Source organism: Chiloscyllium plagiosum, unplaced genomic scaffold (genome assembly GCF_037043375.1).
Source record: "Chiloscyllium plagiosum isolate Xiang-an unplaced genomic scaffold, Cpla_swu_hap1 HiC_scaffold_1, whole genome shotgun sequence".
Classification (NCBI taxonomy): Eukaryota; Metazoa; Chordata; class Chondrichthyes; order Orectolobiformes; family Hemiscylliidae; genus Chiloscyllium; species Chiloscyllium plagiosum.
Window position 1 is genome coordinate 96,653,420 of NW_028270139.1, and position 503,264 is coordinate 97,156,683.

At 40.6% G+C, this 503,264-nt stretch overlaps 5 protein-coding genes and 1 long non-coding RNA gene across 15 annotated transcripts; 2 read left to right on the forward strand and 4 right to left on the reverse strand.

Annotated features, from left to right (window-relative positions):
* Positions 1 to 2,507: 2,507 nt before the first annotated feature.
* Positions 2,508 to 8,843, reverse strand: LOC122549115 (follistatin-A). Of its 2 annotated transcripts, none has more exons than XM_043688421.2 (6): positions 8,584 to 8,835; positions 7,130 to 7,321; positions 6,499 to 6,717; positions 5,853 to 6,080; positions 4,578 to 4,805; positions 2,508 to 3,341 (listed from the first exon to the last, which is right to left on the reverse strand). In XM_043688421.2, exons 1-6 carry the CDS (start codon positions 8,666 to 8,668, stop codon positions 3,262 to 3,264), a joined length of 1,032 nt encoding a protein of 343 aa, XP_043544356.2. In that variant the 5' UTR covers positions 8,669 to 8,835; the 3' UTR covers positions 2,508 to 3,261. The 2 variants fall into 2 exon arrangements, with proteins under 2 accessions (XP_043544356.2, XP_043544367.2); XM_043688432.2 differs by having other exon boundaries at positions 3,261 to 3,555; positions 8,584 to 8,843.
* Positions 8,844 to 14,580: 5,737 nt separating this feature from the next.
* Positions 14,581 to 173,779, reverse strand: LOC122554926 (sodium channel protein 1 brain-like). Of its 6 annotated transcripts, XM_087989215.1 has the most exons (23): positions 172,481 to 173,779; positions 170,193 to 170,321; positions 163,932 to 164,017; positions 162,347 to 162,550; positions 157,223 to 157,283; positions 152,324 to 152,468; positions 150,990 to 151,178; positions 146,319 to 146,436; positions 143,999 to 144,246; positions 139,780 to 139,965; positions 130,557 to 130,724; positions 126,518 to 126,700; positions 121,083 to 121,338; positions 117,752 to 117,924; positions 112,020 to 112,397; positions 101,691 to 101,864; positions 97,066 to 97,182; positions 60,639 to 60,911; positions 55,625 to 55,678; positions 50,820 to 50,957; positions 45,529 to 45,642; positions 25,917 to 26,187; positions 14,583 to 17,468 (listed from the first exon to the last, which is right to left on the reverse strand). In XM_087989215.1, the coding sequence occupies exons 1-23, from the start codon at positions 172,519 to 172,521 to the stop codon at positions 16,462 to 16,464; spliced, it is 4,713 nt and encodes a 1,570-aa protein (XP_087845341.1). In that variant the 5' UTR covers positions 172,522 to 173,779; the 3' UTR covers positions 14,583 to 16,461. The 6 variants fall into 6 exon arrangements, with proteins under 6 accessions (XP_087845347.1, XP_087845341.1, XP_087845351.1 ...); XM_087989221.1 differs by lacking the exon at positions 97,066 to 97,182 and having other exon boundaries at positions 14,581 to 17,468; XM_087989225.1 differs by lacking the exon at positions 112,020 to 112,397 and having other exon boundaries at positions 14,585 to 17,468.
* A 28,528-nt stretch (positions 173,780 to 202,307) lies between these two features.
* LOC122549100 (molybdopterin synthase sulfur carrier subunit) lies at positions 202,308 to 214,882 on the forward strand. Of its 3 annotated transcripts, none has more exons than XM_087989275.1 (4): positions 202,421 to 202,447; positions 207,316 to 207,366; positions 209,256 to 209,377; positions 214,745 to 214,882. In XM_087989275.1, the coding sequence occupies exons 1-4, from the start codon at positions 202,436 to 202,438 to the stop codon at positions 214,869 to 214,871; spliced, it is 312 nt and encodes a 103-aa protein (XP_087845401.1). In that variant the 5' UTR covers positions 202,421 to 202,435; the 3' UTR covers positions 214,872 to 214,882. The 3 variants fall into 3 exon arrangements, with proteins under 3 accessions (XP_087845412.1, XP_087845401.1, XP_087845391.1); XM_087989265.1 differs by lacking the exon at positions 202,421 to 202,447 and adding an exon at positions 202,692 to 202,894 and having other exon boundaries at positions 207,314 to 207,366; XM_087989286.1 differs by lacking the exon at positions 207,316 to 207,366 and having other exon boundaries at positions 202,308 to 202,447.
* A 15-nt stretch (positions 214,883 to 214,897) lies between these two features.
* On the reverse strand, positions 214,898 to 264,373 carry LOC148152171 (uncharacterized). The gene is made up of 3 exons (XR_015757724.1): positions 264,265 to 264,373; positions 255,342 to 255,485; positions 214,898 to 215,083 (listed from the first exon to the last, which is right to left on the reverse strand). It is a non-coding gene; the product is annotated as an uncharacterized LOC148152171 (long non-coding RNA).
* On the forward strand, positions 221,019 to 282,317 carry mocs2 (molybdenum cofactor synthesis 2). Of its 2 annotated transcripts, none has more exons than XM_043688366.2 (4): positions 221,019 to 221,139; positions 268,165 to 268,318; positions 280,119 to 280,242; positions 281,616 to 282,317. In XM_043688366.2, exons 1-4 carry the CDS (start codon positions 221,019 to 221,021, stop codon positions 281,688 to 281,690), a joined length of 474 nt encoding a protein of 157 aa, XP_043544301.2. In that variant the 3' UTR covers positions 281,691 to 282,317. The 2 variants fall into 2 exon arrangements, with proteins under 2 accessions (XP_043544301.2, XP_043544292.1); XM_043688357.2 differs by lacking the exon at positions 281,616 to 282,317 and adding an exon at positions 281,171 to 281,609.
* Positions 282,318 to 288,820: 6,503 nt separating this feature from the next.
* LOC122549086 (integrin alpha-2-like) lies at positions 288,821 to 477,779 on the reverse strand. The gene is made up of 30 exons (XM_087989312.1): positions 477,534 to 477,779; positions 441,533 to 441,659; positions 406,975 to 407,084; positions 403,791 to 403,882; positions 401,440 to 401,554; positions 395,618 to 395,745; positions 394,833 to 394,981; positions 392,406 to 392,556; positions 384,648 to 384,813; positions 380,692 to 380,771; positions 374,624 to 374,762; positions 368,809 to 368,954; positions 365,096 to 365,239; positions 363,961 to 364,167; positions 360,940 to 361,070; positions 353,380 to 353,543; positions 344,570 to 344,721; positions 343,796 to 343,906; positions 343,623 to 343,708; positions 334,225 to 334,348; positions 332,731 to 332,814; positions 331,225 to 331,301; positions 331,051 to 331,140; positions 323,222 to 323,324; positions 322,874 to 322,978; positions 321,783 to 321,884; positions 316,915 to 317,028; positions 312,961 to 313,047; positions 294,191 to 294,304; positions 288,821 to 290,602 (listed from the first exon to the last, which is right to left on the reverse strand). Exons 1-30 carry the CDS (start codon positions 477,580 to 477,582, stop codon positions 290,513 to 290,515), a joined length of 3,537 nt encoding a protein of 1,178 aa, XP_087845438.1. The 5' UTR covers positions 477,583 to 477,779; the 3' UTR covers positions 288,821 to 290,512.
* Positions 477,780 to 503,264: the final 25,485 nt, after the last annotated feature.

Below are 503,264 nucleotides of genomic sequence, written 5' to 3' on the forward strand. Positions count from 1 at the left end.
AATTTGAGGAGCGAATGGGTGGCTTAGAGCATTATGGAGCTGGAAGAGTTTGTGGAGGTAAGAAAAAGGGTACAAGGGCATGGAAAAGAAATGAAATAAGGATGAGAGTTATAAAATTAAAGCATTGCTTTTGCAAGAGCCAGTGTGAGCACAATGCGAGCGTGAATGGAACTTGGTGCAAGTTAACATTAGGCCACAGAGTTTTGGGCTTGCTCAAGTTACGGAGGATACAACAGAGAGGCTGACCAAGACTGTATTGGGATAATTAAAATACGAAGTAATAAAGGAATAGATGAGATTTCAGCAGCAGATGAACTGAAGCAGAATGTACAAAGAAAAAAGAACAAAGAAAACTTACAGCCCAGGAACAGGCCCTTTGGCCCTTCAAGCCTGAGCCGATCCAAATGTACTGTCTAAACCTGTCGGTCAATTCCTAAGGATTTGTATCCCTCTGCTCCCCACCTACTCATGCATCTGTCCAGACGCATCATAACTGAATCTACCGTGCCTGTCTCTACCACCTCTGCTGGCAATGCGTTCCAAATGCCTACCACCCTCTATGTGGAGTACTTGCCCTTAAACCTTCCACCTCTCACCTTGAAAGCATGACCTCTGGTTATTGAATCCTTCACCCTGGGAAAAAGCTTGTCTCTATCCACCCTGTCTATACCTTTCATGATTTTGTAAATCTCAATCAGGTCTCCCCTCAATCTCGTTTTCTCTAGTGAAAGTAAATCTAACCTACTCAATCTCTCTTCATAGCTAGCACCTTCCATACCAGGCAACATCCTCATAAACCTTCTCTGCACCCTCTCCAAAGCATCCACATCTTTTGGTAATGTGACGACCAGAACTGTACACCATATTGTAAATGCAGCCGAACCAATGTCTTGTACAATTTTAACACGACTTGCCAGCTCTTATACTCAATACCCCGTCCAATGAAGGCAAGCATACTATATGCCTTCTTGACCACTCTATCCACCTGTGCAGCAACCTTCAGAGTATAGTGGACCTGCACTCCCAGATCTCTCTGCCCATTAACTTTTCCCAAGGCTCTTCCATTCATTGTATAATTCGCTCTAGAATTGGCCAATGTTACATCAATGAAAATAGGCAATATTGGTGATGGAGCAACAAGTGGTCTGAATTTCATTTGTGGTCAAAGATGACAAGGTTGCAAACTGATTCAGCCTTAGGCAGTTGCTAGAGTGGATAGAGTTAGTAGCTATAACATGCAGTTTGTAGCAGAGATTTTAGGTAAAGATTCTGTTCCACCTAATGCTTAAATGGAGGAAATTTGGGCTCCTTCAGTGCTAGATGTCAGGCAGTGGTCTGAGAACCTAGAGACATTGATGAAAAGATAATGGTACGGTAAAGCTGGGTTTCTTTGGTGCAAGCATGGAAATTGACATTGTTTGTTCTTTATCTTTAAAAAGCTTCTTAAAACCTACCACTTCAGCCAAACATTTGATCACCTGCCCAAATGTTGCCTTACGTGGCTTTGTGTCAAATTGTAGAGTACCTAGGGATGTTTTACTATGTTAAGTCTGCTTTTAAATAAATCAGCGAAAATAGTCCAATGTTGACTCAATGTAGATGATAATATTTTGTCACACACACAGTTTAAGGACACATTGAGTTTTAAAGTCTCTTGATAAAAGATAAATATTTTGAAAAATGTTCACATGTTAGCACTGTGTCTATAGTAAAATAAAAGTTTATTTTCTTTTTTTTATGATTATCTATTTTGATATTAGCTATCACACTCTACTATTTCTTTCTAATAGTAAGGCTATTCCATCTTATAAAAATGGCAGCCGTATCACTTTGAATTTAGCAAGCACAATCAAGTCATTGATCAAATTTTAAATATGACAAATATTGTAAGTATGCATTTGCAAGGAAGGTAAATACTTGGAATGGCAAGTTAAATGAAGGAAGGCAGAAGGAAACTAGTTTGAATCATAAAAGAAATGCCAATTCCTTTGTTGCACTTCTTGTGTAAATCCATGTAGACTGTCAAAAGTGAAGGAAGATATTAAGATTGTCAGATTATTTACTGTCTTTTTTCCAATCCTATTTGCACTTTCTGCAATGTTAATAATTTATTCTTAATACCATAGAACTAAAGTTATATATGTATTGGAGATGTGAATGTAAATTGTAAGAGATCTGTATCCACCAACTGCAAAGATTATTCTAATCATAACCATGTAACTTAGTTATGCTTATGATGAAAAATGTACATTGACTGGGCACATATTCTGGGAAGTATGGTTCTGAAATGAGGAGAACAGAAATGGTGCAAGATTTTGAAGTGTAACAACTAGCTCCAAATTTTAGAGAATAGCATGAACACCCATATGTTTTCTTCTGTGGATTCAATATTATATGTGTATGGAATGTAAAATAAGCATTCTTATTATTGTAGAAATTAGTATGTTGTTTCATTTCATGTGAAGACTTTATTTCTTTAAATTGAGTAGTACAAACAAAGAAACAGCTTAAAATGAAAATTCTTGTGTTTTTATTGTTTATTCATTATGTATTTACAAATCCATGTTATTACTTTTTATATACAATGCACATTTACATAATAGAAAAAGTACAAAACTATATATTTAGATGAATTTAAATCTGTCATGTTCGAAAATATAAAATTGTATCTGCAACATAATATTTTAAGCAAAATGAAAACCCTGAAATATTTGCATTATGTTAAAACATTTCGAGAAACAAACCACTAAAGTCAATCAGATTACATGCGGCCAGAAAGTGATCTGACAGCCACACAGCTGCAGAGCATTTCAAGTTGACAAGTTCCAAATGCAGCACATTTGGTCAGTTATATGGCACGCGGTAAAAAGTATAGGGAGTTTTATTTACAGTAATGTGTAACATATTCCAATAAATAAATAAACCAGGTAAAACATGCAAATAACATAACTAAAAATTTGTAGTACAAAAAGAAAATGACCAGCCACATTTACAGCTACCATAATGCAATTTACAGGTTGCGTGAAAGAGTGTACTTTACAAGCATCATACGTCACAATAAATTAATGATAACACTGCTCTCTTGATGAATATATTTCCAAAACAGGTATAGTTAACCGATTTTATGCATAAATTATAAAACATGACAGTATAAATAAAAATCTACTAAACTTAACTATGTATACTTCTTCAAAATAAATAAGCGTACACTTATTTACATATAAGTACAGCGACTCCTTCCTCTTCCAAAGGTGAAGGAAATTACCAAATCGGAAATGGAGATTTAGGAAAGGTGTTATTTTCTTGCTCATCTTCTTCATCTTCATCTTCTTCATTTATGGCTATGGGGGAATATATGGTAGCTGTTGTATAAATAAGGATCACAACAGCGCAGAACCTCAGTGCATGTTTTCAAATCTCTCTGGATAGCCACAATAGTCTCTTATATGGCACAAGAATGGAATTTGCACCATTTGTTATTATGAAGTAATTTTACATAATAGCAACATTGCAGTGTGTTCTGAAGAATCAATGATCAGGCTTTATGGCAGTTTCCTGGAATTACATAAAAGTGTTCTTGTGTTCTAAATTTACATTGTATTCATCCATTGCATTCCTCAGTGCTACTGATTTAAACCTATCAACTATTTTAATAGCTTTAAAATCCAAAACAACTGTGGTGAAGCCTTTGGAAGATTACTATTGATAAGGAAGCATCAGCTTCAAAAATAATAGTTGTTCCAATCTATCACTATCATGGCATTTTAATCCCTCATGATATCTTCTTCCTCTCAATGTGGACAGCAATCTCTTCTGGACCCAAAACTTTCACCATTTATTAGCTATAACATTTATTTGGAATTTAATCTAATACAATTATAACTCATTGCAGTTTCAAAAATCAACTAATTTTAACTGCAGTGACAGCAAGATACTCTGATGCCTAGTTATGTTTTTGAAATATTATGTAATTTACTTTCACACCATGATCACTAGATCCTTAATTAGACATTCTGCCTCAGGAAAGAAAAGAGCATATGCCATTTCCAAATGAAAAATGTACAATACTTAAAGCGTATGTGTATAAGATTGTTGTGTTAGACCAACATTGGCAGCATTTAATAACTGATATCAGAGATGGAAGGAATGGATAATGGTGGGCAATAATCCTAATGAAATGTAGTGATTGAACATAGATGAATGGACACGATATGCTTTCTCTGTATCAATGATGAAAGTACCTGTACGACTGCTATCATACATTGCTCAAATCCTTGTGTCAAATTTCCTAACTGCTCAGTAAAAACAGTGATTCTTCATTGAGACTGTTGATGGTGGGGAGGGGGAGGAGATAGGTACATCCTGTTATCAACATGTGACAAAATCTTAAAGCACGATTATCATTAACAAATGTCTTGTCTGGCACTGCCCCTATAGCAGCATGAAAGGCATGCATATTTTTATGTTGATAGGTACAAATGGCAAGATTATATTTGGTACAGCAAAATATTTGTAAAGCTGATAACATAAAATCTGGCATACACAGTGAATCTTATTGTGGAATAGAAGTTACTTACAATTGCACGATCCTGTATGTTTGATCTCCAGGAGGGTGCCAGAGGAACAGGCTGAACTTTTCATTGCACACTCATTCGGGTAGGTGGTGTTATCAGTGGCACAGACTGGCTCATCTGAGCGTCCACCCTGACACATATTACAAACAGCACACCGGCCCCTGCCAAGTCGGCTATCCCAGAGACACTTTTTTCCAGGGCTACACTGTATGTCATCACAGGACTTGGCTTCTGAAAAAGAGGAAACCAAATTCATATTTATGAATAGAATGATTCATTCAATCTTTAACAATACAGTCAAATATTTGGACCAGAAAGTAAATTTAAACTCTTCAATTACAATGATTTATATGACAGAATTCAGAATGAAAACCATATTAACCTACAACCCTCACTGTGTTCATTGTTCAAATTTTAATATGGATCTTGATAAATACAATATGTTTAATAGATTTGTCATTTTTTTTCTATTAAGAGCAGACAACACATCTAAAGAGGTCCACCATTGATGCTAGCATCCAGCATTATCTGTAATTAAAGACCTTATTTTGTACATATGACTTTAAGTCAATAGTTTAAAAACACTCAGAAATATGTTTTCCAAAGTAAACATGAATGAGTTGAATATTTAAACCAATTAGCAGAGCTGTACATTTACTTCTAACATTGAAAGGTCATAGTCCACATGAGCAAACATGCACTCCACCCACACACACTGAGGCTGCCTTTCTAATCTGGTTGTTGAAGAATTTGGAAAACGTTGAAGCTATTATGCATATGCCCAGCAACAAACACTTCAGCGTTAAAAACCGCAATCCGAAAGATTCAATTCTGAATCTTTTTTCTGTAATGCATTAACTCAGGATATTGTCCTAAAGTATTTTTAAATACCATAGCTCCAGTTGAAAAATTATAAGTAAAAAGTCATTCAGCCTTCAACAATTGCAATTATAAATGTAAATTTATAAAATTAACATAATGTCGGAAATTAAAAAAAAGATTGACAATTTCATTTCTCAGATTTAAGAATGAGTTTAAAAGAAACGATAACAAATTAAGTTAATTAGTACAGATGATCTTTTCTCCGCGATATCAATGTACTTTTTAGAGCTCAAAATCGAATATCCAAATGGGATTTGTTCGGTTTAGTTTGACATTTATCCATTGTACCCTAATTATACAGACAAAAAGAAAACTCCTCCCACATTGTATTAGTACTCGTTTCGTAACTGCGTAATGGTTTGCAGTTTCCACTTTGTGAGGTCTCGTGGTACGTACTTATACATTTCCCTTCGTACGCCACTCCAATGGATCTGCCCATCAAGCAGGTGGCGCGTCTGATATGGCAGGCGCTGGCGTACGTGATCCCATCATTGCCGCACAGATACTGCTCGGGGCTCGAAGGTTCAGGGCAAATTCTCGGGTTACACATCACACAGTAGGCGCTATTTGTCTGATCTACCACACACACAGAGCTGCCGGGACACAAGACATCTCTGCACGATTCTGTAAGACAGCAATTAAAAACAAAAGCGAGGTGAGCACCACTGAAAGTAATCTTCCGCAATACAATCGTCTGATTTTATGAAGTTAAAGTTTAGTGTTCATAGTAAACACAGATTGTTTTTAAATTTGCAACATTTATTTAATAGGCAATAACTTGGAACAATAGGGGTGAAATAATTCACTTTCTATACTTCCCCAATTACAGACATATACTGAACACAATTTAATTTAAGAACAAAATGTGATGGAAAATTATTCTGGGGGCTGTGTGGGGAATCACTCAACAATAGACACTGCAAGTGAGCTGAACAATCTGTTATTTCGCACTGTGGGATAATGAAATGTAAGCATTCTTTAAGCGAGTGGCTCATTCCCTTGCAGAATCTTGCTATTGAGCATGTACTTGTTGCACACATACTTTTACATTTGCCTTGGTATTGGACCTCCAGTTCAGGTTGCCCTTTGCACCTCGCCTTCAGCAGGACACATTCATCTTTGTATGTTTTCCCGTCAGTCCCACAAACGGAGCCCTTCCAAGTGACGTTCGAGCAGTCGGGTGCACAGACACATCGAGGTTTGTTCTTTTTGTTCATTTTGCACTTTTTACCTGGACCACAATCGACGTTATCACAGGTTTCTATTACAGGGGAAGAAATACACAGTTTTCTGCAAATTACTTCCATGCATCAAAGTAATGTTCGAAATGTAAGGATAAAAGCTCATTCGTATTAACTAAACTGAATACGTATTCATTTTATGACAGACGTTTTGCATTTTTATGAGCTTTCTGTTTCCAGATGTTTAATGAAAGGTTTAGTAAAACAGCGCAGACTCAGTCGCCATCTTAATAACCCGCACCGAAAGCCATGGCAATCAAGAGATTCTCTCTTAAGCAATTTATTCCAATGAGTCGAGACTGAGAGAGTGGTTAGCAAAGGGCGCATTAGAATGATTTCGCGAGCGATCTGTAAACTTTAATACACCTTGCAGGATCCAATGAAGACGAATACAAACAGTTTCGATTCACATAGACCGAGTGAAATCTGTACCTTTACAAGGAGTGCAACCCGGGGCTCCACCGTTAAAGATAATCCATCGGAAAAGGGTACTGGATGGCACATCATCTTCGGTCCACGCTGTGCCCAACCTCCCACTTTTGCAGCACTCTTCGCGGCTGACCCCGGTCATGTAAAGAACCTGGCATTTGCCGTTCTTGGCTTGCTGGAGCCAGCAGTTCCCAGCTGCAACACACAGTCAGAGCAGTGTCAGTTTCACGGTTTCAGACACAACACGTGCACTTTGTATTGACGGTACCCGAGTGTTTACTTTTGAGTTTTTTTCTGTCTCAGTCTGGGTGAACTGAGGAGCCTGAAACCGCCGACATTTCCCGACAGCAACCAGGTTGCCACCGAAATGAACATCTCTATGCCACCACCTCCTTCTCACTTTGAATGGTGATTTGTTCCACTTGGAAAGTGACTTGGCGCTGCCCCAAAACAGCACAAGCTGAAGTACTGTAGACACGCGTGCAGTGGGACAGAAAAAAGCCTGCCAGAACTCATCCTTACAACGAAAAACAGAGCGCAAAATCCGAAATAAATAAATGGTTAGCGGTCTACTTATCTCAGACTCATGCGAAAACGAACTATGGTTGACAGTTTGACAAGCGTCTGGATTTAATCAGTATTTAACTTCAGCGTCGGCTGTGTATAAAGCGTTGGCGTTGATTTTTCTATCTATTCATACAGTCACTCCGGAATAGAAACATAATCTATTTTCTGTGGTATTAACTCGTTCCAAAAATGCCTGAACTCTGCTGCCTCTTCTGGATAGTCTAGACTTCTTGTTGATACCGCCTGATATCAATCTAAATATATACTGTATATCGAGTTTTCAGTTTCATGGAAGAGACGTTATTGAGGTAGCAAGATAGAATAGGCAAATTTGACAACACACAAGTCAATTATTTCCATTGGACCCAGTAATCACACCCGCTTCCTAATCTCGCTTCAGTCGCGTGGTATTACCGATGTGAGCAACATTTAACAGCTCGATCGGACGTTTACACGTCGATTCATCTGCAACATCAATGAGACGTTTTCTCTCTCTCTGCAATTCCCCTTTGCTTCTCACTATACAGAAACTGAATAGAATAAACTTTGACTCTCGGAATCCCATCGCATCTTATTTATTTTCTAAATAGCTCAAGTATTTGCTAACAGACAATGCTAAATTACACCCTGCTTTAATTCTGTACGACGACATTCTGGTAACTGTGAATAAAGTGCAGAAACACGTGTGCGCCTCGTAACTTGCTACATCGCATTTTGACCTGAAAACTTTGGAATAAAAGGAAACAATAAACCGAATCAGCGTTGGGCTTTTTTTAGTATTTTCACCCGAGAAAATAACGCACAAGGTACATGACCGGACAAAACATGAAACTCCGAGCCATGTTCACAAATGTGCTCAGATAAGAGGTCTCCAAACTGCTTTAACTTACCCTGCACTCGCTGGTCTCCAATGGTGAGGAAGATGAAAAGTGAAACGGTGAGAGACGCAGTTCTGCTGTTTAGCATCCTTAGCATTGTGGCACGCAGTTTCACCGCAGCTAAGTACTGATCTGAGAGCACCAGTCAAGTCCGATCGCTGTGTTGAATGAACGTCAATCTGTGAATGCAGTCACTCTTAAATATTTTGGCTGAAAGGGGTCTTGGCTGGTCTATTTGGTGGGCGGTCTTCTGATGGCATGGTGATGTGTTTGGCAGGATGGGGGAGGAGGAAGTGATAAAAAAAAGTTAAGGTGGACGGAAACTTAATCAGGTGACATTTCACCGCCTCCTCTAAACTTTTCAGCTTGAAATCTCAGTCAATTTCACAAACGCATTTCTATAACATCCGAGTCTGGTTACAGGTCGTAGTGTCAATTTCTCTGTCATTGACAAGATTGTACCAGCTCATACAGAAACAATGCGGGGGAGGGAAGGGGGTGAAGGAAGATGTACTGTTCCTAAGTGTATTAAGACTTTTGCTTTCTTTTATTTTCCTATTGGGTCATCTTTACATCTACAGTACATTAAATATTCTAACCTGCTGAGTTTTTAACCAAGCGATATCCCGAAAATAGAAGCGTCTGTGGGTGAAAGCACCCGGTCCAATCTATCCATCAGAAAATACAAAAGCATGGCAAAGTAAATGGAGCCTAGCTTTTCTAATCCGATTTCTCTGGTAAAGCGACAACTCCACCCCCAGTTCGCCCATAACCTGTGTACGTAATGTCGATATTTCGTCTCATGTCTATGTCTCGGAGGGTTGATTACACTGAAAAGAGTTTATTGTTAGAACTAACCTCCACTACCTCAGCATCAAAAAGCACATGGGGTGGTTTTTCCATTGCAGTATTTTCTTGCTGACGCCTACAGTTTACATTATTACTAATTTTTTGGTTTTATTATTTAAATTACTAATTTATTGCCATCTGACTATTTCTGGAAATACATCATTGTAATAAATAACTATAGTGGGAACCAAGGACACTGACACCGTGGGTGTGTTCAGCCAGTAGGTATTGGAAAAGCAGTTAGATTTAATACCCAGATTTGGCAAAGTTACGCGCCTCTGTAACTGGAGCAGACTTCGCATGTCCATGAAATGCCGTAGGCGGTCTCGTATTCTCCATTTAAGAGATTGTGACATCGAATGTTAGTGTTGCTCAATGAGCTTGCTTTTGGCAGGGAGAAAAATGTACGTAGGCGATCTGTCGCCGCCTATCTCAGGGATTACGCTTCCCTGTTTCATTACCGTTTTGGCGCTATTACGTGCTGTCCGAAACCTTACCCCAAGAAAAAGATGAAACTCACGATCCGACTCAGCCTAATAACTACAAAGAATCAGACAACTTTTATTAGTGTTGATAGGTGCATTGATCTGACTAGAAATAACTCCGCGATAACAGACATTTTCCACCAGCTGCGGCTTAGAGTGGTAATCCTTTAATAAAGACTTATTACAATAGACTCTTAAAGTCTCTTTATAATAATCGTCAGAAATGCAATCGTTCTAATATTAGAAGAGACAGTTGTTTGGGTGCCTCAGTCTGCTGATAGTATTTACAATATTTAGCGTTCAAAATAGACTTGGCAATGCCATGCCAGCAGACAGTAGGAAAACTTCTTCCACAAGGCAATTCCACGCAGATTATTTCCGTTTTTAATGCTGAGAAACGTATTTTCTGTCCCAGATCATCCTGGGTTCTTATTCCATAACATCGGAATTGTGGTTTGATGCGATCAAAAAAACACTAATGCAGCCCCCTAACGATAAAAACAGGGCAACTGCAGCTAAATTGTGCACCATTCGTGATTTCCAGTTTATCTCAGCAAAACGACTAAAGATTTCCCTTATTGCCAAATCAAGATTGCGTGTTTTGTTGGTAGAGTTGAAATATGGATGTAACTTTCAATTAGTGAAGAAAGTCTGGGTTTGAGAAGATACTGGTAAACAACTAAGATAAACCTAAAGCATACCTATATACACCTACCATTCCAAATCAAACTGCGCAGCAATAGACAACACTAGGTAGACATGGGACATCACATTACGTTATATTTAGCTCTTAAATACATTCGTGGAAATTACCAATGTGAAGTTATTTGTACGACTATTGTGTCCTGTGTTTCTTGCCAATATTGTTCATATGCCTATGTAAGTATTTGTTTCTGAAATCCTCTTCCAGCAGAAACAGCACACATATTCTCGCGTTTTTCTTTGTTTTATGTGCGTGTCACTATGGCGAAAGGCTGCTCAACGTTTATAATCTAACAACAAATATTTATTCCAGATTGAAGACGAAGACTGACGAACTGGACAATTTCACACTGTCCTGATACATCTGGCGAATAATACCGACTGTTGAGCAATTTGCATCCTCAAAAACAATGAAAGGAAAAGCAAGAGTTTTCAAAAAAAGAGTTGACATGGAATTGGAGAGGTGAATATTGGAGGCAAATAGAAGAGTGTGAGAGATAATGGAAAATGAATATTGCACAATGTAAATCATTATTCATAAATGTTAAAGACGATTAAGTCCTGTAATGAAAATCAAGGACAAATGCCACAACGAAGAAAAATAGAAAATAGAGAAGTGAGATAGTGATGAGGGGACTGATATTGAGGACGGGAAACAGATATGGCGAGGTTAGAAACTTATGAGAATAAAAAAGTAGGGCACTGAAATGCAATCTCTGCACGTCTAAAAGGAAACTAAAGTGAGACCTCTGCAGGACGAAAGTTGTATGCGCTCGTGCACATTTTTGACCCAGTTTCCAGAATCCGACAGGTGCTTGTTGGAAGTTCCACGGATGTTAATGTGTTTCATAGTAAACTTAAGGAATTACGAATCTGAGTCAACGTGGGCAGTTATGATGACTAGCAACATTTTAGTTTGACAACCAAAAGCTTTAAGATAATCCATTGCTTCAACTTTAAAAAAACAAAATCGTTTTTAATTTCAGTACGTTCGAAATAATCAATCTGCAGTTCCTAGGTAATTACAATATTTGGTGTTTTTCACAAAACTGCTTCATTATTAATTAATCATTCACCAATCCGAATGTGGAACGGAATTTGCGTTCTTCAGCAATCAGAATTGTTTCAATACAAGTCCGATAATATTTATCAATACATTTGTATTTCTAAGCTGATTATGAATATGGATACTTCCTTAGACACTACAACACGTCATGCAGCATAGGCCAAGTTAATGCTTATAACATATACAACGCGGTTTAGTTCATTCTAAGATCTGAACACAATCTACATCAAATATTATTTTGCAAAATTAAATGAAGCAAATTAGCTTTATTCTCTTTCTATGCCTATTGACTGCATGGAAGTAAATATTTTACTAACAGTAAGGGGTTTTGGCCTTTAATTGCTAGGTAGCATTTAATGTAGAATTGAAATCAGCGGTTTAGGTCGTCTGCCTCTAACAAATAAATGCAAACATGTGTCAGCTTTTATTCGAAAAAGCTTTTGTACCTCCACCCCCCCCCCCCCCCCCCACCCAGCCATTTTTCAATAACTTGCTATAAGTGCTACGAGAAATTAAAACGTCTTCATAGCTGCACGAGGATCAGGCGAGTCTTTACTAATTTACATCCATAAGGAGACATTTGTTATTAAATAATCCATAAACATAAGAAAACTAAAAAATATCAAGCAGTTAATAACTGCAGGAAATAACGGGAAAACATAGCAGGTCTATCAGCATCTGTAGAGAGTGTTCTGATTGTGTGTGTGTTTTCACTTAACAGATTCTGACCTAGTCAATTGCTTTTCACAGATATTGACTGACATGAAATGACTAATAGTCTTCAATATCTGAAATCGTTCAGCGATAAAACAAAACAAATGAACATTTGTTCAGGAGGTGGCGCAGACCACCAAACAATTGTTTTTGACTAATTTGAGGAGCCGTTAACATGTCTACAAGTGACGCACTTGCCCGAAAGAGGTTGTCACCAGTCAAAACAAAATGTGGCGTTTGGATAGCGCCCCACCATGAGCATGTATTTCAAATGAATCAACAGGAAGGTTTGGATTGTTCTGTTCGATGTTGTCAGGCAAATTCTCACATAGATCTCGATTTATACAAAACTGACGGGAAACTAGATTCTTTGATGTAATATCCAACTTCGCTGAATGTGTTACCTTCGGGACCACGAAGGATCCCAAGTATGTGTCGACATAAATAAAATGTCATATTTTTGAATGTCAATAAATTCTATAAAAGTCTTGCTGTTTAGTGCGTGTCAAGACAACTCCTTTACATTTAATCTGATATACGTTCAAAATCTCTTATTGCAGATTGTTTTAAAGGTCAAAATCAAAGAAACGTGATGCATGACTGGCAGCTTAAGGTTCAGTATTTTAAAAAAATCAGATTCAAGTTGGAATTTATTACATCAAATTCATTATATAATACAAACATGCGTTAAAAGGGAAAGGTAAATGTACAGTTTCATCAGTGGATTTTCCTGACCGTTTGACATATTCGCTGTTAATAAATAAGGTTGAAGGATGACCAGAAACCCAATAAAGATGAGATCCTGCTACTGAATGTAAACAAGTTCATATTTATGATATATTAATCCCTGTCTTGTTCTATTGATTACACCGACTTTTTAACAATTTGCCTATAATATTTTGATGAATGTAATCACTAAATCTACTTCTGGGACATTCATTAATTTTAACGCCGCAGGTTGAGCTGACAGTTGAGGCATGCTGTCATCAAGAGCGCAAACCCGACTTGTACAACGTGCCGAAGAACGTCATGTGAAAGAATCGGATTGACTGATTTCTAGCCATGAACAAACTCCTGGATATAGCTGTCAGACAGCTTTCATGTTTTTGCAATTAAGGTGCTGGACAATAAAGATGACGTGTTTTTATTGTAATCCTGTGGATGTGACGAAAACTAATCACGCCAAATCTTGTTTGATAATGCTCTTTATACATTTCCCTGCCTTTAACAGCCAAATAAAGGAAAGCTGCTGTTTCTATTTATCCTTGATGTCTTACTTGGCTTCTGTTTTCAAAATCTTCCCTCTTAACGAAAGGTTTATTTTAAACAACAATTATTAGTTTAGTGAAGAAACTAGCGAATGGCCCAATTAGATCACGGAATGAGGACTGTATCCCGGGCTTCAGCAAATAGACCAATAAGATCAAAACGTGACAAACCAAGTATTCCAAAGTCCGATCAGATTGAAGAGAGACACCTTCCAGAAGCTACATTCAAGACAAGAACCTCCAATTTCAACACAAGTGATTGTCTTGGGTGTTTTGATAGACATTCGTATAATGACACATCCAAGGCCACCCGCTAGATAGGCATGCATTGGCAATCGGTTGAATGGACTGAAACCACTGGAAGAACTGAGGAGGCTTGCATAATGCTGATATAATGCAATAATGATCCATTTCTGTACAGCACGCAAAGATACTGTTTTCCCCTATTGTTGAGAAATAAGCAAAATATTGGAACATAATTTATAACTTTCAAGTGACCAAAGAACAACATAGCCAAAGAAAAGTTACGGCATAGAAGGAGATAATTCGGCTCATCGCGTCTGCTTCAACGGAATAAGCTATCTGCCCATTCTATTCCCGCTTTTCAGAACTTGCTTATAGGTTTTCTCTTCAATCAACACATTGGGCAGTAAATATTAGATACCCATCACGCTTTGGATAAAAAAAGATTTTCTTCTATCTCACTAATCTTCCGACCAACCACCTTAAAGTTGTACCCATCGGTAAATGACGTCTCTTCTCTATCCAAACCCTCGTTATTTTACACGATCGTATTATAAAACAATGTTTACCATTTTCAATGTCTGTATTCGTTCATTAAATTGTTATCGTTAAAAAGTTGGCTTTGTAGCAATTCTTTGTAAAAACACAACTTAGTGCTTTGCCTTGTTTTATTTAAATAAATAAAAGGGTTGATATACACAAGATTACAGATACAGACCCTACTTATTCGTCACTCAGGTACCCATTCTATATCACTCTTGCACTGACTTGGTGGTACAAAATTTGAAATTTGCTCAAATGAAAGATATACGTTGCTTAATTTTTTTCATTTTGCTCTCATCAGGTCAAATACAAGAATGTCGCATTTTTAATGATCACAGCAATTTTATACAACATCGGAAAAAGATACTGAGCGGTTGGCAAGGGGACTCTGATTGGCTGAGGCATTGCTAAGGAGAAAACTACTGGGAATTACAGGCATCCACCTTCCAGGTCGTTCACAAAAGATGCAAAGCTTGAACGTATTCCTTTTCTTTATATAAAATGGGTCCGATTTGTTGCAAGCATAAAAGTCACTTTATGAACTTGGATAAATATTGTAAATTGGCTGTTAGTGTAGCTATTAGCACACTCAAATTTGTTTAAAAAGTGCAATCTAATCGCAAAATCATGCAGTTAAGCAATGCTGCATTTGAACTTGAGTGCCAGTGGGATTTCAGAAGTGAAAGTTGTGTATCCCGGCTTTTGCCTGGTTGAATCAACCAACATACTTCTTCTGTTGTTCAGAGAAGGCAGAGGACAGACCGTACTTGATCAGTTCTACTTGCAAAACCCCAAACCAAAATATTTACTCTTAGATATGATTCTGCAAATGAACTTCATTGCCCACCAATCCTGAAGTCACGGATAGCTCCACTGACAATGATCAGTTCAGATCATAACGTGGTGTATTTCTATTTGCGAGATGGAACATTAATGCGGAATCAATTCTCTGGAAACAAAAGCAGTATGTTCAAGCAGGGTGCGTTGTCTTTGATTTGGCTGGGAACGGACAGAAAGGTTCCCATTTGTTTTGCCCTTGGTAATGCTTTGGCCAATCAGAGTTGTCTTGCCAACCAATCAGCACCCATCTCTCCTGTAGTTTAATTCGTTATGACTCAGTGAAGTTTGGAAACCTTACATTTGTTGTCAGGAGTGCAAAATGAAAGGTTTAAACAACATGTCTTCGACAATGTTATACTTAATTTCAAAATAAATTCCTATAGGAAATCACCCCATCCTTACAAAAATACTAGTATGTCACAAATCTGGTGCAAACTAAAATTTTCCAAAATTCGGACTTTGGGTTCAAGTTGGAATCCTCGGTGAACTGCCAGGTAGAGAAATCAAAAGAAGTGAACTAACGGTGCAAGCGTTACTCGAAAAGGCACTTGAACTATGATAAGTTATTTGCCATTCAAGATCACTGACAAAGGTCAAGTATTCTCGCTACTTGAAAGATATGTGACGTTGCTGCGAGGCTTTAAAGGGGCTCCGAAGAAAGGTCTTACTGACATATGGAACTATCACGCCTTTCATGTACAAATTACAGGACTAACTTTTTGCGCTGCCTGTTGTGCACTGTGTTACTTTCGTGTTTTATGGGCCGCAAACACATACTTTGGTTATGGCTCCAACATTCATTTCGACTTTTTATTGATGAGATATTACTATTTACATTCATTTAACCTTTTTAAAATTAATGATATATTCATATTTATTGACCATGACCTATTGTCCTCTCCCCGAAGACACTTCTGTCCATGTAACTGCAATTAGATGATTGATACTTCATTTAGTTGATATGCCAACGCCTTCGATAATCCATTGTCATTGATGAACTTTCCCAAATAAACGGTATATTTAGGTTATAAAGTCAAATTCGTGCATAACAATGACACAAGAGGATTAAGAAACGTAACGGTGATTAACATATTGCTTTAAAATCACCAAAAGACACCCATTAAAAGTGAAGGGTTCCGCTTTCGCACTGTCTACGCTTCTACTAATAACCAGGTGAAAATCATGTTAAAGGAGAGGTCGGCCTGCTGGAACGGAGACTTCGGAGCGATTTTCTCAAGGAGCTGAAAGATCTTTCAAGTTTCTTTTTGGCTGTTGTATGGTTTTGACGTAATTTCCACTTTCGAAACGCTTTCTGAATGGTTAACGCAGCCTTGAATTCCTTTCGTAACATGAATGTGGTAGTGATCGTTTCCAAGGTGTTCCGAATGGGGAATACTTTCACTGACATTTTATAAACTTCTCCACTGAGCTTCTTGAGGGGCTCTGACTCCGTGACTTTGCCAACGATAACAGCACTGAGAGCTTCCAGTACATCCAGACAGTGCAGCTTGTCACCATTAGTTAATGGTAGGTTGAGAGCCGCAACTTTCACTGCGTTAGGTTTTGGTATTCGTAAAGGAGATTTGAGTTCATTTAGGAAGTCAGATAATTGGTCGTATGTGATGAATTGTGTCGCCTTCACATCATAATTACTCCAGACCTCGTAAAACATGTCCACGTCTTCATCTGTCACTCCAGCGAGTTCTTGCTCTTGGGCTTCGTGGAAGTTTTCTAAAATGACAGCGACATACATGTTGATAATCACGATATACGCGACCACTATGTACGATGTCATGTAGGTGAACGATACAAACTGCCTCTGGACGGGGGAGTTAATCATCACGTGGAGAATCTCATTCCAAGCGGCGGCTGTTGTCAATCTAAACAGAAGCATCATACTATTGCCGAAAGTTTCGAAATTGACCATGTCGTTTATTGGCGATTCTCTCGGAAGGTCTCGAAACAAACTCATCCCCAATATTGAATAAATGAACATGACCAGGCCGAGGAGCAGGCCGATATTGAAAAGGGCCGGGATTGATATCACCAACGTAAACAGCAACTTCCGAATCCCCTTCAAGGATCTCACCAACCTCAACAACCGCGCCAGCCTGACAATTCGGAACACTCGTAAAATAGTCGGAGAAACCCCTTGCTTTTTGGATGCGGATGAATCCAACAAGATTCCTGAAGGAATAAAACAGTAAAATGATCAGTACAAAAGGGGGAGTAGTTAAATTCCAAATGATCACGCACTTTAATTTTAAACGCATATTTAAGCTATGACTCCATTTAATGGTGTTAACACCATTAAAGCAAACCAATCCAAATAATATGATTAAGATTTTCACTCCGGAATGACAAATGCATTAATACAGATATGATTTGTTTTGTCTGATCCTGGGACCGTTAACTAGAGTATAATGGATGCACATGCTGTAATTGCATGTAGAATAATACTTCAACGTCAGGCGAAGATTTTCAGTTATGGGATGTATTCCTGCTCTCTCAGATAATCATTCGCATCTAACTTGGTTTAAGCTCAGCGGACTCTGCCTGGTAGGGGGGTGGGTAATCGTTTTCGACATTTGAAGCATTGATCATTGATAAGTAGAAGAAACACGAAAAAAGCATGTATACAGGCTCCAGATGCGAAGTGCCATTGATTTTGTTTTTAAAAGACTAAATTGAAACACTGGCAACATTGAAAGTTTGCAATAAAGACTGAAAATAATTACAATCACAATGATCAGATAGGAGCATAAGGGATACGTTGAGTTATAAAAAGTCCGGATTCTGGAAATCAAACACCGTATCAGAAATTGCTGGAAAAAAACTCAGCAGGTCTGGCAGCATTTGTGGAGAGAAAGCAGGGTTAAAGTTTCGGGTCCAGCCACTCTTCTGCACAACGCGGTGTTTTTCCAGCAATTTCTGATTCGATTGTTGACATTGAGTTACACATTGTTCAGCATTTGTATTTGTTTGTATTCGGTACAATTCATAATCACACGACCTGAAATAACGCTTTTTTTTGGCACTTTTAGGGCTGAGTAATATCAGAGCTGCGCTGCCTGCATTCCGTGAACGAAGGGGGGAAAAACCCATTACGCACACGGTAGTAAACTCCAAACAAGATTAATTACTTTGCTCACGGAAATGGTTTCCTTTCGAGATATATATCAGGGTCAGCCTGGAATATTGTGTAAAACATGTTAACTATTTAAAAATGCGGTCTTTAACATTATATATGAACACTAAACACTCGCCAATGTAATAAAAATAAAACCTATTTATAGCTTATTTAATTACATATATAGCCAGTTCTGTTATCAAATTTTCAATCTTATCTGTATTAAAATGTCAGTGCAAACTTTGTTCATCCGTTAGAAGGATTGATAGATATATTATAGCTTAGAATGTGTGTTTTTAGGATTTGGGATTTTTGAAATGGGTAAAATGACAATAAAACTTCTACAAGTTAGTGATAATTTGAATAGAATGATAATTCTATTTGAGAGTTTTCTTTAGAGAAATTTCCCTATTTCTTTAATTCAGAACACTGCAATTTTGGGAGTCAATGCTCCTTTACTGCAGTCTCAGACAATTTTTAAAAATGCTATAGAGATATCTCTGTGCGTTTAATAGAAGAACAAACTAAAATGGAAATAAATTATTGCCAATTGATCAGGAGTATTTGAAAGTTGATCCACCAAAAATGCATATGAAGAACTGGAATGTGAAAAGATTACCAAGTCATAATATAAGACAGTGATATCAATAAAAGTGATATATGTGCCAAAGGGACTGAAAACAAATACATTGTGAGGATAATGAGATATTCATTCATTGTTGAAAGCAACTGTTAAGGAGATTTGTTGAGACACTAGCAATCATTATAATGGAGCAGAGAAGTCAAAGGAAACTTAAATAGGTTAATATAGTGCCCATTTCTAAAATAGTGAAAAATTAGACACAGGCAGCTACAGATCCATAAGTCTTAGTTCATATCTGTGGTATATAATGGACTTGATTTTCAGGAGGCAACGTAAGGATTTTCCAGCCCACAATAATTCAACAAACATCAGACAGCATGGCTTCAGGTGAGAAAAAAATTTCTATCTGACAAAATCCCCTGATTCCTTTGTAAAGTGACAATCTAAACTGAAAATGGTAAATTTAGAGCATACTTAGACATTCTAAATGTATTTATTAAGATTGTATAGGCAAGGTGACCGACTATAACAATGTTATACAATAAAATACAATATTCTTAGAATTTTAAAAATGCATTAATGTAGCCTTAATGTATTTTTTCTTTCAGGATGTTACAATGTATTTTAAGTCAATTAAATAGTTTAGACGTGTAGCTACTTGTGTACTAAAGAAAGTATTTTAGTCAATTTTGTTCAGCAAGGGCCCACAAAAATAAGGAGGTAATGATTAGGGTATCTGTTTTTTGCGATGATGCTAACTGAAGCAGAAATATTGGCCTGGGAACCTTGCTGTTCTTTGAAAGGTAGGGCAGAAATCAATTGTTACTGGTTACAAGGCTCACACTTGGCTGAAGAAATAAACTAAGGTATGGCAGAGGTCAATAGTAGTGGGAACACTACTATTTTCATTTACTATGACTTGGAGTTGCCAGTGTTGGACTGGGGTGGACAAAGTTAAAAATCACATAACACCAGATTATAGTCCAACACATTTATTTGGAAGCTCGAGGTGGTTGTACCTGATGAAGGAGCGACACTCCGAAAGCTAGTGCTTCCAAATAAACGTGTTGGACTATAGCTTGGTGTTGTGTGATTTTTAATTTCATTTACTGTCAATGACTTGAGTTTCTAAACTTAATATGAATTTGTTAAACTTGCAGGTGATTTCAAACATAAGAGGTAGTGACATTAAAATGATTATTTCTGAGTTTTAAAGTAGTTAGCAAGAGCCACTTGACTCTTAGGTCAATTCCCATTCTTGCATCTTTCTCTTCCTGTTTGGAATTATTCCTTCATTTGCACTTTGAGCTAATATGTTACGTAATTAGCACTGCTGTATCATCTTATTAGATACTCAATGTCTATTACCATCCACTATACTACAGCACGAACTCCATCATGTAAGAGTAAGTGTACAAGTATATGTGATATGTGTTAGGTTTGAGACTCCTTGGATAGGCACAATTTCACTTGACTATTACAGACATGACACTTTCCCCAATTTCCCAAAGGTAAGGGGAATTCCCAGAGAAATGCTCACTTTTTGCATCAAACTCAGAATATGGAGTATTTGGAACAATAGTGGAGCAAAATGCAATTCAAAATCATGTAATGAATTAAAATAGAGTCCAAACAAACCATGAAAAAATGTACATCGAGAATACGCAAAGAAAAACAGATATAGCCCTGCAGAAAGTCTCCTAAGAGAGTGAAAAAAAATTAGGCAGTTGGGCATCTGACAAAGTCTGCTGCATTTCAGATTGTATAGTTATACAGCAAGGATTTTATGGCAATGATGTGATACTTCAGAGTATTTGGTTAGTAAACACAGCACTCCCCCCAGAATGAATAAAATCTGTCTTTAGAATGAGGCTGGTATCAAAAAGTAGCATGAACATTCTCAATCCTCATCGTACATCTACAGCATAATTTAGGCAAGTAAAAATTGGGTGAAGGTTGTTCGGTCTAAACTTTATCATCCTTAACTTGGATTGATTTATTAAAATTCTACTTGTCTCTGTTGATTATGATGACTGAAGAGATCATATTCATCTTAAACTGTTGAATTTCATTTATTAAACAAAATTTTTTGTTATTATCTAAGTGTTGTTTGTGAATGCGATTATAGTAACAGTTTGACCAATGGCATAAGCTTGAGGCATGTGCTCAATATGGCCTGATTTTGGAATTTTTAAAAATCTGATCTACAATTTATTATTATTATTTTGTGGTTTTACTAAGTATTTTAGTGGATGAAACGTTGGTAGATGAGAATCAGATATGACTGAGATATGGCTTACCACTGATTATAATATAATTAGATAGTTTGAATTGAATGATACAGAAAATGTTCAGTGGTTATAAGTCACAACATTAGCTGCATTTAGGGAAAGGCCATTTTCCAATAACATTCTAGAGGCATGATTTGGAGACGCCGGTGTTGGACTGGGGTGGACAAAGTTAATAATCACACAACACCAGGTTATAGTCCAACAGTTTTATTTGGAAGCACTACTTTCAGAGCACTGTTCCTTCATCAGGTGATTGTGGAGAATAAGATTGTAAGGCACAAAATTTAGAGCAAAGGTTTCCAGCGTGATGTAACTGAAATTATATATTGAAAAAAGACCTGAATTGTTTGTTCAATCACTCATCTTTTAGAATGACCATGTTGGTATCAATTCTTTCATATGTAAACCACAAAACCTTTTAAAAAGTTATGTAACTTTTAAAAAGTTACTTTTGTAACTTGTAATGTAACTTGGGAGACTTAAACAATTCAGATCTTTTTCAATATATAATTTCAGTTACATCACACTGGAAACTTTTGCTATAAATTCTGTGTCTTATAATCTTATTCTCCACAATCACATTTTGAAGGAGCAGCCCTCCGAAAGCTAGTGCTTCCAAATAAACCTGTTGGACTATAACCTGGTGTTGTGTGATTCTTTACATTCTAGAGGCATAAGCCATCAAAAGGTATTAAAATGAAATTTAGGCAGAGTTACATATGAATTTTTAAAAGTCTTTCATGGCATATGGATGTTGCTGGCTAAGCCTTCATTTATTGTCCATCACTTGTTGATCTGAAGAAGATGGTGGTGAGCTGCCTTCTTGAACATTTGCAATCCTTTGTCTCTTTTGTTTTTAGGAAGGATTTGATCCAGGATTTTGACTCGTGACAGTCAAGAAATTATGATGTCATTCCAAATCAGGAGAGTATGTTGCCTTAGAGGTGAACTTGCAAGTGGTATTGTTCCCATGCATCCAATGCCCTTGTTCTTCCAGGTGCTAGAGGGTGCAGGTTTGGAAGGTTGTGTCAGACAAGTCTTGATAAGTTACTGCAGAGCATCTTGTCGATGGAACGTACTGCTGCCACCGACACATAAGTGGTGAAGGAAAGAAATTTTCAGGTTGGCAAATTGGTTACCAATCAAACTGACTACTTTGTCCCGGTTGGCATCGAGGATTTTGTGTATGACTGGAGTTGCACTCATTCAGGCCATTCTTGACACTCTTGACTTCTACCTCCTGGATGTGGACAGGCTTTTGGCAGTCAAGCAAATAAAATTTCATCCTGAAAAGTGTGAGGTGTTGCATTTTAAGAGAAATACCAAGGCAATGGTGTGCACACTTTAAGTATCAGGGGTCAGAAAGTACTTGGTGAGCAAATGTGTAGATCTGAAACTCAATGCCTGAAAAGGTATTAGAGGGAGCCATCACTGTATTTTAAGAAGTATTTTGACAAGATGAGTGCTTGAAACAACATAGCATGTAAAACTTTGTGTCAAGTGCTATAAAAGTAGATAGATTCTTGATGACAGGTGTGGACACAGTGGGCTGAAGGGTTACTTTTAATGCTGATAAACTATGACACCATGTTTTCTGACCTTATGGTGGAGGGAAAGCCATTGATGGCGCAGGTGAAGATGGTTGAGGTTGGGACATTATCCTGAGGAACTCCTGCGGAGATGTTCTGGAGCTGAGATGACTGACCTCCAAAAACTGCAATCATCTTCCTTTGTGCTCGATATGACTCCAACCAGTACAGAGTTTCCCTCTGATTCCCATTGATCCAGTTTTGCCGGGTTACTAGATGCCATACTCACTGAAATTCTGCTTTGTTAGTAAGGACGAGCACTCTTATCTCCCTTCTGGAGTGCAGCACTTTTGTCCATGTTTCAAGCAGGGCTCGAATGAAGTCAGGAGCTGATGGTCCAGCATGAGCATCAATGAGCAGATAATTCCTTTCTAAGTGCTGTCTCATAGCATTGTCAATTACCCCATCCATCACTTTGCTGATGATGGAGAGTAGGTGGATCGGGACGAAATTGGCTGGAGTAGATTTGTCCTACGTTTTGCACTGGTCATATCTGACCAATTTTCAACATTGTTTGGGAAATGCAGATGTTGTAACTGTGATGGAACACTTCGCCAGGGGCTTGGCTAATTCTAAAGCACAAGCCTTCAGTATTATTGCTTGACTGTTGTGAAGTCATATTTAAGTTTTTGCCGGCCTTCAGCCTTTTCTTAATATCACATGAAGTGAATCCAATTGTTTGAAGAGTGGAATCGGTGATCCTGAAGACCTTCGGATGAATCATCCAGTCAGCATTGCTGGCTGACGATGTACGCAAATATTTCAGTCTAGGCTTTTACACTGATGCTCTGCACCCCACCCTGCTCCACGCCCCACACACACACACACACACACACCCCTATCATTGAGGATGGGGTTATTTGTGAAGCCTTCACTTCCTGATAACAGTTACATTGCTCACTACCTTGCACAACTAGATGTGGCAGGACATCAGAGCTTACATCTAATCTGTTGTTTGTCGGGTCACTTAGTCCGGTCTATTACATGCTGTTTTCACTTTTTGACATGTAAGTAGTCCTGAGTTGTAGCTTCAACAGGTTGACACCATGTTTTTAGGTGTACCTGCTGCTGCTGCTGCAAAGCTATCAGGCACTCTGCATTGAAAAAAGATTGATTTTCTAGCTGATCATAGTGATAGCATGGCAGATATGAAGGCCATGAATTTGCAGATTATACAATTTTGATGCAGCCCACAGCACTTTATCCAGGTACTGAGTTGCTAGATCTATTTGAACTGTTTGAAGTAGATAATTCCCCCTTGCTGGATCCCTTACTACTTGCCACAGACCCTGTCTAGCTGCTAAGATGTTCAGTCCCACTGAGCCACATTCAGTGATGGAATTTTAAATCCTGCATGCAGAGTACATTCTGAGACATACCCTCCCAGTGCTTCTTCCATGTGATGGAGCACTGTTTTGTCATCTCAGGAAGTGGGTGGAGATAGGTTGTAATCAGCAGGGGGTTTCCTTGTGCATGTTTGACCTGGTGCCACAAGATTTTGTGGGATCTTAGTCATTGTTGAGACCTCTGTGACAACTTTCTCCATTGTGTTGCAACCTCTGAGAGGGCAGAACAGTGTTGGCAGTGTCTGAGGTATGACTCTGAGTATGTTTTTACTCGGCAGTTGCTTGATTTGTCTTTGGAATGGTTCTCTCAATTTTGGCATGAGCCTCCAACATGTTGACAAGAAGAACCTTGCAGAATTATCAGGAATGGTTTCCCAATGTCATTTCCAGCAACTAGGTTGATGCCAGGTAGTCCCTCCAGTGTCACTCCTTTCTGTTTTTAGCAGTCTAGTGCAACTCAGTGACTTGCTAGGCCATTTCATGCAACAGCTAAGAGCCAATCACACTGCTGTAGGTCTGGAGTCATATGTAACCCAAGCCAAGTAAGGACAGCAGATTTTCTTGCCCAAACAGACTTTAATGAACCATCTAGATTCTTACAACAATTGACAGTGGTTACATGTTCACAATTAGGTCAGCTTTTAATTCCAGATATTATTGAATTCAAATTTCATCGTCTGCCATAGCAGAATTCAAGTGATAACTGCAAATCATTAGATGGGGTTCTTTATTATGACACCAGTGACATCACTGCTATGCCACTGCCCAACCATTTTAACCAATGGGCAGGAAATCAGACTGGTGTTACAATCTATTTTGAATCTATGCTCCCAATGAGCTAGACCCCTAGTGAGAGGAAAATATAAATATGACCTTTGTAGGGTTGCATATTTATGTTTTAGAAATGAACATAAGTTCTTTCCTGAGTAAAATTTCCTTTGATATAGAAACATCCATTATTCTTCATGTAAAACAAAGATAACAATTTTCAAAGAAACAACCATGGTTCATTACTTGTGCATTTTTGGAATATAGGCTGAACAAAGACCACAAGGCAAAAAACCCAAAAGATATTGTGTACAGACAGCTCATCCCAAGAATAAATAATACCAGTCACTGAAATATTGAAAACATCACTTTACACATTGCAAAATGTGCAATGCATGTTATGGGGATACTCAATGCAAGATTTCAAAACATACTTTTTTCAGTATTGTAAGGAAAGAACGTTTTACATAAGAAATTAGCAAATACCTGATAGAATTGTATAAAAACAGAAAATGCTTTTCTGAAGCATCATACTGGAATTGAAAAATTGTCTCTGATTTTCACTCTCCAAAAATGTTGTTAGACCTGTTGAGTTTTCCCAGTACTTTCGGTTTTTATTTTAGATCTCAACCATCCACTTTTATAACAAAGATTGAATGGTCTTCTTTACCCCACCATCATAAGGAAAATGAAAGTTTTAACCATTTTAAAAGTTATGAAAAAAATCTTAAAATGTATCTTAGTGTATTTAATATCAATGAGAAGGATCTCCATGAATTTAATTTAATTTGTTTCTTGGATGATTGACTTGGTGTTGTACCTGAGCATTTCTCCACAAAGTTATTTTTACTTCCCTCTGTTGAACAACATCTCCCTAAAAAAGTGATTTTTATTAAATCAGAAAGAACAGAAGTAAAATGCGACTTACCTACAAGGGAAAGAACGACGACTAGAAAATCAAAGATATTCCAAGCTTGAGTGAAATAGTATTGGCGTTGGCCTAACAGTTTTAAAATTGCTTCAACTGTAAATAGAGCTGCAAATATTACATTGAACCAATTTAAAACTAAGGCAAATCTTTTTGTCTGTCCATAATGATCACATGCCATCACCAGCACATTCAATGTTATTAAGAAAATGGTGAATGGTTCAAACCATCTATGGCTCACTAACTTGTAGAACTTGTAAAGAATCACATTCTAGGGAAGAGAAATGAAGAATTAGGAAAATAAATCATAGGAATCTCAGTCACATATTTAGAAGAATCTTTGGCTCTAATAATTGCAATTTAATTAAGATTTACAAATACAAGAACAAGAACTTAGAAAGACAACCAAAATGAAACAATGCAGGTTAAATTCCATATTTGTTTCTGCTTTCTTTTGTTTGATATTGTGTAGATAAATATAACTATTCATACATTCATGTACGCAATGGTCAAAAGCAAGTTCCTAGCTCATTGACTGCTGATAGTTCACTTTGAGCAATTTTCTTGTCATTTTTTGTCAGTAGTAGTTTGCCATTGCCTTCCACTCCCAAGGGAATGGTGATGCGGCAGGTCACCAAGTTTAACTTATCCAGAACAGGAGACAGATGTTACATAGTATTCACGTCAGCTAATATTAAGGTACGGTGCAGCCACTGTACTGTGGTAACATCCATTCTTCTTTATTCACTTGTGCTGAGGAAGTGAGCAATCTGAATATTGTAACATGCAATGAAAAGTGTTCCATTGATGGTTGCTGCATTCATAGATTCATAGAATCATATAGTACAGAAGAGGCCCTTTGGCCCATATATGCTTACACCTGCATTAGTTCCACTTTCACACATTAGGCCTATACCCCTGAATGTTATGTCACTTCAAGTGCTCATCCAAATACTTTTTAAAGGTTGTGAGGTTTACTGCCTCATCTACCATCCCAGGTAGTGCAGTTCCAGGCTCCCCTACACTCTGGGTGAAAATAGTTTTCCTCAAATCCCTCTCAACCTTCAGTCTTTTACTTTTCACCCTTGTTATTGACCCTTCCTAAATTCCCTGTCCATACCTCTCAATTGAGTCATAGAGTCAGATATACAGCACGGAAACAGAACCTTTGATCAGAACAACAGAACCAACTCACCCATGCTCCCCAGATATCCCAACCTAATCTAGTCCCATTTGCCAGCACGTGGCCCATATCCCTCTAAACCCTTCCTATTCATTTCCCATCCAGATGCCTTTTAAATGTTGCAATTGTACCAGTCTCTACCACGTGCTCTGGCAGCTCATTCCATGTACACACCAAATTCTGCTTGAAAAGGTTGCCCCTTTTAAAAGGTCCCTTTTAAATCTCTCCTCTCACCCTAAACTCCCCCACCGCAGGGAAAAGACCTTGTTTATTTATCCTATCCTTGCCCCTCATGATTTTTTAAACCTCTGTAAGGTCTGGTGGAGACTAGTACAATTGCAACATTTAAAAAGCATCTGGATGGGTATATGAATAGGAAGGGTTTGGAGGGGTATGGGCCAGGTGATGGCAGGAGGGACTAGTTTAGGTTGGGATATCTGGTTGGCATGGAAGAGTTGGATGGAAGGGTCTGTTTCCATGCTGTACATCTCTATGACTCTATGACTCTAAGACTCTAAGGTCACTCCTCTGCGTCCGACGCTCCAGGGAAAACAGCCCCAGCCTATTCAGTCTTTCCCTATAAGCTCAAGCCCTCCAATTCTGGCAATCATATCCAATCTTATATACCTTAATCAGGTTCTCCCCCCACCAACCTTCTCTACACAAAAGAAAACAACCTGAGCTCATCCAGCCTCTCTTCTTAGATAAAATTTTCCAAGCCAGGCAACATGCTGGTGAATTTCCTCTGAAATCTGTCCAGTGCAATCACATCCTTCCTGTCGTGTGGTGGCTAGAAATACACACTGTACACCAGCTGTGATCTCACCAAAGTTCTGTAGTTTAGAGGGTTTGTTGCCAGAAGATTGAGCAAGTTTCTTGCTGTATTTACCAAACTCACCTGATTAAATTACTTACCACACCCCTGTGGCAACTCTCACGTGATTTCTATTCTAGCTTATGCATCATTCCCATACACCAATCACTAGATATCTGCTGAAAGACCATACCCTTCTCATTTGGACCATGTTCAAAAGGCCATTGTGCACCTGGGTGAACACTAGCATTGCACAGCTGTATTGTTCACAACAGGCAGAGTCAGGCATGATGGTGAAAGGGAAGATGGCATCACATTTCTTTGACAGAAACTTAGAGGTCTTGGTAGACAGGGTGGCACAGTTGAGAGTTATCCTCTTTCCAGAGGACTAGCAGAGGAGGCCACACCACCAGACTCTCCCAGCTTGATTCAATATTGTTATCCAGAACGGTGCCATCTCCATGATGCAGAGAAACAGCTGGCTCTGTAGAAAGAAGGCTAATGACTTTGAGCCTTCCCTGACAAAGGACTTATGCCTGAAATGTCAATTCTCCTGCTCCTCGGATGCTGCCTGACCTGATGTGCTTTTCCAGCACCGCACTCAACACTGATCTCCAGCATCTGCAGTCCTCACTTTGTCCCAATGACCCTGAAGTGTTTATTTCCATGCTGTATGACTCAATGGCTCAATGACTCTCTGGTGTCCTCTGCTGTGCCAGGGTAAGCACCACAATTCCCTTTGCCATTTCACACTCACTCTACCTTTGTTATTGCACCCATCTCCCACCAAGGCTCATTCTCTGCCATCAAACCATCACTTGTACCAACTTTCCTCACTTATTCTTGTTGCCTCCCAACCTTCACACCACTAATGTTGTATGGCCTTTGTGTCAGGTCTTCAGAACACATAACCAACTTTTCCCAAATACTCCAACACAAACAATTTTGCCAATCACTATTATCCCTCTCATTCCCTTACTTTCTGTCATTAAAGGTGAAGACAACAAGGACAAGGTAAAGTGGGTATGGATTGAGCTGCTGCCCGACATCTGGCTTCTTAATTCCTATAAGGAGGGAGTCCTTGCTCTCACAGGAGAATGCTGGGACCATTTCTGTGGGGATGCCAACACATCCACATCCCTCCAAACCTTTTTATCTCATTGCCACTCTCCTGTTAACCACACTCTCATTCTCAAACATTACGCATCATCATAAACTACTGGCCATGAAGCCTTCCCTCACTTGTATCTTTTAGCTTTCTCCAGCCTCCTACTCATTACTTTTTGTGGAGAAACAGTTGATTCCCCCAGAAGTGGCCATCTTGACCTCTGAGGACAAGAGTACTGAAGCCTCAGAGCAAACATCATCTAAGCTACCTCCTGCCACTCCAACAACCCAGATAATTTGAGAATTGTGGACAGAGAGCGCGTTCATACATAATCTGGCCATGGAAAAATTTGCCCCAGGCTACTATCATTCAGAGGTCTGCTGGAAACCAGACACTGGCTCAATCCCCATCAGAAAAGGGCCCTGTGGTTTTGGCAATCAATGACTTCATCCAAATCCACAAGGAGGAGCAGCAGTGGCAAAAAGACATCCGAGATGTAATGACCCTCATTGCCCTGAAGCTGTAGCAGTGCAGTGACAGTACAATTGACTGACTGGTGGCTGCCCTGGAGAACTAGGACTCGTTCCTCAGGGACTGCTGGAGATGTACACAAACATTCACTCCATTGCCCCAGCCTTCAGGCTTGCAACGTGGCAGGGGATTGTGATGGTTGTCATGCTGCTGCTGCAGGTGGTCGACAGGCACCTTTTCTCTAATTTTCTTACTGGCTACGTGGGCCTCCAAGGTCTGTACATTGCAGTAACTTCCAGAACCAGACATCAATGCTGCAATCCATGAAAACTTCCAAAGAGAGACCCATTTACTTTGTTCTGACTGTTAATTGGTCAACACTGACCACTAACTGGATCAGCCTAATCACCAACATAGGCTGTAAGACTCAGGCTGAGGGGATTGGTTAGCTGAGTAGGCTGGACAGCTGGTTTGTATTGTTAATTGATGCCAACAGCATGAGTTTTATTCCCACACTGACAGAGATTACCATGAAGGAATCTCTCTTGCCCGATGACCCCAGGTTAAACCATCAATAATTGTCTCTCTCCTGAGAGAACAGCCTTACGTCTACTAAGGCTATGGTGGCTATAGCTTTACCTTGTTGAAGTAAGTTGAGTCTGTTTACTTTGTGACTAGCATCTTACAAGTACCCCTATATTATCCACCAAAGTCAATCTGCCATTAAATAATTCAACATGAATATGATGAATTAGTACGGCTTTGATAATGCTCATGAAAATTTCCAGTGAGGTCAAGAGATGAAGATTTGGGATCACCAGCTCACTCTTTGCTGAGTCAGCAACAATTGCTGAGGAGGCAGAAGTGGACCTTACAGAATACAAAGCTATTATTCTCCATCCTGTGACCTGTACTACCAAGAAACAAAAGAGTAGCGAGGATTGTTGGAACAACATTCCTTCTGAAAGCCTTGTCAAAATGATTGGTTTTAAGAAGAGTCTTAAATGGGTAAAGGGAGGTTGAGAGGTTGGGTGGTTTGGGGAGGGAATCACACATCTTGGTCAACTTAAAAAAAAAGTTAATTCAACTGTAATTAACTGTAAAGATACACTGGCATATGTTGTCTTGTTTTTGCTGAAAAGGGCCATTTTCCTGCGGGAAATATCCTAAGGGGAAGATAAGGCAATTGTGGCTGATGAGGGAAGTCAAGGACATCATCAAAGCAAAGGGAAAAATATACAATTGGGTGAAGGTTAGTGGGAAGCCAGAGGATTGGGAAGCCATGATAAAAAACAGTAAAGGAAAACACAAAAAGCAACAAAGGGGGAGAAGTTGAAATATGAGGGTAAGCTCACACATATATAAAAGAAAATTGCAAGATATTTAAAAAGTAAGAGAGAGGCATTGCGCCACTGGAAGATGAAACTGAAGAAGTAGTAATGTGGAACAAATAAAAGTCTGAGCAATTGAATAGGTACTTTTATCAGTTTTTACTGTGGAAGACACCAGCAGCGTTTGAGAACTTCAAGAGAGTTAGTAGGCAGAGGTGAGTGGCCATCGCTAAGGAGAAGGTGATGGTTAAGCTGAAAAGTCTGAAGGTGGATAAATCACATGGATTGGATGGACTACACCCCAGAATTCTAGAGAAGATTGCTGAGGAGAGTGTAAAGGCTTTGGTGGTGATCTTTCAGGAATCACTGGAGTCAGGAAAGGTCCTGGGGATTGGAACGACTAATGTAAAATCCCTGTTTAAGAAGGGAGGGAAGCAGAAGACAGGAAGCTATAGGCCAGTCAGTCTGACCTTAGTTGTTGGTACAGTTTTAGAGTCCATTAATAAGGATGAGATTGCAAAGTACTTGGATGTGCAAAATAACATAGGGCTGAGTCAACAAAACTTTGTCAAGAGGAGGTCATAGAATCATAAGATGCCTGACAGTTCTGTTAGAATTCTTTGAGGAGATAACAAGTTGGACAACTTGTTCAGTGGATTTCATTGTCACAGAGTCACAGTCATAGAGATGTACAGCATGGAAACAGACTCTTCGGTCCAACCCGTCCATGCCAGCCAGATATCCCAACCCAATCTAGTCCTACCTGCCTGCATCTGGCCAATATCACTCCAAACCCTACCTATTCATATACCCTGAACTGTTTGGATATCCAGAAGGTATTTGACAAGATGCTGTACATTTGGCAGCTGAACAAGGTAAGAGCATATGGCATTAGGGGCAAGGTACTGCATACAATAAAGAATTGGCTGACTGGCAGAATACAAAGAGTTGGGATAAAGGAGACTTCAGGTTGGTAGTTGGTGACTAATGTAGTTCTGCAGACAGTAGTATTGGGACCACAACTATTCACGTTAGACATTAACAATCTGGACAAAGGAACTGAGGGCATTGTTGCTAAGTCTGCAGATGACACACAAATAGGTGATGAGCTAGGTAGTGTTGAGTCTGTGGAAAAGCTGCAGAAGGACTTCGACAGGTGAGGACAGTGTGCAAAGAATTGGCAGCTGGAATACAATGTGGCAAAGTGTGAAGTTATGCACTTTGGTAAGAAGTATAGAGGGGTTGACTATTTTTGAAATGGGGAAAGGCTTCAGAAATCTGAAGCACAAAAGGTCTTAGGAGATCTCGTTCAGGATTCTCTTAAGGTTAACCTGCAGATTGAATTGGCGGTTAGAAATGCACATGAGGCGTCAGCATTCATTTCAAGAGGACTAGAATACAAGAACAGAGATGTACTGCTGAGGCTGTATAAGGCTCTGGTCAGACCGCATTTGGAATATTGTGAGCAATTTTGGGCCTTGTATCTAAGGAACGATATGTTGATATTGGAGGGAGTCCAGAGGAGATTTAGAAGAATGATCCTGGGGATGAAGAGCTTGTCATATGATGAGCAGTTGAGGACTCTGGGGCTATAGTCAATGTTTTGAAGGATAACTGGGGGATCTCAAAGAAACTTACCAGATATTGAGAGGCCTGAATAGAGTGGATGTGGAGAAGATGTTTCCACTCATAGGAGAAACTAGGATCTGAGGGCCCAGCCTCTGAGTAAAGGGACAACCTTTTTGAACTGAGATGAGGATGACTTTCTTCAGCCAGAGGATGGTGAATCTGTGGAACTCATTGCTGCAGAGGGCTGTGGTTACAAAGTCATTCAGTGTATTTAAGACAGAGATACATAGGTTGTTGATTAGTAAGGAGATCAGGAGCTACAGGGAGATGGTGGGAGAACGAGGTTGAGAAACATATCAGCCATGACCGAGTGGCGGAGCAGACTCATTGAATTGAATGGCCTAGTTCTGTTCCTATACCTTATGGCCTTATGGAATCCTCACACATGATGACAATTGAATTTATCAATTTTTGATGATAATTGTTGTCCTATTTAGCGCAATTTCAAAGGCACAGGACCAGACAAAACTGGAGGGGTGTCACAAATGTTTGAAGGTGTTAGGGTAAGTTGAGAAGGTTGTTAAAATGATATGCAAAGTGTAGGAGCCTTGGCGTTTTTAAGTGAGCAAAGAGTACAAAAGTAAGGAGCTTGCTAAATCTTTATAAAGCATTGTTTTGTACTCTTAAAGGTAGAATTGTGCAGCTGAATTAGGATTAACTTTTGTCACAGATAGAATCAAGATAATTTTTAAATCCGAAATCTTTCTCCTGGGGAAGTTGCTTAAAGTTAAGATTTTTCATGTGGGTGAATCATAATTGGCATGTAAAGAGGTTACCTGTCCAGTTAAGGGTGATGGTCAGGTTCTCAATGTTGGAGAGTCAATTAGAGACTCCCTAGCCTCAGAGAGCCACCTTTATTGCTTCAGCCTATTGTTCTTGAACTACTGATTTCCTTGGGATGTAGTGATACCCACAGAGCCATCAGGGAGGCCGTTCCAAGATTTTTACCCAGCACCATGAACAAACAGCAATATTTTTCTCAGTATGGATGATGACGGGAACTTGCTGGTGATGCTGTTCCCAAGTGTTTGCTGTCAATGTTCTTCTGAATGTTTGTGGCCATGGTTTGGAAGAAGTTGTGTTGGAAGCCTTAGTGAATTTTATGTCTTGTAGATGCTGCACTCTGCTGCCACTGTGCGTCAGTGGTAGAGGGAAATAATATTAATAGATGTGATGTTAATCAAGTGGGCTGCTGTGTCCTGGGTGGTGAGTATTGTTGGTGCTGCACCCATCCAGGAAAGCGGAAAGTATGTCTTTATTTTAATTATTCATGGAATGAGGGCCTTACTGCTTAGGGCAGTATTTATTGCCCATCCCTAATTGCACAGAGGGCAATTAAGAGTTAATCACATTGTTGTGGGGCTGGAGTCACATGTTGGCCAGGTAAGGATGTTAGTTTTCTTCCCTAAATGGATCAGATGGGTTTTCCCATAATGATCAGTAATGGATTCATTAGATGTTTCATTCCAGATTTTTATTGAATTCAATTCTACCATCTATTATAGCGGATTTGAACCCAGGTCTCCAGAAAAACTTTATCTGGGTCTCTGGATTAATAGTCTAGCATTAACATCACTGGGCAATCACTCCCCCACCCCACCCCTATTATATTGATTTTTATATTGTGGATGGGGGATAATGTTTGGGAGTCAGGCAGTGAGTTTGTCACTGCAGGATTCCTAGCTTCTGACTTGCCCTTGGGGCTACAATATCTATATGGTTATACCAGTTCAATTTCTGATCAATGCTAACCCCTAGGATATTGATCGTGGGGGATTTAACGATGGTGAAGCTATCGAATGTGTAGGGGTTTGCAGATGGGATGTATGAGTTGCAGAAAGTTTGGTTGTTTGGGGTTATGAAGAGCAATCGGGTGATATGGTAGATTCGACTCTTGCATAGCAGGGAAAGACATTGAGAAAGTCTTTTAAGGTCCTTTGGCCACAGATCCATTGGAGCTTAGATCAATTTGGATGATTTTGTTTTTCTGTTATATAGTTTTATGTTGATATCAAGCTACGATTGATTTAAATTGAAGTAAATCATGCTGTATCACTGATGTACAAATGGAAAAGTTAAGGTTTTTTGGACCTCTCACCAAGATCTAGTCAAGCCTTACAATGGCTGCTAATGCCAGATAAATAATAATCATTCACAATATATTCACGCATGGTACAAAGCACAATCTTAGGCTTCTTCAGAAGAGGTCACTTACAGACAAATTGAGAGTAATTTAAGCTGAAAACATCTAAGCATTTGATTATTACCAGACGCTAAGGATAGAACACTGAAAAACCTTGATGTATAGTCAAATGTGCTCAAGTTGAGTTAAAACCGAGCCAATAATTTGGTTAGGTTAACCTTCTCTGACTTCAAGTAATGTCATTCAGAAATGGAAAATCTGAAATAATACTAGAAACTGTGAGAAATATTTTACGTTTTCTGATTTATTTCAGATTTTCACCATCTGTCATATGTAGCTTGTCCATCTAATAGACAATCTTATTTTACACCCTGCCACTTTTTCATGCAATGAATGTGAGCAACTGGTATAGCAATTCAGACTTTAAGAAATAATTTTGTATTCAAAGCTGTATAAATTGTTTAAAATAGTGTCAAAACTCTTCACTGTAGTATCAATGTGAACATAATTTCCATAGTCAGTTATGAGTAAAATGCTTTTCTGCATGATGTTCATAATAATGGCCTGGAATTCCAAACAAAACTCCATTAAGCCTCAAAGCTTGTGGAGTCACATTAATATGTGAGAACGTTTTGCTTAATAATGAGCAATGGACACAGGATTTGCTGGAAGCAGGGTGGAGGAATAATACAGTTGTAGAGATTTTTTCAAAGGATCTCATTTAATTTTCTATATTGCGGACTCAAGCAATCAAATGTGTGTGTTGTTGACATGTGCCAAAATGTTCTGATTGTACATTTTGCCCTTTCAGCAATGGAAACTGGTATTGATAAATCAGAAAACCTGTCTTGCTCACACACATTTGCTTAATTACTCTTTCACTCCTTCTTCATTTCTCTTTCTTCATTTACTGAGTGTTGACTAGTTAATCAATTATTGCAGCACTGCTGTAAAATAAAGAAAATACTCTGATTTTAATACAACCATGGGTCTTGGAAACCAATTAGAACACTTTATTGCTATTTACTGGATAAACGAGGCAAGGAGTGGAGCTGAGTGAGAGCAGAACTGGAATCTGGAACTACTAATGGACATAGCAGAGAAGGCTATATGTTCACTACAAGATTTTAATCTCAAACAGGAAGAACTAGCTAATATGCATTAGATTTGCTGCCAAGCCATGTGGATACAGATCATTGTGGAAAACATAATTAGAGAGAGAATATTAGTTGAAATATGAGTTGAATGTGTCACAGCATGTTACTAAAGAAAAACAAATCTGGATCTGCAGGGAGAATATATGTGCAGATCAGTAGAAGTCAATAAAAGACAGCCAGAAGATTTATACAATACCAGCAGTCTTTAAAGGAATACGAGTGGAAGTTTGAATGATCAGTGGAAGTATCACTGCAACAAAAGCAGAAAGTGCTGGAGTAGCACTGGTTCACTCCTCCTTCACTTCCAACACCTCTTCACACATCCCTTCCCATGCAATTGCAGGAGGTACAATATTTGCCCAATTACCTCCTCTGTCCTGACTATTCAAGGCACCAGACACTCTTTCCAGGTGAAGCAACAATTTACCTGCACCTTATTCAATCTAGTCCACTGTCTTTGCTGCTCACAATGTAGTTTCCTGTACGTTGGGGAATTGAAACTTAGACTGGTTGACCGCTTTGCTAAATACCTACTGTTAAATGATCCCTAGCTTCCAGTTGCCTGCCACTTCAACACAGCACTGTGTTCCTATCGCAACATTTCTGTCCCAGGTCCTGCTGCAGTTTTACAGTGAGGCTCTACGTAAGCTGGAAGAACAACATCTTTTCCTGCCTGAGGACCTTACAGCTTTCAGGGCTCAACATGAGTTTAACAATTTCAGAATGTGAACACTCTCCTCTGTGTCCACTACCATTCCCCACATACCCAAGTCCTGATTTGTAGGTTGCTCCACTCCGGTGAAACTGAGGACTGCCAATGCTGGAGATTAGAGTCAAGGGTGTGGTGCTGGAAAAGCAAGGATGCTGCCTGACCTGCTGCGCTTTTCCAAGACCACACTCTTGACTCTTGCTCCAGTACAGCCAACCCATTTTCAATCATTTACCCTTTCTGTTAGCACCTCCCTAGCATTTATCTCTTTTGGCTTATCATCAGGTATCTCTTTTTTATGCCTATCCATTTTTTCTCTCTCTCTGGATCCTGAATCCATGTATTCGCTTCCCCAATCTTGCCATCAACATAAAGGCCACCCTTTCCCAGTTATTTTCAGTTCCGATAAACAATCATTGGGGTCAAACATTAAATCTGTTTTTCTTCCGCAGATACTTCAGACTTGCTGAGCTTCTCCAGCACTTACTGGTTTTCTTTCAGATATCCAGCAACTGCAGTTCTTTGCTTTCATTGAAGTATCTTTGCAAGTTCAGTTAAATTTCATGAAATGGACAATGCCCACCCTAATGCCAAATGTGAGGTGATAAGATAAAACCATTTTGCTAAATTGTGATAAGGAAAAGAAAATTATCCTTGTGAGCCAAACAAGAACCAAAACTGCATTCATTCTGTGGAATGACAGTCTCAGAGTGAAAATGAAACAGGTAAGGATGGCAGACAGGTCATTCTGTCAATCAAATAGGACGTTAGTCAGCTAATAACTTTAGAAGGATTAGATGTCAGTAATGCAAGGATAGGGGATTGTAGAGATATCAGATGGGCAAGATGTTGGACACATGATGATTTTAAGTATACAGCAATAGCGTTGTTGTTTATTTCAAATTAATCCAATTAATGTTGTGCTGTCTTTTGGTAGGTTATAAGAAGCCAAGTACAATATTATGCAAATCTAATACAAAGTCAGTAATTACAACATCAAGCAATAGGAAAATGCCCACGAAATGTTGTGCACGAAAGATAAAGAAAAGCACCAAAATCTAGAATTCCAATTATGGAACTGTGAGAACAGCCAGTCCTTGCACATTACACATGCCAACAGTAGAGCAGATCAAAGAAATATTGTAGTCAATAAGAGCATAAAAGTGACAGAAAGGTATGTTGATACAATTAAAAACTTACAATGTGTGGCAGGAAAGCAGAGTGTGCAACTAATTCAACCAAAAGTTGTTTGAATCACAGCCAGATAATTCAGGAGAAAAGAGTTTAGATCTGCAGGAAGCAGATATTTGCAGTGCATCACAGGATAACTGAACATTTATTAAATGCTTGCACCTTTATAAATGACTGGAATAGAGCTTTCTTTTCAAGCAGTAAAGCTAATCAGAATTAGTTAATCAAAAAATATTTTGAAGTTGAAGTTGAGGTTAATTGTGTCAAGTGAACAAAGTCTAACCTATAGCTAAACATATGTATGTTGTGGTAATTAATAAAATTGTTTTAATTTTATGATAAGTAAAATAAAATATCCTTATGAATCAAAGAACCTAAAGCAAATCGTAGCCGTCTGAGGATAAGAATGAGACAATTACTTATGTCAAATAGATGATGATCTGAGACAAATAAGATATTGGTTACAATTGATTACAGATACATACGCTCAACAAAAAGAATGTTATTTGCACTTTGTGCTAAAGTTCATTACATTCCAGCTAGAATGAAGAAAATTAGGTAATAAAGAAGGTGAAAGATCCAAGTCATTGGGTTAAAATTATAATAACAGTGGTTATGTTACATAATGGATGAGTGGAAAATAATGTAAAAGTTACATATTAAATATTAAACATTAAAGAAAAGCTATAGAGAAGAATATTGTCCAACATAAAGCACTGAGGACATAGCATCAAAGTTAACAATGATAACATCTCTTTGCTTGCTTGTTATAAATTCTGACCATGGAAAAGAACAACTATACTTATCAAAGTTTAACTTTTTAATCCTTTTGGCAGATATGCCCTTTGGGGCCATTTCAACTGTGGAAATTATTGAATACATCATGACACAGGTGTAGCATGACAGCAAAGGAATAAATATTGTTACAGATAATATCCTGATTTTAGGAAACAATGAAACAAATATGACCTATGATAGAAAAGGTCCTTATGCTAAACAAGAACAAGTGCTTTCCTACACTAATGTAACCCAGACACATTGAACACATACAAAAGGAATTTAAAAAAGTGAAACAATCAAATACACGGGAAAACCAAAGACCCATTTCTCTGCTGGTCTGAGTTACAGAGTGAAATAGTTGGGTAAATTTCTGCCTAACTTGTTGAATGTTGCAAAACTGTAAATAAATCTTTATGGAAAAGGCATGTCAGTACTTTTGAGGTGAAGAATATGATAGGAACTTCCATCAGTTGTACTGCTTGTGAAGGGAAATTAGCCATGAAGTATGGAATTATGATCTAATCAATGAAGTTTATTATATATGCTTTCAGTTCAAAAGAGCCAACTAATTGTTATGCTTCTTGAGTATTTATACTAAAGCAACGCAGGAATAGTTAAATTAGGAAAAGAGTCCACAGTTTTCATGAATGGATGCAAATGGATTCTATTATGCACAATTTTTGCGGGAGAATGGCCTTAAATTTCTGAAGACAATCATGAAGAAGCCAGTTCATTAAATTTTACAGGGTATATATATTGCGGAGAGAAAGTGGTCATTGCGTACTGCGATGAAAAATAGAAGTTGGGAAGCAATTTTTGAACATTTTTTTCCTGCAACTAGGTTCTCAAACCTGGATAAAGTTAAAAATCACACAACACCAGGTTATAGTCCAACAGGTTGAATTGGAAGCATTAGCTTTCGGAGCACCGCTCCTTCATCAGGTGGTTGTGGAGGAGAAAGTGAGGTCTGCAGATGCTGGAGATCAGAGCTGAAAATGTGTTGCTGGAAAAGCACAGCAGGTCAGGCAGCATCCAGGGAACAGGAGAATCGACGTTTCGGGCATAAGCCCTTCTTCAGGAATGAGGAAAGTTTGTCCAGCAGGCTAAGATAAAAGGTAGGGAGGAGGGACTTGGGGGAGGGGCGTCGGAAATGCGATAGGTGGAAAGAGGTCAAGGTGAGGGTGATAGGTCAGACTGGGGTGGGGGCGGAGAGGTCAGGAAGAAGATTGCAGGTTAGGAAGGCAGTGCTGGGTTTGATGGATTTGACTGGGTGGAGGGGAAATGAGGAAACTGGTGAAATCTGAGTTCATCCCTTGTGGTTGGAGGGTTCCTAGGCGGAAGATGAGGTGCTCTTCCTCCAACCGTTGTGTTGTCGTGGTCTGGCGATGGAGGAGTCCAAAGACCTGTATATCCTTGGTGGAGTGGGAGGGGGAGTTGAAGTGTTGAGCCACAGGGTGGTTGGGTTGGTTGGTCCGGGTGTCCCAGAGGTGTTCTCTGAAACGCTCCGCAAGTAGGTGGCCTGTCTTCCCAATATAGAGGAGGCCACATCGGGTGCAGAGGATGCAATAGATGAGCCGTGTGGAGGTGCAGGTGAATCTGTGGCGGATATGGAGGTTTCCTTTGGGGCCTTGGAGGGAGGTGAGGGGGGAGGTGTGGGCGCAAGTCTTGCACCTCCTGCGGTTGCAGGGGAAGATGCCGGGAGTGGAGGTTGGGTTGGTGGGGGGTGCGGATCTGACGAGGGAGTCACGGAGGGAGTGGTCTTTACGGAATGCTGATAGGGGAGGGGAGGGAAATATATCCTTGGTGGTGGGGTCAGTTTGGAGGTGGCGGAAATGATGGCGGATGTTGCGCTGTACATGGAGATTGGTGGGGTGGTAGGTGAGGACCAGTGGGATTCTGTCCTGGTGGCAGTTGGAGGGGCGGGACTCAAGGGCGGAGGAGCGGGAAGTGGAAGAGATGCGGTGGAGGGCATCGTCGACCACGTCGGGGGGGAAATTGTGGTCCTTGAAGAAGGAGGCCATCTGGGTTGTACGTTTTTGGAACTGGTCCTCCTGGGAGCAGATGCGGCAGAGATGAAGGAATTGGGAGAATGGGATGGCGTTTTTACAGGGGGCAGGGTGGGAGGAGGTGCAATCCAGGTAACTGTGGGAGTCGGTCGGTTTGTAATAGATGTCCGTGTTGATTCGGTCGCCTGAGATAGAAATAGAAAGGTCGAGGAAGAGGAGAGAGGAATCTGAGACTGTCCAGGTGAATTTGAGGTCGGGGTGGAAGGTGTTGGTGAAGTTGGTTGTGGAGGACACAATTGTAAGGCACAGAATTTATAGCAAAAGTTTACAGTGTGATGTAACTGAAATTATACATTGAATAATACCTTGATTATTTATTGAGTCTTTCGTCTGTTTGAATACAATGATAGTTTCACTTCTTTCATGTTTCATACCTTCAACATATTGTCTAGCTAACACCAATTGTTACAGTTAACCTGAGAATGCAACTTTTAAAAAAAAGTTCTGTGATTTACACATGAAAGAAGTGAAACTATCATTGTATTCAAACAGACGAAAGACTCAATAAATAATCAAGGTATTATTCAATGTATAATTTCAGTTACATCTCACTGTAAACTTTTGCTATAAATTCTGTGCCTTACAATTGTGTCCTCCACAACCACCTGATGAAGGAGCGGTGCTCTGAAAGCTAGTGCTTCCAATTCAACCTGTTGGACTATAACCTGGTGTTGCGTGATTTTGTTCAACACCGGTATCTCCAAATCTCAAACCTGGAAGTATGTTGGGTGCCGGTAATGGTGTGAAAATACTCTAGGAGCCAACATACAACAACCCTGAGGTCCGAAAATATTCTAATCAGGGAAAGTGGTTACAAGGGTACAGGAGTCCTTCGCTTTCGAAGTAAAGGCACATAGTAAGATAAAAGAAAGTTATGATGAATTTATACAAAGCATGAGGTTAGTCTTAGCAAGGACTATTATGCCTAATTGTAATCATCACACTGTATCAAAAAAAGGGAAGGCTTTAAAAAGAATACAGACTGGAGTATTCAGAGTTTTTCCAGGAATGAGGAACATTAGTTAAATGGATGGCTGCATTTGTTGCCTCCAGCACCTGTGTGCTACATGCTAATTTAAATCGTGCGTGCACGTGCAAACAGTTTCTGTGGGAATGCGGTCCAGGAGAGGGAGAGATTGAAAGTAGAGTTCAGAGGATGATAGGTGAAGACATATTATATTTGGAATGTCGCACAGGCATGTTCCCGAATGAGCACGTGTCTTCAGTTGCAGGTATCAACAAACACTGCCTAAATGCCTTTGGAGAAGTTAAAGTTGTTTTTCTGAGAAAAGAGGAAGTTTGAGAATTGTTCAGAATCATGCAGGGTCTGCCATTAAGAAGATTTTAAGATGGCTGACAGAAGAGCAAATAATTTAACATTATTATATACAGTGAGTGTTTAAGACTTTGAAAGCTCTGCCTGAAAATGGAAGCAGTTTCAATGATGGTTTTCAAGAGGAAATTAGATAAGCACCTGAACAGAAAAAATATTCTAGGATTATTGGAAAACGGCTGGGGAGAGGGATTAACTAAATTGGACTTACAGTGAACCAGCTTGGGTCTGAATGTTCTCCCTCTGTGTTGTAACCATCCTATGGTCCTAGCATCTGCTTTAGCAATCTGTCTCTAAATTCAGCAGGCATGATCTCACTTAGAGTATCAATGCCCCACTTAATGTTTTCAGATCTATTCTTAAAGGGAGTACTGGAAGTGACATATCAAAGGTCACTTTGATATGTCACTTCCAGTTCTTAGTTCTTAGTTCACTCTTAGTTCACTCTTTCCCAATGTTTCTTAGTTCTTAGTTCACTCTTTCCCAATGCTTTCTCCTCCTAGTTCTTCAGACTACTGCCAATCCTACTTATGCCTGGTTTGCTTTGACAAAAAAACCCCACAGCCACGATTCTAGGATTGAATAGCTGGCTTATTGGGGTAGGCCCACTAGTATTATTGCGAGACTATTAATCCAGAGACCAGGTAATGTTCTGGGGGCCTGAGTTCGAATCCCACCATGGCAGATGCTGGAATTTGAATTCAGTAATAATCTGGAATGAAGAACCTAACAATGACCGTGAAACAAATTGTCATTGAAAAAAAACGATCTGGTTCATTAAAATCCTTCAGGGAAGGAAATATGCCATCCTTACCTGGCCTGGTGTATATATAACTCCAAACCCATGACAATGTGGTTCGGACCTTCAGCCTTCCTTCAGCTCTTAATATATGCATTGACCACTACTGCCTGTTTCCTGTCACTTGGCCTTTCCATATCCATATTGCTAATGTCTCTTATCCTATGATCTCTAACTTTGGTTACAGGTCTGTTGTGTGGCAAATCACTTCTGGAAGTCCACATGCACAACATCAGCTGCATCATCCCTCGCAACACTCTCTGCTACCACTTCACAAAACTCCAGCAAGATAGTTAATGCCATTTCCTTTGAATTAGCTCTCCTTAATTAAGCAGAAATTCTCCATGTGATCATCAATTTGTCCGATATATTGTTTCTAGACGTTTCTCATCCACTGAAGTGGAACTGACTTGTAGCTGTTGAACTCATCTTTACATTCTTTCTTGTTCAAGGGTGTAACATTTGCCAGTCTCCAGCGATGGGCAGTAAATGTTGGCCAGTCAGTGATACCCACATCCATGAATAAATAATTAAAAAAAGCAATTGAATGACTGACTTTGAAAATGCCCCATTTGGTGAACTGGCACCGAACTCATAAAAGGTCAATGATTTGATGCATAATTCTGTTTCTCTCTGTGTGACCTGATCCAATCTTCCAGCATTTTCTATTTTTATTTCAGATTTCCAGCGATTGTTATATTTTGCTTTTGTTGTTAGACATAGTTGTAAATACTTTAAATCTGACATCCCAGTTGATACTTTCCAGGCAGCTAATTTTGAAAAATGTGTTTGGAATGCCGTTCTGCAACACTCAAAGAAACATTCAGTTGTTAAGGAAGTGTAATTGGCTCATTCTGGTGGTGTCAGCCAGGGTAAATCCCCATGGAGTGCACTCCCTGCCTAATCTTGATATTAATATATTTCTCCTGTTCACACACTGGATAAGAGTCTTTTTTTTCAATTAAGTCTACTGAAAAAGTTGCCAGAGTCTGAGTATGAATAATAAGCCCCTAGTGTTACCAGGTATTGTTTAATTTCGAGCTGCATCATATTTAGTTTTCTGGTTTAAGTAACTGCCGCTGGGGAAAAGCAAAGCTCAATGTATTCCTCCTTGTGAACATGAGAAAAATGGTTGATCAACTGGGCACATACAGCTGAACTGGTTGTCATGAACAATAAGCGTACTTTCTCCTCAATTGTAGCAGGCCGAAACATAACAATAAGGAAAAGATATAAGAACACTAATCAATTTCTGTTGGAAAAAATGACCGTAGATGCTGGAATCTGTATTGAAAGCAAAAAGTGTTGGCGATCATAAGAGTCATCTAGCCTTGAAACATTAGCTTGCTCTCTCTCCATGGATGCTGCCTGACCCACTGTGATCTCCAGCAAATTTTGTTTTCACTAGTCACTTGCTGGTTGATTGAGACTTTGTGAATTGGAATGCCTGGTAAAAGTGATGGTGTTGGAAATATAGGGAGCTGGAGTTGTGTCCTAGACTTCTAAAGATCATTGAAAGTTGTACAAGATTTGCAGCCTATTATAAAGGGGGCTAATGGGCCAGTAAATTAATGGGTCTGGATTTGCTGGAGTTGAATATCTCTGTAGCGATTGGAATGAGGTCATCCAGGTCGATCTCATAGAATATGAGTTCTCTGGTTGGGGCTGTTAACCTGAACCATCAGGAAGTCCTGGCTGACAGATATAAACCAGAGTGTTGCGGCTCTGTTCATTCCAGGAGCTGGCTCTGTGCTAGCTGGGTCAGTGTCCTCCAATATGCTTGTATAAACAAGGGCAACCTGGTGACAGGATATCTGCCTTCATGGAGTTATTTCAATCTCATTTTGGGTTCTATTGGTTAGGTTTTCTACCTCATCCTTCAGTCTGCTGGAACTGAGAGAGCAAAGTGCGAATCAGGGACCTTGATGATTCATGGAATCAGTATTTTATTTCCTTAACAAATGTGATGTAAGGTTAGAAAATGAGGCAGTAAAATAGCAGTAAAGGAACAGGTTTGGATTATAATCTAATTAGATGCAGAGGGAAAATAAATAGAAGGAAATAAATAAAAATAAAAATAAAACTTTCTGTAAAATTTCAGCAATTTAGGCAGCGAGAAACAGCGTTAACATTTCAGGTGGATGAAGAAGTGCAACTCACTAGGTAAATGCCTGCTTTCTGCTGTCAGGTTTCTGAGCCATTCAGTTTATTGAAATTAATTCTTGTGAGTTGTAGCATTAGTGAAATGTCAATGCATGGGAATAGGCCTTTCGCCACCTACTGGTGACAAGACTTGATCCATCACTTGAAGAGGGAGACCTTAATCACTGAAGTTTATCTTAATGGCAAGACTCTGATTTTATTGCCTCTCACCTGACTAATTTTACCTGTTCACCATTTTTCTCGCCATGTTGGGGACTGCAAAATCCAAAAGTACGCACTACACAATATCAGCCTGCTCATGGTGTATAGAATAGTCACCAGGTAAGTTTGTGTCTATTTTTGTGGGACTGGGTGGAGCTGTAGCTTCTCCATTCAGTTCCTCCATAAAATCTACTTTGACCATTGCTACCCATAACTGCCTCAACTCTTCCTGAGGCTTGGTCCTTTCACTGTCTGGCACACAAGTTCACTCAGAGTCAAAACCTAACCCATAAACATGGATGAATTAATAAATAAATAAGGAACCAGACCAACTCTTGCAAGTGCCCAGGTCGAAGCATCTAACAGCATGATGAATATGGAAATCAAATGTACAAAACTGTTCAAATTAATTTTTTCAGTTTCAAAATTACAGCCTTTTATGGATGCTTTACAGCTGGATAGTAGCTATATTTTGTAAAATAAATGCATTTTATATGTATTTTTATGAAGCAACCTCTTTTTGTCAAAGCGTACCTTAGGAGTTGGAATTTTCTTAAATGGTTTAGTCTTAAACAGACGCTTAAGTGTGCCATAAAACCTTCTTTGATCTTCAGTTAGAACTGTGACTAAAGCTCCTTCTTTTCGTGACTGCAACAAAAGCAAAAGGAAATTCAGAAATGCATAAACTAAGACAAAATCTGTACTTATCGCATCATAGATTTCAGCTCTTATTACAGCATTTTAACAAAATATTGTCTGCCTTTTGTGATACGTGCAATTTCTGTTGTGTTTTCTTTCGTTTATCAGTATTCCCAATGATAATATCCTTGACAAAGAAATACAAGTCTGGTTTCAATTACTAAATCATACAGGATAATCCATCATTAAACTCAATTCCCAATGTCAACATAAATAAACAAGATTAAGCAATGCACATGAGGTGCTTCAACAAAATAAAACAAATTTTAATTGCTACAGTGAAGGTTCACATTTGGATTCAAACAAAGAAAGACAATAGAATTGACTGTAGAAGCTGATACTGGCAAGATTTATATCTACATTTCTTTGTTTTTTGGATCAGTGCATGCATAGATCAACTGGTAGAGGTCTTCTCTAACATCTTCAACTCTCCCTGAGGCAGGCCACTGTCCCTGGCTGTTTCAAGAGGGCCAACATCATCCCTGTGCCTAAGAAGGCTCATGCAGCATGTCTCAATGACTACTCCCCAGTGACCCTAACGTTGGTGGTCATGAAGTTCTTTGAAAGGTTGGTTATGGCATTAATCAACTCCAGCCTCCCCACTACCCTTAACCCACTCCAATTTGCCTATCGGACCAACAGGTCCATATCAGATGCCATATCACTTGCCCTTCACTCCTCCGTAGGACATCTTGACACCAAGAACAGCTACGTGAGAATCTTACTCATTGACTACAGTTCAACCTTCAACACTATTATCCCCTCGACATTGATTACTAAACTTAGTGATCTCGGACTAAGCCCCACTCTCTGCAACTGGATCCTCAGTTTCCTGACCCATGGGCCACAATCAGTGAAAATTAGGCACTATATGTCATCCTCACTAACACTCAACACTGGAGCCCCCCAGGAGTGCGTACTCAGCCCCCTACTGTACGCACTGTATACCCATGATTGCGTCGCCAAATACCAGACTAATGCCATTTACAAGTTCGCTGATGACACCACCATAGTCAGATGAATCTCAGATGGCAATGAAACAGACTACCAATGGGAGGTGGAAGACCTGGAAAAATGGTGCACTAAGAACAACCTAGCTTTCAATGCCAGCAAAACAAAGGAATTCATTATTGACATTTGGCGGGCTGTTAGATTAGATTACTGACAGTGTGGAAACAGGCCCTTCGGCCCAACAAGTCCACACCGACCAGCCGAAGCGCAACCCACCCAGACTCATTCCCCTACATCTACCCCTTCACCTAACACTACGGACAATTTAGCATGGCCAATTCACCTGACCTGCACATCTTTGGACCGTGGGAGGAAACTGGAGCACCCGGAGGAAACCCACGCAGACACGGGGAGAATGTGCAAACTCCACACAGTCAGTCACCTGAGGCGGGAACTGAACCCGGGTCTCTGGCACTGTCAGGCAGCAGTGCTAACCATTGTGCCACCGTGCCACCCATTAAAAATGACATGCCCCCTATACATTAACGGCACAGAGCTGGACCAAGTGTGTCAAGCTCCTGGGAGTGGTCATCAACAACAGGTTTTCTTGGCCTGTTCATATGGACGTGCTGGTTACAAAGGCCCAATAACATCTCTTCTTCCTCAGTCAGCTAAGAAAATTGGCATGACGGCCAAACTTTTATGGGTGCGCCATCGAGAGCATTCGGGCTGGATGTATCACTACCTGATACGGCAACTGTACCATTCAAGATCAGAAACGGTTACAGCGAGTGGTGAACTCAGCCCGGACAATCACCCATCCATTGAATCCATCTACCAGGCCCGCTGTCAAGGAAAGGCCGCCAGCATTCTCAAAGATCCATCCCACCCTGGCAATGCTTTTCTACAACCTCTACCATTGGGGAGAAGGTACAGAAATCTGAACATATGCAGCAGCCGGTTTTGAAACAGTTTCTACCCGACTTGTTGTTAGAATACTGAACGGACTTACAGACTCATAGCATTCGCCTGCACCTGTGTTTTGGTTTTTGCTGCTGTTTACCTATTATTTACTTATCTATGCTATTTTACTCTGTGATCTGCCTGTAATGCTCACAAGACAAAGCTTTTCACTGTGCCTCAGTACACGTGACAATAGCTTCAATTCAATTCAATTCAATTCAGTGCACTAACACACTGGAAATGGCATTTCTTAGAACAAGTCTTGGGAAAGAATCATATAGTCATCTTTCATCTGAATTTGAGAAGATAGTGATACAGTTAGCCATGCAGACATATGGTGGCATTCAATTCCTCAAAATGCTCACTGTGTAAGGCGTCCACTTGATTTTAGTTAATGTATCCCAGCCCTTTGCCTTTCTGTTCCTGAGGGATAGCAAACCTCAGTTTTGGAGACATTGGTATGGCTACTTTTTCAAACAATAGCAATACCAGTGGACCTCCCAATGGCAGCACTATGGCAGTGCCTATCAAATCCCTATGCTAGTAGGCCCTTTAGAAGTATCCTAATCACTGCATTTGAATTGCATGAAAAAAAAAACCTGTGAGAATGGTGAGAAACTGATATTACTGGTTTGATCAAAAGATGGTACTAACCATTTTTGCAAGGTCTGGTAAACCCCAGTTGGTTATGATTGCAGTATTCTTTCCTTTCAGAATCCTGATTGGCAGAAGGTCATTTTACAATGAGTCAAAGTTTCAAATCAGCTGTTTGGAGATTAGAGGCTATCTTCCAACATATATTCTCCAGTTCATTGACATGGACAAAATATATAACGTAGGCCAGCCTGCAGTGCCAAGTTTATCATTCAGTTATCAAAGTTAAAAGCCATCCCTAAGGGTTTTCAGTTTTGCTGCTCTAAATTCAAAGCATACCTAATTAATGTTTCCAAATCAAAAGATGCAGAAGTGATTATAAGCAACAAGAATTTGTTTTTAAGTATTGTTCCTTGGACCTGGATATTTACAGGAGGGTAAAGAAGGGGTTGGGTTAAGGTTTTTAATAGCTGGGATATCTGGAAATATGAGTAATTTTAAAACTGACGCTTCATTTCAATTTTTTTGTCTCTATTTCATAATTGACAGCCAGCCAAGTTGAAAGGGATGATCGGGGTAATTGCACGCCTACGGCATTTGGCGTAAACCATTGGTCACATTGTTCTTGATCCATTTAGACAGCTGAAACTTGGTAATGGTTATGGGAATGCTTCCACCTTAAATGTTTGCAATGATGTGTGCAAACTTAGGAAGTAAGAAATTGTTCATGTTTTAGTGTTTGATACAAGTTAATATGGAAAACAAACTTAAAAGCTACTAAAGATAACTACAATAACATAGAAATAAATAGTATAAATAGAAATTAAGAATAAATTATAACTTATTAAATTATTCATTTAACCTAATTGAATTAATTGATAAAAATAAGTTGATTAAATGATAAAATTAAATTGGATTGATTACATAAAATGCTAGTTAACTAAGTTAAAGGTGAAATGCCTCTTTTTATCCTTGACCAAGAATGCAGCTCCCTGTGGCCATTCGCCCAGTGTACACTAAAGGCAGTACCAGTGAAACATGCGGAACTGTTAAAAAAAAATTCAGAAATCTTCTTTGGAGAAGTAACCGCTGCCCCGAGAACCCTCTAAGATCTGTGATCCATGAGTCAAGGAAAAGCTGGCCTGGTTCCATTAAAAGTGAGATTTCGGAGATGTTTGCTCTAGCCATGGAGACATCAAATTGTGTGCAGTTTAGATTTCCACACCAGCAAAAGTTGGGATCCTGGGAATAAGTACAGCTGGAACTCTGGACTTTTCTGCAATACTTTCTTTGCCATTGCAGCTTGTTTCTCTACCTCTTTCTCCTCCTTTAAGATGTTTACTAAAACTATCTTGTCCTAGATTCTGTTCCTCAGCCCTAATGTTTCCTTACATTTTGTTTGTCTACCTCACCACTCAAATGTTTCAATTGATATGAAATTCCTGTTCTTGTCTGTTAAATATGGATAAATATAGATGAAGCTCAAAACAGAAAGATGGGAATTTACTATTTCAGTCTCTTTACATTTGTTAATGGCATGATAATTCTTAACTCAAACCAACCAACCTCACTGTCAATGGGAATTCACTGTTACAAGTCTGAACTGTTATCCCTTTAAAGCTTAATTGTTGTTGAAGTTTTTTTAGAAGCATTCTCTTTCTGTCTCTTAAACCAATCTTTCTTTTCCCTCTCTTGATCTGGCTTTCTGTAGTTTTGATGACATTGAATCTGATACACTAACGGACACTTCCTGGTTGCGATTTTGTGCTGCTCATTAACAATACTTCTGATTGGTTAAAGAAACTCTGATAACTCAGGATGCCTGAATGGAAAGGGACATTTTTTGTTGCTGAACACCATAATAGAGCCACTACTCCTGACATGTAAAGACTAGTCCCATCATGGGTTAGACAGTTCTGCAGACCTATCCCTAGCTCTGCTTTATAAAGAACTAACCCTCCATGCCCTTTGAGCTGCCTACTCACTTGTTTGGGACACTTCCAAATTATTGTATAAATTATAGAATTATCTGCTAACTATAAATTATGACCTAATGTTATTCAAATATAATAGTTTGAGCCTGCAAAACACATGCAATGAGATAAAGTGCTACTGCCCCATGTTACCCTTCAATCTGAGGGGGCACTTGTGTAAATAAAATATATTAAGCTAAAGTCCTTTGTTTATAAATGCAATTTAAATTTTAATGCTAGTGATGAACAGTTGCCCTTCTTTTTTACATTGGAAAATGTTGGATAATTCAAACTCATTGCAAATATTCTGCAGCTCTCATTTCAATTTTTCATCAAGACAGTCCAATGCTTAATTTATGGCACAAGAAGGTCAAGAATTATCATCAAATGGAACTTTCATTTGTTGACTTCAATCATTATCACCTAAATAAGCACAATGCCACAACAATATGATACAGTTGGAATCTTAAAATGAGTGGAGTCCCAAGCTTGACATATCTGTAATTGTGTGAATCCTCTGCACCTTAGAAATTTGACTAGAAACTAGTTTCTATTTGAATTATGCACGTTAAAGAGTGATTTTTAAAGTCATGTGTCATTTTTGAACTATTATCAAAATGCATGAGAGAGGAACACAATACTCACCCTTTTATGCATGGTGTTAAAGTTATCAATAATTATACCAATGAAAAGATTCAATGTGAAGAAAGTTCCAATTACAATAAAAGCTACAAAGTAGAAGAGGCTGTATGGATTTGCACCCATTTCAGGCTGTAGGTCAATCTGTAGAACACATTACAAATATTAATGTGAATGCACAGTAAAATTGTCAATACATTGCAAGATTTAAAAAAAAATCCAAATTGCCACTAACTTGGCAAACAATTGATATCCGTCTTTGATAATCTTGAGGCAGGAGAGACAACATTCCCACTGTTGATGGGACCTTCTAACATACAAGTTGCTGGTGCTATATTTAAGTCAAGATGCATACCACTTTAAAAGCTGAAAACCAGGAACTATCTCACCCATTGTCCTTTTAGGAAATCAAAATGCCTCAGATAGGGAATCTGACCCCCTATTTTCAGATGGTGACATGGAGGTTCTAATGGATGGGATGTTTGAGAGGAAGGCCACTGTCTACCCATTAGACCACCAGGAGGTCAGGGCACCAAACATAGCCAATGTAAACTGATAGCTGCCTGATCAGTGATGGCTCCAGAATGAGAAATTATGCACAGCAGTGCAGGAAAACATCAATGATCATTTGTGCTGTGCAAGGGTTAAGTAGCATCATCTTCTCTCAGCTACCTCTCACTCAAACTCTGCTACTGCACAACCGCCTCACTAAAGCTCATAGACTGCCAACCTCACTACTGCATGTAGCATCTCCACACAAAGGCTCTCATCCACCTCACTTTCCATGGCTACTAACCCATCTTGCCTTTTGGCTAAAATGTTACTCAACCTATAGATACTGGCAGCCTTTAATTAAGTGCAAACTGAGAGAGCTGTAAGAAATTAACTAAGTGCTATAATCCCATGTAGATGGGTGAAATGGTTATATGTGCCTGTGTATAAAGTAATCTGGCAGGACCAGGCAGATCAAAGGTGTTCATGAACTCCAAAATGAAGTCCTAAAGGGTTGTATTGGATGCTGAGTTGGTCCCAGATTATCCAAGATGGTTTATTGATGCTGACTTCTGTAGATAAGAGGGAGAAGAGAACATTGTCCATGGACTATTCAAGGACATGTTTGTGAAGAACGGTATCCACCAGGCAACCACTTTGACTTTCAAGTCAGGAAGTGTTACTGTCTAGTTTCTCAAGAGACTAGGGAAGAACTACACACTGCATAGAAATGAGGCAAGTTGGTGTGTTAATGAGATGCAAATACATATTTGCCACTTATCACCGAGGTTCTGATCTTGTCATTGAAACCTTAAGACAAAAATTGAAATCGGAAAAAAAATCTTGCATTGGGAATTAGATTATTCTAATCTTGCTGTATTTTCCCACATTTCTCACCATTGTCTACATTGCTCAAGGCATGGCAAAATTCCAGGTTTAATTGTTTCCTGCCTTGAGCCTAGCAGCTAGGCACCAGTAGGTAGCAGACATTGGCTTTATGGTTTGCCAATTGAAAATTGTCTTCTTGTCTTCCTCAACCTTCACCAAGCTCCTCTCGAACGTGAACAGCCCACTAATTGGAAGCAAGCAGGCTGATTCCCCTGACCCGGCCTTCACTTTAACAATTCCATCCAAAAGAGACTCTGACGCTCCAGGGAAAACATCCCCAGCCTGTTCAGCCTCTCCCTATAGCTCAAATCCTCCAACCCTAGCAACATCCTTGTAAATCTTTTCTGAACCCTTTCACGTTTCACAACATCTTTCCGATAGGACGGAGACCAGAATTGCATGCAATATTCCAACAATGGCCTAACCAATGTCCTGTACAGCCGCAACATGACCTCCCAACTCCTGTACTTAATACTCTGACCAATAAAAGAAAGCATACCAAACGCCTTCTTCTCTATCCTATCTACCTACAACCCCATTTTCAAGGAGCTATGAACCTGCACTCCAAGGTCTCTTTGTTCAGCAACACTCTCTAGGACCTGATCATTAAGTGTATAAGTCCTGCTAAGATTTGCATTCCCAAAATGCAGCACCTCACATTTATCTGAATTAAACTCCATCTGCCACTTCTCAGCCCATTGGCCCATCTGGTCCAGATCCTGTTGTAATCTGAGGTAACCCTCTTTGCTGTCCACTACACCTCCAATTTTAGTGTCATCTGCAAACTTACTAACTGTACCTCTTATATTTGCATCCAAATCATTTATGAAAATGACAAAAAGTAGAGGGCCCAGCACCGGTCCTTGTGGCACTCCACTGGTCACAGGCCTCCAGTCTGAAAAACAACCCTTCACCACCACCCTCTGTCTTCTACCTTTGAGCCAGTTCTGTATCCAAATGGCTAGTTCTCCCTGTATTCCGTGAGATCTAACTTTGCTAATCAGTCTCCCATGGGGAACCTTGTCAAACGCCTTACTAAAGTCCATATAGATCACACCTACCGTTCTGCCCTCATCAATCGTCTTTGTTACTTCTTCAAAAAACTCAATCAAATTTGTGAGACATGATTTCCCATTCGCAAAGCCATGTTGACTATCCCTAATCAGTCCTTGCCTTTCCAAATACATGATATCCTGTCCCTCAGGATTCCCTCCAACAACTTGCCCACCACCGATGTCGGGCTCACTGGTCTATAGTTCCCTGGCTTGTCCTTACTACCCTTCTTAAACAGTGGCACCACGTTAGCCAACCTCCAGTCTTCCGGCACCTCACCTGTGACTATTGATGATACAAATATCTCAGCAAGAGGCCCAGTAATCACTTCTCGAGCTTCCGACAGAGTTCTAGGATACACCTGATCAGGTCCTGGGGATTTATTCACCTTTATGCATTTCAAGACATCCAGCACTTCCTCCTCTGTAATTTGGACATTTTGCAAGGTGTCACTATCTATTTCACTACTTTCTAAATCTTCCATATCCTTTTTCACAGCAAATGCTAATGCAAAATATCCGTTTAGTATCTCCCCCTTTTTCTGCGGCTCCACGCAAAGGCTGCATTGCTGTTTTTGAGGGGTCCTATTCTCTCCCTAGTTATCCTTTTGTCCTTAATGTATTTGTAAACACCCTTTGGATTCTCCTTAACTCTATTTGCCAAAGCTATTTCATCCAGAAATACTATTTTCAAAGACCAGCAATTAAAAATCCCTGCCCAGGAGTCGGCTGTAAGGATACCGCTTATGTGAAGTAAATACTTTTAGCCCCAGTGTGATAAGTAACCAGTGTTGTGTACTGTACTGCTATGTATACATGCTATTCAGGAGATTTATTTTCAAAATTTAAAGCTTGTTGCTTGATCAGTCAACCTCTGCCAGAGGATACTTTTTAGATGCAGCTTCTGCCTTGATGTTATTGATATTTTTACACATTTGCAGAGAATTTAATGCCAGCTCATTAATTACTCCTGGTCCTGTTTGACATTTTGACATCTTGATACATTGTACTGGGAAGGAGTTCCCTGAAATGCTGTTTTTCAAAGGTACAACTTACTTTGCTCTAATGAAACGTGTTATTATTATTATAGATCACTATAATTGTTCTTCCCTTTCTTTCCTGAGACTATCAATTCCCTCTTTGCCTCAGTGAGCCTTGTTTCTATCAGCTACAGACAATCTATATCCATTGACCTGCTGAGAGTCTTCTGCCATACTGCTGATTGTGGCCAAGAGGACCCACATGATGGAAACATTCCCATGTTCTTCTTTTCAGATTATTTGATGTTTGAATGGCAGCTCAGCTTGTATTCCCCATTGCCCTGCTGCCCAATTATTTTCATTTCTCACCCACTTACACAGATTATTTTCACTCATAGTTTTTCTTGTAAACTTAACAAGGTCAAGTGCAGTGGCAAGATGTAATGTCATGCCAAAGGAATTTAAAGGACGCCTTTGAGAAAATTATTGCTTGTTGACAAAACAAAAGTTATAAGTATGGTGTTTTTAGCTTTCATCAAGGAGGAGTAGGCAGAGACACTTGACATACTGGAGCAGAGGCTGGAGAAGTCCATCACATCTGTACCATTCTGGCTCTGGCTTGTGTACATCTGCTGACTTCATAGACAGAATGGCATCTTCCATGGAAATCCAGGTCCAGTAAACTGAATGACTGCTGGATATGTGCACGGACCTGCATTACATTGCTGTAGCCATTGATGCTCAGCACCTGGATGATGAGGGAACTTGACTTCACAAGGAGACAGGGCAGTAACTAGGAGGTGCCAACCAGAGGAGGAACCAGAGTCAGGTCTTCTAGAACTCTCTTCTCAGGAGCCTCTAAAGCTGCTGACTCCAGAGCTGCCGACTCCCTCCACCTCCATACTTTAGAAATTCTCAACTCTGCGGGAGCTCAAACCAAGAAGGGTGAGCTTGCATCTGACCAAGACACTCTGAGCAAGTTTGGACCCTCAAGCCAGGAGTGCCTCCAGATTGTCCATCTAAATCTTCAGGGTCAACAGATTCCACTTTTGGCCAGACTCTCTCCAATTCAGCTGTGGACCCTGGTACTGCACCAAGATATGGTTGGGAGGAAACAGACAGCAAAACTTTCTGAGAGCACAAAGGTGGCACATGTGACAATTTATTCTAAGCAGAATATTGTATTTGTCAATATACATTCACTTTACATCACTAGCTGTGATCAACTGTTATTTCAGTTGCAGCTACAAGAATTAAGCTAGAGATGGTACCCATCTTAAGATTAAACATAAAGCTGGAAGACTTAACATCACCACACCCAACAGCATAATGTCAGCATAACTAGCAAAAATATAAAATATAAACTCAGTGCTTCAAAACACAAGATTCATAAACTTACCCCACGAGTATCAGCAGCATTTGCCATAATTTCTAGCCAACCTTCAAATGTTGCCTGTAAATATAAAAACAAATGCAAAATAATGTGATTACCATGAAATTTGTAAGCATTTTAATATTATACCTGAAACGAATTTTTCATGTAGAACTTTATTTTATTGCTGAAGCAATTTTTCTGAGGCAAGGTCATTTCCTATCTCTCCAAGTGTTACTGAGCCTATGGAGTATTTCTGTCACATTCTGTTGTAATTTCAGATTTCCAGCATCCACAATATTTTGCTTTTTGAATTCTCCTTGGCATCTAAATTCCAGTCTTTCTAAATTACTATGTCTTGTACTTCCATTACTTGTAAAATGCTCTGTCTTCCATGGACTGCAACATTCTGGTCTGTTTCCTATGCCACCTCGGTTAAGTTGGATATTATGTGTTATCCTACTGCAAGGTATGGATAACCAATGTAAACTGCCTTCACCTTGTGTGAATTATGCTTTAATAATGCCTGCTCAGTTAAAAGGCGTCAAGAAAAGGCAACATTCCAAACCCACGACTTTAAGGAATCAGGTAGTCAAACAATACTTTTATGTTCAGCACCTTGTTGTCTATTTTACAGCCAATTGCTTGTTTTCAGTCTGGGTTTTAGGACCTGTTACTGAGCGCAAAGATAGACTTTGTCAGAGTCCTTGGTTATAGACTCTTAATAACTTACTTCAAAGGGTCTTCAACTAGGCTTCAAAGAGTCTTCCCAGGATGATGTAAATGTGGCAAATTCCACAACTGTCAAGTATGCATCCAGCTTACATTTTGCAAATTTTCAGACAGGCCATTCATAGCCAAACTTATCCAGTTTAGAACTCTACTAAGCAGTGCTGATCTTGAAATAAAGATTTGAGATGAAACAACAGAGAAAGGAAACAATTCAATTTCCCAGCAGAGACATCCTCTTCAGATAAACAATATTGTGTCATTGGGATTTGATTTTTATTGCCCTACTGAAATGGAGAATGAAATACAACACCTGTGACCTAAGAAGAAACAGAGTACAGTGATAAAAGGAATAAATAGATCAGAATTCCTCCCAGCAATAAAAAGAGTATTGTGAATGATGTAATTAAAGCAATTTCAACAAGTCGACATTTAAAGGATCAATTAAGTTGTTGATTAATGAGAGATTGGGGTACAAAAGAATGAAATTTATTAGAAAAAAAGTCCTCATGACAAGTCCACTAATCCTAGAAGCAGATCCTAGGTGAAACTAAATGGACAGATAGCAGCCTTGTCTTCTAACCTCCACCAGACGGCCTGTCAAGTAAAGCAGTCCAGCAGCGATTTCTTGTTAAGCTCTCACTGCCAGCTTCAGTAGGTTTCCATGTTTAAAGAGTACAGGATTCAAAAAAGCTCAGATCATGTCACTTAAACGGACCTCAAATATTCTTTAAGGGAATTTATGTCTGCTACATAAATTTGTGACTCCCATACTGCAAGTTAAGGACCTGGAACCAGACAACGTGGAACCTGTCGAATTCAGTACTAAGTTCAAACAGCCTCAATAAACTACGGTTTCCTACACAGGTGAGTCACAGCAAGCCTTCTTCCTCAGATGGGAAGACTTAGATCATTCAGAAATAGGGGCAGGACTTCTGCCTGTCACTTATAAAGCTTTGTGAAGTCAACAAGATCTAGCAAAAGTCTGGCAATAGAAATGCCAACTTTCCAGGGTTACCTAGGAAACTACAACAATTAAAGACTAATCTCCTGGTCATTGCTCAAAGTTTTGCAATATTCTAGATTATTCTTAGCAATGAATACAGTTTTTAATTCATAATTCCTTTGAACAATTTTGCTCATTAATTTAAAAATATTGAATATGTCAAACAGAGACTGTTTAACTGATAGGGAGAAAGTGAGGACAGCAGGTACTGGAGATCAGAGTAGAAAAGTGTGGCGCTGGAAAAGCACAGTCGGTCAGGCAGCATCTGAGGAGCAGGAGAGTTGACGCTTTGAGCATAAGCTCTTCATCAGGAAGAGCTCAAGAATAATGAAGAGCTTCCTGATGAAGAGCGTATGCTCGAAATGTTGATGCTCCTGCTCCTCAGATGCTGCCGGACTGGCTGTGCTTTTCCAGCACCACATTTTTCGACTCTGTTTAAATGATAAGCAAAAATCATTTACTCAGGTAATGAAGGGATTATTTGCTTTCCAGTTGACTGGAGAAAGATGCTGAACTATGAAATGGAGAGTTGGATAATCAATGACAGGACTGGACGGGAAGTGTTGTTGGAGACAGAAGGTTTTGTGATGAACGCCTGCAGGATTATGTCAAATCAGATTTGGCAACTGTTGCTTAATTGAGGTTGATTTGGATCAGGTTGTAACAAATGTAAAGACTGCTACTCCATAATCAGAAAGTTACAGTTCAAAATTTGTTCCTGTCTTAACACACAATCTAAAATGACAAAATGTTGAGGGAGCGCACAATTGTCCATAGCATTGGGTCAAGTGTTCACTCCCAGTTTGGATGTGCAAAGATAGGAGAATTTTTGGCTCTGTGAGCCTGCCCTTTAAAAATGGCTGCCCAGAATTTTCAGACAGGATGGGTGCAGGCTGGGTTAGTAGGTGACCCTGGAAGAACAGAGAGGGCTTCTTACTTTTGAAGCCAGGCTGGACAGATGGCCTGTCATGAAGATCTACCGTTGTGGCAGCAATTTTAAAAATAAAGAATAAATATGAAATATCCTTCCAGCGCTATCTCCCACACAGTCAGGCATTTTCCACGCTAACCCATTCCTCTGCTTTCCTCCCATAGCCCATCATATCCTGATGCCAATGTATGCCCACTGACTAACCACTCTGGCCCCTCATTCCTTACATAATAATTCCTATAGACCCATGCCAAGATTTAGACAGATAGCTTCAAAGACAGTTTTGACAATTCATTCCTATAGATCTGTTGACAGATCCAATGATAGGGATGGGCTTATGCATGGCTTACAAACAATTATGTCAACTTTTACTAATTTCAAAGGACACCTTGCCTCCCCAAAGGGCACCTGATGTCTACCAAGAGTGCCTCAAGACCAGATTCAAAAGAGGATTTTACCAATCTAAAGAAATGCATCAACTTCACACCTAAGCTCTTAGCTTCAGATTCAGCTCTGACAGGTCTAACCTGCACACTTTGGGTTAAACATTCTAGGACGACCAACATGTCAATTTGATGAAGGCAGAGTTGAGAACTAGCTGTCTCCATGAAATTCACATATCATATTCCACCCCATTCCTGTCTGGTAAAAATGGGATGTTCGGGAAAGGGATTGCCGATTTCATGGCTGATCCATCATTTTTGCCATGATGGGGATGTTCTCATTCGCGGCAAAAAGTTGAGCCACTATCTCCCGTCCAAAGTCCTTTTCCCTGTTTAGATAGACGTACAAAATACCATGACATTTGTGTAAAAGGAGCAGGAAGTTCTCCTGGTTTCTTGGCAAACATTCAGTTCTCAACGTAGACCCGCAAATAAATTAACTGGTCATATGCTTCTGTGGGACATTGCTCTGCTCAGACTTGACTGCCAAAAACAACAGCAATTCATTGGCTGAGAAGTATTTTTGAGATAGCTTAAGCTCAGGAGAAAAAAAACTGTATGAATCAAGTTTTGGCTTTGGCAAATGGTGTGAGCACACCTTGAGGAAGAAATTATCACATCACTTGGGGTGACAGCAGCTGCAGTAAAGCCACACTTTTAATCAAGAACAAATTGCTTTGACAAAAAAGTTATTCAATGGCTGTGAAAAGCTTTGAATGTTTTGAAGCTGTGAAAGTTTCTTTATAAATCCATAACAGGAGAATTAGCTGTTTGCTAATTTTTTTTAAAAAAAGAGACAGGATTTGAGTAGACAACCATAAATTCTTAGTTTGCACAATGCTATTAGTAAAACTTGCTATTAATAGCTTAACAGTATCCTTGAACATGATATCTCCAATACAAAAAGGGCCACTGGTAATATTCACGACTGAAAAACACTAAATACAAGTCCTTTATGCTGTAAACTTACCAGACCATAGGATTGTTTTCACATCAGAGAGAGACAACTGGTGGTGGTTTAATCTGAGGGTCACCACACCTCAGCTGAGGGGAGAGGTTGAGAAGGAGAGTGCTTTGAGGGAACTTCAGCCAATGCAGGAATTGAACCCACACTGTTAGTATCACTCTGCATTGAGAGCCAGCTGTCCAGCCAACTGAGTTATTTCCTTTATGCATCTGCCACAAACATTGAACCATAAATGGTGCCAATGTTTGATTTGCTTTTCTACTCCGAGGATGCAGGCTGGTTGGCTCAATTGACTTGATGGCTAATGCATGGCTCAAAATAACATCAATGGCATGGATTCAATTGTCATTCCATTGAGATAGACTTGGATTTATCTCCTTGCCTTACTCTTGTGTGGAAGGCAATTGCAAAAGGAAACTGCCATGAAATCTAAATCAGGAGCAGGCAATTAACTGAAAGCTTGCCTTTTGGGCAGAGCAAAATGACCTAGAGAATATATAATGAATTGGCCGTGCTAAATTGCTCGTAGTGTTAGGTAAGGGGTAAAAGTAGGGGCATGGGTGGGTTGCGCTTCGGCGGGTCAGTGTGGACTTGTTGGGCCGAAGGGCCTGTTTCCACGCTGTAATGTAATCTGTAATCTGTAATCTGTAAATGATGTATAAAGATGTGCCTTTACACTACATTTAAAACAAAATTTAAAGTGAAATTCAATTTAATTAGCAATTTTAGCAACAACATGGAATAACATATAATTTCTTCTCAACTTTGCAATTTATTAATGCATGCTCCAAAGCCAGAAAGCAAAGAAAATTTGTGAATAGATTCCATAGCATCCCTTGGGTTGTCATAAGGTTATGAAATGTTATTCATTCACAGTTGATATAAATTCCTCTTGAAAAGCAGAATGCAGAATATCTTAAATCATAGATTAAAAATCCTCAGCAAATGTATCTTTGCTTACTTACCACCTGCAGGAGAGCCATGTAAGCAGCTAATACGTTATCAAAGTTAATCTTGGGGTTGACCCATTGGTATCCGAGATCTTGATATGCATTGCATTCAGATCGATTATTTACAATACTAATGGGAAGACGGTCATTATTTTGATCCACACATTGGAAGAAAGTTCCACCAAAGATCTGAACACCAACAATGCCAAATATCAGCCAGAATACAAGACATACGAACATGACATTCGAAATCGATGGTATTGAAGCAACCAAGGCGTTAACAACAAGCTGTAAGGCAAAAATAAACCCAGTGAATTGTATATCCTGCAAAATGAACAAAAATAAATTACTTTGACAACAAATCTTCAGTGCACAAAATTATCAAGAATTTTATTTAGTTTTAATTGGGATTGAGCATTGCAGGCTGGGCTAGCACTTTTTTGTTAATTTCTAAATTCCCTAACTAAGATCATATTAGCAATGTGATTTACCCAAAATTGTTACATGAGTATCATCATTGTCATTTAAATAAATGTCAAAGTATTAGTACTGTATATTTAAAAAACAACAATTTATATTTTGGTAATTTAATAATGTTTGCAAATACTTTGGGAAAATTTTAATATAAATAAATACAAGGCAGATGTTTACATCTGTCAAACTATCTTAAAGACGGGGAGTATTTAAACTAGCCCCTCCCACCGCCCAGCAGGATCAGGGCAGAACTGGAGATGTAACTTAAGGGGTAAGTGTACTGCTACACTACTCCCTCATGGACATTGTAACACAGATGTTTTCTTGGCTATGAGGCTGACTTACGCAAGAGCCAGAAGTCTACTGGGCAGAGGAGCAGCTGCAGATTGTCCTGCTCAACAATCTCAAGAAATCCACGCAGGGATAAATATTCTACATTCTCTTCACTGGGTGCAATACAACACAAGAATTTTCTAATGAAGACAGAGGTTAAAATAGGACCTGACAGTTAAGAATCAAAGCTTAGCCAAAAAAGAAATGAGCCAATTTCTGGTTCAAGAGTCTGTGGGCTTGACTCTTTAAAAAAACATGCTGGATGAGTCCCCTGCTGTGGAAGAAAGCTGAATGAGCATCATATTTATAATGATGTACTGAAAACCATCCTGAAGGAGCTGAGCAAGACTACGAATGTCACAGTAAAGTCCAATGCTCTGCACAACTCCAATATCTGAGATGATTCAACATACAGCAGTGCTACCAAGCTGATAAGTTACAGGTAACTTATGACTCTTTTATACGGACAGAAATCCAGTGGAATTTTTGTGTGAAAAGCATGATAACATAATATCTGGAAGAGCAGCTTTAGCTCTCTATCTCCTGTCATTTGTATACATGCATGCACCCAGGTGCACTGGAATTTAGCAGGTACTGTACTTCAGAATGGTGTAACTCAACGTCTGTCACAAATCCCTGCCACCCGCACCAAAACTATGTTGCATTTGCCCCAAACGAATTATGGATTTCAAGCCTGTAGTAACTGTCTAATATTCTGTTTTGTTTAAACATGAAAGCTATTTCCCACTCACTACAAATCACTTTGCATGATTTTTAAAAAATGTAATATGGTGTATACTTATTGCCTAATAGCCATTACCTTGTTGGGATGGTGACCTTGATATTTAACTCTCACAATAATGGTTGGAAAAGAGCTAGTATGTGTGTCTTATGTTGTGAAATGCAGAATCAGTGACTCCAACCTGTCGCACATGAATCTGTTAGCATTTGTGTGCTGGAGGATATTGGGAAAGCTAAGTATCACACCATTGAGAAACAAGCCTATCATTTACATATTTAAATAATTTGCCCACAGTACAATTAAGGGCCCAACATGAAATTCACTGCTACTGGACAAGTTTTCTGTGGATCAGTTTTGGTAATCTGATGATTGAGCAGATAGGGCAGCAGTATTTTGAGGTGATACAGACATGTTAATTTGATTTGGAGAGAGACAGCTATGAATAGGAACTTAGATTCCTCCCATGAAATCCAGGAAATCCAGGATACCCAGAATACTTTGCACTGAGGAATAATGTGGACTTTGCCAGACAAGATGTCATCAGAAGATATCACTGTTCTGTGCTGGTAAACAGTCCAGTCAGCAGATTAAGTTCCAGCAGTATCTCTACATATGGCTGTTTAAGTCTTCACAATTGTTAAGCTGTGCTTACAATTTTGAGCTTACATTATGTATCATGTGTTTCCACGGAAGCCCTCTGCATCTGATACCAGACAGGCACTTCGTAAACAACTCGACTTTTCCCTTGGTCATTTGTCTGGAAGACTTTTAAGTATGGTGATGGGTTTTCTGATGTCAGGTTGACCGAAAAAGATCCCTACTACTCAAAAGGAATAAAGCTCAAAGTGAATTAAAGTCAAAATTTTAATCAAATGATAGAATTTGGTTTTCCACTTTCTGACATGATGAGTGGAGAACTCAATCAGATAAAAGGCAAAAATTAAAATTTGCTTTCTCAGGTGATTGTGTGGTAGCGGTTAAGAGCTAATAATGAAAAAAAGAGGTCACAGTGATTTGGTGATGGGAAAAAAATGTTCCGTTGTATATAAAAGCACCTCTGGCTATAAAATGAAATTGTCTGTGCCAAGATAAATGTCAGTGATTAAGTTCTCCTTCTCCAGTTGGTGGGTCAGGTGTGTCACCATCAAGTTCAAGAGAGGCTTATCCACATGCATTGGTAGCTCATATGCCAAAAAGAATTGAAATGAACTTTTAAAAATGTTATGGGCATCGCTGGCTGGCCAGCATTTATTGCCCATTCCTAGTTCCCGTTGTGAAGGTGGTGGTGAGCTTCCTTCTCAAACTGCTGCAGTCCATGTGCTGCAGGTTGACTTACAATGCCCTTAGGGAGCAAATCCCAGGATTTTGATCCAGTGACAGTGAAGGAGCACCAATATATTTCCAAGTGGGGATATGTGCTGCTGAGATGTGAGGTTGTAGATGGTAGTGTTCCCATGTATTTGCTGCCCTTGTCCTTCTAGTTGGATGTGGTCTTCACCTTCCTAATTAACTCTGCAGGGATAGGGGGGCAGGTGGGAGAGTGGGATGGGGGTCTCCAGTTACCCATGGTAGTGAGTGGGGGAGGGAAGGGAATGGAAGGGGGGGTGTTGCTTATTCTGGTGAGTACTCTGGTTAGTCCCCTGAGAGTGTGACTGGTGAATGTATGACACTCAGTCTGGGCTGGGTGTTGTTCTCCAGTCACTCCCAGGATGGGGTTGGGTATGTGTGTTTCAGTCACTTTGCAGGGAGAGGGGAGTATGCTCCAGTCAGTCCAGGCGACAAGCGGTTCAATAAATTGAGGGGATGGCTTTGTGCTTTAGTCAGTGCAGTGTCTTGTGCTGTAGTCAGTCAATCCAGGGCCTGGGTGCTAGTGTGTCGGGGTGTTGGTTTGCAGTCAGTGTAGGGTGCCGAAGGATCTTTTCAGTGCATCAATCAGAGTGAGGCCAATTCTTGTCTAGGACTTGGCGTCGAGGAGGTTGGGAGCCGATGAAGTGGGGCAAATGGTCACAGAGATGAACAGAGGTTGCTTGTTGTAGTTGGAGATTTGGAAGGTCAGTGATGGAGAGCCTATGGTCGTATAAGGAGGTTAAAGAACAACAGGGTGCAATGGTTTTGGCCAAGGAGGAGTAACACTCAGCAGAGACAGTGGCATCCTGATGTCCAGGGGCTGGCTCCGGGCGAAAATTGAGGATCTCAATGTTTGCTGGTGTTAGGAAGGAGGCAGGACAAAGGGGCACAAGGGCAACAAGGATGACAAACCAGTGAGGATTCCACAGAATGGAGAGAGATGGCGAATCAGTGAAGATATCAGAATGGAGGGAAATAGTGAATCAGTGAGGATGTAACAGAATGAAGGGAGAGGGTGAATCAGTGAAGATATCAGAATGAAGGGAAAGGGTGAATCAGTGAAGATATCAGAATGGAGGGAGAGGGTGATTCAGTGAAGATATCAGAATGGAGGGAGAGGGTGATTCAGTGAAGATATCAGAATGGAGGGAGAGGGTGATTCAGTCAAGATATCAGAATGGAGGGAGAGGGTGAATCAGTGAAGATATCAGAATGGAGGGAGAGGGTGATTCAGTGAAGATATCAGAATGGAGGGAGAGGGTGATTCAGTGAAGATATCAGAATGGAGGGAGAGGGTGATTCAGTCAAGATATCAGAATGGAGGGAGAGGGTGAATCAGTGAAGATATCAGAATGGAGGGAAATAGTGAATCAGTGAGGATGTAACAGATTTGAGAAAAGTAGTGGGCCACATGGGGCTTGGTACTTGAAAGGGCCAATAAATAGCTGAATCTCACCATTCTGAAAGAGAATCAACCTTACTGTTCAACACTCAAAATGGCAACAGCAGCAACAAAAGGGACAGGAATTTCATATGGGACAAGTAACAGAATATGCCTGTTATGATGTCCCTATTAACCAGGAGTCCTGTGAGTGGATGATCCAGAATGTTTGCCTCTGTAATTACTTCTTAAAGTGCTTGAGTAATCATATTCAAATGAGATCTTTTGAATGCCACGAGCCAAAGTACATTTTCACCTGATGGTCACTCCATTCCTCTGAAGTCTGCTGTGAGCAATGTAACAAAGGAGGCAAATGCAATCTGTAAGCTGCTGTGTTGGTGTAGGCTGCAAGTTCTGGCATTCTGGCTGGGTACCATCTCACACAAGGGGAGAGTGGCAGGAACTAGGCAGTAAGGGGAAAGGTGGACATGTTTACTTGCAATGTAACCGTTTTGAGACCACTTCACAAGGGGTTCTGCTTGAGCCTCCCTCAATGCCAGCTAACTAATGCCTATGGAGATATGCGCTGGCATGCTTCCAATACCCCAGACAATGCACACTGCCACTGAGCACACATTATCCTTCCCCATGTAATTATCAGATCATCCTTATCAGTGACCAGATCTGTTCATGAACAGCCAAAATTTCTGCAGTATAAATGAATAGATCTTCGGCAAGTACACCAGGGGGTATGTGCATGTTTTCCAGGCAGCTGTCACTATGACTACATTTTGGAACACTCACTGAGGTCCACATCTTTCAGGCCCACTCGGGGTTGGTTGGTGACAAGGGAGACCTCCTTAAAACCCTGGCTCATGGCATGTGTCAGTAATCTACAGTAATCTGGCACTGAGGAGAAGCCATAATGTTGATCAAGCTTCCACAAGGCCCATTGGAACATAGACCACTAAGCTCCTGAAGATAAGGTTCGGATGGTTCGGCTAGTCAGGTGGTGAAATGCAGTGCATCCAGTGTGTCCTACATTATAGTTGCCTACTGTATCCAACTCAACCTGATGTGACAAAGTGGGGTTTTATTGGGAGAGGACAAGATGGAGGAGTGTGAGGTCTCCTCTGGGGTAGTCAAGGAGGATCTTCACATATATTCTTTGTAATGGGGGAGGCTACTGCATAGGAGCCAAAGGGTTAGAGTGAGAGGAGAAAGATTTAAAAGAGACCTAAGTGGCAACTTTTTCATACTGAGGTGTGTATGGAATGAGCTGCCAGAGGAAGTGGTAGAGGTTGGTACAATTACAACATTTAAAAGGCTTCTGGATGGTACATGAATAGGAAGGGTTTATAGGGATATGGGCCAAGTGTTGGCAAATGGGACTTGATTAATTTAGGATATCTGGTCAGCATGGACAAGATGGACCGAAGAGTCTATTTCCGTGCTGTACATCTCTATGACTGTATGACAGGGCAGGAGGCATGTGAAAACCTCATAGCCACCCACTTCTGGGGGAACTGGGTGAGAGTGACGTGTTGCATTTTGATTTGTTATGGACAGGCTGGCTGTGGAGGCATTGTGTTCTCTACACAAAGTGGACTGAGAAGGGTTTCATTTTCTGTCATATTTGCTATAAAAACAGAACTCATTTCATCCCTGGATGTGACGTGATAATTCCGAGGCAAGAAATCCCCTCCCTAATGGCATTGTGAGGCAACCCACAGCAGGTGGACTGCAGTGGTTCAAGAAGGCAGCTCACCATCCCCTTCTCAAGGGCAACTAGGGATAGACAATAAATGCTGGCCCAGCCAGTGATGCCCATATCCCACAAAGGAAAACTAAAAAAATGATGGCAAGCTGAAAGAGCCTAAGCTCTGATGGACCTGCAGCTGCTACAAAGTGTAACAGATTTGAGAGAAGTAGTGGGCCACATGGGGCTTGGTACTTGAAAGGGCCAATAAATAGCTGAATCTCACCATTCTGAAAGAGAATCAACCTTACTGTTCAACACTCAAAATGGCAACAGCAGCAACAAAAGGGACAGGAATTTCATATGGGACAAGTAACAGAAGGAGAAAGTGAGGACTGCAGATGATGGAAATCAGAGTCGAGAGTGTAGTGCTGGAAAAGCACAGCAGGTTGGGCAGCATCTCAGGAGCAGGTGGATCAGCCTTTTGGGCATAAGCCCTTCATTAGGAAGCCTTCCTGATGAAGGGCTTATGCCCGAAACGTCGCTTCTCGTACTCCTCGGATGTTGCCTGACTTGCTGTGCTTTTCCAGCGCCACATTCTGGACTCTCACACACACGCAGAACTGCATTATTCCAGTCCATCCCTCAATGAAAGAGAAGATCAGGGAGCACTCAGATTTCTCACGAGTCTTACCTCCAACTTGATGTTATTAGTCCCACTCTGCCCTCTCCTCCCCTCTCTCCCCTTACAGTCCTGTACAATGTTAGGATCCAACTCTGTACTGGAGTCATGGCACACGTTCTCAGTGAGTGAGTTTTCTGTATATGAGGTGCGCAAACATGAATACTTCACACTATCCACCACTAAGTAATGGTGAGAGACACCTTTCAGTTGTGCATTGCCTACTCACTATTGAGAATGAAAAGTTTCATGGGAGGCCATGAGAACTCTAGCCATAGAAAAGACCTTTGGTTTCTACACCCTGTGGATGACAGTCACCTCTCTGCAGGATTTGCACAAACTACCTTGTGAGGAACCAACCCAGGGCAATATCCCCTGATGTGCAATGTGTGCATCACCTCTGCATCTTTGACTGGATTGCCCAAAGCCAGCTCCATAGTTCATTGGGTTATGAGATAGAGTACAGGAACACTCACTGCTTTCCCAAGGGAAAGGCCATATCTCAGGAGGCTGCTGCACAGGAGTCAGTTCAAGTGAGACCAAAGCAAATGTTACTGAAAAATAAAAGAGAATACACATTTACATGCCAATGAGGTGTCTGCAAAAGGATTCCTTCTTTCTTTGCAGATTAGTTAATCTAGGCATGGGCCTGACATCCACAGTTGTTGTGGAGTCACTCAGTGACTGTGAAAACTGTCAGATCATCCAAGTGCTCAGGGCTGAGAAAAACCTCTGGCTGCTGAGTGTCTCTTGTAAAGATGGCTCAGCCTGACCTGCTGCAGGTAGTGTGGCCACTTACAGTGGGACGATGGAATGACCAAACATTTTGGAGTGTCCTAAGATGAAGCTGTCAGGATTCACTGTGGGCACCACCCTGACTCCTTGAGCAGAAAGAGCACCTGGAGGAAGATTGAGCTGCCTCCTTTCTCCCTTTTATCCTTGCTATTGATACACAACGTTCATGCCAAGGGTGATGGAGGGCAGCTCCTTACACCTATCTGAAATCCACTGAGCTTAGTGAGGTCTGAAACTCCAAGGCCATTGTCACCCTTTCCATGAAGGCAGCCAGGCATTTGTCAGAGCCACAGCAGGACACAGAGGATGGATGAACTCCCCCAGTCTTGTGAGAACCTCCAGAGTCCCAGTCTGATGCTTCCCTCCCTGCCTCTGCAGTTTGACCTTGTCACTTATGATCAAATGCAAGAGCACAACTTCTGCCTTGAGCTGTGTGCAGATGCTTGATCTTTTCTGTCACCTGAGCCTCAGAGACCCAGGTCATTTGTTCCTCTGTTGGCTGTGGACAAATGGTAGGGATATGTTCACCAGGCTGTGTTCATGCATCTAAACTAGTAACAGCACTAACTGAAATGATGGGCTCTATGCTGGTGGAAGCTGTGGGTGAACAGATTGCTGGGGCAGCCCTTGTGTCTCCTGGCATTTAGCTGTCTGTTCACTGCTTGTACCTGTGGGAGTGAAGTGAATTTGTTTGTGAGGAAGCCCAGCCCTTAGGTACAGCAATGTGAGAGGCTGACTGAACATCTCAGAGGAGTAGATAGCCACGTTCCTCACTGGCATTTCCTGCCAGGCCGATCACTGTCAGGGAAGCAGGGCTACTCTTGGTCCTCACTCATCAGCTCGACTGTGCCTTGTTCAAAACAGGTGAGGAGGCAGAGTTCAGAACCGTTCTGCCAGGTTTTTTTTTACTGTCTGTAGTGAGAGAAAGGGAAGGGTATGTGATGTGAATGTGTGCAGGAACACTTGATGAGCATGCATAGAATTGCCTGGTAGTGAGTAGGAAGTGGAGTGTCCCGGAGGCTTTACTTGCTAATGAGCAGCATAGGTTGGGTATAAGCCCTTTAATGCACATTGTGCATGTGATGCTGGGCTTGGTAATCTTTCTGATTTCACTGTATAGTGGCACAGTCTAATGACTGATTGTCCTCTGAGTGCATGTTTGTATTAAGAAGACAGTGGCACTTATCCTTGTGGGGAGCAGGAAATATTCCTCCTCTTCCCGTATTGGGTCCTATTTCTTGTATATCTGCCTGAGATACTAGTCCCCTGTGCAACCTAAACCCAGACATTCTGGAACTTTTAGGAAAGCTTCTTTAGCCCATCAGCAGGGAAGAGGACATCCTGGCAACTTGCAGCCATCTCCAGTGGGAGAAGGGTAGTGGATAGACCAATGACTGCAGGTTGCTATAGCGCTCTCAGCACAGATCAAGTGAAGGGGCGCAGGGGAAAGATGGAACTTCCTACCCCAGGAGGTGTCAATGGGAAGAGAATCTCTGCCTGTAGGTCACTTGTGATTTGATAAGAAGTCTCCATAAAACCTACTTACGTATGGAATTGGATAAAACGTAATTGATTGCTCCAGAAGACTCACTGCAGAGTATGGCAGAAATGACACTATCTAAGGGGCGGCACGGTGGCACAGTGGTTAGCACTGCTGCCTCACAGCGTCAGAGACCCGGGTTCAATTCCCGACTCAGGCGACTGACTGTGTGGAGTTTGCACATTCTCCCCGTGTCTGCGTGGGTTTCCTCCGGGTGCTCCGGTTTCCTCCCACAGTCCAAAGATGTGCAGGTCAGGTGGATTGGCCATGCTAGATTGCCCGTAGTGTTACGTTAAAAGGGGTAAATGTAGGGGTATGGGTGGGTTGCGCTTCGGCGGGTCGGTGTGGACTTGTTGGGCCGAAGGGCCTGTTTCCACACTGTAAGTAATCTAATCTAATCTAAGATTTTAAATTGAAAATGGAAATTCTTATCCATAATTCAGAATTCTCTTTGTCATGAATTTGGGCTTGTGTAAAATAATCATCTTAATCTACTGGCTGGAAACATGAAATTGAACTTTTGAAAAACAGACTCTTTAAAAACACATACTAAATGTAATTTGAGTTTATAATTCGATTGGCCACCTAATTTGCATTAGCACACACTCCACCCCCATTGGAGCAATGACAGCAACTCTGTCAACCCTCCAAAAACAATGCAATAGGGCAATAGTGGGGCATTTCAACTTTCCCAATGTTAACTGGGATAGTCATAGTGTAAAAGATTTAGAGGGAGCAAAATTCTTAAAACATATCCAGGACAACTTTATAAACCAGTATGTAGAAAGCCCTGCAAGAGAGGGGGCAATCCTAGAATTAATTGCCGAAAATGAAGCTGGGCAAGTGGGGGAGCATTTTGCAGTCAGCGATCATAACTTCAAATGAATCATGAATATTCTGGAAAAGGACAAGGATGGGCCTGAAATCAAAGTTCTAAAGGAGAGGGTTGATTTTAATAAGATCAGGTATGATTGGGCCAGACTGGACTGGGACCTCTCTTCGTAAAGAAGGAAATAAGAGGTGTACCCGGCCAACATATTCCTACAAAGATAAAGGTTGGGACCAACAAATCCATGTTTCCTGGATATGAAGAGATACACAGAATTGGATAAAGAGAAAAAGAGAGGCTTATAGCAGATAGTGTGCTCAAAACCAAAGAGTACAGAACGTGCAAGAGGACACTTAGAAAGGAAATTGAGATAGCAAAAATGGGGCATGAAGAGTAATGGCAGGTAAAATAATGGAAAATCACAAGTGATTTTACAAGTACATTGAGGGTAGAAGGCTAACTCGGGAAAGGGAAGGGCCTATTAATGGCAATGTGTGCATGGAGCCAGAGGATATAGGTAGGGTCCTAAATAAATACTTTGAGTTGTATTCATCAATGAGAGGGACAGTGTGGGTATAGAAATCCCAGAGAAGGACTGTGATATACATCAAGAAATTAGTGTAGGCAGGAATTTCTGAGTGATCAGGCAGGTTTACACATAGAATAATCTCCAGAACTGGGTAAAATGTATCCAGGTTGTTGAGTGAGGCAAGGGAGGAAATAGCAGGGGCACTGTCAATTCCTCTCGAGCCACAGGAGAGGTGTCAGAGAATTGGAGGACAGCTAATGTGGTACTGTTATTCAAGAAGGGAGGAAGAGGTAAACCAAGATATTGGAGGCCAGTCAGTTGAACCTCAATGGTGGGGAAACTATTGGAAACAATTCTGAGGGACAAATTAATCTGCATTTGCAGAGGCAGGGATTAATTAAGAACAGTCAGCATGGTTTCTTAAAAGGAGGTCATGTCTGACCAACTTAATTGAATTTTTTGGAGGGAAATGTATTTGATGTAGTCTACGTAGAACATAGAACATAAAGCATTACAGAGCAGTACAGGCCCTTCGGCCCTCGATGTTGCGCCGACCTGTGAAATTAATCTGATGCCCATCTACCCACACTGTTCCATTATTATCCATGTGTATGTTCAATGCCCATTTAAATATCTTTAACATCGGCGAGTCTACTACGGTTGCAAGCAGGCTATTTCACGCCCCTACTACTCTCAGAGTGAAGAAACTACCCCGATATCTGTCCCAAATCCAGCACCCCTCAATTTTTTAAAACGATGTCCCCTCGTGTTTAGCTTTTACCATCCGAGGATAAAGGCTCTCACTGTCCACCCAATCTAATCCTTTGATTATGTTAAATGTCTCAATTAAGTCACCTGTCAACGTTCTTCTCTCCAATGAAAACAGCTTCAGTTCCCTCAGCCTTTTCTCGTAAGACCTTCCCTCCATACCAGGCAACATTCTAGTAAACCTCCTCTGAACCCTTTCCAAAGCTTCCACATCCTTCCTGTAATGCAGTGATCAGAACTGCACACAATACTCCAGGTGCGGCCTTACCAGTATCTTGGACAGCTGAAGAATGACCTTGTGGCTGCGAAATTCAATCCTCCTCCCAATAAATGCCAAGACACCATATGTCTTCTTTACAACCCTATCAACCTAGGTGGCAACTTTCAGGGATTTATGCACCTGGACACTGAGATCTCTCTGTTCATCTACATTGCCAAGAATTTTACCATTAGCCCAGTACTCTGCATTCCTGTTATTTCTTCCACAGTGAACTACCTCACACTTTTCCGTATTAAACACCATTTGCCACTTCTCAGCCCAGATCTGCATTTTATCTATGTCCCTCTGGAACCTGGATATGTTTTAAGAATTTTGCTCCCTCTAAATCTTTTACACTATGACTATTCAACTGACTGTCCTCTGGTGTCTTGGTTTACCTCTTCCTCCCTTCTTGAATAATAGTACCACATTAGCTGTCCTCCAATTCTCTGGCACCTCTCCTGTGGCTAGAGAGGAATTGACAGTGCCTCTGCTATATCCACAACTCTGCCTACCTTAGTGTCATCCGCAAATTTACTAACCCATCCTTCTACACTCACATCCAGATCATTTATAAAAAATGACAAACAGCAGTGGCCCCAAAACAGATCCTTATGGCACACCACTGATAACTGAAATCTAGGATGAACATTTCCCATCAACCATCACTCTCTGCCTTCTTTCACCAGCCAATTTCTGATCCAAATTGCTAATTCACCTTCAATCCCGAAACTCTGTATTTTGTGCAATAGCCTATAGTGTAGAACCTTATCAAACACCTTACTGAAATCCATATACACATCAACCACTTTACCTTCATCCACCTGTTTTGTCACCTTCTCAAAGAACTCAGTATGGATAGGTAGGCACGACCTACCCTTCACAAAACCATGTTGACTATCTAATCAAATTATTCCTTTCTAGATAATTATAAATCCTATCTTTTATAACCTTTTCCAACACTTTGCCCACAATCGAAGTAAGGCTCACTGGCCTATAATTACCAGGGCTGTCCCAACTCCCCTTCTTAAACAAAGGAACGACATTTGTTATCCTCTAGTCTTTTGCCACTACTCCTATTGACAATGATGACATAAAGATCAAAGCCAAAGGCTCTGCAATCTCCTCCCTGGCTTTTCAGAGAATCTGAGGATGAGTCCCATCTGGCCCAGTGGTCTTATCCATTTTCAGATCATCCAAAATTGCTAAAACCTCCTCGTTGTCAACTGCAATCCCATCTAATCTAGTAGCCTGTATCTCCATATTCTCATTTACATTGCCCTTTTCCAATATGAATATTGACAAAAAGAATTCATTAAGCACTTCCCTAATGTCCTCAGATTCCACACACTACTTTCCACTACTTTCTTTGATTGGGCCTAATCTTACTCGAGTTATTCTTTTATTCCTGATCTACCTATAGAAGGCCTTAGGGTTTTCCTTGATCCTATCCTTCAACAACTTCTCATGTCCCCTCTTGGCTCTTCTTGGCCCTCGCTTTAGATCTTTTCTGGCTAACTTATAACTCTCCAGCCCCCTAACTGAGCCTTCATGCCTCATCCTCACATAAGCCTTCTTCTTCCTCTTGTAAAGAGCTTCAACTTCTTTAGTAAACCATGGCTCCCTCTCTTGACAACTACCTCCCTGCCTGATAGGTACATACTTATCAAGGACCCGCAGTAGCTGTTCCTTGAATAAGCTACACATTTCAAATGTGTCCATCCCCTGCCGTTTCCTTCCTCATCCTATGCATCCTAAATCTTGCCTAATCGCATCATAATTGCCATTCTTCCAATTATACCTCTTTGCCTGCAGTATATACCTATCCCTGCCCATTGCTATGGTAAACATAATTGAATTGTGGTCACTATCACCAAGATGCGCACCTACCTCCAAATCTAACACCTAGCTGGGTTCATTCCCCAGTAACAAATCTAATGTGGCATCGCCCCTTGTTGGCCTGTCTATATAATGTTTCAGAAAACCCTCCTAAACACATTGAACAAAAACTGATCCATTATAAACTACTTGAACTATAGTATTTCCAGTCAATGTTGGGGAAGTTAAAGACCCCCTTAACAACTAGCATGTTACTCTTGCTCCGATTGAGAAGCATCTTTGCTATCCTTTGCTATCTTGAAGTCTACTTGGACTTCAGCAAGGTTTTTGATAAGTTTCCTAATGGGAGACTGAGAGTGAAATTAAGAGCCCATGGGATCCGAAGAAATTTGGCAAATTAGATCCAGAATTGAAAGGGAACAAAGGGCCTGGGATCATCTCCCAGACCATACACAACCTCATTTCCTCAGGAGATCTCCCACCCATTGCTTCCAACCTCATAGTCTGGGAAACCTGCATTGCCCGATTCTACCTCCTTCCCAAGATCCACAAGCCTAACTACCCCAGCCAACCCATCATCTCAGCCTGCTCCTGCCCCATCTCGACCTACCTCAATACTAATTATCTAATTGTCAGTACACAAACATGGCTGCAGGGTGACCAAGAATGGAAAGTGACTATCAAGGGGTACTTCAAATTTAGGAAGGAGAGGGAAAATAGAAAAGGAAGCAGTATTGTGCTGGTAACAAGTGATGAGATCAGGATTTGCCAGCCCACCGTGACTATCCTGACCAATGTTGTATGCACTAAATGTGTGCTCTGGAAGTGCTGAATTGAATTGCAGAATGCACCATCATGTGCAGCAAGCAGCAACCATGTCTACAGTCATAGGGGGAGTAGTCCTCATTGAAATGGTAGCATTTATCAGTCAAGGGGGTCTAGCACACCGAGTCAAAGGCAGCCTGGCATTTCAGTCCAGGGGATTAGACATCCTGTCAGGGATCTCCACCTACCTCTATACTGTCCTAGCCCTCCTAGTCCAGGAACTCTCCACATATATTTGGGACACCACCCACACCCTCCACCTCCTCCAAGACTTCTGGTTCCCTGGCCCCCAATGCCTCATCTTCACCATGGACATCCAGACCCTCTACACCAACATCTACCATGACCAGAGCCTCCAAGCCCTCCATTTCTTCCTCTCCCAATGTCTCCAACAGTACCCTTCCACTGACACTCTCATTCGTTTGGGTGAACTGGTCCTCCCCCTCAACAATTTCTCTTTCGAATCCTCCCACTTCCTCCAGATAAAAGGGGTAGACATGGGCACCCCCATTGGCCCCAGCTATGCCTGTCTCTTTGTCGGCTACATGAAACAGTCTATCTTCCGTAGTTACACCAGCACCACTCTCCACCTTTTCCTCTACTACATTGATGACTGCATCGGCACCACCTCATGCTCCCACAAGGAAGTTGAACAGTTCATCAACTTCACCGACACATTCCATCCTGACCTTAAATTCACATGGACCAGCTCTGACACCTCCCTCCCCTTCCTGGACCTCTCCATCTCCATTAATGATAACTGACTCAACATCGACATTTTTTACAAACCCACCGACTCCCACAGCTACCTGGATTACACCTACTCCCATCCTACCTCCTGCAAAACTGCTATCCCGTATTCTCAATGCCTCTGTCTCCACCATATCCGTTGACCAGTTTCACTACAGAACACACCAGATGGCCTCCTTCTTTAAAGACCATAATTTCCCCTCCCACATGGTTTAAGATGCCCTCCAATGCATTTCATCCACGTCCTGCACCTCCGCCCTCAAACTCCACCCCTCCATCCGCAACAAGGACAGAACCCCCCTAGTCCTCACCTTCCACCCCACCAACCTCCGCATCATTAGCTGTCATTTCCGCCACCTACAAACGGACCCCACTATCAGGGATATATTTCCCTCCCCACCTCTATCCGCTTTCCACAAAGACTGTTCCCTCCATGACTACCCGGTCAGGTCCATGCACTCCAACAACCCACCCTCCCCTCATGGTACCTTCCCCTGCCACTGCAGGAATTGCAAAACCTGCGCCCCCATCTCCCCCTTCACCTTGATCCAAGGCCCCAAAGGAGCATTCCACATCCATAAAAGTTTCACCTGCACTTCCACTTGGCATTAATTGTATCCCTTGATCCCGATGCAGTCTCCTTCACATTGGGGAAACTGGACACATTCTAGCAGAGTGCTTTAGGGAACATCTTTGGGACACCCACACTAATCAACCCCAACATGCCCATGCCTGAACATTTCAACTCCTCCTTCCACTCTGCCGAGGACATGCAGGTCCTGGGCCACCTCCGCTGTCACTCCCTCACCACCTGACGCGTGGAGGAAGAACACCTCATCTTCCGCCTTGGAACCCTTCAACCCCAGGGCATCAATGTGGACTTCACCAGTTTCCTCATTTCCCCTCCCCCCACCTTACACCAGTACCAAACTTCCAGCTCAGCACCATCCTCATGACCTGTCCCACCTGTCAATCTCTTTCCCACCGATCAGCTCCACCCTCCTCTCCGACCTACCACCTTTACCCCCACCTCCATCCACCTATTGCACTCTCAGCTACCTTTTCCCCAGCCCCACCCCCCTCCCATTTATCTCTCCACCCCCGAGGCTTCCAGCCTCATTCCTATTGAAGGACTCCTGCCCGAAACGTCAATTTTCCTGCTCCTAGGATCCTGCCTGACCTGCTGTGCTTTTCCAGCGCCACTCTAATCTCGACAGGAAACAAAGGGTGATGGTTGAGGGATGATTGTGTGACTGGGAAGCTTGTGTCCATTCAGGGTTCTGCAGGGATCAGTGTTGGACCCTTGCTGTTTGTGGTATATATGAATTGTTCAGACATGTGTCGAATGACCAGTAAGTTTGTAGCTGATATGAAAATTGGTGAGGTGGTAAATAGTAAGGAGGGTAGCCTTAGATTACAGGAGGATATAGAGGGCTGATCAGTGGACAATGGAATTCAGTTTGGATAAGTATGAGGTGATGCACTTGGGCAGGTAAAATAAGGCAAGGGAATAAATCATGAGTGGTACGATCCTGGGAACTACTGGGAACCTGGGAACTACCTTGATGTGCATGTCCACCACTTCCTTAAGGTAACAGAACAGGTAGATAAAATGGATAAGAAGGCACACGGGACACAACTTTATTAGCTGAGGCATAGAGTTTAAGAGCAGGAAGGTGATGCTGCTCTTTATAAAACATTGGTTATGCCATAGCTAGAATTTGTGTGTAGTTCTGGAATCGACATTACAGAAGGGATGTAGTTGCACTGGTGAGGGTGCAGAGGAGATTTACCACATTTTTGCTGCCTGGGTTGCAGCATTTTAGCTGTGAAGGGAGATTGGATAGACTGGGGTTGTATCACCTGGAGAAGAGGAGGCTGAGTTGGGTTAGAGGGAGACACGATTGAGATGTATAAAATTATGAGGGGCACAGATAAACAGATAAAACAAAAGCTTTCCCTTTGGCAGTGGGATCAATGGCCAGGGGCACAGATTCTAGGGAAGGTACAGGAGGTTTAGAGGAGATGTGAGGAAACATTCTTTCCCCCAGATGGTAATGGGAATCTGGAACTCACTGCCTGTGAGGGTAGCAGAGTCAGCATCTGTCCAGATATTTAAGAAGCACTTAGATATACTCTTGTGAGGTCAATGCATTAGAGGCTATGGGCCAACTGCTGGAAAACCGGATCAGAATAGTTAGGTGGTTGTGTTTCACCAGTGCAAACTTGATGTGTTAAAGGGTCTGTCTGTGTGCTGTAAATCCCTGTGACTCTAATGACCCCTGAAGCATGTGAAAGATCCCACAGTTCATCTTCTAGTTATTTTAAGAATGTCATTCAGACAAGTTGTGTCTCCCATGTCTGGCATAAAGTGGGATGTGAACCCAAGTTCTTTGGTCTGGGTGTAGGAAAACAACCCACTGTATCACAAGCATTGTTGGAGTTGGACCTTCAAAGGCTAATTGCTTGAACAATGTGACCTGGTTTAAGTTTGCTTTCCCTATGTGAGCTGATCAATGAGCTAATCAGGTTTCAATCGGAAAATATAATCACGTTTGAATTACTAGCAGCTGGAGAGAAAGTCACATGACAAGACACCACCTTGGTATATTTTAAACACATACTCACACTGCAGTGTGGAACATGTCGTTAGAAGTGAAGTGGGGTCTTTCCACTTCCGCTACTCTTTTCACCCTCCCCTACTCTCTCCACACAACTTGCAAGCTTTTGGGTTGTTCATAGTGCCCGTTGACTTTCTCTGCATGTGTAACAAAGATTTTAAAGAAAGTACTCAATTCCAAATTTGCATCTCTAGAGATATAGTCAACTCAGCTATCTCCATCTTGAAGTTGAAAGCATTAAGGCCATTGAATTCAACCTGAAGCCAGCAAGTCACCAAACCATGAACTGTTTACTGTTTCATGTGCTGCCACTACCAGAGTATCCTTCCCCACTGAATTTGTATGTGTGTAGATCTCGAGGGTCTGTGGGAACATCTGTGCATATTTTATTTCACAAGCTCATAAGACCACAAGGCGTAGCAGCAGAAGTAGGGCAATTGGCCCATTGAGTCTGCTCTGCCATTCAGTGAGATTGTGGCTGATCTGATAATCCTCAACATCACTTTCCTGTCTTATTCTCATAACTCCTGAGTTCCCTACTCTAAAAATCTATTTCTGTCTTATCAATATAGCCTTGACAGCCCACTGTGGTAAAGAATTTCACAGATAATATTCTAGGTGTGGTCTGACTAGTGCCTTGTGGGATTGTAGCAAGATTTTTATACTCATTCCCTTTGAATTCCATTTGCCTTCAGTAATGCCTTTTGAAATTCCAGGCTCGCTTTTTTGTGATTCATGCATGAGGTCCCCAAATCCCTCTGTGTTGTATCCTTCGGCAACGTATGTCCATTTAAATAATATTCAGCTCTTCTACTCCTTTTGCCAAAGTGTTCCTTCCAGTTCACACTTTCTCACATTATATTCCATCTGCCAAGTTTTTGCCCATTTGTTTAACCTATCTATCTCTTTGTGGACTCCTGTGTCATCTTCACTACTTGCCTTCCCACCTATTTTTGTGTCATCTGCCACACACACTTCCGTCATCCTGTTCAGTAATATATGTTATAAATAATTATGGCTTCAATACTGAACCTTGTACAAAAGGCCTGTTGTGGTCAAATAAGGACTGGGAATAAAGGGGAGCCATTTGACTTTTCCTCACCTGGCTACAACATATGTCAACACAGAAGAAATATTTCCTTTGCTTTTTGTATTGAATTTTAAAATATGTTCTGCTTTTACCACAGATGGCAAACAAAGCAAAATTTCTACTCTATTTTTTTCTCTTGTACTCCTTAAAGTTTCTGATTTATCCCATATTTTTGGGGTAGTGATGTCACTAATCCAATGTGATGAAACAAGTGTGGAAATAATTTAATTTCCATTCTTAAGGGCCCAAAGGAGTGTTATAAACTCTTGCCCATTTCCCCCAGAGCCAAGCAAGCACAAATCAATTGTCTAGTTTGGAACAGTTTTTGCACAGCCAACAAAGAGAAAATTACTTCATGTCCCTGAGCTGGATTTATTTTCCTGTAAATTAAATTTTAAAATTTGTTTTCTTCGGAATATACATGGCAGAACATCTGGTACAAAAACATCTGGATTTTGTATATTCTTTAACGCTTATTCCCAAGGCAGAGTTCAAATCTTGAACCTTGGAGATGATGAACATATTTTCATATCAACTTTTGTAACATCCTGTTCTTCTTTGATTAAACATTGTTGATTATATGCTGCAAGTTGCTTATCTTCAGCTCTAGTTTATCTTAGCGTTTTATGAGCATGCTGGATATTCAGGTGCAATTGAGGGCAGAGTGCACTCTTGACGGTCCTGTCTGTTGAGATTGTCATTCACATGGGTAAACGGACTGAATTTTCCTAGCTCCCTGGTACCTGGCTTTGGGGCAGTTGGTGTTTATGTGGGCAGAAAATAAGGATGTCAAGTCAAGGCTGGCTCCCTGATGAATTCCTACCAGTGGAATGTTTCCGGAATGACCTGAGAAGTAGACCAGCTGCCTGCTCCATTGTGGGCAGGTGGGAGGGAGTAGCAAATTTACATTAAGGAGCCATCAGTATTTTGTCAGTGCCAGGTCAGCATCCCCAGTTTGTGTGGAGGCTGCCAACACCATAGAGATGTTCCAAATGTCAAAGGTCAAGGGATTTTTGGAGCTAGAGACCCAAAGAGGAGGTCACAGTAGAGAAAGGCTGCATCTAAACCCCAAATGTAGTGAATCTGAGAGGGTGAGGATCTTCCCGCATCTCTGAGAGACACATGAGCTTGGCTCCTCTACAATCTTCATATCAATTATCTTATACTTCTGAGGGTGCCTTCATTTTGTGTTGGTCTCAGTCACACTCACCTTTCTTGTCAAGCTCGAGAACTGCCAGTCCTCTGACGGGACCTTCAGGGTTGAAAGCCCAGTCAGTCTCCTTGAATAGAATGATGAGCCTGGAGGCAATCTATGAACAGACTACCTCCAAGAATAGACTACTCCAGGAATAGCATTCAGTTCATCTTCCATCTGACAAATACAGACCCTCATTTGGTCATAAAAATCTTGGGATTCCAAAGTCTGTTGGAAACCCTTATTACATATTTTTATATGTGTTTTGATGTCTATTATGTGTCTCCCTTGGAGCCTATGACACCTCAAGAAATTATGCACATAAATCATATTTTTGCAACTTTTTAGACTTTTAATAACATAAAGTGGGAGCTGATAGCCTTGTAGTATTATCGATAGACTGTTAACTCAGCTTAATGTTCTGAAGATTCAGGTTTGAATCCTGCTATGGCAAATGGTGGAATTTGAATTCAATAAAATAAAAATCTGGAACTAAGAGTCTAATCATAACTATGAAGTCATTGTCAAGAAAAGCCCATCTCAGTCACTGATGCCTTTAAAGGAAGGTAACTGCCATCCTAGATGTGTCTCCAACTCACAGCAATGTGGTTGACTCCTAATTGCCCTCTTAGGATGGCTTAGCCAACATTGCCCACATCCCATGAATGAATTTTTAAAAAAATGCATGGCATGATGTTCGTAAGTGATAAATGTACAACATATGATTTCTTAAAAATTATTAAAAAGTAAAAGTAAAAACAACAGTTGTAATGATCTTCCCACACGTTTGAAGCTCCTGATTGACTACTTTATCTTTACTGATTGCAAGTAACTGAAATTCCATTCGACCTTCTGCACTCTCAAACTGAAAGCACAAGGTCATTTGTAATGTCAGGACATGCAAAAAACTGGCATTTATCCTAAGTGAAGTGCATATCACTGCAGCTGAGTGCTAGCTTAAGAACTGCCTCACAAGAATAAAGAGAAGCTCTCTATTTCTCCCAGAAGAGTTATTTTGAGCTGCTTTGCAAGGTAATGGAACCCTTCCCGTATTTTGGGGCATTCTATCAAACCTGACCTAGAAATCTTCTCAGCAAGTGAAGGCTGAGTTGGACCTGATAGAGATCGAACTCGACAAACTTTCCTGGGAGAGGCTGGCAACTCCTCTGAAAAAGTACCCTTGAAATGGATGGAGACAACTATTGATTCATTTGTAGGTCATTGGGTTTGAATTTTAGTGGAGCTGGTCTGGACTACATTTTATTCACTACCTTCCAGCAGCAAGGGCTCTAAGAATCTAGCAATAGGAAAACAACAGTACAGCAGTTCTCCATCACCTTTGACCAGTCATTTTCATGATGCAAGTTTTTTCAGTGCTACAGGACCAACAGAAAATGGTACTCAACATGGCAACATGTCACTGACAATATGAATGTAATCTTCATTTGGAACACTGACAAGATGTCTGGAAAAAATGTCCATGATTTAAAGAGAAGTACAAATGTAAGGCATAAATATTGTTGCAAAGTAGAGATATAGGACATATGCCCATGAGGGATAGCTGAAGTTGGAAAAATGCAAACAACGCTTACTGACACTGAAATGTTAACAACAATTTAGCAAGTAATGTTTTACAAGAGAAAATAGAATAAGTATGTAAATTGAATCCATATGTACCATGATGACAGATGAATGTACTACAGGAAGGGACATTCAAAGGTCGAAATATTGTGCCCAAACATCTTTCTTAAGCAAAGAAAAAGGTTGCATTTATAAAGCGTATTTCACAACTTTAGCGTGTACCCCAGTAAATGAGTAATTTCTGAAGTTATAGAGTCATAGAGTTATAGAGTTGCACAATACGGAAACAGATCCTTTGGTCCAACTCATCCAAGCCAACCAGATAATCTAAATTAACCTAGTCCCATTTCCCAGCATTTGGCCCCTATCCCTCTAAACCATTCTTATTCATATACCCATCCAGATGCCATTTAAATATTGTAATTGTACTAGCCTCCACCACTTCCACTGGCAGCTCATTCCATACACGCATTACCCTCTGTGTGAAAAAGTTGCTTCTTAGGTCCCTTTTAAATCTCTCCCCTCTCACCTTAAATCTATGCCCCTAGTTTTGCATTCCCCTACCAAGGGAAAACAAACTTGACTATTCACCCTATCCCTACCCCTCATGATTTTATTAACTTCTATAAGGTTACCCCTCAGCCTCGGACGCTCCAGGGAAAATAACCCCAGCCTATTCAGCCTCTTCTTTTAACTTGTAGCTACAATGCTAATATTGAGAACTGCAGCAGTGAATTTGCTCAAAGCAAGAACACAAAAACACCAGAGGAAAATGACCAAGTAACTTATATTTTAAATGCTGTTATCGATTCTCAAGTTGCATGATCCCTTCTGAAATCTGAGCTCTGACAGAGCACCAAGCACCCGGTAATGCACTGAGTCTCAAGATTGTGGATTGCAGCTTTGAGAGCAGATGTGAATCTGCCTATTCCAGGGATGATTGCTAGCACTGAACCAACCCTTATGTAATGGCAGAGTCAGTGTAGGAACCCAATGTACAGTCTGTATACCTGAAAATTTAAATGATGAAAAAGGTTTAACTTCTGATGGTGGGGAGAAGGGACTGTGGAGACTGGAATATTATATTAAAAAATGCTTCATTAAATGTTCTATAATTTGCATGTTCTATTCCAGAAACACATCCACGTACACTGAATTCCAAAGCTACACTGTAAAATGCATAATGCAGTACCCAAATACAGTGTTCTTTTAGCATTCTATCTTCTTTCTTCATATAAAACTGAATTCATAGAATCTTACAACACAGAAACAGACCCTTCAGTTCAACCAATCCATGCTGATTACAATCCCAAACTAAACTTTTCCCACCTGCCTGCACTTGCCCCATATCCCTCCAAACATTTCTTATTCATGTGTTTGACTTTAAAACAACATTTACCTGTTCTACAACATTGTAACTGTACTCGCATCCACCAATTCCTCTGGAAATTCATTCCACACATGAACCATTTTCTGTGCAAAAAAAATTGCCCCTCACGTCTTTTTCAAATCTTTCTGCTCCTACCTTAAAATTGTGCCCCTCATCTTCAAATCCCCCACTCGAGGACAAAGACACCAGCCATTCACCTTATCCGTAACCCTCATTATTCTATAAACGTCTATAAAGTCACCTCTCAACCTCCTGCATTCCAGTGGAAATGTCCTAGCCTATCGGCCTTTTCTTATAACCCTCCATTTCCGGCAAAATCCTGGTAAATCTCTTCTGAATCCTTTTCCTATACTAGGGTGACCAGAACTGAACACATTACTCTGCATAACATCCCATCTCAAAGGTCTGAGCAATGAAGTCAAGCAGGCTAAACACCTTCTTAACCATCCTATCTATATGTGATGCAAACTTCAAACAATCATGTACCTGGACCCCTAAGTGTCTCTGTTCTACAACACTGCCCAAGGCCCTACTTTTAATTGTGTAAGTCTTGTCTTTGTTTTACTAAATTAAACTTCATTTGCCACTCTTCAGTCCATTGACCAAATTGATCAAGATCTCTTTGCAATATTGCATTACCTTCTTCACTATCTTGTCATCTGCAAACTTTCTATCTTCTCATCTAAATTATTTATGTAAGTCACAAACAAAAGTGGACCCAGAACCATTCCTTGTGGAACACTGATGGTCATAGGCTTCCAGTCCGAAAAACAACTCTCTGCTATCACTCTCTGTTTCCTGGAGTTAAGCCAATTTTGTATCCAATTGGCAAGCTCAACTCGCATCCCACTGAAACACTGAGAATGGTAAAAGCACAGAATGTACTCTGGATGGGGACTTCAATGTCTATTACCAAGTGTGGCTTGCCAACACCACTACTGACAGAACTGGTCAAGTCCGAAATGATTTTGCTACTAGAGTGGGTCTGACAGGTTGTAAGGGAACCAACAACAGTGAAAAACAAATGACTTCATCCTCACCAAACTGCCTGCCACAGATGCACTTGTGTATGCCACTATCAAGAAGAGTGACCATCACATAGTCCTTGTGGGAATGAAGACTTGCCTTCATTTTGAGAATACCTTCCATCATATTGTGAACTACTAGCACTGCGCTAAATAGGACAGATTTTGAACAGGGTGAAAGTGAGTACTGCAGATGCTGGAGATGAGAGTTGAGAGTGTGGTGCTGGAAAAGCACAGGAGGTCAGGCAGCATCCGAGGAGCAGGAAAATCGATCCGAAACATCGATTCTCCTGCTCCTTGGATGCTGCCTGACCTGCTGTGCTTTTCCAGCACCACACTCAGATTTTGAACAGATCTAGCAGCTCAGTAATAGTCATCTATGAGTGCCATCAGTAGCAGTCAAACTGCACTTCCCGACAGTTTTTCCCTTATAGCCTGTCATATTCACCACTCTATCACAGCCATTAAGTCAAGGGACAAACTTTAGGTCAGTGAAAAATACAGGAGGGCATACCAGGAGCAGCACTAGACATAACTGAAAATTAAGCATGAATAATGTGAAGCTACAACACAGGACTACTTATGTGCCAAACAACATAAACAGCAAATGATAGACAGGACTAAGTGATTTGCAACTAAGGGATTACATACAAGTCTTGCATTCTTGTCACATCCAGCCATGGATGGTGGCAGGTTATTTAAAAGCTCCACAAATGTCGCTATCTTCAAAGACAGGGGATCTCAGTATATCGGAGCAAAAGATAAGGCTGTGCTTTTGTAATAATTTTCAGCCAGAAATGCTGAATTGATGATCTACTTTGATATCCTTGCGGGGTCCCAACATCACAGGTGCCAGTTATCAATCAATTTGGTTCACTCCACATGAAATCAAGAAACAGCTGGAGGCACTGGATACTCAAAAGGTTGTGGGCCCTGATAACATTCCATAAAATGTACTGAAGAGTTGTTCTCCAGAACCTAACCCCTCCTTAGCTAGCTCTTCAAGAGCAGTTACAACACTGGCATTTACCCAATAACATGGAAAATTGCCCAGGTATGTCCTGTACAAAAAGCATGACAAATCCAACCTGGTCAGTTACCACCCAATCAGTCTATTCTCATTCATCAGCAAAGTGGAAGGTGTAATCAATAGTGCTATCCAGCAGCACCTACTCAGCAATATCCCACTCAGTGATGACCAGTTTGGATTCTGTCAGGACCATTCAATCCTTGACCTCTTTACAACTTTATTCAAACATGGGCAATATTTCAGAGGGTATGAGAGTAATTGCCCTTGACATCAAGGCAACATTTGACCAAGTGTAACATCTAAGAGCTCTACCAAAACTGGAGTAAGAAAATCAGAGAGATAATTCTTGCTAGATGTAATCATATGTGGCACATAAAAAGATGGTTGTGGCTGTCAGATGTTAGTCATCTCAGCTCCAGGACATCTCTACAAGAATTTGTCTGGATTGTGTTCAAGGTCTAAATATCTTTAGCTGCTACATCATTGACTTTCTCTCCATCATAAGGTCAGAAATGGGGATGTTTGCTAATAATCAAACTTCTTGGATACTGAAATAGTTCATATCCAAATGCATCAAGACATGGACAATGTCCTGTCTAGTCTGGCAAGTGGTAACTAACATTTGTGGCATCACTAACAAGAAAGAATCTAACCATCTAACCTTGACATTCAATGGCAATATCATTACTGAATCCCAGCACTATCAACATCCTTACCAGAAAATGAATTGGATTAGCCACGCAAAAACAATGGATAAAAGAGCAGATCAAAGGCTACAAACACGTAGCAATTAACTCGCCTTCTGACTTTCCAAACCTGTCCAAGTTAAAACCACAAGTTAGTAGTGTAATGGAATAACCCCCACTTGCCTGGATGAATGCAGCTCCAACAATGCTCAAGAAGCTTGTCACCATTTGGAACAAAATAGCTCACTTGAATGGCACCATATCCACAAACTTTCATTTCTTACAACACCAATGCTAAGTAGCAGCAGTATCATCCAGAAGGTGTACTGCAGAAATTCACCAAGGCTCCTAAGAAAGCATCTTCCAAACCCTTGAATGTTGCCATTTAGAATGATAACAGCAGCAGATACATGGGAACACCACCACCTACAAATTCCACTCCAAGCCATACACTACACTGATTTGGAAATATAGTACTGATCCTTCAACGGCATTGGGCCAAAATCATGAAACTCCCTCCCTAATGGCATTGTGGGTCTACTTAACCTAAACCAATTTGTTTGTAGTGATTTAAGAAGGGCAACTCACCACTAGCTTCTCAATAGCCTAAAGTGCATATGCTATGAATGAATTTTTAAAAGTTACATTATTGCAAATCATTTACATATTCAATAGATATGACCTACATTATGATTATGATTATTAAAAGCACAATGGCTTTAGGTCTGTCCCTTATTAATGCATACTTTACTCTGCCCAAGCCTTTGTGCCCTAACACAGTGAGTGGTGATTGACACACTCACTCAATGTATTAATCCTTCCAGACCAATATGAGACATTGCCCCTCAAGGTTTTTTGCCTCAAACTATTATTGTTATACACTTGTTTATATGTTAGTATTTACCACTACTCTATTTCCCCTCCAATCTTTGACTTTATAAATCCAGATGATGTGGGTGCTTCTCTATATGCCCTGGAGTTTTCATTACAAGAAGGATAATTTGATTAGAAAAAGGTAGTTGACATGGACTGTCCTCTTATTAGTCTAAGGTCTATGTTCCCCCTTCAACTGAAGGATTGTTAACCTCTTGTATATAATTTGCAGAGGATTTTGTTTTTCCATTTCTATTACTTATAGTTGTCACAGTGGTCCCTGCTATATCAGGCTTTTGTTTGCAGTATTTTGGATTTTTGCTTTTTGTTTGACTCTTTGTGGTGACTTTTATGCAGTCATATACACAACATCTTCAATTTATGTCAGTGGAATTTGATTCTCATTCTACCTGTAGATCTGTGCTGAAGTAGATGGACATAGTTCTTCAAATTCTTGGATATTTTGGGCTATTTCCTTCCACCTCAATCTTCACTTCCTCAATTATGTTACCTGGTCATGTTGTTGTTGGGAATTATTCTTTTGAAGGTGAGGGGATCACACATTTCACTTGAACTTGCCTCTTCTTAATCACCTCAGCCCATAATGGCAGATCCGATTTAGATTAGATAGTTGTATACCATGTTCGTTTGCAATCTGACTCTGCATCTGACAGATACTTCCCCATCTAACCTCTGTAGACAATTAAATGCTGCCTGTTTGTTTGCACTTTTCAAACTTAGTTGCCACTTGAAATCTGAACTATCTTCAGTTTTGATAGCAGTAGAAAACATTTCAGTGAAACCACTATAGTCACAGTTTTCCATCTCATGTGTGGTATGAAATGAAATGCTTTATTTCAATATGATTAACATTGGGAGATTCAGCTTTTTGTCTGTGAGCTGGGTGCATATCCCTGATAAATGTTCTTGCTGCAGCATTACAATGATTGCTGCCAGTGCAATACAAGCAACAGCACTGAAGTTCGGACGCATCTTGTAAATGGACTGGAGATTTGCAATGAGGGTTCTCAGGGGCTGACACATGTTGGATGCCTGAAAAGCACAGCAGGTCAGGCAGCATCCAAGGAGCAGGAGAATCAACATTTCGGGTATAAGCTCTTCATCAGGAATGAAGGGCTTATGCCCAAAACGTTGATTCTCCTGCTCCTCGGATGCTGCCTGACCTGCTATGCTTTTCCAGCGCCACACTCTCGAGCTTGATCTCCAACATCTGCAGTCCTCACTTTCTACTACATTTTGGGCGCCAATGTCTGTGGATGTGGGATCGAATGGCCATTGCCCATGGAGCATGCCTGAGTTTTTGGTGCACTGTTTCTAATGTGGTCCAAGCGGTGAGCTAAATCCATGAAGTGATTTCTCTGGATGAGTTTGTTAGTCAGCAATGATTGGTTTTTCATTTTAATTGCTTGCAAAAACTGAAACTGAGAGAATGTGTGAATGGAACTTTCTGTATCTTTGCCACGTTCAGTCCAGGTTGCTTCCTTTCACATTTATTGCTTAAAGCAATTTCCTGAAAAATGGTTAATTTTTATATTTCAAATCTAACTCCACTGTCTTTTACAAACTGACATTGTACAGGTACATATCAAGGTTCCACTCAGTTTGCACAGCAGAAGATGGCATTAGAGGGAACATGGACATAGATGTAGTATACTTGGATTTCTATGAGATAATAATTCTGGTGCCAATCACGAGGGTTAATTCATGTGTAATGCATTAATGGATGGAAGACTGGTTTATGGACATCAAGCAGACAATCTATAATAATGACTCAGCTGAACAGATTCAATGTAATTTATCTAAGTTTACTGATCGTACAAAGTTATGTCAGAATGAAAGACATGCCACTTCAGGGCCATGCAATGACATCTCCAACAATTCAGAATCTAACAATTGCCCATTGATATTCAATGACATTGCAAACACTGGATGCCCCATTACCAACATCTTGGATTACCATGGGTTCAGAAACTAAATTGGACCTGCCCCATATATACTGCGGCTCACCGTCCACATTAAAAAAATACTGTGGCTATGAGAGCAGATCCAAGGCTAGGAAGTCTATCGCGAGTAATTCACCTTCAGTATTTCCAAAGTCTGTCAACTGTCAAAAAGGCATAAATTGGGTGTATAATGGAATGCTCTCCACTTTCCTGGATGAATGCAGCTCCAACAGCATGCAAAATGCTTGACATCATTCAGGACAAGGCAGCTCACATGACTGGCACAACAACCACCTCCTTAACATTTATTCCCTCCACAATGGATGCATAATGACAGCAGTTTGCAGAAATTCAGTCAGGCTTTTTCAACAGCACCTTCCAATCCACAAGCTCTAATACCTGTATGGACAAGGGCAGCAGATACATGGGAACAGCATCACCTACAAGCTTCACCCCATCCTGACTTGGAAGTATTTTGCTGTTCCTTCACTGTCCCTGTAGTAAAACCCTGGAACTCCCTTCCTAACAGCACTGTGACTGTCCCAATGTAGGACCATAAGACAATAAGATATAGGAGCAGAATTAGGCCTTTCAGTCCATCGAAACTGTCATTCATTCATAACTGATGTATTTCTCAAATCTATTTTCCTATCTTTTCCCCATAACTTTGGATCTCTTTACTAATCAAAAATCTATCTATCTCTGTCTAAAAGATACTGAATGACTTGGCTTCCACAGTTTTCTGCAGCAATAAGTTCCACAGATTAACTAACTTTTCTAATCAACCTTATCAGAGATGTTATTGTACACCTCTGCAGGAGGTGGGACTTGAACAGAGGTAGGGAAAATACTGCTGCACCACAAGATGGTCCCTTCCACAGATTAACCACCTTCAGGCCATAGAAACTCTTCTTCATCTCAGTTTGAAAGGGTCCTCTCTTCACGCTGAGGCTATGCCCTCAGGTCCTAGTCTCTCCTACTAGTGGAAACCTCTTCTCCACGCCCACTCTGTCCCAGTTTCTCAGTATTCTGTAAGTTTCAGTGAGATCTGCCTCACCTTTCTAAACTCCATTGAGTACAAACACAGACTCCTCAACCACTCCTCATATGATAAAGCCTTCATTCCCCAGATCATTCTTGCGAACGTCCACTGGAGCCCCTCCAGTGTCATTGCTTTACTCCTCATTTTTACTTCTCCAGCCTTCTTTTCCAGTGGTCAAATGTCCACTCTGGCCTCTCCCTTACCTTTTAAGTACCTAAAAATGAACTCTTGCAGTCTCCTTTGATATTACTAGCTACCTAACTCTCATATTTCATCTTCACGTTCCCCGTCCCCGCCACTGCTTGTTTAATTGTTGCAAGAAGTCAGCTCACCTCCATCTTGTCAAGGGCAAAAAAGTACTGGCCTGCCAGTGACACCCACATCCCACAAATGGTTAAAGAAAAAAATCCTTTAAGGAGTGCAGCAGTTTGTCTTGAAGGGAATTATGGTTGGACAATAAATGCCTCCTAGTAAGTGATGTCCACATCTTGTGAACAATTTAAAAAAAATGTGTGCAAAGTCTGCAAAAAGATATGGCCAGAATAGTTGAGTGCCCAGACGGAATGACTGTGAGGGAATGTGAAGTTGTGCACTTTGGTAGTAAGAATAGAATAAAAATAAAACTTTTTAACAGGTGTGAAGTTTCTAATTGTTACTGTTCATGGAGACTTGGGATGAGCTGCACCTGAACCATGCTGGGACCTGGGTCCAGGTGGATCGTATAACTAGATCTGTGGATAGGGCTTTACACTACATAACGGTGTGTGTGTGTGTGTGTGGCTGTGTGTATGTGTGTATGTGTGTGTGTGGCTGTCTGTGTGTGTGTGTTTGTTTGTGTGTGTATGGCTGTGTGTGTGTGTGTGTGTGTGTGGTTTCCAGAACAAGTTATGGGACAGTGAGAATGGAAAGGGTCAGGAAACTAAATTCAGGCATTGCAAATAAGGGGACAACAATAAGGAGGGATAATGCAGACTGAGGGTGGTATACTTATTTATTTATTTTTAATTTTTAGATTCCCTACAGTGTGGAAACAGGCCCTTCAGCCCAACAAGTCCACACCAACCTCCGAAGAGTAACCCGTCCAGACCCATTTCCCTCTGACTAATGCACCTAATACTAGGGGCAATTTAGCACGGCCAATTCACCTAGCCTGCACATCTTTGGACTGTGGGAGGAAACCGGAGCACCCAGAGGAAACCCACACAGACATGGGGAGAATGTACAAAAATACACACAATATACAGAGCAAGATAAATGAACTTGTAATGCAGACTGAAATTGGCAGGTATGATGCTGTGGGTCTCACAGAGGCTGGCTGCATGGGGTTCAGGGCTGGAAACTAACTATCCAAGGATACACATTCTATTGAAAGGGTAGACAATGGGGCTAGACTTGCCATTTTAGTAAGAAATTAAATTAAATCAATAGCAAGACTTAATATCGAGTCAGAAGGCATAGGATCAGTATGGAAAGAGTTGAGGAACAGCAAAGGAGAAAAGACGCTGATGGGAGTTGTGTCTAGGCCTTCTCGCTGTAGTCAGGAGGTGGGGATGAAAATAGTGGGGTTATGGGGACTTCAATATGCAGGTGTACTGGGAAAATCAGATTGGAAGTGGATGTCAAGAAAATGAATTAATGGAATGTCTATGAAATGCGTATTTTGGAGCAGCTTAAGGTAGGGCTCACTCGCAAACAGACAATTCTGGATTTGAGGCAACTTGAATCAGTGAAGGTGAAGGAACTCCTTGGGGGCAGTGACCATAATATAATAGAATTCGCCCTGTGGTTTGAGAAGGAGAAGCTGCAATCAAATGTCTTGGTATTATAATTGAGTAAAAGTAACTGCAAAGCTGTGAGGGAGGAGCTGGCCAGACTTGATTGTAAGGGAAGCCTATCAGGGAAGACAGTAGAGCAGCAATGGCAGGAGTTTCTGTGGGTAATTTGGGTGGCACAACTGAAATTCAACCCAAGGAAGAAGAAACAAATTAAAGGTGGGGGAGAAGCGGGAATGAAGCAACCATGACTGACAAGGGAAGTCAGGGACAGTAGAAAAGCAAAACATAAAGCATACAATGTGGTGAAGATTAGTGGGAACCAGAGGATTGAGAAGCCATTAAAAAACAGCACTGCTTAAAAAGCAAGAAGGGGGGTAGAGGCTGAAATATGAAAGTAAGCTAGCTAGTAATATCAAAGAAGATTACAATAGTTTCTCTTTTTAAATATTTAAAAGGTAAGTGAAAGGCAAGAATAGATATTGAACCACTGGAAATTGAGGCTGGAGAAGTAGTAATGGGAAACAAAGAAATGGTGGAGGAACTGAATAGGTATTTTTCATCTGTTTTCACAGAGTGACATCAGAACTTCAAGACGCTGACAGGCAGAATTAAGTGTTATGGCCATTACGAAAGAGAAAACGCTGGGGATGCTGAAAGGTCTGAAGGTGAATAAATCACATGGGCCCGATGGACTAGACTACAAAGTTCTGAAGAAGATAGCTGAGGAGATTGTAGAGGTTTTGGCAAGGAAGTGACAGCTGAAATATAATGTGGCAAAGTGTGAAGTTATACATTTTGGTAGGAAGAATTGAGATGTAGAATATTGTCTAAATAGGGAGTGACTTCTGAAATCTGAAGTACAAAGGGACTTGGGAGGCCTAATTCAGGTTAACAGGCAAGTTCATTTGATAAAATGAAGGCAAATGCAATGTTGGTATTCCTTTGAAGAGGGCTATAATACAAGAGCATGAATGTACTGCTGATGCCATATAAGGCTCTGGTCAGGCTGTATTTGGAATATTGTGAGCAATTTTGGGACCCGTATCTGAGAAGGGTGTGCTGTTTGGAAGGGTCCAGATGTTTACAAGCATGATCCCAGAGATGAAGGGTTTGTCATATGAGGAGCTGTTGAGGACTCTTGGCCTGTACTCGATGGAGATTAGACGTTTGAGGGAGAATCTGATTGAAACTTATAATATAATGAGAGCCCTAGAGAGAACGGATGTAGAGAAGATATCTCCACTAGTAGGAGAGACTAAGACCCATGGATATATCCTCAGAGTGAAGGGGCAATTCTTCAGAACTGAGAAGTGGAGGAAATTCTTCATCCAGAGGGTGGTGAATCCATGGAACATGTTGCCGCAGAGGTCAAGTCATTGAATGTATTTAAGACAGAGATAGATGGGTCTTGATTATTAAGGGGAACAAAGGTCACAAGATGAAAGCAGGAGAATGGGGTTGAGAAATATATCAACCATAGCAGATAGGGTAAAGGACAATACAAAGGGATTCTACACATGTATTAAGAAGAAAAGAGCGACTAGGGAGAGAATGGCACCTCTTTAAGATCAATAACTTTGTCTATGTGTAGAATCACAGGAGAAAGATGAGATACTAAATGAATATTTCACGTCAGTATTTACTCTGGAGAAAGACATGGAAGCTAGGGAACCCAAGGAAACAAACAGTCATGTCTTGAAAAGACTCCACATTACAGAAAAGGAGGTGCTGGAGGCCCTAAAGTGCATAAAGATAGATAACTCTGCAAGACCTGATCAAATGTATTCCAAGACATTGTGGGAACCTGGAGAAAGAATTGCAGGGTTCCTCTCATAGATATTTACATTGTCTGTAGCCATGGGTGAGGTGCCAGAAACTTCAGGGACTAATGTCATGCCATTATTTAAGAATTGCTGCGAGAGAGGGTCTGGAAACTACAGACTGGTGAGCCTAACGCCAGTGATTGGTAAGTTGTTGAAGGGGATTCTGAGAGACAGGATTTACATGCATTTGGAAAGATAAGGAATGATTAGGGATAGTCAGCATGACTTTGTGCATGGGAAACCATGTCTCACAAATTTAACTGAATTTTTGAAGAGGTCACCAAGACGATAGATGAAAGTGGAGTGGTAAAGGTTGTCTACATGGACTTTAACAGTGCCTTCCACAAAGGTCCGTACAGTAGATTGGTTAGTAAGGTTAGATCACATGAGATCCAGGGAAAGCTAGCCAATTGAATACAAGATTGGCTTGACGTTAGGAAACAGAGAATGGTGGTAGAGGGTTGATGTTCAGACTTGAGCCTTGTGATTAGTGGTCTGGCGCAAGGATTGATGCTGGGTTCACTGTTGTTTGTCACTAATATAAACAATATGGATAAAACTAAAGGAGGCATGGTTAGTAATTTTGTGAATGACACCAAAATTGGAGGTATAGTGGACAGTGAAGAAGGCTATCTAATGGTACAATGGATCTTGATTAACTAGTCCAGTGGGCCGAGGAATGACAGATGGAGTTTAATTCAGACAAATGCGAGGCGTTGCATTTTGTTAAGACAAACCAGGACAGGAATTAAACAGTTAATAGTAGAGCTTTGGGAGTGTTGTCGAACAGGGAGACTCAAGGGTGCAGGTTCATAGTTCCTTGAAAGTAATGTCATAAGTAGACACGGTAATGAAAAAGACATTTGACACACTTGCCTTCCTCGGCAGGAGCATTGAATACAGGGATTGGGACGTCATATTGCTGTAAAAGACATTGGTAGAGTCACATCTGGAGTACTGCATACTAATATTTACAAGGAGGTTACTGAGACTGAAGGATTTGAGTTATAAGGAGAGGCTGGATAGGCTGTGTATTTTTTCACTGAAGCGTAGGAGGCTGAGGGGTGACCTTATAGAGGTTTATAAAATCATGAGGGGCATGGATAGGGTTAATAACCAAGATCTTTTCTCCAGGGCAGAGGAGTCCAGAACTAGAGGGCATAGGTGAGAGGAGAAAGATTTAAAAAGGACCTGAGGGCCAACATTTTTATACAAAGGGTGTTTATATGGAACGAGCTGCCTGAGGACATGGTAGAGGCAAGTAAATTACAACATTTGAAAGACATTTGGGTAGGTACATGGATAGGGAGGATTTAGAAGGATATGGGCCAAACGCAGGCAAGTGTGACTTGTTCAGTTTAGCAAAACCTGATTGACATGGACTAGTTGGGCCGAAGGGCCTGTTTTTTCTGGGCTGTATGACTCCTTGACTCCATGAGTCTATGAAACATGATCAAATGATAGAGTAGATTCAATCGGCTGAATGACCTAATTTTGCTCCAATATTTTGTCTTATGGTCTTAAAGAAAAGTGAAATATTTGCATCTTTCATGACTGCAGGATGTACCAAAGTGTTTTACAGCCAAATTTACTCCTTTTGAAATGTTGTTTTTGATGTAATGTAGGATAAACATCAATCGATACAGCTTGAAAATATGATAGTGACCAGTTAATCTGTTTTAATTACATTGGTTGAGGTAGTGTCACCTGGGCAGACTTCCTTGCTTTTCTTTCAAATGGTGGCATGGAATCTTAAACATTCAGGGCAGATGGCACTTTGCTGTGACATCTCATTTTCACCTGTGTCAGTGCTTGCTCAGTTTTACACTGGTGTATCAGTCTAGATTTTCCATTTTAATGTTTGAAATAAGATGTGAACCTTAACCAACTCTCATGCAAGATTTACCATTAAACTAAGGCTGACACATATGCATTTCTCTTAATTTTTGATGAAATTCTCTCACGGATCTTTTACCATGCTAATATTCTGCATTATACTCACATTTAAGTACAAATGGCCCATTTCCTCTTCAATGATGATAACACTCAAATTAATATTTTCTTAATTTTATACATAAAAATCCTTCTGCACTCAGAAGTTGTTAACATTAATAGCATTTATTTCAGCACAGAAGATACTGTACTGTATGTACAGTACAGACACGTATGTCAAAAATGCTAATCTGTGGTATAATAATGAAAAAACATGTAAAATGGAGGGGTATTGAGGTGGTACAGTGAATTTCCACATCATTGCTCTGTGCTGTGGAATTCTAGTATGCTGATATATCATCACAATTCCACATATGGAATAAGGATTTCGCTGTTTGCTATTTGTGGTTCAAATTGTAAACACATGTGTAAAGAATGCATTTATGATTTTGCTATAAATAACAACAGGACAAAGTCTTCTCTTATTCTGAAGGATCAATTTCAGCCATTTCATTGTGAAAATGGTGCTCAGTTAATTAATCACAGGGAGGTGGGGGAAATCAGAAGTATACATCACCGTCTGCTAGTTCCTCTTCAAGTCACACATCATCCTGACTGGGAACTATATACCTATCTTTCATTCCTGTAACTCCGAAACATCACTGAGGGGGGGTCCTACAGCTGAAGGATGCAAAGTTTCAGGAAGGCAGCTCACTAGTATTTTGTCAAGGGCAACTAGGGATAAATGCTGGTCTAACCAGTGACTTCTATATCCCATGATGACATTTTTTTTAAAAAAACAACTCACTCTCATGACAATCACAGAACTGGGGAGAAAAGTGTTCAAATTACTGAGCAGCACTCTTGTAGAAAAGTCAGGTTATGAAAAGTCATTTTGAAGTAAATTAATCCATTAGGAAGTGCATAAGAAAGTTCACCAGTCCCTTCTAAAAATTAATTGAGGAAGAATAATTAGTTTGATTTACATCAGTGCAGGTTCTGGGATGGGATTTCATGGGAAAGCATGTAATTAGGAAGATGCCTTTGAAATTGCTCCTATTTGTGCATCATTGTATCAATTTCTAATTCCTAAGTTTCCCTGTCAGTTTTATTAACAGTTGACAGAATGCAAAAATGGCTGTAAATAAAATGAAATCTGGTTAACGCTTAAGGTCAGGGAAAACCTACTGAATTAACAGCATATGAAAATTATGACTCTTTTGATGTATGGAAATTTTGATTTCATGCCATCATTCCTGTATATTAAGTGCAGCAAGCTCAATGTGACCTATATTAATGTTATTGGAATGCACTAATTGAAGCTATAGGTGGCCCAATATGCTGAAAAGGATTACCAATCTGTGTAGATCAGTATGCTTGGATGAGAGACAGTGAGGTTTGCAGTGTGGAGCCTCATTCAGAGGCTGTCTCTGCTTCAGCAACCAGATCACCAGTTTTCATCCCATATCCTCTCTCAAAGAGTAAGAGGGACTCCCCCTATGGCAGGGTGATTTCGTGTCTCGGTATCACTGTGCCAACCAAAGTTTCATTATATGAATTATTAGATAAACTTGCTTCAAACTTTATAATATGCAAACTAAAATAAAAGTAGACACTACCAACCCTCATTCCTTCCCAACGAGAAATGGCTCGTAGAGGTCTCAAAGCACGCAGTGTTCTGAGAGATCGCAGTGATTTGAAGGCTTGAATGCTGTTGCCTAACATACTGAGCCAACCTATCTATAAGAAAAAAAGTCATTGTTGATATCTTGAATAAATTATTTTACATGATTATCTGAACACAGATAAATATATATAAACTATTATTTTTCAACCTGTTTTCACTTTTAAACTTCAGGAATTTCCATTTGGGAGTAATGTTTCTTAGAAATACTTAAATGGATGTAAGTACAGCTGAGCCATGTGGCTTAACACGTACAAAATACAAGTTAGATGCAGGAGTAGGTCATTTGGCTCCTCAAGATTACTCCTTCATCTAATAGCATCATGCTTGGTCTGATTTAACCTCTACTCCACATTATTATCCTAGTATGTTTCACCCGTTTCTTACCAAGAATCTGTCTATTTCTGCCTTAAAGATATTCATGATTTGGAGGCACTGGTGTTGGGCTGGGGTGGACAAAGTCAGAAGTCACATGACACCAGATTATAGTTCAACAGGTTTATTTAAAATCACCAGTTTTTGGAGTATTGCTCCTTCATCAGGTGAAGTGTACCTGATGAAGGGGTTACACTCCAAAAGCTTGTGATTTCAAATAAACCTGTTGCGCAATAGCCTGGTGTCATGTGTCTTCTGACTTAAAAATATTCAAAGTTTCTGCTTTCACTGCTTTTCAAACAAGAGTCCATAGACTCACATCTTTCTTACATAAGTTTTTTCCCCTTGTCTCTTTCTTAAATGGAGGTCTACTTATCTTGTAATAGTGACCCCACTTCTATATTTCTCTACAAGAAGAAACATTGTTTAACACACCCATCCTTTCAAATCCCTACAAGACCTTACATGAGTCAATAAAATCACCTTTTACTTTTCTAGACACCAGCAGAAACAAGACTAGCCTGTCCAACTATGTCATATAAAAAATCCTGCCCAATCCAGATATTAATCCATTAAATCCAATCTGAGCTTCTTCAAATGTATTTAAATCCTCAAAAAGGAGAATAAAACTGTACAAAATAACTCTGATATAGTCTCATCAGTGTCCTGCACAACTGAGGAATAACCTTACCTACAATTCCCCTTGCAATATTGGAAATATTCTATTAACTTTTCTAATTACTTGCTGTGCCTGCATTCTAACCTTTTCAGTTCATGCATTATGGCACCCAGATCCCTCTGCATCTCAGTGCTCTGCAATGTCTCATCATTTAGATAGTATGTTTCTTTTTTATTCTTCCTGCCAAAATGAACCGTTTTACATTTTCCCACATTATACTCCATTTTCCAAATCTTTGCCCATTCAATTAACTTATCAATATCGCTTTGTGGCCTCTTCATATCCTACTCAAAATTTACATTTTACCTGTGTTTGTGTCATCAGCTATCACACCATCATTCCCTTCATCCATGTCAATTATATATATTGTAAGAAGTTGAGGTTTCAACACTGACCCCTGCGGCACAGGACCTGTTACATTTTGCCAACTAGAAAAGCAACAATTTATGCCTACTGTCTACTTTCTGTTAGCCAGCCAATCTTCTATTCATGCCAATATAATATCCGTGCACCATGAGCTTTTATTTTGCACAATAATCTTTGATGTGGCACCTTACAAAATGCCAAAGTTCAGTGCCTCAAATAGTTCCAGTTTATGACAAATATTATCTGCATTATGGAGATCTGAGTAACTCCAACTCGGATTGCTATACAACAGCCTGAATTTTTGAATACCTCAAATTTCTGCTTTGTATAGCATTACTAGCTGTTTTAATAAAGTTATATGCTAGCAAATTGTCCTTTTCCATCTCCGCGTGTCAGTCCCCCAGGCTGCTTTGAATCTTGCCATGTTCATGTTTCTTGCCACTGCATCATTTCAACTGGTCTTGAGCTTTCCTCTTCTCCTTTAACCTGTTGTCCCAATTCCATCACTTGCCTCACTATATTTCCTCTCTCTCACACCAGATGACCATACCAGATGAACCACATGGAGATTTTATGAAGCAGAGCTAGATTTTAAGGAATGTTTTATATGAGGGAAAAAGTGCAGAGGTTTATGAAGACAATTCCAAAACTTACAGCCAAAGTAGTTGAAGGCACAACCACCAATTGTGGGGACAGAATTCATGGATTTGCAAGGAGCCAGAATTGGAGGAGTGCAGAGATCTTGAAGAGTTGGAGCAGTTTACAGAGATAGGGAAGAATGAAGCTGTGGAGGGATAAGAATAAAGAATGAGAAGCTTTCATTTGAGGGTATATCAGACCAGGAGTAAATGGTGAGCACAGGGAGACAAGTGAACAGGACATGGCATGATTTAGCATCACAGTGTAGGATGTACTGAAATTTATGAAGGGTGGTTGAGTATGTTGTCAGCTAAAGAGAGCTTTGAAACAGCTCTATTTAGAGTTAACAAACATAGGGTTGAGGAGTCATGACACTGCTGGATAAAAGTTACTGTTCTGCAGTCACTGTATACCTTCAATTTAATGGAGTATGTGTGCTGAAATAATTGATCCATGTTTGGATAGAAGTAAGCTATAATTCAATCCAAATCTCAGCTAGCATCCTTACTAAATGGTTTTTCACTGTTAGAAAATTTCATTTCACCAGTTTACATTATATCAATAAACCAGATATAACTCCAATAAAAAGAATTGCAAAAAAACTATAACAATTGACTACAACCTACTATTTTTGTTAAAGATCACTTTGGACAGCATTCTCTCTTGCTTTGATATAAGATGATGTGCCTAATGTTCAATAATTACATGAATGGGAGCATAGAGAATCATCGGTGCAGCCAGATTTGTCTGCCTGCATCTCTGTAATCATTGTAGCATATGGCAGTGTATAAACTGTTGTTGTGCTGAACGTTCCTGTTCTGCATGTTTTATTGGAGAGTGTGATAATGCTGGTAAATAACCTTATGCTAACTAGAATGCAAGGGGATGATTTTGAACATAAAAAGAGTGCAATTTATTCTAAAGTAACTAACTTTTTTTAATTCCTTTTGTAGGCTCAAGGGTAAGTGCCAGCATCGACTATAATTCTGAACTTTTCATTCCTTTATTTTTCTATTTTATTACTATGTTTTCATATCTTTCTGATTTATTCCTAAGAATCTGTAATTAAAGATCTGTTCATAGGTACCTTGTACCTAAGATGGTGTCGTAAATGGCAACTTGCATACATTTCATTGTACTCATGTGAGTACATTTATCATTAAAGCAATTCTAATTCATTCTTCGCTCAATGATCACCTAATTTCCAATCTGTCAGTAAGTGGGCAGAGTAAAGCTCCCAATGATTGGTAGGATGAGCAAAACTCTGGTGTTTCCACACCTGATCCAAAAAGCCACATGTACAATTTACTGGATGTCATTTTTGACATTCAAAATAAACTTTTAAAAATATCAGACTGGATCCATCATGGTGCAAGCATTATAAAGTGGTGATATGAGAGCCCAGATTGAGTCTGCCAATTGAATCTGATTCTGACCTCCCTTGACATACACACACACACATACACGCATACATACACACACATACATGCACACACACACACATACACGCATACATACACACACACACGCACACATACATACACACACACACATACATACACACACACATACATACACACACACACACATACATACACACACACACACTTGCTCAAGGTGAAATTGGATGGCAGTGAAGTGTAGGAACTCCAGCTCCTTCTGTTCCCCTCTTTTTAACATTGGAGTGTCCGTACCAATCTTACCCCTGCACACTATTATATGTTTTTTGTGCCACCTAATTATTAATTTTAATATATGAACTTCATGATATGTGAGATAGATTTTGCTAGCGATGTGCAACACAGTGACTGGTGCACATTAGTACTCTGTAAGAAGAGTATAATCTTCTAGATTACTTTTATGATTTCAATGTACCTGTAGTGAGTGTTTGATTTTTCCTTGTCCATTGGGGGCAGCACAAACAAAATCAAAGAGTTTCCTCTTCAGAGACAAAGAGACACTGTGGATAATTTACCTTATCAGTATCCCTCTGTACTCTAGATGGAAGAAGCCAGGAAATAATGCATGGCATTAGAGAATTTTGAGAAGTCAAAGAGATAGTTCTAATAAGAAGAGGATTAAAACTACATAAAGTGAAGGAAAACAAAATCTTCTGAAGGATGTTTCTAATCAAAATAATTTGTCTGGTCTTGACAGTTCTGTTTATTCTGTGTTAGGCATCTGGCTTCAATGTGACAATTTACTATTGCCACTAGACAGCCAATCCACAGATGTGAATCAGGTGTTTTGTGTGGAGCTGTTACTCCAGGCAATTCCCATCCAGCTTAAATTTGTTAAAGAAACACATTGTTCTTTGAACACTAATGTCTTCTGAATAAACAACCATGCTTCATGTTGTGAAATGATGTACAGATGCTATCTCATTATCGCAAGCCTGAGAACAAAATCAAATTGCATTCTTATGAACAACATGTAAAGCACTTGAAACAAGATTTTAAAATTATTTCTGCAAAGAACATACTGAATTAATAAACAAAAACTTACCACAACAAGAAAGAAATCCAGTAATGTCCAGACATTGGTAAAATAGTCTGTAAGACCAAGGCCTAGCACTTTAACAATCATTTCAAAATTGAAAAAGAAGGCATAAAAGTAATCCAGGTACCGCAGTGCCAGCTGGACTTTTGCATCTTTTTGTAAGTATTTATCATCTAAAGTCTATAAGGGAGAAAAGAAACATTCCAAAACATAAGGCAGCATTCAGCAATACAATTCTTTCAATCTAAAAGTAGTCAGGATCTTTGATTTTTTTCCTTTCATCAATTAGTACAGCATGAGTATAGCAATTAGAAGGATGTGTCCACAACTGAGGGTAAATGTTGCCCAGATATGTAACTTGCCAAAAAGCCCCCAAGGTGGCTAGGATATGGTTCTTCCCCCTCCCCCCCCAACCCCCTTCTCTAATCTCCACCCCAACCCCACTTAGCTTTTGATACTGTCTCACAGTTAAAAAAAGTCAAATGTGTGCCATGAAAAATGCTCTGGGAAGTAAGGCAATGATGGAGACTATTAAATGAATTGGAGGATGGCAAACGTAAGTCCACTGTATGAAAAAAAGAGGGAAGGCGAATTACAGATTGGTTAGCCTAACATCAGTAGTAGGGAACATGCTGGAGTCTTTTTGTGAAGGATACAATAATAGGCCACTTAGAAAGTACCAACAGCATTACAGAAAATCAATATGGATTTATTTATGAAAGGGAAATCATGTTTGACAAACCTACAGGGGTGTTTGACAACATTAATGAAGGGTGGTTGCCAGCTGAGGTGGTGGAAGTGAAGTCATTGGGGACATTTAAGCGACTGCTGGACATGCACATGGATAGCGGTGAGTTGAAGGGTGCGTAGGTTAAGTTATTATATTTTACATTAGGATTAAGTCTCGGCACAATATCGTGGGCCTAAAGGCTGTACTTTTCTATGTTCTATGAAAGGTTCAGCAGATGTATTCTCAGAATGGCGAGTTTGTTGGCTGATGTGACATTGGGTTGACTAGGCCTTTATTTACTGGATTTCAGAAAAATGACAGGGGACCTCAACGAAATGTATAGAATGACAGGGTGGACCTACTGGAAGCAGAGATGATGTTTCCCTTGAACTATGTAAGGAAAGTAGAAAAAAAAGGGCTTATGCCCGAAAAGTCGATTTTCTTGCTCTTCGGATGCTGCTTGACCTGTTGTGCCTTCCTAGCACCACACTCTTGACAGAAAAGATTTTACCAGGATGTTGCCTGATATGGGGGATTTTAGCTATGAAGAAAGTTTGGATAGGCTGGGTTTGTTTTCACTGGAAGGGACACCTAATAGAAGTTTATAAGATTGTGAATGGCATGGATAGGGTGGAAAGTGTGAGGCTTTTTCCCAGATTGGCGGAGTCAGTTACTAGGGGACACAGGCTCAAGATGTGAGGGGGAAAATTTAAAAGAGATATGTGAGACAAGTTTTTCACACAAAGGATGGTGTGTGCTTGAAACACATTGCCAGAGGAGGTGGTGGAAGCAAACCCAACAGCAGCATTCAAGAAGCACCTGGATGAATACATGAATAGGAAGGGAATAGAGGGATGCGGGTCCTGTAATTGAAAACAGTTTTAGCATGGAAGAGCAAAATGTGGTGGTGCAGGCTTGGATGGCCAAAGGGCAAGTTCCTGTGCTGTATTTAGATTAGATTATTTTCATTTAGATTAGATTAGATTACTTACAGTATGGAAACAGGCCCTTTGGCCCAACAAGTCCATACTGACCCGCCGAAGCGTAACCCACCCAGACCCATTCCCCTATATTTACCCCTTCATCTAACACTACGGGCAATTTAGCATGGCCAATTCACCTAACCTGCACATTTTTGGACTGTGGGAGGAAACCGGAGCACCCGGAGGAAACCCACGCATGGGGAGAATGTGTAAATTCCACACAGAGAGTCGCCTGAGGCGGGAATTGAACCCGGGTCTCTGGCACTGTGAGGCAGCAGTGCTAACCACTGTGCTACCGTGCCACCCACATTGTTCTTTGTTCTTTGTTTTAAGAGTCCATGGTCCTGGAATACAGTGTCAACCATTTAGAACTGAGGAAGAGAGGAACAGAAGCAAGCCTTCATTCCCTCGAGCTCATTCCACCATTCAACAGCTAATCTGTAGCCTAACTCCATTTACCTGCCTTTGGCCCATTTCCCTAACACATTTGCATTACAAAAAATTATCTATCTCAGACTTAAAATTAACAACTGATCCAGCATCCACTGTCATTTGTGGAAGAGTTCCAAACAGTAACCACCTTCTGTATGTAGAAGTGCTTCCTAACATCTCTCTGGAATGGTCTGGCCCTAATTCTCAGACTATACCCCTTAGTTATATAATCTCCCAAAAATGGAAATAGTTTATCTTTATCTGTCTGTCTTTTCAATAAGTTTCTTCACACAGGGGTTTGCGATCTTGTGGAATCCTGTACCATATAAGGTGATTGAGGTCAACTGACTGAATATTTAAGAACCAGGAAAGGTGTTATGGGATATGGGATGGGTGTGGGAGTATGGCATTGAGGTAGAGAATCAACCATGATCATATTGAATGATGGAGCAGGCTTGATGGGCTGAAATACCTCATCTTGTTTCTGTTTCCTATGCCACTACGAGATTCTCCAAGATCTGTGTCTTAACCTCATTTACTCTGCCTTAACTCTATATGAAAAATGATTGATTTCATTATTGAAAGCAGCAATTAGCGTTCACAACCTTCTGAGGGAAAAAAAATTACCAGATTTCTACCATCCTTCCATCAATAAGTATTTCTGGGTTCATTTTAAATTAATTCAGTTCCAATTTTAATATATATCCAATTATTCTTGATTACCCCCCCCCCCCCCCCACCCCCACCCCCGAGGTAATATTTTCTATCTACTCTTTGAAATCCTTTCACATTTTAATGGTTTAGAATTTCTGAGTTCTGATTAAAATAGTGACATAACATGCCGCATGTCCAAAGTAGTACCCAACAAAATTCTTCACAAGAAAGTGGTCACAAGGTAAGATGAGCAAATGTCTAAAATTGAAAAAAAGACAGACTTACATTTCACTTTAGTGCATTTTGTGACCTCAAGATACATCAAGTCACTTCACAGCCAATGAAGTCCTTATTGTAATGTAGGAAATGTGACATGCAATTTGTAGATAGCAAGGTTCCACAAACTATTCTGAAATAGTGTAACTGTTTGCATTCATCTCAGTGATGGTTAATGGGGCTTTGGTTTAAAGATTCATCTGATAAATGGAAACTCTGATAATGCAGTCTCCCAGTTCTCTTGTGTCAACTCAAGTGTCAACATATACCTTTAAGCTCAAATCTCTGCAATGGCTCATATACAGACAAGCTTCTGTCTCAAGGCAGCCATGCTAACAACTGATCAAAGCTGGCACTAAATAGTATTGTGAGCTCCTGGTCTAAACTGTGCTTTAGTGTAAAGGTTGGGTGATGGTCCAGTGGTATTTTACTAGATTATTCTAGAAACCTTGCTAATGTTCTGTAGCAGATGGTAGAACTTGCATTCAATAAATGTCTTGAATTAGAAGATGAATGATGGCCATGAAACCACTGTTAAATGTCGGAAAAACCCATCTGATTCACTAATATCTTTCAAGAAAGGAAACTACCACCCTTACCTGGTCTGGACGACATGTGATTCTAGATCTACAGCAATGAGGTTGACACTTAACTGTCCTCTAGGCAATTAATGATGGATAATGAATGCTGGCCTGGCCAGGGCACCCACATCTCATGAATGAATAATAAAAAGAGGAATATTTCAGCTCCTTTTGGCAAGTTACAGCAACATCATCACAAGGACAGGATGAAAAAGCTAATTAACTACTTTCTGTTGGAGCTCTGAAATGATGGTGACAAAGAAAGGTTAATTGCAAAACATATATTGTGGCAAAATGTCAGGTCAATGCAGAAATGTTGCTTCCCCTTGTGAGGGCATAACCTCAAGAGTAAGAGTCATCTCTCTAAGGCAGTGGTGAAGAGGAGTTTCTTTTCTAAGAGGATAGTGAATCTGTGGAGTTCCTTACCACACATAACTGTTGAGGCTGGGCCACTGAGTATATTGAAATTAGAGGTAGACAGGTTTTCAGTAAGGAAATCAAGGGTCAAGAGGAAAAGGTAGGAAAGTAGAGTCGAGGATGATCAGGTTGGCCATGACGCTATTGAATGACAGAGCAGACTGGAAGGCTATTCTTCTGGCTTACTTCTGTTTTTATGTTTTATGGTCTTGTGGTTACAGGCTTGAAACAGCAGAAGTATCTTTTGTAAGATAACAAACATATTTGTTCAGTCATGTGAAAAGTACTTGAAGAACCTCCCAGAGTATAACAATTGGAGACAAGGATTAGCAGGAATTGGGCAGGAGAATAAAAGCTGAATTGTTATTCAGGATTAAAGTAGTATTTAAAATGAAGAAAGAAATCAGACTTCTTGAAGAAGTTTGAGCAATTGAGCAATTGAGTTAGACTCAATCTGAGGCATTATGAATAAGGTCAAAATATTCATTGATGTAGAAACAATAAATATGGAATTATGTTACATATATTGAAGACACTCCTGATTAACCTGTTGCTTAATATTCCTTGTGGCTAAGGAATTGAAATTACTGTGTGCAATAAGTATTTCATAAATCCTTTAACAAATCTGTATGAAACTCCTGCTTTGATTATTTTAACAAATGCAATTTCTATTTGTCTTTAGTGAGATACAGAGCATAGAGTCACAGAGATATACAGCATAGAAACAGATCTTTCAGTCCAACCCGTTCATGCTGACCAGATATCCTCGATAAATCTAGTCCCATATGCCAGCACTTGGCCCATGTCCCTCTAAACCCTTCCTATTCATATACCCGTTCAGATGCCTTTTAAATGTGGTAATTGTACCAGCCTGCACCATTTCCCCTGGCGGCCCATTCCATACACGCACAACCCTCTGCATGAAAAAGTTGCTGCTTAGGTCTCTTTTAAATCTTTCCCCTCTCACCTTAAAGCTATGCCCACTAGTTTTGGACGCCCACCCTTGGGAAAAGACCTTATCTATTTACCATATCCATGCCCCTCATAATTGTATAAACTTCTATAAGGTCTCCTCTCAGCCTTTGACACTCCAGGGAAAAGAGCCCCAGCTATTCAGCCTCTTCCTATATCTCAAATTCTCCAACCCTGCCAACTTCCTTGCAAATCTTTTCTGAACCCTTTCAAGTTTCATAACATCCAACCTATAGCAGAGAGACCATAACTGCACACAGTATTCCAAATGTGGCCTAATCAATATCCTGTACAGCCGCAACATGACCTCCCAACTCCTATACTCAATGCACTGACCAATAAAGACAAGCATACCAAACGTCTTTTTCACTATCCTATCTAACTGCAACTCCACTTTCAAGGAACTATGAACCTGCACTCCAAGGTCTCTTTACTCAGCAATAGTCCACAGGACCTGACCATTAAGTGTATAAGTCCTGTCCTGAATTGTCTGCCTAAAATACAGCTCCTCACATTTATATAAACTCCATCTGCCACTCCTCGGTCCATTGGCTCATCTGATCAAGATCCTGTTGTACTCTGAGAAAACTTTCTTCATTGTCCACCTTCAATTTTTGTGTCATGTGCAAACTTACTTATTATACACAGTATTCCAAATGTAATTTGGTAAGAGTAATAAAAAGATGGGGTACTGGGCTAACGGTCGGATACTTGGTAGTGTGGATGAGCAGAGGGATCTTGGTGTCCATGTACACAAATCTTTGAAAGTTGCCACCCAGGTAAATAGTGCGGTGAAGAAGGCATACGGCGTATTGGCTTTTATTGGTAGAGGAATTGAGTTCCGGAGTACTGAGGTCATGTTGCAGTTGTATAAGACTCTGGTGCGGCCACATCTGGAGTATTGTGTGCAGTTTTGGTCGCCATACTATAGGAAGGATGTGGAGGCACTGGAACGGGTGCAGAGGAGGTTTACCAGGATGTTGCCTGGTATGGTAGAAAGATCGTATGAGGAAAGGCTGAGGCACTTGGGGTTGTTTTCATTGGAGAAAAGAAGGTTTAGGGGTGACTTGATAGAGGTGTATAAGATGATTAGGGGTTTAGATAGGGTCGACAGTGAGAATCTTTTTCCACGTATGGAGTCAGCTATTACAAGGGGGCATAGCTTTAAATTAAGGGGGGGTAGGTATAGGACAGATGTTAGGGGTAGGTTCTTTACTCAGCGAGTCGTGAGTTCATGGAATGCCCTGCCAGTAGCAGTGGTGGACTCTCCCTCATTATGGGCATTTAAGCGGGCATTGGATAGGCATATGGAGGATAGTGGGCTAGTGTAGGTTAGGTGGGCTTGGATCGGCGCAACATCGAGGGCCGAAGGGCCTGTACTGCGCTGTATTCTTCTATGTTCTCTATGTTCTATACCTCCTATATTCATATCCAAATCATTTATATAAACGACGAAAAGCAGTGGACCCAGCACTGATCCTTGCGCTACACCACTGGTGACAGGCCTCCAGTCTGAACGGCAACCCTCCACCACCACCCTCTGTCTTCTACCTTCAAACCAGTCTGTATCCACATGACTAGTTCTCCCTTTATTCCATGTGATCTAACCTTGCTAACCAGTCTGTCATGAGGAACTTTGTCGAATGGCTTACTGAAGTCCATATAAATCATGTCCACTGCTTTGCCCTCATCAAACATCTTGCTTACTTCTTCAAAGAATCAATCAAGTTAATGAGACATGATTTTCCATGCACAAAGCCGTGTTGACTATCCCTAATCAGTCCTTGCCACACTTTTCAACACTGATCTCTAGCATCTGCAGTCCTCACTTTTTCCAAACACATGTCCCTCAGGATCCCCTCCAACAACTTGCCAACCATCGATGTCAGGCCCAGCAGTCTATTGTTCCCTGGCTTTTCCTTACCACCCTTCTTAAACAGTGGCACCACGTTAGCTAACCTCCAGTCTTTTAGCACCTCACCTGTGGCTATCAATGATCCAAATATCTCAACAGCAGGCCCAGCAATCACTTCTCTAGCTTTCCACAGGTTTCTAGGGTACATCTGATCTGGTCCTGGGATTTATCCACTTCTTTGCATGTTAAAGCGTCCAACATCTCCTCCTCCATAATATGGACATTTTTCAAGATGTTGCTAATTATTTCCCCACGTTCAATATCTTCTATATCCTTCTCCACAGTAAACACGGATGCAAAATACTGGTTTAGTATCTCTCCCATCTCCTGTGGCTCCATATATAGGGGCCTTGCTGATCTTTAAGGGGCCCTATTCTCTCCCTAGTTATCCTTTTGACTTTAATGTATTTATATAATTCCTTTGGATTCTCCTTAACCCTATTTGTCAAAGCTATCTTATGTCCCATTTTTGTCCTCCTGATTTCCCTCTTTAGTAGACGCCTACTACCTAATCATGCCAGCTTGAATGATATTGAATTACATAGAATCTGAAACAAATAAGTATTCCCAACTGGTCAAGGCTAGTGATTACAGCAACTTATATACAGCATTGTTACAGTGGTAAAATGTCCCCGGGTGCTTTGCAGGAACCTTATTCAATTAAATTTGAACTAAGCCATGTAAGGGAATATTAAAGCAAACAAATAAAAGTTTGGAAAAGGTGTTAGGTTTTAAGGACTGTACTAAATGAGGAAAGAAAACTGTAGATGTCTAAAATTAGTGCTTTGACAGCTAAGGAAATGCCACCACTTGCTTATAGTCAAGGCTGTTCAAGCAGCCAGCACTGGAGCAATGCAGATAGCACAGAAGATTTTGTGTATCATGGAATTTACGGAGATGTGGCTGAGGGGGTAATGTCATGGAAGGATTATGAAACAGTATGAACATTTTAAATACAATAATTTTCTTAACTTGGAGCCAATGTATATCTATGTGCATTGGATGGGGAGAAGGATGAAAAGGATTGATGCAAGTTAGGACTTGTTGTTATAGAGGTGGAAATGAACAGCATTGGTGATGGTGCAGATTTGTGATTGAGAACTCATCTCAGGGTTGAATATGGCATCAAAGTTGCAAGCAATCTGGCTCAGCCTCAGACCATTTTCATGGAGCTGATAAAGTGGTGGCTAGGGAACAAAGTGTATGGAATTCCAAAAACAAATAGCAGCAGCTTTTAAAAAACTTTAGTTGGAAAAGCTGTGTGACAATTTAGAACCATTTAGGAATGAGAAAAATGGTGGTGAGGTAAACTTGGGTATCATATATGTGAAAACTAATGATGTCACTGAGGGGCAAATGAGTAAAAGGAGGAAGCAAAGGGTGTATCTTTGGGCCTCATAAGAGGTAATATACAGGTGTAAGAAGAGAAGACAATGCAACTAATAATTGAGTTATGATTAGATGAAAAAAGAATGGAGTTAGATAGATGCATTTGCCGAGCCGTATGACAATGGAAAGTTTCAAGAAGGTGGTGTGGTCAACCATGTTAAAGATTGAGAAGGACAAGGAAGGATAGTTTACTGTATTCACAGTCACATAGGAATTTGTCTGTGATTTGGTGAGAGCCATTTCAATACTGTGGCAGTGCTTCAGGCATGGAGTTCTGGGAATGACAGACACAGATTTGAGAGGAAACAGCATGTTCATGGACATTGGCGAGGGTGAGAGGATATCTTGCAAGAATTGAAAGGACCATAGGTTGACTTTATGAGGTGAAAATATGATGATTATACCACAGTGTCTTCCATCTAATCCTATCATCTCTTCCATTCTTCTCTCCATAATTGTTGTGATCACTGTCATCAATTTTTCCTTACAAAATCTTCATTGCCATATATATAATGATCTTTAATTTTTATACTTTCCTTTTTAGTTGATCCACACCTCTGCTTAAGACACAAGAATTGGATATGATTTAATGAACAAAGCTGCATTCTGGTACCTCATGAACTGGAAGGCATATTTTTAACGTGAGTGCAGAAAAATTTAAAAGGGACCTGAATGGCAAGTTTTTCACACAGAGGGTGGTTCACACATACGAATGGGATGGGTTTAGTTTTGGAAATGTGGTTGGTGTGGAGTTGGACCAAAGTTCAGTTTCTGTTCTGTAAGACTCTATGAATCTCTGATTCAAAGAACAATTATTTGTGTATACCTTTGGACAAGGAGCATGAATATGATATTTGGAATGGAACGGACTGTGTTGTTAAGTTACTAATGGGAACTAACCCATAGCCCATATACTTTAATTTTACATACCAATTTCTTATGTGGGACCTTATCAAAAACCTTCTAAAAGTCCAAGGAAACCATATCCATTGCTTCTCCCCAATCAACTCCACTAGTTATCATCCTCAAAAAATTCCAGGGGATTTGTCAACCATGATTTTCCTTTCGTAAACCAATGCTAACCTGTCCGATCCGGCATTGTTTTCCAAGTGCACTATGGTTAAAACTTTTAAAAGAAATAAACCATTATCCAACTGTCAATGTCAGGCTAACTGGTCAATAATCCTCTGTTTTCTCTCTACCTCCATTTTTAAGTAGTGAAGTTATATTAGGTATCCTCCAATCCATAGGCACCTTTCCAGCATCTAGAGAATCTTGAAGGTGACCATCAATTCATCCACTACCTCTAGGACCACTTCCTTAAGTAATCTGAGATGTAGATTATTGGGAAGTGGGGATTTGCCAGGTTTTATTCCCATCAATTTTCCCAACATCATTTCCCTACTAATACTGATTTCCTTCACTTCCTCCTTCTCAGTAGACCAGGCATCCCCCACAATTTTTGTGACCTTTTTTGTGTTCTCCTTTGTGAAGACAGAACAAAATATGTATTTAATTGGTCTGCCATCAATAGAACTTCGACTACACTGTAACCACTCTATGAATTGAGGAGAGCATTAAGTTCTCAACACATGTCAAGGAACAGTTTCTAAGTTACTAACCTGCCTTTGGCCTAGTGTTAGATTATTAATTCCAAAAAAAACTAAATTCTATGGAGGCCAAACATATGCAAAGTCAGTGGAATCATGCAAGAATATTAATTGTGACATGGGAGTTGAAGCTAAATTTGATGCCAAGAGCTCTGAGTTTATATATATAATATATATCTGAACAATCATATTTTTGAATATGCATTTGGTCTGGTGACAAAGAAAACAAAAAAAAGCCGTGGCTGCCAAAACATTCAATTTCAAAGTAGGACCAGATCGAAACCAGGGTTAACTCCAATGCTACTCTGGCTTGTGACCACTTGTCTATAAGTGTTGAGGCCAACAATAGATTTTCTTTCAATCTATTAGAACTTACCAGTGTCATTGTACTCAAAAGTATGACAAACAGTACACTGCCATCAAACACACGATTATTCACCACTTTGAACATCAGTGTCCTCAGTGAAAGGAAGAGCTTTCCCAAGAAGGTTGTTTTAAGTGCATTACAACAAATGCATTTTTCAGTGCACATGGCTGGCAAGCAGGGCTGCATTGTTTTGACTTCTGTTTTTTGTTCTTCATCCTCCATGCCTTCCTCTTCAACTGAGCACAGAGGTTTCTCACCATCGGTTTTATTATCTTCATTAACAGGTTTATCATTTGACTGCTCTGTTATTTCTGGGCAACCCGTGTCCCCAGATGGACGATAGAGTTCACGTTCTGCTTCCTGCTGCTCTTCCTCCACCGTCTCGAGCTAATGTAAGAAAAGAGTAATGGGTTGAACCACTTTGTCCAATGATGCAAAAATGATGATCATCACAAGTTAACTTTTCCAGTTATACATAGCTACATAATAGTATACAATAGGGTCTACAGCTTCAGAGTTTGGTGACAAACTTCTTACCGATGTGTAAACAGAAAATGTTGAGAACACTCGGCATTCCCATCAGTGGAGAGCAAAACAGAAGATCAGGAGAGCAGAAAGTGCAAGTCACATCTGCTCGCAATGATTAATTGAATATGAGTATTTGCCGGTCGCTCAAAAGCTACGGTGGAGGGGCAGTGGCCAGCCAATTTTGCAAAAAGAGACAGGCAGAAATTGTTGATTCCACTGTTAGTAGAATGGGCATCTCTTGAAGTAGCATCTGAACATGCATGCAATGATTACAAGCCAGCAGCTTCAACACTGTATAATCTGACAGGAATCCAATTTCTGCCCAAATCTCCAGGCTCAGCCTTCTTCTATTCTTCTGAACCCAAGATCATCAGTCAGATCTCTAGACTCTGTTTTGTATATCCTAATCTGTGCTTGGCCTTAAGGAGGGAATGTCCATCTGAAACTGGCTCATGACTGATAAAGGATCAGCTCATAATTCAGCAATCCTTCTATGTCGCTTCTCCTCCAGCTCTGCTAAGAGTGACAGGAGGCATTCTACTTCACCAACAGTATCAGAAGACCCTCCTGTCTGATTGAGGAATTCCGGATGAAGATTGTAGTGCAGTCCAGTAGCTGTGAGGTCCACCAGAGGCCAATGCAGGAAAAGAGTCTCCGGCCTCCTTTGCAGATAGAGTGAGTATTATGGAATAATTAAAACAATGTGGCTGCCATGACAGCAACAAGCAAAGTGACTCTCTGAGGGGAAGGAGTGAGCAGGAAAGTAAAAGACATGTAAGGTAGAGCAGCTGATGAGCCATGAAGCTTGGATGCACATTGGTGAAAGGTAGCAGCTCGTGCTTCCATTATTGGACAAGTGGCATGAAAGTTTGGGGTTTAGTTGTCCAAAGATCAAAGGATTATTCTTCTCTTCTGTTTGAAGGAGTAGTGCTCAGCATTAGAACACTCCCTGAGATAGCCTTAATCTTCCCAAGCAGATGCCTGTTTTATAACTGTACCAGAAAAGCTTGGCTAGGGCCACAGCTAGTTCTGGAGTATAAGTCATTAGTACTACTGCAGTCAGGAACCATAGTGTTTGAGCTATCCAGTGTATTCAGCTGCTTCAGGAGAAGGTTGAGTTGGTTGATCCACTTAACAACTAGACTTAAGATTGTTGCAAATGCTTTAGCCTTATCTTTTGCATTGATTTGCAGGGCTACCTCACAATGAGGATGAGGATATTTGTGGGCAGTTCTCATTTTAACTTTTGTGTAATTTTCAATTGTCCACCATCATTCACGACTGGATGTGGCAGGACTGTAAAATGTAGTGGTTGTGGGATCAGTTAGCCCCGTCTATCATTTGCTATTTCTCCTGCATGGCCTGCATTATTCCTGTGTTATATCTCCAGCAGATTGAAACTTCATTTTCACATGCACCAAGTGCCACTCCTGGCATGCCGTCTTGCACACTTCATTTAACCAGGGTCGATCTCCTGATTGGATGGTGATGGTCAAGTGGAGGATTTAGTGGGCCTGAGTTTACAGATTATTGAATACAGTGGTGCTGGTGCTGATGACCAATAGTGTCTTATAGATGTCAGGTTTTAAGTTGATGATCTTGTGCCTTGTAAGTGATGGACTGCAGTATTCCTGGCCCTGACCTTCTATTGTAGCCACTGGTAAGTCTTTGAGTTTCTGATTGATAAAAACACTCAGGATGTTGATAGGGGAGGATTCAGTGATGGTAACACCATTGAATGTCAAGGGGTGCTGGTTCTTATTGGAGATGGCCATTGCCTGGCATTTGTGTGGCATGAATGTTACTTGCCTGGGTATTGCCCAGGTCTTGTTGCATTTGAACGTGGACTATTTCAGTATCTGAGAAGTTGTGAATTGTGCTAAACATTGGTGAATATCCCCACTTCTGACTTTATGATGGAGGGAAGGTCACTGATGAAGCAGCTGAAGATGGTTGTACCTAGAACACTATCCTGAGGAACTTCTGCAGAGATGTCTTGGAGCTGAAATAACTGACCTCCAACAATTACAATAATCTTCCTATGTGCCAGGTATGACTTCAGCCAGCGGAAAGTTTGCCTTTAACACTTGGCCAGTTGCATTGCTACTGAGCCACACGTGGACACTGAAGTTTCCCACCCACAGTATATTCTATACTATCCACAGTACTTCCTCTAAATGGTGTTCGACATGGGGAAGGAACGATTCATTAGTTGAAGAGGAGGCGATAATTAGCAGGAGATTTCCTAGGTTATGTTGATTTGCTGCCATGAGACTTCTGGATTCAATATCTCAGGACAATCTCTGCTGTGTCTGTCCTGTTCATAGGGCAGGGCATATCCAGAAATTGTGCTGGTGGTGGCTGGCACATTATCTGTAAGCTTCCATGGGAATGACTATATTAGGGCCTGAGGCCTGCATATGTACGAGCCAAATAACATTAGAATTCATTGGTATTCGGTTGTTACTGAATCTTCACAAATAAAAAGACTTATTATCTCTTTATCATGAAGTAAATGCCACCTGAGTATTTAAAGATATTTTCAATTCTGATTAAGTTGTTGGACAGTATTGTGGGAGCGAGTGAGAGAGGCCAAATGGAGAAGGATAAATCCTAGATGTTTATCCTTAATAGGCATACTGATAAATACGGATAAAAACAATGACTGCAGATGCTGGAAACCACAGTCTAGATTAGAATGGTGCTGGAATAGCACAGCAGTTCAGGCAGCATCCGAGGAGCAGTAAAATCAACGTTTCGGGCAAAAGCCCTTCATCAGGAATACAGGCAGAGAGCCTGAAGGGTGGAGAGTTAAATGAGAGTAGGGTGGGGGTGGGGAGAAAGTAGCATAGAGTACAATAGGTGAGTGGGGGAGGGATGAAGGTGATAGGTCGGGGCGGGGGGGGGAGGGTGGAGTGGATAGGTGGAAAAGAAGATAGGCAGGTAGGACAGGTCATGGGGACAGTGCTGAACTGGAAGTTTGGAACTGGGGTGAGGTGGGGGAAGGGGAAATGAGGAAACTGTTGAAGTCCACATTGATGCCCTGGGCATCAACCCCAACCCCAGGGCATCAATGTGGACTTCAACAGTTTCCTCATTTCCCCTTCCCCCACCTCACCCCAGTTCCAAACTTCCAGCTCAGCACTGTCCCCATGACCTGTCCTACCTGCCTATCTTCTTTTCCACCTTTCCACTCCACCCCCCTCCCCCACTCACCTATTGTACTCTATGCTAATTTCTCCCCAATCCCACCCTACTCTCATTTATCTCTCCACCCTTCAGGCTCTCTGCCTGTATTCCTGATGAAGGGCTTTTGCCCGAAACGTTGATTTTACTGTTCCTCGGATGCTGCCAGAACTGCTGTGCTTTTCCAGCACCATTCTAATCTAGATACTGATAAATACTTCAGCTTTGTTATAAAATGTCAATGTCCTTGCTAACAAAGGCTCCACCATCCATGATCTCAGCTTCAAGGAATGTACAGCATCTTGGTTTGAACCAAAATCTGGTTCACAGCTGCTAACTCCTTCTCAGCAATGCTACCCTGCCTGGCTTCATATCCCCATTTGAACCTCTGCTGCAATCTCCAAATCCTATCTCAGTCTCGCTTATTACTTCTCTCATGCCCTTCTACATGTAAACAGCATTTCACACTACAGAAATTGGATGTATCATCTAGAAATTAATTCTTATGCATTCAGTGATCGCACCTTTGCCCATAATCTTTAAAACACCATTTCTGATAATTGTCCTTGTTTTGGAATGACGGGTATGCCCACATCCTAAATTACAAGTCTGTGTCCCATTGCACTTTCTATAAGACTCCTAGTTTCCTAAATGCTGAATTTGATTGGTAAAGATGCAACTGAGTAGAACATTGGCATTGTGCATCCTGTGTGCACTCATTGGATAAATTTATACAAGTTCCTAACTGTTTTAAAGTTCATGAACAAAACTTGTTCCTTGCCTGTATAAAACTTAGTAATACGTAGAAGATATTTGGTTGAGAAATGATTATATTAGTGAACTAAATAATCAGATTGGATTAGTATTCGAGAGAACATGGATAGAAATTCCACCGTGGCAATTTGAGAATTTGAATTCAATTTGAAGAAGTAAAGCTGCCATACTCAACCAACGTGGTCTATATGTAACTGCAGTTCATACAAATGTAGTTAACTGTTTACTGCACTGGGAGTTGATCCCGCAAGTAACCAAGCTGTATCAAACCATTACGAAGAGTTCCAGAAAAATATTCATGATCATTTTCACAGGACAACTATTGTGTGCTTTAGATAGCAGTAAGGTCTGCATCCCATAAATGAACAAAAGAATGAATTATTTTGTAAAATATCATTATTTATAGAAGGAAGTACAACAAGCATTCTTACGCTTTAGTTGCCCAGATTAATAGATGAATCTTAATAGCTCTTTAATTTTAAGTTCCTTATAAATATTTCTAGATGGCTATGTACCATTGCAATTGAAAGAGAAAATTTCAATTTGACAAATAAGCAGTTAAGACATTTCTCTCAATTTACATTCCTCAATATGTAAAATGTCTGCACAGTTGCTTGTATAAAAACTGCACTTCCATTTTAGAATACTTATCTGAAACACAGAAGGTATTGTCTACTTTATTTTAAAGGCTTTTTCCACAATGCTTAAATGAATTAAAATATTGTGACATTGAAATTTCAGCCATGATCGGAGATCGAGCGGCACTTGCAATGAAATCTGACTTTGTGATAATTCAGTTTTGTCATTCCAACAATTTTCTGATCAAGTGGTGTGGAATTTAGGAGGATCTTTCTTTTCCCCCAGAATGTTAGAGGTTTCTCTAGGACCACTATTGAATACCACTTACAGACATCAGAAAAACACAAGATATCTGGGTCACTTTAGGGATTTTAGAAAGGCTTTAAGTATTTTCAACACTAAGGTAATACATTACCTTCTGCCAGTTGGAAGCTGAACACGCCAAAGTTTATTTTTACCTTTGGTTCAAAAGAGCTTTACAAATATGAATTGGGGTGGAAAGTGGTGTAATCCCCTTTGACAATCTCACAATTGCAGATGTAGACTGTGACTTACTGCAAAAACAAATATAGGTTCTGTTCTGCCGTGTCTCCACTGCTGGAGCTGCCATCAAGTCATTTTGGCCTCAGTGACTATAAGACTAGATATTATATAGAATTACATTCATGTGTTACCATCAAGACTGCTGATCCATTTTCATACTTCCGTCCACCACTGGCTGGATCACACATAGCACTGATGGTAGGCACTTCATTTGTGCCCATTGAAGGGAGCTCAGCACTATTTGACAGTGTTGGCGAAGCTGTTGACTCAACAGTCCTTGACAAGTTAATTTCATTTTGCATACCTACAAGAAACAATAGTTAACTTCAAACAAAAAAGATGATTTAGAAAGTATCAGCAGATTTAAAATTGTACAACAGAATTCCATTTTTTAAAAAAATCATCTGTCTTCATAAATTCCAAAAACTAAATGCATTTTTGAAGTCTTTTAGCTGAAAATAATGTCACATTATTTTTTGTATAGTGCCGTTACTACCAGAAGTCATCCTACATTGTCCCCCAAATCACAAGAACCACCCAGTATAAAACTAGCAAATTTAAAGTTGGTCAGCAATTTCCAAACTTTATATTTAGATTTTTGATTGTACCAGCATCAGAACTGTGGGTACAAAAAATATTGACATAAAATGCATTACAGATTGAACACACTGTTCTTGGAAACACAGGTTATGGATTTGAATCAGTGATCCCACATGCTAATTCCTCAATGTTAGACATGAATCAGTGGAAGGCACAAAATGAAAACTCAGTTTGTCCCATTTAAAGGGAAGGAACATGTCAACAGAAAGCCAGGTGGCACTTCTTGTAGGTGTAATGAGGGTTATTACAGTAGGTGTAATGAGGGTTATTACAGTAGGTGAATTGAGGGTTATTATAGTAGGTGCAATGAGGGTCATTTTAGTAGGTATAATGAAGGTTATTTTAGTAGGTGTAATGAGGTTTATTACAGTAGGTGTAATGAGGGTTATTATAGTAGGTGCAATGAGGGTCATTTTAGTAGGTATAATGAAGGTTATTTTAGTAGATGTAATGAGGGTTATTACAGTAGGTGTAATGAGGGTTATTACAGTAGGTGTAATGAGGGTTATTATAGTAGGTGCAATGAGGGTCATTTTAGTAGGTATAATGAAGGTTATTTTAGTAGGTGTAATGAGGGTTATTACAGTAGGTGTAATGAGGGTTATTACAGTAGGTGTAATGATGGTCATTTTAGTAGATGTAATGAGGGTTATTTTAGTAGGTGCAATGAGGGTTATTACAGTAGGTGTAATGAGGGTTATTATAGTAGGTGTAATGAGGGTCATTTTAGTAGGTGTAATGAGGGTCATTTTAGTAGGTATAATGAAGGTTATTTTAGTAGATGTGATGAGGTTTATTGTAGTAGGTGCAATGAGGGTTATTATAGTAGGTATAATGAAGGTTATTTTAGTAGGTGTAATGAGGGTTATTTTAGTTGGTGTAATGAGGTTTATTGTAATAGGTGTAATGAGGGTTATTTTAGTAGGTGCAATGAGATTTATTGTAATAGGTGTAATGAGGGTTATTGTAGTAGGTGCAATGAGGGTTATTTTAGTTGGTGTAATGAGGTTTATTGTAATAGGTGGAATGAGGGTTATTTTAGTCAGCAAACCCAATGGATGTTTGGTGTGAAGCGCACAACTGCTGATTGCATACCTGTGTGAAGTCCAACATATTTTTAGGGATCAGTTTATTTTATATGCAGGCACAAACTGGATGTCAAGTGAATCTTTTTATTTCATCTTGCTAAAAATTCAATCAAATTTGCTGTGCTGTATGTTAACTTTAAGAGATGCATGATTATTCAAAGTAAATGGGGTTATAGTGTTTATATTAACATGGAACAAAGAACAGTACAGATCAGGAACAGGTCCTTTGGCTCTAAACTAAATCCTTTTGCCTCTACATGTGCATATCCTTCTATTCCCTGCCTACTTATGTCCTGTCAAGATGATTCTTAAATATTGCTGTTGTATCTGCTTTTACTAACTCCTTTAGAAGTGCATTTCAGCCATTTACCACCCTCTATGTAAAAAAATACTTTCTATCCCTTAGAAATTTTCCCTTTTACCTTAAACCTATGTTCTCTAGGAATAGATATTTTTATCCTGGCAAAAAGTCTCTGAAAATCCATTCTATCCATACTTATTATAATTTTGAAATCTTTGATCAGATTGCTCCTCAGTCTCTGAAATTCGAGAGAAAACAAACCTAGTTTGTTCAATCTTTCCTCATAGCTAATACCCTCCAAATAAACCAACATCCTGGCAAACATTTTCTGTACTCTCTCCAAAGCCTCCTCATCCTTCTGGTAGTGTGGCAAGCAGAACTGTACACAATATTGAAAATGTGGCCAAACTAAAGTTCTGTACAACTGCAACATGACTTGCCAATTTTTATACGCTATGTCCCAACCAAAGAAGGCAAGTATGCCATACATCTTCTCGACCATCTTATGCACTTGTGTTGCCACTTTCAGCCAACTGTGGACCTGTATGCCTAGATTCCTCTGCATGTTAATGCTGCTAAGAGTTCTGCTATTTGTTGTATACTTCTTTCCTGCATTAGACCTTCCAAAATGCATCACCTCATTTAGATTAAATTCCATCTGCCATTTCTCTACTGGTAACATTCATTTTAAAATTGATTTTATCTGTATCTTCAAATGGGAAGTTGCAGATGTTATTAATAATACATACAAGTTCAGACTCTTGGAGCTATGTTAATAACATGCAACAGCCAAATTGAGAATATAGGACAACGGGATAATGGAGAAAAGATCTACATTTTATGATCCAGATGGGATGAGGCAGAGAACATAGTGTGGGAACATTTTTTTTTCAAACAGTGAGTTGTTGTGATCTGGAATGTACTGAATGTGTGGTAAAAGCAGTAACCTTCAAGAGAGTATTGGATGAATGTTTGAAGGGGAAAGTTCAAAGCCAAGGGAGAAAACAAGGATTGGGATTATTTGGATAGCCCTATCAAAGAATCAGAACTGACATGATGGGGTTAATTGCCTCTTTCTGTGCTCTACTATTCTATATATCCACAAATTGCACATTTTGATTTTTGGTATTCATCATTCATATTCTTCAGTGCCAATCAGGAATACATGAAATATACTAAATGTGAACCTACTGGATAAAAACTTTAAATTAGGAATTATGTGTGATTTTGTTGGCTACATTTGTGAGGCATTCCTCTGCTACCTTAACTGAGGTATTGATAAATGTTTCTCTTGAATTGGTGAACATAGGAATACATATAAATTAATACTTTGCTCAGACCCAGACCATAGTAGGTTTTAACCAAATATATTTAAACATATTTGCAATACTTATTCTACAACAAAGGATTAATTAAAAGAGTACAATTTATTTTGTGCTTAAATGTGGACATATAAAGCTTTCTGATACTTACTCATCTGATGTTTCATATTGCAGTCTGATAAAGGGACATCATTAGAAAAGTGAGCATTGTCTGTCTCTGAAGTATCTGTTTGGTCATCTGGCTGTATTTTACCCAAAGATGATTTATTTCTTTTTCGGCAAGATAGCGTAAGCAGGAAGCTCTTAATATAATCTTTATATGGAGTTGTTTTTTCTTCCTTTTTATTTGCAGTTAGTGTATCCCCAGAAAAGAAGTTGAGAAGAAGAGCCAAGAACAAGTTTAACACCTGCAGAACAACATTGAGGAACGTAAAACCAGTTTGGTGTTCGTGATGACAAAAATATAAAATTTCACAAAATGCCTTACTAACAGTTCAGGCTATTTCAAAAGAACAACTGATGATATTAATTTAATCTAATCTTTCTTCTTCAGCTGTGGCCAATATATAAATAAATGACAATAATACTTAAATTTCTGTTCTTTGTCAATGGAATTGATGAATAATATGCAATGCTTTATTCTAAGTAACTCTTGTGCATCCACCATTCAGTTAAATGTTGCATGGCTGAGCTTTCATAAATGGAATAGATAAATCATATCACTAATACTTAATCATTTGCTTGGCTTTTTAGCAAATTAACTTCTTCGAAACAATGTTGAGGGCAGGGATTAAAATTGTTAACGTTAATTAAATCTCTTTCTGGAGATATAACCTCCATGTTTCAGTCATTAAATCATTGGCCAATAGTCCATCTTTATGGTGCACTGCCTTTCTAGCCAATTGGATGATGTTCATCAGCCAAACAGGTTTTTTTTGTCTAAGGGAGGAGGCTGTACTTTTGTGAGATGTGAAACCGTCCAAGTGGAATTGCATTAATCAGGAACTTACACAGTTCAGGTCAAAGACATTCATGATTGCAAAATACTGCATGTGTACCTTAGGCAGTGACCATCAATGTGAAATAGAAATCCTGGCCAGAAGTAATCTTGATCATGACATTGATCATTACAAACCATTCCAGTAATCTCTGTGAAACAGAAATATTTCAAGCAAGCTTTGAAGTTGCAAAGCCTTGATTCCACAATTCACAAACACATTCCAAGATCTCAGGCTGCATAAAGTACCAGAGATGCTTTCGTGACAATTGAACTGTCAGTATTTCACAATGTGCTCTTTGAGTGATGTGGGGGGATGTTATGAGAAGGTGTTGGTGGTCCTATATTACTCGCAATTTCCTGCTACGTATACATGATGTGGCTTATGCAGACTACATTTGAATGAGGTCTGTTATGTTGAAGATCCATGTAATTGCATCCTATTGTCCTTTTTGGCAGAGGCCTCCATGAACCACGGTAAACTGTCACTTGTATTTACTGCGACTACTGACTGATCAAATTGATAAGGAGTTGCTTTGTTTCCAATAATCTGCCACAGGCTGATTGAAGGTATCATCAATGAATCCAGGCACAGCAGCTATAATCATCTCTATGGCCTCAGCACGATGAACAGCACAGAAAGTGATGAGGAACACATGTGTCTGGGAGCCCAAGACCAGCAGCAGCCTCCACAAGTTATATGTAGAACAGTTATATGTAGAATATCCAGCCAAAGGTCCACTCACAATGTGGAAAAAATGCACAAAACCCACACCCTTTGGTCTTCTAGATGGAATGTCCTCTAAATAAGAGCAACACATGCCATGACCAAATTAGAATGATCCCAGAACACTGTCATTTGCTGTGAACTGTGACATCTGCTGAAGCATTCCAAGGACACTAAAGACTATATACAGTATTGGTGAGCACAACTGTCTTTGTTAATCATAAATACTTTCACTTGGCTGATGTTCAACTCATCTGATATTATGGTGACCATATTTTGAAAAGTTATAAAAAATATTGGCATTTTGGAAATCTGCTCCAGACATCCTGGATCATTCCATAATGCCAGTTTTTTTTGTATATAACTTGTAGGTTCTTCCTTCATTTGAAGGACCATATGCCTTCCAAAGATGGCTGGTGTGAGCCAAAGATCACCTTGTCCATCCATGGAATGACAACTCCTTTATGCAAGCCCCTGAATGCGATTGAGCATTTATACAATGCAATCCTTCCAGTTGCTGTTTCCTTAAGATAAAGTTCCCATGCATGGACAGGGCTGGGGACTTGTGCAACATGTTACTGAATGTGAATCACAGCCTTTGCAAGGCTGTGCTCTACACAACTGCAACAAGTGGTTTGGCTGAGATGAATGCGAGTGTAAAGGCAGAGTCAGTTGGGGTCAGTTAACTGAGTTGGCTACATAGCTGGTTTTCCATGCAGTATGATGCCAACAACATAAACTTAAATCTTGGACCAGCTGAGATCACCATAAGGACCCACCTGAGGCAAGGTGACTCTCAGTTTAAACCACCACTAGTTGTCTTTCTGTAATGAGGGAGCAGCCCTCAAGGAATAGCAATTGGGCTTCAGTTGTTCGCTATAAATATATGAATTTGATATGGGGACAAAATGTAATGTTTTCAAATTTGTGGGAAATACAATCAGAATGTTTTGTTGTGAGGAAGGTGTAAAGTGACTTCACAAGGGTTTGGACAAGCTTGATGAGTGGGCAACATAAAATACAAAATGTGTCACTATCCACTTTGGTAGAAGGAATAGATATGCATAGTATTTCTTAACTGGTAAGACATTGGAAAATTTGGATGTACAAAGGGAACTGGATGGTTTTTGTCAGTACATTACTGAAGGTTAGTAATGCAGATACAGCAAGCTATGAGAAAGTTAACAGAATGTTAGCCTTTATTGCAAGAAGTTTTGCACATAGGAGTGGTGAAGTCTTACTTCATTGTATAGGAGCTTAGTTAGATTGGAATACTATGTGCAGTTTTAGTCGCCTTTTCTCAGGAAGAATACTATTGCAAGAGAAGACTTTCAACAAAATTTCAACAGACTTGTTCCCAGATAGTGAGATTGTCCAATGAAGACAGATTGTGAAAACTGATGCTGTACTCTCTAGAATTTTGACAAATGTGAGACGTTATCGTTGAAAGATACAAATACTTAAAGAGATAGACAGAGTGGATGCAGATAAGTTTTTTTTTAATATTCACTTGTGGGAGATGGGTGTTGCTAATATTTATTGTTGTCCATGAGAAGGTGGTGGTGAGCTTCCTCCTTGAACTGCTGCAGTCCATGTTCTGAACGTAGACCCACAATACTCTTAAGGAGGGAATTAAGGATTTTGATGTAGTGACACTGAAGGAATGGCAATATATTTCCAAATCAGGAAGTTGAGAAGCTTGGAGGGGAACTTGTAAGTGGTGGTGTTCCCATGTATCTGCTGCCCTTGTCTTTCAAGATGGAAGCATTCATCGATAAGAAAGATGGTATCTAAGGAACCGTGGTGAATTTTTGCAGTGCACCTTGTTGGTGGTACACACTGCTGCTATTGCTACAATTACTCTAAGAGTCAGTTGCCTCTCACTGGAAGAAATTCAATACTGCTTTAAAAATCCTCCATTTTGTCACTAATTAAGAAGGACTTTCTACTTATGCGCATCAGTGGTGCAGAGAGTGGATGTGATGACAATGGGTTATTTTTGTCTTGGATGGTATCAACCCTTTTTTTTAGATTAGATTAGATTACTTACAGTGTGAGAACAGGCCCTTCGGCCCAACAAGTCCACACCGACCCTCCGAAGCACAACCCAGCCAGACCCATTCCCCTACATTTTACCCCTTCACCTAACACTACGGGCAATTTAGCATGGCCAATTCACCTAACCTGCACATTTTTGGATTGTGGGAGGAAACCGAAGCACCCGGAGGAAACCCATGCAGACGTAGGGAGAATGTGCAAACTCCACACAGACAGTTGCCCGAGGCTAGAATTGAACCTGGGAACCTGGTGCTGTGGGGCAGCTGTGCTAACCACTGAGCCACTGCACACATCTGGGCAAATGGAATGTATTCTATCACACTCTTGACTATGCCTTGACAGATGGTGGACAGTTTTGTAGAGTTAGGCTGGGAGTTACTCACTGTAGGATTCCTAGCCTGTGACCTGCTCATGTAGCCTTGTATTTATATGGCTATCCCTGTTCAGTTTCTAGTTTATGGTAATCCCAAGGATTTTGATAGTGGAGGCTTCAGTGATAGTAATGCCACAAAATGTCAAGGGACAATGGTTACATTCTTTGTTGTTGATGATGGTCATTGCCTGCCATTTGTATGGTACAAATTTTACTTGCCACTTGTTAGCACAAATATGGATAATGTTCAAGCATTGCTGCATTTGGATATGAACTACTTTTGTTTCTGAGGAGTCATGAATGATGCTAAACATTGTGGAATCATCAGCAAACCTCCCTACTTCTGACCTAATGATGAAGGGAGTGTTATTGAAGCAGGTGAAAATGGTTGTGCCAAGGATACTACACTGAGGAACTCCTGCAGAGATGTCATGGAGCTGAGATAACTGACCTCCGACAATTACAACCATCTTACTTATGGCAGCTATATCTCTAACTAGCGGAGAAGTCTCCTCCTGATTCCCATTGATTCATTTGGCTATTGCTCCTTGGTGACTCATTTGGTCAAGTTTTAAAGTTTTTGACCATCTGCCCCAAAATCTCTTTGATGTCAAATTTTAATCAGGCAGATACTTTTTACTTTTGTATACGCTGTAAAATACATTGTTATAGCTGTCTTAACAATCAAATTATTTTAAAGAAATGGTCATATACATAGGGGAACAAAAAGAAATCCACTAATACCTTAAACATTCATTGACCTGAGCTCAAACAGATGGACATTAAAAATTGAGTATTTTTAAAGCTTTTCCAATTATGTGTAATTTTCCCAATTATATTTTTGTAGCCCTTGTAAGGTTATGCTCTTGCCTATGTGGCCCACCATTGCAAAACAGTTGGGCACCACTGCTTTAAGATACTCATTCGTACTTATCTCTTCAGCTATGCTTTTGACCATCTGTCTGAAAACGTGTTTATGATCTCAAATTTTACTTCATAACAAAGCACCATTGAGCTTTCCTGTTACATTAAAGGGCACTAAATAAATAAAATTGTTGTATTAGAAAAGCTCCCTGCAGTTCTTTAGCCACAATGAAGTACAGTTGCTGTGTTGATTGCAACATTTTGCAAAAATATGCAAAACAATTATAAATTTTAAATGTGACTGTAGATTATATTAATGAATATAGAAGAATAAGATATGAATAGTATTCATGTTAAATCTTAAATTCTATACCTTTAATTAGAATTTAAAAATCAGATCTATAGTTAGTTGTAGCTTAACATACTGATATATTGTGTATATATAAAACATTGTATTCTGCGTTTTTGGCAAGCATTCCTTTTTTGTAAATACTAATGTCTTAAAAATATCATGGGAAAAGATAGCAGGTTTGATATAATCTGAATCGACACATTAAGTGTTCTTACCAGAAAGTTTCCAGCTATGTATGTAAGCAAGAACAGTGGTAGACAAAAGTACATCTTTGAGCAGCGCATACAATCATACAATGGTTCAATCCATTCTCCACATAAAATTCGAAAGACCATTATAAAGGAATTGTAAAAGCCTCTGAAGTTCCATCTTGGTATTTGATTGCCTTCAAATGCCTCCTATGAGGTAATATAATGTCATATGAAAAACAAAATAGATGAATATTGTAGAGTAGGTAATTATGTAATACTCATCTTATTCCATGTGTGAGAAAAGTTTACTTAATCTGGTTTGTTAAAGTCAAAATGAGTTATGAAATACTATACAACCTATAGAACCATGAAAAATCATTGTTTTCTATTCTGTGTTCTGTTAACAATTCTTATAAGCCTAAGAATATGGCTATTTTTAATACTAGTCAGTAAACATAAAACCTGGTTAAGTGACATTCCTTTAATTCTCTCGTGGAATTAAGTCTTGATGACAACATAGAAGCATTTTTAAAATTTGATCTACTAATATCACCAACAGTGACCTTGAGATGTTTATAAAGTAGAATTGATACAATTACTCTAAGATTCGGCTGCCTCTTACCAAAAGAAACTCAATACTGTTTTGAAAATCCTCCATTTTGCCACTAATTAGGAGCTCTTTCTACTTATGATATTGTTTCAAAAAAGTAATTGGGTTAGTATGAATGTTTGATGTTGTGATATGATTATTCTGCTTCATTAGGACATTTTCCAATTTAGGTCCCACCAGCCCCAGAAGACAGACCAATGGTCCACATACTCCAACCTACCCCCCCTACACCAGCTATTTAGCCATGTATTTAACTGTAATATGTTCTATTCCTAGCCTCACTGGCATGTGAAACACAAAGTAATCTTAAATTGATGATTTATTAGATTAGCCAGGATTTCAGTGAATGGCAGGGTGGACTCAATCAGCTGTGTTGAGAGTGTGGTGCTGGAAAAGCACAGCAGGTCAGGCAGCATCCGAGGAGCAGGAGACTCAATGTTTCGGGCAAATGCCCTTCACTCGGGGGTGGAGAGATAAATGGGAGGGGGGTGGGGCTGAGGTAAAGGTAGCTGAGAGTGCGATAAATGGATGGAGGTGGGGGTAAAGGTGACAGGTCAGAGGGGAGGATCGAGCGGATTGGTGAGAAGGAAGATGGACAGATAGGACAGGTCATGAGGGCGGTGCTGAGCTGAAAGGTTGGAACTGGGATAAGATGGGGGAACAGGAATTGAGGAAACTGGTGAAATCCGCATTGATTCCATGGAGTTGGAGGGTCCCGAGGCAGAAGATGAGGCATTCTTCCTCCGGGTGTCGGGTGGTCGGGTGTGTCAATGGAGGAGGCTCAGGAACTGTATATCCTTGGCAGAGTGGGAGGGGGAATTGAAGTGTTCGGCCACAGGGCAGTGGGTTTGGTTGATGCGGGTGTCCCGGAGTTGTTCTCAGAAGTGCTCTGTGAGTAGTCGTCCTGTCTCCCCAATGTAAAGGAGACGGCATCGGGATCAAGGGATACAGTTAATGCCATGTGGATGTGCAGGTGAAACTTTTATGGATGTGAAAGGCTCCTTTGGGGCCTTGGAATGAGGCGAGACGGGAGATGTGGATGCAGGTTTTGCAATTCCTGTAGTGGCAGGGGAAAATGCTGGGAAGGGAGGGTGGGTTGTTAGGGGGCATGGACCTGATGAGACAGTCCCGGAAGGAACAGTCTATATGGAAAGTGGATAGAGGTGGGGTCCATTTGTAGGTGGCAGAAATAGCGGAGGATGATGCGATGTATACGAAAGTTGGTGGTGTTGAAGGTGACGACTTGGGAGGTGGGGTGGGGGGGGCGGGCGTGGGTTCTGTCCTTGTTGCAGTTGGAGGGGTGGGATTCAAAGGTGGAGGTGTGGGAAATAGTTGAGATGTGCTGGAAGACATCATCAACTATGTGGGAGGGGAAATTGCGGTCTTTAAAGGAGGCCATCTGGTGCGTTCTGTGGTGGAACTGGTCCTCCTGGGAGCAGATGCAGCAGAGGCGGAGGAATTGGGAATAAAGGATAGCATCTTTGCAGGAGGTAGGGTTAGAGGCGGTGTAATCCAGATAGCTGTGGGTGTTGATAGGTTTGTAGAAGATATCAGTGTTGAGTCAGTTCCCGTTGATGGAAATGGAGAGGTCCAGGAAGGGGAGGGAGGTGTCTGAGATGGTCCAGGTGAATTTAAGATCAGGGTGGAATGTCTTGGTGAAGTCGATGAACTGTTCAACCGCCTCGTGGGAGCACGGGGTTGCACCGATGCAGTCATCAATGTAACGGAGTTAAAGGTGGGGAGTGGTGCTGGTAAAACTATGGAAGATGGACTGTTCCACGTAGCTGACAAAAAGACAGGCATAGCTGGGGCCCATGTGTGTGCCCATGACTACCCCTTTCGTCTGGAGGAAGTGGGATCATTTGTACTTGCTGAATTATATTGTACTTTGCTCAAAAACTGCATGAATTCATGTAAGACTCTGTTATCTCACTTTTTAGATTAGAATCAGTCTAAACATTATGGCACAGACAGGGAACACGGGGGGGCTAACACCTTCAATATATTATCTGGCTGACACCAATTGTTACAGTTAACCTGAAAATGCAACTTTTAAAAAAAAGGTTTTGTGATTTACCCATGAAAGAAGTGAAACTATCATGGTATTCGAACAGATGAAAGACTCAACAAACAATCAAGATATTTTTCAACGTATAATTTCAGTTACATCACACTGTAAACTTTTGCTATAAATTCTGTGTCTTACAATTGTGTCCTCCACAACCACCTGATGAAGGAGCGGCGCTCCGAAAGCTAGTGCTTCCAATTCAACCTGTTGGACTATAACCTGGTGTTGTGTGATTTTTAACTTTTTTTATTTCTTCATCACAACAAATCATTTCTGTTAGAAAGCTCTCAGTCTCCAGCTTTTATGCAGTCAAATATCTGTCGAAACTTAATGCAAAGAATGGCCATTGAGGTGAGGTGCTGAGGTTTGCTGACACATGCAGAACTTTAAACAGTGAAAGCCAAGTATTTGAAGACAGCAGGAAAGAAGACATGGAGTGAATATTAAATGAGGACCCCTGAATAGATGTAGCAAATTTGATACCCCCAGAGTGCAATTAAACCCTGCACATTGATTGTAATGTAGGTAGAATACCAACTTTATGCTGTCAGCTTATTTCAATGAATTCTCCATCAGTCAGAATTAATTACTGATGAAGGCCTGTATTATAATGGTTTTGTCACTTAAAACTAATCTGCACTGCTTAAAACTGGGCTTCACATAGCTTAAGGTAAAGGTGCATTGTGTCTGCAGCAGATGTGACAGTTGTACAGAAAGTGACTCTTGTCCTGGGAAATCTTGAAGAATGATACAACATAGACAGAGTAGCTTTCAATGGCCTTCTGATTTGACTGGTTGAGCCAAATTTCCTGTTTAGGAGAAAGTGAGGCCTGCAGATGCTGGACATTAGCGTTAAAGAGTGCGGTGCTGGAAAAGCAAAGCCAGTCAGGCAGCATCTGGCAAGCAGGAGAGTCGATGTTTTGAGCATAAACCCTTCATCAGGAATGATGAAGGGCTTATGCTTGATACGTTAATTCTAATGCTTCTCAGGTGCTGCCTGACCAGCCGTGCTTTTCCAGCACCACACTCTTCAAATTTCCTGTTTGTGTGCTTTATATTCTGTGTAGTCTGATGTAGTCATGTTCTTTTGCTTTGTGAAGTACTACCTCCTGCAACTCATCAACTAACCTTGATTGAATATATTTGCATAGGAATGTCATTGTGATGTTTTCATTTGAGGCTGCTTTATGAGACCAGCTCTCTGTACCATATGGAGTATCCCTGGAGCAGTATATATCAAAAAATTACTTTCCTGGAATCCATTTTTAATTAAAATTTGGGTAAATTTGTAGCATGCAATGAAATTTGTAGATTTATTATCAGAGTCAGAACGATTACCTCGTTTGACAGTGGAGCAAAATAACTCATTGTTTTAACATACTTACTTTATTTTCATAGTCATGTCCAACAAGCTGCATTCCTATTACAGTGAATATATAAATCACGATGATGACGATAAGTGTCAGATTTCCCATCTCTTTTAAAGATTTGAATATAATGTTGATCAATGTGTTCAGTGTTTTCCAGTTTTTTGCTAGTTTGAAGACTCTAAGCTGATATTAAAAGAAAATAGCAAAATTCAGAAGAGTTAGAATTTTGAGAGGTTTCACAATATATTATGAATAAAAACATATTAACATTATAATTTTGTTTTATTTCTGATTTGGCCAAATAAATACTTTGGGAATTTCATAGCTTTCAATGACTAACTAAGTGAACTGAAAACTTGCATAGAATATGCCATGCATGTCCATTTCATTATGAAGCTTTCAAAATGCAACACCAGTGATATCCCTGCCAGAAAATAATTATCTTGGTATTAGCATAAAGCAGTAAAGAACTGAAGGAGAACACACATGTGTGCATGTTTAATCCAGATGAGATAATTATTTAAATAGAAGCAATGTGAAATCCAACAGATGGGTTGGGAAACAAAGTTGGAATTCCATCACAGATTGGTTTGTCACTTTGCTGGCTGAATGGATTCTGTAAGCAACTAACTTTCTATGTGATCACCTCAGAGACTTAACTACAACTCTATGAGGTCTACAAGTCACAAATATTTTTGCTCATTTTGCTCCTCTAGAGAGTCCAAGATGAATGCCATCTTCTGTAAAGCATAATCCTCTATCTGGGTTTTTCCATTAAATTTACCACAAAAAAACAGGCCAATCCACCATTCTGGTATGCTGTTGTTTATTATTCTCAGCCTGCTTAGAGATGGAGGTGGAGCAGTTTTTTTTAGCCAGAACAATTGAACTATATATATATCATATGCAAAGTGATTCATACATGACTATCTAGAGTAAATGTTTTGACACTTGAAAATGACATGATCTGACATCACTGCTGGTGATGTCATCAACTGTCCTATTGACAGCTTCTTGCCCTTCAGCCCAGTTCTTTATTCTATCCCTAAAAATTTACATTTTTAAATTATGACATTGCCCGTTAGACCAATACTGTGTCCCAATTTGTTTACATTTCTATTCATTATATTAAACCTAAATTTGGAGTGGTGAAAAACTTCTGTCTTTTCACACTTGAAGTTGGTACAGCAGAGCTTTATAAAGAGAAGAGTAACGGGAACACCTTTTAGAATGGAGAAAAGGAGAAACTTCTTCAGCCAGAGAGTGTTGAATCTATGGAATTCATTGCCACAGAAGACTGTGGAGGCCAGATCATTGAGTATGTTTAAGACTGAGATAGATAGGTTCTTGAGTATCAACAGGGATCAAGGGTTACAGAGAGAAAGCGTAGAATGGGATTGAGAAACCTATCAGCCATGATTAAATGGTGGAGAAGGCTGGATGGCCTAATTTCTGCTCCTATGTCTTATTGTTTTGTTGTCTTTGATTTTTTTTTAACAGATGTGTTTTTTGAACATGTATTAAAATTCTGAAGGACCAGCCCGACAAAATTAAGAAGTCAGTTTATTGTAAAGTCACTTGGATACGGTATGAACCTTACTAAAAAGGTAAAACACATCCTGGATTCTGTGACCTGCAGCTACACCCACACATATGTACATGCTAGTGTGCAGACAAAAGAACAAGGTGTGCGGTGAGGTGAGGTGGAATTGAAAAGGAGTCACAATCCTCAGGTAGAGGAATTACATGCTTGACAATTGATCTTGACAATCTATTGGGATTGTGGCTGAGCAGTTGTCCTCTTGAACTCAGACAGCAATTATTCCACTTTCCAGAATGGTTGGTCTTGTGGCACTTAGTTTCATTTTAGTTTTATATTCTCTCCACGCCATAATTTCCAACTTATTATAGAGACAGTGTCTTCATTTGAAAAATTCCGGAGTGACAGAAAGGTGATCTTAATTCTATGAGGAGTCTTTATTTCCAATGTTATGGATATTACTGCTTTCTGTAACAAATTCAGAGCTTCCACAGGAGGGGTTTCTGTTTGTGGATACTGGCTATTGGCTCACAATATGGACCGTTTATTTTTGATGAAGTGTTTTGATGATCCATTGTCAGATATTCTCAGTTATCCTTTTATGGAGATAGGGGGTTTTAACTCCTCTGCACAGAATGAGTTTCACAAGATTTTTCTCATTCCAGCAATAGGTAGTAGGGAAGTCTCACCACCAGAGACACTTGAGAGCCTCAGTTTAAACTAGATATCCCAGAGATGAATTTTATTGTCATGGATATCCTTTATAGGGTGTGGTAGACAGTTAAAGCCACAACATTTGGACATTATTTCAGAAATTCCTGTGGCATTTGACTATTTTCAATTGAGTTGACTTTAGCAGCTAGTTTAAGGATTTTAACTACTGTTCCTGAGACCACAGTCCAATGATTAGGTAATGAGATTTTAAAGATTAATAGTTCATGCTTTATGTCAGCATGAGAATTAATCTATATTCTTATATTGTATCCCAATATTTGATTTGATTTGATTTATTATTGTCACGTGTACAGAGATAGAGTAAAAAGTATTGTTTTGTGGGATATCCAGGCAAATTAAAATCAGTACATCAGGGTAATAGAATACAATGCAGAATATAATGTTACAGCTACAGCGAACTTGAAGAGAAAGATCAATTTTAATACATGCGGGGTCTGTTCAAAAATCTGATAACAATGGGGGAGGAGCTGTCTTGATTCTTTGGTACATGTTTTCAATCTTTTGTATCTTCTGTCCAATGGATTTGGGTGGAAGGGCGTCTTTGATTATTTTGCCTGCTTTCCTGAGGCAGCAGGAAGCACAGATGGAGTCAACGGAAGGAAACCTGGTTTACGTGATAGGCAGGGCTGCATTCACAACTCTAATTTCTTGCAGTCATGCGCAGAGCAGCTGCCATACTAAGCTGTGATGCATCCTGATAGGATGCTTTCTGTGGTGCATCTATAAAAATTCGTAAGAGTCATTGCAGACATGCTGGATTTCCTTAGCCTTCTGAAAAAGTAGAGGCGTTGGGGTGCTTTCTTGACCATAGCATTGTCATGGGGGACCAAGATGTATTTTTGCTATTTCATTCATTAGTCTGTGTCCAAGTCCCCTCCCCACCAAGTCACATAGAGATGGTTCAATTGCTGATTGTGTTATCAACTCATCTGAAAGTTAGTCAGCTTGTGTCCTGCTTGTATGCTTTTTTTTTGTCCATTACTTTTTCTTTAGGGAAGAGCATTCCCATAATGGAATGCCATGCTGCTTATAGGATGAACTGTTTGTCATGATCCCTCAATTGTCATTTGGCTGAATCTGGCTAGCTATACTCCAGTCCAGTTTGTGCATGGATTGGCCATAGTATCAGTTGACTCGTGAAAGGATAGCTGAAAGCCATCTTCAATAGGCTCCTACTAATGCATCATGCACTAATTCTTTGGCAGAGTTGCTCTGTGGAGTGCTGCAAGATCCTCTAGTGTTGGTGAGTTGCTTCTGTCACATCCTCTGCTTTGATGATCTCCCCCTTCATGTCTTCTGGTGAACTGGTTAATTCTTCTGCTCTCTGTTACCAAGGTTGTGCCTTGACCTCCCCAGAAGATATGTCACCTGCACTTGTCAAAAACTTGGTCTTCTGGGTAGCCCTTTGATGTATTTCCCTGAAGTGGTTTGTATGGATCCTCTTCCTGTGCTTTCCTTTGCTGCAGGGTTCTGCAGAAATTCTTCCATCCCCTTTGTCAGCCTCTACTTTGAGACATCTGGATCATACTGGAGAAGTTTCTAGTTGTGTGATATTTTCAAGCTTTCTACTTTCACATATTGCTCTCAGCTGGATTTCGTGATTAACTGGTCTTCCAAGGATCAGTCATATTCATTGTATTGTCTGAAAGTGGTTTCTCCTGGATCACTACACTGGACACAACCACTGCCATTGTCTCCATATGTTTCTAGCTTCACATGGACTGGTATTCCAGAGACCTATGTCCTCAAGTCAAAATCTGGATTGGATTGGTACCTGCTTTTGTTGATTCCTCAGTAGTTGTGGCCTGCTCTGTTCTTCAGACCAGCTGGTTATGCAAGGGCCTATTCCTGGCCTTTCTGGAAAGGTGTGTTGTACTATTTCTGTGATGTCTTGGCAGCTCTCCCCATGCACTATCTTTTCAAAGAATAACATGATATTCAGAGTCTCCAGCTGTGGCTCATTATTATTATTAATAGTGATGCCGTGGTCTGTATGTTCATCTCTCAGTTCCCTGAACAGTAGTGTATCATTTGGAACATTTCACTGAGGCTGATGGTGCAGATATTGTCAATAGGGGCTCCACCCAGTTGGGCTTCTTATGCTCCTGTAAGTGACGAAACTGTAATGCCCAAAAGGCGTCTCTCCTCATCAAACAGTAATGTTGATTTTGAAGGACTGTGAAATTTCCTATCTCTTGTGCCAGAGTGTCACAGTCAATCAGCCTAAGATCTTCAATGAGATTCCCCTTTGAGCTGTGTAGGCATACTCCATTGCATTTGGGGAGGTTTGGTCTCAGTTAATGCAGTGCATCTGATAGATTTGAATCTGCTGCTCCCATATTAATTTCCAATTCTGCATTATGTCCATTGATAAAGAGCTCTGTGCTCTGTAAATCCTCTGTAATCTAAATTAACTCTGTTCAGAAAGCTGGGAGTTTTCTAATTATTTCATACTGGAAGATCTAGGAGTCCCTGCTGCAGACTTGTAGTTTGAAGGTGGAAGCATTTCATTGCAGTATAGCCCCTTCGCTTGCAGGCATGACCATTCGCATTGGTGGTAGCATATACTTTGCACCAATGTGTTCTGTTGTCACAAGAAATGAAACATGAGATACTTTGGCTGTGGTGCCCTGTCCTGTTGTACCTCTGTGTTACTGGACACCCGAGAAGTTGAGGAACTGTACAAACTCCGTGAACTGGTCATTTGAAGGATCTTGCTTCTTTCTACTTGAGTGCTTGTTCAGGTTTTACAGATCTCACTGCCAAGGCAACGGCACTGATTTCAATAAAGGTGAGATCCAATCTGGAATGCAGGACAACTGACAAGAAACCACCACAATGATTTGATCTCAGATGATTGATTCTCCCAAGCAGCCATAGTTGTAATTGTCTATGTGTTGTTACATGTATTTCACAAATAATAAATTCTGAACCAGTGCAGTCATGTCTGTCTGGTTTGTGTGAAAGGCCTGTAGTGTCTCTGAAGCATTCGAATCTTTGCAATCGATTGTGCCGTTGTATGGCCTAGACTGGGTCCTGCATGAGATGGAGCAGCTCAGGTAGTGCTCTTCTCTATCACAAGATTATTTTGCAGCAGATTGTGCTGATGTTTGCCATGTCACCTCACCCCTGGGTCCATCTGCTTTGAGTTTTTCTGATTTAGCTCAGTGCTGGAGTCTGCCTATTCTGAGGTGCACATACTGCTGGGGTCTGTCTGCCTTACATTTTGCCAGTTTTGCCTCTTGCTAGGGTCTGTCTGCTCTGCACCCTCCAAACTCGCTTACCATAGGAGAGTGGATGCCTTTTAGCTTTGCTTATTACTGGAGACCATTATCTCCATGTTTTCGGGTTTTCTCAATGTTTCAACGGTTTTAACCCGAGTTTGTCTGTACTGGCCTGTGCCAATTGGTCTTCCTGCTTTTCACGTGTCTATTGACTTGTTCTGTCAACTTGCTTTAGTCTGGGAACATAGCTGCCATTTCTGCTTAACTTTGTTTTAAATTTCAGTGATGTGGAGGTGCCGGTGTTGAATTGGGGTGGACAAAGTTAAAATCACACAACAATAGGTTATAGTCCAACAGGTTTATTTGGGAATACTAGCTTTCGGAGCGCTGCTCCTTCATCACATAGTAGTACAGCAGGATCATAAGACACAGAATTTATAGCAAAAGATTAGCATGTCATGCAACTGACATGATGTATTAAACAAACCTAGATTGCTGTTAAGACTTTCATATTTTAGAATGGGTTGTAGGTTTAAGTTCATTAATATGTAAATCTCAGAAATTCTTTCAAATCACATTCTCGAGATAACTTAAGGTTTTATTAAACACATCTATAAAAAGGTTTATAAAAAGGTGCAGAGTTGTGATTGTAGATACATTCTATTTTGTTCAAAAAGCACACAATCTGCAGGCAGTCAATCCATGTAACATATTATAAATTCCTACTTTGTAAATAGAACCAGTCTGACTCAAATTGGGATACAGACAGACTCTAACCACACACCTTTGGTGCATTATCTGCACTGACTTGTCACCTTTTTGATAAAACCTTAAGTTATCTTGAGAATATGATTTGAAGGAAATTCTGGGGTTTACATATTACTGAACCAAAACCTGTAACCAATTCTAAAAGATGAAAGACTTAACAGCAATCTAGGTTTGTTCAATATATCAGTTCAGTTGCATGCCACTGTGGTATTTTGCTGTAAATTCTGTGCCTTATAGTCCTGCTCCGCAGCTACCTGAAGAAGGAGCAGTGCTCCGGAAATTAGTACAAATAAACCTGTTGGACGAAAACCTGGAGTTGTGACATTTTTAACTTAAACTTCAGTGGCAGTGCTGGGTGCTGCTGGATGCTAATTCTGTTTCTTGGAGGGAAGGTTTATCAGTTTTACTGCTGTCAGCATGATGTGCATGTGTAAAGTGTTTTCCACGGCTCCATGCACCCTCCTTCCTTAATCACTAACTATATCACCTTCCATTCCTTTCTCCCTCCCTTATTTATCTATCTTCCTATTCAAGGCATCCAAACTCATCTTCTCAATTACTCCATGGGAAAACATATTCCAAATTCTAACCACTCTTTGTCTTGAAGTACTGTTTTAGTGACTATCTCATATTTATAGCTCTCACTTTGACATTCCCCTCCACCATAAGACAAAAATGTTTGCTTTATGCTAGCCTTTAAAAACTGGAAAAACCGTTATCTTCTCTTTTTATTTTCAGAAAAGCCCCCCAGTCATTCTTTCTTCCTGATAGTTCACAACCGTTACACTGTGACGTTATCTTAGTTATTCTTTCATCCTATTTCCTGATCTGGCTGCATAGAATAAAATAACATGGTCTGATTAATTTCTCCTTCCCAATTAATTCAGTAAATTGGTTGAAATTTATGACTGTGCTATTATAGAATTTATTCACCAAAACACAAGGGTGAAAATAAAAGATATATCAGAAATTATCACAGAAAGGCAAAAATGTATTTGTTATGCACAAATGTTATTAATATCATGGTTGTAATTTTACAGGTCTGGCAGTAATGCAAATTCAGCAATTGGAGAGGACCGATGTTTATGGAGATTTTCTAAGTAGAATCTAAATTTGACTGGCTTTCTTCTCTGCCAGTTACTTAGGTTTAGATGCCTTTCCTAAGTCATGTTTTCTGATTATTTATTGAAAATCAAGCTTATAAAGTTATTGATGGATTCTCTCATCACTTTGGCAAATACGTGTTCAGCAAAACAAAAAAGTAAAAGTCTGGTTTAGAGTCAAGTTTGATGTTGTCACATACGTGATTGTAGACCAAGTCTCGATTTGCATAATTAATTGTAAACACCACATGTGAAGTCAGTGTTGGCGGGATGGATGGAGACATTGTTTATTTGCTGCAATCACTTGTCCAAAAAGGCAGTTGATTCTGTTCTCCTCAAATGCTGAAATCGCTTGATGACAACGATCTCTCAGATTGGATCAGTCCAGTGTTGTTTCTTTCCACCTATTCAGATGCAGCTTGAAAGCGCTAAGATTGGCTTTCAGGTTTCTTTACTCTGAGTGTTGGGCATCCCTTGTTCCTGTGCTCAGCTGGCTACAAAGTACTGTCTTTGGGAGACAGAAATCCTTGTGACTGACCCAGTAAAACTGACCTCTAATCAGCATAGTCTCAAAGCCAACACTTTGATGCAGGTAGGTTGCTCTACTCTCGGAAACATATGGGAGTGATATGATATAAGAACCACTGCTTGGTAGACTCTGATCTTTATTTTGAGACAAACTCCATTCTTGTTCCAAAGTCTGCAAGTGATTGATTGCAGCATCCAGTATTGTGTTTTTTGAGATGATACTCCCAAGATTTCAAAACCTCTTTACTGAACAGAGGAGCATGAGGTTGATAGTAACTGTGGGATCTTTGAGTACATCCTCAGGGGAAGATTAAGACAAGATTGCTGTCTTCCTCAGACTTATTTTAAAGCAAAAGTATTCTGAGGCTTGGGCAAAGTGATCAACAAGAAATTGAATTTCCTCCAGAGTATGTGCTTTATAAGAGTGCTATCATGCATGAAAAAGGGTTCACTGGGGTAACCTTGCTGCAAGCCATGAGACTTTACAATTTGAAGAGGTTGCTGAACCTCTTGAAATGAATATGCACCTTTGTGTTTAAATCTTTGTCTGGCTGCCAGAGCTTGGCTGGAAGTGTATAATGGACAGAACCAGAGTCACACAGTTGCCAGGTTTACAGGGGCATTGGTCAGTTCAATGAACCACATATCAAGGACTTTATTTTATATACATTCTTTTAATGAATTTGATGTTCTGTGGAGATCATGTCTACTGTTCGCTGGCCTGCACGGAAGCCATTTTATGATTTGGATACATAGAGTCAATGAGGTGAGTGACAACCTGAATAATAATAATCCTTGTAAGAAGTATTCCTCATGTTGATGTTCCACAATGACTATCACAGATGCCCCTTTTCCATTTTTAGACCTTGGTTGTAGAGATCTCCTTGTAGCCATGCGGCACAAATTCAACAAAAGACACTGATGAGTTTCCTAACCACATTTGCCCTTGAGAAGGTGGCGGTGAGCTGTCTTCTTGAACTGCTGCTGTCCATTTGCTGTAGGTAGACACACAATACCATGGAGAGTTTTGCTGTTTACTTGAAATAATGGGCATCTGGGAAGGTTTGACAGTTTGGTTGCAACCAACATAGAAGAAAAAGGCATTAAGAGGTCAAGAAATTGCTTCTTACATGAGGTTTGTCAATGAGATCTGGGTTGCATATGCGATTAATGTAATTTTCATTCATGCATAGATATAGATACTCAAACACAAAAAAACGTATATTTTTAAAATGTACGCACAGATCAATATTATAACATTTTCAATACAGTCACATATGGACTGCAAATGTAGAAAAGCAAATGTGTGAACTTTTCATGGAGTCAAAAGTTGTACTTACCATTCTCAGTGATCGTATCATGGAAAGTTTAAGTGTTGGAATATTTACTGTGGAGAGTATCCATTCTAAACAAGTCAGCAGAACAATAATAAAATCAAATGCATTCCATCCATTTCTCACATAGGGCATGGGATTTAGTGCAGTCACCTTCAGAATAGCTTCTATTATAAAAATAATTGACAAAACCTGTATTAAACAAGAAACAGTTATGGAGAGTCAGCAACAAACATAAAACTAAGAAATGCAACAGAGGCTAAAGTGTTAAACATCCTTTAATAAAATGATAATCATAATGAATGATGTATGTTCATATGAAATTAATAATTTTGCTATTTTGGTGACTCTTTAAGAAATTGGGTACATTGCAGCTAATAGTTTTCAGCAATTCTTTTTGCACTACTAGCAAGAGTTTAACAGTGAAATAAATATGATATTAAATTATTCAATGATAATCTCTTACAATATGTCACAGAAAATCGATATGTGGCTACAAATATAGTAAGTTAATGAATCCATGCTGTATTTGGGGAGGTGTTTGCGATTCATGATCTTCCTGCACCAGTTACCTGCTACTTTTCCATTTAGTGAATTGTAGTGTTGGTCTGAGCATGGGGTCTACACTATTGGCTTCCTAAACACATGGCATGTTCTGATAGCTCTGGTGAAGCCATGTACAGCAGATGAGCTTTCACGAGGTTCAATCTCTGATATCTCTTACGTGTCCAGGAAGGATTAAAAATTTCTTGCAGAAATGATTATCCAGAACATGGGAAATGCCTTGATGTTCCAAATAGCAAAAGACATACATCCCTGGGCTGAAACAGCCCTTTATTTATTAGTCAACCTTGCTACTGATAAAAGAATCCTTGTCAATACTAATAAATCTTACAATTATTAAACTGAAAAATGTGAACAATACTTTACACATTTTACTTGTGACAATAAACAGGAATTAAAGCACTTCTTATCCTCTGGGCACGGAATTCCCACCTGAACTAAATTTGCTCCCACACTTGGTCTATGTCTGACTCAGGTATAGTCTTCCCCACATTAGTTATTTTTATCCAAAGACTGGAGTCAAGGACTTTGTAGCAGAACCATAATGAGTCTGAGGACCTCACCCAGATGCTGAAAGACAGTGGATGCATCTTCTTCTGACAGTTACTGCCCAGCACACTATAAAACTCACCATTGCTCATCCCCATCGCTCACCCAATAGGAGTTCCTTACACTGAAGAATCACACCTAAAATCCAGATATTTCACCTTAACTTCACAGTCATTCCTTGATACCAGCCTCATGCCTAGTGCCATTTACATCCAGCTAGTCAGCTGGGATAGGCACATCAAACAAACATAACTGATGTTCTTCCTTCTCTCTTTCAGAACATGGTGGCATTTACTAGAAAACTATCAAACATAGCAGGTAAAGGACAAGCCTGTCCATATCTCCTGAGCCCTGTTATCCACAGGTATCACTGAGAGGGGGTAACAGTACATTTTCAGCTTAACTTTCTTCCCAACTCCCAGCTCACTTTCATCAAGTCTGTCTGACATGGTATGCAAATGGTAGATGGTGTAATGATGGACATCTTTCTTGCTACCCCAGACTTATTTTCTCACAGTTTTGCAGTTGTGGTCAAACTGGGACCTTGCTTCAAGTTTGAAAATAAACCATCAAAGCATCACTGGGACCGAGTGATGTCATTACAGCACTAATTCAGAGGCTTCCTTCAATGGCTGAGCACCCTTCCCAGCATGCAGTACAGTACAAGGCAGACATGGCAGAAGCAAAAAGAGTCACAACTTCTCAATTCTGTGGCATTATCTGCAGTGGCAATACACATTCCAATTTTGAGCTCTGTGCTTTTAAAACCTTGAGTAATTCCAGTATAATTTCTGTTTGATGAAATACATTGACATGTTAGTACTTTCTTGTGCTTTTTGTTTTCTGCAGTGAAACTCCATCCCAAATCAATTGTCCACATCTTGATGTAGAAATAACAGTGATAAAAATGTTGTCATCAATGTACAAATCAGCCAGGAAGTTCAGGATATTAAGAAGTACACTTAGAGATGTAACTTGTGGATTAATTACAATGCTTCACACAAATGGCAACTCATCCTAAGGTTCCTCGTTACATTTAGCAACATGTTGATTTACCCATTAATGATTAAACCTGCTGATGAACATTAAATCTGGAATTAACAGTTAATACTTTTTTGAATAAAGTAATAGTTATTAATGCTGAACCAGTCAATTTCTGTTACAGAAATCAATCATAGTAAGTTGTGAATCCTCATTTCTTTAGGTGCAAAATTGTTCTTCAAGATTTTAATTATATTATTTTTAGATTATTTTCCTTACTTTTTCTTTCAATCTTTACATTTTTCCATAATCTAATATTTTGCCCTCTTATTGCTTCTCTAATTAACATTCTGTACCTCTGTTTTAAAAAAAAACTCCTTAATTCCTATTTATAACAGGCATAAAATATCAATCCCATGTTCATTAAGATCACAGATGCTCTCAGGCTCACCCTCACAGCACCACTTACAACTTACCAGTTCTAGTAGGTTATGAAAACAAGATTTTTGAACCAAAGATGCAGATAAATGTCTAGTGCAACACATAGTAAGGTGCCAGTTCCGTTCCCCTGGCCCTTAACACCTCATCTTCGCCATGGAAATCCAGACCCTATACATCTCCATCTGCCATGACCAGGGCGTCCAAGCCCTCCAATTTTTTCCTCTCCCAATGTCCACACCAGTAACCTTCCACTGACCTCTAATTTGTATGACTAAACTGGTCCTTTCCCTCAACAAATTCTCCTTTGAATCCTCCCACTTCCTCCAGACAAAAGGGGTAGCCACGGGCACCCACATGGGCCCCAGCTATACCTGTCACTTTGCGGCTACATGGAACAGTCTATCTTCCGCAGTTACACCGGCATCACTCCCCACCTTTTCCTTCACTACATTGATGACTACACCAGTGCCATCTCGTGCTCCCATGAGGAGGTTGAACAGTTCATCAACTTCGCTTTATACGTTGCTCCCGATGTCATCTCCTCTACATTGGGGAGACTGGACACCTACTTACAGAGCACCTGTACCAACCAACCCCACCGCCCTGTGGCCAAACACTTCAACCCCACCAAGGACACACAAGTCCTGGGCCTCCTCCATTTCCACTCCCTTATAACTCGATGCCTGGAGAAAGAACGCCTCATCTTCCGCCTCGGGACCGTCCAACCCCATGACATCAATGTCACTAGTTTCCTCATTTCCATTCTCCTCATCTTATCCCAGTTCCAACCTTCCAGCTCAGCACCGCCCTCATGACCTGTCCCACCTGTCCATCTTCCTTCCCACTTATCCACTCCACCCTCCCCTCTGACCTCTCACCTTTACCCCACCTCCATCCACCTATTGCACTCTCAGCTACCTTCTCCACCAGCCCCACCGCCCTCCCATTTATCTCTCTATCCCCGAGGCACCCAGCCTCATTCCTGATGAAGGGCTTTTGCCCAAAACTTCGATTTTTCTGCTCTTTGGATGCTGCCTGACCGGCTGTGCTTTTCCAGCACCACACTCTCGACTCAAATCTCTAGCATCCGCAGTCTTCACTTTTGCCTAATTTTTTTTCTCAGTCTATCAGAAGAAATATGACTCCACAGCAGCTTTAAAGTTAAAAGTCATCTTGATTTGATCATGAATTCTGAACTGAAAAATATTGGTTATTCAAATGTATGATGGGATCTACCTCAGTGTAGGTTCTGCATTAAAAAAAAAGGAGTTTCTGCCTTTCATTATTCACTCGGGTTTCAGGTCCTAATCTCAGCCCTGAGCCTGTATTGAGCCCCACATCAGCTCCTCAGACCAGCGGTATGATCAGTCTGACCATGTCGATCCCCACTGATCACATGCTGGACCTCACTGAGAGACTAGAAGGCAGAAGTGCCTGAAGGAGTAATATCCCCTCTCTTTTTGATTATGGCTATTGATGGGATGTGCAGCTGCTTTTTCTTCAATAGCTCATCAGGAATTCTATGTATCTGGGTCCTCATCTAATTTCTGACCGTTCCGATAGATTTAGCCAAAGCAGCCATAGAAATCTACAGGCATTCTGGTATGCTTCTTTCAAATTTTATTTCATTGAATATTATGGATAAGTTACATACCTTGCTTTTATTATGGGCTTATTGCACAATACTTACAGTGTTTCCACTTTCTAGGGCATGAGAATAAGGTGCTTGATGGTAGTCTATCGACAGCAAAAGAGTATTTATTAGGATGCAGATAGTAATCACCCCTTCAAAAAGTGGGTGTGAAACAAGGATCACTAAATATTCCTGCAGTGTTAAAAATGCTGGGCAACAGGTCCAAGAGCAAAACTTTCGCTTCAATCTTTTTTTGAAAGCATAACACCGTGAATTCTTTTGTTTATCATTTTCTTCTTCTTCATCTGCAGATAACATATAAAGTATTTGAAAATGAAATAAATAGCCCTGTCCTAGCACTCAGAGTCAATGTTTTTAATTAAATAAATGAAATATACAGTGAAATAAAATCAAGAAGTGCTGGATGTGTTCAATAGGTCTGGCAGCATTTGTATGGAGAAAAAGAAATAATTTTTCAAGTTGATCTCTTGTCAGCAGTTTTGTATTTGAGCAGCATTCATTTAAACTAAAGCTACAATATACATGACCAACAGTGAGCCAACTGATGTGTACTGACTTATTGGATTCAGAATGTTAATTTCATCGAAGTGAACTTACATTAATACTCTTTTCATAGTACAGAACTTGACTATTGCTGTAAAAGGACATATTTTGTAAAATCTTTTCATCTTGCATTCATCAGGACAATTTGCGAGAATGCCAATTAAATGGGAAAACCAACAGTTATACTGTAAAAAAGAAGAGTATGATTTTGTGCTGCAATCCATATGACCAGCACCTACAGTGCTGATGTGATGTCGAGGTGCTAGTGTTGGGCTGGCATGTTCAAAGTCAGAAGTCACACAACACCAGGTTATAGTCCAACAGGTTTATTTGAAATCACAAACTTTCAGAGCACTTCTCCTTTATCAGTGCTGATAGGAAGTGAGTTTTGATTCAGTAGCAATGCAATAATAGTGATATAGTTGTGGCTTGGGGTTTCTTTCCGGTCATTATGTCCTTATGCATTCTTTTTATTGACTTGTGATACATGGGAATCTCTGCTGGCCAGCATTTATTGCCTGTCCCTAGTTACCATTGATAAGAGTTGAGCTGTTTTCTTGAACCACTGTGGTCCATGTGCTATAGGTTGACTCACGATACCCCTGAGGAGGGTATTATGCATCTGCAATCCTTGTCCTTTTTGGTGGTTAGGGTCATGGGTTTCGAAGGCTCTGTTAAAGAGGTCTTGGTGGGTTACTGCTGTGTATCTTGTACATTAGACACACAGCTGTCAATGTGCATTCGTAATTAAGTCAATGGATGGGGTGCTAAACAAGCGGACTGCATTGTCCTGACAGATATTGAGATTCTAAAGGTTTGTTGGAGCTGCACTCACTGCTCAAAAACTAATTTGAGATTAGTGTTATCCATTTCCTGGTTGCCAGTTTATGAGAATTCTTTAAAAACCAAAAAAACTGCAGACGCTATAAATCAGATCTCACAACTGGGTAGGGGTCAACGGTTCTGAAACATTAATTCTGATTTCTCTTTGCAGGTGCTGCCAGATCTACTGAGCTTTTCCAGCAATTTCTGTCTTTGTTGTTGTTTGTGTATGAGAATTCTTTAATGTGACAGGTTGCTTGGACACCTTTAAGAGATGATACAATCCCATATTGTGAATTCTAGTGAAATTCATTAAAAACCATTGTTTTGGTGCTGACTGCAAATTCCAGGCTATTGAATTTAATTTCATAAGATGTCATGACATAATATTAGCTTGCAGTCCAATAACTTAGCTATTACCACCATTGATAACAGCAAGTCACCTCTGGAGACTGACTGTGTGGAGTTTGCACATTCTCCCCGTGTCTGCGTAGGTTTCCTCCGGGTGCCCCGGTTTCCTCCCACAGTCCAAAAATGTGCAGGTTAGGTGAATTGGCCATGCTAAATTGCCTGTAGTGTTAGGTGAAGGGATAAATGTAGGGGAATGGGTCTGGGTGGGTTGCGCTTCAGCGGGTCGGTCTGGACTTGTTGGGCCGAAGGGCGTGTTTCCACACTGTAAGTAATCTAATCTAAGTAATTATTGTCTTTGGGATTTCTGGAAATATTGAGCAACTTGCTGTCATTTTAAAATATGTTTCTGTATTCCAATTATTCCCAGAGTGAAATAGCTTTGCTAATTTTTGATCAGTAATAGAACCCTATTTAAAATTCAGAAACTTCCAATATTATTATGACCAAACTTAAGTATTTTCAATGTCAAGACAAAAGTGATTGAACCAATGTGTAAAGGGCTGAAAGTTATTATGAGTTTAGCAGTGCAAGTGGGACAAATACAAATAAAAATCAAGTCAATATTTGAATGTAAACTCACCGAGCTGGGAAATTTCTGTTGCCCAGGACATTACAGAATCCATAGAAAAACCCCGAGTTAGCTTTTTTCCACACTGACGAAACTTTTCCCTTGGACTAAGAGCACTTTCTTTTGCACGCTAGAAAATAATTCAGCAAACATAATTTATTTTTGAAAGACAGCGTTATACCTAACGTTAGTCAATGCAAGCAATAAAATGATGCAAAACCAGCATCAAACTATAGAAGTTATGGTTTATAGAAGTTTTGTTTTCAGTGCAGTTTTGGTTTTGGGGTGGTACAGGAGCTCAGTGGTTATCACTACTGCCTCACAGCGCCAGGAACCCAGGTTTCATTCCAGCCTTGGGTGACTGTCTGTTTGGAGTTTGCACATTCTACCCGTATCTGTGTGGGTTTCCTCTGGGTGCTCTGGTTTCCGCCCACTGTCCAAACATGTGCAGTTTTGGTGAATTGGCTATGCGAAATTGCCCAAAGTGTTCAGGGTTGCGTAGGTTAGGTACATTAGTCAAGGATAAATGTAGAGTAATAGGGGAATGGGTCTGATTGGTGACTCTTTGGATGGTGGATGTGGACCTGTTGAGCAGAAGGGCCTGTTGCCACACTGTAGGGATTCTATGATTCAATCAGCATTGCATTTTACAATCTAGGAGCAGATGCAGGCCCTCAGTGAGCACCAGAAAATCCAAAGTCTGGCTGCTGCAGTGGAAGCTGAGCAGAGGTTAAGAGATCCATGCTTGGTGTCTTGCAGGCTCAGACATGGTTGTGGATCTACATGCTCAAGGATGCATGCGTGCTGTCCAGCAAACTGTCATTCAAACGTTTACTGAGGCACTGCCTTTGCATATGGCAGTGCCTGCATCAAGCACAAGTCTAATGCCCTCACTTTACAGGACAGCATTGTTGAACTTACAGCTGCCACCATGACCAATTCCTTCCATCAGCCATTGAGGTAGATCTACGTAGGAGCATTTTGCCAGGCTTATTCAACCCCAAGCAGGCACCAATGGAATGCAGAATGGTAAACAGTTAAATTTTGTACTTATAATTACATCTGTTGTCAAAGAAAGATATTATGGAAATAATTCTTTTGGAGCTTTCATTGCATGGTTTTGGCCAAGAGTTTAGGATATCTGCAGACAAGTTGGACCGAAGGGTTAGTTTCTGTGCTGTATAACTCTCTGATTCTATGACCATCCATAATTTCAGGTGATAGCCCAGCAACTCTTCTAGAACCAGGGCCATAAACTCTGCAAACAGAAACATAGATGGCCAGGTGGCTAGTTAAAAAGCTGGCCCTCATGGCTTGGGGCTTTGCATTTTGGTTGAAACATGGACAAAAGAACTGAAATGCAGAGTTAGTGAGAGTCACTGCTCTTAACATCACACTTAACCAGATGTATTGTCAAAGACTCCTGCAAAACTGAAGTCAATGGAAATTGTGGGAAAAAAATCTCTGCTATCTGCAGTCATTTCAGGAAAAAAGGAAAATGGTTAAGATGGTTAGATATCGATAATGTCAGCTCCAGGGCATCTCTGCTGGAGTTCCTCAGAGTAGTGTCCTCGGCCCAACTACCTTCAGCTGCTTCATCAATGACTTTCCTTCCTTCATAAGTGGGGATATTTATCAATGACTGCACAATGTTCAGCGCCATTTGTGACTCCTCAGATACTGAAGCAGTCCATTTCCAAATGTTGCAAGAACTGGACAATATCCAATCTTGGGCGAACAAATGGCAAGTAACATTAGCGCCACACAAGTGTCAGGCAGTGACCATCTCCAACAATATAGAAGCTGACCATTTCCCCTTGATGTTCAATGCATACTATCACTGAAACCCTCTCTTATGTTACTTTAAAAAATAGAAGCTTTCCTTATAGCTGTTTTCCTTGGAGAAGGGAAGGTTGAGAGGAGCTTTGTTCTGATTTGTGATCACTGATGTTAAGTTTAGGCTCTTGACCTCATTATAGCCTTGATCCAAACTTTGATCATACAGCTGAATTTGTGAGGTAAGGTTAGAATAACTGCCTTAATATCAATGCAGAATTTGACTGAAATTTGCATCAAACAGCCCAAGCAAAACTGGTGTCAATGGGAAACAAATGGAAAATACTCTGCTGGATGGAGTCATCGCTGGCAAAAAGTAAGATCATTGTGGTTGCTGGAGTCAATCATCTTCATCCAAGGATATCACTGGAAGAGTTTATCAGAGCAATGTTTTAGGCCCAGCCTTCTTAAGCTGCTTCATCATGACCATCATAGGATTGGAATTGAGGATATCAAGAGTGTGTGCTGGAAAAGCACAGCAGGTCAGGCAGCATCCGAGAAGCAGGAAAATAGACATTTTGGGCCGAGCCCTTCATCAGGGGGTCTGGCCCGAAACATTGATTCTCCTGCTCCTCGGATGCTGCCTGACCTACTGTGCTTTTCCTGCAACATACTCTCGACTCTGATCTCCAGCATCTGAATACCTCACTGTATCCTCAGAATTGAGAATGTTCACTTATGATTTCAATATTTATTTCTACTCACAATGCCTCAGACACTGAATCTATGATTAAATACAGTGAGATCCAGAAAACATTGAGGCTTGGGTTGATAACATTTGTGTCACCCAAGTGCTAGGCAATGAAGATATTCAACAAGGAAGAATATAACTAATGGCATCATCATCCCTGAACATTTCACTATGAACATCTAAGGTTTACCATTGACCAGAACCCTGACTGAACCAGCAAATGTATCCTGTGGTTCAAGAGCAGGTCAGAGACTAGGAGTTTTGCAGCAGGTAACCCACTTCCTGTCTCCTCAATCTCAGTCTATCATCTACAAAATGCAAGTCAGGATATGATGGAATTGTCTGAATGAGTGCGGCTCCAAAAATACTCAAGAAGCTTGACACCATTCTGGACAAAGGAGCCCACTTAATGAGCACCTCTTATTCAATTACCATAATCATTCCCTCCACATTGAGGCAGTCACAACAATGTGTACCATCTACAAAATTTAATGCAGAAATCCACTAAAGCTCTTCCGACAGCACATGTATCCTACAACCTCCAAGGATAAGACAGCAGATACGTGGAAACACCACCACTTGCAAATTTGTCTTCAAGATACATCATCCTGCCTTGGAAGTACATCACCGATGCTGGGTTAAAGTTCTTCATTTCGCTTCTTAATAGCACTGTGAGTATTCTGACACCCTAATGACAGTAGAACTTTCAGAATGTAGCTCCGCACCAACTTCTTCAGGTTATTTTAGGATGGGCATTAAATGCCGATGATGCCCAAATCCCACAAATGAATAAAGCAACACGAAAGGATTAAGAACTAGAGGAAATAGATTGAAATAAATTGACAAAAGGAACAATTGATGAAATGAAAAGTTATTTTCATATAAAAAATAGTCAGAATTTGGAACACATTACTTGAGAATGTGTTAGAAGCAAGTCAATTGGAGCTTTCAAGAAAGGAACTGGAAAAGGAATTGAAAAGAGGAAAGTGCAGCATTATAGGGAAAAGATAGGAGAATGGGACTAAGTGAATCGCACCTTCAGAAGACCAGCTGAGACACAATGGGCTGAATTGCCTCTTTCTTTGCCGTAATCAAATTCTTTTGCAGCCTCTCCTCTCCCAGTCTCCACCTCTGTAAATTCTTCCAGGCGGAAGAGAAATCTCAGACCTCTGTCCTCCTCCAATGTTGGCCTTTTTCACCACCTCTGATCTTCATTCCACTACTGTCTTCCAGCTGCTAAGATCCTATCTCTGGAATTCTCTCATTTCTTGACCTGGCTTTCCTCCCCTCAGACACTCATTAAAACATGTCACACTAACCAAGTATTTTCTTCTAATGTAGTTTGATTCCAAAATTTTATTTGATAATGTTCCTGTGTAAAACCTTGTGATGTTTTACAATGCTAAAGATGCTTTGTCAATGCAAGTAATATCATTAAGTGAACAAAATGTAAAATTATTGCTCATCCACTGCCACCTTGTGGACACAATTTATAGTTGTTGAAAATACAAATCAAAATCCATGCAATGAATGCCTTTCATGGACACATCTATTTCTGTTCCTCCCTTTAAGCAGATAATATTTTAAGTTTATTGCATTCCTAAAATAATTAAATTGATATTCAACTTCCCAGTTACTAGCAGGGACACTGTACAATTTACTGCTGTACTGATAACATTGTGAGACGATGGACCAATCAGGTTTACTTTTGACATGCTTTTGAGCAGGCAACAGGAATACTGCTGACCACGGTTGTGGAAGGGGTTAAGTACATGTGTGTTATGAAGTTGAAGGTGTGTACTATACCTTCAAGAAAGTGTAAATGCAGGCACCCGTCATGTGACTGATGAGCGGTCTCAGAGTTTACTGGAAAATTGAAAATATGTAACCTTTGGCTGTGAAACAAATAACCTGACTTTGGTTGCTATATTTTCACAACAGTTCGAATTTAACCAATCTGTTTAAATTATGCCCCAAGATACTAAAACCAAATCGAATTTAATGTTTTGACAAGATTGAAACAATGGAAAGATCTGATGTTTGGGGTATAAAAGAAGCTGGCATTTTGGAGGGTTAGCCAGAGAGAGTGACCAACTGCCATCATCAGAGTATCTGATTGAGAGTTTCATTTAATTTTCATCTCTTATGAGACATACCAGCAGTGCTTTCTGTCGCCTTAACTCCAAAATCCGTTCCTCTTCTTCCTTTAGTTCTTGTTTTCTTTTGGCTTCCTTTTCATAGGAAGCTGCCACGACTGCTAGCACCAAATTTACGATGTAGTGAGCACCAAACATGACGACTACTATAAAGAAGATAATGTAAAAGGCTCCACTGGCACGTAGTACCTGAAATGAGTTGGAGGAAAGTGAATTCTTCAATGTCAACATAAATAATGGACAAAAAATAATTGGTACAAACTGGGGTTTTACCACAGATGATTGCACCATCACCCCTGCACAATTGTTCTTGGGGTTTCCCAACTGTTGTGTGATGGCTGCACATTGTTCTTTGAACAAAAAAACATTGCGAGTGGTTATATTTGTGCTACAGAGTGAATAATGTTATGCACATTATATTCATGGCACGTTGGTAAATAAACTTCCTTCTTTGGCTTGGCTTCTGGATGATCTTAGAGATTGATTACAGATTGGCAGCAGTATTATTATATATTTTTGTATATCAATTTCTGGCTGGATTTGAATCTGCCATCAGAGCTGTGATAGTAATCTTTTAGCAGGAACTGAGCATGTCCTGAATGCTGGGATGTACGGGTTATCTTTTTATTGACCGAACCAGCATTTGGTTTCACAGATTCTCCTGGTTCAATCTGAGACACAGTGTGATTCTAAATTTTGGTGGTTGATTGACAAAATGAGCTAGTCAGCTATCCAATAGTACGGATGTGTGGTCTAGTCAATATGAAAGGCTAAACAGCATTATCAAATCCCTGCAGGCTGTGTGTAGAAGAAGGTGTTCAGGTGGACGCAATGTTGAGAGGCCTGATGCTAGCTAGGATCTGATAAAGGCACTTTGGAGATTGGTGCAATGGGGGTTTAAAAGAAGGGAGAAGTCCAGACCAGTAAAGGCTCAGGTGATTGGTGAACAGCTCATAAGGTCCACCGAAGTAAATAAAAGCTTAACTTTAGGGTCCTCTTGGGCTAAAATGCCGAGTGCAAAAAGGCAAACTGTGCTTAGCACATACTCGACTCCTGTCTTGTAAAGAAATCTGTTTTGCATATTTAAACTTTCTTGAAGAGGAAACAATAAATCAAATTCAATTATTATTGAATTTAATTACTTATATTTTAGTTGCTTAAGTGATCTGCAATATTCAGAAATTGTGAAGCAAACAATAAGAGTACGGCAAGAGGTAACAGGAAAACATACATTGGGCTTATTGCACCAGGTTAAACACGATTGATATTATATATACATAGAACAAATATACTTTACAAATCAATTATAGTAGATTTCACATTCGAGTACATACCAAGTTATACGTGTTTTCCCAGTAGTCCAGTGTGATGAGTTGAAAAGCTGTGATTAATGCCCATCCAATATTGTCAAAATTTGTATATCCATTGTTTGGATTGAATCCTATGCCAGGGAGACATGTAAAGTTTGTGGGGCATCTCCTGTAAAGTGGTAATACATAGTTTTGCCTTGATGTCATGTTTTGCCCATTGATTTGAGAATTTGTAAAATAGGTGGCAACCATTGTGATATTTTTACTCCAGCTAGAAAACCACTGTAAGCCCTTTACTCAGCTGACAGGAATTTAAATTCATATCATTTATTTCTTATGTTGGTGCATCAATTCAACTTTTTTACAAACTAAAGAGTTCAATGTAGCTCTGTCAAATAGTTGGCATCTCCAGCAATAAATTGATTCCTCAGCATTGCACTACGTCTAGGTTATACACTCGTACAGAATAATAGAATTCAGAATGTGGCCTATCCAATTAGTCCATTACAGAGTTAGTTCCATTCATAATTTAGAACAAAGAATAATATAGCATAGGTACAGCCCCTTTCGCCCACCAAGTTTGCACTGACATATGACCCCATTCTAAACTAAAAACCTATCACCTCTAGATAGTCTGTATCTCTCCATTCCCTGTTTATTCATTTATCTGTCAAGGTGCCTCTCATACATTGGTATTGTATCTGCTTCTACCACCTTCTCTGGCTGTGCACTCCAGGCACTTATTACCATCTGTGTGAAAATTTGTCTTATACATCTTCTTCAAAATTACCTTCTTTTACCTTAAACTAATGTCCCCTAGTAATTAATATTGCTACCCTGGGAAAAAGACTCTCATTATCCATTCAATCCATGCCTTGTATAGTTTTGTAAACCTCTAATGGATTTCCCCTCAGCCTCTGACATTCAAGAGAAAATAAACCTAGTTTTTCCAATCTCTCCTCATATCTAATACCCTCCAAACCAGATAACATCCTGGTAAACTTTTTCTGTATCCTCTCCAAAGCCTCCACATATTTCTGTTAGTGTGGCAACCAGAATTGTGTGAATATTCCAAATGTGGCCTATCTAAAGTTCGACATGGGTGGAAAATGACTGGGAGGTTTTTATACTATATGTCCTCAGCAATGAAGGCTAGTATGCCATATGCCTTCTTGACCACCCTATTCACTTGCATTGACACTTTCAAGGAACTGTGGACCCATACACTAAATCCCTTTGAATGTTCATGTTTCTAAAAGTTCTGCCATTTAATGTATACATCTCTGTCCGTTTTCCTCTACATTTCTCAATCTCATAGCATTTATCCTACAGTCTCTTGCTCCGTTTGAATATCTCAAATATATAACCTCATTCTTCTCTACATTGAACTCCTTGAGCCAATTTTCTGCCCTTTTGACCAGCCCATTGATATCCTTCTGAAATCTACAGCTTTCTTCTTCAATATCTAGCACATAACCAAATTGTGCATCATCCACAAACTTCCTAACTACCTTATCATCGAAATATCACGAAAAACAACAAATTTTGCAAGATTGCATCCACATTTTATTCTTTCTTTCCTTATCAGTGTCTTGGTCTTCTGCTAAAAAAACTTCCCAAACCTCAGAAATATTACCATTTCTATTGACTTTATAAGCCTTTTCACTTAGCAGTGTACAATCCTTAACTTCCTTTCTCAACAACTGAGATTTTTGGAATTCTTGCACCTTGAAGGTTTCTTTTTTTTTCATTCATCGGATGGGGGCATCACTGGCTAGGCCAACATTTATTGTCCATCCATAGAAGTCACTTAAAATTCAGTCACATTGTTGTGGGTCTGGAGTCACGTGTAGGCCAAGCCAGGCCAGGTAAGGACGGCGGTATTCCTCTCTAAAGGACATTAACGAATCAGATGTATTTTTCCAACAACCAACAATGGATTCATGGTCATCATTAAAGTCTTAATTCCAGGTTGTTAAAAGATTTCATACTCCACAATCTGCTGTGATGGGCTTTGAACCTGGGTCCTAGAGCACTACACTAGGCTCTTAATCAACAGTTCAATAATAATACCACTAGACCATTCTCCCACTCCATGCTCTATGGTAGCCCCTAGAATATTGATAGTGGAGATTCAGTGACAATAACTACTAAATATAAAGGGATGATTGGTGGATTCAGTCTTGTTTGAGATGGTAATTGCCTGGCACTGGTGCAGCATGAATGCTTTTAACCATTCCTTAGCCTAACTATGCATGTTGTCTAGATCATGCTGCATTTGGACATTGGCTGTTTCAGTCTCTGAAAAGTTATGAATTGTACTGAACATTGTGCAATCATCATAGAACAACCATACTTCTGAATTATGATGGAGGGAGGGTTGTTGATGAAGCAACTGAAAACGGTTGGGATGAGGACACTATCCTGAGAAACTCCTGCAGTGATGTCCTACAACTGAGATGATTGACCTTCAACACCATAAGCATTTTCTCTTCTGTTAGCTATTATTGACTGGTTAGTTAGTGCTGGCATGGTGTCAAAGGCAGTCAATCTCACTTCCCCTCTAAATTCTTTTGTCCATATTTGGACCAAAGCTGAAACGAGGTCAGGAGCTGAATGGGCCTGGTGGGATTTAAACTGAGCATCAGTGAGAAGATCATTGTTGAGTAAATGCTACTTGAAAGCACTGCTGAAAACGTTGTTAATCACCGTGGTGGATTTCACCAGTTTCCTCATTTCCCCTCCCCCCATCTTATCCCAGTTCCAACCTTCCAGCTCAGCACCTCCCTCATGACCTGTCCCACCTTCCACCTATCCGCTCCACTCTTCCCTCCAACCTATCACCACCTCCATTCACCTATTGCACTCTCCACCCCTGAGGCTCCCCGCCTCATTCACGATGAAGAGCTTTTGCCCGAAACGTCAATTTTCCTGCTCCTCGGATGCTGCCTGACCTACTGTGCTTTTCCAGCACCACACTCTCGACTCTAATCTCCATCATCTGCAGTCCTCACTTTCGCAATGTTGTCAGTCACTTTACTAATGATTGAGAATAAACTGGTAATTGACAAGTTTGGATTTGTCCTGTTTTTTGTGACACGCCTGGGCATATATTGCTGGAGAAACTCAGCAGGTCTGGCAGCATCTATGGAGAGAAAGCAGAGTTAATGTTCCAACATAAGCAAATGATCGCTAACTTTCTGTTCCTTGCCATTTCAACACAATACCATGGGTCCCTGGCCAACATTTCTGTCTCGGGCCTGCTGCAGTACTCAAGCAAGGCTCATCTCAAGCTGAAAGAACAATATCTCATTTTCCACTTTCAGGACTCAATATTCAGTTCAATCATTTTAGAACTTGAACAACTGTTCAGTGTCCTTTACCCACCCAACAATTCAAGCCCTATCATGACTTCAGATACTTTCAGCACAGCCATACTTGGACCTAATTATGATCTGCATCATCACTTTGTTTCCTTAACTATAGTTCTCACTTTCTTGGCTGTAGTTTCGTCTACCCTCTCACTCCTTTAACCCTTCTCCCTTCCCTTCCCCCAGCGTCTGTCTTCAGCATATGTACCACCTTTTTCTTGCTACTAGCAGTTCTGAAGAAGGGTCACAAGAGTTGAAATGTCAACTCTGCTTTTTTGCCAGAGATGCTGCCAAACCTGTTGAGTTTCTCCAACATTTCCTGTTTTTACCGGACTGATTCCTTGGATGGAAGGACTGACACATCGGTTCGGACTATACTCACTGGAGTTTAGAAGAGTGAGAGAGGGATCTCATAGCAATCTTCAAAATTATAATAGGATTAGGAGAGTAAATGCAGGAAGTTCTCTATTCCAGAACCAAGGGTCACATTCTAAGGATATGAGCTAGGCTGATGAGGAGAATTTTTTTTACTCAGAATATGGTGAGCATGTAGAATTCTCTGTTACACAGGAAGTAATTGTGACCAAATTACTGAATGTTTTCAAGAAGGAGTTAGAGATAGTTCTTAGGGCTACATGAATCAAAGAGTCAAGGAACAGGCTACTTATTCGCAGAGCGCTTCAGAAAACATCTCCAGGACACCTGTACCAACTGATCCCACCGCCCATGGCCGAACTCTTCAACTCTCCCTCCCACTCTTCCAAGGACAAGCAGGTCCTGGGCCTCTTCCATCGACACTCCCAAACCACCCGACACCTGGAGAAAAAACGCCTCATCTTCCGCCTTGGGACCCTCCAACCACACGCATCAATGTGGATTTCGCCAGTTTCCTAATTTCCCGTCTCCCATTTTATCCCAAATCCAACCTTACAACACAGCCCTGCCCTCATGACCTGTCCTACCTGTCCATCATTCTTCCCACCTATCCGCTCCACCCTCCTCTCTAACCTGGCACCATTACCCCCCACCTCCATTTACAGATGCACTCTCAGCTACCTACCCCCACCACCCACCATTTATCTCACCACCCTCTAGGCTCCCAGCCTCATTCTTGATGAAGGGCTTTTGCCCAAAACGTCGATTCTCCTGCTCCGCGATGTTGCCTGCCCAGCCATAATTATGTTGAATGACAGAGTAGGATTGAAGGTCCAAATGGCCTACTCCTGCTCCTATTTTCTATGTTTCTATCCTGACCACGAGTGTATTGGAATAGTCAATTCCAGAGCTAACAAAGGCATGAATAAGAATTTCAGCAGCAGATGAGCTGAGGGAGGAGAATCATTTGGCAATGTTAGACAGCTGCAAGTAGGCAATGTTAATTAAAAATGGTTGGAAGGTTACCTCAGGAAAAATATATCACAAATATTATAAACACTTCAGTTCAGCCTCTTAGGACTGGCAGGGTAAGACGAAATTTGTTGTTTACTTAATAAAGAGCTTGCTTCATTGTTCAATATTAACAAGTTCAATGTAATAGTCAGAATGTGCTTACCCAGTACCTGTTCCATTTCCACAAACCATTGTATCAACGTCTTCAATAACAAGCCAGTTCGCTGTAAAAAAAGGATTTCATTTAAAAAGGGAACATGCAGTGAAATACATATGAAATCTGTTTAAGTATTGTTTTAAGTTTTGTTTAAGTATTGTTCTTCTCTTTTTCCTGGACTCAAATGGTTGTCATGTATATCAAAATTAGTATGTTGTTGAACCAAACAAATAAGAGAGATCCTTTTGCTAAGTTAGCTGACCTTGGCACTGGAGACCAATTGCAACTGGTTTCAATATCCCTGAGCTAGGAAATGGGACAATAACAATTAGCTTGAGTTCCTATTGTTAGGCTAGGTCAATGGCTTGTGTTTTTTACCCAATGAGTAACTCAACCACACAAATCAAGACATTTCCACTTTAATTTCTGAACTGGGGTTGCTAATCTCAAACAGATCAGTGATGGTTGGTCTCAGCAGTCAACATTAGAACTTTAGCAAGGATTACATTTATTCAATGTTACACAAAATTATCTCCATTGGAAATTATGCGTGGGTAAGAACGTAGGTATAGATAGGATTATGCTCAACTTTGCTCTGGTTCCATAATTTGTCAAAATCCACTGTCAAGAGGAAAATTGATATTTATATGAGACACTGAAGCATACAAATGCCAATATAACTTGGCCAAGTCTCAATGCCTTCAGGAATGAGGAGGATTGGATAGAATCCAACTGTGTTCCTGCTCAGAACAAGAATAATAACAACTTGTACAGAGAGAAAAACTTAAGGAAGTGGTTGGTAATGGAGAAATGAATAATTTTCTAACAATTACTGTGTATACTTACCAATTAAGGTAATAATCTCTAGTATTATAGCAGTTGGAGCTTAGACACTGGAAACTAAACAATTAATAACAAATCTTTTGCAATGGTCGGTCACTTAACAAATAAGAGGGGCAAATATTTGCTCTCTTATTCTTGTTATGTTTGTGTTGAAGCTGATGATAAGTTTGGTTTACACCCAATTCCACTCATACTAGTCAATTCCACTTCAAATCAGTCACTCACTGTATTTCCTGTTTTGGCGAAACCTCAGATGTGATGTCTTACAGGTGAATCCTACAGCAACATAAGGTCAAAAAAGTGCTGATCTGAAATGTGAACTCTATTTCTCACACACATATGTTACCTGACTTTGTGAGTTTCCAGCACTTTCCATTCTTATTGTCAATAATAAAGTTCTTTTTGTTTCGCAGTTTGGTTCGTCATTTTTGGACTAACATTAAGCCCTATGTAAATGCATTCAAGATAACTTTACAACTGATTAAGTGATGAAAAATACAAACGGGGTAAGTGAACTAATGTATTCAGGCAGTGTCCCCGCTGATTTTACCTGTGAGATGTGCACCCAACTCACAGACCGTGTTAGGGAGCTGGTTGAACTTTGGATCATTCGGGAGGCTGATCTCCATATCTGCAGATAATACAAAGCTGGGTGGGAGAGTGAGCTGAGAAGTGGATGCAGAGATGTTGCAGTGTGATTTGGACAGGCTGAGTAGACTCACAGAGTCCTACACCACGGAGACAGGCCCTTCAGCCCAGACTGCTCCATACCGATCAAAATGTCCATCCACACTAACCCCATTTCCCTGCACTTGGCCCACATCCTTTTAAAACTTTCCTATCCATTTATTTGTCCAAATACCTTTTAAATTTGTTAATGTACGCCTCAACGACTTCCGCTGGCAGCTCACTCCATATGCATATCACCCTCTGTGTAAAAAAAAGTTGGCCCTCAGGTTTCCTTTTAGTCTTTTCTTTCTAACCATAAACTGATGCTGTCTCGTCCTCAACACTGGGAAAAAAGACTGAGTGCATTCACCCTATCCATGCCTCTCATGATCTTATACACTCCTTATTGGGAGTTTTCTATATACCCTTGAATAGCACCAGAGACATGGCGGAGTAGATTGGGAGGCAGATTTTGAAAAGTTGGCTGTCTGGAAACAGAATTAGCTGGCCCATAGAAGACAGAGGGTGGTAATAGATGGAAAGTAACAGGGTTGTTGTCATGGTGACTTCATCTTCTCTAATATTGATTGGAACCTCCTCAGTGCAAATAGTTTGGATGGAGCAGATTTTGTCGGGTGTGTCAGGAAGGATTTCTGACTCAATATGTAGATAGGCTGACTAGTGGGGAGGCCATATTGGATTTGGTGCTTGGCAACGAACCAGGTCAGGTGGCAGATCTCGTAGTGGGAAAGCATTCGATGATAGCGATCACAACTCCCTGACCTTTACTATACTCATGGAGAGGGATAGGAGCAGACAGTATAAGAATATATTTAATTGGGTGAGGGGGAATTACAATGCTATTAGGCAGGAACTGTGGAGTATAAATTGGGAGCAGATAATCTCAGAGAAATGCATGACAGAAATGTAGAGGTTGATTAGGGAGCACTTGGTGCGAGTGCTCAATAGAGTCATAGAGTCATAGAGATGTACAGCACGGAAACAGACCGTTCGGTCCAACTCATCCATGCTGACCAGATATCCCATCCCAATCTAGTCCCACCTGCCCATATCCTTCCAAACTCTTCCTACTCATATACCCATCCAGATGCCTCTTTAATGTTGCAATTGTACCAGCCTCCACCACTTCCTCTGGCAGCTCATTCCATACATGTACCACCCCTTGTGTGAAAAAATTGCCCCTTAGGTCTCGTTTATATCTTTCCCCTCTCACCCTAAACCTATGCCCTCTAGTTCTGGACTCCCCCACCCAAGAGAAAATACCTTGTCTATTTACCCTATCCATGCCCCTCATGATTTTATAAACATCTATAAGGTTTATAGATGCTCCCGGAAAAACAGCTCTCGCTGATTCAACCTCTCCCTATAGCTCAAATCCTCTAACCCTGGCAACATTCTTGTAAATCTTTTCTGAACCATTTCAAGTTTCACAACATCCTTCCGTTAGGAAGTAAACCAGAATTCCAAAAGTGGTCTAACCAGATAAGTTTGTCCAACTGAGGCAAGGAACGGATGGTAAGGTGAAGGAACCTAGATGACAAGACATGTGGACCATCTAATCAAGAGGAAGAAGGAAGCCTACTTGAGGAAGGTTGAGGAAGCAAGGATCAGACAGGGCTCTAGAGGGTTACAAGGTAGCCAGGAAGGAACTGAAGAATGGACTTAGGAGGGCTGGAAGGGGGCGGGTAGGATTAAGGAAATTTTTAAGGCATTCTACACATATGAGGAACAAGAGGATGGCCAGAGAGAGGGTGGGGCCAATCAGGAATACTGAAGGGAACTTATGCCTGGAGTCAGAGGAGGTAAGAGAGGTCCTTAATGAATACTTTGCTTCAGTATTCACTAGTGAGAGGGACCTTGTCATTTGTGCTGACAGCATGAAACAAGCTGATGTGCTCGAACAGATTGATGTTAAGAAGGAGGTTGTACTGAAAAAGGTGAAAAACACGAGAATAGATAAGACCCTGGCCCAGGCGGGATATACCCAAGGTTACTCTGCGAAGTGAGGGAAGACATCGCTGCACACCTTTGGTGATGATCTTTGTCTCCTTACTGTCCATTGGAGTAGTACCAGATAATTGGAGGGTGGCAAGTGTTATTCACTTGTTCAAGAAAGGGAATAGATATAACCCAGAGAATTACAGACCCTTCAGTCTTATGTCAGTGGTGGGCAAATTATTGGAGAGGATTCTGAGAGACAGGATTTATGATTGTTTGGAAAAGCATAGTTTGATTAGAGATAGTGAGCATGGCTTTGTGAGGGGCAGGTCATGCCTCACAGGTCTTATTGAATTCTTTGAGGTTGTGACATAACACATTGATGAAGGTAAAGCAGTGGTTGTGGTGTATATGGATTTTAGCAAGGCATTCAAAAAGGTTCTTCATGGTATCTCATTTAGAAAGTAATGAGGAATGGGATAGAGGGAAATTTGGCTGGCTGGCCCATAGAAGTCAGAGGGTTGTAGTGGATGGAAAGTATTCAGCTTAGAGCTTGGTGCCGAGTGATGTTCTGCAGGGATCTGGTCTGGGACCTCTGCTGTTTGTGATTTTTATCAATGACTTGGATGAGGAAGTGGAAGGTTGGGTTAATAAGTTTGCCAATGACATGAAGATTGTTGGAGTTATGGGTAGTGTGGAGGGCTTTTGTAGGTTGCAACAGGACATTGACAGAATGCAGAGCTGGGCTGAGAAGTGGCAGATGGAGTTCAACCTGTAAGAAGTGTGAAGTGATGCATTTTGGAAGGTCAAATTTGAATGCAGATTATAGGGTTAAAGGGAGGATTTTTGGCAGTGTGGAGGAACAGGAGGATCTTGGGGTCAATGTCCATAGATTCCCCAAAGTTGCCACCCAAGTTGATGAGGTTGTTAAGAATGTGTATAGTGTGTTGGCTATCATTAGCAGGGGGATTGAGTTTAAGAGCCACGAGGTTATGCTACAGCTCTATAGAGCCCTGGTTAGACCACAGTTGGAATATTGTGTTCAGTACTGGTTGCCTCATGGTAGGAAGGATGTGGAAGCTTTAGAGAGGATGTAGAGGAGATTTACCAAGATGCTGCCTGAACTGGAGGGCATGTCTTATGAAGATAGATTGAGGGAGCTAGAGCTTTTCTTATTGGACTGAAGAAGGATGAGGTGATTTGATAGAGGTGTACAGGACGATGAAAGGCATAGAGAGTGTAGGTAGCCAAAGATTTTTTCCCAGGGCAGAAATGGCTGTCACTAGTGGGCATAATTTTAAGATGATTGGAAGATGGTTTAGGGAAGATGTCAGAGATTGGTTCTTTACACAGAGAGTGATGGGTGGGTGGGTGGAATGCACTGCCAGCAATGGTAGTAGAGTCAGAGATATTAGAGATATTTAAGCAACTCTTGGATAGGCACATGGATGATAGTAAAATGAAGAGTATGTAGTTTAGTTTGATCTTAGAGTAGGATAAAAGGTCGGCACAACAAAGAGGGCTGAAGGTCTTGTACTCTGTTGTACTGTTCTATATTCCATGTTGCATATTCAAGTTAAATGTTGTCACCAGACATTTACATTGCAGTAATCTTTCATAAACAATACAGCATTTATAAGTAAGTGCTCCAACACTTACATTTGTTTTGAATATAATTTTCCCATTCTGCATGAGTAATGTTAACCCTGGGTTCCATGTTTTTTATACACTTGTGTGTCAGAACGCCTTTGAAAATTTGAAGTCCAAACAATGCAATAATTAGGAGAACAAACATCATGAGAAGAAGGACTTCCATTAGCAGCCTCGCAGACTTGAATATAGCACCAATGATAGTCTTGAGCCCTGCAAAAATAGATAAATATTGCTTTGAATGAGACATTCAGGAAATTATATCACAGTTACTATAATGGTTGGAGACTTTATCAAATTTATAATTTGGTAGTTATTAGCTACCAATTATACTCCATTATCATTGTATTGCTCATATGCAGGATTAGATCATATTAGCTGCGCACAACTATTTGTATGAGACTAAGCTATCAGTGAAAAAATTATCTGTATTGATTAATTGAGAAACTGTGCTTCCAAATAATCCTAGTGTCATACTGCCATGGCAACCTTGGTGGCAGGATACCAAAATGGTTTGAACCTCAGCTGAGACTTCAAAGTCAGGGTCTTACTTGGTCTTGTAATGTGAGAAACCACTTCCCACACCTCACAAAGAGGTGGCCCAAAAAGGATGAGGCTAGGAGCAGACACCTCAAATGTTACAATTTCTACTTTTCAGGCTTCTGGCCCTGAAGAAATATGGCTATCATGAGTACACACTACCAGGCTACAGAATGGTGAACATAGAGCCCAGTTGTTGACTAAGTCTTGCACTCCCTGGCAGACAAGCATTCAGTGAAGCTTTCTGACTCACCAACCTGGCAGGAGGTTTCGATGCTTTTGCAGAGGTGCAGCTGCTGCCAATGTCTTGCAGGGACCTCTCACTGACATATCAAATGTGGAGGTTCCTGGCAGGCACACTGAGCATTTATAGCTTGAGCTGAATTTTCAAATGTTTCCTTTGCTTCATTGGACCCAGTGAACCTTGGAGAACTGTTCAGGATTAATCTATTGGGTCAGTTGAAGAATAGTTTGACCTAACCTGGCATAGCAAACTTTTAACAGTGACTTCCAACAACTGCTTAGTATTCGTGTTACATATAAAATGGCAGCATGATCACAATCATGAATTTAAAATTTATGTGAGTCAATATATACTTGTGAGACTTGACTAACACAAAGAATTGATCACCCTTAAAGCAATTGTGGAAAGTAGTACATGTGAGGGCATGATACCATAATGGCTTCAGCACTGAGCCTCAGATACAGGACATATGGAACCATGCCATATTACAAAGGGGGAATGAGAGGCACTTCTTAGGTGTACATGTATGTGCCAGCAGCTTACTCCAGCCATGGAAATGTTTCAAATATATAGGTTCAGGATGTGCCTCTGACCTAAGTGGGCAAAGATTTTACTTGTTGCATTCTTATTGGAAGAGTGGATCTCCAAGAAGTTTAGGAGTGAATTTTTACTCTTTATGATACCAGAATATTAAAGGTATAAATCCAGCAAAAACAGGCAGACACTTAAAAGTGTGCAATTAAATTTCTATTACCAGACATAAGTTTATTGTTGAACAAACATTCTGTAAAGTTGTTCAAATGGCCTCACCAGGTAAAATTGCAATCATCTTAAGAGCTCGGAAAGCCCTTAACGCTGATAGTCCAGGAATTGTTGGAAATGCCAGTGTCAAATAACTGAAAATGAAGAAAGAATGTCATAAACAACTCTCCAGTATTAGTGTGTATAACATTAATATTACAATATGTCTCGTTTCTGACTTCATATCACCACCAATGGAGTTTCACACACTGGTAGCACATTTGGGAAATTACAGACCAATGGCCTCTTGCAACTCCTTGTACTTCTGATAGTGATCTGAGGTTAGGATTAGTTTTGCCAGTAAAGGTAATGAAACTGTCCAAAAATCTTCTTTACTTTTCACCTGCTGTATCTTTCATATTAACTATTCAAGTATCTGACAAAATAAATTTCATTTGTCATACTGGCACTTTCCTTTTCAGAAGGAAAGGTTTCTAGGGAATGATATTTGGTGTCTCTGCATGTGTGACATTGTCATAAAGTCAACGAGTGGTGCAGTGAGTGTGCCATTTCCACATCCTATGAAATTGTAGATTCTGTATCACTTCATTTGAACTGAAACTAAATTGAGACCTTAATGGCTAGAAGTTTTGAAAAGCTGGAAGATAGTCTGGTATGATTGTAATTTACCGAGAATTCACATTATTTCAAATTATATTAAATTTATAACCTAACCTTTTACATTAACTATCCTGCACATAATGTAGGATTGTGCATGAGAAATACTAATTGAGGAAAGAGGGACCACTACACAAAAGGCTTGTCAAATTTCACAAAAAAACTTGCCAAAAATATTTTGATTTACCACTGTCAAATCTAGACAGTAGTGGTCAGTAAATGTATAGCAAATACTCCATGGCATTGAATTGCATTACCAAATTTTGAGAATAAATTGAGGAATATCCTTGAGAAATCCATGAAATGTTCCTTACTCTGCCTTTCAAGATTCTTCTTTGGAAAGATGGTAACAGATCTGAATAAACCTGGGGTTTTGTTTCTTTCTCATTTAATTATTTTCTACATGGGCATTGAATCACAAGAACTGAATGTTCGCTAGGACATTTGCAAATACTTTGTATATGAAATGATGGTGTAGTCAAATAAAAAAAAACAATGCTCCACTTCCATCTGTTGCAGCATTAGATCAAACAATAGGAATGATTCTTGGGCCAAATTCATTTGTAAAACTGAAAAAAACATTCCTGTCAGAATGTCAAATGTAAAGACTGATCAAAGCTTATGATTCATCAGTTCTGAGCCAAAGTGAAAGCTAATGATTCATTGTACAAAAAAATTTATAATCTTATAAACAAGCAAAAAGATTTACTACAACAGAAAAGGAGATTATTGGATCATTGTGTTCACAGCAGCAGGAAATGGCTATCCAGTCTAATCCCACCTTCTACCACTTGGTCTATAACTCTGGAGGTTACCTTGGTTTATCTCAAAGTAATTTTTTAAAATGTGATAAAGAAGAAAGTTAGGACTGCAGATGCTGGAGAGTCCACCTTATTAGGTGCTGAGGGACAAACCCTCTGCATAAAAACAATTTCTCCTGAACTCTCCTCAACGTCAGGCAGGCAGGTAAAGAATAATGCTTCACATTTCTGATTTTTGCTTTGAATGTCAAGGGGAGATGATTAGATTCTTGCTTGTTTGAGATAGCAGTCGCTTGGCTCTTGTGTGGATGCAAGCGCAACTTGCCCACTTATCAACCCAAACCTGGAGATGGGAATGATAGTGGGAAGGTAATACAGTGTGCTTATTAAATATGGTTGATAATATTAAATTGGAACAACTGAAATCCATCCAGACAAACAGTTCCTCTAAGCAGCGCAGATGCACAGATCAACAGCAATCAGGAATGTGTTGCATAAGGAACCAAATACCCACACACAGTCAACAGACTTTGTAAAGAAAAGTTTAGATCAGAGTGGTGCTAGAAAAGCACAGCAGGTTAGGCAGCATTCAAGGAGCAGGAAAATCAACGTTTCGAATAAAAGCCCTTCATCAGGAATCATTTCCCTTTCTAAAGAAAAGCACGGACAGAAAATCGGAATTGGATTTGGCAATTCAGCCTTTTGAACCTTCTCCACCATGCAATATATTCATGCTAATCATCCATTTCAGTAGTCTGTTCCTATTTTCACCCCATACCCTTTGATCCTTTAGGCTTGATAACTACATCTATCTCCTTCTTGAAACCATTATATGCTTTGGCCTCAAGCACTTTTTGTGGCAGAGAATTCTGCAGACTCACCACTTTCTGGGAGAAGACATTTCTCCTCATCTAAGTCCTGAATGGGCTATAACGTATCCTGAAACCTTTTGCTGGGCTCCCTGGTCATCAGGAACATTCTTCCTGCATTTACACTGTCCAGTCCTGTTAGAATTTGATTGGTTTCTATGAGATTCCTAACTTATTCTTCTAAATTCCAGTGAATATAGTACTAAACGATCCAATCTCTTTTCATACATCAATCCTGTCATCTTAAGAATTAATTTGGCATATTTTTGTTTATCTCCCTCCATAGCCAGAACATCTTTCCTTCTTATCCTTTCAGATAAGGAGACCAAAATAGCACTTTGTAGTCCAGATGTGATCTCACCAAGGCCCTGTACAATTGCAGCAAGACATCTCTGCTCCTGTATTCAAATTCTTTTTCACTTTAGAGGCCAACATAGCATTTGCCTTCTTCACTGCTTGCTGCACCTGCAACATTTATGTCCAGCGACTGGTGTACAAGGACAAGCATATCTCATTGTATCTCCCCTTTTTCTAACTTATAATCATTCGGATAATAATCCACCTTCCTGATTTGGCTCGCAGCCTGGATAACCTCATATTCATCCACATTATACTTCATCTGCAATACATTAGCTTCTACACTTGCATACATTTCCATACAATAAACTTAAAAGGACTTCTTGGTATTAAAAATGAGCTATGTGCAGTCAAGGAAAACTGAAGGAACACTGATCAGGACCCAGTCTCCAAATTATTGATGCTAAGTATATTGACACCAGGTAATCTATTGAACTAAAATGAGGAAATCACCAAAGATGAATTTGTTTATAACTGTATATTAGAACAGAAACAAATGGATTTGAACCAAGCTGGATTGAAACATTGATTGGTATAATCCAGATTTGAAGGGGCATCAAATTAAACAAGACTAACAAAGGGTGTTTACCTGAAATTGCACTCCATACATGCTTAAATGTTTTCCAATCATCTTTTGACTTTTCCAAACAAACGTAAACTCAGTTGTTCGCTTTGTTCACATTTTAAACCAAGCAGTTTGACTCTGATGGGTCAGACATTCCCTGAGAAATGAATCAATGAATGACTGCGACTTCCTTTATTGGGTTGGAACATTTGCAGTGCATGGGAATGTTCCTCTGTTTGCAAAACAAGAGCCTTGCCTATTAACATATGTCACTTCTAGTACACACAAGTGTGCCACACTGTGAACAATCCTAAATTAGTTGTCAGTGTAATTCTTTGCACACTCAGAATTGCCCAGCAAATGTTGACCAATTTCAGAATCACATTTTATATTCAATCCTATGTTGAAGTATTGCAAATGTGGTTAGGTACAGTTTGTTGTGAACAGCTAAGTTCTCTCTTAGTTGGTCACAAGCAAATTTTTATTTCTTTTTAACATATTGCTATTGCACTTCAGTCAAACTGAATGCATAATATAATAGATTAAAATAAAGGAGCCAAATTATAAGACTTTCTTCAATAAAATAAATAATTTTATTACCTGCTACCCAAAAGAGTAATGTAAATATGATATGAGACATTCACATAAACACAGGTAATAAATTTAAACAGAAGTGGGTGGAGGGAGTTACCTAGTATGGACAGAATGGTAAATGCAATTTGATTTTAATGTTCTGAGGGACCTTGAGTTGTGAGAACGACTTGATTGTTTAGCTGTTGTTTTGTAGAAACTTAGGAAGTACAAAGGTTGAAAGGAACTTTGGTGTGCATGTCCACAGCTCCTTAAAGGCAACCTTTATTCATTGAGGTGTTGTATACACCATAGACACGCAGGAGGCTCAAAGAACACAGCAAAACAGGCAGCGTTAGGAGATGGAGATGGAGGGGCAGAGTGGTGAGGTAGTGATAGGTGAAAACAGGTAAAGGGTACAATCTGGCTGGTTAATGGGAGGAATGAATCCATTTTATGCTGGAAGGAAGGGTCAGTAGTTGGAATGAAATGGAGGAGGTGGGGCTTGAAAGGGAGTTGGGGGATGGGTTGGAAAGGTTATTTGAAATTGGAGAACTCAATGTTGAGCCATCCAGGCTGTCAGCTGCCCTGTTGGAAGATAAGGTGTTGTTCCTCCAATTTGCGGTCTGATTCACTACAGCAATCGAGGAGGCTGAGGATGGACATGGTGGAGAGGAAGTGGGAAGGGAAGTTGAAATGGGTGGTGACTGGGAGGTTGGGCTAGCCCTTACAGGCCTGGCTGAGATACTCGGTGAAACGTTCCCTTGTTTATGTTTGGACTCACCAATGTAGAGAAGATCACATAGGGACCACTGGATACAGTACACTAGGTTGGAGGAGAGGTAGCTGAACCTCTGTTTCACAGGGAGGAACTGTTTGGGACACTGGATGCAGGTGAGGTGGGTGGTGTGCCAACAGGTTTTGCATCTTCTGATTGGAGAGTGTGGCGTGAACCAAGGAGTGGCGAAGGGCAGGGAGTTTATGCGGAAGTTGAATAAAATATTAGTTGGGCCATATCTGGGGTACTGCTTGCATTTCTGGTCATCACATGACTGGAAGGTTGTGATTGTATTGGAGAGGGTGCAGAGGTGATTCATCAGGATATTGCCGGCTGGAGTGTTTCAGCTATAAAGAGAGACTAGATTGGTTGTGGTTGTTTTCTGTAGAGCAGTGAAGGTTGAGGGGCAACCTGACTGAGGTTACAAAATTATGAGTGGCATAGACAGAAAGACACTTTCCCCTTTAGTAGAGGGATCAACAACCTGGGGATCACAGACATAAATTAAAGGACAGGAAGTTTAGGAAGAATATTTTCATGCAGAGACTGGTGAGAACCTGGAACTCACTCTCTGAAATTGTTCTAGAGGCAGGAACCGTCACAATATTTATGAGTATTTAGATGATCGCTTGAAATGCCATAGCATTCAAGGCTCTAGGACAGCGCTGGAAAATAGGACAAGAGTAGTATAGGTGCTTGTTGATCAGTGTGTACACAATGGGCCAAAGAGCCTCTTTCCTTGCTCTGAACCTTTAAGGCTCTATCCATTTCAATTAATTAGAATAGAAACCGGATTGTGTGTCATCTGGCATTGATCTTGCACATTGGCAGAGTTGTAGGAGCATTTAGTTCTTAAAAGATTTTGTTAGATACTGGTGCATTACATTGTTTAACTCATAGCTGTCCAGAAAGAAGTACCCTGGTATTTTCAATAGCAATGTTTGAAAATGTTATGCATCAGTCAAAACTTGAAGAGGAAATGTCATGCTAATGACTGCCCAACTATTAGCTGATGGCTAATAGATTATTTGTTTTCCTGAAAATATCATAGCAAAAAGGAGAGAAACTTTTGAGTTTTACCATTTTCTTTTTTAAATCATTTTATCCTTGCTAATTTCATTCTACTTTTTCAAATTATTCTGTCGTTAATGGTGTACAACCCTATTCATTGAAGCAAAAAGTCTGTGCTGAAAATGATTCCTCTGAAAATCAACCATGAATAATAAAAGGAGAAGGTGAGGACTGCAGATGCTGGAGTTACATTGGAGCTGAAAAATGTGTTGCTGGAAAAGCGCAGCAGGTCAGGCAGCATCTAAGGAGCAGGAGAATCGACCTTTCGGGCATAAGCCCTTCTTCCCTCAATCCTGAAGAAGGGGTCATGCCCGAAACATTGATTCTCCTGCTCCTTGGATGCTGCCTGACCTGCTGTGTTTTCTTCGAGGAGAAAGTGAGGTCTGCAGATGCTGGAGATCAAAGTTGAAACTTTATTGCTGGAACAGCACAGCAGGTCAGGCAGCATCCAGGGAACAGGAGATTCGACGTTTCGGGCACAGGCCCTTCTTCAGGAATGGGCCTGTGCCCGAAACGTCGAATCTCCTGTTCCCTGGATGCTGCCTGACCTGCTGTGCTGTTCCAGCAATAAAGTTTCAACTGCTGTGTTTTTCCAGCAACACATGAATAATTACAATGCAACTTTCAAATGGTCTTGAGAAAAGACCATTACTGTTAGAACAATGACAAACTTTAACTTACGCCAACAAAACTACTGTGAAGTCCAACCAGTTCCATGGGTTCCTGAGGTATGAAAACGTATGCAATACAAAGCCTCGGGACAGTACCTTAATAATTACTTCCAATGTATATATTCCTGTAAAGATGAGACTGAACAAACAAATAACATTAAGACAACATCAGAAAAGTAATTTCTCTCCACTATACTTTACTCATTTAAATTAATTGTTTTACATTTTTCTTAAAGGTCTGGCTGCAATTAATATCAGCTGTACATTACAAGAAAGGTTCAGCACTTAGTGATTGTTGAAAAGACCAACAGAAAAACAACTGGATGCAATATGGAGACTTTAGACACAATTAGTAGTTACTATCATAACACAAATGTAAAGGGAAAAATGTACTTTGGTGGATGGAAAGGTAATGTAAAATAAAGAGCAGAAATTGAACAAAGTTTGAATTAAATTACAAACTTTCTTATTTAGTAATTATGCAACTGTTTGCTTAAATAAATCTGAACTATAACTCAGCTCTTTATTTTGTTTTATCATGAAAACCGCCTTTGCCTATCCATGAATATCTGCTATTTTAAAAAAGCCTTCTTCCATATTAGTACCTTAAATGTTCATTATCAATCATATAGTTGGTTAGTGTATTCCCCGATGTTGAACACATCATTCAATTTAGAATGGCTTAGTTTTTATGCTTAGTCAGTTGTCTTAGTAAACTTGAAGTAGATGCAGGACTGGTGTCTATAAATTTCTGGTTATTCAATCAGTACAGAGCAGCTACATAGGCTGCTGTCCCACATTAGGATTTCAGTGTTTGAGTCAGTGGATCTACATAACACTGTAGATTTTTTGTGATTGTGCTTTTCTGATTTTCCAATGTGTCATATTGTCCCATCTCAATATCTGTCTTTGTGTTATTTCCCCTCCGAATAATTCTCTATCACCTTTTACTTTATCCCCTTCAGGTTCCACCTCTTCCCTTACTAAAGTATGAAAAGTTCATGGATCTTATACAACTAGTTGAGATCCATGTCAAGAAAGCACAAGTTGTTAACCAGTGCTCAGTACTACAGTGTTCTAGCCCTGTTTTTGGCCAAAAAGTGTACCCCCACTGGAACCAAGAACTAACTTTTCTTAGCTTGATTTGCTTTCCTACTTCACTCCATGAAAGAGAAAAATGTCCATAGAAACACTAAACATAAATGAACTGCTAGAGACAGAGAGAAAACAGCAAAATAAGTTACCCAAGCTAAATGAATCATTTGATACCATAAAACTGAAGTGACTTCTAATAATCATCTGAGTCTGGCACAATGAAAAACCTTTAAGTCATTCTTAGTTGCCTATTACTTGTTTCTTCCCTTTAAACAAGGCTGTAGAGACAGTAAATGGAATCCTATGCTAATTCTGTTTCTTGCCAGGGTCATTTCATACAAGAGCAGTCAGGTTGTCTCCGGCAGTTGATCCGTGATGATCACAATTAATTAAGGGAAAGTAACTATTTTTATGTGTACTTTCTGGAAATATACAGCAAAGCGCAGAATGGAGATATTACTTAACCTGGCATTGCAAAACACTTTGGGGAAATCTTTCATCTTCACCATTGGGCAATGGAATAATTTGCTCACATTATAAAATGCACCTGATTACCATTCTATTAGCTTCAAAAGATTATGGAGCATACAGAATTATACAGACCTATTCAGGGTAGGAATAGACCATTTAGTCCAACAGGCCCATACTGCTGTTGTGCTCCACAAGAGTCTCCTCTCAGCTTAATTCCTCCCTCCCTATCGATAAATCCCTTTGTCTCTTGCTCCTACATGTTCCTATCTACCTTCCTCTTAAATGCATCTGTGCCTCTGCCCCAACTATTCCCTGTGGTGGTAATTCCACATTCTCACAATTTTCTGTGTAAAGATTATATTGTGAAGAATAAAGGTTACCTCCATTTTTCTTAATATTTCCTCCAAGTTTCAGCATAAATACATTTAACAATTCAGTTCTTGGCTACTTACTGATGAGAAATCATCCCACTAAGTAAAAAAAAGTTATAAATGAATTCACTGCCAGACACTTATTATTCTTTGTAGAAAGGATTATTTTGTAGAATTATCCTGACTCTACAGTCTGCTTTTAGAGAAACACATATTAAAGAAAGGACTTTAATATCCTGTTGTCCTAACTAATGCAATATCACATCAAGACTAAATACTATAACTAAATTACCATTAAGAGACGTACAACTGAATCATACAGAGGTACATATGCTACATAATATATACTGCACATACTCACTCAATAATGGCAAAATTTTTATTCATTGCCAGCAATAACATATTCACAAAGATTGTTCCAATGATTACTAAATTAAAATATGTAATTTCATATTAAGGAAAAGTGATTAGAACGCATTCAAAAACATACACATTTTAAAAAATGTCTTGAAAATGATATTTGTGTTAAAAGACAATTAACCTATTTGCAACAACATTACTTAATTTTCAAGGACAAAGATTAAATCATCAGAGAAAGCAAATGATCCTGAATCTGCTTAGTTGTCTTATGATGACCAAACACTGGTGATATCTGATGTATATTATTATATTTTTATATGTATTATTGGCAGAAATATATGATTAGAACAGTATTTGTATGTTATAATTCTGTGCTCTTAAAGAAACAACAATAAATGCCAATACTTTACACTGTGATAAAGTAAGCAAAATAACATTTCTCTGTCCTAAGGATTTATTGCCATAGATGTCTTAAAGGTAATGCTGTTATAAATGGCAGCTTGAGCATAAACAAGATTATCTAGGATGGAGAATAGTGATATTTGAGATGGAGAATAATGATATTTTCAGGCTATTTGTGGAGACCAATCATCTGTACAATACAGGGAAATCATTCGAGTTTGCTTGTCATAGAGATGTACAGGAAACAGAACTTTCAGTCCAACTCGTCCATGCCGACCAGATATCCTAAATTAATCTAGTCCCATTTGCCAGCATTTGGTCCATATCCCTCTAAACCTTTCCTATTCATATACCCATCCAGATGCCTTTTCAATGTTGTAATTGTACCAGCCTCCACACTTTCTCTGGCAGCTCATTCCATACATGCACTACCCTCTGCATGAACAATTTGCCCCTTAGGTTCCTTTTAAATCTTTCAGCTCTCACTCTAAACCTATGCCTCTAGTTTTGAACTCCAGCACCCCAGGAAAAAAGCCTTGTCGATTTACCCTAACCATGCCCCTCATGATTTTATAAACCTCTAAAAGATCACCCCTCAACCTCCGCAATCCAGGGAAAACAGCCCCAGCTTATTCAACCTCTCCCTATAGCTCAAATCCTCCAGCCCTGGCGACATCCGTGTAAATCTTTTCGGAACTCTTTCAAGTTTCACAACATCCTTCCTGTAGGAGCGAGACCGGAATTGCACACAATATTCCAAAAGTGGACGAGCCAGTGCCCTGTACAGCCACAACTGCCTATAATATATTTTCTGGATATTTAAAAAATCCAGCAACGTGAAGGAAAGGCAAAAGTCATATTCTTAAAACTAGCTGTTTAGAAACATGAAGTAATTTTTCCTGCTTGCAAGAGAAAGAGGCTTTTCTGCAACAGAAGAGTCCTGAGGCACTCTTGAAGAGCCAGTTCTTGAACATATGTGTCTTATTAGGAGAGAAAGAACTAGAAATTGATTCATGCTGGAAGCATTATACAAACTATGCACTGTGATCATTTCAGAGTGGGAACATGTAAATATGTGGCACACCTGATACTGGGCCTTGGCTCTTGTTTATATGAAGTCAGTGGACTGTAAAAGTCCACTGGGCATCATATGGTAACTCACCCACAAAGATAATTTCTATCTCATATCGGGCCTGGTAGAAAATGTAGATGACGGTTGGGAATGAGGGGGGTCGATGATCAGAAAAGGGGAGAAATCACGGAGAGGGAAGAGAGCAAACACTGGTGAGAGTGAAAGATCCTGAGTGGGGGGGGTTGGTAACAGTTTAAGGCACTGCAGTGAAGCAAGAAGGAACACTCCTGTACCTCCACGCTCTACATTCAGGTATGTATATCTTCAAAAACTTTATTTGAACTCCAAATTCAGGCAATTGGATAACCCAGTTTTGCAAACAAAGTCTCAACATTGTATAGGGAAAGGGCCGAATGACTGCTCATATCCATTTCTTGCCTTTCCTCAATATGGTGTATTCTAGCACTGAGTACCTACTTCACTGGATACTCAGGCATTTATTTTGTGCTTGATAAGTATGACAAAGTTATTGAACATTTAGATCACTGCTTTATTATAATGAAGTTTTATTGTACAGAGGCAGAAATGGTGTGATTATTTTGAAATTACACAAGCATTGCAATACAGAATGCCAAATAATTTGAACAAACCACTCTAATGATAAAGGATATTCATGTGTCATAGCACGAAGTGCCACTTTTCTCACTGGATGATTATGTGCAAACAAAAAGAGAGACTTCTGGCAGCTGAAACGAAACAAGTACTGGGCGTTGAATCTTGTGGATAGTACACAGAACGTCTGAAAAGATAAGATAAAAATGTCAACAGCCATACAGCATTGGTCATAGATTGTTGGCACCTGATAAAAAGAATTAAGCAAATGTTTCCGATGTTATATTATAAGTTGTCAGGAGAACCTCCCATCACTGAATTTCTCCCTGAACACGTTTGTAAATCTTTACAATTTATAGTCCATGTACATAATTAAAGCTTCTAGATCCACTGTATGTTCATATTACACGAGAAAGCACATTTTAAAGGGTCATACATGTAACATGTAATTTAAGCTCCACTTAAGCTTCGCTGTTAGAATTCCTTGTACAGTGAGGGACAACCAAGTTACTCAATGTCAGTAAAAAAGTAAGTTATATGACTAAGGTTTATTCTTTAAAAGAACATTGTATTGTGTTTGTTGATTTGTTTTTACAACGGACAATATTATAGTGCAACAGTTACAATTCAAAACTTGTATGTACTTGGGTGAAAGGATTACAGATCAACATCCCTGGGTGTATGGTTTTCAGGGAGGATATAAAATAGGTTAAAATTGTGAGGGGTGAGTATAGCATGATTTGTTAAAAAATAACTATGAGGAGATATAATATATTAAATGAAGCATTAAAATAGGCCATATGGCTTGAGCTCAGAAATGAAAGGCAGCCACACTTCTATGAGTATACTATAGAACCACATAGTGCGGCAGAGTAAGAGAAGCAAATACGGAGGCAAATTTCTGAGCTCAAAACAATAGGATATTGTGGACAACTTCCCAAGTACCAAGGATATAAACATTATGAAAGACACAGCATACACAACATTCTTGAATTGCATTCAAGAAAAGCATTTCAGTCAACGTGTAACAAGCCAAATGAGAGAGGTCATATTTCTAAATTTATTAATTAAGAAATGACATTGGACAGGTGAATAAAGTGGCAGTGGTTGACCTTTTGGAGCTGGTGATCATAGTAAAGTAAGATTTCATGTTGTTATGTAAAGGGAAAGAGATAGAACACGAGCGAAAGTTCTAAATTGGGAAAAGGCAAGCTTTATAAAGCTGACAGATGATTTGGCAAAAATGGTCTGGTTGCAGCTGCATGAATAAAAGTCAGGGGCAAATCAGTGTGAGACATAGAAAAACCAGATTCTCTGGGCATAGTGTAGACATGGCCCCACAAGGGAAAAGGGTAGCATTGCTAAAGCTAGAGTCCATGGTTATCAAGGATCTTTATGACAATCTCAAAAAATAATACTTTTTGAAGCTTAGGGAAGTGAAATACAGGTATAAAGTGAAAAAGAAAATTATGAAAGTAAAAAGAAGATATGAAAAAAGTATTGACTGGTAAAACCAAAGAATATCCAAAAATGTTTTATTAGGACATTAACAACAAGAGAATGACTAAGGGAATTGTTGCACCTAACAGAGATGAACATTACAGCTTGTGCATGAATGTAGAAAATGTGGGCCAGGTTTTAAATGAATACTTTGTTCCAAAGGTGAAGGATGATGGAGGCATCTTAATTAAAGTGGACAAGTGTTAACTATTAGATAGAAAAATTATAAGAAGAGACCTTAATATTGTAGGATAACTGACCAGGGTGGGATGAATTGCATTGTAGTCTGTTCAAAGGAGGCCAGGGAAAATATCAGATGCTCTGAGGATCATTTCTCAATCCTCACTAGATATAGGTAAGTTGCCAAAGGATTGGAGTTCCATGAATATGTACTTTTATTCTAAATGGGTGCAGCCAAATAGTTACAGGCAAGTCCGTCTAACCTCAGTGGTAGGTAAATTACTGGAATCAAGTACTGAAAGAATGAATTAGTTCTTACATGGAGAGGCACCAATTAATAAAGAATAATTTGTAACGTATTATTAAGGTCATGTCTTATTCACTTCATTGAATTTTTTGAGGAAGTAACAGAAAGACTGATGAAAGTAGTGCACTGGATGTTGTCTACATGGATTTAGCAAGACATTTCTTCAGGTTGTACATGGCACACTGTTAAGGAGAAGTAAAACTCATGGGACATAGGGAGTGTGGTGAGCTGAATCCAGAATAGGTTGAATGACATGTAACAAAGTGATATGGTTGACAAACATATTGCAAATCAAAGTGGTTTCTACTGGTCCACAGGGTTCAGTTTTGAATCACTTGCTTTTGTGTTATAGATTATTATGTTTGACTTCAAAGTGAGAGGCATGATTGGGAAATTTATAGAAGACACAGACATTTATTGAGTAATTATTAGTGAAGGACGTAACTGAAGAAAGATAACAATGGTTTAGTTAGTGGGTTGAAAAGTGGCAAATGGAGTACAATCTGGAGAAGAGTGAATATTTACATCTGGAGACGGCAAACCAAGCTAATGAGAGGGGATTGAGACAGGTAGAGGAAAATCCTTGGCGATCATGTCTACAGGTCCCTGAAAGTGTCAGTACAGATAAATGAGGTGGTAAAAGTGGCACCTGGGATGTTTTCCTTCTTTGGACAAAGTATTGAATACAAGAACAGGGTTGTAAAGCTGGAAGTATATATGGCACTGGTAAGGAGACAGCTAGTGTTTCATTTAAGGTTCTGGTGACAACATTACAAGAATAACATAATTCCTCTAGAAAGAGTTCTAAGGAGAATGTTGCCAGTATAAGGAAAGTTGCAAGTATAAGGAAAAATTAGATTGGCTTAGATTGTATTCCTTGGAACACAGAAACTGATGGGTTGACCTAATGAAGGTGTACAAAATCGGGGGGAGCACAGTGTGGGGAAAGGGAGTTGGATAGCATGGTCTGGTCAGGGAAAATCTGTTTCTCCTAGCAGAAGGTCAGTTAATGAGGGGACACAGAATGAATACTTCACTCTCAGTTAATTTCTAAAGTTGTAGATAAATGACATAACAAAAAACATGGCCATGAACCCTGCATCATTCAGGATCAGTAGAACATACAATTTTAGTTTGTGTAACATTGAGGCAGGACTGCAGCAAACATCTGGAAGAGTGAGTGCATAATTCTTGAAGTTATTTCAGAAATAATTAGATGGCACAATGGGAAACTATAGAGTCTTTCTGCATAGATTATTCAAACAAATGATTATCATCTATAATTATCTGGTGATTAAATTATCACCAATCCATCAGGGAAGATTTATTAAGTCCAGTAAAAATCTCACAATGATGGTACAATAATATACAGCATGCATGACAGTCTTGGCATAATGACTGTAGATGAGAGGGTGACAATGTTTTTGGATTAATATTCAATTGAACATCAATAATAACTTCAATATAACATTATCAATAACATTAATAATGGAGCAGTGAGAAAAATACTTTAGTAATTCAATAGTATATAACAACTGCATTCAAATTACATTTTTCTAACAGGCTTTTTAAAAAAAATCATTTGTGGGCTATGGGCTTCCCTGGCTGGCCAGCATTTATTGCTCATCCCTACTTGCCCTTGAGAGGGTGGTGGTGAGCTGCCTTCTTGAATTGCAGCAGTCCACTTGCTGTGGGTTGATCAATAATGCCATTAGGGAGGGAATTCCAGGATTTTGACCCAGTGACAATGAAGGAACAGCAATATATTTTCAAATCAGGATGATGAGTGGTTTGGAGGGGAACTTGAAAGTGGTGGTGCATGTATCTGCTGCTCTTGTCCTTCCAAATGAAGTGGTCATGGGTTTGGAAGATGCTATCTGAGGACCTACAGTGAATTTCTGCAGTGCATCTGGAAAATAGTATGCACTGCTAATACTGAGCATTGGCGGTGGAAGGATTGGATGCTTGTGGATGTGGTGCACAAGCTTTGCCCTGGATAGTGTAAAGTTTGTTGAGTGTTGGAGCTGCACTCATCCAAGCAAGTGGGGAGTGTTCCATCACACTCCTGACTTGTGTGCCTTCTAGATGGTGAATAGGCTTTGGGACATCAGGAGGTGAGTTACTTGCTGCAGTATTCCTAGCCTCTGACCTGCTTTTATAGCCACTGTATTTATATGGCGAGTCCAGTTGAGTTTTGGTCAATTATAATCCCCCGGGAATAATGCTAATGGAGGATTCAGTGATGGTAACAACATCAAATGTCAAGACACATAAGATAGATGCTTATTGGTGATGGTCATAGTCTGACAAATGATATCACCGTTTTGTCAGCTCAAGTCTGGATATTGCCCAGATCTTGTTGCATTTGAACATGGACAGCTTCGGTATCTGAGGAGTTGCAAATGGTGCTGAACACTATGTAATCATTGGCGAATATCCTCACCTCTGACCTTATGATGGAGGGAAGGTCACTAATGAAGCAGCTGAAGATGGTTGGGGAACTCCTGCAGAGATGTCCTAGAGCTGAGATGACTGACCTCTAACAACCACAACCATCTTCTTATGCACTAGATATGATTCCAACCATTGGGGAGTTGCCCCCACAAATACCCATTGATTCCAGTTTTGCTAGGACCCCTTGAAGCCACACTCAATCAAATACAGCCTTGATGTTAAGGGCTGTAACTCTCACCTCACTCTGGAATTCAGCTCTTTTGTCCATGTTTGAACCAAGTCTGAAATGAGGTCAGGACCTGAGTGGCCCTCATGGAACACAGACTTGGTGTCATATTTTTGATCACAATTGGTTTTATAAAATCATCAGTCCTGAAATTCAGTCATACTTGTCAGCAGAGATGTACCAGATATAACAACGGTATCCAATTGTTTGAAATAATATCTCCATTCTACAATAGCTAAGCAAAGCCACACCTAAAGAGAATGGACATTGACTCATTAATCATGCATGAGAATAGTTGAGGAGTTGTTGGTGCAAAATGAAGCAGATGCTAGAAACCTGAAATAACAAATAGAAAATACCGAAAATATTCAGCAAGTCCAGCAGCATCTGTGAAAAGAAAGTCATGAATTAGTGATGAGAATTTACTATTGTCTCAGGAGATGGGCTGGGAGACAATGTGGGTCATAAAGTGGAGATGAAAATGTTGGGTGGAGATGGACTCCTTTGCCTTTCAGACTCACCAGTTAAATTAAGAGCAGGAAGATGGAGGGCGATCATCTCACCAGGAGACCAAAGTGCCCCTTAAGTAGCTACTTAAGGACTTGATCTTACCATTGGTGTTGTTCCACCAGTGGCGGGTGAGAACAATGCTATGTGGATGAGCTATGTGAATCATGGCAGGTATGCCTATGGCCTGTTGTGGGTGTCATTCATTCTTGGCCATTCTGAGCCTAACGAAGGATCCAACCAGAAATAACAGACAAATCCTTAGGAATCCACACCTCTGCTGTTGACACCAAACCTCCTCCATTCCCCTTTGCTGACTGGATCGGCTGACTGGCTGAAGATAAAGAATGGGGATAAAGGGGTGTTTTTTCAGGATAGCAGCTAATGACTAATGGGAGTCCATGGAGGTCAGTGTTGGGACCACAACGATTCATGCTAAACGTTAACGATCTGGACAAAGGAACTGAGGGCAATGTTGCCACTTTTCCAGATGGCACAAAGATAGCTCGAGGGACAGGTAGTGGTGAGGAAATGGGGAGGCTGCAGAAGGACTTGGATAGACTAGGACAGTGGGTAAAGAAGTGACAGATAGAATACAATGTGGGAAAATGTGAGGTTATCAACTTTGGTGGGAAGAATAGAGGCATAGAATATTTATTTAAATGGGGAAAGACTTCAGAAATCTAAGGTGCAAAGGCATTTGGGAGTCCTTTTCTCTTAAGGTTCAGTTAGCAGTTAGGAAGGCAAATGCAATGTTAGCATTAATTTCAACAGGGTAGAACACAGAAGAAGGAATGTACTGCTAAGGCTACATAAAGCTGTGGTCAGCTCCGAAGGAAGGACTTGCAGGCTTTGGCGGAGTTCCATAGGGGATTTACAAGAATGATCCCAAGGTTTAATGGCTTGTCATGTAAGGAGCGGTTGAGGACTCTGATCTACACTCGATGAGGTTTAGAAACTTCTCATTGAAACTTACGGAATACTGAGAGTCCTTGATAGATTGGACATGGAGAAGATGTTTCCATAGGAGGAGAGAATAGGGCCCAAGGGAACAGCCTCAGAGGGAAAAGACTACCCTTTAGAACTAAGATGATGAGGAATTTCTTTAGCCAGAGGATGGTGAATCTGTGGAACCCATTGCTGTGAAAGCCAGCTTATTGAATGTACTTAAGACAGAGATATATAGGTTCTTGATTAGTTAGGAAATCTAAGGTTATTGGGACAATGGGTTTAAGAAACATGTTAGCTATGATCGAATGGCAAAGCAGACTTGATGGGTGGAGTTACCTAATTCTGCTCCTATCATTTATGGTTTTATGAACAATGTTAGCAGATTATACCAACTTTGGGATTGGCAACCATTCTTATCCTCTTCCTGGCTAGGGAAGATACTTGGTTGTTAAAATTTTCAATGTGCTTGACCTTTGCTTCAGATCATTGAAACCTCATTAATGGAAGCTCCTATTTCCTAGTCATGTCCACTTTTTGCATTGTGCTATCCACTCAGTGCATCAAATCTGATCAACAACACTTGTAACTTCCTCACGCATTTAGCCACACTTGTGTTTTAAACATCCTTTCACAAAGAGACAAGTTTGCACAGATTCAGCTAGTCTGAAGCGACCAGTCCAGACTTTGCATAACCTCATGGCATCATTCTGTTGGATTTACTATTCTGATAGCACGAATGGCTGACAGCTTCAATACATTCCAATTTAGAGCTATTCACACTTTACTTATTACAATTTCTGTTTATCTCATCGCTGTTCTCATCATTCACTGGATACCTATCTATTCTATTTTGCTGCAAAATAGAAATAATGTAATAATTATTTAACACTTCTGTGTATTCCGATTATTACTTGGGATATTATCAATGGAGTCAAGATGGAAGAAATCAGCTCAGTGCATCAGGAGCAGGCTGAAATATTAGAGCTATCAGGACAGTCCTGAATTGAATCATGGGAAGGAGCTGGAAGGGGGTGAATTGGGATTGGGGGTTATGAAGTTGGAGGTGTGGAGCGAAAATCTCCTGAGATCAGTAACAATATTAGCAATATTGGGAATATTAGCTTGATTTTCAGTGATTGGACCACAGTCCGAGGGGAGGCCAGAGGAAGAGCCAGACAGTCAATATTGGACCTCCGTTAGGTTGACAAACTAACAACAACTCCACTCTTGTCAGCAGATTTGATAACAAAGTTAGTTTGACTATTAGAGAATAGAGTGCTACAATTTCAGAGGGAGATAGGTTAAAATGAGAGGGGGCGCAGGGAAATTGAGATGGCAAATGCCACAGTAGTGGTTTTCACTAAAGAAGGAAAGAGACTAGAAGAAAGGTTTAGCTGGAGGGAGAATTTTGAAAAGGGGTGATATGATTGACTAGGTGGGTGGGGGAAGCCCCTTATTAAATAAGTGGGCATGGTGGCTAAGGATGTGGAAAATATTTCAGCATCATGTCAAGCTCAAAATTCATTGATATTAACGAAGGTGAGGTTTATCATTCAGGATCAGTGAGGGGAAGGTCCAAGTCTATAATGAACATATGTCAAGGGTTAGATTGGAAAAAGAAATAGAGTCACAGGAAAGTGAAAGGGAAGAAGTACAATACAGAAAATAAATTCACTAATCAAAATAGGAATCTGCTACGCATAGAATTATGTTGTGAATATATTGGAAAGGGACATAGAAAGACGGTTTCTCATGAATGAATGGGCAGCTCTCTTCACACAATTTAGAAGAACATTAACCAGGCATGGTTAGAATGTGCTGACACAACTGTACCACATCAGGAGGTAATAATTAAATATATAGAAACATACAGACATTTGAGCTCCCTGAGGATTTCAAATTTAGTCTTGCTCTAATTAGTGCAAATAGTTAAAGATGAAATGCTTTTAATGTCCTGGGGCGAGTTCTAGGTTTGTAATGTATATTATTATAGTTGGCGCTTAAAGATCATTCACACTGCATTTAATTTTGTTTTTAATATCTCATTGACATGATTTAATAATAAGTATTAACCAGATGTTTCAAGAATGTTAACTGGTTCTCAAACATGTATTAGAGGGAAAAAATGTTTGGCAATACTCAATGAGATCTCCTCCTAAGGACAATAGAGATATATGATTTTATTTGACACAAACCTAACATCTAACCAGAATGAATTTATATTTGTAACATACTTTTTCATCATTGCCAATGCATTTAAATGCACTCAAGATCAGCAATTGTTTGCATTTATTAAACACTGTTTGGGAAAATACTTCAGGCTGCTTTACAGGAATGTTGTCAAACAAAATTCGATACTGAAGCAAATATAGAAAGATTTTATGATCACCTAACATTTCAAGTGTTTTAAAGCCAATTCAGTAAACTTAAAGTGTAGTAATTGTTGCAATATAGAAGAAATTAAAGTCAATTTGCACGCAGGAAATTCCCATAACAGCAATGTAATAATGATAAGATGATTTATTTTTAGTGATGGTGATTGAGGGACATATATATGCTAGGGCACTAGAGATCACTCCTGGCGCTTCTTCCTCTTAAAATCATGCACCTTAGTACTTAACATTTTAACTTTGGGAAAAAGACTCTAACTATCCACCATTTTCATGATTTTCATACCTTTATATATTTCTACCAGGATATTCCTCAGCCTCTGATGCTCTAGCGAAATCAATCCAAGTTTGGGAAACCTCTTCTTATGGCTAATATACTCCAATCAAGCCAAATTCCTGATAAACCTGTTGTTTACCCTCTCCAAAGCCTCCACATCCTTTCAGTAGTCTGGTAGCAAGAACTGCACAAAATAAACTAAATGTGGCCTAACTAAAGTTTAATACAGCTGCAACATGACTTGCCAACTTTTATATTCAATGCCCTGACCAATGAAGGCAAGCATGCCATATGCATCTTTCCCATCTTATTCGCTTATTTTACCACTTTCAGGGAACTATGATCACTCTCTATGTCATTGTACGTATGGTGCTGTATATATACACTGTGTACTTTCCTTTGGCATTGACCTTCCAAAATGCATAACCTCACACTTGTCTGGGTTAACCTCCATCTGCCATTTCATCACCCAATTTTCCAACCAATCTGTATCCTGCTGTATCTTTTCATAATCTTCTTCACTATCCACAATGCCTCCAATTTTCATTGTTACAAACTTACTAAAACAGGCCACTTACATTTAGATATTGCAAACAACAGAGGTCCCAACACTGATCCTTCCTGTCAGAAAAAACACCTCTCCACAACTACCTTCTGTCATCTATGGCCAAGCCAATTTTGACCACTTTAGCAACTTATTGTGGATCCCATCTGACTTAATCTTCTGGATGAGCCTATCAGCAAGGACCTTCTTAAATGCTCTAGTAAAGTCCATGTAGACAACTTTCGCAGCCCTATCCTCATCAATCATCTTCATCACTTCCTCAACAAAGATTGCAATCAAATTTGTGAGGCAACACCTTCTCCACACAAAGCTGTGCTGACTATCCCAAATAAGTCCACTCTTTTCCAAATGTGAGTAGATTTTGTATCTGAATCTTTTCCAATAATTTCCTACCACTGATGTAAGGCTCACCTGCCTGTAATTTCCTGGATTGTCCCTGTTGCCCTTCTTAATCAAAGGAATCTCCAGTTGTCTGGGACCTTGTCTGTAGTTAAAGAGGATACAAAGATCTTTGTCAAGGCCTCAGCCATCTCCTGCCTTGCCTTCCTCAGTATCTTGGGTAAGTCCCATCGGGCCCTGATTTGATTTAATTTGATTTTTTGTAGTCATATATCTAAATACAGTAAAAAGCTTTGTTTTGCAAGCAGTACTGGCAGATCATAGCAAACAAGGACGTAGAAATCAAAGCGTGCTTAGACAGAGTGAGGCATACAGGTTACACTGTGTAGGAGGTGCACAAAGCAAGATCAACACTAACAAGATCAGCATTATTTGAAGTTAGAGAGTTTATTCATCAGTCTAATAAGGGCAGGGAAGAAGCTGTTCTTGAATCAGTTGGTGAATGTGTTTAAGCTTCTGTATCTTCTGCCTGATGGAAGAGGTTGTAGGAGAGTATTACTGAAGTGGGAGGGGTCTTTGATGAAGTTGGCAACCTTTCCACGGCAACTGGAAGTATAAATTGAGTGCATGAATGGGATCTTCCATAGTTTCTCATGGTCCTGGGTAGAGCAGTTGCCATACCAGGCCATTATGCACTCGGACAGTGTGCTTTCTAGGTGCATCTGTAAAAGTTAGTGAGGGTCCTTACGGACATGCTAAATTTCCTAAGCCGCCTGAAGAAGAAGATGTGCAGTTGTATCTTCTTGACCATGGCATCTATGTGGGAAGTCCAGGACAGGTTGTCAGTTATCATCACTCCTGGGAATTTGACACTCTCAATCCTCTCAACCTCCGCTCCACTGATGTAGATAGGAGCGTACCCACCTCCTTTTTTCTTGAAGTCAACGATTAGTTCTTTTGTTTTGCCGACATTGAGAGAGAGGCTGTTATCAGTGCACTATGGCACCAAGTAATCTATCTCCTTCCTGTATCCTAATTCATCATTGTTTGATATCTGTCCTACCACAGTGGTGTCATCAGCGAACTTGTAGATGGCATTCATTTCGAATTTGGCTACACAGCCATGGGCGTACAGAGAGTACTGTAGGGGACTGAGAACACATCCTTGGGGGACTCCAATGTTGAGGATTATTATGCAGTTGTCTATCTTCACTGTTTGCGGTCTGTGGATCAGAAAGCTGAGGATCCAATTGCAGAGGGCGGAGGTGACACCAAGGTCTTGGAGTTTTGAGACTAATCTGGAGGGGATACTTGAAGATGAAGCTGTGGTTGATGAGTAAGAGTCTGACATAGGTGTCCTTGTTGTCCAGATGTCCCAGGAATGAGTGTAGGGCTTCTGCTATGGACCTGTTTGCCAGTAGGCAAATCGTAGGGGATCAAGGAAGACTGCGAGGCTCAAGTTGATGTGGGTCATGACGAGCCTCTTGATGCACTTCATGATTCTGGAGGTCAGAGCCACTGGGCGATAGTCACTAAGGCATGTTGCATTTTTTTCTTTGATAACGGATGATGGTCATCTTCTTGAAGCAGGTAGGGACTTCAGCTTGTGGGAGGGAGAGGTTGAACATGTTGGTGAATACTTCCGCCAGCTGGTCTGCACAGGATCTAAGTGCAAAACCAGGGTTCTAAGTCTGGGCCCATTGCTTTCCTTGGGTAGACTCCCATGATCTGATATCTGCAGCACTGACGGAGGGAACAGGCGCATCTGGAGCTGTCGGGGCAGTTGACACAGTACTGCTGGTGTTCTGCTTGAGCTGAGCATAGAAAGCATCGAGCGCATCAGGGAGGGCTGTGTTTTTGGAGAAAACCCTGGTGACTGATCTAAATGTTTTTCAAGATACCTGACAGTTTCTCAGTCTTGATATCAACATTCCCTAGAATATTAACATATCCCTCCCTAATCTTATTATCATCGATGTCCTTCTCCTTGATGAATGATGCAAAGTACTCATTAAAGAACTCACCCATTTCTTCTGGCTCCACACACATATTCACTCCTTTGTCCTTGAGTGGACATACCCTACTATACTTATAGTATTGCTCCTATTATACATATGAAATGATTTGGAATTTTCCTTAATCCTATTTGCCAAGAACATTTCATGGTCCCTTGTTTAAATTCTATTCTGCCTCCTTTATATTTCTCAAGCGTTTTGACTGATTATAGTTTCCTAAACCTTACATATGCTTCCTTTTCCTTTTTGACTAAACTTTCAATATCTCTTGTCATCCAGGGTTCCCAAATTTTACCATGCTTATCTTTTATCTTCACAGGACATACTGGTCCTGAACTCTGATAAGCTGGTCTTGAAAAGATTCTCACTTGTCAAGTGTGGATTAACCCTGAAACAACCACTCCAGTTTAATTTCTTAGGTTTTTGCCTAATGCTGTTGTATTAGCCTTCCTCCAATTTAACACTTTAACTTGGAGTGCCAGTCTTATCCTTATCCATGACTATTTTAAAACTTACAGAATTATAGTCACTATTCCCAAAATGCTCCCCCATTGAAATTTCGATCATCTGGTCAGGTTCATTCGCCAACCCCAGGTCCAGTACGGCCAATTCTCTCATTGGACATTCTACATATTGTTTCAAAAAACCCTCCTTGATGCAGCTAACAAATTCTGCCCCATGTAAGCCCCGGGAACTAAGGGAAGTTATAATTACCCGCTACAACAATTCTGTTATTTTTACATATTTTCATCGTCTGCCAACACATTCTGTTCTTCTATCTCCCGTTGGCTGTTTGGAGGCCTGTAGTGTATAATCTCATCATAATGATTGTACCTGCCATAAAGCTGGGTTGTACTGACCTCACTGGCTGAGCCCCCCAGGGTGGCCGAGGTGCAGTTGTGACATTCTCCTTAATCAGTAATGCAAGTCCTCCACCCATTTATATCCCTTTCTATCATGCCTGAAGCAATTAAACCCTGGAATATTGCACTGCCAGTCTTGCCCTTCTCTCAGCCAAGCTTCTGTAATGGCTACAATGGCAGTAAATTGCCAATCCAGGCTCTAAGCTCATCTGACTTACCTGTTTTACATTTTATATTAAAATAAATCATGTCAGACTGCCAGTCCTGCCGTGTTCATTAATCATGCCCTACCTGTTCTTCCCTTTAGATTTGCTTGATCAAACTCTGTGTTCTCCTCAATCACTTCACTATAAAACCTCTTGTAGAAGGAACAGCATGACCTTGGGAGTTGTGTAGTTCCAAGGGTGTTTCAATTGCTTTTGAAACAATGTCTGAATCAGTAATCTGTAGTCTGCTCTTAAAATGTAGCACTGGATGTCTGACATCACTAAAGTTTTGTGCAAAGTATAATGGTATGAATAATATCTTTATAGTTATCTTTAATGTAACCCTGAAGGAATAATTTACAACATATACCTTACAGATGTTTATCCAGTGCACTGAAATGTTAATAGATTTGGGAAAATAGTTGTATAAAGTAATGGTTCTGAAAGAGTTAATGTTGAAGTTGAATTAGCTCCACCCAATGGTGATGATGACATCCAGGCTTTAGGTGGAGACAGGGAGCTTTACACTTTGTAAGGAGCACATGTTTTCAGTACAGCTCCCACAAGTCCTTTGTAACTATGTCTGACTAGCAATGTAAACTATCCTTTTTTGCTTTCGTGCAATAAATAACAATAAACCACCTTGTTACTGAGACAAGTCCCTCTTGGACCATAAGATATAGGAGTAGAATTAGGCCATGCAGCCCATTAAGTCTGCTCCATGTTTTGCTCATGACTGATATGTTTCTCAACCCCGTTCTCCTGCTTTCTCCCAGTAACCTTTGATTACCTTACTATTTAAAAACCTATTCAGTTCTGTCTTAAATACGCTCAATGACTTGGCCTCCATGACCTTCTGTGGCAATGAGTTCCACAGGTTAACTACACTCTGGTGAAAGGATGTTCTGCTTATTTCAAGAAGGATGCTCCCTTCAATATGAGGGGCTGCCTCTTCAGACTCACCATGGATCTACCCTACTGCATTGATAATGAAGCAGGCCCTCCATACATCATAAACAAAGGAAGGTTTGTTGTCATGGATTACCTCAATCAACCTTCACTCTATGCCACATAACATCAGAGGGGTTAGCTACAACAAGGTTCCAGCAGTGGCAATCAGGACAATACAACAGCAGTGACCTTCGCACACATTGGAGACAAACTGAAATATTGCAAATTGGGCGTCTTGCATTTTTTAAACAATGAACAGCACCAAGCAGCCACTCAGCTTGACTGACCCATGCTAATGCTTATGCTGCACATGAGTATCCTGCCCCTTCTCTTCCTCTCTCATGATTATCTTGTTTTGCCTTCAATGTATCTATGCTTCATTATTTCATTACTCCTTGTGGTAGCAAGATCCAAATTCTAATCAATACTTTTCTATTATTTTTGTTCTTAATTGTGGTTTGAAGTTAATGCTGTCCTTAAAACCTATTATTTTTTGCTTCTCATATTTTATGGATCTATTGCATCACTTGCCTGCTTTTGTACTTGATGCTAATTTGGTCAAATGATTCATGTCACTCAGCATTGACTGCAGCCTACAAATTTCCCTTCATGACACTGACATCAGGAAGGGTTTGACACCAGAGCTTGAAATGGTCACATGAAATATCACAGAAGCCCATATAGTAATCTTCGCATTTTATTTGGCCCCTGTGGATGTCTGGAGCTGCTTCTGAGAAATAGATTCTTGATTACTAAAGTCTGCCAGACAATTTTTCTGGCAATCTTTCTGATCATAGAGAACCCTCATGGTTTCAAAACCAGAATTATAGCAAGAGACTGCTGAAACCTCAAGGCATTTTTGCATCATTGGAATGGAAATTGCAGTTTCAGCCTGCCGACGTAATTCCTGCTCTTGATTAGGTAGTTCTGATGTTCAACTGAAATTTGGCCAGGGGCCTCATTTAAATTGAACTCGAAAGCTGCAGACATGTGCTGGGCATTCTATTCCTTTAAAGATAAACGTTGATGCTTTGTTTCTGTTTTAAAAAAAGATTTGTTAACTGTGATGTGAAGGAGCCAATATTGGACTAGTGTGGACAAAGTTAAAAATCACACAACACCGGGTTATAGTCCAACAGGTTTATTTAGAAGTACTAGCTTTCAGAGTGTTGCTCCTCAATCAGATAGCTAGTGGAGCAGGACCATAAGACACAGAACTTATAGCAAAAGATTATAGTATCATGTAACTGAAATGATATATTAAACAATATACCAATATATCATTTCAGTTGCATGACAGTGTAATCTTTTGCTATAAATTCTATGTCTTATGGTCCTGCTCTACAGTTACCTGATGAAGAAACAGCGATCCAAAAGCTAGTGCTTCCAAATAAACCTCTTGGACTGTAACCCGGTGTTGTGTGATTTTTAACTTTGTCCACCCTAGTCCAACATAGCTTGATTTCTCAATAATCCCTCTACATTAGAACTCACTCTGACCTAGCTACCTTAGGCTCAATGTGAACTTGCACACTGAACTCTATTTGACCCATTTTTGCTTGCTCAGTTAATCTATCCATGCCCTTTTGAAGTTCACTGCTGCCATCTAAACCATTTACTCTACCATCTACCTTGATGCCACCAGCAAAAATAGACCTTAGGCTGAATCTTATGTAAAGTCGGCCAAGTTTCATGAGGGAGTTTTCTCCCTGCATGTTTTCTTTCAGTATTTTTCCAAACACACCTCATTACATGTGCACCACATCCCAATGGTGTCCTGCTCATTATAGTGTTCCACTCATCACAGATGGAAGTAGTAGCACTATCATTAAAGCCCTGGTTAGACGCTCATTTACTTTGATATTTGTTAAAAACACTGTGCTGCCTGGTATCACATTGCTCATGTTTGTTCAGAACAGCACATGTATTGCCTTCGACAGTCTATGTTGAATACCTTTATGGTTGATATGGATGTACTTCAGCATCTCCTTTCTGATCTCCTTGGGATAGTGATTCTAGTTCTGTTGTACAAGATGTCATTTGGGCTAGCACTTCATCTCTGTAATGCCCAAAGCTGTTGGAGAGTAACTGTCGAGTCCTTGATACTTTCAGGCCATCCTTTCATCACTACATCCAGCAGCACTAGGAAAATTGCATCTTGTTGGGCAGTTCACTTCATTTGAGCAAGATGTAATATCACTACTGGATTGATGACTTCTAGAGCACGTCAAGCTGTTGTTTCTTATAGAATCTGGAAGAATTCATACTCTCAACTTGCTTTTTGTTTCATCACCTTAGCAATGTCCATCTGTTTCCCTTGCTTAAATGCCACAGACAAAATTATATCTCTGCAAATGAAGTAACATTCTTTGCAGATTCTTTGCAGTAGAGAGAAGTGGATTCAGGAAGATGCCTTCAAGTTGGACTCCAATGTCACTTTGTTGTTCCCAAATAGTCATTGACTAAAATACTCACAAGTAAATGCAATAGCCATGCACTTTTCTTCAATCTCAGCACTGCATCATTCATTTTATGCAAGCACCCGGAATGCAAAAGTAATTGGTTTTTTGTTGCATAAGCGTTGCTCCAACCACTGCCTCACTGACATCAAACTGCAACATAAATTCATCATTGACATTGTCGTACCTCGGCATTGGTGTTATTGCCATGAGCTTGAATCTTGTCAAAGCTTTTTTGTGTTCTGTGTCCTTGCACAGATTACGAATACCTTAGTAAAGAGCTTGCATAGTGCTTCTGATGTGGGGGACAAATTAGGCAAGAACTTAGAAAGTAATTGCCTTTCTCAACGACAACTAGGGATGGACCATAAAAGTTGACCCAGCCAGTGACACCTACATCCCACAAATGAATACAACCATTTCACAAATCTAACAGATCATTGCACTGCTTCACATTTTTTGGTTGCTGCATCTCTGATGTAGTTCCCCCTTATTAGGATCTGAGCAAAGTCCGTTTGTTGTCAATCGTTGACCTAGGTTCTTGATTTCAGGCATCTTCAATTGTATTTTTTTCTCGTTCAGCTTCAGGGTCACCTGGTGTGCTCTCTCTAGCAGTCATGCTAGTTTCTGAACACGATCTGCAAAAGTTTCTTCAATATATGTCCACATCCATGGACCAGCAGAACATCCACAATAGCTCCACTCTGGGTAGATCACTGACTATCTCATACTGTCTGTGTTGATACATTATCAAAGAAATGGAAATACTATGTTTTTTTTCAAACATCTGTATCTCTTAATGAATGGCATCTAGAATGTAGTTAAAAAAACTTCTGCTTGCATCCAGATTCAAAAATCATCCTTTATATTCAGACAAGTGAAGATTGTTCTCTTGCAAGTACTGACAAAATATTAAATGGTTGGCAAGGGATAGTGAAATTCTTTCAAAGTTCAGTACATCTATCAAAGAACAAAGAACAAAGAACAGTAATGCTCCGGAACAGGTGTTCGACCCACCAAGCCTGTGCCAACACATTATGTTTTTTATATAAACTAAAATGCGTCTGCCTCCACGTGGACTGTATCCCTCTATTCCCCACCTGTTTTTATTCATTTGTGGGACGTGGATGTCGCTGACTGGCCAGCATTTATTGCTGTTCCTGGTTGCATTTGCAAAGGTGGTGGCAAGCTGCTTTATTGAACCATTGCATTCCATGTAGAGGGAATTTCAGGATTTTAACCCAGCAACAGTGAAAGAACAGCAATATATTTTCAGGATGGTGAGTGGCTTGCAAGGGAACTTGTAGGTTATGGTGTTCCCATGTATCTGCTGCCCTTGTCCTTCTAGATGGAAGTAGTGGTGGGTTTGAAAGAGACTGTCTGAGAACTTTTGGTGAATTTCTGCAGTGCATCTTCTAGATAGCACACCTTTCTGCTACTGAGCATTGATGGTGGAGGGAGTAGATATCTGTAGATGTGGTGCCAATCAAGCAGGCTGCTTTGTCCTAGATGGTGTCCAGCTTCATGAGTGTTTTAGAGCTTCACTCAACCAAGAAAGTGGGAAATATTCATTGCACTTTGGAAGATGGACAGCCTTTGGGAAATCAGGAGGTGAATTACTCCATGCAGTACTCAGAGCATCTGATCTGCTTTTGTAACCATTGCGTTTATGTGGCATGCCCAGTTGAATTTCTGGTCAATAGTAATGCCAAGGATATGATAGTGAGGGTTTCATTTATGTTGACTCAATTGAACATCAAGGGATAGTAGCTAGATTGTCTCTAATTGGAGATTGTCATTTCTTAGCACTTGGGTGGCATGAATGTTACATACCATTTGTCAGCCCAAGTCTGGATATTGCCCAGTTCTTGCTACAGTTGAACATGGACAGTACCTGAATGGTACTGACCATTGTGCAATCATCAGTGAACATCCCCATTTCTGACCTTATGATGGAGGGAAAGTCATGATGAAGCAGCTGAAGATGGTTACACACAGGACACTACCCTGAAGAAGTCCTGTAGAGATGTCCTGGAGCTGAGATGACTAACCTGCAACAGCCATGACCATCTTCCTGTCCGTCAGGTATGATTCTTAGCAGCTCAGAGTTTGACCCCTGATACCCATTGATTCCAATTTTGCTTTGGCTTCTTGATGCCACACCTCAGTTGAATGCGGCCTTGATGTCAAGGGCCATCACTCCCACCATGGCTCCTTTGTCCATGTTTGAACTAAGGCTGTAAGTTCAGGAGCTGAGTGCCCCTGGTAGAACCCAAATTGATGTCACTGAGCAGGTTATTGCTGAGTAGGTGCTGCTTGATAGCACTGATGATGACACCTTCCATCACTTTACTGATGATCAAGAGTAAACTGATGGGGCGGTAATTGGTTGGGTTAGATTTGTGTTGCCTTTTCTTGTGTACAGGACGTACCCGAGCAATTTTCCACATTGTCAGATAGATGACAGCATTGTAACTGTTCTGGAATAGCATGGGTAGGGGAGCAACAGATTCTGCAGCACAATTCTTCATCACTATTGCCGGAATGTTGTCACGTCCCATCTTTGCAGTATTCAGTGTCTCTAACCATTTCTTGAAACCACATGGAGTGAATTGAATTGGCTGAAGACTGACATCTGTGATGCTGGAGACCTCTGGGGGAGGCCAAGATGGATCATCCAGTGGGCACCTCAGGCTGAAGATTGCTGTAAATACTTCAGCCTTGTCTTTTGCACCGATGTGTTGAGCTCTTCCATCATTGAGGATGGGGATATTTGTGGACTCTCCTCCTCCACTGAGTCGTTTAATTGTGCAACATTATTCACTAGATGTGGCAGGACTGCAGAGCTTAGATATCATCTGTTGTTTGGAGGTTATCTATAGTCTGTCTATAACTTGCTGCTTAGCTGTCCAGTTTGGTAACTTCACGAGGTTAACTGTTCATTTTTGGGTATGCTTGGTGCTATTCCTGGCATGCTCTCTCCATTGAACCAGGGTTGATCCCCTGGCTTGATGGTAATGGCTGACTGAGGGATATGCTGTACCATGAGGTTACAGGTTGTGCTGGAGTACAATTTTGCTGCTGTTGATGGCCCACCGTGCCTTGTGGATGCCCAGTCGTGAGTTGCTAAATCTGTTCAAAATCTGTCCGATTTAGCACGATGATAGTCCCATACAACACAGGGCAGGTTATTTTCAATGCAAAGGCAGGACTTCTTCTCCACAAGGACTCATGGTGATCACTCTTACCGATACCATCATGGACAAATGTATCTGCAGCTAGCAGATTGGTAAGGATGAGGTCAAGTCTGTTTTTCCCTTTTGTTAGTTCCCTCACCACCCACTGCTTACCCTGTGTAGTAGTTATTTCCTTGAGGACCCGACCAGCTCGATCAGTGGTACTGCTGTCAAGCCACTCTTGATGGTGGACATTGAAATCCCCCATCTAGAATGCATTTGGACCCTTGCTACCCTCACTGCTTCCTCAAAGTGTTGTTAACATGGAGGAGTACTGATTTATCAGCCAAAGGAGAATGGTATGTTCTAATCAGTAGGAGGTTTCCTTGCCCATATTTAACCTGAAGCTATGAGACTCCACAGGGTCCAGAATTAATGTTGAGAACTCCCAGGCCAATTCCCTCCTGACTGTATACCGTTGTGCCATGCCACGTCCGCTGAGTTTATTTTGTTAGTGGGACAGGATATATCCAGGGATGGTAATAGTGTTTTATGGAACATTGTCTCACAGGTATTATTTTGTGAGTAGGACTATGTCAGGCTGCCGCTTGACCAGTCTGTGAGACAGCTCTCCCAATTGCGGCACTAACCCCCAGATGTTGGTAAGGAGGACTTTGCAGGATTGACAAGACTGCTTCTGTCATTGTCTTTTTCAGTCCCTAGATCTATTTAGTTTCATTTCTTTGATGAGTCTTTGCAGTGATGGAGGCCCATGTAAAAGTATCCCTGAAGGACATTAGTGAGCCAGATGTTTTTTTTTCTGACAATCACTATGGTTACGTGGTCATCAATAGATTTATCATTCTTGATATTCTTTATTGACTTCAAATTCCACCATCTGCCATGGTAGCATTTTAACTCGGATCTCATGAACATTGCTGAGTTCCTGGATTAGTAACCCAGCAATAAAACCACGAGGCTATTTCCTCCCTTACATTCACATACTCGTCTATGTGTCTCTTAAACATTACTATGTCTATACTTTTACCAGTTCCCCTTTATCCACAGCTTATGTTACCTCCTCAAAGAATCCCATTACATTGGCCAAATATAATTTCCATCTCTCACAATCATGCTGACTCTGTCTGATTACCTTGAACTAATTGAGTGTCCTCCTATAACTTCTTTAGTAATAGCTTCCACTATTTTCCCAAAGGCAGATGTTAAGCTAATTGACTTATGGTTTCCTGCTTTTTTTTCCACTTGTGACCAAAAGAATTACATCTGCTATCTGCCTTTTTAATGCGATCTTCTCTGAATTGATTGTGTTTTAGAATTGTAAAACAGATGCTTCAACTATCTCACTAGCCTGCACTTCTCTTGCAATTTTCCAGAGTTATTTGCTTCCTTCCATTTTCTGATTCTGGGATGTTACTTGTATTCTCTAGAGTGAAGACTGATGGGAAATATCTGCTCAATTCATCTGCCATCTCTTTAGTTTCTATGAATAATTTTCCAAACTTATTTTCTATGGGACCAATGCTCATTCTTGTTAAAACTTTCATTTTTAACATTTTTGAAACATTTTTAATATTTTAACTTTTACTATGTTTTTATATTTCTGCCCAACTTTTTCTCATACTCCAATCTTTCTCTTCTTATTAATATTTTTAATTGTTTATTGTTTTTTAAACATTTTTTGTCCAATCTTCTGTCCAATGTTATTTATCCTTGCACAATTATATGCTTTTACTTTCATTTTGACAATCTCTTTCTAATTAACAACATATGGTGGTTCCTAATCAGTGATAGCAGGGGTGCTGTTTTAGTTAATTCGGTAGCTATTTAAGAGTTTTGAGAGTCAAAGCAATTCCAATTCTGACTCATATTTCTATTCATTTCCAAGCAGTAGGAAGTAGAAAATGCACAGCTATTTTGACTCATCCAGTCATAGAGTTATAGAGATGTACAGCATGGAAACAGACCCTTCAGTCCAACCCTTCCATGCCGACCAGATATCCCAACTCAATCTAGTCCCACCTGCCAGCACCCGGCCCATATCCCTCCAAACCCTTCCTATTCATATACCCATCCAAATGCCTCTTAAATGTTGCAATAGTACTAACCTCCACCACTTCCTCTGGCAGCTCATTCCATACACGTACCACCCTCTGTGTGAAAAAGTCGTCCCTTAGGTTTTGTTTATATCTTTCCCTCTCACCCTACACCTATGGCCTCTAGTTCTGGATTCCCCAATCCCAGGGAAAAGACTTTGTCTATTTACCCTATTCATGCTCCTCTAATTTTGTAAACCTCTATAAGCTCATCCCTCAGCCTCCAACGCTCCTGCGAAAAACAGCCCTAGCCTGTTCAGCCTCTCCCTGTAGCTCAGATCCTCCAACCCTGGCAACATCCTTGTAAATCTTTTCTGAACCCTTTCAAGTTTCACAACATTTTTCTGATAGGAAGGAGACCAGAATTGCACGCAATATTCCAACAGTAGCCTAACCAATGCCCTGTACAGCCGCAACATGACCTCCCAACTCCTATACTCAATACTCTGACCAATAAACGAAAGCATACCAAACGCCTTCTTCACTATCCTACCTACCTGTGTCTCCACTTTCAAGGAGCTATGAACCTGCACTCCAAGGTCTTTTTGTTCAGCAACACTCCCTAGGACCCTACCATTTACTGTATAAGTCCTGCTACGATTTGCTTTCCCAAAATGTAATACTTCGCATTTATCTGACTTAAACTCCATCTGCCACTTCTCTGCCCATTGGCCCATCTGGTCAAGATCCTGTTGTAATCTGAAGTAACCCTCTTTGCTGTCTACTACACCTTCAATTTTGGTACTATCTGCAAATTTACTCACTGTAACTCTTATGCTCACATCCAAATCATTCATGAAAATGACAAAAAGTAGAGGACCCAGCACCGATCCTTGTGGTACTCCACTGGTCACAGGCCTCCAGTCTGAAAAACAACCCTCCACCACCACCCTCTGTCTTCTATCTTTGAGCCAGTTCTGTATCCAAATGGCCAGTTCTCCCTGTATTCTGTGAGATCATTTTGACAATCTCTTTCTAATTAACAACATATGGTGGTTCCTAATCAGTGATAGCAGGGGTGCTGTTTTAGTTAATTCGGTAGCTATTTAAGAGTTTTGAGAGTCAAAGCAATTCCAATTCTGACACATATTTCTATTCATTTCCAAGCAGTAGGAAGTAGAAAATGCACAGCTATTTTGACTCATCCAGTCATAGAGTTATAGAGATGTACAGCATGGAAACAGACCCTTCAGTCCAACCCTTCCATGCCGACCAGATATCCCAACTCAATCTAGTCCCACCTGCCAGCACCCGGCCCATATCCCTCCAAACCCTTCCTATTCATATACCCATCCAAATGCCTCTTAAATGTTGCAATAGTACCAGCCTCCACCACTTTCTCTGGCAGCTCATTCCATACATGTACCACCCTCTGTGTGAAAAAGTCATCCCTTAGGTTTTGTTTATATCTTTCCCCTCTCACCCTAAACCTATGGCCTCTAGTTCTGGACTCCCCAATCCCAGGGAAAAGACTTTGTCTATTTACCCTATTCATGCTCCTCTAATTTTGTAAACCTCTATAAGCTCATCCCTCAGCCTCCAACGCTCCTGCGAAAAACAGCCCTAGCCTGTTCAGCCTCTCCCTGTAGCTCAGATCCTCCAACCCTGGCAACATCCTTGTAAATCTTTTCTGAACCCTTTCAAGTTTCACAACATTTTTCTGATAGGAAGGAGACCAGAATTGCACGCAATATTCCAACAGTAGCCTAACCAATGCCCTGTACAGGCGCAACATGACCTCCCAACTCCTATATTCAATACTCTGACCAATAAACGAAAGCATACCAACTGCCTTCTTCACTATCCTACCTACCTGTGACTTCACTTTCAAGGAGCTATGAACCTGCACTCCAAGGTCTTTTTGTTCAGCAACACTCCCTAGGACCCTATCATTTACTGTATAAGTCCTGCTAAGATTTGCTTTCCCAAAATGTAATACCTCGCATTTATCTGACTTAAACTCCATCTGCCACTTCTCTGCCCATTGGCCCATTTGGTCAAGATCCTGTTGTAATCTGAGGTAACCCTCTTTGCTGTCTACTACACTTTCAATTTTGGTACTATCTGCAAATTTACTAACTGTACCTCTTATGCTCACATCCAAATCATTCATGAAAATGACAAAAAGTAGAGGACCCAGCACCGATCCTTGTAGCATTCCACTGGTCACAGGCCTCCAGTCTGAAAAACAACCCTCCACCACCACCCTCTGTCTTCTACCTTTAAGCCAGTTCTGTATCCAAATGGCCAGTTCTCCCTGTATTCTGTGAGATCTAACCTTGCTAATCAGTGTCTCATGGGGAACCTTGTCGAATGCCTTTCTGAAATCCATATAGATCATATCTACCACTCTGCCCTCATCAATCCTCTTTGTTACTTCCTCAAAAAACTCAATCAAGTTTGTGAGACATGATTTCCCACGCACAAAGCCATGTTGACAATCACTAATCAGTCTTTGTCTTTCCAAATACATGTACAACCTGTCCCTCAGGATTCCCTCCAACAACTTGCCCACCACCGACGTCAGGCTCACTGGTCTATAGTTCCCTGGCTTGTCCTTACCACCCTTCTTAAACAGTGGCACCACATTAGCCAATCTCCAGTCTTCGATGATACAAATATCTCAGCAGAAGGCCCAGCAATCACTTCTCTAGCTTCCCACAGAGTTCAGTCAAAGTTGTTGAGTAGTCAGCCCTCTTACAGCTCTGAAAATCCATATAATGTCAGCTGCACTATTCCTGACACTATATTTCAAGTAATATGTTTAATGGGTGCTACAAGCTGCTATATATACACATACAGCAGAGGCAGATGCCACATAATTATGACAAGCCATAATGTTATATACTGTCACATTTCTCCTATTATAGATAATGGTTTCTCCAGCACATGAACTGAGGGAGGCTTGGAAGACTTGTTAAGGAGAAATCAGATGACATTTGGGGTCAGAAGCTCAGCTCAGAGTCATAAATATTGCTTAGGAAACTACCACACAATTCAAACTTTGTAGTTTTATTTCTTTTATCAAATCTATTACTTTACATTTACTGGTGATGAAATTCATTTACTACACCTCTACACATTGACAAATCATGCTCAAATTACTTAGCACACAATGTATTATCCACACATAGACATATTCGGTTAAATAGGAGAAAGTGAGGACTGCAGATGCTGGAGAGTCAGAGTCGAAAAGTGTGGTGCTGGGAAAGTACAGCAGATCAGGCTGCATCTGAACTGTGGGAGAGTTGCCGTTTTGGGCATAAGCCCTTCATCAGGAATGTGGACTATATTGTATTTGAAGTCATTTATAAATAGCTGCAGCCCCGATGCTAGAATTCCACCAGTTTCCAGTTTGATCCTTTTCATGCACCATTCCAGCATAGTAAAACCTATTTTCTGACTGGCACATACATTATGGAGAGGTAAGATTATTGGATTCAGGAGCAGGAATAGATCCATTGGCCCTTTGAGCCTGCTCCATCATTCAGTCAGACTTTGGCTGATCTCTGATCTATGGTTTCAATTTAACCAGCCTGTCTACACAAGTCGAGAGTGTGGTGCTGGACAAGCACAGCCAGTCAGGCAGCATCCGAGCAGCAGGAGAATCAATGTTTCGAGCATGAAGAGCTTTTGCTTGAAACATCGATAATCCTGCTCCTCGGATGCCGCCTGACCTGCTATGCTTTTCCAGCAAAGTTGACAAGTTCACATTTTCCTGTATTACTTTCTCAGTGTGGAATTCTTGCAACTGAATTAACCTGTAGATAGTATTTTACAGACGCTTTATCTCATCTTGACAACTTACTTTCCTGTCCATCTTGGTATCATCGGCACTTTTAGTTACCATTCATTTGGTCCATTCACCCAAGTCATTGATACAGATTGTAAATGGATGAAATTCCTGAAATGGTTGCTTTGGCATTTGTTACAGCTTCCTAATCTGAAAAATTGATTGAATGATTTATTGACAAAAGGATTGATTTATTTCCACTCTCTGGTTCCTGTTCGCTTACCAATTGTTTATCAATGTTAACATGATACTTGTGTGTTCTTGTCTTGAAGCAAAGAACAAAAGTATTCAATTTGGGGAGAAGGCTGACCTTAATACAAGACAAGATCTGGTCAAAGTGAACTCCTAACCTTGATTCTATTGAAGTGAATATTGAAATTACATAACTAGAGTTAAAGGTAAAGTTAAGGATTATTGAGTTGTTTGTTCAAATGCCATTTATCCCAACGAAGTGAAAGGAAGTCAGAATGGTTTTATGATTAGATTAGATTACTTACAGTGTGGAAACAGGCCCTTCGGCCCAACAAGTCCACACCGACCCGCCGAAGCGCAACCCACCCATACCCCTACCTTTACCCCTTTAACCTATCACTACGGGCAATTTAGCATGGCCAATTCACCTGACCCGCACATCTTTGGACTGTGGGAGGAAACCGGAGCACCCGGAGGAAACCCACGCAGACACGGGGAGAATGTGCAAACTCCACACAGTCAGTCGCCTGAGTCGGGAATTGAACCCGGGTCTACAGGCGCTGTGAGGCAGCAGTGCTAACCACTGGGCCACCGTGCCGCCCAGTGGTTAGCACTGCTGCACAGTTAGCACAGTTTTATGGGAGCTATTGATTCATTTATAAACAGTTCTTGAAGAAAGAGACTATTTCAAAGGGACATGAGGGAAGGTCTCATGAGTCCAATATTTAAATGAACAAAAAAAAATCAAACCGCAAGAATAATAGAATATCAGTTTTATTTATTCATTCATGGAATGTGAGTATAATTGCCAATGTCAGCATTTATTACCCATCACTTAATTCCCTTAAGAAGGTGGTGGTAAGTTGCTTTCTAGACCTGCTACATCTGATGACAATACATCCATAATACTGTTAGGACTTCAGGTTTTTGAGGAGAAAGTGAGGTCTGCAGATGCTGGAGATCAGAGCTGAAAATGTGTTGCTGGAAAAGCGCAGCAGGTCAGGCAGCATCCAGGGAACAGGAGAATCGACGTTTTGGGCATAAGCCGAAGCCGATTCCAGAAGGTACAAACTGATGCTATTGTGTGCTTTTTGAGGGATTGTTAGGGAGGATGTGTGTACCTGTAATTGTTTAATAGGGCTTAATTAACAGAGTACATAATCTTCTTCACTTCCTTTTACTCTTTCTGACTTTTCCTACTTTCCACTTATTCTCTTTTTATTTTCTCCCCTACTTTGTTTTTCTGACTATTTATTCATCTTGGATACCTGTATTCCCCTTAATTCCTCCAGCCACACTTAACTGATGGGACAGATGACTCCATGTGAGAATATTCTTTCATTTGGCACTCTTAACCAAACAAAACCATTTTCAATAAAAATGGAAAGTGCTGGAAAAACTCAGCAGGTCTGTTAGCATCTGTGGAGAAAAGAATAGAGTTAAATGATTGAGCCCAATATGCTTCTTCAGAACTCCAAAAACGTTTGGAACAGAATGAGAGTCTTACTGGACTCAAAATGTAACTTGTGTTTTTCTCTCCACATGCTAGATCTGTTGAGTTTCTCTAGAAACTCTGGTTTTATTTCAAATTTCCAGCATTTTCAGTACTTTGTATTTATAAGAACACTCTACACATATGAGGAGGCTTTCAAGATATTCCTGTAGTCTCAGGTCCCAACCAATTTAAGTAGAGATTTTTACATCTACTTGATCAACCACATCTGGTTCAGGTGAGACTTGGATCCAAACTGGGCCATATGTTGGGACACTACCACTGCATCCCAGGTATCAAAGGAATAATGTTTTACTCACATTTTCCAACACCTTAGAGCTAACATGGTATTTGGTTTTTGTAATTTATGTACCTGCATGCTACCTTTTTTCTAAGAGCAAGGCAAATAGATGATGGAAATGAGGAATACAAACAGAAAAATGCTGGGAATACTCAGCAGACCCAGCAAAGGGAAACAAAGGTAAAAGTTTCAGGCAAAGACTTTTTCATGTTTTCATTTATGATTGTGTATTACTAATCTTTATGGCTCACCAAAGGAGGATGGTGTTGAACAGTGATTTTGTTTGTTTTGATGGACAAAAACAGAACTGGCAGAAGCTCAGCAGGTCTGGCAGCAGCTGTGGAGAGAAATCATAGTTAACATTGAGGAAGGGTCACTGGAGCAGGAATGTTGACTCTGATTCCTCTCCGCAGATGCTGCCAGACCTGCAGAGCTTTTCCAGCCGTTTCTGCTCTTATTGCCTCTGATTGATTGATCGATAGCAGCCGTAGTTCTTTGGGTTTTGGTTGGTGCAGCCAGAGTGCAGCTGAGGGACCTGAGCAAAGGGGGAGAGGCAGCCGCCCGGAGCCTTCAGCCCGCTACACCGGCCCGGCCCAGGACCAGGACCAGGACATGGTCACCCAGGTAACAGCGCGGGCGCGGGCGCGGGCACGGGCACGGGCACGGGCACGGGCACGGCCTCTCGCCACACGGGAGCACAGAGAGCAGCTGCGAGAACCGGACACCGACCCCCGGGGGCCTCAGGCCTTGGGGAGGGGGAGGCAGGAGTCCGTCTCCCTCTGGTCGGTAAAACCCGCAGCTGCGCGTTTCCGAGAAGGCGGCGGTTTCTGGGCCTCGGGGGGGAGGGGGATACTGCCAGTTGTCATGAAGAGATAGTTAGGTCTCAGATGTTGCGTTGTAATTCACCCGGAAGTGGGACACCTTTTGTTTTCTATTTTGTTAAAGTCTACAGTTACAACTTGTTCGGACTACATTACGATCGTTCAGTAATTTTTGTTCTCCCAGGCTGGGAAATCCCAACAGAGGGACTTCCAAAAAGTGTTCGATACAGTGTCACACGACGGATTTCTGAGGAAAGTATCGACTGAGGGGTAGGAATCGGAGAGCAATGGTTAATGAGTAATTTTTGAGGGAAGTTTCTAGTTTGCGGATTTGGGTGAATTGAGGACCGTGAGAACAGGATAATCTTTAGAGGGCCCTTGACAAAATTGGCTGGTTGAATAGAGTTGATGCCCGAAACGTCGATTCTCCTGCTCCTCGGATGCTGCCTGACCTGCTGTGCTTTTCCAGCACCACACTTTGACAGTTGTTAATACAATTATAAAAATACAGTATACACCACAGAAACAGACCCTTTTGGTTGAATTCATCCATGTAGACTAGAAATCCGAAATAAATCTAATCCCATTTGCCAGTAGTTGGCCCTATCCCTCTAAACCATTCCTGGTCATATGCCCATCCAGATGCCTTTTAAATGCTGTATAAAAACAGCCTCAACCATTTTCTGTGGCAGCTCATTCCATATACGCACTGCCCTCAGTGTGAAAAAGTTGTGCCTTAGGACCCTTTTAAATCTGTCTCCTCTCACCTTAAATTTATGCCCTCTAGTTCTGGACTCCCCCACCCTGGGGAGGAAAAGAAACCTTGTCTATTTACTGTATCCATGCCCCTTATAATTTTATAAATTTTTATAGGGTCACCCCTCAACCTTTGATGCTCCAGTGAAAATAGTCCCTCTCTATTCAGCCTCTCCTTATAACTCAAACCCTCCAACCCTGGCAACATCCTTGGAAATCGTTTTTAAACCCTTTCAAGTTTGACAACATCCTTCCAATAGCAGGGAAACCAGAATTGTACACAGTATTCCAATCGTGGTCGAACCAATGTCACAACATGTCTTCCCAACCCCCAAACTCAATGCCTGAACCAATAAAGGCAAGCATACCAAATGCCGCCTTTTCTATCCTATCTACCTATGACTCCACTTTCAAGAACTATGAACCTGGTCTCTTTGATCAGCAACTCTCCCCAGAACCTTGCCATTGAGTGTATAAGACCTGCCCTGATTTGCCTTTCCAAAATGCAGCACTCACATTTATCTAAATTAAACTCCGTTGTGATCCCATTGTACTCTGAGGTAACCTTCTTCGCTATCCACTACACTTTCAATTTTGGTGTCATCTCCAAGCTTACTAAGGATACCTCCTATGTTCATTTATATAAATGACGAAAAGCAGTGGACCCAGCACCAATCCTTGTGGTACACCACTGGTCACAGACCTCCAGTCTGAAACCAACCCTTCATCAGCACACTCTGTCTTCTACATTCTAGCCAGTTCTGTATCCAAATGGCTAGTTCTCCCTGTATTCCATGTGTTCTAACCTTGTTAGGCTGTCTACCATGAGGAATGTTGTTGAGTGCCTTACAGAAGACCATGTAGGTCATGTCCACATTCATCCCTCATCAATCCCCTTTGTTACTACTTCAAAAAGCTCAATCAAGTTCGTGAGGCACAGTTTCCTACATAAAGAGCTATGTTGACTATCCCAAACCAGTCCTTGCTTTCCAAATACATTTAAATCCTGTCACTCAGAGTTCCCTCCAACAACTTGCCTATCACTGATATCAGTTCACCAGTCTATAGTTCCATGGCTTTTCCTTACCATCTTTCTTAAACAGTGGCACCATGTTAGCCAACCTCCAGTCTTCCGGTACCTCATCTGTGGCTATCGATGATACAACTATCTCAGCAAGGGCTCCAGCAATCTCTTCCCTAGCACCCCCCAGAGTTTGAGGGAACACCTGATCATGTCCTGGGGATTTGTCCACTTTTATGCGTTTCAAGACATTCAACACTACCTTCTCTGTAAAATGGACATTTTTCAAGATGTCACTATTTATTTCCCTGCATTCTGTATCTTCCACGTCATTCGCCACAGAAAACACTGATGCAACCTACTTGTTTAGTATCTTCCCCATCTCCTGTGGCTTAATACATAGGCACCCTTGCCGATCTTTAAGGGGTCCCCTTCTAACCCTACTTACCCTTTTGTCCTTAAGGAGAATCCAAAGGGATTCTATGAATACAACTAATGCTATTTGCCAAAGCTGTCTCATGTCCCCTTTTTGCCCTCCTGATTTCCTATAAAGCATGCTGTTTCTAGACTTAATAAATAGAGGCATAGTTAGTCAGTAAAGGGTATTATTGATGGTCTTGAAAGTTTCCTCTAATTTGTTTCATTTAGTGATGACAAAGGTGTTATGAACGTAGCGGACCCAAAGTTTGGGTTGGATGGTTGGTAGAGCTGTTCAAGTCTCTGCATTTTGCTGCCTCTACTAAAAACCCTGATATTGGAGATCCGATGGATGTTCCGTTGGTTTGTCTGTAGGTTTTGTTGAACGTGAAGTGTGTGGTAAGGCATAGATCCACCAGCTTGACAATACTGGCATCACTAAATGAAATAAATGAGGGGAAACCTTCAAGACCATCAATAATATCCTTACTGGCATAACATTCACTAAAAAGGAGGAAAACAACAACAAAATGCCATTCTAGATGTCACAGCAGAGGGAACAGCCAGTGGGGAACTTCAAACCAGCATTTACTGGAAAACAACACATACGGACCAAATATTGAACTACAGAAGCAATCATCCCAACATCCACAAACGAAGCTCGTTAAAACATTATTTCAATGAGCCACCGCACACTGCAGCACAAATGAACTATGCAGAGCAGAGGAAAAATCACCCATACAGTGTATTCAAAAAGAATGTGTACCCAATGAACACAGTCCACCGATTTCTCAGAAAAAAACTCAAACAAGCAGACAAAACACATCCTGAAACCCTAGCCACTCTCCCCTACATTAAAGTCATCGTGGAAATGACTGCCAGACTTCTCAGACTCCTTGGCATTATGGTAGCCTACAAACCCACTAACACTAAAAAAGCAGCTCATGAACTTGAAAGACCCTATACAGACAACAAGCAAAACTAATGTCATTTACAAAATACCTTGCAAGAACTGTAACAAGCACTACATTGGACAAACAGGCAGAAAACTAGCCACCAGGATGAACACCAATTAGCCACAAAAAGACATGACCTACTCTCACTGGTATCGTTACATATGGATGAGGAAGGACACCACTTCGACAGGGACAACACATCCATCCTAGGACAAGCCAAACAGACACGCACGAGAATTCCTAAAAGCATAGCATTCCAACCGGAACTCTTATCAACAAACTCATTGACTTGAATCCCATTTACCACTCCGAGAAATATAACAGGAAATGACATCACCATAGTGAATGGCATCACCAACCCAAGGAAACCCAAACATATAAATAGAAAGCGGGCTACACCACCAGTGCTTCATCTGGAGGCTCACTGAAGATGTTACCTAGTATGGTGATGAAATGTCTGTAAACGAACCTTCCAGCTCAGCGAGCAAACCTATATTGTTCAACATAGTGTTCAACAGCAGGGATTTTACGATAAACATATAAAATATGAGTCAGACTGGAGGGCATAGTTTTGTGGTGAGAGGGGAAAGATTTAAACGGGATCTGAGGAGGTGGTACCTGCCAAAGGAGTTGGTGGTGGTAGGTATAATTGCAGCATTTAAAAGGCATCTGGATGGGTATGAGTAGGAAGGGCTTTGAGGGATACGGCCAAATGCTGGCAAATGGGTCTAGATCAGTTTATGATATCTAGTCAGCGCAGACAGGTTGGACTAAAAACTCTGTTTCCGTGCTGTATGACTATGACTGTTTAGCTGGTGTATTGTACGGTAAGGAGAAACTTTCTGTTTGTGAACAGATCAAGAACCAAAGGGTATATGGGGGATCCTCGATTATGTGAACCTGATGGGCGGGGCACTATTTCGTTCGGATAATCAATTATTCGGTTAATCGGTTAAATGCCTTTCCTCTGGAGCTTGGAGTTTTTAAAGTCTGCTCAGTGTTGAGACCCCGCCCCTACCTTTGTCTGACACTGCCCTGTCCCCAAACCCGTGCAACCCCGCCCCCACCCCATGCAATACCGCCCCCCCCCACCCCAACCCCATGCAACACTGCCCTCCACCCCCGCCCCCTCTCCGGGGCAGCTGAACTGGACACCAACCACAAGACTGCTTAAGTTGCCTTTGTGGGGTAAGTCTCCAAATAGCGTGCGCACGCACACACATGCAGCCACAGCCACACACACAACTTTTTGACAGGTTCCACCTTTGCCTATACAGTAGAGATTATCTGGGGAACGGGGAGGAGGGCTTTACGGTCATCTCTATGTAGAACTTCAGGGAAAGTGTGAGCAGAGAGGGGGAGGGCGGGAAGTCAGTCATTTGGAGACGGTGCCTGTTTAATCACCGTTGGAAACATGTCTTTGTACTGTTTCCATCGCGACCTCGAGATCTCCTTTGGATAATCTGATTTTCAGATAATTGATATTTGGATAATCTAGGTTCCTCTGTACTGTGGTTTTAGGAGTTTTGCAAAAGAAGCAAATGCGTGGTGAAGAAAACACTTTCTCTCACAGTAAGTAGTTACTGTATGCACAGCCTGGAATAATGGTGGAGGCAGGTTCAAATGAGGCATTGGAGAGGGCATTGGATAATTATATAAATGGAAGTGCGTGCAGGGTTAAGGTGCAGATCAAAATGGGTTGAATGACCTCTGTGTGCACCATAACAATGTGGGTTTTTTTTTTAATCTCTGGTTTAACTTGCTTCACTTGTGAACAAGTGTTAACAAATTGCATTTAACGCAGTAACAAAGATAGGGAGGTTATTTTAATTATTTAGGAACCACTTGAACTTTATTGTCGTGAGATCATCGCAATTGTTAGATGAAATTATTTCTTACTCCTTTACTTTTTTCATGTAACGCAAACTAATGTTTGGGTTATGAGCTGCTCATATCAGTCTTTCAAAATTTAATATTTAAGAACTGCTACAAAATAAACCTTTCAGATTGCCCAGTAGAAATCTCTTAATGTCATGGAAATGCCCACTTTTCCATTTGTTTTACCAAAGCTTGAACGCATTGCTGATTTCTGAGTGCACTTCTGCACATTTGATAACAAAGCATATGGAGAGCTTTCCTGGTTCAATAGAAAACCTACCGATATATAGCTTCAGTGTAATTTAGACTGTGGGATGTGTATCAATATAGCCACATGAATCAGGAGTAGCATTCAACCGCTTGAACCTGTTCTACCATTCACTAAGTTCATGGCTGACCTTATTCCCACCTACCCCTGATAGATTCTTGTTAAACACTGGGTTTAAAGGCTATCTATCCCTGCCTTAAAAATATTCAAGGACTCTGCTTCAACTATATTCTTGAATGAGAGTACCAAGGACTTATGATCTGCTCAGCAGAAAAAAAAAAGCCTAATCTCTCTCTTAAATGGGTGACTTCTGATTTGTCAGCAGTAATCCAGGTCTAGGATCCCCTATAGGATGAAACATCCTCTCTCCACATCCGCCTTCGTAAGACACCTCAGAATTTTATGTTGTAATCAAGTCATCTCTTGCTCTTCTAAATACCAGCTGGCACAAGTCTAGTGTGTCTAGTTTTTTTTCATAAATCACCTGGCTATTCCAGGTTATAGTCTAGTGAATCTTCTCTGAACAGCCTATTTGTGCTGTCAGTTCATTCAGATACTGATCCTCAAATTTATCTAATACACTCCCTTTGAAAATGCTAGTCTTGTCTGTTGGTTTACTCTTGGATATGTACTCTCTATCTCTTATCATAGTCTATTTGGCATTGTCCTGTATTAATACCTTTCTCTTTATCCTTGTCTCGATCTTTAGTTTGACTATAGATTTCCAAATTTGATCCCTTGCCTCCATTATTCAGTTTTAAAATCCTTTTTACTTCCGTATGTGGTTGGAAAGAATACTGGCCCGAGCAAGGTTCAGATAGAGACTTTGTCATTGATCCTGATCCCATTTTCCCCAGTGCTGGTGCCAGTGCTCCATGAACTGGAATGCCTTTCCACCACGACAGTCTTTGGTCCACACATGTATTTCTCTAATCTGATTGTCCCATATCATCAGTATATTTGTCATATTCTCTCCTCTTGAGTAGTGTCCTGTATCACCGTGCCATGGTCAGTAAATCGTTCCCCCCTGCAGCCCTCACTGTCATCCAGACAAAATTCGTAAACATTAATCCCAGGAGATTGAAAGAATTATAGATTGGCAGTATATTATGTAGGTATTCAATGGTGGAAGCCTCACTAAAATCTCCTGAACTGAAGGTTTGACAATATGAAGTATGGCTTGATGAGACCAGTTTATTTGGTAAATCTTGATTCTGATCTTCATAATTTTTTTCCTAGAAAATATGTGTTTCAGTGCTAGGTTATGAGCTAGTCACATTTTTCTCAAGATTTAATTTTTCTCTCTTTTGTATAGGTCTCTGTGCTGTATTTTGCCCGGAGTGCTGAATTGTCAGGGGTTCGTTCGGAGACGATTTCTGTACCACAGCAACTAACTTCATTGCAACTGTGGCAGGAAATTGTTAAGAGACATCCAAGGTACAGCTTATTAGAGAAATCCATTGTTGTTTCTTCTTAGCAATGTTGTTGATCTGATCTAGTGTTCTTTCCAGTGTGAAGTGCCTATGTGCTGCTTATGTGATGAAGATGGAGTAGCAATTAAGATTTATGTTTATTGTGTAGCGATGCCCTGCCAAATTCAACTAAAAATCTCAGTAGTTCTTGGATCTCTGATCTCCTTAAAACTATTTCATGAAGCTTACCAATCTCCTATTATCTCGTCCTTTGGCTTTATCTCAATTTTTAGGCTGGTCATGCTCCTGTGAACCACTTGGGGATGCTTTCCTGTGTCAAAGATACCATGTAATCAAGTTGTTGACCATGTACTGCAGGAACTTACTAACTGCAAGGAATTCATATGCTTCGGTGTTCAACATAGAGTCATAGAGATGTGCAGCATGGAGACAGACCCTTTGGTCCAACTTGTTCGTGCTGTACAGCCATCCCAATCTGATCGAGTCCCATTTGCCAGTTTTTAGCGCATATCCCTCTAAACCCTTCTTATTCTTATACCCATCCAGACGCATTTTGAATGTTGTAATTGTATCAGCGTCTACCACTATCTCATTCCATACATGCACCACCCTATGCATAAAAATGTTGCCCCTTGTGGGCCTGCTTAAATTTTTTCCCCTTTCTCCTTAAATGTAGGCTGTCTATTTTTGACTCCCCAACCCTGGAGAAAATACTTTGTCTAGTAATCCTATTCACACCACTCATGATTTTATAAACCTCTATAAGGCACCCTTCATCTTCCGACACTCCAGAGAAAATAGCACCAGTCTATTCAGCCGCTTCCTTTAGCTTAAACCCTCCAACCCTAGCAATCCTTGTAAATCTTTTCTGAACACTTTCAAGTTTCACAACATCCTTCCCATAGCAGGGAGAACAGAATTGATTGCAGTGTTCCAAATGTAGTCTAACGAATGTCCTGTACAGCTGCAACATGATTCCCCAACTCTTATACTCAATGTGGTGACCAATAAAGGCCTCCTTCACTAACTTGTCTACCTGCGATTTCACTTTGGAGAAACTATGAATCTGCATCCCACATTTCTTTGTTCAGCAACATTCCCCAGGGCCTAACCATTAAGTGTATAAGTCCTGCCTTGATTTGCCTTATCAAAGTGCAACACCTCACATTTATCTAAATTAAACTTGATTTGTTACTCCTTGGCTCCAGATCCCATTACACTCTGAGGTAACCTTTTTCGCTACCTGTTACACAACCAATTTTGGTGCGACCTGCAAACTTATTAACCACGCCTCCTATGTTCACATCCAAATCATTTATATAAATGACGAAAAGCAGTGGAGCCAGCACCGATTCTTGTGGCACTCTGCTAGTCACAGACCTCCAGCCCAAAAAGCAATCCTCCACCACCACCTTCTGTCTCCTACCTTCCAGCCAATTTTGGATCCAAAGGGCTAGCTTTTCCTGTCTTCCATGTGATATAACTTTGCTAACCAGTCTACCATGCAGAATCTTTTGGATGCCTTGCTAAAGTCCATATTTGACAACATCCACTCTGCTATAATCAGTCTTCTTTGTCACTTCTTCAAAGAACTCAATCAAGTTAATGAGACATGATTTCCCATGCACAAAGCCATCTTGACCATCCGTAATCAATCCTTGCCTTTCCAAATACATGTAAATTTTGTCCCTCAGATTCCCTTCCAACAACTTGCCCATACAATGCCAGAGAGTATTGATTACAGGAGATGGGAAGTCATGTTGCGGCTGTACAGGACATTGGTTAGGCCACTGTTGGAATATTGTGTGCAATTCTGGTCTCCTTCCTATCGGAAAGATATTGTGAAACTTGAAAGGGTTCAGAAAAGATTTACAAAGATGTTGCCAGGGTTGGAGGATTTGAGCTATAGGGAGAGGTTGAATGGGCGAGGCTGTTTTCCCTGGAGCGTCGGAGGTTGAGGGGTGACCTTATAGAGGTTTATAAAATCATGAGGGGCATGGATAGGATAAATAGACAAAGTCTTTTCCCTGGGGTTGGGGAGTCCTGAGCTAGAGGGCATGGGTTTAGGCTGAGAGGGGAAAGATATAAAAGAGATGTAAGGGGCAACTTTTTCCATGCAGAGGGTAGTACGTGTATGGAATGAGCTGCCAGAGGAAGTGGTGGAGACTAGTACAATTTCATCATTTAAGAGGCATCTGGATGGGTATATGAATAGGAAAGGTTTGGAGGGATATGGGCCAGGTGCTGGCAGGTGGGACTAGATTGAGTTGGGATATCTGGTCAGCATGGACGTGTTGGACTGAATGGTCTGTTTCCGTGCTGTACATCTCTCTGTCTCTATGACTCACAGATCTGTAGCTACCTGGCTTTTTCTTACCATCTTTATTAAATAATGGCACCACATTAGCCAAACTCCAATCTTCTGGCAACTCACCCGTGGCTATCAGTGCTACAAACATCTCAGGAAGGTGTTTGTTTGTGATATGAAAAGCTTTTAATATTTAGCAATTTGTTCTATAGTATAAGCTGATGGCGACACTTTACCTATACTTCTAAATTTTATTTTTAGTATCATTGATTACTCTCATTGTTGAATTCTTGTTGAATTCCTGTTGCTGGTCACCCTGCAGTTACATCTCCATAATCCCAATTACATCATACCCCTTTAAATCATTTAGCAGATCTGGTGCATGCACTTTATTGTGAATGCTCTACACATTAAGTTGCATGGTGTTAAGGCTTGTCATTTTGACACTCTTCATCCTTTTCGTTTTGTTTTACATCATGCCTCTGTTTGACCTTTGTCCCTGAATTGCCTATCATTAGTATTTCCCATTCTGTCTTTTCTTTTTGCCCTTTCTACCCTCTGTTCTGTCTCCCTGTATAGGTTTTCATTCTCCTCCATTTTAATTTAAACTCTCCCCAACACCACTAGCAAATACTCCCCTAGGACATCAGTTCCGATCCTGTCCTGTGCAATCTGGCCAGTTTATAGTTGTCCCACCTTTTCCAACTGGTCATTATGTCTCAGCAGTCTGAAACCTTCCCCATCACACCATCTTTTCAGCCATCTGTCCATCTGATATATCATGCTACTTCTACTCTGATTAGCACATGGCCCTGGTAGTGATTCTGAGATCACTACCTTTTGCAGTCCTACGTTTTAACTTTCTTCCTAATTCCCTTCAAAAAAAAAAGAGAAATGGGGAGAGGTTGCAGAAATATGGGGTGCAGAGGAACTGGGTGTCCTGTGCACAAATAGCTAAAAGCTATTCAAATATTATTATTTATCATGAGGGGAATTGAATGCAAAGCTAGAGAGATTATTCTTCAATGATATAGTGCACTGGTGAGATGGTATTTGGAGTACTGTGCAAGGTATTGGTCACTTTATTTAAGGAAGGATATAAATGAATTGGCTGTAGTTCAGATACCATTTTACTGTGACTAATACTTGTAATGGCCAGGTCGTCCTATGACGAAATGTTGGACAGACTAGGTCGGTATCACTTGGAATTCATAAGAGTAAGGGGCGATTAGACTGAAACATATGAGAGATTGTAGATGGGAGAATCAAAATTGGGGGTCACTGTTTAAAAACTAGGTATTTCCCATTTGACACTTTTATTTTCTTTTCTAGACTCATAACTGCCTGACAGAACTCTTCCTGAAAAGGTAGTGGAAGTAGGGTCTTGAATATTTTTAAGGCAAAGATGAATAGATTCTTGTTAAGCAACGGTCAAAGGTTATCAAAGATAAGCAGGAATATAAATTGAAGGTTGCAATTAGATCAATCATAATGTTGAATGAGGGGCTGATAGTCTATTCCCAAGTTGTATATTCATATGTTCTATTGTAAAAGCATTGTAGGTGGGGTGGGGGAGGGAAAGAGAGTACCTAGTAGGATGTACCTATACCAGATGGACTGCAGTGGTTCAAGCAAGTGGATCGCTGTCGTCTTTTCCAAGAGCAAGTAGAGATGGGCAACAAATGTTTTCATAGTTAGCAATGCTTGCATCCTGTTAGAAGATATAAAGAAACATTGTCCCCACCTAATCAAAGAACCAGGTTCCATAAATAGCAAAGGGAGAAGATATTGTTGATGGAGCCTTCACTGAGTAGAGAAATATAATTGGTTGGATTGGATTTGTACTGCCTTTGGTGGGCAGGAGATACTTGTGACCGTAGGACAGAGAGACTTGCCTTTACTCTGTCTTCCCACAGGACATGGAGAGAAAATCTGAGGGAAATTCAGCACAGCTCAGTTTTATATTATTCTGTCATCCAGTTTTGCATAAAATTTGAAGCTGCTTGGTTGCAGATAGGCCATATTTAGCTGACGATGGCGTGATACAGATAGATATAGGAATAGGGAAAAACAGAAACATGAGTTGAGTACAAAAGGTGGTGCATGTGCACTATTGAAGCTTTTCGGAACTAATGTTGAGATGAAGGCTGCGGTGTCGTAAACTGTGATATGTGTAACAGATGCACAGAATAGTTTAGCAAACCCTGTTCACTTTGGAGAAGCATCCGTAGGAGAACATAATTACCATTTGATGGATCGCTATAAACCGTGTTACTTTTCTAATTCATATAATTGTTGAAAATTCACCATCATGTTATTTTGCCAATAAATAAATAATTGAAATAAACGTAGTATGGCTCCATTATGTCAGGTTTGGAAGAATATTAGAGACCTTTTTTAAAATGTTGAGATATTGCTTGGTTTTTCTTCTTAGTTAACATATTCTTTTTCACAGAATGCTGTCAGTTGGGAAGTCAAATTTTGTTCTTTGCAACGGACTTCTTTACAGAAGTTGTTAATGCTGCAAAGTTCAGAATGTTCTATACATATTACCCACGTAGCTTACCCATTGTCACTCCAGTCGATGAAGTAGCTTGATTACATAAAACATTTCATTTAACTACCTTGGAGAAAGTGAGGACTGCAGATGCTGGAGATCAGAGCTTAAAAATGTGTTGCTGGAAAAGTGCAGCAGGTCAGGCAGTATCAAAGGAACAGGAGAATCGACATTTAGGGCAGAAGCCTGAAGAAGGGCTTATGCCCGAAACGTCGATTCTCCTGTTCCTTTGATGCTGCCTGACCTGCTGCGCTTTTCCAACAATACATTTTTAAGCATTTAACTATCTTGTCAAGAATTGGCTAACTGCCGAAGTGAAGCAGACAGGCTGTAGTGACTCTAAACTGTTTTAGTTGCAGGCCTGGAACCATATTTGGAGGGCATTATTGACCATTAATAGGCAGAGGAAGGGAAAATCCTATTAAACGCAGTGAAACATTTAGTGCTAAATGCTAAATATTATTGATATTTGGTATGTTTTTTTTCTTTTCTTACCGAATCCACAGGCTTGGTACCATAAGGGATCACATCATTCTTGCTGTTCGTCAGGAATACATCATCTTGGGAGATCAGCTTTTGTTCCTCCAGCCAGGCGACGAGATCGCAGTCATCCCCCCGATTAGTGGGGGCTAGCTCCTGGCATACATATGCAGGTATTTCTAATTTCTCCTCAAAAATGACTTCAGGTGCAGGAGGCCGCACATTAAAATTCCTGATGGAGTCTTTAATTTTAGCGAGGTCCATTGATTCCGTTGTTAGGTGCCTTTTGAATTTTCCCTTTCGTCTGTTCCCATTTGGCCTTGTATCTTTATTATATGGAGCCATGCTGCTTTTATGCAGTTTCACTGTAATAATATAAATACATTTTCATATTAATCAATTTTTTTTTAAAAGATACTGAATGCTAACAACTACAATAGGAGTTGGTCATTGGGAGAAGGGAATGGGCCTGATGGATGTCAATTCCGACATATGGAATGTATTGCATGGCTTGTCAGAATTAGTGCCAAGATGGATGCAGACTGAAGGCGTATCTGCAGCATTTCAATAATGCTGAATAAATTTACAAATTTAAGGTTATCACTGGCTAGGTGTGCTTCTTCAGTCATTGCTTTAATACTCTCATCTAGAGATCACTGCCTGTTATCACTGAACCACCATTATCTTTTCCAAAAGTAATTTCAATCTTAGAGCACTGATGATCAAATCTTGACCTTATTTATACTTAGTTTACTGATGTGGCATCCTCGAAATAGACTCCTCAATTTCTTCTGTGAAAGAAATGAAAATGGGATCCGGACTTGTAGTCCAGCAAGTAGGCTAGCTGTTTGTCAGGATGTCCAAATGTGAAGAAGGTAGCACTGACAGGGAATACTTGCGGACACAGAGATGGGTTCAAGTGCGTATACTTCAACGCAAGGAGTATCAGAAATAAGGTCGGTGAACTTAAGGCGTGGATAGGTACCTGGGACTACGATGTTGTGGCCATCACGGAAACGTGGATAGAAGAGGGACAGGAATGGTTGTTGGAGGTTTCTGGTTACAGATGTTTCGGTAAGATTAGGGAGGGTGGTAAAAAAGGAGGGGGGTGGCGTTGCTAATTAGAAATGGTATAACAGCTGCAGAAAGGCAGTTCGAGGGGGATCTGCCTTTAGAGGTAGTATGGGCTGAAGTCAGAAATAGGAAAGGTGCAGTCACCTTGTTGGGTGTTTACTATAGGCCCCCCAATAGCAGCAGAGATGTGGAGATGGGAAACAGATTTTGGAAAGGTGCAGAAGCCACAGGGTAGTAGTCATGGGCGATTTCAACTTCCCAAATATTGATTGGAAGCTCTTTAGATCAAGTAGATTGGATGGGGCGGTGTTTGTGCAGTGTGTCCAGGAAGCTTTTCTAACACAGTATGTAGATTGTCCGACCAGAGGGGAGGCCATATTGGATTTGGTACTCGGTAATGAACCGGGACAAGTGATGGCTTGTTAGTGGGTGAATATTTTGGTGATGGTGACCACAATTCTGTGACTTTCACCTTGGTTATGGAGAGAGATAGGTGCGTGCAACAGGGTAGGTTTCACAATTGGGGGAAGGGTAATTACGATGCTGTAAGACAGGATCTGAGGAGCATAAGTTGGGAGCATAGGCTGTCGGGGAAGGATTTCGTGGAAATGTGGAACTTTTTCAAGGAACAGCTACGACGTGTCCTTGATATGTATGTACCGGTCAGGCAGGAAAGAAATGGTCGTGTGAGGGAACCTTGGTTGACGAGGGAGGTTGAATGTCTTGTAAAGAGGAAGAAGGAGGCTTACATAAGGTTGAGGAAACAGGATTCAGACAGAGCAGTGGAGGGATACAGGATAGCCAGAAGGGACCTGAAGAAAGGGATTAGGAGAGCCAAGAGAGGGCATGAAAAATTTCTGGCGGATAGGATCAAGGATAACCCAAAGGCATTTTATGCGTATGTGAGAAACATGAGAATGACGAGAACGAGGGTAGGTCCAATCCAGGGCAGTAGTGGGAGACTGTGTATTGAGTCGGAAGAGATAGGAGAGGTCTTGAATGAGTACTTTTCTTCAGTATTTACGAATGAGAGGAACCGTATTGTTGAAGAGGAGAGTGTGAAATGGACTGGTAAGCTAGAGGAGATACTTGTTAGGAAGGAAGATGTGTTGGACATTTTGAAAAACTTGAGGATAGACAAGTCCCCCGGGCCTGATGGGATATATCCTAGGATTATGTGGGAAGCAAGAGAGGAAATTGCAGTACCGTTGGCAATGATCTTTTCATCTTCACTGTCAATGGGGGTGGTACCAGGGGACTGGAGAGTGGTGAATGTTGTGCCCCTGTTCAAAAAAGGGAATAGGGATAACCCCGGGAATTACAGGCCAGTTAGTCTTACTTCGGTGGTAGGTAAAGTAATGGAAAGGGTACTGAGGGATAGGATTTATGAGTATCTGGAAAGGCACTGCTTGATTAGGGACAGCCAGCACGGATTTGTGAAGGGTAGGTCTTGCCTTACAAGTCTGATTGAATTCTTTGAGGAGGTGACCAAGCATGTGGATGAGGGTAGAGCAGTGGATGTAGTATACATGGATTTTAGTAAGGCATTTGATAAGGTTCCCCATGGTAGGCTTATGCGGAAAGTCAGGAGACATGGGATAGAGGGAAATTTGGCCAATTGGATAGAAAACTGGCTAACCGGTCGAAGTCAGAGAGTGGTGGTAGATGGTAAATATTCAGCCTGGAGCCCAGTTACAAGTGGAGTTCCGCAGGGATCAGTTCTGGGTCCTCTGCTGTTCGTAATTTTTATTAATGACTTGGATGAGGGAGTCGAAGGGTGGGTCAGTAAATTTGCAGATGATACGAAGATTGGTGGAGTTGTGGATAGTGAGGAGGGCTCTTGTCGGCTGCAAAGGGACTTGGATATGATGCAGAGCTGGGCTGAGGAGTGGCAGATGGAGTTCAACCCTGCCAAGTGTGAGGTTGTCCATTTTGGAAAGACAAATAAGAATGCGGAATGCAGGGTTAACGGTAGGGTTCTTAGTGAGGTGGAGGAACAGAGGGATCTTGGGGTCTATGTTCATAGGTCTTTGAAAGTTGCCACTCAGGTGGATAGAGCTTGTAAGAAGGCCTATGGTGTATTAGCGTTCATTAGCAAAGGGATTGAATTCAAGAGTCGTGAAGTGATGTTGCAACTGTACAGGACTTTGGTTAGGCCACATTAGGAGTACTGTGTGCAGTTCTGGTCGCCTCACTTTAGGAAAGATGTGGAAGCTTTGGAGAGGGTGCAGAGAAGATTTACCAGGATGTTGCCTGGAATGGAGAATAGGTCGTACGAGGATAGGTTGAGAGTGCTAGGCCTTTTCTCGTTGGAACGGCGAAGGATGAGGGGTGACTTGATAGAGGTTTATAAGATGATCAGAGGAATAGATAGAGTAGACAGTCAGAAACTTTTTCCCCGGGTACAACAGAGTGTTACAAGGGGACATAAATTTAAGGTGAAGGGTGGAAGGTATAGGGGAGATGTCAGGGGTTGGTTCGTTACCCAGAGAGTGGTGGGGGCATGGAATGCGCTGCCTGTGGGAGTGGTGGAGTCAGAATCTTTGGTGATCTTTTAGCGGCAATTGGATAGGTACATGGATGGGTGCTTAAGCTAGGACAAATGTTCAGCACAACATCGTGGGCCGAAGGGCCTGTTCTGTGCTGTATTGTTCTATGTTCTATGTTCTACAGTATTACCTCCGTGTATCTTAAATAGTTGACTGCAATATTTCCTTTGAATTATGATCTTTCATTATTTTAACAGCATTTCATTCATGTTATAAACTTTAAACAGCTACCATGGATTCCATTTAAAAAGTAGAAAGAATAATGAATTTGGATTAATAAATGGCAGCATCCTATGTGCCGTTGTTATTTCTGAGACAGTCTCAACCCTGATCCATTAAACCTTGAGTGTTAATATGAGACATGTGAGCAAATATTGAAACTTGTAACTATTTTGACAATATTTAATTCTTTGTTTATGTGGATAGGTTTAGAATTTAAACTGATATCTGTTGAAGTCTTCTAAATGCTTTTAAAACCCTCATCCTCCACTGACTCCATATTACTTTTTTTGTTTCCAATAATGATCTTCATAGGAAATTTTGAGAAAATGATTAGGCCAACATATCCAGTGAGTATAATTTTGAATAAAAGTCTCCTGTACAAAGTATTATTGCACAGTAAATTTTGCCAAAAATTAATGGGAAAGAAGCAAAGCATTATCAAAATAGTTTTTTCTTGTGAGCAATAGTAGAAGAGATTGCCTACATGATATTCAGTAGCAACATGTATATTGCCATTTTAATAGTGTATATTCTCCAGTTCACTGAGAAATGTAAAGGCATGTCTGCTGAAAGTTGTATGATGATGAAGCAGAGCATACCTGCAACGTATGTTTGGAACTAGCCAAAAACATAGCAACGATAGTAATAGTAAATATTTACCGATTTTAACCTTGCACATTGAAAAGTTTTCTGCTTTAACTCAAGCATTTAGGTACCATTGTTGCTTAGTGAGCTTGTATGATTTTACTTTAAAGATAGTTTTAAATAGGTGTAGGGTGCCTGGTTCCTGTAGCATATTTTACATCTTCCATCACTATTATTACAAACATCCTCTTTTCTACAGCTGTTATTTTCTCCCTCAATCTTCCTTTCAGTAAACAATTCTGCTTTGAAGGATCTTGTATCAAGTTTCAAATACAATTTGAAAGGAACGCGAAAGTTGTACAACAGAACATTTTCTTATGTTTTAACCCAGTGTTCGTATTAAAAATCTTAAAATTACAGATGTTGTGTTAGTTTACAGAATAAAGGTCTCTTGATATTTTGGGAATAAAGGAGCAGACATCTCACTTTCCAAGACTGCATGATAGTTCTATTTAATATTCATGCATTCTTATCATTCCATTAAGTTATAAATAATATTAAATTTATCAAAATTACTTTTACATTTTATATGTAAGATAGTACCGGATCCAGCAGCAAAGGCATTTGAACCATTAATTTTGATCTTATTTAAGTCTTGGAGTTTTCTAGTCTATACAGGATTACGTTCAAGTCATTAATGTTATTGTCACTTCTAAGTAAATGTAGCAGTTTCCCCTCGAAAGAGAATTCAGAGATGATGATGAAGCAACTTTTGTTTCATTGCACTCAGAATTTTCTCATTATGCAATTAGCAAAATCCTGATGATATGATTATTTGATTCAATTTATTATTGTCACATTGTCAGATGAAACAGTGAAAATATTGTTTTGTGTGCTAGCCAGACAAATTATACCCAACGTAAGTACATCAGGAGAATTGAACTGAGTGCATAATATAGTGTTACGGCTACAGAGTTGCAGATCAAAGTGAAATCAGATAATCAATATTCAACTTTCATCATTTGACTTCAATACCAGGGACTTGGATAAACTAAAACCTTCTTTCTTTTGACCTAATATTGTTTCTGTGTGACAAACCCAGGTAACCCTGGCTGAAACAATTGGCTGAATCAAAACTACCATTTTAATCAAGAGGCACTGAAACTCTCTCTTTGCCCCTCCTTTGTTAATGTATTTTTTTCAAGTTGCTGTTACCTTCTCATCAGGACCTGGAGCTGAAAAGAATGTTGATTCTTCCAATGCTTTCTTCATGGGCCCACCATTTGGATCCTCTGTTAATTGTGAGCTCATCCAACCTATTGCTGTATCTATCCTTACTCTTACCAAGTCGCATTCACACATCTCGCCTATTCTCACGAACATGTCTTGGATCCCAGTCTGCAGCAACTCCATTGGAATTTTCTGAAATGATCCTCATGGGCCTTTGCCCCATACCTATCTCCGTAACTTCCTCAGTCCAACAGCCTACAAGATCTTTGCTACTCCAAATATGGCACCTTACATGTCCCTAACTATCATTACTCCACCATTGCTAGCTATGCCTTTAGCTACCTAGATTCCAGATGCTCCGTTTTTGAAAACGATGTAGAATATAATTTGCATTGGAAAGTATTTTCCATTATATTTAATACGTTTATTTACTTGTCAGGAGAGAAGAAGCGAAACAATGCACATTAAATATTTAAAGTGTTGAAGTAAACCAAAAAAGGGAATCTTTGGATTATTTTGATGTGCTAATGGACCCTGATACGGAAGACTCTTAAAGGATAACAATTGATCTGTAGAGACCACTCAGTCAGTCCTGTCACCAGCAAACGAACTTCGAACTTGTTTTCTTTTTCCAGTTACCATGAGTGATTTGGAAGATAAACCAAAGGATTTGATAAAAGTGACATATGAGAAACTTTCCACAGATGAAGTTGCAGAGACAGTCAAATCTCCATCTTGTGGGGCAGTATCTTTGTTTATTGGTAAGTTGTTAAATTGTCCAGCTGGAATTCAAGCACAGTAAAATCAATTACTCACTTCTTTTCCTAGTTATAGATTTTTACTGAATGGAACTGATGAACTCAAGACTCAAGTTTTAAGTATTTTAGTTGATAATGTGTGTGTCTTGTGATTATAATACTGGGTGAATAACCCAAAAGTGAGTTAAAATCCCATAATGCTGAGTTGCTAAATAGTGGAATGGAAAAGTAATCCTGAAAGCTTCTATGTTGTTGTAAAGTCAGAAAAATAACTAGATGGCTTGCTAGGATATTAAGAGTCACAAGCAAATAAGTTGTAAATAGTCACGCCAAAACTGATAACTAACTCAGCGTCAAAAGTATCTGATTGCAGTCTGTAGTCTCCTGGTCAGATATATCCCATATTCCTTTGATCACATCAAAAGAAAGGATCAACCTTATTTAATATATTCATAGAATGACACAGTACTTCAGGAGATCATTTGGCCAATTGTACCTCTGTCAGCAGCTTGAAAGAAAGATTCACTGTGTTCCGTTTGCTTTATCCTCCCCATAACCCTGCATTTTCCGATACACATTTTCCACATTCAAGTTGTTATGATCACGATGGGAAGAATGCATTATCTTTCCCTAGCCCCACAACATCATTGGCCTCAACATAAATTTAGTTATTTGATATGGTTTTTAATGTGGTTAATTGTATGTTTTTCGTATTAGCTGTAAGATTAAGATTCATCAATCAGATTCCAAATATCTGCCTGTGGTACCAATTTGTCCTGTAAAATGGACTTTATGTAGCCCTTGCTTAGTTCACTGTAAAGGAAAAATTCTTGGAACTTTTTTCTGGAACTGTTGTGTCTCCTTGATATCATTTGGCCTTTCTGTGACTACTGGAAATGGTACAATATTTACTTCTTGCAAATCATTCCTTGGAGTAAGCCAACTTTGTTTACAGGTGAACTACAGACAACTCCTATATGTACTGTTCCAGATGTTAGTTCACACTTGACGTGCTTGATACAAAGGGATGGCCATATACACCCAGCTAATATCATTCATTAAAAGGTAAAGGCTGTATACAGTCTTCAGGTGAAATGGTTCTCTAGGAAGATTTTAAAAGTTCATTCTGCCCATCCGCAAGAACTCAGAACCAGGAGATTGCAACTGTAAGACACACAGCTGAGAGAGATGACAATTAACAGATGGTCAACAAATCTAATCTCTTTTTCCATCATTCCCACAAACCCGAGAAGGACACAAGATGGGTGTGACTCTTGCCATTTGTAAGGCAGTCTGCTAGAAAAGACTTGCCTTTTCTCAGCAAAAGTTTGGGTGATTCCTGTATCCCTTAGTGTGGGCAGTATGAGAAATAACAAGTTACTTTATCTTTTAACAAGAATTCCCCTGAAACACTGTGATATCTGGTCTCCCTTGCCTGCACACTCAGCATTGTTTGTACTTGGCCTCACAGCTGCTGTTAGAGCTACAGTTTGATCTTTCGTATTTTGTTGTGGCTCCTTTCTTTGAATCACCCTGATTTATCCCAATAATAATGACAAATGACCTCCAGCAATCTATACAAAGGTAACATTTGGGACTTCAAATATCACTTCCACCATCTGTACACTTTTTTCTAAATGGAGCAGCAGACCTGGAGCTGACATTCCCAGCTGTCCCTTCCCTACCCATCTTGTGTCCTTTTTGAGTTTGTGGGAGTGATGGAAAAAGAGATTGAATTTGTTGACCATCTGTTAATTGTCATCTCTCTCAGCTGCCTGTCTTATAGTTGCAATCTTCTGGTTCTGAGTTCTTGCAGATGGGCAGAGTGAACTTATAAATTCTTCCAAGAGAAACATTTCCCCTGAGGATTACATACAGTCTTTACCTTTTAATGCCTGCATCAAACAGTCAAAATTATTTTCCTTTATGCTTTAAAATGGTTGATGGATTTGTCCTAAATTTCTATCTCTAAAGCTAAGAGACCAGTTCATACCACAAATAGTTTCTTTGGGCACTGTCCAGTTGTCTTTTGACCACTTCATCTGGTTGGCTCTCTTTTCAAAATAAATAAAAAAATGCTTCTATGTTCCTTTCATCAAATATTGGAAAGGCATACACAAGCTTAATTTGTTCCCCCAATTGGTCTTGGATTGACCGAGGGCATTTGTCATCAGTATGTTCTCAAGAATCAGATCCTTTTTTTTGGTGTTGCAACCCCCCAAGTCAGTATTCCCTCTATTATTTCTTTGCTTGTCTTTCTCTTTTCCTTTCCTAAAGGTAAAATGCTTTTTCCTTTTCCTTTTTTATCTCTTTGAATTTTTTTTTAAACTTCTTTGAAGTTAATTGTCTTTCTTGTTTAAGCTTCAGCATTTCACTTTTTTTATTCACTATGCTTCTTCTGCAACAAAATTCTTGTTAATTCAATTGAATCATCAACTGAATTATCTCATTTCTCTTTCAGTTTCAAATGCTGCACTATTTTCACTATTATATCTGCTATGTCAGTTCCTGCTTTTAATTCCAACTTTAATTTTCAGCCATTGCTAATATCCTGGTTTTGGTTTTGCAATCCACTCAGTATTAAAACTTCCAACTCCAGAAGTGTTTTAACAATTGTCAAAGCCATTTTGCTTTAATAATTCAAGAGAAACCTGTTACATTTACTTACCTAGTTGCAATTAAGCAACTTTCAAATAAATGTGGTCCTCATTAGAAATCATGCTAGAGGCTTCAGTTTTGTTATGACTGAGATGGGAAGAGTGCAGTGTTGTTCTCTAATCTCGCTAATCCACAGATCACAATATCTATTTAATATTTTGCCCAGTACTTGGTATGATCAATGGTATGCTTTTTTTTCTAAATTAGACTTAGAATAAAAAATTGATCAACCAAACTTCTTCAATATACATAGGTTTGGTTTCAAAAATCAAAGATTTTTTCATGAAAGTGTAAACTGTTTAATATAGTTTGAGGTATGAAAATAAAATTTTTACACTTCCAAATAATCCCAAACATGTGAACAAACAAACACGTTGTGTGAATCTATGTAAAAGGAAAAAACATGGATTTATTGGCAGAGATTTAAAAAAAACTTTGCCAATATCTCTGAATTCTTGAAGGCAAAAAGGATAAGATTTGATATGCTCAACTGACTGACAACCTGACATTCTGGTGCTAGAAGAGTGATGTCACTGAATGTATGCATTTGTCTTTGTGGACTTCTGTAGATCTTGTTGGAAATAGCAACAAATTCTTTCGGCTGCTTCTCATGTGAAAGCAGCTGGACTGGGATTTCAGATATCATAATGGACCCATGACAAGGGTCCTTTATCAGTAATAGGACTGAGCTGGAAACTTTTCACAAGATGTGTGTCCAAAAAGAAATGTCTTGATTTCACAAAATTTACCATGTTGTTTCATTCACCTCTTTGAAAGAAAACAATCCAGGTATCTACAATCTTCAAGTCCATGAAAATGTTTAAATATGAAGCTTTCATAACTCAAATGTTTATTCAGTCAGAGTCAGTTCGCTCAGTTGGCTGGATGTCCAGTTTGCGATGCAGAGTGATGCCAATTGCATGGGTTTAATTCCTGCAACAACTGAGGTTACAATGACAGATTCTCCTTCTCAATCTCTTCTCCTGCCTGACGCATTGTGACCCTCCAATCAAACCACCACCAGTTGTCTCTGTCCGCTAGGAGAACAGCCCTATGGTCTGTTAAGACTATGGCAACCTTATTTATTTTCCAATTGTCTTAAGTGCTTAAATCCCTCTTGGCTCCTCACTTCCCTCTCTGTTTGTAAGTTCTTCAGCTCTACAACCCCATGGAACCTCTGCATTTGTCAAATTTTGGCTCTTGCACATTCAAACTTTTATGCTCCATCATGGACCACTGTGGTTTCAGTCTTCTTTGTGCTAAACTCCGGAATTTCCTCCCTTTAAACTCACTACCTTTATATGTTTCTGATATTTCAAGCGACTGGGCATTTGATTATCTGGCTCTCAGCTACCTTCTCCCAGCCCCACCCCTCCACCCATTTATCTCTGCACCCCCAAGGCACCCAGTCTCATTCCTGATGATGGGCTCCGGCCCGAAATGTCGATTTTCCTGCTCCTGACCTGTTGTACTTTTTCAGCAACTCACTCTCAACTCTGATCTCCGCATCTGCAGATCTCACTGTCTCCATCTGACCTAATAGTTCACTATATATGATTCAGTGTTAGACTTTGACAAATTTTGACCATACCTTTCAGTCTGTTTTTACAACATTAAAGTATGCATTTAAGTACCTGTTTTGTTCCATGCTGAATAAAAGAAATCTGGTGAGAGATAAAGCAATTCTACAACCAATACATTAGGCTAATGTTTTCTAACACTACCATATTCAGGCAAGAATTGTGATGTAAAGCCACTCAAACCACAAAGAAAATTACAGCACAGGAAAGGGCCCCTTGGCCCTCCATTCCTGTAGCAATGCAAATCCTGTATCTAAACCTGTCACCTTTTTTCAAAGGGTCTGTATCCCCTTGCTCCCTTCCCATTCATGTATCTGTTCAGATATATTTTAAATGAGGCTATTGTGCCCTCCTGTATTACCTCCGCTGGCAGCACATTCCAGGCACCCACCACGCTGTGCCTAAAGAGCTCTCCACATGTACCTCCCCTAAACGTTTCCCCTCTCACTTTGAACTTGTTACCCCTAGTAATTGAGATACCCACTCTGGGAACGAGCTTCTTGCTATATCCGCCCTGTCGATACCTCTCATGATTTTGGAAACCACAATCAGGTCACCCCTCAACCTCCGTTTTTCTAGTCAAAATCCCAATTATTCTCTCTTTAGCGCCCTCTATACCAGGTAACATCTTAGTGAACCTTCTCTGCACCCTCTCCAAAGCGTCCATACCTTTTTGGTAATGTGGTGACCAGAACTGTACACAGTACTTCAAATGTGGCCAAACCAAAGTCTTATCCAACTGTAACATGACCTGCCAACTCTTGTACTCAATGCCCTGTCCAATGAAGGAAAGCATGCCGTATGCAGCCTTGACCACTCTATTGACTTGCGTTGCCACCTACAGGGAACAATGGACCTGAATACTCCAATCTCTCTGTACATCAATTTTCCCCAGAACTTTCCCATTTACTGTGTAGTTCGCTCTTGAATTGGATCTTCCAAAGTGCATTACCTTGCCTTTGCCCGAATTAAACTCCATCTGCCATTTCTTTGCCCAACTCTCCAATCTATCTATATTCTGCTGTACTCTCTGACAGTCCCCTTCATTTTCTGCTACTCCACCAATCTTAGTGTCATCTGCAAATTTGCTAATCAGATTACCTATACCTTTTTCCAGATCATTTATGTATATCACAAACAACAGTGGTGCCAGCATTGATCCCTGTGCAACACCACTGGTTACAGGTCTCCATTTTGAGAAACTCCCTTCCACGACCACAGTCTGTCTCCTGTTACCCAGCCAATTCTGTATCCATCTAGCTAGTACACTCTGGACTCCGTGTGACTTCACTTTCTCCATAGCCTACCATGGGGAATCTTATCAAATGCCTTACTGAAGCCCATGTACATGACATGTACAGCCCTTCCCTCATCAATCAACTTTGTCACTTCCTCAAAGAATTCTATTAAGTTGGCAAGGCATGACCTTCCCTGCACAAAACCATGTTGTCTATCTCTGATAATCCATTTTCTTCCAAGTGGGAATACATCCTATCCCTCAGTATCTTCTCCATCAGCTTCCCTAACACAGATGTCAGACTCACCCATTCGTAATTACCTGCTTAAACTATCCTCCTCAAACAAGGGGACAGCATTAGCAATTCTCCAGAACTCTGTGACCTCACTTGTGTTCCAGGATGCTGCAAAGATATCTGATAAGGCCCCAGCTATTTTCTCTCTCGCTTCCCTCAGTAACCTGGGGTAGATCCCATCCGGACCTGGGGACTTGTCTACCTTAATGCCTTCTAAAATACCCAACGCTTCCTCCCTCCTTATGCCGACTTGACCTAGAGTAATCAAACATCTATCCTAACTTCAACATCCATCATGTCCCTCTCCTCAGTGAATATCAATGCAAAGTACTCATTAAGAATCTCACCCATTTTCTCTGACTCCATGCATAACTTCTCTCCTTTGTCCTTGAATGGGCCAACCGTTTCTCTAGTTACTCTCTTGCTCCATATACAGAGGAATCTCGATTATCCGAATATTGGATTATTTGGCAAGATTGCAAGGTCCCGATGCTTAGCTAAGCAATGTTATCCGGCATTCGATTATCCGGAATTTGATTAACTCAACAAGATATTTCCCGCCAGTGTCATTTGGATAACTGAGGTTCCTATGTATGTGAATAAAAGGCTTTGGGATTTTCCTTAATCCTGTTTGCTCAAGACTTTCAGCCCTCTAAATTCCCTATTTGAGATAGTCTTCCAAAGCTTCGTCTGTCTTCAGTCGCCTAGACCTTATGTATGCTTCCTTTTTCCTCTTAGCTAGTCACTCGATTTCACCTGTCATCCATGGTTCCCTAATTTGCCATTTCTATCCCTCATTTTCACAGGAATATATCTCTCCTGTACTCTAATCAATCTCCATTTAAAAGCCTTCCACTTATCAAATGTGGATTTTCCTTCAAACAGCTGCTCCCAATTTACATTCCCCAGCTCCTGCCGAATATTGGTATAGTTTTGGCCTCCTCCAGTTTAGCATTCTTCCTTTAGGACCACTTCTGTTTTGTCCATGAGTATTCAAAAATTTACAGAATTGTAATCCCTATTCCCAAAGTAATCCCGTACTGAAACTTCAACCACCTGGCCAGGCTCATTCCCAAACACCATGTCAGGTATGGCCCCTTCCTGAGTTGGACTATTTACATACTGATCTAGAAAACCCGCCTGGATGCTCCTCACTGCTCGAGTCCTCCATAGTGCCCTCTAGCACAACTGTGGTATCCTCTTTGACCAGTAATGCAACTGCTCCATCCCTTTTACCTATCTATCCCACCTGAAGCATCTATACCCTGTGATATTTAGTTGCCAATCATGCCCTTCCCTCAACCAAGTCCCAGTAATAGCAATAACGTCATACCCCAGGTACTAATCCAAGCTTTAAGTTCATCTGCCTTACTTACTACACTTATTGCATTAAAACAAATGCACCTCAGACCACCAATGCCTTTGCTTTCATCATCTGCTCCCTGCCTACTGTTCCCCTTCGTCACGCTGACTTCATTATCTAGTCCTTTACAGGCTTTAGTTACTACCTCCTTCCTGTCCACCAACCTCTTCATTTGGTTCTCATCCCTCTGCCACATTAGTTTAAACCCTCTACAACATCGTTAGCAAAAGCACCTCCAAGGACATTGGGTTCCAGTCTGACCCAGGTGTAAACTGTCCAGTTTGTAATAGTTCCAACTCCCCAGAACCAGTCCCAATGTCCCAAATTTGTGAACCATTCTTCCTGCACTGTCTCTCAAGCCACACATTCATCCTGCCTATTCTTTAATTTCTAATCTGACTAGCACGTGGCACTTGTAGCGATCCTGAGATTACTACCTCTGAGGTTCTACTTTTTAACTTGGCTCCTAATTCCTAAATTCTGCTTGTAAGACCTCATCCTGTTTTTTAACCAATATCATTGGTGCCTATGTGCACCACGACAACTGCCTGTTCACCCTCCCTCTTCAGAATGTTCTGCAGCTAGGCTGAGACACCCCTGACCTGTGCATCTGGGAGGCCACATACCATTCGGGAGTCTGGTTTTTGACCACAGAACCGTCTATCTACTCCCATAACAATTGAATCTCCTATGACTGTAGCCCTTCTGCTGTTTTTCCCACCCTTCTGTAGAGCAGAGCCAGCCACGGTGCCATGAACATGGCTACTGCTGCCTTCCCCTACTGCTTCCTTCTACTCCAACAGTATCAAAAACAGTATACTGGTTTTGGAGGGTGATGACCGCAGGGGACACCTGCACTGCCTCCCCGCTCTTTCTCTGCCTTTTGGACTCCCATTCCCTTTCTCCCTCAGCAGTCCTAATCTACGGTGTGACCAATTTGCTAAATGTGCTATCCCCAAGACCCCCTTAGCATCGCATATGTTCCAAAGTGAGTCCATCTGCAGCTCCATTGCCATCATGCAATCTAATGAGAGCTGCAGCTGGGCACACTTCTTGCATGTGAAGGAGTCAGGGACATCCCTGAGCTTCCACATTGATCAAGAGTTACTGCTAACTCAACTAACTGCAGAAAGCAGCTTCATGAACATTCCTATTTTAGCCATCATGTAGGTCAGCATATGTTTACAAGAGACCAGGCTGAAACATTAGTAAGTGTCTTAAATGTTGAGTTGATAATAATCTCCACAATTTCCTTCAGAAGTCCCCATTATAGATCCCAGCATACAAAGAAAATTTATAGCCCAGGAACAGGCCCTTCGGCTCTCCAAGCCTGTGCCCATCCAAATCCACAGTCTAAACATATCGCCCAATTCCTAAAGATCTGTATCTCTCTGCTCCCCACCTACTCATGGATCTGTCCAGATGCATCTTAAATGAAGCTACCATGCCTGCCTCTGCTACCTCTGCTAGCAACTCGTTCCAAGCACCTACCACCCTTTGTGTAAAGTATTTTCCACATGTATCCCCCTTAAACTTTTCACCTCTCACTTTGAATGCGTAACCTCTCGTTATTGAATCCCTCACCCTGGGAAAAAGCTTATCTCTATCCACCCTGTCTATACCCTTCATGATTTTGTAAACCGCAATCAGGTCCCACTTCAATCTCCTTTTTTCTAGTGAAAATAATTCTAACCTACTCAACCTCTCTTCATAGCTAGCATCTTCCATAGCAGGCAACATTCTTGTAAACCTTCTCTGCACCCTCTCCAAAGCGTCCACATCCTTTTGGTAATGTGGCGATCAGAACTGTACACGGTATTCTAAATGCAGCCGAACCAATGTCTTGTACAATCTTAACATTACCTTCCAGCTCTTATACTCAGTACCCTATCCAATGAAGTCAAGCATACCATATGCTTTCTTGACCACTCTATCCACTTCTGCAGCCCCCTTCAGGGTACAATGGACTGAACTCCCAGATCTCTCTGCTCATTAACTTTTCCCTAGGCTCTTCTGTTTACAGTATAGTTCGCTTTAGAGCTAGACCTTCCAAAATGCATCACATCACATTTGCCTGGGTTGAACTCCATCTGATACTTCTCCCCCCAACTCTCCAGTCTATCTATGTCCTCCTGTATTCTTTGACAGTCCCCTATGCTTTCTGCTACTCCACCAATCTTTGTATCATCTGCAAACTTACTGATCAGACCAACAATGCCCACTTCCAGATCATTTTTTTTGTCACCTTTCTTCATTTCGAGAAGCTCCCTTCAACTACTGCTCTCTGTCTCCTGTTGCTCAACCAGTTCTTTATCCACCTAGCTAGAACACTCTGCACACCATGTGGCTTCATTTTCTCTATTAGTTTACAATGGGGAACCTTATCAAATGCCTTACTAAAGTACGTGTATATGACATCTACAAACTTTCCTTCATCTATCGGCTTGGTCACTTCCTCAAAGAACTCTATTAGGTTGGTAAGGCACGATCTCCCCGGCACAAAACCATGTTTCCTATCACTGATAGACCCGTTCTGTTCCAAATATAAGTAGATTTTATCTCAGTACCTTCTCCAGCAACTTTCCTGCCACTGACGTCAGGTCCAGTGGTCTGTAGTTACCTGGAATATCTCTACTACCCTTTTTGTACAGGGGACAACATTAGCAACCTTCCAGTCCTCCGGCACCTCACCTGTGTTTAAGGATGCTACAAAGATATCAGGACCCGAGCTATTTCCCCTCTCGTGTACCTCAGCAACCTGGGATAGATCCCATCTGGTTCTGTGGATTTGTCAACCGTAATATCCTTTAGGCTACCCAACGCATCTTCCCTCCTTATATCAATGTGATCCAGAGTAAACCAGCTTCTATCTCTAATCTCAACATTCATCATGTCCCTCCTCTCCATGAACACTGATGAAAGTAATCATTGAGAATCTCACCCATTTTCTCAGGTTCGACACAACCTTCCTTCCTTATCCTTTAATAGACCAACCCTTTCTCTTGTTACCCTCTTGCTTCTTGTATATGAATAAAAGGTCTTGGGATTATCCTTAATTCTGCTAACTAAAGTTATTTCATGACCCCTTTTAGCTTGCTTGATTCCTTGTTTAACATTGGTCCCACTCTCCTCATATTCCTCCAAGACCCATTCTGTTCTTCGCTGCCTGGGCCATATGAACGCTTCCCTTTTCCTCTTGGCTAGTTGAATGATTTCTCCTACCATCCATGCTTCACCAATCTTGCCTTTCCTATCTCTTGTTTTCAAAGGGACATGCCTATCCTACACTATCTTCAACCTCTCTTTGAAAGCCTCCCACATATCAAATGTGGACTTCCCTCCAATAGCTGCTCCCAGTCCACATTTCTCTCAGTACCTTCTCCAGCAACTTTCCCACCATTGACATCAGGCCCACTGGTCTGTAGTTACCTGGAATATCCCTACTACCCTTTTTGTACAGGGGCCAACATTAGCAACCTTCCAGTCCTCCGGCACCTCACTTGTGTTTAACGTTGCTACAAAGATATCAGGGCCCTAGCTATTTCCCCCCCCCCACCCCACCCCTCGCGTCCCTCAGCAATCTGGGATAGATCTCATCTGGTTCTGGGGATTTTAGCATAATTGGCCTTGGCCCAGTTTAGTACTCTTCCCTTAGGACCACTCTCATCTTTGTCTGAGAGTAATCTAAGACTTACAGAATTGTGGTCACTATTCCCAAAGAAATCCTCCACTGCAACTTATACCACCTGGCCTGGCTCATTCCCCAACACCAGGTCCAGTACGACCCCTTCCCTCGTTGGACTATTGACATACTGCTCTAGAAAACTTTCCTGGATGGTCCTTACAAATTCTGCGCTATCCAGACCTCTGACACAAAGTGTATCCCAGTCAATATTGGGAAAATGACAATCTCCCATCACCACCACCCTGTTGCCTCTACATCTTTCCATAATCTGTTTACCTATTTGGTGTTTTACCTCACGCTTGCTGTTGGGAGGCCTGTAACACAGCCCTAACAGTGTAACTGCACCCTTCTTATTTCTCAGCTGTGAGATAATGTGTCATTGCTCAAGCCCTCCATAATGTCCTCCTTTAGCACTGCAATGATATCATCCCTGACCAGCAATGTAACCCCCCCCCCCCACCCCTATTACTTCCCTTCCTCCCCTGTCTGAAGCATCTATATCCTGGAACATTTAGTTGCCAAAGATGCTCTTCCTTCAGCCAAGTCTCTGTGATTGCAATAACGTCATACAGGCACCAATCCAAACCCTAAGTTCATCTGCCTTACCCACTAATACTCCTTGCATTAAAGTATATGCACTTCAGGCCGCCAGTTCTTTTGTGTTCATCTACTCTCTGCCTACTCCTCCCCTTGGTAATGCTAACTTCATGATTCTTACAGGCTCTAGTTTCCCCCTCACTGTCTAGTAGTCTTCTCTTCTGGTTCCCAGTCCCCTGCCACATTAGTTTAAAACCTCCCCAACAGCATTAGCAAAAAATTCCCCTAATGACATTAGTTCCAGTCTGGTTCAGGTGTAGACTGTCCAATTTGTAATAGCCCCATTTTCCCCAGACCGGTCCCAATGTCCCACAAACCAGAACCCCTGTCTCCTACACCATCCCTCAAGCCACGTGTTCATCCTGCCTATTCTTTCATTTCTACCCTGGCTAGCACGTGGCACTGGTAGCAATCCTGAGATCACTATCTTTGAGGTCCTCCTCTTAACATGGCTCCTAACTTCCTAAATTCTGCTTGTAAGACCTCATCCCATTTTTTTTACCAATACAACTGGCTGTCACCCTTTCCTTTCAGAATGCTCTGCAGCCAATCGGTGACATCCCTGACCCGACAGACAAATAGATACAGACAAATTGATCCACTCCAAATAATATTAAGTAACTGCAGAGTGTGTGCTGTGCATGATCACAATCAACATCGGCAGCACGGTGGCTCAGTGCTTCCCACTGCTGCCTCACAGCGCCAGAGACCTGGGTTCGATTCCGGTCTCGGGTGACTGTCTATGTGGAGTTTGCACATTCTCCCTGTGTCTGCATTGGTTCCCTTTGGGTGCTCCGGTTTTCTTCCACAATCCAAAGATGTGCAGGTTAGGTGAATTGGCCATGCTAAATTGCACATCGTGCTCAGGGATGTGTAGGTTAAGTGCATTAGTCAGGGGTAAATGTATAGTAATATGGTAGGGGAAGGGGTCTGAATGGGTTACTTTTCAGACGGTCAATGTGGACTTGTAGGGCTGAAGGGCCAGTTTCCACGCTTTAGGGATTCTATGATTGTAATATTTTTGGATGTTGTGTTGAAGCCATAAAAAAAAGGAAGATAACCTAATCTTATTGGCCTGATCTAGAAAGTAATAACTATGTTAACATCTACATTATCAGTAATTTGTTTGAGAATGCACCAGATTGCACAGCTATTCAGAAGCTTATTTTTGTCCAAAAGCTCAGAATTGTATACGTAGCAATAAAAAAGGCCATGAATTAATTGTAGAAACAGTTCCAATAATTGGAATAACCGGTATAATTAATGCTTTCTAAACAACAGTTTTCTACTTGTACACTTTTGCATTTGCTTAATATTGTTGCTTCTGTGAATTGCTTTTATTTGAAAATAAATCCAGACAGTAATTAGAATTAACAAGATATCGTGGATATTAGGTTTTTGCATTCTTTGGTTCTTTTTCACTTAGAATGCTTTTGCTTTAAAGCCTGCTCTTGTAGGTCTGACATGTTAGCCGTACTTTCCAGTTATAGAAATGTTGCCCAGCATGCTGAGTGTTTCCAGCATTTTCCATTTTTTTTAGCAATTGGCAATCATCCTGTTGTTTGATCTCCTCTCCCTTCCGCTTGTTGATATTATGGGAAAGACTAGACCAAAGGGGCACAATTTAAAAAAATAATGAGTTCTGAAGAAGAGCCATTCTGGACAGAAAACTTTGGCTCTGTTTCTCTCTCCACAGATGCTGCCAGGCCTGTTGGGTTTCTCCAGTGATTTTGTTTAAAAATATAGATTCTCCTATATAAGGTGGAGCTGAGTACCATTTTTCTGAGTTGCAAGTCTGAAATTCCTCATCTAAAAAGCAGTGGAGGCAGAAACTGTGATACATCTTTAAGGCTGAGTTAGATTCTGAGTGACGGGAGTTGAAGGATATTGTGGGTCGGCAGGAAAGTGAACTTGAGGCCTTAATCAGATCCGCCATAACTTGTTAAATAAATAGTAGCCTGTGGTCCAGATTATGAATCATTTTTGAAATCAGAGATGTAATCACAAAGTCTTGCCATGGACATCTTAGCGAATTCCAGCAGTTCTTCGTGTAGATGGTGCATTCAGCTACTGACCTGGTAGTGAACAGAGTAATTGATTGCTTAAGGTGGAGGACTGCTATGTCTTGCATTGTGTTGAGTTCCTTGACTGCGCTTAGGTAAGTAAATGGATGCCTCGTAGATTGTGGACAGGTTTGGAGAGTCAAGAGGTGAGTCACTTACGATACAAAACAATATCTGCACTTGTAATAACAGTATTTATATTAGCTGGTCCTGATCGGTTTCTGATTAAAGGTGCGATTCACATTCATAGAGATCTATAGCACTGAAAAAGGCCCTTTAGCCCATCACGTCTACACTGGTCAAAACAACTACCTAATCCCATTTGGTTTTAGCATTTGGTTCGTAGCCTTGAAAGCCTCAGTGATATAATGCCGTTGAATGCCAAACTGACGCATTTCTGTAATTGGAGATGGCCATTGTTTGGCACTTGTGTGGAAAAAATATTAACTGCTACTAATCAGCCAAAACTTGAATGTTATCAAGGTAGTGCTGGATGTGTGTATGATTGTTCTGAAAAGTGGCAAGTGGAATTGAATACATTTGTTCTTCAAATATCACCACATCCTAGATGAGAGATGGTCATTGAAGGTGAAAATAGTTAGGCCCATGACACTACCTTAAGAAGTTTCCGGGCTGAGAGGATTTTTCTCACATCATTACCATTGTCCTTTGTACCAGGATTTTTCACAATTTGTTCACAGGATGTGGGCATTACTGGCTAGGCCAGCATTTATTGCCCATCTCTTGAGAAGTTCTTGGGAGTTAGATGATTGATCTCAAACAACTACAGCATCTTCCTTTGTGCTTAGTATGACTCCAACCAGTCGAGAATTTTGCTCTAGTTATCATTGACTCCAATTTTACTTGGACTTGTCACACCTGGCCACATGCTACTTTGATCTCATGTCTGTATTTCAGACCATTTTTCTAAGTTTGAACCAGAGCTTCAACATTTTTACTTTTCACTGAATGCACTGAATAAGTGTTTGGCCTAGTAGCAATGAAGGAACAGCTATATATTTTCAATCTCTATGACTCTATAAGTCAGTTGGATATGTGATTTGAGGGGGAATTTGACTGTCGTGATTGTCCCCATGCATCTGTCCTTCTCAGTGGTGGATGCTGTGGATTTGGAAAGTGCTGGAGAGGCTTGGCAAGTTGCTGTAGTGCGTTTTGTAGGTGGTGCACATTACCAATGTGCCCATCTTGTGGGCAGTGTATGTCGAAGATGGTAGATGGAGTGCCACTCAAATGGGGTTGTTTGTCATGTCATGGATAATGTCAAGATTCTTCAGTGTTGTTGGAAGTAAACTCACTTAGTCAAGTAGAGAATATTTCATCACATTAGTGACTAATACCTTTTAGACGTGGACAACCTTAGGAGTCAGTTGAGTTCTGCGCTGCAGAATTCCTGACCTTTGTAGCCACAGTATTTTATATGGCTTATCCATCAGTTTCTGGTGATTGATAACTATAAGACCATTAGACATAGGAACACAAATTAGGACATTCAACCCAGCGAGTCTGCACTGCCTTTCAGTTGTGGCTGATAAGTTTCTCAACCCCATTTTCCATCTTTCTCCCTGTAACCCTTAGTCCCCTTGACAATCAAGAACCTATCTGTCTCAGTCTTAAATATACTCAATGACCTGGCCTCCACAGTCCTCTATGGCAATGAATTCCACAGATCCACCACTGGCTGAAGAACACATCCAAGTTGATGTTATCTGGGTATTCCATGATGGCAATACCATTGAATGTCAAAAGCAGATTCTCTCTTTTTGAGAGGCTTGTTACCTGACACTTTGTGGCATGAATGCTATCTCATACTACTTTCACCCTGGCCTATATGATGTCCGGGTCTTGCTCCCTGTGAGCAATGGCTGACATCCTATGAACACATTCTCCTTCAGTATGTGAGGAGGCATAGGTGGTGCTGAATATTGTGCTGACATTGGTAAACATTTTCCACATTTGACTGTACAATGGAGGGAATGTCCTTTGAAGTAACTGAAGGTGGACCTTGGAAACTACCCTGAGGAGATCCAGCAGTAATGTCCTGATACTGAGATGATTGACCTCTAACAGTCACATTCTTTCTGCTTTGTGTTAGATATGATTCATACTAGTGGAGAGTTTGCGCTGATTCCTAATGATTCCGATTTTGCCAGAGCACCTTGACGCTACATTTGGTCAAATGTAGCCTTGATGTCAACTGCAGTCGTTTTCATCTCTTGTCTGGTGTTTAGCTGTTCCTTTCTTGATGGGGCCAAAGATGTAATGAAATCAGATGATTATTGATCCTGGTCTAAAATGTATGAACATGGTCTAGAATCAAGTGATGATTATTGCAGGACCCAAAAGAACTGAAACTGAAGATAGGTTATTGGTTAAAATTTCAACTTGATGCTTTTCATCATTTTACTGATGGTCAGGAGTACATTGATGCTATGGCAATCGGCTGCATTGGATTTGTCCCATTTCTTGCAGGTAATTGTGAGCAACTTTCCAAATTCTTGCCCAAGTGGCAGTGTTGTTGTAGTTAGTGCTATGGCTAGTTCTGGAGAATAGGCCTTCAGTGCTGTAACTGGTATGCTGTTGAACCCCATAGTCCTTAAATCAATCAATGCACTTGAATGTTTCTCTATCACATGGGGTAAAAGGAATTGGATAATCCTGACTTCTGTGCTGATGGGAACCCCAGAAGGTTACCAAGAACAGTTATTTGCTTGATAGTTCAGAAAGAAGATTACGACAAGTGTTTCAGTGTCTTTATTTGGAGCAGGAATAGAATATTCAGTTCTTTGACTCCACTCCACCATTCATTGATTATTTACCTCACACTGTTTTACTGCAGTGTCTTTTCCCCCTTGTTGTTTTTACTATGTTGAAGTCTATTGACCCTATTTAAACATATTCAAAGACTGAGTCCCCACAGCCCTCTAAGGAATAAAATCTCAATGATTCACCAGCCTGTATCTGAAGAAATTCCTCATGATCTCAGTTCTGAATAGTATATCTCTCACTTTGAGACCGTGTCCTCTAATTCTAGTACCCCAGCCAGGGGAACCACCCTTTTGCTTCCATCCTGTCAAGTTTTGTACACTTAATGAGGCCATCTACAATTGCATTAAGTCATACTCCTACATTCAATTCCTCTTGTTGTATAGGACAACACATCATTTAGCTGTGTCTGCATGTTAAGTGACTCATGAACAATGAAACCCAAGTCATTCTAAAGTTCCACACTTCCCCTCAGTACAAAGATGTACACCTTTTTTGTTTTCCTGAAAGTAGATTATTACTCATTTGTGTTCTACCTGTCAATTTTTTGACACCTCACTTAGCCTTTCCAAATCCCCTTCAAGTATCTTTATATGATCCTCACATCTCTCACTTCCACTTAGTTTTGTGTCATCTGCAAGCTTGGAAAATTTTAATTCCTACATGCAAAACATTGATGTAGATTGTGAATAGCCCAAATATCAATCCTTAAGATAGCCCACTAGTTCATTGGATTACAAAATGTGTTTGATTAAGATTGAAAATCTGTCAACAAGGAAATTAAGTGCTTTTGGGCTGAAGCAGAGAAGTTGAGTTGAAAATTATCTGATTAGCCATGATCTTATTGAATGGTGGGGCATTGACTGGCCTACTCCTGCTCTTATTGTCTGGCAGCCTTATATGTGAACTATGTATTCCTACTGTTTTCTATTCATTACTCAATTCTTAACCCTGTCAGTTTATTCCTCTTAATCTAATGTGCTCTAATTTTGTTTGCTAATGTCTCGTGTGGGACTCATCAAAGCTTTTTTGAAAATGTAAATATAGATGTTCTACAGGTTCTCCCTTATCTAGTCTGCTAATTACCTGTTCAAAAAATTACACGTGTTTCTTGTTCATAAATCCATGTTGACCCTGCTCAATCACACCACCATTTTTCAAGTGACATATTATTAAATTCTATTTTATAGATTCTAGCATTTTCCTTGCAACTCATATTTAGCTAATAGGGTCTGCAGTTCATTATTCTCTCTCTCACTATCCCTTTCTTAAATTGTGTGGTAAAATTTGAAGAGGAGAAAGTGAGGTCTGCAGATGCTGGAGATCAAAGTTGAAACTTTATTGCTGGAACAGCACAGCAGGTCAGGCAGCATCCAGGGAACAGGAGATTCGACGTTTCGGGCACAGGCCCAGGGCCTGTGCCCGAAACGTCGAATCTCCTGTTCCCTGGATGCTGCCTGACCTGCTGTGCTGTTCCAGCAATAAAGTTTCAACACTGGTAAAATTTGAAACCCTTCAATTTGCATGACTGTTCCAGGGTGTCTCAGAAGTTTGTAAGATGATTACCAATGGACCTACTATTCAGCAGCTACTTCTTTTACCACTCTTGTGGTAAATAATTAGATTCAGATTTTTACTTACTTTTAAGTCTTACCAATTTTTTAAATTTAATATTAACATTTGTTTAGTTGTATAGAAGCTGAGTTTGGCAGAAACGAAACACATTTTCTCAGAGCTTACTGTGTTTCACTCATCAGGACAATTTACAAGATTGCATAAAAATGCACTGCACCCTATTATTTCATAGATACATTGTGCCTGTACCAGCTCAATAAAATACGTGAGAGCCATTCCCTGACTTATTTCTTGGGATAGTGCCCTGACCAATCAGAGTCAACCTGCCAGGATTAAAATTTAAACAAAGCCTGACAGTTAACTGTCAGTCATCACTAATTGGTGAATAGGCTATGGCAACAACTTTAACAACCAGATAAAACTTATCAACCAATAAATACGCTCATCCCACACAGTTGATTTTGCTCTTAATTTGGTACATTTGTAAAAGCTAATCATCTAATGAGGGGACAGATGTTGGAATGTATGCTTTTTTGGAATAGAATGTTCAGGAATGAACTAGGAAATGAACTATTCAAGATCTAGGATTCTGCAATGGAAAAGCACTAACTAATGATCTAATTCTGAAGGAGCCTTTGGAAAGAGACGAGAGGCAATTTGATCAGGATGAATTCGGAAACTACATTAAATGACATGCCAGATAGGTAATGGTTTGCATGAGAAGAATTAATATATAGTTTACAACAATTCTTCCCTTTAATGTTCTGTGCAAATGAGGAAGTTCAAGATATTGATATTAATTATTCCTGAAACTGATTGGCATGGATAGGATAAATAGACAAAGTCTTTTCCCTCTGGTAGGGGAGTCTAGAACTAGAGGGCATAGGTTTAAGTTGAGAGTGGAAAGATATAAAAAAGACCTAAGGGGCAACTTTTTCACACAGAGAGTCGTGTGTATATGGAATGAGCTGCCAGGGGAAGTGGTGGAGGCTGGTACCATTACAACATTTAAGAGGCATCTGGATGAGTATATGAATAGGAAGGGTTTAGAGGAATATGGGCCAAGTGTTGCCAAATGAGACTAGATTAGGTTAGGATATCTGGTCGGCATAGACGAATTGGACTGAAGGGTCTGTTTCCGTGCTTTACATCTTTATGACTCTATGATTGGGGTTACCCTGTTTAGATGTAAATTGAAATCTCTCATAATTACTGAATTTCCCCCTAATTTCCTGATTCATATGCAACCACAACTCTCACCCCAGAGTTTTCTGACACTTGCTGTTTCTTAGTTCCATCCAAACTGACTCTGTCATGAGCTTCGGAACTAAGATCATTTCTCACTGTGGTACTAATGTCCTCTTTAATGAACAGACCCACTGCATTTTTCCAACTTCCTGTCTGTCCTAAATGTCACAGTCTTGGTTTCCTTAGCCACATCTCTATAATGGTTGTCAGTTGTCAAGTGACACATATAAACTTGTTTTTGAGCTGGAAATTCATGTTTTATTGACAAAGTTGTGGGCATTTCAGTACAGAGTCCTTCATTTAGTGTTGTTTTACACTTTTTGTAAATTCTTGGTTCTATCTGCTGGCACAACCATAACTTGGCAATCACTGTGTCTTCCTGCCCTATCGTCTGTTGTGCTTTTCCAGAAGTTTCTATTTTTGTCTCTGATTTATAACATCCATAGTTCTTTCAGTATTTTTTGATGTTTCATTAACATTCTTGATCTGTTGTTTTATTTCCTTCTAATTTATTTCACTCTTTGTGATTCCTTCCCTCTCATCCAGTTTAGTTTAAAACTCTCTCTACTCCCCTAGTCACGCTTCTTGCAAGAGCAACAGCTCCAAACCAAGATCAGGTGAAACCCTACCCAGCAGTATACCCCAGTACTGATGCCAGCGCTCTGTGAACTGGAATCCATTCCTACTGCATCGTTTACCTTTTAGATCTGACTTTCCCTATTCCAATTTGCATGAGAGCCAGGTAACAAACCAGAGATTATCACTTTTGAGAATTTACTTTTAAATTTATTGCATAGGCCGTTATACTGCTTGTGTAGAATCTCTGTACTGGTCACCTTTGTAGTGTTAGTTTTAAAATGGACTATGACAACTGGATCCTTCCTCTACCACTGCATGATTCTCTCGAGCTTGAACAGATACCCTGAACACTAGCATAGGCAGATAACACAGCTGCCTGGATTCTTATTGATGGCTGTAGAGAACAGTGTCAGACCCCCTTAACATACTGACACTTATTGCTACATTTCTTTTAACTGCCCTACATTCTTATTTTCTGGTGTCCTAGTCAGTCTGTTGATTCACACAATAGCCCTAACTCGTGAATTGCTTAGTTGCAATGATCGAGGCTCCTTCATTCTCATTCAGAGCCCCTTATATTTGTGACTTGTGATAGGTAGACAATATGTTGAAGGTGTTAGCTTCCAGGTGTTAGCTCCAGGGGGCTAACACCTTCCACATATTGTCTAGCTATCACCATTGTTAACAGCTAACCCAATAATGCAACTTTTTTAAAAAAGGTTTTGTGATTTGCACGTGAAAGAAGTGAAACTATTGTATTCTAACAGATGAAAGGCTTAACAGACAATCAATTTTTCAATGTATAATTTCAGTTACATCACACTGCAAATTTTTGCTATAAATTCTGTGTTACGATCGAGCCCTCCTCTTCACCTGATGAAGGAGCGTCGCTCCGAAAACTAGTGTGCTTCCAATTAAACCTGTTGGACTATAACCTGGTGTTGTGTGATTTTTAACTTTGCTTTAACCAGGCTTGCTTCCTTGGCTTGATAGTAATGGGACTGTGTGGGATGGGCAGTGAAGTTACAGATTGTGATGCAATACATCTCTTCTCTGCTAAAGCTCTTTGGTGCTTTGAGTTCTTGATCTGTTCTGAAATTAATAAATTTAACACAGTTGTAGTGACTGGAGAATGTCTTGTGTGAGGATGGGAAATTATCACCACAGGGAATGCATTGTTCACTTTTATTAATGTAATCATGGACAGATTTATTTGTGAAAAGAAATTAGGTGAGGATGGTATCATGTATGCTTTTATCCTCTCTTGTTTTCACTGCCTACTGTGGGCCCTTCCAGGCTCGACTTTTAAGGATGAAACAGTGAGTTAGACTGCAATCAACTTAAATAACTAGAACACATAAAACTAGGTCACTTTGTTATTTGTCTCAAACTTGGTGAATCCTATTAAATATAAATGAAGCTGGAAAAGCTTGCTGTAGAAATTGTCATCAAGATTTTTTTTTGTTGGGCTGGCTGTCATTCTAGATTGTTGATATAATTACCCTATCGTACATTTGAAGAGTTGGAATAACCAGTCTTCCTGAGAGACACTCTGACTGACAGCTGGCTTTGTGCACTTATTAGGTTTGTGAGCATTCTTCTGTGAGAAAATGAAAGTAACTTTTAAATCATGAACAGCAGTTAGGCAAAACCATTATTGTGAATTTTCAGGTGTCTGTGATATTTGTGACTTTAAAACAGTTGGGATGAATATATAAAATTTAGAACTTTTCTGTATTCATTTTTAATCAGTATGGAGTTTCTATAATAGAAATTTATTGTCTCTTGTATATTTACATGAAAAATGTGAAAATTCTATAATGAAATAGAAAATAAAAAGAATTACTACTTAGTAGGTGCGAAGTTTCTTTTGGTTTACAGTCTGAGTTGACCCAGATCGATAGTATAATTTTCAGAGTATAGTATGCTGGTAAGGAAGTAAGCTACCAACAGTGATTACAGTACTGATTGAAACCTTGTCTTTTAAACCTTACTATTTAATCACAGTTGTAAACAATTGGTTTTGGAATAATTGGCTCTCTTTTCAGAAAGTGTTAATGCAGTGCCCATTAATAATTTACATATTTCCATTGAATGCTTTCACAGATCATGTTACTGCTCTAAAATTTCATTCACATTTAGGACTGGGTTTGAATTATTCACAAGGTGACATGTGTAGTTAACTTTCGTCTGTGACACCAGGATACTAGCAGCATTTTCAACTATCAAACTGAGCCTTTAAGTCACAATTTTTTCCAGTTTTGGCACAATGAAGAATTCATGTGGTAATTTTAAATAAAGATCTATATATGATATGAGTTGTAGGATATTCCCAATTATCACAGTGGTATACTTTAAAAGTAGGGCGTTCTCGATGACATGTGATACATACTTTAAGAGAATGACCTCATCTTCTCTTCCTGTCATGTGATGCTGCCCTTAAAGAATTTATCAGATGGAAGCTTGAAGGGCCAAATTTGGCATCCATACCTTTGTAATATGATTCATTGCTATGTCATTTAAGTGACAACAAAAAAAACTGAGGCAAGTAGGCAAGTTAGAATTGATTAAAAATAAAACAGCTTTTTAAAAAGCTATTATTCATTCATGGAATGTAGGCATCACTGGCGAGACAAGCATTTATAGCACATCCCTAATAGTCCTTGAGAAGGTGGTGGCGAACCATAGCCTTGTTGCAGGTTGCCCTTGGAGATGTAGATATGTCCATAGTGCTGGTAGGAAGGGAGTTCTATGACTTTGACTATATGACAGTGAAGGAACAGTGATACATCCGAGTCAGGATGGTGTATGGCTTGGAAAGGAACTTGCAGTTGATGGTGTTCCTACTTAACTGCGAACCCTGTCTGACTAGGTGGAAGAGGTTAAGCATTTAAGAAGCCTTAGTGTCTTGTTGAAGTGCATCTTGTAGATGGTACGCACTGCCATTGTGTGTTGGTTGTGAAGAGAATGAAGCTGATGATGTCGTCCAACTTAAACAGGCTGCTTTGACCTGGATGGTGCCCAGTATCTTGAGTTTTGTTGGAGCTGCACCCAATAAGGCAAGTGGGGAGTATTGCATCACACTCCTCACTTGAGCCTTGTGAAAGGTGGATGTGGAAACCACTGTGTTACTTGCCTACATTATCTCACTTGTTTGAGATGGTCATTGCATGGTACTTGTCTGATATGAATGTAAAGTGCTACTTATCATCCCAAACTTCAAGTTTCTCTCCGTCCTGATGTATAGTGGCATAGGCTTCTTTAGTATCTTAGGAGTCATGAATAGTGTGTAATAATCAGTGAATAGCCCCACTTTTTCACACATTATGATCTCAGCCTTGAATATACTTGACAACATACAGACAAAGTTACCTGCTTGATTGGCGCTGCATTCACACTTAACCTTCACTCCTTTCACCATGAATGCTCAGGAGCAGTTGTGTACACCAACTACAAATTGCACTGCAGAAATTCATCAAGGCTTCTTTGACAGTATTCTCCTGACCCACAGACACTACTGTCTAGAGGGAGAAGGGTAGCAGATGGTGGAAATGTCACCACCTATAAATTCCCCACCAAGCTTCACCATCCTGACTTCGAAATATATTACCATTCCTTCTGTGTCACTGAATAAAAATTCCTCCCGAATGGCAGTGTGCAGCTACACAAAATGGATTGCAGCATAGAGTCATAGAAATGTACACCACAGAAACAGACCCTTCGGTTCAACTCGTCCATGCCGACCAGATATCCCAACCCAATCTAGTCCCACCTGCCAGCACTTGGACAATATTCCTATACACATCCAGATGCCTTTTAACTGTTGCAATTGTACCAGCCTCCTCCACTTCCTCTGGCAGCTCATTCCATACATGTACTACCCTCTGCGTGGAAAACGTTGCCCCCTTGGTCTCTTTTATATCTTTCCCCTCTCATCCTAAAATTATGCCCTCTAGTTCTGGACTCCCCCACCCCAGGGAAAAAACTTTGTCTATTTACCCTAACCATTCCCCTCATAATTTTATAAACCTCTATAAGGTCACCACTCAGCATCAGAAGTTCCAGGGAAAACATCCCTAGCCTATTCAACCTCTCCCTTTAGCTCAAATCCTCCAACCCTGGCAACATCCTTGTAAATCTTTTCTGAACTCTTTCAAGTCTCACAACATTCATAACACAGATAACTGTGATTCTGAACACTGGAAAGACTAAGTTTGTACTTTGTTACTAACAGAACAAACTCTAACTTTGAGAATGAAAAATGTCACTGCTGTTATCTTCGTTAAAGTGCTGTTTATGAACACGGCAGATTGCAATAATTACATGAACAAAAAAAACAAACACTTTAATTGAGAAACACATCTCCCCATGATTACAAAACCTCATTTCCTTTACTCAAAATAACAAGTACACCTACTCAAAAGAAGGTAATAATTTCACCAGAACTTGAAATTGAATACATTCTTTCGAGTAAGTTCTGGTCATAATGTCTTTTTAATATTATCAAGAAAGTGTGTTTGTTGCAGTCTAGTTTCAATGCAAGTACTAGATTATGCATATATATAAAATGTGATGGAAATAAAGATGATAATAATTACGCTGTAGACATTAAGTGTAGTAGAAGATGTTCAGCAGTTAGACTGTCTCCCAGTAACTCATATCAGGAATCTAATCAGCTCTGCCCTGACTGTTGACAAATCAGACATAATGTTTGTGATAGAATCTTTGCTTTCTTATTTCAAGAATACATCTCACCACTAACTTGTCAAACGCAACTAGGGATGGCCAGTAAGTGATGGCACAGCTAGCTGTGTCCACATCCCCTGAATGAACTTTTTAAAAAAAAAGTTATTGATAAAGTGACAGCAGATGATCAGGCCTAGAACACTGAGCTGAAGAATTTCTGCTGCGAAGTCCTGGGACTGAGATGATTGGTTTCCAATAACTATAACTACAACAATAAACATTGTAAACTGTCTTACAATGCTTCTCAGAATGGTATCAAATAACATTTGACACCAAGTTACTTGAGATATTAGAACAAGTAAACAAAGCTTGCTCAAAGAGGTAGGCTTCTTGGAGTGTCTGGAGAAGAAGATTAGAGAGGGACAGACAGTTGGGTAGAAGACTTCAAGTCTAGATAGTTGGAGGCATAGCCTGATGATTAACTGAAATTTATAGGATCTATGCTGAAAGGATCACTGGTTCTGATGAATTTATAAAATAAATTTATTTATTTAAATCTTTAATTTGATTAAGCTTTGCAACCTAGTCCAAAGGTGCTGCTGTCTCTTGTTAATGATGAACATTTCACATTAAATGAGTATAGATTGTTTGTTAAGTACACCCCTTTAACAACTTAGACTCTTGTATTACTTGAGAACAAAATAAAATTAATAGCTGGCATACACTCTGGATAAAGCAGCATCCTTGCAGAAACAGATATTAAGCTTTCAAGTCCTTTAATGACTGGAAGACATTACAAAGCAATAACATTTAAGGTTCAACAGAACAAGAGGGAAGTGGGAAACAGACATAGGAAAAGAAATGGAATGAGTGTGAAGTACACTACAGCATGTGATTCACCTTCCCATCTACAAAAAACAAATCAGTGTAATGAAATGTCCATCATTGTGAAGAGCAACACTAAATAACTATTAACCCTTGTCCTATCTCCTACCTAAAAATCAATAATTAGCATATTTAACAAGTTTGTCTCCAATTTTGTGTGCTAGCATGGAGGATAAATACAAATGTACACAAGTTGAGCTGTCTTTTTCTCTATTGTAACTTTTATATGTTTGAGTTGCTTGCCTACTGACCTCACAATCCTTCACAAACGCAATCAGTACTTTGTTGCAATAATTACTGTTTACCTGTACAACTGCAACAACATTGGATTAAACTTAACACCATTCAGACAGAGAGGTTGAGTTGATGTTAAAATCCGCTCTATCCACTAACTCACTTATCCATCATCATTACTGACATATCATTGCTTTGATGGTATGTACTACCTATCAGATGCACTGCAGTAACATACTTCATACCTACATTGCTTCTTGGCAATACTTCCAAATCTGAGACTTTTTCCTGGGGTAGAAATGGCTATCACGAGGGGACATAATTTTAAGGAGATTGAAGAAAAGTTTAGGGCAGATGTCAGAAGTAGGTTCTTTACACAATTGGCACAACATCAAGGGCCGAAGGACTTGTACTGTACTGTGCTGTACTGTTCTATGTTCTATGAGACCTCCACTGCCTAGAATAGAAAAGAGTAATGCTTGTGTAGGAACACCACTTCCAATTTCTCTACGGTCCTCACTTGACAATGTAGTTCCTTCCTTCATTATCATGAAGTCAGTATTTTGGAACTACATGTTTAAGAGTGTTTGGGAGCCTCGGACAACTCAGGAGAACTGATAAGTAGTAAGACTACTAAGGTAGAGTGCAGGAAGGTTCAGCCTACATCAGCAATTTAATGGGATTAGATGCAATGATTATAGAGTTCAGAGCAGAAAAAAATGCAATGATATTGATTACCCATTTTGAAATGAAGAAAGTAAAGCCTAATCCACTAACAACATTGGATGAGAGTAGTTTTGAGGTGGTGGTGAAGTGGCCCTGAGATTATCAATATAGCATGGAAACCTGTGCAATGAGTAATGTTATTGAATAGCAATATGTAAATAAGAATGGAAGATAACAATGGATGGAATCAAGGACACTCCATATAAGAAATAGGCAAGGCAGTCTCTCGGATTCACAAAGCAAACATAGCAACTGCATTGAATGTTGTGACAAAGTCAGTGTGTGATAGTGTGACATGAATTCATTCATAAAGAATGCCATTAATAACTTGATCCTGGAGATCTTGATGAAATTGGTCATATAGAAATTAGAATGAAGTTTTGAACAGAAAAGGCCACAAAAACAGCAAGGTTCTCGTGAAGGAAAGTAATTTAGCAATTGGATGATAGTTTGAAAGGATAAGTGGGTTATGAGTGAACCTTTTGCTGAATGAACTGATGGTACTTCAGCAGTTTGGAACATGCCTGAGCCAAATGTGTTGCTTGAATGTATTGTGTCAGGGGAGTAGATGTGGCGATCTGACTCATGAAGGAAACTAAATTAATAGGATGGTGATTAGCTAAATGGCTGAACTTGATAACTGCAAAACTAAACAATCATGGTCCAATTTGATATAGTCCCCTAAAATAATTCTTTTCTGCCTTATTTAGTATTCCTCAACCTCTCAATCATCTCTAACACTCATTCACCTTGTTTTCAAAAGTTAAAGTGCCCCAAACTAATTCAGTGTAATTGATTTACATTACTAGATGTGCAGTTATACAATAAGGGGTAGGCCATTTAGAACAGAGTTGAGGAGAGTGGTGGATATATGGAATGCTGTGCCCAGAAGGCAGTGAACGCCAAGTCTCTGTATACTTTCAAGAAAGAGATGTATAGAGCTCTTAAAGATAGTGGATTCAAGGGTTATGGGGATAAGGCAGTAACAGGATACTGATTGTGGATGATCAGCCATGATCATAATGAATGGTGGTGCTGGCTCGAAGGGTCGAATGGCCTACTCCTGCACCTATTGTCTATTGTCTATCTTTCACCTATTTATTTGGAATTTTAGTTTGCCGTAAATAGAGTCATAGAGCTGTACAGCATGGAAACAGACCTTCGGTCCAAATCATTCAAGCTGACCAGATATCCTAAATTAATCTAGTCCCATTTGCTACCATTTAACCCATATTCCTCTAAACCCATTCTATTCATATGCCCATCTAAATGTGTTTTAATTGTAGCAGCCTCCACCACTTTCTCTGGCAGCTCATTCCAGACACGTACCACCTTCTGCATGAAGAAGTTGCCCCTTATGTCATTTTTAAGTCTTTATCCTCTCACCTTAAATTTATGCTGTCTAGTTTTGTACTCCCCTACTCCCCTATTTTTGCCGCTCATAATTTTCAAAACCTTGATAAGGTCACCCCTCAGTCTGCAATGCTCCAGAGACAATAGCTCTAGCCTATTCAGTCTATCTCTATAGCTTAAAAATTCCAACCCTGGCAACATCTGTGTAAATCTTTTCTGAACCTTTTTCAAGTATGAAAACATGCTTCCTATAGCAGGGAGACTAGAATTGCACAGTCTTCAAAAAGTGGCCTCACCAACGTCCTCTGCAGCCACAACATGACCTGTCAACTCCTGTATTCAGTGTACTGACCAATAAAGGCTATGTACCAAACGCCACCTTCACTATCTTGTCTACCTGGGACTCCAAGGAACTTTCAAGAAGCTATGAACCTGCACTCCACGGTCTGTTTGTTCAGCAACACTCCCCGCCAACACTTTCCATTAAGTGAATAAGTCCTAGTTCACCTTTCCAAAATGCAGCACCTCATAACTATCAGCCCATTAACCTTCGCTGTCCTCTACACCTTTAATTTTGGTGTTATCTGCAAACATCCAAGTCATTTATATAAATGACAAAGCCAGTGGACCTAGCGCCAATCCTTGTGGCGTACCACTGGTCACAGGCCTCCATTCTGAAAAGCAACCCTCCCCATCACCTATCTTCGACCTTCGATAGGTTGTGTATCCGAATGGCTGGGTCTCATTGTATTCCATGTGATATAACCTTGCTAACCAGTCTACCACGAGGAACCTTGTTGAGCAGCTTACTAAAGTCCCTATAAATCATGTCCACTACTCAGCCCTCATCAATCTACTTTGTTACTTCTTCAAAAAATTCAATCACGTTTGTGAGACACGATTTTCCACATGCAAAGCCATGCTGACTATCCCTAATCAGTCCTTGCTTTTCCAAATACTCAGAAATCCTGAGCCTCAGGATCTTCTCCACCAATTTGTCCATCATTGATGTCCGACTCACTGGTCTGTAGTTTCCGGGCTTAATCTTATGACATTTCTTAAATAGTGGCAACCACGTTAGCCAACCTCCAGACATCTGGAACCTCACCTGTTGCTATCGGTGATCCGAATATCTCAGCAATACTTCCCTAGCTTCCCACAGAGTTTTAGGGTACACCTGATTAGATCTTGGGATTTATCCAACTTTGTGCATTTTAAATGTCCAGCACCACCATCTCTGTAACATAAACGTTTTTTTTAAGATGTCACTATTTATTTCCCCAAGTGCTCTATCTTTCCAAGGTAAAAACTGATGCAAAATACTCATTTAGTATCTCTCCTTCTCCAGCGGTTCTACACATGCATGATTTTTCTGATCTTTAAGGTGCCCGGTTCTCTCCATAGCTACTATTTTGTCCCTAATGTATTTGTAAAATACTTTTGGATTCTCCATAGCCCTATTTGCCAAATCTCCTGTCATCTTTTTGCCCTCCTGATTTCCTTTGTAAGTATGCTCCTATTGCCTTGATATTCTTCTGGGGATTCATTCAATCCCTGCTGTCTATACCTGACATATACTTTACTTCTTATTCTCGACCAAACCCTCAGTTTCTCAAGTTTTCCAGCATTCCTTGCACCTACCAACCTTACCCTTCACCCTAACAGGAACAAATGTCTCTGGACTCTCTAACTCATTTTTGAAGGCTTCCCATTTTCCAGTTGTCCCTTTACCTGTGAACATCCACTTCCAATCAACTTTTGAAAGTTTTTGCTTAATCCTGTCAAAATTGGCCTTCCTCCAATTTAGAAGTATAACTTTTAGATCTGGTCTATCCTTCTCCATCACTGTTTTAAAATCAATAGAATTATGGTCACTGGCCTGAAAGTGCTCTCCTGTTGACACGTCAGTGACTCGCCCTGCCTTATTTCCCAATTTTGCCCATAGTTTTGCAGATAGTTTTACACGTTCTATAGTTGGTACATCCACATATTATATCAAAAAGTTTTCTTGTACACTTAACAACTTCCTCTCCATACAAGCCCTTAACACTATGGCAGTCCCAATCTACATTTAGAAACATAAAATCCCAGACTATGACAATGCTATTATTCTTCCAGCTTATCTCCTTATGTATTTGCTCCTTAATTTCCTGCTGACTATTGGAGGGTTTGCAGTGCAGTTCTAGTAAGGTGATCATCTGGACTTTTATTTCTCAGTTCCACTCAAATAACTTCCCTGGACACATTCCTGGGAGTATCCTCCCTAAGTATAGCCGTAATGTTATCACTAATCAAAAATGCCTCTCCCTGTCCTCTCTTTCCCCCCTTTCTATCCTTCCTATAGCATCTATACCCTGGAAAGTTAAGCTCCCAGTCCTGCCCATCCTTGACCCATGTCTCTGTAATCACTATGGTATCTCTGTCCCATGCTATCATCCCCCGCGTGTAAATATCAGTTCCTTGGTTAATATGTAAGACATGACACACACCCATCTCCGTTTCCCCACTTTAGTATCAGGTATTAATTTTACAGAACTTCACACTGACCAGCCCAAAACTGATTACTGGAGTGTTCATTCAGTAGATCTGTCTCAGCTTACATTATTAGTCCCTGCTGCTTCTGTTTTTACCATGGAAATCCTTATTCCCTTCCAAAGTTTACCAAGGATTGCCTCACTATAATATCATATTGCTTTTGAGTAGGACTTTGTCAAATACTTTCTACATCATTGAATATTAGTATGACTGTCACTTCGTCTGAATTTATTTTTGTTATCAACATGGGTGTCATCTGGCTTAGTGCATCTGAGATTGTAGCTTTAAGTCTCAATTCACACATACAAGGACATAATCAAGGCTGATATTTAAATGCAATGCTCAGGAAGTGCTGCAGTGTTGGAGATGTTTTCTTTTGGTTGAGGCATTAAAGCGAGGCCCTATCTGTCCTTTCCAGTGGATGGAAAATCTCCCACTTTCCTGCTTGAAACATTGGAGAGGTCTTCTTCACATCCTATCCAATATTTATTCTTCAAGCATTATCAAGAAAAAGTAGATGATATAGCCATTGTCCCAATTTCTTTTTTGGAATCTTGTGCGAAATGATGGCTGCCTCATATAGCTCTTTGGAATGTCCTGAAGTTATGAACAGCATCTCTAAATACAAATTACCTTTTAAATTAGTTTTGTAGCTTGAATTTGTCTGTGATTTTCATGCAAGTGATGACGATGTTGCAGAACTTAGTAAAAAGGAGAGCATGATATGAACGTTTCCTTCCTGAAAATTTCAAGGAAGTATTGGTAGTCTATTTTACTTCATCCTGGATTTGCTTCTGTAACTGCTTAAAGCAAATTAGCTTAATTCTGCTGGAAAATTTAACATGTCTGAATCTTGTCAAATTGGAAATAAATGGTTCTACGCTGTATGTTTAAATACCTTTTAACTGAGGCCAATGCTGCACTAGCTTTGCAGTTTTGGTGGTAGTGTGGGAGCAACTGTGAGGAAATTTCTGTCAATAACACCATAATGAATAATATTTATGTTAACATGGTAGCTAGCACAGTTGGAATATAAACTAAAAACTGGTGACCTCCAAGGGTGTGCTTGGCCACTCTAATGCATGTGGCAGTTGAACTAATTATGCATGTGAGCAATGAGAAGTAGAGAAGGAATAGAAGAATATGCAATTGCTGGAAATATACTTGACTCGAGCAACATTTGTACACGTTTTTATGATTTCTGGATGTCCCAACTTTGCAACCAAAGATGTATTTTTATAATGTAGTCATTATTGTAGTGTAATGAAATTGAAAATCCCATATTTTAATGCAACAGTGGCTATATACCTGGTTTTATTTTTAATGTTGATTTAAGGAAAGATGTTGGCCTAGAGATAAGCCTTAGGTTTTTGGAAAATTGGGATTTGATTAGGAGTAGGCAGCATGGCTTTGTGAGTGGGAGATTATGCCTCACAAATTTGTTAGTTTCTTAGATAAAATGACCAGGAAGGTTAATGAGGGCAGGGGGTTAGCTGTAGTTTATAGGATTTCATTAAGGGCTTTGATAAGGTTCCACATGGTAGGCTGCTTTGGGAGGTTAGGTTGCATGGAATCCAGGGCGAGCTGGCAAATTGGATACAAAATTGGCATGATGGTAGGAAGCAGAGGGTATTAGTGGAAGGATGCTTGTTGGACTGGAGGCCTGTGACTGGTGGAGTACCTCAGGGGTCGATGTTCGACATGGACTAGTTTGGACCAAAGAGCCTGTCTCTGTGCTGTAGGACTCTGAGTCTAAGATTAACTCCTATCCACCTGAAAGGACAGACAGGTCTTTGGTATAATTTCCTATCTGTATGCAATTGTCTCCTGACATAGTACTCCTTCAGTATTGTACAAAAGTTTCAGCCTTGATTGTGTGCTCAAATCTTTTGATGAAAGGCTTGTTGTTGAGTTAACATTGACACCCGATAGCAATGGGTTAATAATATCAGCGAAATAGTGTTTTTTAGGAATTCAATGCAAATGTGAGAGACCAGTGAACTGAAAATAGAAAACAATAATTGTGAAACTTGAAAAATTATGCAACTTACTCAGTGTTAGCTGGATAGCTAAACTGGAGAGCAAGATAATTGGATTTGAGAACAAAACAGCTGCCAGTAAGCCAACATGTGAAAGAAAAACATATCAGTTGGATGGATTATGTGCGCTGGATGCATATTCCAGAAAATCCAGCTAAACATTAAAATCAGAACCTGATAGAGGTGGTGTTGACAGATCAACAAAAGTTTGGCAAAACATTAGAGAAGACAATCTCATAGGAACTGACATTGCTTGATTACTTGGAAAGAGGCATGAAACTATCCAAAGTCATTCTGTGTGCATGATGAACAGCAGGATTGGTACACATGGTCCTCTTTCTTGACACTTGATTTGATGCCTGTGGATCAGAGAGCAGGCTTAAGTCGAGTTCTCTTTTGTTTTACAATAACTTGTGTATGGCAAGCTTCCATACTTATCTGGACATATCTACCTTTTTTATTTCACTTGCCCCTTTCCCTGCTGCTGAGAGATGCTGCAGCTTTGTTTCAGCATTATGCTTCTCAGTACAGCTCAGTTGAACAAAATCACTCCTGGCTTGAATGTATTTCTTTTTGTACTCTTACTGTTACTGGACTAAACTATGTGACCATCCTTAACTTTCCTTTCAGAACGAATCAGTCGGGCCCACAAGCGTAAGATTGATGCAGGGGTGCGTAGCTTCCATTTAAAAAAAAACATATGTTTTGTATTTTCTCATAATATTCTGAAATGGCTTCCCTGTGCCTGGAATGGAAAATAATAATAATTTGGTGCCATCTGAGCTCTTGCCTCTAACATGCTTTACTCTTCCATAGTTTTTGAAGTATTTCTATAATGTCATTGCCCATCCAATGGGTGAAGTTACTGATATTGTTTTGTATTTACACTTTTTGGAGACTGGCAGCTCACTTAATGATGGAAAGCATCTAGATCACATTAATGCTTAAGCATAAGACTTGATCGTGGGTTCTTGAGGTGTGGTGGTAATGCTCATCGCTCTGACTTGGGAGGCCTGGTTCTAGACTCGCCTGTTCCAGAGGAGTGTAATAACCTCTCTGAACCAGTTCAACCAATTGATTACAAAAATGTATAGGTCTTAATCCTTGCTCCAGCTGATGTAGATTCTACATCACCTTTTTCAAAATAAATGGCATTTTGGTGATTATTCACCAAACTATGCCAAAGCCTACCTTGAGATAAAGAAGGAGAATTATGTTTTATAGGAAGTAACCATATGATATTCATTGTCGTAAATGCAGCTTCTTAGAATTCAGCTTAAATGTAGCATAAATTTTGATTTTAAACCCTTGGATGTTTGGACAGGAATTAGTTTGGTTTAACAGGACAAACGCTTTGTGAGTTTGAGTCTAATTCTAAAACTTAAAAACTAACAAAGCTTCTGTTTTAATGCAGCACTAAGGTGATGCCATATGACCAGAACATTGAATATTGAACTGAGCTGCATCAACCTATTCAGGTGGATGTAAATATTCCATATTTGAAGATTTCCTAGTCAATAGTCTTTCCTGAACCAGAGCTATCAAAAGTAAATTAACTGGTCATTGGTGATTTGATGTTTGTGTACCCAAATTGTGTGCAAATTGGTTTCAAGTATATCCACATTGACTCACTCCATATTTAACTTGTTTTAGTGAAGTGTTTGGGATGTGCCAGAACACGCAAAAACAGTTTTTTATATACACATTCATGTAAGCTCATAAGCTACTGTGATCACAGATTTTCAGACACCATAAAACTGGAAATATGCAGATTAATACAGTTTTTTTTAAAAAAAGCAGCTTACTTTGGCAACAGAAGAGTTATCGAAGAACACAAAGTAGTATTGTTTTGCAAACGGGCTTTGTGGAATGGATGTGTTCAACATTAATCTTTAGTTGGTTTATTGACTTTTTAAAGCATGTTTTGGTTTTTATAAATGAAAACATAAAGTGACTGAGATTTACATGTTTTTAGTGTGAAAACATTCTGCATTCCCTGCTCATCACTTTTACCATTAATCGCCATGTCACATCCTACACACAACTGTAGTTTAGATAAAAAAATGTCTTGAGCTTAACATACCAATTGATTGAAGTATAGACCATCCAAGATCCCATTGAAGAGCAACCTCTTAAAAAGTTCCATTTTCATTGGTTACGTCATTGAACTTATTTTTCAAGATCAGATGGGCTGGCAATTTTACTTCTGACCCAGTTGAATATATAGCTGTAAAAGAACCCATAACAAACCCTTAAATTATGTGTAGATTCACATCAAATTATGAAAGCTACTCATATCATTCATTCTGGCTGGCACGTTGTCTGATATTCTCAGTTTCTCTTTGTTTTAAAATTGATTTCCACACTGAACTTTATCCTAAGTTCCTTTGCCTTGAGTATTCCCTTTTTCTTCAACCTTTGCATAATAATATAGGTGAAGGATATGTATTCTCAAAAGTTATATCTACCAATCAATGAAGAAGGAATTTAACTTTGCAAGATGCATCTGAAATAATCAGATGTGGTACAATATAAGCATTAATTGGACTCAAATAAAAATGAACTTTCACCGATCTTCAAGTCAATGACAACATCTGTATTTGTTCCTCATCTGTAATATTCTTGTATGTATAAAATAATCACAGGCAAATGTTGTCCAAAATGGCCATTTTCCACATGGAACAATGGAAATCCTAAAATAAGAACAAACTTGTATTTATATTGCATTTTGCCATGACATCAAAGAACTCTCAAAGCACTTTGTAGAAAGTGAAGACTACAGATGCTGGAGAGTCAGAGTCGAAAAGCATGGTGCTGGTAAAAGCATAGCAGGTCAGGCAGCATCCAAGAAGCAGGAGAGTCAATGTTTCTGGCATTAGCCCTTCATTAGGAATGTGGAGGGGGAAGGGAGCTGAGAGATAAATAGCAGAGTGGGGGTGGGACTGGGGCTGGGGAAAAGGTAGGTGTTATCTCTCAGCAGCCTTCCCCCCCCTCCACATTCCTGATGGAGGGCTATTGCCCGAAGTGTTGTCTCTCCTCCTCAGATGCTGCCTGATCTGCTGTGTTTTTCCAGCGTCACACTATTTGACTCAAAGCACTTTGTAGCCAATTTCCTAACCTTGAACTATAGTTACTAATGTAACGTAGTAATAAATTTATACATACTAAGCTACACAACAAAAAATGATGTGGGATGGTGAGAAGAAGGTAGGGAAGGAGAATGCATTTGTGAGGAATTTGATCATGCTTCTGTCCTTTCACTCTATGACCCATGTTTAAGCCCAACCCTGGCTTATTTGGGAGATATTGACCTTTCCCTCCGATGGCTTGAGGAATACTGATGGTGCAATACTTGGAAGCCTTAAATCCAGTCTCATTGGACTTGAGGCCAGTCAGTCTAACAAATGAAACTTCAGTCTGCAACTACAATCTGATACGTCATGTGAGTTGCTACTATGCAAAATGGAAAGGTCACAGTAGATCATTATCTTGATTTAAGAAAAGCTGGATGAAGTTTAGCTGTTTACTTTGTACATCCAATCTTTGCCAGACTGAAGCGAGTAAACATTCCATTCCCTCAACCCTGATTGTTCGTTTAAGCTGAAAATGACCGAGAAACATTAGAAATTTTCTTTGGGAAATTTCTCTTCAACAAAAAGTTAGGAAGACACCTATAACCTTCAGAAGTTTTGTTTCTTAATGTAGATGGAAAGGTACAAGGAAGATTTTTTGAGGAGCTTTTGATCACTCACAATCCACCAACCCCAAAACGAAACTTGACCTACTATGTCCTCTGCATTTTATAATTAAGTTTCTGGCTGCTTCCTCCCTCCTTTCATTGTCCAACAGCTGCTCAAAGTGGTTGGAGCCGTCACTGCTGGAAGTCACCGACATGTGGCTTGATAGGCCAGTGTGACTGTTGACTTCCAGTCAGCTTCCTTGCCAGTCTTGCTGCTCTTCCAATCATAGATTTTGTCTCTGGCAAAGCAGCAAAAACAGCAGCAAAGAAAAAAGCCTGTCATTGGAGCAGTTGGTGCAGTAACATAAGAAAGACTGTTTGCAATTGAAAGAGGAGCTTTTGATTTCCCCAAATTTGCTACTTCAATCAAATACACAATGGTAACTATTCTTGCAACATTTTGAATTTTCCATCCCATCTTTCATTTCTTTGGTGCAGTTTTGTGAGAGTTCAAGGGTGAACTCATCTGCCATTAATGTGTATTTTGAACCCTTGATAAGGGGATGGTGATACAGTGAGTGGAATCATTTAAGATCCTTTTTGGGTTGGTGGAATCACAGTGCTGTTAGGAAATAAGTTCTACATTATCTATCCAGTCATGGTGAATGAGGAACAATAACTTTTCAGGTTAAGACTGCACGTGACTTGATGGGAACTTGCAGGTGGTGGTATTCCCATGTGTCTGCTGCCCTTGTGCATTTATATAGTGGAGTTTGAGAGTTTGGAAGATGCCATTGAAGCTTGGCGAGTTGCTACAATGCATCTTGCGGATGAGGTACATTGCTTCCTCTATTCTCTTCCCATTATGTAAATACATTTTTTGTTGGAACCAGTGCAATGTATGGTATCTGGAGAATTCGCTTCAGTTCTTGATTATATTTCAGCCAAATATTTGTTATTAAAAATTTTGAAAGCTGGCAAATCCTATTTAGTTCACGTGGGGTGAAGTTAGTGCTCATGCAGGTCAGAGGGCCTAGGGTTCCTATGGAAAGAAAGACTGATGTTTTCTTAGATTGGATACAGATTATGGTTATGAATACCATTATGCTCGTTTGCTTTTGCATATTTAAATATAATTTTATGTTTATCTTCACTATTCTGTTAAATGTACCTCTGAGATGTATTTTGAAACTGAAAATGGCTAGTTTATTGAATTATCCTCTGATTCCTCATATAAGCTTTATTCCTTCGCAATTATCATTGGGTTTGGATGATTGCCAAATGGGAAGAGGTGGAAGAAATATACACAGTGTTTCAGGTGGTGAGTTGACTAATATTGCTGCAATCTTTCAACCTGTCTTGGCAAGTTTTGTCTTGCTGATGGAGTGAAAATTTTATCCCATAATTATCTGTCCCTCGTAATTTTGCTTTGAATATTTAGTATCAGATGCTGCACATTTTTTTTAAAAGGATATGTTTTTCACTGGTAAGGACAAGGCTTAGTGATTACAAGTAATAGGAACAGGAATAGCTGAAGTGGTCTATTGCGCCTGCTCCATTATCTAAAATTCTAATGGATGACCATTCCTGTCCGCTTCACTTTGATTTACTGAGAGACCAAAAAATACCTCTTAGGCCAGCCTTAAATGTATTTGACAATGAAGACTTCATAACTTCTGCGGAAGAGAATTCTGGAGATTCACACCCCTTAGAAAAAAATTATTTTTAATTCACTCCTAAATGATTGGCTTATTATCCTGAGACACTGTGTTTTAGATTTTTCTGGCCATATCAACTCCGTAAAGCCCCTTCAGAATCTTGTATGTTGCATTGAGATCATTTAACATTCTTCAAAACTTAAGAGTACATGGACTTAATTTGCACAGGCTATCATCATAGAGCAACTAATCTCCTCACTAAAAGGCTAAATCAGTGAACTTTCATTGTAACTACCTCTGATGCAAGTATATTTCTTCAAAGTGGAGACCGAGATTGATGAGATGTGGTCTCACCAAAACCATACATACATTTAATAAGACCTCTTTATTCTTGTACTTCATTTACTGCCTTGTACTCCCTTAGGACCAATCTAACTTAAAATTTGCTTGTTGGTCTTGAGCCCGCATGCAAGCTCTGTTGGTGTATCTTTGCGAGATCTTTCTGCTAATTCAGAGTTCACAATGTCCAAAATTTACTGAAATATGTGAAGTAACTGTCTTGTAATGAAAGTCCAATTTTACGTCTTAACCAAGAACTAGAGAAGTTAATTGCACTGATCCATGGAGTACCCCAACAACAACCTCAATTTAACATTATAAAACTTCCCAGGCACTAAACAGTAGTATAATAAACCAGAGTTTGTCCCTGAGCCACAAAGTGATATTGAAGCAGATGGCCAAACATTGTTTTTCATCTTTCTTTGTTTGTGGGGTGTGGCCATTACTGGCCACGGTTACATTTTATGCCCATTCCTTGAGGGTTTTTTGAGTTCCACTCATTCAAGCAAGTAGAGAATATTCCATCGCATTACTGACTTGAGCCTTGAAGATGATGGACAGGCTTTGGGAAGGCAGGAGTTGAATTACCTGATGCCATCATACTAGCTTCTGACACTATGTAGTACAATATTTATATGACTTGATGATTCTGTTTCGGGTCACTAGTAATCCCCAAGATGCTGATAGTGGAAGATTAAGCAAAAATAATGGCATAAAATGTCATGGGGCAATCACTGAATTTTCACTAGTTGAAGATGGCTTTGCCTGGCACTTTGTGTGAAGCAAACGTTACTTGGCACTTATCAGCCCAAGTCTGACTATTGTCTAAGTCCCACTGCATTGTATACAAATTACCATAGCATCTGAGGAGTTGCAAATGATGTTAAACATTGTCTGATCATCATTGAGCATGCCCACTCCTGACCTTATGATGGAAGGAAGCAGGTGAAGATATTAAGCCTAGAATTCTACCCCGAGGAACCAATACAGTAATGTACTTGGACTGAGATGATTGACCTCCTTTGTGCTAGATATGACTCCAACCTCTAGAGACTTTTCTATCTGATTCCTATTCTCTCTAGTTTAGCTGAGGCTCCCTGACGCCACTTTTGGCTAAATGTTGCCTTAACCCCTCACTTATCCTCTTGAATTCATTTCTTTTGGTCAAAGAGTTATATTTGAAGGGTGCCATAAAGGAGGAAAGAGAAGTGGAGAAGTTTGGGGAGGGAATTCCTAAGCTTAGAATCTAGGTTGCTAAGGCATGGTGAGCAGTGCAGGAGCCAGAATTAGGCAAGTGCGTATCAAAACCAAAACATTTCTGAAGTGTGAGCTAGTAAGATTAGTGAGACCAGGCATGGTAATAGAATGGTATTTGGAGGGACTTAAGACAATTTAAAGAGGGTTAAATGTGGAGGCTTCGCAGGTATACTTTGGAATATAGTAAAGTCTGGATGTTATAGATGAAGATTCAACCATGGTTGAGCGGAAGCAGGAGTAGTGTTCCAGAGGTGGAAATTGTCAGGCTGTGTTTGCACAGATGTGCAGTCGGAAGCTCAAAGACAGAGATGTTGTGAGTGATTTTGTTACGCTGGATAATTGTGAGGAAGAGGCATGGAATTGGTTAGCTGGGAAAGAAACTACGAAACCTGTGTTTGTAGTGGCTTCTAAAGATTATGGTGTCGGTCTTCCCAGTAGGTAAATGCAGGAAATTTTTGCTGATCCAGTTTTTGGCGAAATTGAGAAAGTTGATGTTGAGGCAGCAATTGACTGAGTGCAGCATCAAGTACTCAAGATCAATATCTGTGGGAAACGGGAAAAAAACCTCATCATTTGGAGTCATACCTAGTAGAAAGCAAGATTGTTCTTATTCTTGGAGGTTAATCATCTCAGACTTGGTATTACTGCAAGAATTCCTCAGGGCCACGTCCCAAGCCAAAGCATTTTCAACTATCTCTTTTAAAGACCTTGCTTCCATCAAAAAGTCAAAGAGGGGATGCTTGCTGATCATCAGCACTATTCATAACTTTGCAGATACTGTGGCAGTCTGTTTCCATATGCAGTAAAATCGGGGCACTATTCAAGCTTTTACTCATAAGTGGCTAGAAACATTTGTATCACACAAATGCCAGACAATAACCATCTTGAACAGTAGAGAATCTAATTATTTCCTCTTGATATTTAATGGCATTATCATTATCATTTCCCCATTAACAATAACATTGGTTTACCATTGATCCAAAACTGAACTAGACCAACCATACAAATAATTTGGCCCCAAGAGCAGTTCCGAGGCTAGCAATTCTGTGGGGCGAAACTCTGTTCCTGAGTCCACAGTGCCTGTTCACCATCTACAAGACACAAGTTAGGAGTATGATAGAAGATTTTCCATCTGCTTGGATTAATGTGGCTTAAACAATTCAAGAGGCTCAACAATATTAAAGACAAAGTAGTTTGCATGATCGCCACACATCCACCGTGTCAAAATCACTTAATCCACCACCGTTGTGCATTATACCAACTCACCAAGTTGTAACAACTGCAACACCACCTTTCAACTATGACCTTACACCCAGAATGAGAAGTCCATCAGACACATGAGAACACTGCCGCTTTCAAGATCCTTTCTAAGCCTCACATTATCCTGACTTACGAACTACATTGCTATTCCTTGATTGTCACATAGGTCAAATTCATTGTAAAGGGAATTCCAGGCAATTGTGCACGTAATCAGACCAAAAGGATTGCAGTGATTGAAGGAAACAGCTTACTCTCACCTTCTTGAGTAACAAGAGATGGGCAAAAATGCTGGCTTTGTCATGATGCATAAACCCTTAAACAAATGTATACATAGGCATATCAGTGTATATGGGGATACTGATGCTGCATTTTTAAAAATAATGTTGCTAGGGAATAATATGAAGTTGAGAAATAACAGTGGTTCAAAGAGAGATCTTTGCTGGATGCCAGGCATTAAAGTGCATGAGTGAGACTAACAATTAAGTACCTAAGACTGGAACCAGCTGGGAGAAGTGCTACTTAACTGAACATTGGTTGAATGACATAGGAGGACGATAATGTGGTCATCTATACCAAAGGCTGCAGGCAGGTTGAGAAATTTGCAGAGGGATAGTTTATCACAGTCAACTAGGATGTAATTTGTGACTTGTTAAGAATCTTGTTTGGTACTGTGATGGCAGGGAAGTTTGATTAGAAGGATCTAAACATGGAGTTTGGAAAAGATTGGTGAGGATTTGTGGGTGGAAAGTGCCTCATGAACATTGGCAAGGAAAGGGAGATTGGAATTGGGGTGGCAGCTGATGAAGGCATTACGGTTAAGGAACTTGAATAATGGGGTGGTAGTGGTTTTGAAAGGAAGAGGAACCAGCAGTCTAATGAGAGTGAACGATTAACAGTGTTGGTATTTGGATTGGAGGAGATGGGGCAAGAAATGAGGCATTAGAGAAAAGAAGCCAGAGATTGTCTCCATTCAGAAACCGAGCTCTTCCAATATTTCACTTGCCCATAGTAACCTCGAGCACCCACTTAGCCAGTTGCAAATCCCATATAATGGTTTTATCTTTGAAGTTTGGTGACCTTAGTTTTTGGAAGTCTATCCATCCGATGACATATGGATTTCTTCCATCGTTAAAGCCAACTCAGTCAATTCCATGTGACATTAAAAAGTATCCAAATGCACTGAATAAAACAAAGGCAATCTGTCCAGACACCATTCCTGATCTAATATATAAGGCTTTGCACTAGGTCTAGCTTCTTTCCCTGAGCTGAGCTGTTTCAGCATTGTAATGACTTCACTTGAGTTTCGTTTATTTTTGCAATGCGTGGTTAGAGCTGGGCGGTGGAGTATATTCAATTATGGTTTTCAGAAAGCAATGAATTCTGAAGGGGAAAAATACAGGGTAAGTGCCAGGGAGTGTGACAAGCTAAATTTCTAGTGCCAGGTGGCCACTTTCTGCATTATACCCATTTTGATTGTTTTGATTTCATCAGTTAGATCACTGGTATCCATGCAGCAATATGGGAAATTGCCCAGCTATGTTATACCGACAAACAACAATTAATCAAGTACCGCCAATTTCAGATGTACTTGGATGGAATGAGTTATCAAGTATGTCCACAAGTTGCATCTATTTACAAATAACCTGCCCTCAGATATTCAGTTTGCATTCTGCCAGAACCAGTTAGCTACCAACATCTTTGCAGATATGGGTGTAAGGGCTAAAGTGATGAGAGTTGTCCATCTATACCAACTATAGCTTCAAGAACAAAGCAGGGGTTGTATTATTCTGCAGTCATGGTTAAGAGATTAAGAACAAAAGGCCATATGTCCAAATCTTAAATTAGAACAGAGTGTAGGAGAGAACTAGTTGTAGAGATATGTCGGACACTGCACTGCCGCTCAATAAGATCATGATGGCTCTGTATCTCAACTGAGATCACCTGTTTTTACTTCGTATTACTTCATGCTCTTACCTAATGTCTGCTGAACTGTTTCAAAAAATTAACTTGATTTTCCTCCCATGTAATGTTTATGAAATTCTTCAAATGATTCGCCTCCCAACTCTAAAGTTTCTTCACATTCAGTTTAAGACTCAATATAGGGGTGTGATGCAATATTGACTATGAAGCTAGATTGGTGAAACTGCAAAAAACATTCCAGAAATTTTGTACAACCCAAGACTGAACAGTTGTCTTGACGAGAGTCCTGTCACGAGATTCAATAACTACCTCTTCTGTTAGTAACATATTTAAAATAACTGTACATGCTATCTACATGATGTTGTTCCTTCACTGTCACTGGGTCAATGTCTTGAAATTGCCTACCAAATATTATCATGAGAAACCAACCCCTTAAGAACTACATTGGTATCATTGCCTGGGAAATAAATGCAGCCCTCCCAGAGTTTACGTAACATATGGACAAATAAAAGCATTTGTCTGTAATTTCGTCACAATAATTTTAAGATTATGCAAGATCCACTCCTCCAAAATTCAAGTTAGTTACTTACTAGACTATTTTTATTCAAGTTTTGTTATTTATACCAGCAGCAACTTGTATTATGTTTATGCATTGTAGAAGATGCCTAATTTTTCATGAGATTATACTTTGTTCTGAATATTATGAAATTAACATCTTTGGTTTAGTATTCCACTATGAATTAATGACCACAGGATATTAAGATTTATGTATAGTCAATATAACAAAGGTGACACATACTTTAGTTGTAATTGAGTAAAAATCTATCTTGTCACATAAATAATAACATACATAAATTGCTTTCTTTAAAAATGCACAGTATGATTGTTCTTACCTTAATTATTTTGCAATGTGAAAGTAATGTCCAATGTCTGAATCTAGTGGTATTCATTTAAAATCTTGTCACTGGAACACATTACAGAATAGTTTGTTGTACTACATTGCAAGCAGTTACTGTTTATGAATATTTTATAATGAATATTGGATAACGTGCTTGCAAATAGATTGAGTTTCTTCCCGAGAACCAATTAAATGTCACAATGTTGATCAGTAGACACCCTTCTCTTCCTCTATTTGTCGCATTTGGACTTTTACAATGGTCTACGCAGAAAATGCAAATTAATAATCACAGTCAACAATTTATTTGAACACTTGAAAATTTTGCATGTCAAAGTAGTTTTACATTTATTTTATGAAGAGCCTTTAGTTTATTAAGAGATTAAACCTTGACCCAAATTTCTGAATAGAACTTTAAACTAACATTACTGGTAAAAAGGGTCTAATTAGAATTATTTTGGTATTGCTTTCTGTAGAATTTGTCCTGATGACAGTAAACAGTTACCCCATCAAACCTTGTTTAATATTAATGACCAGTGATCTCTATAACTGACTGGACATAATCTGTGCAATAAGATGTATTTAATTTAATCCCCATATTTATCAGCTCACTTCAATGATATGTAACATTATCTTTAAATGATTATTCTGCTTCAAATATTTTAATTCAGGGAAAATACAGATGTTTTTATAGTTGTTATCTAGCCAATGTTTAATAAAAACGGTTTTGATAGCATAATATTCATCTAAATAGAGGGGCTGGATGACCAGTGAAACTTCTAAAAGAAAGGTAAAATATTGCAGATGTTAGAAACCTGAAATAAAAACTGAAGATATTGGAAATACTCAACAGGTCAGGCAGTAGTTGTGCAGAGAGAAGCTGACATAATGTTTCAAATTGACTATTTAAGTAGTTCCAGTTTTGTTTTTTGTTTTGTTTTTATTTAAGTTAAATTTATTGTTTCCTTTATCTCTCATACCTAATTGAATCAGGTTATCTTAACATGCCCAACAAATAGTTGTCAAGCAAATTTAATTAATGCTATTTTTAATTTCACATTTGTATATGATGAGAAGACTTGTGATATTTTAGATGGATTTTTTTATATCACAGAATAAGGTAAAATATGATCACTTGTATTGAAATTGATTTTTAAGGATAAAATAAAAATTTAAGTTCGCATTAATGTGATTTTTAATATTATTAACTTAAATTAAGTTTTGATATTTAACTGCATGCATTAGATCATTATTAAAGCTATAGTGTATACCCTTTGTAATTGTTTAAAATTACAATATATACGTGTTGCAAATAGAATTGATAAGCATATCATTTTAATCTGGTGTGTGCAAGCAATTTACAATGCACTGCTCTGAAAGTCAGAATGAGTACCCCATTTTGAGTTGTATGGAATCAAGTTCGCTGGGAAGGTTGTATTCTGGTGTTACAAAATTATTCACATGTAGGAACTGCTGCCATAAGCATAGTTAATAAAGCAAGGCATTTGAGTATTATGTAAATGAAAGCAGCAATTTGCAATCTTATTCTGTAGGAAATGGGGAAAACTTTTAAACCATGTTGGTGACAAGAATTTTGAGTTGTGATTGTTTTTAAATATACACCATAGCATCAATAATAGATGCTGTGAATATACAATCAAGATAATTGTCTTCCATGCCTTTGGACATAGGGAATGAAGATGAAATACAGTTTTACATTCTAGAAGAGCATGGGAGAAGGTAGGCAAGGCAGAAATAGTGAGGAGCAAAGAAAAGTGATCTGTCAGAGAAAGATAGTTTGGACTTGAATGGTGAAGGGTATAAAGAAAAACAAAGGTCACTAATTAGAAGCTAAAGAAAAGCAAACAATTGCAATGTACTTCAATCAAAGGGAAAGGAGATGGCCATTTTAAAATATGTGGACACTGCTTAAGGAAATGAACCAATTTTAAACAAAAACTAAAAGAACTGCAGATGCTGGAAATTAGAAACGAAATCATGAAATTGCTGGAAAAGCTCAGTAAGTCTGGCAGCATATGTGGACAAAGAGCAGAGTTAGTGTTTTGGGAGCAATTTCTGTTTTTTGAACAACTTTTAAATGTCAGCTTGCATGCACTGGGAAGGTAAGTGAGACGTTAGTTTTGGATCCCTTAATCTAAGGAATGATATTCTGGGAATGGAGACAGTCCAGGCAAGGTTCACTAGGCTGATACCAGGCATGAAGGGACTGTCTTTCATAGTTTCAGAGTAATAAAAGCAGGAGTAGGCCATTTAACCTGTTGAGCCTGCTCTGCCATTCATTAAGATCATGGCTGATCTATCCATCATCTGAGCTCCTCCTACCTGCATTGTTCTCATAACCCTTAATTCCCCTACCATGCAAAAACCCATCCAGCTGTGTCTTGAATATATTTAATGAAGCTGACTGTACTGCTTCCTTGGGTAGAGATTTCATAGATTCACTACTCTCTGGGAAAAGCAGTTCCTCCTCATCTGTGTCCTAAATCTACTCCCCGTAATGTTGAGGCCATATCCCCGAGTCCTAGTCTCACCCATCAGTGGAAACTGCCTGCTTCTATCCTATCTATGACTTTCATAATTTTATATGTTTCTATAAGGTCCCTCTCATTCTTCTAAATCCTAGTGAGAACAGTCCCAAGGGGCTCAACCTCCTTATAGGGCAACACTGTCATCTCTGGAATCAACCTGGCGAACCTCCTCTGCACCGCTTCCAAAGCCAGTATATCCTTCATCAAGAAAGGAGACCAGAACTGCACACAATACTCCAGATGCGGCCTCACTAATATCTTTTATAATTGTAGCAGAACCTCCCTGTTCTTAAATTCAATCCCTCTAGCAATGAAAGCCAACATTCCCTTTGCCTTCGTGATTACCTGCAAATTAACTTTTAGTGATTTATGTACGAACACTCCTAAGACCCCCTGAACAACCGCATGCTGGAATCTTTCACCATTTAAATAATGCTCTAATCTACCATTTTTACTTCGAAAGTGGATAACCTCACATTTTCCAACGTTGTACTCCATCTCCCAGACCCTTGCCCACTCACTTAATCTATCTAAATCTCTGTGCAAACCCTTCACATCCTCTGCACAGTTTGTCTTCCCACTCAATTTAGTGTCATCAGCAAACTTGGACACGTTACATTTGGTCTGCTCCTCCAAATCATTATATAAATCATGAACAGTTGCGGGCTCAACACTGACTCCCTGTGGCACCTTTACGAGGAGAGGTTGAGTAGATGTGACGTGTATTCATTGGAATATAAAAGAATGAGAGGCAAACTTAGTGAAACGTACAAGATTCTTAGAGGACTTGCTCGGGTAGATGCGCAAAGGTTGTTTCCCCTTCTGAGAATGTCCAGGATCAGAGAACATAATCCCAGATTATGGGGTATTGCACATTTAAGGCTGCAAGGAGGAGGAATGTCTTCTGAGGCTTGTGAATTTGTGGAATTGTTAACTACAGACAGCTGTTGAGGCTGGGGAATTAAGTTCTTTCAAGGCTGAGAAAGACAGCTTTTTAATCGTTAAGGGAATCAAGAGTTAGAGGAAAAGGCAGGAAAGCGGAGTTGAAGATTATCCGATTAGCCATGATCTCATCGAGTGGCAGAGCAAACTTGATGGGCTGAATAGTTATGTTCTTGTGTCCTTTTGGTAGCACTTTAGTGTGAATAGGGTTGAGGAAACTACAGGTATAAATCATGCATGTAATTAACTTTGAACAACATGGTAATGAAACTGAAAGCTAGCATATAAAAAGAAAGTCCAAGGCTAGAACTTAGAGATTTGTTGAAGATCCTTGATGCTCCAAGTTGTTCACGAAGTGATTTCTATGCTCCTTTAACAGATCTTGCATACATTCCCCATTTTTGTAGGTACAACCAGGAACAACTTTGAAGGAAAGAAAGTTGTTCGACTTGAATATGAAGCTTATATTTCAATGGCTGAAGTTGAAATAAAGAAGATTTGCAGAGATATAAGGCATAAATGGCCAATGATTCAGCACATCAGTATCTACCATAGACTTGGGTAAGTTATTAATATTTGAATATTTTGTGTTCAGGATCTCATATGGTATTGAGAGGGGGAGGAAGCAACAATAAAAGGAAAAAACATCACTGGTTAGAACAAATTTTAACTTGTGTTTTCCTGTGCTATACTGTATAAAGTACATAATACAGATATAGGAAAAAATTAATTTGCTTTTGCAATTAGCAAATTGTTAATGCTATTAATGTCAAGGGATAATGATCAAACCCTATCTTGTTGGAAATCATTATTGTGTGGCACTTATGGCATGTGTATTACTTGACACACAGAACATAGAACATTACAATGCAGTACGCGCCCTTTGGCCCTCAATGTTGCGCCGCCCTGTGAAACCATTCTGAAGCCTATCTAACCTACACTATTCCATTCTTGTTCATATGCCTATTCAAAATCCATTTAAATGCCCATAAAGTTGACAAGTCTACAACTGTTGCAACACTTGTCAGTCTAAATTTGACTTGATGATGGAGGGATGGTCATTGATGAATCAAATGAAAATGGTTGGACCTAAGACAGCAGTACATTAGAAACTCTGATAAAGATGCCTGGAACTGAGATGATTGACTTCCAACAATTGTAACTTCCTATGTGCCAGGTATGACTGCATCCAGCAGAGATTTTCGCCTTGATTCCCATTGACTTCAATTTTGTTAGGGCTTCCTGATGTCACATTCACTCAAATACAGCCTTGATGCTAAAGGCACTGTTATCTCGAGGATTCTGCGTAATCCAAGATGGAGGATGGGAAACATTTCTGGCTGTAACAGCTGCTCCTTTTTTGAGGTATTTTAGGTGCTGGAAGTGATTTCCTCGAATTCCAGGAGCAGCAATTACTGGTTTATGTGCTGTTGCATTGTTTTGGAACTTTGGAGAAAAAAATGTCAAAACCGCAGCACTTTTAAAAGGGAGAAGAACAGACAAAGGAAGCACATGGTGAGGTCAATGCAAGAGAGAGAGAGAGAGAGAAAGAAACTGACAGAGCAGAGAACCTACACAGTTACTGCCTTTGCTGTTTGAATTCATGTATCACTGGACATCGGAGTGCGTCTGGGAAAATTAAAAAACAGTGAAATTCACAACTAATCTTGGAGGAGCCTGTTTGGGAGAGGGCTCAGCACAGAAACAGATAAGTGGCTGTTTTAAGCATGGCTTTAAAATAAGTCTGCAGTAGTGAGTAGAGTGGGTTCTTTATTGATTATATGTTTTATTGGGCTATGTCTCTTGATTAAACCTAAAATATAAGCCATAAGTATTAATTTAACCTGGAGCAGTGTTTTGTCAAGGAATAAGACAGTGCTATTTTCTGGGTCCCTAGATTGAAAGAAGCAAAAATGGCCCTTAGTAGAGTGATATGCTCTTCTTGTCGGATGTGGGAATTTAGGGAGAGTTTACGGGTTACTGAGGCTCGTATCTACAATAAATGCCATTGGTTGTGAATCCTATCATATCGAATGGATCGGTTGGAGAGGCAGTTAGAGGCACTGAGGAATTTACAAAAGCAAGGGGAGTGATGGATGGCAGTTACAGGAAGGGGGAAACATCTCAGATACAGTCACATAGATGGGTTAACTCCAGGAAAGGTAAGAGAGGTAGGCAGGTAATGCAAAGTCTTCTGTGGCTATCCCCATTTCAAACAAGCATACCGTTTTGGAAAATATAGGGGGTGATGGACTCTCAGGAGAATGTAGCACAAACAGCCAAGTTGCTGGTATTGAGACTGGCTCTAATGCAATGAGAGATACGTCTGGTTCCAAGCGATCGATAGTCTTAGGGGACTCTCTAGTCTGAGGTACAGACAGACGTGGCCAGCAGCGAAAATCAGAATAGTGTGTTACTTCTCTGGTGCCCAAATCAAGGATGTCTCAGAGAGGGTGCAGAATGTTCTCAAGGGGGAGAGGGTCCAGCAGGAGGCCATTGTACATATTGGAACAAACGACATAGGAAGGAAAAAGGTTGAGATTCTGAAGGGAGATTGCAGAGATTTAGGCAGGAATTTAAAAAGGATGTCCTTGAGAGTAGTAATATCTACATTACTCCCGATGCTACAAGCTAGTGAGGGCAGGAATAGGAGGATAGAGCAGATGAATGCATGGCTGAGGAGCTGGTGTATGAGAGAAGGATTCACATTTTTGGATCATTGAAATCTCTTTTGGGGTAGAAATAACCTGTACAAGAAGGACGGATTGCACCTAAATTAGGAAGGGGACTAATATACTGGCAGGGAAATTTACTAGAACTGCTCGGGAGAATTTAAACTAGTAAGGTGGGGGGGAGGAGCCCAAGGAGATAGTGAAAAAAGAGGTCAATCTGAGACTGGTATAGGTGAGAACAAAGACAATTCAAACAGTCAGGGCAGGCAGGGACAAGTTAGGACTGATAAATTAAACTGCATTTATTTCAATGCAAGGGGCCTAACAGGGAAGGCGGATGAACTCGGGGCATGGTTAGGAACATGGGACTGGGATATCATAGCAATTACAGAAACATGGCTCAGAGATGGACAGGACTGGCAGTTTAATGTTCCAGGATACAAGTGCTACAGGAAGGAGAGAAAGGGAGGCAAGAGTGCAGGGGGAAGTGGCGGTTTTGATAAGGGATAGCATTACAGCTGTGCTGAAGGAGGATATTCCTGAAAATACACCCTGGGAAGTTATTTGGGTGGAACTGAGAAATAAGAAAGGGATGAACACCTTATTGGGATTGTGTTATTAACCCCCTAATAGTCAGAGGGAAATTGAAAAACAAACTTGAGGAGATCTCAGTTACCTGTAAGATTAATAGGGTGGTTATGGTACAGGATTTTAACTTTCCAAGCATACACTGGCATTGCCATAGTTTAGATGGAAAGGAATTTTTGAAGTGTGTACAAGAAAATTTTCTGATTCAGCATGTGGATGTACCTATTAGAGAAGGTGCAAAACTTTACCTACTCTTAGGAAAGAAGTCAGGACAGGTGACTGAGGTGTCAGTGGGGGAGCACTTTGAGGCCAGCAACCATGATTCTATTAGTTTTAAAATAGTGATGGAAAAGGATAGACCAGATCTAAAAGTTGAAGTTCTAAATTGGAGAAAGGCCAATTTTGATGGTATTAAGCAAGAACTTTGAAAGGGACGGCTGGAAAATGGGAAACTTTCAGAAATGAGATAACGAGAGTCCAGAAAAAGTATATTCCTGTTAGGGTGAAAGGAAAGGCTGGTAGGTATAGGGAATGCTGGATGACGAAAGAAATTGAGGGTTTCGTTAAGAAAAAGAAGGAAGCATAGAGTCATAGAGATGTACAGCATGGAAACAAACCCTTTGGTCCAACCCGTTCATGCCGCCCAGATATCCCAATCCAATCAAGTCTCACCTGCCAGCACCAGGCCCATATCCCTCCAAACCCTTCCCATTCATATACCCATCCAAATGCCTTTTAAATGTTGCAATTGTACCAGCCTCCACCACTTCCTCTGGCAGCTCATTCCATACACGTACTACCCTCTGTGTGAAAAAGTTGCCCCTTAGGTCTCTTTTATATCTTTCACCTCTCACCGTAAGCATCTGCCCTCTAGTTCTGGACTCCCCAACCCCAGGGAAAAGACTTTGTCTATTTATTCTATCCGTGCTCCTCATGATTTTGTAAACCTGTATAAGGTCACCCCTCAACCTCCGACGCTCCAGGGAAAAACAGCCCCAGCCTGTTCAACCTCTCCCTAGAGCTCAAATCCTCCAACCCTGGCAACATCCTTGTAAATCTTTTCTGAACCCTTTCAAGTTTCACAACATCTTTCCGATAGGAAGGAGACCAGAATTGCACACAATATTCCAACAGTGGCTTAACCAATGTCCTGTACAGCCGCAACATGACCTCCCAACTCCTGTACTCCATATTCTGACCAATAAAAGAAAGCATACCAAACGCCGCCTTCACTATCCTATCTACCTGCGACTCCACTTTCAAGGAGCTATGAACCTGCACTCCAAGGTCTCTTTGTTCAGCAATACTCCCTCGGACCTTACCATTAAGTGTATAAGTCCTGCTAAGCTTTGCTTTCCCAAAATGCAGCACTTCGCATTTATCTGAATTAAACTCCATCTGCCACTTCTCAGCCCATTGGCCCATCTGGTCAAGATCCTGCTGTAATCTGAGGTAACCCTCTTTTCTGTCCAGTACACCTCCAATTTTGGTGTCATCTGCAAACTTACTTACTGTACCTCTTTTGCTCGCATCCAAATCATTTATATAAATGACAATAGAGGACCCAGCACTGATCCTTGAGGCACTCCACTGGTCACAGGCCTCCAGTCTGAAAAACAATCCTCCACCATCACCCTCTGTCTTCTACCTTTAAGCTAGTTCTGTATCCAAATGGCTAGCTCTCCCTGTATTCTGAGAGGTCTAATCTTGCTCACCAGTCTCCCATGGAAAACCTTGTCGAACGCCTTACTGAAGTCCATGTAGATCACATCTACCGCTCTGCCCTCATCAATCCTCTTTGTTACTTCAAAAAACTCAATCAAGTTTGTGAGACATGATTTCCCACGTACAAAGCCATGTTGACTATCCCTAATCAGTCCTTGCCTTTCCAAATACATGTACATCCTGTCCCTCCAGATTCCCTCCAACAACTTGCCCACCACTGACATCAGGCTCACTGGTCTATAGTGCCGTGGCTTGTCCTTACCACTGTACTCAAACAGTGGCACCACATTAGCTGACCTCCAGTCTTCCAACACCTCACCTGTGACTATCGATGATACAAATCTATCAGCAAGAGGCCCAGCGATCACTTCTCTAGCTTCCCACAGAGTTCTGGAGTACACCTGATCAGGTCCTGGGGATGTATCCACCTTTTATGCATTTCAAGACATCCAGCACTTCCTCCTCTGCAATATGGACATTTTGCAAGGTGTCAATATCTGTGATAGCTCCTTGAAAATGGAGTCGCAGGTAGATAGGATAGTGAAGAAGGCATTTGATAGGCTTTCCTTTATTGATCAGTGTACTGAGTACAGGAGCTGGGAGGTCATGTTGCGGCTGTACAGGACATTGGTTAGGCCACTGTTGGGATATTGCATGCAATTCTGGTCTCCTTCCTAACGGAAAGATGTTGTGAAACTTGAAAGGGTTCAGAAAAGACTTACAAGGATGTTGCCAGGGTTGGAGGATTTGAGCTATAGGGAGAGGTTGAATAGGCGAGGGCTGTTTATCCCTGGAGCATCGGAGGCTGAGGGGTGACCTTATAGAGGTTTACAAAATCACGAAGAGCATGGATAGAATAAGTAGACAAAGACTTTTCCCTGGAGTGGGGGAGTCCAGAACTAGAGGGTAGATGTTTACAGTGAGAGGTGAAAGATATAAAAGAGACCTAAGGGGCAACTTTTTCACACAGAGGGTGGTATGTGTATGGAATGAGCTACCAGAGGAAGTGGTGGAGGCTGGTGCAATTACAACATTTAAAAGGCATCTGGACGGGTAAATGAATAGGTAGGGATATGGGCCTGGTGCTGGCAGGTGAGACTAGATTGAGTTGGGTTATCTGGTCAGTGTGGAGGAGTTGGACCAACGGGTCTGTGTCTATGCTATACACCTCTATGACCTCATCTCTGCAATTCATCTCTTTTTCCATGTTTCAACCAAGACTGCAAGGAAGTCAAGATCTATATGGCCCTAATAGAACCCAAACTGAATGTGTGTGTGTGTGTGCAGGTTATTGCTAACCCAGTGCTGCTTGATAACACTGTTGATAACACCTTCCATCACTTTATTGGTGATTGGGAGTGGACTGATGGGATGATAATTGGTTGGGTTCGATTTATTCTGCTGTCTTTATACCTGGGCAATTTTCCACCTTGTTCAGTACACACCAGTTTTGCTATTGTACTAGAACTGTTTGGCTAGGGTAGCCGTATGTTCTTAAGTGTATTTCTTCAGATTTCTTCTTGGACTGCTGTCAAGGCCCATCGCCATTGCAACATCCAGTCCTTTCAGCTGTTTTTCAATATCACATAGTGTGAATTAATTTACTGCAGTCTGGGATCTGTGATGCTGGGATATCTGCAGAGAAGGCCAAGATGGATCATCTGCTCAGCTTTTCTACATGAAAATTGTTGCAAAATTTCAGTCTTCTCTTTTGTACTAATGTTTTGGGCTTCCCTGCTTTGAGGATGGGAATATTTATGGAGCCTCCTCTTGCAGTGAGTTTTTAATTATCCACCACAATTCAATACTGGATATATCAGAACTGCAGAGTTTGGGTTTGATCTGATGGTTGTAGAGCCACTTAGCTCGATGACTTGGTGCTTTTGCTGTTTGGCATGTGTTGTAGTTTCAAGTTGACACCTCATTTTTAGGTATGCCTGATGCTGCTCTTGTCATGACCTTCTGTCCTCTGCATTGAACCAGGATTGATCCTGGTTTGACAGTTGTCTTAGAATTGGGAATATGCCGGGCCACGAGGCTGCAGCTTGTGCAGGAGTACAATTCTGATGCTGTTGGTAACTTACAGCACCTGATGGATGAGAGTCTTGAGTTGCTAGATCTGTTTGAAGTCTATCCTGTTTAGCATGGTGACAGTATCAGACAGCATGATAGAGGGTATTCTCAATGTGAAGGCAGTACTTCGTTTCCATAAGTACTGTGTGGTGCTCACTCATACTGAGTCAATCAGGGGGAAGATGGGTGGGGTGGCGAGAGGTGGATACAGGTGGGAGGTAATTGTGATAGGCTGGTGGGCAGGGCAGAGCGGATATGTGGGAAGGAGGATGGACAGATCAAGAGGGTGGTGCCGAGTTGGACAGTTGGATCTGGGTTGAGGTGGGGGGGAGGGGAGATTTGGAAACTGGTGAAGTCAGTGTTTATGCCGTGTAGTTGTAGGGTCCTGAGGTGGAAGATGAGGCATTCTTCCTTCAGTTGGCGGGTGGCTTTGATTTGGCGGCGGATTTGCATGTCCTTGGGGGACTGAGGGGATGTTGAAGTGGTTGGTCACAGGATGATGGGATTGTTTGGTGCATGCAGACCAGAGATGTTCCCTGAACTGCTCCGTGAGTTGGTGTCCTGTCTCCCCAATGTAGAGGAGACCACATCGAGAGCAATAGATGGTGTAGATGAGGTGGGTGGATGTGCAGGAAAATCTCTGCTGGATTTGCAATGACCCTTTAGGGCTTTGAATGGAGGTAAGTGGGGGTGGGGGGGGTTGTAATGGGGCAGGTTTTACACCTTGGTTGGCGGAGGGGGAGGTGCCAGGTGGGTTGGTGGGGGGTGTGGACCTAACGAGGGAGGCGCGGAGAGAATGGTCTATGCGGAACACAGATGCGGGTGAGGAGGGAAATGTGTTTGGTGGAGGGGTCTGACTCTAGGTGGCAAAAATGGCAGAGGATAATGCGCTGTATTGGAGATTCTTGGGGTGGAGCATGAGGACTAAGGGGGTTCTGTCCTTGTTGTGGTTGGAGGAGTGGGGTTTGAGGGCAGATGTGTGGGAAGTGGAGGATATGCAATGGAGGGCATTGTCGATCATGTGAGAGGGGAAATTGCAGTCCTTGAAATAGGAGGGCAGAAGAGTCTGCGGTTGGCAGATTGGTGAGAATGAGGCCAAGTATATATTTTCCTCTTGGTTTCTTCACCACTTATGGCAGGTCTACTTGACCAGTATGTCCTTTAGGACTTGACCAGTTTGGTCAGTAGTGGTGCTGCTGAACCATTATTAATGATGGTGAAATCTCCTCAGTGTGCATTCTGTGCCCTTGCCACCCTCCTTTTATTCTTCCAATGATGTTCAACAGGGAGGATTACTGCTTTATCACCTGAGGAGGGGGTATGTGGTAATCAGCAGGATGTTTCCTTGCCTATGTATGACCTGATGCCAAGAGATTTGAAGCAATAATTGAGATTCCTGAGAGTAACTCCTGGCGTGTATCACTATGCCACCATATCTGATGGGCCTACCGTGCTGCTGGAATATACCAGAGATGCTGATGGGACTTTGTGAGTAAGATATGATTCTGAAAATATGACACTGTCAGCCTGTTGATCAACTAGTCTGGGAGAAAGCTTTTCCAATTTTGAATATCGAACCTTAGATTTTGGGAGGGAGAGCTTTGAAGGCTTGGCAGGGCTGAGTTTGCCATTGTTGTTTGAGGTATCTGGGTTGATGCCAGGTCGTCTGTCTTTTTTTTCCTTTTTTTGGAAACATTTTAGTGGTTTGATACAATTGAGTCGCTCGATTGACCATTTCAATGGGCAGTTATGAGTCAACCACATTGCTGTCAGACTGGAGTCACATTTAGGCCAGATTAGACCAGGTAACAATTTGCCTTCCCTTACGTACATTAGCAAACCAAATGTATTTTTGTCACAATCGACCATGGTTTTATGGTCATAACTTTTAATTCCAGATTTTAATCAATTCAAATTCCACCATTTGCAGTGATGGGATCTAAACTGGATTCCCAGAACAGTACCTTGGTCTGTGGATTACTGGCCCAGGAAACAATGCCAATGCCATCATCACCTATGTGTCAGATTGTTCTCTGCACCAACTATACCAGTCTTGTTTTGCCTTTCAATGACTTCAAGCATATCTTTGTAACATTCCCAACATTTTGAATCAGCCCATCAGGACACCTGTCACTGTCATCTTAAGAACGTAGGAATAGATGTAAGTCATTTAACCCCTCCATTTCCCATCGACACACTACGACGGTTTGCACGTGGCTCACTTTCTCTAATCAATACCTTTGTTTTGTGACTCATTGTTCTTTGTATCTTTCGCATTTGCCAATATCTGTGCTTGTTTTTATATTTTTGTATGCATTTTGTCTTGCTTGTTTAGTACTTTATGGCTGACTTTTTGTAAGTAGTTTAAGAAGTATAAGTAAGTTTGATGAAACTTTTTTATTTGAATTCCTTCCACTCGTCTGCCTTCATTTACATCATAATGCGGGCAGCATGGTGGCTCAGTGGCTAGCACTGCTGCCTCACAGCACCAGGGACCTGGATTCGATTCCAGCCTCGGGCATCTGTCTGTGTGGAGTTTGCACATTTTCCTTGTTTCTGTGTGTGATGCTGTTTGGAGGGTTGCTGAGGACTGGATGGGCTGATTGGCTGCTTCCACACTGCAAGGATTCTATGATAACAGACTTAGCTCATTTTTTGTGAGCAGCACGGTGGGCGGCACGGTGGCACAGTGGTTAGCACTGTTGCCTCACAGCGCCAGAGACACGGGTTCAATTCCCGCCTCAGGCGACTGACTGTGTGGAGTTTGCATATTCTCCCCGTGTCTGCGTGGGTTTCTTCCGGGTGCTCCGGTTTCCTCCCACAGTCCAAAAATGTGCAGGTTAGGTGAATTGGCCATGCTAAATTGCACGTAGTGTTAGGTACAGCGGTAAATGTAGGGGAATGGGTCTGGGTGGGTGCGCTTTGGCGGGTCGGTGTGGACTTGTTGGGCCGGAGGGCCTGTTTCCACACTGTAAGTAATCTAATCTAATCAGTCTTTGTCTCAATACATCAAAATCAATTTTACCTAGACTCTGAGAAGCTGATTCACATTTCTCCCTTTCAAACACTCTACAAACCTCAAACTATAATTGCTTTTAGATAAATATTCACATGCTGTTAGACATCTGCTTTCTGAATCATTACTAACTTTAATATTCAGAACAGCTCCCCTGTTGATTCAAGGCATTGGTATTGCAGAAAACACATGGATGCTCTCAAGGCAGTCACTCTGTTTCTGAAATATTCAAGTCTGCTTGTCTAATCTCTGCATTTATACAATTAACTGTTTCACAGTTCCGAACAAATGCCTCTTCACGATTCCAGTATAGTATTAAACCCTTTTCTGTTTTAAAAAAAATGACTCAAGATCTCCACTGCTTTCCTTTAATCATATCCTCTCACACTATTGAAGTGATTTCATATTTGATTAGTAAGTTGAGTCCTAACCCCCACCATTTTCCTTATCTTTCCTGTAGACTATATAACCCAGTATATTTGGTTCCTTGTCCAAGTCGTCATGTAGCTATGTCTCAACCATGGTTACTCTGAGTTGATTTATATTTACAATTAATTCAGTCTTTTTTCCAGAAAAACTTGTAGGGGTCATCTGTTTTGTTTTGGAGTTCATGTGTTTTGCATGCATGTTGCTTATTTTTCTCCTCTTGCTTAATTACAGTTTTAGCTTTCCATTTGTGTAAAAAGCAACTTGTTATTTTGTTTTCTCTACTTTCTTCCCATTCATTGCTTTTACATTATTACTACCTTTTTGCCTGACCCCTATCAGTGTTTAAAGTCTTTGTGAATACCTGATTTTTCCTTTTCACTCAAATCTTGGTTCCAACATGTGGAGCTTAATCTAACTGTGAGGTCCTATCTTATTCCAGTCTCGATGCCACTGTCCCTTGAAATAGAATTCCTTTTAGCCACATCACTCACTCAGTTACCTGTTTACCTTAGTAATCTGCTTATTCCTATGTCACTTTGCACATGGAACAGGTACTAATACAGAACTTGTACCTTTTGAGGTCTTGTTCTTCAATTTATCTAGAAGTTCTTGGTTTCTGCAATACCTCTCCCAGTGTTATTGATCTGAAAATCTTTCACAATGACTCCTTTCAGACAGCCTTTTAAGCTAGTTTAAGATATCCCTTGCTCTGTAACCAGGTAGGAAACTTAGCATTTGATCACTTTATTGTTCCTCATTACAAAGAATGCTATTTGTTCTTGTAACTATTGAAATTGTCTCAACACTTGCCCACCTCTCGCCCCTGCCCACACTCCGACTGGAGCTACAGGCTATCATCTTCAACTCTCTCTCAGTCACCTAACCCTGCCTTCCATGACCTTAGAATGGCCACCTTCATTTGATCAACTGTCAACTTACAACATTCGTCCGCCAACATTGAACTGCCTTCTAGCAGTTGATCTGACAACAATCATCCTCAACCCTCCCTTAACCGAACTTCCCTCTTGAGCTGCCTTTATTAAAGATTATTGTTCCCTCTATCCATACTGTTCTACTTGGAGCCACTACAACACAGCTGTCTTCCTTGGACAGCCATGCTCAACCTCCTCAGACTACCCTCCTTCCTACAAATGGCCATGTCCTAACCTCCCTGGACATTGTCTACCTGAGCTCGAGGCGATAGCTCAGCCTCCTCTTTGCTGATCCTGCAGGAAAAGCAGTGCCTACTCTCTCCAAATCCAACTGGAAGACAACCTTGCAACCTGCTCTTTTACTCTGTTGTGAATCTGAAGGCATATGTTTCTTGTTTGCTGCTGACTTAATCACAAACGCATAATTTAGTCTAGCAACCAATGATTCTTGAATATGTAGGACATACTAATAAATTAAAAATAAGTTCCTTTTGCTTGCAGTTGGGCAACTTGATTTGCCTTTAATCCCCAACAAGCTAACTCCAAAATTTCAGTTTTCACCTGCCCCATGCAGGAAGCTGTTGTTTCACCTTTTGCAGAATTAAATGACTTTGTCCCACCATTCTTCACTCCCAAGAACCTCAGATACCAGCCCTTCCAGCAGGTATGGTTTTGCTAGACTAATGTATGGAATTGATTGAGACAGTGAAAATGACAAGATGTTCTGGTTCTAAACAACACAACACTACACTGAAAAGTGAAGCATGATCAAAGAAATCGGTGTTTTCATGTGAAGATTACACCAGTGACTTGTTAACTGGTGTGTTTTTGAATATCTATTTTTGGGTTTAAATTTGTCTTTGTTAATCAAAATATTTTTCATTTAGATTGTTTCTGATTCCATTTTTAACTTTGCAATTCTGCAGAGTAGTTGATATAACTGAAGCAAGTGTGATCATCGCCATCTCATCTCCACACCGAAGTGAGTCTCTTGAAGCAGTGAAATATTGCATTGCAACTTTGAAAGCAACAGTACCAATATGGAAGAAGGTATGTACTTTGACATCTGTGGATGAGACTTTGCCTGTGGCAGTGGTGCAATGTTGACTTCAGCAAATTGGCTAACCCTTGATACAGCACACTGAAAGATGCATTTCACTCACCTGATACTACTTCAGAAGAATATTTTCCAAATTCTCTTTTTATTTAACCTCTTATCAAGATTTGATTGTCCAAACAACAGAAACAAGGACGGCTTGATCCAGTGCACAGTTGTTTCTCAAATTTTAATCACCAACTGACTTGAAGGTTGGGATTGGGCTGGGATGTGAAGATGTAGATAAAACACTACAAAACATCATTAAAAATTGAGGATTCTACTCCAGTAACACTTTGTAATCTTTTCCTTTAGATGACATCCAATTATTTATTATTTTCACCCTCTGCATGAAAGCTCTTCCTCCATTTTCCTAAAGTAAATTTCCATCTCCTTTCATTGAACAGCAAATTTCTTAGTTTGCTACTCATGTCAGTCCTCTCAACTATGTAGTTACTTCCCAGAGATGTGCAAGTCTAAACAGATTTGTACTTCTGCAAATCAAATCTGGCCAAATTTTAAATCAAAACTGCTTTGCCTCTGATTCCAGTGCATCCTCTCTGTGGTTCACTTTTCTAATGCATTTCTTGTTACATTACATAATCTTGAGCTTCATCTCACTGTAACTGTTGTGCCTAGAGTTTCTGGGAGTGGCCCAGATGGCTGGGAGCTTCTTGTCAACGAGAGGCTGCTGGCTTTGTGTTGGCTCTGCAATTTTCCAAGACCATCCAGCTGAGTCTGTGTATATTAAAAAATTTATATTTAAAATCTTTCCATGTTATGAATTTTACAATCTGTTGAAACCTGCTGAGTAAATGCCTTATTAATGTAACTTAATTTCTTTCTCTTTACACCTCTGGCTATTTCCTGGCATTCGTGAAGTCATCAGCGTGTAATTACTGGAATGGTGCAATTGTGCAGCAGTCAGGAGGGAGAGCTCCACCATCCATTGCTATTTTATATCCGTCACTGCTCCTCTGGCCTGTATTACCGCGCTTAACAAATTAGACTGAATGGCATGATGTGCTTTAAGGTATATGAGGTTACTAGCTTCTGCCTTTACATCTTCAGAAAGATAGCTGATAAAGTGAGACCAGTCTGTGAGGTGGAGTCTATCTATGATACTAACATTTCTTTATTCAGTGATAGCAGTGGTATCAGTGAGAATGTGAATCAACAGAATGGAGAAACAACACTCTCATACTCATGCATGGTTTTAATTCCTTCATCACAGAAACACAATAATAAAACAACCATTTAGAAATGCATATGTTAAGCATGGGATAATTTGAATTTTAAAAAAAGTTATATTTACTTACAATTTTAGGAGATTTATGACACAGAAGAATATACATGGAAGGAAAATAGAGAATGTCTGTGGGCACAAAATGGACAGAAATAATTAGTTCCTGAAGGAAGACACATCACAGGATCTAATGCTGAAACTTTGAGTCAAAGTTAAGTGATTAATGAATTAATTGAAATTGATGATTTGCCTTTGCACTATAGTTGTATGTACAAACATGACATATGACAAGCATACTCTACATAATGCTATACTTTTATATTAAAAAATGTATGATCTTTCCATGTTATGAATTTTACAATCTGTTGAAACCTGCTGAGTAAATGCCTTATTAATGTAACTTAATTTCTTTCTGCTCAAGCACATTTTTAAACAAACATATGCAATAATGTTGGTCAAAATTAAATTCTGAAGATAATCATGATCAAATCAAAGGAATCTTTTCTATTAATTTTAACATGCAAAAGCTGTTGTTTGCTCACTCAGTTTGTAAATCTATTTTGTTCTAAAAATAAATTAAAAGTATAATACTTTTTTCCTCCATTAAAAATTACAGAAAAATTGTTTAAAAATGGAATTTACCCAGCATGAAAACTATTTGTCAGATGTTTTTAGCATATGATTGATTTGCAGTGCTCTGCATCACAGAGTAATGAAAATTAAATTTTAATGTAATGACCGCAACTTATGTATGAAAAATAAATTTTTGCCAGATTGAACATTTATGATGTAATTATGAATTATTCTGTGATTTACAACATGTGCAACTGGAGTTTTCATAGCGATATTGGATTTTAACTGGTTTGCTTTTTTTTGTATGGCAGCAATTTGACAAGTACATTGAGAGCTAAAATATTAGATGTGGGAAGGAAAATTGTTCTAAAGTTGAATTCAGAATCATTGAAACAAATTTTATGATTTCTATATTTAAACAAAAAAAAATCAGGCCACTTGTTGGATGTCTTTTTGATAAGAACACTCTAGACTTGGTAGAATTCCAGTGCATCTTCATTGGGGCTGGTTTGCTGCAATAAAGGCATTTACATGTCAGTGGGCCCCTACTTCTTGTTGAATATGTCATTGCTGTGGGGAGAGAATATGAATATTGTTGTAAGGGCGAATTTCAGCACAGACTTACCTAATTGGTAGAACAGCCCCAAATGGCCTCAAAATGGCAAGAGCCTCACAGAAATTAACCAGACTCACCTACAGCCATTTGGCCACAAATTCAGTTATTTTCAATGATCTTTCATAACTGTTTTGAACTAGAAGGAATTAAACACAGTTCACTGTAAATGTGAAACATCTCCTTCCCAATATTTAGACTCTATTGCAGAATAGGTGAATTGTGACCCCTAGTGGTTGTATTGATCATATGCAGTTCCCAAGCGCTCAACTGTGTTACCAAGCTAGGAGAAAGTGAGGACTGCTGATGCATGAGATCAGAGGCGAGATTGTCATGCTGGAAAAGCACAGCTGTTCAGGTATGTTTTAAAAAATTCTCAAGGTCAGGTTCGTAGGAGAGTAGTCTGACACAGAACAAACGACCAAGAGGCGAGTCTGCTAGAATATGGGCATTTTATTCCCCGCAGCGTCGCCAGAACGGGTCTGGCTTATACTCACTCTACATGTTACCAAAACTGGGAGCCGTCAGTTCTCGTAGAGCGGTTGCCAACAACCCACGCTCGGCGGTTAAACGTAACCCCGGAGCAGACTCACCGAACTGGAGACTTTTTCAGCTGATATACTCTTTTCCAGATATAAACATTCATGTGAACAGCAGAGCAAGGCTAAAAAACACATTCCATTCTGGTTACATACAGATAAGAAGATTCACACGGGACTAAGCAACACCTCCATTCCGGTTAGATTCACACATGTATTGGGACATAATTTTTAACCGTTTCACCACATTCCACTGCTTGGAATTTTACACCACATTCCACTGCTTGGCCCAATACATGTGTTACATTATGATTCACACATGTATTGGGACATAATTTTACACCACAAGGTACCATCCCAGAAGAAGGAGAATCAACATTTCGTGCAAAAGCCCTTCATCAGGAATGAGCCTTGTGGGGCGGGAGGCTGAGAGATAAATGGGAGGGAGGTGGGGCTGGGAGGAAGGTAGCTGGGAATGCAATAGGTAGGTGAAGGTGGGGGAGAAAGTGATAGGTCAGAGAGGAGGGTGAGCGGTTAGATGGGAAAGATGGACAGGTCAAGAGGGTGGTGCCAAGTTTGGAGGCTTGGGACTGGATAAGATGGTGGGAAGAGGAAATGAGGAAACTGGAGAAATCCACATTGATACGTGTGGTTGCAGGGTCCCAAGTTGGAAGATGAGATGTTCTTCCTCCAGGTGGTTAACGTTTGGTGATGGAGGAGCCCCAGGACCGGCATGTCCTTGTTGGAGTGGGCGGGGGAGTTGAAGTGTTCAGCCACGGGGCAGTGGGGTTGGTGGGTGCGGGTGTCCCAGAGATGTTCTCTGAGATGATCTGCAAGAAAGGCGTCCTGTCTTCTCGATATGGAGGAGACCATCTCGGGTGCAACGGATACAATAGATGACCTTTGTAAAGGTACAGGTAAATGTGAAAGGATCCTTTGGGGTCTTGGATGGAGGTGAGGGGGTAAGGTGTGGTTGTAGGTTTTGCACTTACTGCGGTGGCAGGGGAAGGTGCTGGGAGTGGGGTGAGGGCTAGTGAGGGGGTGTGGATCTGACAAGGGAGTCACAGAAGGAATGGTCTCTCTGGAACGCTGATAGGGGTGAGGAGGGAAATATATCCCTAGTGGTGGGGTTTGTTTGTAGCAATCGACATTTCTGGCAAAAGCCCTTCATCAGGAATGAGGCTTGTGGGCTAGGGATGCTGAGAGATAAATGGGAGGACGGTGTGGCTGGGGGGGGGAAGGTATCTGGGAATACAATAGGTAATCTCAGCTGCATTCTCAGCTATCTTCACCCCATCAGCCACATCCTCCTCCCATTTATCTCTCAGCATCCCCAGCCCACAAGCTTCATTCCTGATGAAGGGCTTTTGCCTGAAACATTGATTCTCCTGCTCCTTGGATGCTGCCTGACCTGCTGTGCTTCTCCAGCACTACGCTCTCGACTGTGTTACCAAGATGTTTGGAGCAAATATTTACCTATTCTGGGTAAGTCATATAGTCATACAGCATGGAAACAGACCCTTCGGTCCAACCAGTCCATGCCTAGTTAAATCCCATGTTTCTGGCCCAAGTCTCCACCCTGAGCTCAGGAAGGATCTCAGGTAGTAGGTAATTAGCCTATCAGAAATTTCTGCTAATGAAGAAGTGTCATAATTGGTTTGAGATGTGACTCTATTTCTATCTCGACAGATGTTGCCAGACCTGCTACATTTCTCCATTATTTTGCGTTCTTTTAGAATTTTAAGCTTCCCAGGCAATTGCTAACAGAGGATTAATAATTTTCAAACATTTAGAACCATAGAAAAGCTGGAGACGCCACAAAGAAAGGCCGTTTGGTCCATTGTCTGTGTGTCAGCTGAATAAATTAGCCACCCATTCTTAACCCATTTATCAGCAGGTGGTCTGTAACTTTGCAGGTTACAGTCTTTCAAATTCAGATGCAGGTTACTTTTAAAGGGGTTGAGGGTTTACATCTTAACCAGCAAACTAGCCAGACACCCACCACCTTCAATGAAAAAACTTTTTCGTCCTGTCCCCTCTAATCCTTTACCACTCACTTTAAATCTGTGACCCCTAGTAATTGACCTCTGTACTGGGGAAAGGGATCTTGCCTGTTCACTCTATCCAAGCCTCTTACTATTTTGCACACCACAATTAAGTGACCACCACCCACCACCATCTCCTCTGTTCTGAGGAAAACACCTTAACCTATCCAATCTTTCTTGTTGCTGCAATTTTCAAACCCTGGTAACTTTATAGAGTCAGAGTCCTACAGCATGGAGACAACCTCTTTTGTCCAAACTGGTCCATGACGACCAAAATGTCCAACCATCCTAACCCCATTTCTCTGCACTTGGCCCATATCCTGCTAAACCTTTCCTATCCAAGTATTTGTCCAAATGCCTTTTTAAATGTTGTTAATGTATCCATCTCAACCACTTCTGCTGGCAGCTCATTCCATATGCGTACCACACTGTGTAAAAGGTTCCCTTGTATTCTTTCCCCTCTAACCTTGTACTGATGCCCTCTAGTCCTCAATTCCCCAACCCTGGGAAAAAGATTCAGTGCATTGATCCTATCCATGCCTGTATACACCTCGATAATATTTCCTCTCAATCTCCTAAGCTTTAAAGAAATAAGTCCTAGCTTGTCAAACCTCTTCTTTTAACTCAGATCATTGACTCTTTGCAGTTTAATGATATCCTTCCTATAGTAAGGTGACCAAAACTGAACAGGATACTCTAAGTGCGGCCTCACCAACGTCCTGTATACCTGCAACATAACTTCCCAAGTTCTGTGCTCAGTGCCCTGACTGATGAAGGCCAGTGTGCCAAAAGCCTTTTTCACTGTCCTGTCTACCTGTGACTCCACTTTCAGAGAACTATGAACCTGAACTCCTAGGTCCCTCTGTTCTACTACACTCCTTAAGGCCCTACCATTCACCATGATACCCCTACCTTGATTTGACTTTCCAAAATGCAAGATCTCACTTACCAATATTAAACCCCATTTGCCATGTCTCGGCCCACTTCTCCAGCTGATCAAGGTCCTGCTGCAATTTCTGATAACCTTCCTCACTGTCCACAATACCACCTATTTTAGTGTCATGAGCAAACTTACTAATATACCTCATACATTCTCATCCGAGTCATTAATATAGATAACACGCAGTAATGGGCCCAGTATCGACCCCTGAGGCACCCCACTATTCATAGGCCTCCAGTCTGACAAGGATCCTTCCACTATTATTTTCTGCTTCCTACCAGCGAGCTAATTGTGTATCCAATTTGCCAGCTCCCCCTGGATTCCATGCGATCTAACCTTACAGAGCAGCCTACCATGTGGAACCTTACCAAAGGCCTTACTGAAATCCATATTGACTATGTCTACCACCCTGCCCTTGTCAATCTTCCTGGTCACTTCATCAAACAACTGCACAAATTTGTGAGGCATGATCTCCCATGCACAAAGCCATGCTGACTACTCCTAATCAAACCCTGTCTTTCCAAATGCATATATATTTTATCTCTCAGAACCTTCTCAAGTAACTTACCTAGCACAGAGGTTAGGCTTACTGGTTAATAGTTCCCAGGTTTTTCTTTGTAGTCCCTTTTGAATAAGGGCACAATATTCACTACCCTCGAGTCTTCCAGGCTCTTACCTGTGGCTAACGATGATCCAAATATATCAGTCACAATTTCTTCTCTAGCCTCTAGCAGTGTTCTTGGATATATCTGGTCAGGACCAGGAGATTTGTCCATCTTCATGCACTCTAATACATCCAACACCTCTACTATAATATGGACCATCTTCAAGATATCACCACTAACTTCCCAAGTCTTCATATCTTTCTCCACGTTAAACACAGAGGTGAAATATTCATTAAGAACCTCGCCCATACATGTCTACTTTAGTCCTTGAGGGGTCTATTCTCTCTCTCTCTCTAGTTATTCATTTTCATTTAATATACTGAAAGTACCTCTGGGTTCACCCTAATCTTCGTAGCCACGGCTATCTCATGCCCCCATTTCGCCCTCCTGATTTCCTTCTTCAATAAACTCTTGTATTCCCTGTATACCAACAAGGATTCCCTTGATCCCAGCTGCCTGTACCTCAGCCATAGCTCCTCCTTTATTCTCGTCAAAACCTCAATATCTCATGTCATCAGGTGTTCCCTATTCCTGTCAACTTTGACCTTCATTCTCACAGGAACATATAGACCTTGAACTCTAGCTATCTCACTTTAAAGGCTTCCCACTTGACTGTTCAATGCTCCCAACTGTAACATGCTGCCTGCCTTCCCTCCTGCGTAAAAAAAACAAAGTAAGAGATTGCAGGTTGCCAAGTAAGCACAAAGTGATTATTTGCTAAGAAATGAAGCTAGGAGCCAAAAGATGCATTCAGTTTCAATGAATATGATGTGTATATGTCCCTGTGCACAAAGTAATCTTACAGAGGCATGCAAGTTCTATTTTTCCTGAGCTCCATAGTGAGCTCTTAAACAACTGAAAAGGGTCTGAATTGTACAGTGAGCACAGATGGTTGATGTGGTCAGGCAGATAATTTACTCATGCCGACATGCATGGACCAAGGGTGAAGAAGACTGATGACAGTGGGGCCGATCAGTTGACCAACGGCAGTCACCAGTTCCACGTTCTGGTTTACAAGTTGGAAATGTACATTGCTGAGTTGCTCAGGAAAGGAGAGAATTGGAGGTGACATGGAAATAAGGCAAGTTCAGCTAATAGCATGAAAATAAGGTAGTTGCATGTGATAGTAAGATTCTGAAGTCACTCCTGAAATGCTTAAGGGGGAAAGTTGTGAAAATTTTTCTCCATGTTAAGATTCTCATTTTTCCATTCTCGCCATACTCTGAACTTTCTCAGCCCTGGCCATGCCAATCCAGGGAGGGAAAGTTCTGCCCTGGGATGTTTTGCAGAGATATTGACTTATTTCCACAAGACTGCTTGTTATTGGGTAGGCTTAAATAAATGTTGGTTTGAATATGTTTGGGTAATACCTTAATTTTCTCTCCAAATCTTTGCTCAGAGCTGAGTCTTCCTTTTTAAATTTATCCTCGTTTATTTTTTTGTCATCACATTTGAATTTGATTTGAGATGTTTTTCCTTAGATGTGGAGTTCAGAATTGCATGCCATCCAGAGATGGTCTCACCAAAGCCTTATGAGCAATTGCAGCTTATTCTCCTATTCCAATCGCCTTGTAATCGAAGCCAATGTTGTTAATTGTTTGCTGTTTTTGCACACTTTTAACATTCTTTGTACAGCCAACTCTCTCTAAATCTTAACGTTTAGAGATATCAGGGCTTTTAAAAAAATTTTTTTTAAAATTCTTACTGTCAAAATAAATGAACTTGCTCTGCAGCATCTGAAATCTTGGAGTTCATTTCTCTCTCTCCCTCTTTGTTTATTCATACCCTGAACAGAACTGGAGAAGGGTAATGGATGTGTAAAACCCCTGTGGAATCAACACCCAAGAAAATTAAGTTCACAATACTGTTCTACAATGATAATAGCATTCCGAGTAAAAGTCAACACATAGGTGCAGTATTGCTTTTTTTATTAAAGTCTGGTAGTCACATGAGCTACAGCAACTTATATAAAAAGGAGTTAATGCATAATGGGAAAATCATTTAGATTTTCATTTCACGATGAAAACCACAAATGTAAAGTTGAGGCAAAAATAACCCAATAAATATTAATTGAAAACTTAATATAAGAAAACTCAAATAATTCTATATGTATAAAAACGTACCAGTGCAAATAGCAAAGTCCCCACCAGTGCACCATAGCTGACTTTTATGTAAGGATTCAAACTACCAGAGTGATCAGTATACTTGATTTTCAGCAGGTTTTTTTTGGCAGTTTTTACACTGTTCAAAAGCAATAAAAAATACAATCTCATATTGGAGGCAGAAATGTTAATCCACATGAAACATAAATTGCTAATCACATTATTTAAAACAGTACCAGACTTGAGAAGTCTTTTCTCTTGTCAAAGAAATTTCTTATGATTCCTACCTAATCCCAAAGATAAATTGTACAAAAACAATCCTTAACAAATATTGTGCAAAAGAAATTAGGAAAGTTTTATTTACATAATTAGTACCATTGAACACAACCCCTCCATGACAGTAGCTTTTATAAATTAAGTCCATCACACAGTGGGTTTTTATTATTGCTGTTAGGAACCCATTTTGAGCTTAGAGTATGTCATAAATTTCAGATGAATTCCTGCTCTGATCAAATTTGAAATATCAAAACATATGATACAGTGCAGAGAAACAGGTGTAAAATGTAAAGTTTAATAGTATGTCACTGCAGTCTGACAACATTATATGCTTTGAATTGCAATGCAAGTTTAAATCTAGAATTAACTTTCCATATTTGTGATTTGGTATCATATTGTGCGTAATTATTGGGCCCATGTTATGGTACTGTTTTTGATCAGATCCAATATTTATACTTGGTCATTGTACATGTGAAGACAATGGGGATAACTTCTAATGTGCTGTTGGCAGGAATCCTGGGCCACCACTTTAGAAACTTGGACAGGTGTTGCATGCATGTATCATATATCTGAGATTCACTCTCAATGTGCAATCTTTTTGCAGTGCAGAGATTTGTACTCAGTATCTCAGTGATAATCAGTAAAGTACCACACAGCACAGTTACCCTTTATTTGTTGCTGCTGATCCTAGTTAGAAATTAAAATATCTTGAGGTGTAAATGTTATTATTTTTCTCTTTTACAGTATGAGCATTGTATAACAAAATTCAGTGACTGTCGATTATTCACCATGGTATCACCCACTTAAAACATTAAGCATATTTTGTAAAACTGGAACAGTGACGTTATATTTTAAAATCTGAAAGATTAATGGTGAAATTCCCAGGAAAATTGTCCATTTTCCTTCATAATTGACAACGCACAAATTAACTTGCCATCTTAGAAATGCCACATTTTAAAGCCATGTACCTCCATGGTTTGTTTAGTGTGTCAATTACAAAGAAAAACAAGTGCATTTTCTTTTCCTTTCAAAGTAGAAATTTCACTCCCATAAAATGTAAACAACGAATGCATGGAACATGAATATTTATCTAATATTGTCAAACTCTTTTGATCGTGAGTTGATATTTCATATAATTTTGTGAGCAGATACTTTAGCTGTTCACTGCAAAAAATAGTGCTAAACAGAACAAGTAAAAATTCACAGTGGATTCAAATATCATTCATTATTCTTCTTCAGCATCTTGGTCACCATTGTTTTCATTGTCCTCTTCATCCTTTTGCAATTTGGTGTATTTTCTTTTAAAGAATCCAAGCTGTTTTTTAGAGGAAAAGGAAAGGTCACTCACATTGATCAAATTAAAAATCACATTTCCTCAAGAAATCCGCCAATGGGATCCACTCAACTATGAACTGCTATTTAGGATGTAATTCCCTTTATGGGTGATATTGTAGGTGATCCTAACTTACATTACAGTACAGATATACATAGTTTTTCTTTATTTTCTCTATTTTCTTGTACCGAAGATTTATACTTGGATACAAGTCATTCAGCTATAATGTGTGTTTTATTAACGTGAATTCGCTGTAACGCGATTGACAAAATGGGGATGCTGTTTCTACAGCGCAAACTTTTAAAGCATGTGTTGGCTGGAACATGATTATATTGCCAACACTTTAAGCGTGATTTTTCTATAACAAGAACACAACCATCACGTTACAGGAGAACAGGTTGTACTTTGTACCTCAGATGGTGTTGGCGACATTGTACACTTTTTACTGTACTCCTGTTCTTTTGTAACTTGAGTACACGTGACACTAAACCTAATTCCACTTCTAATACTGGGATAAATCTGCTTCAAGAAAAGGAAGAAAGAAGCTCCATCTTCCTAAATGTGTATGGAGATTTGCCACACGAATGAGAAAAATGTTTGTTTTTAGAGAGCTACCACAAACATTATGTGCCAAATGACCACCTTCTGAACTGTTAACATTTTGTAATATTTTAAAAGTTATGTTTATGCATGGACTGTGGTTGTCACTGACTGGCACAACACTTATTTACCATCCTGTAGTTGCTCTGAAGGCAGTGGTGAGCTGCCTTCTTGGATTGAAATGTAGGTACAACCAGTGCTGTGAAGAAGGGTGCATCAGGATTTTGATCCAATGACAGGGAAGAACTTTTTATTCATTCATGGGATATGAGCATCGCTGGCTGGCCAGCATTTATTAACCTTCCATAGTTGCCCTTGAGAAGGTGGAGGTGAGCTGTCTTCTTGAAGCATTGAGAACCATATAGATTGATCCATCGGGCCAAAAGGAGGGAATGGCAGTATATTTCTAAGTCAGGATGGTGTGTCTTTTGGATGAGAACTTGTTGATAGGGCTGGTCTTCCAATGCATATGCTGTTCTTGTCTTTATAGCTGGTAGAAGTCACAAGTTTAGAAGGTACTGTTGGAGAGTTGTTGCAGTACATCTTAAACACAATGCTGCCACATTGCTTCTGAGGCAAGAAGAGTGAATGTTGAAGATGGTGGATGAAGTGCCAGTCAAGCAGGCTGCTGTGTTAATGGTGTCAAGTTTCTGGAGTAATAGCTGCATCACACCTTCTCTCAAACCCCACCCACACTTCCTCATCCCACTCTTCTGTCCAGGTAAGTGTAGAGTGTTCCATAATGCTCCTGCCTCGTATCCTGTAGATAGTGGACAGGCTTTGGGGGTACAAGAGGGGAATCTCTCACTGCACAGTTACAAGCTTCTGACCTGTTTTTATAGCTACAGAATTTTATAATGGACCAGTTTTGTTTCTGCTCAGTTGTAACCTCCAGGATCAGGTGGAGCATTCAACAAGGGTAATGTCATGTGGTATTGGCTATTCCCTCTTCTTGGAGAATGTCATTACCTGGGCTTGGGTGGCGTTAATGTTACTTGCCACTTGTTAGTCCAAGCCTGGCTGCTATCCAAGTCTTGTGCTATATGGAAATTGACTGCTTCAATATGTGAAGTATCATGGTGCTGGTGCTGGAATGGTGCTGAAAAGTGTAAATATGAGCTAATATCCCCTTGTCTGACCATATAATGGAGGGACAGTCGCTGGTGAAGCAGCTAAAGATGTTGGGTCTAGGACACTACCCTGAGAACTCCTGTAAGGATGTGCTGGGGCCAAGATGACTGATCTCCAACAACCATAGCCATTTTTGATGGATATGCCTCCAACCAGAAGTAAGTTTTCCCTGATTTCCATTGACTCTAGTTTTGCTAGGGATCTTTGAAGCCACAGTCAGTTAAATGCTACTTTGATGTCGAGGGCTGTCACTCTCCCCTCATCTCTGGAACTCACTTAGTTTTCCATATTTGTGTCAAACTTGTAGTGAGGTCAGGAGCTGAGTGGCCCTGGTGGAACTCAAACCCAGTGTCAGTGAGCAGTTTATTCCTAAGCACAGATAGCACTGTTGATGAATGATCCTTTTCTGATGCTCCAGAGTAGACTAATGGGGACTGAGTAAACTGATTTATCCTGCTCTTTGTAAATATGGCATACCGGTGCAATGTTTCACCTTATCAGGATGATGCCAATGTAGTGGATGCACTAGAACTGCTTGGTAGTGTGTGATTAGTTCAGGAGTACTTGTCTTCCGTAATATTTACAGAATGCTGTCAGGGCCCATACCTTTTGCAGAATCCAGTGCCTTCAGCCATTTGTTGGTAGCACGTGAAGTAAATAGGATTCTTTAAAGAGGGGGTATCTGTGATGCTGAAGTCTTCTGGAAGAGGTCAAGGTGGATCATCCACTCAACTCACTGGCTGGTGGTAGTTGAAATCTTTAACCTTGATGTTTGTACTAATGTGGTGGGCTCCTCCATTATTGAGGATGGGGATATTTGTGCACACTCCTCCTTCGATAAGTTGTTTAATTGTCCACTATCTTTCACAGCTGGATGTGGTGGGACTGCAGAGCTCATATCTGATCTATTGGTTGTGAGATGGCTTAGACCTGTCTGTTGCATGCTGATTCCGTTGTTTGACATACACGTAGTCATACAGTGTAGTTGTTAACGCCTCATTTTTAGATATGTCTGGAACGGTTCCTGGCATGCTAGCTTGATGGTAATAGTAGAGAGGGGGATATGAGAATGCAAATTGTGTTTCTGCTGATGACCCAAAGAGCTTTGGGGATGCCCAGGTTTGAATTACACGATCTACTCCAAATCTGTCCCATTTAGTATGGTGGTAGTGGCACACAAAATGATGGAGGGTATCCTCAATGTGAAGATGAGACATTTTCTCCATAAAGACTGTGTGGTGGATATTCCTATCTTTGTTGACAGTTGCATCTCACCAGGTGGAGTGGTGTGGACTAGGTCTAGTAGATACTTTCCTCATGTTGAATCCCTCACCTCTCGCCAGAGACTTAGTCTCGCAGCTATGTCCTTTAGGATTCAGCTGGTTCAGTCAGTAGTTCTGCTGCCAAGCCAATCTTGTTGATGGAAATTGAAGTCCCATACATACATTCTGTACCCTTGCCACCCTCAGTACTTCCTTCAAGTGCTGTTCAACATGGAGGAGTACTGATTCATTAACTGAGGGTGAATCTAAGTGGCAACTGAGGATGTTTTCTTGCCCATGACCTTTCATAGGGTCCAGAATAAAGATTAAAGATTACCAGGGCCAGCCTTTCCACATTGCATACTTTTAGTGAGTTTATCCATTGTTGGTGGAAGAGGACATGTGCAGAGATGGTTACGGTGGTGTGTGGGATGTTCTCTGTAAAGTATGATTCTGTGAGCATGACTCTGAGAATTGCATAGCTACAGGAATTATAGTACCTTTTATGATGAACCAAAAATAACTATCTGAAGTTATTTGAATTATGTGAAGGTTAGAAAACTTAAAAAATATTTACTTTCCACAAGACAGCAATCAATGCCAGAAGTACAAGTAGTCCTCCTATCACACTCCCCACAATCACTCCGATGGGAACTTCTTTCTTCATTGGTTTTGATATTTCAACTGGCATCTAAAAGTCAAATTAAAAAAAAAGTTATGCATAAATTCTGTTCAAAAGTTTGACAAACTTATGAACATGGATTAAAAAAAAAGAAGTATAAATTGATCAGTCTCCTTTGGAGTGGATCGGTTTGGTGCTAATTGTGTGAGGTTTGATCCCTGTTCTAGTTGGACCTGCCTCCTAGGCCCACTTGAATGCAACCAAAGCTTAAGACCATCCCTAGGTGATCCTAAAACCCTGAACTACCCTAACATAGTTAAACTCCATTCTTCCCATTTAGTACTTCTACAGTTCTTTGTGTAAAGGCAGATGCTACCCTTGGAACTATAATATCCCATTATAGTTCCAAGGGTGGATATTATAGTTCCAAGGGTAGCATCTGCCTTTACACAAAGAACTGTAGAAGTACTAAATGGGAAGAATGGAGTTTAACTATGTTAGGGTAGTTCAGGGTTTTAGGATCACCTAGGGATGGTCTTAAGCTTTGGTTGCATTCAAGTGTAAACCTGAGCTGAACTGGAGTTAGATGCACACAGTTTGCCAGTGGGTTTGTTGGTGAATCATTTGGTCTAGAACTGTTATAAAGAGAGGACTCCTATTTGCTCGAACTGTGAATAGGAAGTCTGAGATTTGGAAGAGTAATGGACGTCTGTAAGGTGCAGCTGCAGGTAGATTTTTTTTTGTGCTTTAAGTTGAGATAGCCAAAAGGGATGGCATGGAAAAGGATTAGGAATCCCTGGTGGACACAGGACAGGAATTATTTACAACTTTGAGAAATCTGTACAAACATCTGTTACTTTGTGATTGTTTCTCTGACTTGCACTCATGTCTCTCTCTGTCTTTTACTTTGTTTCTTGAGCTGTCTCTCAGGTCTCAGTAGTCAAGGTGCTTATATATTCTCACAACAAAGGTTTGAATGTTTTGGAGGTATTCTATCCTGCGATTCTGTGTACTTTCAAATTTCAGCTTTTTAAAATAATAAAACTAAAATCAGGATGAGGAAATCCTGTCTTTGTGTTTCTCTCACAGCCTATCTAATTGATGTTAATAATTTGAATGCTCACATTTTCTATCTGTCAACAAATCACATGATAATTAGTGCTTGTTTTCAAAATTCAATGAATTAATTTTTTTTAAAGAGCTCAAATTACAATGCAAGAAGAAGTGGAAATTACCAAGTTGCTTACCTACTGCGACATGCACTCAGTGCCACTGGAGACCTTCTTATACCTGCAGATTGGGGTCTTAATGTCATTGATACTCTATTGCAATGTAAATTCAGGCCTGAGCAGGTTTAGCGCAGTAACTCCCCTGCCAGCCTCCACCTGCTGTCATCAAGATATATACCACTTTTTTCTACGTGTCGTCAGTTCTGAAGGGTCACTGGACTTGGAATGTTCAGTTTTCCCGTTACAGACACTGCCAGACCTGTTGAGTTTTTCTGTTTTTGTTTTAGATCTCCATCATCTGCAGTTGTTTATTTTATTATTATTTATTATTCAAGCCCTCACTGGCGGAGCGTGGCATTCCCACAGACACTTGGCCCAAGACTGTCCAAAGTGGAGGAGGAGCATCCTGGAAGACATCGAGCACCTCTAGTTTTGCCGCCATGAAAAATGGAAACCAGGTGAAAGCACCTAAAGGAGCGTGCTGCTACACCAACGACCCACCCACCCCTTCCCGTGACCACCATAACAGAGCCCGTGGTAGTCAGTCTGTAGAGCCACCTATCGATTCACCCTGAGAGTGGAACAGAGTCGTCCTCATCTGTGAAGGATTGCCTTTTTAACCATGGTTTTAACAAAATAAAAGAATGCCATAAAAGGATATGGGAAGCTGATAAAAATACATTGAACGATTTTTATAAATTGCTAAGCAATGACTCAAACAAAAACATGCACAAACAAAGTCAAATTCATTGCTGACACAGTTGGAACTATGACAACTTGTAGCTATGGCAGCAAATATTCTTAATTATAATTAATATGGGAAAGGCAAACTTAGATTAAATTGGTGTAGCCAACATTTACTTTCTGCCTAGAGGAAGGTATCTCCTTCCAAACTCTACATGTCAAACATAAAACTGTTACGGAGGAGGTAAGGACCATTCTGAGCAAATGAAGGCAGAGCTTTAGAAAAATATCTGTTGCATTATTGCATCCAAATAACTCCTTGTTTGCATCTTTGTTAATACAAACATTTATCTTTCTCATATAATTATACATTTACTTTTCTTTTGGTTATACATTCCAAAAATGCTACTTTTGGAATATTTTGTGCAACTCTGATCTCCTCCCTATAGGAAGGATGTTGTGAAACTTGAAAGGGTTCGGAAAAGATTTACAAGGATGTTGCCATAATTGGCGGATTTGAGCTACAGGGAGAGACTGAATAGGCTGGGGCTGTTTTCCTTGCATTGTCAAAGGCTGAGGAGTAACCTTATAGAGGTTTATAAAATCATGAGGGTCATAGATTGGATGAATAGACAAAGTCTGGGGGAGTCCAGAACTAGAGGGCATAGGTTTGGGGTAAGAGGGGAAAGATTTAAAAACGACCTAAGGGGGATAACTTTTTCACGCAGAGGGTGGTGCGTGTATGGAATGAGCTGCCAGAGGAAGTTGTGGAAGCTGGTACAATTACAACATTTAAAAGGCATCTGGAGCGTATATGAATGGGAAGGGTTTGGAGGGATAGCGGCCAAATGCTGGCAAATGGGCCTAGATGAGGTTAGGATATCTGATCGGCATGGACAAGTTAGACCAAAGCATCTGTTTCTGTGCTGTACCTCTCTATGACTCTATTCTTGGCATACTGCATTTAGTCAGCACAGGGTTCGTGGGCTGAAGTGTCTGTTTCTGCACTGTACTGTTCTGAGATAAAACATCCTGGGCTTACCTTTGCACCATTTAACATTGCATACATTATTATGATTCGGCACTTAATGAACTTACTTTCTTTGTATAGAAAGAAGGAAGATTTACACCCTTTAAACTTGGAACAATTTTATTGTTTATCTCTGTATTCTCTTCTGTTAAAATGGTCAGATACATACAAAAGCCCCCAGCCTGGCACTCTACTTCTGAAAATAACCCTTCTTTGGAACAATAATTATTCATCAGATTATTATTTAATCCTGTGCTGTTTTTAATTTAATTATATGGCTTTTGGAATTCTGCCAAAAGCTTCCAGGTAGTTTAATTTTGTATGTTGGTTTACTTCTCTTTTTCAGCTCACACTATACACTAGTACAAAGGAAAACAGAAAAGTCCCTGTCAGTTTCCAGCCTCTCCATCCGCAAGTCCTTGGTTGTGTTTCAACATGGCAACACACAGGAGAGTCCCGAGTGGCTCTAGGCGAACGTTTCAGAGGACTCATTGCTTTGTGGGTACCTCTAAGAGATTTGAAGACTAAGGGAGTAAACACGAACCAAAATGCCTGGAGTTGAACCAAAAGTAAACAATAGCCAAAAAGGGCTGAAAGATTTGAGGTAGACATCACTGTGATGGAATCTGTCTTCAAACCCAGTTATCTGCTCTCATTAATTTTAAGGACAATTTGTGTAAAAAGATTAGCCATTCAAAGTCAAGTCCCACAGATTGCTAGGTGCTATCGTCTGGTTATAATTTTGCAGGAATATTCAGATGACATTTGACACTGAGAATGCTATAGGGGAATGAATGGAGTTAAAAAGACATCAGGTTGGTCTAGGACACTATCCTAGCAAACTCCTGAAGTCAAATCCTGGGACTGAGATGATTGACCTCCAACGCACGCAACCTTCTTCTTTTGGGCTAAAAGTGACTCCAGCACTGGAAAGTTTTCCCCTAATTTCTAGTGACTCCAGTTTTGCTATGGCTCATTGATGTCATGCACAGTTAGAACATAGAATAGTACAGCACAGAACAGAACAGGCCCTTCAGTCCACGATGTTGTGCCGACCACTGATCCTCATGTATGCACCCTCAAATATCTGTGACCATATGCATATCCAGCAGTCTCTTAAATGTCCCCAATGACCTTGCTACCACAACTGCTGCTGGCAACGCATTCCATGTTCTCACAACTCTCTGTGTAAAGAACCCGCCTCTGACATCCCCTCTATACTTTCCTCCAACCAGCTTAAAACAATGACCCCTTGTGTTAGCCATTTCTGCCCTGGGAAATAGTCTCTGGCTATCGACTCTATCTATGCCTCTCATTATCTTGTATACCTCAATTAGGTCCCCTCTCCTCTCCTTTTCTCCAATGAAAAAAGTCCGAGCTCAGTCAACCTCTCTTCATAAGATAAGCCCTCCAGTCCAGGCAGCATCCTGGTAAACCTCCTCTGAACCCTCTTCAAAGCATCCACATCTTTTCTATAATAGGGTGACCAGAACTGGACTCAGTATTCCAAGTGCGGTCTAACCAAAGTTTTATAGAGCTGAACAAGATCTCACGACTCTTAAACTCAATCCCCCAGTTAATGAAAGCCAAAACATCATATACTTCCTTAACAACCCTGTCCACTTGGGTGGCCATTTTAAGGGATCTATGTACCTGCACTCCAAGATCCTTCTGTTCCTCCACGCTGCCAAGAATCCTGTCTTTAATCCTGTACTCAGCTTTCAAGTTTGACCTTCCAAAATGCATCACCTCGCATTTATCCAGGTTGAACTCCATCTGCCACCTCTCAGCCCATCTTGCATCCTGTCAATGTCCCGCTGCAGCCTACAACAGCCCTCTATATTGTCAATGACACCTCCAGCCTTTGTGTTGTCTGCAAACTTGCTGACCCATCCTTTAATCCCCTCATCCAAGTCATTAATAAAAATTACAAACAGTAGAGGCCCAAGGACAGAGCCCTGTGGAACACCACTCACCACAGACTTCCAGCCAGAATATTTTCCTTCTACTGCCACTCGCTGTCTTCTGTTGGCCAGCCAATTCTGTATCTAGACAGCTAAGGTCCCCTGTATCCTATTCCTCCTGACCTTCTGAATGAGCCTACCATGGGGAACCTTATCAAATGCCTTGCTGAAGTCCATATACACCACATCCACAGCTTGACCCTCATCAACTTTTCTAGTCACATCCTCAAAGAACTCTAAGATTTGTGAGGCATGACCTGCCCCTCACAAAGCCGTGTTGACTGCATTTAATCAAGCCATGCTCTTCCAGATGGTCATAAATCCTATCCCTCAGAATCCTTTCTAACACCTTGCAGACGACAAACGTGAGACTTACTGGTCTGTAATTGCTGGGAATTTCCCTATTTCTTGAAGAGAGGAATTACATTTGTCTCTCTCCAGTCCTCAGGTACGACTCCAGTGGAGAGCGAGGATGCAAAGATCTTCGCAAGTGGCGAAGCAATTGCATTTCTTGTTTCCCAAAGCAGCTGAGGACAAGTCTGGTCCGGGCCTGGTGACTTGTCAATCTTAATGTTTGACAAAATTTTCAGCACATCAGCTTCCTCTATCTCTATCCATTCCAGCATGCACACCTGCTCTTCAAAGGTTTCATTCACTACAAAGTTCATTTCTTTCGTAAAGACAGAAGCAAACAACTCATTTAGGGCTTCCCCTACCTCCTCAGACTCCACACACAAATTCCCTATGCTATCCCTGATCGGCCCTACTCTTTCTTTGACCATTCTCTTATTCCTCACATAAGTGTAAAATGCCTTTGTTTTCTCCCTAATCCGTTCTGCCAAGCCTTTCTTGTGCCCCCTCCTGGCTCTTCTCAAACCATTTCTGAGCTCCTTCCTCGCCTGCCTATAATCCTTTAGAGCTGAGCTTGACCCTAGCTTCCTCCACCTTATGTAAGCTACCTTTTTCCTTTTGACGAGAAGCTCCACCGCTCTCATCATCCAAGGCTCCTTTATCTTTCCACTTCTTGCCTGTCTCAGAGGGACATATTTATTCATCACTTGCAACAACTGTTCCTTAAACAGTCTCCACATGTCTATAGTGCCTTTACCATGGAACAATTGCTCCCAATCCATGCTTCCTAACTCATGTCTAATCGCATCATAGTTTCCTCTTCCCCAATTAAATATCCTCCCATTTTGCCTAATCCTCTCCTTCTCCATAGCTATGTAGAATGTGAGGCAGTTGTGGTCACTATCACCAAAATGCTCTCCCACCATAAGATCTGATACCTGCCTCGGCTCGTTTCCGAGCACCAAGTCTAGAATGGCCTCTCCCCTCGTCGGCCTGTCAACGTAGAGTTCGGAAACCCTCCTGAACACATCTTACAAAAACAGCTCCATTCAAATCTTCTGCTCGAAGGAGGTTCCAAACAATATTGGGAAAGTTAAAGTCACCCATTACAACAATCCTACTCCGTCCACACTTTTCCAAAATCTGCTGACCTATGCTTTCTTCCATCTCCCTGCTGCTATTGGGGGGCCTGTAGTAAACCCCTAACGAGGTGACTGCTCCCTTGCTGTTCCTTATTTCCACCCATACTGACTCGGTAGGCAGATCTTCCTCGACAATGGAAGCTTCTGTAGCTGTGATACCCTCTCTGATTAGTAGTGCTACACCCCCTCCTCTTTTTCCCCCCTCCCCATTCTTTTTAAATGCTCTAAACCCTGGAACATCTAGCAAGCATTCCTGCCCCTGAGAAACCTATGTCTCTGTTATGGCCACAACATCATAGCACCAGTTACTGATCCATGCTCTAAGTTCATCAATTTTATTCTTGATACTCCTTGCGTTAAAGCAAACACACTTTAACTGATCCCTTGGTTCCTTCCCAGGAAAATCCTTCCCACTAGCTGGTCTACCTCTTGCTGTTGCCTCATCTGCATTAACTCTCACCTCCAGTATACAGCTCAGGTTCCCACCCCTCTGCCATACTAGTTTAAACCCTCTCGAACTACTCGAGCAAACCTTCCACCCAGGACATTGGTCCCCTTCCAGTTCAGGTGCAACCCGTCCTCTTGTACAGGTCCCACCTTCCCCAGAAGGCATCCCAATTATCTACATATCTGAAACCCTCCCTCCTACACCAGCTGCACAGCCATGTGTTAAGCTGCGCCCACTCCCTGTTCCTCGCCTTGCTATCTCATGGCACCGGTAGTAAACTAGAGAACACTACTCTGTTCGTCCTGCTTTGCAGCTTCCATCCTAACTCCCTGAAATCACTTTTTATATCCTCAATCCTTTTCCTGGCTATATCATTAGTGCCAATATGTAACACGATTTCTGGCTGTTCGCCCTCCCCTTTTAGAACCTTATACACCTGATCAGGGGTGTCCCGGACCCTGGCACCAGGGAGGCAACATACCTTCCGGGAATCCCGATCCTGACCACAAAATCTCCTGTCAATTTCTCTGTCGATTCCCCTATCGTGTCCCCTACCACGAGTACTTTTCTATTCTGCCCCCTTTCCTTCTTGATGAGTGTCAGGCTCAGTGCCAGAGAACTGACTGCTATGGCTTTCCTCTGGTATGTCATCCCCCCAGCAGTATCCAAAACGGTATACTTATTGCTGAGGGGAATGTCCACAGGGGATCTCTGCACTATCTGTCTGTCCCCTTTCCTCCCCCTAACTGAAACCCATCTATCCTTGTCCTGAGCCTTAGGAGTGACCAACTGTCAGCTAATTCCATCTTCCTGCACATGGTCCATATTTCTTTATTCTCTGCCTGCTTATGTGTCTGTCTAAATGCCTCTGAAACATGGCTACTGTATCTGCTTTTACCACCTCTTATGACAGTGCATTCCAGGCATCTACCACCCTCTGTGTAAACAAAAATGTTCCTCATATATTTCCTTTAAACTTTCCTCCTTTCATCTTAAACTTGTATCCCCTAGTTTTTGATATTTCTACCCTGAAGAGACTCCGACTATCCATATTTCTGATAATTTTATGTACTTCCATGAGGTCATCCCTCAGCCTCTGATGCTCTAGTGAAAGCAATCCAAAATTTGTCCAACATCTCATTACAGCTAATACATTCCCATCCAGGCAACATCCCAGTAAACCTCTTCTGCACCCTTTCCAAAGCGTTCACATCCTTACTATAGTGTGGCAACCGGAACTGCGCACAGGATTCCAAATGTGGCCGAACCAAAGACTTAGACAGATTCGACATTGAGTCATAGTCATAGAGATGAAGAGCATGGAAACAGACCTTTGAGTCCAACCCGTCCATGCCGACCAGATATCCCAACCCAAACTAGTCCCACCTGCCAGCACCCGGCCCATATCCCTCCAAACCCTTCCTATTCATATACCCATCCAAATGCCTCTTAAATGTTGCAATTGTACCAGCCTCCACCACTTCCTCTGGCAGCTCATTCCATACATGTACCATCCTCTGTGTGAAAAAGTTGCCCCATCGGTCTCTTTTACTATCTTATCCACTTGTGTTGCCACTTTGAGGGAGCTATAGAGTTGGATTACAAGATCCCTCTGTATATCAATGCTCCTAAAGCTCCAGCCATTTTCTGTATACTTTCCTCTTGCATTTGACCTCCCAAACGCTTCACTTCATACATATTTGGATTAAACTCCATTTGCCATTTCACCAATTTTCTGGCTGTTGTATATCCTTTGATATCCTTCCTCACTATTTGCAATTCCATCGATTTTCGTGATATTTGCAAACTTACTAATCAGATGACTGACATTTTCATCCAAATCATTCATATGTTACAAACAACAGAGGTCCCAGCAATGATCCAAGTGGAACACTGCTGGTCACAGACTTGCATTCTGAAAAACACTTCTCCACAATTACTCTGTCTTCTACAGCCAAGACAATTTTATATCCGACTTACCAAGTCACCTAGATTTCATCTTCTGGACCAGCCTACCATGGGAGACCTTTGCAAATGCTTGAGTAAAGTCCACAACATCCACTGCCCCACCCTCATTAATCATCCTCATCACTTGCTCAAATAAACTCAATCAAATTTGTAAAACGAGACTTCACACAACGCTGACTATCTCTAGTAAGATCTCTATCTCAAATGTGAGTAGATCCTGTCCCTAAGAATCTTCTCCAAAACTTCCCTACCATTGGTTTAAGGCTCACTCACCCTTAATTTCCTGAATTATCCCTGTTGCCCATCTTGAACAAAGGAACAACATTGGCTGTTCTCCAGTCTTCTGGGACCTAGCCTGTGGCTACAGAGGATACAAAGTTCTCTGTCAACAATTCAAGAATCTCCTCCCTTGCCTCTATCTGTATTCTCAGATAGATCCCATCATACCCTAGAGTCCAGAAGATCAAATCGCATGAAATCTAGGTGACTTGGTAAGTCGGATATAAAATTGTCTTGGCTGTAGAAGACAGAGTAACATTAAGAAAGTCTACCTTAATGTTTTTTAAGGCACCCAACACGAACTCCTCCTTAATACCAACATGCTCCAGACTCTCAAAAAAATCCCTCTCCAGACTTAGCATAATCCATGCCATTCTTGATGCAAAATACTCTTTAAATTTTTAACTAAACTTGCAACATGTCATCATCCAAGATTCCTGAAACTTGTCATCCTCATCTTTGTCCTCATGGGAACATTCTGGCACTGAATTCTGATCAACAGCCTTTTAAAAGACTCCCACATGTAAAATGTGAATTTACCTTCAATAAATGCCCATAATTCAATTTTTCCACTTCCTGTCTTATACAGTTGTAATGAGTTTTCCCCAAATTTAGCAATTTCACCCAAGGACCAATCTTATCCGGTTCCATAAATATCTTAAAAACGTATGAAAATATAATGACTGTTCCCAATATGCTCCCTCACTGAAACTTCGATAACCTGGCCAGGCTCATTCCCCAGTGTCAGGTCTAGTGTGGCCTCTTTCCTAGTTGCGCTGTCTCATTGGGGCAGCACAATGGCTCTGTCTGGGGCAGCATGGTGGCTCAGTGGTTAGCAGTGCTGCCCCATAGCACCAAGGACCCAGGTTTGATTCCATTCCTCGGATGACTGTTTGGAGTTTGCACATTCTCCCTGTGACTACATGGGTTTCTGCCAGGTGTTCAGTTTCCTCATACAGTTCAAGGATGCGCATATTAGGAGAATTGGCCATGCTAAATTGTCCTTATTGTCAAGGGATGTGCAGGCTGGGTGGGGTTGCTATGGGAAATGGAGTATTAGAGGGATAGGATAAGGGTCTGGGTCTGGGTGAGATCCTGTTCAGAGGTGTGGACTCAATGTCTCATTCTGCACTGTAGGGATTCTATCTACCTATTGTTTCAAGAATTCCTTCTGGTCGTACCTAACAAATTCTGCGTCTGGCACTAACGAAGCCCCAGTCAATACTGGGGAAATTAAAAATCACCCGCTATAATACCCCTGTTGTTTTTACACCTTTCCAGGATCTGCTGACATATCTGTTAATCTTATGTTGGCTATTGGGAAGTTGATAATATAACCTCATCATTGTGATTTCACCCTTCTTACCCATTCGACCTTGCTGAATGAGAGCTCCACCATGTCCTCTCTTAGTGCAGCTCTGACATTGTCCTTAATCAGTAACACAACTCCCCTACCTCTTTTACATCCATCTCTATCATGTCTGGAAAGTTTAGCAGCCAGTCCTACCCTAATGGAGTCATAGACCTAGAGTCCTAGAGACAAGCCCATGCCGACCAAAATGGCCATCCACACTAACACCATTTCCCTGCACTTGGCCCATATCCTTCTAATCCTTTCCTATCCGTATATTTGTCCAAATGCCTCTTAAATGTTGTTCATATAACTGCCTCTGTGTAAAAGCATTGCCCAACAGGTTCCCTTTTATTCTTTCTCCACTTACCTTAAACCAATGCCCTCTAGTTTTCAATTCCCCAGCCCTGTGAAAAAGATTGAGTGCATTCACTCTATCCATGCCTCTTATGATCTTATACAATTCTATAAGACCCTCCCTCAATCACCTACGCTCTGAAGAAAAACGTCCTGGCATTCAACCTCTCCCGAGAACTCTGACTGTTGAGTCCTGGCAACATCCTTGTAATTTTTTTCTGCATTCTTTCCAGTTTAATAATACCCTTCCTATAGTAAGGTGACCAAAACTGAACACAATACTCCAAGTGCAGCCTCACCAAAGTCCTGTACAACTGCAACATAACTTCCCAACATCTATACTCAGTGCTCTGATTGATGAAGGCCAGTGTGCCAAAAGCCTTCTTCACTGCCCTGTCTACCTGTGACTCCATTTTCAGAAAACTATGCACCTGAACTCCCAGATCCCCCTGTTCCAGAAACTTCTTAAGGTCGTACCAGTCCATCTTCCGCAGCTACACCTGCACCACACCCTGCTACATCGATGACTGTATCGGCGGTACCTCATGCTACTACAAGGAGGTTGAACAGTTCATCAACTTCTCAAACACCTTTCACCCCAACTTCAAATTCACCAGGACCATCTCGGACACTTCCCTTCCCTTCCTGGACGTCTTCCACCTCTGGTGACTGACTAACCATGAACATCAATACTAACCCACCAACTCCCACAGCTACTTGGACTACACCTCCTGCCACCCTGCCTCCTGTAAAAACACCAAGTTCTATTCCCACTTCCTCCTCCTCCGCCGCATCTGCTCCGAGGATGACGAATTCTACCATAGAAAATCCCAGAAGGCCTCCTTCGAAGACCGTAATTTCCACTCCTACGTGGTCAACAATGCCCTCCAGAGCATCTCCTCCCTTTCCTGCACCACTGCTCTGGAACCCCCCTCCTCCCAATGCAACAAGGACAGAACTCCCCGGTCCTCACCTTCCACCTCACCAACTCCTGGATATGTCACATCATTTTCTGCCACTGACAAACAGAGTCCACCACTAGGGATATATTTCTCCGCAGGAAGTGCAAAGCCTGCACCCACACGTCCCCCCTCATCTCCAAAGGCGCCAAAGGATCCTTCCACATCCGACAGAACCTTACCTGTACTTCCACAAATGTCATCTACAGTATCCTGCACCTGACGTGGTCTCCTCTACATCGGGGAGACAGGATGACAACTTGCAGATCGTTTCAGAGAATATCTCTGGGCCCCCCATACCAACCAACCCCACCACCCCATGGCTGAATGCTTCAACTCCCCCTCCCACCCCATCAAGGACATGCAAGTCCTGGGCCTCCTCCATTGCCAAACCCAAACCACCTGATGCCTGGAGGAAAAATGCCTTATCTTCCGCCTTGGGACCCTGCAGTCACATGGGATCAATGTGGATTTCACCAGTTTCCTCATTTCCCCTCCCCTCACTTATCCCAGTCCCAAGCCCCAACTCGGCATTACCCTCTTGACCTGTCCATCGTCTTTCCCATCCATCTGCTTCACCCTCCTCTCCGGCCTATCACTTTCTCCCCCACCTTCATCCACCTATCCCACTCCCAGCTACCTTGCCTCCAGCCCCACCTGCCTCCCATTTATCTCTCAGTGCCCCCAGCCAACAAGCTTCACTTCTGATGAAGGACTTATGCCTAAAACGTCTATTCTCCTGCTCCTCAGATGCTGCCTGTCCTGCTGTGTTTTTCCAGCATGATACTCTCAACTCTGATCTCCAGCACCTGCAGTCCTCACTTTCTCCACTATGAAACTCCTAGTAATAGTCATAGAGATGTACAGCATGGAAACAGACTGTTCAGTCAACTTGTCCATGCCAACCAGATATTCTAACCTAATCTAGTCCCATCTGCCAGCACCTGGCCCATATCCCTCCAAATCCTTCCTAATCATATACCCATCCAGATGCCTTTTAAATGTTGCAACTGTACCAGCCTCCACTACTTCCTCTGGCAGCTTATTCCATACACTTACCACCCTCTGTGTGAAAAATTTTCCCTTAGGTCCTTTTTATATCTTTCCCCTCTCACTCTAAACCTATGCCCTCTAGTTCTGGACTTCCCCATCCCAGGGAAAAGACTTTGTCTAGTTATCCTATCCAGGCCCCTCATGATTTTATAAACCTCTATGAGGTCACCCCTCAGCCTCCGACACTCCAGGGAAAACAGCCCTAGCCTATTCAACCTCTCCCTAAAGCTGAAATCCTCCAACCTTGGCAACATCCTTGTCAATCTTTTCTGAACCCTTTCAAGGTTCACAAAATCCTTCCAATAGGAAGGAGACCAGAATTGCATGCAATATTTCAAAAGTGGCCTCACCAAAGTCCTGTACAGCCGCAACATGACCTCCCAACTCCTATAATCAGTGCTCCAACCTATTAAGGAAAGCATACCAAACGTCGCCTTCACTATCCAATCTACCTGTGACTCCATTTTCAAGGAACTATGAACCTGCACTCCCTCAGATCTTACCATTAAGTGTATAAGTCCTGCTAAGATTTGCTTTCCCAAAATGCAGCATCTAGCATTTATCTGAATTAAACTCCATAGTGGACCTAGTACAGATTCTTTTGGCACTCCACTGGTCACAAGCCTCCAGTCTGAAAAACAACTCTCCACCATCACCCTCTGTCTTCTACCTTCGAGCCAGTTCTGTATCCAATGCCTAGTTCTCCCTGTATTCATGCGATCTAACCTTGCCAACCACTCTCCCATGGGGAACCTTGTTGAACGCCTTACTGAAGTCCATAGAGACCATATCCACAGCTCTGCCCTCATCAATCCTCTTTGTTACTTTCTCAAAAGTCAAGTTGTGAGACATGATTTCCTACGTACAAAGCCATATTGACTATCCCTAATCAGCCCCTCAGGATTACCTCCAACAACTTGTCCACCATCGACATCAGGCTCATCGATCTGTAGTTCCTTGGCTTGTTCTTACCACCTTTCTTAAATAATGGTACCAAGTTAACCAACTGCCAGTCTTCTGGCATCTCACCTGTAACTATCAATGGTACAAATATCTCAGTAAGAGGCCTAGCAATCACTTCCCTAGCTTCCCACAGAGTTCTAGGGTACATCTGATCAGATCCTGGGGATTTATCCACTTTTATGCATTTCAAGACATCCAGCACTTCCTCCTCTGTAATATGGATATTTTTCAAAATGTCACCATCTATCTCTCCATATTCTATATCTTCCATGTCCTTCTCCACAGTAAACACAGATGCAAAATACTCCACACACAGGCCAACTTGCTGATCTTTGTGGTGCCCTATTTCTCTCCCTAGTTACCCTTTTGTCCTTAATGTATTTCTAAAATCCCTTTGGAATCTCCTTAACCCTATTTACCAAAGCTATCTCATGTCCCCTTTTTGCCCTCTGGATTTCCCTGTTAAGATTTCTCCTACTGCCTTTATACTCTCAGGATTCACTTGATCTCTCATATCTATATCTGACAAATGCTTCCTTCTTTTTCTTAGCCATACCCTCAATTTCTCTAATCATCCAGCATTTCCTACACCTACCAGCCTTTCCTTTCACTATAACAGGAATATACTGTCTCTGGACTCTCGTTCTCTCATTTCTGAAGGTTTCCCATTTTCCAGCTGACCCTTTACTTGCGAACATCTGCCCCCAATCAGCTTTTGAAAGTTCTTGCCTAACCCCATCAAAATTTTGATCTGACTTTCCAAAATGCAACACCTCACACATCTGTATTAAACTCCATTTATCATTTCTTGGCCCACATCCCCAGCTGATCAAGGTCCTGCTGCAAATTCTGACAACCTTCCTCACTGTCCATGAAATCTCCTATTTTAGTGTCATCTGCAAGCTTACTAATAGCACCTTGTACATCCTCATCCAAATCATGATATAGATAACAAACAGCAATGGGCCCAGCACTGGCCCTGAGGCACACCATTAGTCGCAGGCCTCCAGTCCAATAAACATCCTTCCACTATAACCTTCTGCTCCTACCATTAAGCCAATTGTGTGTCCAATTTGCCAGCTCCCCGTGGATTCCATGCCATCTAACTTTCCAGAGCAGCCTACCATTTGGAACTTTATCAAAGGCTTTACTGAAATCCATATTGACCAAGTCTACTGCCCTGCCCTCATCAATGTTCCTGCTGACTTCATCAAACAACTCTAATAAATTTATGAGGAATGATCTCCGACGCACAAAGCCATGCTGACTAATCAAACCCTGTCTTTCCAAATGCATACATATCTTATCTCAGAATCCTTTCAAGTGACTTACCCACCTCAAATGTTAAGCTTACTGGTCTGTAGTTCCCAGGTTTTTCTTTGCAGCACTTCTTGAATAAGGACACATTTGCTACCCTTCAGTTTTCCGGGAACGATGATTGCAGGGCCCACACAATTTCTTTTCTAGCCTCTTTCAGGGATCTTGGATATACAGTCAGGACCAGGAGATTTATCCACCATATATATTCTAATACGTCCGACACCTCCTCTACTGTGATAGGACTGTCCCCAGCATATCACCACTAACTTCTCCAAGTTCCAAAGTCTTCATGTCTTTCTCCACAGTAAACACAAAGAAGCTCGCTCATCTCCTGTAGTTCCACATCTACATATCCACTTTGGTCCTATTCTCTCTCTAGTTATTCCTTTTCCTTTAATACACTTGGGGAATCTCCTTGGATTCACCCTAATTTTCATAGCCAAAGCTATCTCATGCCCTATTTTTGCGCTCCCGATTTCCTTCTTCACTAAACTCCTGTGTCCCTTATATATCTCCAGAGGTTCCTTTGATCCAGCTGCCTTTACCTGACCCATGCCTTCTTTTTTCTGGTCAAAACCTCAATATCTTTTGTCATCCAGTGTTCCCAATTCCTGCCAACGTTGCCCTTCACCCTCACAGGAAGGTACAGATCTTGAACTCTAGCTATCACACATTTAAAGGCCCCCCACTTGCCGGAGGTCCCTTTGCCTGCAAACAAACTACTCCAAAGAGCTCCTGCAAGCTCCTGTCTAATTCCATCAAAACTCTGTCGGTCAAGATTCTATAACGGCTACCACATAGTCGTCCCATGTACTAGTTCATGCTGAAAGCTCAAATGCCTTATCTGTTATACTCCTTGCATTAAAATAAATACACTTCAGACTGCAAGACCTATCATGCTCACTAACCTGGCCTGCCTGTACTTCCTACTAGACTTACTTGATTTATCCCCTCTCTTCTCTTGAAACACTCTACATACTGAATTATTGCTTTGGTTCCCACCTCCCTACCACTCATTTAAGGTCCCTCCAGTGGTATTAGCAAACCTCCCTGCAGGGATGTTGGTGCCCCTCCAGGTTAGGTACAACCCGTCATTCTTGTGCAGGTTCCTGTTTCCTTGGAAAAGATCCCAATGATCCAGATATCTGAAGCCCCCACCTACACCAGCTCTTTAGCCATGGAATCAACTGTATTATCTTCCTATATCTGGCCTCACTAAGACATGGGACAGGGAATAATCGTGAGGTTACCACCCTACAGGTCCTGCTTTTCAACTTTCTACCCTACTTCCTTAAATTCCCTTTGCAGGATCTCTCTTCCTGCATCTGTCATTAGTCCTTCCATTTTGTTTTTACTCATTCCCACACTCTGGTCCTGTTAGGACATGGGTCAGCACAGTAAACCCATGAATAATATTTTTCACTCTATGTAAATACCGACCCAGCCAGTGATGTCCACATCTCCTGAATGAATATTACAAACAAATGTACACTCTTATTGATATTCCTCATGCCAAGTACACAACCAACTGCCAAATCACAGTCACCCCATTTGAGACAAACACAGTTTCATACCTTGTATTCTAGCACTGAAATTACTGGACACACGCCAGTCTCACCAGGTCATCTTGTTACCTTTTGGTCTAACTTGTAATACAGTTTACTATTTCAATGCTGTACTTTGGAATGCAGTGACACCTTATATTGCAATGCTACATTTTCCTCAGAGTCAGGGATCCATATCACACCTCTGAACAGTGCATATCCAAGGGCTTGTGTCTGTTCTCTCAGTGCACATTCACTCCGCACCCACTTAGATATCTCTGCCTTGCCTTGGCTTTTTGTATATTGCTGCATCATTCAGTACTGGCAGGCTCATTGTACTTCTGCCTTGCATTGTCTCCTGGCGCTGACACAAAATCAGCTGTGACAATTTCAAGGGAGCATTGCTACACAACACTATGCTATGTCAATATTACACTTTCAATATGTGCCAGTGGCTTATGTGGCCAAAGCACTGAATATGCTTCAACCAAATGATTATGTCTCAAAGTCTTAGGAGAGTGATCCCCAATCAAGAGGAATGGTCACAAAAAATGAATGGCTGGAGACACTCAGCAGGTCCAGTAGCATCTATGGAGAGAAAAACGGTTAAAGTTTCAAATCCCTTCATTAGAACTGAAAGCAGTTGGGAAAAGGTGGCATTTATGCTGATGATGAGGGGTGCGAGGAGCGAATAGAATATGTGGAACTGGTGCTGACAGAGAGGAAAGAAGAGACAAATAATGGGAATACTGATGATAAGACAATGGGAATACTGATGCTGAGTAGGGTGCTAACGAGAAGTGTGAATGGTTGAAAATAGTTTGGCTGTGCTGAGAGCAACACAAACTAAACACAACCTGGGGTGGGTGGGGTGGGTAATGGACAGGGAGAATGGTGTTCGTGCTCTGAAATTGTTAAACTGAATGCTGCAAGGTCTGTAAGGTACTTTGGCAGATAACGAGATGTTGCTCCTCTAGTCGAACTGTTGCCAGTCAGGGGACATGGTGAGTCTTGCAGGTCCAGTGCAACCAGACTGGGAACTAGTGGTAAGTCAACTGGGGAGCTGCACAGTGATCAGTCAGACAACTGGTCATTTCGCAGTCCAGGCTGTCTTTCCAAGTTGATGAGATGAGCCATGAGCAATCCTGAACATTGATAAGATGTTATGCTATGTTGGGGGTTAGGGTAAGGTAGCATTCTTTTAGAGTTCAATCATGAAATGGTCCGAGAGATGTGTCACTTGATTCTTGCAGCTGCAATTATAATGACAGTCAATCAGATGATGAAAAGTGGAAATATATTTATAAATGTGAGCTTCAGTTTTTAATTGTGTGACCTGAATCCCTATGTACCCTCAGAAGTGTTTTTGTTTATCATGTACCTCCCACTCAGTGTACTGTGAAGGGCTGTTTGTAATTAACCTGGCGCATATCTGGGCTTTAAATATGGTGCTTGTGGCAGAAATCCTGGTAGCAGAGTGTGGTGTCATTGAGTGTGGCACCTACATAATGAGGTAAACAGTATAAAATTGCTTGAAATAACTTGGTAGAACTCATGGAGAGAAACCTCGTATAAAAACCCCTGAAAGTTATACTTGTACTGTGCCGAGTTTGGTAAAATTATCGTGTGTTAAAATAATAATATTTTCATGTCATTTCAAGGTGTTTATGTTTAAATTGTCCAAGTTTATCTTCTGCTTTCATTATTAGATTAGATTAGATTCCCTACAGTGTGGAAACAGGCCCTTCAGCCCAACCAGTCCATACCGACCCTCCGAAGAGTAACCCACCCAGACCCATTTCCCACTGACTAATGCACCTAACACTATGGGCAATTTATCATGGCCAATTCACCTGACCTGCACATCTTTGGACCGTGGGAAGAAACTGGAAAAAACCCACGCAGACACGGGGAGAATGTGCAAATTACACACAGACAGTCAGTCACCCAAAGCTGGAACTGAGCCTGGGATCCTGGTGCTGTGAGGCGACAGTACTAACCACTGAGCCACCCATTCTCTTAACTATGTTCCATTTCATTGTATCTCACATTTCAACTATTTAGTAGTTCTGAAGTCACTTACTGTCACGTTATTAGCATTGATGATGAACAATGGATTCCTTGTTTCAATCTTTGCTGATGGAGTTAGCGTTATTCTTTGAAAGTCAGCCTAAAACAGAGTAAAATTAAGTAGAAGTATTAAAATTTCACTAGTTTCAAGTGACTTAAATATGTGAAGTGTTCATAAAAGATGATAAAAATGTAACCTATCAATTATTTAACAATGCTAAAGAATTAACATCTTTAGTGGCATCCTTAAACCAAACTATCACTGAGGGACAACAGCCAAAAATGGTCGGTTGAAACAAACCAGCTCCTGGTTATTTTAATCACAGAGAGCAGAGGATAAAAAATACTGTCGTAAGAATTATCTATTTCCATTCCTTGCTTTGATTCAAGCGTCAGCTCATGGGGATTTCTGGTTTTCACCAATATTGATGTTTTTAAACAGGCTAAAGAACCAATCAACCTGAATAATTCTCACAGACAGCAAGTTTACAACTATTGTCCACATTTAATAATTCCATGGAGAGCAAAATGATAGATTGGAATGTGCATATAGAAGTAAAATATAATAAATTAACTTCAGCCTTTTTAAAAAAAAAATTGAATTATTTTATGATAATGGAAATAAATATAAAGCAGATTTTCCAGGGCTAGAGATCAGTCAGCATTATGAAGTAGTACATCATTAAAATCCAGTTATTTTGCATGTCTCCCTCAGTCTTGCTCAGACAACAAAGAATGTATCTGAACAACACCCTGGTAATCAATAGCAATTTGCTGCTGAATATTTACTCAGCTGGGGCAATACTTCTGTTCTTGGTTTCATTGCCTTCAATTGGAAGGACAGAAATTAGGCAATGCTGAATTTTAGCAAAAGATGATGATGGGGAAGTTAGAAAACACACAGTACAATAAATTTTACAAATTTTACAAAATGAAATATAAAATTTAGTTGTATGTACCATAATTGCTCTCTGTTTTGAATCCAAACCAATTGTGCGAAAATAAACCAACATATGTCACAGAATTTGGTACAACTTCTTAAAGTCTTCAGTCACAATTGCCAATAAGATTAACTACAAATGCTGTCAGATATTAAAATTAGAATTTTTGGAAAAATTCATAAATAGCCATTTTCAGGATTTTTTACTCGAGTAGCATTGTAATGAAAAAGCTGATGACATTGTGGTATTGTCACTCTGCCAATAATCTAGAGACCAAGGAAATACTGTGGATGCCAGGGTTCAATTCCCACCACAGCAGATGGTGAAATTCAAATCCAATAAAATCTGAAATTAAAAGTCCAATAATGATTATGAGACCATTGATGCTTCTCATTAAAAATACATCTGATTTACTAATATCCTTGAGGGAAGGAAAGCTGCTGTCCTTATCTCTTCTCTTCTGGGCTAAGTGTGGCTCGAAACGATGGATCAAAGTGGTTGAACTCAGGAATGGCCTAGCAAGCCATTTACAGAGGTACCTCGATTATCCGAATACCAATTATCCGAAAATCGGATTATTAGATTAGATTAGATTAGATTAGATTAGATTACTTACAGTGTGGAAACAGGCCCTTCGGCCCAACAAGTCCACACCGACCCGCCGAAGTGCAACCCACCCATACCCCTACATTTACCCCTTTAACCTAACACTACGGGCAATTTAGCATGGCCAATTCACCTGACCTGCACATCTTTGGACTGTGGGAGGAAACCGGAGCACCCGGAGGAAACCCACGCAGACACGGGGAGAATGTGCAAACTCCACACAGTCAGTCGCCTGAGGCGGGAATTGAACCCGGGTCTCTGGCGCTGCGAGGCAGCAGTGCTAACCACTGTGCCACCGTGCCACCCGTGTGCCACCGTGCCGCCCGTAAAGGAGATCTTGAGGTCCCGATGGAAACATTACATTAAAGACGCGTTTCTAACAGTGATTCATGTCTTTTGTTTACGTGATTAAACAGGCACCATATCCAAATGACTGACTGCCTGCCCTCCCTCTCTCCCCACTCTTGCCCAGGAGGTCTACACAGGGCTGTACCCTAAACCCCCCCCTTCCCCAGATAATCTCTCCAACATTGTCCTGTACAGGGCAAAGGTGGAATCTGGGCTGAAAATGTGTTGCTGGAAAAGCGCAGCAGGTCAGGCAGCATCCAAGGAGCAGGAGAATCGACGTTTCGAGCATGAGCCCTTCTTGATTCCTGAAGAAGGGCTCATGCCCAAAACGTCAATTCGCCTGCTCCTTGAATGCTGCCTGACCTGCTGCGCTTTTCCAGCAACACTATTTCAGCTCTGATCTCCAGCATCTGCAGTCCTCACTTTCTCATAAAAGGTGGAATCTGACAAAAAGTTGCGGTAAAAAGTTGTGTGTGTGGTTGTGTGAGTGTGTGCATGTGTGTGTGTGTGTGTGTGTGTACGTGTGTGTGTGCGCGCTGTTTGGAGACTTACCCCACAAAGGCAACTACAGCAATCTTGTTGTTGGTGTCCAGTTCAGCTGCCCTGGAGAGGGGCGGTGTTGGATGGAATTTGGGGTGGGGGAGTTGTTGGGGGTGGGGAGGAGGTGTTGCACGGGGTGGGGCGCGGTGTTGAAGGTGAGGGGAGGTGTTGCACGGGGTAGGGGGCGGTGTTGCACGGGGTCGGGGCGGGGGGGCGGTGTTGGACAGGGTTGGGTTGCGGTAGGCAGTGTTTGGGGTGGGGCCTCGTGCGTGGTGTGCTGCTGCAGTCTCCTGAACGGGGAGCAGACTTTGAAAACCGAATAATCGATTATCTGAACGAAATAGTGCCCGCCCATCACGTTCAGATAATCGAGGTTCTCCTGTAGTTGTGTCAAACAGCTAAAACGTGTCAAACAAGAAAGAAACTGAACAGTCAATCTGACATCGATGGAGGTATTGGAAATAACAAAGGCAATCTAAGTCTTGCTGGTCCACCAAAGATCACCTGATTAACTGTAGTGCTCGGCTTAAAAAATATCTCCAAACCAGTTTATTAAGGATTAATTGGACACAATAATGAGAAATTAAAGAAAGTGGAAAATTATATGGAAAGCAGACCCAGTGCAAAAACAGTCTGTTTTGGCTGGAAAGTAACTGGGAAACAGATTATTGTGCAGTTAATACAGACACCTGGAGTTATTTTTTTTCACAATGGAATGTTTGGAAAATTACTGGAAGTACTAAGAAAGGGTGGTGCAGCACTTAACATGAGATTCTGATAGCATTAGTATCAGGGAATTTGCCCCACTTGTTGGACTTTCACCATTGAAGCAGGTTTGTGAGAGCAATGGCATGGAATCTGAGAAGGAGCCCCAAGTGCCACAGTTACCAATCCCCAATGAGTCTGCAGGCAGTGAGACTCATTAGTTTGCATATGTACAAAGTAGTTTAAGCTAATAGATTTGCTCATTCGTTTGGATATATGTTAAGATTAAGCTAATAAATTTGCTATGTATTGAAGCACATGTGTCTTGTATTCTTTTCAAGCAGACTTTAAAAAACCTGTGTGGTACTTTCAGCCTAACAATACACTGACAACTAGTATCAAATTTGTGAGAACTGTTTCATAGACTAGTCAAGCAACAGATTGACGTAGTCATAATCATAGCTGAAAATGTGTTGCTGGAAAAGCGCAGCAGGTCAGGCAGCATCCAAGGAGCAGGAGAATCTCTCCTGCTCCTTGGATGCTGCCTGACCTGCTGCGCTTTTCCAGCAACACATTTTCAGCTCTGATCTCCAGCATCTGCAGTCCTCACTTTCTCCTAGTAGTCATAATCATAGCACTGCACATTACAGACAATGTCCCAGAAAACATCATAACTACACTTAGGATTGATCAACAAATGCTGGTCCAGCTGCTGATTTCTACATTCAACAAATAAAAAAAATGTTTTTCAAGAGAAGGAGAAAGTGCACCTTTAAAAACATGGATGCAAAGTCATCATTATAAATAATTTTATGATGAGTACTTACGTTTATAAATGTCTTCAGCCAAATCCTCATAGCAATTTTGATTGTGTATTGGTTGTTCATTTTGAGATTGTTCATAATGCATAAAAATTTCTCACAATTGACATTTTCACAATTCTTCAGAAGCAAAGAAAATTGTTAAAGTAAACATAGCAGAGATTTTTAACTATGTGAATACAATTTCAGAAAACATCCAGGCTTTCAAGTAATAAGCAAACTTTTCTAGATTGGGTTTGTTTCTAGTAGGTCAGAAAATAGTGAGGATCACTCCTTTGTTTGAAAAGGGAGGGAAACAGAAAGCAGGGAACTAAAGGCCAGTTAGCTCAACGTCTGCCAAAGGGAAGACTACTGTTAAATGTATTATTGCAGAGCCATTAGAGAAGTTCAATGTGATCAAGCAAATTCAACATGGTTTTGTGAAAAGGAAATTATGATTAACCAATATATTTGAAATCTTTGAAGAAGTAGCCTGCATTGTAGATGAAGGAGAACTAAATTATATATTACACTTAGATTCCCAGAAGGTATTTGATAAGACATCAGACGCAATGTTACAGTGGAAAATGAAAACTCAGGCTGTAGAGGGTAAAATATTGCACAGATAGAAGATTGGCTGGCTAACAGGAAGCAGAGTAGATATAAAGTATAATCATGAATTTGGACTTTCAGTTATTTTAACAGTTAAATGGTAGATTTTCTCTGTAATTTAAAGAATACAAAAATACTCTTTAGTCAGTGTTGCTCTTAATTCATTTTATGGTCAAAGTCTTACAATTTTAAGTTTTAACATGTGAATATTTATTTCACTAGTAGTTCAGAAATCTTTCTAAAGTTATTGGTAGCACATGGCGATTATAACAAAGGTACCCTTCAGGATGTTGATGGCAGAAGATTCAATTATGGTAGTGCTGTTGAATGACTAGGGGAGATGATTAAATTCTCTCTTTTCGGTGTTAGGCATTATCTGATGTCTGGCATTGCTTTGTACAGTTTGAATATTACTATAATTGTTGGTGTCTTAGTTGTCCTATAAAGTCTCTGAAAGTTTCTAAAAATATAATAGGTGTCAACTGGGTGTGGCTGTGTGCTATCTTTATTGTTCGTCATTTGGGCTCTGCTCTGTCGAGGCATTTCTTTAACTCCACATCCTTACATCACACCACATACGAGAGATTTGAACCTTTGCACTCTGTTAAAAGGTATGACTAGACTAGATGGGATTGAGGTTCATAAGGAAGTGGTGTTAGAAAATCTGGAAAGTGTGAAAATAGGTAAGGACCCTGAATTGGATGGGATTTATCCTAGGAATCTCTGGGAAGCCAGGGAGGAGATTGATTTTATGTCGTCATTGTCTCCAGGAATAATGCTAGAAGACTGGAGGATAGCAAATGTTATCCCCTTGTTCAAGAAAGTGAGCAGCTACAATTCTGGTAATTATAGATGGTTACTTCGGTTGTGGGTAAAGTGTTGGAAAAGGTTATAAGAGATAGGATTTATAATCATCTAGAAAGGATTGATTAGGGATAGTCAGCACGTTTTTGTGAAGGGTAGATAGTGCTTCACAAACCTTATTGAGTTCTTAGAGAAGGTGACCAAACAGGTGGATGAAGGTAAAGCCGTTGATGTGGTGTATATGGATTTCAGTAAGGTGTTTGATAAGGTTCCCCATGGTAGGCTACTGCACAAAATATGGAGGCATAGAATTGAGGGTGATTTAGCGGTTTAGATCAGAAACTGGCTTGCTGAAAGAAGACAGAGGGTCATGGTTGATGGGAAATGTTCATCCTGGAGTTCAGTTACTAGTAGTGTACCACAAGGATCTGTTTTGGGTCCACTGCTGTTTATCATTTTTATAAATGACCTGGATGGAATATTAAATTTGCGGACGACACTAAGGTCGTAGATAGTGCCGAAGGCTGTTGTAGGCTACAGAGGGACATAGATAAGCTGCAGAACTGGGCTGAGAGGAGGCAAATTGAGTTTAATGCAGAAAAGTGTGAGGTGATTCACTTTGGAACGACTAACAGGAATGCAGATTACTGGGTGAATGGTAAGATTCTTGGTAGTGTAGATGAGCAGAGAGATCTTGGTGTCCATGTACATGGATTGTTCAGAGTTGCCAACCAGGTTGACAGGGCTGTTAAGAAGGCATACTGTTTATTAGCTTTTATTAGTAGATGGGCTGAGTTTTGGAATCATGAGGTCATGCTGTAGCTGGACAAAGTTCAGGTGCGCCCACACTTGGATTATTGCATGCAGTTCTGGTCACTGCATTATTGGAAGGCAGTGGAAGCTTTGGAAAGGATCGAAGGAGATTTACTAGGATGTTGCCTGGTATGGAGGGAAAATCTTATGAGGAAAGGTTGAGCAACTTGAGGCTGCTTTTGTTAGAGAGAAGAAGGTTGAGACGTGATTTAATTGAGACATATAAAATAATTAGAGGGTTAGATTGGGTGGATGGTGAGAGCCTTTTTCCTAGGATGGTGATGGCTAGCATGAAGGTACATAGCTTTAAATTGAGGGGTGTTAGATATAGGACAGATGTCAGAGGTAGTTTCTTTACTCAGAGAGTGGTAGGGGGCATGGAATGCACTGCCTGTAACAGTTGTAGACTCGCCAACTTTACGGACATTTAAATTGGCCTATGGACGAGAATGTAATAGTGTAGGTTAGATGGGCTTCAGATTGGTTTCACAGGGCGGTGCAACATTGAGGGCTGGAGGGCCCGTACTGAGCTGTAATGTTCTATGTGTGATAAGTAAAACACTAATCTGTCAGGTGAATTTTGTGGTTCAAAAGGTATTAGTTGACTTATTTTCCATGTACAGGTACATGTAAAATTAGGTGTTTTAGGGCTGAGATACAGGAGTGTCTAGTTGCCCTCACATGAAAGGTCAGTTTGCAGGTACAAAGAATTAGGAAAGCTAGTCAAACATTATAATTTATTACAAAGGGGAATTGAATACAAAAGTAGGAAGCTTTAACTTCAGCTTTGTAGGGCACTGGTGAGTCTGTGACTAGAAAACTATACAGGTATACAGTATTTGTCCCATTATTTAAAAGGGATATAAATATGTTGGAAGCAGTTCAGATAAGGTTTCCCAGTTTAATAATCTGGATTAGACAGGATATTCTGTGAAGAAAGGATGGACAAGTTAGGCTTGTAATTTCTGGAGTTCAGATGATTAAGCAATGACGACTGAATTACTTAAAATCTTGAAGACAGGATCGATATTGAAAGGATGTTTCCTCTTTTGAGAGGATCTAGAATTAGGGGTCCCTGTTTAAAAGTCAAGGATTTTACATTTAAGATAGAGATTAGGTGAATTTATTCTCTCGGAAGGCAATGAGAATTTGGAACTCTGTCCCTGAAAAGAGACTGAAAGAAGAGTCCTTGAATATTTCTAAGGCAGAATGGCACGGATTCTTGTTAAGCAAGGCATGGAAAAGTTATTAAAGATGGACGGGAATGTGGACATAAGGTTACAATCTGATCAGCCATAATCTTAATGAATGGTGAAGAGAGCTCAAGGGCTGAAAGGTCTAATTAATATGTTTGGAACAATGGGATCCTTTTATGTGGTAGGATGACATATAATCCACATCTATGGCCCTTGCCACTTGTCAGCTCAAATCCTAATGTGATCAAGAACTTTCTGCACTTGGACATGGACTCCTTTGGTATCTAAGGAGTCACAAGTAATAGCTGAAAATGTGTTGCTGGAAAAGCGCAGCAGGTCAGGCAGCATCCAAGGAACAGGAGAATCGACGTTTCGGGCATAAGCCCTTCTTCAGGAATGAGGAAAGTGTGTCCAGCAGGCTAAGATAAAAGGTAGGGAGGAGGGACTTGGGGGAGGGGCGTTGGAAATGCGATAGGTGGAAGGAGTCAAGGTGAGGGTGAAAGGCCAGAGTGGGGTGGGGGCGGAAAGGTCAGGAAGAAGATTGCAGGTTAGGAAGGCGGTGCTGAGTTCGAGGGATTTGACTGAGACAAGGTGGGGGGAGGGGAAATGAGGAAACTGGAGAAATCTGAGTTCATCCCTTGTGGTTGGAGGGTTCCTAGGAGGAAGATGAGGCGCTCTTCCTCCAACTGTCGTATTGCTATGTGACTGTTCCAGTCACAAGTAATAGTAAAGACTGTGATACTGTGAACTTTGACCAGCAGTTAGTTATCTTGCTGGCGTCTGCATCTGCCACAACAAACTTACCTCATACTAATCCTCCATTCCTCATTTGTTTGATCCAACACAGCTCATTAACATTTAATGGCTTGGAGACCATATATCAATTACTGGAGTCTTGCAACACTGATTCTGATGCCAGAATCCCATATCAAGTTGTGATGCATATAACACTGCTCTATAACAAGCACTTGACTGGAACTAGCACTGGTACTTTTGAGGAGAGATACTAATGAGGAAACTTATGTGATCCAGCTGTTGTGAGTAGTTTAGAATTAGGCTTAGAGAACAGTTCTACAGATAATTGTTTCCCCTAACATTAGCACACTTTTCAACCATTTGACTGAGTTCTTCCACATTACTGATTAATCACCAAGATACCCATAACTTGAGAAGAGATCTGCTAGGTTGGCTTTGGGACACATGATTGCCAGAAATTAGATCCCAGATGGTAGAAGTGAAAAACAGATTAAGAATATTTACAAAAATTACTAAACGTGAATAAAATGATAAGCTCCAAGTTAATGTTAGGTCCAAAAGGACATTCCTGATGAAGAGCTTATTCCTGAAATGTTGGCTGTCCTGCTGTTCAGATGTTGCCTGACCTGCTGTGCTTTTCCAGTGCCACTGTTTTCGACTCTGACCCTCCAGCATCTGCAGTCCTCACTTTCTCATTATAGCATATTGCCTTACCAAATTGTTGAAACTGCTGAAGCTCTCCTTCTTAAAAGTTGTGGAATGATAATTGGCGATGTCCAGAGTATCAAGTTTTGCATCACAAATGATATTGTTGCTCTGCAATCATTTTGGAAAAACAGGTCATTATAACGAATGATCAACTGAAAATCACAAATAACCGAACTGCTAATGAATGTCAAATGCAAAAGGCAGGCTGCTGAATAAGTAGCAGTGATGAATTATGACTGATGCTTGTAGCTTAGGAGTGAGTTTTCTTTGCTGCTAGAGCACTGGTAATAGCTCCAACTTTGTTACAATGCCCCCCCCAATCAGCCAATGACTGTTGAACTTTCCAAATGGGGTAATCTTATGAAATCCTATTTCAGCTTTGAGCAGTGCCTGCCAGCAATACAGATCCTTATCCAGAACTTGCTCAATTAATAAGGAGTGAACGCCCTTCCAACATTCCTTATGAATAACCTGAATATCTACATCAGAGAAATTGCCCTTGATCTGCTCATTAATATAGGTGTCCACCACAGGCACTAGTATGAGCTTAGAAGTACATGTGTTGAATAACATAAAAAGTGAAATGCATTGACAGGCAGAAATTACACTCATAAGAAGAACCAACAAATTTGTTTATATACATCATTTTTTCCTGAAGCTTACACTATTACATGTATTAGCAATATAAAAACAGGTAATAGATGCCAAATTGACAGAAGATGAAAATCAAATATCTGCTCATGTTTTACTCGATAGAGCTTAGTTTTTGTTTTAAACTGAATGTTGATGTAAGATCTAGCATCAGGCAGATGGCGGGGGTTTTGACTTCAAATGATAGTGGAAAGCAACTGATTTCCATTTCCATTGAAATCAAAATCAATATCAGTCATCTAATATCATATCCTGCAGTCAAAATTATCCTTAATATATTTTATCCTGGCACAAGAAATTCCATTCACTGAGGAGGATGTTAATTAGATTTTCATAAATCTTGAGGTTCTTTGCTCTTCATACAAAAGTTGCAATTGTCATATATCCCACTTCAGTGCTGCTGCAATCCTGCTAGACATGAACTACTAAAAATTATAAACACATACGTGGTTTAAATCAGTAAGGTATAAAAGTCGATTGTTCTTTTTTGTAGATACTGGTATTTCAACCATGACATAGGCAGTCTGTATGGGGAAGTGTCCAGTATTGACCTTTAAAAAATAATGAAAATTAGTTAGTTGTAGCATTGTGATATTCATTTCCTGATAAACAAATTTTATAATGAGCTTTCAAAATCATTTTGGTAGCAAAGGCTTTCATATGAAATTCATTTCTTGCAAACACTGACATCATGTTGAACAATTTCATGAAGTTTATTGTCCTTTAGGAAAGGAGTGGAGCATATTGAACAGAAAATACCAATCAATGTACATCCAAATGCAACGCATACTTACTGTGAGTGTAATAACATTTTCTGGACTAATTTGATCTAATGGAGGTCTTGTTTTGTTAACTGATGTTTTAGAAGCTATTTCATAGAAATTTTTGTTATTAATTCTGGAACATAAAAAATAAAGTATCAATGCTGTGGCTTAGAATTGGAAAATAGAATTACAAATACCAGTAGCCCTCACCAATTTAATCCATTTATATTTTATTATTTAACAAAACATTAATTAGAGAATTAATAAGATGGCAATAAGCTATATGATGATCACAGCATGGCAGGCAGGTACAGAATGTGCAAATTTAAGGGTTCACCAACAGGAAGGGGCACTGCTTAAGGAAATAGTAAAAGGACAGAAGTTAGGGTTCTGTAAATGAATGCACATAGCATTCATAACAAAATACATTAATTGACCACAAAAATAGACACTAATATGTATAGTTTGATACTCAATGCAGTGATGTGGTTGCAAGGGGTGACAAGGGAATGAATCTGAATATTGAAGGATACAAGATATTTTGGAATTATAGGAAAGCGTGAACAGGCGAAGGTGCAGCTTTGTTGATAAAAGATTAAATTAGGACAACACGGAGAGAAGGCCTGTAAGCTCACCTATACAAGAAAAAATGATTGGAATTTGAGTGAAAGGTATGACACTAACAATCGATGATTTAAATTTACATATAGCTTGGATGAATTAGATTGGCAAATAGAGTCTTGATAATGGTTGATGGATTGCTTTCAGGACAGCTTCTTAGAGTAGCATTTTCTAGAGGCAACGAGGGAGAACTTTATACTATTTCTGATAACGTTCAATGAGAAACAATTAATTAATGGCCTCATGTGAAGGTACTCTAGACAGCATTGTTCATAACATTGAAAACCACATTTCTTTTGAGGGAGAGAAGATTTAGACCTAAATCTAGTGTGTTAAACTTAATTAAAGGTCATTATATGAGAATGAATACAGAGCTGGTTGAAGTGAGCTGAGAAATTTGGTTACAAGATAGGAGCAAATTACTGCAGGTGCTGGAATACAACAAATGCTGGAGATCACAGTAGGTCAGGCAGCATCCATGGAGAGAGAGGTAGCTAACATTTCGAGTTGAGAAGACTCTTCCTTAGAGCTGATGTGAAGTTACAACATAGGTTGGTGGATATGCAGTGGCAGACATTTAAAAAGATATTTCAGAATACTCGCATGTGGGAAAGCTCTCTGCTGGTTGGAATCTAACCTAGCACAAAGGAAGATGGTTCTGATTGTTTAAGACAATAATCCCTGTCCAAATTCTCTTCAGGATTTTCTCAAGGTAATCTCCTAAACATTACATCTTTAGATACTTCATGAATAATTTCCCCCCAAAATAAGGTAAAAAATGTGGTTGTTTGCTAACGGTTGCACAATACTTAGCACATTCATAATTGCTCAGATACTGGAACAGTCTGTGTCTACATGCAGCAAGACCTGAACAACATTCAGGGTGGGACTCTAAAAAGACATGTGATATTCATGTCACACAAGTAACAGGCAATAACTACTTCTAGTAAGAGCTAATCTAATCATTACCTCTTGACAGTCAGTGGCATTACCATCACTGAATCCTTCACTATCAACATCCTGGGGATAACCATTGACTTGAAACTGAATTGGGCCAGCAATATAAATACTCTGACTGTTAGAGCAGGTCAAAGATGAGGAATTCTGTGGTTAGTAACTCACTTCCAGTCCTGTCTCCCTGTCCACTATCTATAAAGTATAATTCAGGAGTGTTGGTACACTATCAAAACTTGAAACATTTGACACCATCCAGGACAAAGCAGCCTACATGATTAGCACACAATCTACCATCTTCAGCATTCACTTCCTTCACCACTGACACACAGCGGCAGTAGTGTGTACTATGTACAAGTCATACTGCAGTGACTCACCAAGGCTCCTTTGCTAGTATCTTCCACTCCTCTGACCAATGCAGGTAGAAAAGCTGCAATCCCATGGAAATAACATCACTTACAAGTACCCCTCCAAGCCATACATCATTCTGACCTGGAACTATATCACCATTCTGTTGACGCTGCCACTAATGTCACTAGGTCAAAATCCTGGAACTAATTTTCCAAGAGTATGAAGGGTATTTCTACATCTCAAGAATTGCAGCTCACAACCACCTTTCTCAGGGCAGTTAGGAATGAGCAATAAATGCTGGTCTGGCTAGTGGTGCCCATATCCCATGGGCGAATAAAAAGGATACATTCAAATGAGAAAAAAAAACTCCAAGGGTAGGATGCACCATTCGTGGCTAACTGAAGTTAAAGACAGTATTTAGTTGGAGGAAAACAACGTAATCTGCAAAGATGTGTGATAACTCAAAAGATTGGGGAGAATGCACAAAGAATGACTTAAATATTAATGAGAAAGGAGAAATTAGAATATGAGAGAAAGTGAGCAATTAACATTATACCAGGCAAAGGTTCTATATATATTTAATAGGAAGAGAGCAAGTAAACTTAGCATTGGTCCATTACAAAGTGAATTTGAGGAATTAATCATTGTAGAGGACGCAAACAACGTTACAGAAATAATAGTGAACCAGGAAGTGAAAGGCAGAGAGGACCCAGATGAGGTCCCAGAGGACCCATTCAGTTTTCAAAAAATGGGCAGAGACTGATACCAGGAAACTGCAGGTGACTTAGTGTAACATCTATCAAAGGAAAATGCTGGAATATTTTCCTAAACAGGATATAATGGGGCACTTAGAGATCTTAATGCAATCAGGCAGGGTCAGTGCGTCTGTGTGAAAGAGAAATCATATTTGACTGGTTGGAGTTTTTTGAGAACGTAAAAGTTAATATTGATAAAGGTAATGCCATATCCAAGATTGCTGTGCAAAGTGAGAGCTCATGGTATAGGGCTTCACATAATAACATGCTTTGTTAGCTAAGAGGAAAGTGAGTGGGCAGAAATAAGTCATTTTCAGGTTGGCAAGATGTGACGAGTGGATTGTCAGAGGGATCGGTGCTAGAATCTCATCTATTTCATTTATATCAATGACTTGGATGAGGCAACGGAATGCATGACTAAAATTTGCTGATGACGCAAAGGTTAGTTGGAAAGTAAACTGTGAAGAGGACAAAAAGAGTTGGTAAAGGAATATCAATAGTAAATAGGCAAACATTTGGCAGATGAAGTATAATGAGGAAAGAATGAACTTATCCACTTATTGGATCAAAATGCAGCATACTATTAAAAAAGAGATAGATTTTAGATTCCTCTGTTGTGGAGAGAGATCTGAGTGTCTCAGTATGTGAACCAGGAAGTGAATATGCAGTACAGCAAGTGATTTGAAAGGCAAATGTTACTATTTATTGCAAGAGGAATAAACGTTAAATTAGGGATGTCTGGTTGCAATTATATAGAGCTTTGATGAGGCCATGTCTGAAGTCATTTGTATAGTCTTGGATGTAAGTGTGTTTAAGAAAAGATTCACTTGACTGATACCTAGGATGAGGGAGATTATATTCTGAGGGAAGTTTCAATAGGCTCGGCCTGTATCTATCAGAATATAAAAAAATGAGAGGCAATCTTAAAACCCATAAGGACCTGACAGGACAGCTGCCAGAAGGATGCTCCTCCTTGTGGGAAAGACTAGAACTAGTAAACACCATTTAAAAATAAGAGTCTTCCATTTAAAATGAAGCTAAGGAGAATTGTTTTCTCTCTCAGATGCTCTTGGGCTTTTGTAATTCACTTCTGACGAAAAGGATAGTTTTAAGTCAGAGGTAGATAGATTCTCGACTAACAAAGGAATCAAAGGTCACAAGATATAGACGGGGATGTGGAGTTGAGGCCAGAATCAATTCAACCATAATCTTAGTGAATGGTGGAGGAGGCTTACTTCTGTTCCTAATTTGTATATTTGTATGTAACATATTTGGCATCCAATCCTGTATATGTTTCCTTTTTAACTATATATCTAAGATATTTAAATGGAATGGTGTTATATCTGGTACCTTCCAGGAAGTACAGAAAGATTATAGAACAGTTACAACACATGAGGTAATGTGGATTTTGCCTCCAAAGGGTGTTTTACCTGATGAGGCAACAGTAGTTATCTCCCTTGACATAAGAAACTAAATGTGGATATTGTGGTATTGAAGAATCCAACAGATATTTATGACAACTAAGTGTATACAAACATGATGTTTACAGGCACATCAATGTCTGGCTAATATTAATTAAGAAATGTTAAAAAAAACAGTATGTTTATAGTAGCATGTCATGCTTCAAGTGATCCCTGACAAGATGATATAGGAGCTTTTAATATAGTGATAGTATCATAAGCATGTCTCCTAAATGTGTGGATATACCCTATGTTTAATAATGAACTACTGGCATATTGACTGTGAGGTATTGAACAACATAAGGAGGTAATTTCATTTCTGTTTGGATCCCTTGTGATTTTGAAAACTATTATTGAATCTTCTCTTAATCTTCCTTTGCCTGAGTACAACTCAGCTTCTCCAATGTATCCACAAAGCTGAAGTTCCCTCATCCATGGATCTATTCCTCTGTATTTTGGCAACTTTGCTAATGAGGTTATGGCACACCGCCATCCTGCCAAAGTAAGTCCAGTCCAACCTCTGGGCCCAAAAGATTATACCTATTATTCCAGATGAGTCTGAAGCAGTGAGTTATAAAGGTTGACATAACTTGTTGCTTTTCCATTCTTTGCCTCTATTTATTAAGCCTGACCTGCTGTGTAGCTTTTCACTCACTTTCTCAATGTACCTGCCACCTTCCAAAATTTGGATAAAACTACTCCAGGTCTACTGTAGTCCTGTGATTTGAACTTATGATGCTTTGGTTGAGTAACAAGATTCATTGATATAAGGATTGTTTAGTGGGCGGCATGGTGGTACAGTGGTTAGCACTGCTGCCTCACAGCGCCAGAGACCCGGGTTCAATTCCCGCCTCAGGCGACTGACTGTGTGGAGTTTGCATGTTCTCCCCGTGCCTGTGTGGGTTTCCTCCAGGTGCTCTGGTTTCCTCCCACAGTCCAAAGATGTGCAGGTCAGGTGAATTGGCCATGCTAAATTGCCTGTATTGTTAGGTAAGGGGTAATGTAGGGGTATGGGTGGGTTGCGCTTCGGCGGGGCGGTGTGGACTTGTTGGGCCGAAGGGCCTGTTTCCATACTGTATGTAATCTAATCTAATCTAAAACCAGAAGGTTATATTTCAGTACTCATAGACAAGTGGATTGAGGTCAAGTTAGAAGTTAAAATTTCATCTCAAACTCAACCGCAAGCTAGCTCTAATTTGTTGAATTAATGCTTTAATGAAGTGTGAAGCTCAGAAGTCACCTGTTTCACATGCTTTACAATTAGTTGTTGGATTTCCCAAGGATACATGGCTGCTGATGAGAGGGGAGGACAGTTTGTGAAGGTTCAAGCAACCTTTTTCCATTGAAGTACACCCCATATTTTGATCACCCCTTCATTTCCCCGATTTCTTATCGTGATCCCCCTGAACTACTTACTGGGGCGAGGCATTGGTAACAATCACACTCCATTTACCTCCATTTGGTTCCAGTGACAGGGACTGGCTGCAGACGTAACACTGGCCACCTGTGGTGCTGCTGGGAATGGACACTGCCAGACATTTGTTTGGCCGGCAGCAATGGAGGAATTGTTTCCTCCTCAAGTGGGGTTGGGAATGGCTGGGCCAGTGATGTGCTAATGGATGCTAGACTGCTACAGGATAATGGCAAAATGACGAATAGCACACACTTAATTGACGTAAAGTCCAACCCCTGGTCACTAACCCACTTGCCAAAGTGAAATATGTTTTTTCTTTTCTCATTGTTTCAAATAACTTTCTATTCTTTGTTCCAAAGGAAAGCAGTCCTCAGCTTCCTAACTTCTCATCATAGGTGAGGTCCTATATCCTTCATAACCCCTCTATACCCATTACACAGTCTTTACATCTTTCCATAATGTCAGTGCTTAGAATTGTCCATGACACTCATGAAATCTAACCAGTAATTTATGATGTTTTAACATCAAAGTCCCTGTAAAATGCTGTTGTACTTGCCCAAATATTTTAGTGCATAGCCTCTTTAAATTGGTTGTGCTGATATGCACAGGCATTGTTTATCAAAGTAAACTGTCTGTGTTGCACCATTCCGTGTCACTTCACACTGATGCAGTTTAGCAGAAAGATTGCTGGCATCATAGCTTTGCTTGTTTTTTATTCTCCAATTTATATTTCAAGCAATCCAGATGCTTTTCAAACAGGCTTATCATCTAAAAATCATAGAATTATACAGAAGAGGTCCCTCTGCAGTCTTTAAGAGTTTGTGTGTATGTGTATGAGAACAAAGCCTTCCAACTCTTCTACATTTCTCAAAAAGTGTGTCATTTGTTGGATATATATTGATTTTCTATATTAGTTCTCCAAACTGCAACTTTATCTCATATGGAGTTCCATGTTCCAAGTGTCTAACTTTCTCACCATCCAGTCTGTCACCCTGAATTGTATAATTACTCTTACCACAATGGATGTACATTATCAGCTCTAAACAATTCTCAATCATGTATACAAAGAGATAATATGAAGAACACAAAACTGACTCTTGGGTCAACTACTTCCCTGTGAGAAAAATATCAATCACTACTATCCTTCGTTTTCTGTCATTGAGAAAAGTCCATGCCTACACTTTCTACTTATTTCCACATGCTTCCATCTTCTGAACTAATCTCCTTTTTTCAATTTCTTTGGGAAGTTCGCAATTACAATATTTACTATACTATCTTAAACATTTTTCTCTGGTCATTGTCGAAGAATGAATTAAATTAATTAGATGCTGTTTGTGTAGAGGTTAGATCATAACAGTTAACCCTAAGCAAATTTAGACAAACAACCATGGAGTACATTTCTCCACAACTGAGGTTCAGGATTTGTGGTCTTGAGGTTTTGAAGAAGGGTCACCGGATCTGAAATATTAACTCTGCTTTCTGTCCACAGATGCTGCTAGACCTGTTGAGTTTCTCTAGCAATTTTTTTAGTTCCTGATTTCCAGTATCTGCATTTTTCTGTTTTTTTTTAAATTCACAGTTCGTGGGATATACTCAAAACGGTGGATTTGTGATTTCCTATGTATTGCTGGAGAAAATATCGACTCATCTCAGGCAGGATGTCAAACAGTCTGATTGCACTGGGTCTATGGAAGATTTGAAAGACTTGGTGCTGGATGTAGCAGCGTAAATAAAGAAATTCCCAAAGTCTGCAGATAATGCTGCCAAGGACAACATGTGCTGTATGGCTCTGTGTAGATTAAGAACAGGACATGAAGAAGGATAGATAGTTAGAGTCTATGGAAATGGTACTTTGGAGCTGAGAAGACAAGCTGTTGGTACAAATGTTCAGATAGAAAAGAGTGGAACCAGATAATGACAGTTTTATTAACTGGACAGTACACTAGAGGCATTTAAAGAGGATAGTTTAGTGGTCAATATTTTGCAGTTCGACCCTTAGACAATGTCACTTGGTTAGAACTATTTTAGTGGTATGATAGGGAGAGAGACAGCAGTGCAGAGATTTAAACAGAAAAGATGGGTAGACATTTAGAAGAGAGGATACATTCAAGGATATTGGAGAGAAACAGGAGATTGGGGGCAGGATTGTAGTTTACGAGGACGGTGAAGTTAACATTGAAAAATAAATTTGATCTAATCTCAGCCATTCCTTATTTTAATGACATCAGGTCACTAAATGGTTACTCAAATAATAAACTTCAAGATAATACTTTACAATAAACATTTCTTTCATGCTTTACATACCCCAAGAAGACAATTTCACTATCATACTGCACAGTAAAGATAACATTTGCCTCGTTGTCAAATTCAGTTTCTGGGTTTTCATTGCTTCCACTGTAAAGTGAAACACATGTTACTTCTGTGTAGAAATTGAAAAACATTTAAAAAATTGTTTGAATTATGAGAATCAGTATCCACCTTTTAGCATGGAATTTCACAAATGTATCCTTCTGTGGCTTGTTGACATTAAAATCAAAGTAGATGTCAAAAGAGATCTATTAACAAGCAAAAAGAAAAATGGAATTTAGTATATTTAACTTTTAGTTTTGCTCTAACTTTACAGCATTTAGTCACAGGGTAAGACTTTCCTAAATAAATATTTCTTGAAGAATAACTGTAAGGGAACACAAGGAATTAGTCTAAATTAAGGCTTCAGAGAAAATCATGTGCACCCATGCTGAATTGTAAATTACGTTCTTCATTGAAAATATTTTAAATCACAGCCCTGCACACTGTTTAGCCAAGGCTGCTTAGTGATTGGCTAATCATGTTTTCTAATCTTGCTGTTCATTCTGATACTGTCACTGCTATTGCTGCTATTCAATTATTTCAAATTCAAATCCTTTTCCTGGAGCTGTACAGCACAATATTGTTATTTTGAGATATCTTTCTGAGCAATATTAATTTTAATTGTCTTCTAAGGTACTCACTTGTAGCCAGACTCAATTGGATTATGAGGATTTATGAAGTGTGTACAGTCAGCATTATAGCAGTGAAGTCAGATCTCCCGGGAGCCACCCATAAGACTATAAGACATTGGCGCAGACCTTGTCATTCAGCCCATCAAGTCTGCTCCGCCAATCAATGAGATCATGGCTGATCTGATAATCCTCAATTCCACTGTCCTGCCTTTTCCAATAACTCTCGATTCCTTTACTGATTAAAAATCTTCTTTGTCTTGAATATACTCAATGACTCAGCCTCTACAATAGAAAATTCCACAGATTCACTACCTTCTGAGAGAAGAAGTGCCTCCTCATCTTTCTCTTAAACTCGTGTATCCTTTTTCTAAGACTGTGCCCTGTAGTGCTAGACTGTTCCACAAGGGGAAGCCTCCTCATGTATCCTATCAAGCCTGACAGAATCTTCTATTCTCCTAAACTGCAATGATTACAGGCCTAACCTACTCGACCTCTCCTCAGAAGAAATTTGCACCATATATCGGATCAACCTCATAAACTCTCTCTGGACTGCCTCTTTTCTTATGTAAGGGGACCAAAACAGTCCATAGTTCCCAAGCTGCAGTCTGACTAGTGCCTTGTACAGTTTTAGCAATATCTAGCAATATCTATGTTTAAACTCCATTTGCTTTGAAATAAAGGTCAACATCCATTTGCCTTCCCTATTAACTTCCGAATGTGGAACTTTCATAGTTCTGAGGGTCATCTGATGATAACTTCATCATTTACGTTGCTTAATTTCTCACTTCTTTCAGCTTCTGTGCTGACCTTTTGTCTTTGGTACACTCAAAGAGCTAAGAAAGGAATTCCAGCATAGCTTCCCCCCTGTATGTAGTCTTTTGGTAGACGTAATCATTTTCCCTCTGTTACATGTAAATATCATAATTTCTATTGCAATCATGTATTATTGATGAATTCTTTTTAAGATTTAAAATTATTTTTAAGCAAGTTTAAAAGCGATCACCTTATCTCCCCCTTTTAAAAATGGGTTCCCAATGTCACAGGATACTGAGGTTGAGTTTACTTCACTACAGTCAGTGTTCAGTGCCTGTTAAAATGAAAAGGTAAACATACACCAGTCAGTTTAAATATACACACCCTTCTTACTCTAATGACTATGCAATAGGATTGTCTACTTGTATTGATAATGTGTTGACCTATTTCGGTAGAATCATTGTGTGGGAAATAATTATGGGAGACAGTATTAAATAATTTTATTAAACTGGAATATGTTGGCCCTACACTAATTGAGGTTCTTGGAAATGAAATGTATTCTCTCTGAGCAGATTACAAGCTTGTCAAGAAGCTAGATCTTAAAACCATGAAGCATGCTTGGAAGCACAATTTCGGATGTGCAATGGTTATTCATAATGCTCAAATATGCAGATATGGCGTGAAATGTTAGCTGGCCATGACAGGACAAGCCACAGGAAACATCTGGTGCACGTGTTGCTGATGAAGGGTTTAGGGAGGTTGGTGCTACAGTAGCAATAAGGACAAAGAATGGCACTGGGGGTGGGGGGCACAGGGTGTGATGGGAAGGTCTGCAATGGGAGTGGGAACATGAGATAATGGAAGTGGGGGAGGTGCAGGCAGGGGAGGGGAGGCCTGCATCAGGTGTGGAAGCAGAGAGGGGCCTGACCACCACCAGGAAGGGGAGGGGTTGGGATGGGAGGTTAGGCCTTCAATGGGAGCAGGGGAGAGACCTGCACTGGGAATCAAATGCCTTTTTTACTTGGGAGTGACAACAAGGTTGGTGGAAGATCAGAAGGGTGTGGGGACACTGGAAGAGAGAGGGAGGTTGTGAGGAGGGAGAAGGACTGAGATGTTATAAAGAATAGAGATTAAAAAAAGCTCTTTATTTTGCCCTACTGGCTACTGCAGCACCATCTTCAGACAGGCAGCTATTTCCTAGCCACTTGAGAATGACCTGAGTTTTGTTTCTGCTCTTTGTGATACCTATATGTGCTGTTTATTCAGTAACATTGCCTTCAGGGTGATGGCATGAAAGGTGACTCATTGTTCATAATGACACAATGGAATCATGTGGGAACCACTGTTTCCTATGATGATAAAAAGGTTTGGGGGTCCACTGTGGGAAGTACCAAAAAATCTGGCCCGTTTGGTGGATGAACACTCCACTTCAGTTTGAAGCTCAATCTAAGAATGAATGTGTGGGGCATGGGAAAGGTCAGTCTTCTGTTGGAACTGGTCATTTTCTAGCAATTATAACATGAAAGTGATCTTTGGAAATAGTGTCTACATCTCTGCCCAACTTCCCCACCCACCATCCAACCCCCCCTCCCCCAATTTTCCCCTCCACCTCCCCCTCCCCAACCATCCTCCTCAGAGGTTTTTTTAATACTGAAGTGGAAAGTACATAAATCTATATGTTTTTGACTTTAGTCAGGACAATCTTATCCTGTAAAGTATCGTGCAATTTAAATGGTCTACTCACTGATGCAAAAAAGATGTTATCAGAAAAATGAACTATCACTTTAGCATTAAATGCGTTTTCCTTCTTGTTCTCTGTCTCTACGTTAATTGTCATCTGTTGTTTCTTGCTGCTAACAATGTAGTTACTGTTGATAGAAAAAATAAAATTAATGTAAGATAAACATTAGATGATATTCAGTGCAAAGTTATAAATTGTAGTCAAGTAAAGGCATTAAGAAGAATTACTATTATTGAAAAACTTGCAGTGGATAACATTTTCATGGTTACCTGACATCTCAAAGCACTTAGAGCTAAAAAAATACTTTTGAAGTACAGAAGCTGTTTTGAAGGAAGGAAACGGAGTGATTTGTACAAAGCAAACTCACAATCAGCAATGCAACAATGACCAGATCATCTGTTCAGTGATGCTAATTGAGGGAATAAAAATTGACCATGACTTCAGGGATAACTCCTCCCTCTTCTTCAAAATAGTTCCATAGAATCTCTTAGATTCATCAGAGTAAATAGATCTTGGCCTAAGTTGAACATATCAGCTGAAAGGCAACATTTGCAACCATGTAGCATTTCTACTGCAGCGTCATGCTTCATTTTTGTGTCTAAACCCTTAACCAAGAATGTTGTGACTCAAGTGTTAGTGCTGCGAATTGAGTAATGACTGACAAGTTACTTACTGTTCACTGAATATATTTTCCTTGTATCTCAGTGCGGTACAACAAACCTTCTTAGAGATCAAGACAATGATACATTTAAAGAAAATACATACACATTATATTGAAGATATTTGCCATATTAATCTTGAATATTCAATTGAAAAGGATTCTGAGAAAGAAGAACTATCCATGGCTAACAGAGGAAATAAAGCATTGATTTACATTAAAAAAAGTTGTACAATGATGCGAATATTTATGGTGGTTTAGAAGGTTAGAAGCTAGCAAATAAATATGAATGAATAAATTAATAAATGATTGTCACATAGCTTTTCACTATAAAATACTTAATTTGTTGCCATAATCTGGCACCATTTTGATAGTTTAAGAATATGAGAGAACAATGGGACATCTCCTCGGCATTGGCGTATGGACCCCTTCCTGATGAAAGATAGTAAATTTGTAAAGTACTTCTCTCAAGAATTTAAAACTTTTTTAGAAATTAATTTAGGTACAGCTAGCAATCCATCAATGATGTGGGAGACCATCAAAGCTTACACGCGAGGTTTGATCATCTCATACTCAGCGACCCAGAAAAAATTAAAGGGAGAACAACAGCGTCTGCTCGAACCTCGCTTAAAAGCAGCTGAAACAGCATATGCTGATAGACCTATTATCAAATTGCAAAGGATTACGGCCCTTAGGACAGCTCTAAACACCACGCTTACCCAAATGGTTAAGAGGGAAATATTATTTGCAAAACAAAGGTTATATGAATTTGGCGACAAACCGGGTAGATACTTAGCATTTCTTGCAAAGGAAAAAAAGGCCCCTCAGACTATCACGTCTATCAAGGACAGTACGGGTATTTTGACTCACGATCATAAAAGGATTAACGCAATCTTTAGAAAATTTTATTCTGATTTATATAAATCGCAGAATTATGAAGACAGGACTAGGAGGATGCAATCATTTTTTAAAAATTTGACTTTTCCGGACCTAACTCCGGAACAGGTATCGGTCTTAAATGCTCCCCTAACAGTCCAAGAAATACTTGACGCAATCAGGCAACTTCAGAGCGGTAAAGCACCTGGCCCAGATGGTTTTCAAGCTGAATTCTATAAAGAATTTACAAGAATATTGGCTGGTCCACTTATGGACATGTATAACTACGCATACAGTCAGGGCTGTCTCCCGCCTTTGTTGAAAGAGGCAAATATCTCTCTTATCCTTAAAAAAGGAAAGGATCCAGAAGACTGTGCGTCATACAGACCAATATCCTTGCTAAATGTAGATTTTAAAATCCTTTCTAAAACGTTAGCATTGAGACTAGAAAGGGTATTGCCACATATCATAAAGGAGGATCAGACGGGGTTTATTAAGGGCCGTAGATCATCCAATAATATTAGAAGGGTTTTGAATATGATTCAAGCCTGTCATCAGGGAAAGATACCAGGAGTAGTAGTCTCATTAGACACGGAAAAGGCATTCGATAGGGATGAATGGTCACATTTGTTTTACACATTGGAAAGGTTTGGTGTTGGAAAGGTGTTTACCAAATGGGTCTCAACATTGTATAGTGATCCCAAAGCAGTTGTGGTTACCAATGGATTAGGCTTGGATAGCTTCAGTGTGGAAAGGGTCTGCCGTCAGGGATGTCCTCTCTCGCCATTCTTATTTACACTAATAATTGAACCACTAGCAGAAGCTATACAGGCTGATCCTAATATAACGGCCCCGAGGATTGGTACAGGTAAACATAAAATTACCCTTTATGCAGATGATGTTCTTCTATTCCTCAGTAATCCTCTGATGTCCGTACCTTGCTTAATCCAAGTTATTAATACATTTAGCGCATTCTCAGGCTATAAAATTAATTTCTCAAAATCGGAGGCTATGTCAATGGGTGGTCTTGCTATGATACCCCACTTAGTGGACGGATCCCACTTTCCCTTTCGGTGGTCCCTGGAGGGTTTCTTATATTTAGGCATTTTTATTACCCCATTTATACAAGGCTAACTTTGTGCATTTACTGGAAAGGATAAGGCAGGACCTCCAGCGATGGGGAAACCTTCCAATTTCCTGGCTGGGTAGAATAGCACTAATTAAAATGAATGTCCTGCCCCGTCTCCTATACCCTATGAGAATGCTTCCGGTGATGCTGCCAAGGCTGGCACTACGTAAATTATATGGCTGTTGGGTTCCTTTATCTGGAATCATAGATGGCCCCTCATTAAGCTGAAGAAGCTACAGCTTTCACAGGCAAGGGGAGGATTGGACTTCCCAGATTTTAGGAAATATCAGTTAAGTTCCCTATTAAGTTACATAGCTGATTGGGTCTTGTCTGACCCGCAATCAATCTGGCTGGACATCGAGGCTTCTCAAGTAAAATGCCCACTTATTAATCTTTTATTTTCAGACAAGAGGAAAATCATTACGGATCACTGTAAAAACCCGATAATACTAAACACAATTAAAGCTTGGAATATAATGCGGCAAAATGAGGGCAACTCACATAAAGCATCCCCCTATGCTCCGATAGTGGGAGCATGGGGATTTCAACCAGGGGTTACAGATGCCACTTTTAAACTCTGGAGATCCAGGGGTATCTCATGTTTAGGGGACCTATTTAAAGAAGGGGTCCTGATGTCTTTTGAACAGCTGCGTCAGAAATTCGGATTACCTAATGGAGACCTCTTTTGATACTTCCAAATTCGAGATTACATACAGAAGACGACTACGTTATTAGATAATCTTTATAAATCAGATAGAGAATATAGAGTGCTATGACCAATGGGGGTATCTTCCGTCATTTATCATTTACTACATGATGAAGTATCGGGAGATATGGACAATCTGCTTAAAACATGGGATCAGGATTTGGGACTAGAAATCCCTATAGAAATGTGGAATGACATTTGGGAAAATGCCAGAAGAATCACCATCTGCAACAGAACTCAGGCTATCCAGCTGAAGATACTTCATAGGGCCCATATAGCACCAGATCGATTGGCAAAATTTAAGGCAGGAGCATCTCAATGTGTCCCAAATGTAAAATAGAGGTGGGCACTCTTGTACATTGCCTATGAACCTGTCATAAGATCCGTAGATACTGGACTAAAGTAGCAAGTACCCTGACAGAAATTTTAGGAACGGAAATTAAAGTGGACCCTGTATCTCTCCTTTTGGGCTTTTCGAACTTACCCTCCCTGGATATGGACAGGGAAGAGATTATTTTCTATTCTCTCTTTCTGTGCAAGGAAAAATATTTTGGTAAACTGGGTGGCTGAGGGCCCCCCTGGACTTTCAAATCGGCACAGATTAATTATGGAATGTATTCCCCTTGACTTCCTTACAAATATGGTGCACCGAAAGACTGAATTATTTCATAAAATATGGCAGCCCTTCTTGAATGATATAAATACAGATATTTCGGCTATCCTAACAAGGGATTTTATTTAATTGAGATTGCGAACCTGGCTGGTCCGGGGCCCCTTGGGAGAGGAATCCCGCACGAATACGGGTTTTGTTATATTTGATGTTAACACATTCCGAGCATGTATCTCACTATCCAATTTCTGTGTTATCCGTTGTTTTTTTTTTCTTTCTCTTATTTGAATAATGTAAGAAACTTAATTATACACTCTGGTTAGTTGTAGGTTAGATTAGTAGTTAGTTGAGTTTTTTTTCTCTGTATTTTTCTTTTGTTAAATTTTGGTTATTATTTATTTAAGATTTAATTGTATATCAATGTTTATACTTGAGAGTTTTTTTTATTTTTGTAAACTTGTAAAAATGTTAAATTTCTAATAAAAATATTTATAAAAATAGAATATGAGAAAATGAAAAGATTTATTTTAAAAAGAAGTCCATGAACTTATGATTTCTGAGCTGGCTCAGAACCACCACCATCTCACCAGACCCAACTAACATTGAAGTCGCCAATCGTCAGGCGCCATCTTTTGGTGCTGAGCCAATTCACATTCACCATTAACCAAAATAGTAGATAAAGAAAGAAGAATGAGAGAAAATTAAAAAAAAGAAAACTAAACATGGATAGTAAATGCTTTTACAAGAGTAATAAAAGGAAAAGAGTTATTAAAGTGATGATTCCTAATAAGTTGAGACTGGGGAATTAACAATAAATAGCAGAGACACTTAACAAGTATTTTGTGTAGAAACCACAAAAGGAATAGTAGAAAATCAGATAATCTGGATCTAAACTCTTCAGTCCTGCCACATCCACTCATGACTAGTGTATACCATCCACAAGATGCACTGCAAAAATTCATCAGGCTCCTTCGGCAGTACCTTCCAAACCCATGACCAATACCAACTAGAATGATAAAGGGCAGCAGAGACATGCAGCACCACTAACTGCAATTTCCCCTCCAGGCCACTCACCATCCTGACATAGACATATATAACCATTCCTGCAGTGTCGCTGGGTCAAAATCTTAGAACACTTTTCCTCAAAGCATTTTGGACCTACATACACCAAATGGACTCCAATGGTTCAAGAAGGAAGCTCACTGCCACCTTGGCAAGGGTTACTGGTGAGGAACAATAAATCCCAGCTAAGTGAGTGATGCCCACATCACAATTAAAAGAAAAGAATTGTTGTCAGGGCCCATTGACAGTAAGCTGTTTAATTGACCTCCACCAGTCACTTCCTTCTTGAACTGTTGAAGCGCATTTGATGTAAATTGACGACCCAAAAAGCTTTGAGGGAAAGTGTTCCAGGATTCTGTTTCAGTGACACTGAAGGAATGGTGATGTATTTCCATGTCAGGTTGGTGAGTCGCCTGGAGGGGAACTTGCAGATGGTGGTGTTTCATGTCAACAGACCCTGACAACATTCCGATAATAGTACTGAAGACCTGGGCTTCAGAACCTGCGAATCCCCTAGCCAAGCTGTTCTAGTACAGTTACAATACAAGCATCTACTCGACAATGTGGGAAACTGCCCAGGTATGTCATGTACATAGAAAGCAGGACAAATCCAGCACAGCCAATTACCGTACTATCAGTCTACTCTCAATCATCAGTAAAGTAATGGAAGGTGTCATCAAAAGTGCTATCAAGCACCACCTGCTCAGCAATAACCTGCTCAGTGACACCCAGTTTGGGTTCCGCTGTGGCCACTCAGCTAAAAACCTCATTACAGCCTTGGTTCAAACATGGACAAAAGAACTGAATTCCAGAGAGTGAAGTTAGAATGACACCAAGGCTGCATTCAACCAAGTGTGGCATCAAGGAGTTCTAGCAAAACTGGAATCAATGGGTATCAGGAGGCAAACTCTCCACTGGTTACAGCTATACCTGACACATAGGAAAATGTTCATGCTTGTTGGTTGTCAATCACCTCAGTTCCACGACATCACTGCAGGAGTTCCTCAGGGTTGTGTCCTAGGTCCAGCCATCTTCAGCTGCTTCATCAATTACCTTCCCTCCATCATTAGGTCAGAAGTGGGATGTTTGTGCAATGATGATTGCATAGTTGTTCAGCACAATTCACAACTCCTCAGATACTGAAACAGTCCATGTCCAAATGCATCAAAATCTGGACAATATTCAGGCTGGGGTTGATAAGTGGCCAAGTAACATCTGTGCCACATAAATGCCAGGCTATGACCATCATCAAAAAGAGACAATCTAACCGAAATCCCTTGATATTCAAACTTGTTAACATCACTGAATCCCCCACTATCAATATCCTGGGGATTCTCATTGATCAGAAACTCAACTGGACTCATCAGATAAACACAATGGCTACAAGACCAGGTCAGAAGCTAGGAATACTGCGGTAAGTAACTCACTTTCTGACACCACAAATTGTATCTGTCATCTATAAGGCACAAGTCACAGTGTGATGGAATACTCTCCACTTGCCCGAATGAGTGCAGCTCCAATAACACTCAACATGTTTGACATGATCCAGAACAAAGCAGCCTGCTTGATTGGCATCACATCCACAAGCATCCACTCCCTCCACCACCAATGCTTACAAGCAGCAGTGTGTAATACCTCCAAGATGCACTGCAGAAATTCAAAGATTCAGACAGCTCCTTCTAAACCGACAACCACTTTCATCTAGAAGGAAAAGGCCAGCAGATATATGGGAACATCATCATCTTCACGTTCCCCTCCAAGCACCCAACATCCTGATTTAGAAATATATTGCCATTCCTTCACTGTTGCCGGGTCAAATTTCTGAAATTCCCTTCCTAAGGGCATTGTGGATCAACATACAGCAGGCGGACTGCAGCAGTTCAAGAAGGCAGCTCACCACCCCCGTCTCAAGGGCAGTTTGGGACAGCCAATAAATGCTGATCAGCCAGCGATGTTCACATCTCACAAATAAAAGGGAAAAAAAACATGCCTGGATGTGGCAGAACTGCAGATCTTTGATTTGATCCATTGAAAATTAATGCTGTTCGGCATACAAATAGTCCCATTTCACCAAGTTGATGCCTCTTTATTTTATGTATGCTATGTATAACTCCTAATATGTCCTCCTACACCCTTCATTGAATCAAGGCTAATCCCTTGGCTTGATTGTAATGGTCATTTAGGAAAAATACTGGGTCATGAGCTTACAGATTGAATACAATTTTCTTGATAGTCCACAGTGCCTCATGGATGTTTTGAGTTTTGAGTTGTTAGATCTGTTCAAAGTTAATCCCACTCAACACTATGGTAACTCCACACAACATGATGGAACAAAGCTAATGTTTCAAATCATCAGAACTGAAATGAAGTGTGGAGGGGACAGTTTTTCAGCAATAGTGGGGTGAAGAGGGGTTTGGAGTGCTGGGGGAGAAAGGAAATTGATAGTTCAGATTAAGTGATTGGAATGTGGGAATGGCAGAACAATGGCGTGTATAACTGTTCATGTACTTTACGACCTTCTGGGCTTAATATTGAGTTCAACACATTCAAATTGTGAACTCATTCCTTTCCTTGCTTTTAGCTTTGTCCTCTCTCCCCTTCCCCCACCCCAGTGGGACTATCTGTTCTTTCCAATCCGGCAGTTAGACACACCATTGTTCTGCCACATGTCAATCACTTAGTTTGAGTTATCAACACCCTTTCTCCCCCAGCACTTCCCTTCCCCAAACTATTACAAAATGCTGCCCCGTTCACACTTCACTTCACCTTGGATGAGGAGTTTTCTAGACTCAAAACATTGGCTTGTTTTCTCTCCATGTTTGCTGCCTGACCTGCTGTGATTCTCAGCACTTTTTGCTTTCACAACATGATGGAAGGAATTTTCAACATGTAAATGGGACTTTGTCACCATTAGGACAGTGCATCTGTGACAAGTAAATTGGTGAGGATGAGGTTAAGTAGGTTTTTACCCTCTTGTTGATTCCCTCACCTGCTGCCGCAGATTTAATTCAGGATTTGGCTAGCTCAATCAGTCATGATGCTTCTAAGCCACTTTTGATGATGGACATTGAAATCCTCCACCCACAGTAAATTCTGTGCCCTTGCCAATCTCAGTGTTTCTTCCAACTGGTGTTCAAAATTAAGGAGGACTGATTCATTATCCAGGAATGAGCAACTGGGCTATGGTACCGGCTAATCAGAAACATGTTTGTTTGCCTCAATGCCAATGAGTCTTCGTGGGGTCTGGAGCCAATGTTGAGTTCTTCCAAAGCAACTGTCTCCTGTGTGTCGACATACCAAGGGGTGGCGACGTTACCTTCTGGAGCATTAAGGTAAGGAATGATATTGTGAATAAAGTATGGTTCTGTGAACATGACTAGGTAAAGCTGATGGTTTACTTATCTCCGGCATTTCTTCGGGATATCTGGTCGGCATGGACGGGTTGGACTGAAGGGTCTGTTTCAATGCTGTACATCTCTATGACTCTCTGACTCCATGGCATTGCTCTGCCATATTTGACATAAACCCTCAGATGTTCATAAGTAGAACTTGGCACATTATTGACATTTTCTATCATTGGTCAATGTTGAGTGTCCATCTAGTTTCATATTCCTTTTCTTAGGTTTTGTAGCAGTTAGTTGTAGGCCAGACCTACTAAGCTCCAGATTTATTAATTGAATTCAAGTCTCACCATCTGACCCAGAAGTCCCAAGTGCATGAGCCTCGAAGTCTGGATTACTAGTCCTGTGATATTACCACAATGCTATTGCTTCCCCTACATGACCTCTTCTCTTCTGAGCATTTCTTTGCTTCGAAGAGGCTAAAAGCAGTAATACATTATAGAAACAGAACATTCGTCACTAGTTGGTGAGTGCCCAGAAAAAAGCGATTGAATATTTAATCAGGTCAAACCAAAGTTGATTAGCTCCCATTAATAAAAGTCACTATATTTATAAGAATATCAGATTAGGGTTCAATCATGGGAATTATTTGGTGCTATTTCAGATAATATTTCAGTGCACATTATTGTGTGCCAATCAGACCTGTGTTTATACATCCTGAATTAGCCAAGAAATTTTCTGAACTTTGGGAGTGGGGGCCATGCAATATCCAAATGCAGATTCAAATTTTCACAGGCTCAGTGTCTTTCAGGTACATGCACCTAATTAAACTCCCTGATATATTTGGAATGCACAGTATTTAAGAAGTTAAGAGCAAAACAGAAACCTCAACACTATGAATAGAAAAGAATGTGTTGACTCTCCCAATCAAAACTAAGATATTTATTCTTCAGTAAATGCCCCATTAAATGAAGCATGCAAGTTGGTCTAACTAATCAAGTACAGATAATTGTTCCTACCTGTTATTTGGAATATTTGAGTGAACCTTAATAGCGAGATCTGTTATGCATTCTTCATCATCACCACAGTCTTTGGAAAATGGAATCTGCACAAGTAGTTTTAATGGAAAATTGAATTGCATGCATAAATAATTCAACATTGAATAAAATCTAAGATTTCCCCATGGACTTACAAAAAACTCCTTGGACCTTGTTGTGTAGGCATCAACGCTAGGACCAACTTCAGTATTTTTGGGAGCAAAGTCTAAACGTAGACTAAGTGGGTTCACAACATCAATTTTTTCCTAGTTGGGAAAAAATTAGAACACAAGTTAACTAAAATACATCTGGCAATGTATGGAACATACACTGCAATTGCACAAATGTAATATGTCTGAGCTAAAATTAATTGTAATTGCTCACAAAAATGTTTTGCTATAAAGTTGTTTTGTAATACTGCTCCAATTTATTTAACCCTCATATAGGCAAACAAACAGGTTCTTGTGGTGCAATGGTAGTGTCGATAAAGAATGGTGCTGGAAAAGCACAGCAGGTCAGGCAGCATCCGAGGAACAAGAATGTCTACGTTTCTTCAGGACACTGCAGTGGTAGTGTTCTTACCCCTGAGCCAGGAGGCCCAGATTTCAGATCCATGTGTTTCAGAAGTTTGTCACAATATTCCTGAATAAGTTGACTAGAAAATATGTGTAAGCAATTGACCAGCCATGATAGGTGGTCCTCAAATTACGAACATCAAACTTATGAATAATATCCCATATTAATATTAATTTATTTTGAAGATCCTACATGCAAATATTTGCTTATACTTATAAATAGCTACTTTATTGTGTACTGCTTTGTGTTCTGACTAGCATGCAAACTGACTTACTAAGATATTCAAGAACCCAGAAAATGAAGAGACTGACATATTCTCCAAATTTTGACAGATAATTGAGCATCATACTTACATTGACATAAAAGTTAAATATGTTGCATTTTTCCAGTTTATCAACTGAAATGTCATTTTGTATTTCCCGCATATGATTTGTTTGAAACAATGCTCGTGAAGTAGCATGAGATGACTTGAGACTCATATCAAACGTTGCATTGTACCTAATATCTGTAGAGTTGGAAAAGAAATATTTTTAAAAAGGCATTTCTCTGCAGACTAACCATGATAAATTAATGTTACTGTTGTTTCAAACAGATAACAGTACAGCACAGCACAGGAACAGCCCTTTCACCCCACCATTTCTGTGCCAACCATGCCAGCCATTCATTTGTTATATATTTTTTTGAAAACATTTTTACTCTTTTACAAAAAGAAATTTAAAAAATGCAAAGGTACAGAAAAACAGAAATAATACAACTTTATTATATTACAATAACATTAACAATAAACTACCTACACTCTACAGGATACAATAGTCTCATAATTACTTAATTCAAGTTAAATTAAAATGAAATGAAACTAAATTACAAATAAATTAAATTAAATTACATTATTCCACTTGCTGCACTTCCACTGAAGCTCTCGTCCATGGCAGCAACAGTTATTATACCCACATTTACTAGGCCTCCTCCCCCTGGGGTCCTTGGACCTTTATATACAGCCCTCACGTCTATATAAAGGCCCTAATGAGTACCACCAATGGATTCATGTCTATATAATTTAGAAAGGGCCACCACATCTTATAAAATTGCTCTGTTCTATGATGCATCACATTTGGAAGATAGTCTTGGGGGGACGAACTCCAGCACGAGTCTGCGTCACCCTGCAAGACCTGGGGGTTTTTCTGATATCCAGTTCATTCGAATGTTCTTCCTTGCATAATGTGTAAGGATGTTAAATAACCTCTTCCCGTGTTCACCCAGAGAGGGCAGATTCAGTAATCCCAAAAGCCGGGATATCAGATCTGCCTTAACTTCAATTCCCAGGATTTTCTCAGCTCATTCACTATGGCATCCAATATCCACAAGTCTTGTAGCAGGACCAAAACAATGTGTAAGGGTGCCTGATTTTATATTTGGGACATCCTGGAGAAAATCCTTTCTTAAACTTTGCTAACCTCTCTGGTGCCATATGGGTCCTATGAAGGATCTTGAATTGTATAGCTTGTGCTTTATTGCATATTGAAATTTTCTTCATCTTCTCATGCTGGCCATTCTAAACTAATCTCATCTATGTGCACATGGTCTGTAACCCTCTATTCCCTACCTGTTCATGTGTCTGTCTAAATGCCTCTTATCATCCCCTGTCAGAACATTCCAACCAACTACAGCTCTCTGTGTAAAAAAAAACTAGCCTTGCACATACTCTTTAAACTTTCTCCCTCTCACCTTAAATTTCTGCTCTCTAGTATCCAGATATCTGAAGCCCTTCCTACTGCATTAGCTCTTTAGCCGCCAATTCAACAGCGTTGTTGATATCCCTTTTGTTCTTCCTTCCAACAAATATTTCCTGCTTTTAAAATTTAACTTCTTCCAATTTGGACAAGGTCATTGGTGGAATCTTCCCAGCGACTGACTGATAAAGGGCATAAGCAAGAAAGATGGGAAAATAGAGTGATATCGACAGGAAGGAGATCTTGGTGTCAAGGGAATAAAGTTCCTCGCCAGTGAATGGTGAGATGCTTATTTGTAACTATTGCATGGATTAGCAAGTTATTATTAGTTAATCTTGCCTTATTTAAATGTAGTTTCCAATTCTCCCACCATTAGATGGCGACAATTGCTGACTTGAAAGTCAGAGCAGTAACTTGACTACTTAGTGTTCTGCATGCTCCTCTGGATCCTCATCTTGGACAACAGTCTCCAACATCCAAGGCCACTCTCCATGGACAGACATACACCACCTTCTACTGTCTGCGGCATCAGATACATACCAGATTTACCATACCATCCTGGCACATTTCCAATCTGCTTACAATACATTTCTGCCCTTCAATACTATTCGCTGAATTGTACCTATCATTGGAATACTGTGTGCAGGCACAAGCACCAAACCTTTGGATTGGACTAGGATGTAACTCAAAGCTTGCTTTCTCTCTTAGTGGTCACTTTCTTCGTACCTACTTGGTATTTGCAATATATCTTCCTTGACTTGCTTCATTGTCCTTTGTCTATCACCCTCACCTTGACCTCTTTCCACCTATCACATTTCCAACTCCCCTCCTCCAAGTCCCTCCTCCCTACCTTTTATCTTCTCCTGCTGAACACTCTCTGCTCATTCCTGAAGAAGGGCCTGTGCCCGAAACGTCGAATCTCCTGTTCCCTGGATGCTGCCTGACCTGCTGTGCTGTTCCAGCAATAAAGTTTCATCATTGTCCTTTGTCCCTCAGTCAGAGCTTACAGGCTCCCAGTACTTCTGTCATGACTTGCTTTGTAACAGACACAAAGCCAGTCATCATGGTGGTCAGCAGTGATCAGTTCAAGGTGGTACATGCTTCTGGATGGTACCATTCTATGTCAATCTCACACCTCAACCATTTGCTGGCAGTGTACACCGCAAATACACTCCATATGCATGAACTAAATGGTCACGTCTAAAAGTCTAAGGGGAGTAGTCTTTGGTCAAGTCAGAAGATCCCAGCACAGTAAGTCAGGGGTAACCTCCAGTATCAGTCCAGAGGCTTGGACACAGTCAGCCCAGAGTGTCCAATACAACCAATCTGTGAAGACAACCAAAAATATAAAGAGGGTGAACATAATCTTTGAAGGTAAACTTGCAAATAGTATCAGATGGACAGCAAGAGCTTCTTTAAATATATAAGAAAGAATTGAGAAGCCAAAGTGAACATAGGCCTTGTAGGGAATGAGGCTGGGGAAATAATAGTGGGGCAACAGGAAACGGCAGGGGAGTTGAATAAGTATTTTGCATTAGTCTTCACAGTAGAAAATATGATTCACATTCCAAAATTACAAAATAATAATGGAGGAGAGGAAATAAATACAATATCAATCACTAAAATGAAAGTACTAGGGAAACATATAGGGCTAAAGATCATTATGGAAATATGTTGCTGGAGAAGCGCAGCAGGTCAGGCAGCATCTAGGGAACAGGAGAATCGACGTTTCGGGCATTAGCCCTTCTTCAGGAATGAGGAAAGTGTGTCCAGCAGGCTAAGATAAAAGGTAGGGAGGAGGGACTTGGAGGAGGGGCGTCGGAAATGTGATAGGTGGAAAAAGGTCAAGGTGAGGGTGATAGGACAGATTGGGGTGGGGGCGGAGAGGTCGGGAAGAAGATTGCAGGTTAGGGAGGCGGTGCTGAATTTGATGGATTTGACTGAGACAGGCTGGGGGGAGGGGAAATGAGGAAACTGGTGAAATCCGAGTTCATCCCTTGTGGTTGGAGGGTTCCTAGCCGGAAGATGAGGCGTTCTTCCTCCAAGCGTCGTTTCGCTGTGGTCTGACGATGGAGGAGTCCAAAGACCTGCATATCCTTGGTGGAGTGGGAGGGGGAATTGAAATGTTGAGCTACAGGGTGGTTGGGTTGGTTGGTCCGGGTGTCCCAGAGGTGTTCTCTGAAACGCTCCGCAAGTAGGCGGCCTGTCTCCCCAATATAGAGGAGGCCACATCGGGTACAGAGGATGCAATAGATGATATGTGTGGAGGTACAGGTGAATCTGTGGCGGATATGGAAGTTTCCTTTGGGGCCTTGGAGGGAGGTGAGAGGGGAGGTGTGGGCGCAAGTCTTGCACCTCCTGCGGTTGCAGGGGAAGGTGCCGGGAGTGGAGGTTGGGTTGGTGGGGGGTGTGGATCTGACGAGGGAGTCACGGAGGGAGTGGTCTTTACGGAATGCTGATAGGGGAGGGGAGGGAAATATATCCTTGGTGTGGGGTCCGTTTGGAGGTGGCGGAAATGACGGCGGATGATGCGCTGTACATGGAGGTTAGTGGGGTGGTAGGTGAGGACCAGTGGGGTTCTGTCCTGGTGGCGGTTGGAGGGGCGGGGTTCAAGGGCGGAGGATCGGGAAGTGGAAGAGATGCGGTGGAAGGCATCGTCGATCACGTCGGGGGGGAAATTGCGGTCCTTGAAGAAGGAGGCCATCTGGGATGTGCGTTTTTGGAACTGGTCCTCCTGGGAGCAGATGCGGCGGAGTCGAAGGAATTGGGAGAATGGGATGGCGTTTTTGCAGGGGGCCGGATGGGAGGAGGTGTAGTCCAGGTAGCTGTGGGAGTTGGTCGGTTTGTAGTAGATGTCCGTGTTGATTCGGTCACCTGAGATGGAAATAGAAAGGTCGAGGAAGGGGAGGGAGGAATCTGAGACTGTCCAGGTGAATTTGAGGTCGGGGTGGAAGGTGTTGGTGAAGTGGATGAACTGTTCCACCTCCTCGTGGGAGCACGAGGCGGCGCCGATACAGTCATCGATGTAGCGGAGGAAAAGGTGGGGGGTGGGGCCAGTGTAGTTGCGGAAGATGGATTGTTCCTCCTCCCTATCTTTTATCTTAGCCTGCTGGAACCAAGTCCCTCCTCCCTATCTATCATCCGCCGTCATTTCCGCCACCTCCAAACGGACCCCACCACCAAGGATATATTTCCCTCCCCTCTCCTATCAGCATTCCGTAAAGACCACTCCCTCCGTGACTCCCTCGTCAGATCCACACCCCCCACCAACCCAACCTCCACTCCCGGCACCTTCCCCTGCAACCGCAGGAGGTGCAAGACTTGCGCCCACACCTCCCCTCTCACCTCCCTCCAAGGCCCCAAAGGAAACTTCCATATCCGCCACAGATTCACCTGTACCTCCACACATCTCATCTATTGCATCCTCTGTACCCGATGTGGCCTCCTCTATATTGGGGAGACAGGCCGCCTACTTGCGGAGCGTTTCAGAGAACACCTCTGGGACACCCGGACCAACCAACCCAACCACCCTGTAGCTCAACATTTCAATTCCCCCTCCCACTCCACCAAGGATATGCAGGTCTTTGGACTCCTCCATCGTCAGACCACAGCGAAACGACGCTTGGAGGAAGAACGCCTCATCTTCCGGCTAGGAACCCTCCAACCACAAGGGATGAACTCGGATTTCACCAGTTTCCTCATTTCCCCTCCCCCCAGCCTGTCTCAGTCAAATCCATCAAATTCAGCACTGCCTCCCTAACCTGCAATCTTCTTCCCGACCTCTCCGCCCCCACCCCAATCTGTCCTATCACCCTCACCTTGACCTTTTTCCACCTATCACATTTCCGACGCCCCTCCTCCAAGTCCCTCCTCCCTATCTTTTATCTTAGCCTGCTGGACAAACTTTCCTCATTCCTGAAGAAGGGCTAATGCCCGAAACGTCGATTCTCCTGTTCCCTAGATGCTGCCTGACCTGCTGCGCTTCTCCAGCAACACATTTCCATCTCTGATCTCCAGCATCTGCAGACCTCATTTTCTCTTTAAAGATCATTATGCCCCATCCCAGGCAATTCAATAAAACTTCTACAGTGATAGTGAAGGTATTGGTACTAATCATTCAAGAATCTTCAGATTCTGGAAAAGTCCCAGAAGACTGGATAAATGCCAATATAACACCTTTATTGAAAAAAGGGGAGGTGATAAAAAAATAGGTAATTATGTCTCAGTTAGCTTAACCTCTGTTAATGGTAAAATGGTATAGATTGTAATAGAAGATGCAATCGCACAGCATTTAGAAATATATAATATGATCAAGCAGAGTCAGCGTGGCTCCATGAGGGGAAAATCATGCCTGACAAATTTCTTTTTAGATTACTTACAGTGTGGAAACAGGCCCTTCGGCTCAACAAGTCCACACCGACCCTCCGAAGAGCAACCCACCCAGATCCATTCCCCTATATTTACCCCTTCACCTAACACTGTGGGCAATTTAGCATGACCAATTCACCTAACTTGCGCATCTTTGGACTGTGGGAGGAAACCGGAGCACCCGGAGGAAACCCACGCAGACACAGGGAGAATGTGCAAACTCCATACAGACAGTTGCCTGAGGCAGGAATTGAACCTGGGTCTCTGGCGCTGTGAGGCAGCAGTGCTAACCACTGTGCCACTGTGCCGCCCCATAACTTATAATTCTTATGATTCTTTCAGAAAGTAAAAGGCAGGGTGGATAAAGGGGAAACAGGGGTGAAATATATTTGGATTTTCAGAAGGCAATAGATGAGGTATCACATATTAGGCCACTTAATCAGATAAGAGCCAAAGGTGTTGGCGGTAGTATATTAGCATGGATATAGGATTGACTAACTAAATAATTAAGTGCAAGAAGTTGGGAAAAAAAAGGGGTATTTTTAAGATGGCAACCTGTACCTGTTGGAGTTGCTTACAATATATATGAATAACTTGCATGAGGAAAACGAATGCACGATAACCAAGTTTGCAGATTATATAAAATTAGGTCAGAAGTGTAGCAGCCTGCGACTGCTCAAGTGAAATAAAAATCATTTGGAGGGGAAGCAGAAATACAGGCACAAGTGAGGACTGCAGATACTGGAAATCAGAGTCTAGATTAGAGTGGTGCTGGAAAAGTACAACAGGTCAGGCAGCATCTGAAGAGCAGGAAAATCAATGTTTCGGGCAAAAGCCCTTCATCAGGAATGAAGCAGGAAAAAACGTCAATTTTCCTGCTCCTTGGATGCTGCCTGACCTGCTGTGCTTTTCCAGCACCACTCTAATCTGGACTCTGATTTCCAGTATTTGCAGAGAGAGAGAGTCAACTTGTGAAGTGAGGAACAGACTGAACAACTTGTCAGACCAGGCGAAAGTGAAGGTGAGGACTGCAGGTGCTGGAGATCAGAGTCAAGAGTGTGGTGTTGGAAAAAAGCAGCAGGTCAGGCAGCATCTGAGGAGCAGGAGAATAGAGTTTCAGGCAAAAACCCTTCAAAAACTTGTCAGACCAGCAAAGTAATGAGTATCTGGGAAGTAATTCAAGTTTCTAAAGAATCGGATAGTTAGGATTAGAATTTTTAAAAGTGTAAAGTTTAACTCTTAACCTTTGATTTCTTTAAATAAAGTTGTGACTTGGTTCATTTACTGCAGACTCCTGCTACGTATTCCTTTTCTACATGCCAAGGTGCCTGGGTAAATTAATATTGTGTACACTGATTGAGGAGTCTGCAGGGTCTTAGAGGCACCCTATTCCAGGCACTAGAAGGCAAGTGGTGAGAATGACCTATGAGTAGAAATATGTAAGAATGGGCAGTAACTTGGCAGATGGACTATCATGTGGGAAAATGGGACATTATACATTTTGGCAGGAAGAATGGAGTTGCTGAGTATTATTTAAACGGCGACAAACTGTGAAAGCTACAGCATCGAGGGATTTGGGAGTCCTTGCCCATGAATCTCACAAAGCTAGAATTCAAGTTCAGTGGCTAATGGGGAAGGCAAATGGAATGTTGGCCTTTATTTCAAAAGGAATGGAGTATGCAAGTAGGGAGGTTTTGTTAAGACTGTATAAGGCACTAGTCAGACCACACTTGGAATGGTATGAACAGTTTTAAGCCTCTTATTTAAGGAAAGATATATTAGCATTGGAAGGAGTCCATAGAAGATTCACTTGGCTGATCCTTGGTAAGAGGAGAGGTTGAGTAAGTTGGACCTGTACTCATTGGTATATAGAAGAATGGGCGATGACCTTACTCAAATATACAAAATGTGGAGGTGTTGGACTGGTGTGAACAAAGTTAAAAATTACACAACACCACCAGGTTATAGTCCAACAGGCTTATTTGGAAGTACAAGCTTTCGGAGCGCTGCTCCTTCATCATGTAGCTAGTGGAACAGGGTCATAGGACACAGAATTTATAGTAAAAGATCAAAGTATCATACAATTGACACAATGTATTGAATATGTTAATACGTCATGTCAGTTGTATGACACTTTGGTCTTTTACTATGAGCTCTGTGCCCTATGATCCTGCCTCACTAGCTACATGATGAAGGGACAGCGCTCCGAAAGCTTGTACTTCCAAATAAACCTGTTGGACTATAACTCAGTCTTGTCAGATTAGATGCTGAAAGGTTGTTTCCTCTTATAGGTTTGTCTCGCCCCAGAGGACTTAATTTCAGAGTAAGGAATCACCCAATTATTTCTTCTTTCAGAGACCAGTGAATTTGTAGAATTCTTTATCACAGAGTTGTATGGGCTATTTTGTTAAATAAAGTTAATGCTGAGATCGATTTTTTAATCGGTAAAGGAACCAAGGCTTATGGGGAAAAGGCAGGAAAATGAAGTTGAAGGCTTCCAGGTCATTAAATGTTATCATTAAATGGCATAGTAGACTTAATGGGCTCAGTGGCCCGCCTCTGCTCCCATATCTTCTGTCTTTGGAATCATTTTTAATTATGAATCCCAAATAGGGTGAGTGTGCAGAACCTACGATAGGACTGTATGACATATGAGCTATTTGAGCATCCAAATGAAATTTTGGTTTGGAGGTCTGTGTGGTGGCTCCCAAAAGAACAACCATTTAACCAACATCCAAATTGGTTATGAATTCTTGCTAAACTAGAAATTATAAATATGCAATAATAAAATCAAATCAATAGATAAAATAAACTCTGAAAATCCAATAGGAAATGTCCCACGCTTCCGTCCTATCTCAGATAGTTAATAAGTAGAAACCCATGAAGAATCATGGGAAAGTAAGTTGAGGTTATGGTGTGACACTGCCATGACTCAAATAGAACTTTAGGACCATGCTAATTTTGCTGTTAGTGTAAATATGGTTATATAAAATAAAATAACTGATATTGCTATAGTATATGACAGTTTATCTAATAAAAGTCGAACATCATTTAACGATTCTTACTGATTGATGATACTGAGTTTTCTGGTTTGATCGTTGCTTGGAAACATATTTTGACTTTGCCACAAATTAGCTGGTTTCCATTGATCTGACAAGTTTTGTTTAAAATTGACAATTTGGTTGGCTCAAACACCACTGTAAACCTTACAGTTGCAATGCTTCGTGACCTGTAAAAGTAGTAAAAACTCTGTTATACATTGTGGTTATCAATACTTAAATGGCAAAGCAGTATCAATTAAATTACAAAATGCAGACTGGGTGACCATCTGTGTTGGGTCTGCAAAAACGACCCTGAGTTTGCAGTTGCCTGCACACCATTGTGTTCCCACACCAACATTTCTGACACAGGCCTGGTGCAATATGTTCCAGTGAGCCTTCCTGCAAGCTCAAAGAACAGTATCTCATTTTCTGCGTGGAAACCTCTGGGACCTCATATCGACTTCTTTTCTTCATTCATTTATGGAATGAGGACATCACTGATTAAGCATTTAGTACCCATCGTCAATTACTCAAAGGACTGTGAGGAGTCAACCACATTACTGTGGGCTTGGAGTCACATGTAGGCCAGACCAGGTAAAGCTGCAGTTACTCTTAAAGAAATTAGTGAACCAGACAAGCTTTTCCTGACAACTGGTTTCATGATCATCATTAGACTTTTAACTTTAGATTTTAAAAAATTGAATTCAAAATCCATTATCTGCCATGGCAGCATTCAAACCCAGGTCTCTAGAATAACAGTCCAGTGATAATACCACTAACGTTAATAAGTTCAATACCTTTAGAGTTTGATTTCATCCTTCCATGTATTGACCCACCTCACACTCAGTCCGGTGATGACACGGGTTGTTTTTATCATAGTCACCCATTCTCACATACTCCCAGACCCATTATCACATAGTATAAGTTACATTCAGTACAGCTGACCCATTATCTCCTACTCTTAGTTCTTATTACTTATTCAGTTCTTTTTTTATCTGTCCTGGCCTGCTGTCGATAATCTCCTTGTTTACCTATCTCTTTTCATGTCTCTCTCTGCTCTATCACAACCTCTCCGTTTACCTCTACTCTTTCCACCCAAGCCCCGAGACTGAAATCCCACTTTTTTTCCCAGCTGCTGATAGTTCTGATGAAGAGACACTGAACTTGGAGTTAACTCATCTTTCGTTTTACAGATACTCGTTCAGATCTTCAGCACCTGCAGTTCTTTGTTTTGCTATATCGATTAACTCAGAGCACGTACAATTGCCCAATCTGGATAGTCTCTCCATTGACCTTCATAACTGTTTTTCTTGCAAGCTGAATTTATATCAAAACATTAAATCAAACATCTAAGATAATCGCAAACAGCAATAACAGTTTATGATGGCAAAACAATAATGTGATTTTGTCCCTTAACTCTGCACAAATTTATTTTCAGGTTATGGACAGCATTGATTAAGGCAGAGTTCATGTTCATTCTTAATTATTCCACATTCCCCGTGAAAAGTTAAAGTCCTTGTAATACTGTCATGCCTGCATGGTACTATGTGAGAAATTTCAGGATGTCAACTCATCAACAGTGAAGGAATTACTCCTCACCTCCATGGCATAGAAGTATCTGACATGATAAGAACCTATAGATAATGGTTTCCCATGACTTTGTCCCTCATGTATATCTCCAGTTATTTCAGTTATCTTAAGTCAGTTGAGACAGTGCATCCAGTAAATCTAATTTTGCCTTCACAAGGATTGTATGATGATTGCTTCCACCAATCCTATTGCAGATAGGTATACACAGGACAGTTTGGTTGGTGAGAAGGAAGTATGTAACTTCCTTGCTTTGGTTCTTCTGCTATTTTCTGTCTGTTTGTTCTAGTAGATACATCCTTCAGGACATGGCCAGCTTAGTTGGTGTACTACTGAGGTATCTTTGGTGACTGATATTTATGTCTACTGACTAAACTATATTATGTACCACACCCGTGCATGCCTTACATCTTCAAGTGATGTTTAACAGCGAGATTTTGTGATCTTAGGCCATTCGGCCCATCAAATCTGCTCTGCCACTCAATCATGGCTGATAAATTTCTCAACCACATTCTCCCAGTTTCTCCCCTTGATTCCTTTGACAATCAAGAACCTATCTATCTCAGTCTTAAATACACAAAATGACCTGGCTCCCACAGCCTTCTGTGGCAATTAATTCCATAAATTTACCACTCTCCAGCTGAAGAAGTTTTGCCTTATCTCCTTTCTAAAAGGTCTTCCCTTTACTCTACGACTGTGCCCTTAGGTCCTTGTATCTCTTAACAATGGAAACATCTTCCCAACATCCACTCTGTCCAGGCCATTCAGTACTCTGTAAGTTTCAATTAAACTCCCCCCTCATCCTTCTAACCTCCATCGACTATAAACCCAGAGTCCTCAAATGTTCCTCATATGTTAAGCTTTTCATTCCTGGGACCATCCTCATGGACCTCCTCTGAACATTCTCCAGAGCAGTACATCGTGCTCAGTGGTTAGTACTGCTCCCTCACAGCACCAGGGACCTAGGTTCGAGTCCAGCCACGGGCGACAGTATGTGTGGAGTTTGCACGTTCTCCCTGTGTCTGCGTGGGTTTCCTCCGGGTGCTCCGGTTTCCTTACACAGTCCAAGGATGTGCAGGTCAGGTGAATTGGCCGTGCTAAATTGCCCATAGTGTTAGGTGCATTAGTCAGAGGGAAATGGGTCTGGGTGGGTTACTCTTCGGAGGGTCGGTGTGGACTTGTTGGGCCAAAGGGCCTGTTTCCACACTGTAGGGAATCTAATCTAATCTAATCCTTTCTGAGATATGGGGTCCAAAACTGCACACAATACTCCAAATGTGGTCTGACCAGAGCGTTATAGAGCCTCGGAAGTAGAAACCATTGTGTGCCTACATATGTCGGATTAATGTTGCAACTGTGCCAGACACACTTGGGATGTTTATGAATCAGTCTGGAATGTCGAAACACATGATACTTTAAATGGCAGGTTGTGGTAAACTGATCCATGTGAGTAATTTTGCAGCTTGGAACTGCATCAAAACCAGAGGTCTGGGAGGTTTGGCTGGTGTTGTGATGTTCATTAGGGTGTAGTATTGTAGCCAGTCATCAAGTTCCTTAGACCTTAGGCAATTTGACTCTGCAGGGTTGAGCGGTCTGAAATTTCCTTGCAAGGTCACAGACATGAACCAGTGCCCAGTAGTTTACAAGCCCCTCCCAGGGGGATTATCAGTGGAGGGAGAGTGATACAGTAAAACTGCTGGGTGCCTTATCAGGTCAGTTCTCTGAGGAGATTGGCCACTGCGATATTTTATCAGCTGCAAATACACATGGAGCAAAATTACCTGCTCCAAGGAAGTAACAACTGGTTAATACAGAGGTTCAATTGGTGACACTACAGGGTTATGATGTTTTACTGGCTACTGATGTTTGGGATAGGAGGCTGCTAACTAATTGTAGGTAGTTTCTTGATGTCAGCTTTTACAGCTGGAGTCTCAGTGTCCCAATAAGGAGGTCTGCAATCTGGAGGGAGTGCCCCCCAGCTTCAACAAACTTCGTGAAGGAGTTTCCCCTGGTTTTTATTTATTTTTAAAACTATATGTCATAACAGTGAACACCTGTCATGGGGGCGCTGCTCAGGGTTCAGAGCTGTTGTTCCTCTGATTGAATCAAAAACATCAGGAGTCTTCCTTGCATCTAATACTAGACAATAGTTAGCTTGGACAGTTGGTTTGTGATGCAGAGTGACACCAGCAGTGTATGTTCAATTGCTGCCCTAACTGAGATTCACATGAATGACTCTCCCTTTCAACTTCTTGCCTAAGGCATGGTTACCCTCAGGTTAAGCCACCACCTCTGTAATAGAAAGCAGCCCTAAGGTGTGGTAAGACTATGGTAACTTTACCTTTTACTGGATACAGGAAGCTAGTACCCCAGTTTGGAGACTGCCAGACGTGGAATTATGGGGGCAATCCAGCTAATGAACCTACATATCCCTAGGATACTATGGGTGATTTTTAGCATGGCCAATCCACCTAACCTGCAGAGGTGTGTATTGTGGGAAGAAACCTGAGCACTTGGTGGAAACCCACACAAACACAGGGAGAATGTGTACTCTCCACATCGTCACCCAAGGCTGGGGTGGAACCTGAAAGAGTTAATTGATATCATGAGATAAGCTCCACCCCACAGGATGAAAAGGACTGTTCCTGGGAAGGTTAAGCAGTCCTTCAGTGCCAGGTCTGTATGAAAATGTTTCAGAAACAGTGATGTAACCTTACTGTTAGGTAGAAGCTGAAATCTTACCAAGGACTCCAATGTATCTCAGATATAATGCACTGTTAAGCAACATGTAATTCTGTTCATTAAAACTGAGCCTATTCTCTGCTGAAGATGGAATGTGGACCTCCTTTCCCACGTGGTATCAGCAAATTAGGCTAATACCAATAAAAAGGATTGTTGGTTGTAAGTCTACTTAAAGCAGCCCAAATGGTTCAGGTGAACATGACCAAGACATATGATGCCTGAACATCAATCCCAGGGGATCTCCACTATAAACCTTCTTCTCGTTCAAAATAGAACTACTGTTCACCACCACAGTCAGTTTCTTATCACTCACCAAATCTTCTTTCCAAATTGTTACTGTCCATTTTGTTCCAAGGTCTCTCATACATATATTAAACATTGAATTCATTGGAACATTTCATGAGAAAATGCACTGAAAAGTCTATGCACTCTCTATCTATGGCAAAATTCATTGTAAAAGTGTCAATATTTGCTCCTATAAATGGTATTGTGGTATTTCTGATGTGATTTTGCAGCTTTAAGAATTTTCAACAATGTGTTGAAACTCAGTCAATAATAAGTAAATAGTTCTCAAGTCATTTGGACATAGGGTTATGATATAAAATGGGAGATATTGATTCAACCTTCCATTATACACTAACTTCAATATAAAAAGTATTGAGGGAGAATATAATGGCATCAAGATAATACTACTCAAAGTCATAATGACCCCGGCCTGTTTAAATAGAACATAGAACATAGAAAAGTACAGCACAGAACAGGCACTTTGGCGCACGATGTTGTGCCGAGGTTTAATCCTAATGTAAAATATAATAACTTAACCTATGCACCCCTCAATTCACTGCTATCCATGTGTATGTCCAGCAGTCACTTAAATGTCCCCAATGACTGTGGTTCCACCACCTCAGCTGGCAACGCATTCCATGCATTCGCAACTCTCTCCGTAAAGAACCTACCTCTGAAGTCTCCTTTATAACTTCCTCCTAATATCTTCAAACTATGAGTCCTCATACCAGTCAATCCTGCCCTTGCTATTGATTCTATCTATTCCACTCATTATTTTGTGCACCTTAATCAGATCTCCTCTTTTCCTCCTTCTCTCCAGAGAGAACAGTCCAAGCTTATTCAACCTTTCTTCATAAGGCAAGCCCTCCAGTCCAGGCAGCATCCTGGTAAACCTTCTTTGCACCCTCTCCAAAGCCTCTGTATCTTTCCTATAGTAGGGCAACCAGAACTGGACACAATATTCCAAATGTGGTCTTACCAAGGACTTGTAGAGCTGCAGCAAAACCTTGCAGCTCTTAAACCTGATCCCCCTGTTAATGAAAGCCAAAACACCAAATGCTTTCTTAACAACCCTATCCACTTGGTGGCAACTTTGAGGGATCTATGTACTTGCACACCCAGATCCCTCTGTTCCTCAGAATCCTATCTTTAATCCTATATTCAGCATTCAAGTTCGACCTTCCAAAATGCATCACTTCGCATTTACCCAGGCTGAACTCCATCTGCCATTTCTCAGCCCAGCTCTGCATCCTGTACATGTCACGCTGCGGCCTGCAGTGACCCTCAATTCTATCGACGACATCTCCAACCTTTGTGTCATCTGCAAATTTACTAACCCACCCCTCAAACTCCTCATCCAAGTCATTTATAAAAACTACAAAGAGCAGAGGCCCAAGAACAGAGCTCTGCGGGACCCCACTCAACACTGACCTCCAGGCAGAATACTTTCCATCTACAACCACTCTCTGCCTTCTGGCAGCCAGCCAATTCTGACTCCAGATAGCCAAATCTCCCTGTATCCCATACTTCCTGATTTTATGAATGGGCCTACCATGGGGAATCTTATCAAATGCCTTGCTGAAGTCCATATACACCACACCAACTGGGTGACCTTCATCGACCTGTCTCGTCACCTCCTTAAAGAACTCAATAAGATTTGTAAGGTATGACCTGCCCCTCACAAAGCCATGCTGACTGCCTTTAATCACACTATGCTTGGCCAAATAGTCATCAATCCTATCCCTCAGAATTCTTTCCAAAACTTTGCTGACCACAGACGTAAGACTGACTGGTTTGTAATTGCCAGGGATTTCCCTATTACCCTTCTTGAAAAGAGGAACAACATTTGCCTCCTTCCAATCCTCCAGTACAATTCATGTGCAGGGTGAGGAGGTAAATATCCTCGCCAGCGGCTTCACAACCTCCTTTCTTGCTTCTCGGAGCAGCCTAGGATAAACCTAGTCTGGCCCTGGGTACTTATAAATTTTAATGTTTTCCAAAATGTCTAGTACTTCAACATCATCAATCTTGATCTGGTCAAGACTGTATCCCAGCTCCTCTAAGTTTTCATTTACAACAAGTTCCCTTTCCTTGATGAAAACCAAAGCAAAAAACCCATTTAGGGCTTTCCCTCTCTGTTCAGAGTCCATGCACAGGTTCCCTCCGCTATCCCTGATTGGCCCTACCTTCTCCCTGATCATTCTCTTATTCCTCTCATATGAGTAAAATGCCTTTGGGTTCTCCCTAATCCTTTCTGCCAAGCCGTTTTCATGCCCCCTCCTGGCTCACCTCAGTCCATTTCTGAATTGGTGTTCATGTATCCTGGTGGCTAGTTTTCTGCCTGTTTTTTCCAATGGGGTGTTTGTTTCAGTCCTTGCACGGTATTCTGTAAATGACTACATTGGACAAACAGGCAGAAACTAGCCACCAGGATACATGAACACCAACTAGCCACAAAAAGACATGACCCGCTCTCACTAGTATCCTCACATATGGATGAGGAAGGACACCACCTCGACTGGGATAACACATCCATCTTAGGACAAGCCAAACAAAGACACGCACGAGAATTCCTAGAAGCATGGCATTCCAACCGGAACTCTATCAACAAACACATTGAGTTAGACCCCATCTATCACCCCCTGAGAAAAGGAACAGGAAGTGACTTCACCACAAGAAATGACATCACCAACCCAAAGAAACCCAAACATATAAATAGAAAGCAGGAATTTTCAGCATTGCTATGCATGAGGTGCACTGAAGATGTTACCTAGTAAGGTAACAAAAGGTCTGGAAATGTACCTTGCAGCTCAGCGAGCAAATCTATATCCAAAACCTCAACCTGAGCTACAAATCTTCTCAAAACTTGATCAGACATCATATTCTATGGCCCTAATTACTCCTAGAAAATGCCATGGCACTTCTTCAAATAACATTTCAGAAATTGAAAAGAGTCATCAAGTCACCTACCAGAGTTGCACAACATTTCCAATGGATCCAATTGACAAGTCTGTGATGGTATCACCATTCAAATCCTTCTGCCCATCAATGGATAATCCAAAATATTGCAATTGATGGCTGATCTTTGAGGCTTGTATTCTCTAGAAACCAGATCAAAATACGTTTAGAATGTTTATTTGAAGATAGAATAGTATGATAGAAATAAAGGGTGCAATTTTATAGAATCATGGATAGTTTAGAGCATAGAAAAAGGTCACTTGGCCCATCATATATGTATCCTGTGAAAAATGAACCACCTAGTCAAATCCCACTTTCACTCATTTGCCCAGTAGTCCTGCAGCTTACATCACTTGAAGTCCCTATCCAGAAAGCTTTTAAATTAGTTATGTATTTCTATCTTTATTATCCTTCCTGCCGTGAGTTCCAGACCCCTACTTACCATGCCCCTCCACCTTCCCCCAACTCTTGGATGAAAAAGGTTGTCTTTATCTCCCCTCTTACTTTTCTACCAAAAACTTTAAATCAATCGCCCCCAGTCCCTGATGTTTCTGATGAAGCAATTAAGCCCTCTCATTCACTCTATCCAAGAACCTCACAATCTTGTATATGTCGATCAAATCTCCCCTGAGACACCTCTGTTCCAAAGTGTATGATTCCAATCAATCTAATCTTTCCTCATTGTTGCAATTTTTTGCAGACCTGGCAACGTCCTCATAGAACTTCTCTGTGCCTTCTCTGGTACACTTATGTTCTTTCTGTAATGAGATGACCAACTGCACATAGCACTGAAGTTGTGTGCTAACTAATGATTTATACAGATTCAGTGTAGCCTCCATGCTCTTATTTTCTGTATCTTGGTTAATAAAGGCAAGGATTCCTTGTGCCTTCTTTTCTAACTTACTGACCTATCCTACCTTCAGGGAAATGTGGACATTCGCTCCAAGGTCCCTTAATTTCTTTGCCCCTTGTCACATTCTAACATTAACAGTATATTATTTTTCATTGTTTTACTTCCCCACATTTACCACTTTGCACATTTCTAGATGAATTCCATTTAACAATCTTCAGCAAACTTGAATTCCATTGATAATTTCCTGTTGTCTACAGCTGTCCTCACGATCAAACACATGGCCAGTTTTGATGGCATCTACAAGCTGATCGATTTGATCCATGTACTGTGCCAGACTAAAGTATAGCAGAGTATGCCTTCCTCAGATGTTTAGAGACTTTTCTCATCCCTAACTGTAAACACATACTTGCACAATTTGAGAGACAAAAAAACATGAAATTTAACCAGATATTTCATAACACAGATGAATATTTCAAAATAGAATAACCTTTGATGTAAGAGAACAGATGATTACATAGAGTCTTTCATGACATCAGAATCTCCCAAAACAATTTATGGCAAATCATCATTGTTGAATTGTAGTCATGGTTGCAATGTAAGAGTCACGGCAGCCAATTTGTGTACAACTAAATCCCAAAAGCAGCAATATGATTATGCCAATTAACCTGTTTTTGAGTTTGTTGCAAGGTCAATTATTGTCCAGAACACCATTCCTTCAAAATAGTGTCATGAGAGGGGAGGCACAGGCCTTGCTTTAACATCTCAGACAAAATGAATTGGCATTACTAACACAGCAGCAGGACTGAAGGAGTGCCTCATGACAAAAATTCTGTGCTCACATTCCTGGAACTTAACATAGAATCCAAAATGTTGCACACAGAGGTGAGAATACTACAAACTAAATCTGGATTATCAACAGGATAAAAGACTCCTCTTACCTTATCCCTGTCAGCAAAGAGTGATAATCTATTCAACATCCAATAAGTCACTAAGATCCCTTAAGGAACACAGCCAAACTTCTTGAAAAATTAACAGTAAGACAAAAGCTCCTCACTTGTAAATTGGAGGTGTACCATAGTGGGTAAAGGAATAGGCAGCTGTGTCTAATAATAAAAGCATTAACTGAATCCATGTGATTAAAATTGACAGGACGGATAGTGTTTGATGCAGTTTGACCTCATGACCTGCCCATCTAATTGTGTCCTTACCGAAATAGGCAAATGGGCTGAGGAGTGGTAGATGGAGTTTAATTTAGATAAATGTAAGATGCTGTATTTTGGATTGGAAATGTTGAACATGACTTATACAGTTAATGGTAAGGTTCTGGGGAATGTTGCTGAACAAAGAGACGTTGGAGTGCAGGTTCATAACTCCTTTAAAGTGAAATCGCAGGTAGACAGGATGGTGAAGGCAACATTTGGTATTCTTGTCTTTATTGATCAGTGCATTGAATACAGGAGTTGGCGGCTGTATTGCCGCTGTATAGGACATTGGCTAGACCACTTTTGGAATAATGTGTGCAATTCTCCCTACTATAGGAAGGATGATATGAAACTTGAAACATTTTAAAAACAATTTACAAGGCTGGTGCCAGGGTTGGAGGGTTTGAGCTATAGGGAGAGGCTGAATAGGCTGGGGCTATTTTCTCTGGAGCATCAGAGGCTAAGGGGTGATCTTATGGAGGTTTATAAAAAAACATGAGGGGCATGGGTAGGATAAATAGACAAGGTCTTTTTCCCTAGGGTAGGGGAGTCCAGAACTAGAGGACATAGGTTTAGGGTGAGAGGGGAAAGATTTAAAAGGGTCCTAAGGTGCAGCTTTTTCAGGCAGTGGGTGGCATGGAATGAGCTGCCAGAAGAAGTGATGGAGGCTGGAATGATTACAACATTTAAGAAGCATCTGGATGGGTATATGAATAGGGAGGTTTTAGAGAGATATAAGCCAAATGCTGGCAAATGGGTCTATATTTATTTAGGATATCTGTTCAGCATGGACAAGTTGGACAGCATGTTTCCATGCTGTTCATCTCTATGACTCTAAATGTTGCAAAGTGCAGGTCATGCAGTGCACCTGCAACTTTCAATCCCTCCAGCTTCTGCAGCATTGGCCTCTGAATGTTATAGCGTGAAATGTTTCTGCCAATATCTCAGTTTAAATCAGAATTATCAGGAAGCTCTTACTTGTGTATGTTTTGACAGGATCGATGTTTGGTCTCCGTTAAAAATGTATACGACTCCATGTTGTTCATCTTCTACAGGGGCTCCAACTGCAACGTCATTGTAGCCATCCAGATTGATGTCAGCAACAGCAGCTATAGCAGCTCCAAATCGAGAGTTCTTACCATCAACTGGCCCTTCTAAGATGCCTCGCTTTTCCAGGCTACCTTGCTGCATGACACAATTACCTGTATTGTGTTAGACTGCATTGGTGTTGATTCATTGCACAAATAAATGATACATGGTTCATAGATAATACTATTTTTTAATATTAGTGCAGCATATTTACCATTTCATTGCTTCAGATAAAAAAACCTTCCTGGATTACTGATTTCATTACATTATAAATGTCGTATTATTCAGTTTAATATTGCAGTTTGAATCAATGCCATCCATTCTACTAATGTGCTCCAGGCTCTATATTATGAGCCAACTAACTAATCTTTGGTAAGGATACTTCCACTCAGTGTGATTAAATAACATATGTTTTGACTTGTATTGTACAAGGTATAAAGATGTGAAAACGCTCATACTAAGGAATGCCTTAAAAATCACCAAGTATGATAATGTCACAGGGACTTGTGGTCAATAGCAGCTTAGGATCTCAAAGGAGAACATTCTAACATACAGCTCCTCCACACAGTCTTTGTAACAATGTCTATCAGAGCAATGCAACCTGTAACTAGTTGCCAGCATGCAATAAATTACGTCTTGTTCAATACAATAGCCTATTCTAGTTAGAGCTATAAGTATTTTTGCTATCCCACATTAGACCAAGTGGGCCCTGTGGATCTTTACAAACTTACCACATTGTGAGCTGCAAGCTAAGTTTATCTTTACAGACTTATAAACTTCCTGTTCCTTTATCGAATAATGTTTTGCTGCTGTGTTACAACTTGATGTCCTTTAGGCTTGCAAGGCTAAATAAAATGCTTGTGTAAATGTTTAGGAAATATTTATAGTCTAAGTTATTCCAACAGGATTTATTTTTTATTCAATACAAGTCAACTGAATGATTTTTATTGGCACAAAGTGTGTTTCTGCGAAGCAGCTTTTGGTCAAGTAATTGCAATTAGATTCTACAGAAAGCTGTTTTTACCTGATTGACAGAAAATACATACACTCTTCCTTCTTCATTTTTGTGTTGACCCATAAACATAGGTGACCCAACCAATAGTACGTCCGTAAACAAATCTCTATTAACATCGATAGAGCACAATACGCTTCCAAAATAGGACCCAAGCTAAAAAGGAAAGCAGATAATCAGTCAATTTAAATGACGAAACAGATAGGCATAATTTAAATGGATATGTTTGCTTGCACATCACTATTAGAATTACATTGATGTCCAGTGGCAAGCACTTCCTTTATTCATACTAATATACTATAATTAAAGAACAGCGTTGTCTACTCCAACGATAGCAATGCACGTCTCCATGGCTAGAAAAAGTGCTATACAAAGACATTTCTCCCCCTAAATGATATACTTTACTTACTAGATCTCTGTTATGCACTTGCTCTATTTCCTTTTGTCCCCATTGATACCGAATTTCAAACAAATACATTAATTTATAAAGTAGATAAAATGGGGTGGACTGGTTGGTAAGACTAGTGTGTTACAATGGTGAAACAAAAGTTGGAATGATGTCAAATAAAGATGTCCTATGTCCTAGCATTGACTGATTAGTCAAATGCCCCTTTGGTTTTTGTAATAGACGGAGTGTAGAAAGTACCCAACCAGCCATGTGTACAAAGCCCAATACAAAAAGCAACCTATTAGGTGGGATTCATGATTGACTAGCACTTGTTGGACAACCATGACTGTGTTACTTACCGTACAAGTGACCAATTTAAGATAATCAGTCAAGCTCATTATATGCCACATTCATAATTGCTAGATGTGACATACATTCAGATGACAGGACCAATTCTCAGCGAATGAAAGGAATATTTACAAGCCTTGACCCTTATTTAAATTACACAGAAGATTGGTAAGCATAGGTATCTTCTTAGCTTTCTCCATGGCAATACCTTGGTGAATCTTGGTGACTTGCCAATCAAACACCACCATTTTCATTTATTAAGTTGTTTGAATTTTGATATTCCTCTCTTCGGCCTGGTGAATGCAAAATATAAAGCTTCGGCAACACATCTCTTTTTAGCAATTTTATTCTGTTACCACAGATTCTCCTCTGCTTTTCACCAGCTGTAGCACTGATGGGAAAGGAGCAAAGACCCAAGGTCAGGTCTCTTCATTCGTTATTGCTGCCTGATGCTTCCTGAGGCATTTGCGGACTACTAAGCCTGCCTTGTAATAGGAGCAGGCCAAAAAAATGCAATATTAGGATGGGAGAGGTAGCACTTCCCACCTACACTGTAATGCAAAATGGTAGATTGGGGGTGGAGTAGGACAAAGTGAAATGCCCTGTCTTCAGTATTGGAGGCCCTACATTGCAGTATTAGATCAAAGCAGAGAAAGGTTTCTTTTGACTTATTTTCTACTGAAACTGTTGTTCAGGCACTCAAATTAATTAAGCAGCCATAAACAGTAGAGTCCACTGTTATTTGTTACTTATGTAAATGCTTTGGATGAGAATTTCGAAGGCATGGTTAGTAAGTTGCAAATGAGACTAAAATTGGTAGTATTGGGGACAGTGAAGAAGGTGATTTGAGATTACAAAGAAATCTTGATCAATTGGGCCAGTGGGCCAAGTAGCAGCAGATGCAGTTTATTTTAAATACATGTGAGCTGTTGTATTTTGGTAAGATGAACAAGGACAGGGCTTCATCCCCACCCCTATTCACCCATTGTACTCTTTGCTACCTTCCCCCACCCTCCTCTCTGACCTATCACCTCCATCCCCACCCCTATTCACCTATTGTACTCTATGCTACTTTCTTCACACCCCCACACCCCTCTCATTTATCTCTCCACTCTGCAGGCACCCTGCCTCTATTCCTGATGAAGGGCTTTTGCCCGAAATGTTTATTTTCCTGCTCCTCGGAAACTGTCTGACCCGCTGTGCTTTTCCAGCACCACTCTAATCTAGACTCCGGTTTCCAGCATCTGCAATCCTTGTTTTTGCCTTACAAAATTAATGGTGGGGCCCTGGTGAGTATTGTTGAATAGAGAGACTTTGGGGCTCAGGCATACAGTTCTTTGCAAATTGTGTCACAGGTAGTCAGAGTGGTGAATAAGGCATTGAGCATGCTTGTCTTCATTGCTCAGACCATTGAGTATAGGTGTTAAGAATTATGTTGTGGTTGTACACGATGTTGGTGAGGCCTCTTTTGGAGTACTATGTAGAGTTCTGGTCAGCCCTCCTATAGGATGGATGTTATTAAATTGGAGAGGGTTCAGAAAATATTATATGGATGTTACTGAGACTGGAGGGTATAAATTATAAGGAGAGACTGGATAGGCTGTGTCTTTTTTCACTGGAGTTGGAATATAAATCTCCAATTTAATAATATCCTTCTGATAGCAGGGCTGACGAGAACTGTACATAGTACTCCAGAAGAGGCCTCACCAACATCGTGTACAGCCACAACATAATTCTCAGCACTTACACTCAATGGTCTGAGCAATGAAGACAAGCATGCTCAATGCCTTATTCACCATCCTGACCACCTGTAGGAGGTTGGGCGGTGACCTTATAGAGTTTTATAAAACGATGAGGGCATAGGTAATGTGAATAGCAAAGATATTTTCTCTGAGGTAGGGGGATTCAAAATAGAAGATACAATTTTAAGGTGAGAGGAGAAAGATCTAAAAAGAACCTGAGGGGCAATGTTTTCACAGACAGGGTGGTTTGTATGTGGAATGAACTGCCAGAGGAAGTGGCTATTGCAGACGCAGTTACAACATTTAAAAGACATTTGGACAGGTACATAAATAGGCAAGGTTTAGAGCTAAATGGGCCAAATGCAGGCAAATGGGACTAGTTTAGTTTGTGAAACTCGGTTGGCATACACACAAGGGTCGGTTTCTGTGCTGTATGACTCTATTACTCTATAAACTGGTATTCCAATCTTCCCTTTACTCCTGTCAACAGAAATGTCCATAATTGCCCGAAGGGCACTTTGAAGGGATGGTGGCAAAAAATAAGTTGTTATTTAATTTTGCCTCCCCCGAGCTCTACTTTCGTATCAAACAGAAAATGATACAAACATAGAACATAAGACAGCATCTGATTTTTTTCTTGATTTTTTTTAAGCACACTGCCCAGTCAAAAAGAAATATCATCTGCCTGGACTGTCATGTGCCTGAAAAATGGAAATAGATGCATTCTGTCAAATAGACATGTACAGATAACATCCTTCCCTGTTGTTCTGCAGTAATGGGAGGGACTCTATGTCAAGGACAAGTTCTTTTTTTACTTATAGATGGCACTTCAATGAATGAGCTAAAATTGTGGTTAGCAAGTAGTTTGCTGTTCGAAAATTATTATGGTGTCAAAGATTGCAGGCTGAATCAAATCAATGCTTCCCTCGATAAATCATAAAATGCAAGGCTTGGCTTTCTGATGAATTAGAGTCAAAAAGTGTGGTGCTGGAGAAATGCAGCAGGTCAGGCAGCATCCAAGGAACAAGAGAGTCGACATTGCGGGCATAAGCACTTTTTGACTTTGATCTCCAGAATCTGCACTCCTCACTTTCTCCTTTCTGATGAATTAACTTAGTTTCTCTTCCTTAAAAAAATGCAGTTGTTTTGTGCCCTCATTTCCCTTATCCTCAAAAACAGAAGGCTATGCAATTATACAAAGGCCAATCAAAATAGTAAAGAAAATAAAAGGTTAGCACTGTACATGCCTGTTCTCCTTTTGCGGTCTGCTTAATTGTCACTTCATCATTTGATCCTACTGTGTATACAAGTACTTGTCCTGTATGTTGGAAACGTGGTGCTCCAGCAACATAGAGCACAGAGTATTTTGTAATCAAGGATGTCACTGAGTAACCTGGAAAGAAAAATACATATATCAGACCAAATATGACTGCAAAAGTTATAGCTGGTTGCTAAAGTATAAATAATAAACCAAATATATAAAATATATATGATATAAATATGCTTTAAATTCTTAAATTGTATTTTAAATGCCTAATTTAAAAGTATGTATTTAATAGATGAGAGTATCAGAATATTTTTGGCTTATTAGGCTTGCTCCCTTTGCCTCTGAGCCTTGGTGCTCGTTAGCGTGAGTGTATCTGAAGCCTGTTTAATCTGCTCTCATCAAAATCCACTGATAATTGTGTATCAGTTTTGTCAGGGCCTTGCACATGGAAGAGGACATTGATTTACAGTCGATACAGCCTAGCTAACAGTCACATTAAAGCATATTTTGTCCAAATAAAAACCTTTAAGAAGAGAAGAACACTGGGCTTCTGTCATAGCGTCATAGAGTCATAGAAATGTACAACATGGAAACAGATGTTTTGGTCCAGCTTGTCCATGCTGACCAGACATTCTAAATTAATCTATTCCCATTTGCTAGCATTTGGCCCATATTCCTCTAAACCCTTCCTATTCATACACCCATGCAAATGTCTTTTAAATGGTGTAATTATAGCAACTATATCACCCTCTGTGTGAAAAAGTTGCCCCTTAGGTCTTTCCCCGCTCACTGCAAACATATGCCCTCTAGTTCTGGACTCACCCTAGGGAAAGGACCTTGTCTATTTACCCTATCATTGCCCCTCCTGATTATATAAACCTCTGCAAGGTTGCTCCTCAGCCTCCGACACTCCATATGAAAACAGCCCTAGCCTCTTCAGCCTCTCCCTATAGCCCAAACCCTCCAATCCCGGCAACATCCTTGCAAATCTTTTCTGAACCCTTTCAGGTTTCACAGCATCCTTGCTATAGCAGGGAGACCAGAATTGCAAAGAGTATTCCAAAAGTAGCTAACCAATGTCCTAGAAAGCCCCAACATGACCTCCCAATTTCAATACTCAATGCACTGTCCAATAAAGACTACCATACTAAATGCCTTCTTTACTATCCTGTCTACCCCCGTGACTCTACTTTCAAGGAACTACGAACCTGCACTGGGGAGTCTCTTTGTTCAGCGATACTCCCCAGGACCTTACCATTAAGTCATAGTCATAGAGATGTATAGCAGGGAAACAGACCCTCAGTCCAGCTCGTCCATGCCGACCAGATATCCTAACCTAATCTAGTCCCATTTGCTAGCACTTGGCCCATATCCCTCTAAACCCTTCCTATTCATATACCCATCCAGATGCCTTTTAAATGTTGCAATTGTACCAGCCTTCATCACTTCCTCTGGCAGTTCATCCCATACATGCACCACACTCTGTGCGAAAAAGTTGCCCCTTAGGTCCCTTTTATATCTTACCCCTCTCACCTTAAACCTATGCCCTCCAGTTCTGGACTCCCCCACCCCAATGACTTTGTCTATTTATTCTATCCATGATAAGTCTTGCCCTGGTTTGCCTTACCAAAATGCAGGACATCACATTTATTTGAACTGAATGTGGTCTCTGTAGGAAAAAGGGCACTTCTCCTCTAAGGCCTTTACTTTCTGCTATTTGTGGTTCATGTATGTTTACAGCAATAAATTAATGCCTCCTCTGAGTGTTTTCTGGAAATCCAACAAAAGAAATATCCTCTATTGAGCTGGGGTCAGGTGATTGAGTGGTGAAATGGGTGGGGGAGGGGCAGGGTGGTTGTCTCCTGTCTTTCTCGTTACTCTGACAATACAACGACTCCGGCACCTACTTTTGAAGTAACCCTAGAAATCTGTGGGTGAGATAAAGGCTGGAATAATGGCTATCTGCCCCTTGGTGGGACCTCTACAACCAGGATAGTCTTCACCTGAACCAGAGGGGTACCAAAACCCTGGGTGGGAAATTTGCTAATGCCCTGCAGGGGTGGGGGGGGGGAGGGAAGGGTTTAAATTAATGCTGCAGTGGGGTGGGAACCTGAATTGTAGTTCCAGTGTACCGGGGGTTGAAGGTAGTGAGGTCAGGGATAGGTTTACAAGGTCACGAGAGGGCACTGGCAATCAGGTGTTGGTTTGAAGTGTGTCTACTTCAATGCCAGGAGCATCCGGAATAAGGTGGGTGAACTTGCAGCATGGGTTGGTACCTTGGATTTCGATGTTGTGGCCATTTCAGAGACATGGGTAGAGGAGAGACAGGAACGGTTGTTGCAGGTTCCAGGATTTAGACGTTTCATTAAGAACAGAGAAGATGGTAAAAGGTAGGGGCATTGTTAATCAAGGGTAGTATTACAGCAGCCGAGATGACATTTGAGGATTCATCCACTGAATTAGTTTGGGCTGAGGTTAGAAACATGAAAGGAGAGGTCACCCTGTTAGGGGTTTTCTATCGGCCTCCAAATGTTTCCAGGAATGTAGAGGAAAGAATAGCAAAGATGATTTTCAATAGGAGCTAAAGTGACAGGGTAGTTGCTATTAAATTAGATTCCCTACAGTGTGGAAACAGGCCCTTTGGCCCAACAAGTCCACATGGATCCTCTGAAGAGTAACCCCACAGACCCATTCTCCTACCCTATAGTTACCCCTGACTAATGCACCTAACAGTACAGGCAATTTAGCATGGCTAATTCACCTAACTGCACAACTTTGGACTGTGGGAGGAAACCAGAGCACCTGGAGGAAATCCACGCAGACACGGGGAGAACGTGCAAACTCCACACAGACAGTTGCCTGAGGCTGGAATTGAACCAGGGTCCCTAGTGCTGAGAGGCAGCAGTGCTAACCACTGAGCCACCATGCCGCCGTTATGAGGTCTTTATCTTACCCAACATTGACTACCCAAGTTAGAAAGATCAGTTTTTGTTCAATTTGTGCAGGAGGGTTTTCTGACACAGTATGTAGACAGGCCAATAAGAGGCCGTGCCATATTGGATTTAATACTGGGGAATGAACCTGGCCATGTGTTAAATTTGGAGGTAGGTGAGCACTTTGACGATAGTGACCACAATTCAGTTATGTTTACAATAGCAATGGGCAGGGATAGGTATATACTGCAGGGAAAGAGTGATAACTGGGGGCAAGGCAATTACGATGTAATTAGGCAAGATTTAGGATGCATAGGATGGGGAAGGCAACTGCAGGGGATGGGCACACTTGAAATGTGGAGCTTATTCAAGGAACAGCTATTGCAGGTCCTTGATAAGTATATACCTATCAGGCAGGGAGGTAGTTGTCAAGTGAGGGAGCCAGGATTTACTAAAGAAGTTGAAGCTCTTGTCAAGAGGAAGAAGGAGGCTTATGTGAGGATGAGGCATGAAGGCTCAGTTAGGGGGCTTGAGAGTTATAAGTTAGTCAGAAAAGATCGAAAGAGAGGGCTAAGAAGAGTGAGGAGGGGACATGAGAAGTTGTTGGTGGATAGGATCAAGGAAAACCCTAAGGCCTTCTGTATGTATATTAAGTTTAAAAGAATGACAAGAGTAAGATTAGGGCCAATCGGAGATAGTAATTTAAAGTTGGTGTGCAATCTGTGGATATAGGGGAAGCGTTTAATGAATACTTTTCATCAGTATTCACATTGGAAAAGGGAAGTGTTAGTGAGAAAATGGAGGAACAGGCTGTTATATTAGATGGGATTGTGGTTGACAACGAGGAGGTGCTAGCAATTTTGGAAGATCTAAAAATAGATAAGACCCCTGGGCTGGATGGGATTTATCCTCGGATTCTCTGGGAAGCCAGGAAGGTGATTGCCAGGGCTTCGGTCTTTACATCATCATTGCCGACAGGAGTAGTGGCAGAAGACTGGAGGATCGCAAATGTTGTTCCCTTGTTTAAGAAGGGGAGTCGGGACAGCTCTGGTAATTATAGGCCAGTGAGCCTTACTTTGGTTGTGGGTAAGGTGTTGGAAAAGGTTATAAGAGATAGGGTTTATAATCATCTGGAAAGGAATAATTTGATTAGAGATAGTCAACACGTGAAGGGTAGGTCGTGCCTAACTAACCTTATTGAGTTCTTTGGAAAAGGTGACAAAACAGGTGGATGAAGGTAAAGCGGTTGATGTGGTGTACATGGACTTCAGTAAGGCATTTGATAAGGTTCCACATGGTAGGGTATTGCACAAAATACGGAGCTTCGGGATTGAAAGTGATTTAGTGGTTTGGATCAGAAATTGGCTAGCTGAAAGAAGACAGAGGGCAATGGTTGATGGGAAATGTTCATCCTGGAGCTCATTTACCAGTGGTGTGCCGCAAGGATCTGTTTTGGGGCCAATGCTGTTTGTCATTTTTATAAATGATCAGGACATGGGCGTAGAAGGATGGGTTAGTAAATTTGCAAATGACTCTAAGGTAGGCAGAGTTGTGGATAGTGCCGAAGGATATTGTGGGTTACAGGGAGACATAGATAAGATGCAGAGCTGGGCTGAGATTGGCAAATGGAGTTTAATGCGGAAAAGTGTGAGGTAGTTCACTTCAGAATAAATAACAGGAATGCAGAATACTGGGCTAATGGTAAAATTCTTGGCAGTGTAGATGAAAAAAGAGATCTTGGTGTCCTGGTGCATAAATCCCTGGAAGTTGCCACCCAGGTTGATGTTAAGAGGGCTTATGGGTATTGGCGTTTATTGGTCAGGAAATTAAGTTTTGGAGCCATGAGGTCATGCTTCAGCTGTTCAAGATACTGGTAAGGCCGCACTGGAAGTATTGCATTCAGTTCTGGTCACTGCATTACAGGAAGGATGTGGAAGCTTTGGAAAGAGTTCAGAGGAGATTTACTAGGATGTTGCCTGGAATGGAGGGAAGGTCTTATGAGGGAACTGAGGCTGTTTTCATTGGAGAGAAGAAGATTGAGAGGTAACTTAATCGAGACATATAAGATAATCAGACGGTTAGATAGGGTGGACAGTGAGAGCCTTTTTCCTCAGATAGTGAAGGCTAACACAAGGGGACATAGCTTTAAATTTAGAGGTGATAGATTTAGGACAGATATCAGGGGTATTTTCTTTACTCAGACAGTAGTAGGGGCGTGGAATGGCCTGCCTGCAACAGTAGTAGACTCGCTGATGTTAAGGCCATTTAATTGGGCATTGGACATACATATGAATAATAATGGAACGATGTAGGTTAGATGGGCATCAGATTATTTTCACAGGTCAGTGCAACAATGAGGCCCGAAGGGCCTGTACTGCGCTGTAACATTTTATGTTCGATGAACAAACCATTCCTCAGATAATATGGAGGAACAATTGCCTCATTTCTGAAGAAGAAGTTAGGATTCAAGTAATGACTGAATTGAATAAATTATGGATCAGAGTAATTCCAGATCAAACCAGTGACAGGTTTTGGGAAAGAAGTTTGGGAATTATGTTTTCCTTCCTTTTTTTTAATTCTGGGAAATATCAAGATTGAGCTTAACAAAGAAACATGAAAGTAGGAATTTTGTGTCACTGAATCCGCAAGTGTACACTTGCAGCCCACCTTGATATTTAATTTCATCTTATTTATAAATGTCAGTGCTACTAGGGCTGCCTTGACTTGATGGCAACTTTTCTCAACATCTATAATGCTATAAAATTTGCACATGCCTCCTTGTTTACCCTAAATTTGAATCAGTCAGTCAGAATGAACACAGACCTTTGATGTTAAAGTGAGTGGGATAAAATTAAAGCTTACCTAAGTATGAACTGTCATTTCTATCTTGCAGAATATCTTGAAAAACTTTCTTTTCAAATATAGTAATTTTGTCAGATGATTTATGGACTGTTGTGCCTGCCCAGTCATAAGCTCCTACAGCTCCCAACATCAGCACATCCTGAAAAAAATAGATGCTTGTTTTGACTAAAGTGCAACATTAAGAAATTACTCATTGCTCTGGACACTTAATGGTATGGAGCTATCCTTATATGTCAAATACCATTTGACTTCCGTAAATACTCAAATTCCTGGCCGGATAACGAAGGTCCGGAATCTGTGATCCACTCTTCCAGGAGTCTGTGTATTGCAAAGAATGCACTCAGTTTTTCTGTCGTTGTCCCTGTGTTTGACAAATGTACTCTATGCACATCCAGCACCCCCACTTTGAGTGACTAACAACACTGAGCCCATGAAAGGACCTGCACAGTCAACGTGTGAGTCCAGGGTTACCTGGCCATTCACACAAATGGTGGGGGGGGAGCTGCTGGTGGTAATTTCTGTCCTTGTTAGCACTCTGGGCACTGCCTCGCCAATGTGGCTATCTGCATCCAATCCTGGCCACTAAATGAAATTTTTCACCAACATCCTCATTTTGGAGACTCTTGGATGACCCTGGTGGAGTTCAGCCAGTATTTGGTGGTGACCTTTGCTCAGGACAATCACCCTTGCTCCCCATAATACTATGCCGTCCCCTCCTGTGATCTGGTCTCTCCAGATTGAAAAAGGTTTTAATTCTGGTTGTGACGTCCCTTTGGTTTCCCCCATCACCACCAGCTGTTTCAGTTTTGGCAGGACCAGATCTTTCTGTGTCCAAAGTCTGATATTATCAGCTGTGATTGGAGAAGTGTGTCTAGAAAATATGTAACTATTACAGACTCTTCCAGTGGCAGTACCACTGCTGGTGTACCTACCAGCTGAAGGTGGCTGAATGGATCTGCATTTGCTACTTGGCCTCCCAGACAGTGTTCCAACGTGTAATTATTTGCACTTAATATTAGAGCCCACCGTTGAATTTGGCCTGAAGCTATGGACAGCACTGCCTTGTCCTCTTTAAGTAGGCCTAGCAGGGGTTTGTTATCTGTTATTCTTATACATTTATGACCTGTAATGGTACTGGTGGAACTTCCTGACTCCAAATATGACCACCAAACCTTCCTTCTCTATCTACCATACTGCATTGGCCAAAATCCGGGTTGCATATGCATATCATTCCTTTCCATTGGGCCACCTATGAGCTAACACCAGCCCGATGCAGGGAGGCATTTCATATCAGTACCAGATCTTGCTTGGGATTATACTGTGCCAACATCTTAGAGAATGAGAGCTGTTTCTTCACTTTCCTGAAAGCTATGGCTTGGCTCTGTGACCATTTCCGAGGCTGACCCTTTTTTAAGGGTTGATACAAAGGTGCTAGGATGGAGTCCAGGTTACGTATGAACTTTCTGAAATAATTTACCAGCTCAGGGAAAGACCCTCAGCTCTGGTACAAATGTGGAGCTGGGGCATCTTTGATCGCCCTCATTTTATTTTCCAATGGGTGTAACCCTATCTGGTCAACTCTGCAGTCAAAATAGGTCACTTGGGGTGCCTGGAACACACATTTTTCCCTACTGAGGCATTTGCCCACCTGGGAGAAACATCTAACAACTTTGTCCAGGTTCTCTAGGTGCTCCTTATTGGTCTTCCCTCTTATTGGCACATCAAAATAAATGGTGATTTGGAGTAGACCTTGTAAAATGTTCTCCATCATCTGCTGAAATATTGCACAGGCTGATGATACCCCAAATGTCAGACACGTATAATATGGGCATTCATTGTAGCATACTTCTGTGAATCCTCAAGTAATTGCAACTGCAAGTATACATGGCTCATGAAGGACAGCTTCATGAAGGACAGATCCCCTGCCAGCTTTGCAAATAAATCCATTATCCAAGGGGTTGGGCATTTATCTGGCTGCAAAAAAGCAGTTTACCATTTTGTTAAAATCCCCACAAAGGCGAACCGACCCCTGGACTTCACAATGAATATGACCGGTGTTGCCCATTCCACAAACTGGACTGGTCTGATGATTCCTTCGCTTCCCCGCCTTCTGATTTCTGCCCCTACTTTTGCCCAGGAGGCAAATGGCATTGAGCAGGCCTTATAGAATCATGGAATTGCTTCCTGGTCAACGTACAAGCTGGCCTTGGCCCCTTTGATAGTTCCTCAACCTTCCTGAAAGACTTCTGGGTTTAATTAGGGCTTCACTCAGGCACCATTTTCTAATCGAAAAATATTGAGTCAATCTAGGTTAATCCTTTTCAACCACTCAAGATTGATGTGGCTTGATGTTGAGGCCTCACAGGCGAGTGTCCTCTCATCAACTTACTGTTTATGGACAAAGTATGACCTGTGGCTGAGCACTGTGAGAGCCCAATTATCTTAAATACGGTGAAAGTATGGAGGAAAATGCGGCAGGGTGAGGTCAATTTGCTTAAGACTTTGCTGTTAACCCCATTAGTGGGAGTGCCAGGATTTAGACCGGGGTCAATTGACTCCAGCTTTCGAGCATGGGAGGGTAAAGGAATCTCCTGTTTGGGAGACATATTTGAGGGAGAGGTCTTGATGTCTTTCAACCAATGAAGTCAGAAATATCGGATTCCTAATAGGGATATTTTACGATACTTCCAAGTTAGGGATTATATAGAGATAAAGACCATGCTCTTGGCTCAGCCGTACAAGTTGGATATAGAGAGAAGAGTGCTCTGATGTGGGAGCGCTCTCTCGGTTAGTACCATATACCATCTGCAGAGGGGGAGTGCTTTGGAGATATGGAGAGACTCCATAGGATCTGGAATCAGGGATTGGGGATGAAATCTCATCGGAAACATGGGAGGACATGTAAGGGAATGTAAAGAAAATTTCAATATGTAATAAAGCACAAGCGATGCAATTGAAGATCCTTCACAGGGCCTATATGGCACCAGAGAGGTTAGCAAAGTCTAAGAAAGGATCTTCTCTGAAATGTCCCAAATATATAATCAGCATAGGCACCCTCACACATTGCTTTTGATCCTGCTACAAGATTCGTGGATACTGGGGTGCCATAGTAAGTGAGCTGGAGAAGATCCCGGGAATTGAAGATAAGGTGGATCTGTTATCCTTTCTTTTAGGATTAATGAATTTGCCCTTTCTGGGTAAGCACGGGATGAGGTTATTTAACATTCTTACACATTATATGAGGAATAACATTTTAATGAACTGCTTATCAGAAAAACCTCCAGGTTTTGAGGGGTGGCACAGACTGGTGCTGGAACACGTTCCCCAAGATTATGTGACGAGTGGTGCACCATGGAAAGGGCAATTTTATAAGACATGGCGGCCATTTTTAAGTTACATAGACAGGGGCCTATTGGCAGGACTGATTAGGGCCTTTGAATAGCCGTGAGGACTGTAATATGATGGTCTGGGGACCCCGGGGGGAGGAGGCCTAGTAAAAGTGGGTATAATAACTGTGGACAGGAGCTTCAGTGGAGGTGCGGCAAGTGGAGTAAAGTAGTGTAATGTTATGTAATTTACTTTTATTGGATTGTAATTTAATTTAATACTATTTCATTTAATTTGAGTTTATTTTAACTTGGGTTAAGTTAAATAAATATGAGATGTTTGTATCCCTAAGAGTAGTAGGTGGTTTATTGTTCACATTACTGTAATATAATAATGTGGTATTATTTCTACTTTTCTGTATTTTTGTACTTTTATAACTTTTTGGTTTGTTTTGTAAAAGAGTAAAATGTTTTCAATAAACATATATATAAATATATAAACTTTCTCAACCAATTCTGTCCCATTAAGCTTGAGCCCGAGCCTTTTACTGCAATTAGTGATAACTTAACCAGCCACTTCTCGTAAGAGACTGGAACCGAACTTGTACCTTTAATCCATAAAAATTCCCCGGTATAGGTTCTCAGTCTTGCTGATGTCTTGTGCAAACTTAAGGCTTGGAGTCCAGAGTGAATTTTGTGAAAGATTGGTTCTGCGATTACTGAAACGGCCGTGTCGGCTTCAATCACCATTAGAACTGGGTGACTGTTTAACCATACGTTTATTTTGATTGGTTCTGATTTGGATGTTGCTAAGCAATTTAACTGTTCCAAACCAGATGTAGGATGTGCACTTTCTTATGTACTAGCCCAAGGCTTCTCCTACTCAGTTTAGGTCCAATGGGACTGTTTTCCTGTTTTGAGCTCACATATCAGCAGCAACTACAATGGCTTTGTGGCTCAGATTCTGAAGAAAATTTTAACCATTTGGCCAAGTCTTGGTTTTGTTTTGGGGTTTAGCAGTGGGCTGACCTACAGTCCCTCTGTTCAAGATATGCCCTGAGTGAGGCTGTGCAATTGCTTCCACTCAAGTGGTGTTTCCCAAACTCAGTCGGACAGGTGAGTGTGTCCACATCCATTGGAATATACTGCAACTCATATGCTCTACTTGCCACAGTTTCCAATGGTAAAGTCGGTTGTAGTGCCTGCATGAAATCCAGTTGGGCTTCAGCAAGTAGGTGAATGTGAGGAATACAGATGCTGGAGATCAGAGCCAAAACAAATGGCGCAGGAAAAGTACAGCCGGTCAGGCAGCATCCAAGGAACAGGAGAGTCGACGTTTCGGGCAAAAGACTTTCATTAGGAATTTGGTGGGGCGGAGGGGTGGGGCGGTACAATGGGGCTGACAGCCAAATAGGATGAGGGTGGGCCATGGTTGTATCATTAACTCCACATACCAAAGTCTCTCAGCATCTCATTAAGGGTTAAATCAAAGTCACACGTTTCTGCCAGTCCTAATCTTGTCAAAAATCCTGATATGACTTCCTGTTTCTTGAATTGCTGAGTAAAACCAATAACATTTCAGAATTAGATGAAATTGGAGTCGTAATATTCTTTAACTAGATCCATCAACTCTGGAAAGGTTTTAGTATCTGGTACCTCAGGGAAACTTAGGCTCCTAATAACTGATAAGGCTGCAGGTCAACAAGTTGTTACGAGAATTACTCATTGCTTTTCATCTGCCCCAATGTCATTTGCCTGGAAAAAAATTATTTCCACACACTGGTCCACACATTTTCGGCAGCAGAATCAAATAAGTCAAGCTTTCCAAACAATGTCATGATGCTAGCAATGCTTACTCCAACTTAAAGGTGACTGTTGCGAATGTGTTTTTTCAGGTCATGCTTTACTTTTATCACCACTGGAATAACTCCACAGAGGCCAGTATCACCCTTCATTTACATGTAGGAAGTCCTTGACATTGATCCAGTTCCATCAGAGTCAGCTTTCAGAATGAATAGAGCCTACAACATGCTTGTTTATATCTGTCAGCCAGAGTTCTCTGATTGGACCAGATTAACAGCCCCAATAAGGGAACTCATATTCTCTGAGGTAAATTCCCTGGCTGAATTTATTTCAGTCACTACGTATGCTGTTGAAGCTTTTAGTCTTGCATTCATCAGAATAGAATCAGAAGAACAACAAATTATATTGCTTGAGAAGAGGGTGCAGATGGTCAGCAAGTGGACTCCATTAGCCTTCCTAATAGCTTGCTGTACCTGCATGTTAGCGTTCAGTGACTCATTGACAAGGGCACCCTTTGGACATCTGCATTTTCAAACTCTCACAATTTCAGAAGTACACCTGATTGGAAGTGGCATTGTCATGAAGTATCCAGCAGGGAACAGTTAACTGCCAAGCTTTTGCTTAAATTCATACCTGGCAAGATAACTCAGATTGGGAGAGACATTAACACGGGAAGTACATCGGGGTCTCTGGAAAAAAAAGCTAGCAATACCTTGACTAAAGTTGACCTCTCTGGACTGGTAAGGCCTGTCCCAATCAGAGTCTACTTGCCAACCAATAAATTTCATCTTCTCATGCATTGTTCCCTTTAAAATTTGATCATTTTGTGATTTCAGTCTTCATGCGTATAATACATGCATCTATTTTCAGCAAAACGTCCTCAATTAGTTGTTGACCTTGATAATAGAGACTGAAAAATCACCCCAAAACCATGAATACCTGGCTGGGTACAAAGTGTGCACTGAATCCAACTTGTGCCATTTCCAGTAGGAAGTTATCTTCATTTTTATTGCTTGTCCCTAGAAGAATGAGATCATGAAAATATACAATTACACAACCATAAGTTGCCTTATCCTTACCCTACATTCTGTTATTTTCATACTTTTGAGTAATTTTGATCAATCAGCTTGATTTCCTGGCTCTTGAAATAATATTGGCACCACAATATAGTCTTGGATCATTTACTCAATATGTCTGGATGAAGATTATACAAGTTAATCATAGAATCCCTACAGTGTGGAAGGAGGCTATTGGACCCATCAAGTCCACACCAGCCTCCAGAGAGCATCCCATCCAGACTTAGCCCCTACCACATCCCATCTTTTACCAAGGTAAATCTAAACATCCAGGGCACTATGGGGTAATGTAGTATTGTTAATTCACCTAACCTGTACATCTTTGGACTGTGAGAGGAAACTGGCACAGACAGTCACCTGAGGCTGGGGTTGAACCTGGGTCCCTGGTGCCATGAGGAAGCAGTGCTAATCGCTGAGCCACCATGCCAACCTAAATGCTCCAGCTCCACCTTTTGCACTGATGTGCTGAGCACCCCCATCTTTGAGTATGTTGAGACTTCATCTTGTATTAGTTGTTTAATTATTCTCCACATTTATGACTGAATGGGCTGTAGATCCATGACTATTGCATAGTGTTTCTATTGTTTGGCATTCTGTTGTTAGTCCTGAACTGTAACTTCACCAAGTTGATACCTCACTTCTATGAATGCCTGATAAAGCTCTTAGTATTCTCTCCTGCACTGTTCATTAAATGATGGCTTGGTGTTAATGGTAAACTGACAGTTGTGCTGAGATGTGAGGTTACAGCTTATGGTTAAGTACAATTCTGTTGATGACCCATGAGGCTCATGTCGCTCCAAACTAAAAGCTATGACTTGTTCGGTCAGAAGCAGTGGTACTGAACCACTCTTGGTGATTGAAGTCCCCCCCAACTGTTGTACATTCTGTGCCCTTGACACCCTTAATGCTTTCTCCAGGTGGTATTTATCATGGAGAAAATCTGGTTCATGAGCTGAGGAGGGGTGGGGGGTGGGGGGAGTAGATGGTAATAATCAGCGAACGGTTTCTTTGCTCATGTTTCACCAATACTATGAGAATTTAGGGGGTCTGGAGTCAATGTTGAGACCTCCCAGTAAACCCTTACTAATTGCATATCACTGTGCCACTACCTGTTGTGAGTCTGCCTTGCTATTGGGACAGGTCTGGGATCTAGTCATACTCATGGAACCATATTTTACAGCCAATCTCAAACTGTTGCTTGATAAATAAGTCTTCCATAGGAACATAGAAATAAGAGTAGGCCATTCAGTCTGTCAAATCTGCTGCAGTAATAATACCATTATGACTGGTTCCACTCCCACTATTCCCATAACCCTTTATGTCATTGATAGTCAAAAAATTATCCACCATCACTTTAGGAATGCTCAAAAGCTGAGCCTCCACCACCTCCCTGGAGGAGAGGGTTCCAAAGATTCACCACCCTCTGACTCCTCATCTCAATTTTAAAAATTGCGATGCCAGTTCTAGACTCCCCAACCATATAATCATAGAATCATAGAATCCCTACAGTGTGGAAGCAGGCCATTTGGTTCATCAGGCCCTCACCAAACCTCTAAAGAGCATCCCACTGACCCCACCTCTACCCTATCCCTGTAACCCTGCATTTCCCATGCCTAATCCACTCAGCCTGGGCACTATGGGCAATTCAGCATGGCCAATCCACCTAATGTGCACGTCTTTGGACCAAGATGCAGTTACCCTGTCCGGTCCTTTAAAAATTCTGTAAGTTTCAATGAGATCAGCTCTTGTTCTTTGAAACTCTAGAGAATGTGAAGCAGTTATAGAGTCATAGAAACAGAGTCATAGGGCCTTACAGTCTGGAAACAGACTTTAATCCTATTTGCCTGCATTTGGCCCATTGGTCCATATCCCTTGAAACCTTTCCTATTCATGTACTTATTCAGATGTCTTTTAAATTTCGTAACTGTACCTGCATCTGCCACTTCCTCTGGCAGTTCATTCTACTTTGAGTAAGAAAATTGCCCCTCACATCCTTTATAAAACTTCCTCCTGTCACCTTAAAATATGCCGCCTATTTTAGCTCCCCACTCTAGGGATAAGAACCTTGATATTCATCTCATCTAAACCCGGCATGATTTTATAAACCTCTATAGCGTCACCCCTCAACTTCCTATGCTCCTGTGAAAGAAGTCCCAGTCTATCCAGCCTGCTTTTATAACTCAAATCATCCATTCCTGGCAACATCACTATTCTGAGCCCTGTCCAATTTAACAATATGCTTCTTCTAGCAGGTTGATCAGAACTGCACTCAGTACTCCAAAAGTGGCCTCACCAATGTCCTGTAAAACTGCAACATGATATCCCAATCAGTATGACCAATCAATCTGACTGGACAGCTCTATGAACCTGAAAACAAGTCTGGTGCGCCTTCATTGCACTCTGTCTCTGGCAAACCAAGCTCTGATTTGAAACCAATATCGCTACTCCTGTACTCAAATCCTCCCACAATAAAGGTCAGTTTTCCATTAGCCTTCCTAAAGGGCTGCACGGTGGCTCAGTAGTTGGCACTGCTGCCTCACAGCACCAAGGACCTGGGTTCAATTCCCGCCCCGGGCAGTTGTCTGTGTGGAGTTTGCACATTCTCCCCGTGTCTACGTGGGTTTCCTCTGGGTGCTCCGGTTTCCTCCCACAGTCCAACAGATGTGCAGGTTAGGTGAATTGGTCATGCTAAATTGCCCCTAGTGTAGGGGAATGGGTCTGGGTGGGTTGCTCTTCTGAGGGTCGGTGTGGACTTGTTAGGCCGAAGGGCCTGTTTCCACACTGTAGGTAATCTAGTCTAAAAGTATACTGCAACTCCAGTGATCAATTAACAAGGTGACCAAAGTCCCTCTGCACATCTACACTTTCCAACCCCACATCATTTAAAAGATATTTGGATAGATATATGAATAGGAAAGATTTAGAGGCATATGAGCCAAACACAGGCAAAGGGGATTAGTTTAGTTTGGGAAACCTGGTCGGTGTGGACAAGTTGGACTAAAGGTTCTATTTCCGTGTTGTTTGACTCTACGACTCTATATATACGCTGCACCAACTTCTTCTGACCAAAGTGGATAATGTCACAGTTTTTTACATTATATTCCATCTGCCATGTCCTGGAACATGCATGAAGGCAGTCCAAATCTTCCTGAAAACATCTTCTACACAGTATGTGCTAGTATCATCTCCACATTTGGAAATATGATATTTTGCTTTCATGCCTGAATCATTGATATGTATTGTGAAAAACGTCTCTTGCTTCTTTCCTAAATAGTGGAGTGACATTTTCAAGTTTTCAATCTGCAGGACTCATTCCAGAGTGTGTGGAATTTTGGAAGATGATTATTAATGCATTGATTATTTCTCACCAGCTGTTTTAACACTCTGGGATATAGACCATCAATTTACAGCCCTATAAATTTCTCAAGTATAATCTCTTACTAATACTAATTCCTATTAATTCCTCCTTTTTCCTAGTCACGTGGATTCCCTAATTCTAGAAGATTTCGTGTATCTCCTTCAACTTTGGCACAAACCCCAAGTAACCAAATAATCTTACAATCTCTTCTATTCTAATGACAATAGCCCCAACTTTGCAAGTTTTTTTTCTAATTCCTGACAGCGGTAGTGAGGAAGTGTCATATGAAAACTATATGTTGAGTACTGACTATTTTGTCAAAATTCTTTCTATGGTTCAAAACTGCACACAGCATCATTGTAGCAGTCCTTCAAATGAGTTAACAGTTTGAAAATTAAGACCAATAGAGCAACATAAAAATAAAACAGAATACTTTGAAGAAAACAGAAATAAAGATTTACCTTCAATACCAATGATACGTTCTTTGAGAGTACTAGCTATTTCTATTAAAGCAGCTTCCGAGGATACATTAAAAAAATGCTTCTCTTTTGGATCACTTGCAATGGACTTGATTTCCTTGATTAAGTTTTCTGGGTTTATTTGTTCTCTGTTGTAATATCCAAGAACCTATAGAAGTTATAAAAATGGTTAATTCCATTACTTGAAAGTGAAATAAACAATTTTATTAACTGCTCCAATTTCAGATAGGTTTTGAAGTCAGGAACTAATTGGTCCTGGCAGAACACAAACTAAGCATGGCAAGTATGTCTGAGCAATTTGTTCCATTTGTTAGCACTGACAATGACTCGTTCCATCAATAAATGAAAACAATTACGGTCGGCATGAACTGGTTGGACTGAAAGGTCTGTTTCTGTGCTATGTGACTCTATAACATATAGCAGAAACAAAAACAGAAATTGCTGGAGAAACTGGCAGTATCTGTGAAGAGATTTCTGTTTTTGTTTCGCTCTCTGAAATCAATTTAGACCGAAAATAGACTAAGAGTATGGGTAATTGGCCAGGTCGAAATTGTCCTACCTTTTGTGAACAGGACAATTTTCCACATTGCTGGATAGATCTCAGTGTTGTAGCTATACTGCAACAATTTGGATAGGGACAGGGCAAATCTACATCAAGGCTATGTTGACAAAGTCTCCCTTAACTTGCAGGATGGTGTCTTTCTTTTTAAGGATGACAATGCCATCCATTAACACTGGAAGAAACATTTCCAACAACACTGTAAACATGGCAGCTGATTTCCCCAGTGTCTCTGGCTGAATGCATAGGTGAACCATCAACAGTGGAAGAGCAGCAAAAAGCAATCAAATAAGTGAAAAAACAAATAGCTTGCAGCCTGATGGTCTTCCAGTTGACAATGGAGGAGTGAATCTCACATCAAGACTCTTGCACTGACCTTACAGATTTAGGAGGAAAAGGAATTTTCTCTTGCTTTAAAGATTATAACAATGAGGCTATCTTCAACAAGTGAGCTCAATGAAGCTATGAAAGCTATTGAGGAATTTCTCTCTGGTCTAAAGCAGAGAAAATCCTGATATGAAATGTTCTGAATTGCTTACATCTATGTGAGATTTTGCACAAGTTTGTGAGCACAGAATCAGTACACTTGCATACATCCAATGCAAGTGGACAGGCTTGGATGGAGCAACTTGAAGAATAAGAACTGGATCCACCATCTTTTGGAGGGAGTTTGAAGCAGCCACAGAGTATTCCTATGCCCAACCCATTCCAGGCCCTGCTGCATTATGCCATCCAGCTACCCTGCAGAGTCTGATATAAACTCCATAGCCCCTCTGTCCTCTGTCCACAGCCTCTTACACCCCCACGTCAATTTGTACCGTTGACCTGGCCCCATCACAGTTAACACCTGCGCTGACCTAAGCCTCCAGGTGCATCATTATTGCCCTTTATATCTCCTATATCAACTTTTTTGATTTTATTTTCAAGTAGTTAAAAGACAGAAATTGAATTGAATTGAAAGTTTCACATCTCTTTTTGATTATTTACTTGACTACTCCCTTTGACAACACCAGTGAACTTGAGTTTCAAAGTAATTATACACTTCTTACACGCATTCATGAACTCTTTCACAATCCCATAAGGCAGCTTACCGCTTATAAAATATAAGCAACCCCTTCCAAAAAGTACATGACCTCTCACATTGGCATTCCTGGAACATTTCCAAAGGGTACCTTATCTCCTCAAATCTCCTTTTGCAGCTTCAAATCTCTTCCAGCAGATCTAAAGTGTACAATGTATGTTTTTGACATCCCAGAAGTGAAAGTAGGTTCTGACTGAAGGGAGTTGTACATTAACAGGTACAGCTGCCTTTGTGAACTACAGTGGGGTTTTCAAATTAGAACTATTGATCTGCTGCAAAAAGTACTGGGGGCAGCATTCAGGGTGGGTTTTCCAGATCTTTGCCGTTTGTGCTACTTTTGAAAAATGGAGAACCTCTCCATCTTGAGAAAGTTCAAGCCTTTCTGATATGAGGAAATCCTCCCAGAGACAGTGTGGCTTCAAAACTTTCCGATACATTTCCAACATGGATTTAGCTGTGAACAAAGGTTTAGAAAATGCCAGGGAAAAACAGCAGAAACTCTTCAGCACACCTCTCGATCTGGCCAATACATGATGCACAGTATATTACAATGTTTGTTGATTGTGATCCAAAGATTTGAATGTTCAAGAAATTTCATTTCTGGAACTGTTTCAGACTGATAAAGCTGTGACTGTCTGACATGGCGATCTGAAAGGGACATCTTCAGAAATCTAGAGTGGTATCAAGGAAGGTAGTTGGATAGCCCCATATATTTTCAAATCTCCTGACATTAGATATTTGCCTCATCAAAAATCAAATACCTTCTGATGTCAGTATTAAATATCACCTATTTAAAAAACACTCTTTAACCTCATCCCAAAACTAAGCTAACTACCATAAACATACAAGGCCTATAATTTGCAGATGACTGCAGTGATATTGCCAATTTGCACCAGATTTGCAAATCACTCTTCATCTTTCATTTCTGCAAACTAAAAGCTCGGTTATCCTTTAATATTGCTGAAGCTAAACTCACATCAATCCATTAAAATAAAACAAACAAAGGAAGTGTTGGAGCTGATGAAGGGTCACTGGATTTGATATGCTAAATCAGTTTTTTTTTCCACAGATGCTGCCAGACCTGCTGAGTTTCTCCAGCAACATCTGTTTCTTGTTTCATATTTCTGGCATCTGCGGTCCTTTGTTATATCATATCAATCCAGATTTAGCCAGATGTTGAAGGAATATGTTGAGTACTTCCCACACTTAGACAGCCATCTCTCAAAAGGCCATTAATGAAAGGGAGATCCAAAATTGGATCCATTTCCTACTTCTGCCATCTGAAAATGATATCAGCGTGTGTTTGACAACAACACCCTCCACAAACTAACAAAAGTTTGGAACTACAAAACAGCTGTCATCACCTTAGTGCTATACTGCAGTGAGAAATGGATTGTGTATTGGCAGCACATGAGGGCACTAGTAGTATCTCCAGGTGAAATGGGAACATCATTGAGCAAGCCCTGTTGTTCTTCTTGAAAGAAGCTTCACAAGCATTCACGTAAAATTCCTTCAAAAAATACCACGATTGAATGGATAGTCTATCCTGTAGGCTGAAGAATGTCTCCCCGGTCAGGTCTTAGAGTCATAGTCATAGAATCCTACAGTACGGAGACAGGCTCTTTGGCCGAAACCGGTCCATGCTGACTAAAATGTCCATCAACACTAACCCCATTTCCCCGCACTTGGCCCATATGCTTATAATCCTTTCCTATCCATGTGTTTGTCCAAATGTCTTTTAAATGTTGTTAATGTATCTGCATCAACCGATTCCGCTGGCAGCACATTCCATAGGCATACCACTGTCTGTGCAAAAAGGTTGCCGCTCAGGTTCCCTTCTATTTTTTCCCCTCTCACCTTAAACTGATGTCCTCTAGTCCTTGATTACCCAACCATGGGATCAAGGCTGCATTCACCCTATCCATGCCTCTCATGATCTTATACACATCTTTAAGATCCCCCCTCAGCCTCCATGCTCGAAAGAAAAAAATCATAGTTTGTCCAATCTCTCTCCATAACTCAGACCATTAACAAAATCCTTATAAATTTCTTTTGTACTCTTTCCAGTTTAATGACATCCTTCCTATAGCAAGGTGCCCAAAACTAAACACAATAAGTGCGGATCCACCAAAGTCCTCTACAACTGCAACATAACTTCCCAACTTCTATACACAACGCCCTGACTGAAGATGAGTGTGCCAAAGCCTTCTTCACTGCCCTGTCTACCTATGACTTCACTTTCTGAGAACCGTGCACCTGAACCCCAAGGCCCCTCTGTTCCATTACACTCCTTAATTCCCTACCATTCACCATAAAACTCCTACTTTGATCTGATTTTCCAAAATGCAAAACCTCACACTTACCTATATTAAACTCCATTTGCTATTTCTTGGCCCACCTCCCCAGCTGATCAAGGTCCTGCTGCAATTTCTGATAAGTTTTGATACTGTCTATGATACTGCTTATTATCTTAGTGTCATCTGCAAACATACTAATCATGCCTTGTACATTCTCATCCAAATCATTGAGATAGATTACAAATAGCAAAGGGCCCTGCACTGACTCTTATTAATCAACTCTCACTTGGCCAACATTTCAGCAAGGACAAGAAACAGCTTACTACTAATATTTCAAAATGGTGACAACTTGTCGATCAAACTGCATTGTGTCTCAAGTCTAAATACTTTAATGATGAGGCAGAATGCTAGCAGAGAAGGAAAGAGAAGGATGCAATTCTGCACTTTATATCCCGCTATGTTGTAACATCCTGTCACATGTGCCCAAAGATCTTTGTTGAGAGTCAGTCTATTCAGTCACATGAAGACTCAGAGTAGAAATCAATGATGCTAAGTAGAATTGATACTCAAATTGAGGGACAACCAGTGATAACAATGCAACAAAAATTGTATATTCTGTAAATTGTCCTGTCAATGCAAGTATTTTACTGACGTGTCAGCATCCGAAACAGTGACCGTCAGCATCAAACATTGACTACAGCATCTATATTAATGAATATTAATGAACAAACACCAATTATTTTAACTTGGGTGTTAACTACTGAGTTGGTTGGTTGTTCCTCTTCAAACCAATATATGTTTACTAGGTAAAAACAATGACTGCAGATGCTGGAAACCAGATTCTGGATTAGTGGTGCTGGAAGAGCACAGCAGTTCAAGCAGCATCCAAGGAGCAGTAAAATCGACGTTTTGGGCAAAAGCCCTTCATCAGGAACAAAGGCAGAGAGCCTGAAGCGTGGAGAGATAAGCTAGAGGAGGGTGGGGATGGGGAGAAAGTAGCATAGAGTACAATAGCTGAGTGGGGGAGTGGATGGGGTGATAGGTCGGGGGCAGGGGGAGGGTGGAGTGGATAGGTGGAAAAGAAGATAGGCAGGTAGGACAAGTCCGGACAAGTCATGGGGACAGTGCTGAGTTGGAAGTTTGGAACTAGGGTGAGGTGGGGGAAGGGGAAATGAGGAAACTGTTGAAGTCCACATTGATGCCCTGGGGTTGAAATGTTCCAAGGCGGAAGATGAGGCGTTCTTCCTCCAGGCGTCTGGTGGTGAGGGAGCGGCGGTGAAGGAGGCCCAGGACCTCCATGTCCTCGGCAGAGTGGGAGGGGGAGTTGAAATGTTGGGCCACAGGGTGGTGTGGTTGATTGGTGCGGGTGTCTCGGAGATGTTCCCTAAAGCGCTCTGCTAGGAGGCGTCCAGTCTCCCCAATGTAGAGGAGACCGCATTGGGAACAACGGATACAATAAATGATATTAGTGGATGTGCAGGTAAAACTTTGATGGATGTGGAAGGCTCCTTTAGGGCCCTGGATGGAGGTGAGGGAGGAGGTGTGGGCGCAGGTTCCTGCGGTGGTAGGGGAAGGTGCCTGGATGGGAGGGTGGGTTGTAGAGGGGCGTGGACCTGACCAGGTAGTCACGGAGGGAACAGTCTTTGCGGAAGGTGGAAAGGAGTGGGGAGGGAAATATATCCCTGGTGATGGGGTCTTTTTGGAGGTGGCGGAAATGTTGACGGATGATTTGGTTTATGCGAAGGTTGGTAGGGTGGAAGGTGAGCACATAGAACAGTCGATCTTCCGTAATTACACCGGCACCACTCCCCACCTCTTCCGCCGCTATATTGATGACTGCATTGGCGCCACCACGTGCTCCCGCGAGGAGGTTGAGCAATTCATCAACTTCACCAACACATTCCACCCTGACCTTAAATTTACCTGGACCATCTCTGACACCTCCCTCCCCTTCCTGGACCTCTCCATCTCCATCAGTGACGACTGACTTGACACTGACATTTTTTACAAACCCACCGACTCCCACAGCTACCTGGATTACACCTCTTCCCACCCTACCTCTTGCAAAAATGCCATCCTGTATTCCAAATTCCTCTGCCTCTGCGTATCTGCTCCCAGGAGGACCAGTTCCACCACAGAACACACCAGATGGCCTCCTTCTTTAGAGACCGCAATTTCCCTTCCCACGTGGTTAAAGATGCCCTCCAACGCATCTCGTCTACATCCCGCACCTCTGCCGTCAGACCCCACCCCTCCAACCATAACAAGGACAGAACGCCCCTGGTGCTCACCTTCCACCCTACCAACTTTCACATAAACCAAATCATTCACCGACATTTCCACCACCTCCAAAAAGATCCCACCACCAGGGATATATTTCCCTCCCCACCCCTTTCCGCCTTCCGCAAAGACCGTTCCCTCCGTGACTACCTGGTCAGGTCCACGCCCCATCCTCCCATCCTGGCACCTTCCCTTGCCACCGTAGGAACTGCAAAACCTGCGCCCACACCTCCTCCCTCACCTCCATCCAAGACCCTAAAGGAGCCTTCCACATCCATCAAAGTTTTACCTGCACATCCACTAATATCATTTATTGTATCCGTTGCTCCCAATGCGGTCTCCTCTACATTGGGGAGACTGGACGCCTCCTAGCAGAGCGCTTTAGGGAACATCTCCGGGACACCCACACCAATCAACCACACCGCCCTGTGGCCCAACATTTCAACTCCCCCTCCCACTCTGCCGAGGACATGGAGGTCCTGGGCCTCCTTCACCGCCGCTCCCTCACCACCAGACGCCTGGAGGAAGAACGCCTCATCTTCCGCCTTGGAACATTTCAACCCCAGGGCATCAATGTGGACTTCAACAGTTTCCTCATTTCCCCTTCCCCCACCTCACCCTAGTTCCAAACTTCCAGCTCAGCACCATCCCCATGACTTGTCCGGACTTGTCCTACCTGCCTATCTTCTTTTCCACCTATCCACTCCACCCTCCCCCTGCCCCCGACCTATCACCCTAACCACTCCCCCACTCAGCTATTGTACTCTATGCTACTTTCTCCCCATCCCCACCCTCCTCTAGCTTATCTCTCCACGCTTCAGGCTCACTGCCTATCTTCTTTTCCACCTATCCACTCCACTCTCCCCCTGCCCCCGACCTACCATCCCAACCACTCCCCCACTCACCTATTGTACTCTATGCTACTTTCTCCCCATCCCCACCCTCCTCTAGCTTATCTCTCCACGCTTCAGGCTCACTGCCTTTATTCCTGATGAAGGGCTTTTGCCCGAAACGTCGATTTTACTGCTCCTCGGATGCTGCCTGAACTGCTGTGCTCTTCCAGCACCACTAATCACAATATATGTTTCCGTTTGCTCTAGTTTTGTGACACAAATTCTACTTACCTGAAGCAATTTGAGAATAAAACCCATTGTACTGGACTTCATGAAATAATCAAATGTAAAATTAAAGTTGGCCATTTCATTCAATGAATATTAATGTTGGCATGATAACACTCTGCAATTTTAACAACATTTGCATCAATTTAGTAGAAAAGAGTGTGAAAAACAAAGAAAAATAAGAGTGGTGACAGAGGACTGTCACTTCTCTATGTTGAATATTGATCTGCTGATATATCCATCACTGACTCCACAGCTAATGATTTTCTTTGACTGTCCCAATAAATTGAAATTCCTGAGCATGTAATTATAAAGCTCCTACTGCGCTATGCACAAATTTGCAAAATATTTCATACTTGTTAAATAATGAGTGTCTACTTTGATGACATTTAAAAATGTACTTACAGCAATCCCAAATCGAACAATGCGTTCTTTCTCACATTCAAGAATTGCTTCTGGCAACTTGGCCCTGTCGTGAGATTCACCATCAGTTACAACAACCATTACCTTTGTCGCTTTTGGTCTTCCACCATTTTGAGGTGAGAATGCATTTTCCCTGAAATGTGACAAATTGGTTTAACACATTTCAAAGAACAGAACTAATCCACTTCTTAGTTATATACTGCCAAAGTTAATTACCCCAATTTATTCTATAAGTTAACATCACTACAAACTACATATTTCAATCAACATGCAGTTGAGCATTATCTGAGTTAATTTGTCAGGAAATATAACACTAAACATGAATTATATGAAGTACAAGACCTAGTATAGGCTGTACGCATTTACCTGGGGCCAATAATACTGATTTTCAAATCTATGATTAAAAGTTAGTTCAATAGTTAGTTCAGTAGACCTGTAAAGGTCTACAGCCTAGCATGATTCATAGTTGCTTTGTCATTGTTTATTTAAATTATCCATATTTCCATGTTATATGATGTTTCCCAAAAGTTAAGTGCTGTCATTGAGGACCACATTTTGTTGCTTCATTACTTGTCTACTCATATAAACAATTCAAGTCTCTGTCACACTCTATAATACTTCAGATAATATCTTTCATAAATAGTCAATTGATGCTAACTAAACAATATTTGAACATACATACAAAAAGGGAGACTAACTCATTTGTGTTCTGCCATTTTTTTTCTGATATTGAGGTAGCCTAGAATGGATTTTGACAAATCTATCAGAAGAGACAGAAATTACAATAATTGCTCTCTATTTAAAACACTTCCTCAAAGCAAAGGTCTGTATAATGACCTTAACAAGACATTAAACTGCTTAATATTACAGCAGTAAACTACTTGAGAGAATTTCCATTGGAGATCAGTTAGAATTCTAGATCCACAATCATCATCATCTGGAAGGAGAAAGGCAGTGGATGCATGATAGCTCTACCAACAGCAGCAGAAGCTTCCCCTCCAAGTCACACTGCAACCTGACTTGAAAATATACCATGTTTCCTTCACTGTCGTTGAGTCAAAATCCTGGAACTATCTTCCTAACTGATTGTGGGTGGAGCCCTATGAATTGCAGTAGTTCAGGAATGCTATTTATTACCACCTTTTCCAGGGTAGACCTTAGGACTTGAGAGTGGGAGCTTGGATCTTGAAAAAGAGCCAGCGATGGAAATAATTAGCCCCCACCAATCCTTATCCCTCACTTCCAAGTGGGATGACCTGTCTGGGGGAAGTGAGTATGAATTGGTTACTGAAGAGCATCAGCTGGGCAAGTGTTTGAGAATTGGATAGGCCTTGCTCAATCCTTTTCAATTGCAGTTTGGTGGTTGGCAGCAGGAGGGTGACAGTAAGGCTACATGGAGAATTATATAGGACTCCATTCACAAACCCACTGGTGGAGGCCTACAAGATAGAACATCATCTTAGAAAAACTAGCCATAGGTAAACTGCATCGTTTAGAGTCATAAAGTAATTTGCATCACAGGAGACCAGACCATCCATGGTAGCCCATTATGAAGAAATCCTGTCAATCCCAGTAGCATGCTTGATTCCCAAACCCATGCATACCCTGCTTGATTCCCAAACCCATGCACCACTTACCTGGGAAGGAGTTCCAGCTCATTACCATTTGCTGCAGCACTTAAACTTCCTGCTGCATATCTTGCCCAATAGGGGAGGTGATGGCCTAACGTTACTATCGTTGCTCTGTTAATCCAGAGACCCAGGTAAAGTTTGGGAACCTGGGTTCATTTCATGCCATGGCAGATGGTGGAATTTGAATCCTATAAAGCTCAAGATTAAGACTCCAATAATGACTATGAATCCATTGTCAATTGTTAGAAAAATTGACATGGGTCGCTAATGTCCTTTAGGGAAAGATTTTGCCATCTTTACCTCGTCCGGTCTACTTGTGACTCCAGACCTACAGCAATGTGGTTGACTCAAAACTGCCCTCTGGGATGGGCAATAAATGCTGGCCTATGTAGTGGTTCCCTCATCCCATGAATGAACAAAACATAACACTGAGAGCCTTGGCCACTGCTAGCCTGTGGGCCTTGGTGAGCCTAAGTTGGCTTTCCTGCACTCCAGAGCTCATTGACTCAGTCCAGTCTGTGCCTTACTTTATCTCTGCAGTGATCACCCATCCTAGTGACTCTGCTAGGACTGAAGAACTAACAATCTGACCAGCAGCTTTTGAAGGGGATTGGGACAACTCATTAGAAACCTCAACTGCAGACAATCAGCCATTTCTTCGAAGTCAATTGAAGTTCTCAGCTGAGCGGGTCTGCCACTGATCTTCTGAATTACTTTGACAATATCTTTCCCTCAAATCAGAAATAGTTGATGGGCCTGGCTTTGAGGCACAGTTTACCTTGCGAAGTTGATTCCTTGAGCTGTGTTTGTTTCTCTTCCTTGCTTTTGTTTGATGTTTTCAGCAAACTGTTCAGCTTCAGCCGTTGTTTTGAAAGCGTTCAGCTTGAATTCAAATCTCGCATCTTCACCATATTGTACAATAGATACCTATATGGAACGATCAGTTTAATTACCTTTCATGGACAAAATGACAGGAGGACATTTTTTGACTCAATGCAAGTAAAAATGCGAAGCAGGCCTGGCAGGTCTATGGTGAGAGAAGCAGAGTTCATATTCCAGTTTGATCATGTTTGATCAGATCTGGAAAAAGTTGGAGACCAGTCTTTCAAAGAGAAATGGGAGCAAAGTACGAAAGGGAAGATTCTGGGATCAGTTATTAGGCAGGGTAAAGTACTAAAAGGAATGAAGGTGGTTGAATTGAAGCTGTCTTTTCATTTCTCCTCTTATATTGGAACTATATTGTGCTAGATACAGGACTGATTGGCAACTGGGTTTCATTTAAAACCTCATCTATTTTGTCCAGTGTGAAGTAAAGCTCCTTGCCATGCACAAAAGCCTGAAGTGCTATTTCACATAAGAGTTGGTCTCATTTCAGCCTTCCTTAATTCTTTAGTTACTTAAAGGTATGCAGATGTAATTACTTCCAAATCATCGTACACTGTTCTTAGTTTATGACAGATACTGACATGCACAATGTACATAATAGAAACTATAATCCATATCCTTAGTAATGCCATATTTTAGAAAGCCAGATATATACCAAAACTGAAAAAATGAAGTTACCTGTGTTTTTTTAGGGCCAATATCTAAACTTCCTGTTAATTTTTTCAGGAAATCTTGGACTGGTCCCCAAGGCCAGATACTGTTGGATCCATCCAGTACTATCACAAGATCCATGTAGGACCCACAACCTATAAATAGAATAAATGCAATGTTAATTGCACCATGGACTTATACATAATGACCTGAGATTAAGCCATGCCTGTTGACTTTAATTCAGGCAGCACGGGAAATTAAATTGCAGCGTTGAAATAGGAAATTTACAAATGGATATGGATAAGTTAGTGTAAATGGGTCAAAATTTGGCAGATGAAGTTTAATGTGGATCAGTATGAGTTTATCCATTATGGTTGGAAGAATAAATAAGACAACAAATTATCGAAATGGAGAGAAACTTCAAAATGTTTCAGTGCAGAGGAATATGGTTGTCCTCCTGCATAAGTTGCAGAAAGATGGAATGCAGGATAGCAAGTAATAAGGAGAGCAAATGGAGTTTTTGCATTTATTGCTAAAGGAATAAAAGGAGGAAAGCATTGTTGTACACGTGCAAGGCAGTAGTGTGACCAGATCTGGAGTACTACACACAGTGTTAGTCTCCACACTACAGGAAAGATGTAATTGTATTGCAGGTAGTTCAGAGAAAGTTCACAAGATTAATTCTAGACATGGCAGGCTTGTCTTATGAGGAAAAATTGAGCAATTTAGGCCTATACTTGCAAGAGTTTAGTAGAATGAGAAGAGATATAATTGAGGTATAAAAGATATGGAAGGGAATTGACAAAATAGATGTAGAGTGCATGTTTCCCTTTGTGGGGCAATCTAGAATGAGTGGTCATAGTTTTAAGAAAAGGGGTGGCAAATTTAAAACAGAGATGAGGAAGAATGACTGCTCTCAAAGGGTTGTGAATCTGTATAGTTGACTATCGCAGAGAGTGGTGGATACTGGGACACTAAATACATTTAGGAAGGAAATAAACAGATTTTTAATTAATAATTGCTTAAAGGGTTATGGAGAATGGACAGGAAAGTGGAATTGAGGCTAAGCTGTGATTAGCCAAGATTATATCAAATGACAAAGCATGTTCAAGGGACTGAATTACCTACTCCTGTTCTTAGTTTTTACATTTTTATGCCAACTTCATGCAGTCAACTCAATTTAATGATTTCATAATCCAGTTGTGCTAACCAAGCAATTGATTGGCTGGAGATATAAGTATGAGTTCAAAGATGCCAATGATTAATATCATTCTAAGCAAGGCTGCACAGCTTAAAGGGAAGATGTGTTATGGTTGGGCCACAGTCTGTTCAAGAAGTGTATCCAACCTAGGAAACAATGAATAATGACAAATTACAGTACACTCCAAGGCTTTTGGACAATGCAGTGAAGGTCTTGGTGGGAAGGAAGTAGAAAGAATAGTGATGTCTTGGAACTAAAAGGGATCAGGAGGCTTTCATGACCCTTGCTTGTATGGAAATTGAAATAGGTAGCCATGGAGATCAATGCCAAGTATCAAGCCTTAAGCACCTGCATGTAGTGCCTCAAGTACTCCAATTATTTCTCTAGATTGGCAAAGATTAATGTCCATACCTTCAAATGCAATATTTTCACAACTGCACTCCTGGTTCCAGAAATTGTGCAATTCACTGAACATCCATCCTTTACCTACTCACAATCTCTAACCATCAGGATTTGTACCTGACATGCAGTTGCCCAACAAAAACCTTACACAGTTGGTATTTCAGCAAATCTCAATACATACATTTCACAGCTTGAACCAATGCCAAATACTCATTCAGAAGAGCTATATTAATCTATCAGATTGAACCACACTCATTAACACACTTCCTTTTCTCTCTTGCATGATAACTTTGGTTCACAATTGGATGCAGCAGGCCAACCCACAAGGAGCTAGTGTTTAAACTCTCAAAACGAGACTGTGCTTACCATTATTGAGATGCCCGTTGTGGGTGACATAGCCAGAAGCAGGGCTGAAACCAGGAAGGAGAATGGTGTTTTCATCACAAATTCTATTCACATTCTACTTTCTTCCTAATCCAGAGCTTCTTTGGTTTACAAGCTGAAGCAGGACACAAAACGTAACTCTTCCTGCACCAACACTATACCTTTCTGCCTTTCTCTTTTCAGATACACAAGAACAACAAACTATCCATACAGCAATAGAACAACAAGGATACAGCAGTGATGAATATCCTCATCTTCAGCTTATATTCAACCATTCAGATACTGACACTGTTTACAATCTAAAGAATATCATAAAGTTGGAATGAATGTATGTGAGCTTTTTTGGGTGAAGTTACAAAGGACATAAATAAGGCTATGCTATTGATGTGATATACATGGACCTCCAAAAGGATCTGATAAAGTACTGCACAACAGATCTGTCAGCAAAAATTATAAACGGGATGGGAATAAGATGAATAAAAAAATTAGCTGATGGTCAGGAAAGACAGTGGTGGTTCATGGTTTTAAAACAAAAACAGAAAGAGCAGGAGAAACTCAACAGATTTGGTCGCATTTGCAAAAGGTTTGGTAGCATTTATAAGAGGAGACAAGTTAACAACTCAAGTCCAATGACAATGTGTGGTGGCCAGGAGAAATTATGTTAGTAAATTTCTTCAGGATCAGTGGGTGGATGCATGCTTTAGATCTTGTTCATAGAGTCGTAGAGTCATAGAGCTGAATAGCATGGAAACACCCTTCGGTCTAACTCGTCCATGCCAACCAGATATCCTCAATTAAAATAGTTCCATTGCCAGCATTTGGCCCATATCCCTCTAAACCCTTCCTGTTCACGTACCCATCCAGATGCCTTTTAAATGTTGTAATTGTACAAACCTCTATCAACCTCTATCACTTCCTCTGGCAACTCATTCCATACACGCACCAAGACCTTAGTTATTCCTCATATCCATGCCCTCATGATTTTATAAGGTCACCCCTCAGTCTCCGATGCTCTAGGAAAAATAGCCCCAGCCTGTTCAGCCTCTCCCTATAACTCAAACCCTCCAACCCTGACAACATCCTTGTAAGTCTTTTCTGAACCTTTTGAAGTTTCATAATATCCTTCCCATAGCCAGGACATCAGATTGAATGCAGCATTCTAAAACTAGCTTAACCAATGTCCTGTACAGCCTCAACATGACTTCCCAACTCCTATACTCAATGTTGACCTAAACATTGGCAGGAGAAAGTGAGGACTGTGGATGTGGAGATCAGAGTTGAGAGTGTGGTGCTTGTCAAAAAGCTAATCCCTTTTTTCTAAAAGCTGTTCCTTGGCTCAAGGTCCTTGATCTTTTTCAGAGAGTAATAAACTGAGCTGGACTCCGATCAGTCTGGTTTGGCATAGAGTTGAAAAGGATTTTGAGAGGCTTTTTGTTTATATGTAAACAGATGAGACTTCAGGTCAAAGTGGTCATGTTTTAGAAGTGACCTGTATAAAGAGAGGGGAGTGGTCAGCTCTTTAGCTGAGCTGAGCTGTTTTTCAGTTGAGTCCTGAACTGGGAAGTTCAGACAGGGAGCTGTGTGAAAACTCTCTCTCTCTTTTTTGCCCTTCAACTTCAACCTATAAGTATGTCTTCCATTTGTACTGGGTTTTAAAGAGAGTTTGTTTATTGGGACTGTTATGTGTATTTGTGTGGCTAAGGAGAATTGAAGATAATGAGCTGAGCTTGTAATATGCCTCATTTACACTTGCATTACGTTAAAAATAACAGACATTCATATGAAATGACCCCTTTACTGCAAACATTAAGAGTATGTTCTCTGCATGTCTCATCCATGTTTTAATAAAGGGTATCTGAACCTGATACAATAACATTGCTTTGTCCCCTCAGATTCTGCCAGATCTGCTGAGTTTCTCCAGCAATTTTTGTTTATGTCCTCAACTTGCACCTTGGTGAGCATATTGATTTCTCCATGGCTACACTTTGTCAATAATAGTTGACTTGTCATAGGAATATTAGAATTAGGAGTAGGAGCAGGCAATTCAGCCCTTCAAGCCTGCTCCACCATTTAACATGATCAAAGCTGATCTTATCCTGGTCTCAACTCCACTTTCCTACTGCTCCTCAAAGACCTTTTAGAGACAAAAAAAACTGCAGATGCTGGAATCCAAGATAGTAATGCAGGAGGCTGGAAGATTTTAGCAAGCCAGGCAGCGTAAGGAGGTGGAGAAGTCAATGTTTCGGGCATAACTCTTCTTCAGATCTGCGTTACACCCAAAATGCCGTCTTCTTCACCTCCTGATGCTATCTGGCGTCTTGTGTTCCTCCAGCCTCCTGCTGGTCTACCCCATAGCCCTTTGTTACACTGTTCATCAGACACATATCTGTTTCTTTCTTGAATCTGTTGATTGATTCAGCCTTCACTGCACTCTGGGGCAGTGAGTTTCACAGATTCACAACCCTCTGAGAGAAGCAGTTTCTCCTTATCTCAGTATTGAACCTACCTTCTCTCACTCTGTATCTATGACCTCATATTCAAGACTTCCACACAGAAGGAAACATCTGTTCACCATCCACCTTATCAATCCACTTTAGCATTTTATATACCTCAGTCAGATCCTCCCCATTCCCCTGAACTCCAGCCAGTATAAGACCAAGACCAAGCTATTCAAATGCTCCTCATCTGACAGCACTTTCTTCCTGGAATCAATCTGGTGAGCCTTCTCTGAATTGGCTCCAGTACCACCACATGCTTCCTCAAGTAAGGAGATCAAAACAATAATCCAGATGTAATCTCACCATGCCTTATGTAATTTTAACAACATTTCTTTATGAATTAATTGTCAATAAATTAGCACTCTGTTCTTCTGTAGTACTAGTTGATGAGATTATTTGAAATTTGGCATCTTTCCCCATGGTGTACAACTTATACCTCACATTGCATTATGGTTATTGAAAACACCACATTAGGATCTTATAGTGATTTTAACCACTTAGTGGACTGAAATCAGCTATGGTAATGCAAATCTAAGGGGATATGTGCTTACGCACTCTGGGAACTCATTGTGTCAAATTGTTTATTAGAGGTACTCAACCATGGAATATGCTCAGGTAGACAAGATAGTGAAGAAGACATTTGATATGCTCACCTTTATTGGTCAGTCTGTGGAGTATAGGAGTTGGGATGTCATGCTATGACTGGATAGAACATGGGAGAGGTCACTTTTGGAATATTGTATTCAATCCTGGTCTCCCTGCTATAAGAAGGATGTTGTGAAACTTGAAACGGTTCAGAAAAGATTTACATCGATGTTTCCAGGGTTGGAGGTCTGAGCTATAAGGAGACACTGAATAGGCTGGGGCTATTTTGCCTGGAGTGTCGGAGGCTGAGGGGTGACTTATAGAGGTTTATAAAATCATGAGGGGCGTGAATAGGTAAATAGACAAGGTCTTTGCCCTAAGGTTGAGGGAACATAGAAGGCATAGGTTTAAGGTGAGAAAGGAAAGATTTAAAAGGGATCTCAGGGGAAGTTTTTCACACAGAGGATGGTGCATGCATGGAATGAGCTGCTAGAGGAAGTGATGGAAGTGGTACAATTCCAATATTTTAAAGGCATCTGGATGGTATATGATTGCCAATGGTTTGGAAGGATATGAGCCAAATGCTGGCAAATGGGACTTGATTAATTTAGGATATCTGGTCTGCATGGATGAGTTGCACCGAAGGATCTGTTGCCTTGCTGTACAACTCTATGACTCTATGACTCTAAGTAAGAGTTGAAAAGTTCTGTGATAATAATGATATTATTTATAGAATGTTTGACATTTTGTAACACTCAACATCTGAAGTTGAAGCTTACGTTGAACAGCTGGTGAAAAGGCTTTTGATATTTTGAAGTTTGAATTTATATCTGCACACAACCCTCTTGGATAATTCATGGTGCCACACTTCTGTGCCCATAACGGAGCGCAAGTCTGAAAGAAAGAAAAAAGAAATTAATTCTGTTGATAAAAATACTGCAATCTTGACCTAGCCAGGGGTAGGCAACACCTGGTACCTCTCAATTTTCATGGAGGTGGACCGACTGCTCAAGACACATTGCAGTGGTTTGAATCTGCTTTTATTCCTCTGTCTGAAGGGCTGTTGGGGATGGATAGAAGTGCCATGCATTGGTACAGAGAATGTGAGGGATTATTAAGAATGCCTGGGTGCAATGGTTGGCATAGACCTGGGAGCTCATGGTGTGTCAAGTGTTTTTATTTATTTCACATGTGGGACATAGCCATCGCTGGCTGGTCAGCATTTACTGCTCAAATCTAGTTACCCTTGAAAAGGTATTGGTGAGCTGTCTTCTTGAACTGGTTGACAGCTGTAGGTTGACACACAATGCCCTTTGGGAGGAAATTCCAGGGTTTAGACCCAGCAACAGTGAAGGAACAGGATGGTGATTGTAGCCCTTGTCCTTGCAGGTATAGTGGTTCATGAGTTTGGAAGGTGCTGTCTAATAATCTTTGACAAATTTCAACAGCAGCTTCTACTGAGCATTGATGGTGGAGGTAACAAGCAAGTTAGATATAGAGTCATAGAGATGTACGGCACAGAAACTGACCCTTCGGTTCAACTCATCCATGCCTACCACATATCCTCAATTAATCCAGTCCCATTTGCCAGCACTTGGCCCATATCCCTCTATACTCTTCCCATTCATGTACCCATCTAAATGCCTTTTAACAGTAGTAATTATAACAGCCTCCACTACTTCCTCTAGCAGCTCATTCCTTACTCGCACCACCTCTGTTGAAAAAGTTGTCCTTAGGTCCCTTTTAACTCTTTCGCCTCTCATCTTAAACCTATGCCCTCTAGTTCTGGACTCCCCCACCCCAGGGAAAAGACCTTGTCTATTTATCCTATCCGTGCCCCTCATAATTTTATAAACCTCTATAGGGTCACCCCTCAGCCTCCGGTACTCCAGGGATAACAGGCCCAGCCTGTTCAGCCTCTCCCTATAGCTGAAACCCTCCAACCCTGGCAACACACTTGTCAGTCTTTTCTGAACTTTTCCAAGTTTCACAACATCCTTCTGTTAGTAGGGAGCCCAGAATTGCACACTTTATTCCAAAACTGGCCTAACCAATGTCCTGTACAGCTGCAACATGACCTCCCAACTGGATTTCCAGAAGGCCTTTGACAAGGAGACTGTGAAGTATGATAAGAGCCGTTCATGTTCGGGGCAATGCACAGCCACAGATTTAGGATTGGCTAACTTCAGAAGGTAGAGAGTAGGGATAAAAGAGACTTTTTTAATATGACCATCGGTGACCAGTACAGACTTCAGAAGGAGTTGAACATGCAAGGTGAGTAGCAAAGAAGTGGCAGATTGGAATACAAAGCAGTAAAGTGTGGGATTATACATTTTTGTGGGAAGAATGGAAGCATGGAATATTTCTAAAAAAGGCTATCTCAAGTGCAAAGGGACTTGGGAGTCTCAGATTAAGATTCTGTTCAGATTAACATGCAGGCAGTTATAAAGGCACGTATGATGTGAAGGGAGGAGTGCATTTGGGTCTGGCAGTAGATGGGGGTGTTGCATTGGTTCTGGCAGCTGCGGGGTCAGGTCCGACAAGGTTGTTGGGGTCCCATCTTGAGGGATTATTGGTGCCAAATCATGTGGTGGAAGTGTAAGGGATTTGTGGGAGTTGTAGTTGGGGGTGATCCAGGTAAATATGGGGTCAGTTGAATAGTTGCTTAGGCATAAGTCTTTCATAGCTTACTTTCTCCTGACTAAATATTCGCTTATTAGAGTCCTCTGAAGTCTCCAATTGAAATGGGAGATTTTCAGGGAGTTAGAGGTGTAGAAATCCAATGTCAAATTCCTTCATAGTGTAGTGTGCTATGATAGGGATTCTGCAGTGTCCCCACACTTACCTCTCATCTACTTAGGGATAACGACAGGCTGTCAGAAAATTTGGACCACTATTTAGTAATTCAATATTTGTATAAATTTACAACAAAAGTAGCTGAACTGAAGCAGATCTATTTACTATGTTTCTCACCTGGTTCTAAAAAGTGATCTTGACAACAGCACTTAACACTATTCACGAGTACTCACAATCTGAGTGAATTGTGCAAAGTTTAAAGTTAAGTATGTTATTAGTATCACATCACAGTATTACTTTTTGCAAAATATCCAGTTTCAAAATTTGCAGTTACCAAAAATCCACCAGTTTTGTCATTTCTGATCAGTGTGGAACCAGCATTCATGTCCTGTTTGTCTTCGGTCACATTTGGAATAGTCATTATATCTGAAACATCAAGCAAAAGATCTAATAAAATATTATATTTTAGCATTCGTCCAATACAAGTAGCATTGCATTCACCAATACTGGAGGGACAGTTCATTTTGAGAGCCAAGAGAAATGAAATCTATTCAATCAATTAAATGGTGTTTGATATCAGAAAGTGCCCAGTGTAACAAACTAAATAACTTCACCAAATATATATTTAACAATTAAACTTTATTGTGCAGTTTTTTTTTAAGCATACCCTAAGGATCAAACTTTCATCTGAGTATGGAGATGTGTTCAGTGTAAAAATGGCCTGGGGGAATTCAATTGCATTCCTGACCCCATGTGATATTTCTCTGGACTTTCTAAGGCTTGAAAATGCCTAATATGCAAAATGTACCTCCATGCCCAGAAAGGAGGAGAAAACTCAGATTTCCTCCTGCACACTATTTTTATCTGGTGATCTGAGGTTTTGAAGGCACCTTTCCAGCAGCAGTCTGGATGGGAGTCCATAGGAGCTGGAAGTTCAATCTCACGAAGAGGGGAATTGGAGATGATACTTCACTGGCGGCAAAATATAGGCCTGTATGAAACATCATGCTGAATAGCAGCCTTGAATTTGTCTCCAGCTCCAATGATTGGGCAGCTGATCTGCAATCATGAAACAGCCATGTTTATATGAAAATCAAACAGTTTTCGTGGTTATATTGTCTGGAACTAGCCCGAAATTGTTTAGATTTCCAGAATTCAATTTCATAACTTGTTCTGATGACTTTGAGCTTATAACCTTTGGGTTGCTAGTTCAGTGCCATGAACAAATAGGTTACCACAAATATGGGGTAAAATGAGGGATGCTTGTTCTTTGGAGGGACAGAAGAGGTTTGTGAAAATAGAAAAAATAAAATAATTGCTGTGAGTATGAAGCATGAATCAATCTAATACAAAGTTGAAAAAAATTCAGTCAGTATATGTGGCTTGTGGTATAATTCAGTTCATCAAGAAAGACAAGAGGTAGTGTTCATCTTGACAGGTTTTCAGATAACTCTTGATAAATTCTAGAATCTGAGTGTTTCACACATCAGTACAGATAGCAGCAGCAGAGTGAACAAATTTAACATGATCTGGGAATTTAAAATACACAATGCCAGGAGCCATGTATATAACTATAGAAAGGCAAAATGATATCGGAACAACAAAAGCAAATAGGATGGAAATCACCTGAAACACTGCAAATGGTATAATATTGAGTATGCAGAGTAAAAGCATTCCAAAAATAACAAGATCAGGTTCCAACATTGTGTGACTCAAAACAGAACACTGTTCAGATCAGACATGATGCCAACTGGAAAAGCAACCTGTAAATATTTAACATGGTAAAATGTGGGAGGTGTTTACTATGGCAAATACCAGAAAATGCATGGTAGTTGATGAGTACAAACAGAAATCGGGAAAGCAATAACAAATGAATCAATGAATTCAATCAAATGATAAAATTGTCACATATGGGGATCATTCTGACTTTGTGTGATCATGTTAATTGGGTGAAATTAATTCAGCAACTCTCAGTGCACATTTCTCCCAATACAATATCAAGGAAGAGGTATCATCAATGGCTGAATTGATATGACTGCTTTTATTGTCAGACTAAGTCAATATTATCTCCATGAAGCTGAAAATGTGTTGCTGGAAAAGTGCAGCAGGTCAGGCAGCATCTAGGGAACAGGAGAATCAACGTTTCGGGTATAAGCCCTTCTTCAGGAAGGGCCCATATTTGTGGTAACCTATTTGTTCATGGCACTGAACTAGCAACCCAAAGGTTATAAGCTCAAAGTCATCAGAACAAGTTATGAAATTGAATTCTGGAAATCTAAGCAATTTCGTTTCCTGAAGAAGGGCTTATGCCCGAAACGTCGATTCTCCTGTTCCCTGGATGCTGCCTGACCTGCTGCGCTTTTCCAGCAACACATTTTCAGCTCTGATCTCCAGCATCTGCAGACCTCACTTTCTCCTCATTATTTCCATGAAATCAAACCATAAAGGCTGTAACTGTGAGAACTGAGGAAACATTCTCAAATACTGTCTGTTCCTCAAGCCCCCAGGAGAAGAGCAAGAAATTTATGTGCCATAGAGATATACTTTGTTGTTTCTAGATACTTGGTATCATTTAGATAGAGGAGGTGAGCAGTCTAACATTTACCCGAAACCACAGTTTAACTGCAAGATTAACTGAGAGGTTGGGGAAATGTGAAGCAACAATGATAAAGCTTTTTTGTTTGACAAGTTGTGGGGCCTCCTCATTAGCTTGGGCAAGTCGTAGAGTACTTCCATGAGACAGATGCAAAATAAAAAGAACTTTCAGCCCTGTCAGAATCCAACAAGTGGCCTCCACATTAAAAGAAAAGCAATACTGGAAATCTGAAACAAAGACAGAGAACACTGGAGAAACTCAGCAGATTAGATTAGATCCCCTACAGTACGGAAACAGGCCCTTTGGCCCAACAAGTCCATACCGACCCTCTGAAGAGCAACCCACCCAGACCCACTCCCCCGGACGAATGCACCTTTCACTATGGACAATTTAGCATGATCAATTCACCTAACCTGCACATCTTTGGAAACCCATTCAGACACGCAGAGAATGTGCAAACTCCACACAGACAGTCGCCTAAGGTGCTGTGAAGCAGCAGTGCTAACCACTCTGGCAGCAGAGAAAAAGAGTAATGCTTGGGGTCTAATATGACTGTCCTTCAGAAGGGATAATCAGAACTCTATTTCTCTCTCTACAGATGCTGCTTGACCTGCTGTGTTTCTCTAGCATTTTCTGTTTTTATTTCAGATTTCATTTTCCTGTTTAAAGGTCATAAGTAATTGAAAGAGTTTCAGAGGATGTATGTTTGTGTATAGTTGAAAATATTATGGGACATAATTCTATACAGTATTGGGTGATATTGAGGAAAAAGATTGAAACAGAAAAAGACAGTAGACAATTTTCAAACCAACTCTGCTCTGATGCAGAATGAAAATCAGCTAGGTGTATGCCTACCTACAGCTGTTAGATATGTCACCAATGGATATGACATTTTTCACGTTTATTGTGGCATCATACTTACTTCCCAAGTTGAGTTTTTCGCAAGTTGCACTGTTGCTATTGATAGGACATTTGTATACATCTCCTATGCGATTGTCAGGAGAACCACTCCATGGTGACCCGACCAGCAACCTGTAAATGGGGAACATGTTTGTGAGAATAAATCAAAGATGTCAGGTGATTCAGAAAATAGTGACACAATATTGCTTCACATTCATCTGACTCATCAACAGAAGAATTTAGCATATGTACCCTGTCATGCCTGAATCATTAACTCATGTTGACAAAGAAATCTGCTGTACCGACAGCTCTCTATAGATTGAATCTCACCTCCTGTGGAAATAGTTACCTGTTGGGGAAAAAAATGGGACGTACTGTCACTGATCCATGAGGTAACCCTGCCTGAAAGTGTTTCCCAATACTGCCAATGAATTAGACTTCTTCAGATTCCCCATCTCATTAAGTGAGTGGTTCCTGGGGCCACAGGCCCAACAGAGCCATTAGCTAAATCAACACAGATGATGGCCAAAGCTGAGAGATTTATAAAGGGCAGAATCATGTGGTTTCCAAGAAATGCTTTGCAAAAAAGATCGCAATAAGTCTTTTCATTCATTTTTTAAAAAAAGTCCAGTAAATTCATAATCCTGCATACTTAAGTTCACAAATATAATGAAATGTGAAGCCATTATAATACATCATCGTTGACATAGCTTCTAATATATATATCAAGTCATAGAGATGTACAGCATGGAAACAGACCCTTCCGTCCAACTCATCCATGCTGACCAGATATCCTAACCTAATCTAGTTCCACTTGCCAGCACCCGGCCCATATCCCTCCAAACTCTTCCTATTCACATACCCATCCAAATGTCTTTTAAATCCAAAGATGTGCAGATCAGATGAATTGGCCATGCTATGACTCTAAATTGCCCATAGTGTTAGGTGCATTAGTCAGAGGGAAATGGGTCTGGGTGGGTTACTCTTTGGAGAGTCGGTGTGGATTGGGTTGGGCTGAAGGGCCTGTTTCCACACTGTAGGGAATCTAATCAAATGTTGCAATTGTACCAGCCTCCACCACTTCCTCTGGCTGCTCATTCCATACACACACCACCCTCTGAATTAAAAAGTTTGTCATTAGGTCCCTTTTATATCTTTCCCCTCTCACCCTAAACCTATGCCCTCGAGTTCTGGACTCCCCCACCACAGGGAAAAGACTTTGTCTATTTATCCTATCCATGCTCCTCATGATTTTATAATCTCTATAAGTTCACCCTTCAGCCTCCGACTCTCCAGGGAAAAACAGCCCCAGCCTATTCAACCTCTTCCTATAGCTCAAATCCTCCAACCCTGTCAACATCCTTGTAAATCTTTTCTGAACCTTTTCAAGTTTCACAACACCCTTCCAATAGGAAGGAGACCAGAATTGCACGCAATATTCCAACAGTGGCCGAACCAATGTCCTGTACAGCTGCAGCATGACCTCCCAACTCCTATACTCAATACTCTGACCAATAAAGGAAAGCATACCAAAAGCCTTCTTCACTATCCTATCTACCAGTAACTCTAATTTCAAGGAGCTAAGAACCTGCACTCTGAGGTCTCTTTGTTCAGCAACACTCCCTAGGACCTTACCATTAAGTGTATAAGACATGCAAAGATTTGCTTTCCCAAAATGCAGAATCTCACATTTATCTAAATTAAACTCCATTTGCCACTCCTCAGCCCATTGACCCATCTGATCAAGATCCTGTTGTACTCTGTGTTAAATGTCTTCGCTGTTCACTACACCTCCAATTTTGGTGTCATCTGCAAACTTACTAACTATACCTCCTATGTTCCCATCCAAATCATTTATATAAATGACGAAAAGTAGATGACCCAGCACTGATCCTTGTGGCACTCCACTGGTCACAGGCCTGCAATCTGAAAAGCAACCCTCCACCACCACCCTCTGTCTTCTACCGTCAATCCAGTTCTGTGTCTATATATGTTCAAAAGTTAACCCTTTACAGTGTCAACTCAGGGATACATCATGAGCATTTCTGATTTCCCTCTTGTTTCTGTCTCCAACACCACCTCTGCAGGTGTCATCAGGTTCCACACTGGTATTGCAGCCAAGTCCGGACGCTTCATTCACAATTCAAGTATAATGTTTAACACAGATATTAAAATATTTAAAATAACTTTTCTAATTGCCATGGAGATACTGCCATGTAACATCTTCACAGACACAAATGCATACACTAATACACACCTACACAAATCAATAGAAAAATATAAGTGATAAATACACACAAATGCACATTGGCACTCACAGTCACACACAAATGTGTGTACACACATGCATACTCACAAGCACATGCAAAATCACACACATTCTAACTTAATTCCTGGAGAATAACGAAGAGCAGGAACCTGGAAAAGTTTCTCCAACATGTACCAGGAACATCAAAGCTAGTTAAGTTTCTACTAACACTTTAATTATACCATACTGTTCAGCAGAGACTCAAGATTAAACACACTTCCTCTGACATGTGTGACTCTGAAATCCCTAGTTTCTGGCTGAACATATGACAGAGCCACAATAACTTTTAGAATCAGTGCATTGAGCCACTAAAAGGTAGCAACTTTGAAAATGTCAATGATAGAAGTTTGTAGTGATAAAATTCTTTTAGGAATGTGTGGATTATAATCTAGAGTTCATTTTTTTGCCATCTTTAAATGGTGATCACTTAGGCAAAAATAATGTGAACAAGAAAGTAGTAAAAGCCTTCATAATTGAATTTCCCCAATCAGACTTTCTGCCCTTGAAAGCTGATAACAATGTTAAAAGTTGAAAATTTAAAAAAATATAAATATTAGTTTCTTTCGCGGTTAGGAAAAATTATGACATTTCTTTAATGGCATTTTTTATTCCTATCAGTATTGTGTTATCTCAGCAGCATTGAGAGAAAGCCAGAACCAACTTCAAACTGTTCCCTCTTCACATTACCTCAGGGCATGGAATATTTCATCAATCATTGAATTTAGAATTTCTGTGAGTTCCAATGGTCTGCCTGAGACATTGACTCTACGGCTTCTCAAACCTTGCTTGTTCTGATGATGATGAGGTGAAGATGTCATATTAGGGTGAAACTTGCTACTGGAATTTTAACCCTTTGCCCATCTGCTCTCATTGGATTTGGTGTCTAAAATTGGACCTTATCAATTACCTCTTTTCAGTGGATTCGGAGTTTCAAGAAAAAAATGAATAGTGAATTACTAATCTTCAGAAGAATGAGTCTTTTTGACAGAAGAGAATAAGAAAAATAACTTATCTTTATTTAGTGACTTCATGAACAATTCCATGGAGTTTTTGCAGATTTTTTTTAAGATTGCTGCACAAATTAATGCTTGAACTTTTGCTGTCAATTATTTATCTAGTTTCATGCTGAAGCACTGTAATAAGCAAAAGGAAAGCAAATATGGAGTGCACGTCATGAGGTGATAGACTGGAAAACCTGCTGAAGGGATTTATCCCAATAGGAATCTTCTATTTAACAGAAGTGGTTTGGCTGCTTTATCGGATGCAAGAAGGAAAATTGCAATAAATAGTTAATGGGCTTTATCACTGAACAAAAACAGATTGACAACTTCTAATAAATTGTCAGGAAACTATCATCAATTCATTTGACATTATTTTGCTGTAGCTCGGTTTGGCTTATTGAACAGGATACGGTGATTTTGTTTCCTGTATTACGTAAGGAATATCATTATGTTTGAGGAGGAAGTTTGCAGACGTGCTTTCGGTTTAAAGTCCTTAATTCCATACAACTCCTACAAACATTATTGAAGTGGGGGCTTTGCATGATCTTGTACCAGAGAGCTGCAGTGTAGACATCCTGCTCTGTAGATTCCCCTAATGTTTTTGCTTCACCTTCTACCTTGGCAGTTGATCCATTGCCTTTAAAGAACAGTTGAGCTCCATTGTTTCTTATGGAGATACTCCTAACAGGGCTGGGGTTGTGGGAGCAGAGTTCAGCCATTCTCAGGAAGCTGTCAGTTTGCATGGAGCAGCTGTTTAATAAAAGCATTACTGTTTAGAGTCAGCAGTTTGCTACATAAGGTCTCCCCCAATCTAAGTAACAGCCTTTTTGACTGAAATCCCTTCACTCTTAAAATGATTTCCTTGAAGAAATTTTAATAGGTTAGAACATTTCTCTCCACTGCATAATTCTTATCTTCCCTTCAACTGAATCTAGTCACAGAAAATGGATCATTTATCTTCTAAATTTTGGCAGATAATTTATTTAGTTATAAGCATGAAATTATCACAAATAATACTATTTTAATAGTCTAACACTTGTGATTCCAACAACACACAAAAATAAATTGCTAATCGTATAACAGTGGTAACTGTGTGCTTATGATTAGAACATTGAATTTCCTCTGTTTGAATCCACAGATACATGTAACTAGGCAGCAAATCAATGTGAAAACATGCTACACATGTATAATCTACACACCCTTGAACTAATATGACTATCATCTGTTCGTTCTGCCTGTTCCTATAAACTGACTGTTCCTATGTTACAGAGCCTTATTTAAAATAATGACCATATTTTCAGGAGAAACAGGAAACAAGCCAATTTTCTAGTATTTAAATTAAACTTTTACGTGCTTACTGTATATCTTCACTAGACCATCCTGTTTCTTTTAATGCATTTTATGAGATAAAAATTTCAAAAGGCTGAGCCATTTAACAAAAAATCATAGCCCTGCTATTTCCATACCTCCCGAATGAAGATTATTTATTTCAAGTCCTCTAACTGATGGAATTTGAACCCATGACCAGTGCCTCAACTAGAATTGAATGTCCATTTGGCTGACAGCCTTCTATTGTACTTCAAAAATTGAAAAGCAGACTTGATTATGGATTGCTGGGATCATGGATCATATGTGTTTCGATCTGCACAAATGATAGTTGAATGTATTGAAACTTCAACGTTTGTACATAAAGATGTAAAATATACAGCTTAAATTTGGCAATTTCCTTGGGTGCTGATTATTTAAGTAATTTTTTTTAATGTCCTGGCCATTTATAATTCCGATGTGTTATAATGTTGGAAGAATGGGAGATGGGCACACTTTTGAACCTAACTTGTAGAAGCAATTGAGTATTTGAGTTTAAAAATTACAAACATGATAAGTGTTTCAACATTTGATGGGCTGAGGTAAGGCAGAGGTATAGAGATGATTGTAAGAACCAGGGGTCCCCATGATCAATAATAAATTATAGGTGAGGAATTTGTACCAATTTGTTTAATACATAGGATCATTTTCAGATGTATCTGTGCTAACTAGTTAAATCAACTACTGAAGTGTGTTCATTGCTCATTAATCTGAATCTGTTAATCATGCCAATGCCAGAATATGGATTTACATATGATAACATTGGAAAATACAGAATGTTATTTATTCATTCATGGGATTTGGGTATTGCTAGCTGGGGCAGCATTTATTACTTATCCCTAAATGCCATAAAATGCTCCTTCCTTGAATCACAGCAGCCTATTTTGTACAGGAATGCTTACACATTTTGCGAGGGAGGAAGTTCCAGGATTTTGGTTAGTAATACCGAAGGAATGTCAACACAATTCCAAATCAGGATGGTGAATGACTTCACAATATCATACATTTATAGAATGATACAATACAGAAGAGGACCTTCAGTCCATCGAGTATCTATCATCAAAAATACACTATAGCTATTCTCGCTTCACTTTCCCGCTCTCGGCTTGGAGAAGAACTTACAGGTTTTCACATGTATCTGCTGGCCTTATGGTAGTGGTCATGGTTTTGGAAGATGTTGCCTAAGGAGCCTTGGTGAATTTCTTCAGTGCAACATGTATGTGACACACACTGCTGCTCCTGAGTGTTGGTGACGGTAGAGGGAGTGAGTGTTTGTGATGTATTACCAAGCAAGCTTTGAATTGGATGGCAACAAGCTTGCTGAGGTTTGTTGGAACTGCATTCATCAAGACAAGTGAGGAGTATTCCTTTACACTCCTGATGAGCAGCACTTCTGTAATAGTTGTTACACATCCTTTAAGTTGGATCCATTCCTGTTTTGATTGTTGTTTTTGATTTTTGGTTTTGTCTCTTTCCTGAGTCTACTGGTATTAATTGAACGGGATTCCTGGTCAGTGGAATGCTTTGCATATCCAAATAACTGCACATGTGCATTTACATGATGATGTGGAGTTAGGTCTGGAATTCATTGGGATATTAAGGTTCTAACTGAGGAATTTAAATCCTGTCCCATGATGTGGTCACAATATTCTCAAATTATTGCATTTGTAGTCATTACTGACTGAATAGTGACCTATTTGTAGAAGGGCATATCGATGAACAACAGTCAACATGCTTTTTAGTCTTAGTTATCAAATGTTGATGTGATTCCTAGCTTTGTGTACTGGATGATGCCACTGGAATCCTTTGCTTGGAAAATGGCAGATATAGAAAGAAAGACATGTGTTTGTATAGCACCTTTTGACTTCAGCAATGCCCAAAACACTTTGCAAACAATTAAGCATTTTTGACAGGTTTTCATTTTCATAATGTATTCTGGATTAGTGGTGCTGGAAAAGCACAGCAGTTCAGGCAGGATCCGAGGAGCAGTAAACTCGATGTTTCGGGTAAAAGCCCTTCATCAGGAATACAGGCAGAGTGCCTGAAGGTTGGAGAGATAAATGAGAGGAGGGTGGGGGAAGGGGCTGGGGGGGGGAGCGGAGGTGGAGAAAGTATTTATCTCTCCAACCTTCAGGCACTCTGCCTGTATTTCTGATGAAGGGCTTTTGCCCAATATGTCGATTTTACTGCTCCTTGGATGCTGCCTGAACTGCTGTGCTTTTCCAGCACCACTAATCCAGAATCTAGTTTCCAGCATCTGCAGTCATTGTTTTTACCCATTTTCATAATGCAGAAAATGCAACAGCCAATTTGCACATAGAAAAATCCCAAAAACAGTAATGAAATAAATCTTCCAGATATTTATTATTTAAGGGATAAATTTTGGACAGGAGGTGCAATTAAGTGTTACAAATTGTAAATTAATACATGACTAGATGGGTGGCATGGTGGCTCAGTGGTGAAGACTGCTGCCTCACAGCGCCAGGTCAGAAGTCACATGGCACCAGGTTATAGTCCAACGGATTTATTTGAAATCACAAGCTTTCAGAGCACTGTTCCTTCACCAGATGAAGGAGCAGCTCTCTAAAAGTTTGTGTTTTGAAATAAACCTGTTGGACTAGAACCTGGTGTTGTGACTTCTGACTTTATCCACCCCAATCTGCACCAGCATCTTGACATCATTACAGGACCAGAGACCGGGGTTTGATTCCACCCTTGATTGACTGTCTTTATGGAGTTTACACATTCTCTCTATTTTTTCATGGGTTTTCTTCGAGTGCTCCAGTTTCTTCACACAGTCTGAAGATGTGCAGGTTAGGTGGATGCTAAATTGTTCATAGTGTCCAGGGATGTGCGGGTTAGGTGGGCCAGCCATAATAAATGCAGAATTATGGGGACACAGTCAGGGGTTAAGTCTGCATGGGATGCTTTTTGAAGAGTTGATGCTGACTCATTGGACCAAACTGTCTCTTTTCGCACTGTAGTGATTCTAGGATTCTAGATGTACAAACACAGTCAAAAATCACATTAAAATTTGGTTAAGGAGAAGAGGAATCAGCTTTTCTAAAAGGACGCATTTGTGCAATGTAAAAACTGAATGAACTGCATGTTGCCCATTGTGTGCATCGTGGACATTTCCTGGTAAGATATGGGAAATGTCGTGGAATTCAAATGTTCTCAATAGTACTACAAAATCAATGGCCTAATCAACAGTACTTTGGGTGGACTACTATGAAGAAAGTCAATATACAAATGTCTCGGTGAGAAAAGAGCAGAAAACAAACTGGAAGTATAACAATCAGACTGTTAAATCTGCCAAAGTGCATTGCTACTGTTCCCAGAAAGCAGAATAGGCACTGTGCCAACCAGACCAGAACATACAAAAACAGAACTGGAAAGTACAGCCCCTCCTGACACAGCTGGACGATTCAAAATTAAACAATACTAAATCTCAAACAAAAACTGGAATAGAAGCCTCCTCTGACTAAACCCACGAAAGAGGAAATTTGTCAAGGATGGAAAAACCATCAAGTGCAAAAACTAACCCCCAAATGCTGAGAAGATCAGGTTTGAATCTTCGGATCCCATAACCACCTGCTTTGCAGCAGCATCAAGCAGACTACGCAAAATCACTCATTCCAAAAATAGGGCAATACATTCTGAGAAAGGGAAGCTGTGAGGGTATGAGTGGGTGGAAATGTGAAATACTAGGGGGCATAGGTTTAAGATGAGAGAGGGATATTTTAAAGGAGATGTGCGGGGCAAGTTTTTTTACACAGAGGATAGGAGGTGCCTGGAATGCACTGCCAGGGAAGTGGTAGAGGCAGATACAATAGCAAAGTTTAAGAGGCATTTAGACAGACACATACACAAGCAGAGAACAGAGGGAGATGGACCATGTGTAGGCAGATAGGATTATCTCAGAATAGCATCATGATTGGCACAGACATGTTGGGTTTAAGGGCCTGTTCCTATGCTGTAGTGTTCTATATTGTATGAGTTGGAGATGCCGGTGTTGGACTGGGGTGGACATAGTTAAAAATCACACAACACCAGGTTGTAGTCCAAAAGATTTATTTGGAAGTACTAGCTTTTGGAGCACTGCCTTTTCATCAGGTGGTTGTGGAACATGACCATGTGACACAGAATTTATAGCAAAAGGGTTATAGTGTCATGGAGTTGTAGAGATATGTTAAACAACTTTAGTTAAAAATCACACAACACCAGGTTATAGTTCTTAAACAAATTTAGATTAAGCCTTTCATCTTTTAGAAAGAGATATGGTGGTTTAGGTTCTTTAATATGTAAATCCCAGAATTACATTCTCAAGTTGGCATCAGCTTATCTAATAATAGGTGTCAGCTCAGCTCAGAAAATACATTAAACGTGTGAAGGTAAAGTCTAAACCAATGTTGAGTCAATTCTACTTCTAAAGTGGGGCTTACAGAATCTTACGTGGATTTATGCAGTTTTTGAGCAAAATAAAATGTAATTCTGCAAATATAAATTGACCCCATTAACTTATAAGTGTGCACGTGCAGGAGAGACAAAGTGGATGTGCGTATGGGTGTGAGTGCATGTGGAAGAGTATGTGTATGTAAGCTTGGTCGTGTGTGTGTGTGTGTGTGTGTGTGTGTGTGTGTGTGTGTGTGTGTGTGTGTGTGTGTGTGTGTGTGTGTGTGTGTGTGTGTGTGTGTGTGTGTGTGTGTGTGTGTGTGTGTGTGTGTGTGTGTGTGTGTGTGTGTGTGTGTGTGTGTGTGTGTATTGTTAAAAGAGGCAGCGCCTCGAAAGCTAGTACTTCCAAATAAACCTCTTGACTATAACCTGGTGTTGTGTGATTTTTAACTACGTTCCATGAGAGGAAGGTTGGCAAGAGTGGATTGGGAAAATACACAATAAGATATAACAGTAGACAGGCAATGACTTGTACTTAAAGGATTTCCTGAAGAAGGGCTAATGCCCGAAACGTCGATTCTCCTGTTCCCTAGATGCTGCCTGACCTGCTGCGCTTTTCCAGCAACACATTTCCACCTCTGATCTCCAGCATCTGCAGACCTCACTTTCTCCTTAAAGGATTACCACAAGGTCTACAACAAATATGCTTTCCTTTGAGGCACAAATACCCCAAAGGAAAGCTGAATCAACCATAGCTAATAAAAGATTAGATCAAAGGAAGACGCTTATAAGAATGCCAAAGTTGCTGGTGGCACCTAAGAATTGGCAACAAACTGATGCACAGCAAAGGAGGACAAATACCCTGATAGGAAAAGGGTGAAGAAAAGAAAATTAAAGCAAGCTTTCAATAAACACAGAGACAGTCTGTAAAACCTTCTAACAATTCTTGAAGATTTAAAGGTTGGCATGGATTACTTTGAACTAATTACAGATGAGGATTTATATTGGAGGGTAAGAAGGTGGCAGATAAATAATAAACATACTGTGTCCTGTTGCACAGAAGATATAGAAAATTCCCAGAAATATTAGGTGTCCAATATATGTAACTGAAGAGCTAAAGGAAAATAGAAAACAGTAGTATTTGGAAAATTAGCAGGATTGAGGGTTAATGATTCTCCTAGACAAGATGGGCTTCATCCATAGTATTGAAGGAAGTAACATATGGATAGGGAAGCTACCAAACAGGAGCGAGCAAAAAAGCATAAACAGCAAGTGATAGACCGAGCTAAGTGATCGCACAACCAATGGATCAGATCTGAGCTCCCAGTCATGAATGGTTGTGGACAATTAAGGAACTCACTGAAGAGGAGGCTCAATAAATATTTGATGGTGGAGCTCAGCACATCAGTGCAAACAATAAGGCTGAAGAATGAAGAACGATCTCAGTCAGAAGTGCTGAATGAATGCTTCAACTCAGTCTCTTCCAGTGGTCCCCAACATCACAATCTTAAGCAAGTTCGATTCACTTCCTGTGATATCAAGATATTGTTGGAATCATTGGATAATGCAAAAACTATGGGTCCTGACAACTTTTCTGAGATAGCGCTGAAGACCTGTGCTCCAAAATTTGTCACTCTCCTAGCCAAGCGCTTTCATACAGTTACAACAGTGGCATTTACCTGACTATGTGGAAAATTGTCCAGGTATGTCCTGTACACAAAAAGCAAGTTAAATCCAACCCAGGCAACTAACACCCCATCAGTCTACTCTTGATCATCATTAAAGTGATGAAAGGTGTCACCAACAGTGCTGTCAAGCAGCACCTGCTCGGCAATAACCTGCTCAGTAACGCCCAGCTTGGTTATTGCCAGAGCTCCTGACTACATTACCAAATTGGTTCAAACATGAACAAACGAGCTAAATTTCAGAGGTAAGGTGCGAGTGACATCCCTTGACGTCAAGGCCACATTTGACTGAGTGTGGCATCAAGGAGCCTAGGAAGATGGTTGTGGTTGTGGTTGTGGTTGTGGTCATCTCAGCTCCAAGACATCTCTGCAGGAGTTCCCCAGGGTACTGTCCTAGGCCCAAACATTTTCAGTTACTTCATCAATGACCTTCCCTTCATCATAAGGTCAGAAATGGAGATGTTTACAATGACTGCATAATGTCAAGCATCATTTGTGACTCCTCAGATACTGAAGCAGTCAATGTTCAAATGCAACAAGACCTGGACAATAACTAAGCCTGAGCTGTCAAGTGGCAAGTAACATTTGTGTAACACAACTGCAGACAATGACCATCTTCAAAGTGAGACAGCCTCCCCTTGAAATATAATGAGGTTACCATCATTAAAACCCCCTCTATCAAAATCTGAGCTTTCCATTAACCAAGCATTCCACTGTACTCACAGCATAAGTACTGTAGCTGCAGGAGCAGGTAAGAGGCTAGGTATACTCTGATGAGTAACTCAGCTCCTGACTCCCCACCAGCTTCTAGTCACAAGTCAGGAGTATTATAGAATACTCCCCACTTGCCTGGATGTGTGCAGCTCCAACAACACTGAGGAATCTTGATACCATCGAGACTGTTTGATTGCAATCACATCCACAAACATCCACTCACTCCAACATAAACACTCAGTAACTGCAGTGTGTTCTGTGTACAAGATGCACTGCTGCCAATGATCATCAGGCAGCACCTTCCAAACCTTCTAGAGAATTATAGAAAATACAAATAATTCAAACACACTCTTCATGACAGATTTAACCAATCATTCACTTGTGAGCATATAACAGCTCTTCTCCAAGATGTCTCATCTTTGGGTTAGATCTAGAACTTCAGGAGACCATTTATTTGGGTTCGACATGTTCTGAAGATTTTGTTCAAGTCAATGATAGGATAGCTGAGCATCATACCAGGCTTAACTATCCTTTTGAGGTGTTGTACAGACACTGTAGACTAGGTGGGTGGATGTGTAGGAATATTTCTACCGGATGTGAAAAGATTGGCAGAGATTTGCCTGCACATCCACCTATGTTACCAACTGTGTCCATTGCTTTCGGTGTGTTCTCCTCTACATCGGGAAGACAGACCGTCAACTTGTGAAGTGTTTCAGAGAACATCTCAGGGACACATGCACTAAACAACCCCAGCACTGCTGACCACTTCAACTCCCCCTCCCACTCCTCCAAGGACATGTACCTCCTGGGCCTCCTCCATCGCCAAATCCTAGCCACCCAAAGACTAGAGGAAGAATGCCTCATTTTCCCCCTTGGGACCTTCCAACCACAAGGCATCAAAATCGTTTCCAAATTTTCCCTTCCCTCATCTCATCTCGGCTCCAATCCTCCAACTAGGCACCGCCCTCCTGAACTGTCTTACCTGTCCATCTTCCTTCCGACCTATCTGCTCCACTTTCCCCACTGACCTATCACAACCAACTCCCACCTGCACCCACGTTTCATCTTCCCAGCTACCTGCCCCCCCCAGCCCTACCCTCACCCTTCTATTTATCTCTTAGCCCCCTTCCACACCGCCCCTCAAACATTCCTGATGAATGGCTTATGCCCGAAATATCGACTCTCCTGCTCTCAGATGCTAACTGACCTGCTGTGTCTTTCCAGTGCCACACTCTTCGACTAAGGAAAGCATTGTAATGCTGGAGAAAGAGGACCGCACAAAGGGTTCAGAAATAAAGTCAAGCTGGCTAGAACTAAGAAACAAGAAATGTACAATTGCACTGTTTTGTTGTAAGACTGCAGCTAATGCTGTAAGTGTTCTGTTCCTGAAGACATAAATTACATCGGGCTCCAACAGAGCCAATCTATCTCTTCACCCAGCTCTTGTTGAAAGATAAGTCTTTAACACCTCAGAAGCTCCCATATAACCTACCGAAAGTGCCAGCACAAATGACAGACTAAATAACTTTCCTGAACATTTGATGGATGTTATTCTAATCCTCACTATTTGCCCTAACTCATAAATAATGAAGAAAGTGCCATCACTAATATTGACTTGAATAGTTTAACTCCTGTGGTTCAGTTGGACATATTAATGATGTAATTGCCAGTAAATTTTTGATGGGACGGAGATATATATAGATGGGAGATCACACTGTCACACTAGGCCCCACAGTTGCTGGGGTGCCTATCAGTGGCAGTTAGCAGCGGCAGTGCAACATCCCAGTTTAGGAAATGTTTTGGATCCCTGCTGTGCCCCTTTGGGGAAGGACGGGATTTTGTAAGAACGTGTGTGGATGCCACGAGTGGCAGGCTGAAATGTGGGCAAGAGGATAAGAAGCTTGAGAGAGCAGTCAAAAGCCTACATCAGCAAATGGGGAACCAATACCAGTTTTGGGAGATGATTATGTTGTGATAATGTAATTTGACTATTATCCATAGGACCAACTAATTCTCTTGGTCTGTGGTTTCAAATCCCACCAAGGGAACTGGTAGAATTTAAATTCAATTAGTAAATCTGGAATGTCAAAGTTAGTCTCATTTTTAACAACAGAAAATTGTGCAAACTCCCATCTGGTTCACTAATATCCTTTTCAAAAAGGGAATCTTTCATCATTATCTCTTTGCCTTACATATAACCCCCAGATCCATAACCATGTAGCTATCTCTTAACTGCTTTCTGAAATGGCTTAGCAAATCACTCAGTTCAAGGACAATTGAAGATTGGCCAGAAATGGTCAGCAATGTCTACATCCCATGCAAGAATAAATTAAGAAAAGGAGAACCACTGCGTGTGTGCAGCTATTAAAGACTAAGAAGGACAGTCTAGATAGCACATAATCCCCTGAGTTTAAGCAGATCTGAGATGCTTAGGATAACAGTTGTGGCTTTGGAAATCAATTTGCTGTTCATATCTAAGTGGAAATAGCAACAGGAACACCATGAATGTACTTGCTCTCAACACTGCTTTTTGCTGTGCTTCATGGGTAGATTTAAACTGAAAACCCATTTTGTAAATAGTGGGGATGGAGAATAGAAAAGGTTCAGAGGTTCAGAATACCAGACCTTCTGCTGAGAGCAAGAAATATTGCTTCTCATAATTTAGCAAAAAAGTTTGTTAACACTGCTGATTCGAAAGAAGAGTTTGAACTCTTGTTGGGTTTGTTTTTGATTTGGGATGTCAATCAATAATCATCCACAGGAAGGATTCTTGTTCCTTTAGGATTTTCCTTCATGTATGTGCTTATCTATTTAATCCCAATCAAACATAGTGAGACTAAGCTGGCACCTTCATGGATTCAATGAGCTTTGTAGTGCATTGTAATTTTTTGACTAAGATTGATGATCAATTAATTTCATTCTAGACAAAAAATAAGTGTATCCGTAGTCTAGTGATGGGGTCTCACCTACTCAAGCTGAAAACAGGCCCAGTTTCTAAAAGTAAACACTTAGAAGTTGATACCCATGGCCTGTGATTCACTGTGATTCAGTCTGTGAAGAGATAGCAGTGCATAGTACGAAGTCGGGGGAGTGGGCTGAAGACACATATGAAACAGCTCATTGTTAATGTTACTCATTTCCTTCCTCCACCTCCACAATACAGTTAATAAATGCTGCAACTATTTCCAGGATCTGAGCTCCGTAAGAAACTGTCTTTGGCATAGAGGCATGTAGAAGGTCACACAGCATTGATGTTTACTCTGATAAATAAAAAAGTGGCAGTATGGGCAAAACAATGTGATATTTGTGTAGGTAAGTGATTTTGAAATTTAAGCAATACTATGTCTTTTATGAAGTTATCGACAAAATATCAATACAATAAAATGGAATTCTTACTTCAAGGAGTAACAGTTGCTTCGATCATTCATGCAAAGCTCCTACAAAGCCGATTATAATAGACGGACATTGTCTAGATGAAAAAGAGAGCACTGCAAATGCTGAAGATCAGAGTTGAAAGGTATGGCGCTGGAAAAGCACAGCAGGTCAGGCAACATCCGAGGAGCAGAAAAATCAATGTTTTGGGCATAAGCCCTTCATCAGGAATTTCTGATAAAGGGCTTATGCCTGAAACATCGCCTCTCCTGCTCCTCGGATGCTGCCTTACCTGCTGGTCTTTTCCAGCGTCACATTTTTGGACACAGTCTAGATGGCTATCTCTTCTCATTCCAATTGAATGCTTTGATTGAACCTGCCTCCAATATATTCCCAGGTAATTCATTCACCACTTCATTGTGTGAGAACTTTATTTTCCCATTAGTATCAAAGATATAAGGACAAATATGGAAAAAAAACCTATTCTAATGACATACACAGTGGATGATCGTTGCTAGATGTCCCTAATAAAAAAAAAATCAATGTTTCAAATCAGCATTGTTAAAACATGATTGATAAACTACATGGTGGACATGAGACACAAATTGCCTTGCCAAGGGACAAATGCAAGGGGTTGTGTGCTATCTAGACTGCCCTCCTTGATCATTAGTAGATGGAAACATGCTTTGATTCACCTTTTGTTGATTTACTCTTTCTGTTTACCAAATTTCACAAATCACCTGAAAAAAAACATCCTGAAATGGACGTGGGATGTGAACACAGAATGGAACACTAAACTGAAGCCAGTTGGCCTGATTCACAGCACTATGATTGACATTTATGTCCAGAAAGCTAAGAGTCAAAAAGTGTGGTCTGGAAAAGCACAGCTGATCAGGCAGCATCCGAGGAGCAGGAGAGTTGGTGATTCAAGCATAGGCTCTTCATCAGAATATTGGGGGGAGGGGGGTTGCCAAGGAGCCTGAGAGATAAATGGGAAGGTGGGGTGGGGCTGGGGGGGGGAGGTGAAGGTAGCTGGGAATGCAATTGGTAGATGAAAGTTGGGAGTGATGGTGATAGATCAGTGGGGAGGGTGCAGCAGATAGGTGGGAAGGAAGATGGACAGGTAGGACAGTTCAAGAGGGTGGTGCCGAGTGGGAAGGTTGGATCTGGGATAAAGGTGGCGGGAGGGGAGATCAGGAAATTGGTGAAATTGACATTGATTCTGTGTGGTTGGGAGGGTCCCAAGGCAGAAGATGAGGTGTTCTTCCTCCAGGTGTTGGGTGGCTAGAATTTGGTGATGGATGAGGCCCAGGACCTGCATGTCCTTGGCAGAGTGGGAGGGGGAGTTGAAGTGATCGGCCATGGGGTGGTGAGATTGATTGTTGCATGTGTTCCAGAGATGTTCTTTGAAACGTTCCACAAGTTGGCATCCTGTCTCCTTCACCTATCCCTCCCATACACACACACACACACACACCAGAATTGCGTGCAATATTTCAAAAGTGGCCAAACCAATGTCCTATATGACTGCAACATGACCTCTTAACTCCGATACTCAATGCTCCGACTAATAAAGACAAGCATACAAAATGCCGTCTTCACTATCCAATCTACTCCACTTTCAAGAAACTATGAACCTGCACTCCAAGGTCTCGTTGTTCAGCAACACTCCCTAGGACCTTAAGTGTATAAGTCCTGCCCTGATTTGCCTTTCCAAAATATAGCACCTCATATTTATCTAAACTAACCTCCATCTGCACATCCTCAGTTCATTGACCCATCTGATCAAGATCCTGTTGTATCCTGAGATAATCTTCTTCGCTGTTCATTACATCTCCAGTTTTGGTGTCATCTGCAAAATTACTAACTATACCTTCCATGTTCGCATCCTAATAATTTATATAAATGACAAAAAGCAGTGGACCTGGCAACAATCCTTGTGGCGCACATTGGTCACAGGACTCCGGTCTGAAAAACAAACCTCCATTACCACCGTCTGTCCTCTCCCTTTGAGGTAAGATGGGTGGTTCTTTGATACTTCTGTGTATCTGCAAGCTATTAGCCCAAGCCTGAATATTGACCAGTTCTTCCTGCATTCGGACACAGACCCTGACAGTAGCTGTTGAATTATGAATGGTGCTGAACATTGTGCAAACGCTAGTGAGCATCCCCACTTCTGACCTTATGATAGAGGGAAGATCAATGATGAAACAGCTGAAGGTGGTTTTGGTACCGAGACTAACTTCCAACAATCAAAATCATTTTCCTTAAGGCCAAGTTTTTTTTTTCAATAATCTTTATTCTTTCTTGGAACGTGAGCAGATTTGTTGTCCATCCATAATTGGTTTGATTAAAGCACTGGACCACTTCACAGGGCAGTTAAAGTCAACTGCATTGCTCTGGATCTGGAGTCACATGTCAGCCAGACTCAGTAAGAATGGTAGATTTCCCTCCCTTAAGAACATTAATGAAGAGAAAGGGTTTTTACTGAAATTGACGATATTTCAGTGTCACCTTTGCTGCAACTAGCTTGCAATTCCAGTCTTTTAAAATTATATTTAGATTACACCTGCTTTCATGCTGTGACTCCAGACAGTGGACAATTGTCCCTGATTAGAATTTACTTCAGTTTTACACAAGCTCCTCGATAACCATATTTGATTAAATGCTACTTTGATATCATGGATAGTCACTTCACCTCCCCTCTTAAGTTCATTCTCTGTTTGCACAAAAGCTGTAATGAAGGCAGGAGCTCAGTGGCCCTGACAGAATCTAAACTCAACATCAGTGGTCATATTATTGATGATTAAGCAAGCCTGCCCTTCTTCCATTAAAAATGTGTATGCAAAAATATACCAATATTTCTCAAATTAAGTGGTGCTTCTTAGATCATAAGAACACAAAATGTAGGAGTACAATTCGGCCATTTGGCCCATTGAGAATGTTCTATCATTTCATCACGGCTGATGTAGTTTTCAACACCATTCTCCTGCCTTCTCCCCTTACCAATCAAAAACCTATCTATCTGAATCTTAAGTACACTCAATAACTTAGCCTCTACAGCCTTCTGTGACAATGAGTTCCACAGATTAACCATCTGAAGAAAGTCCTCCTCTTCTCAGTTTTAAAGGATCGCACTTTCATGCTGAGGCTATGCCCTCAGGTCCTAGTCGTTCTCACTATCTTCTCCACATCCAGTCTATCTAGGCATCTCAGCATTCTGTAAGTTTCAATGAAATCACCCCCTCACCATTGTAAAGTTCATCGAGTACAGACCCAACTGTGCTTTATAGAAATAAACAGAAAAACATCAATGTATTTAATCTCAGGCACTGAGTAAGTGACTGCTTTATTCAACATTGAATGTCTGAAGCAACAAGTCGTAGATATAAAAGACAGCAGTATTTTGAAATAATTTCCCTCTTTAGTTTTTTTGGAATCTGGAGGTAAAGAGTCTAAAAAGAACTAAATAGTTTCCTTTGAGAGTGATAAACTAGAAAACAGCAATCGGACTGAGCTAAGTCTAATCTACATGTACTGAAGTCACAGGACTATACTCTCGGGACAGAGGCTTGATCAATAGGACATACACTTTGGGAATTGTGGACTCAACATACCCCCCTCAACTTTCTGGACATGATTCAATCAAAAGTGCTGTGAATCAGGCCAACTGACCTCATAGTTCCCATCCCAGCTCCATTTCAGGGTTTGTTTCAAGTGATTTGTGAATTTTTTAAAAAAAACATTTGTATGATATTGGCAAACTTTTAGCAGCAAACATTTGCAGCATCACATATGCCTGCTGAACTCTGTATTGATTTAAACCTACATCATTTGTGGAATCAACAATTGCAGGAAGTACAACACAACTTTCTAAAAATGGCAGTGACCGAATTAGCAATGTTGAAATCGAAGGCTGACAGGAGTAGTTGGGAATGTGGAATTCCAAGCACAAACAGTTCAGCCACAACCTCAGTGAAAAGCAAACAATGCTCAAGGGTTGACTGGCCTAATTCTGGACTGAATTTACATGTCCATATGCAAATTCAGGTCAGTTTATTTGCAAGAGGAATGAAAAGCAGCAAAGGAATTTTAGTTTACCAGCAAACAAATTCTTGTACATTGAAATATAAAATAAGCAATGTTAGAAGCCTTTTTGTCTTCTTGGGTTTTCTCCCTGAAGGAGAGTCCAATCCACACTGCAATGACCTTCAGGATGATGAGGCAAGGGTCTGAGCCATCCCATCCAGCACAGCAATCAAATGATAGCTCTCATCTGATTCATTCATCCAACACAGCCAAATGTACTGAGGTTCTACCTGTCCCCGGTGTTGCGAAGGATGGGCCTGGCCTCGCTGCCGCGGAACGCTCCAAGTAGTTGGACCATCCCATATCACCTGTCCTTCGTGGAGAAGTTTATGAAGAAAAACATCTTTGAGCACAAATCCATCAGGAAGTGGTCAGCACGTAGTGTGCTTGAGACACTTTGGGAAAAGGAGAGGGCGGATCCTGTTGAGCGCTTCCCTGGGCAGACTATCAAAGTCATTTGGCAGAATGCCTCACTGCCAGAACTTTCCAACAAGCACCAAGACATGACTTCATGATTTGGCTGGTGGTGAGAAGGGCTCTGCCTGTGAGATCCTTTATGCACACCCGGACTCTCTGCCGCACCGCACACTGCCCTCGAAGCGGCTGCGGGGGGGACGAGACTGTCACACACCTCCTTCTGGAATGTGCCTATGCAGAAGAAGTCTGGAGAGGAATGCAGTGGTGTTTGTCGAGGCTCGTCCTGAGAAGCTCCGTGACGTGAGACTCCGTGCTCTACGGTCTGTTCCCCGGGATGCACATCGAGACGAACACCAACTGTGCCTGGAGGATCATCAACTCGGTGAAAGACGTTCTTTGGACAGTCCGAAACCTGTTGATCTTCCAGCTGAAGGAGTTGACCCCAACTGAGTGTTGCAGACTGGCACATTCCAAGGTCTAGGAATACGTGTTGAGGGATGTGCTGAAGCTTGGGGCAACTGCCACCAAGGTGTGGTGGGGAAAGACCACTGTGTAACATTTGCCTGCCTAAGAAGAACAGGGGGTCTACCCAGTCATTTGGGCTCCGCTGACGCCTCAGCAGAAGAGCTGGATAGTAAATGTACAGACTTGTATAGAGGAAAAATAAATTTCGATGTCTGTATGTAAAGCAATGTAATGTGTGCACAAGAATGGCATGACCAATTGTAAAGAGATCCAAATAATTTTATGAATAAAGTATATTTTTGAAATAAAAAACAACACAGCCAAATGACCCTTCAACTAATCTGCGCTTCTCTGGCAATTTGCATGTTTATGCGCATGTTGAAGCGAGTACCTCCTGTAGGGGAATCATGGGAGCTTAGCTACATAGTCACTCCTTGGTTTTATTCATGCTGATCAGTGTGATCAGTGTGTTGACATACTGCTTTCCAGACTCAGAGGCTGCAGCTGTGCATGCACCTCAGAGGTCTGCACACCATAAAATAAATAATTGAGACCAAATACTGCCAGCCCGTAAGAAAATGGAACAGTAGCAGGCCATTCAGCCCCCTTGAGTCTGCTCGCCATTAGTAAGATCATGGCTGATCCGACATTTCTCACGTCCACTTCCCTGCCCTTTCCCTGTAACCCTTGATTCCCCTGCTAATCAAGAATCTCTTGATGTCAGTCTTATAGTTTTATGGTAAATACTGCATTGATATCAAGCACAATCATTCTCCCCTCACCTCTTCAGTTCAGCTCTTTTGTCCATGGTTGGATCAAGGCTGTAATGAGGTCAGTTGCTGAGTAGCCCTGGTGGAATCCAAACTCAGCATCAGTGAGCAGGTTATTATTGACTAAATATTATTTGATAGTGCTGGTGACAACACTTGCCATCACTTTGGTGTGTTTTTCCAGTACCACACTTTTCAACGATGATCAAGAGTAATCTAATAGGGCAGTATCTCGGTGGGTTGTATTTTTCCTGTTTTTTCTCTGTGGATAGGATGCAGCTGGGATATTCTCCATATGGTAGGTGTCCATGCTGTAACCATATTGAAACAGTTTGGCTAGGATTGCCATTACAGGTGTGTAGCTAGTTTTAGTGTACAAGTCTTCAATAGTATTGCCAGAATATTGTCAGCAGTATCCAATGCCTTCAGCCATTTCTTGATATCATGTGGAGAGGATGGAATTGGTTGAAGATTGACATTTATGATGCTGGGGACTGGCTGATGTGGATCAAGCACCTCAGTACCTCAGCTGGAAGATGCTTGCAGATCCTTGCACGTGGCACTAATGTGCATGAATAGCCCCCTCATTGAGGATGGGTATTTTGATGGAACATCCTGTTACCGTTGCTGCTTAATCATCCACCATCATTCAGGATTGCAGAGCTTAGATCTGATCCAATAGTTGTGGGATTTCTTAGCTATGTCAATTGCATGCACCTTCTACTTTCTAACATGCAAGTTGCCCTGTGTTGTAGTTTCATCCTGTTGACATGGTATGGCTGGAGCTTGTTTCAGGCATACCCTCCTGCATTCTTTATAGAACTGGGTAGATCCCTCTACTTGCTGGCATAGTGGGGAATAGCCTGGGTCATGAGGTTACAGATTGTAATGTTGTTGCTGATGACCCATAGTGCCTTATTATTGCTCAATTTTAAGTTGCTAGACCTATTTTGAGTGCGTCCCATTTATCAAAATGGAACATGATGGAGATTATGGTCAGTGTGAAATTAATGCCTTCATCTCCACAATGACTGTGCAATGTTCACTCATACCAATGTATCACGGACAGATGCATCTGTAAGAGGTAGAATAGTAAATTATTCTGCCTTGTTGTTTCCCTCAGTCTGGCTGATATGTCCTTCAGGTCTTTGCACTCAGTCAGTAGTGGAGCTACTTATTGGTCATGGACACTGATGTACCCACCCAGAGTACATTCCATGCCCTTGCCAACCTCAGTGCTTCCTCCAAGTGATGTACAATATAAAGAAGCACTGACTCATCAACTGTGGTGGGCAGGGGAGACGTCAGGAGCTTGTAGTGGTAGATTGTAATAAGTGGGATGTTTTGTTGCTCATGTTTGATCTGATGCCATGAGAACACTCCCTCCCTCCTATATCATTAAATCTGATGGACCCATCCTACCAGTGGGAAAGGATATGACATGGATGGTGTTGCAGGACTTTGGGCCATTGCCAGTAAGATATGATTCAGTGAATATAACTGCATCAGGCTGTTGCATGGCTAGTCTGTGAGATAGCTCTCCCAATTTTAGTACAAGCCTGCAGGTGTCAGCAAGGAGCACTTTGCAGGCTGGCAAAGGCATGGTGTGCATTTGGCATTGCCAACACTCACACCAATGCAGGGGAATCCTCTGTTAATTCTTGTTCAAATTTGATGCAAATGAGTGGCTTTCTGATCCATTTCAGAGGGCTATTAGAAGTCAACCCCATGGCAATTGGTAAGGAGTTAGATGAAGATGAGATTGGGTGAGGATGGTAATTTTCCTTTTCTGAAGGATATTACTGATATTACAGCAGGACGTACATTTCAATGTTAATTTCAACAGGAGTATCAATAAGTTGCCACCATCTTTTCTGTCCTGTATGGGGTGAAAGGAGGGGTGCCCACCCATGGGATCTGCCAACTAAATTAAAGAGTTGGCAGCACAGGAGCCCCACTAGGAATGGTGCTCACTGCTGAAACATGCAGCAAACCTGAAACCTACACAAGACTGATGGAAAAATGTTTAAAAACTTTAAAATGTACTGATGGAGGAGAGACCCCTCTGCAGCAACTGCAAGGGTCACAGGGACTACCTGCCTTGTTTGGGCCCTCTGAATGAAAACAATACTTTCTCCTCACAAAGGTGTTACTGGTATTCAACTGACATCCTACCTGTGTAGCAAGGGGATAATCTGCTCTTGAAAAAAATGTCAATAAAATGACTATCAATAGACCATTGCAATATTTATATTTGCTTCCCTCCACCTTGTCGTGCAGGTACTTTTACAGGGCAGCACGGTGGCTCAGTGGTTAGCACTGCTACCTCACAGTGCCAGGGACCCGGGTTCGATTCCAGCCTCAGGCGACTGTCTGTGTGGAGTTTGCATGTTCTCCTCGTGTCTGTGTGGGTTTCCTCCCACAATCCAAAGATGTGCAGGTTAGGTGAATTGGCCATGCTAAATTGCCTGTAGTGTTCAATGATGTGTAGGTGAGGTACATTAATCAGGGGTAAATATTGGGTAGGGGAATGGTGTCTGGTTGGGTCATTCTTCGGAGGGTTGGTGTGAACTTGTTGAGTCAAAGGGCTTGTTTCCACACTATAGGGATTCTATGAAAGTCAGTTCCACAATGGCTCGAAGCAAATTATCATATTGGGAAGCCAATTACAACTGGCTCCCCATAATTCCGCCAGTCTCCCAATATGATCCGACTTTCCAGGAGCAGTCACATTCTGCTCTGTAACTCTGGAGCATTTGTATGGGCCACATTTGAGTAACATTAGCACAAATCTACCAACTCTCTGCACTTAGATGTCAGTCCATTCTCTTACAGTCACCAACATTCCCACATGCAGAAAACAACTGTGTCTCATTGGCAGCAGAGACATACTCTGCTAAGCGCGAGTAGGAATCTGCCACCTGAACTACATACACAGAATTCTAGGAAAATAAGTAACATTAATCCTTGCATTCTGTGATAGTTTGGTGAGGCAAGGTTAAAAAAAAAGTATTAGCAGGCATTTAAGTGTCTGAATCAATCAAGGGAGTACATGCCTGGACCATACAACCTTGCCATATTTAAAACTGACAGCTATGTAATTACATCCTCACTTGCAGTAACAATTTTTTTTCACTAACAGTAATCAGATCATTATGGTTTTCTGTTCAGGGGCTTAATGATGTTTTGCCTTATAACACACTAATTCATCCATGTCAACCTTCCACTTCATGGAAACTTTACTGGTTACTTGGCTGGTCATTTTGTTTGACTGTTTGGCAATAAGAATATGGAATAGGAAGTAATCTTGGGTATCTGCAGGTTTTTGAGTTGAGGGAGTTGCTGGATGTGGAGGTGGTTTAGTTGGAACGACTGCCTCGGGGCTCTGGCATTTCAGCTATTTTAAAGACAGAATAAAACAAGACACATCACTCCAGCCCTCACACCCTTCTCCTCCTCAAACACCACACCCACCCCACACCCCATACATACAAGCTCATGATTTGTTAGCAAACTCCTAACTACTCACCCCTCAATGCTGATCTATGCTACGTCAAGTCCTATAACATACCTTTATAGCATCAATGCAAACCTATTCCCTTTTACCCACCCCCATGTTCCTCATAACCTCCATTCCAATTAAACTCCTGCACTCACACTATCACCACAAATCCTCCATGTCAAGCACTATCATCTTTGACGTGTATCCATTCTGAATGGCCCCTCATAAACACCATGCAAAGCTCTGCCCTGTACCCTTTTCCCACTTACCAGGTTTGTTCTGAATACTTTGGGTTTCATACCACTGAATGACAAAATCCACCTTGACTGGAATCAGTTAAATGGTCAGCTGTCCCCATGAAACATGTGTAAATCCCAATGTACCACCGTTCCTGCCACCATGAAAATGGGAAGTGCCATGGGCTGAGGTGAGAATTGTAATTTCTGGGCTCAACAGCTATTTTTGCCACGAGAGAGAGCTTCTCGATTGTGGTAAAAATCAAGGCCACAATATAAAATAATGCGTGCATCCTGAAGGGGGTGCAGGAACAGAGGAACCTAGGCATTTCATGTGTATATGGGACAAGTAGTGAGATCAGTTAGTAAAGCTTACAGCATTCTAACTTTTACAAAGGGCCATAGTCTATAACAACATGAAGGTTAAACCCTCCCTATATAAAATGCTGGTTTAACTTCACCTGGAGTATTGCATCTAGTTTTGAGCACCACAGTTTTGGGAGAATGTGAGCACATTAGAAGGTGTGTGGGAAACATTCATGTGAAAGGTTTTAGGGATAAGGGACTTCAGCTGTGTTGAAACTGGGCCGTTCTCCTTTGAAATCCCAACTACTTACTACGAGAATGCAATCACAAAGTAGCTTTACTATACAAGCCTATGCTCTAACTTTCAGAATTAATATGAAATAATATGAGTTAACAGGAAAACTTTGATTGGACAGCCCACAGGATGTGGAGGTGCTGATGGCCTAGTGGTCTTATTGCTGGACTGTTAATCCAAATAACATCCTGGGGATCTAGGTTCAAATCCTGCAATGGCTGGTGGTGGAATTTGGATTCAATAAAATATATCTGGATTGAAGAATGTAATGATGACCATGAATCAAATGTCAGGAAAAAGCATCTAATTAACTAATGTCCTTCAGGGAAGGAAGATGCCATCCTTATCTGACCTGGCCTACATGTGATTCTGGACCCACAGCAATGTGGTTAACTCTTAACTGCCATCTGGGCAATAAATGCTGCCCTGTCAGTGATGTCCTCATCCCATGAATAAAGAGAAAAACAGAGTACGTGCAACCCATTAAAATATTCTTGGCCTTCTTTTCTAGCTGATCTGACTTACTTCTTTGACTACATTCCACTCTTTTGGCTTGGTTATTCTCTAGCCTCTAACAGATACACCGTGCCTGTTTCTCCACCATACTACTGTTCACCTCTGAGCTATTCAATTACTTCTCCCAAGATCTCATCCCACTGGGTTTCTCAAAGTGTGCATTCAGGATTCTAATCATTGTACGATTCTAGCTCTCTGGCTGCTCTGTGCAGTCATGGTCAGTCTACTCATGGTCAGTCCTTCCACCCAGCTGAATGGAGCCAGAAAACAGCAGCATTTTAATATGAAATAACCCTGTTAGACTCTGGCATACTGACAGATCTGTCACTGGTATTCACTGAATTTTGAATTAGTCTCTTACTTAAAAAGCCCTGCAGTAAGAACTATCCTTGCTCCTGGGTGGGATTAAATATAAACAGCAATGAAATAGCCTGTGTCCTGAATGCTACAATATACATAGATTGCAGACTTACATGGCAGAAATGGTTACAAATGGATTTTATTATGCCCTCTATAAACAATTATTTAAATTACAGGCAGGATTTCCTCAGGGCCCAACTTTGAAGCTTTGAAGTAGAAAGAATCCCGTAGTAAGTAGTATTCTCGTAGTAAGTAGTCTGCAATGAATCTCTCAGTCCTAATCAGTGGTTGTTTGACAGGTTTGAGAGTCACAAGATGATCCATAGCTGTGTTCAATCTTTCTATCTTGGGAAATTACATCAGAAGAACTACAATCAGTTCTTTGGAAGAGTAGTAATATCTGGAGTACTCCCGGTGCTACAAGCTAGTGAGGGCAGGAAAAGGATGAATGCATGGCTGAGGAGCTGGAGTATGGGAGAAGGATTCACATTTTTGGATCATTGGAATCTCTTTTGGGGTAGAAGTGACCTGTACAAGAAGGACGGATTGCATCTAAATTGGAAGGGGACTAATATACTGGCAGGGAAATTTGCTAGGGCTGCTCGGCAGGATTTAAACTAGTAAGGTGGGGAGGGGGGATGGGGTTGGGACCCAGGGAAATAGTGAGGAAAGAGATCAATCTAAGACTGGTACAGTTGAGAACAGAAGTGAGTCAAACAGTCAGGGCAGGCAGGAACAAGGTAGGACTAATAAATTAAAATGCACTTATTTCAATGCAAGGGGCCTAACAGAGAGGAGGGGCGGGGGCGGAAGTGGAGGGGCGGGGGGTGGGGGGGGTTGTATTTTTGATAAGGGATAGCATTATAGCTGTGCTGAGGGAGGATATTCCCGGAAATATATCCAGGGAAGTTATTTAGGTGGAACTGAAATAAGAAAGGGATGATCTCCTTATTGGGATTGTATTATAGACCCCTAATAGTCAGAGGGAAATTGAGAAACAAACTTGTAAGGAGATCTCAGCTATCTGTAAGAAAAAATAGGGTGGTTATGGTAGGGAATTTTAACTTTCCAAACATAAACTGGACTGCCATAGCGTTAAGAGTTTAGATGGAGAGGAATTTGTTAAGTGTGTACATGACAATTTTCTGATTCAGTATGTGAATGTACCTATCGGAAAGATATTGTGAAACCTGAAAGGGTTCAGAAAGGTTTTACAAAGATGTTGCCAGGGTTGGAGGATTTGAGCTATAGGGAGAGGCTGAACAGGCTGGGGCTGTTTTCCCTGGAGCGTCGGAGGCTGAGGGGTGATCTTAAAGAGGTTTACAAAATTATGAGGGGCATGGATAGGGTAAATTGGCAAAGTCTTTTCCCTGGGGTCGGGGAGTCCAGAACTAGAGGGCATAGGTTTGGGGTGAGAGGGGAAAGATATAAAAGAGACCTAAGGGGCAACGTTTTCACGCAGAGGGTGGTACGTGTATGAAATGAGCTGCCAGAGGAAGGCTGGTACAATTGCGACATTTAAGAGGCATTTGGATGGGTATATGAATAGGAAGGGTTTGGAGGGATATGGGCCGGGTGCTGACAGGTGGGACTAGATTGGGTTGGGATATCTGGTCAGCAGGATGGGTTGGACCGAAAGATCTGTTTCCATGCTGTACATCTCTATGACTCTATGACCCTATGACACTTCTTTAATATTGCAGTACCATATTGTTACAGAAGCAAAATAACTTAAAGCCCTCGAACTGAAAGTTGAACTATCCGATTAATATAATTGAAAACCATCAGTGTGGAAAAGCTATATTTCTTGTCATAGCTGTCGAGTTAGTATGGATCAATGTAATGTCGCAAGACTGAACTGGTCCCAAGCATGTTTCTCTTGGCTGATGCTGAATCCACAATTTTGGATTAAGGTTTTGTTAAGTTTAACTTTGAACAGTGTTGTTTTGATGAGATCAAACAATTCCTTCCTCTGGATCAATGGCAAGGAGAGGATGAGAATACCACTGTAATTTTGGAGGTCCTATTAATTAAAAGATCTGTTTCTCAAACTACAGTATACAGAACTACTAGTATATATGAGGAAAGTGATCAAAGAGTATTATAAATTCTGACATGAAAGTAACAGTTCAGACTGCTTTCTCAGTGCAGTAGCATGGATCTTCAGCTGCTCAATGAATTGCTCACAGCTTTGTTTAATGAATGGCAACAGGAAACAAGCCTTCAAATGTCATAATCAACCAATGCACTAACAGCTCCTTTAATGATACATATATTAAGTGGAGTTAACAATGAAGATAAGGTCAGCCAAGACATCTGATGTTTCTCTGGACCTTTTATAACATTAGATGATGAAGTTGCCCACATGAAAAATGTCACCAAAAAATGACATGAAAAATCTGACATTAAAAAATTCACATAGTCCTTCACTGAACATATTTTCAGGCAATTACAATTTTGTTAGTTCTGATTTATATTTTATTCCTATTTGGAAGACTTATTCAGCAGACAGTGGAAATCTGATGAGCTAGCTTTCAGATCTGATGAGACCCCTTACTCAAAGGCGTGGAATCATTGGCCTGAATCTTACCTTTCTTTAGCTGTGTGATTTGCATCAGGTTTTTTGGAACGGTTTTCCTGCAAGGTGTTATGAGATTTCTTGCCTTATCTTAACAAACAGGCCTCAGAAATGATTATTCTGCCCTATGGCATACCTTATATCCAATTTTAGCCTGTTTTACCATGGGACATTCCAAGAGAAAATCAAATCCTCAAATTTGTAACATCCCTGTTGCCCACAACAGCCTTATAACACTGGTGTAAGCATTGACAGTCTGAAGCTGCTGTACATAGTTTCTGAAGTCTGACCCAGATATGGCAGACAAGAGAAATTTGCCATCCTGGTTTGTGATGGGGGCCTGGAGGTCCCACTGGACAAGGTGGTACAAATGGAGGATGTCCTTTTTCCCCAGGACCAGCAGAGAAGGCCACAACGCTAGACCATGTCAGCCTGATCCAAGGTTGTCACCTAGGTTGGTGCTATTTCAGCTGACTGGAGGAAGACCCAGCTGTGTAGGAAGAAGATCAATGGCCTTGTGGACGTAGGTTTGCTTGCTGAACTGGGAGGTTCATTTCCAGGCGTTTCATCTCCCTACTAGGTAACATCTTCAGTGGAACTCAGGCGAAGCAGTGTACATGATTCCTGATTTCTATTTATACGTTTGGCTTTTTTTGGGATGGTGATGTTATCCCCTGAGAAAAAGGACAGGAAATGCCATCACCACAGGAAATGAAATCACCACAGGAAATGACATCACCAACCCAAAAAACCCAAACATATAAATAGAAAGCAGGAATCATATACACAGCTTCATCTGAGGCCCACTGAAGATGTTATCTAGTAGCGTGATGAAACATCTCCAACTCAACGAGCAAATCTACATCCAGAACCTCAACCTGAGCTACAAATCTTCTCAAAACTCGCTATCAATGCCCTTCTCCACCCTGACAAAATAAGTGCCACCATCTTCACGCAAGACACCTCACACTCACTTTACATCTGCTCCTACACCCACCTCTCACTAAGTGATAGAATCAGGATAACATTGATTGAAAGAATTGCCATAGATGCATGATAGATCATTAATGAGATGAGTTTGGGATGATAACACAAGACACCTCAGTAGGCCTTATGGGCCTTACATGAAATTTGATAAAAATGACACTTGCCAAAATATGAAAAGATTAACCCCTAATTTTACTTGAGTTCTGTGAGTAACACTAGTTGTCTGTAAATGCATTTACATGTATTTAAATAAAGTATTAGAAGTCCCTTGAGGTGAATAATCCAGTACTTTAGGAAAATAGAGAAAAGAACAGGCTATTTCCTAGCATCAAGATCTCATCACACAGCGAGATGGGAGGAACTTCTTTTAAGAAGACAGAACCATCCAGAAAGTCAGTGAATGGATTGGTGAATTTTGGAGACAATCATAAAATCCTTAGAGTGTGAAAGTAGGCCATTTGGCCCATCGAGTCAATACTGACCTTCCAAAAGTATCCCATCCAGATCCACGAAACCTACCCTTTCATTCTGCATTTATTACAGCCAACCCATCTAGTCTGCACATCCCTTAACACTATGGGCAACTTAGTTTGCCAATCCACCTAACCTAAACATCTTTGGACTATGGGAAGAAACCAAAGCATGTGGAGAAAACCCACCCAGACACAGGGAGATTGTTCAAACTCCACACAGACAGTTGCATGAGGGAGGAATTAAACCCAGGTCGCTGGCGCTGTGAGGCAGCAGTGTAACCATTGAGCCACCATGCCACCTAAGCTAATCACTCAGCAGAAAATACCTATAGTATCAGTGGTGTAACTATTAAATCAATATAACTGTCTCCAAAACAGTCAAGACAATAGAAAACAAATGCTGAGTGGCTTCATAATTCAAGATAGGAAAAGAGAGACTTTGAACAGTTCCATGGATGAAAAGCATTGGCGGCTCTGGTGGCGGATAGAAAACGCAGAGGGAGCAGAAGAAAGTTATTAGGAGAGCAAAGATGGGGCATGAAAGAAGCCAGGCAGGTAAAATTCGAAGATATTCTATCAGTATACTAATGAGAGATGATAACAAGGGAAAGAATAGGATCAATTAGGCACAAAGGGAATAATCCATATTGGAGCCGACGGATATTGATAGGGTGTTAAATGAATACCTTCCTTCAGTCTTCACTCAGCAGCTGAATGTAGGTGCGGAGCATCTCAAGCAGACGGACATAGGGAGTGAGGAGGTATTGGAGGTTTTGGCGGGCTTAAAATGGATAAATTTCCAGGTGAGGATGAGTTGGAATCCAGGCTGCAGTGGGAGACAAGGGAGAAAAATACTATGATCCAAATTTCCTCTTTGGCTGTAGGGGAGTTACCAGAACACTGGAGGACAGCTAATGTGGTTCAACTTTTCCAGAAAGGTGATAGGGATAAGCAAGGGAATTACAGATCAGCAAGTCTCACATCAGTGCTACGGAAACTATTGGAGAAAATTCTGAAAGAGAGAATTAATTTCCATTTGGAGAGGCCAGATTTGACCAGGCTATTCAACACGGCTTTATCAGAGGAGTTCATGCCTAACAAATTTGATCGAACTTTTCAAGGACATGATCAGCTATATAATTGAAGGTAGTACAGTTGATGTGATTTATATGGATTTCAGAAAGGCTTTTGACAAGTTTCAATATATGAGACTGATAAAGAAGGTAAAAGCACATGGGATACAGGGTAACTTGGCAAGATGTGTCCAAAGTTGCTTAATGGCAAGAGACAGAGGATGATTTGTGTGACCTGAGGTGGGTGTCCAGTGGGTCAGTATGGGTTCCTTATTTTTTGTGATAAATATATAAATGATGCCAATGAGAATGCTGGGTTGTGAGAAGAAAGTTTGCAGATGACACAAAGATTGGCCATAAAGGAGGAACATCATAGGTTATAAAAAGATGTAGATGGGTTGTTCACATGGACAGATAAAAGGCAGATGAAATTTAATCCTGACAAATGTGAGGCGAGGCATTTTGAAAGAGCTCACAAAGTAAGGGAGTACTCACTGAATGACAGGACACGAAGAAGCTCAAAGCAACAGAGGGATCTTGGCGTGCTTGTCCAGAGATCCCTGAAAACAGCAGGACAGATTAGCAGGGTAGTTAATAAGGTGTTGGGGACACTTAACTTTACCAGTCATAGCATAGATTATAGAGTAGGGTGGTCATTTTGGAGCTGTACAGAATTTTGATTAGGCCACAGCTAGAGTCTTGTGTGCTGTTTTATTCCTCTGAATGGATTCTAATAGTTTCACCATCATTGAGGTCAGACTTTGTAAGAGATAAGCTTTAGAAATAGAAGACATTAACATCTCAGAGAGGATGACATCCTAGAACACTGAAAGCATGAAATTAAGAACTACATGTTAAGGAGTAAGTTGTGTTAGCAGTATGTTTAAGAGTCTCAGGAAGAGACAGTAACCAAAGATTATAACATTGAGTGAATGCAGACATTTGCCAAAAAGAAACAAAGTGCATTTATGCCAACTGAATGAGAAACCTTAAAGTGAAAACAGGGAGACCCTTTCCTGAGGGTTGAGTCTATGTAAGGTTGTTGTTGAGAATAAAAGGATTGAATCTCTATTTCTGATATTAATAAATAATTGTTTCAAGTATTTATTAAATCATGTACAATATTTCATGATTATTTTCCTTTCGTGCATAATAAGCTTTGATATTCTTTTGTTAAAAGTACACTTGCAGCTTGTTATGAGTATATTTGGTGACTGACCACCAAGATAAACAAATTGCAGAAAAATTACTTATGGAAATTAAGATTCACTTTGGAATCTGGATTGTCCAGTATTACCATTAGCTGTGAACGTAACAATAGAATTAACATGTAATAGGCAATGGAACATTGTTGTTAAGATAATGGAGAAAATCTGCATATTGAATACTTGAAAATTCTTCAATATTGCAGATGTGAAAAATCACAATGACTATGGGCTAGAGCCTTTATCAATGAATTTGGGGATGCCATAAGCATTAGATGTCCCCACAGGTACTTGAATCAAGATTTGAATTCAATGAACAAGAGAACTCAGTTGTATTGTTTTAGAACTGCAGTGAATGCTCCTTGGTTTTACCACTGATGAATGATTATTCTGCAAAACAGTGATACCCAGATCTGTCACTTCCTATTTGCAGATTGTTATACTGGTATCTCTAGTTTCTAATATAGCTGACAAATATCAGTAACAAAGAAGAGAATTTGAGTGACTGGTGAATTCAGATTGTTTAAACCTCAAGTCACGAACTCGACATTATCTCATCCAGCTTCAGGTTTAACTTGAACAATTTTGAAGCTGAATTGGAAATCTCCATAATCAATACAGAGGAACCTCAATTATCCAAAGGAGATGAATGGGCAGTATTTCATTTGGTTAATCGAATTCCAAATACTTGAATGCTGTAACATAGTTTAGTTGAGCATCGGGACTTTGCAATCATGCCAAATAATCCGATATTCGGATAATCGAATGCCAGATAATCGAGGTTCATCTATATATGGGAAGATGCAGTTATCTCAGGGTTACTGGCTTTTATAACCAGCTCACAGGTTTTCTCAGTTTTCTATGAGTTTCCAAGTCCAACCAGGCAAGAACACAGCAAGATTTGCTTCATTTGTGAAAATGACGGGTTGGGAAGACCTCAAACAATAAAACCAAAGAGCTGGAACTAACCTGTGCTGAGAAATTGGTTTTGATAGACCCTCCTTTGAGAGCTTGCTTAGCCAAATTTTTGAAATTCAGGTCCCCCGTCTTAAACTATTGTCAGCCTTCACCACCACATGGGATTAGACTCTGCATTTCTAAACTTAGATCATTTGTAAAGAACAAGAGGAGCAGAAGCAATAACACCAGCAGCATTAAGATCAAAACCAAACACCAGCACCATTATGATTAAGCCCATTAACACCAGCAGTAGCAGTCATCCCTCATCCATACACCATTCCATAAGAACATGAAGGGAGATATGGAGATTCAGCAGGAAGCAAATAAAGATTCTAAGCCAAGGTCTGCAGGCAGAGAAATCAGCTCTCTTGGATCATCTGAGCAGCCATACCCCAAAAGATGCAGATTTTCATGGTAGGACACTGCCAACGTCTGCAGTCTTCTGACCCAAGTGAGCACACATTGCCAGTGATTGTCAAGGTAATGTTCACTAGAGGCCTGAAATATTTAATCCACTGAACAACTTATCCAAATTTTAATTTCTCAGATCCCACAGCTAGGCCTATAGGAAAGAGCAATAGACTAGTAGGGTGGGTGGGGCACCATCTAAGTCTTCTTTCCACTTCTGTAGTTTCTGAAACCTTAGAATCTAAGGTTTGCTCACTGGGGAGAAACATCATTTTCAGATGTTTTGTCACCATACTAGGTAACGTCTTCATTTCAAGATGAAGCCGGAAGCTCACTGAAGTAGTATGGTGACAAAACATCTGAAAATGAACCTTCCAGCTCAGTGAGCAAACCTACATCCAGAACCTCAAGCTGAGCTCCAAATCTTCTCAAAATCCCTGAGATTCTAAGCCTGACACAACAATAACTGAATTCCCAATTTTCTCTGGTCTCCCTCCTATCTCGGAGTGTATTCAGTTGAGATTCTGCTGCATGTTTTCTTGTGCAGTTATCAGGTTATCCTATGTTTTTACTGAGGATCATATTTTTGCTGATTCAGAAATGCCCTATGAACCATTCAAAATAGTGAGTGGAACCAGGAACAGAAGCCTAGCCCACATTCCTGACAGATTCAAGTTTTGCTGGTGGGAGAAAGTGGATACTGCAAGATGGAAACCCCAATTCAACAGGTCCATTTGAGCTTAGTGGTGCATTCAAATGTCTCTACTGGCTGTTTGCAGAGTCTTAACCTATAGTGTGGGAATCACAAATTGATGAAGTAAACTTGAACTCTCCAGAACTGATAAGGTCTGTTTAAGTGCCATGACCAGAAAAAAAACAGAGAAATTAAAATCATGGAAAAGTATCACTTCTGATTTTTATTTCTGTTACATATCAACAAGTGAGTTTCTTTAGAATGATAAAATGTGTTGATATACATTTAAGAAGTCATCCATTCTTCTGCCCTATTAACAGTGCCCAAATTTAACATTGTAGAGGTGGTAAATCATTTTCCAAAGACAGTGTTCTGAAAATACATGCTAGAATACATTTTACTTTACCATTGCCCATCAGAGTTGGAGTACTGTTGAATGGAGGTGCCAAACTGAACATCTGAAGGGCCTGACAACTTTCTGGCATCCAACACATCAACATTAAAGGCCTTGGATGGCTGAAGAAGAAGGCTACCTAAATAAAGCACAAAACATAACATCACAATTAGATAAAGAAGAAAATAAATATTTCAGAAGAATTGCTACAATATCAAATATTCTACATTTCTCAAGCCTATTTGAATATTGATACTCGAGCCATTTTATAGATTTTTATTTTATCTTTAAGCATTTTTGCTTTAGAAATGTGAGGGCTGATCAATAATTTCAGAGCTGGAGATCTCTTCTTGCATCAGATATGTCTTTGCTTTGGCAATACAGTGTTTTTACTCTTGCTCAGTCAGCTGATGGAAATGCGGACCAGCTCTCTTATCCAGATATCCAGAGGCCCCACCATTTTTGAAGGCCCCAGTTCGTTCCCATGCCTATGGAGAGCTGGTTGCCCTAATGCGTGCCACATTGCAGCTCACTTCCTGCTGTGTATTGGGTTGATCTGGTAGGCATGATGGTGCATCCATCCATCAGTAGGAAGAGTTGTGTTTGTGGAAGACGTGGGGCCCAGGAAACAGTGACCCGTATCAGAGAATCACCAAGTTGTTAAGGTACAGAAGGAAGCCATTCAGTCCATCGCATCTGCAATGACTCTCTGAGCATTTTGACTTTGTGTCACTCTCCAGCCTTTTCCCCATAACCCTGTACATTGTTTTAGGTTTATTTTTACAATTTCCACTGGGTCATCTGTTTAAAAACAGTCCAAAATCTATGCAGGGAAATGATTCATTTCAAAGAATTCTGATAAGCAAATGAATGTGAGAGAAAATGAATCATTTTACACTACACCTCAATATCTCGATTTTTGCATCAATTCATGAAGCTTCCATTGAAATCGTCTACTAATTATCAACATTATACACAGTATGCACAGACAAGAGACTGTGATGTACTTGCATTTACAATACATGTAGCTCTGAATGGGCTTAAATTTAGGGCAAAAAGTTTAGATAATAGGTATTTAAGGTGAATTTCTAAAATGATTTTTTTTTCTTATTTCTCCTCTTTGCAAGCTACATTTTATGTTCTGGATCTCTAAATGCATTTCTCTGGCATCAAAATGATCAAAAATTTAAATGTTTCAAGCATTGCACTTTCAGAAATGCAACTGCTAATGCACATGAAGGAATATAAACTCAGTTCTGAGCATCTTGATGTCTGGATCATTTACACAGTTGTTACATGTCTATTTTAACATTCTGAATAATGCTTATGAGATTTCCAAGAAATGCTGTAGTTAACTGCTAGTCATGATATCTGAGGAAACACTATCCAGTATGCTATGACAGTAGAACCTCTTCTATGTCACTTCACAAGAACTTATATCAGAATCAGCTGTGTATTCGAAAGTAATCATTTGCTGCACCCTTCAATCTGTAATGGAGACATTTTCATTGTTTACGTGCTCAGCTGCTCCCGCCTGCTTTGTCATTCAAGTATTAACTCCGAACAGTACAGATGAGTAGGATGAATTTGAATGTATGTAGGTTATATAACTAAATGTTACAATAACCAACTATAAGCATCCTTCATTCCCAAGCATCCAGGAAACTAAATCCAGAAGAGGTCAAACCATTTTCCCTAATAATCAAAAATATTCTGGAATTCCATGAATAAATGTTAAATTTAGAGCAAAGAAACCAATCTCATCAATAGGCCTTTATATACTCCTCCCACCTACTCCATGAGTATCTCCCACCTACTCCTTTTATTCCATTCTCCATTATATACTCACCTCACTTTCCCTTAAATGCATCTATGTAATAAACCACTACGACTCCATGCCAATCTGAACAATGTGTTAGTAAAGTATAATTTAAACATTTTTTTTAAAATAAAGAATCAATAGAACAATAAACAATTGCCAGATCTGGTGTCAGCCATAATTCATCTTATTGAAGTATGCAGGCAATTTGTCTAAATGCCTGGTCCCTTTAAAAAGGATTGCATGGCAACTTAATGATGTGAACAGTCTGCTCATGAACATTTGGTAGCTGTAAGGATTCACAGTACTGAGGAAACATTGGTTTGATTGCAAGTAAATGTGTGAAGTAATTCATCCTGGCTTTGCATTAAACAATTATGAACTATCTTAGTTAAAGATAATTATAATTTTAAGTGTAATTGTCAAAAGAAGCAGAAGTGATATGGGGAATTAAAGCAGAATGATCAAGAATCCCTACAGTATGGAAACAGGCCTTTCAGCCCAACAAGTCCACACTGACTCTCCAAAGAGTAATCCACCCAGACCCATACTCCTACCCTATTACTCTACATTTACCCCTGACTAATGCAACTAATCTACACATCCCTGAACACTATGGCAGTTTAGTATGGCCAATTCACCTAACCTGCATGTCTTTGGATTAGAGGAAACCAAAGCACCCGGAGGAAACCCACACAGATACAGGGAGAATGTGCGAACACTACACAGACAGTAATCGAATCTGGGTCCCTGGTGCTTTAAGGCAGCACTGCTAATCACTGAGCCACCGTGCTGCCCTGAATTGCAGTGGGTCTGGAGTCAATCATAGGTCAGACCAGGTTAGAATGCTAAAAAATGCAAAGAACTCCAGATTCTGGAAATCTGAAACATAAACAGAAATTCTTGGACATAGGTTTGCTCGCTGAGCTGAAAGGTTCATTTCCAGACGTTTCATTACCTTACTAGGAAACATCTCCAGGAGACTTTATGCAAAGCAATGCTGAAACTTCCTGCTTTCTATTGATATTTTTGGGTTTCTTTGGGTTTGTGATGTTATTTCCTGTGGTGAAGTCACTTCCTGTTTCTTTTCTCAGGGGGTGATAGATGGGGTCTAACTCAATGTGTTTGTTGATAGAGTTCTGGTTGGAATGCCATGCTTCTAGGAATTCTCGTGCATGTCTTTGTTTGACTTGTCCTAGGATGGATGTGTTGTCCCAGTCGAAGTGGTGTCCTTCCTCATCCGTATGTGAGGATACTAGTGAGAGAAGGTCATATCTTTTTGTGGCTAGTTGACGTTCATGTATCACCAATCTCTATCAAAAAACATATCGAGTTAGACCCCATCTACCACCTCCTGAGAAAAGGAACAGGAAGTGACTTCACCACAGGAGCTAACATCACCAACCCAAAGAAACCCAAACATATAAATAGAAAGCAGGAAATTTCAGCATTGCTTTGCATAAAGTCCACTGAAGCCAGGTGTGGGGTGGTGTTGACTCGACACTGAGAAAGACCCGGTGGGTGGGCGGGGCATGATATAGTAAGGGGCCAGTGAGGGAGAAACACCAGCTTTCTGCTCACCTGAATCCCAAGCAGGGTGATCTTCCTGACCTTCTCTCTCCAGTCTAAAAATTGAGGCTGGGTTGGCTGTTGCCCTTATGTGTTAGCCATTGCTGTATCATTATTGCTGTATGGATGGCATGGTGGCTCAGTGGTTAGGGCTGCTGCCTCACAGCACCAGGGACCCAGGTTCAATTCCAGCCTCGGGTGACTGTCTGTGTGGAGTTTGCACATTCTCCTTGTGTCTGCTGGGTTTTCTCCCACAATCCAAAGATGCGCAGGGGAGTGAATTGGCCATGCTAAATTTCCCACAGTGTTCAAGGATGTGTACGTTAGGTGCATTAGTCAGGGGTAGGGGAATAGGTTTGGGTGGGATACTCTGTGGAGGGTTGGCGTATACTTGTTGGGCCAAAGGGCCTGTTTCCACACTATAGAGATTCTATGATTGAGTGTACTAGCAGAACCTAATGGGCTTTAAGCTACAGATTGTGGAAGAAAACAAAGACGGAGGGCAATAAGCAGATCTGATGTTTGGTTGGATAGCTCAGATGGTTAAAGTGTACTGCTAATAATGCCCACGATTGTGGGTTCAATCCCCACACTAACCAAGTGCAGTGCTGAGGTTGGCAAGTGTGTGATGTTTGCAGTGCTGTGTTAGGGTTGGTCGTTGCTTTTGTAGGCTCATTTGTTAGATCTACTGCCTCACAGCAGCAGAGATCTGTGTTCAATTCCAGCCTTGGGCGTTGGTGTGTGGGAGGAAACCAGAGCAAATATGCACACACTGACAGAATGTGCAAAGATGGGTGAGTCAGGCAGATTAGCAAAGGTAAATTCAGGATTATGGGTATAGGATTGGGAGCCAAGTCTCAGTGGGATACTTGGAGGGTCGGAGCAGACTATGGACCAAATCGCCTCTTTCCACACTGTAGGAATTCTGCAATCTGTCACTGGGTGGCAGGGTGGCTCAGTGGCTAGCACTGCAGCCTCACAGCACCAGGGTCCCAGGCTCGATTCCAGCCTTGGGTGATTGTCTGTGTCAAGTTTGCACATTCTCCCCGTGTCTGCGTAGGTTTCCTCCGGGTGCTCTGGTTTCCTCCCACAGTCCAAAGATGTGCAGGTCAGGTGAATTGGCCATGCTAAATTGCCCAATGTGTTAGGTGCATTAGTCAGAGGGAAATGGGTCTGGGTGGGTTACTCTTTGGAGGGTCGGTGTGGACTGGTTGGGCTGAAGGGCCTGTTTCCACACTGTAGGGAATCTAAGCTAATCAATCTTTATCACTGACTACCATGTTATATGAGGCTGTCTGTGCCATTGCTTACTAATCTCCTACCCTCATATTTTATGGTAATGATACTATTGTCCCCGATTACTCTGGTCTTGTAGAGGAAAACCTCTTGCTAGTTAATGAAAGGAGGTCCGTGTCTTAAATATGTTGTGACTTATTATATTTTAGCAACTAAGTACAGGGGACCATGATTTGCAAATGTCTGATTTATGGATGCTCATATTATGAATGCAATCCCATATAGGGATGTAATTTTAAATATATAACATACAAACCATCTCTGTACTTATGAACAGCTATTTATACAGTCTTTCATTGTGTTCTGACTTGCCTACAAATCAATTTGTGAACAGAATCAATAATGGAACCTTATTCCCAACTCTGGGACTATCTGTACCAGTTTCACTGATGTGAAAGATATTGTGACTGAGACTATGGGGAAGACCTGGACAGTAGATCTTATCCTTTCAAGATCTTAAACTGTTTTATAACCAGGCCTATAAAACATCAACATAGTGGGTGTTTCTTAAGGGACTTGTCAGCATTTCAGACCCTCCTTCCCTCCTATTACAACCACTTGAGAGGGTCAGTTATGACAACGGCAGCTGGGTGGACTCAGTTCTCACCTGACTACTCCCTTCCTAATCTTAACAACAGGTGGGGGCAGGCAGGGAGTGGCAGAAAGGCAAATATGATAATTTTACAAGGCCTCTTAACTGAAAAGCTGTCAGTGAGAGCCTGGTCAACCCTGCCTGAGAATAACTTCCAGAAGAGAATTAGATAATGTTTGAAGTTAAAAATTGAACAACACCAGGTTATAGGCCAACAGGTTTATTTGAAAAAAAAGGTAGCTAGTGGGGCAGAATCATAGTCACAGAATTTATCATAAAGGATCAAAATGTCATCCAACTGATGCAATGTGTTGAACAAACCTAGATTGTTGTTAAGTCTTTAATCACTTAGAATGAGGATGTAGGTTTCAATTGATTAATTTTTAAATCCTAGAACTTCTTTCAAGTCACATTCCTGAGACATTTTAAGATTTTATCAGTTTAAAGAAAAGGTGACATCTCAGCTCGACAATGCATTAAGGTTAGAGTCTGTCTGTATTCCAACCTTGAGTCAGACCGGTTCTATTTCTAAAGTAGGAATTATAAAATGTCACAAAAACTGACTGCCTACAGATTGTGTGCTTTTTGAACAAAATAAACTGTATCTCCAAATACAAATCTGCAATGCAAATTCACTCCATAGGCTTTTGAGTGTGTAAGGGGGAGAGAGAGAGAGAGATTGAGAGGGAGAGAGAGAGAGAGGGAGTCTGTGTGTGTATGTATGTGCATTGAAGGAGAACTAATTACATGGAGAAAGCAGGATAATGGATCCAGTTGGGCTATTGTGCCAACAAACAGACACAAGAATGCTAGATTAAGATATCTCTTTCTATCCCCTTTAATTCCATGATTCTGTTAGTTGGTCTAGATTAATATTAATATTAATATTAATAGTATGAGCAGAGATTCGTAAAGTTTTTCAATGCAAAGACAGAATTGTGAAATTGAGGAATGTATTATGATTGAGTAATAGTAAAGGAATGGCCCTGCAGTACATTAACAAAGATGGAGTGAGGTTTAAGGAGGTGGATAGCATATTAATCTACCAAACTGCTTTGTTCCAGATAAGGTCTGAATTATGGGGTATGCAAGACTTCAAACTAAAAGAGCTGGAAATCGCACTGTTTTAAACTGATAAACATTTATTAGCTTTTTCTCATTCTTTCAAATGATGTTATCATTACTGACTAGACTATCCCTAATAGTCAGTAATTAAGAGTAAACCACATTGTGGGTCTGGAGTCACATATAGGCCAGACCAGGTAAGAATGGCAGATTACCTTCCCTAAAGGACATCACTGAACCACATGAGCCTTTACAACATATGTTAGTGGTTACATAGATATCATTTTCCACAGAATTTTTGTTGACTTCAAATTTCACCATCAAGAGGGGATTTGAGCTTATATCTCATGTTCTAGATGAACAGCCTAGTGACATTGCCACTATCTCGCTGCCTCACCATCACAAATACAAAATCAATTGTTACAGAACTCCTGTTCTCAGATTCCAGCTACACATGAGCTGATGTAAACTGATGTCACTTGGTGAAGAATATTCAGTCTCAGACTTCCTCTTATAGAAATGCCATACGTATAGGAATTCTGAAGGCGTTTCAGGCCCTCTGGAAGATATTAATGCAATTAGACATCAGTGGGAGGTGGTTAGTTTATTTTTCATAATAAAAGGCCATCACCTTATAACATTGTGCCTCGAATGGTACCTTACCACTGGAGATTGACACAATGCAGACATTGGAAAACTGTTCAGTTCTGATCTTAAGATTAAGGAGAGGTCATTGTTAGCACAACTTAAGATGGTTGGGCCTAAGACACAATCCTGAGAAACACTGCAGCAATTAGCCTGAATTTTAGCAAAAATAGAGAGCCTCTCTATTTGTTACAAAAATGTTTCTGGATGCTTGAATCATCAAATTCCATCTCCAAGCACCTCCCCCCCCTACCATTTTCACAAAGTGGGAAATAGTGAGGTTCCAATTCGCACAGTTCACACACATAGCTACACAAGTTAAAAAGAAACAGCCTCAGGCTCATCCAGTTTTCACTAGTTGCATGTCTACAGCACTTTTGATCCAGTAAGAGAATGTCAATAGTGGCTGGAGTCTGTTGGAAGAGCTATGGTATCCTTTCCTTTCTGCAAAGTTAGATGCCGTCTACAATAAGTGGGCTCCAGTTTGGATGGTTAAAGGTAAACATCAACATTTGTCCAAAATGTTTAAACTGATTGAAAATATCAAAAGGAACTGTCAAGCTGTCGAGCCACTTGATTCTGTTCTCCACTAAATATGTGAAAAAATACTGTAGGGTTGTTAAAAGATAAATGTTTGCTGTTTCCCTACTTTATTGATATAAATCTGGAGATTTGGATGAGTGCTGTACGATTGATTTTACAACCTTTGATTATCATAGTTTGATGCCTCGAATTACACAGTTTGATTGATATATCCCAAATGGTTTAAACACTACAGTGGGGTTATAGATTCTAGTGTTTGCTTTGTAAGAGATTAAATTCAGATAAATCGTGTGAATGTTTTTCAACGAGTTTTTTTATTTGAAATAGTGAATTTATCAATAGACACTCAGCCTGTGTCCTGAGATCTACGCGTGATGAATATTGGGTGAGAATAGTAGATATAAGAGCAAAGAGTGGTAGCTAAGGGGCATGCATTGATAAGCTGTCATATGGGCTATAAAGGACCATGGGGATTGGTGGAAGCATCTCCTACTGTGAATCCCATATGTTCTTAGAAATTCATGCCAATGTGTCAGCAACAACCACAGCCATTTTTCATTGAGACTGGTATGACCTCAACCAAAGTGTTTTCAGTTTTACTCGGAACAGTTTGTGGCACATCTGGATAAATATTGCCTTGATATCACTGGCTTGCTGAGTCCTTCTCATGAAAACCTGGTAGTGCTACTGACATCTTCTACACTCTTCATTAAATCACACTGTACCCAAGGAAAAATTCAATATTATATCTTCTCTTGCACTACACTGTTTCCTGAAACCGTATAGGTGAAAGTGAGGACTGCAGCTGTTGGAGATCAGAGTCAAGATTAGAGTGATGCTGGAAAAACACAGCAGGTCAGCCAGTATCGGATGCTGCCTGACCTGCTGTGCTTTTCCAGCACCTCTGAAACCATTAACTCTATTAACGTCATTCTTTGATTTTAGTCCAACTGCTTTAATTTTCAGAGTATTCTCAGAGCTGTTCTGTTAAAAATTTACGACAAAAGGTACCAATAGACCTGGCTATCTATTATTCAGAGAATGCACTTTTGAAAAACAGTCACATTAGACTGGAAACATTAACTGTCTCTCTCTCTCTCTCTCTTTCTCTCTCTCCACCCTCCCACAGATGCCTCCAAACCCAGTCAGTGACCTTCACCACGTAGTTTGTTTATTGTCTTAAAATCAGAGTCAAACAGCAAGATACAGACTCTTCTCCAACCAGTCAATGCTGACCACAGTCCCAAACTGGATTACTAAACTAGATCAGGTCCCAGAGATTTATCCACCTTTATAGCTTCTAAGACCTCCATCGTGCCCTCTTCCATAACGTAAACTGTTTTCAAAACATCAATATTTATTTTCCTGTGTTCTCTATCTTCCATTTGTTTTGCCACAGTAAAATTTGATGCAAAATATTAATTGAATATCTCTCCCATCTCCTGAGGTTCAACTCAAAGACCTTGGATCTTTAAGACGCCCTACTCTCTCTCTCTTCTTGTTCTCCTTAATCTTATTTGTCAAGTCTACCTCATATCCCCTCTTTGCCTTTCTGATTTATCTCTTAAGAATGCCCTACATTTCTTATACTGATCAAGAGATTCATTTGAACCCAGTTGTCTGGATCTAATATATGATTCTTTTTTATTCTTGACTAGAATCTCAATATATAACCCTACTGCGAATCCTCTCACAAGGATGCCTGCCTTGAAGAAGTTTTCCTCCTCTCTCTACAAGAATCTCAGGGAGTCCCTCTCCCACTGCAACTCCTAGGTCATTTCCTCTGCCCTGAAGCTCTTCAACCATGTCCTGGAACAAACTCAACCCCAGGGCATCAATGTGGACTTCAACAGTTTCCTCATTTCCCCTTCCCCCACCTCACCCTAGTTCCAAACTTCCAGCTCAGCACTATCCCCATGACTTGTCCTACTTGCCTATCTTCTTTTCCACCTATCCACTCCACCTCCTCCCTGACCTATCACCTTCATCCCCTCCCCCACTCACCTATTGTACTCCATGCTACTTTCTCCCCACCCCCACCCTCTTCTAGCTTATCTCTCCACACTTCAGGCTCTCTGCCTTTATTCCTGATGAAGGGCTTTTGCCCGAAATGTCGATTTTGCTGCTCCTCGGATGCTGCCTGAACAACTGTGCTCTTCCAGCACCACTAATCCAAAAATATAGAATCTCAATATCTTTATTCGTCCATTGATCCCTAACACTACTAACCTTACCTTTTACTCCAACAGGAACAAAATGGCTCTGAATTCTCGTTATCACACTTTTAAAAGCCTCCGACTTGTCAGACATCCTTTTACTTATGAACAGTCTACTCGAATCAAATTTTGAAAGTTCTTGACGCATAACGTTAACATTTACCTTACTCCAATTAAAAATTTTAACTTTTATGGAAGGCATATCTTTTTCCATGAACATTTTAAAACTAATAGAATTATGATCGCTAGACCCAAAGTGTTCCCCTACTATCACCTCAGTTACTTGCTTTGCCTTATTACCCAAGAGAAGGTCACATTTTGCTCCTTCTCTGGTAGTAACATATACATATAGATACATAAAACCTTCTTGAACACATTTAACAAATTCTTCACCATCCAAGCCTTTAACACAATGGGGGTCCCAGTCAATGTTTGGAAAATTAAAATCCTCTATTGTCACAACCTTATTATTCTTACATATATTTGCGATCTCTCTATATGTTTGTTCCTCAATTTCCCTCTGACTATTGGGGGACCTATAACACAAATCCATCAAAGTGATCATTCCTTTTTTATTTCTAATTTCAACCTATATACATTCACTCGATAATTTCTCAGAAATATCTTCTGTAGATAGAGCAGTAATGTTTTTCTTAATCAACAACCCACTCCCCCTCTTCCCTTGCTTTCCTTTCTATCCTTCCTATAACATCTGAGACCTGGAACATTGAGCTGCCAGTCCTGTCCATCCCTCAGCCAATTTTCAGTAAGAGTTTTGACTCCCTAATCACATGTTCTCAATCATGCCTTGCTTCATCAGCCTTACCTGTAAGACATCTTGCATTGAAATAAATGCAGTTTAATACTTCAGTCACTTTGTTATTGTCTTGCTCTTATCTGTATTTTTAATTAGCTTACTCTATAAACCGTGATTGATTATTTCAATTATGTGTTCATAGATCATGTGAGTCAATTCTGCTGATTTTCATTTATTTCTTTGTCTCATAATGCAGCCGCCTTTTCCTCTCTCTTTCTCTTATTGACCCCAATAGAATGTTACCTCCAATCCAGAAGCATATACTTGAAGAGCAACATTTTGTTAAAAGATCTTATGTAATGCAGCTATGAGACCCGCCTTTAATATTAACTTCAATAATGAGTATGATCACACATCCAATATGATTGTTTAATCCACACCTAGTGACAATACTGATATCTGTAATTTCTAATTTGTGACGAGTCTACCATCTACCAGCTTTTTCTCTGTGCTAACATTTTGTTCAAAACATCACAATCTCAAGAAACCCACAAAAGTTGCATATTTTTGTAGATTCCCCAGTTTTAGCATGAACCAAGAAACATTGTGATTGTTTTATTCTCCTGATTGAACTCAACAGTTCCACAATTGCAAATGGCTTCAGTCGTTCTTTGATGACTTGGGATTATTTCCTGTTACATTCTAATTTTTGATCAACAGGAGCAATTAGAAACTTAATCAATATATTTATTGCAGACCCACAGAAGATAAGCAAAACTGTTCTCTTTTTGGCTACTATTGTAGATTAGTTTGTATCAAGCAAATTTTAAATTTTACTACATAAGCATTCCAGCTCGATTGAGTAGATTTCAATTTTCCAAGCCCAACAGACATGACACAAACTACTTCAGATAATAAGGAATAAATATATTTGATATTTAATCTTTTTAATAATGTATTGCTTGCTATCTTCTTTTTCATAGTTGGGCGTGAATGAATATTCAAGTTGGTTTGGAAATACACAATTGCATTTAATTCCTGAATCTCCAAAAGATTCCATTGAAGATAAACAAAGCAATATAAGAGATCACCTTGGCACAAAATTACTACAATATGTGTAATCCCAAGAAGGAAGTCATACAGTCAGTTCTGCTATAAGGTATGCTTCTTCAATGTGAATCGGCTTTAACGCAATTCAAGAATTTAGACCGTTATTTGTGGAATATGAACTTTCCTTATTTGCATTGACTATAATGTGATTCCGGCCTCATTACTTTAAATGAGGTGGATATATTACATGATTTTCTCATAATGCGAGATTGCAGAAGAACGGAAACATTGCATTATATCAGAACTGTCTGTATTCAATTATTAATAGGGATGTTATACAGACGTAGCCATAGGCTGAATTTTCCTCTTGTTCTGGGAAAATCCAACCCTATGCATTTTTACAACTTGCAAAATGGATATCCAATCAGAAGAGATTTTTGGTTTTTCAGACAGATGACGGGTTTGCATTGCATTTTAAGATCTGTAATTGGTGTGGGAGTGGAAGCAAGCCAATTACAATGCCAGCTTCAGTTCCCCAACATCATTTAAAGGGCTCTCAAACATCATGCCTCACATCCCACCCATACCCCATGCTATCTCACATTTCCCATGCCACCTTTACCTTCCCATATTTTTCTATGAACCCATGGATCTACAATAGCCACTTATCCTGAATGTAATATGCATAGTTCTGAGTACCCATGCAATGGAAATTGAAAGTATTTTAACATAATTAGGGAAGCATCAGACAACCTAAGGTTGATGGAAACCTTGGACTCAAATTCATTATTATTCATATTGTTATGAAGTTGAAGGCTACTGTACCTTTAAGAGACAGTGAATATTGTTCTGCTCTGAGACCTTACAAGAGCAGTCTCAGAGTGTACTGGAAAATTTAAAATATGTAACATTTGGCTGTGAAATAGATACCGGAGTTGGTTGCTGTTTTGACAACAATACAAATTTAACCAATCTGTTTAAATTATGCTTCAGGACAGTAAAACCCAATCGAGTTTGAATTTATTGTTTTGCCAACATCAAACCAATGAGACAATCCGATATTGGGGATATAAAAAAAGGCAGGCACTTTGAAAATAAGACAGCAGCTGAGATCAAGACAGAGACCCAAGGCATTGAAATACTCTCTATCAAAGTTACTTTTCCATATGAAACATCTTCAGAGTAAAAAGGAAGAAGATGACCCAGGGAGATCTTCAGCCAGAAGAAGACAGACACCGAAGACAACAGCCCCTGTATGGTTTTGAAATTAAATTGGTGTAATTTTATTATGTGTTTTATTGGAACAGTATATTGTTACAGAGTTGGAGGCAGGTAATAAGCAGTTAAGAGAAAGGGGGACTTAGAATTGTGAATAGTTGTTGTTTAATGTTCACTTTCAGAGTTAAAGGATAAATTGATATTATTTTCTTTAAATAGTGGAATTTGGGAGTTCTCTGTCACTCATATTTTAACAGATTATGAGGTGAGATGAACTTTTCTGGGTGTTTTATTTAATTAACAGAGGTGTTCACCACTATGTCATAACAATATAGCATTACAACATCCAAAAGGGAAGAGAAGTTCCAATCCTTTAACCGACTATTAGATTTGTGAACAAATATGAAACCACACCAAAGAGTTATTCTATTCATAAAAACTGGTCCAGTTTTCAATAGTTCTTCAGAATATTTTAAAACTCAGCCAACTATTCATAACCAAACAGCTTTCATAACAAAGCTGCCAGTTCTACTACAGAACTAACATCTACTTCATTTCAAAACAGGAAGTATCAATGGAGGAGAACCTGGTACATTCAGCTGATATCAGGTATGGAGAGATTGCCTTAGGAGGAGAGATTGAGAAGATTGGGCCTGTGCTGTTGGAAATGTTATAATTGGTCCCTACCTCCAAATCATTTATATAAATTGTGAATTGCACTCAGCATTGAATCTTATGGTACCACTTTTCCATCATGAGAATGACTAATGTCTGTTTTCTCTCTATCAACCCATTCTTAATTCATACTCTTACATTCCCCCAATTCCTTCTGCTTTAACTTTATTTACTAACCTCCTGTATGGGTCTTTATGAAGAGTCTTCTGAAAATCTAAATAGAGAACAATCTCGATTATCCGAACGAGATGGGTGGGGTGTATTTTGTTTGGATAACTGATTGTTCGAATAACTGATTGTGCTGCAAAGGTAGAAATAGAGGACAGAGAAAGGTTGAGAAGAGGTCCACCCTACACACAGATCAGGATAATTAATGTCAGAAAACAAAACAAAAAGCAGGCACCAGGCAGAATTCACGCACAAGGCCTCCTTAAATCTTGCGAGGATCAAAAGTTGATCAGAGAATATTGCACAACCACACTGTGCAACCAGTGTGATGACACTGACGGCCAGCTTCCTGCCATCAGGCAGTTGGAGGGCTCACGGACGGAGTGCGAAAGGGAGAGTGCGTGCGTAAGCGGGCGGCAGCGGCAGCAACTGTTACCCACCAACATCTGCTCACAACAGCAACGGAGGTGATTATTATTAGTATTATTATATATCTGTCACTGCTCTTATTGGCTGCTTCATTCCACTCCATGAAAACTGTCGATAGCTTTGATAGTGGGGACTCTCTTTGATGTAATGTTTTTACGGGACTTTGAGATCTTGCTCAGATAATCCGAAATTTGGATAAATTGATGTTCAGATAACTGAGGTTATTTTGTACATCACATCCACAGGTATTCGTTTGTCCACAGCACAAGTTGAATCCACAAAAAAATTACCATATTTATAATATGTGATTTCACCTTCATAAAACCATGTTATAGAATCATAGATTCATAGAGTCCTACAGCATGGAGACAGGCCCTTTGGCCCAAACTGGTCCATGCCAACCAAAGTGTTGGCAGTTCATTCCATATGTGTACCACCCTCTGTGTAAAAAAGTTGACCCTCAGGTCCCCTTTTAGTCTTTCCCCTCTAACCTTAAACTGATGCTCTCTAGTCCTCGAATCCCCACCCCTGGGAAAAAGACTGAGTGCATTCACCCTAGCATGCCTCTTTTGATCTTGTACACTTCTATAAGATTCCCCCACCCCCACACCTCAGTCTCCTATGTTCTAACGAAAAACATCCTAGCTTGTCCAATGTTTCCCTCTTGCTCAGACAGTTGAGTCCTGGCAACATCCTTGTAAATTTCTTCTACACTCTTTCCATTTTAATAGCATCCTTCTTATTACAAGGTGATCAAAACTGAACACAATATTCCAAGTGTGCTCTCATTAACGTCCTGTACAACTGCAATGTAACTTCCCAAATTCTATACTCAATGCCCAGACTGATGAAGGCCAGTGTGACAAAAACTTCTTCACTGCCCTGTCTACCTGTGATGACACTTTCAGAGAACCATGCATCTGAACTCCAAGGTTCCTCTGTTACACTACATTCCTTAAGGTCCTAACATTCACCATGAAACTCCAACCTTGATTTGACTTTCCAAAATGGAAAGACCTCACACTTGTCTATATTAAGCTCCATTTACCATTTCTCGGCCCACTTCCCCCATTGATCAAAATCAGAGAGTCATAGAGATGTACAGCATGGAACCAGACCCTTTGGTCCAACTTGTCCATGCTGACCAGATATCCTAACCTAACCTAGTCCCATTTGCCAGCACTTGGCCCATCTCTCTCTAAACCCTTCCTATTCATATACCCATCCAGATGCCTTTTCAGTGTTGCAATTGTACCAGCCTCCACCACCTCCTCTGGCAGTTCATTGTCCTGCTGCAATTTCTGATAACCTTCCTCCCTATCCACGCAATCTCCTATTTTGTTGTGGTTCTGTTCGCCAAGCTGGGAATTTGTGTTGCAGACGTTTCGTCCCGTCTAGGTGACATCCTCAGTGCTTGGGAGTCTCCTGTGAAGCGCTTCTGTGACGTTTCCTCCGGCATTTATAGTGCAACACAAATTCCCAGCTCGGAGAACAGAACCACAAAAACGAGCACCCGAGCTACAAATCTTCTCACAAACTTTGATCTCCTATTTTAGTGTCATCTGCAAACTTAGTAATCTTGCCTTGTATGTTCTCATCCAAATCATCAATAATGATGACGTCTCAATTTTGTCAATTATTTTCAATGTGTTCAGTCCTCAAATCTTTTATGATATTTTCTTATCTCATCAGTCTAACAAGTTTGTAGTTCTCTATTCTCTCTATATCTGCCTTCTTCAATAGTAGGGTTAAATTTGCTACTTTCCCATCAGCAGAAACCTGCCCCGAGTCTAAAGAATTATGAAAAATTAGCATAAATACATCTATTGCTGCTTCATTTAACAATTCTGGTATGAAGCTCATTTAGCTCAGAAGCTTTATGAACCTTCAATCCTGTTAATTCTTTCAGCTAATTTTTAACCGACTCAATACAAATATAGATTTCTCTGGCTCTTCAATTACACAAACCAAGTAGTCACCTCGTATTTCTGGGAGATTTTCTGTATCTTTTTCCATGCAGTTAGTAGCAAAATAACTGTTTAGTTTTCCACCATGTCTGTGTTCTTCACTATAAATTCTCCTTTCCTTCCTTGTAATGCATCTACATTTTTCTACACTGATCTTTTTCCTTTCATATATCAACACAGGTTTTTATAGTCTGCATTTATGTTCCATTTATTTGTATTCTTTTTGATCTAAAGCAATCTTCAAATATTTTTGCTGAACATAGTGATTCACCTTTCCTTCTGGGTGTTCATGCCTTAGAAAGATGTATACCTGTCATAGACATTGTAGTATTTCGTTACCTATTCTGAATTGCTTCTCCACCACCAAATCATTTTTTGAATAATTTCTAGCCAACCTGGTCCTTAAAACTCTAGTGTCCTTTGGTCAGATTAACAGGATATTGACGATATCCGCATTCAGTTGAAATGATGAGCGAATGGCCAGGACCCTTTTCATGATAGGGTCACCTTGGAACTGTAGGAATTACAATTGGTGAACATAAACCTTCACTGGACAGCAGTAGAGAATCCATTGCCAGATTTCTCTGCTACCATGTTGAGGAAAGTGAGTTTATTTGATTGCTCTGTTTCAATCGTGAATTTGAAAGTATTTAAATTGTGTAAAATGATTGAAGATGTAAGTTTATTTTTAACTGAGTAGTGGAAATGATAAAGAATAAGATGAATGGCAGGAAAAATTTAGCCACTGTAGAGGGCAATTAAAAAAGCTTTGTAATTAGTTTTCTCTTAATTTTTCTTTTTTGTTACCAACTCAATCATGGCATGTAGCAACTCACCATTGTGTTGACCAATGCAGAATGCTAGGCAATCACAATTTATAGACTGTTTTGTCTAACCACAGTAATAGTGTGTGGGAGATTTTAAAAACTTATTTGCATGAGAATGTGCTGAGTGTTTTTGCTAAACTAAGGTTGTTAATAATTTCACTGAACGAGCAACAAGTTACAACTGGATTGTCTTAACTGAGGTATTTTGTGAATTCTGTTTCTGCACATTCCAGAGAAATGTATCATTAATCTGACACAGGAATACATTATTTTACCTCTACTCTCCCTGCCCCCAGGGCTTCAATATCTCACTTGTGGCTCAGTGAGTAGAATTAGCTGCAGTATTCAAGCTGCAGTCTGGACAGAGCACTCTACAGTTTGATTGTGATTTCCCTTGATTGTTGATTTTTTTTTAATATCCGACTTGTTCTATCTTTTGTATATATGGGTCTCTCAATCAACATTATTTGGGTCTCTGGATTAACAGTCCAGCGATAATACCACTAGGCTGTCATCTCCCTGTTGTATTATGCTGTATTCTTGCTGTGATATGTTTATACAGCATGTCTTAGGACCATAAAACCATAAGACATAGGAACAGAAATTAGGCCATTCAGCCCATCGAATCTGCTCTGCCATGCAATCATGGCCAATCTCCCCCTGTCTCCACGTAACTGTTGATCACCTTAATACTCAAGAACCTATCTAACTCAGCCTGAAATATCCTCAATAACCTGGCCTCCACTGCCTTCTGTGACAATGACTTCCATGGATTCACCACTCGCTGACTGAAGACGTTTCTCCTTATCTCTGTTCTGAAAGGTCTTCCCTTTCGTCTAAAGCAGTGCCTTCAGGTCCTCATCTCTCTTACCAATGGATCTTCCCAACATCTACTCTTTCCAGGCTATTCAGTATTTTGTATGTTTCAATTAGATCCTGTCCTCACCCTTCTAAACTCCATTGAGTCCTCAAATGTTCCTCATATGTTAAGATTTTCATTCCCGGGACCATTTTTGTGAACCTCCTCTGAACATGCTCCAGGGCCAGTACATCCTTCCTGAGATACGGGGCCCAAAATTGCACACAATATTCCAAATGTAGTTTGACCAGAGTGTCTCCAAAGTACATCCCTGCTTTCATATTCAAGTTGTCTCAAAATAAATGGGCGGCACGGTGGCACAATGGTTAGCACTGCTGCCTCACAGCGCCAGAGACTCGGGTTCAATTCCCGCCTCAGGCATTGAGGAGGCGTGGAAGCTGCAGAAGGATGTGGGCAGGTTAGGAGAGTGGGCAAAGAAGTGGCGGATGGAGTACAATGTGAGAAAGTGTGAGGTCATGCACTTTGGTAGGAAGAATAGAGGCATGGACTGTGTGGGTTTTGCACATTCTACCTGTGTCTGCGTGGGTTTTCGCCGGGTGCTCCGGTTTCCTCCCACAGTCCAAAAATGTGCAGGTTAGGTGAATTGGCCATGCTAAATTGCCCATAGTGTTAGGTGAAGGAGTAAATGTATGGGTCGGTGGCGGGTCAGTGTGGACTTGTTGGGCTGAAGGGCCTGTTTCCACACTGTCAGTAATCTAAAAAAAAACATTACTTGGGTCTCAGGATTAACAGTCCAGTGATAATATCACTAGGCTGTTATCTCCTCATCGTATTATGCTGTATTTTTGCTGAAGTATGTTTCTACGACCATAAGACCATAAGACATAGGAGCGATACATTTGCCTTCCTAACTATTGACTCAACCTGCAAGTTTATCTTGAGAGAACTAGAACTCCCAAGTCTCTTTGTAGTTCAGACTTCTGCCTTTTTCCCCATTAGAAAATAGTCCATGCCTCTATTCTTCCTACCAAAGTGCATGACCTCACACTTTCTCATATTGTACTCCATCCGCCACTTCTTTGCCCACTCTCCTAACCTGCCCACAGGTTAGGAGCTTCCACGCCTCCTCAATGCTACCTGTCCCTCTACCTACCTTTGCTTCATCCTCAAACCTAGCCAGAATACTCTCAGTTCCTTGATCTAGATTGTTAATGAATAAAGTGAAAAGATTGGTTCCAACACTGAGCCTTACCACTTGTCACTGGCTGCCATCCTGAGAAGGACCCTTTTATCCCCACTCTGTGCTCTCTGCCAGACAACTAGGCTTTTTATCCATGCTAGCACCTTGCCTCGCCTTTATCTTACTCAGTAGTCTCCTGTTCGGCACCTTGTCAAAGGCCTTCTTGAAGTCCATTGACTCTCTTTGGTCTAACTTGCTAGTTATTTCCTCAAAGAATTCTAGCAGATTTGTTAGGTGTGACCTCCCTTGATGAAACTGTACTGACTTTGCCCTATTTTACTATACACTTCCAAGTATTCAGAAATCTCATCCTTCACAATAGATTCCAGGATCTTACCCATGACCGAGGTTCAACTAATTGGTCTGCAATTTTCCATCTTTTGCCTTACTCCTTTTTTAAACACGAGTGTCATGTTAGCAAGCTTCCAGTCCTATAGGACCCTTCTGATTCTAGCAATTCCTGAAAGATCACCACCAACACCTCTATTGTCTCTTCAGCTATCTCCCTTAGAACTTTGGTCCATTTGGTCCAGGTGACGTATCCACCTTCAGGCCATCTTCTCCTTGGTGATGGCCACCATACTCAGTTCTGCCCCTTCACTCTGTTGAATTTTTAGGATATAACACGTGATCCACCATAAAGACTGACATGAAGTAATGGTTCAGTTCTTCAGCCATTTCCTTGTTCCCCACACTATCTCTCCAGCATCATTTTCCAGTGGCCCAACTTCCATGTTGCCTCTCATTTGTCCTTTATATGTCTATAATTGTTTTTCTTGCAATCCATTACTAACTTGATTTTCCCAGTCCACCTGCATATTGAACTCCTCTGTGATCACTGTAATTTTGGCTTTCCTACACATCTTTTCTCTGTCCTGGTGTATCTTGTGCCCCAGCTCCTGACTACTGTTTGGAGGCCTATACATAACTTACAATCTTCCTTTATATTACTGGCTAGCTTACCTCCATATTTAATCTTCTCCCTCCTTTTTATTTTGTTGCTCTCTGTTGGTCTTTGTAAGCTTCCCAATTCTCTGGTTTCCCACTGCTCTTCACCATATTATATGTTTTCTCTTTTGCTTTTATTCTATCCCTGACTTCCCTCGTTAGCCATGGTTGCCTCATCCTCCATGTACTGTGCTTCTTTTTCCTCGGGATAAATCTCTGCTGTGTCTCCTGAATTACTCCCAGAAGCTCCAGCCATTGCTGTTCCATTGTCTTTCCTGCTATATTCCTCTTCCAGTCAATTCTCCCAGCTCCTCCTTCATGCCTCTGTAGTTGCCTTTATTCAGCTGTAATACCGTTACCTCTGATTCTCTCTTCTCCTTCTCAAATTGCAGAGTAAATTCAATCATATTATGATCACCGCCTCCTAAGGGTTCCTTCACCTTCAGCTCCCTTATCAAGTCTGCCTCACTGCACAACACTAAATCCAGTATGGCCTGTTCCCTCGTTGGCTCAACCACAAGCTGTTCTAAAAAGCCATCTGGTAGATTTTCCACAATTTTTTATCTTGCAATCCTCTACTAACTTGATCTTCCCAGTCCACCTGCATATTGAACTCCTCCATGATCACTGTAACTTTGGCTTTCTGACATATCTTTTCTATCTCCTGGTGTATCTTGCGCCCCAGCTCCTGACTACTGTTTGGAGGCCTGTACAATAGTCCAACTATGATATTTTTTACCTTTGTGGTTCCTCAATTCCACCCGCACAGATTCTACACCATCTGACCTTACTTTGTGTCTTACTATTGATTTAATATCATTTCTTACTAATAAGGCAACCCCACCCCCTCTGCCAACCTGCTTGTCTTTTTGATAGGATGTACATCCCTAAATATTTACTTCCCTCTGTGCTTCTTCTCTGGGATGTGATAGCCAAGTAAAATACAGCCATACAGTGTGGTTATCAATCCTGTAAACAGACATAAGCATGTGCATTGCTTGCCATATGTGTCATTCAATGCAGGAAGCTTTTAATTATTATCTTTATCTTACAGAACCACTTTCACTAGAGGGCATGAGCATAAGGTTCTAACTCTTTTTACTTGAGTGCTATATGGCACCAACAGAAAAATAAATTGTTTGCTCAAGAAAATAAAACTAAGGCTGATTTCTACTATCAATTGTATTTCACAAAGCCATTTCAAAAGCAAGTATTTGCTTATCTTGATTTCTTGGAACCCTCTGTAGGTTCCAGAAGATAAGTACCAGCACAAACAACCATGCATGTCTGATGTTGTGAAATCATGTTAATGACTGCTTTTTCTCAAGATGCAATGTTTCTCTGATAGCTGGGAAGGTGAGCATGAGTTGAGAACACATGTTGTAGAAAATCTTGGACACTGCTAATTCATCTAATGCCGAGGAAAACAAACACAGCCTTGGTGCACCCAACCCTGAGTGCAGTAACAGGGTTTAATTGCAATTGGTGCTGCTTTGTCAAGAAAGATATATCTTGAGGTGACAGATTGAGGCAAAGTTCTGTCTAAGTTCCATGATAGCATTGTGGTCAAAGTTGCACAGCACTGCGAAGAATCTAGAACACAAAAATAAGCCACTCAACACAACTGCTCTCCAACTGGCATTTGTGCTTCAAGCATTTTGGGGCATGAAAGTAACATGGTCCTGATACAATTGCAGCTTGACTGGCAGAATCCTTCCTTCCTTTGGTGGTAGTGCACATAATCTGTCCTGACATTACATAAAATAACATACATATACAGCACAGAAACTGACTACTGAACCTCACTGACCTTTAATGGTGGTTGTACTTCACATTTAATAATGCTGCAGTAAAGGATGAAAAACGATAAAATTGCTTCAACAAAGTTGCACATTTCGGCTGCCACACTGAACACTAATGGAGACATAGGATTTGAATTAATTTGCTTCTTAGCACATTTGAACATTGTGAAATAGAAATATACAAGGTGAACAGCATGCTGGAATCCACTTCCACTCAGAAAATAGCAAACAAGCTGAAACTTTAAATTTGTAATTTTATTATTTTCTACTTTGCTACTGTACTTCCAGCACTGAATATTGCATTGTTGGATTTTTGATCTTTGAGACAGTCAAGGCTTATTGACGGATGAGGTGGAAAGTGAAGTTAAGGCCACCATCACATTGGTCATGATAATATGGAATAGGAGAGCAGGAAAATAGACAACTCCTGCTCGTACTTCGCATGACATTGTGGCATCTAAGAGTAAAATAAATGACCCAGGACACCAGCTTTAAAGTCAGTAGTTGTTAAATGTCAATGTTTATATGGTGTCACAGGAGAAGCTGGTCAATACTATTCCTTAACATCTCCAACACCAGTAATGTATCATGTTCATTTTAATGTCACCAAATCTGATCATAGTGACAGCAGTATAAGATCAGTGAGACCAAAGACCCAGGAAAGAGCTAACCCTTGTGTATGTTCCCTTCCCTCTTAGAATGGTGTAATCTTTATGCCGAGTACGATTGTGTAGTTTGAGCTGTTCATGCAGCATCTTCAGTTCTGGAGGAAAGCTGTCTCATTTTTACCATTTCAGTTGTATATTGTAGGAACAACAAATAAAAGCTACTCTATTCTACTCTGCTCTTTAGAAAACCAACAGAAATTTACAGCTTAGAAGGAGATCTATTTACTAGAGTAATGCCAAATTAATTCTCTTCCCCCGCACTCTTTCCAAGCCTGCATCTTCTCCATCTTTGGATGTTTATTCAGCTTTCTAAATTCTTGTCTTTCTCAGAACCCTATGGTCACAGAATCCCTACTGTGCAGAAAGGGGCCATTCAAGTCTACACCAACCTCTCTGAAGAGCTTTCCATCCGGACTCAGCCTTACACTATCCCTATAACCTCACATTTACTGTTGTTAATCCACCTAATCTACAAATCAGTAGATATTACATGCAATTTAGTATGGCCAGTGCACCTAACTTGTACATTTTTTGGAGGGAGGAAATCAGAGCAGAAACCCACACAGACACAGAGACAGCCTGCAAACTCTACAGTCACCCAGGGCTGGAATTGGATCCGGGGCCCTGGTGCTGTGAGGAAGCAGTGTTAACCACTGAGACACCATGCCACACATTTGCTAAATCATCTTTACACTTTCACAAGTCTCAATGTGAAGAAATTTGCCCAATCTTTTTTTTCCTCACGTTCTCTTCGAGATTAAATTTTCTCACCATTTCTGATGTGTTAGTGGTGCTGGAATGGCATGGATGTTCTTTCATTTGGCAATTGGATAGTCATGTCTGCATTTCCAGGGAATAACCCAAAATTACAAATACTTCTTTTTGGGTTTAATGTCACTCCTTGCTGTACGCTGGACACAGATAGCACTGGAATGTTCATAACTCACTTCAAATGCAATAGTAATTGACAGATAACAAACAACAGAGAAGTCTTGCACTAAAATAGCTGATTGCCACATTTTGCACCTTTGTTCATGCAAATGCAAATTCATAGCCATACGTTTTTCACCAGATCAGCAGTGAATGTAATGCTTACTTAAACAATGCCAAAACAATGAAAATCATATCAAGAAATTCTGGGCCATACTGATTATTTAAATTGGCTTTGTTGACTTCCAAACCAGATGAAATAGTCCTTCCCTATTAATTCTATTAAAATCATAGTACTAAATCCTTGATAGTATTACATTTAAGCCTCTTCTCCAATATAATTGTTCTGAACTTCTTAGTCTCTTTTCACAGCTGTAGCTTTGCATGCCTGCCTTTGGCATGGTAAATCTATCTTTTTTAATTAAGCAAAGGAAGCTGAGGAGGTATTTGATATGTTCGAGGAGGCATTTGCTATGTTCAAGATTATGACCAGGTTTGGATAAGGTATACAATTAAAAACTTTCTCTATTAAGTGGTAGCATAAGTACTAGAGATACTGAACTAAGGTTTTGAGCAAGAGATATATTGTAAATATGAAGAATGTTTTATATGCTGTAAGTGTTAATGACCTGGAACCCATTACTCCTGAGTATGGAAGATGCAGGAAGGGTCATCGAGTCATAGAATCATAGGCATGTACAGCAAAAAAACACACTTCGGTCCAACTCACCCATGTTGACCAGACAGTCGAAACTAATCTAGTCCCACTGCCAACACCCATCTCAGATCCCTCCAAATCATTCCTATCCGTATACCCATCCAGATGCCTTTTAAATGTTGCAATTGTACCATCCTCCACCACTTCCTCTGGCAGCTCATTCTATACGTGCACCACCCTCTGAGTGAAAAACTTGCCTCTTAAGTTGCTTTTATAACTTTCCCCTTCCACCTTAAACTTATGCCCTCTAGTTCTGGACTCCCCCAGCCCAGGGAAAAGACTTAGCCTATTTATCCTACCCATGTCCTTCATGATTTTATAAACCTCTATAAAGTCACCCTTCAGCCTCCAATGCTCCAGGGAAAACAGCCCCAGCCTATTCAGCCTCTCCCTATAGTTCAAATCCTCCAACCCTGGCAACAACCTTGTAAATCTTTTTTGAATCCTTTCAAGTTTCTCAACATCCTTCCGATAGGAAGGAGACCAGAATTACATGCAATATTCCAAAAGTGGCCTAGCCGACACCCTGTATAGCCGTAACATGACCTCCCAATTCCTGTACTCAGTACTCTGACCAATAAAGGAAAGCATACCAAACATGTTCTTCACTATCCTATCTACCCGTGACTCCACTTTCAAGGAGCTATGAACCTGCACTCCAAGGTGTCTTTGTACAGCAAGACTCCCTAGGATCATACCATTTAGTGTGCAAGTCCTGCTAAGGTTTGCTTTCCCAAAATGCAATGCTTCACATTTATCTAAACACCATCTGCCGCTCTTCAGCCCATTGGCCCGCCCATCTGATCAAGATCCCATTGTAATCTGAGGTAACCTTCTTCACTCCAATTTCCATGTCATCTGCAAATTTACTAACTCTTCCTTCTATGTTCACATTCAAATCATTTATATCAATGACAAAAAGTAGTGGACCCCGCAGTGATCCTTGTGGCACACCATTGATTTCAAAAGGAAATTGGAGGTGCAATTGAAGGAAATTAACTTGCAAAGCTCCTGGAGTCAAGTGGGAGAGTGAGACTGAATGAATTGCTTCATCGAATGCTGGCTCAAATGGTCTCATTCTGTGTTGCAAATTATGAAATTAAATTTTCCAACCTTTACTTGTCTAGTGAATACTTGAAAGAATTAGAGAAAATGCAAGACTAACATAGGCAAAGTCTAAAGTTTTAAAAAATCTCTTGTATCTAGTTATTTTATTAAGTTTGTTTTTGAATGTGGGGTGAACATATAGTTAAGTGCAACAAAATGGCTGGCAGTCATTCTTCACTAATAATTAATCTAACATAACACAGTCACTTGTTCGTATTAGAAAAATTATCAGGAGAATAATGAAGATGAAGCTAGAATTAATTCAATAAAGTTAAAGTTATCATTGTCTTACCTGACCATGGAGTTGCTGTCTTGTTAGACAGAAGTGTTTGGTGGTGGTTTAACCAGAGGGCCACCATATCTCAGGTGAGGGCACAGATTGAGAAGGAGATTCATGGCAACCTCAGAGAGAGCAGGAATTGAACCCACACTGTTAGCGTTACCCAATCTTGTCAAACAGCCATCCAGCCAACACAGCTCAGTGACACAATATCTCAAAGCAGAAACAAAAGAATTTGCTCCTGTTTTCATTTCTGATCAATAGATTGCTATAAACATGTTCTAAATTTCCATGAGATTTTTTCACGAATTAAGATATATATCCAACAAGTATTACATATCCTCAGCATATTTTGGCATGTTTTACAACCAATGTATTACATTTGTGTGGAAGTTTGTAACTGTATTCAGCAGCTAGTTTTTATGGCAAAACTATATAAGTAATGGCAAGTTCATTTATTTTTGAAGCTGATCTTGGAGGAATATCTGATGTCCAGGACATTTGGCAACTCCTCTAAACAAGTTGCATTGTTGGATCTTACGTGCACTTGTGATGCCAAGGCACACAAAGTAATGGGCCAAGAAATGGAAATGGGATTATAATAGTTAAATGCTTGTTTTAGACTGGCACAGACTCAATGGGCTAAATGTTCTTTTTATAGACCTCAGTGATTCTATGACTCTAACTAGAAAACAAGATCTTAGTTGACTGAAATATCAACCTATACCATGTCAATCGAGTTCTAATGTTGTGATTTATATGAATCCATGAATTTCAGCTTGAATTGGTCACTTTTTTACATTTTAGCATTTTATCACTTGCTCAATTAAAACTTCTTTGCATGACAAATAATTTACTTATAACCCAGACATATTGATATAAGAACAACATTTCAGAAAAATGTATATCAAATAACAATCTATTAGACAGGTTTTAAAACCTAGAAAGTCACAAAGTAAAAACAAAATCAGGAAGTGCTTATTACTTAAATCTATAGGAATAAACAATTTTAAAAAAAAATTACAACAAATTCAGCCATAATTATAGTATTTAACATTCCTGATTGTCTTCAATTCAATTAGGGATTTTTTTTTTCAGTTCAATTTGACTTTTGAAACTTTGGAATCATTTCCTGCTGAAGTGTTACTTTCTTTGCATGTGTTTCAACAATATCAGCAGTTCACGCCTCTTACACATACACATGCTGCAGTGTAACTACAGGCAACGCGCTACTTGGTATTCAGGTCGTGTTTGCCTTGCAAGCCGCACATGGTAACCATGGAAATTATATTCCAGTAGTTACTAGTGAGACTGACAAAGACAAACCTTAATTGAAACAGTTGAAGTTCCAACATACAATTCTGATGGTCAATGCTCTCTGCTAATCATTAACAATGGGTGTGGGATAAACATCTATAGACAAAATTGAAAGAAATAGCTTGCTATAACAGCCAGTTTTCTCAATTATAACTATCACAGATAACAAACAGCAGCTACTAATTATCAGTTTTATCAATTAAAACTGTAATAAATGACACCTATTAACTAATAATAATCAACTTTGTCAGTCAAGGCCCCTTCCTGTATTTACCATAGAAGTGAAATATTGCACATGCTAGAAATTCGAAACCAAAAGAAAAGTTAAAATGCTGGAAAAATGCAACAAGTCATGAAGCATCAGAGATGACAGGCTGAAAGGTCACAGATCTAAAACATAAGCTTATACGGCCAGCTTGTAAAGCATTCTCGGATGGAGGGGATGACAGAGAATTTTATGGGACCGCAGCAATGTTTAGGCAGACTGGGTAAAGGTGGCTGGGACTCCCTGCATATTAATAAACTAATTGGACTTTATGACAATCCAGCAGTTTGCATAGTCATTTATCTGGGCTTACTGCACACTACAGGGCGGCAGTGCCACCAACTGACACTGCTGTATGGCAATCTTCCATATCAATGATATCTAATTCCTACCTCTGCCCCAACAAACACCCACTCCTCCCACTTTGAATTCAGTATAATATCTTGCCATGGTGGGATTTATTCATCTAACATTTTCACTATTAGGTTGTTATAGCCATACATGTAACAGGCATGCATACAACTCTGCATGCTTGGATTTAATGCAGGTCTGCAAAGCATTGAAGCATTGCCAGCTCATTTTACTAAGAAGGTACTTGTTTCACAGAATGGTTCCATGTATTCCCTTGCTTTATTAATATTTACCATAACTTACTTCACTTTTGTACTCTATGTCTCTGTTTACAGAGCCCAGACCTTTGTATGCTTTGTTGACCAATTTTTCTATTAATCTCTCAACTAATGCCTTGAAAGTAGGAAAATCTGTCATTGTACGTGGTCTGGTCTACATGCAACTCCACATCCACAACAATGTGCTTGACTTCTAATTGCCCTCTGAAATGGCCTAGCAAGCCACTCAGTTGTATTGAAACTACTATGGATAAAAGAATTGTGAGTACATCTACACCTCATGGAATTCAGTGGTTCAAGAAGACAGTATACTATCACTTTCCTAAGGGCAAGTATGGATGGGTAATAAATAGTGGTCATATCAATAATGTTCACATCCTAAGAACAATTTAAAACAAAAGCTCTTTAATCAGTACAGCCACCACTCCTCCTTTCCTATATTTCCTCAACATATTGTATTTAGAAATAATAAGGACTTACTTGTAGAGTCATAAAGGTTTAAAGCACAGAAAAATGCCCTTTGACCCATTGAGACTGTGCTGGTCAAAAACAGCCACCTTACAATTCTAATCCCATTTTCCAGCACTTCACTTATAGCCTTGTATGTCTTGGCATTACACATCCTGTAATAAAGTCAAGATTATTGTCAAAATATCATATGAGCCCATGTCTTTCTGCACCTGGGACTCACCAACATTACTTGTGAGTTCTCTGTGCTCACACATACAGGCCCTGTAAAACTACTTTAGATCTTAGTTGAGAGTGTAGTGCTGGAAAAGCACAGCAGGTCAGGCAGCAGCTGAGGAGCAGGAGAATCGACGTTTTGGGCATAAGCTCTTCTACTTTAGATCTTACTATATTTCCTTTTATTTTGCCTACCTAATATTCTGCTGTTATTACTTTAGAGCCATCTGTGTCTTTCAGTCATTTATGCACACTGTCCTTCATTCATAATGTTACATTTTGATTGCCATCCTTCACCACGTTGATTCTAACTGTTTCCTTAATAAGAAAATAACTTATCATCGCTGGCACATGATAAAACAAGATGGAGGTTAAATATGTCTCATAAATGTAAATAATTATACTTAGGCTTAAAATAATAAAGCATAAACTGTATGACTTATGGTGGATAGAGCTCTAAACTAATTAGTAAGGGTGAGGATTTAATTAAGGGAAGTTTAAGATTCCAAAAAAGGAGAGCCAGGGTGCAAGGCAGAGAAGAGGCAAGCAATAGCCAAATTTAACAGAAAGGGGCTTACAATAAAAGTGGAAGAGTACAGCAGAAATTAGAATCAAAATAACTAATAATGGGACAGTGTCAAAGCTTGAGGCTGTTTATCTGAATGCATGCAGAATTTGTAACAAGATGGATACTTTAATGGCACAAACAGAACAAATGAGATTGGCTTGATACTTATAATAGATTCATGGTTGCAAGGTTACCAGGACTGGGAACTCGATATTCAAGGGTTTTTGATGTTTCAGAAGAATAAGCATAGAAAGGAAAAGGAGGTGGTTAACTTTGTTAATGAACAAAGATTTCAGTGTGATGGTAATTAGTGATACAAGTGCCATAGATTGTGGAATATTTTTGGGTGGAAATAAGGAATAACAGGAGAAAGAAGTCACGAGTGGGAATTGTCCACAGGTCCCTGCTTCACTGAAGGCCAAAATATAAATCACAAAATAGTGGAGGTGTGAACTATCAAGTCACTGAGTTATCAAGGATGATTTTAATCTGCATATTGACTGGACATGTCAGATAAGCAATGGAAACATAGAAAACAAATTTGTGGAGTGCATCAGAATTTGTTTCACAGACTACCCAGGAATATCTTCGATCTATCCACACAAAATGATTCCACAATCTATTGCACCTATATCACTAATTACCATCACGCTGAAACCTTTGTATATTAACAAAGCTAACCATCTCCTTTTCCTGCCTATGCCTATTCTTCTGAAACATCAAATACCCTTGAATATTGAGTTCCCAGTCCTGGTAACCTTACAACCATGTGTCTATTATAGCTATCACGTCAAACTCATTTGTTCTGTTTGTGCCATCAACATGTAATGACATAATTTATAGGGCATCTCATAGACAAGGATCCTGTGCTTGAGGTGGAGCAACTCAATCCCCAAACCACAGTCCTCGACTTAAATAATGACAATTACAGAGGTACGAAGAAAGAATTGTCTAAAGCAGGCTGGGAAAATAGACTAAGGATATAATCAAAAGATGAATAGTGACAGGCATTTAAATAGATATTTCATACTAAAAGTGTTCTGGCAAAAAGAAGATCTCAATGAGAAAGATGAGCCATTCATAGTAAACAAAGGCAATCAAGGAGAGTATCCAATCAAAATCCACAACATTAAAAGTGATGAAAGCTAGTGGCAGGCCAAAGTTTTTTTTAGGAACCAATAGTAAATGACTAGAACAATATAAAAAGGGAGAAAATGGGCTATGAAACTAAAATGGCAAGAAACATAAAAGCAAACTGCAGGAGCTTCTGTGTGTATATAAAAAGAGAGAAGCTATATGAAGTGTGGGACACTTGGAGGACAGAGAATCAATAATGGGAACAGGAAAATGACAGGCAATTTAACATAATATTGTGCATCAGTCTTCATGGTATAGACATCCAAAATATAACAAAGAAGCAAGGTGCTAATGGGAGGAAAGGCCCTAAGTTCGAGTGGAGTGCCACAACGATCAGTCCGAGCCTCAATCATTTATTATTTTCACGAGTGATTAGGAGAAGGGGTTGGAGTGTAATGTATCCAAATTTACTGATGATTGAAAAATAGAGAGGTCATTTTCTGATGAATACATTAAAATCTGCAAGGGGATCTGAACAGATTGACTGAATGAGCAAAATGCCTGGCAGATGAGTTTTATATAAGAAAATGTGAGGTCTTGCAATTTGATAGGAAGAATCAAAAGGCAGACGATTGCTTCAATAGTGAGAGACTACAAAAAGGTGCAGAACAGTTTGATCTGGTATTCTAATACATGAAACATCAAAATATAACTTGCAGTTTCTGCAATCAATTAAGAGAATAATATAATTTTGGCCTTTCTTATTTGGAAGTGTGAGTGAAAAACAGGGAAATCTTGCACAACTGTACAGGATGTTGGGCTGGGCATAACTGAAATACTGTGTACAGTTTTGGTCCCAGTGTCCATGAAAGACCATACTAACACTGAAGGCAGTTCAAACGAAATTCCTAGGTGAAAGGGTTGACTTGTCAAGGAGGGATAAACAGGTTAGGTCTTTATTCATTTGAAGAATGATTTGTAATCTTATTGAAATATTCAGGATTATGAGATGTCCTGATAGGGTAGTTGTTGAAAAGAAATTGCTACAGGGGAAATCTCATAGCTACAGCATAAGACAATATTCATTTAAAATGGAGATGTGAAAGAATATCTTCTCAGATGGTACTGAATACCTGGAATTCTCTATCCCTGAAAGTTAGGTGGGTTGATCATTGAACATTTTTAAGAAGGTATTAACAAATATTTTTGAAATATCGAGGACTTGCAAGGTATGAGGATCTGGCATAGAAGAGGGGTTGAGGGCTGGGGCAGATCAGCCATGATCTTATTGACAAGTAGGGAAGGCTTGAGGGGCCAAATGGCCTAATCCTGTTTCTATTTGTCTTTGTGTTACATTCAACAGCTTCTTTAATTGAACTGTGAAACTATTAGGTATCATCTGTCTGCTGTGGGTCAGTTATTCTCACCCTTGCCTCCGATCCAAATCCCATTCCAGATACTTAAACACATGGGGCCAGATCTTCCAGTCCACAGCAATAATGATGCCATGTCATTCCCCTTGGCAGATAGTTCCATGGCAGATGTGTAGTGGAGAGGCAAAGGGAGTAGTCAGGTAATTGGTGGGTTGTTGGGTGTTCAGGGGGTAGTTGGATGGTTGGAGAGTTTTGGGAAGTCATCAGGTGGTCAGAGGGAATGGTGTTGAATAGTGGTTTGGATATTGGATGGGGTATGCCAGGACTAGTTGGGTCATGTTTGGTATCAGTGGTGAGGTTTTGTTGTGGTCTCAGTTAAATTAATCTCTGACCAGCATAACATTTCCAGGATAAAAATGGAGGTAAGTCTCATGTATTTGGCCCATCTCAGAGTCAAAGGCACTTTTGTAGTGTCCCAGTCACTTGTATCAGCCATTGTAAGTGTAAACTTGTTGGGCAGTTTCAGTACATGCATGTATCAGGCCTAACATCCTGACATGCAACTTCCACTTACATTCTTCTCCAAAGTTTAAGATGCTGGAAGATTTGGATCATTAGGCTGACAGTTAAGTAGAATACTAGGTGTATTTTGCTGTTGGATGAGATGTCAGATTGAATCTGTCTCTTCCGTCTCAAGTGGATGTAAAAAATCCTTGGCACTATTTTGAAAGAGAGCAGAAAATTCTCAATCCCATTCTGTGGAAGGGTCACTGGACCTGAAACATTAATTTTGATTCACTCCACGGATACTACTTAATTTGCAGAGATTTTCCAGCAATTTCTGTTTTTGTTTGAGGTAATTCTCACTCGGGTTCTGGCCATTATTTATCATGAGATATCACTGAACAACAGATAATCTGATCATCACTACATTCCTTTATTTCATAGATAAATGTGTAGAAATTGGCCACATCATTCCAACATTAAAATAATATGGATAGTACAGTGCAATTAGCATAATAATATGGGTAGCACAGTGGCTCAGTGGTTAGAACTGCTGCGCCAGAGACCCAGGTTCGACTCTCACCTTGGGCAATTATCTGTTTGGCGTTTGCACTTTCGCCCTGTGTCTGGGTTTCCTCCCACAATCCAAAGGTGTGCACGTCAGGTGAATTGGTCATGCTAAATTGCCCATGGTGTTAGATGCATTAGTCAGGGGTAAATATAGGGTAGGGGAATGGGTCTGGGTGGATTACTCTTCAGAGGGTCGGTATGGACTTGTTGGGCTGAAGGGCCTGTTTCCATACTGTAAGGAATCTAATCTAATGCAATGCATTATATCAGCACATCATTACTAAAGTGGGTTTGACATCAAGCTCCTGATGGAGATATCAGATCAGCAAGAATTTGAGGAGTATTTTGAAGATAGAAGAAAAAGAAAGCATGGTGGAGTGGTTTATGGAGGGTAGTTCACAGCTTAAAGCCCAGGCAGCTGGACACATTGTCTTACAATATTTCTTAAAATGTGAATCTTTCTACAAATTATTTGGTGGGTTTCTTCCTTGTGCTTTGACAGATGAGAAATTGTGGGTTTTACAGTGGAACCAGGTCACTGCTCTGCGTGTTTCATTAGTGAAGATGGTATGACAAAATAGTATGATGAAAGAACTTGACTTTTTCCTTGATTTGAGACATTGTGCCTCCAGCAGACATTCCATCGAACAATCAGCGAACAATTAGCTGGAATCCTCCTACACAACTGCTGTATTTCATTGATAGTTAACAATGGGTGGGATGAGGTAATTGAATATTACCTTGCAAGGACAATTACTAAATACTAATGATTAGTCCACAAGAAGAAACAAAAATCCACATTCCAGCACCAAATGACTTGGATTGTGGCAATGCATTAAGTGCAAAGAAAGCAATACCAGAATTTGTTTTGTGACACCACTGTACTACACTCTGTTCTTGATCAATCATTAGTGACTGCAGAAAAGAAAGCCTTCTTTTGCTGTAGAACAGCAAACAATAAAGGTCCTTTGTTTGATTCCCTTTTCGAATGTCACTTTCTTGGGACTATTTCTGTAATACAGTGAGTCTGTAATCATCCATGTTCAAAATGGTAACCTAAGGGTGACAAAGGAAACTTTATCCTGACAGATGGGCACAGGATGAAGCATTCATAAATGATTATTGTGCATTTGCAGAAGTTTAGATGCTGGGCAGCATGAATGGAAAGGCTCAGAAAAGGCAGCACAAAACAATCGTTGTTTCTTTGAAAAGTGGAAAAACATTATGAACTCTCACAACAATCCATACCACTGCTGCTTATCTTTTTGAAGCATACACTTGTAAAGTTCCGGCAACAACTCCCTTCTGCAGATTAGTGTACTATCATTGGGGTTTTCATTAGGAAGTTTAAACAGGCATTTTATGCAGAAGAGGCACACACTGCAGGAATGTACAAATCCGAACTTGCTGCCAGTTTGCATTGTACAGGACATGTAGAAGGTCTCAGTGAGTGACGACATGAGTGGGAGAGAAGTGAGATAAAGACACACCTGAGGAAAAATGAGGGAGAAGTTTTAATTATTTTGTCTGGTTTTCAAGTCTGAAATGATTGGCTGTAAATATCATGTGTCAGTCTCCTGTCTCTGAGCCGCTCCGCAACAGAGCTGGGTCCCGAGGGATCAGGTTCCTTTTAGGCATCTCGGGTATCTCATTTGCATGAACAAATCAATGTCTTAAAATTAGTTTCAGGACTTCAGTTTCGATATGTGTACAGGTGAGTGGAGTTTGTGATCTGCAAGCACTGCCCAGTACAAGGTGTTGAGTGATCTCACCAGCATTCCATGGAGAGTTGTCTGGAGATCAATGGAGAAACAGCAGAAACCTTTTAAAAGTTACAGCCAACAAAACCAAGAGTACTATTCCTAGCTCAATGAAGTTGCTCAAATTTGCTTTTGCCCCAGGCTTGCTGCACTCTATCAGATTCCCACTCCTAGAATCCAACTGAGATCTAGGTCAGCATCAGAGCTTGCCAGACTTTTCCAAATGCCAATGGTGAACCCCAACTAGTGCCAGCCTCACCCTGCCACCTTACTAGATGACAGTTCTGAGGCTGTCGAGAGAACAAGAGGTTGCCCATGAGGCATCCTTAAAGATGAGAAAGAACAGTTTTGAATGTGTTAAGACTGGTCAGGCAGGGCAGAGCAATCAGGAAGGGGAGCTCTCCAACTGTGTTGGAGTTGCAGAGTGGCCAGAGTGAGGAGGAACCCTAAACGTGACATGGAACCCCTGGAAAGGAAGACTTCCCCCACACACCACCAACCAAAGCTGCAAAGCCACTGCAAAGTCAGCTTGATGCCCCCCCACACTGATAGTCCCAGACAGTAGATGGCTGCTTTATTAACACTGATAAAATACCAATGGGCTTCAAAAAAAACTATGAACAGGTCAGCTAAGTGGATTTCTTTGCCACGCGCTTCTAGTTGGCAGGTGGCCGAGCAGTTGCAGTTCCCACTTTTGGGAAAATGTCATGGAGGCGGAAAGATACTGGGCATCCCTCCCAATAAATGTAGGTGCCATTTTACTATTCTCCCACCTCCCAGTCAGTTTCAGGGGGCTCATAAAATCCTGACTAGATTCTCTGAATGAATAGTTCATCCTTACAGATTGATTCCTATATCACATAACTATTCCACAACTGTATAGTTTCAAACTCAAAGTACAATGACACAGCCCCTTTATTGCAAAAAAACGTTGCCTGAAGGCAAACAAACCATTAAAACATCTAGTAACACACCTATTTGAAACATGAACAAACATGACATTGAGCTATAAGCGAGTGCCTTTGTCATACCCTGTGCGCCTCCTGTTAATTCAGGTTCACTTAACAAACGCAAAAGGACTGTTCATTGGTAAATTTTCAGGATTAGGTTGCAGTACATGACTGTACAATGGTGCACATGCAGTTGGGAGTATTTTAAAAAAGGTAGCTTGTTTTCTATGTTTAAAGTACGCAGAAAATTTCACACTGAGGTACAAAAAGTAGTAGGAAAGTTGTCTTTTAGCTTTACTGGTCTTTCTTCATTTCCATGTGCTATATGCTTATCATTTGTGAACTTTGAGAGAAATCAGTAAAGGAGTCAAAATAAAACACATCTCTCTCTTAAAGCTCTGAACAATCAATTCATTCTGGTGGAATTTAGAAGACAATTTAAATGTTACCAAAACAGTTGAAGATATCAGCTTTTCAGAACGCTTCATTCTTTTAGTTTGCTCCTTTATTTTAGGAATATTTACCAACAGATTATCAGTCTGGAGGAGACAAACTTAAATGTTCACATGAATAAATATGCATTTAAAAACTTGAATTGTAGTCACTTTTTAACGATTTTAGTCACTTTTACCAATATAAACGGGAGTTATAAACAGACACTGAAGTTGACTCATACAATAGCATTACGCACAGACACTTCTCCCAACATGCAAAAATGAGGACAGCTTTCTACAAACAAAGCAAACCAAAATCTATGGTTAATAAAGGTACAAACTAAGGTTATGCTAACACATTAAAAACTGTAAGTTTTCATAACTTTAATTATCATATTTAATGCAGAATATGCCCAAATACTGTAGGTAAAACATTGAAGTAACTCCAAAAATATCTTTCTCAGATATTTCCATAACCCAAACTTTTCAGAAAAATGAAATACAATATAGACTGACACTGATAACATTCCTACCTTGAACAAGAAGTAAGAAAGAAATAATTCCTTGTCTGTTGGAATCCATAACTGGTGAGTTCACTCAAATGCAAACTGTCCCTCTGCCTCTGACACAAAGAGTCTGAATGATCACTTGTTGCTGATTACTGTTCAGCTACTTTTACACTGTGTTTATCTACGTTAAACAGCTTCTATCTTGATTAAGTCAGTGTTTATTGTCTGGCTATGACGCTATTTCCTGACTCAGAGGCACACCTTTCAAAACTAAAGTTTGAGAAGCTTTTAATCATTTCTGTACACACAGGAAATGTTTCAATCCATTCAGCCTGTTAGTATCATGACTCCGCCCACTGGAAGTTAGTGGCTTCACTGACTGGTCATAAAACCCCTCCTTCGATGGGAAATATACCTTTGCAGTGCAGTTACTGGTATTCCTTCCTCTTGGCTAAGGAACTACAGTTCTCTTATTTGACACAGACTAGATGAGAAATTTTGTGATTCCTTTGTTTGAACTACCTCTCTTCCATCTTTATCTAACAACTTCTCAACTTTTCTTTAGCATCATGTTTTACTTGTGTTATTTTTCTCTATTTCAGGGCAGAATCTTTTTTTTTGGTTGTGTCCAAGTTACATCAGGATTTTTGAAAGTTTTTTCGACGCGAGGGGCCTAGTGAGATTTCTCATCTCAGATGAGATCTGTCCAAACTGGCCATCATGAACTACTTACACTCCCCTATGGCATTTTTGAAGCCCAATTTTGCCCAATTTTACAATGTGCCATTCCTAGAAATTCTGCCATCCCTTGCATTTGTGCCATCTTTGAAGGGTAGCTGCATACCCAACGAAACATTAGCAATCCAGCATTCCCCTCACTGGCGAGAGAATGGCATGCCAGCCATGAAGGCATGTTGTCATGGCTGATACTCCCTCGTATATACAATCCCAGTCTTTCACCTTAGTTGCTGTTTAACCACCAGGCTACATGTTTGTCTGTCTGTGGCTATGACCTGTCTGAATAACCTCTCTAAGTCAGCACTCCCACCCCCACCACTGTAAAATCAAATCTTGTCATTGTCCAGTAATGGAACACCACACACAGGCAGACAATTGGATAAAACAAACACAGACATGAGCTTCTATTTACAGAATGCAAAAGGGAACAGAAACTAAAATAAAATTTTAAAAATGGCCAACGCTGGAAATATGAAACATAAAACAGAAAGTGCTGGAGAAACTCAGCAGGTCTGGCAGCAACTGTAGAGAGAAACAGATTTAATGCTTTGAGTCCAGTGACCCTTCCTCTGAACTTTGCCCCTAAAATGTCAACCAGTTTTCACCATCATGATGAAAATAGTTTGTAGTTGTCTGCAGCACCCTTTTTTTTTTATTGGTAGTGACTGTCAATGAGGCTCTGCCTGATTTAGAGCAACCAGTTCAGCTGAGTTCCATCATGGACAAGGTCAGCTTCCTGCTCCCAGTGTCCTTGTGCTCTTCCTCAGAAGGCTGACCCTGCTCCCCTAGTTTATATGCATCCCGGACATCGTATTGTTGCCTGCTCTGTTTGTGCTGGGCATGAAGGTGTGGCAAACCCTGTCTTGACTATACTGGTGGGCAGGAAGTGGTAATAGTGATCCCAGACCATCTGAATATTGATTAATTCTGTGGTGTTGTGCTCGCATCCTCTCAGTGCCACATGTGTACAGTCAATGGCATCCTGCAGTTGGGGTATGCCAGCTCTTACTCTACATCCTACTGCCCAGAATACAGCACTGACATCATCATCAGGAAGCAAAATGAACCAGTGCACAGATGGCCGCGGTTACTCTCCTGATATGTTTCTGGTTGCACGACTGAGAGATTCCACACAGATCAGGTACTGATTCCTGGCAGAAGCCACTTGTGCAGAAGATCAACACAGCTCTTCACACTGGGAGAGGATGCAGCTTTCAGGTCCCACTGCAGCATCTAGAACAATTCCATCAGGGTGCCCTGGAGCATATGGAGCCTGCACCTTTCTCATCTCCTGGAAATGAAGTTGGAGTTGAGAAACTTCTGGACCTCCTGTGGACTCCACATATCTTGAGGGGCCCTGCAGCAGTGCCCTCTCTCTGAGTTGGGTACTTCTTATCCTCCATGCAATCCTGCTGCTGCTCCTGGTCTGAGTGCCACATGTGAATGAAAAGGGAATGTCCACAGTGCAACTGCACCTTTCGATTGCTCCACCCTCATCAAACGCTGAACTTACCATTGCATCCCACACAGATTATTGTTACACTTGCATGATAGATGAGGACTTGGACTGTTTGTTCACACCCGACCTTTGGAAGTTGCCATTTTCCTGTTCTATCCCATACCTGTTGATCCCATTAGCGTCGAGAAATCTAAAAATTTTTGTTTTGAACACAATTTTTTACCTTCCATAGCCCTCTGGGGTAGAGAAATCTAAACATTCAAAACTTACTGACTGAAGACATTTCTCCTCATCTCAGTTTTAAATGGTCTCCTCTTATTCTGAGACCATGTCCTATGGTTCTGGTAAGATCCACCAGCCAGGTAAAAATCCATCCCGTTATATCCTGTAAGGTCTTGGTTTGTATTAATTAGGTGACGTCTTATTTTTTGAAACTAGACAATAAAGCCTCAAATTCCTTTCATAAGACAATCCCTCCATCCCAGGGATTAGTCTGGTAAACACCCTTTGCCCTCCATTTATGGAAAATATGTTTTTCCTCAGATAAGGAGACCAAAAATGTACACTATATGCCAGATAAGGTCTCATCAAAGCTCTATCCAAATGCAGGAGAAAGTGAGGACTGCAGATGCTGGAGATCAGAGTCAAGAGGGTGGTGCTGGAAAAACACAGCAGGTCAGGCAGCATTCAAGGAACAGGAGAATCGACATTTCGGACATAAACCCTTCATCAGGAATGACCTGTGCTTTTTCAGCACCACACTCTCGACTCTGCACCAATGCAGCAAAATATCTTTACTTGAGTACAAATCACCTTGCACTGAAGGCCTACATACTATAATTGTTTTCTGCTGCTGTAGGCTTAGTTTTAGTAGATAATGAACAAACATACCAGGACCCTCTCTACACTCACACTTCCCAACCTCTCAATGTTTAAAAAAAACTCTATCCTTTCTACCAAAGTGACTGTCTTAACATTTATTCCATTATATTTCATCTGCTGTGTTCTTGTCTATTCACTTGGCCTATCCAAGTCCCCTTGGGGCTCCCTGCATCTTTGTCAAGGCTTACATATTCATTGAATTTTATATGATCAGCAAATTTGAAAATATAACATTTGGTCCACACACCATGATTATTTGTAAAGACTGTGAACAGTTGCTACTTCAGGAATGGTATCCCATTAGTAACAGCTTGCTATCCTGTGAGCAATGCACTTCTGTCCTGTTTTCTGAGTTTCATTAACCAATTCTCAATCCATTTCAGCACAGTACTTCAATTTTATTTACTTATATCCAATGCGAGCCCTTACCCTTATCAACCCTGAGGGAAAAACCCTACTTAAATTCACATCTCTGGACATTATGGGGCAATTTTTTTTATCATGACCAATCTACCTAACCTGGACATCTTTGGACAGAGGGAGGAAACTGGAGCACCTGGAGGAAACCCACGCACACACGGGGAGAATGTGCAAACTCCACACAGTCACCTAAGGCTGAAATCGAACCTGGATCCCTGGTGCTGTGAAACAGCTGCAATAACAGCTGTGCTACTATGCTGCCCGATATGCAATGACAAATCATCATAGTAGGCTAAAATTCTGGTTTAATGATTCCAGATCAGCAAACTTGTCCACGCCTGTCAATAGGAAGGGAAAAGGATGAGATTCTGAAGGGAGAATATAGAAAGTTAAGCAGGAATTTAAGAAGGAGGTCCTCGAGGGTAGTAATATCTGGATTACTCCCGGTCCTATGAGCTAATGAGGGTAGGAATAGGAGAATAAGCAGATTAATGTATGGCTGAGGAGCTGGTGTATGGGAGAAGGATTCACATTTTTGGATTATTAGAATATCTTCTGGAGTAGAAGTGACTTGAATTGGAAAGTGACCAATATGCTGGCAGGGAGATTTGCTAGAGCTGCTTGGGAGAATTTAAACTAGTAAGAGTGGGGGGGGTGGGGATGGGGGGGTGGGTGGCGTGTGGGCAGTGGGACCCAGGGAAAAGAGATCAATCTGAGATTGGTACAGTTGGGAAAGAAGTGAGTCAAACAGTCAGGGCAGGCAGGAACAAAGAAGAATACAAGGTAGGACTGATAAATTAAACTGCATTTATTTCAATGCAAGAGGCCGAACAGGGAAGGCAGATGAACTGAGGGTATGGTTAGGAACATGGGACTGGGTTACCATTGCAATTATGGACATGTGGCTCAGGGATGGACCGGACTGGCAGCTTAATGTTCCAGGATACAAATGCTATAGGAAGGACAGAAAAGGGGACAAGAGAGGAGAGGGGAGTGATATTTTTGATAAGGGATAGCATTACAGCTGTACTGAGGGAGAATATTCCTGAGAATACATTCAGGGACATTTTTTGGGTTCAACTGAGAAATAAGAAAAGGATGATCACCTTATTGGGATTGTATTATAAACCACCTAATAGCGGGAAGCTGAGAAACAAATTTGTAAGGAGATTTCAGTTAACTATAAGAAAAATAGGATGGTTATGGTAAAAGATTTTAACTTTCCAAATGTGGACAAGGACTTGGAGGTGTAGTGGACAGCGAAGAAGGTTACCTCAGATTACAATGAGATCTTGATCAGATGGGCCAATGAGCTGAGAAGTGGCAGGTTGGAGTTTAATTCAGATAAATGTGATGTACTACATTTTGGGAAAGCAAATCTTAGCAGGACTTAATCACTTAATGGTAAGGTCCTAGGGAGTGTTGCTGAATAAAGAGACCTTGGAGTGCAGTTCATAGCTCCTTGAAAGTAGAGTTGCAGGTAGATACGATAGTGAAGAAGGTGTTTCGTATGTTTTCCTTTTTTGGTCAGCGTATTGAGTACAGGAGTTGGGATGTTACGTTGTGGCTGTACAGGACATTGGTTAAGCCTCTATTGGAATATTACAAGCAATTCTAGTCTCCTTCCTATCGGAAAGATGTTGTGAAGATTGAAAGGGTTCAGAAAAGATTTACAAGGATGTATTATAGATCACCTAATAGCGGGAGAAAGTGAGGACTGCAGATGCTGGAGATCAGAGCTGAAAATGTGTTGCTGGAAAAGCGCAGCTGGTCAGGCAGCATCCAAGGAGCAGGAAAATCGACGTTTCGGGCATGAGTCCTCCTTCAGGAATCAGTTGCTTTTCCAGCAACACATTTTCAGCATCTAATAGTGGGAAGCTGAAAAACAAATTTGTAAGGAGATTTCAGTTAACTATAAGAAAAATAGGATGGTTATGGTAGAAGATTTTAACTTTCCAAATGTGGACTGGGACTGCCATTAGTGTTAAGGGTTTAGATAAGAGGAAATTTTCTGATTGGGGATAGTCAACATGGTTTTATGTGTGGGAAATCTTGATTGAGTTTTTTTGAAGATGTAACAAAGGGGATTGATGAGGGCAGAGCAGAAGACATGAACTATATGGACTCCAGTAAGGTTCTCCATGGGAGACTGATTAGCAAGGTTAGATCTCATGGAATACAGGGAGAACTAGCCATTTGGATACAGAACTGGCTTGAAGGTAGAAGACAGAGGGTGGTGGTGCAGGGTTGTTTTTCAGACTGGAGGCTGATGACCAGTTGTGTATCACAAGGATTGGTGCTGGGTCCACTGCTTTTCGTCATTTATGTAAATGATTTGAATGTAAACATAGGAGGTAATATTAGTAAGTTTGCAGATGACACCAAAACTGGAGGTGCAGTGGACAACGAAGAAGGTTATCTCAAATTACAACAGGATCTTGATTAGATGGGACATTGGATCGAGGAGTGGAAGATAGTTTAGATAAATGCGAGATGCTCCGTTTTGGAAAAGCAACTCAGAGCAGGACTTATGCACTTATTAGAGTCATAGAGATGTACAGCATGGAAACAGACCCTTTAGTCCAACCCGTCCATGCCGATCAAATATCTCAACCCAATCTAGTCCCACCTGCCAGCACTCGGCCCATATCCCTCCAAACCCTTCCTATTCATATACCCATCCAGATGCCTGTTAAATGTTGCGATTGTACCAGCCTCCACCACTTCCTCTGGCAGCTCATTCCATACACGTACCACCCTCTGAGTGAAAAGGTTGCCCCTTATGTCTATTTTATATCTTTCCCCTCTCACCCTAAACCTATGTCCTCTAGTTCTAGACTCCCCCACCCCAGGGAAAAGACTTTGCCTATTTACCCTATCTATGCCCCTCATGCTTTTATAAACTTCGATAAGGTCACCCCTCAGTCTCCGACGCTCCAGGGAAAACAGCCCGAGACTATTCAACCTCTCCCTATAGCTCAAACCCTCCAACCCTGGCAACATCCTTGTAAATCTTTTCTGAACCCTTTCAAACTTCACAACATATTTCTGATAGGAAGGAGACCAGAATTGCTTGTAATATTCCAACAGTGGCTTAACCAATATCCTATACAGCCACAACACAACATCCCAACTCCTGTACTCAATACGCTGACCAAAAAAGGAAAGCATACCAAACACCTTCTTCACTATCCTATCTACCTGCAACTCTACTTTCAAGGAGCTATGAACTGCACTCCAAGGTCTCTTTATTCAGCAACACTCCCTAGGACCTTACCATTAAGTGATTAAGTCCTGCTAAGATTTGCTTTCCCAAAATGTAGTACATCACATTTATCTGAATTAAACTCCACCTGCCACTTCTCAGCCCATTGGCCCATCTGATCAAGATCTCATTGTAATCTGAGGTAACCTTCTTCGCTGTCCACTACACCTCCAATTTTGGTGTCATCTGCAGACTTACTTAACTATACTTCTTATGCTCGCATCCAAATCATTTATATAAATGATGAAACGTAGTGGACCCAGCACCGATCCTTGTGGCACTCCAGTGGTCACAGGCCTCCAGTCTGAAAAGCAACCTTCCACCACCACCCTCTGTCTTCTACCTTTGAGCCAGTTCTGTACCCACAAGGCGAGTTCTCCCTGTATTCCATGAGATCTAATCTTGCTCACCAGTCTTCCATGGGGAACCTTGTCGAATGCTTTACTGAAGTCCATATAGATCACATCTACCGCTCTGCCCTCATCGGTCCTCTTTGTTACTTCTTCAAAAAACTCAATCAAGTTTGTGAGACATGATTTCCCACGCATAATGCAATGTTGACTGTCCCTAATCATTCCTTGCCTTTGCAAATAGATGTACATCCTATCCTTTAGGATTCCTTCCAACAACTTGCCCACCACTGACGTCAGGCTCACTGGTCTATAGTTCCCTGGCTTGTCCTTAGCACCTTTCGTAAGCAGTGGCACCATGTTAGCCAACTTCCAGTCTTCTGGCACCTCACCTATGACTGTTGATGGTAAGGTTCTGAGGAGTATTGCTGAACAAAGAAACCTTGGAGTGCAGGTTCATAGTTCCTTGAAAGGAGGGTCACAGGTAGATAGGATAGTGAAGAAGGTGTTTGGTACGCTTTCGTTTGTTGGTGAGAGCATTGAGTATAGGAGTTGGGAGGTTGTGTTACAGCTGTACAGGACATCGGTTAAGCCACTTTTGGAATATTGCATGCAACTTTGGTCTCCTTCCTATCAGGAGGATGTTGTGAAGCCTGGAAGGGTTCAGAAAAGATTTACAAGGATGTGGCCAGAGTTGGAGGATTTGAGTTGTAGGGAGAGGCTGAATAGGCTAGGGCTGTTTCCGGGAGTGTCAGAGGCTGAGGGGTGACCTTATAGAAGTTTATAAAAGCATGAAGGGCATAGATAGGATAATTAGACAAAGTCTTTTCCCTGGGATGGGGGAGTCCATAACTAGAGGGCATAGGTTTATGGTGAGAGGTGAAAGATATAAAAGAGACCTAAGGCGCAACGTTTTCACATAGAAGATGGTGCATGCATGGAATGAGCTGCCAGAGAAGTGGTGGAGGCTGGTACAATTGCAACATTTAAAAGACATCTGGATGGGTATATGGATAAGAAGGGTTGAGAGGGATATGTAGCAAATGCTAAGTTCGGATGTCTGGTTGGCATGGACGAGTTGGACCGAAGGGACTGTTTCCGTGCTGTACATCTATACAACTCTTCTCTCTGACTTCCGTGATTGAATAATATAGTTAATGCCTTAATACAGTCCCTTGGCATCAAACAAAAATTGACATTCAGCAAACATTTTCCAATCAGTGCTTTCAGTAGCACTAGCACAATATTTGACAATGAAAATTATTGAAGTGAACATAACAGAAACATCTCATTGCGTCATTTATCTTTACTTTGTACAAAACTAACGGAAATGTCAGTCAAATGCTGTTCAGTCAATGATAACCCCAAACCATTCTTTCTTTTGAAGATTCAGCCAGATTCTCAGCTTTATGAAAGAAAGTGGCTGACAGACCTTTTTTGGAGAATTTGGCTGCAACGAGGCTGATTCCAGTGTAGCAATCTGCATACAGTCAAAATAAAGTGTCTTTCAATAGGTGTTCAATGACTAATTCGAGGGAAACTTTTCAAAATGCTTCTCGGGAAATTAGATCATTTACATCAAGTCTATGGTAGGGTAGATAGTTGATGGAATGTCATAGGAATGGATTTGGGTTGAGGAAGAAATATGTTGGCAGATTATGGAAAGATGCAATAAAAACAGAGTTAAAAATCACACAACACCAAGTTATCGTCCAATAGGCTTAATTGGAAGCACTAGCTTTTGGAGCCCTGTTCCTTCCTTGGGTGATGAAGGAGCAGCACTCCAAAAGCTAGTGCTTCCAACTAAACCTGTTGGACTATAATCTGGTGTTGTGTGATTTTTAACTTTGTACACCCCAGTCCAACACCGGCATCTCCAAATCAATAAAAACAGAGTTGACATAGTGGGTGACTTTAACTTCCCCAGTATTGACTGGGACTCCCTTCGATTACAATGCTGAGAAGGGGCAGCATTTGTTAAGTGTGTCCAAAGCGTTTCTTGAAATAGTATGTGTGTCGTCCAACTATGAATTCTTGTATCTGAGTGCAATCCTAATTAGCCTGTGCCAATTTCAGGTTACATTTCAGGTGCCTGTTACTAATGCTAGGTGTGTCTCTAGCTGATCATTATCAGTGAGCAGCATACTTACACTGAATGACTATCACATTAGTCTCCCTTCTGCCGTGTACATTTACATCAAAACATCATAAATTATTTGCTTTTAAAGATAATCATAGAAAGAGACATGATGGGACTGAGGTTTCTCCTACATTAGCTTGTTACATCAGGCATCAGGTGTAGAAAGGATCTGTATTCGCTACTTCACAGTTTGAACGAAACTCAAAATTATATCTCACTTTCAGCTGGAAGTCTCAGGTTGGATGAGTAATGAGCATGAGCTGAGGATGATGTCCTTCCATTGAGGAAATTTAATGTCATTGCTTTCAATACATTTGCTCAGTGTTAACAAGAAATGCATTAATCTGTTTCTATGAAAATTTCGGTTAAGAGGGAGCAGATTTAAAAACAGAGATGAGAAGAAATTCTCTCAAAGAGTCATGAATCTGTGGAATTCACTCATATAGAATATGGTGAATGCTGGGACATTGAGTAATTTAAAGGAGGATATAGGCAACTTGTTTAATTAATAAAAGGTTGAAGGGTTATGGACAACGAGCAGTAGAGTTAAAGCTGAGATGATGTCATTCATAATTATATCAAATGGGTGGGTTACTCTTCGCAGGGTCGATGTGGACTTGTTGGGCCAAAGGGCCAGTTCCCACACTGTAGGGATTCTATGATACAACAACATTAGTCGGCATCAATGACTGAAAAGCGCAATGATCTTTAAAGGTAATGAGAAAAAAATCAATAAAATAACCTGCGTGACTTTTTCTGTGGGCCCATCGTTCTTTTTTTCTTCACCATCTCCTTCCCAACTCAATCATGGCTTTAGTCTCATCAGTTGATACTTGTTTTGAGTGATTGCTTTGTAAAGCATCTCTATTCAATCTGACAACTCACTTGACAGTTATTTCCTCACCCCATTCTCACTGAAAAACTTAAAGTAATCAGGCAAAGTTTCATGGTTTTGAGAAAGGGAAATCATGCTAAACTAACTTATCTTATTTATTTATGTAAATGTCTTGTATGAATGAACCAAAGCTATGGTTAATAAATTTGCTGATGATATAATGATAGTAAGTCATGAAGAGGATGTAAGAAGGCTACATAAGGATGGAGAAGATTAAATGAGTGGACAAAAGATTGAGAAGTGCAGTATAATGTGGGAAAATCTGAAATTAGACATTTTGTCAGGAAGAATAGAAAGAAAGTAAAAATTACCGAAATGGTGAAAGATTGTAGAGCTCTGAGATACAGAGAGATGAGGACATCCTAATTCATGAATCACAAAAGCTTTACATTCAAGTGAAACAAATAATTAGGAAAGCTAATAGCATTTTATCACATATTGAGAGGGAAATAGAATACAGAAGGGGGTGATTTAGTTACAGGGGCACCACATGCTCTGAGATAATATCCCGAGTCTTGTGTACACTCTAAGCCTCCTTATTTGAAGAATAATGTAAATGTTTTGGAAGCAGTTAAAAGGAGATTTGTGAAACTAATATCTGGAATGAACTGGTTGTTTTATGAGGAAAGGTTGAAACATCTATGTCTGTAGATGCTGGAATTTAGAAATGTGAGAGAGATCCTGACTAAAATACGTATGTTCCTGACAGGTTTTGACAAGGTGAATGTGGAAAGGACATTTCTTCTTGTGAGAGAATCTGATTCTCAGAGCCACTATTTAGAAATAAGGGGTCATCTATTTAAGACAGAAATACAGCATTTTTTTTCTCTCTCAATGAGTTTGTAGGAACCCCTTTCTGAAAAAGTCATGGAATCAAAGTCTTTGAATATTTTTAAGGCAGTGATGGTGAAATAACCACAGTGAGGTTAAGATCCTGTCACCAAGTCACCCTTTGCTTACATGTGCACAGTACATGAACTCTGACCAGCCAGCTCCGAACCAGTCCCTAGAGTGAGAGATTCTCTGAATCTCATGTTTACATCTCTCAACGAGGGCTTCCTGATCAGCCCAGAATAACATCTCCAATGAAAGATCTTATAATCAATAAGACCCATCTTGCCCTTGTTCCAATTCCTAAAGGTGGATTAATTCTTGATATACAAAGGAGTGAAAGGATATTGGCATAGCCATAAGTGTGTAGTTGGGGTTAGAATTAACTCAGCCATGTTCTTACTAAATGGCAGGCAGGCCTGAGGGGCCAAATGACTTACTTCTACTCTTAACTCCAGTGTTTATGTAACCTGTCTGTGCTTGGTGAACACCTCATCTTTCAATTAGGCACTTTCCAAGTCAAAACATATATTCACATTTTTTCAGACATCAGGTCTTGATGATTGCTTTGATTTTGCCATTTCAAGCTCCTTTAGAACCAGCTTTCGTTTTTCTCGACTTTATATTACCACAATTGCTTTGCTGCATCAACCTTTTAGCCCATGAAACATTCTTGTATTCCACTCAAGCACAGAAATCCACTTTAGTTATTTCCTCCCTCCTCCCATTTTTCTGACTCTGTGATTAATTGCTTAAAGCATTTTTTTTGGTCTGCTTCCAAATTATTGCTTAGCTCTGATTTGAATTTCCCATTTACAATTAAAGTGACGAGCAAATATCGTAACACATGGCTCAGGGCGAGTTTTCTTATGCAATCTTTTGCCTTTCATTTTATTAATTGGGCAAGTTGATCTGTTGAATGAATTTTTTGGTGAATCTCATTGTAAGTGAGACAGAAGTGCTCACCACTGCTGGGGATTTCTGACTTCCAAGCCTCTGGAACTATATTTAAAACCCTGTTTGCTCTACTGTGACATCTAGGAATGGCAGTTTGATATTGTTTTCCACCTCTTTGGCTTGTCTGTTGTAGGTATATGGCTTGGTGGGAGTGGCCACGGTTGCGGTCGGGGGAATGAGGTAAACAGCTAGGGTGTTACCACCCTGTGCGTACAGATATGGGATGTGTGGAAGAGGAGATCACGTGGAGACTGTTTCGCGGGCAGAAGGAGGTCACATGGGGTCAGACATCTGGGAACGCGAGAAGGTGGAGAATGGAGTCAGAACAACAGCCAATCAGAAGACAATCCCACCTCAGTGATTGCATGATGTTCTGTACTGTATAAAAGACTGGGTCAGGGACAGGAATAGGTTGGACTTCGTGAACTGACACACTTTGCTGTTTGTCAGGGATGGGAAGACCTAGACCCAGAGCTCTGTATACTTTATCCACTTACTACTAAAATAAACTAAGAGTTTGAGACCGAATATCTTCTCCTATTGCTTCATTGAAAGAACACGCATGACTCGGCTCACACATAGAGGAAAGTAAGCTGGTAGATTGAGCCAAAGTGCAACACTGTAGATTTTGTTGTTGAAGGTGAAGTGTGTGGTATGGCATAGGTCCAGTAGCTTGCCGATGCTGTCCTTGCTGCACCTGCTTACAGATTTGCCAAGGAGGTACACCAAAGACTAAAATACTTAGTAGAAGATTCACGCGACTCCATCCACTCCACCCAAGAATTCCTGAAGACCAAAGACATTAAGATAGAAGAGGATGAAATAATGGTCTCCTTTGATGTAACAGCCCTGTTTATGTCAATCAACATTAACCTGGCCAAGGACTACACTATTAGAAGACCCAAAGACACATACTCCAAACACCACTAACTTCATCAGCAAGGACAGTACCATACTGGAGCTATGCCTTACTGCACGCTTCACCTTCAACAACAAAACCTACAGACAAACCAACAGAACACCGATGGGATCTCCGATATCAGGGTTCTTAGCAGAGGCAGTCATGCAGAGACTCGAACAAACAGCTCTGCCAACCATACAACCCAAGCTTTGGGTCCGCTACGTGGATGACATCTTTGTCATCACTGAACCAAACAAATTAGAGGAAACCTTCAAGACCATCAATAATACCCTTATTGGCATAACATTCACTAAAGAGAAGGAAAACAACAACAAACCTAATTGCTGTGTTCTGCACAATTGGAGCAGGCAACTAGGCAACGTGATAGATGTTGAGCAGCCAAGGAACAGGAGAAATCATCCAAAGTGAAGGGTGAGGATATTGAACAGGAGAAGGTTCTCCTTGTGGATGACAGAGCTCAGCTACGTCAACCGCTACAAGACAGACAGGACTTGATTGATACCCAGTTCCCAACAATGCTAGGTGGGTGCAAAAAACCATCGTGAACTGTTAAAGTTGTTACTCCAGCAGCTGGTTTGCATTGTGGGATGGACCTTTTAACTGGATTTGTTTCCTTTGTGTTCACATTTCTGTCTGGAGACTTCCCTCACTTCTCAGCTGCCACTCCACAGAGGTGAGACGGGGCTAATATTAAAATCTGTTACTTTGCCAGAGGTAGCAGCACCCATGTGTCCTCATCAGCAAGTGACCCAACCATATTAAAGTTGCAAATGATGATGTCCCTATTGCTAATTGTGGGATTAGGATCAGATCTGACTAGTGACACCGCACCACTCTGCACAGAGTGTGAGGGAGGGGACCAAGGCTGGAGGCAATATCCTGTTGTGAGCACTTCTAGACACAGAAGACCTGATAGGTGACCTGGTGCTCCAAGATGAGGTTTGTCTCATCTTCATGGTGAAGCTCCAGGAATTCTTGCAGCAGACTCTCCTTGAACACACATCATAAAACAGCACACCATAGGACCAGGCCCACCAGCCCACTATGTCTATGCCAACCGCAATGCCATTCTAAATTAATCCCATCTGCCTGCACATGGTCCATATCTTTATATCCCTTGCCTCTCCGTGTGTCTGTCTAAATACTTCTTCAACTTTTCTATCTGCTTCTACCATCTCCCTGGCTGCCTGGCGTGCTGTGTTCTTCCAGCCTCCTGCTTTTCTCCTCTGCATTGAAAGAGCTTGATTTGGGAAGCAGCAAATTCTGGAGCATGAGCATTCATTGCTTCTGGAATGTTGTCAGGCTCCACAACCTTTGCAGTCAGTGCCTTCCACCATTTCTTCATATCACAGGGAGTGAATTGAATTACTTGTAGATTGTCATCTGTGATGCAGGGCACTCTCTGCTCATTCCTGAAGAAGGGCCTGTGCCCGAAACGTCGAATCTCCTGTTCCCTGGATGCTGCCTGACCTGCTGTGCTGTTCCAGCAATAAAGTTTCAACTTTGATCTCCAGCATCTGCAGACCTCACTTTCTCCTCTGTGATGCAGGGCACCACAGGAAGAGGCTGATTTGGGCTAGACACAGGACACTTCTGGCTGAAAGTGAATGCAAGTAATTCAGCCGTATCTTTTGCATGGATGTGCTGAACTCTCCCATCACTTAGGATGGGGATATTTGTTGATCCTACATTATTAGCTGCATAATTGTCCATCAGGATTCACAACTGGATATGGTATGACTTCAGAGCTTTGACATGTTGATTTTATGCTGTTTCCACAGTTTGGCATGCAAATAGTATTGTACCTTCACCAGGTTCATATTTTTAGGTATGTCTGGTGTTTCTTCTGCTAATCTCCCCTACATTCTTCATTGAACCAGAGTTAGACGCTTGGTTTGATTGTATGATAGAGTCAGTGAACATGCCAGACTGTGAGGTTACTGACAATGGTTGAATGCAATTCTGATGCTGATGATAGCCCACATCATATGTGACAGGTGAAGATGGGCTCATGTAAAATTTTCCCTCATGTCTGTTCCATAATCACTTGCTGCAGACCCAATATAGCAGCTCTGTCCTTTCAGACTCAAGCAGCATGGTCAGTAGTGGTGCTGCTGAACCATTCTTGGTGCTTCTCATTGAAGGCCTTACCCAGAGTACCATATTCTCTGCCCTTGCCACTCTCAGTGCTCCCTCCAAATGGTGTTCATAATAGAAGATGTCTTCTTCATCAGTCTCTGGGCAGAGGATTGGAAGTAATCAATAGACCTGAGATTATGTGGGGTCCAGGGTAAGTGTTAAGGATTACCCACAGCATTTCCTTCCTGACTATTTACCACTGTACCATCTGATGTCCCTGTCCTGCCACTGGGACAGAACATATTCAGGATGGTGATTGTGTTCTCTCAGGTATTTCTGTGAGATATGATTCCTTGATCATGTCAATGTCAGGCTATTACTTGACTAGTCTGTGAGGCAGCTTTTCCAATTTTTTTTAGATTACTTACAGTGTGGAAACAGGCCCTTCGGCCCAACAAATCCACATCGACTCCCCAAAGCGCAACCCACCCAGACTCATTTCCCTACATTTACCCCTTCACCTAACACTACGGGCAATTTAGCATGGCCAATTCACCTAACCTGCACATTTTTGGACAGTGGGAGGAAACCGGAGCACCCGGAGGAAACCCACGCAGATACGGGGAGAATGTGCAAACTCCACACAAAGAGTCACCTGAGGCGGGAATTGAACCAGATCTCTGATGCTGTGAGGCAGCAGTGCTAACCACTGTGCCACCGTGCCGCCCATAAGCCCCAAGATATTAGTAAGAAGGACTTTGCAGAGTTGACAGGATTGTATTTGCTGTTGTCATTTCCAGTTTCTAGATTAATGCTGAGTTGTCTGGTTAGGATTCCCTTTTGGTTAGGATTTTAGGGATTTGATTCACTGAATGATTCACGAGATTATTTCAGAGAGTTGTTAAGAGTCAAGTATATTGATGTGGGTCAGGAATCATATCTAGACAGACGAGTTAAGAGACATTACTGAGCCAGATGTGTGTTTCTGACAATTAACAATGGTTTCACAGTTACAATTTGGTGAGTTTTATTGTTCAAGATTTTTTTGTAGTAAATTAAACTTTTAAAGCTTGCCTTAGTGGAATATAACTCTTTTCCTAGAACATTAGCCTGTGGTGAGATTCATGATCTAGTGACATTAACACTGTGCCACCACCTCCAGATCTGGCAAACCATTATTTCAAAATTAATATGGCTTTAGAAGAATTTTGTATTCCCTTTCATATTAGCTGCTAGTCTTTTAATTCTTCTTTGTTCTCTTATTTGATTTTCCATTTCCCCTGTCAACCATTATCTTCATCTCTTTCGTCATCCAAACAACTCTGGATTAACTTGTCCTGTGTGTTCCCTTTATGGGAATATCCTTTGACTGTGAGCAAACTATATTTTCTGTAAATGTAGGCCATTATTCAGTTATCATTTTACCTGACAATATTGGACTCCAAATAGTCCATTTCCATAGAACTTGGCTTTTCCTTAATGAAATATTTTTACTCTAGATTATGTCTTCATCTTTTCCATAGGCATCATAAACCAATGATTTCTGTCTGTCACCTAAATGGTCTCCCATTCATATTTGATCCACTTGGCACACCTCAATTCCAAAACCCAAGTCCAATATTGGACTGAAAATATTTGCTGGGGAAAATTTTCCTGAACACCCTACACGTAGAAACTCTTGTTCCTCTCCGTCCTTTGCATTATCACTATATGTCTGTGCTTTATTATTCTTGCACTATTTACCAGTTTCTTTGAAAAGTTGTCCCTGTACATCTTCCCCATGTGTCGATGGGCTATAGACTGCAATGCAACTGCTATATTTTATCTCTTACACTGACCAAATGGATTCTGTCCTTGACACATGTCAACAATTTGTTCACAATTTGCTTTTATGCTTCTGCCTGGCATTTTTCAGATAAGAAGTGGTTAGTTTTTCACGTTTGACTGATAACAAAACTATGCTATCACTGTGTTTAGGAGTCATGAGTCACTTAATTTGCCGTGTTTAATACTGTTTTGTCTGTTTCAACCACTTGAAAATACAGCAGATCATTGTAATAATTGAAAGGTACTATTTCCTAAAGCATTTTCTGCACATTTTTTTGACATACAGATTCTTGTTTTGCGTCTGTGTAGAAAGGACTGTTGGAATTTATCCAACGCTGAGGAACATTGCATTGATAGACATACGATGGGCTCAAATCTTTTGCCTTTAGGTTAGATATTCAGGAATAACATCTACAAGACTGGAGGCCCAGGGTGTGGGTGGGGGCTTGTTATTGTAAGTTTGAAAATGGTAATGGTGGCTGGCAGCTTATATTAAATCTTCCAAATTATTTTGCATTTAGTCAATAAAAATAAAAGTTGGGAAACCCATAACTTTTCATGTCTGCATTTGATGCCAAGGTATATGTCTAACTCAAGGGGTGGCATGGTGGCTCAGTAGTTAGCACTGCTGCCTCACGGCATCAGGGACCCAGGTTCGATTCCAGCCTTGGGCAACTGTCTGTGTGGAGTTTGTACGTTCTGCCTGTGTCCGTGTGGGTATCCTCCGGGTGCTCCGGTTTCCTCCCACAGTCCAAATTGTCCATTCTAAATTGCCCATAGTGTTAGGTGCATTAATCAGAGGGCAATGGGTCTGGGTGGGTTACTCTTCGAAGGATCGGTGTGGACTTGTTGGGCCGAAGGGCCTGTTTCCACACTGCAGGGAATCTAATGGAAATTACAACGTAATTCTTAAAAGGTAAAGACAACTCCAGGATTCTTGCTATCTTGAACTAGGATTTTTGAGAAAATATAAGCCACACAGATATATGCAAAGTATCACTGATCCTGATGGCAGGTGGAAACTGTTGTACTTTGTGTTGTCTCATTAGTAGCTGAGTGTAACTTGAAAGTTCTGAGCAGTTTTGAGCAGCTCTGATCTGTCAGGAGATCAAAGGATTCATTGAATTATATGTGTAACAGATGCAAGGAATTGTGAGGGCATGTCTAGAAGTGTAACATACTCCATGAAGTTCAGTTTGTATGTCTTGTGACAGTATGATGAACCTTTGCTAGCTCAGTAGGTATAACTTCCATGCTGATCTGAACCTTAACAGACCAGACTGTTTAATTAGTTGTTCATAATCAGGGAGACAACAACAAAAACAACAAATACATTTATATAGTGCCTTCAAAGCAGAAGTCATCCTAACACATTTTATTGGAGCTTATCAAACAAACTTTAACACCAACTTACTTCAGAACTTAATAGAGCAGATGATCAAAACCAGTTCTGAGGAAGGGTCACTGGACTCGTTAACTCTGATTTTTCTCCACAAATGCTGCCAGACCTGGTGAACTTTTATGGCAATTTCTGTTTTTGTTTCTGATTTCTAACATCCATAGTTCTTTCAGTTTTTATTGACCAAAACCTTGGATAGTGTTAATTTCTAAGAAATGCCTTATAAGAAGCATTCTTATAAGGAGAAGTGCATGACTCAGATATTGGCTAATGGGGAAACAACCTGCGTCAGCGAACTCAGAGGTGATTGAAAAACTGAACTTGGTATGTGTTAGGATACAGGCACCAAAGTTTTGTAGGAGGAGTTTATGGAGGATGGAAGATGGGAGAACAATCAGGAGTGCATTGGAATAGTCAAGTCCAGAAAGCAGTGGCATGAATGAGTGTTTCAGGAACAGATGAACAATGGAAGGAATGGAATCGAGAGATGTTGTCAGGGGACTACAGTGGCTGTAATAACCTTTCGACAAGGAGAGGAAACTCAGCCAGACTCATGCTGCGTTTGAAAATTGTTCAGTAATTCTTGCTAGGTATTATTTATTTAAAAATATTCAGTGAAGAAAGGTTAAGTTTCTATTGTCACTCATTGGATGCCACTTTCCCTTTTGGTTTCTAATGGGCAAGCATATTCCATGGTGACTAACATACTGCCCCCCAGCGGCAAGATAGGTCACTGGATCACTCACCAATCAACTCATTAAAAGTTAACAATAAAGTGAGGGCAGATATCTCACTCTATCACAGACTTTGACATTGATGACCTGGGTCATCATAAGCTGCCAGATAATCAAATGTTGGCAGCTTCTGCATCCTAAAGACATCAGTCAAAGCCAACTCCTGGAGGGACTAATTGTGAGATTGCAAGTCTGTTTTAATTCTGCTCACTGAGTGGAGGTCATGTGGAGAGTAGTGTGGTGTTTCAGATGCAAGGGCAAGATGATCGCTTTCAGGTATCACCATCTTGCCCCCACATTCTCGCTTCCAATTGCTCCCAGATTGCTGTGTGAATTATGATGTTGTGACAGTAACAGGAACCTGACTCAAGGGAGAGCAAACCTGACTGCTAAACATTCCAGGCTGCATCATGTACACAAAAGACAGGAAAGGAAAGCAAAAGGGACAGGATGGCACAAAGAGAAAATTGCCAAGAGAAAGGACCTTTCTGGTAATTCAAGGACAGAATTGGCTAGAGCTAAGGAACGAGAAGGGTGTAATTCCGTTGCCTGAGCAATATGTGATTACCAGCTGAAATAACTCCAAAGGGGTCAGTATCCCGTCATCAGATCACTCTTCATATACACATGAAGTACTCTTACTTCTAGTACTGTCTTATTTGGAGTCAGCCCTTAGTGACAGAAGCTCTGACATTCCTTTTTTTACCTGTCAGCCAGGGGTCCCTGATTGGACCAGATTAACAGCCTCAGTCAGAATCTCATCTTCTATGAAGTCCAACCGTCTGATCTCATTACCATCACAGAATCCCTGCCCATCTGAGTCAAGGACATAGTTGGCTCTTTTTCTTGGAGAGCCTTATGAAGCGTTTTAGCACCGGGGAAGGTTCCTCTGACTCAGCATCCAATGCGGGTGGTGTGTAACACACAGTAGCTCGCCTTTTGTGCCAGGAATGTATCGGTAGAATTTCACTTCCTTCTTTTGGTGGCAAAAGCACCGAGGCGGCTCCATTCACCATGCCCATCTCTGATTCAGACATGCCAATGCTTGATGGAGAAAGTGAGCCCATGGGTTCTGGCGCCTTTCTGACTGTTCTGAGGGGCAGGGCACATTTTGCTCCTGCACGGTTTGCAAGATGGAAGCATTCATAGGGTCCAGGTGCTCGTTCAGGATTGTTGCACCAACCTGAACATTATACGACACTGAACCTAATCTCATATTGACCATGCTTCTTACCTATGCAGGGCCATTACCTTGATTCTTGCATCAAACCTCATCACCTGTACTAACCTGTGTTTGGGACCATGTTCAAAAAATTTAAAACCATAACAGAGTCTTCTACTGGGGGTACCACAGGTGGTGTATCTGCTAACGAGAGATGGATCAAAGCATCCACATTCACCACTCAGCCTCCTGGATGGTGTTCTAACTTGTAATAATAAGCATTTAATATTATACTCCACTGCTGAATGGGCAGCACAGACTTCTACTCATTGAGCAGACAAAGTAGGATTTTGTGGTCTGTGACTGTCATGAATTTTTGTCCATTAGGGTATTGGGTGAACTTCCTGACTCCAAATATGGTCATAAAGCCTTCCTTTCTCAATCTGGGAATCCTCATCCAACTGCAATTGCAAGAATGCATGGTTGATGTCCAGCTTTGTGAAGGGCAACCCTCTCACCAGCTTGGTGTATAAATCCTCTATCCAAGGGATTGGGTAGTTATCCAGCTGTGAAAAGCAGTTTGACATTTGTTTAAAATCCTCATAAATGCGTACTGACTGTCAGGCTGCACATTCTGCAAATTGACTTTCCAATCATAAAGCCAATTGTAGTGCCTGCTTGAAGTCCAGTTGGGCTTCAGCTAGTAGGAATTTTTGCATGGTTACATCATTAATCCTACATGCCAACCAGTTTGTCACAATCTCATTAAGGGTTATCTTAACCCAGACGAAAGTTCCAACACGATTCCCCTGGTTCTCAAATTGCCAAGTAAAAATGACAGCGACTCAAAATTATAGGAAGCTTGGAATAGTAATATTCCTTAACTATGTCCATCAATTCTTGAAAGGTTTAGTATCTGCCATCTAAGTTCCTAATAACTGAAAGAGCTGTGGGTCCACAAGCTGCCAGGAGAATTACTTGTTGCTTTTCATCTGCACAATGTTTTTGCCTGGAAAAAAAACACATTCTTTTCACATTCTAGGCCCAGTCTTCAACAGCAGGATCGAACGAGAACAGCTTCCTAAACGAAACCATGATGTAAGAAATGCTTACTGCAACTCAAAGATGACTGTTGTGAGTGGATTTCTTCTGGAACGTGCTCTATTCCCATTGCCCCCAGAGAGGGTAGAATCCCTTCACCAATCACCCTTTATTTACACATGAAGAACCCTCGCCTTCAGTACTGCCTCATTCAGAATTAGCCCTCAAAGTAACAGAATTTCTGAAACTCAAAAGACCATAAGATATAGGAGCAGAAATTAGGCCATTCAGCCCATTGAACTTGCTCCACCATTCATTCACAGCTGATAAGTTTCTGAACCTCATTTTACTGCTTTCTCCCCATAACCCTTGATCCCCTTGATACTCAAGAACCTTTCAGTCTTAGTCTTAAATATACTCAATGACTTGACTTCCAAAGCACTCTGTGACAACAAATTCCATAGATTCGCCACTCTTTGGCTGAAGAAGTTTAGATTAGATTAGTGTGGAACCAACAAGTCCACACTGACACGCCGAAGCGCAACCCACCCAGACCCATTCCCCTACATTTACCCCTTCACCTAACACTACAGGCAATTCACCTAACCTGCACATCTTTGGACTGTGGGAGGAAACCGGAGCACCTGGACGAAACCCACACAGACACGGGGAGAACATGCAAACTCCACACAGAGAGTCGCCTGAAGCGGGAATTGAACCCGGGTCTGTGGCGCTGTAAGGCAGCAGTGCTAACCATGGTTTCTGCCCATGGTTTCTGCTTACCTCCATTCTAAAAGGTCTTCCCTATACTCTAAGGCTGTGCCCTCGAGTCCTAGTCTCTCCTACCAATGGAAACATCTTCCCAACATCTAGTCTGTGCAGGTTATTCAGCATTTTGCATGTTTCAATTAGGTCTCCTCTCATCCTTCTAAACTCCATCGGCAGAAACCCAAAGTCCTCAAACTTTCCACATATATCAGGCTTTTCATTCCTGGGACCATTCTCATGAACACTCCAGATCCAATACATTCTTCCTGAAATGTTGGGACCAAAACTGCACACAATACTCCATCATTACATTTGCCTTTCTAACTATTGACTCAACCTGCTAGTTTACCTTGAGAGAATCCAGCACTAGACCTCCCGAGTCTCTTTGCTCTTCAGACTTATGAATATTCCCCAGACTTAGAAAATCCAATGTCTGTATTCTACTGATTAAATTGCATGACCTCACACTTTCCCACATTGTACTCGATCTGCCACTTCCTTGCCCACTCTCTGAACCTGTCCAAATCTTTCTGCAGCCTCCCCACCTCCTCAATGCTACATGTCCCTCTACTTGTTCTTGTATCATCTGCAAACTTAGCCAGAATGCCCTCAGTTCCTTCATCTAGATCATTAATGTATAAAGAAAAAAGTTGTGGTCCCAACAATGAGCTTTGCGGAACACCACTTGTCACTGGCTGCTATCCCCACTCTCTGCTTTCTGTCAGATAGCCAAGTTTCTATCAATGCTAGCACCTTGCGTCTGACACCATTAATCCAGTTTCCTAGTCAGTAGCCCCCTGTGCGGCACCTTGTCAAAGGCCCTCTTGAAGTCCAGATAGATAACATCCATTGGCTCTCATTGTTCCAACCTGCTCATTAATTCCACAAAGAATCTAGCAGATTTGTCAGGCATGACCTGTCTTTGATGAAATCATGCCGACTTTGCCCTATTTTCGCGTACACTTCCAAGTATTCCGAAATCTCATACTTCACAATGGATTCCAGGATCTTATGCACAACCGAGGTTAGGCTAATCAGTCTGCAATTTTCCTTCTTTTGCCTTACTCATCTTTTTATCTGTCAGCCAAGGCTCCCTGATTGGACTATATTAACAGTCCAAACAGGGAACTGGTATTCTATGAGGTCCAACAGGCTGATCTCATTACAATCACTATACCAGTCAATGGGAAAGATGTGGAAGAAATTGCAGCGAGGCGAAACCTCATAGATTAGTTATCATGGGGACTTTATTCAGCCATCTACACACTGGGAGAGTGTAAAGTGTAGTGAGGGACAAGTATTCTTCCATTGTGTTCAGGAAAGATTCCTACAGGAGTATGTGATGAGTCCAACAATAATAGAGGCTCTGCAGGATCTGATTCTTGAGAATGAGGAGGGCCAAGTAGATCAATTACCACTGGGGGATCACTTGGGAGATAGTTCAATGTAGTGTTTAAAAGCAAAAAGCATGAATCAGCTATGAGAGTTTTAAATTCAGATGAGGCCAACTTTCACGAGCTGAGACAGACTCTATCCACAGTAAACTGGGAAATTCTGCTAATGGGTGAAGCAGCTGAAGAAAGTGGAGGATATTTGAAAAAATGTTTAACACAAAACCTGCTGAGAAGGAAAAGCTTCACTGTACAGAGAAACAAAAACAGTCATGGATAACTAAAGAGATAAGGGATAGCATAAAACTTAAAGAAAGGGCTTATAAAAATGTAACAAGCAGCATCCATCTGCTGAATGGGAAGGATACAAAGATCAACAAAGGACCACAAAGCAACTTATAAGAGCTTATAAAAAAGGATTATGAATGAAAATTCGTGAGATAAATCAAAATTGGTAAGAATAAATTTTATACTCACATAAAGGGAAAGCAGGTGGTCAGGAACAATACAGACCCACTAAAGGCTATAAGTGGAGATACTGGCAATGACTCTGGGGAAATGGCAGACATATTGAATAATTATTTTGCTTCAGTATTTACAGCAGAAAACGTGGAAGCCCTGAGGAAATTAATAGTGGACGGGGAACAGGGATTGAATTAAATTGATGTAAGTAGAACATTGGTGATGAGGAAATTAATGAAATTAGAGTGAAAAATGCCAGGGACCTGACAATTTCCTTCTGAATATGTAATGGAAGTAGGGGTGCACGTGGTAGATGCTGTAACTATAATTGTACAAAGTTCCCTAGAGACCTGAGTCTTCCCTCAGATTAAAAAAGTGCATATGACACTTCACTTCTTAAGAGGGGCGAAAGAGGAGAACCATGAAATTACTGGCTGTATTCAAAGATGGGGTAACTGAACAACTTAAACAATTCAGTTAATCAGACAGAGCGAGCATGGATTCATAACAGGAAAGTCATGGCTGACAAACCTGATTGAAGTTTTTGAAGAGATTCCTAAGGCAGGAGACAGAAGAATGTCTATGGATATTGTTATATGGAATTCCAGAAGACATTTTCTAAAAGTCCCACATAAAAGACTGTTAATGAAGGTAGAACCCCATGGAAGTGAGGGCAAATTACTGACATGGCGGGGAAATTGGGAAGTGGCAGGTGACAGAAAGTAGGGATAACCCATTATCAGATTGACAGGATGTGACTAGTGATGTCCAGCATGGACCTCAATTATTCATATTAGTTATTAATTCATTATTCATTATTATTTATTACTAGATAACAACATGAAAACTGATATATCTAAATTTGCTGATGATACAAAGTTAGGTTGTATTATAGACAGTGCAGAATAAAATTACAAAGGAATATTGATAGACTAAGTGATTGGGCAAATTTGTGGCAGATGGAGTTCATTATAAGAAAGTGTGAGGTTATCCATTGTGGATGAAAAAAGGATAAATCAAGATACTTTCTAGATGGTATGAAGTTAAATATATTGGATGTCCTAATTCAGGTGTATAGATCTTTAAAATGTCATGAACAGATGCAGAAAATAATCAACAAATCTAATGGAATTCTGGCCTTTATATCTAAAGTTCAAGGATGCAGAACTTATGCTTCAGTTATGCAAAACCATGGTTACATTTCACTTGGAGTACTGTGAGCAGATCTGGGCACTAGATCTTAGAAAAGGCATATTGGCTTTAGAGAAAGTACAATGCAGGCTTACAAGAATTAGACCTGGGCTTCGAGAGTTAAAGTTAGGAAGAGAGATTATACAAATTAGGTCTGTGTACTCCAGAATTCAGAAGATTAAAGTCTTCAAGGTATTAACATGAAAAGACAGGTAAATAAATAAAAACTATTTCCACTGTTTTGGGATTCAAGAACAAGGGGCATAGCGTGAGAATTAGGGCCAGAAAGTTCAGGAGAGATGCTAGGAAGCACTTCTAAGGGTGATAGATGTTTGGAATCTCTTCCACAAACAGCAGTGGATGCAGAATCAGTCATTACTTTTAAATCTGAGCTAGATAAATGTTTGTAAAATAAAAGGAATAAGAGCCAATGGCAGGTACGTGGAGTTAGACCACAGGACAACCATAATTCCATTGAATGATGGACCAGGCTTGTGAGGTTGAATGGCCGACTACATTTTCTATGTGATCATTGTATACCATGGTTTTGAATGATTGTGTCAATTCAGAGTAAGAATAATCAACTGATGGAGAGTCAACTGTAAAGGGGCAAGAACAGGTGTGAAGCTTTGTTGTGGAAAAATACATTAGCTGAACAATGGGCTATTTTCAAAGAGGAGATGAATCCGCCACAGTCAAAGTATATTCCCACAAAGAGGAAAGATAGAGTAAAACTCTTGAGCTCCCAGGATCTCAAAGAGAACAGAAATTATATTAAAGAAACAATGTGCTTATAACATGTGTCTGGTTGTAAGTACAATAGTGAACAAAGCTGCGTATAG

Bases quoted from the DNA above. Each gene is read 5' to 3' on its own strand.
- LOC122549115 (XM_043688421.2), bottom strand. From the start codon at position 8,668: ATGCTAAGGATGCTAAACAGCAGAACTGCGTCTCTCACCGTTTCACTT. The intron at 6,718-7,129 runs GTACAGATTTCA...CCCCTGTAATAG, and splicing joins GGGTTGCACTCCTTGTAAAG to AAACCTGTGATAACGTCGAT. The intron at 4,806-5,852 runs GTACGTACCACG...CCTCTTTTTCAG, and splicing joins GTACGAAGGGAAATGTATAA to AAGCCAAGTCCTGTGATGAC.
- LOC122554926 (XM_087989215.1), bottom strand. From the start codon at position 172,521: ATGTTATTGCTGGCAATGAATAAAAATTTTGCCATTATTGA. The intron at 144,247-146,318 runs GTGAGTTTACAT...TGTTATCTGCAG, and splicing joins AACAGAAATTTCCCAGCTCG to ATGAAGAAGAAGAAAATGAT. The intron at 112,398-117,751 runs GTAACACATGAA...TTCTTACATTAG, and splicing joins ATGGATCAGCAGTCTTGATG to CTCGAGACGGTGGAGGAAGA.
- LOC122549100 (XM_087989265.1), top strand. From the start codon at position 202,711: ATGTTGCGTTGTAATTCACCCGGAAGTGGGACACCTTTTGTTTTCTAT. The intron at 207,367-209,255 runs GTAAGTAGTTAC...TCTTTTGTATAG, and splicing joins AGAAAACACTTTCTCTCACA to GTCTCTGTGCTGTATTTTGC. The intron at 209,378-214,744 runs GTACAGCTTATT...CCGAATCCACAG, and splicing joins ATTGTTAAGAGACATCCAAG to GCTTGGTACCATAAGGGATC.
- mocs2 (XM_043688357.2), top strand. From the start codon at position 221,019: ATGAGTGATTTGGAAGATAAACCAAAGGATTTGATAAAAGTGACATAT. The intron at 221,140-268,164 runs GTAAGTTGTTAA...CCATTTTTGTAG, and splicing joins GGCAGTATCTTTGTTTATTG to GTACAACCAGGAACAACTTT. The intron at 268,319-280,118 runs GTAAGTTATTAA...GCAATTCTGCAG, and splicing joins AGTATCTACCATAGACTTGG to AGTAGTTGATATAACTGAAG.
- LOC122549086 (XM_087989312.1), bottom strand. From the start codon at position 477,582: ATGGATTCCAACAGACAAGGAATTATTTCTTTCTTACTTCTTGTTCAA. The intron at 441,660-477,533 runs GTAGGAATGTTA...TGCTTTATTTAG, and splicing joins TTTCTTACTTCTTGTTCAAG to GTAGCCTTCTTCTTCAGCCA. The intron at 380,772-384,647 runs GTAAATCTTTAT...TCATTCTTCTAG, and splicing joins ACGTATCATTGGTATTGAAG to GGACAAGCAATAAAAATGAA.